Source organism: Protomyctophum parallelum (genome assembly GCF_964188405.1).
Source record: "Protomyctophum parallelum genome assembly, chromosome: 2".
NCBI classification, from domain to species: Eukaryota; Metazoa; Chordata; class Actinopteri; order Myctophiformes; family Myctophidae; genus Protomyctophum; species Protomyctophum parallelum.
This window is the reverse complement of record NC_139699.1, coordinates 34,900,051-35,476,766: the sequence shown is the minus strand read 5'-3', so window position 1 is coordinate 35,476,766 and position 576,716 is coordinate 34,900,051. Positions and strand designations below refer to the sequence as shown.

At 42.8% G+C, this 576,716-nt stretch overlaps 16 protein-coding genes across 22 annotated transcripts; 8 read left to right on the top strand and 8 right to left on the bottom strand.

Moving 5' to 3' along the window:
• The first annotated feature begins 526 nt into the window (after nt 1-526).
• On the top strand, nt 527-2,553 carry terb2 (telomere repeat binding bouquet formation protein 2). Its single transcript, XM_083790196.1, has 7 exons — nt 527-666; nt 901-982; nt 1,269-1,408; nt 1,494-1,555; nt 1,673-1,734; nt 2,077-2,186; nt 2,418-2,553. The coding sequence occupies exons 1-7, from the start codon at nt 603-605 to the stop codon at nt 2,474-2,476; spliced, it is 579 nt and encodes a 192-aa protein (XP_083646322.1). The 5' UTR covers nt 527-602; the 3' UTR covers nt 2,477-2,553.
• Nucleotides 2,554-5,768: 3,215 nt separating this feature from the next.
• On the top strand, nt 5,769-10,696 carry sord (sorbitol dehydrogenase). 2 transcript variants are annotated; one of them, XM_083757693.1, is made up of 10 exons: nt 5,769-5,869; nt 5,910-5,985; nt 6,095-6,128; nt 6,330-6,494; nt 6,832-6,991; nt 7,154-7,272; nt 8,136-8,201; nt 8,832-9,010; nt 9,821-9,942; nt 10,160-10,696. In XM_083757693.1, exons 2-10 carry the CDS (start codon nt 5,932-5,934, stop codon nt 10,320-10,322), a joined length of 1,062 nt encoding a protein of 353 aa, XP_083613819.1. In that variant the 5' UTR covers nt 5,769-5,869; nt 5,910-5,931; the 3' UTR covers nt 10,323-10,696. The 2 variants fall into 2 exon arrangements, with proteins under 2 accessions (XP_083613819.1, XP_083613820.1); XM_083757694.1 differs by having other exon boundaries at nt 5,800-5,985.
• Nucleotides 10,697-12,251: 1,555 nt separating this feature from the next.
• Nucleotides 12,252-40,475, bottom strand: apba2b (amyloid beta (A4) precursor protein-binding, family A, member 2b; the record flags this gene model as incomplete). Its single annotated transcript, XM_083759282.1, has 16 exons — nt 12,252-12,622; nt 12,874-13,014; nt 15,034-15,153; nt 15,842-16,054; nt 17,357-17,536; nt 22,039-22,224; nt 22,471-22,557; nt 26,258-26,293; nt 30,428-30,573; nt 31,500-31,539; nt 32,676-32,756; nt 36,033-36,833; nt 37,041-37,097; nt 37,449-37,706; nt 37,746-38,038; nt 39,983-40,475. 16 exons carry the CDS (start codon nt 40,473-40,475, stop codon nt 12,551-12,553), a joined length of 3,204 nt encoding a protein of 1,067 aa, XP_083615408.1. The 3' UTR covers nt 12,252-12,550.
• A 26,234-nt stretch (nt 40,476-66,709) lies between these two features.
• LOC310854606 (transcription initiation factor TFIID subunit 9-like) lies at nt 66,710-67,177 on the top strand (the record flags this gene model as incomplete). Its single annotated transcript, XM_083759281.1, has 1 exon — nt 66,710-67,177. The coding sequence occupies one exon, from the start codon at nt 66,710-66,712 to the stop codon at nt 67,175-67,177; it is 468 nt and encodes a 155-aa protein (XP_083615407.1).
• A 22,116-nt stretch (nt 67,178-89,293) lies between these two features.
• Nucleotides 89,294-91,223, bottom strand: mcee (methylmalonyl CoA epimerase). Its single transcript, XM_083757969.1, has 3 exons — nt 91,184-91,223; nt 89,905-90,245; nt 89,294-89,688 (listed from the first exon to the last, which is right to left on the bottom strand). Exons 1-3 carry the CDS (start codon nt 91,209-91,211, stop codon nt 89,536-89,538), a joined length of 522 nt encoding a protein of 173 aa, XP_083614095.1. The 5' UTR covers nt 91,212-91,223; the 3' UTR covers nt 89,294-89,535.
• An 18,450-nt stretch (nt 91,224-109,673) lies between these two features.
• On the top strand, nt 109,674-115,306 carry mphosph10 (M-phase phosphoprotein 10 (U3 small nucleolar ribonucleoprotein)). The gene is made up of 11 exons (XM_083760189.1): nt 109,674-109,802; nt 110,101-110,749; nt 110,988-111,142; nt 111,219-111,399; nt 111,613-111,754; nt 111,876-111,943; nt 112,493-112,630; nt 112,778-112,888; nt 113,377-113,484; nt 113,566-113,814; nt 113,994-115,306. Exons 1-11 carry the CDS (start codon nt 109,717-109,719, stop codon nt 114,144-114,146), a joined length of 2,040 nt encoding a protein of 679 aa, XP_083616315.1. The 5' UTR covers nt 109,674-109,716; the 3' UTR covers nt 114,147-115,306.
• A 504-nt stretch (nt 115,307-115,810) lies between these two features.
• On the top strand, nt 115,811-125,292 carry ist1 (IST1 factor associated with ESCRT-III). Its single transcript, XM_083760133.1, has 10 exons — nt 115,811-115,913; nt 118,521-118,665; nt 120,371-120,551; nt 120,690-120,777; nt 121,062-121,145; nt 121,244-121,354; nt 121,492-121,668; nt 121,754-121,864; nt 123,105-123,150; nt 123,937-125,292. The coding sequence occupies exons 2-10, from the start codon at nt 118,578-118,580 to the stop codon at nt 124,101-124,103; spliced, it is 1,053 nt and encodes a 350-aa protein (XP_083616259.1). The 5' UTR covers nt 115,811-115,913; nt 118,521-118,577; the 3' UTR covers nt 124,104-125,292.
• Nucleotides 125,293-128,413: 3,121 nt separating this feature from the next.
• Nucleotides 128,414-146,259, bottom strand: pkd1l3 (polycystic kidney disease 1-like 3). Its single transcript, XM_083791835.1, has 18 exons — nt 146,212-146,259; nt 145,500-145,658; nt 145,290-145,402; nt 144,966-145,089; nt 144,642-144,764; nt 142,988-143,210; nt 142,682-142,863; nt 141,562-141,792; nt 141,034-141,135; nt 140,356-140,534; nt 137,841-137,987; nt 137,443-137,645; nt 135,795-135,982; nt 134,647-134,782; nt 131,804-131,999; nt 131,062-131,278; nt 130,100-130,184; nt 128,414-128,938 (listed from the first exon to the last, which is right to left on the bottom strand). The coding sequence occupies exons 1-18, from the start codon at nt 146,248-146,250 to the stop codon at nt 128,877-128,879; spliced, it is 2,709 nt and encodes a 902-aa protein (XP_083647961.1). The 5' UTR covers nt 146,251-146,259; the 3' UTR covers nt 128,414-128,876.
• Nucleotides 146,260-155,501: 9,242 nt separating this feature from the next.
• Nucleotides 155,502-166,839, top strand: dhodh (dihydroorotate dehydrogenase). The gene is made up of 9 exons (XM_083757378.1): nt 155,502-155,608; nt 156,157-156,369; nt 156,883-157,082; nt 158,722-158,804; nt 159,540-159,727; nt 160,254-160,367; nt 163,689-163,842; nt 164,160-164,319; nt 165,285-166,839. Exons 1-9 carry the CDS (start codon nt 155,591-155,593, stop codon nt 165,430-165,432), a joined length of 1,278 nt encoding a protein of 425 aa, XP_083613504.1. The 5' UTR covers nt 155,502-155,590; the 3' UTR covers nt 165,433-166,839.
• Nucleotides 166,840-191,841: 25,002 nt separating this feature from the next.
• On the bottom strand, nt 191,842-194,394 carry LOC310854605 (trace amine-associated receptor 8b; the record flags this gene model as incomplete). The annotated part of the gene is made up of 3 exons (XM_083759280.1): nt 194,294-194,394; nt 193,373-193,568; nt 191,842-192,791 (listed from the first exon to the last, which is right to left on the bottom strand). Exons 1-3 carry the CDS (start codon nt 194,384-194,386, stop codon nt 191,842-191,844), a joined length of 1,239 nt encoding a protein of 412 aa, XP_083615406.1. The 5' UTR covers nt 194,387-194,394.
• Nucleotides 194,395-204,427: 10,033 nt separating this feature from the next.
• dpep1 (dipeptidase 1) lies at nt 204,428-234,093 on the top strand. Its single transcript, XM_083759182.1, has 10 exons — nt 204,428-204,800; nt 205,536-205,662; nt 207,544-207,676; nt 208,190-208,340; nt 209,457-209,526; nt 210,235-210,411; nt 212,195-212,279; nt 231,809-231,884; nt 232,424-232,559; nt 233,864-234,093. The coding sequence occupies exons 1-10, from the start codon at nt 204,670-204,672 to the stop codon at nt 234,035-234,037; spliced, it is 1,260 nt and encodes a 419-aa protein (XP_083615308.1). The 5' UTR covers nt 204,428-204,669; the 3' UTR covers nt 234,038-234,093.
• Nucleotides 234,094-237,092: 2,999 nt separating this feature from the next.
• Nucleotides 237,093-254,843, bottom strand: slc22a31 (solute carrier family 22 member 31). The gene is made up of 9 exons (XM_083759643.1): nt 254,374-254,843; nt 250,932-251,035; nt 250,428-250,582; nt 245,455-245,623; nt 244,760-244,905; nt 243,345-243,453; nt 240,699-240,913; nt 240,111-240,222; nt 237,093-237,958 (listed from the first exon to the last, which is right to left on the bottom strand). The coding sequence occupies exons 1-9, from the start codon at nt 254,761-254,763 to the stop codon at nt 237,499-237,501; spliced, it is 1,860 nt and encodes a 619-aa protein (XP_083615769.1). The 5' UTR covers nt 254,764-254,843; the 3' UTR covers nt 237,093-237,498.
• Nucleotides 254,844-259,879: 5,036 nt separating this feature from the next.
• On the bottom strand, nt 259,880-454,769 carry ankrd11 (ankyrin repeat domain 11). Of its 4 annotated transcripts, none has more exons than XM_083792479.1 (14): nt 454,362-454,769; nt 394,563-394,659; nt 304,570-304,715; nt 291,646-291,784; nt 280,125-280,301; nt 276,201-276,401; nt 275,246-275,388; nt 273,749-273,896; nt 269,129-273,650; nt 266,173-268,984; nt 265,888-265,986; nt 265,428-265,583; nt 265,217-265,309; nt 259,880-264,447 (listed from the first exon to the last, which is right to left on the bottom strand). In XM_083792479.1, the coding sequence occupies exons 3-14, from the start codon at nt 304,654-304,656 to the stop codon at nt 264,262-264,264; spliced, it is 8,763 nt and encodes a 2,920-aa protein (XP_083648605.1). In that variant the 5' UTR covers nt 304,657-304,715; nt 394,563-394,659; nt 454,362-454,769; the 3' UTR covers nt 259,880-264,261. The 4 variants fall into 4 exon arrangements, with proteins under 4 accessions (XP_083648605.1, XP_083648607.1, XP_083648606.1 ...); XM_083792481.1 differs by having other exon boundaries at nt 265,440-265,583; XM_083792480.1 differs by having other exon boundaries at nt 266,173-268,981.
• A 1,976-nt stretch (nt 454,770-456,745) lies between these two features.
• spg7 (SPG7 matrix AAA peptidase subunit, paraplegin) lies at nt 456,746-466,764 on the top strand. Its single transcript, XM_083759978.1, has 17 exons — nt 456,746-457,155; nt 457,558-457,660; nt 457,822-457,911; nt 458,050-458,285; nt 458,587-458,726; nt 458,920-459,013; nt 459,095-459,220; nt 460,255-460,417; nt 460,754-460,927; nt 461,007-461,131; nt 461,461-461,563; nt 461,674-461,784; nt 462,018-462,133; nt 463,582-463,738; nt 464,357-464,520; nt 464,895-464,972; nt 465,278-466,764. The coding sequence occupies exons 1-17, from the start codon at nt 456,916-456,918 to the stop codon at nt 465,482-465,484; spliced, it is 2,427 nt and encodes an 808-aa protein (XP_083616104.1). The 5' UTR covers nt 456,746-456,915; the 3' UTR covers nt 465,485-466,764.
• A 256-nt stretch (nt 466,765-467,020) lies between these two features.
• Nucleotides 467,021-491,980, bottom strand: cdh15 (cadherin 15, type 1, M-cadherin (myotubule)). The gene is made up of 14 exons (XM_083759979.1): nt 491,727-491,980; nt 479,936-480,103; nt 478,906-479,061; nt 476,955-477,099; nt 475,687-475,868; nt 475,039-475,167; nt 474,389-474,574; nt 469,721-469,962; nt 469,484-469,620; nt 469,147-469,377; nt 468,808-469,047; nt 468,460-468,608; nt 468,015-468,209; nt 467,021-467,915 (listed from the first exon to the last, which is right to left on the bottom strand). The coding sequence occupies exons 1-14, from the start codon at nt 491,778-491,780 to the stop codon at nt 467,721-467,723; spliced, it is 2,409 nt and encodes an 802-aa protein (XP_083616105.1). The 5' UTR covers nt 491,781-491,980; the 3' UTR covers nt 467,021-467,720.
• A 21,461-nt stretch (nt 491,981-513,441) lies between these two features.
• On the bottom strand, nt 513,442-575,657 carry acsf3 (acyl-CoA synthetase family member 3). 3 transcript variants are annotated; one of them, XR_014568915.1, is made up of 12 exons: nt 575,629-575,657; nt 573,746-574,542; nt 571,040-571,195; nt 568,247-568,401; nt 561,554-561,699; nt 555,593-555,690; nt 555,252-555,378; nt 535,514-535,648; nt 535,257-535,368; nt 531,992-532,275; nt 528,252-528,406; nt 513,442-513,517 (listed from the first exon to the last, which is right to left on the bottom strand). XR_014568915.1 is itself a non-coding variant. In XM_083759113.1 (10 exons), the coding sequence occupies exons 2-10, from the start codon at nt 574,433-574,435 to the stop codon at nt 532,161-532,163; spliced, it is 1,734 nt and encodes a 577-aa protein (XP_083615239.1). In that variant the 5' UTR covers nt 574,436-574,542; nt 575,629-575,657; the 3' UTR covers nt 531,144-532,160. The 3 variants fall into 3 exon arrangements, 2 of the variants coding, with proteins under 2 accessions (XP_083615239.1, XP_083615240.1); XM_083759113.1 differs by lacking the exons at nt 513,442-513,517; nt 528,252-528,406 and having other exon boundaries at nt 531,144-532,275; XM_083759114.1 differs by lacking the exons at nt 513,442-513,517; nt 528,252-528,406; nt 555,252-555,378; nt 555,593-555,690 and having other exon boundaries at nt 531,144-532,275.
• Between the last annotated feature and the right edge of the window lie 1,059 nt (nt 575,658-576,716).

Sequence of the window (576,716 nt, the reverse complement as noted above, 5' to 3'; positions counted from 1 at the left end):
TGGCGATTCAGATAGATTCAGACATTCAGTCCAAACCAGCAATAATAACAATTTTATTTGTTATTATCTGTGTATTTCTCTCCACCCGTATGAAATGTGCTAAATGTTTATAGTTTGTTTGATTGATTGATTAATTCTTTGTTTGATTCATTGATTCAAAATGCATTCATTAGGAAAGCCGCGATCTACGTTTACGTTAGAATAAGAAGCTCTGCTTCCATCTAGAGGTGGTAATCATGAACTTCTGGTTTTTAATGTAGCTGTAGCCCAGGCATGATTGAGTGAATGATGAGCCGGCCAGAATAGCCTGCGTGTTACCGTGTAGCCTGAACTGCTGTCTTTTTACCCATTTGAAATAATTATTTTCTATTGATGTTTTTTTATGAAAACAAAATAGTAATAAAGGAATATCTTCAAAACATTTTTCAAGGTTTGTTTTTATATGCTAATAGGCCTACAACTACACTACCCATAAGCCTCGCCGATCTTCGACCAATCAAATGTGGCATCTGCCAGTGCCAGAAGCGCCAAATAAAATCGCAGGTTTATGAGGCTATCATTTCAACGTTTCAATCTTAAACGAATGAGTTGAAACAGACCATATGTTTCATAACAGAACGGCCTGGTTTTCAGACAGTGTACGACAAGGATGTTGTAACTTTTGGAGTAAGTGAAACTGAAATTAAAATGTGAATATGACATTGACATTCATCATCGTTCAGTCATTTGACATAAAAGCAGATGAGCTAATATTAACGTTAATAACTGTCACTGTGAACTTACTAGGCTAGTGGCAACACCCAACAGGGAATATAATATAATATTGATTTCTGGTGGGAGCAGGCCTATGAGGCTATGACTATGAATAAAAATGTGTTAACTGCATTAATTAACTTTCAGTATCTGAGGGTGGGACCATAGCAAACTGGAGGACAGCAGACTATCTTTTCAGTGAAGATGCCACCAGCCCTGACACTAAGAGGTGAGCAGGAAGTAGGCCTACAACAGTATGTTAATGTTTCTTTCAATCAATGTCTCCACAGGTACTATACAATTATGACCTTTAGACAGTCACACTACATATTTTCATATCAGGGACAGGGTTAGCTAGGACAGAATATTTAAGACATGGGGGTTCATCGGCCTAATGAAAATCAGATCTGACAATTCTCTGACATGAAAAGGTTTGAGAACCCCTGCTCTACTATGTGTTATAAACATCAGAGATAAATAAAATGTAACATTACATATAACATTCTTTATTTCAGGATATTCGAGAGTGAAGATTACCTTTTGAAAGAAGTGACAGTTTTTCACAGCTTGTATCTGGATGCATGTGAAAGACGCCAGAGTGTGATGTCTGTGATCATCGGTCACTATGTGCTACCTCCAGCCTGTGTTCAGAAAGGTGAGGAATTAATTAATTTATTTGTAATTATATGACATTAGGATTGTATATAATGTAGCGATCGGTGTGTTTGTTATCTTTTAAGAGGTGAGGGAAGTGGTTGGAAGATTTATTTGGGAGCAAGAGAATTGGCAACTTACAGCAGAGGTGCGTATAGGCAAGATGCTAATATAATTATATTCTCACTCTGTCTAATAACAGGGACAATTTCCCATTGATTGAATAAAAGGTTTTATTTTATTGTACTTTTTCTTTAATTTACAGGGATCCCCTAAGAGATTCGGCAATTGGACAGAAGATGATGACGGCCTACAAAGCAACCAAAGGTATTGCACCCGGTACCCCCATATCTTCACAGCCTGATCGAAATCTACAACCCCTCCCCCGGTGGTTTATCTATGATCTATAGACCTAGATTACTATGTCTATGCATTTGATGTATTACCTTGTGTTTTCTTTGCTTACTGTAAATCGCTCTGGATTAAGAGTGGCTGCTAAATGCCTAAATTGTAAATTGTAATTGTAAATCAATGAAACATTGGATAGAAGCAGCAAGTAGGCTATGTCCAGAGTAACATACTTTTTACCCCTAGTATACAGTGTATAAGTAGTGAACTGCATGGTAAACCTGCTTAAGCAACTGAACTACAGTATTCTCTGTTTGACAGCTCTGAACAATCTGACACTTCACAAAACGAAACAGAGGTGTTTTATGAGATGGAGGTTGATCGGGACACTTCTAAAAATGAAACAAACGTGTCTTGTGAATTGGTTACAGGTAAGCATTTATATCTTGCTGTGTTAGTCTCATTCATTCTTGTTTACATTAGTAAAGAACTGGGGTGGATCTTAATCCTTAGAAAATGGAAATCATTCAATGGAAAAACTCAGATTGATGAAATATATAGACTGAAATTCACATTCATGTAAACACAATGATACATGGTAACACAAAACATGTTTCTATTGCATGAACCTTTAACATTTCACATTTACTTTTTTACTCCAGAAAATGTCAGGGTGGATGACCTGAAGAAACCTGGGGATTCTGGATGTTCTGTCTGTTAATGTCTAATCTAATATATGGATTATGATGGAAGTCTAAATATTGACTGCAGCCAACATAAACTGCTATTTAATAAATTGAGGATTTAATTAATCAAAGAATTAATCCTCTTATGAGATTTTGTCATTGAATGACAATATGTTTTGTGGACTTATTTAAACAAAAATTAAGCACCATTGTGTAACTATGATCATGTCTCCATTGTGTTGTTATTATTGTGTATTATGAAGCACACCATTTGTCTTGATGCAAAAACTGGCCAGATAGAGTACTAGTAGTGACGTAGGTTACCAATACATATACAATATTAATTTGATAAGAAAGCATTGGTTGTCAGTTCATTGTTTGGCATATTCAGTTTCAATCACTGTGTGAGGCAGTGTACACAGCTTCTGTAACACATTAATGATAATTCTCCTCTGGTCTATATGTGCATACAATGAGTCTGACTGTACAAGCCCCCAAGTGCCAACTGGGATCTGCAAGTCTTACCCACCCTACCCCACCCTGCCATCTATGTGGGGGACTTTAACAGCCACCAGCCTGATGGGGATACCCAGTAGTAGATGGTGATGGTGAGGCACTTTCAGACTGGGCAGAAATGACCTTGCTCTGATACACGACTCCAAACAATTTACAATTACAATTAGGCATTTAACAGACACTCTTAATCCATAGCGATTTACATTAAGCAAGAACAAAAAAAACATGGCAATACATTATACATAAAAAGTAGTTATCATGAATCATACGTAAGCTAAGAACGTAACAGTGGAATATCTATATAATGAAAATGCATATATACTAAAGTAATACGGTATATAGTATATGTCTACATAAAATACTATCAAAGTCTACATAAAATGCAGACTCCACTCCACTCCGCCAGGTGGAAAAAGTACTATCCTGAAATGTGCTGGGTCAGCTCTTTGAAAGTAACGCCCTACCCTGCACAGATCCTCATTCTTGACGATTTCCCACATAGTCAACACCAGCCCATGCTTTTACACATTGGCCTACACCTCCCAGTCATAAACAGCCCAAGGAAGATGCGCTGGAACTTCCACAAAGTCAACTGGAAGAAATACAGTGAAACCCTGGAACGGAGTATCGTCACCATCCCACTCCACACCATCACTGTAGAAGATGAAGCATACCACCGCTTCTGTAGTGCCATCTACAAAGCTGCCCACACAGCAATCCCTCGAGGCTACCGACCCCTCTACGTCCCATGTCTGGACGGAGAAAGCGCTGCCCTCCTACAAGCCTACAAAACATCAGGGGACCCTGAGATAGCAGACCATCTCATTGAATCACTAACTACAGCCCGGCAAAAGAAATGGGAGGAGACAGTAGCTGACCTGAACTTCACCCACTTTTTTTTGTGGCTTTCGCCTTTATTTTATATTTTTTATGGAGGGAGAGATGGGGGGGTGACATGCAGTAAAGGCCGCCGGGATCGGGAGTCGAGCCAGACTGGATTACCAGCCAAGGTGCCTGGACCGCTGTCCGCTGAGCCACAGCCCAGGCCAACTTCTCTAGCCTCACCCACTCTAGCAGGAAATGTTGGAGCCTCATCCGCCACCTAGGAGCCGCACAGAAGCCCCCTAGCCAAAGCCGAGCATCTGTCACACCCAATCAAGTTGCATCCCACCTACTGTCTATCGAAAAAGCAACCCAAGACAAACACACCAGAAGAGCAGTTACAACTGAGCTAAAACATTAGAGAACAGAGGAAAGAAACCCTGAGCGTTTTGAGGTTGCTGAACTGGAGAAAGTCCTGCAGGGCCTGAAATGTGGAAAGGCAGCAGGATATGACAACATCTCTCTTGAGTTCATGATACATGTTGGCCCCCGCGCCCTAACCTGGCTGACACAACTCTACACCAGGATTGTACAGACAAACTTGATCCCAAAGAAATGGCGGACAGCAAAAGTAATGTCAGGGGAAAGGCACGCTCAACTCAGACAGTCTTTAAGGGTTCAGATTCAAAGAAAATGTATATGAAGTGAATAAAATCTGCACTCTCAGATTCTGACAGTAAGAGTCTTGTTTAATAATGTTGAGGATCCGCAGCAGCAGTCAAACCACCAGACAAACGCGTTTCGGCGCGCAGGCCTTCGTCAGCATCAGCAAAAGTAATTGCCCTACCAAAACCTGGCAAGGACCACAAACTACCAGCAAGCTACCGCCCAATCTCCCTACTCAGCGTACTACAACGTATCTCTCCAGGAATAGAGCATATATTCTTTGTGTTGATCAGGCAGGTTTCCGCAAGGACCACAGCACAGGAGAACAAGTACTGGCCCTAACCACCTTAATTGAAAATGGTTTTGAGAACAGATTAAAGACAGGGGCTGTGTTTCTTGACCTCACAGCTGCCTACTATGACACTGTCTGGCACAAAGGCCTCATACTGAAGCTCAGAAAGGTGCTCCCTGCTTGGGCAAGATAAATTGTTCAAACTCTGCTGACCAAGGAGGGCCGGCCCGGTTCCAGCGAGCCACCCTGCGTCCAAAACTGTTGAGAAATGACAGAGTTGCGCATGTGGGGGTCCATGTGGGGGTCCATGTGGGGGTCCCCAGAACATCCAGAGCCCCAGGAACGGCCCAGGGCTCGTACTGTAGTGTACTCTGTGCCAATGTCTGACTGTCTGCTGTTCTCCAAAATTGGTGTCATTTTATTATGAAAATGTTGAGGTTAAGGAGTATAGTATTTCTTTGTGGAAAGGGGACTTTCAATATACACATGCATAATAAGCATTTGGTCAGTTGAGTTACTTCATGCTATGGAATTGTTCTGTTCTGAGTCAGACTGCATCTCATTCAGGGGAAATAGTAGAGTTGTCATGTCTTCAATATATTACACACACATTATTATAATATGTTCTTATTAAATAATTAAAGCCGAATAGTAACTGTCGATGAATAAAAATGCATACAGTATTCAATGATTCATTCTGCATAATATACTACTAGAATAATACCAACCAGGGATGTCTTCATTGACAGAGATCTCCATAGAAACACTTCCTGGTTCTGTAGGTCTCCTTTGATTGGCCAAAGAAGGACGCAAGAATAAAGCGCTCCTGGCACAGAAATAAATACACACATATTTCTATATGATAGATTATATAGATTGTATAAATATATATGATTATATATAATCGTACAATTGAAATAATATTACTTTCAGACTAGATAAGGATTTCCACAACCTACAGTGCCACCTCTTCAAGTGTTAAACCAATCAGGTGCTTTGTTTTGGTTGCTGCCCACACGAGCCAGGAAGAGTGTACTTTGAGCTGAGCTCAGTCCTCACCATAGGGTCCTACGGAGCTCAGTTCAGTCAACAACAAAAAAATCCTAAAACCAGACGTCGGTGACTGCACTGTGCCACCGTCCTTCCTCAAATACAGCTTATTGCTAAATAGTTATTCGAATTCCTGCATCTGTCATGGAGAAAGACAATCTGTCCGTAGTAGTTCATGCTAAAGGCGACCTCAGACTGGTACGACAAAACGACAATTCAGCCACAATCTAATCTTTAATATCTGCTATAGTTTACACTACAACTTTGTATCTTTTTGACAGCATTTTTTTATTCCTACTTTAAACAGGAGCAACGCCCTATCCCTGAACCAGGGCCGAATGGTACAGAACAATCCAATTAAGTTATCTGCTTTATTTTTGTATTTTATTTTATTTATTTATGTAATATTTGGGAAAAATATCGTGTTGCATTATGATATCCAAACGAAATGAATGTTTGATTGATTGAAATGAATACTTTAAGTTTAGTTTGCAAGGACATTCCATTTCTAAACTCTCTCGTTAACTCTTTGACTGTACCAGAGGTCCTGATCCAGATGCACTCTGTTGGGATTTGTGGATCAGATGTCCATTACTGGCAGAATGGCCGCATCGGGGACTTTGTGCTGAAAAAGCCCATGGTCCTTGGGCATGAGGCAGCCGGGCGGATTGTGAAGGTTGGGTCGTCAGTCAAGAACCTCAAACCAGGTAAGACTATAGGTGCAGTCTGTCAGAAATGCTGCAGAAATGCTATTCTGGTTTGGTTATTATTCATGTCAAGTACCGGTAAGTAATCATTTTGTAGCTTCTCCTTTTTAGTCTTTTAAATAGGGCATAACAGTGGTATACATAATAGAGTTGGTGTTGTGAATGTGACCGTAACATTGAGCATATTGTTTAAGTTGTGATGTGTAAATTACATTAGTTTGTACAGCGTACATTCACTGTTGTTGCAATATCTCACAGTAGGCATATAACAAGTTAATTCACACTGTTATGACATCTAGAACGTTTTAATGTCCTATAAACTGCTTGCATTCAATAGGGGACAGAGTGGCAATTGAACCTGGTGTGCCCCGTGAGATGGATGAGTTCTTCAAATCCGGACATTATAACTTGTCTCCCACCATCTTCTTCTGTGCCACACCTCCTGATGATGGAAACCTGTGCAGATACTACAAACACAGTGCTAACTTCTGCTATAAGTATATTATCACGCAGTTCCACTGTTTCACAACTTCTTTCGGTTATTGCTCATAAGCAGTTACAAAATAACTGACAGTCTCTCTTACTGTCTTTCTTGCTTAACACTGACTTTTGTTTTTAGTCTTTACTGTACCTTTTCTTTATTTTCACTAACTATCTAGGTTGCCAGACAATGTTACATTTGAGGAGGGGGCCTTAATTGAACCTCTGTCGGTAGGAATCCATGCCTGTCGCAGGGCTGGAGTTTCCCTCGGCAGTAGTGTGCTCATCTGTGGTTCAGGTGAGTTTCCCTCAGCAGCAGTGTGCTCATCTGTGGTTCAGGTGAGTTTCCCTCAGCAGCAGTGTGCTCATCTGTGGTTCAGGTGAGTTTCCCTCAGCAGCAGTGTGCTCATCTGTGGTTCAGGTGAGTTTCCCTCAGCAGCAGTGTGCTCATCTGTGGTTCAGGTGAGTTTCCCTCTGCAGTAGTGTGCTCATCTGTGGTTCAGGTGAGTTTCCCTCGGCAGCAGTGTGCTCATCTGTGGTTCAGGTGAGAATTTGCTGTGTCATTTGTCTGTTGTCAACTAAAGGCAATGAATCCAACACCATGAATCCTTTTTCATTTGAATTTGAGTTCATTAGATTAGCAGTCTACAAACGTCAACCAGAGATGGTCACAGTAAAGATTTAAGAACAATCACAGTTTATTAACATGCCCATGTACTGTAAGCTTGCTATGTGTACGGGCAATACAAAAGTGGGCGTGATCATGAAAGTGAGACTCATACTGACTTAACAAATCCAATGAACCTGAACACCACTTGTAACAGGCTTAATATTTAACATAACCTCTACATTAGCAAAAACAGACTAACTTTGTAAGTTACAGTATTTAGCCATTCTCACTGTAAAACAAAAGGGCTGGTTGAACTGTGCAGGTCTAATGATAAATATTGATTATGTTGTAAACAGGTCCTCATGACCCAAATCCCTGATGTAATTGTCACAATAACCACTGGCACTCACTAGCTAAAATTCAAATGTATTAATTCATGCATATATTTTTGTTCCTTCTCTGAACCTTTTAGTTATACGTATAAAGTATTTCTTGTACCTTGTTTACATTTCTTGTAATTTATTCTTCTGTTCTTTACTCTCTTTTTATAGGACCTATTGGACTGGTCTGTCTGCTAGTAGCAAAGGCAATGGGAGCCTCGCAAGTGGTAATTACTGGTAAGAAACACAATAAACAACACTACTGCCTTTGCAGACAGAAGTCTTTGTGTAATAAGTTGGCCAAGATTGGTAACAATGTAGCAAGCCTTATGGTATTAAGCTATGCTGAATGTCTGTGAGTTGTTCTGACATGTTCAAGTGCTTGCACAAGTAATGAGGACATGCACATCCAAAGCCCAAAATTGGGCAGGTGCTGAGCGAAACAGTACAGTACTAAAGAAAACAAAACGCTTGCATACTGCTCCATTTTAAAATAATCTGTATTGCACCCACTAAGTGCTGTGATGTTTCAAACTTGCCCTCTTCATCAGAATGATGAAGAGTGCAAGCTCGAAATGTCACACATTTTCTCTCAAATGGACTAATAGAGCCCAATAGTGTACAGTATGAGTTTTCTATTCCATGCTTCAAATGTTTGCAATATTTAAACCACACCAAAAGTGATTTGTGGATTTTTCTTTATTGGTTAATCTCACCAATGATCATTAGAAATATTGGAAGCATTTCTACAACATCATACAGTCTGTAGCATCTTCTCACAGTCTCAACCTCTGATGTAATGGACAGAACTAGAGTGAACTCCCCTTTCTGATATTCATTGATTGTTGCTGTTGTTACCTTCTATAGATCTGTCCTCTGAGCGTCTGGCAATGGCCAAGGAGTTGGGTGCAGACTTTCCACTGACGGTCAAGAAAGACGATGGACCTCAGGCTCTGGCTAAGACTGTAGAGGACACACTAGGATATCAGCCTCACATTACTATTGAATGCACTGGTGTTGAGAGCAGCATTCAAACGGCCATATATGTACGTGACTTCTAACACTACTAGACCATTCAGTTGCATTAAAGATACCAGTACGTTCAGACAAACTATCAACCCAGCACTCGAATAAAACTTGGGTTCCAGCAAAGCAGGCTGGAACCCAGGCTATTATTAGCATACAGTATTATGTTAATTATGTAACAAAAAATCACACGTGTGAAGTGAGGGGCGCTCTTATCATCCATCATCATACATCACATTCCGTGCTCACTGCTCAGCCAATCAAATCATCACATTCCGTGCTCATACACACAAACACACAAAGCTGTGCATAGGAGGGGCTAGCGCCGCTTAAACAGCAAGAATACCAGAAAAGAAATGTGGATCTCAAACTTAATGTGAGCCTGTGGCATATCTATGATGTAGGACTCCACATTTGTGCAAGGTTTCATCCCGATCAGAGAATCCTTGAATTGGATGCCAACGATGAGCCTCTGCCCCAAATTTCCCAGAACGGCCTGTTATAGCGCCACCAGGAGACCGACTTTTGAAAAACACAGATTCTGTCCAGAAATCCCGCAAATCGTTACACACTATCTCTATAGTCATGTGTTCAAGACGGATGTGTCCGATATTTCATATTCCATCCTAATTGGTTAACATTGGCTTCCAAAGTTTGCAGGGTTGGCCCGTTTTGAACAAAGAGCCTCAAATCATGAACGCAGCGTGCAATTTACATGAAATCTTTCACAGACTTTCCTTCTAGGCAAGTCTCCCCCCGGCACTTTATCTAGTTGGTTCTCTATCCGTTGAATAGTCAAAGCAATATATGTGTGGTTTGTTCCTTCCCAGGCAACACGTTCAGGCGGTGTGTTGGTGCTGGTGGGTCTAGGCTCAGAGATGGCCACTGTTCCTTTGATCAATGCCGCTGTCAGAGAGGTAGACATCAGAGGAGTGTTCCGCTACTGCAATACGTAAGTACTGTACATCCATTTTCGCTGGTACGCTTAGATCTTTCAGAATTCAGTTGGACCAACTTGCCTAGAAATGCATCCATTGACATGGTTGACAACCTCACAGCGGCTCAGGATTTGCGACGTGTTCAAGCGTACTTCCTTGATCTGTGTGTGATCAGTGTAATCATGGTGACATGATCCAGCCCTTAAGGTATTGTTTCTGACTGTGTTCCAGCTGGCCGATGGCCATAGCCATGTTGGCGTCGGGAAAGGTCAACGTGAAGCCCCTCGTGACCCATCGCTTTCCTCTGGAGCAGGCGGTCCAGGCCTTTGAGACCACTCGTCAGGGTCAGGGGGTAAAGGTCATGTTGAAGTGTGACCAGAGTGACTTAATATAATGATTAAGGCTTAATCTGACCATCGTTAGTGAGACAGTGTTCATAGACTGAGAATGGAACAGCATACTGATGAGGCATAAGGCAAAAGACAAACAAAATCTATTAAAAACAAACATGAAGACAAATGACTGCCTTCAAAGCAGGCTACAGAGGCAGAGAATCACAACATTTCTGTTTTGTATCATTTATTTTATGTGATAGTGCCAATGTTTAAATTTCAAGCTGGCTATTCCTGTTAGACAATTTTGTATAATTTTGTAACTATGTAACTATTTTTTAAAACAAATGTAATTGTCCCTAAATATGAAATGCTATGTTTAATAGTAAAAATAAATGACACAAAAAAATATATTATGAAATAAAATGGTACGAAAAATGGGAAAAATTGTGTGCCTTTTTGTCCTTCACACATAACTTGCACTTCTCAGTTACACACACCAGGGGGAACCAGAGGATCAAAGTCAAAGCAGATAGTTCCAAACATAATACTTCATTATATTACAATCTTACATTGTGGTACTTACTGTACATCACATTCAATTTGTTGGTTGATTCAGTCAACAAAAAATAGCCGGGTTTAGCTTAGAGTTTATTATCTTGCCACAATGACTTGATACTATCTTAGGAGGCATGCACACAGATAATGTTCATATGGTTAGATCTTTAGTACAATGCATTTTTAAAACCATTACCCGCCGGTAAGGCTATTTCTGTCACAGTGTGTGTGATTCACAGTTCTCTTTCTCTCACATGGCTGAAAGCCAACATACAGGAGGCAAGATGTTTGCAGTGATTAAACCGTGTGACTTGTTTTTACATGAGCACACAACTAGACAAGTTTCTTTTTTCTTTTTTGTATGTACAGACATTCTAATACTGCGTATGGCAATGTAAAACAGCTCACACAACACAGTACATTCACAATCCACTCATAGTACATTATGAGCTTCAGTCTGGAACACTAAAGATGAACATACAGTAGAATAGCACAAAAATGCAACTTCAAGTTTCTTACACATGATTTGGATTTCAAAAGCATAAAGTAAGAAAGTATATTAATAGTTTTGTTGAGTTGCATGTTATTCAAATGTGTGTTTTTTTGTGTTTACATGGGCTTTTAGAAAGAAACAAAACTTGCACACCCCATAAAATGACTTGTTATTCAGAGGTTGAATTCCTGTATTGCCGTTTGATGACGTAAATCAGAAAGATATGGCATTTTCTTCCATAAAACTACTACAAGCATTGGTTTGGTTCCCAGACACACAAGACCATCAACTTAACATACTTAAACCAGACATATCAAACAGCAAAGTAATTCCCAAAGACTCCCTTTTCATGGTCAACTAACTATACTGTACTAACAGGCATTAAACTGTGTCTTGGTCACTGCTGCTGTCTGCTTTCAAACCAACAGGAAGTTTTATGAAATATGTACAAAGCAACCGCATGGCCCTTTTCCGGGTTCCTTCAATCCCTATATTAGCAAAATACGTATGTATTTATACAAGAAATAAATAACAAAAGAAAATGAAAACACGTATGAAGTACCGTATTACATGATATGAATATAAAAAATAAATTGTGATGCATTCACTCAGTTCTGGCCATCTCACTGAATACACAAGACCACAAACACAAAAGACAAATAAATAGCATAAACAATATCACACTCTTTAGCTGGTGAGATGAACAAAGCGTCCCAGGGGCCAATGGAATTGGCATTGCATTTTAAGCACAAGGAAGATGACAAACATTAAGTCAGTGGTTCTCAAATTAATGCATTTTTAGCCCCCGTTTGAAAAGAGTTTGTGCCAGGGATCTCAATAAGATGAAAACAATGTTCAAAGTTACTAAGTTATTCCTTACCAATCAAAATGTTTCGAAAATAGCAATATACAAGCTCACGTGTCGAGATTGTGACACATTATGAGCGTGTAGATCGTCCGTTTTCGAATAGCCAGAGAATGAACTTGAGTTTAAGTGGTTATGCTGATTTTAATGCTATATTAACACATTTTGCTGGGGACCCCCTGGAACTCCCCCGGACCCCACTTTGAGAACCGCTGTATTAAGTCATCAGTAGAGGAGTGGGGGGGAAAGAGAAAAGTCTTTCTGGGCAAAGAGAGAAGCCATCCCTTTCAGTCATTGGTCAGCTTTTCTTTTGCCTTTTATGACTACGGTAACCAATCACAGCGACAGCATGTAGAATGGTCCCTGTCTGTCGTTTATATGTACATAGGCGTCTCCTGTCCTGTTAGGAGTCTGAACATGGCTGCTGGCATAGTCTTCATGTGAATCTGGAGATGAAAGATATTACATTGGAATCTCAGAAAAATAACCATTTCCCATCTGTGTGTGTGTGTGTGTGTGTGTGTGTGTGTGTGTGTGTGTGTGTGTGTGTGTGTGTGTGTGTGTGTGTGTGTGTGTGTGTGTGTGTGTACATGTGCGTGTGCGTGCGTACATGTGTGTGTATTTATGCGTGTGTGCATGGGTGTGTGCGTGCATGTGTGATGTGCGAATGTATGTTCACATGCATGTGTTGACTAACCTCGCCAACAGAGTTAGAGAGAGCCTGGACTATCTTCTCGTGTGCTGTGGCCACCACACTCTGGCCATTTATCTCTATGATTCGATGGCCCACACGGACCCCTCCTCGCTCTGCGATGCCCCCACGCATCAGGCTACAAATCTGTGGGGTGAAGACAACAGACCTCAGATCACAGCTTTTCTCAAGGAGACCAGAGTAATATGCACAGTAAATGCCATTAATAGAATCACAGGTATTCAAGGAAAAACAAATCTCACGACTGAAAGTCTTTGTTCATCTAATCTATGATTTGTGAAACAGCATGAAAGTAGCCCCCACTAGTGATGTATTTCCTAATAAAATGGCACATTGTGTAGAATTATTCTTGCTGTTCTACATACAGCCAACCAGAAATGGCAGATTGAAGGCTCTAACCATTGCTTTTATGAAATATCCGAGATCATTATGGTTTAATGGAAGATGCTTCTGAACATCAATTTTCAATTTAAGCAATAGAACATTTATTCTATTGCTAGTTTGACCCATTCCATCTTAACCCTCTTACAGGGGTACGCAAAGGCTAAACTTCTGTAATTTAGATAGCATAATGTAGACATACAGTTTAGCACTATTAAAAAAAGATTATCCCACGATTTTGCAACCCATTTTTTCACCAGTAATCCTGAGCGCTACACTTCCTCTACCAACCTGGGGCGCAGCTGACTGACCTCATGCTTCCTTCTATGCATGAGGAGTCCAAGCTGCTTCTTTTCACCTGCCAGGGGAGAGTTTCCCCGGCCAGACATAGCGTGTGGAAGGAACACGTTATTCCGACCAGTTCCTATCCCCTCCATCAGGTGCCCCGGCTGGCCAGGGGGAGGTAGTTTAGGGACCAGGATTACTGCATGTTTTTGTGAAGGTACCTACTCTAGGGCCTAGGGGACACGGGGAGAACATGCAAACTCCACACAGACATAACACTCTTATTTAATTTAGATAGCATACTATGTAGACATAGAACTCTATAGTGTATACTCATAGTATATGACTGGCTTAACGAGATGTTAGGTTCTTAGCTTGCTTATGATCCTTGATGACTATTTCAATTTGATGTATTGCCAAGTGTTGTTCTTGCGTACTGTAAATTGCACTAATTAAGTGTCTGCTAAATGCCTGAATTGTAATGTTTGTTAAAAATGACTGAAATCTTTGAGTCATCTCTATGTCATGACTAGGTGATGACAATGGAAACTGTGGAGTCAACCTGAGTCCATGAAACTGTATAATTGTGTTGAAAAGAACAAATTGATAAACTATAACCCAGGTTAAAGATAAAGGTTTTTACCAGGGCCTGTTGGTTGAATAAATATTCCCTGAGCCAAAGGGTAATTGATCACCTTACTGCTGCTAACATGATTTTGATGAAGTAATTATATTAAAGTCTAACTCATGTTGATTAGGTGATGTAATGGTGATGTAAAACAAACGGTGCCAACACAAACATTAAACGCCATTAAAAATAAAGAGACATGACGTAATGAGGCACATTATGACGTAATCTTCCCTTCATTGTCAATGATATTTACAAAAGACATTAAACCGGTGTATAGGAGGGGCTAGTGCCCCTCAAAAATCACACCTGTGTGAAATGACGGGTGCTCTTATCATTTTTAAATACAATGTTTAAAAAAAAAACATTCAATATATTTATATTTATTTATCATAATTATTAAATGTAATGTTTCCCTTCAATATCAATGGCGTTTAATGTTTTGATTTAATTTACGTCATATTTAGCGGAATCTCTCATCATCATACATCATCATGCATCATCTCATACTGGCCATTGGCCAATCAGAAGGCCTGTTGCCTGTGATTGGTTAGCAGATTTGCTCGTTTACACATGATACATTTTCCCTTCAATGTCATATTTAGCATGATTCTGCCGTCATTTCTCCGTTCATCATCAATGGCAAAACTTGAGATGGGCGGGGACAACATTTAGCGGTGACACTTGGTAGTCAACAGACGCTATTTCCGTACTCGGACAGACAGACAGACAGACAGACAGACACAAAGACAGACACAGCCAGCCAGGGACACACATAGCTGTCTATAGGAGTGGCTAGCACCACTCAAAAAGAAATACACTCTTGATTAATCAAATATCTCTGTACTTACAATGCCATTCTGGACACTAAAGCCCAGCTGATACTTTAGATCTGGCCTCTTGATAAGGACAGTTGTGACAGGTGGGCAGCTGACGATGTTCAGTTTGACATGAACCTGGTTCTTCAAGCCCTTTAGCACGCACGCACACACACACACACACACACACACACATTTATATTACTAATATTATACTGGTTTATGAATTCCATTTAAAAATATATAAATATCATTTTTTAAACCTAACCCTGCAGCAAAAAAAACAAGAAATTATGACATAGTCATATTTGTCAAGTGAAATAAGCACTGTCTCTGTTCTTATAATTTCTTCTGTTCGTGGTTCAATCACTGTGTTTTGTATGTTGTGGCTTTCCTGCTGTCCATGCAGTTACTGTAGCTCATAACATTAGCAGCTGTTGTCACTTCGAGCTGCGGTCTAGAGTGGCTGCGGTGCGGTGTTGCCAGACTTCCAATCATGACTAGGTCGCTACTACGTGATTGGCTACACGAGTGGTGCAGACTCCCATTGGCTTAGGCGGCGTTTCAGATTATACCATTGGTTTAGGGGGCAGTCGATCATGACCAGGTCACTAATAAAAACGGGCCTGTTGTAAGTCCGGTTTCACCTGACAAAAAGTGATGTTTTATGCTGCAAGGCGTTGTGAGCTTGTAGATCAGTTATTTTCGTTGTGTGACACTGTCCCGAACTCCAACCCTAAACCTCTAAATGTCTAAATATTGTCTTAATTATTAATCTAACTCTTTAAAATTCTTTAATAAGACATTATTGTTAATATTCTGTCATATATGTTTTCCCTACCTTGATGATTCCCTGACAGGTGGCGAGTGGCAGCCCCACTAGGCTTGTGTTGTTGATTGACATGATTTGGTCTCCGATGCTCAGTTTCCCAGAGCGTGCCGCAGGCCCACCGTTCATCATGTTGGCTAAGATGACTGTGGGCAGAATGGAGCCCCAGCCAGACTCTACAATCACCACGCCTAGAATCTCCCCTTTACCCTTCTCCAGCTGCAGCTGTAGAGGACACAGGAGGGGGGGCAGATTATCATATAAAGACTGATTTTTACTTAGATTGCACTCAGTAAATAGCAGATTTACAAGTTTGCAATGTGTCACGAAAGTGATGCATTGCAACTTGCAAGCTTGTATATCTGCTATTTATGGCAGACAACACCAGTGTGCAACTAAGTATAAATTAGTGGTCAGTTTTACAACACATTGCTGTCGGGTGGAAACCAAAACTGTTCCTTTTTATGAAATGGGGGGGAACAAAATAAACTGTATTCCAATGGATCCAATGTAGCTATTATTTAGTCACAAGCTCTTGCTAATTGTTTTAATTTGTTACATATTTATGAAACCCACAGACAGGCCCTTTCCACCTGGCATGTCATTATAGGAAACTTCTGTATTTTAGTAGAATTGGGTATTTTCTCTACTTTTGTACTATTACCTGTATATGATGACAGTTCAACATGGGGCATTTATCAAGTTAGTTATAAATACATTAAACACGGTCATTGAGATATAAGAGAGAGGAATGAGAGAAAGACAGGATTTTCTAATCAAAGAAACAGCGAGCTGGAAGGAAGCAACCGCATGAAAGTAGGAACCTCAAAAAGGAAAGATGGGGGAATAGGAGGGCAGCTGGGTTGGCACCGTTCCTTTTCAGACTCCATCATGGCCCATAGCACTTACCCTAACCCCTTAGATAGCATTTATGTTGGCTTAGATAGCATTTGACACAGACTTATAGCATGTTATGTAGACAGCACTATAATTGTATTGTATATAGTCATAGCACGCCATAGTACATATGTATAGCATAGTAGTGAATATGTATAGTTTATTATGTATAGTGTATGTATAGTTTCATCATATAGATATTCCGCTGTTACCTTCTTAGCTTACGCATGTTTCATGATAAATGCTTTTATGTGATGTATTCCCATGATTTTGTTCTTGCTTAAATGTAAGTCGCTCTGGATTAAGAGCGTCTGCTAAATGCCTAAATTGTAAATTGTAAATTGTTCCTGGGGAAACCGTCTCAGAAGAGCAAAGAGACTGTATGCTCATCTCTACTTTGAACACGCACCCTCAGACATTCCCAGTGCAGGTTAGCTAAGAAATAGCCACAGTTAATGCTCTGAGCACAGTGTACCATCTGCCATTTCATCTGTTTATTCAGTTCACAGCTATTGTATGGGTATGGTAGTGGTACTGTAGCAAACTAAACTGGTACTACAATGACATGAATAAATACAGAAACCTGAACATGCTGATCGACACATGGCAAAGCATCAGATTCCAACAAACCTCTTTGCAATTTTCAGAGTTGGAGAAGTGAATGAGGTCATCATTGTACATCTCTTGGGTGTTGATTATGTCACTGTATTCTTTCTGGCTCAGGTCCTCAGGGTTAATGCCATTGGCTCTCAGGAACTCCTGGTAAGCAACGCTGAATGCCTGACCAATGGACTGAGCAATGAGCTGGGCCTGGGAGCAATACAAGAAAAAGCACAGTAAAATCGTTAGTGTAAAGCTCATTCTTAACCCATTTAGACCGGCGTAGGACGTGTGGAGCCGTCCTAGCTAATCCAACCAATGGATTGCGAGGACGTGTACACACGTCCTAGCGCATTTTCATTAATATAAAACGAAAGAAAAAGATTCTGATTTTTTTTCTTTTTTGTTTTGTCTGCCGTTCACTTCCCTGTTTACCGCTCAGAAAGAAAGGCTTGTATCTCCTAATCTAAGAGCTCTGGTTTTGACCAGATGGATATACTAAGCTCTTAATTTCTGACTTCAACATGCCTCTCATTTAAAATATGAACGTGAGGGATTATCGAGCGACTTTATAGTAATCATAGCGAGGTAAGCAAGCAACATTATTTCTTCCGGTTTTTCTACGGAACGGAAGGGGGGACTTTCAGAGTAAAAGCTGTCATATCTGCGCGGCACCCCAAGCTGCTATTTTAAAAGAAATCCCAGCACTGATTGTGTTAAAGTGTACATGTTGTTTACTCTTTCAGAGTTCTATGAACACTGAGGTACAAGATGTTGAAATAAAAAATGCAAGAACGTTTGTAATAATGTGTGTTCACACAGCACAGCAACAGCGGTCAAGTCACCCAGGTTCCTCAATCCTCACCCAGGTGTCAGCCCAGTTCCTTATCCAGACGTCATAATAAAACTTGACTATTGTAACTCTCTCCTCACTGGCCTCCCAGCATGTGCACTTAAAGGACAACTTTAGTTTTTTTTAACCAAGGTTCATGTTTTAGGTTGTTATTTAAGAAACTAAAATGTGAGTGTTAATTTTCTTTCATTTGCTGCTTTCTTTCGTTTTGGGGCATGGGGCTAAATATGTATTTTTTTACAAAATATTATGGCGATTTATTATTTTATTATTTACTATAAATAACCCCAAGAAATTACATCTGGCCACAAAAGATCACAGGATCTATTGAATGTGACAAACTGACATATTGAGCCTATACACACAGTAGTATAAGCCTCCCCCCAGTAGGCTATACCTTCACATTCAGTACGATCATGTGATCTTCTGTGGCCAGATGTAATTTCCTGGGGTTTATTAGGACTATAGTAAATAATAAATAAATAAATCACCATCAAATTTGGTAAAAAAATACATATTTAGCCCCATGCTTGAATGCCCCCGCCCCCCTGTCAAAAAGAGCTAAAATCCCTAAAACGAAAGAAAGCAGCAAATGAAAGAAAATGAACACTCACCTTTTAGTTTCTAATAACAACCTAAAACATGAACCTTGGTTGAAAAAAACTAAAGTTGTCCTTTAAGCCTCTCCAATTGATCCAGAATGCAGCATGCTCAACGCAAATCTTCACATATCTGAGAGGAGAAAATGTGGTTTCCACTCCCTTCATTAGCTCCTGGTTACTACTCGCACAGAGTACAAAACACTGATGTTGGCCTACAAAGCAACCAAATGTATGGCACCCTCATATCTTCAAAGACTGATCCAACCCTACAACACCCCGCTCGCTCAGATCAGCTAACACAGGGAAGCTGGCAGAACCTTCACTAAAACATCCGGGACAACACTCCACACATCTCAGACTCTTTAGCCTGTAGCACTTGCCTTAGCCTTGACGACCTTGCAAGCGTATGCAAAGGCTAAAATAATGTCATTTAGATGTAGACAGATGCCAGGTCATTATTGATCTGTGTTTATAGTTTCAATGTACGGATATAATACTGAAGATGAATGATTATGTTCTTGGTTTGCTTATGATCCTGGATGACTATTTCTATGCATTTGATTGTGTATTACCTTCTGTTGTTCATGCTTACTGTAAGTAGCTCTGGATTAAAAGAGTCTGCTAAAGGCCTAAATTGTAATTGTAATTCAGTGTCAGATCTACTTTGGCCTCTCTTCATTGAGAATGATGCACACCTATAATGATATTATGTGAAATAATTATATGGTAGCAAAAACAAAATTGTGGCATTGATTCACTTGTCAAAAACGTCAGGATCAATACAAACAACAAAATATAAACAGATTTTCGTGCTCAAATGCTATTTGCTTTCATCTCCATTACAGGTTGCTGCCATGAATTCTGCTCATAGCCTACTGAAAAGATGATCCGTAAAACACACGTCTATCTATAAATGCGCCATGTCTCAGCACTGTATGTCTGTCATCCACGTAACTCGAGAACCGTTCGCTCCACCGACTTCAAATTCGACACACACGTTCCAGCCCACCACATGGCGTGCAGTGTGTGCTTGAGTCGGTCGGACCCGCACAAATCATTCCAAGTAGTCCAGTGCCAGTTTGTTTTAAATTTACAATGATCACCAGCTGTCATACTGTAGTTGTATCTCAAAGTGATGAGTATAATGAGACTTCACATGCGGAAAGTGCTAAGGGTTACTTTCCTATTATTAGAACATATGGAGTAGATAGTCACAGGATTCACAGAACACCATACAAGACAATACAATACCTTGACCAAGTTATGAAATAATATATTCAGCCTGTACAGAAAAAAAGCATACGACAGTAAACAGCAGATGAAATGCCATAGCAATAAAAAATTATGATTATCCTGACATGAAAAAAAAAATGGTTGCAACAGTGACTATTATACTCACTGGCATTTAAAACCTGATACACTGTAGCTAATTAGCAAGGGCATCATTAACACCTTTTGTGCTAAAAATATGTATAGATCCACTCAATAAAAACTGCGGGATGCTAAGGATGTGTATAGGCGTCTTTAGGTCCTTTTTAATTATATAAAACAGGATCGCTGTAATGAACGGCAATGTTCTTATCCAAGCTTCTCGTTTGGAATATTAAGGCTTCTAAAGAGAGATCAGACGAGGTAGCGCAAGGTAGTAATGGAACATTATACCTCCAGGTTTTGGGGGGAAATGGAAGGCGGGGCTTTTCAGAGTAAAATCTGCCCATCTGCTTGGCACTCACTGTTGTTTTCGTCGACTAAAACTAAAACTAAAAATGTTCGTCGACTACCTTTTTCCACTGACGAATACTAAATGGAAACTAAATAAAAACTAAGCTATGATGACTAAAACTAAGACTAAATATAAAAAGTAGACTAAAATGTTAGGAAGGGACTAGTGGACAAGAGATCCAGTATTAGTCATTTTACACTTTACTGTGATTAAAACGAATCCTGCTGCACATTGTCAGAAAGTGTGCTTCGTTTGGCAGGTGTGAAGCATCATTCGAATCCTAATGCACAGAAATGCAAAGAACCGCATTCTACTCCGACCAAAAACGGGGGTTTCACTTCGCTTCCATTCGCACTTGATTACGATTCGGTGCAGGTGTGAATGCAATCCGCAGCAAATAAAGGAAATGAAGCAAACAATGTGGCGGGTGAGGAGCTAAACACAGTTGGAGATGGAGAAGGGAGAAGGCATATATTTTACGGAGCGCAAAGATGTCCCATTACTGTGGATAGACGTGGTCGAATGAGGCTACAGAATATTCTGTCTGTGCGTAAACATGGAGTGCTGTCACTGTGTGGGGACTGGGGAGTAGGGACTTTCATCTCGATAAACTTGTAAACATTTTTGCGCTGCTGTCTGTTCTCAGTGCGCTCAGCGCTGTGCCTCCATGCCCAAAGGAACAGTGTGTGGCTGCGTGCGTATAGAGAGAGAAAGGGAGAGGGAGGGAGAGAGAGAGAGAGACCTAACAGTCTAAAACATTCCAGGTGACTCAAAAGACTATGACTAAAACTAAAATCATAATGTTCTGCCAAAAACAACACTGTTGGCACTCTAGCGCCTTAAACTCTGGCAGAATCATAAGTATTAAGCAAGATCAACAAGCTCGGAGCTAGCAGATCGTACTGCCTGGCTGGCACAGTTTCCAAAATGCTGACCACACCACATTAGTCTTTGTAGTAAAGTCCTCCTATGTTAATGTAACACATACTGTAGCGTGTACAAATGGATAAATTAACAATTGTCAGTTCTAACTATTATCCAGTGTGAAAGTGACAGTGTTGATTGATGAGCTAGGAGTTACTTGCTGACCAAATTAACTATTTTATTGGCTAAAATAGTCAATAGCTCACAATGCATTGCATCTTGTAGATTTTCTTTTGTACTTATAATTTGTACATATAATTATGATAGCAATACCTTTCTACTTTTACTGAGTATTTCTTCCACTGCTGCATCCAAACTAAAGTCCAGGTGTTGGGCCGACAGATATGAGCCTGCTGCACACTGCAAACCTCTTACAGATTTATTTACACATGGTGGTGAGGTTTGTAGTCTCCAGGCTCTTCTTCAGATAAAACTATCACACGTAAAATATATAACCTCTCACCCACTACAAATCCTCTAACACAGGGTAGACTCAGAGTAATAGTAAAATGTATAATAATACTAGAATTCAACTTCTTGTACTGTGCCTCTAAACTAAGGCAACCAGTACATTTCAAAACCATATATTTTTTGAATGAATCACACTTACATCCTCTGACTCAAAGACGTGGCAGATCATCTTGTATTGCTTCTTGGCCTCGGGTGCTCCGGGTGTGGTTTCAATACAGTCCTGGGAGGCTGTGCGTGGCATTCGGCGTCTCGCCATCAGAACCACAATGTTACCAATATCAGCAATGTAGGAGATAGTACGGAGTGCATTGTCCATCATTGTCTCCTGTGGTCACATCAAACAAAATCACATACTATAATTATTACTTAGTATTAAAGTAATGTAGGGATTTTAAAAACGGTAACATCTCTGTTGTGCATTGATACATTACCATACACTACACTACTGTACATCAAATGGGCAGTACTAATAACAGTGAGTCGGTGGTATACACCGTTGTCCAGAAACACGACAAAAGGCTCTGGTCAGGCTCTGCCTGTGGACCTAATTTGATCCTTTACTGGCTCTCACCTGTGAGTCTGCATTGAGAACTTTGATCCTCTGGGTGGAGATGAACAGGTCCACCTCAGTCAGGGTCTGAGCGTCTCCTTCCGAGTTCTGCAAGAACACAAACACAAACGGCAAAAGCGCATGGCGGGTTAGTGAGCTGCGGCTGCACCAGGCAACTCTCTTCTGCATGCAATTAATGATGGTAAGTAAAAACCACGTCTGTACTGTAGATGGTTAAATTATACCATACATCAGTGGTTCTCAAAGTGGGGTCTGAGTTGTGAGAGTGTAGATCTGCCATTAAAAAAAAAGAAATCTTTTTTTTTTTTTTTTTAAGATATTTTTTTGCGGCTTACGCCTTTATTGATTTTTTAAGGGATAGAAAGTAGGCTGACAGGAAACGGGAGAGAGATGGGGGGATGACATGCGGTAAAGGCCGTGTCGGGTCCGGGAGTCGAACCCGCGGCACACCGCGACTGGATCACCAGTCCGGTGCCCAGACCGTTACGCTACGGCCTGGGCCAAACAAAGAAATCTTGAACAAAATGTGGAAAATCTTTCGATTTGTTTAAACTGGCACTGGGTCCTCCTTGGCACAATATATTTTCAGATAGGGGTCTGCGGCCAAATTCATATTAATTTGGGGGTCCTTGACATGAAAAGGTTTAAGAACCACTGATCTTTTAGTATAAAATGTGGAGGATACCAAAGCATGCAGGCTTTGGTATCTTCCACATCTTCCACTTCCGCATGGTGTTGGCCTCCGCATTGACAATAGCCAATCTACAAGCTCGAGTTTGTAGATCTGGTTTTTTCCCATAAAATGAAAGGCTCCTTTTTTCAATATCATCTCCATATGGGACGATGGTAACATTTCTGTCTACTTGCTCTTTGTCTCACAGGTGGACTGTGGATTGCTCGAAAATGTGTCTACCGATGACATCATAAGTCATACAGTAAGTCTATTTCAGCATGCCAACTGTATGGGAAGAGAAAGGCTGTAGTTTCCATTAGCTTTGAATATCTACCAATGATGTCATTGGTAGGCAGCTTTCTGAACTGTACACAGGTTTCTGAACTTGTACTCACAGTCACTGAGTAGTTGGAAATGGTGCCCTCTTGTAATAAGCATTAGTGAGGAGCTGAGGACCAATTATATAAAGGGTGAAAATGGGTGGAATGTTTCTTTAAGCATGTTCAGTACTGTATAATTAGGCTTCCTAATATGTTGTGATGCGACACATTGTGAACATACTGTACTGTAATGTAGATCTGATATTTTTCTATTATATAGCTTGCTTGAGGAACCGAATAGAGCAAGGCGCCAATTCTCCATTGAACTTCAATGTGTGTGGCTATTGAGTGTGTGGCTATTGAGTCGCCCTATAGGTGTTAGTTCTTGATTGATATATTTTTTTACATTTCTGGAAAATCTTATAATTTTATAGGAAAATGTCTAAATGATCAGCAATGATTTGATATAAAAAAATGAAATGTTCTTTGTAATTTGTATTTTGAATACTTTATTAGTACTCAAGTACGTTGACTCAAGTACAAATAACAATAGCAATGCTCACTTGTCATAGAGTAATATTTGACCAGGAGTATCAAAAACGGATAGTACTGAAAATCACAGTGGTTGTGTACTTTGCCCACCAATGGTAGGGTCAGCGCGGGGGTGAGGCGAAATATGCAGGAAAGAAAAGCCGACAGTTGTTGTGCGGGCGGGAGTGCTGCCTGGTACACATCACTTGGCATGGTGTGGCATGTGGGTGGTGTACTGGCACTGCTACAGGAAACAGCTTAGCACTAAGCCCTTATACCAGCTGCCTTGTTAACGCATTCAGCATATCAACACAACTCAGCACAGCTCTGCACATTCCCTTCTAATTGCTGTGCTTTGCAGTGCAGCCTAATGAAATGATGTTAGATTTTTGCTTAATTAACAAATGCATTTAAAATTGGCTTGCATGACTATGAATATATTATATAAACATACTGTAAGGAAGCATTCATTATTAGTATTTGGACATTTGTCTGAAGATGTGGCATTTATTTATCCCCCAGTCTATGGCTATGAGCTATCATGTGACTAATAGCATATTAGAGTGCTACTCAACTAAGATTTTACTGCTCTCCATGAATACAGCATATGGGCCTTGGACATCAATTAGCTCTCATGGATGAATAGGTTAGGAAAACAGAATTCTACACCAAGGATTTTGTGTAGAATGAAGTATTGTATAGAGGCCTGGGGGAATCCAGTCAATTAAGTACATAGGGTTCAAGTTCTTAAGCTGTCCTTGATGACTTCAAGGTCAAAGTGACTTCAAGAACAAGCTAGTGTTTTCTGTAGACAGAAATTAGGCTAAATTATATCTAATTCCATCACGACAGTGGAGGTGACACATTGTGAGCTTGTAGATCAGCATTTTTTAACAAGCGACCCCTTTGTACAACTTAGTTTAAATTAAATTCTGGTAGGATTCAAAGTGGCAAAGGGTTTCCGATGACTATGATAACAATAGAGCGCTGCGAGGTCCCGCCCCCTGCGAGGGCACCGGAAGACAATTTCCCATTCATTTTTCCATAGGCGTTTCAAAACGTATTTATTTAAAGACCTTTAACAAAGTCAACAGTCAAGTTGACAAATTATGACAATAAACATTTTTTGGGGGGCCGAACAATTTTTCTTTTTTTAGTTTTTCTTCTTTCTAATTCTTATCATTCTTATTCTTTTTTTTTTTTTTTTTAATCTAAATTTTTATCCCACGATTTTGTAACCCAGTTTTCTTTTCACCCAGTGCCAATTATCTAATGTAATCCTGGGCGCTACACTTCCTCTGCCAACCTGGGGGGGCAGCGGACTATGCATGAGGAGTCCAAGCTGCTTCTTTTCACCTGACAGAGGGGAATTTCCCCAGACGGACGTTGCGCGTGGAAGGGACACGTTATTCCGACGAGTTCCTTTCCCCTCCATCATGCGCCCCGGCTGGCCAGGGGGAGGTAGTTTTAGAGACCAGGATTACGGCATGTTTTTGTGAGGGTATCTACCCTAGGGGACACGGGGAGAACATGCAAACTCCACACAGAAAGGCCCTATCGCCAACCCCCGCCTCGGGTATGGGCACTGATGACGTGGAGGAGGATAATTCTTATTCTTATTTGTTCTGCTCAATTGTTTTTAATTATTGTCATGATTTGTCAATTCGGCTTACAGGTCTTTAAATAAATACTTTTTGAAACGTCTATGGGAAAAATGAATGTGAATTTCTCTTCTGGTGCCCTGTTGTTCTGAAGGGGGCTGCGACGCTCTATTACAACGGTTGCAATTAAAGATGATAAAACCCCATCTGATTTGAATGTACATACTTCATTGTACAACTAAATGTTTTTCACTTGAATATCTGTCATTTATGTGACCAATGTGAGTGAGAGGACAGGGCAGGGAACACATACACATACACACGCACAAGCGCAAGCGCAAGCGCAAGCGCAAGCGCACGCTCGCGCACACACACACACACACACACACACACACACACACACACACACACACACACACACACACACACACACACACACTCCATTAGGACACACCACAAATGAAAGGAAAACAGAAAGATGAGCTAGCATTAATGCCTGATTTATACTTGGTTGCGCAACACAAATAGCAGGTCTACAAGCTCCCAATGCATTGCAGCGAAAAAAAGAGAGCTATTTTCTGTGCAAGACACCAACGTGCAGCAAAGTATAAATCACCTTAAAGGTGGTCATTAGTTTTCTTTTGTCTTTTTCTTTTACACACCGCCTTTTTCTTGATTTTGGCAGCCTTCTGTACCCTCTGGCAGGCAGGCAGGTAGGCAGGCAGGAAGATGTTTGGACAGGACATGGTCATCAGTCACACACAGGTGCACCAAAACAACCCCAGAAGGAATAGGAGGAAGAAATAAGGAAGGTAAAGAAAATAAAGGAAAATACCCCCAAACTAAACCGAACAGCAGGTGTGCTATCGCTTTACTTCAAAAAGTGTGTTTAATCAACGACAAGGTGTGTGTGTGCAAATGTCCACACAGTACAGTATAATGCGAGAACTAGACATTGAGGAGCATTTTTCTGGTCCTCCCAAGTAAAGGAGTTTGATCCAAGTTTGATCCTGCTGCAATGCACCCAAAATAGCTGATCTATAAGCTCACATAAAATTGCATGTGTGTATGTATGCATGCATATTTGCAAGGGTTTGCGGTAGCACAGCTGTGTTGGCAGTGGGAGACAAATCAAAACAGCAATTACAGATAATTGCTCTTTTTCCTTCCAACATATTAAAAAGCATGCAGAGATGAGCTGACATTGTCCCAACATGTGAATTGTGAAGGCGGGGAAACAAGGAGTGGAGGGTGTTTCTTTTTTTTTGATATTACAGATCAAGGACAGATTTGAAACAACAACAATGGTTTTCATCAACAGTACCAACAAAAGAGCACACGTAAAAATGCTCCCTATTCCAGTTTTCGCACTCCATGTTGCATGTGCTTTTTTGCAGATGGGTTTATACTATCACATTACCACCATTTAGGTTTAGGGCAGAGGGAACGAGCTCTTTGTTGCCCAGCATCGACAGTCAGCGTTTTCCCACCCATGCAGACCCAATGACCCAGACCAGACCTTCATCTCTAAGGTGTCAGGGTGAACATTTCCTTGACTGAGTGAATTGACCTGCAGCTATGGAGATGAGAGGGTGTCTCCCGAGGATGTTAATCTCCTATAGGGGTTTTCCTTTTGTAACATTTCCTCCTGCATGCTCATCTACTTGCTTTCAAGTAAGACAATTCCTACAGTGCTCCTGTGGAGAAGCCATGGAGATAGGAGGAAAAAAGAGAGTGGGCGATGAAGCTGCATAAATATTACATAAAAATTATCAAATGCAGCGAGCATCTGCAAACAGATCTGCATAAATAAACTATACAGGGCTGTTACAATATACCTGGAGCACCATGTTCCTGTTTCAAGCAATTCAACTCTGAAGGCAGTACCATTTATTTTTGGCATTTATGTTTCATTTCAGTTTCAAGAGTGTTTACAGAGTAAGGAAACCGAGAGCTGAGAGAGAGGAGAGACATTCGAGACAAGACAGGAATCCGATTAAAACTCGGGTTCTCATGCTCACAAGGAGCATATGGTCTGTGCACTAATTGGCTGTGCCACCAGGCACCCCAGTGCCAGTGCTAAGGATATTCTAATGTAGTTTCATCTGTGGCACATGGAGTGCGACTAAGCACATCAAGGCATGGTACGCCAAGAGTACATGAATTTGAGCGTGTCAATACAGATGGAAAGCGTACAATGTCTCCATCTCAGAACATTTGCATTTATCTCCATGGTCGGCAGAAGCACAGAACAGAGACAGAATGAGCTAAATATTCCTCTTCAGAGGAACCAAACAAATTTGAGCTATTGCCAGGGAACTATTGCCAGGGAACCTTCCAAGGCCTTGCGAGGAGAGAGAGCATCAGATTGGAGAGTTGGTGTATGGTGCCAGCAGTGGTGTAATTTAACCTTAAAGTAGAATGTTGAAGTAGCCTACTATCACTTTATTTAATTGACTTCTACTCCACTACATCTCAGAGGCAAATATTGTACTTTTTTCTCCACTAAAAGTATTTGAAAACTTGTAAGGAGGCCCAATGCCAGAAGGGTAATACAGAGTTAAAATTCTTGCAATGTAATTTGCTGATGAGAGTGTATATCACACCAGAAACAAAACATTTGATACATTTGCGTGACATTAAAAAAATAAACGGTCTGTCTGTCTGTCTGTCTGTCCGTCTGTCCGTCCGTCTGTCTGTCCGTCCGGCTATTTTTTTTTAATATAATAATTTTTGCCTGCCGCGAGCGGGAATCGAACTAACTTCCACATGCAAAAATAGATCGAGAGGCGACAGCATAGACCGCTACACTACGGAAGCCATACATTTAAACAAGTGTTCCACTGGACTTATCTTTTGCAACGAGAGCAGAAAAAAATAAATATGAAGTAAGACCAAATCACGTGACTTGACACATTTACCTCCGCACGCACGCACGCACCTCCCCTAACGTCCTGCGCTATCAAACTGACTGTCTGTCTGTCTGTCTGTCTGTCTGTCTGTCTGTCTGTCTGTCTGTCTGTCTGTCTGTCTGTCTGTCTGTCTGTCTGTCGGTCTAAAGACCTAATCACGGACCGGCCGACGCACATACTGACCGACCGACTTAAATACTGACCGGCCGACGCACATACGGACCGACCGACTTAAATACTGACCGGCCGACGCACATACGGACCGACCGACTTAAATACTGACCGGCCGACGCACATACGGACCGACCGACTTAGGACCGACCGGCCGACCTATAAAAAGACCGGCCGACGGTGCTTAGCGACGGACGTGACGGTCGCAAGAAATGGATTCAGCAGTCTTGAGGTTGCCGAGGCAGATAGCTGGACAGAGGTCTGTGCCACAGAGCACCCTGTTCTAATTCACCACACACTCTCTGCCTGGCTCTCTATGACTTCACCTGTCTCCCTCTCTCTGCTTCTCTAGCTCAGTAATTGCTGACCGAGCCCACAGAGTTACAACACTGAAACACACACGCACGCACACAACACACAACACACAACACACACACACACACACACACACACACACACACACACACACACACAATAAGTCCCCCTCACCAGTGACAAGCCTCATTACCTTGTGGGATTTCTAAAAGTAGAATCTTGTCAGGTGTCGCATAGCCTGAGCTAACGCTAAACATTTCTGGCCTAGATGGGAGGGTCGCGGCTCAGAAAAACGTGCACCCTGATTGGATCTCATCGATCTGTCCGTCACCCCCGGCCCCTCCTCTCCCCCCTAGTGCAGCGCTACGTCACATCATTTGGAGCGACGCCCACCCGGAAGGGTTGACTCCCACTTTTAGACCAGAGCGGCCAATGCGTTCCTCCAGGCTTTCAATTTTTGCACCAACAAAGTGAAAGCCTGGTACCGAGGCTAGGTGTCGCAGTACCACGTCAGGTCATACTAACTTGTGTTTACATAATGCGATCGGGAAAGGGTTTACATCTGGGGCCTGTTTCACGAAAGCAGAATTAAATAATCCAGTTATAAGGCAAATCCAGGTTTGATAAAGCCTGCTCCGTACAGCCTGGTGTATTCCTTTCCTCTAAAGCCAAGCCAGAAGGAGAGGACAAGGAGCGAATTTGTCCAGCCAGGATCATAAAGCCTGGCTGAATGCGCATTCACGTATTCCGTTAAAAGACCCTCCTTGACCGTAACCAATCATGGAACCAAAGACCAGAGGGCGTTCTTGCGTCCCCCACACTAAACATGTACACAATACTATATTGTTACAGAATCCTTGAGGATTGTTCAAAATATGCGAGTGTTATTTTTATACTTGACATCTCGCTGGAAAGCATGTATTCTATGCACTTTTCTTTGATGTCCAAATAAACAAAACCAATCAACCTTCTCTCTCTCTCTCTCTCTCTCTCTCTCTCTCTGATTGGATGGCGTCTCCTGGGTGTAAACAAAGTAACACACCATGATGTAGTGGCTCGGAATCCTCTAAAATGCAACCCTTTACTCAGTCTGAGGGGGAGACAACTCCAAACCTTCTCCACAACTAGATCTACTTCTAATCACCCTAATCCCTCAAAAAGAAAAAAAAAGGAAAGGCAATAGCTAACCGCAGAATAGCATGATGGCAGATATGTTGATTGGATAGCTAGAGATCAGAGGAACATTGACTATACTATCTCCAGGCAGAATAAATACTGCACACATGTTTTACACATATGCGTGTGTGTGTGTGTGTGTGTGTGTGTGTGTGTGTGTGTGTGTGTGTGTGTGTGTGTGTGTGTGTGTGTGTGTGTGTGTGCGTGCGTGCGTGCCTGCGTGTGTGCCTGCGTGCCTGCGTGCGTGCGTGCATGTACCTTGACCCTGCTGACAGCCTCCTGTGCTTGCATCATTCGTATGTTCTTGGAGGGATTCCTCTCAGACAGCAGCTGAGTGGAGCCCAGATAGTTAGCAGCGAAGATGATCCCATCAATCAGGTCCTCTGGCTCACATGGTCCTGGGACTGCACCGGACACAAAGAGAGAGAGAGAGGGAGGGAGGATGGCAGTCAATGGGGCAGAAGGACAGATGGAAGTTCAGTGGAATTGGTACGAGGGCTGAAGGCGTATTGCAATCACAAGTTTCTGTGAGGAGGTCGGAATGGGGTGAGCCATATGCCTCTACAGTTGTACATTAGCCATGGCGTCACACTGAGCTGTGCAATGGCCAGCAGTCAGCAGTGTGTAGGAACCATGAACTGATAGAGCTGCAGGGCTGGCAGTAGTGTGTGGACTGCAAGGTTATCGGTAGTTTAGCTTCTTTTTTTAGTTTTAGATTTAGCTTAGATTTTTTATGGTAATATGGCTAAGTCAGGGGCAAGATTCAACATGGTCAGAAAACGTTTGTAGATCTGATATTTAGTTTTGTGAATACACAATACAGTTTCAGTTTGTTATCTTTTGTGAAGCCCAATTTCTATTTCTATTTCAGTTATTTTGTTAGTTTTATACTGACCTACTGTATAATAACCCTGGCTGACAGCAGGGAATGACTTATCTATTGTAAATGATTGGAATTATTGATCTGCTTCTGCGATATGTGGACTTTAAGAGACCCACTCTTGATGTGAGAAACAGAAAGGCTCCTTTCATATCATGTCATCATGTTTACTGCCCAGAGGCTAGCTCCGAGCCGAGAAGATGATACCAAGCCTCTAATGAGTCTGATACTGAAAGCAGCAGAATTCCTCCGAATCAATGAGGCTAATTGCATTTACAAACTCATTGTGACTGAATCACCAAAAAGACTTCTGGCAAAAAGACAGAAGAACAACAACAATAATAAAGAATAAATGAACAATAATACTACTACAAATACTAATAATAGTACTACTACTACTACTACTACTACTACTATTATTAGTATAGGCTAATGGGATGGATAACTTACCATCAACAAAGCTGGGGAACGATGCAGCTTTCTTTGTTGGCTGGAAAACAAAAGCAGCATGTTGACTAAATTAGCCTCTCAGTAGAATGAGCATCTACGTTTCTTGAGCTATTGTTTCTAACAGAGAAGATCAACAGGATATACGTAAATAAGGGGCGTGGCATTGGGCCATGAGATGTAATCTTGCATGGTGCATGGGAAACGGAGTTGGAGATAGGTTGGATGTTCAAAATAGAAAACACCTGACATCTTGAAATGAAAATCACCAAAATGCCATCCCTGCAGAATGCTCTACCATGAATAAATGGAGAAATGGGAAAAAGGAGGCTGTCAGGTGAGGCTGTAGAGAATGCAGTGAAGCCCAGAGGAAGATGAGGCTGGGTATAGGAGCTGCTGAGATATAACACTCCACAGTCTGCAGCCTTCTATATTACTGGATCTTCCAACCTGCACATCGTTGCTGTCGGGCAGAAACCTGTATTCCATATTTCAACTTTGTCATATTGTTTAGGAAATTAATGCCCTACACCAAAAGCAGCAAAAGATTTGCAGCGATGTGACATAGGTTTGCTATTTTTGAATTTTCTTAAGTGAAAGTGGTTAAGTCTATCTGTGGGATTAATTGAACCAATTAATAATGACTTCATTGTATCTAATACCACTTCCTGAAAAATAACCGTTTTGGACATATGCGGCTTCCATCCAATAGTGAAGATATCCAACACCGACCCCAGTTTATTGCAGCCGCGAGTGTGTGTGTGTGTGTGTGTGGACACATCTAAGGCAGACATCTGTGAAAAATGACTCTCATAAAACTACACGCTTCAAACACTTTTCAATTACAAGCACACTATCAAGCCATACACCTAGGTTATGGGATGGGGGATGTAATTACGCAATTATTCCTTTACTCGGATGGCATGTTCACATAACTGCACGCACGCACTCACACAAACAAACACACACAGACTGACACAGACACAAACACAGACACACACACACACGCACACACATACACACGCACACACACACGCACGCACACACACACACACACGCACACGCACACGCATAAACACGCATTATCTATCTTGACATGAAAGGTAACGAACGGTGTTAATTTACACATTGTAAGGTTAATGAAGAAACATGGCATGATAACAGCCAGCATCATCTTACCTCTGGAACATTGTTGTTCTCCAGGGGGACATTGAGGTCGGAGCGCTGCTGTTTCCTAGGCTGCTCAGCACCGTTGTTTACCTGGGTCACAGAGGAAGGGCAGGTGTGAGGTGCAGGGAGGGAGTCACATACCATTAAGGCATTTGTCAACTATAATAGTGGTATCCTATCCTAGTGCCCATATGCAAAACATATCAGCTTCCATTAAGGCATTTGTCAACTATAATAGTGGTATCCTATCCTAGTGCCCAGCGCTAAACATATCATCTGATAGGAGAGGATTGGATGATCATCTGTGTGCTTGCGTGAGACTCATCAGAAACCACAGTGGACTGAGTGTACATATTTAATCTAGTTATGTCGTCTGACCCACTTGACGGCTAACAGTGTGTGGCACACAGAGATCTGAATGCACGCACACACACACACACACACACACACACACACACACACACACACACACACACACACACACACACACACACACACACACACACACACACACACACACACACACACACACACACACACACACACACACACACGCACACGCACACGCACACAGCAGAGCCCTTCTGCCAACAAAGTGAGATGGTGTGAGGAGTAGAGTATGTGCATCCTGTGGGCAACATGCTGTTATGCACCTGCCATACAGTACTGTGTGTGTGTGTGTGTGTGTGTGTACACATTATGTACATATTACTATTAATCTGGTGTCAGTGAGGTTAGATGTAGAGTTGCTGGCTGGCTCCATATATGCAGATCTAGTACGTCAAACCATGGCTATCCAGGGTTTGATGAGGTCAGTGTCGTGATCTTCATATACTGTATGGAGATTTGATCTCCTTACACCCCCTCTTTCTTCTTTCTTTTCTTTGTTTTTCTTGGAAAAAATGATAGGAACTAAGCCCAAAAACTAATTTCACCCACTTTTTTTAAACTGTAAAACTGTGACAGTAATATAAAGCTGATTCTGATTCTATTTTGCCAATTTTTGAAATGCAATAATTCAAATCAAAATCGACGATTCTACCAGTATGTTTGTGCAGTCACTGCAGTGTGTGAGACACGACGAGGCCATTGCAAGAGATGTGAAAGGGGAGGGAAAACTCTTCATAGGATGGAAATAATCAAAATGTCATGTGAGCACATGAACCCCCACACCACAAATCTCCTTTTAATCATCTGTAGCACGAGGGTCTGCTGTAGAGCTTTTGAAACAGCCTGCAGGCCGCCCACACTCTATTCATGCTCTGACACTGTTATCTACGCCAGAGGCTCCCACACTTTCCATTTCAAGGACGCCCAAATGGCCCTAGCTTTCTTTCAGAACAGCTTCCACCCGGTCTGTTGAGCAGGGCCTGAACACCGCCTGTCACCAGGCTGGCCTGCCACACTAGAACACCGCCTGTCACCAGGCTGGCCTGCCACACTAGAACACTGCCTGTCACCAGGCTGGCCTGCCACACTAGAACACCGCCTGCCACCAGGCTGGCCTGCCACACTAGAACACTTCTTGACGGACTCTCTGAACACCGCCTGTCACCAGGCTGGCCTGCCACACTAGAACACTTCTTGACGGACACTCTGAACACCGCCTGTCACCAGGCTGGCCTGCCACACTAGAACACTTCTTGACGGACACTCTGAACACCGCCTGTCACCAGGCTGGCCTGCCACACTAGAACACTTCTTGACGGACACTCTGAACACCGCCTGTCACCAGGCTGGCCTGCCACACTAGAACACTTCTAGCCTGTCACCAGGCTGGCCTGCCAGTCTGCCACACTAGAACACTTCTAGCCTGTCACCAGGCTGGCCTGCCAGTCTGCCACACTAGAACACTTCTTGACGGACACTCATTTGACGGACTGCTTTCCTTTGTGGATCTACCATGTGGATTGTTACCTCACCTCTATTTATTCTTTTACCTACCTTCTTATGTGAACGTCTAACATGTCTAACAGGTGATCACCTCCCCTTCCTTTGTCTTTCTTTCACTTACATATAGGGCTCCAATTTCGTCTAATCTTTCTAAATACACTGTTGATGAACACAAATTTCACGCATTGATTTATACATGTGATGTGACAAATATATCTGATTCTCATTCAGCTTCTGGCTGGTGGCCCTGGAAAATGCCAATGGTGTAAAAATAAAAACACCGTCAAAAAGAATAAATTTTTTCGCATGATCTACACAGCGTGTGCTTTCTCAGTACTCTCTCTTTCCCTCTTCAAGAGGTTTCTTGGTTTCCTTGTGAGTGATAAGCTAATGAACTCCCCGGAGCATTGCATTATTGATGGTGAATAATATATGTTTGTCTCAAAGCAGAGGATCCACCCCAAACTTGAAGAAAATAACAGAGAGAAGAGAAGAGAAAGAGAGAGAGAGAGAGAGAGAGAGAGAGAGAGAGAGAGAGAGAGGTAGAAGCTGACTTCACTTTGATCCCAGTTTTACTCTTGATCTGTCAGTATAGTAGTGGATAATCAGTTTCAAAGGGGAATGAATGCAGCAATTAACGATCAAATCGACTGGAATTCAGCTGTCTTTCAGAGACAGCATATTATAACCTGTCATTACTACATAGCTGCGTTGTCAAACTCCTGTTGTGGTGTGGAAACGGCTTCCTTTACCTGCCATTTTACCAACTACAGTAAATGCTCTGGCAGATACAGTGTCACTGACATCAAGTGCATCAAGTTAAGCAATCCCTTAATAATTGAAGTCGGCACTTGGCTGTTGCTGTCTGATGCAGTTGAAATGATCAATTAATAATTGTGGTGCAGTCAAATAGACTATTTGACAATTCCAATGTGATCAAGTGACATAACGTGATGCTAGGGGTGCACGATTATAAAATTATGACCGATATCCAATCTCCGATTATTTGCAGGGTCATATCTGCCGATACCGATTCTGACCGATTCCGATATTCTACAGAGGACCACAATGGAAACAAGCCTAGGCCCAAAGTATTCAATCATCAATGAATATGCTCTTTTTTCCAAGTGTCTGTTTTCACTACTGAATGAGATGAGATGAGATGAGATGAGTACACAAATTAAATTTGGAGCTGCTTAGAACTCTAAGCAGCTCCAGGGGGAGCAGTTGGGGGTTCAGTGCCTTGCTCAAGGGCACTTCAGCGGTGTTGGGTGAGTGATGACAATCCCCAGATTCTTCCTGCCCGGCCAGGGAATCGAACCGGCAACCTTTCGGCAACAACTCCTCTAACCCTTAGGCCACCGCTGCCCCTTGAAAGAAGGTTGAAAGAAGCTAAAACAGAAACCTATATTTTAATCTAAAATAGAACAAAGTATCACAAACATCAGTACCATCATTTTGGTAACATCTCACCTGCTCCTGCGACCACCTCTGCCGGTCCTCAGGGGTGCGCAGGTGCACCTTGAAGCCCCTCTGGAGGTCAGGGTTGTTGTGGCGCACAGAGGTCAGGTTGAGCGACTTGGGCCTGCTGTCATGGCGATGGTGAGGTGGCAGGTACGGGGCGGCGTCGGCCTTGAGGTGTGCGTAGTCGACCCCCGGCGGGGGGTCCTGGGCCAGCTCCTCGGGGCTCATGTCAGTGCCACTGCTCAGGCTGCCCATGCTCATGCTCATCTTGATCTCGGCCACGATCAGATCGATGTCCTCCTCTGCCTCCTCGCCGGTCTCGCCCTCCACCACGAGCACCCTGCGGCCGCGGTACGGCGAGACGCGCGTCACAGAGTTCCCGTTGTCCTCCGGGGCGTAGTAGTCTCCTGTGTAGGACCTCTCGTGTCTCCCCACCTCCTCTTCCTCCTCATCGTCATTGGGACAGTAGCCCTCGCTCTGGGCCTCGTCCTCTCCTTGGCCTCCCCGTCGTTGACGCAGGGCATCCTGTACGGAGGGCTGGTGGCGGCGGTGGTGTTGGTGTTGATGGTGGTCCAGGATGGGTTCTGGCCGTCCATCATATATCTGCTCGTCGGGATCTTGTTCCACCACCTCACAGCGCACCTCTCCCACCTCCTCCCCACCAGCCCACTGCTCCTCTGCTCTCTGCCTCTTCTGGCCTGTCCACTCCACCTCCACCTCCTCCTCCCCTGCTCTGACCTGGCCTTCTTCTCTGCTCAACATCTCCACATTCTCTTCCCTCATGTCCTCCTCTTCTACTCCCTCTCTCCACTCCTCTTTTATCCCCTCCTCTCCTCCCTCTCTCCACTCCTCTTTTATCCCCTCCTCTCCTCCCTCTCTCCACTCCTCTTTTATCGCCTCCTCTCCTCCCTCTCTCCACTCCTCTCTTACCCCCTCCTCCTCTCCTCCCTCTCTCCACTCCTCTCTTATCACCTCCTCCTCTCCTCCCTCTCTCCACTCCTCTTTTATCTCCTCTTCTCCTCCCTCTCTCCACTCCTCTCTTACCCCCTCCTCCTCTCCTCCCTCTCTCCACTCCTCTCTTATCACCTCCTCCTCTCCTCCCTGTCTCCACTCCTCTTTTATATCCTCCTCTTCTCCCTCTCTCCACTCCTCCCTAACCCCCTCCTCCTCTCCTCCCTCTCTCCACTCCGTCCTCACCCCCTCCTCCTCCTCTCCTCCCTCTCTCCACTCCGTCCTAACCCCCTCCTCCTCTTCCCCCTCTCTCCACTCCTCCCTAACCCCCTCCTCCTCTTCCCCCTCTCTCCACTCCTCCCTAACCCCCTCCTCTTCTCCCCCCTCTCTCCACTCCTCCCTAACCCCCTCCTCCTCTTCTCCTCCCTCTCTCCATTCCTCCCTCACCCTCTCCTCCTCTTCTTCCACCTCTCTCCACTCCTCCCTCACCCCCTCCTCTTCTTCCCCCTCTCTCCACTCCGTCCTCACCCCCTCCTCTTCTCCTCCCTCTCTCCACTCCGTCCTCACCCCCTCTTCTTCTCCTCCCTCTCTCCACTCCGTCCTCACCCCCTCCTCTTCTCCTCCCTCTCTCCACTCCGTCCTCACCCCCTCCTCTTCTCCCCCCTCTCTCCACTCCTCCCTAACCCCCTCCTCTTCTTCCCCCTCTCTCCACTCCGTCCTCACCTCCTCCTCCTCCTCCTCTGCTCCCCCCTCTCTCCACTCCTCCCTAACCCCCCGCTGCCCTTCATCTCCATCATCTTCCACCCATTCTGGGTCTCTGGGATCGCCGTTGCCCTCCTTCCCCCCTTCGACCCACTCTTGGCATTCCTCCGTATTGGCTTCGCCCGACTGGGCGGTGATGGCGCAGTCCCTCTGGCCATGGGCATGGTCTCCCTGGGAACTACAGTCCCCCTGGCCATGGGCATGGTCTCCCTGGGAACTAGAGTCCATGCCCTCCAGGTAGCTGTCATCCTCTGGACAGTAGCGGATGTAGTAGGTCACACCCTCGTCCTCCTCGGCCAGACCTGGAGGCATTCAGAACAGAAAATAAGGGACACATTGCGCAGGAGATTACGAGTTTACAAATTACCAATTTTTCATATACATTTTTGAGGGGGGTTAGCCCCTCCTATATACAGGTTCAATGTTTGTTTTAAATGTTTTTTGTTCAATGTTTGTTATAGTTGCAAGTTGTCGCATGGCATGCAAAAATAGAACATGCATGCATTGTAGCATGTATCTGTTCTTTTTAGAATGTGCCATAGCCTCCGCACAGTTATGACGTAGCATGCGACCGGTGCGATGAGCAGTTCCACAACAGAAAGATCAGAGAGAGTGCAGGTGGAACTTAGAATTCATGTATCGGCATTATTTTGAATTCTTGTCTGTCAAAGATGCCAAGAATATTAATATCCTGCATGAGAAAAAAACACTTTCCTCAGCGAAAAATACAACGTTGAAGCATGTGTTTAGAGACGCACGAGAATGTTAAGCTGACTGAAAACACGGATCGCCCCCTACGCAAGCAAAACAACAGAGACTGCATTTCAGTAGAGATACGTTAAATGGAGACTGTCTGTGAAGAAGCTCGTCGCTGGTTCTAGTGTAGAATAGACTCACTGTAGAGGAGATGTTACGCATATCCACAGTTGATTCGCCAATCGCCCTGATCCATCATACTGATAATAGTCCATCAAAAGTAACAAGTACCGTCATTTCCGGACTATAAAGCGCACCTGAATATAAGCCGCACCAGCTACATTTAGGGGAAAAACCAAATGTGTACACATACAAGCCACACTGGACTATAAGGTAATATAATATATATTATTACTTTTTCTAAGGAGCAATAAGTAATAAGTTACATATTACTCTCCTAAGTAATATTGCCCAACACTGCCTGCCAGTGAGGAGCCCCCACCAGGAGGATGTAGAGCCTTCGTGCTACATGTCGTTTGTGCAATGACCAATATCAACCGGCTTCCCTCCCCCGAACACGGGCTAGTTGTGTTCGTATAGAAGACGCCCAACATGGTGGATTAGAACCCACAACCCCTGTGGTGGTGGACAGGAACTTTACCACTGCACCACCTGGGCGCCTTTGACTCATACATCTTGATCACATGACCCCTGCAGGGATAATGTATACTCATTTGTGTGAGTTTTGGAGAAAAATAAGATGAATAATACGACCGTGGTTAAATTATCTGAGTTCCCAGAAGTTTTCGCCCAGCTCCCGCGTTCAAGAGTTATATAGGCCAAAACGTCAAGTGGGCTGTTGCAGCGCCACCATGAGGTTTGAAAACGTTGGGATGGAGGTTATTCCTTAGTTTAGTGGGAGTGTGCGTGCAAAGCTTCCCAGCAATCGGACGCTGCATTCATGATTTGTGGCCAAAGACCCTCCAGAAAAATGTGATTATGCAATTGCAAACGGTGCATATTATTATGCATGCACGGGTTAATTCTTTTTCAAAAAGGGCGCATAATCCCGCAAACTTCCTGCATATTTCACAACTTTCCGCATATTTCACAACTTATACTTATAATGCATATTTTAAACTTTTCTCATATTTCGCTTTTGTAATTGTAAAACATTTTCATTTTTTATAATGTGTTTTTCTGGAGGGTCTAAATATAGCCAATCGGAATAGAATATGAGAAATATGACAAATACATCTTGATCACATGACTACATACAGTAGATAATTGTGTGAGGTTTTGACAAAATCTGTAGGAGTAGTAACAAAACCTGTGTTTAGCAAAAAATGGCGCTATAACTGGCCGATAAAAAAAAAAACGTGTGAGCTTGTAGATCGGCTAATTTCGGTTTATTTTGTGATGCACCTCCACCTTGAGGGATGGTTGTGGGGGAAAAAATCACAGGACTTCACAGCTTCTGAACGGTTTCAGGTTCTGGGTTACTCCTTTTCAGCTGAAAGGATCCAAAAGTGTCAACATGCTGCACTGACCTTCATCGTAGTCGTCATCGTCGTCCGAGGTGTTGTTGATGTAGTCGGAGCAGGAGTCTTCATCCAGGCTGTCCGTCGCAGCATGGTGGAAGCCCACTCGCTGGAGGTCGTTGTTGTTACGGTTGCGTTCTGGTGTGGAGGGTGCGGCTGCAGGCCTCTGCTCCTCTGGCTGTGGCTCAGATTGGCTGCAGTGGCGGGGCTGCTCCACACCTACCTCCACATCTACCTTCACGTCTTGCTCTGGCCTGTGGTAATCCAAGTCATGTGGCCTTGGAGCGGGATATTGTGCCTTGCAGGGTCTGGGAAGGGCCTTCTGATCACGTGACTCTTTGGGGTAACGGACGGGGCGTTGTCGAAAGGGGAGTGGCTTCTGGTCACGTGATTCCGTTGGATGAGGAGCGGAGCAGGGGGCGGGGACTGAAGCGGCCATGTTGTTTCCTCCACCTGTCCCTGGCCTCTTCCTGTGAGCCATGATTGGCTGCTTACAGGCCATTCATTGCAATTGATTTGCTCCTGAAAGATAAACATATAAGACACAGCTTAGGACACTGACACTGAAAGATAAACATATAAGACACAGCTTAGGACACTGACACTGAAAGATAAACATATAAGACACAGCTTAGGACACTGACACTGAAAGATAAACATATAAGACACAGCTTAGGACACTGACACTGAAAGATAAACATATAAGACACAGCACAGCTTTAGGACACTGACACTGAATCGTCTACAGCCTAGAATACAACATTCAGTCTTCCAGTCCTTTACTCTACTAATGTAGACACAAATGCATTGTGTGTAAGTGAGTGCAGGCCAAGAGAGACTGGTCTGCTGGTTAACATTGATATAGTCTTAATTCATATCGATATTCAAACAGATCCCATAGATCGAAACACCACCATCACCATTAACACCATCGATCAAACACTGACACAGCTCTCTCTCTCTCTCTCTCTCTCTCTCTCTCTCTCTCTCTCGTTGGACAATCTCTCATTTACATCAGCCAGTCATCACCTCAGTGCTTACTTGCACAAACGAAGCTCCTACAATACAAAACTGTGCTCAATATATTGCTCTGGCTCCTGGGTACTGGGCCCATAACAAAGGCCTCTGACACAAACAACACAAAGAATGATACAATCCTTTGACTTTAAAGCTAGCAGGACACTGACAAACAAGTAATCAATAGGTAGTACATCAAGGTCATTCACATAGAGGTGCCGCATGCATTGCGCTGATAACACAATAGTATTGATCTGGATTGAGTGCATTGGGAACTCTACAATGCCATACCAAACTATACATTATAGGTAACAGGATGAAAAGACAACTCAATGTTCAGACTCTTTTCAGGACAAAATAAGAACGAAAGGCTCAGGCTCCCAAGGAGCCTGTTGGCCTTGAATCTTGAATCACAGCAGTTCAATGTAAACATTAAGTGTTCCCTTCAACTCTTAAGTGTCCAAAAGCTTGACTGAAGCTTGAGGCAATTTCTGACCTCTCTATGATAAGAGAGGTCAGAGCTTCAAAGCTCTAGTGGCACAGCCAGGCAGGTTCAGTCGAGCTGAATGACCTCTGATATAATGTACTGCAGCGCTCGTGTGGCACAATGCCTGCCCAGTGCCCACCACACAATTGGTCCATGTTCGGGGGAGGGAACACGGGCAACCGGGCAGGGAGGGTGATATGATATTTGTCACTGCACATATTCCTATGATGAAGGCTCCACATCCTACAGGTGGGGGCCATAACAATAGCTGGTCTACTAGTCCACAACGTGTTGTGATGCTCACTTGTAGATCAAAATAGCCAACATATAATTTGTCGTCACACTAATTTGACCCCAGGGGTGCCACACCTGGACTCAGAGTCCATCTAATTGGACTCAGAGTCCATCTAATTGGACTCAGAGGTAGGTGTGACTATGCACCTGTTATGATCACATATTCGGTTGAACTCCATGCAATGGCATGTGATGTGCCTATACCAACATGCTGCATTTGCAAAGCTCCACCCCGTTGCTTGCATGGGATGGAAGTGAATGGGACACGAGTCACACGACTGTTTCTGTCACACATGTGTGGCCTTAAATTAGCCACCTTCAGTCCACACACAAAAACTTGGAGAGAGCCTCCGTCCTATACCAAAACCAGTAATATTGGTACATTGGCTGGGGAAACAGTAGCTGAGCTGCCCTGAGAGGCATCAGTAGACGACCCAGTAGATTCCATCACCATTACACTAACGTCCACCCTCGCGTCTGCCACTTGTTGTGTCCTCCACAGGTGTGGTGTGGCAGCTAGTGGAATCAAGCAGGTGGGGCTGACATTTCTGCCTTCCTCACCTCACTCTCCATCCTCCAGGTGCCATGATGTTGTATATTGGACGCAGTATTTCCCTCTATGCTTAGGAATGTAGCTGTTTCATGTTCTGCCACACTGTTTGATCACTGTCACAGACAATTGACACACACGCACGCACGCACGCACGCACACACGCACGCACATTTCATCAGCTCTAAATTTGAAGTCAACAACACAGCACAGCTTTTAGACCCCATCTCCCAGACAGCATGGTTAATGGTTTACTTTCCATCCCATTGCCCCGACGAGACAGTCCGCTGCAGTATCCGACAACAAAACAGATTCAACCCTTCCGCAAAACTCACTGAAGTAGCTGCGCTTGATGTGCACTCACTGATCCTCACTCCAAGTGGCTTCATTGGACTGCATGGCTCCTCCCAAAGGCAAAGGAATATTTGGGATGCAAATGATTTCTGAGTGGACGAGTGGGCAGAAATTAAGGTATTGTAATTTGGGTAGTGGTTCAGCAGCTAGTGGTCCTTGTGAGGACCAGCAGCTTGTGGTCCTTGTGAGGACCAGCAGCTAGTGGACCAGCCACCAAACTGGGCTACGTATTAGCAGCAGATCCTGCTGGGCCAGCCGTCACTCACCCTGCCGGCAGATATACTGTAGAGGAAAGTATGTGGTTTGCTTGCCTGTATCTACAAGTGGCAAGGTCTGTACTACTGTAAACATGTCTCTGTACTACTGTAAACAGGTCTCTGTACTACTGTAAACAGGTCTGTACTACTGTAAACAGAACAATATAGCAAACACCTGGGCACACTATCAACCATGAAAGAATCAACAGACCGTAGAAGTTAACACATACCGTACGTGTATATGCGTGCACACACACACACACACACACACACACACACACACACACACACACACACACACACACACACACACACACACACACACACACACACACACACACACACACAAAAGCAATATGAGCCTTTGGCAAAGAACCACCTTTTAATAAAGATATACTGCAAGTATATAAGCAATAAGTATAAGCAAGGCAGAGTAGGTGTACTGTATTTTCTTCTCTCTGGTACATCTCTCTGTTTCCCTCTCATGCATTTCGCCTCCATCTCATTTCTGTGGTGCCGTCTCCACCAGTTGCCAGGAACAACTGCCCTCAGAGGGGCATTATTGCTGCTTTCCCTCAGTTCCCCCCATACATTAATTACATTTTCCATCACCAGTGATTACCATGGTTAATTACACCTCTACAAGACAGAAAATCACACGCACGCACGCACACACACACACACACACACACACACACACACACACACACACACACACACACACACACACACACACACACACACACACACACACACACACACACACACACACACACACACACACACACACAGAAAATATCCACTGACAGACAAACACGGCAGGCAGAGAGAGACCGTCCATGTGGACTATTATATGACTTGAGAGATGTACACAAATAGACAAACTAAACTATCAAACTAATCACTGCGGACTAAGAACCTCTGTGTTGCAGCATGGCACAGAAATCATAATGCTTATATGTAGAATACAAATCATGTGATATTTGCTATACAGCTTACTGTATACATCTAGCTAAAACACCAGTCAAGTAGTTCACTGCTTAAAAGGATCAAGAGATCCCACACCAGTGGCCTTTTGTCATCAGTTCTGTTCATTCAAACCCAGCGATGTGGTTTATCACACTATCAAAGACACTTGGGAAACCATAGTATCTAATAGCCACTGAACTCCAGCATCCCTAATCCTATTATCATTTTATGTAACCCTTTTTGACCTGAGATCAGATTCTATAAATGTCTTCTGGTACATCCTGACAGTTTTCTGAAAAAGCTGTTTCTATGTCAGTCGTTCTTCGATTTTTCAAAAATAGCAGACCTACAAGACGTATGAGCTTGTAGATCAGCTATTTTTCAATAGCTAAAGCATAACATAATGCTAACACCAAAAGAGGTTAAATAGCCGATCTACAAGATCACAACAGTCCCAAAAGCTCATCACAGCGCGACGCAACTGCTTGTAGATCGACTATTTTTTGGGCAAAGAGATTAGGCCCCGGTGTAAAGGGAAAAAAAGAGCGAACCAAGTACAGAGGCAACTCACGTCCAGTTTACAAAGTTTCTAGGATTGAAGTGGTTAGCCTACCTGTGGTTCAGGCCTGCTGCAGGGATGCAGAGCAGTGGTATATAGCATCTATATTAGAACAACGCTCCCATCCTCTCTGCTCTCCTCCGGCTGTTTCCCTTCCCCCACCATCTGCACACACACACCATGCTATAAGCCTCCGCCCCGTCTCCCTCCGCTGTACCTCCCCCATCATGTCCCAGCATCCTCCAGCAGCTGCCGAGCCCCACCTTATCCAGTCCCCGGGGAGGTAAGTCAGGGGCATAATGATTGGTAACTATGGGTAACCCGCTTCCCCTGGCGATCAATACACTTTTGACCTCATCTTTGTGGGCTACCTGAATTCATCATCAACCATCCCTTTATTTAAAGTTGTTGAGTGGAGGCTGTGGGGTTTTGATTTGAGTTCATTTCATTTTCTGTGATGTTTTTTTCCCCCCGCACATCTTTTGTGGGCAGGTGGCTATATATATTGTCTGGGATGTGGCCTGCTCAATTCAGAGTTGACAGTATTGATTACGTATGCATTAGCATATGATAGTCAATAGTATTACAAGAAAAAGCAGAGGTGTTCTGTCCCACCTGTTTAGCATTATGAGGGACATCTCTCTGTGAACCATTGACTAACTGATTATGAATGACAACAGGCAACTAGCCTTCACACAAAGGACTGCATAATTGTCTCAACATCACCACATGTATCTACTGTAGTTGTTCATGTCTTATGTGAATTTGCAACATTGTTAAGGAGGCAAAATAACAATTTTGCATTTCTATTTTGTACCATCCTGGAGTGTGCATTTGACATGTTTTTGGTTACTGTTTTATTGTCGTTAAATTAAATTGTTGGCTTTCCAGTTGAGAGGGAATGTATGAGTTGTATTGTGTTTTACTTTAGGTGATGTATATCTTGCGCCACCCCTTACCCCTTATCCCTAAACGTATTTGCCATTTTTTACTATTTCAAACTGTTTTAAAATGCTTTCAAGAAGCCAAATGTGTAAAGCTGAAAGCATGAGGAATGAGGTTAATACCCCGAACGCGTGGGGGTATTTAGGACCACTAAATCAGGGGCGCCCAGCGATTTGCAGCAACGGAGCACATTTCAAGGCGCACCAGGCGCCATCTTGTAGCTGAAGTAGCTAGATGTAGCCAAAACACTCCCGAGGTGATCGACACCAACGGGAGGTATGATTACTTCTAATGCGACTAACGACGGGACCGCGATGGGCCGTCAAAAACATAATCTTTGGTTAGAATTGGACGGATTGATTTAGATCAATCCGTCACGTTTTAAGATTTTCGATCTCATCCACTAAAATGGGGGGGATCACTTTGGATGACGTCCCAACTGGAAATTACATCAAATGTTGCCCAACATTCGCTCCAGAGTAATCTAGTAAGAGAGTGGTGACAAGCTTTGATCTCGCCGCAAAGCGGGTGCCTATGGGCTATATTTCCAAACATTGGAACTATTTCATTGAGATAGAATGAGCACTTCCGCATTCCATTGTTACAATGCGAGTCAACGGGAGTGTCATTATTACCGTAAAGGTATAGGGAGATAGTAGCTGACAAAGTAAAAGACTGAAACACAGTTAATTATGTTAATTCAATTGAGAATTATTTAATGATTCATTATTCACCGCATCCATCAACACCACTTCAAGGGCCTCTTGGGATTGGTTAACCTTCAAAGTGAGGCGAGGTTGATTTCTGGCCACCATTAAGGCCAATTTATGCTCCTCACAACACGCTGTGAACTTGTAGGTCGGCTCTTGTGAATTGGCAAGGAACCAGATTCCAACCAGGGTCGAGACTCAAACAAAACGCCTGCGGTTACAGATGCTAGTGTAGTGAGTGTACTACCATGCCTCCCTCCCAACACACACACACACACACACACACACACACACACAACGCATACACACACACGCACATACACACGCGCACACAGCAGAAGCAAGGCTACCTACAGGCAGCATTTCAATGGGCTGCTTGCAGCAGTAGCTGCATGGGGACCACGTCCTGTCTCCATGGACAGGCTTACTTATGTCTGCTAAAGTAGCTATACAGCTTTAAATTAGTCTCAGACAATTCCCTTGTTTGGTTGACAAATATGTCCGCTGCGTGCGTGCACGTGCCTGGAGGCAGGGCTCAGACTGAGGCTGCAGGAAAGGACAGGCAGAGACAAGTGGATGGCGTGGCCAGAGCGCAGGCCTCAGGAATACTAATGGCCCTGGTTTGAATCCTGAGTGCAGGCCATTGTTTACGCCAGTGAAGCAAACAGTCGGCCTTCCACGACAGAGCCAAGAACAAGGCAGAACAGAACACAGTGGAAGCATAAAGACTCATTTATAAAAAAAATCCAAGTAAAAAAAAAAATATATATATATATATATTTGCTAGGCTTGCAAAGCAATCAGCCTTTCACATGAATAGGTAACGATATCACTGTAGCATCTCTACACAGCGTCAATGGTGAGTGTACTCTGCGTTCATGCTGTGCATGTGTACAGCCATATACACTCATACTCCTTAAATGGCAGCAAGCCAACATATTACGCCAACACTTTTTAATGCCCTACTTTATGAACCACGGCTGAGCCGTTAAAGACTGAATTAAACTTGTAAAACGTAGCCTTTTGTTCCAAGAGACAATGCATGTGGGTGCCCACACTGCCCACAGGAGATCATTACCCATACGTTAGTATTTCTGATCACAGCATGTGATGTTGGATCTGACACGCTGCCAACCTCTGCCTGAAATTAACTACTTGAGCCTGATTCATACTTCATACACGCACATACAAATGTGTGTGTGTGCGTGTATGCGTGTGTACATGCGTGTATGAGGCTATGAGCGCACACATAGTTTATCCTCCCTCTCCTTATCTAGTGTGATGGAAGGGGAACATGTTTTCAGGTCCACTGAATTCAGATCCCTTCAAAAGAAGCAAACAAACACAGGGATACAGGGGCTCACATATAGAGAACAACATGCAACACAGACAAATCATCTTTTCCTCTATCTTTTTTCTTGTTCTACAGATCTCGACTTGGCTACCTGCTGTTGCTCAGCAAATGACAGGGGAAATTGTGTTGGAATTGAAGTATGCTCTCTGTGTTGACTGAGGCAAAGCCTTGGTGAGCACACACAAACACACACATTCAGCACGCTCACACACACAAGCACGCACACACGCACGCACGCACGCACGCACGCACGCATAGTCTTTCACAGAATACCATCTGGACTTTAGCTAGATTCACTGTTCTCAAGCACCCTTTTCTTCTTCACACCATCCATTGTTATACAGTATGCTCAAACACACAAGCGCACCTCTTCAACTTGACAATACATCTGGACCGGTGTCAGGGTGGAGCCCACAGTGGACCGGTGTCAGGGTGTAGTCCACATTGGACCGGTGTCAGGGTGGAGCCCACAGTGGACCGGTTTAGTTTAGTTTATTTAGGATCCCCATTAGCTGTTACACCTGGCAACAGCTATTCTTCCTGGGGTCCTCACAGAATAATATACATACAAAAATTGAAATAAGAACAACATTACAGATATCACAAAATAAATACATTAAAGCATAACAACCATGCAACAACCGTGAATTCACTCTAGATTACATTAAAATAAACAGAATTACAATTTACCATATATATAAAAAGTCCTTCAGTCTTTTCTTAAAATGCCTTTTACCCTTAATTTCTGTAATGCATACTGGTAGAGAGTTCCAGAAAGTCATTGCCCTGTACATGACTGTATTCTTCATTGCTTCAGTTCTTGGCTTAGGCACTGTAAATCGACCCATTGCAACATGTCTGGTATTATGTATATGTCTATCGCTGGTATAATGAATAAGCATTTTGGTTTTTTATTTGAACAAATGTTCCTAAAAAATCCAGCCAGACTGGCAGCTAATCTCTGCTCCACCAACAGCCATGACAGCTTCTGATGATTTAACAGTGTACTAGATCTAGTATTGCAGTTCAGGGCAAGGCGAGCTGCCTTATTCTGGGCTATTTGTAATTTACGCAGGTCCTTTTTAGCTGCATTGGACCACACAACTGGACAATAGTCAAGGTGGGATATCACTAGTGCCTGGATGACCTGGACAGCAGATGTTGGAGTTAAAAACTCAGCACCTCTCCTAATCATGGACAAACCCCCTCCCATTTTCTTAGTTATGTTTTGAATATGAGTAGACCATGTTAGATGACTATCTAATGTAACCCCAAGTAGTTTTGTTTCATCTACCTGCTCAACTGCTAGATCGCTCAGATTCAGATTCAATTTGGGTTTTGACTTGAGCATATGCTGTGATCCAAATACAATGGATTTGGTCTTTGAGATGTTCAGGACCATCCTATTGTTCACCACCCACTCTGATATGTTCTGTAGTTCCTTGTTAAGAGCTACAGACAGATCTTCCACATTAGTGGCAGACATATACAAAGTAGTGTCGTCAGAATACAAACAAAGGACCTAAGCAACTTCCTTGTGGAATTCCACAGTGAATATGTTTAGTGTCTGAGAGACTCCCATTATAGTATACTCTCTGTGATCTGCTGGATAAATAGCTTTTTATCCACCTTAGTGCAGATAAGGTAAAACCATAACATGAAAGTTTGTCAAGCAATAGATTGTGATCAATAATGTCGAATGCGGCACTAAAATCTAACAGTACAGACCCCACTAGTCTCTTAGAATCCACATTCATTAGACAGTCATCTATTAACTGTGTCAGTGCTGTACATGTAGAAAGCCCATCTCTATAGGCGTGTTGAAAGTCAGTATTTAACACATTCTCAGAGAAATATGATTGAATTTGGTTAAATACATATTTTTCCATTAATTTAGCAAGAACTGGCAGAATGCTAATAGGGCGGCTGTTAACTCCTGTGATGTTTGTTTTAGAATCTTTTGGTATTGGAATAACTTTAGCTTCCTTCCATATTTGTGGACACACCCCCCACATCAAGCTTTGGTTAAAAATGTGAGTAATTGGATTAGTTACCAGGTGTACAGCGAGCTTCAGTAACTTGCCACCGGTGTCAGGGTGTAGCCCACAGTGGACCGGTGTCAGGGTGTAGCACACAGTGGACCGGTGTCAGGGTGTAGCCCACAGTGGACCGGTGTCAGGGTGTAGCCCACAGTGGACCGGTGTCAGGGTGTAGTCCACATTGGACTGGTGTCAGGGTGGAGCCCACAGTGGACTGGTGTCAGGGTGTAGCCCACAGTGGACCGGTGTCAGGGTGGAGCCCACAGTGGACCGGTGTCAGGGTGTAGCCCACAGTGGACTGGTGTCAGGGTGGAGCCCACAGTGGACCGGTGTCAGGGTGTAGCCCACAGTGGACTGGTGTCAGGGTGGAGCCCACAGTGGACCGGTGTCAGGGTGTAGCCCACAGTGGACCGGTGTCAGGGTGTAGCACACAGTGGACTGGTGTCAGGGTGTAGCCCACAGTGGACCGGTGTCAGGGTGTAGCCCACAGTGGACCGGTGTCAGGGTGTAGCCCACAGTGGACCGGTGTCAGGGTGGAGCCCACAGTGGACCGGTGTCAGGGTGGAGCCCACAGTGGACCGGTGTCAGGGTGGAGCCCACAGTGGACCGGTGACAGGGTGTAGCCCACAGTGGACCGGTGTCAGGGTGGAGCCCACAGTGGACTGGTGTCAGGGTGGAGCCCACAGTGGACTGGTGTCAGGGTGGAGCACACAGTGGACCGGTGTCAGGGTGTAGCACACAGTGGACTGGTGTCAGGGTGCAGCACACAGTGGACTGGTGTCAGGGTGTAGCCCACAGTGGACTGGTGTCAGGGTGTAGCCCACAGTGGACTGGTGACAGGGTGTAGCCCACAGTGGACCGGTGTCAGGGTGTAGCCCACAGTGGACCGGTGTCAGGGTGTAGCCCACAGTGGACCGGTGTCAGGGTGTAGCACACAGTGGACTGGTGTCAGGGTGTAGCCCACAGTGGACTGGTGTCAGGGTGTAGCCCACAGTGGACTGGTGTCAGGGTGTAGCCCACAGTGGACCGGTGTCAGGGTGTAGCACACAGTGGACTGGTGTCAGGGTGTAGCCCACAGTGGACTGGTGTCAGGGTGTAGCCCACAGTGGACTGGTGTCAGGGTGTAGCCCACAGTGGACTGGTGTCAGGGTGTAGCACAACAGTGACCCATCTAGACCGGTGTCAGGGTGGAGCCCACAGTGGCATTTTGTAATTTTTGGCCAGAAAAGGCATGAATTTGTGATTGCTGACTTGTCACACAAGCCTTATATACTTCACTGTACAACCTCCCTCTTAATCTACTTTTGAGAAGCTTTATATTGAATAAATCACCAGCCACTGCTACCCTTTAAACTGGTCACAGTGCCTGCCAGCCATCATTATATGGACAGGTCCCTGGGTAACTTTAAGTACTGTAGGTCAGATTGTAAAATAAATAAATAAAAATTATACTACCACTAACCACCAAGCTATTATGTTCAATGCAAATGTGAAATGATATGTTATGATTCAACATTCATGAGTCATGCTGGTGGGAAAAAATATGAATAAAATGAGTTTGTGAGTGAAACGAGAGAGCTTATGTTTAAAAAGACAGCTGCCATTAAAAACACTGAATTATTTTGCTGATTACAATATAAAACTGTATGGGATTGGTGCTGTCTTGTATTATATGCACTACGCAGAGAGAGAGAGAGAGAGAGAGAGAGAGAGAGAGAGAGAGAGAGAGAGAGAGGAAAGGCTTTCTCCAAGCTGAGCTCTCATTAAAATCCAGCATTTGTTCTCACAGGCTCCTATTCAGTGACTGCAGGGCTAGAAAGAGGAAGGCTTGACTTATACTTCATGCTTTCGTATAGTGATCCAGGGCCACGCCACGGAAACAGCAACGTGAGATGCTGTGAGCTTGCAGATCGGCTATTTCCGGAAAACGTAATTGACTAATTTGATTAGTCTGATCAACCACGTATAAGAAGTAAGTGTGTTTTGAGAAAAGTGCTACATAAGCAAAAATAGCAAAAAAAAAACAATCTACAAGCTTACAATGCATATACATCACAATGCGTTGTGGGCTTGTAGGTCTACAATTTTCACCATTAATATGTTTTAGTAATTGTTTTATCGCTCAGCCCAAATGAAACCATATGGAGACCACGTACGTAATGTATGAGACCACATACAAGCAGAACATCGTTAAGCCCGCCAGGGTCCATCTCGCCTCTCCAACCACACACAGCAGAACATCGTTAAGCCCGCCAGGGTCCATCTCGCCTCTCCAACCACACACAGCAGAACATCGTTAAGCCCGCCAGGGTCCATCTCGCCTCTCCAACCACACACAGCAGAACATCGTTAAGCCCGCCAGGTTCCATCTCGCCTCTCCAACCACACACAACAGAACATCGTTAAGCTCGCCAGGGTCCATCTCGCCTCTCCAACCACACACGGCAACGCCCACTTTCTTCCTCGTGCAGCTGTTACTATGGAAACTCTTTGTTTTCAAGGACAGTAAGGCAAGGCTTGACGGAGGTCCGAGATCTTCTTGTACTGTATATCGTTGTTGTTGTTGTTGGGCAGAAACCTTGTATCTCACCATATGTACAGTGCCAGCAGAATATGCCTCATCTCACCAGAATGAACATGCCTTAAATCAATAAATAAACTCGTTTTTTTTTTATGTGATTTTCTTTTTTTTTTCATATTAATACAGTTTGAATGTTGAAGAAGGTTTTCATTCAAACAGATTGTTCATTTGGGCAAATGAAATGTATACATTTATACGTCAAAGTGGGCTTGTTTTTTTTTTTTTTTTTTAAGATATTTTTTTGCGGCTTACGCCTTTTATTGATTTTTGAAGGGACAGACAGTAGGCTGACAGGAAACGGGAGAGAGATGGGGGGATGACATGCAGTAAAGGCCGTGTCGGGTCCGGGAGTCGAACCCGCGGCACACTGCGACTGGATTACCAGTCCGGTGCCCAGACCGTTACGCTACGGCCTGGGCCAGTGGGCTTGTTTTTTAACAAGTTTTTGGGGGCAGAAGAGCGCAGTTCAGAGATTTGCATGTTGTTTTCGATTGGTCCTGGAATCTCTTTGTCCTCAGGTTTCACGCTCTGATCACCGCCCATTAGCGTGCTTGTGTTTGTAAACACAGAAGTATTCTACATGGCTATAGTAGTATGGAGGAGCATTTGGGTTATACTTTACAGAAAATAAACAAAACCACGTATAGCTACTCGCTGAAATACACTTCCCAGCTTGGAGTCTTTCACCAACAAACAACAGGCTAGAAGCTAGCTAGCCTAGTTAGCTAGCCGTCTGTGTCGTGTGTTAAAGAGCAAAGAGCCAAGATCACACGTCTTTTCTTTTAATCATAACTCGCTCATTTCTTGCTCATTTAAAAAAAGGTTATATACTATGTAAACTATGAAATGCAGGCTTTCATTTGGTATATAGAACGTTTGTGTAGGCCGCCTCTACGAAACGGTATCAATTGAAAAGGAAATGTCGGGAAATCGCTTTATTTCTTTCCTCGCGCACCCAGCAAAGAGCCAAGATCACGCGTCGTGTAGGCTGTCTCTACGAAACGGTATCAATTGACTAATGATTATTATGACTTGCTGTTTGCTGTATCTGTTTTTTTTAAATAGCAAATCTACAAGCGCACAACGCATCATAGCCTGATGCGTCGGTTTTATTTATTTAAAATACTGGGTCAATTGTCTGACTTTGATTGCTTAAAGTAGACCTGCATAAAATTCTGTACTGCAGCTATTTACAACCAGGTAGTGTATAAGTTAAATTGAATTGTTGTACTTTCAAAAGGGTTTATTGGGGCACCTAAGGTGTAAGATCTCATTCTTCTGCCCTTTGTTTCAGTGCACACATGTTAAAGCATCTAACTTTTTGTGTTTTTTTCGTAAATGAATGAATGCCGGTGAACTACTTGACCATACGTCACACAAAAGCATCAAAAGTACCAGAACCACAAGCTGAAAAAGCGGCGTGGTGTTGCTATTTTTGAATATGAATCCTGAAAAGTAACAGTTTGAGGTTTCCAACCAACAGAGACGATATATGGAGCGGTCAGACGAATACCCATCCATAGCCCAATCTATCAAGTCCTATCCTTTTGACTGACAACTCCACAGACGAATGAGAGTATACGCTATACTGTTGGTCAGATGGGTATTATTAGCTCCCTCCCCTTTTGACACAGGAATCAAAGATCTTGCTCCAGGACATTTTGATGATTATTCTGTCAAATCTTTGCTTCTGGGGGTCCCTGGAACAAAATATTTTGAGATGGGTGGTCCACGGCCAAATAGGCCTACATATAATTTCAAATGGTACTTGACATGAAAACATTTGAGCACCACTGACATAAGACATAAGTTTTCCCAGAAACTGTTAGGATTTAAAAGACATTTTGTAGAATGGGCCTCATAGGTCTTAATGAATTAACCATGCAGGACAACCTGAGCTGCTGTCATCGTGGGTGGCTGGATAAGAGTGGTGGAAAAAGTACTCACATGTTTACTTAAGTAAAATATCAATACTGAAATGTAGAACTACTCCATTTAAATCAAGTTTGGAATTCAAAATATACTTGAGTAAAAGTTCAGTATTGGCATCAAAATGTACAGTAAAGTAGAAAGTACTCATTGTGCAGATTGCAGAATGTGACATTTCAGTTTTCAAATGCATAGAAATATTTTGAAAATAGTATGAAATTGAATCATACATTATTATATACGAAATGTATATAGGGCTGAAGTGTTTAATGTATGTTTTGTAATAATAATCAAAGTAACTAGTAACTAGAAAATTCGCAATTTAAAAAAATTGCAGAGTGTGGTTGCCGCAGTGGCTTACATATGCCCCTCCCACTAATATTGCCAGCCAATTACAATTTCAAGTCACACCTTAGATCATGCGTAAGTAATTCGGAGGGGATTTAACCGCCAAAATTCATGTTTTTGCGACAAACGGTTACATTTCTCGCATTTGTACTGTGTACAGCATGTCCCAGTCTCTTGTTGTCCAGTCATTCCTTGTTTGCGAGTTTACCCTGATGTTAGCTACGATCCGTATGCTAATTTCCAACTATGCTACATACAGTAAAGTCTACTTTTGCGTTTCGCTCTATGAGTCTCCTGAGCCTTAAGTGTTCTGTGTTTGGTTTCTTTGCCTGACAGTTTCAGTGCATATATATATAATTAGCTTCAGTTAGAAATGTCATGTTGTACATGCTGTGAATTTCACAGTAACATATTTAGGCTAAACAGTGGTAATACAGTGTGACATGACATCCTGTATGCAGTTTAAGTATTGAGTTGCACACCCTGCATTTCAAAAACTTCTCCACTTCTACACTAGCTTACCTGGCAAACTACATGAAACTCATTGGAAATTATATGATCATTGCCATCGATAATTTCTTGGATATAATTGTTTTTATGTCTTGCAGATGAACAATTACAGGTACCTAATTTGCCTATTGGATTGAAACTCCAATATTAAAGGACATTTACAAATCAGACTTGAAATGTAATTTCCATTTTAGACAATTTGGCAGATGCATGGCAACTTGCAAAGTGCAAGGTTGATGGTTGTGCAAAAAGAAGTGCAAAAAAGAAAGAAACACACACAACTCTAGTGGGTTGTTGCTGGCTGCAATGCTAGAGGCTAAAAGTGTCTGGTTGCCTAGAGACGAGGCAGCCAATCAGGACGATAGGTAGTCAATACAGCAGCCAATGAGAAAGATAGGTCGAGTGGGCGGCCTGAGCAGAGAGAACATAGACCAGCTGTGCTTACACAGCAGCTGGTAAAAAAATATTCATCTTGGAAACCATTTTTTAACAGCATTGACACACAAATGACACTTTGAGTAACAATACTTGTCCTTGTCCTTAATTAATATAATAGTTCTATTCACAACTTTGCTAGTAGAAACTGCCAGAGAGATATTGTATAACCTGTTTCACAGCTGCGCCATGATTGCATATTTGCATTTGCTGGATAAGGCTGGATAGACAGTATCAAGGTCTATTTTCCAATGTTCTGTTCACATATAAATTAAATATTAAAGCGCAAATAACATGCATTTTAAAACGGCTTTTAATATTTAAAATCATATTGTCTATGTCCCTCAAAGTTATTTCTAATGGTTTGAGCCTCAATCACCACTCTGATATAAACAGGTCCTTGTCATTTCTTTCTGGACTTTGAAAGCAGTTTTAGCTGCAGTGCCACAATGTCCTGAGGTGGTGGGGGTGCTGATATGCAGATTATTTACTATTTGAGTCATCATAATACTGACGCTAGATCAAACCAGGCTTGTTTCCATTCCATGCCAGCTTGGAAAATCGACAATGGTGGACATTGTAAACAAAGTGGAAATGCAAATTTGGAACTGAAGGCTGAAGAAGAGGAGGAATTATACAAAGTAGGGTGACATTGATGACATCACGATGAGGACAAAATCAATTGAGCTGTTCCTGAGAGCAATTTCCATTAAAGCACCTATATGATATGAAAGCCTGATTGTTCAAAATTGGTTATTTGTGGGGATTGAAAACACATATGGGAGCCCCAAAAACACACAAGAAATTGAAAAAGTTGAATGTTATGGGTCCTTTAATAAAAAAATCACACCTGTGTGATTTTCATCATACATCATCATTCTCCATTCATTGTCAATGGCAATTTAATCTTTGTGTAGGACAAAATAGCTGATTTGCTCGTCTACATATGACGTAAATTCTCCATTCATTGTCAATGTCATTTAATGTTTGTGTTAACACTGAATATAGCCCCTCAAAAAACTAAAATCCAATTTCTGCTCACAAATAGGAGCTGCCCAGATTAACAGAATTCCAAGAGTAATGCAAATAATATTCATTGAATGTGCTGATGTGCATTGTATTCAGTGACAGCACAATATAAAACAAGCACTATTGGGACAACACATTTTCCCTTATCTTGTTCGAAAGATGGCCTTGCCCACTAATGCAGTTTGGTAGCAGACAGCTGCACATGAAATCCTGGCTCGGGTCAATCACACTGGCCCTCAGGGAAAATAGGAGGCAAATATTCAACTATTTTCACATCACACGATGAAGCACTCACACATGATGCACATTGCACACGCCCGCACGCACGCACAAACACATCTTGTACACGTACACAACACCCCCTCACAACCCACAACCCTGTTTCTGCACATACAGTAGTACACATAACGTTCCTGAGCAGAAACCTTGTATCTGTTTTTTTAGTTTTTTTGGGGTAGATTTTGAAGGTGCGTTTTACCAATGGAAATACATAAATTGGCCTCGCTCTGCGCACATTCGTATTATGAAAGGCATATCGGCCCGTGTTGAACGCACTGGCCCGTGTTGAACGCACACACATTATGGCTTACCGCGTTCCTGAATATTTTAGCATTGTGGGAGTGTCCATATGTTAATGATTTTCGCTTTGCGCAATTTGCTATTAAGCCCCTTGACCTAAAGACACTCAGCGCATAACGATTAGACGTGGGTCTGACCACCTCATAAACGCAAAAAGCACTGTTTGATTTGACACTTGAGCGGCTCTGGGAGGCTGGTAGAGTGTTGCCATGTCTGTTTATTATAAGCAGCTTATTTTTCTGTAAAGTTGCTTTCTGTGTGGTTGCTTTTCTTGTTTCTAAAGTGGTTATTTGGGCTTTTCTCCTAATGTTGTTTAAACCAGTGATCCTCACACAGCACATTCCCATGTCAAGGATCCCCAGGTGAATGCATTTGCCCAACTAAGGATGGCTAATCCAAAAATTAAATAAAAAGATTACAGATCTATACCAGCTCACAATGCATCACATTCATTCATTAAAACTATGAACTCTGACTGCAGGGGGATATATAATGATCATTATAACAATGTGCAAGAACATATTTAAAAAGAAGGAAGAACTTTATATTTGTGGACAATCAAAATATGTTTTTTTATTTTAATGTGGTGTCATTCAAATTAATCTGGATATGGCAGACTCACTATTTAGAAAATAAAAACATGGCACTTCATTTAAAATAGGTTACAGACCCCTGTTATATGCGCTTCTTTTGGGATTATTTTTATAGACCTATTTAGTTGTTTCTATGGGACATGGCAACACTGCAACAGCTGCTCTCTGCTGCGGCAAAGAGAGAGGCTTTCTTTGGTAAAAATGTTGAGATTAGAAACGGCCATAATTCTTACATTTCTCAACCTTTAAAATAAATAAAAACATCTCCATAATCCTTGGGAACTTTGCTTTCATACGCTGTATCACACCCGATTCAAGTCTTCTTAAATAAAATGCTACGAGCGAACTCAGCGAAGACCATACCATCGGGGCCACAGCATTACGCAGCACGCATTCAACTCATTCCTTCCTCGTGATTTGAATGAAATAAAATATAATAAACGTTATTTTACTGTTTTTTTTCCAATAGAAACAAATAAAGAGCGTGTGTAGGCTACTGTGTGCAAGTGCAACAGTGCATATACATGCATGCACTAGGCTATATTTCTTCCGTGTCGGGATGGTGATTGAGCTCTTCAAGTTCACAGCCCGTTTGTCTTTCATAAAAAACGTTGATATTAGCCTATAAACACTCATGGTTCTCTCATTTCTCAACCGTTTTATTAAATGTAAAAATCTCCATATTCCTTAGGAATCTTGCTTTCATTCGCTGTATGGTACATGGTTCTATCGTTATCGAATTAAACAATATCAAACGAACTTGCATGTTCGGGGGTTAGACGATTCTGGGAACATTACGCATGGATTGCCAATTTGCCAATATGCTGCTATCTACTCGCAGTTCCATTCCGATCTGAAAGGTATAGGTGGGTCTGTTCTTTTGAGGCATAAAGGTGACAGCATGCAGTGCAATAGGAATAATTAACCCAAATGTGACAAAGGCATGTCATGTCTTCTATGGTGCCAGCCTGAAGAAATGTAATACCACGATCCCCAAAGTGCGCATTCCGTATGTGACATCAGCTGACTGGTAAATAGAATAGTACGGACATGTTGATTGGGTACGTCTCAAACACGCCTTAAACACACCCATGACTAATTCAAGGCCGTTTTGCGCACTCCGCGGGGTGTCAAAAGCGCTTCTTAACATGCCCAAAATTGCAATATGACATACCACACGCCCCCAGATCATAATACTGTAATTCGATTAGTAATATAGAAGTAAGTAAAATATAAGTCCTAAATGGACCTGCCAATGTTTCCACCCAACAGCGACGATGACATAAACATACTGTACACACTTACATCCTGAAATGGAACATGAAAAGGTGAGATCTACAGAGCAGTGTGTGAGTGTGTATTAAGAGCAATGGACCATCCAGTGCCACTATCTCTCCTGTCCAGTAGACATACTGAGGATTAATGTCCACAGAGGAGAGGCAGTGATGCCGACAGAAACAAAAGACAGACGGACAGAAAGAGGCACATATTCGATTATGTCCATGTTGGACTGCCATTTTGAATATCTGTGTGAGAGTGTGCATTCATTGTTTTATTTGTGCGTGCTTGCATGTGTATAACTGTGCCTTGGTCTCAGGTGACTTGTGTGGTAAGATTATCACATATATTATTTGGAATCTCACTCTGTGTGTGTGTGTGTGTGTGTGCCAAACGGCGTGTGTGTGTGTGTGCCAAACGGCTTGCGAAATTCTGTGCAATCTCTTCCACTATCGGTAGCCGCCAAATATGGCGAAGACGCTGTTACTTGTACCCCTGAAGGGAGTGTGGGTATTTGTCCGGGATTTGCGGATTGCACTCTGTACAGCACCTTGTAAATATTTGTGTCCTTGTATTGTATCACTTATGTGGACATAAATAAATGATAGAAATGTGTGTGTGTGTGTGTGTGTGTGTGTGTGTGTGTACTCTAATAACATACTCTAATATGAAGATGCAATCGTAGGTTCATGATTGCTTCCAACATTTCTGACCCACTTTAGCTTTAGTCTATCACCAGATTCACTGCACGCACACACACACACACACACACACACACACACACACACACACACACACACACACACACACACACACACACACACACACACACACACACACACACACACACACACACACACACACTTAACGTCCTGGTGCAGCTTGGCTGAAGTCATAAAACAGGCATATAAATCCACATAACAACATATCCAAGAATGGAGCCTTTATCCTGTGGTTTCTATGAACTGAGTTGACCCGGCAACATCATGGCGGGTGATTGATAAGTAACAGGTGATGTCACTTAGGTCAGAAGAATGAGAGTTGAGAGAGGAAACTGAGGTCAGACACACACATTCACAATGCACACATTCACAATTTTGATTAACATTAATAATGTCACAGGATTCCTATATCCACTTTCAACTTGGCATTCCTATTTTGGGCATGTCATTACATTTGATAATCGTTTAAATGTTAACATTTTCAGAAACAGTGAAAATAGCAGCTGTATTCACTATTTGTAGTATAGGGCTTATGGGGCTGTGTTTAAGTATATTTACTTTGAGAGACAGAGCAGATATTTGTCCCTTCATAGAGCCATATCGTTGCTGGCAGGCGGAACCTGATATCTCCATATTTCTACTACAGTATGTCTTTGGGTTTTATAAATATTTCACCAATTTACTTAGCTTATGACTAAATAATAACTACATTGGATTCTTCTATTTTTCCCATTTCTTGAAAAGTAACGGTTTTGGACATACAAGGTCCAAATTTGACCGACAGCGTCAATATATTTCAGGCTTCAAATCTATTCAGATGTTGATGCCTGGAGAAAGCAACGAGTATACAATAAGCATCGCAACAAATGCAGCCTGAGAGAGGCAGCACCCTGCTATGTAATAATGTATGATTCAAAGCTATTTTAAGATAGACGATTGCTAAACTCAATGTTCTTTGGGGAAATCTCGCTCACATCACTCAGTGGAAACTGTGCCACGCAGGAACACACTGAGTGCCTAGGCTCAGTAATTAGGTTGGCTTTAACTTACTGCTACCAAGACATGGTGGGACGAAAAGTAGCAAATAACATTGGGGTCCATCTTGTCCGCTTTGCTTTGCTCTGGTTTATGGGAAGTTGTATTTATACAACACAGTTTCGGGAGAAGAGACCTCCTTCCACTTGCCCTTAACCACTCTTCCCTCATTATCAACAACTCCTCCCTCCTTATCAAACTCACCTGCCTTTACAATTTACAATTTAGGCATTTAGCAGACGCTCTTAATCCAGAGCGACTTATTTAAGCAATAAGCATAATTTAAGCAAGAACAAAAGCATGGGAATACATCACATAAAAGCATTTATCATGAAACATGCGTAAGCTAAGAAAGTAACAGTGGAATATCTATATAATGAAACTATACATACACTATACATATAAACTATACATATTTACTACTATGCTATACATATGTACTATGGCGTGCTATGACTATATACAATACAATTATAGTGCTGTCTACATAACATGCTATAAGTCTGTGTCAAATGCTATCTAAGCCAACAGAAATGCTATCTAAGGGGTTAGGGTAAGTGCTATGGGCCATGATGGAGTCTGAAAAGGTGGGTTTTCAGGCTACGGCGGAAGATTGGGAGTGATGCTGCAGTTCTGACTGCAATGGGAAGTGCATTCCACAGTTTTGGAGCCAGAAGGGAGAAGTTTGGGACGTGTGGAGCGTTGTCCCGGCGTTTTTAGTGAGGGTACTTCCAGTTTCCCTGCATTTCCCTGCGTTGGCTGATCTGAGTGCGCGGGAGGGTTTGTTTCATTATCACCCGGCCAATCCCAGGTGCAATCGCCACAGTATAAATACACCTGCGATCTCTCAACCAAGTTGTTCTGCTCCACGATAGACCAAACATGGGTTGTGAGTACTGCACTTGTAGATCGGCTATTTTCACTATTCTTCAAAATCGCCATCCTCCTCCACCCCAACCTCCTCCTTCCGCCTCGATTCTCTAGGAATCCAGGGTGGGCAGTGACGGAGCAGAGACGACCAACCACTCATTCCGAGTAGAGCAAAGATGACCGTCAGCTCCAGAGACTACGCCCCCACCCTGAGTCTCGCCCTACCTTGGGTTCCTCACTCCACTCCGCATTCATCTCATTCTGTTTCAATAAACTGTTAATCTTGAGCGAAGGTGTGGTCTCTTACTAGTGAAATGACAGCTGTACTGTAGATGTCACGGCTACACATTAAGGTCACAAAGCTCACAACATGTCATCACTCCTCATTGAAGCTTGTTAATCTGCCATTTGTGCTGAATGTTCACCTATTTTTAACCGGATGTTCGGCAGTTATGAAATGCCCAGAATAGTATATAGTAAATGTACTTAGTTACTTGTCCACCCATGACTTGTAAACATATATATTCTGAATTTTAATCTATTGTCCCCATCTCGTATAGGAAATGTGAATAATAAGATTTTAAATGATGTTGCACAACATAATAGAATGGTAAATATGCTTCTAAATGTACAAAGACACTGGGAGGCCATTGACTTTGATGAATAATACGTTTCACTGATGATGGTCATTGATGATGGTCATGTATTGATTTGATCTGCACTAATAGTGCTCATTAAATGGAATAATACCATGCTTTATCAGAGATTATAGCGTATAACGACAGCACAGGGGATTAAATGAAAAGGACAGCTGCTAGATTAATGGACACTTCCATTTCACCCATTAAGCCTGCATGGGTTCACAATAGAAAACTAGAAAAAGTGCCCTTCTGGGCACAGGTCTACACCAGGATAGGAATGTAGGACATTGCAGCTTGCCTTCATCTGGTGGTTGGATAAAAGGGCAACAAAAGTAAACTAGGGAGTTGGCATACAAAGTTATCCACAGATCCGTGCAGTTAGAGGTAAAAACACTTTTTGGCCAGTTATAGCGCCACCTTGAGTTGAAAATGTTCATGTGGCATTTCTTCCTCGGCCTAGTGGGAATGTGCGTGCACAATTTGACGGAAATCACGCGATGTGTTCATGATTTGCAGCATTTTGTTTGAAACTGAGCACTCCTGTGAACTTTGGAAGCCAATCTTAACCAATCAGGATGGAGTCTGAGAAATCTGAAAGACCCGTTTCGTTGAATGGCTCTAGAGAGACTGTGTACCAATTTGCGCGATGTTTGGACAAAATCTGTAGGTGTACTGTGCAAAAACTTGTTTTGCACAAAGCGGCCTCCTGGTGGCGCTATAACAGGCCGTTGTGGAAAGTTTGGGGCAGAGGTTCATCGTTGGCATCCAGGGAGTGTGTGTGCAAAATTTGGCATCGACCGGGTTAACGGTGGCCGAGATTAGCTGCTCACGGACACACACACGGACGGACACATGGACGGACACACACACGGACGGACGGACGGAGTGCAAAACATACTCTCCCCACATGCCTTCGGCCTGGTGGAGACAATAACAGGATGATATACTGTATCCGATGTACCTTTTGACTCTCCTGATCGGCATTGGACTCAACATTCTGGCATTGGTCAGGCTCTATACCCAGCAGGATGGGATGACCAATTGACTCAACATTCTGGCATTGGTCAGGCTCTACCCAGCAGGGTGGGATGACCAATTGAGGAATCATACGGATCAGTGCGGCTCTGACACGAATACCCTTGCGGCCTTCCATCCATGCCAATCTGGACGTGTTCCCTCTGCTGTCCTCTAACCTTAGTGGTGCCTAAAGGTGGCTAAATAAGTACTATATGTCACTATGTATTTCCATTTCAGTTTCAATCAATATGTTGAAATACTGTGCTGTGTTCGATAAATGCTACAAGGATATGGCAAATTGTTCTTTTTTTATTTATAAGAATTACTTTAGCCCTTAATTATCACAAACAATGGCTGCATGAAATTCTAAGCAATTTGGTTACCCAGAGCTTAAAGAGATTAAATAACCAATACCTGCGCACACAAGACAAGACAGAGAGCTCTGCCTGCCTGGAGGCATGTTTAAAAATATTAAATTATCCCTCCGTTTGTTCACATTTCTATCTGTGGACTTCAACAAACAACACATGGTGTCCTTGGGTAGGCAAAATCATCCAAATAAAATTAAGCCGAAGCTTTGTCCCACCATACAGTCCCCACACACATTCATGCACAAGCATGCAAATAAAGAAATAATAATGTACGCACGCATTTGCACATGCACATGCACATGCACATGCACATGCATGCGCACGTGCACACACACACACACACACACACACACACACACACACACACACACACACACACACACACACACACACACACACACACACACACACACACACACACACACACACACACACACACACACACACACACACACACACACAGAAAACTGACTGTGATAAATTGTTCTGAAGCCAATTTCAAGTTCAGGGCTCCATGTACAGTTCACAGACGAGGAGAGGCAAGAAGAAATATGGAGAAGATTTGTTGCACTTTTAATAACATATTTGATTAACTTCACAGCCTAGAAGACGGGCAGGAATCACATTCCACCATGAAATGAAGGTTGGTTATCACTACTTATATATATATTCATGGTTTAATAGTATGGATGGAATCTGTTTACACGGTGAAGGAGCTCCTTTGGCGTTTGATGATTTATAAAAAGCAGGCCATTGTCTTTGTCTCACCTGTCATCGTGGAAGCTTTTATTGAAAGCAGTGAAGTATCACGGACGGCAGACTGTGCACTCGCTGACTTGAGCTCTAAACGCGGAGCAATTAAGCCCTATTGATACTACGACCGGGTCTCACAGTGACAAGTATAACAGACATACAAGCTCACAGTGTGTCGCGGATGCGACACGTTGTGAACTTGTAGGTCTGCTATTCTCGGCCGTTCTCGGCGAGCGGCGACAGCATCATGAGATAACATAAATTAGTCTGACAACCAACGCTATCAGAGGCATGCAGATGGACGCGGAGCTGTTTGGAGGCTGATGGTGATCCCATGGTGTGGGGTCAAGAGACACATTATTAGTAATCTGTTTGTGGGCTCACAGCTGTTAGAGCTGGCTGATATCCTAAGAAAAGAAAAAACAGCCCTGTGATCAAAGACAATGGCCAGCATGAATTAATAATCTATACAAAGGTTTGCCAGGTGTGAGAGCAGAGCATTATACATGAGTATAGTCCAGTATAAACAGATAAAGCCCACACACTGCACACTGTTCTGTTACATAACAGAACACAACGCCAACGCTCTCTTTTGCTAAAAAATTATCTTTGCTAAAAAATTATCTGCATCTTGAAATTATCTATCTATAAATGCACCACATCTCTGTGTGTGTGTGTGTGTGTGTGTGTGTGTGTGTGTGTGTGTGTGTGTGTGTGTGTGTGTGTGTGTGTGTGTGTGTGTGTGTGTGTGTGTGTGTGTGTGTGTGTGTGTACGTCTGTAATCCAAGTAACTCCAGAACCGTTCGCCCCACCGACATACGCGTTCCACACCACCACAGGGAGTGCAGTGCCCGGCATCGAGTCGTCGGACCCACGGTTGTCCAGGACCAGCACAAAAGCCTCTTCACGGGCTCTGGACCTGCAGATCACCCCTATACTCTCCCCTCTCCACTGCCCAAACATGTCTTCATTTGACACAATATACTTATTATAATATAAACTTCACCTCCTCCACAAACATGCCTGCCTCATCTGTCTTGTCTCCTCGCTCACATTGCACTTCCTCACCTCTTCCTCACCTCAAATATTGAAAATGAAATATCACTGCAGTTTCAAAGAAAGATTATTATAAAAAATAAATTGTTTTTCTATTTTTCATTTGCATTTCTATTTTCAATTTGAATTATTTATTTGAAATGCAAAGCAACCAATTTCAATAATTAAGGATAAAAGACAGAGCTTGAAATAACCTATTAAAGGAACTGATGTGTGAGGACTGAGGAGTGCATGGGATCTCATTTTTAAGGAGCATAGCCTTCTCTTGGGGCTGTGCAACATCATTAAAGGCAGACTTAACCCTCTTATTGCTAGATTTAATAACATCTTATTGTGCATTGGGCCAGATTTGGCGACTTTTTGAATGGCAATCGAAAAATGTCACGAAATGTCTCATTTTATAGCCCCAAGTCTATAGTTTACACTGAAAAAAGAATTATGATTCTAGCTTGTTCCATCGTTTACTTATAAGCATTTTAGTACACCTTGGTTTGACTTATCACTGAAACCAAGGTGTAGGCCTACTAAAAAGCTTATAAGTAAACGATGGAACGTGCTAGAATCATAATTCATTACATTTTTCGATTGCCATTCAAAAAGTCGCCAAAGCTGGCCAATGCCCCATTTCTTAATTCATCATTTTAATGCAAAAAGAAAGATCAGCAATCTAAATAAAATACATCACTTTTCACTTTCACTTTCACTGTAATACCCAGAATTGCCACCAGATGGCGGGAACGCACCATTATGCTGATTTTGGCCAAAGAGTCAAATCTGGCTAAATCACTTCCTGTTAAACGGAGGTAAACATCCGGGGGTAGTTTGACCCTGATCAGATAGCTTGGCTGTCCGGATTGCTAAGCTAACACTAGCTTTTTCATAACTCACGGCCAGGAACATCCCAAAATGTCAAATGTTTTGCCGCGAATCACATAGACGGCGCGCGTGCACGATAGTGCACAATCGCGCGGATTTCGGCCGGTTTTTGGTAGATTACTTTTTTTTTTTTTTTCTTACAGGTGTAAGAAGTGTCCTTTGAGAAACCGGGCCAATTGTCTCCACCAGATTCCTCAGAGACACAGCTGTAGAGGACAGAGTCAAGCAATTGAAAATGGGACTGACATTCAAAATTGTAATGCAGCTCTGCCCTCCATGCCCTCAGTACCCACTTATTTCACTGATTACCTAAAAAAGGTTTGGCTAGCTAAATCTGACACATGAGCTCCATATTTGGACATGGCTGACACAGAACTCCATATGGGCATGTCTGACTCATTGTGACCTCACCATGATGACAAGAGCAAACACCACCAAACATTATAAAAGCTATGCATACATGCATACACCCTACACATGTTGACATTGCAGACCTCTCCCTTTGAAGAACTGCTTAGGTTCCCATTAAACATCACTGAGGGGAGATAGTTTTGCAACTCAAATTTGATGTACTGAACATGGCTACTCAGAGCAGAATTCCAAAGGATGCAAAGGCCATCATGCAAATCCTCAAGGACATGGGTGTCCAAGAGCACGAGCCTAGAGTAATCAATCAGATATTGGAATTCACATACAGTCACGTGACGAACATTATTGACGATGCCAAAATGTATGCAGCCCATGCTGAGAAGTCCAGTATTGACACTGATGACATCAAGTTGGCCATTGAGTGTCGAACTGACCAATCCTTCACCTCCCCGCCACCTCGAGATTTCCTCATGGATGTGGCCCGACAGAAGAACCAGACTCCTCTTCCAATGATTAAACCTTACAGTGGCCCTCGACTGCCTCCGGAGCGCTACTGTCTGACTGCTCCTAACTACAGGCTCAAGTCCTTTCAGAAAGAGGTGTCTTCCTTGGAAGAGCAGGATGATGATGATGATGATGATGATGATGATGACTTGACTTATTCTGTAGGCTCCTAGGTGGAGCATAGGGCCGCAATCACACCCCGCCATCGGACTCTGTTTTGAGCAGTTTTCAGCTGGGCCCACGATAATCCGGTCGACTTTGCCTCACTCTCCACTGATCTTCTCCAGGTCTGTTTTTTCCCCCCCCCTTTATTTTGCCCTGTGGGTTCCAGTCCAGTGCTTGCCTAGTGATGTTGTCAGTAGGTTTTCGGAGGGTATGTCCAATCCACCCCCACTTTCTCTTCTTCACATCCTGGCTGATGGCGTTTTGGTTGGTTTTCTCCAACAGGCTGGCATTTGATATTTTATCAGGCCACCTGATGTTCAGAATGCGCCTTAGGCACCTGTTGACAAATGTCTGGAGTTTGTTGGTGGTAGTGTTTGTCACTCTCCATGTCTCTGATCCATAGAGGAGAACTGACTTGACGTTGGTGTTAAATATTCTGATTTTATTATGGAGGGACAGTCACACGCTTTTCAAAGAAGTCCGATACAAAACATACCACCAGAATGGCCATGAGAGCGCCTTGGAGTTCCAGATGGGTCGTAGTGTGGTGAAAACGTGTCTGTTTGTTGTTTACCTTCATGAGTTCTGTCTTTTTCACATTTATCTTGAGGCCAGTCTTTGCTGCCTCTTCGGATAGTAGTGTTAGCTTTGACTGTGCGTGTTGGTGCTTGTGAGAAAGAAGACATATATCGTCTGCAAAGTCAAGGTCTTCAAGTTGTTGAGTGAGGGTCCACTGGATGCCAGTCTTACTGGCCATGGTTGTGTTTTTCATGATCCAGTCGATGGCCATCAAGAAAATTGTTGGTGAGAGCATGCAGCCTTGTCTCACCCCGGTCTTAACTTCAAGAGGGGGCAAGTTAGCTTTCCATTGTGGATGATTTGGCAGTCGGAGTCCTCATACAGCTGTTGGATGATGTTGATGAATTTCTGAGGGATTCCGTAGTATTGCATCAGCTTCCAGATGCAGTGGCGGCTCTAGCTGATGTTGGTTGGAGGGGCTGAAGAAATCTTATGCTACGGGCCAATATACGATAGTATATGCTGATTGATTTATTAACAGTTTGCAGAATTACAGTACATTTCAAGTACAACTCAATACAAAAACATGCTATCCATTGTTCACCCTATACTACAGCATGTTCACAGAATACTGGTCTACAGCAACAACAGCATCAACATCACATTCCACAACAACCCAGCCAGTACCCATGCAGTGCTACTCAGAAAATCTATTACACTATGCTACCCAACTAGTTCAACCTGCAGCAATAGCATCATATTCCAGATATCAAAGTACAGCAATGACACTACTACAGGCATATACTTTGTTACAGCAAATGCTCCACAACAACAGAAGTGCATGCCCACAAAAAAACACTCCACTGAACATTGTTTGTATTTGTATGTACAGATAGCTGCTCTTATACTGTCATTAATAATAACAGTACGCATGCACGCACGCATGCACGCACACACACGCGCAACTGGCGCAAACGGGCCGTTTGCGCCAGTTGCGTTGCGCGCGCGCGTCGGTGCCGTTTCGAAACAAGCAACTTGCAAGGCACACACACATGCACGCACGTGCGCACGCACACGGCACCGAAACAACACTAACACACGCACACAAACACAGCCTCTCTCTCTCTCTCTCTTCCCAACTCAATGAGAGCTCGAGCCACTTTCAATGTGATTAAACCAGCGATTATGTTTCTTAACTTTGTGAGATGAATGAAGCAGACCACTCTACCTTTCTGTGGGTCCGGTGTGGGTCAGCTCACTCAGCTGTCTGCCCCAAGCAAGCATTTCAAACTCACAAAACGTATTTTGTCTCCTTTCCTTTTGTTATATCCAAAATGGACGATATGCTCCCAGTCTCTTAACTTCATTTTCCCCTCCACGGACACGGGACAAAACGGATTATAAAGTAAATAATAAACGTATTTCATTTAAAATAGGCTACTTCTTTCACATCATAAACAACCACACACGAGCACGTGGCCACGTGCTGTGATTGGTCAATAGCCAATGACCTCACGGTCTGAGGCGAGCCTTAGGGCTGAGCACAGCCCTCTATTGGCTCTGGGGCTGAGAGATTGTAGCCCCAATGGCAAGTAAACCAAGCAGGCGTGTCTTGGCAGCTGTCAATCATTCAACGCAATGAAAGCCAATGGAAGCATTTTGGGCTGTAAGAAATCAGCCCATTTTGGGCTATTTTGTGTTTTTCTTGTAACTATTTGATGCTGTTGCTGCTTTAGATTATACCAGAATATAAAAGTATCTATTCTAAAACATTTTAATAATAATTTCTCATCTTTACTCCATAAGATAGGGGGGGCTCAGCCCCCCTTGCCCATAGATACGAGCCACCCCTGTCCAGATGGTATCTCGGTCCACGCTGTCAAAGGCCTTCTCAAAATCCACAAATGTTAGGTAGAGAGGAGTCTGCCATTCAATGGACTGTTCGATTATCATACGCAGAGTAGCGATGTGGTCTGTACAGGACCTGTCCTGGCGAAACCCTGCTTGCTCTGGTCTTAATCTCTTTTCCAGGGCTTCCCTCAATCTATCCAGGATGACTCTGGGCAGGACCTTGCTGGGGACAGATAGGAGCATGATCCCTCGCCAATTACCACATTGCGACAAGTCGCCTTTTTTGGGTAATTTGACCAGGTGGCCTCGCCTCCAGTCTGCTGGGACTTGTTCCTGCTCCCAGATCTTTTGTAGGAGGGGCTGTAGCATCTCTGCTGCCGTTGTTGGGTCTGCCGTGAGTGCCTCAGGCGGGATGCCATCTGGACCCCCAGCCTTGCCGTTCTTCATCTTTTTGATGGCCTTGATGATTTCGGCTTTGGTTGGGGGGTTGGTACTGTCTGACTGCTCCTAACTACAGGCTCAAGTCTTTTCAGAAAGAGGTGTCTTCCTTGGAAGAGCAGGATGATGATGATGATGATGATGATGATGATGACAGTACCACGCCTCACTGTGGTACAGTGTGTCCTGAATAGAACTCAGGACATCGCAATTAAAGTGCTGGACCAATCATAGCGCCAAATCAAACTTTGCATGGCACTAACTGGTCAAAATGTTTGCCTCCCGTTTCTTCTAAACCTAATCTCTGAGGCAGTAAAAGAGAACTATTGTTGTGGGTGTTCCTCTTTGTACAGTGTTAAATAACTACCAGTAAATAGGTTTCATCATACCTATCATCACTATCCTGAATACCCTCTCATTTCTTCCCTCTTTACAGATTATCGTCAATATGCTCTCTTCCCTACCGTCCTCCTTTTTCCCCTGTCCTGTTTTTCCTGTGTTAAGGCTCAGAGCCGTGAGCTCCCCAAAGCCCAGAGGTTGCTATCTCGGCGTACTCAGCACAACAACAGAGCAGTGCACACAGTGAAAAAGGCCAAAAAGAGAGGCTAATCATACTTTATTGTACAGCCATGTACGTAGGCTGATGTTTTAAAGAGCGTGTGATATGTTTACGGAGGTAAAAAAAACATATCTTTAGCAAACAAGAAAATGCATTTTCAGGTCAGGACACCATTTTTGAGCGGTGCTAGCCATTCCTATAGACAGCAATGTGTGTCCATATGTCCGAGTACTGTCTGTATGTCTGAGTACGGAAATAGCGTTTGTTGTCACTGCAAAAACACACACACACACACACACACACACACACACACACACACACACACACACACACACACACACACACACACACACACACACACACACACACACACACACACACACACACTAAGGCTGTACCCTAGCCCTTATTTTAGGACTCGAACTTCGGCAGGAATTTCCGAGTGAACATTCGGACCATTTGTTTTTAATTAATTAAAAAATAACCGTCTCGATCAGAGCGCACAGCGCGTCTCCCCCGCTCTTCTCTCGTCCCTTCCAACACACACACACACACACACACTTTTCTAATTAATTAAAAAAATAACCATTGAGATATCGCGTCTCCCCCGCTCTTTATAAATCTCTCTCGTCTCTCACAACACACACACACACACCACGAAAACAGCTGATCTGCGCGTTGCTCGTTAGCTGTTCCTCGTTAATTTGTTCCACCTGTGTATGAATACGGCTTCAGAAGAAGTGGGCACAGGGAAAAAGCAGATCCTCCGTGACAGTTTTGCTTAACAATGATCAGAGTTCACTCCTTTTGTGATGCTATCATGCTAGAGAGCATATGCTAATATATTATGGCTGCTACTGGTAAGAACAGTTCCCCCTATCAGCGATCATGCTGGCGTGTGTTTGTGTGTGTGAGAGAGAGAGAGAGAGAGAGAGAGAGAGAGAGAGAGAGAGAGAGAGAGAGAGAGAGAGATGCGTCAGTCTCCAATCACCAAATGAATGTGCACAGCAGAACAAGGAGATTTCTTTAAAAAATCATAACTTCTGACAGGAATGCACTAGAAACTTACTTTTTGTTACACGTTCACATCGCATTCTCGCCGAGATATATTTTCAAGTTAATAAAAAAGGAAAAAAATAATAATAATAATAATAAATATATATATTTTTAAATTAAAATTAAATTAAAAAAACGAATGGTTCAAGCCCATTAATTAAGATTCGAGTGCCAACCCTAACGAGCGAACATTCGAACCTTGAATGTTTGGGGACAGCCTTAACACACACACACACACACACTTTATCAGCTTCAATGTCAGTGTTCCAGTTAGATTTGTCTGCTCATTTCTTTTGTTCCATCACTGCCAATTTAACTGGACACAATTTATATCCCAAATTGAAAATGTAGATGAATTCTTTTCGTGGAGGGGTCAGAATAAATTTTGGACTTAAACTGTTATTTGTTGCGAACGCAGTGAGCCACTTACTATGACAGCAAGGGCTGAATGTCTGTGTGTCTGTCCCGCTGTTACACCACCCGCCCGCCACCAGAGGGCGCAGCTGTAGCACACACACACACACACACACACACACAGGGCGCAGCTGTAGCACACACACACACACACACACACACACAACCACACACACACGAGCTGCGTTCGCTTCCCGCGTTTGCACGTCTTACTTGTCTATAGTACTCAATTAGAGAATGCTTGAATACAGAAAGCTTGAATAGGCACCCATGAAAACAAAGGTGCCCGTCAAAGAAAATAAATGAACACAACTGCCTTCCCACAGCAGTGGTCCTATAGTGTCTGCGTCAACACCAGTTTATTCATGGGTGTGTCAGTAAAAACCATTCCTCCGTCCCACATTATCCCACACTATTCATGAATTAGCCTACATAGCGTACCACAACAACATACCGTACCACAACAATGTGCTGAGTGCAGTAAGGCTGACTTACTGAGAGTTGTAGGTGGGTTGAAGAGTCGATGCTCCCGGCAGAAACCTAGAACACACACACAGAGAGATGGTATCATCACACGTACACATCAGATGAAAAGACGAACTGGTCACGCCTGGATCACCTCCTACTCTCTCCCTTTTACTGTACTTCAGCTTGATAAGTTGCTTCTAGATGTGCGGCCTGCCTCTGTAAAGATAACATCATTAAGCCCTTTTGACCTGCGAGATCAGATTAAAAAAATGTCTGTTTGAAAATGACAGTTTTCTGAAAAAGCTATGTTTCTGTCAGTCGTTCTTCGATTTTTCAAAAATAGCAGACCTACAAGCTCGTAGCTAAAGCATAGCATAATGCTAACACCAAAAGGGGTTTCCGCCCAAAATGGGTTAAGCCCTTTCAATCTGGTGTCCCTAAAAATAAATATTTCAAAAATAGAAAACAGCAGATCTATTATTTCAACACGTTGCAAGGCATTGTAAAATTGTAAGATCTCCTCATTTTAGATATTCATTGTACGATGAATATGGTTTAAGTGTCACGATTTGCAATGAAGGACTGAACCCAAGTGCAGAGCCAAACGCAGAATAGTCTTAAATTAACGTATTTATTAAGGCAGAGAAGCATATAGCCAAAGTAAAGTCAATGCAAAATGTAAATCCAAAAAAGGCAAAACTTCAGGAGCAAAATGGCAAAATCAAAGTCCAAAAATGCAAAACATTCAAAGCATAACTGCATATAAGCCAGAAGTCCAAAAGTTACACAAAGCTCATGAAATCCAAAATACCTTCTAGGAGACCAAAATAGCAAACCAGGAGTCCAAGGCAGATCACTGGAACAACAATGTATGTCCTGACAGTGTGTTTGTGGAATGAGTCCAGTTTTATAGGGAGCATGGTGATTGCAGAAGTGTTCTCAGGTGTGGAATGGGCATGGCACTGTTGGGCTGAAGAGGGGGTGGAAACAGGTGTGTGACTGAGAGAGGGAATGGAGAGTGGGAGTGGCTGATGTGGAGACATGGTATGTAGAGCGACAGACCATGACATTAAGAGATTAAACCCCCACTCATGGCCTCATTTCTGTATTCATTGGGAACTTACTGCAGTATCACTAGATCTGAGTGTATACTGTAAGATATCTACAACATCTCACAGAGTGCATCCTGAGTGCATACATGCACGCACGCACGCATACTCTATCTTTCTCACAGTCAAAAGTCACAAAATCACACCTCAATATGACTCATGAATTATTGCTTTCATTAAAAAGAACGCAGCCAGCCTCTCTGTAATCAATTAGTCCAGTAGGCTGGCATGTCTCACCCTAGCAGCTAGGGCCTAGCTGAAACACTGGAGAGGTGTGTGTAGTACTGTGTATACAAGAGCAGAAAATAGTCAAACAAATTGGCTTGAACAGCTGCTTGTTTACTGCAAAATGTAATGAGAAAAGAGCAAGGACATGGTTTAGAGGTGGTTATGAAGTGGACAGGGAGTGAGAATAGAGGACAAGCAGAGAAACATTTCACAAGCTGCACACAGTAAAATCCTCTGTGCGGATAGTGTATAGTGTCTTTATTTGGTTCCATATGTACGCTCTCTGAGTTACAAGAGGTTAGTTACATTGACACTATGATAATTCCAAAATACCACTGAACATCATTGGTTACGATGGTTACTACTGCACCTAGTGTAATGGTAGGGCACATTTCTATACCCAGGATTTTGCAGTGCTGGACGCATCTATGCCACGGCCACTACAAGTGACATCCCATCCTCATACTGTAGCCCCATGCATGACGGTCTCAAGGTTGCTGTCTCTGCTCAGTGGAGAGATCAGATAAGACAAAGTCACACCAGCAGCGTGAACACATAGCCATGTATTCCTATAATGGCTCCATTACAAGTGATTGTGACTGTGGATTGATGGAGGCGAGGGGGTCAAAGCAACCAACAGACAAGGGATATAACAGCGAGAGTGATGCATTGAGTTCCATTCTGTCAGTGTAGCAATCTGGAAGTGCTGCTGAGGTGGCGTTATCTATATATAATCTGTATCTGCTAAATCAGACACCATTACGCAGATATTAAAGCTCTTCTATCAAGCCAAGGTAGAATAATGCAGCTGCTTCAACAAGGTGAAACAGGATACTAGTTATAACCATTATAAAAATTGGCTATTTTTGAAAAAATAGTGTTGCTATATATCAGCGTTGGTTATTGAATACAACCCGCTTTAACACATACACATAGATCCAAGAAAAAGCTTCAACGAATGCAGCAATAGTGCAGATTGTATCCCCCGGGTTCCGCCCACACGTTAGAGGAGCGAAGTAAAGAGGGGAGTAAAACGGCCTTTTTGAACAGCTAGTCAGCAGCAGTGGCTGACTCAGTGTCCCTGGGGAACTGAGAGCTCAGCAGAGATGGGAAGGAGAGAAGTGCCTGTGCTCACTACTACAGAGAAGATTAAGAAGCACGCTCCCTATTGGGAGCGGCGTCTTTTCAGCACACACAGTCACACACAGTGCATCCTCGATATGGAAAATGAGTGAACTCCGTGGCTTGCTTTAGTTTTGTCAGCTTTCTGTACCCAATGATTTACTTTTTTTACTTTCTCCCCCCGAGCTGCAGTGTTCGCTTCAAGAACTTGAAGTCGACTCGTGAACGCAGACGCACGCACACACGCACGCACGCACGCACGCACGCACGCACACACACACACAAACACACACACAAACAAACACTTTCAAGGAAAGTGTGTCTTTCGTTCAAATGCTGCGATGTTTCACCTCACCCTCCTCCTTGCCTATGGACCGGAGGCTCACTTCCTGATTCCCATCTGTAACACTGCAGTACACTGCAGCGCTACAGTCTCATACACACACAACACAACTTAATCCGTTTCAAACTGCTTTACGTACACAGTAAGATCCTGTTCATTTAACTGTAAAAAGGGAATCCTCGGTTTTGCATAACAGTACAGTGAGAGGAGCTCGTAGACAAGATACCCATCTTCAACTTTACTTCCTTATAATCTCTCAACAGTGATAGGCTATAAGCTTCTTCTTTTCTTTCATTTTTCTTTTACCCCCACAGATAAAACATCCACATTTCTGTTTTTGATGGCAGGACATATTTCGAGATTCTGAATAAAAGCAGAGTGACAGGCCTCAGTTGTCCTGCTAGAGGACCTGGTAGACAGCTCTGTGATGATAAGAGTGACCCGCTGACATTCACACACATTCTGTCTCTCTCTCTTTCTCTCTCACTCACACCTGCAGTGCAACCTTCTCATAGCATCCCAGCTCAGCAGAGTCCAGATCCACACAAGACTAGGCTGTACCACTGCAGTTAAGCTCCTCTTTTCAAGTGAGTGAATGAGGGTCATCCCTAAACCCTCACTCTGCATTTTATTTCCCAGTGTAAAACATACTTCAACATGTACACATTATACTGGCAGAATGGCTGTATGAGTAGTAGCGTTAGTCTGACGACTGACGTCCCAATAATCCGACACCCATAAATCCAACTACCCAATATTCCAACCATAGACGAGCCCTATATACTAACCCTATCCCCAAACCCTAACTAACCCTAACCGCACGCGGAAGCCACGGGTGAGTCTTAACCGGCTACGTAGTCAGACAAACGGGATGTCGGACTAACTCGTGCACCCCAGAGTGGCTCAGAGCCTGACGACTAAAAAGTCTAATATCTCCCCTGGTCATGGCAGGGTCAGGGTGGAGCTAGACTGCTAGACGATATGGCTTTAATGTCGTTTCTCATACAGGAGTTACATTGGTGCCGTAACCCAGATCTTACCATATTGTCCCCTGAGATGTAGTGGAGTAGAAGTATAAAATATTGAAAAATTGTAAAGTAAGTAAGTACAGTACTTGAGTAAATGTAGTGCATGTTTACTCATGTCGTGCATGTTTACTCTCCATCACTGCATTCACAGCAAAGAGCCCAGACAACAGCCTGAATAATTACCAGCATATCCAAAGTATTCCATGAGGAAGCTTATATTAGAGTAATTAGAGTAAAATATATATTAGTTTTGGTAAAAGAATATGATGTTAACATGGCGGCTCAAGAAAAACGACTTGATTCACCTGAATAATAATGGGATATTGTGCATGTAAATGATTCATTAAAAAAAACATGTCAACATCAATACTAATTAATTGTACCTCCAGAACATTGTAAAGGGTGTCTGTCACCTTTGCAATTTGTTAGACCCCTGGGAGATGGATTGCTGAGGTGGAGCATCACACCCACCGGCAGGTACAAGTATTTACCACATGCCGTGCTATACATCTGCTGAGTTGCTGGTGCCAGGAATCAAACCCAAAACCTTGCAATTCAAAGGTGAGAGCTCTATTGACTGAGCTACCCGGCCACATTTAAATTAATGGCAAAAAGCAGCACAATCTGTACAATTTGTTGTTAAAATATGAAATAATCCATCCGTTGCTTAAAATGTAATTGTCAATAAAAGTCAAAATATTGTACCGTAGTTTTCCACTTACAAACACTTACTGTAGTAGTCAATATGCTCCACTGGGCTTTAGCTTTTCAAACATGCAAGTTATTATATAACAGTAACAGCAGTTTAAATATGAAATAATCCATGCCTTGCTTAAAATGTAATTGTCAATAAAAGTCAAAATATTGTACCGTAGTGTCCACTTACAAACACTTACTGTAGTAGTCAATATGCTCCACTGGGCTTTAGCTTTTCAAACATGCAAGTTATTATATAACAGTAACAGCAGTTTGGCCCATACCGTATAACAGCCCATAACACGGTGAGTCACAGAGATGTACAGTAAGGACAGACCCCTGCTGAGTGTGGCCTTAATGTGCCACTGAGGCAGTTCTGAATAAAACAGTGTAACACAAGGATTATAAATGTCAGTCAGTTCTGACTTGAGGCTATTCAATTATTGTAGATATTTGAGGTGGACTTAAGAATGGCAGAATTGCACAAAATGTTTAAAATCTCTGTGTCTAACTATCTCTGTAACTAATTAGACATTTGGCCCCTCCTGCTGTACCTGAAAGCCCAATGGTCCAAAACCAGTAGTAACAAAATCATATTTCATTTCTTAAGATTTTAACAACACATATGGATGTCCATCCATTCATTCTAGCTATATTTTTCTTACAATAATTTATAATAAATTGTAGGCACATATAATATCTATGGAAATGAACAGAAATATTGAATAATAATGTTGGTATCCCCAGCTGTTTTGATGAAAACTTTTCTCTATTGTACTTGCACCCTATTCTGTATTCTATGTTGCATCCCTTATCCTTATCTCTCACTTGCTTGACTCTTTCCCTGCTTAAAGCTACCATCTGATTTCTGCATCCACCCCATCACTCAACTGATTGACAATTATGTGTTCTGTCAGACAAGACACATGAGTGGCTGTATAATGGCACTCAGCTCGAGCTTGGCCTGGCATGTCTGAATGCCACCAGAAGCTCTGCATTTTACCTGGTACCATATTGACCCATGTGGACATTTACCATACTGTACGTCCAGGCAGAGGATTTGAGGAACACCACTGACTGCAACGACAGCAGCAGGTAAGGCTCTCAATTAACACTTTTAAATGCTAATGTTATGCCGTTCTTCACAGGAATTCGATGGCTAATAAGCTAGCTTGCTGAATTTTCAGAGCATAAGTACTAGTGACATAAGTGAGGAGGGTTGTACCAAGGCAGCCGAGTCATCCTGTGACCCGCAACCCAGCAGGAGGGCTGGAAATTAATGGGAAGATCAGGTTTATGCATCAACACACCTGCATTCATTGCTCGCACATAGACCTGACAATTAATAACAAATAAAAACAGCAAAACAAGCCAATTATTGATGAAGCATTACTAAAAAACTGGTGATTTTAGACTATCACACACATTTTGCTCCTGTTCTGCAGCACCATGAACCATGAACAAAGCAACATACAAACAGCAGACAAAGACAACAGACAAAGACATCAGGCTCTATCTTGCGCCACCCTTAAGTGCACCCTTACAGTCTGTTTCTAGCGAAAATGTAACTAATTCAGCAGCAGTAACATTAGCGTTTTCTTTCAGTCAGTTGATTCTTTATATATCCATAATCATGAGTGATGATTTGTTTATTTTTCAAACAGTTCTCATAGAGAGCGTCGCAGTCCTGCCTCCTTTCAGAACAACGAATGGCCCACGATCCGAGTTGGCTTTGTCCACGACGTAACACTCTTTAAATAAATACTTTTTGAAAAGCCTATGGGGAAAATGAATGGGGAATAATTTCCTGGGCCAGTCCTCATTCTGAAATGTCACAAATGTTCACAAATGTCACACCAAAAAGCCAACAGTAAGAATTCAGAAAATGTGATGGATTTCACAAATTGATGAGTTATTGACCCACTGCATCCAAATGTTTTTCACACACGAGAGATGCAGACTGAGCCTGTCAAGCCTCTGCATCTCTCGCAGATCTGTTCACACCCCATCCAGTCACCTACTCTAGTCTATATCGATTCCCTGTAGGTGCACAACATCACTGATGCCTTATAGAATGGCAGGGGACTCTGGAGACTCATTCCTACCACTCAACATGCTTTTGAGGGCTGTAAGAGTTGATGTAGACATGAGGAGAGTGACACTAGAGGAGAGCTCCCCTTTTCTCATGCACGCACGTGGACACGCACACGCGCACACATGCACGCGCGCACACATGCACGTGCACGCACACACACACACACACACACACACGCACACGCACACGCACACACACACACACGCACGCACACACACACACACACACACACACACACACACACACACACACACACACATCTCTCACCTCCAGAGCCATATTCTTTATTCTTAAGAGTTCTCAACTGAATGATTATTGACATGTATCCTTTTTGAAGGTAAATATATCACCAGAAACTATACTGCACCATATCATAACTATCAACAAATATGGATCTCATTTGGGCTTCCCAGCCTGCATTCCAGCTTGCTCACCACCCTGCTCACCAGTCAATCAGGCTTGGGTTTGTAGTCCAGCACCCGCCCCTGTTGACCTCGCTTTCCCTGAGCCAGCCTACGCTGACATGGCTTCGGCCCTAGATCCGTATGGTGGGTCTCGCTTAGCTATCTTCAGGGGGAACCGGCCAAGGGGGCGTCATCGCCATGGCTTCTAACACTGCCAATGCTCCCAGCTGCCCAGGATACAGGGCCCAGCTCTCTGCCGCCCAGCTCTCCACTGTCCAGCTCTCCGCCACCCAGCCTGCCCAGCTCTCCACCACCCAGCCTGCCCAGCTCTCCACCACCCAGCCTGCCCAGCTCTCCACCACCCAGCCTGCCTAGCTCTCCACCGCCCAGCCTGCCCAGCTCTCCACCGCCCAGCCTGCCCAGCTCTCCACCGCCCAGCCTGCCCAGCTCTCCGCTACCCAGCCTGCCCAGCACTGTGCTGCCCAGCATCCACAAACCCTTGCCAGCTGTCTCCATGGTTGACCTGCCTGTGCCCTCTGCACCCTCACCGGCTGTATCTGCTGCTGACCTGTCAGAGCCCTTGCCAGCCATCTCCCTAGATGTCCTGCCTGCGTCCTCCGGACCCTCAACAGCCCTATTGGCCAATGACCTGCCAGAGCCCTTGTCAGTCATCTCTCGTGGTGATCTGTGTCAGCCAAAGGTCATGGAAGCTCTGGTCAGAGTCTGCAGCATCCTCCTCATCTCCTGGGTGTGCAGTGTCTTCTGGGGTCCCGTCTGCAGCATCCTCCTCGTCTCCTGGGTGTGCAGTGTCTTCTGGGGTCCCGTCTCCAGAGTCTGCATCCTCCTCCTCGTCCCCTGGGTGTGCAGTGTCTTCTGGGGACCCGTCTGCAGCATCCTCCTCGTCTCCTGGGTGTGCAGTGTCTTCTGGGGTCCCGTCTCCAGAGTCTGCATCCTCCTCCTCGTCCCCTGGGTGTGCAGTGTCTTCTGGGGACCCGTCTGCAGCATCCTCCTCGTCTCCTGGGTGTGCAGTGTCTTCTGGGGTCCCGTCTCCAGAGTCTGCAGCATCTTCCTCGTCCTCTGGGTGTGTAGTGTCTTCTGGGGTCCCGTCTGCATCCTCCTCCTCGTCCCCTGGGTGTGTAGTGTCTTCTGGGATCCCGTCTCCAGAGTCTGCATCCTCCTCCTCGTCCCCTGAGTGTGTAGTGTCTTCTGGGGTCCCGTCTCCAGAGTCTGCAGCATCTTCCTCGTCCTCTGGGTGTGTAGTGTCTTCTGGGATCCCGTCTCCAGAGTCTGCATCCTCCTCCTCGTCCCCTGAGTGTGTAGTGTCTTCTGGGGTCCCGTCTCCAGAGTCTGCAGCATCTTCCTCGTCCTCTGGGTGTGTAGTGTCTTCTGGGATCCCGTCTCCAAAGTCTGCAGCATCCTCCTCATCTCCTGAGTCTGCAGTTCCGCCTGTAGCCCCACCTCCTGAGTCTGCATTGCAGCCCCACCTCCTGAGTCTGCAGCCCTGGCTCTTGCAGCTCCAGCTCCTGCAGCTCCAGCAGCTCCACCTGCAGCCCAGCTTCCTGAGACTGCAGCTTCCCCTGTGGCGTAGCCTCCGTCTGCAGCATCCCTGGCGTCGCCTCCGTCTGCAGCATCTATGGCATCATCAGAGTCTACGGCATCCCTGGCATCGCTTCCAAAGTCCTCCGCCTCATCTCGGCCTCCCGGCCGTCCGTCCTGAAGACTGGACAGGAGCAGTGCTGCAGTGCTGCCCTTGTGGGTTCCAAGTTCCAAGACCCCTTTTTCTTGGCCTCTTCCAGATCCCCTCCACCCACCATGCACAATGTTCTGGACAATGGTTTTGGGATGTCTTGAAGCCATCCCTTAAGGGGAGGGCATTGTCACGATCCGTGACGTGTTTTGTGTTTTTCATGTGTTCCTTGTTTTCTAGTCATAGTTAGTGTTTTACCTTTCCAGTTGTGTTCCTTTGATTCTGTGGTATTATTTCCTTCCTTGTTTCTTAGTTTGCAGTGAGTTTTACTTTACAGTGGTGTACTTCTATTTTGTAGCATGTTTAGACTCTGGTTTCCTCTGTTGCTTTTGTTACCTGCATGTTGTCTCACCCATAGATTTAAAGAAAATAGATGCCTCAGTGGTCGCTGCAGTTCATTGGAGCGACCTTTCTGCAACGAGAACAAGGATTATATAAAGAGGATGGGAAGCAAAGACAGTAGGCCTACGGTGGACAGTACGGTGGAGTACGGAGAAACATGCACAGTTGAGACCAGGAAGTTGTACATGACAAATCATAGATATGGCACTGAAAGGAGAGATGCTTGTACATATGTCACGTCCGACCAACATCACTGTCCGTGTGATGATCCATGCTGGAACTTACTTATCCACTTGCTGTTAAAACGTTAATATAAAAGGTAAAATGCAATGACATGACATGATATACAAGCATCTCTCCTTTCAGTGGCATCACGCCATCTGCTGGGCCATTTGTGCCATATCTATGATTTGTCATGTACAACTTCCTAGTCTCAACTGTGCATGTTTCTTTCCTTCCAGGGAGCAACATGGAGTCCAACGTACGCTCTCCGTCCTCTTTAAATAGTCCTTGAACGAGAGGAGGAAGTAAAGCTGCGTCGCTGCCGGTCGCTGCCACTCAAGTGACTACTGGCTAGGGTTGGGTGACGATACGAATACATCGTCAATCGCGAATATACGAATCCAATCGCCGAATATTTTTATTAGGCGATTTCTCGGGACGATTTAGTAACAGCGGCCGGGTGGAAATCCGTCCCGTTATAATGGTATGCTCCCACAGTCCCCGCCCGCACTCAGCACTGTCAGCAGCCAGCATCGGGCACCGGGGCACGGCACTTACGGCAGCCTGGCTGGGAGCTGAGGGAGGCTGTAGCCTTAGCCTACATGTTGTTTAAGCTCCGGAGTCCAGACCCATGCAGTTTAATAATATACAGTCACAACAGAATGCACACTGCTGTCTCGTGTCTCATCACAATCCCAATGCGCCACCCGTGAGTGGCGGGGGGGAAAATAAAAAAACTGTCTACTAGTGTTAGTGTATAGGCACGGGGATCATTCATTAGCTTTAGCGCTTAGCTTAGCGTGTAGCCAATACTGGTGCAACCCACTGATTGAACTTCATCTCCGCCTGTAATCCAAGTTATTTTTATGGACAACGTGAACAAACCCCGACACCAGCGCTGCAAAAATAGACAGATCTACAAGCTCTCAACGCGTAGCGAACGGCACTGCAAAAGCAGGACGCTATGCCTTGAGAGCCTGTGTGGATCAGCCCGGCCACAGCAGCTTGTGGGCTCCGTGCTCCGCTCCGAGCCTCCGACGACCGGTGCGGGGACTCCGGGGAGGGAAGGGAGCAAGTTACCCTGGCTGCGCAGCAGAAACAGACTGATGTACAAGCTCTCAATGCCTAGCGAACGGAGCTGCGAAAACAGGCAGGACGCGGCGCCTTGAGAGCTTGTAGATCTGGCTTTTTTGCGACCTGCAGTGAGCTGTTCTCACTTTACTTTTATGACACGAATACATCGTCAATCGGCGAATATTGGTCAGACGATTGGCGGTTGAAAAAAATTGGCATATCGCCCAACCTTACTACTGGCCAATCAAATCACGTCTTTTTCCGGGATCTTCCGTTTGCAAGAAGAGGGAGTCACGCCTATGATTGGCCTACCGAACGACCCCCTTCCGTTATTCTGTTTTGCTTCCACTATGCTTTGCAAGGAATCTCGGGAAAGATTGCCAATATTGCCTCCATGTTCCTTCCATTGAGATACAGACGCCCCAGAGCCGGAAGAGGCGTCTACGTTTATATGCCTATGGTCTCACCAGTACTGTGATCAGCCTAGTTTCCACCTTGTCTATTGTCTATCTTGTGTATTTAATATACTCCTGTTTTTTTCAGTTCCTTGTGAGATCTTTGTTGGATTGTCATAGTAAGTGTTCTGTTCCATTTTGAGTCTTTGATAAAAAACATTTGAGCTCCTCTGCCTCTCTGTCCTGCATTTGGGTCCTACCCTCTTGACTCACCGTGAGTCACGTGCATCTAGAGAACTAGAAAAGTGGGGGTGGGGTTCTTCCTTGGCCTACTGAGAGTGTGAATGCAAGGTTTCAGGCTGATCAGTCCAGGGGCTCACAGACAGACTCACAGACAGGGGAGAAAACATAATCCCTGCCCCTGGCCATTCTGGGCTGGCGGAGATAATGAGAGCTGCTGAATCTGTAGTTAGTCAGTGAAACAATTATCCTCACAACGCTGCCTCACTTTGGATGTTATCAAGTTCATGTGGGTTGGAATTAGAAACTATTTTCCCTTAGGATGAATAGCCATTGGCCTTCCATTTGTTAACTAGTTAAACGGGTGAAACCAAGCATGGGCAAGCTCATTCCCCACTGCGTCCCTTTGCCTCTTCCAGTAGAGTCCAATTTAAAATCCTCCTGCTGCTGCTGCATGAATAAGACCTCAGCAGGCTGCAGGGATACTGTCTGTCCTTCAGCACAGGTGGCATGCTTAAAACCCCAGCATCCTTTATGTGGCTGAGGTGAAGGAAAGAAAAGATGGGAAAGACAAGGGGACACAGTGAATGGGGAGTAGAGAAGGACCAAAAACGAAAGAGGATCTAAAATGAGAGGGAGAGAAAATGTCACATGGGCACCTCGGCTTGAGGTGTGTCTCCACTCTCCATAGAGCAGAACAGTCCATGGGACGGGATGGTCCATCCTCCATGGCCTTATACCTTCCCATCATAGGCCCCTGGGGGCTCCTCAGTTTCCCTATAACCATGCATCACTCTCCTCTGTCTGTCTGCCTGGCCTCATCCTCTATTACAACCTTGGTCATCACTCTCAGCCACATATTGTTCTCTCTCCCCTATTCCTATTTCTTTCTACACTATCTGTGCTGTCTGATCATAAATAGATCATCAGGAGGCCTATACATTGACAGCAGCAGGCCACCAATTCGATTCACTGTTAAAACGGTTTAGTTGTGTCTTGAATCATTGGTGTGGTTTGGGCTTTAGAGATATCAACAAGCATGCCGTGTAAACATAATGTCAACATACCGTGATCTTACTGATAAGTGGAACATTGTAGGCTATTTAAAACCTTGTATGATTTAATGTAGAGAGAGTCTATATAGGGATTTAAGATGAAAATCAGTGAGTCAGGACTGATGACACACGTATCTGCCTGTTCCCTGCTCCCACTCAACAATACACTGACAGACCGACAGACCAACAGACAGACAGACCCACAGACTGACAGACCGACAGACAGACATGAGGCCTGCCACTACTGTCCTTTTCTATGGCTACTATTGGAACAGAGTGGTACTCAGCAGACAATGAGCAACACAACACAGTCACAAATTACGGATCCATCGGATATAGACATTTGTGCCATCAGTTCACAAATACTAAGAGAACACTTACAGAATTAATATATAATGTAAACAGGTGTGATGGTGTTGAACATTAGTTACAGTCTTGCATAAGTTGACCAGGAGGAGGCAGTTTAGAAACCAGGATTACTGCATGTTTGTTGTGAGGGTATACCTACCCTATAGGGCTAGGAGACATGGGGAGAACATGCAAACTCACACAGAAAGGCCCTTTCGCCAACCCCACCTCAGGTATGGACACTGAGGAGAGAACACTGCCCCAGAGCGAATCGAACCCAGGACCTTCTATCTTACTTTCTTCTGCTGTGTCTTTAAAGTCATAGTGAACCAACAGTGCAACGCCCCGAGCTGGAATCAAACCCGGCAAGATTTTGATATAATCTTACGTTACACCGTATGACTTTAATTATTTTTTGCTATTGTTGCTACAATGTTGGCGAGCCAAAACCAAAAATTTTTTTACTCTTGTTTATCAGTATAGGAGATGTAATGAAAATCTCACACACTCTCAAACCCTATATATATATATATTATACAGTATATCTATAGCCTACCCTATATAATATGAGGGATTTAAATTATTATAATTTCACTATAACAAATCGACATTGGGGATCAATGGCGTTGAATCCATGGACACATATATTTTGTGAACTCATCATTACTCATACCAGGGTTAGTCAAGATGACATCACATCAATATAATTTTCACAGCTCAATGAGACTGGTGTTCAATAAAAAGAATGATGCATGTAATGAAAGTATTATCATTAAAAGGGTGTCTATATATGAATGTCTGTGTATGCCCTATATATCCATGAAAGACACCATGGGCCCGTTTTAGCATAGTTATCTACTAGCCTACATGCGTATAATTTATGCCATTGCCATGGACAAGAAACCTCCTCAAATTGTTACACATACAATACCTAATTTCGTGGTCTCCAAGCGAGTTCGAACCAGAGCAGCTGTAGGCAAACCTCGCCAACATTTACAGTAGGGACTCATTTCAGCTCCATATATGACCGCATCAGTGATGCTGTGGTGGTTGGATCAGCATCAGTCAGTTGCCTTGAAAAGCATCATCTGAGCAGAACAGGCTTCATCTGGTGGTGGTGGTAACTGTTATATAAAAATGTTAAAGCGATATCTTACCTAGAGAATCACATATGCTGATCAAGTCACGTCCTTCCAATTTTTCAGATGACGCTGTCGCTGTTTATCATGCTGCTGATGATGATACGGTTTCGCGCATCACTCCCTCTGCATCTCGTCGAGGGAGAGCTGGCCGCATGAATACCCAGGAATCTGAACACGCACAGTAGAGAGCAGAGAGAAGGGCCGCCCCGGAACGTGTATAATAAAGCCCCTACTGCAGTTGTCTGATAAAGGCCAACTGTGGACTGGATGGAAACAGAAGTGTAAACCCCACCCGCGTGACCCGATCAATGTAGTTTATAGGGCTGACCCGACCCTCTGCCATGAAAGACGGAATATCGTGGTTGGGTCTGGGCTGAGCTACATTAGATTTATCTCTGTAACAACCATGGGGGTATTAAATCTGTAGTCAGTGTAGTCTATGTGCGCCTGTATTTCCTTGAGATTCAATCTGGCACAGTCACTCACATTATCCATATCTGGAAACCTACAAATCACACCCGTGTGAAGTGAGGGGTGCTCTTATCATGATGATGTAAAACAAACATTGAGACAAAACAAACACTAAATTCTCTTTATTGTCAATGACGTTTTTAAAACAAACATTGAACTAAAAATAAACATTAAACCTGTGTATATAGCCCCTCAAAAATATGATATAATATATATAATATAATATAAAATATTACATAATCCACAGGAAAACCTAACATTATATGTTAAATATAGATGTTAATTAATATCCCTTGATTAAACAGCTGTCTGGATAGCCTAACCTGTGATATCATATTGACATATAGTCCTATAGCCTATGACTTTGACACAACATTTATATAATTAATTTGTTTCAAATGTAATCCTTCATTGTAGACCAAACAGGTGTTGCAAACTAAATTAATTAGTTCTACGCCAATCAGACTGTTCAGACAATACACCTGCATGTGTTGTTTACCAACATGGTAGGTGCTAGTTTGAAACTCATGAATATACATTTATAGGGGCGCGTTCGGCTATGCGCACCGGGAATGTGGTCAGTTTGTTGAGTGTGGTGGGCGGTGACGTCACAGAGTGCTCTTCAGTGTGCCTTATTTACGAACGACCAGTTACAACACACCATTCACACTGAGCAACCCTACCCTGAGGGTAGGGTTGCTCAGTGCGTGCACTCGGCACACCCGGTGCGCAGCGCACTGGATTTTCGAACGGCAACGCACTGAGTGCACTGAATAAACGAACGACAAGAGAGCACACCAGTGCGTTCAGGGCGCATTTCCGAACGCGCCCATCATTGCTGAGTTTATATGATGCTGATTACATTATTTGCTAGATAACAGACAGTGACACATTTTAAATCCATAGTCTAGATCTTTAGTGTTAACTGATAAATGCCTAACTTCGCGTCACCAGACTTTCCAGGAAATGCCTAATAAGGATATACTGCAGCCTCAACTCACCTCTGTGGCTATGCTACATTAAAAGGCAGTAAAATATTCAGTTCACTTGAATTGTGACTGACACACTGAGAATGTCAGTGCTGTGTGTCACAATACTCATGAGGCCTAGTGAAATTGTAATAATAATAATATTATTATTATATATTATTATTATTATTATTATTATTATTAGTGAAATTGTATACACACACTACAAATTACAGTATGTAAAAACAAAAACAAAACATTCTGGTATATTTTTCATATATTTTGATATGGAATGTGGAATGTGCTTTGCTGTGCTTGGCTATTAATACTCATCTATTTATCTTACAGAACTGTAGAAAGAGACTGCAGTGAACACATAATGGCCAAGTTGATGTTGCAGTCAGCTTGTCTGTCAAATGTAATTTTGAATATTGCTGAAGGCTGTGGATTGATTATGGTAATTAAGTGTTCCACATTGCTATTTTTGTTCAGTCAAATTCATAGCAGCCTGGAGAACAAGGCACAGGTGACTGATAACCTGCATTAATGAAAATAAAACAAACTTCCTTGCATTACACTACCTTTTAATTAGAGTAAAACAATTTAACATAAATACATTTGTGTTCTGTCCAGCCCAAAATGGCATTTCAAATGGATGCGATGGATCCGTAATTTGTGACTGTGTTGTGTTGCTCATTGTCTGCTGAGTACCACTCTGTTCCAATAATAGCCATAGAAAAGGACAGTAGTGGCAGGCCTCATGTCTGTCTGTCGGTCTGTCAGTCTGTGGGTCTGTCTGGTCAGCTCTTATGGTTGGAAAGGTTTTTTGCTAGTACAGCACAATATCAAAGGTCATGTTTTCTTTAACTATTTAGGGCTGCATTTGTACACTTAAAAATCACACCCATTAGTGCCCCTCACCCAAGTGAGGGGCACTAATATATTAAAGTAACTCATGTTTCTATGATTAGGTGATGTAATGATGTAAAACAAACTGTGTCAAAACTAACTAACTCTTTGTAAATGGGATTTAATGTTTGCGTTAGGGACAAGATGACGTAAATTTTCCCTTCATTGTCATGGCGTTTTTAAAACAAACATCGAACTAAAAACAAACATTAAACCTGTATATAGGAGGGGCTAGCGCCCCTCAAAAATCCCATAAACAATACATTATATTTCTCATTCAGTGACCTTTTATCATTGGGACCAAAATATAATCTAGGACAGCACTCTACAGATGACTACCGCAGAACAGTAGGGTTCGACAAACAAATGTTTGGGAAGATGTAATTACAATGAGTCAACATTCAGTCGCAGTCACATGTGCAGTATATGTTCCCAACCCGTTTTATTTTCCTTTTCTGCCTTTACAAGTGAAGACCGACAGGAAAGAGGGAGAGCGGAGAAGGGGAGAGACCCGCAGCAAAGGTCACCACGAACGGGACCTGAACATGCGACATGCTGCCAGGCCAAAGCCAACTATGTGGCATGCGCCCGGACCTGCATGGCCAGCAGGCACCCCTTCCCAATTCAAGCAGGGAATATAAAAGTAGGAAAATATAAAAGCATGACTGAATTTTTTTTTTTTTTTTCCATGTTCACCTATGTGACTATGTCCATGTTCACCTATGTGACTGAGCACCAGTATGACTATGATTACCAGTAGGGGCGCTGTTGTGCCAGAAACAGAGAAAGAGAGATAGTGCTGCACTGTTGCCTGCTAATATAAGAGCGAGAGAGAGGAGAGGGGAGTTGCACCACTCAGTTCACACAGGTGTGATTTTAAAAGGAAAGGTGACTTTGGGACAATGAAATTCATAGACATTTTTTTTTATTCACAACAAACAAGCAAAGGCAAAAAAAGAAAACGTGTGGCCGTAGTATGAACAGACTTTGTCCATGCCCCATCTCTGAAGTGCAAAGATAAGCCAATTACAAACTCAATTTAAATTAGTTACTGTACTGGAGGAGGAGGAATGGTGAATTAATGACTCAGTAACACCACAGAGTTGATCAGACAAAGCAGAGCTTAGGCCTCTTCAAGCTCAACAAGAACACCGTCACAGTCTTTTGGGTGGAGAAACATGACTGGTTTCCCATGAGCACCTATTCGGGGTTCTGGTGACAGCGTTCTGATGTTCCTGGCCTTCAGGTCAACTATTGCAGCCTTGATGTCATCAACCTATAACCACAGGACATATTATTGACAATTGCTATAATGAAATCACCTTAATCATAAAGAATCCAATTATCAACTTAACACACTTAACACAACCAAAACGTTTGGCTAATGGGACTTTGAAATGTATGTGATTTTGGACATTTCTAGTCATGTCTAGAAATATGTAAACACAGTCCACCCAAGTCACACATCCAAGTGCATCTCACTTGAGCTCACCTCAATACAAATGTGGTGCATCCCTCCCGCCTTATTCTTCTGTAAGAAACCAGCAATTGGACTCTTCTCTCCCAGGGGGTGAAGAAGTTCTAGTTTGGTATTACCCAGCTCCACAAACACTGTGTAGACTCCATGCTCTGGCAGGGGCACCTTGTCACTAACTGTTGCCCCCAGGACATCCCGGTAGAGAGCGGTGGCCTTTTCTATGTCTGGGACAGCAATGGCAACGTGGTTCAGTCTCCCAACCTTCCATAGCGGACCAGGAATGCCCTGCTGGAGGGATGCTGTGGTTGAATGTCCTCTTAGGAGTGTGTGGCGAGTGCACCTAGAAAGCCCTGAAACTACAGTGCAGTTTCGTGAGACAGATTGATAAAAAAAGATATTCAGATTAGGTAAACTGTGTTCAATACTTCTATCTGTGAGAGAGAGGCTGTGTCATGTCTATGCTCTGAGTCTGAACTATAAGAACAAGAATGCCTATCATCCCACTGACCATTTGATGACGTGCACCACACACACTGACCATTGCCTAGCATTTGTCTCATCAGTTATGATTAAACATTTGAGATGTGTATTAGCCAATCAGCTTAAAAGCCAAAGTGATAGAGAGAACTACATGTATTATTAGGGTCATGAATATTTATGTAAACATCTGGCAGCTGTATAAAGACTACTTTAACTCTCGAGAAAGAAGGAGGACTGGAGGGAGAGCGGAGTGAACATCACAGAGAGATAGACAGAGTGGTTGTCTGGGACACATTCCGGGGTCTTGGAATCTGTGCTAGCTGTCACACAGGTCTGTAATCCCTTGCTTTGGCAATGTAATCAAACGTACACACACACACACACACACACACACACACACACACACACACACACACACACACACACGGAATTGGAACCCTGAATATATATATTTTTTAAACTGGGATACAAAAAAGGTATTCAGAATTTCAGAATCAGTTTTCTGAAAGAGGCTATGAATCAACGTCTGATGCGACATGGTTCGGGGGAAATAATAGAATCGCAAGGCATGGAAGATTTACCATATGCAATAAGTTTATATCAACAAGTACGTTACACGCGCGCATGATGTAACTGACATAGCAAACAATATAAACATAGTAGAAAGTAGCAGCCTTTCAGCCTTTATTCAATTATGTTATCTGATAATAAAACAAAATAACTGAGCTGTGAGCTCAACTGACGCTTAATTGAACCGAACGGGGCATAAACTCTAGTCTAAACACATCTGTTAAACCATGACACAAAGCTATACCTGCAACCTTCAGCACGGTGGACGCCATATTTCCAGGCAGCGTCTATCTAGTGAGCTAATCTAGTGAGCTAATTTAAGACTTCCGGTGGACGATCTCTTCAAAATAAGAGTACCCTCTAGAGTATTGAAAAAAAGTTTAATTTGCACATTAAAACTACAAATTAAGCATTTAAATGATGCTATATGATGCTATAAGACACACATTATGTTTCTGTGTAAGAATAAGTAATTAAATCCTTATAATAATAATAATAAAGTTATCTAAATGGATAAATGCTATTCACTGGAGTGCATGGACTTTATAAAGTGGACACTGGACAAAAGACGGCTCCGCAAGGCAACTATCTGGACATACCCACGCGTTCGGGGAGATGTCCTATACCACACCCCACTCTCCGCTAAGCGGGAGAAGTGTAAAATTCACAGCAGCAGACCTTCTACTGGGGTCAAGGCTGACAAAAAGTACCGTTTCCGGACCCAGAATGGACACTGGACAAAAGACGGCTCCGCGAGGCAACTATCTGGACATACCCACGCGTTCGGGGAGATGTCCTGTACCACACCACACTCTCCGCTAAGCGGGAGAGGTGTAAAATTCACAGCAGCAGACCTTCTACTGTGGTCAACGCTGAAAAAAGTACCGTTTCCGGACCCAGAATGGACACTGGACAAAGAGGCCTCCGCGAGGCAACTATCTGGACATACCCACACGTTCGGGGAGATGTCCTCTACCACACCACACTCTCCGCTAAGCGGGAGAGGTGTAAAATTCACAGCAGCAGACCTTCTACTGGGGTCAATGCTGACAAAAAGTACCGTTTCCGGACCCAGAATGGACACTGGACAAAGAGGCCTCCGCGAGGCAACTCTCTGGACATACCCACACGTTCGGGGAGATGTCCTCTACCACACCACACTCTCCGCTAAGCGGGAGAGGTGTAAAATTCACAGCAGCAGACCTTCTACTGGGGTCAAGGCTGACAAAAAGTACCGTTTCCGGACCCAGAATGGACACTGGACAAAAGACGGCTCCGCGAGGCAACTATCTGGACATACCCACGCGTTCGGGGAGATGTCCTGTACCACACCCCACTCTCCGCTAAGCGGGAGAGGTGTAAAATTCACAGCAGCAGACCTTCTACTGGGGTCAATGCTGACAAAAAGTACCGTTTCCGGACCCAGAATGGACACTGGACAAAGAGGCCTCCGCGAGGCAACTATCTGGACATACCCACACGTTCGGGGAGATGTCCTCTACCACACCACACTCTCCGCTAAGCGGGAGAGGTGTAAAATTCACAGCAGCAGACCTTCTACTGGGGTCAAGGCTGACAAAAAGTACCGTTTCCGGACCCAGAATGGACACTGGACAAAAGACGGCTCCGCGAGGCAACTATCTGGACATACCCACGCGTTCGGGGAGATGTCCTGTACCACACCCCACTCTCCGCTAAGCGGGAGAGGTGTGAAATTCACAGCAGCAGACCTTCTACTGTGGTCAACGCTGAAAAAAGTACCGTTTCCGGACCCAGAATGGACACTGGACAAAGAGGCCTCCGCGAGGCAACTATCTGGACATACCCACACGTTCGGGGAGATGTCCTCTACCACACCACACTCTCCGCTAAGCGGGAGAGGTGTAAAATTCTCAGCAGCAGACCTTCTACTGGGGTCAATGCTGACAAAAAGTACCGTTTCCGGACCCAGAATGGACACTGGACAAAGAGGCCTCCGCGAGGCAACTATCTGGACATACCCACACGTTCGGGGAGATGTCCTCTACCACACCACACTCTCCGCTAAGCGGGAGAGGTGTAAAATTCACAGCAGCAGACCTTCTACTGGGGTCAAGGCTGACAAAAAGTACCGTTTCCGGACCCAGAATGGACACTGGACAAAAGACGGCTCCGCGAGGCAACTATCTGGACATACCCACGCGTTCGGGGAGATGTCCTGTACCACACCCCACTCTCCGCTAAGCGGGAGAGGTGTAAAATTCACAGCAGCAGACCTTCTACTGTGGTCAACGCTGAAAAAAGTACCGTTTCCAGACCCAGAATGGACACTGGACAAAGAGGCCTCCGCGAGGCAACTATCTGGACATACCCACGCGTTCGGGGAGATGTCCTCTACCACACCACACTCTCCGCTAAGCGGGAGAGGTGTAAAATTCACAGCAGCAGACCTTCTACTGGGGTCAACGCTCAAAAAAGTGCTGTGCCTTGGGGCATTGACATGAAATCACTTTCTCTACGCAAGCTAAGTCAGGTCAAGGAGTTACCTCTAGCTTTGGAATGGGTGTCACTTGTGTGCGTTGATTGCATCTGTCTGTGCATTTATGCATTTGTTTGTCCTGACGAAACTTGATTATTTCTCGACTGTTTATTTTCTCGTATGACACGACATAGAAACTACTTGTGACTACTGTCTTTGTGTGCTGTCGAGCGGATGTTCTTTGCATCAAAGGTATAGCCTGCTGTGTCATTCGATTCATTTGTCCAGATATGCCATTTATGATCTTTAAGGATGTACAATGACGCATATGGTGGCCTGTCGAAAAATACACACATACTGGTCAAAGCATACTCATTTTGGTGGTACAGACAGGATAAATTGAACGTTTTTGGAATTTTTGTGCCAGCTCTTAACAGGAGAAGTAAGGTCTGTGGGCTGTTAATTACTTCATATGTTGATAAGCTCTTTTCCTGCTGACATGTTTCACATTGTTCAGATTGAGCAGGTAATATTTGTGCAATAGTGTCTAAGATGCCTTTTTGTGACACGTCAAGTGGCTGCACTATGAATTGTGACATGTTCTTTGTAGATGGTAAGGCCTTGTCACCACATTGAGTACAACTATACAGACTAAGACTTTTCAGGCAAAGCAGGTCATCTCCAAGGAAAGGAGACCGAAGTGTGTATTCTACAAAGCTGTTTAATATGGTGCATTCTTCTGTCCTAGAACATTTCTGAGACACTAATGACACTGATGTGTTGGCTAGATTGAATTTCTCAAGTTTCCGTCTAAATGTTGAGTCCTGCGCTGCTGCTTCTTCAAGCCGTGTGTGACATTTTTTGATAGCAGATGTCTGTTGTAGAAATGTTAGAATTGGTAATGGTATAGCTTCACACATATTGTCATTTAGACTTTCATTGCATAAAACCACATCATCATCATCTTCTTCCAAATTGTCCTCCGTTATTGTTCTGTTAATTGCTTTCAACTGTCCAGGCACAGAATGTACAGATGTCTGTATGTTTTGCTTGAACAACTGTGTGGACACCACACATACTCAACCAAACTACTAGTTTGTGTATAAAATCTAATGGGTCATTGTGCATTCCTAAGGCCAAGTAAGATGCTATTCACTAGTTGTTGAGTGACACCACAGATTGTTTTGCAATCAAATGTGTGACCTGGATTTTGAAAAAACGCTTGAATGAGAGCTGCTAAATTCCCCGGCATAGATGACAACTGAACCATCGAAGTAGGTGTCAATGGTTTCAATTTATCTTGTACTACTTGTAGATGCAGTATACCCACGCGTTCGGGGAGATGTCCTGTACCACACCCCACTCTCTGCTAAGTGGGAGAGGTGTAAAATTCACGGCAGCAGACCTTCTACTGAGGTCAACGCTCAAAAAAGTGCTGTGCCTTGGGGCATTGACAATTATTTAATTAACGAATTAAATAACCTTATTTTATTCTGAAGGCAACCGGATGTCTTAAATTAGCTAGCTCTCAGACAGGAAATTCTAAATTAGCTCATAAGACGGAGCCAAATATCTGTCTGAGAGTGGAGCCTGCCTGGCAAATTACATGGGGGGTCCTTTTTGTGGGCTTGGCCGAAAGTGGGCGTTACCAAAAGGTGGGCGTGGCCATGGCCGCCAGAAGTCTGTCAGATTTTGACAGCTTCAAATTAGTGTTAAACATAATATAACCCAATTGACTCCAGTCCTCTCTGTTTAATATATCTATAATGAAACTATATAAACTATGCATATACCATGAAGTGCTATGACTACTAGCTCTGGTCCATAGCTCTAATGCGTTTCATTTAGAGCTATGTTACTCTAAACTTCCCCGCTCGCATGAATGCAGACCAGCCTCTACTCTTTGGCGTAAATAAAAAGAACGTTTTTGCTACACATAAAAACAAAGGCGAGTTGTGTCATTAGAAAGCCTACTTTGGTAATTGGTTCTAGTTCTAGTGAACAGAAATAATAAATAAATAGACTTGGTAACCTAACTGTAGGGAGTGCAAACACATTAAAGAACCTGGGGGTTATCATCTATGAAAAGGCAACACAATGAGCAGAAAATAAAAATGAACCATGTAAATACAACAAATTGAGCAGAGCACTGCAGGGAGTTGAACCCCATTCCGGTAAACCAGAAGTACCACAACCAGTGCCTTGGTTTTTGTTTTGTTTTACGAGGTCCATTCGTTGAAATGTAAATGTTGCATTGCAACGGTAAAGTAATTTCACAATTGACATTGTAGGCAATAATTAATAACGGTATGGCACCAGGCCAAAGCCATGGGGATAGAGTATGTTTTGCACTCTGAGTGAGTGTGTGTGTGTGTGTGTGTCCGTCAGTTTGTTAACAGCTAATCTCCAGCACCATTAACCCGGTCGATGCCAAATTTTGCACACACACTCCCTGGATGCCAACGATGAACCTCTGTCCCAAATTTTCCAGAACGGCCTGTATAGCACCACACATTTTTGTATGCCCTCCGAGACTATGGACTATAGCCTTTCGCTTTTTTCAAATCGTGAACAATGATGAAGAATCGCGCACTATAGCATGCCACTTAATGACCTTGGGGTCATCAAGGTCATTGATATTGATCAATAACCTTGAGCAGTATAAATGACCTTCAATAAGACTAGTAAATGACCTTGACCAGTATAAATGACCTTGACAAGTACAAATGACCTTGACCAGTATAAATGACCGTGACCAGTATATGACTGACCAGTATAAATTACCTTCATGAGACTAGTAAATGACCTTGACCAGTATAAATGACCTTCATAAGACTAGTAAATGATCTTCACCAGTATGAATTACCTTGACCAGTATGCGGTCCGTGACCATGGACTATAGCCTTTCGCTTTTCCTTGATTTTCACCTTTTTTTTAAATCCTCAACAATGATGAAGAATCGCACACAATAGCGCGCCGCTCAATGACCTGAGACCATGGACCAATGAACCATGTAAATATAACACATTGAGCAGGGCACTGCAGGGAGTTGAACCCCGTTCCGGTAAACCAGAAGTCCGACACCAGTGCCTTAGTTTTTGTGTTGTTGTTCATTTACAGGTCCAGGTGTGCATACGCATGTGCGCCTGTGCGTGTGTAGGTGCATTTGTGCATGTCTGTGCACGCTTCAATGACCACTGTTGGACCCCATGGGGATCAAGGACCTCAGGGAGCCACCCATAATTCACAACGGTCACAGCGAACTCTGTTGCATCACAACTGGTGGCCAACAGTCGTAACCAACACCGCCACCGACCCACAGGAGAATACCATCGCACAGTGGTATCAGACCAACCACAATCAGCCAGCCCTCAAACCAAACCCTTCGACCTAGAAGAACTCGAAACTGCAATGGGAAAGTTGAAACCCGGAAAAGCAGCAGGGATTGATGACATACTGGCAGAAATTATACAGCACCTGGAACCTAACGCAAAGACCTGGCTCGTAGGGATGCTGAATACATGCATGGCACAGAAAACCATCCCTTCTGTCTGGAGAACGGCCAAAGTGGTTGCAATCCCTAAACCTGGCAAAGACCCATCATCCCCAAAGAGCTACCGACCCATTTCCCTCCTCTGCATCACCTACAAGAGAGGCTGCTACTCCAACGCCTCATGCCACTCATAGACACCAAACTGACTAAAGACCAAGCTGGTTTCCGTCCCGGCCGCTCCTGTGCTGGACAGAGCTCAACCTCACCCAACACATTGAGGATGGGTTTGAGGGAAAACAAATAACTGGAGCAGCAACTGGAGGGCGAAGCAAGCACGCAGGCAGCTTGTGCCTGCCTGCCTGCGTGCGTGCCTGCCTGCCTCATGTGGAAGCTGCGTAGTTGAGTTTGTGTGTGTCTTTCCTTTTCTGTCTTTCTTTCTTAGGACGAAGATCAAGGTAGACGCCGTTGGAAGGCTCAACACAAGCCGATGCCCCTAGAGATCCATCCCAAAGCTTCCCTCAGGGAGTCCAGCAAGCCAGCTAGCCAGCAAGCCCGCCCAGTCAGCCAACGCAGCCAGCCAGCTCCGCCAGTCAGCCAGTGTAGAAAGTCAGGCTGCCAAGCCAGCGCACATCAGCCCTTGCAGTCAACCATTGTAGCCATACCAGCCTTGCTCAGTCAGCTCAGCCAGGCCTCTCTCGAGGCCTGGCTCTCTGTCTGCCTGGCCCGGTCTGCCCCGCCCTGCCTTGCAGCAACAGAACCAGCCTTGCTGGCAAGCCAGCCAGCTCAGAATACGAGCTCAGCAAGCCAGCGCAGCTGGCAAGCACGCAGTTAGTCTAAACCAGTTTCAGACTGGCAGGCCAAGGCAGACAGACAGGAAGACCGAGGCGCCTAGGCAGGCAGACAGGCCAGGAAGGCAACAAAGTGCAGGCAGGGGGACTGTCCGGCCTAAGGCTGCGCTGCAAGGGTTGGAGCCTGGCCAGCTCCTGCTGGTCTAGACTGAGTGGCTGTGGCTGCACAGTAAGGCTGCGGTAACCTAGTCTGGGCTTGCTGCTGCACTGGCTTGCTCAGCTCGCATTCTGAGCTGGCTGGCTTTCCAGAAAGGCTGGTTCTGTTGCTGCAAGGCAGGGCAGGGCAGACCGGGCCAGGCAGACAAGAGAGCCAGGCCTCAAGAGAGGCCTGGCTGAGCTGACTGAGCAAGGCTGGTATGGCTGCAATGGCTTACTGCAAGGGCTGATATGCTCTGGCTTGGCAGCCTGACTTTCTACACTGGCTGACTGGCGGAGCTGACTGGCTGCGTTGGCTGACTGGGCAGGCTTGCTGGCTAGCTGGCTTGCTGTGCTCCCTGAGGGAAGCTTTGGGATGGATCTCTAGGGGCATCGGCTAGTGTTGAGCCTTCCTATGGCGTCTACCTTGATCTCCGTCCTAAGAAAGAAAGACAGAAAAAGAAAGACACACACAAACCCAACTATGCAGCTTCCACCTGAGGAACCGAGACGCAAGAAAAGAACTGAGCGTCACTTGGGATGGTCACAAACTCTCCAACCATACCCACCCCATGTATCTTGGAGTTACACTGGACAGGACACTCTTCTTCAAAAAAACACCTGGAGAACACAAAAGCCACGGTCAACACCCACAATAACATCCTGTGAAAACTAGTGAACTCCCAAGTGGGGCGCAGACCCACAAACAATCCGTGCAACTGCCATGGCCCTGTCTTTCTCTACAGCAGAGTATTCCTGCTCAAGCTGGAGCCGATCACGTCACACCAAATTGGTCGACACAGCCCTAAATGACACCTGTCGCATCATCACGGGATGGGTCAAGAAAACACCTGTCCCGTCCGTGCCTTTATGCGCTAGCCGGCACCTCCCCCCGCACATCAGACGACTGTGTAACGCTCAAGATGAATGGAAAACACAGGAGATAGACAGTGAAGTCTGGAATGAAATGATAGAGAACACCTCACACACACAGTTTCCTTTCGTGGCTGTTTACATTTGAGGGTCGCCGGTCCTCTCAAACGGAACAGTTTAACGTCATGCCCAGGACGAAAAGATATAGAGAACACCATAATGACAAATGACAAATAACAGCAGGAAGGCATGGGCCACAATCCACCGTCTTGGCAAAGACCACACCACCCATAATTCACAACGGTCACAGCAAATTCTGTTGCATCACAACTAGTGTAGGTATTGGATGGAGCCCGCACACCACAGGTATAAGAAAGACGTGATGCAGAGGAGGGAAATGGGTCGGTAGCTCTTCGGGGATAATGGGTCTTTGCCAGGTTTAGGGATTGCAACCACTTTGGCCTTTTTCCAGACAGAAGGGGTGGTTTTCTGTGCTGTGCATGTGTTCAGCATCCCCACAAGCCAGGGCCTTGAGTTAGGTCCCAGGTGCTGTATCATTTCTGCCAGTAGGTCATCAATCCCTGCTGCTTTTCCGGGTTTCAACTTTCCCATTGCAGTTTCAAGTTCTTCTAGGTCGAAGGGTTTGGTTTGAGTGATGGCTGATTATGGTTGGTCTGATACCACTGTGCGATGGTATTCTATGTGGGTCGGTGGCGGTGTTGGTTACAACTGTTGGCCACCAGTTGTGACCAAGACCGCCACCAACCCACAGGAGAATACCATCGCACAGTGGTATCAGACCAACCACAATCAGCCAGCCTTCAAACCAAACCCTTCGACCTAGAAGAACGTGAAACTGCAATGGGAAAGTTGAAACCCGGAAAAGCAGCAGGGATTGATGACCTACTAGCAGAAATGATACAGCACCTGGGACCTAACGGAAAGACCTGGCTTGTGGGGATGCTGAACACATGCATAGCACAGAAAACCATCCCTTCTGTCTGGAAAAAGGCCAAAGTGGTTGCAATCCCTAAACCTGGCAAAGACCCATTATCCCCAAAGAGCTACCGACCCATTTCCCTCCTCTGCATCACCTACAAGCCTATCCCGTCACACCAAATTGGTCGACACAGCCCTAAATGACACCTGTGGCATCATCATAGGATGCATCAAGACAACACCTGACCCTGTCCCAACACCTGTTTACATTCGAGGGTCGCCGGTCCTCTCGAACGGAACAGTTTAACGTCATGCCCAGGACGAAAAGATATAGAGAACACCAACATGACAAATAACAGCAGGAAGGCATGGGCCACAATCCACCGTCTTGGCAAAGACCACACCACCCATAATTCACAACGGTCACAGCAAACTCTATTGCATCACAACTGGTGTAGTTATTGGATGGAGCCCGCACACCACCAAAAAAAAGAAAAACAACATACTATAGTATGCCCTCCGTGACCATGGACTTTAGCCTTTCGCTTTTCTGCAATTTAACCTTTTTTCAAATCCTCAACAATGATGAAGAATCGCGCACTATAGCGTGCCACTTAATGACCTTGACCAATATCAATGACCTTGAGCAGTATAAATTACCTTCAATAAGACTAGTAAATGACCTTGACCAGTATAAATGACCTTGACAAGTACAAATGACCTTGACCAGTATAAATGACCTTCACCAGTAGAAATGACCGTGACCAGTATATGACTGTGACCAGTATAAATTACCTTCATGAGACTAGTAATTGACCTTGACCAGTATAAATGACCTTTAGAAGACTAGTAAATGATCTTCACCAGTATAAATGACCTTTAGAAGACTAGTAAATGATCTTCACCAGTATAAATGACCTTGACCAGTATGCGGTCCGTGACCATGGACTATAGCCTTTTGCTTTTCCTTGATTTTCACCTTTAAAAAATCCTCAACAATGATGAAGAATCGCACACTATAGCGCGCCGCTCAATGACCTGAGACCATGGACCAATGAATGAAATACAACACATTGAGCAGGGCACTGCAGGGAGTTGAACCCCGTTCCGGTAAACCAGAAGTCCGACACCAGTGCCTTAGTTTTTGTGTTGTTGTTCATTTAAAGGTCCAGGTGTGCATACGCATGTGCCCCTGTGTGTGTAGGTGCATGTGTGCATGTGTGTGCACGCTTCAATGACCACTGTTGGACCCAATGGCGATCAAGGACCTCAGGGAGCCACCCATAATTCACAACAGTCACAGCGAACTCTGTTGCATCACAACTGGTGGCCAACAGTCGTAACCAACACCGCCACGACCCACAGGAGAATACCATCGCACAGTGGTATCAGACCAACCACAATCAGCCAGCCCTCAAACCAAACCCTTCGACCTAGAAGAACTCAAAACTGCAATGGGAAAGTTGAAACCCGGAAAAGCAGCAGGGATTGATGACATACTGGCAGAAATTATACAGCACCTGGAACCTAACGCAAAGACCTGGCTCGTGGGGATGCTGAACACATGCATGGCACAGAAAACCATCCCTTCTGTCTGGAGAAAAGCCAAAGTGGTTGCAATCCCCAAACCTGGCAAAGACCCATCATCCTCAAAGAGCTACCGACCCATTTCCCTCCTCTGCATCACCTACAAGAGAGGCTGCTACTCCAACGCCTCATACCACTCATAGACACCAAGCTGACTAAAGACCAAGCTGGTTTCCGTCCCGTCCTGTGCTGGACAGAGCTCAACCTCACCCAACACATTGAGGATGGGTTTGAGGGAAAACAAATAACTGGAGCAGCAACTGGAGGGCGAAGCAAGCACGCAGGCAGCTTGTGCCTGCCTGCGTGCCTGCCTGCCTTCCTCATGTGGAAGCTGCATAGTTGAGTTTGTGTGTGTGTTTCTTTTTCTGTCTTTCTTTCTTAGGACGAAGATCAAGGTAGACGCCGTTGGAAGGCTCAACACAAGCCGATGCCCCTAGAGATCCATCCCAAAGCTTCCCTCAGGGAGTCCAGCAAGCCAGCTAGCCAGCAAGCCCGCCCAGTCAGCCAACGCAGCCAGCCAGCTCCGCCAGTCAGCCAGTGTAGAAAGTCAGGCTGCCAAGCCAGCGCACATCAGCCCTTGCAGTCAACCATTGTAGCCATACCAGCCTTGCTCAGTCAGCTCAGCCAGGCCTCTCTCGAGGCCTGGCTCTCTGTCTGCCTGGCCCGGTCTGCCCCGCCCTGCCTTGCAGCAACAGAACCAGCCTTGCTGGCAAGCCAGCCAGCTCAGAATACGAGCTCAGCAAGCCAGCGCAGCTGGCAAGCACGCAGTTAGTCTAAACCAGTTTCAGACTGGCAGGCCAAGGCAGACAGACAGGAAGACCGAGGCGCCTAGGCAGGCAGACAGGCCAGGAAGGCAACAAAGTGCAGGCAGGGGGACTGTCCGGCCTAAGGCTGCGCTGCAAGGGTTGGAGCCTGGCCAGCTCCTGCTGGTCTAGACTGAGTGGCTGTGGCTGCACAGTAAGGCTGCGGTAACCTAGTCTGGGCTTGCTGCTGCACTGGCTTGCTCAGCTCGCATTCTGAGCTGGCTGGCTTTCCAGAAAGGCTGGTTCTGTTGCTGCAAGGCAGGGCAGGGCAGACCGGGCCAGGCAGACAGAGAGCCAGGCCTCAAGAGAGGCCTGGCTGAGCTGACTGAGCAAGGCTGGTATGGCTGCAATGGCTTACTGCAAGGGCTGATATGCTCTGGCTTGGCAGCCTGACTTTCTACACTGGCTGACTGGCGGAGCTGACTGGCTGCGTTGGCTGACTGGGCAGGCTTGCTGGCTAGCTGGCTTGCTGTGCTCCCTGAGGGAAGCTTTGGGATGGATCTCTAGGGGCATCGGCTAGTGTTGAGCCTTCCTATGGCGTCTACCTTGATCTCCGTCCTAAGAAAGAAAGACAGAAAAAGAAAGACACACAAACCCAACTATGCAGCTTCCACCTGAGGAACCGAGACGCGAGAAAAGAACTGAGCGTCACTTGGGATGGTCACAAACTCTCCAACCATACCCACCCCATGTATCTTGGAGTTACACTGGACAGGACACTCTTCTTCAAAAAAACACCTGGAGAACACAAAAGCCACGGTCAACACCCACAATAACATCCTGTGAAAACTAGTGAACTCCCAAGTGGGGCGCAGACCCACAAACAATCCGTGCAACTGCCATGGCCCTGTCTTTCTCTACAGCAGAGTATGCCTGCTCAAGCTGGAGCCGATCACGTCACACCAAATTGGTCGACACAGCCCTAAATGACACCTGTCGCATCATCACGGGATGGGTCAAGACAACACCTGTCCCGTCCGTGCCTTTATGCGCTAGCCGGCACCTCCCCCCGCACATCAGACGACTGTGTAACGCTCAAGATGAATGGAAAACACAGGAGATAGACAGTGAAGTCTGGAATGAAATGATAGAGAACACCTCACACACACAGTTTCCTTTCGTGGCCGTTTACATTCGAGGGTCGCCGGTCCTCTCGAACGGAACAGTTTAACGTCATGCCCAGGACGAAAAGATATAGAGAACACCATAATGACAAATAACAGCAGGAAGGCATGGGCCACAATCCACCGTCTTGGCAAAGACCACACCACCCATAATTCACAACGGTCACAGCAAACTCTGTTGCATCACAACTGGTGTAGGTATTGGATGGAGCCCGCACACCACAGGTATAAGAAAGACGTGATGCAGAGGAAGGAAATGGGTCGGTAGCTCTTCGGGGATAATGGGTCTTTGCCAGGTTTAGGGATTGCAACTACTCCAGCCTTTTTCCAAACAGAAGGGATGGTTTTCTGTGCTATGCATGTGTTCAGCATCCCCACAAGCCAGGTCCTTGCGATAGGTCCCAGGTGCTGTATCATTTCTGCCAGTATGCCATCAATCCCTGCTGCTTTTCCGGGTTTCAACTTTCCCATTGCAGTTTCACGTTCTTCTAAGTCGAAGGGTTTGGTTTGAGGGCTGGCTGATTGTGGTTGGTCTGATACCACTGTGCGATGGTATTCTATGTGGGTCGGTGGCGGTGTTGGTTACAACTGTTGGCCACCAGTTGTGACCAAGACCGCCACCGACCCACAGGAGAATACCATCGCACAGTGGTATCAGACCAACCACAATCAGCCAGCCCTCAAACCAAACCCTTCGACCTAGAAGAACTTGAAACTGCAATGGGAAAGTTGAAACCCGGAAAAGCAGCAGGGATTGATGACCTACTGGCAGAAATGTTACAGCACCTGGGACCCAACGCAAAGACCTGGCTTGTGGGGATGCTGAACACATGCATAGCACAGAAAACCATCCCTTCTGTCTGGAAAAAGGCCAAAGTGGTTGCAATCCCTAAACCTGGCAAAGACCCATTATCCACAAAGAGCTACCGACCCATTTCCCTCTGCATCACCTACAAGGCTATATGAGAAGCTGCTACTCCAACGCCTTGTTGCCACTCATAGATACCAAGCTGACTAAAGACCAAGCTGGTTTCCGTCCCAGCCGCTCCTGTGCTGGACAGAGCTCAACCTCACCCAACACATTGAGGATGGGTTTGAGGGGAAACAAATAACTGGAGCAGCATTCAGAGATCTCTCTGCTGCCTACGACACTGTCCAACACCGCACAATGGTCAGGAAAAGCCTCCTCAACAACAGGCGCTTCTATGTCCAGTTAAATGACCAGAGGAGTAAATGGAAAGCCCAAAAGAACGGCCTCCAACAAGGTAGCGTGCTCGCCCCCCTCCTTTTCAATATCTACACAAACGACCAGCCACTACCCAATGCCTAATGCCAGCGTTTCATCTACGCCGACAACCTCTGCATTACGACCCAACAAGCAGACTTCCAGAAGATTGAGTCTGTCCTTGAAAGTGCCCTCCAAGAAATGTCAAGCTACTACAATACAACCACCTGAAACCCAACCTATAGAGAACACCTCACACACACATAATTTCCTTTCGTGGCCGTTTACATTCGAGGGTCGCTGGTCCTCTCGAACGGAACAGTTTAACGTCATGCCCAGGACGAAAAGATATAGAGAACACCAACATGTCAAATAACAGCAGGAAGGCATGGGCCACAATCCACCGTCTTGGCAAAAACCACACCACCCATAATTCACAACGGTCACAGCAAACTCTGTTGCATCACAACTGGTGTAGGTATTGGATGGAGCCCGCACACCACAGGTATAAGAAAGACGTTCTTTGTTGAAATACTGACAGCGTTTCGATCCATTTGATCTTCATCAGGTCATGTGTACACAAAACATACACTTTTATACTAAGGGAGTGCCCCCATTAAACAATCAAAATACCACATTTTGGTGCCCCTCCCATCACTGCAGGTGTGACACGTCAACCCTGAGTGAGTAGGTGGGGACCCAGACATATTGATGTAAATATAGTCTGTTCAGAAATTGTAGTGCCTCTCATAGAGCTTGTAGGTGATGCAGAGGAGGGAAATGGGTCGGTAGCTCTTCGGGGATAATGGGTCTTTGCCAGGTTTAGGGATTGCAACTACTCCAGCCTTTTTCCAAACAGAAGGGATGGTTTTCTGTGCTATGCATGCGTTCAGCATCCCCACAAGCCAGGTCCTTGCGATAGGTCCCAGGTGCTGTATCATTTCTGCCAGTATGCCATCAATCCCTGCTGCTTTTCCGGGTTTCAACTTTCCCATTGCAGTTTCACGTTCTTCTAAGTCGAAGGGTTTGGTTTGAGGGCTGGCTGATTGTGGTTGGTCTGATACCACTGTGCGATGGTATTCTATGTGGGTCGGTGGCGGTGTTGGTTACAACTGTTGGCCACCAGTTGTGACCAAGACCGCCACCGACCCACAGGAGAATACCATCGCACAGTGGTATCAGACCAACCACAATCAGCCAGCCCTCAAACCAAAACCTTCGACCTAGAAGAACTTGAAACTGCAATGGGAAAGTTGAAACCCGGAAAAGCAGCAGGGATTGATGACCTACTGGCAGAAATGTTACAGCACCTGGGACCCAACGCAAAGACCTGGCTTGTGGGGATGCTGAACACATGCATAGCACAGAAAACCATCCCTTCTGTCTGGGAAAAGGCCAACGTGGTTGCAATCCCTAAACCTGGCATAGACCCATTATCCACAAAGAGCTACCGACCCATTTCCCTCTGCATCACCTACAAGGCTATATGAGAAGCTGCTACTCCAACGCCTTGTTGCCACTCATAGATACCAAGCTGACTAAAGACCAAGCTGGTTTCCGTCCCAGCCGCTCCTGTGCTGGACAGAGCTCAACCTCACCCAACACATTGAGGATGGGTTTGAGGGGAAACAAATAACTGGAGCAGCATTCAGAGATCTCTCTGCTGCCTACGACACTGTCCAACACCGCACAATGGTCAGGAAAAGCCTCCTCAACAACAGGCGCTTCTATGTTCAGTTAAATGACCAGAGGAGTAAATGGAAAGCCGAAAAGAACGGCCTCCCACAAGGTAGCGCGCTCGCCCCCCTCCTTTTCAATATCTAAACAAACGACCAGCCACTTGAAACCCAACCCATCAAAAACCCAACTATGCAGCTTCCACCTGAGGAACCGAGACGCAAAAAAAGAACTGAGCATCACAAACTCTCAAACCATACCCACCCCATGTAACTTGGAGTTACACTGGACAGTTTAACGTCATGCCCAGGACGAAAAGTTATAGAGAACACCAACATGACAAACCCTACACTTAAACCCTCTATATTTAATAAAAAACAATTCTGGACAGGAATCCTGTATTGCAGGGGTGCCCAAAAGGTACATCATGATCTACCAGTAATCACAAAGGCTGTGCAGGTAGACCATATGGCATGCCCCTGTATATAATCTATCACTTGAATTAAGGTGACTTGACACCAGCTCAAATGTTGCACACAAACATCAGTAGCAAAAGTACAAAGTTATTGTGACAGTAATAATTGCTATAGTGTGTGTTCAGTAACAGGAATATTCCTGTCTCTCCAGCTCTTTAATAAATAGAAAAGGGTTTAATCAGGAGTTGTAGTAGCCACAGGATAATCTAAGCGGTGGATATTGCTCTTGTCTTCATGTCTTTATGTATGTAAATTGTCTTGTTGTTTGTGTCAAATGCGTGTATATGTGTTCTGCATATACTTGGCTGCTGTGTTGCAAGATAATGGGAGTTACTGATACTATGGGAGTGAATGGGAGTGAAAGGGAGGTACTGTTACTATGGGACTGATACTATGGGAGTGCATGGGAGTGGATGGGAGTGAATGGGAGGTATTGTTACTATGGGACTGATACTATTTGAGTGAATGGGAGTGAATGGGAGGTACTGTTACTATGGGACTGATACGATGAGAGTGAATGGGACTGAATGGGGTGTACTGTTACTATGTGACTGAATGGGAGTGAATAAAAGTGAATGGGAGTGAATGGGACTGAATGAGAGGTACCGTTACTATGGGACTGTCACTCCCATTCAGAGTGAAAGGGAGTGAATGGGAGGTACTGTTACTATGGGACTGTGTTTAACAAAAAACTGGAGAGACCGGGAGACCTCTGTTACTGAACAAACACTATAGCAATGATTTTGTCACAATATAGAGCTATTTAACACTGTTACTGAACACACACTATAGCAATGATTACTGTCACACTATAGAGCTATTTAACACTGTTACTGAACACACACTATAGCAATGATTACTGTCACACTATAGAGCTATTTAACACTGTTACTGAACACACACTATAGCAATGATTACTGTCACACTATAGAGCTATTTAACACTGTTACTGAACACACACTATAGCAATGATTACTGTCACACTATAGAGCTATTTAACACTGTTACTGAACACACACTATAGCAATGATTACTGTCACACTATAGAGCTATTTAACACTGTTACTGAACACACACTCTATAGCAATGATTACTGTCACAATACAGAGCAATTTAATTTAGGTAACCAAATTGACCCCAATAGTAGATCTTTACACTCTCAATAGTTCAATTGTTGTTAAGCATCTGCTTAATTTCCAAAAAACTACACAATTAGAGAATGTAGAAGATTGCTACTTTTGATCCTTGGATTTTATAATGCTGATTGTAGCATAGCGATAGTGGTTAGTGACTGAGCTTTGTTAACATGAGTGCCCGGGATCGTTTCCCACCAATTTCAAAGAATGTTTGTTGCTTCGTGCCAATTTTCACAGAATGTTTGTCCTTTTACCTACCAGACAATACTCTTCTCACCTCTAGTCGATTATTTATTCAGCGTTTGAGCCACGGACCAACATTTGAGGCCATCTAGTCTCTCAGACCCATTTGAGCCACTGACCACCATTGTGAGAGTCTATTAATGTGAAATGGTGGTCCGTGGCTCAAACATGTTATCACTTTTGAAGTTACTTGTTGTGTTTAGATATGTAAATACTACTCTTTAAAGCCGTGTTTCGGTAGTCGAGTGGGTACTGTCGACGGTTAGTAAACATTGAGGCCGGGCATAGTTGTTTATAAACCTTCGACACTAACCATTCGGCTACTGAAACACTGTTTTACAGTTTCGTACAAACATCATATATAAACATCATAACAAGTAACTTCAAGTGATAGACGTTTGAACACACAAACAACAACAGCGTTAAGTATTAAATAACATTTATCACTTACTTGCTCCGAAGACCGATGGTGACGTGGCACTTCCAAACAAACACTGACCAAACCTACCTCCACGCGTCTCTTCCGTATTTGAGGGCGGCGGCACTTCCTTCCGGTGTGAGGCCACGCCCGCGAGATTTAACCGGGAATCTATTGTAGTCATATTGTAGTCATATTGCCCCTACATTACATCCGGGTCCCTTGGTCCCATCCGCTTCTAATGCAAAATAGCTACATATGAACGCGTGAATCTTTTTTTTTTTTTACAATAACGTTATTTGTCAGAAAGGAAGCCATTGAGGGTTAAAATGGGTCTTAATGCTTCCAACTCATATAACTGTCACCAACAACACTTTTAATGATATTACATGAAGCAGACAGCCCTAGCTGTGATGAAACCTTTAGCATTACACTGTGGTTAATACGTTTTTATTCACAATGGAATGTTATTGTACTCTTAATATATCATGGTGTAGCACAGCACAGTAGATTCATATTTCAATCGATCTGGGATGTTAAAATTGTGCAAAACTCTGTTCAATGAATGGCCTCTTCTGCTACATTAAAATTACTAAACATTAAACGTTACTTATACCTGTTATTGAGACTCCTATAGAGCATGTTGACATGGATAGCTTGGTTAGTAGTATCTCTGTTAGTTAATGCAGTTTGATTGATTCAATTAATAGCCTATTTTATTAGACAAAAATGTAGAACAGTAGTGTCATAGAGTGGAAAATGCCATTTGGTTTAATGTCACAGAATGCAGTGCCACGTAGAGCAGCATGATAAATGGTTAACTTTATAGTGTGTTCAAAAATGGCAGATCTGCAAGTTCAGTGTCTTGAATGAGATGTGCTGTGAGTTTGCATATCTGCTATTGTCCAGCATAGGACCGTTGCACAGTGAAGTATAGACAAGGCTTTAGGATTTATAAGTCGTTTTTAGAATATAATAGAATATTCACTCCAGTGAATAGCATTTATCCATTTAGATAACTTTTTGATGTTATTTAATTACTTATTTTTACACAGAAACATAATGTGTGTCTTTACAATAACTGTAATGTAATAATAATACTAATAATGTAATGTAATAATTATTAATTAAATAACCTTATTTTATTCTGAAGGCAACCGGATGTCTTAAATTAGCTAGCTCTCAGACAGGAAGTTCTAAATTAGCTCAAAAGACGGAGCCATATTTCCAGCCATCTATGTTTCCAGCCGTACCCCGGAACCTTTTCACATTAAGTAACTTCTGGGGGGACCTATTTACCCGAAACACACGTGTGCCCATGTGAGGGGGAGCTGATTCAACGATGGCTACCGAAGATGTACGGTCTATGCTGGAGGACTGTGCAAATAAATTAAATATAAACACTTCTCACACAGAAAACTTCCTAGAGTAAGTTCAGTCGTGGTTACACTTTCTTAAAAATGTCTCAACATTGATGTCTTGTTTCGAGAATGCTAGCATGCGTGGCCACTGTGATAGCTGGGTAGCTAGCAGGCTACCCATAGCCACCATAGCAAATCAACACATACACTGTGCGTGTCAACTCTTTACAGTAGAAATAGAACCAATGGACCTGTTGTGTAAAAAATCCTTAGGGTCAATTTTGTTCCAGACCCTGTTGATATCACTCAAATGATCCGATTGTTACACTGACTGACTGTTAAAATGTTGTTTTCTTTTTCCCCAGTCTTCAAGATGATGTGGCAGCAGACTTTACGTCGCTCACAAAGGTTCTATATGACTTCCACAAGGGGCAGGAGCCCAGGGATTGTAAAAGCAGCCCCTTGGAGCAGTTGGTTGTGGAGGACTTTGATGAGGAGCAGATCTGGCAGGAGCTGGAATTGCAGAACACTGCTGTGCTGAGACGTTTTGAGACTGTGGTCAATGACATTATCTCAGATGATGCATTGACCATCCTGGAGGAGGAAGAAGATGAGGACAACAACATTGATGAGGAAATGGGGGAGGATATTGGTGAAGAGGAGGAGGCGGAGGAGCCACACAAGAAGCCTAAGAAACAGTGTGAGGATAGAGAAGGGGATTTCACAGATGAGGATTCTGATATAGATTTTGATGTGGACGCTTTGGAAAAACGAGAGAAGCTAAGGAAACGGGCTGTAGGCAAGGCCTCTAAGGCAGCGGGTGTGCCCTCTGAGGTTGATGACAAGTTCTTCAAGCTGTCAGAGATGGAATCCTTTCTGGATGATATGGACAAGCAGGAAGGGAAGGAGGGGGTGGAAGACATAGACTATTTTCAGGACTTACCCTCGGATGATGATGATGATCTTGACCTAGATGAAGACATTTCTTTTAAAAAACAGAAGAAACACGGAGCTGTAAGTCAAGTCATTCCTTGCCATTATGTAATACATAAAAGTATTTCACACATTTGAAGATCTACCAGCTCACAAGAGATTGTTTTAATGAGACTTTAGTAGTTAATTTAATTATTACTAGACAAAAATACTTAAACAAGTATTGGTAATAAATCAGTATAGTATATATTTGTATTGTAAAGTAGCAGCAATAGTGACAGTGTGTAGCAGGATACATGTTAATTCCAATTTATTGCAGCTGAAGAGTTCCAGGAATCTCAAGTACAAAGACTTCTTTGATGCTGTGGAAAGTGAATCTGGTAAAGCAGACCACCAGTCAGAAGACGAGGATGACAGCATGGAAGGCATGCAGGAAGACCCTGAAGAGGAAGTTGATGAGGATGATGAAGACGAGTAAGTGAAATATAATTAAATTAATTAATGTGAATTGATATTTGATGCCAGCTAATGTGCATTTATTCTGTACCAGGGGCACAATTAAGGAGAAAGAGATGAGACAGAAAAGAGTGACCTTTAACCTTTCTGGAGAAGAGGCGAGCGAGGGAGAAGAAGAGAGTGAGGGAGAAGACATCGAAGACATTTTAGGAAGGAAGGACCAAAACTCAGAAAAGTCTGCATACAAGTCATCATTTGAGAAACGACAAGAAAAGGTATCCTAACTTGTCCTTTTCGTTATTTTATTGTAATTTTACTTCGTCTATGTTGAATTCGCTTTTTTCCATTTGCACTGTTTGCAGTGTTATTAGTTTACACTAAGTTTGATGTTAAATGTTGTCACTTACTGACTAGGCCTTGATAAAAATGTGTATTGAAATGTTGTCATATCAACTAGCTATCATACATTCTCTGATTCCTGCGTTCAGATGACAGAGAAGATCCAACAGTTGGAGAAATCAGCGCTTTCAGATAAACCATGGCAGTTGTCTGGAGAGGCGACAGCTCAGACTCGTCCAGAGAACAGCATGCTTGAGGAAGATGTGCAGTTTGATCAGGCATCCAGACTGGGTAGGTGTGGCAATGCTATGTGTTCCTCATGTTTGTGTGTACAAAAGAATGCAGCATTGATTCCAAACCATATGTGTGCTTTGTGTAGTAATTTAGTAGTTATTTCGTTACTCTCTCCTAGCCCCTGCTGTCACAGAGGAAACTACACTACAGCTAGAGGATATTATCAAACAGAGAATAAAAGATCAGGTCAGTATATGGATCCTACATTACAATACTATATATTGTGTAAACATTGGACATTTAGTTCATCAATATTAAAGGACAAATGACAGTTTCCATTCAAAGTTGTTTTCTGTGCATCAAGATAACCCGTCTGCTTGCCATGCATATTGGTATAAAACCAGTCACTATCACCACACATGATGGAACAGATGAATCACACTGTCATGTCAGGCTCTCAGAGTGTGTGTGTGGGTATGGCTGATTTAGGGGACAGTCAGTCACACATGGGTGATGGCAGGGAAGTTGCTAACAAATGCTGAGGCGTCAAACCGTCGTGTGCAGAGATTCTAACTCCATGCGACGGCATGTGAAGCACCACAACCGGAAGCTAACCGTGGCTCGCATAGAATGAATGTGACGTGAGTGTCGTGTATGATTTGTGTGACCACAACCAGCCCGGAGTTGAGATAATTTAACTTAGGCTAGTTTTGTCTGCATAAATCGGCCTTCACCCACCCCAGCTTCCCATATTGATCCTGTATCACAGCTCTTTGACATGTTTTGTTTCATCAGGTGTTTGATGATGTGGTGCGTAAGAATAAACCCAAAGAGGACACGTTTGAATACAAGAAGAGGTTAACGTTGGACCATGAGAAGAGCAAGCTGAGCCTGGCACAGGTTTATGAGCAGGAGTACCTCAAGATGACACAGGTTTGTCTCCCTTTGTCCTCTCTACCAGCGATTCACTCAGAGACAGGCTGATCTACAGTACTGCTCTGTGCCAAATATTTACACACACCAGATTTCATAAACTACAACACAAATGTGTGTAAATGGTCCTTTTTTCTTGCATTTCAGGAAAAGACAGATGAAGTTGAAAAACCAGCCCATGTGGAAATTCAGAAGCTTACGGACACACTTTTCCTGAAGCTTGATGCTCTTTCCAACTTCCATTTCACTCCCAAACCAGTAAGTGTCTGTGTGAAATAATGACAAAACACAATTTCCTACAGTGCATATGGTCTCAAAATTATCGATGCTTCCCATGCATCCTTGGGAGAAAAAGGTAAACAATTACCACTGTTGGGGAATTTAATGGTAAATTAGAGTTGGCAACATGACTTGCCTTTTTTGAAAGATTTCCCATGATTGGGCATCTTGGAAAGTATTTAATAAGCCAGCTAAATGTACAAGCATTTTTTTCCTAATTCTCACTCTATGCCTGTTGTGAAGGACTTGAATTTACATATTGAAATGTATTTAGATGCATTACTATTGTATCCCTATTGCTTCTCCGTAGCTTTTTATTTGTTAATGCATGCAGATTGATTAAAGTAATTCCTTGTCATTTTATTTTATGTCATTTTATTTAAAATAGTTTCCTGAAGTTTTACAATCCAAAAAGTTGCAATGTAGTAGTGAAAGGCTACACTCATACTTCCTATCCTGTTCCACAGCCTGTCCCTGAGGTTAAAGTGGTGTCTAACTTGCCTTCCATCGCCATGGAGGAGGTGGCTCCAGTCAGTGCTAGTGATGCTACTCTCTTGGCACCAGAGGAAGTCAAGGTTTGTTAGACAATATACCAGCTGATATTATTTTGTGTGTGTATATTATTGAAAAATTGACTAATTAATCTCTAACCAAAGGAGAAGAGCAACGCGGGTGATGTGCTTGGTGACTCTGAGAAGACATCAACAGACAAGAAGCGTGAGAGACGCAAGAAGAAGACGGTGAAGCGTCTCAAAATTAAGGAGAAGGAGAGGCGACAAAAGGAGAAGGAGGCTAGAGTTGGTGAAAAGGAGACTAGAGTTGGTGAAAACAAAAAACCAACCAAGGCAGAGGTGGCACAAAACCTCCAGAAAATCACAAAGGGGGGCAAAGCCAAAATTCTTAAGGTTAGTGTCAAAGTGGTATTGACAACAAATTAGACGTCCCATATATATATATATATATATATATATACAGTATAAGAGTCTGAGAATATGTGTCCTGTATGATAAACACGGTAAATTATAGATGGGAAACTGAGTAAGGCTGGTGCTGAACTTAACACTGATAAACTTTCTTGTTACAGGATGAAGGGAAAGACAAGGCTGTACGTTCCTCTCAAGCCTTCTTCTCTCAACTGCAGGATCAGGTTAAAAGCCAAATCAAAAGTGTCAAGGACCAGGCCTTGAAGAAGAAGAAGAAACATAAGGAAGTGTCTGTCGGCAAACTCAAATTATAGTTATGTTGGGACGTTAGAGTAGATTGAAGGAGTTGATATGTGCACACTAGATAACAACTCCTAATACTTAGAAACATTTCCACCTAACAGGGTCAGGTGGCATTTGCCTGAGTTGAAAATAATTACAAAACATTTAACCCTACTCATTTAGTGCCTATGTTGGACTTTTCTACCAGTGGGGATGGATTATGATGTGGAGGTGTCTCCTGGAGGATGGGCTAAAGTGCACCATTTACCATGATGCTGATTGGTAGCGTGTAGCGTGAATGAAACCAGCTGGGAGTACCTCTCTTTCTGTACAAATGTTTGACCTTGATGAGAATGGAACTCGGTCCACTCTACGCAGAGAATACTCATGTCCTCACGATGGGCTAAAGTGCACCATTTACCATGATGCTGATTGGTAGCGTGTAGTTGGCGCACCCTTAGTTCTGGTAGGGTGGAGAATAATAGGAGTTCAAGGATAATACACGCACATACTGTATAAGTGAATTGCGATGGGTGCTGGTCTGGATAAAAGAGTCAAGTAAAACATCCGCAAACCATTGTGACTGCTCCCACAGTCTATTAAACGAGTAACGTCAAAACGTTTGTTTAATAAATACACATGTATTTTTTGAGGGCAGAGACTAATGCCCTCTAGATCTGAGGCAGGAATGTGAATGAAACCAGCTGGGAGTACCTCTCTTTCTGTACAAATGTTTGACCTTGATGAGAATGGAACTCGGTCCACTCTACGCAGAGAATACTCACGTCCTCCCTACGGAAAGGGAAAGTGGGTATTTTGGTCACTATTTTCACATAATGTATGAAATTTGTCCTCTGCATTTAGGTTCTATAAATATAAGTGTCCAGGGACCAGTTAGGGGTTGACGGCACAAAAAATCTGGCATTAAGTCAGTGTATACAATTCTAAAATGTTTAGTCAATCAAGTATTGGGAGCTGTAATTCAGTATGCGGATATTCTTTTATACTTTACTGTGCTTCAGAGTGATAATTTCTTTGTACAGATAGCTTTCTTTTTGTAAAGAAACTTGCAATATCTTAACCAGTCAGTAAAAAGAAAATAATGTGCCCTGAGTTGTTTTAAATATTCATGTGGAATGACTGAGGGTTTAAATCTGTTCTGTTTTAAATAAAGTTTATATCGTGAAAAAAATACAGTATCTTTCTCACATGGGTTCCTTTGATAGACGGCTCTGAAGGTCGACCCTGCTAAAGTACTTTGGTAGGTTTAGATTTGCCCACTAAAGCAAGAATGCATCAATTTTAGTTGGAAATGGATATAAAAATGGAGAGGAGGAAAAAAGGCAATACTGTTTTCCTACTATATTGAACCAAGCACAATTTCCTCTGATCATTCAAGCTTTCTTTTTATTTTAATTATTATGGTGATTTAAACTAATGTCAAATCATATGGGTGTAAGGGACTGAAATCCCAAATCCTTTGAATACATAAGTCTTGTGGGCGGTGTTGATGTAAACAAGTCACAGATGGGTTTTTAAAATAGAATAGAATGTATCTAATGTGAAGGAAGGCATAATAGAACAAATCATTTTGTGCATTTGTCAGTGTATGTCTCAGCAGCGCGCTCTAGTGGTGAATATAATTCAAGCCGCCCACAAAATCAAAAATACCCATGACGTAACGAATGGATCATATTTTCACGGAAGTGAAACGGCAGACCAGAAACCAGACACTCAGGCAACGACCCAAATAAGTTGCCGTTTGCTATACTTTACTGAGGATACACGCACTCACGCAGGTACTGTTGCTGTCGGGTGTTTATTTGACATTACTATATGAACTGCTAAGAGCTTCGCTCTTTATTTTTGTCGTCCAGATACTGTTGCACCTTTGATTAAGACTCAAACCTCTGTTACTTTAGTTAGCCTGATGTTTAGCTAAGGTAGCTAGCAGGTCAGAAAGGCTAGCCAGCTAAAGTTAGCGCTGCACATTTCTCTCCAGTACGTAACGTTGTTACGTAACCTTACCGTCATTATCAGATATAATAAATACACTGTGGGGAAATAAGGGTCAAGCTATTAACCATGTTAACCAAACATATATAGCCTACTTAGCCCGGTAGGTTTTAGTGTTCTCTATCTAATGTTGCCAAACGAGTTGGTGTTTTTGTCCTGTGTGGTCATGTCACATGATGTCATGAGTCAACGGACCAGAGGTGTAGAACCAAAACAATAGCTATATGACGTCATGGGTTTCGATCATGTATCTTTTTTTTGCCATTGACAATAAAAGGGGAATTCAGGTCAAATGTTTGCTAAATATTGTCTCCACACGTCTCAATATTTGCCATTGACAGAAATGAAATGTCATATGTAAATGAGAAAATCAGAACCAATCACAGGCAATAGGCATTCTGATTGGCCAATATGAGATGATGATGATGATGTATGATAAGAGCACAACAAAACATTAAACGCCATTGACATTGAAGGGAAAACAATCATATGTAAACAAGCAAATCAGCTAAATAATCACATGTTGGTGGGAGCGTGTGACCAATAAGGGACCACCTTATGTAGCAATGTTAAATGTCCGCTAACATAAATTGATGTACGATGACAAGAGCTCCCCTCATTTCACATGGGTGTGATTTTTTTATCATGAACAAGACAGTATGTATGCGTTTGACATCATCAACATACCAGAAGTTATGCGCCTTGCGGGAACACCAGTGAGTGGCAAAGAACTACTTTCTGGCCTTGACAGCCCATACATCCAAACAGAAAAGTCCTATCTGAAATTAAACGGCGTTAAAGTCACTTTCTGCATGTGCACCTCAGGCCTCTATTGTTTTTTTTTAAAACATCTGTTTATTATGATTTTTGGCATAAAAGCATTTCAGTAATGATTTACCAGAAAATTACAGATCGGACAAAAAATAGCAAAAAACATACAAACAAGAGACTTACAATAAAAAGAGACAAAACATAACTCAAAGAAAAAGACAAAAACAATAAAATAATAACTGACAAGGCTGATGACTACACGGCACTCCGAGGACAGAAACAACATCACAATCAAGTCTAAAAAACATTTCTGATATGGAAAATAAGACATATGCATACATGTGTACCCTCATAGACAATATAAACATACATACAGTATACACATATCAAACATTCATAGGTACATTAATTAGATGACATTACGGGGCAGATCAACATTGAATTCCACCACCTCAGTCCAACGTAACAAGCATCTCAATAATGGGCGACCAGATTTTTAGATAAAGGTGTTCCCTTTTCGACAAGGTAAATCTAATTTTCTCCAAATGCAACACTCCTCCCAGCTCCCTTAGCCACATGTCAACTGTCCAGATTTCCAGGCTTGTAGTATTAACTTCCTAGCTAGCAGTGTAGCGAGCGAGATGGCCTGTACCTCGTATTTGTTTTGGACTTGATCTGGTTCCACCACACCGAAGAGTGCAACTAGAGGTGCCGGGGGGAAGTCTCTTTTATAAGCTTTAGCCAAGAAATCAAAATTTTCATTCCAGAAACATTGCAATTTATGACATTGAAGAAACTGATGAGACAAAGTCCCTTGTTCCGTTAAACACTTTCCACACATGGGAGAAGAATCTTTAAAGATTTTGTTTAATTTAGTAGGCCTCTATTGTTGATGAAGTTGTAGTTGTTGCCACGGAAACGAGGCTCTGTATGATGAAGGCGCCCAATTTGGTAGGATGACAGCGTCATAGCATGACGTCACATTGCCTAATATAAACCGGCGTATACCGTGTAATGAAGAGAAGTGCTTAGTGCATTATTGCAAGTAAGTGGGAATCCAATAAAAAAGATAAAATATGATTCAACTGTTATTGACAGCTCCATTCGTCCCTACTCCCTTCGTGCCTGGTGCCCAGGCTTTTGCTGCCCGGGCACCCAGACTCTGGAATGACCTACCTCTGGCTTTAAGGCTAGCTAACTCAGTGTCAACTTTCAAATCACTTCCTTAGATTTATCATGTTGCTCATTTTCATATACTGTATGCATATGCTTTGATTCTATTGTCTTATACTGTCTATTTTATGCATTTCATTTGATTGCTGTCGGTTATCCCTTGACACTGTAAAGCACTTTGTAAACGCATTGTTTTCGAAAAGCACTTTATAAATAAAGTTTGTTATATTATTATTATCCGTAAACCATCTACCTAAAAAAGTTCTCTCTAAGGTAATGGAGAACCTCTCTAACAGTAGTTGTTGATTTTGAGGTGTATGCACAGCTTCGTGTCTTTTTGTGTACGAGCACAGTGATCACAATTTGATTGGCTGAGCACGGAATGTCATGTATGATGATAAAGAGTGCCCTGCGCCTCATGAGTGTGATTTGTTTTTCCATGGTAGTGACTGACGGAGTGACGGGCTCTTTCCCATCATCCTGTCCACAGAGAACTGAACATCATGCTGGGAGGAGGTTTCAAAGCAGAGAGGCTCCGAGTCAACCTGCGGCTGGTCATCAACCGCCTTAAACTATTGGAGAAAAAGAAGAGTAAGTTAAACTTGATCCACTCAAACTTTTGACTGTCGTACAGTATTTGATTTGATTCTGACATCTGTCTTGGACACTTTCCCCAAAGGGTGTTTAGAGACAGTTCTGTGTACATCTCCATGTAATCTTTTTTAAATATAAAGTACTTACCGGACCATATGTCCAGTAAGGGCCACAGAACTCTAAACTCTATTTGAGGAAAGTCACCAGACTGCCACAGGTACACAAATGTCAGTTTGTGTCTATGACAGTCTTGATCCAGGGCTACACTCTTTTATTTTTTTAATAACTTTATTTATAACATTTTCAATTTTTGTAGACAAACAACCCCACATATACCCCACCCTCCCCGGTTCCATCACAAAACAAGACAAAAAAATAAAAATAAACAGGTAGTAAAGGATATAAATAATAAATACAATAAAATAAAATGAGCCTTTTACTAGATTAAGGGGCTACACAGTGAACCAAATTACATGTAGGAAAACACTTAGGACACATCATCAAAGTGACAATGTATCAGAAGACAGTGAAAGGGTGAATTCAAGGAAAGGGGACCAAGCCTTTACAAATTTCTGGCAAGATTTGTACCTGTTGTATCTGAGCTTCTCCAATGGTAAAGGATAGAACATCCTTGACCCAACTTGTAAATGTTGGAGGTTTATCAGATTTCCAATTGTGGAGAATAAGTCTCCTCGCTATGAGTGAAGCAAAAGCTATGAAATTGGCTTGGGGAGAGGTAATTGTTGCATCGTCGTTGGGAACTCCAAATATAGCAGTTATCGGGTTGGGCGCAATTGGCATATGACAGATGGTTGAGAAAGCATCAAAAATACTATTCCAAAATGGGAAGTGCATCCCCAGAACATATGTCCAACAGAGGCTGGCTCCAGATGACATCTTATACAAGTAGAGTCAATGTCAGGATACATTTTAGATAGTTTTTCTCTCGAGAAATGCAAACAATGTACTATTTTGAATTGAATTAGGCAATGTCTAAGACATAAAGAGGTAGTATGAATACGCCTCAAAGAGAGTTCCCACGTCTCTTCCTCCAGCTCTAAATTCAGGTCCTGTTCCCAGGCTGATTTTGTTTTATCCAAGAGAGGAGGGCCAATCTCCTGTAAAGCCTTATATATATTAGATATGCTACCTTTGGTGTATGGGTCCCAGTCTAGTATGGTGTCTACTATACTCTTATCTGGCATAGCTGGAAATGGAAAGTGTTCCTTAGCAAAACTTCGAACTTGGAGGTATCTGAAAAAGTGAGAATTTGGTAGCTCATGGTCATCATGGAGGTTTTTAAAGGATGCAAATGTGCCATCTATGAATAAGTCGCTAAAGAAAATCAAGCCATTGACGTGCCATGTTTTAAAAGCTGAGTCCTCTCGCGAGGGAGGAAAAAGATGATTGTTGGTCAAGGGCATATGGCCACACGTATTATTAAAATCAAAGTGTTTTCTGAATGGCGCCAAATTCTGAGAGAGCTATTTATTACTGGATTGCTAGAGCGTATGGAATTACCATTTGGCAGTGAGGAGCACAACATGGCCACTAGAGAGATCCCCAGGGCTACACTCTTACCGAACAATTGGCTACAGTACATTAAATCCTTTCATTTTAAGTTCAAAATGTATGTTACAGTAATCTTTCATGGTAGGTCTAACTGTGCCCTCTTTCTCTGTGTGATTAATTTGAACTCTAGCGGAGCTAGCTCAGAAGGCAAGAAAGGAGATAGCAGATTACCTGTCATCAGGGAAGGATGAGCGGGCACGCATTCGTGTTGAGCACATCATCAGAGAGGACTACCTGGTGGAAGCCATGGAGATCCTGGAGCTATACTGTGACTTACTGTTGGCACGCTTTGGTCTTATTCAGTCTATGAAGTGAGTGGCTTGGCTAACGCTCATAATGTATTCAATTAAGAGACACCATAGGGCAGTGCTTTTATGACCAGTAGGCACTAACTGTTTTACTTCCTTGTCACCACTGTGCTCTCTTCCTTCAACCCATTTTCCTGTCAGGGAGCTTGACCCTGGCCTACAGGAAGCTGTATCCACCCTTATCTGGGCCGCTCCCCGTCTGCAGTCAGAGGTGGCAGAACTCAAAATAGTAAGTATGTATTTATTGTAAGTTAGATGTTGACTAGTCTTATTTTAAGACGACCTATCTTTGTATTCCACAATCTTTGAATGCACCAAAGACTAACTAAGGAAGCTGTCATCTTCCTCTGGGAAAATATTAAAAATATATATTTTTAGTTTGACCACTTAAACCCTATATACTTTGTTGAGAGACCCCGGTCATCCCTATACAGGGTCCTCTACCTATACTTAGTGCAATTTACTCAAATGTAAAGGCTTGGTGGATTGATAATTTGATCTCCCTACTTGCAGGTGTCTGACCAGCTGTGTGCAAAATACAGTAAGGAGTATGGCAAGCTATGCAGGACAAACCAGATTGGCACAGTCAATGACAGGGTAGGTGTTTTATTCCCATGAGTCTTTTCTTTGTTTCCAAGGGTGTAGAGTTACTTGTTGTAGATCATTGAATTGCATGTCAAATTTTATTATTTTAGCTGATGCACAAATTGAGTGTGGAGGCCCCTCCTAAGATCCTGGTGGAGCGCTACTTGATTGAGATCGCCAAGAACTACAATGTGCCCTATGAGCCAGACGCCATGGTCAGGGTGAGATATCTTTGCTTTCTAACTTTAGGTATAAAGTCACAAACCATCTATTTGATACTACAGTTTGACATAAGACAACTAACTGTAGAACAAACATAAATAACCAATGGCCTCTGACCATGTGGTTTTCTCTGCAGCCTGAGCTCTGTCCTGGTGAGGAGGCAGACTTGATTGACGTGGACACTATGGACAATAAGAAGGGTGGTGGAGGAGGAGGAGGAGGAGGAGGAGGTGGTGGAGGTTTCACTGCTGGTGCTATGCCAATGCCCATGCCAATGCCAACAGCGTTCAACTATCCTCCTCCCAAAGGAGCAGTAAGTCATCCTTACTCATTATGTTGATGCCATTTACGGTCAAAGAAATTCTGATTTGTACGTACCTTGTTCATTTGTTCTCCAGGAGCCCTTTGGTGCCCCTTTTGGGACCTACAACAGTTTTAACAACTTCCAGCCCGGTGGGGGAGGAGGGCTGCCCCCTCAGTTGCCCAGCTGTCCCCCCACATATGAGTCTGTAAGTGACTGAGCCCTTCAAACCCTTGCCCCCCACTCCTTCCTGTTCCAGCCACTGCACTCAGATGGACAGATGGACAGGGCAGGGCACCACTCAGGGAAGAGCAGTTCATTTTAGCTTGTCTGTCACCTGACTTTTCTTCTGCAGTCTTATGTTAACATTGTGGCCTCTAGTTTGACGGTGGTAGTGTTAATGTTTGGTCTTGCAAATTTGACACATACTGTAGCAGCAGTATCGATAACGCTGGCACTAACAATCGGACCACAAGAACTTTTATTCCAATTTATATGAGCATTTTATGTTCAATGTGTGGGCCCTATCGTATCCAGATTCCAGTCAACATTGTTCTCCAAATAAAGAGGTAGAATTATGTAATATTTGTTTGCTGAGTAGATATGGCTTTCATTAGTAACATTGTACATTATTAGTCAGTAGAAAATTGCACACGCCCACATCAGGAATGCCATACACCATGGCGCCGATACCGATTTTGTTAGTGTCTGCATGGATCTCGGATAAAACACTGCGTCTGCCAGGTTATTGCCCTCAAACTAGAGGCCACAGAGTCTTTGGGTTATGGAGCTAAGATCAGTTGCGTACTATATGAACTGCTTATTACTAACCATGTAGTCAATAAATGCTTGAATGTGTCTTGCTCACGCCAAAAAAAAGAAGAAAGAGAAAAAAAGAGAGAAAAAAAACAAATTTGAATTAAATAAAATCACAGGAAGTGATGTATTTTGCATCACAGTACTTCAGGTTGAAATGTTGCACAATAACATGGTGTCATGGGGTTTTATATTAACTGTAGATGGTGTAAGTGCATTAACGGTGAGGAAAGCAGCTATCATCCTTCGCATAATACTTTTGCGTGTGCTGTGAGAATGAGAACAAAGCTCTCGAACTGCATGGCCATTGTCTTGGATTAGTGTAGCTGGATAGGTTGCAGGCCAGAGTGTACATACTTTTTTGTCAGAGGATAAAATGTTCCACATACGATTTGGTTAAGAAATGTTTAGGTTTATTAGAAGGTGATGGGCTTTCCCAGGAATGCAATGGCTGGATTTCCTACCTACACTTTCTTTCTCTCCATTATAATGATAATCACCTACTGGCTCACCTGCTGCTGAGTCATATAATTGAATGGTTATGTCATTTTCATTTGATTACTAACCTTTAAAACACAATTTCATGTGAGGGGATGATTGTTTGCCTGTAATGAATTATGCATATGTTTCAGATCGATGATCTATCTCTCAAACCCTCTGATCCTTCCCAGGCAATGGGTGAGTTCTGTTGGATGTATCCCATGTAAATTGAGCAAAGTCTAATGATTGTCAAGTTGTCCTTTTAATTATTGTACCTTCTAATATGTGTGGGTATGTGTGACATTTTAATTGGCACGCGTATCATTGATTTCTCCACTGAACTCAGTCTGACCATTGTTGTGTACATTTATTTATAATTTTACACTGCATATTGAGTTAGGTGTGTAATTGTAACACCTCATCTATTCTACACTGCCAGCGATGTGAGAGAACAAACAATGAAATCTCATTAGACTGCATGTTTTTCATTGTGACTGTTCTGACGTACCGCGAGCGACAACGCGCCATGCATCGACTTCGTCCACCCCTCCTATATTCGCTCGCAGAGTCTATTTGAGCGAGGTTTCGCGACCCTAAACACTTGTATTGTTTGAGATCTACACGCTACTATTTATTAGTTATATTTGATTGGTTCAGGCTACGTCGCAATGCAATGGCCGACGCTTCATATACAGTCTACCATTCATTGTCAATGGAAGCCAGCGACATCCGACGTTTGTAGCTGCTGCAAAAGCTACAAATGAGCTGAGTTCAACTTCCAGATGCAAAGCTACAAAGCTACAACTGTAGCTGCAATGACACGTCACTACGTCACGCTTGATGACGTCAACGACCGTGTGAGCAACAGATATACAAAGTGACAAATAGCCTGTGATCTTTGCATCTTTGCATCTACCTCGTGTGAACGCAGCATAAGGTTGTGTGTGCATCCCTTTGATTGTGGTGTTGTATCCTATTCTTCAGCGTCTGGCCCCTCAGCTCAGATCTATGACAACAATGCTTTGCCGGAGCTCCCCTCCGTTCCTGACACACTGCCTACGTCGTCCTTCGGGAGGAACACCACCTCCTCCGACGACATTGACTTTGACGACTTGTCACGACGGTTCGAAGAGCTGAAGAAGAAGACCTAAGTCACCTGCAGTCACAGCTGCTGCTGTGCTACTCTTGTGTCGTCATCTCCACAGAACCAGGCCAGGAAAACTGTTAACCACTCTTAAATCACATACGGATTGTCCCTCCCTCCATTCTCTCCCTTCACATTCACATCACAGTGAAGATGGCTTCACTGAAATCTCACACAGATCTTCTCAAAGCTTAACTTTACCTCATTCAAACGCCAACCAGCTCACTCAGCTGTGTAGTCTGTACAAATCTCAATGAAAGCATGAGTGAGCAGTGCATTTTTACACAATCAAATGAGTGAAAGATGCATTTTGGATATTTAGTTTATCTTAGCTAGGGCTTTCACTTCTAGTGATTTTTACTAGTTGACTAGTTGCCTAGTTTACTAGCCGACTAGTCGACCTGCTATGGTTTTAACGTTTTCCCATTTGTCTTGGTCGCTTCTTGTTTGGACTACTGTTTGTATTCTTTCGTTACTCTTTCTTTTTTTCCCTTGTCTTTTTCCAGGGAGTGGTTCACAGTTGTTGCGATTTACATACGGTAGTCTGATATTATCCAGCATTTCTTTGTATAACTCTCATCTACTGCTGTGACACATAACCAGTCAATTGAGTCAAACCAGCCTGTCCAGTCTTACCAGGTTTGTCATGTTGTCAGGGAAGTAGGTATTGGGTAATCCAGTCTGTACATCCCCTACCTGGTCATGTTAAATGGCCACAGTTTGTTGATTTAAGGGACTATCCCAGCTACGGAATGTGCAAGGAAGCCATAGGTTCACATTCGTTCACATTAATACATCTCTGTGACTTTAGAAACACTGAGGTTCTCACACTCCAAGGTACATTCAGTGAAATGACAACAATGTCTTTTCTACCAACCTGTGGTTACTTCCATCTTTGGCCTAATTATTATTATGTTTGCATTAACATTCACAGAGCCTTTTTGCAAAAGCTCATGGTGACACGTCAAATCTGTTTTCAGACATATCTGTTCATTTTTCGTCATTTGTTGAGATGTGGGCTGTTTTTTTTGTACCCTCCCCCCCCCCCCCAATGTAATTTCTTAAGGTGGTATATTATATAATGCTACAGATACACTTATTTTAATGATTGATCTAACTGTAAAGCTAATTAATCATTTAATTTTGTTTTATATATACAGTTCTAACACAATAAAGCTTTTCAGTTTTACCACAAACTTGCACTTTATGTACTACTTTTGATCCAAACCATAACATGAATGGCCAAAGACAACCAACACAAGATATGGGGGGGGGGGGGGGTATTGACCTTACTGTTTACTAGTAGAGGGAAAGTGTAATTTGTTGTGCATGTGATACAGTGTATATCCTGAATTCGCCTTAGTTATTAACATTTCTCATCAGAGGCCTTGCCAATCTACATAGACATCCTTTGACACACCACTTGCTCATAATATTTGATTAGTGTAGAGGTTTTAAGGCCAAACCACACCAATGCAATTAGTAGTCGCAACTCCTTTGGCCTTTCCAAATGCTTTTCTCTGTAAACAATATTACTTTGCTTTTGAATTAAAAAAAAAGACAACAGCAAAAAACTACCGCTGGACTTGATTCTTGATCTTGATTGTCTCGTAAGATTGACATTCAGGCCTAATTATGTTGCAGACACTCTTATGATAAATGCAAGATGGCCTTGTTTATAAAATACATTTATGTATCAGTCTTTTGAAGGAAAAGTATGCTATGGGAAGCTCTTTAAACCATTCTGTATGTACTACTGAACTATTCTGTGCACATTTATTTGTTTTTAGGCTTTTAAGTAATATGTTCTTATCTAATCTAAATTCATACAAAGTTGTTTTTGCTACCTAGTACTAAGAAGATGATTTAATAAAAGGCAATTTGGAATGGAAATACTGGTCCACTTTAATTATTTGATTAGAATGCAAAAATAAATGTGCATACCTGCAGTGTATAGCTATAGACAGAAGGGGGCCTCAGCAGCTTACTGAAACTGAATTACTTTACAATATCCTTCAAGACCACAAGTTTGTATTTATAATGAGAAAAGTGGACACATTGTGTATGTGTGTCACAGTATATACTTTATGTTCAGAATGGAGCTGTTCATATCACTGTTCCAGACATTGGTCTTTTTACTAAAATTGGCATCATTGGCATCACTCCAGCTGCTGCCAGCTGTTGTCCACCAGTCTCCTCCTTACTATGTACTGAATTATACTAGAGATGATTTAATTTCCTGTCATTTTCTTTAAATGCACCTTATTGCACCATACCTGAGCACAACCCTTTCTAACTCGTTGCCCAAGATTAAGCTACATAATTATGGACATCTCTAGATTTGAGTAATCATGATTCTATGTCTACAGTCTACTTGTGATTTTTACACTCTAGTACTGGGGTTTTCAACTGATTGTGAATGAGGAACCACCACCCTGACAGAATCAACCTGGGGACCATTGTTAGGAGGGGAATGGGGATATTGGCTAAGATTTTTGTATCACTTGCTATGCATCCCGTTTGTTTCTCAACCAATGGTCCATTTACTATATACATTTACAATCCGGTGCACTTCCCTATAATTACTGTATACATGTATGGTCATCATAGGTCACCACTCACCAGGTCATTCAGTTCACGGTTTCTCAACTACTGGAAAGACATTTTTAAAAATCAACAAATCCTATTAGTAAATGTATGGTCAGGGAACACATGCAATACCTCCACGGACCACCAGTGGTCCACGGACCACCTGTTGAAAACCCCTGCTCAAGCATTATCCATCCATCCATCTTCAACCGCTTATCCGTAGTCGGGTTGCGGGGGAAACAGCTCCACCAGAGTGCTCCAGACTTCCCTCTCCAGAGCAATATTAGTGACTTCCTCCTGGGGGATTCCGAGACGTTCCAAGGCCAGTGAGTCGATGTGTTTCCTCCAACTGAGCCTTGGTCTGCCCCGGGGTCTCCTCCCAGTGGGACGTGCATCGAGGACCTCCCTAGGGAGACGCCCTTGAGGCATCCTAACCAGATGCCCAAACCACCTAAGCTGGCTCCTTTCCAGGCGAAGGAGCAGCGCCTCTACTCTGATTCTCTCTCGTGTGACTGAACTTCTCACCCTATCTCTAAGGGAGATGCCAGCCAACCGTCGAGGAAAACTCATTTCGACCGCTTGTATTCGCAACCTTATTCTTTCGGTCATGACCCACATTTCATGACCATATTGTTGTTCCACCCACTAATTCATAACATGACCTGTGGTGTCTTATTTATGTTGGTGGGGTACACACATTTCGAGTTTGACCTGGTGAAGCTTTGGCTTGAAATGTTTAATACATTTCACTGGAGGATATGAGTGTGCACGGTTTTATTATTTTTCTTCATGATCATTCCTAAACCAGCATCAATGCAATTGATGGACTGAAATGCAGAAATCTTCCCTCAAAAAATCCACAAAATTGATTAAAAATAGCAGATCTAGCGATGTAACGTATTGTGAGCTTGTAGATAAGGTACTTTTTGTCCTTCCCAGTTGTATGGAGTCAAAAGTACAATATTTCTCTTTGATATATTGTGGAGTGAAAGTCACAAGTAGTCCTATTGAAAAATGCTAATACTCAAGTAGAACTCAAAATAACTATACTTTACTCTGATTAGTAAAACCAGCCTGAAAGGCTTGTCAGTTATGCCTAAACATGCAGCAACGATAAACTAATTGAGTTTTATTGTTTGTATAGTAACTTATTATTAAAAGAATAGCTTGATAACTGGTAATTTTAGGTTAAATAAGTTAATGTCCACGGAATATTAACTAAGCCGGAATCAAGGATTGTTCTCAGCTGAATCAATACTTTTTCTCTACGGATTCCTGTGGCTTAATGATTAACTGTAGTTCAGTATACATGATGTTGGAGACTACACAATCTTTCACGCAGAAAATACAGTACCAACACATAAAATGAGCCAACCTGGTCTCAATCAATCAGTTTATTAATAAATGTAATCAAATAAAAACAATAAGTCTTGGATGTTTCATAATCGAAAGACAGTACAAATCACATGCAAAAGATGCAATTAAGGTTGACTCACTGATATTGTCTAATGTATGAGGGAGGGGACCGTGTGTTCTCAATTACTTTTTTCTTTAAAAGGGAAAAAAAATACAGTTAGCGTGAAATAAATAAATAAAAAGTAATTGGAAAAACCATGGGCCCTTCGTACACAGAAGAACAATATTAGTCACCAAGCAGGAGCCAGGACATCCGTTTCCAATGAGTAACGGATTTTGAAGTTTAATGGGTTAATATAGGAGGGTAGCGTGTCTGATGAAGTAAATATGAAATATCTAAATATTGAATCAAGACTTAAAACAGTTTGGATTTCACACAAAAACTCAAATAGATGTTTAAATAACCCCAAAGTGTTTTAAAGTGAAATGCCAATTTAAATCATTATCTTGCTACATCAGAATTCATACAAACACAACACATTACAATATTTAATAAGTCTATACATATAATATAGAAATGTGTGACTCAAGGATTACCAATGGACCAGGTGCAAGAGGCCAGCAAAATAGTCCAATATATTCAGAAAAAGCCATGCTGACAAAAATAATTGAGGCTCTTTGATGCAAAAATAGTGTGGGAAATCTCTTTTTTCCCACTATATAAATGTGTAAGTCTGCTTGCTATTTCTGATAATTAAGTCTTCCATGTCATGTAACAGTGCAGAGAAGTGTATTAGGGGGGCAGGATTGGCAGCTCTGTGGACAGGTTTTGCAGCTATGTGGAGAATCCTCCGCTTCCATCCCTGCCAGAGTATTGTCTACACCTGCCTCGTTGCTCTATTAAAAAGAGAAGACCATGCCATTAGAATGACAGTGGCGGACTCTCCATCTCCACTCTTGGGGGAAGGATGAATTGATATGCCACTCGGGGATATTAGAGGGAATTAAGCATTAAAAGCAGTGGTGGAAAGTTACAAAGTTTAACTAGAGGCAAAATAAAGTGTGAAGGCTTGTGTCAGCCTTCAGACAGTTTGTTACCTCTAGTTAATCAATAATTACAAATAGGAACATCTCTTAAAGTATGTCATAATATTGATATTTTATAGCAGAATATTCATAGCCAATTGACTGTCTAGTTAGCTATAGTTTCATATGCGAACCTTGTCATTTAACTGCTGATATCATTTCAAAATAAGTTTAATTCAAGCTATCAAACCAATTTAACGACAGTCTATAATGATGAATCATAATTACAATGCACAATTTAAGCATTTAGCAGACACTCTTATCCCTCCTTATCCTGTTACAACCTCGGATAATAACGTTAAACATGATCTTATTGCGCCACAAAAGTAAACGGCACATAGTAGACTAGACAGCACAAACATTCATGATCTTATTGCCCCACTAAAGTAAATGACACATAGCAGACTAGACAGCAGAAATTACGAATGGCAGTGCAATATGCTTAAGAAACTCCCAGCAGAGAGCAATAGGGCTGTCACCATCAAGACATTTTACTTGACGATCATACAAATAATTGTGATTAACGATTTAATTGTGTTCTGGGCATTGGACATTGCAACATATAAAAAAAGATATAGCTGCAAGCAGCAATAAGATGGGGCCAAGCCACAAAGTTGGAGACGTCACTTTTTTTGTAATCCAATTGTCTATCAATACTGTACTCCCGCAGCCAACCATGCATTAGCAGAGTCCAGACTCCACACAAATGTGTTTAACCAGGCTACGAAAATAAGCAAATAACTTCAATATACAAACCTTCAAAATAAAGAAAATGGCTAATATACAAGCTCATAACGTGATACGTTGTGGGCTTTGGATTTGCTATTTCCCCTATTTTTGAAATGTTTGAAAATAATTGTGATTATCTCAAATAATTGAGATTAGGTGATTGTGTAATAATTGTGACAGGCCTAGAGAATAACATTTAACGTTGTTTGATGTTTTGTCTTTGAATGTATACAGTGTTTTTACCTAACAGCACTTGCTCTGCCTCTTCAGTCTCCTCTACTGCTACAGGCTTCAGTAGCAGGGCAAAGAAAATGGCCACACCTATCACCTATGAGACAGACACAGGTGGAATTCCTTAACACAACATCGTATTCCAGCATTTTAATAAAAAGGCTATATCATAGATAGGCTATCATATGTACTGTAGAATAGATTTTCGAAAAAGTGAAACCATGGCTAAAGAACGTAAAATGCGTTTTTTGAGGGGCTATGTCCAGCTTTTTGTGTGTGCACACACAAACTTTGTCCTAACACAAACATTAAATGCAATTGACAATGAATGGACAATTTTGAGTGTTTGTGTAAACACAAACATTGCGTAACACAAACATTGAAGACGAAGGTGAGGACGCACATTCTGATTGGCCGGAATGAGATGATGTACGATGATAAGAGCGCCCCTAACTTCACACAGGTGTGATTTGTCCTTTTTCTTTTTTTTCTCCACAATTTTGTTAACGCCAATGAATCACTCCCACTGCTTGCCATTACTGGCTCCACTGCCAGTGAGGATCGAGCCCCCACCGGGAGATGTAGACTGTAGAGCCTTTGTCCTACACCTCCCACTCAACAGTCCCTGCTGACTGACAGCCTGGTATCAACCTCCCAGGTGGAGGTGAACATGAGCCTATTGAACATGGGCCTATTGTGTTCGTGTAGTACATGGGCCTATTGTGTTGGTGTAGAAGACACTCAGAACATGGGCCTATTGTGTTGGTGTAGAAGACACTCAGATAAGCCAGACTCCCTGCAGTAAAGCCCTAGATTACTCTGCGGTGGAGGATAGCCACCCCTGATAGATTACTCTGCGGTGGAGGATAGCCACCCCTGATAGATTACTCTGCGGTGGAGGATAGCCACCCCTGCACCACCCGAATGCACGTAAAATGCTTCTAATTTACTGTATGTGTCTAGCATGCCTATACCTTGAGTGGCTGCAGTATGAAGATGCTCTGGAAGAGGGAGAGGCCCAGAGAGATGACCCACTGGATGGACTTCTCCTTGCCATACTGGAAGCCATAGAGCAGGGTGAAATAGGTGGACAATCCGCTGATTGACAGCAGCAGGAACCAACCCAGGAACACACACCACCAGGGCAGGGAGCAACCTGAAGGCCTTTTCTTCTTACTCACAGGAGAGGGGCTGGAACACAGAAGTGATGGAGATAGGAGAAGGACAGCAAGAAGAGTAAGGACCAATGCAAGTGTCAGATGATATGGCATTGTATGCTTAAGTCAGCGATTCCCAACCTGTAGTCCACTGGTGGGCCGTGAGGATATAGCAAGGGCCCCCCTAAATAATTTGTAAAATACTAAGCTTTGAATGATAATATAATATTAATATAAAGAAAATCCAATCTAAAAATAATGTATTTCTTTTCTTGAAACCTTAAAAAAACATTGATAACTAGGAACTTTGTTTACTGTGTTAGTTGCACTGCCAGAACACAATTGATTGACCATTCAAATAAAATCTTGACCACTCAACACGGTCAGATCGATGGGTGGGGCGTGAAGCCGGCTAGCTGTGTTAAGTGATCAGCAGGGCCGCAAACCCTTTCAAGATTTACCAAGTGGGCCTTGATCCAGAAAAGGTTGGGAACCACTGACTTAAATGACTGTGTAGAATGAGCTGTGAAGCATGCGTAATGGCACGTCAGGCACAGACCAGTAGGCCGTGTGACTGCTGAAGACCATCTCAGCCTTGCGAAGCATCAGGTTGGTGAGGTTGAGCGCCTGCTGATGCTCCTCTGGACTGGGGAAGGCCCTCACATCCAGTTTCTCCAGACACAGCAACAGGTGTGAAAGACAGGAAAGGACGAACTGGCTACAGTACACCCAATGGGGGTTACTCTCAGCCTCCCCTGAAACAGCAATATACAGTAGAGTACAGACAACAGGGACAGAAACAACAAGTTCAAGTCAGTTGGTCAATGTTTACTCTAGTTATTGAAAAACAGAACTTGAAACTTCAGTTAGGGTTCAATACAACAACAACAATGACAATAGTAACCATATAAAAGAAAACAAATATGAAAATTAAAAAATCACACTGAGTCTTTTAAACAAACATCATACCCTAAACAAACATTAACAATAGACTTGGCTGCTACGTGATGTGACGTTTAGTACTCTAAATCAAACATTTAAAAAGTCCATACTGCCATATGACGTATTACGTACGTAATTTCCGAAAGCCAGACATTGGAGGGGCTAGCGCCCCTCAAAAATAAATATGAAGAAGCCTTTAGAACAGGGGTCCCCAAACCACGGCCCGCGGGCCGTACCGCCATGTCATTTTATGTGGCCCGCCTGCCTCAAGCTTAATAGCCAAAATATAGGATTTTATTTTTATTTTTCATTAGCACTGGATGAGAGCAAATAATTAGATTAATACATTAAGATTAATTTGTATTATTGTTCTTGTATTGCTATTGGAGACACTGGGGAGGCACTGGGGGGACACTGGGGGACACTGGGCAGGCACTGGGGAGACACTGGGGAGGCACTCAGGGGGACACTGGGGAGGCACTGAGGGGACACTGGGGAGACACTGGGGAGGCACTCAGGGGGACACTGGGAGGCACTGGGGAGGCACTCAGGGGGACACTGGAAGGCACTGGGGAGGCACTCAGGGGGACACTGGGAGGCACTCAGGGGAACACTGGGGAGGCACTGGGGAGACACTGGGAGGCACTCAGGGGGACACTGGGAGGCACTCAGGGGAACACTGGGAGGCACTGGGGAGGCACTGGGGAGGCACTCAGGGGGACACTGGGAGGCACTCAGGGGGACACTGGGAGGCACTGGGGAGGCACTCAGGGGGACACTGGGAGGCACTGGGGAGGCACTGGGGAGACACTGGGGAGGCACTCAGGGGGACACTGGGGAGGCACTGGGGAGACACTGGGGAGGCACTCAGGGGGACACTGGGGAGGCACTGGGGAGGCACTCAGGGGGACACTGGGGAGGCACTGGGGAGACACTCAGGGGGACCCTGGGGAGGCACTGGGGAGACACTGGGGAGGCACTCAGGGGGACACTGGGAGGCACTCAGGGGGACACTGGGAGGCACTCAGGGGAACACTGGGAGGCACTGGGGAGGCACTCAGGGGGACACTGGGAGGCACTGGGGAGACACTGGGGAGGCACTGGGGAGACACTGGGGAGGCACTCAGGGGGACACTGGGGAGGCACTGGGGAGACACTCAGGGGGACCCTGGGGAGGCACTGGGGAGGCACTCTGGGGACGACGACACTTTCTTTTTTTTAATAGCGAAAATATAGGATTTTATTCTTATTTTTCATTAGCACTGGATGAGAGCAAATAATTAGATTAATACATTAAGATTCATTTGTATTATTGCTCTTGTATTGCTATTGGAGACACTGGGGAGGCACTGGGGGGACACTGGGGGACACTGGGCAGGCACTGAGGGGACACTGGGGAGGCACTGAGGAGACACTGGGGAGGCACTCAGGGAGGCACTCAGGGGGACACTGGGAGGCACTGGGGAGGCACTGGGGAGACACTGGGGAGGCACTCAGGGGGACACTGGGAGGCACTCAGGGGGACACTGGGAGGTACTCAGGGGGACACTGGGAGGCACTGGGGAGGCACTCAGGGGGACACTGGGAGGCACTGGGGAGACACTGGGGAGAAACTGGGGAGACACTGGGGAAGCACTCAGGGGGACCCTGGGGAGGCACTCGGGGGGGACACCTTTTTTTTTATAGTGAAAATATAGGATTTTATTTTTATTTTTCATTAGCACTGGATGAGAGCAAATAATTAGATTAATACATTAAGATTCATTTGTATTATTGCTCTTGTATTGCTATTGGAGACACTGGGGAGGCACTGGGGGGACACTGGGGGACACTGGGCAGGCACTGGGGAGGCACTGGGGAGACACTGGGGAGGCACTCAGGGAGGCACTGGGGAGGCACTCAGGGAGGCACTGGGGAGGCACTCAGGGGGACACTGGGAGGCACTGGGGAGACACTGGGGAGGCACTGGGGAGACACAGGGGAGGCACTCAGGGGGACACTGGGAGGCACTGGGGAGGCACTCAGGGGGACACTGGGAGGCACTCAGGGGGACACTGGGAGGCACTGGGGAGGCACTCAGGGGGACACTGGGAGGCACTGGGGAGACACTGGGGAGGCACTGGGGAGGCACTCAGGGGGACACTGGGGAGGCACTGGGGAGGCACTGGGGAGACACTGGGGAGACACTCAGGGGGACCCTGTGGAGGCACTGGGGAGGCACTCGGGGGGGACACTGGGGAGACACTGGGGAGGCACTCAGGGGGACATTGGGAGGCACTGGGGAGACACTGGGAGGCACTGGGGAGACACTCAGGGGGACACTGGGGAGGCACTCAGTGGGACACTGGGGAGGCACTCAGTAGGACACATCACGTATAAATATCTAAAACTACCAAGGATAGAAATACATTCGAGAGCATATAGGCAATACAGTCAATGAAAATGAATAAAGATTCGTACCTTGCATTAAATGGATGAGCTCGTGGACCTTGTCCAGTGCAGGGAAGAGATCAGAGGCTGAATCCAGTCTGGCCTTTAGCTCAAACACCTTGTTCCTCTTACTTACACTGAGCAAGCCAACAAGCTCCTCAATTTCCTACACAATAAAATACAACACAATGCAAATTGCAAAGGGGCTGTGGGAGGACATAAGGTGACGAAACGATTATGTAAAAGTCACACTCGGCTGTAACTACTTGTCTTCAGCTTGTATGTAGACTAGAGTACACATACAAGCTCAAGTGCAATTTGTCATACATAATATTAAACTTATTTTTTGGCACTTCATTGTAGTTTCATTGTAGGTATTTTAAAAATATATCTGATCTCACAGTTTTTACCACATGAACAAACTGATAAGAACAGGGCAAAGGAGAACGCTATCCCCCCCTTCCCTCACACCTCCGTCCTCCACTATTATGCTCGAATTGCACCTTCCTAAATTTGTTGTATATATGGAACACACAAAGTTCACCTAACTTTGCTACTACAGGGAAAACATATGCACATGCATATGATGATACTTTGATGATTTTTATCAGCTTGCAGAGCTGAATCAATGATCAGACTTTCTAGTCTAGTCACGTGGTCTAGTAGCGATGTAGTGGAGAGATTTTCATGATTGGATTTCACCCTTTTGCTGGGAGAGTAATCCCAACGGCCAATGGGACACTAAGCCCGCTCTCCTCTCCCCCAACGCACCATGACTAGAGATAGCTCTGGTCCATAGCCTTCTACTGCCTTCTAATGCAACACATTAGAGCTATGGACCAGAGCTAGACTAGAGACTGCAAACGCGACTACAGAAAGCCCCACTAGGGTACGATATGCAAGAGAATGGAATGCAAGCTGATATATAATGACTTGAGTCATTTCTTGTTATCCTTTGTTTGCAATTTTTTTTGCACACTCTTTATCCTATCTTTTTTTGCTGTTGTTGCTGTATGTGTATCATGTTGTTATATGCTGCTGCATTGTCTGAAAAAAATGGTTTTACTCTTATGTACCTGTACACAATAAGTAACAATAAAGTACAACCTTGAACCTTGAGGTGCCTCCAAACACACATACAATACAGTATGTCGTACTGTACGTACATACATACAGACCTTCAGAATGGTTGTTATGGTAACCATGGAAGTTTTCAAGTTCTGTTCTTCGCTGATCTTTTTAACCGGTGAGGAGAGGCGAGGTCTGATGCTGCGAAAGATGGTAACGATGAGGATGTTGATGGGGAACATGAGTAGTCCACTCTCCACCCCCACCATGATCTCCTGCCAGCTGACGTGCAGTGAGCCTGTGGAGACACACAAACTCAGTCAGTGTGATTAAATGAATGGTCTATCTACCAGGCCTCATTGACACGGCCCTGCTGTCACTGACACACACCATGACGCACGCACGCACACACATATTTGTATTACTATACTATACTAATTACCTAAAGCTGAAAATACTGTACAGGCTCACAATGTGTCTGCGACATCGGCTATTTTATTTTGTGCAACATTGGAATGCAACTAAGCATAAATCACTCATAACTCTAACCCTATAACCTCTAAACCTAACGCTAACCCCAACCCGACACCTTTCTTGTAAGCCTAACTCCCCCGATATTGTTAAACCATAAAGCAACGATTTATTTTGTGAGCACCAGCACAATAATTATTGTCCTCACAATGTCTACTCTATTTATCAAATTATATAATGTTGTGGGAACATTTGGACCTCTCTATTGTGTAATTAATGTCATATATTATGTATAATTTTGTATAGCCATAAATTCATGTCCCAATGACATATGATTGTAACTGAGTGAGCAAATTCGCATTTGTACAAGCTGCTAACATAATCGACTCAGAGATCAAATGTGGCAGAAGTTACTGATTGCCTACGCAGCTGGAGAATGGAGATGCCCTTGGAAACGTAGTGTTCACAAATGTGTTTTGTATTATCTACAGCTGACTCAGGCAGTAGGCTCCTGGTCCTCAGAGACTACATAAGAAACTCTCAATGAACAATTTGAAGTCAAGTCACAGTCGTACAAAGCACAACCTTTCCTTGAACAATTTTCAATCAAACAATCAAACAAACACACTTCCGTCGGTTAGACCAATGACGTGTAGATTTTACCAATGACATATGTAATGTGGGAAGTACCTCCAGAGATAAAGCCGCCTGAATCTCAGTCAGTGCCTGACTTGTATTACTATACTGTTTCAAGTATAGTAATACACGCACGCATGCATTACTGTACTACAACAGCATTACTCATCATTACAGAGTTACCAGTGTGCAGCACAACACTACTCTTCATTTAATTTGTAATTCCATTAAAGGCCTATTCATCCTCCAGTTTTAGGTGATAAGCTGACCAGCGAAAACTACAACATGACGTCATGTCGTGGTGGTAAGCTCTTCACCACTCACCCAAACACTTCTCTCTGTTTTCTCTAACCACCGTTTTGGTGGTCACCTTATCACCTAAAAGTGGAGTATGAATAGGTCTTAAGGCTCATACATAGTCTGGATTTTCGGTGGTTAGGTGACCACCGAACTACAACATGACGTCACGAGCCGCGGTGAAGAGCAAATCACCGCCCCAGCCCTTCTCTCTGCTTTAACTCACCACCGCTCAACGTTATTTCAGCTCCGGTGGTCACCTCACCACCGGAGCGGTGGTCACCTCACCACCGAAAGACTATGAATGAGCCTTTAGTCGTTCATTTGTAATTTGTAATTCAGTTGTTCATTCACCAATGGAGAAGATGACTGGGGAGGTGTCGTCTACAGGAATATTCCAGAAAGCGATATTGATAGCCATGGTGCAGAGCAGCAGACTCATGCAGCAGGACACCCTCTGGGCACGTGTGAACGGACTACGCCAGGGAGGGTCCACAATGGACAGCCAGATGTGTTCGTCCCTGAAGCCAGTCGATGTTCTACTATGGAAGATATTCCTGATCGAAAAGAAGGGGAAGCTCATTACAGAAACTGACTCTGACTGTGAAATACCAGATATACAAGTTCACAACGCATAAGGCGTAGGACATTAACTTGTATAGAGATACAAGGTATCTGCCCTACAGCAATGATATGGTGGTAACTTTATTTTGATACAAGAGTTGCTTCCGATTATTAAACTGGTGCACAACCTGAAGCTCCGAATCTCGTTCTGCTTTGCAGCGTTGAAGTTTTTCTTGGTCACGCCATCGCCCCGGTCAGTGCTCAGCCAGCAGTCACACAGGAAGTGCCATACCTGTCGCGTCTGGAGGTTCTGCACTGTCACTTTGTTGATGTACCTAATAGAGGAAGACAAAATATCACACATCAAATGACTGTATATTCATAATACAAGAGCAGTTCCCAAACAAGATATTGAGGCCAGCCTGACATTTTGACTTCTGTTGCAGTGATAGTCAAGAGGATTTCCTGTTGAGAGACAATGTCATCACATTTAGGCTCTAAATTCTAAAAGCACTCAGACACCCTCCACATGGCTCAAATATCAAATCCAGCTCAACTTGCCACAGTTTATTTCTAAACTAAACATATTTTAACAACCGGGATAGTAGAAATATTTCCTTCATGGCTACTAGCTACCGTTGTGAAATTATGTTTAGTTTAGTTTTTTCCATTTCCCACCTGCATATGATGCTAATGTTTCGAACTGTACACATACAAAACATTCTAAATACCATGTATATCTGTATAACCTGTTTTCTATCTCTTTTCATTTGCCCTCACTAGGCCCTCATTTATCAATCGAGTGTAAAATCTGCCACAGATTCGAGTGCAGGTTTCGTAGTACACCCACGTCACCACAGCATTTATAAAGTGATCGCAAACAGCTGATCCTTCCTTAATTTCGTTCCGACGTTAATAAATGTGACGGCTGAAATCTATCTGGCACGCCCTATGAAATCAAGCCTCGCCCTCGTTTTTGCGACAGGAACAACGGCATTACGATATTGAAACCATGGTTACAGGAAGAAAAAAACCGCAACTTGTTGTATCTTAAATAAATAAACCTGCATGAATTAAATAAAGCTGTCTGTTTCTCCTCTCGCTTCGCTTCCCTTGCTGCCTCCCTTGCTCCTCACCCCCCCCCCCCCCCCCGCACGCACGCACGCACATATCGCAATTTGCAAGCAACTTTCACTGTGTGTTGTTAGTTGTATATAAAATTATTAAAATGTTTATTCATTTAATATACAACAAGATTAGTGAACGAAAACCTGAACCTGTGATTATGTGAAGCATTCATTAAATAACATTGCTCACGTCATTGGAATGAGTTTCAGCCCGTGACAAATGCTGTTTTGCAACTCTGCATCTCCTCCTCCGCTCCTGTTCTGTCACTGTCGTGACCTGCATGCACGTTTATGACATTACTGTATATTAGGCTGCATGCCTCGCAGCCTAAACCTTATGTGGTACTGGTGGTAGGCTGTAGTGGTGGAGGTCCGTGAGTTAAGTTGGTACCCCGTGATTTCCATATGACGGGGAAAAAAAAGAAGAGATGCGGTCCCCACTTTGCTGCCTCGGCACTGTCGGCATGTCACATTTAGTGGCATTCGAGTGCGTCAGGTTTATCCTTAATTAAAAGGACGAGACATAACGCGAGAAAGACATGGCTGTAGATTGCAGTTGGTTGGTAGACTTGACTATATAGCTGCATAGCCTCGGTCCCAGGCTTATACTTATCTGCGAAAAGAAAATCTAAAGCTGCAGCACTGCAAATGCCTCTCGATCCAGTCATGGAATGAAGTAGGAGGGGGGGCTACCGGTATGCTCATGCAAAACACTATTTAAATGGCTTAAAGCATTGTTTTTAATTGCGCAATTTTAATAAGCTTGCACACTTGGTAATATCCTTCCAATTTCATATGACATGCCTTTACAAAATATATTTTCTTCACATGTAGGCTATTATTAGTTTTATACATTTTAGGAGTGAAAACATATGTTTAGATGCATGTGACAGCCTCTCAGCTGGTCAAACAATGCTGCTCCACTGTTCTACGACAGAAGAACAGGTGAGGATAAAGCGTACGACAGCTCCCGACCAGACGTGAGTTTTGAACTTTGTCAAGTTCAATTTCAAGCTTTGTCGGAAATGGTAAATGCCGAAAATGTCTGTAATTTCGGCGTGCACCCATATTTTGGCGTACGCACGGTTGATAAATGAGGGCCATACCTCTATAGAGAGCATTCTCTTCTCACAGAATACTACACAATGATAGAGCGCACACAAGAAAAAATTCACCCACTGTTTTATACCTTTTAAACTGTGATGTCAAATGAAACAAATTCTGATTCTGGAAAAAAATTAATTAATCAAAAAATGATATTGCTATAAAGTGGGGATTCTCTCTTTTCCGGATCTTTCTACCAGATCAGATGGGCGTGGATTTGAGATTATTATTCTGTGAGATATGGTTAGGGTTAAGGTTAGGGTTAGGCATGGTTTTTGCGAGGTTAATGTTATGGTAAGAGTTAGGTTTAGGCATATAACTATGCCCATCGGGTAGAAAAGTCTGGAAAAGAGGTAGTCCCGTATAAAGTGCATGAGAAGACAGTTAGCAAAGTAATCTAGTGAACAGCTGAGGACTGAAATGACTGAGCTACTGTTTCCCTTGCTATTCAGTTATGCTTTGACTACAATACCATGAGGGGTGGCCTCCAGAGCTGTCATGTTGTAGCCTAATGTTGTGCAGATCCCCCAGTGGGAAAGGTGTGGCCAGCAGGAACATGTCAACTGCTCCCCTGGCAAACACAGGCCTGTCGGGATCTTCCAGGTTATGCGTGCTACTCTCTCCCTCCGAGCCTATCAGCTTTACCGTGACCTAAAGGAGGCAAGGACGGCACTCTGATGGAAATGGTGGCTAAATTGTAAATTCCCACATTCACTGAGCGTCGTGACTCGGCGGCAACATAATAGGCTACACAGTAAAATCATCAGTGTGTAAAGGGCCATTCACACCAAGCACTAACTATAATGATAGATGTAACTGCTGTATATCATTCACCATTGTATTATTTTATAGTTGTGGAGTGAACTTCGCCCTCCACTTGCATTGGAACGGTCTTTCAAATTATATCTTTATCGTTATCATTATAGTCTTACTGCTTGGTGTGTGCAATCAGGGCAGATTGTACTCGAGATTGTACAGTTTCAATCGGACTTAGTGAACAAATGTGACGAAATGGACACTTACTTTTACAGGTTTGGTTACATTTATGTCTCTCAGAGTTAGTTACAAATTGACAAATGAACACTGAGGATTTTATAGGCTTAAGAAATCATGGTACTGTACACAATGGTCAATATTAATGATGAATTACATTGGCAGAGGTACCAGCGTTCTTCCGCTGGCCGGTCTGAACCCCCAGCAGGTAGTTATACTGAGCACACAGATGGTTGTCCTTCAGCAGGATAATCTTCCTCTGAGAGTGCAACAGGAAAGCATTTTCAATGCATAGAATTGATAGAAATGTTAGAGTGTTGGGTGTCCTTTAAGACAGTCATAAGATCGTCAGAGCATCATACCTTCTTTAAACACAATATATATAGCATAATAGTGTGCAGCAACATTGTGTCTCCATATAACTAATGGCCTAATTCACCATACTATAATGTCACTCACAAGTAGCCAAAATAATAGATCGCTATTTCTTGCTTGCAAGGTTGTGGCCTTTTTTATCTACTTTTCTGCAATTGTTTGGAGGGAAAAAAGCGAAGTGTGTCTGTGGGTTTTATAAATGAAAAGTAAGCTTGTGACTAAATAATAACTACATTTCCACACCGACAGTGATGCTATTATACAATACACATTGAAACACAAACAAAAATAGTAAAATAAAAAACCTCACCCTGGAGAGAGCCCTGCGGTCAGCATAACAGGCCCACAGTAGAGTGATCAGGTACAAACCAAAGAAAGCACACAGCAGGGCCAGCACCACATAGTTCTCAGACACGGTGGAGAACAGCTCCGCCGTACGGGATACGTCCACATAGTTGGGCATCACAAAGAAAGAACTTCCGAAAAGTGTGAGATGGTTACAGAGGCACTGAGTCTGATGTGGAGTGGTTCTGATCCCCACCTGAAACAATCAGTGGTGGAAAGTCAAGTCAAGTCAAGTACTGTAATTAAGTAGTCTACAGAGGTACTTTTACCTGAAAACCACTACAGTTATTTGAAAACCTTTGATAGATCTTACTTACATACAGTAACTAATTAAACTATTTTAATTGTCTCCACCAGGCCGAAGGCATGGGGAGAGAGTATGTTTTGCACTCCTTCCGTCCGTGTGTGTGTGTGTCCGCCCGTCCATTACCAGCTCATCTCCGGCACCGTTAACCCGGTCAATGCCAAACTTTGCACACACACTCCCTAGATGTCAACGATGAACCTCTGCCCCAAATTTTCCAGAATTGCCTGTTATAGTGCCACAGGAGGCCGACTTTTGTAAAACATTTTTTTTTTATATATTACTCTTCCAGATTTTGTCCAAAAATCCTGCAAATCTTTACACAGCATCTCTATAGTCATGTGCTAATCTGTCCGATATTTCATATTCCATCCTAATTGGCTAACATTGGCTTTCAAAGTTTGCAGGATTGGCCCGTTTTGAGAAAAAAAAGCCTCAAATCATGAACGCAGGGTGCAATTTACGTGACATCTTTTTTTTAATGTTCTGTTTATTATTATTTTTTGTTTTTTTACAAATGCAGAAATAAATTGAGAAATGCAAAATTTACGTCCACACACTTCCACGCATTAGGCTGAGGAATATATCCCACCCTTTTCACATTGTTATAGTGCCACCAACAGGGGGATTTTTGAAAAACTAATTTTGGAACAAAATGCCTCAAATCATCCAATTTCCATCAAAGGCGTAAGAACAAATAGTACCTGTTACATTGGCCTATTATAGCGCCACCAGGAGGCCTGAGGGGCACTTTTTCTAGTTTTAATTTGATCCCCCTCACCCTGCAGCCTGCGTTGCTCCAGACCCTCCGCTCTGTGTTCCAGTACAAGCACTTGCTGGTGTACGAGCTGAAGTTCAAGGTCACATCTTGTTCCCCACTGTAATTGAGGACGGTGGTCTTAATATACCATGTTCCTGTGGTCTGTTGGAACATTTCAGGGGTCAACATCCATCGATGACCTCCTGTTACAGGGAGCAAAATGCAGAACAAATTTCAAGCTATGGCACACTGCAGTGACAGTGATTGAATGCAATAGCAAGAATAGCTCAAAAGGTTTTTCAGAAAGTGCACCTCTGTTACACTTACCTGTGTTATTGACCACGATTCTGCTGGTGTAGTTGGTCTCCTTAGCAGGCGCCCCTGGGAACAGTAGCATCAGCAGTGACACATTGAAACTGGGTTCCACACTGAAGAAGAGCGTCACATTAGCATCTGTGATGTTAAATGCTGTCAGTACTGGTGGAGCGCCGCTCTTCAACACAGCAGTACTGGTGCTAATTGATGGAGGACCTGGACGAGGAAGGAAAATCTGTGGAAGAGGAGAAACACAGAAGTACTGTTGGTACCGTTTTTGTTTTTTATGGGTTTTTTTTACATCACAAAGCATCACAGAAACACAAACATAAAAGCAACAACGTACACCCCCCCCCCCCCCCCCCCCCAAAGAAACAAGGACAAGGACAAACAGGACAAAAAAACCCAAACACAGGTCACATCATGGGTCACAGTCAAAGTATTGTACACTTGTGAGAGAGGCACTGTCTGTTAATTCTGAAATCCACTGTCCGCTATATTTGGGTCACACCGAGCAGTCTAATCCAGGGAGGTATACGAATATTGAAGTATTCTATAAAGGATCTATAAAGGGTCTAAAAGGCTTTAGTGAAGCCGAGATTTTTCTTCTTCTCCTAAGCTTAAGAAGTAGGCTGCATCACATCGTTGAGCCAAATTGAGTGAGAGGGTGTATTTGGCGACTTACAAGATAGTAATATTCTTCTTCTAGCTAACAGTGTTGCAAAAGCAATAATCTCTAACTTCTGATTCGTGTACTGTAATAGCCTCGGTCCCAGGCTTACTTATCTGCGAAAAGAAAAGCCTGGTCACAACCTAAGGCAGAGAAGCTATCGGCGGTTGTATCCTCCGGAACAGCCGTCAAATGTATTTCCCCCGGATATGTTATATTTTCCCGACCAATCACAATTTTCATTCGCGGAGAATGTAAACTGATTTGTAAAGCATCAACGATTTCACTTCCGCTAAAATCCCGCAACTTCCGCTGATAGTCTTTTCAGCTTAGGTCTTGCCCAGGGTGGTACTGTAAGGGGTTTGACGGTGTGCCGAATATAGCCATCAATGGACAGGGTTGTAGCGCAATTTCTAGCACGTCTGACAGTGTGACAAACACAAGTGACCAAAATCGCTGTAGCTGGGACAAGACCAATACATATGTGATGTGCTTGTGTCTGGGAACAGCGATCACACTTCGAGTCTGCCTCAGGATACATTTCAGCCACCCTGCTTTTACTAAGATGAGCTCTATGTACCTACTTTCAGTTGAATTAGGCTGAGGTGTGCACATGAGGTGGTTGAGTTGACTCTGTATAGTGCGTCTGCCCACCCCTCTACAGTACTCAATTCTCTTTCCCATTAGTTTTTTAACCCTTGTGTAACAGTAAGAGATGAGATAAATGTGTAAGAGTCTGAAACAAAATAATAAATCCATGCAGGAAGGAAAATCTGTGGATGTGAAATGCATGCAGGCTTTAGCATCAGGAATGATCCATTAGCAGTCTGATTTGGAAAAGATGGTATTATTATAGAATCACAATATTATTGTAGCCATCAAACATTGTAAATGATTGAAACAAATATTTTTGGACAGTGCCAGAGATTAGTGCCAGAGATTGCTAACACATATTCGTACACCGTGGGACATAATTTATTCTAGTCATTCCTGTACCTCTATCATCTCTGGCAAGTTGCTCAGACGGATGTTTGAGGATCCGTCGTTAAGTATGAGACTGATGAGGATTCCTGAGATGTTCTCATCTGTTGGATGGGGATTGTTAGTAAAGGTAGTCACCTAAGAGAAGCAAACAACAACAGAAAGTCAAGTGAGCCAACATTCCCCTCATATATATATATATATATATATATATATATATATATATATATATATATATATATATATATACACACACACACACATTCCAGATGGGGGTCCGCGGCCAAATATATTTGGAGGCCCCATGAAATCTTTCGAGAAACACTGCTCTATACAGACCTGGGCATTGACAGTCTCGTACCCTCCCAGCTGTGACTGGAGTGCAGAGAAGGAGGGGAGCTTGATGACAATGCCATCCTCCTCTGAGCCCAGCACTAGATGGTCCATAGCAGCTGGTGTGTGGCTGGCAGGATGAAACATATTACAACACAGTGTTACAGTAATGTAACTCCAGATAGTGTACAAATGGAACCAAATGGACTTGAAAGATTATGCAAAGGAACAGAATTCTTTCACCCAAGTCATGCAAATTATTATGTAAAATTGCATGTTTCCATTTTAACAATAGAAAGCGATTGATATTCTCAATAAAAAAAGACTAACCTGCTTTGATAAAAGGTTCCCATTGCATGTTTTATAACAATTGTCTTTTTAGTTCCTGAAGCCACCAGTATGCTGATTGCCTTGTAAATCTCAAATACTTGTTCAAACAAATACTGGAAAGGAACAATTGAACAAAACATCAAACCTTCGAGTGTGATTTGTCTTTGTGTTTCTTAATATTCTCTTGCACACATCTTTGCCTGAACTTACATTGGAGTTTGGGTTTGTTGCTCCGCCACATTTCTTTATTGAGAGAGTAAAGATGCCACCTGTACAGTTGATAATATGGCCTATTGTTTCATCGTTTTGTAGAATAGATTGTGGAGGAACTTTTCGTGTGCCTTCAAGCAAGTATTTAATGAAGTTATCCTGTTGGCATGGGAATACATCACATATATAAAATGCATTTATCATGCAACATGCGTAAGCTAAGAACGTAACTAGAACATATCTATATAATGACACTATACATATAAACTATACTATACTATACTATACTATACTATACTATACTATACTATACTATACTATACTATACTATACTATACTATACTATACTATACTATACTATACTATACTATATAAAGTGGGTAGGGTAAGTGCTATGGGCCATGATGGAGTCTGAAAAGGTGGGTTTTCAGACTACTGGCGGAAGATTGGGAGAAAGGTTCGCAGTGAAAAGGCATGACTCATGAGTACAGCTCATAATTTATGAGCTCTATAGAGGACCTAGTGAATCATGCTTATACAAAGTTTTGTATAAGCATGATTATAGATGGTTCTTTGTTCTAGTCAGATGAATGCGAACAAAAGTAAAAGCCTGGGTACCGAGGCTAATCAGATGAGACATGGATCAGATGCCGTGGTGGACACTGGCCCTTTCACTGTTACTCGGCCAGGAATAAAGTCTGCTGTTACTCACCCTGCTTGCGTCTGTGGGTTCGCCTGCATTCAGTTCCATGCGCAACAATTCTTTGTCTGCTGCCTGTCTCAAAAAAATATAATCAGTATACCAGTAAGACGCCTGAGAGCGAGAAGCAACCTCGCCCTAAAGAGGCGCGTCCTCCTGGGTGACAGGCAGCAGACTGCTGGGCGAGTGCTGGTGCTGGGGTAAGATCTTACTTTTTGGGCCTGTTGAGAACTCTAGTTTTCATTATGTGTAGAACCACTTTATTTGTAAGCTGTGACCGGGTTTCCCCACCAGGGTAATATATATACTGTATATACTTGGTCGATCCCTCCTTTTGAATCCCCTCTACACAAAATCTCTTCGCCAACAATAGCCTACTGTACAAGCTCACGACACGTTGCATTGTGACATGTTATGAGCTTTTGGATCTGCTATTTTTGCAGAATGTTTGCCCTTTTTGACCAAATGTTCACAGTTCACCTATTTATTATGATGAATAGGGATGCTAGGGTTCATGTGATCTATTCAGTACTTCTCAAAGTGGGGTCCAGGGACCCCCACAGGTCCTTGAGGGGGTTCCAGGCTGCTAAATGACTGATACTGTAGTTATATGTAATAATCTGAGGGTGTACGAATGGAACCAAATCGACCCTAACACATCAAACTGTGGGTTCTTGAAATGAAAAAGAGAGAACCACTGATCTATATGATGTGAAAGCATGTAGTTGAAATGATAGACACATCACTAACCTGAAGAAGTTTGTTAATATCATCTACTAGCATACTCATGTTCTGACTGCCACTGACTGTCCTTGCAAAGCCTGAGGAACACAATGAGACAGACAGACAGACAGACAGACAGACAGACAGACAGACAGACAGACAGACAGACAGACAGACAGACAGACAGACAGACAGACAGACAGACAGACAGACAGACAGACAGACAGACAGACAGACAGACAGACAGACAGACAGACAGATTAGTAACAAAAAGACATGTCTATGGTGGAACATAAAATGAAATATACATTCATATCGACAAACTCTAACTTACGAGATTTCAATGCGTGTTTGGGCTGGTTTATACCCTGTAACTGTGAATTCCACAACTACACGCATGCACGCACACACACACACACACACACACACACACACACACGCACGCACACACGCACACACATGCACACACGCACACAAACACAAACCTATTTAGAGTACCAACAGGTGACAAAGTGGCGCTGTAGAGCTTCACACTGTGTACAGGTGCATGATGGGAAGCTGAGTTTTTAGTGTAAGACCAGTAGTTTTGACAAGCACAGAGCACAGTGCAGTACTAGCCTGTTCACCATTTCATTTTGGGTATATCATGCGGTCGGGAGCGGATTATATCGTTACATCAGGTTGTAGTATTGTTTTGTAGTTGACAGGCAGGGACAATCAAACGGAACATCCTTTTCCCTCAAACTGATTTATCTCAATAAAAGCTGCAGGCTACGAGAGCTTTTATTGTTATTCTTCCGGTTATGAGGGAAAAGGAAATTCCGTTTGATTGATCCTGCCTGTCGACTATAAAACAATACTACAACCTGACGTAACGATATCATCCGCTCCAGACCGGTTCACACAGAGACCAGGCTTTCCCCCGAGGTGGAAAGCCTGGTGAGGCGAGGTTAGTGCAGTACAGACTTCGGCCGTATACAGTACAGTACAGTACAGTACAGTACAGTACAGTACAGTACAGTACAGTACAGTACAGTACAGTACAGTACAGTACAGTACAGTACAGTACAGTACAGTACAGTACAGTACAGAGTAGACTACATAGTACGACAACCAGTAGTCCGACAACCAATAGTCTGATACCCTGCACCACTCATTCAGACGGGTCTGATTTTTTACACAAAAAAAAACTATACATTTTTATCCCACGATTTTGTAACCATTTTTCACCCAGTGCCAATTCCCTAATAAACTGTAATACTGGGTGCTACTCTTCCTCCTAACTGAGCTCATGCTTCCTTCAATGAATTCAGATGTAATTATTCTGTTGATGTTCTAGTACAAGGAGTCAAGGACTATTTTGTAATATTACTCACCTCTTTGTCTGAGGAGGAACGTAAGTCTGTAAAAATAAAAATATATCGATTAGCAAAAATAAATATGTGATGATGGCCAGTAGCCATTTAAAATATATAATATATGACATCGGTTTTCCCATTGAAAGTAAAGAAACAAAAGCCACAGAATAACACGAGGTTTTCCTGAAACGGAATGGTGGACAACGATATTGGAAAGGTGATTATTAGGAAAGCCAGACAATGATGTCAGACAATATTGTTGGCTGCTAGGAGCGTCACAGAAAAAGTGAGACCAAGAGTCACTTGTGATCACTTGTCCAACGGACAAGTAAAATTTGAATGCACTTGAATGCCTTAATGTCAAGCCCTGCAATAACATATACCTTATTGATGACTGTCAGGGTCTGTCTCTCCACAGACTATGTCAGCCCTGGCCACTCCCACTTTCCTTTTCACACTGCAGTCCCATTTACTCACCTGTCTCCAACTCCCTCGTCATCCCACCTGTGAACACTTCTACAATCAGCCTGCCCCCTATATAACTGGACTCATTGCAAAACACATTTGTCAGTTCATAGTTTGATAGTTTGATGTCGTCGGTGCATGTTCCTGTTTGACTACTTGTCTTTTTGTCGTTTTGATTCCTGCGTGCTCCTCAAGTGTGAGTTTTTGTCCTGTGTTCCTGCATTCTACTCATGTGTGAGTTTATTGCCTGGATTCCTGATTTTCAACTTCAGTGTAAGACTTTTGCCTATTTTTCATATTAGATACTTTGAAATCCTGTGACTTCCTGCATTTTGGGTTAATCATTCTGCCACCGCATGACAGATTAGTACTCAAAATAAAGCTACTTTTTGGGACATGGTTATTTGATTACTATTCTAAGGAAGTGGTCAATCATGAAATACATTACAACAATGATTCTCAACCCAAACTGTAAAATATTGTGTTAATTTAACTGTACAAATGGACCCATGGGTTTCAATTTGTACATTCTCAGATACAGGGGTAAGTGTACATTTATTTTCCTAACTATCAATAATTTAGCTGGGGATCCCCTGGAACCCCCTCGAGGACCACTGGGGTTCCCTGTCCCGTAGCAGGGACCCCCTCGAGGACCACTGGGGTTCCCTGTCCCATAGCAGGGACCCCCTCAAGGACCACTGGGGTTCCCTGCCCCGTAGCAGGGACCCCCTCGAGGACCACTGGGGTTCCCTGTCCCATAGCAGGGACCCCCTCAAGGACCACTGGGGTTCCCTGCCCCGTAGCAGGGACCCCCTCAAGGACCACTGGGGTTCCCTGTCCCGTAGCAGGGACCCCCTCGAGGACCACTGGGGTTCCCTGCCCCGTAGCAGGGACCCCCTCGAGGACCACTGGGGTTCCCTGTCCCATAGCAGGGACCCCCTCGAGGACCACTGGGGTTCCCTGTCCCATAGCAGGGACCCCCTCGAGGACCACTGGGGTTCCCTGTCCCATAGCAGGGACCCCCTCAAGGACCACTGGGGCAGTAAAACATCTTACTGGTCCACAATGGAAACAAGCCCCTAGGGCTTTTTGTTATCCTTTTAACAATCCTAGCAAGATTTTACTATTTGTAAACTGTTAAAGTATGAAATCAATCAATCAATGTACTGTATGCAAAAGAGTGAAAGGAGTCAAGGGACAAAGGTATAGCATACCCAGGGTGCAGATATAGCCATGTAGCTGGCTACAATTAGATGTGGTGACAAGCTGAAGGGGATCCAGCTTCATATATGTGCAGAGGACTGGAACATTTTCATAGTTTTCTGTTGTGTTTTCAATCACTTAAAAATACATGCATATCCACACACACACACACACACACACACACACACACACACACACACACACACACACATGAATGACGAACCCTAATGATTTTGGGGAATTTCCTCTACCTTCATCTTCTTTAGGCCAAAATATCCACTTTCTTTCACACAACATCTCACAATCTAATTGTTCCATGCCATGAAATATGCTGAGTGCTTTCATAATAATAATAATAATAATAAAGCTTTATTTAGCACCTTTTAAGAACAAAGTGCTATTAACAGAAAGGAACACAAAACATCAAATAACACAGACATCAAATAGGCACAGAATACAAATTACAATATATCAATAACACAACAGAAGATACAAAATAAAGAAATCACAAGGGTAAGGGGTTAAAAGCAGCTTTGTAAAAGTGAGTCTTTAGGAGCGATTTAAAACGAGACAGACTCTGCAAGTCTGATCTCCAGGGGCAGGGCATTCCAAAGTGACAGTGCTCAGATTGCAATGGCCCGGTCACCTATAGTTTTTTTTGCAACCTGTTTTAGGTAAGAAGTGCCATGCCAGATGATCTCAGCTCGCGAGCTTGCTTGTAAAGGTCAAGTAGGTCTGAAATACCAGACGGAGCAAGGCTGGACCTAGCCTTGCCGGGGAGGCTTCATTGAGGAGCTTAAAATCATTTTTAGCCACGTCTCTGTGAGCATTAAAATATCGATATTGCTGGAAATAAGATTGTTGCAGATTAATTGTTTCACATTGAGTAACCTGAGGCTCCAAAGAGCTAAATTGGCATGGCTGGGGGATGAATGTGTTGCTTTATTACAGGGGAGACGAAATGGAAAGGTGAGATTTTCATGTTGATCCCAGAGAAGTTTGAGATCCTGTGGGGGACAGGTATTTGCTGCTGTCTGCAGGGCTCTGTTGTGATGGGCAGCAGACAGCAGTAGGTGTCGCTAGAGAGGGGGCTAGGGGCAGAGGGGAAGAGGACAGTTCAAAGCAGGGGGCTAGCAGGCAGTAAGTGAAGCGTCCGCCCGGCCGGAGGATGAACCCTGCTTGTGTTAGTGACCCTATATGACCTTTCCTCTACCACCCTTCAGCCAAAATGTCCACAAGTACATTCATGTTGCCTGCTTCCTAAGCATTTGAGTTCACCCAGTAGACCTGACCTTGCATCTACAGTAGAAGCACGCTCAGACCAAAATTTGGCACACTCAAAATCTGTTATTTCCAAATAATTGACATTTTTGAGTGGTGCAACCATGCACTATGAGAGTAGCAGTAGGGGCAAAAGTGGCGCTGTTGTGCCAGAAACAGAGAGAGAGAGATAGTGCTGCACTGTTGCCTGCTAATGAGAGAGAGAGAGAGGGGGGGGGGGGGGAGAGGGGAGTTGCAACACTCAGTTCACACGGGTGTGATGTTTTCATACAGCAACACATTGGTAAGAAAATGTACTTTGTAATTTGTAGTTTTGAATATTCAAGTATTTTAACACCGTAAAACGCAAGTAGCCTACTTACAAAAGTAAGTATACAAATTCGACTGAGCCACATTTGTAATATTTTACCAGGATCAGTTTCTTTCTTTCTTTTGTTCTTTCTCTTAGTTATTCAGGGTAGCCCATTGAGAGCCAGCTCTCTTATTCAAGGACGCTCTACTGGGGTACTTTGTCCACCACTGATTGGATCAACGAATAGGATAAACAGATTGTAATCAATAGAATTGTAATTTGCTGTACACTCACCAGTCCTTGATTGCTGGTACTCCCCCAGAACCCCTTCCCCCAGCCACCAGGTCAAGTCGGTAGTCTTCCTTTCTTGTGTGAACTCCTGGAGGAAACGTTTCACTGGACAGTCCATCAGTTTCAGGAGCTCTCCCCCTCGTTGTCTGCAGGCACTCCGGGCTTGAGGCCAATTCTTGAGTCCATGGGTAAATTCATAGCACAGATCTCTGAAAACATGTCTGAACTGTGGAGCAGAAATATTGTAAATTGCCTCATTCCCGTAATCTGTACAGGGTGCAGAACTTTCTGCCATTGATAGATATCCAAGAGCCATTCCCACAATGAAACATGTTTGATTGAACAAGTTCATGATTATTATAGTGTCTAAAGCAAAAACACATACTGCTGCAGCACTGAGGCTGAGACGGCAACTGCATATTAACCAAGGTAACTTCTGTCTGTCTCAGGCAAATTAGAGTGCTTTCTCAAGAAAAACTGTGCATATGTTTGTACTACATTAGGAAAATCACAGCTGACACTCAAACAAGATGCAAATGAAAAACTTACTTTTCCTAGTTCAGAAGCTAGACATCTTGTCCATGCAGCTCTGCTCTATGCAACCTGTTTTGCTATTTTGCACAAAAGCATAAAATGTGTTGTTTGATATTTATGAACAATTTACCATTTAAGCAATTAGCATATGCTCTTAATCCAGAGCAGAAAATTGACAAAATATTCCAAGAGAATATGAGACATTTTGTCTCATATTCTGTCATGTTTTTTTCCAGCATGTGCCTTTACCACTTCATATACAGTAGCTGTCAGTCATTCATTGTATAGCTGTCAGTTTTTGACAGCTATGATAATCTTCTGCTTTACAACCTTTCTTTCTGTCACAGCCTGGCTTTCCTATGAAAGCCAACCAAGGAACTACAATGTTCCTAGGCATTAAAGTTAAAAGTTGGGCACCATTACTGTAATAACAGTAATTACTGTAATAATAGCAATAAAACCTTGGAAGGAGTTGTGTGTGTGTGTGTGTGTGTGTGTGTGTGTGTGTGTGTGTGTGTGTGTGTGTGTGTGTGTGTGTGTGTGTGTGTGTGTGTGTGTGTGTGTGTGTGTGTGCGTGTGTGTTTACGGATTCAACAGGTGTGATTTGGAAGATGTGAGACGTGAGAGGAGTGAGGCGAGGGAAAGGAACCACCAGGGTGTTTATGGATTCAACAGCTGTGATTTGGAAGATGTGAGACGTGAGAGGAGTGAGGCGAGGGAAAGGAACCGCCAGGGGAGAAAGATGGATACTGCAGTCAAGACCACAACTAACACTAACTTCATATACACAGATTTAACGACAACAACAGCAGAGAAGGCTCCCTTGACTCAAATACACAAGAATATAAGGTCTGGTGAGACGTAGGAGGACCCTAGGCAGTAGGCAGGAAGCAAACCATATAGTCCTATACCTCTCAGTGCCTGCAATCCCCCAAGAACACACAAGGCAGTTGGCTCTGGCGCATAAGAGAAAGGACAATGGGCAGGTCTGTGGGGGTGTGTGTGTGTGTGTGTGTGTGTGTACACGCACACGTGCACGCGTGTGCGTGTATGCTGTACACATCATCATCATCATAATTTTTCGACTGCGGTCGAGATCATGGATTTCACAATGCCACGCCAGACTTCCCGGTCCTTCATTGCCACCCCCAGTTCCTGCTTACTGATGCATGTGTCCCTAGCGATGAAATCAGGGAACGACAGTTTTCTACCTCTGGTCTGCTTTGAGGCAGGACTCCAGAGAAGAAGGAAAGATATAACCTCATTGTCAGCTCTGTAGCAGTGTCCGGCGAACTGTGTTCTTCTGGATATTTGTACTTTTAACATCTTACTAAGCTGGGATGACCAGATCTTATATGCATGTCATTGCAGGCTGACCAGGCCATACCCTTCCTAGTTTGAAAGTCCTTTTGGGAAGAAGATAATAAATAATGAACCCAAATACTTTATAGTCATCAACCTGTTTCAGAGGAGTGTTGTTAAGTGTTTTTATAATGTGGTTATTGTTGGATTTGCATATATTTACGTATTCAGTTTTCGTCTCGTTGAGATAAAGACCAACACATTTGGAGGCCTGCTCAAGAGACTGAAGGTACTGAGCGTATTCCAATGATTGACTGATAAGCGCGATGTCATCAGCGAAGTCAGTGTGGGTTAGGTATTTAGCAGGATGACGAGAGCTTCTCCTAGGGTGTAGTTGGTAGCCTTTATCATTGATAGTATCAATTAACATACGAAGAACATAATCAACAACAATAATAAATAGAAACTGTTCGATCTACCACGTCTAAATCTGTTTTGATTGTTTCGGAGTAGAGGCTCAACAAGGGGGATAAGACGATTAAGGATGAGTTTGTTGTAAAGTTTTGCAGCAATTGGCATTAAGGAAATTCCTCTATAATTATTGGCTAATGAGAGGTCTCCTTTCTTGGGTGTTGGGATGATCTGGTTTTTATGCCATATAGTCGGTAGTACACCTATGACATATCATGCCTGTGTAGTGCATGGACATGTGTGCCATGGTGTATTTGTGCCTGTGATTGCCTCTTCTCCCCTCCATCTGTGTTCATCAAGGGTTTCCATGGAATCCATGTAGCTCAGCTGTGGACTGTAATGACAGTATAGCTTATAGTTTAGTCAAGTGGCTGTAGATGAAGGGTTCCCATATACATGTCAGACTGGCCCTGGCCTCTTTCTCTCTTACCATCGACAGTCAAGCAAATCAGGAAATCAATAGAGAAAGTAAAAAAGGGAACAACATGTACAGTATATATGGGGGAAAAGGGGGATTGGGGGTTCTCAGATTTTTATTCCGGGGGCCAGTTTCAAATTGCAGCCGTCCATAGGTGCTCTTTGAGAGCGGTTTTAAAGGAGTCAAGGGATCCACATATCTTAATGGCTGTTGGTAGGGCGTTTTTTGATTTTCTTTTTACCTCTGACCGCACTGGATGACCCGCGCCTTTTTATTTTACACCTCTGCTGCTTAGCGGAGAGTCTGGTGTTGTAGAGGAGGACAGGAGGTCTCTCCGAACACGTGCATATGTCAGACCAGTTGAAACATAGTACAGTTTTTTGTCCAGTGCCCACTATAGTCTGGAAATGGCAAATGGCACACATTTGACCTCTGACCGCACTGGATGGTCCGCCACTTTTTATTTTATTTGACACCTCTCACGCTTAATGGAGAGTTTGGTGTTGTAGACTGTAGAGGAGGTCTCCTTGAACGTGTGCGTATGTCAGACCAGTTGAAACAGAAGTTCTAGAACCAATTTTTGTCCAGCGTCCAATTTGTAAATGCCATGCACTCCAGTGGACAGCATAATTTAGGTTTTAGTTTTTATTAGTTTCAATTAGTTTTACTGTTTATTTATGTTTTTAATACAAAGAAACATAAGCATCGTTTAAATCATGCTTCATTTATAGTTTTAATTTGAAAATGAACAGTTTTTCAATGGATTCATGTTTACTCTTAGCCTGGCAACAGCCCCTGAATCGCTAGCCACATTAAAAATGTATGGAGTGAAACGAAATGAAAATGCAGGCTGAGTGTCAGGCTAGTTTACTCTAGTCTAGAGACTAGAGTAAAGTCTAGAGGAAAAACTGTTCACGTGTACTCTTATTTTGAAGAGTTCGCCCACCGGAAGTTTTGCTGGCTAGACACCGCTCGCCTTGCGGTTGTGTAAACGTTTCCAATGCATAGCGTTGTGTTCCAATGTCCTTTCTAGTAAGGTGACAAACCTTCCCCATGGCGGGACGACTTAAGGTAATTTTACTGTACTGTACAGTATCATATACGAGATGATCAGCTCTGTTAAATCGTGAATGACACTTATGACAGTATGCTCACCTTATTCAGTAGTTGAAGTTTGCTAGCAACACCACCAGGCTATCCGTATCCTATCTTAACCACCTTTTACGACTTAACCAGCATCCATAATATTCATTTCTGTCTGGGGAACATTTGCCAAAAGTAGCAGATCTACAAGCTCACAAGGTAGCTAAGTTTCGTGAAGATATTTGAACCGGTCCATATACATAGCCAACTTTGATCCAGTTTTTAAGTCAAGACAGTAATAATATACACATGTTCAATGAAAGAGACCATGTGGAGTGGGGACTGGGGAGACAGCCATGGTAGAATTGAATTTATGAAAGAACTCTTTTCAGTCTTGATCCAAGGCTGTCTGGTTTAAAGAGAGATGATGTATACACAATTTTGCACATTCTGGATTTGTTTAACTTTTCCCTTTGGCACTGTAAACTTTGTTATCATTGCTTTTTTTGAGGACATCTTCATCTTCTTCATTGTAGAAGCAACTAAAGGATGCGGTGAAGATCATTGGCTCCGGTGGCCTCATGTTGGCTTCCTACCTCACTGTGGTTGGAGATGAGCGTTTCTATGCCAACCAACTCATTCCCTGTCTGCAGAGGATTGTGGGTGCAGAGACGGCCCACGTGGTGGCGGTGAAGATGATTGGTTTCGGCATGGTACCTCTAAACCGTTACCAGGACCCTGCTTCTCTGGTGAGTGTGAAGGGCATCTCTATTGTATCATAGACGGTTTACTGTACCAATTATTACCATCAGTGGTTCTCAAACCAACTTACAGTATATGTTTTTGGCTGCGGACCCCCATCAGACAATATGTTGTGCCAGCAGGGACCCCCATACAAGATTTGTGTTCTAAATGTGTTTCATACCACATTTTTCTAATTTTTTCAAGATCTTTTTGAAAATATATCTACAGATCTATAAGCTTACAATGCTTTGTGAGCTTGTAGTTTGTTAGCTGGAAAGTGGGGATCCCCGGACGCAACTTTAAGAACGCTCTATTTTTTTTTTTTTTACAAATGTATACGCCAAAAATGGCATATCCACAAGTTGTGCTACAAGCTTACAACTTGTAGCTCTGCTGTTTCCGGCGATTGACACAATCGTACAATGTCTAAAATAGGGGTTTGCCTCGCTCATATGTTGCTTACTTAACACATTAGTGAATATTGGACATTGTATGACTTATTGTTGTTGTGTCAACAGGAAATGAATGTCCTGGGACGGAGGTTCAAGAACCCTATTGGCATTGCAGCAGGCTTTGACAAGCATGGAGAGGCTATAGATGGACTGTACAAAGTGGGTTTTGGCTTTGTTGAGGTAGGGACCATCACCCCCAAACCTCAGCAAGGGAACCCCAAACCACGCGTGTTCCGTTTGACAGCCGACCAAGCAGTCATTAATAGGTGAGCCTTGAGGAAGCTGTGTAGGGATAATCTGTCTCTGTCTGTCTATCTATCTATCCTATAGCCCCCCTGCTTCTCACTTGATTCATCTAAGTCATTGCATGCTGGCCTCAGTACTGTATTTTATGCTAAAGACTAGTTTTTAACATTAAATTTTTTTTAAACTTTATTTTACCATGTTCAAAGAGAATATGCATTGCTGACTACATGCTGCATCTCTGATGCCCTTCGGAATTTAAATATCTGGTAAAAGGCCTGAGGATATGGCTTCCTATTACCACTTTTTACTTACTTTATACAAGTTAAAATGCAAATGAATTGCCGCCAGGCGTTTACAAGCCTTTCATGTTTTGCTTAATTTCTGTACTGTGGAAGTCTACAGACATGCTCATACATATGAATCGGTTGCTATACCAAAATAGTGAAAAATAAATGATAACGTACATTTAATGCTATACCAAGAAGTGTAATTTGGAATCGTTTTTGCAATAATCTGTCGTCTGGTGGTTGGTTGTATAACAAGGCAATAAAAATAAAAATATACTGTAACACGTAACAGTGTATTCATAGTGTTTAGTAGTGCGCGTACAAAGATCGGTGCAGTTATAGGTGAAAACATGAATTGGCCTGTTATAGCGCCACCATGAGGCTGATTTGAAAGTTGTAAAGGGCAGTCCATACTGTCTCCGACCACTGAACTTTTCGTCGGAAAGCAATCTTAGTCAATCGAGATGGAATATGGGAAAGCAGACAGATTTGTGTTGATCGTATGACTCTGGAGATGGTGTATACCGAATTGTGTGATGTATGGATAAAATGCGTATGAGTAATCTACAGAACTGTGTTTTTGCAAAATCGGCCTCATGGTGGCACTAACCGGCAGATGTGGTTTTTCCTTTGCCTGTAGGGAGTGCGCCTACAAAGTTGTACACAGATCGGTGCAGTTTTAGGTAAGAACATGAATTGGCTTGTTATAGCCCCACCATGAGGCTGATTAGATTTTTTTAAGTGCCAATTCTTCCTCTGCCTAGTGGGAATGTGTGTGCATAATCTTAGCCAATGGGGATGGAATATGGGGAAGCAGACAGGTCTGTGTTGATCACATGACTATAGTATAGAGAGAGTGTATACCGATTTGCGTGATGTATGCATAAAATGTGTATGAGAAATATAAAAATCACACCCGTGTGAAGTGAGGGGCGCTTTACCAACCATTATCGTCTTACATCATTGCGATATCGTAACAAAACATCATGCCGATCCATTGTCCATTGTCAATGGACAGAGTGGCGTTTTTAATGTTTGTCTAGGAAAGACAAACATTAAACCTGTTTATAGGATGTTATCATTATGTTACCTTATTATCCTGCATGTTTTTTTCCTGGAATTATTCTGTTAGTTAAAAGTATGAATTTTAGCAACAAATTAACATGTAATGCCATCAGTCCATAAATGCATTTCTGTGTATAGGGAGAATAAGTGTGTGTGTGTGTGTGTGTGTGTGTGTGTGTGTGTGTGTGTGTGTGTGTGTGTGTGTGTGTGTGTGTGTGTGTGTGTGTGTGTGTGTGTGTGTGTGTGTGTGTGTGTGTGTGTGTGTGTGTGTGTGTGTGTGCGTGTGCGTGTGCGTGCGCGCGTGCAGGTATGGCTTCAACAGCTGTGGCTTGGAAGATGTGCAGGTGAGGCTGAAGGCTAGGGAAGCAGCCCAGCAGGAGCTGAGCAAAGGTAGAAACATACAGTATCTTGGCTTTCTGTAGAGAGTAAAGGCCTATTCATACTCCAGTTTTAGGTGATAAGGTGACCACCCAAACAGTGGTTAGTAAAAACGGAGAGATGCGGTTAGTTGCTTACCACCGTGGTGTGACATCATGTTGTAGTTTTCGGTGGTCACCTATAACCTAAAACTGCAGTATGAATAGGCCTTTAGAGTCTGAAGGCTTTATACTATAGTACTAGTTGTGACAGTGTCAGAAGTAAACATAATTCGCAAGACATGGCCAAAGTACTTTTGGAGGTCCCCAGCCCTAAAGGTGAGAACCCCTGTGTTATAGCACCACCAGGAAGCTGATTTTGCAACAACAAAAATTACACAGGCAAGATATATTTAACCATGTCTAAACAAGTACCCAAATTGTGAAACTGCATCTTTAAAGAATTACTATTCTACTAGTGTGCTTTGTTTTCCCAAAGAAAATGTGGATACATGGGCAATACTTATTTTATTCTGTTCTTCTCTAGTCTGATGATCTTGACCTGCCCTTGTTTCATTTTTATTTGCTATTTACAGTATACTGCCCAATTAGCACATGTACTTACTCTGCCCCAATGAGTCATTGTGTGTGTGTGTGTGTGTGTGTGTGTGTGTGTGTGTGTGTGTGTGTGTGTGTGTGTGTGTGTGTGTGTGTGTGTCTGTGTGTCTGTCTGTGTGTCTGTCTGTGTCTGTGTGTGTCTCTCTTCTAGCTGGACTTCCCCTGGGCATCAACCTGGGGAAAAACAAGTTGTCTCAGGATGCGGGGGCAGATTACCTGGAAGGAGTGAAAGTGCTAGGCCCTCTAGCCGACTACTTGGTTGTAAACGTGAGCAGTCCTAATACCCCAGGTCTCAGGAATCTACAGGGAAAGGCTGAGCTCCATCAGCTCCTGCATAAGGTAGGTCTCTTCCTCCATGTCCGTGTCCATAGTAGGCGACCATAATAATGTGAATCATGAGGAGACGGACAGACTGGGGGAGTTGAGTTGTTCTCAATGCGTGAATAACTTGAGTCGAGTCCTCACAATTACCTTGTTTAGAAGCCTAGGCTGTTTGGCTACCCGAAGCAATTGGCTAATTGAGCCACCGATCGGCTTCAGAGCGGCACGTAATTAACAAATTAGCAAATAAATCAATATACTTTTAGTGAGGCATGGTGTCGACGACCCCCAGTCGGGATCCCCGACATAAAGCACAGAAGAAATTGCTCACTATGGGCTATTGGATTAGGTATTCATGGCAGTTGTTTGGACATTGGTCATTGGACAATGTGAAAATATTGTGGAATATTCAATTCTTAAATAGACATTTCTTTTGCCATTTTAGCTGACTCAGTTGTACTCCGTGTTCAGTACAGATCATCTCCATCTATGTTTATTGTTGCTACCGCTCCATTTAACACAAACTCCAATACATTTTCCTCAGGTGCTGAAAGAGCGTGATGCATTGCCAGGAAATAATAAACCCCCTGTCTTGGTGAAGATTGCCCCTGACCTCACTTCCCAGGACAAACAAGACATTGCTGATGTTATCACTGAGGTCAGCATGCATTAATGGTTGTTGATTTCTAGATCTAATACCACATTTGCAATGCATGACTGAATTACAAGATTTTGTCTTCAAATGTATTTTTTAAATGTATATTTCTTCAAATGTCTTTCTTATATCTTGGCATAAAACAACTATAATTCGCCAACCTGCTTTCATATACAACATTATTTTCAATCCTCATCACAGCAGTGTTTTACCCCAGCCTCTCGGCCTCAAGCATTACTCAGTGTGCGGACCCTATTTTTTGTTCTATTGTTTCTACATCGACCCGGTAAGTAAGTAAGTAGCCTTGCCGAGCGAGCCATGAGGCCCATAGGGCAGGAGCCTATCTCCTGTTTCTGTAGCGTGAGGCAGCTTGATGTACAAGTACACTCCCTGGACATGACGCTAGTATATCGCAGGGACTTACCCCCAATCCAACCCTTGATGCTGAGTGTCAAGCAGGGAGGCACTGGGTCCCATTTTTACAGTCTTTGGTATGACCCGGCCGGGGATTGAACCCTGACATCCCAGTCTCAGGGCGGACACTCTAACCACAAGGGCACTGTACCTGACTTTAAATGAGTGTGTGTGTGTGTGCTTTATTGTACCTTTCTCTACTTTTCTTTACCTTCAGTATTCTTCTCTGCTGCTTCATTTAATTGACTCTGCAGTTAGAAATCCTGAAGCGGGACTTGTGTGTTCATTGAGGCTAGACAGAGATGAGAGTTAACAGTTTAATGGTCCATGACGTAAATCACCGTCAAGTTCAAGTGCACACACAAACACACGCACATATTAACTGTATATATGATGATTTTGTGTGTGCCAGGAGGCTACAGTACAGTACAGTAGAGGGACCGGCACACAGAACTCTGTCATTTCTCAGCCGTTTCGGACACGGGGCGGCATTTCGGAACCGGCCCGGCACCCTGGGCGCGTTCCTGCCCCCCCCCCGGGAACCCCCACACAGAGTTGCACCACTCACTTCACAAATGTGTGTTTTTTTTATTTTACTGTACCGAAACCGAACCGAAACCGTGGCCCCCATACCGAGGTTCGAACCGAACCGTGGTCTAACTGAACCGTTGCACCCCTAACAGACACCAGGCGGACGGACGGACGGCCTGCCTGCCTGCCTATCAAATAATTAATAATGTATTATTTCAATACGGCCATTTTTTTAAATAGCCGTTTTTTTTAATCTCCTCTCCTCACCTGGGCCGCTCAGGTATAGGAGGTTAGACATACGGGAGGGGAGGTGCGTGCGTGCGGGGGTAAATGTCAAGTCACGTGACCACTGGCTGTGCTACGAATATGAATTATTATTATTATAGCTAACTTAATAGTTCCTGCTGTAAATCACGTTTTGATATCGGTTATCTTCCATGTTTTTTTTCTGCTCTCGTTGCAAAAGATAAGTCCAGTGGAACACTTCTTTTAACTAACGTATGGCTTCCTTGGTGTAGCGGTCTATGCTCTCGCCTCTCAATGTATTTTTGCATGTGGAAGCTAGTTCGAACCACGCTCGCGCGAGGCAACATTTTATTATATTTTAAAAAAGCAGACAGGCAGGCAGACAGACAGACAGACAGACCCGTCTGTCTGTCTGTCTGTCTGCCTGTCTGTCTGCCTGCCTGCCTGTCTGCTTTTTAAAAATATAATAAAATGTTGCCTGCCGCGAGCGAACTAGCTTCCACATGCAAAAATACATTGAGAGGAGAGAGCATAGACCGCTACACCAAGGAAGACATACGTTACTTAAAAGAAGTGTTCCACTGGACTTATCTTTTGCAACGAGAGCAGAAAAAAATATATATATGAAGAAAGACCTAATCACGGACCGGCCGACGCACATGACGGACCGGCCGACGTGAACACAGACCGGCCGACGTAAAGACGGACCGGCCGACGCACATACGGACCGGCCGACGTGAACACAGACAGGCCGACGTAAATACGGAGCGGCCGACGTAAATACTGACCAGCCGATGTAAAAACTGACCGGCCGACGTAAACACTGACCGGCCGACGCACATACGGACCGGCCAACCCATCGCACCGGCCGGCCGACGTGAAATACGTCGGCCGCTAAAATTGCATTCGGACCGACCGGCCGACCTATAAAAAGACCGGCCGACGGTGCGTAACGACCGACAGTCGGTCGCAAGAAATGGATTCTGCCCTCACTCCATATATGGCCGAACTCATACATCAATACAACCCCACCAGAGCTCTGAGGTCTGTGGACCAGTCAATGCTGACCGTGCCAACATCACGAACCCTCAGAACAAGAAGTGACCGCGCTTTTGGGGTGGCAGGCCCTAAGCTCTGGAACAACCTCCCCCCCCCCCCATATTAGAGCTGCTCAATCAATTAACACCTTCTCAAAATGCACCTTTTTACCCTGGCTTTTAATGTGAACTGATTTTAACCTTTTTAGGTTATTGTTTATTGTTGTCTTTTGTTGTGAAGCACTTTGGTCAACTTCGGTTGTTTTATACGTGCTATATAAATAAAGATTGATTGATTCATGATGATTTTAGCCGACGAGATCGGAAATCTTAAAACGTTAATAACTCTTGATCTAAATCATTCCGTCCAATTCTAAGAAAAGATTGTGTTAGACGGCCCACCGCGGTCCCGTCGCTAGTCACGGTAGAATTAATCATACCTCCTGTTGTCGATCGCCTCTTTGGCTACATCAAGGTACTTCAGCCACATCCGGGATATCATCCGGTCCGTCGCTAAATGTGCTCTGCTGCTATAAATCGCTGGGCGCTCTGATTTAATGGATTAAATTATAACCCGGGCCCTCAAGGTGTTAATGGAATCGATGAAATAGACTCCTCAACTCAGTGCAAATGAAAAAAAGCAAACATTTGAAGAGCACTCTTTCTGTTTACCACCACTGCATGACGTCTCATATCCTCCCACGCTCGCCACTTCTCACACCTGCAGTTAATTAGCCGGTCAAGTGTCAACTAATTTGTGTTTTGGCCATGTACTGGAGAACTACTGTAGCTGGTTCATATTCAGTGCAGTAGTGGTTCTCAAAGTGGTGTCCGGGGACAGTTTAACCATTTGAACCCTGCTGTACATATCGGCTATTTGAAAATAGCTGATCTACAAGCTCACAATGCATTGTAATGCATGTGAGCTTGTAGATCTGCTATCTATTTTCCAAAAATAACCCACACAAATCTTGTATGGGGTCTCTGGCACAAAATATTTTCAGATTGATGTCAATACAAAAGTTTGAGAAATACAGTATCTATTCCTACTTATTTTTTCTCTCCGTTATCTCTGATATCTGTTTGTGTTTCGAAGCTGGGAGTGGACGGTCTTATGGTCTCTAATACCACAGTGTCCAGACCAGAGACACTGCAGGACCCTCATGGGTCTGAGGCGGGTGGGCTGAGCGGTCAACCGCTGAAGGAGATCTCCACACATGCCATCAGTGAAATGTACAGCCTCACTAAAGGTACACACCTAATTTACTTGCTCAAATGTGTTTGACTTCATTTACTGTATTGATTATGTGAATAAAAGCACAAGATAACATTGCTACCAGTAATAATGGTGTTTGTCAATGGACCCTATACTCAAGGCTACTTTATTGTTACATCTTGTGTACAAGTACATAAAAATAGTGCCAAGAAAAAGAATCGATTATCAGTGTATGTACACGTTCATATGAGCTTGGTTATATGCACCAACTTATCCCTTGTGTGGTTCTAGGTAGTGTACCAATTGTCTGTGTGGTTCTAGGTAGTGTACCAATCGTCTGTGTGGTTCTAGGTAGTGTACCAATCGTCGGAATTGGCGGTGTGGCCAGTGGGCAGGATGCCATGGACAAGATCCGCGCTGGCGCATCATTGGTTCAGCTTTATACAGCATTCACCTATCAGGGACCACCCATCGTGCGGCGGATAAAGCGGGAGTTGGGACAGCTTCTCAAGTGAGTGTTTACGTTACTGGTACCGTCTTTCCTACCGCTTTCTGTGCCCCTGACGTGTTTTCCACTGGAGGGTGCTGTTCGCTAACCTATGGCTCAGCCATGGTTTCATCCTTGGGAACACTTCTGAACACTGTAGATCGCGTGACCGAAAACAAATATGCTCACGCACGCACATAGAAGCCAATCGAAAACGCCACTATATGCAATCCAATCCATGCAATGTGCATCACAGCTTGTATCGTTCGGATTCACACGTATGGAGTATGGACCATGATTATTTTCCGATTCCAGGACATCCGTGCGAGTCATTTGAGAGCACCCATGCACGGAATGGAGCGATGCAAAATATTCTGTGATTTTTCAAAGGAAGGTAAAAAACGCTATAAATCAGTTCGATCCCAGGCTCCCCCAGAGTTTATCTCGAAGTGTCCTTGAGCAAGACTCTGAACCCCTAATTCTTCCTGATTGTGCTGGTTGGTGCCTGCCTTGTGTGGTTTCCTCTGCCATCGGTGTATAGGTAATGCACAGTGTATAGGTATCTATGTAAAGCGTGTTGGATAAAAGCGCTATAAATGCACCATTTACCTGTCAGAGAGGGGAGTGTGTGTAGTGTGTACACATGCAGAAGGTTCAGGCCTGTTACACATCACTAAGTGAGTGATGTGTAACATAGGTGACACTAACACAGCTTCCTTTTGACATCTTAAATCCTCTAGACTTGGTAAACTGAACCTGAGTTGGCTCTGTATTAGGACCGCTTTTTCCTATGTACACCAACTCCTTTTCTTTGCCAAAATAGTGTGTACAAGTGCAGACCTGCTAATTTTGGCTAATGTTCCCCCCACAAATTATGGATTATCGGGTCACTTAGTTCAACAACCAAAATGTTTTTTACATCATTGCAGCGTATTTATATTCTTCTTTAATATGATGGTTATTCCCTAATATCAACCATCTTTTCACAGGGATCAGGGTTTCAGCAGTGTATCACAGGCAGTAGGCGCTGACCACAGGACTACACATGAACACAGTCCACGTAGAGACAAGGAAAATGTGAACACAGACATTGGGATCACTACAGAACCAGTCGGTCTGCCTGCCAGCACTAATTAGACTGGATGACCCTTAAATTACGCTGCCAATTACTGTGTGCTGCCAAGAGACCCCTTCACTTTTGTGGGTTGGTTGTGTGTGTGTTTCGTTTCTACTCCCTCCTGTTGTGACAGACTGACTGTGTGACTGAGTTGTCCTAGTGTAGTCTTCTTTGTCCTGTCTGTTTCAAAGATGTGTTCTCAGCTCACTTTAGTTGAAAGCATTCTTTTAGAATCCAAAAGGGAAGAGTTCAGAGGTCAAGGAAGGAACCTGTGAATGGGATACAGTTGAATACAAAAATAACAAAACGTCCTGCCTTAACTAAACAGTAGGATACTTTGGTAAAAGTTTGAGTTCATCATCATGATAAGGTAGCTACACGACCCAAAGCGATATTATTGCTTTGTTGCACAGTTGATTAGAAATAGATTATTTCTAATCAACTGTATATAATAGAATGATGATGATGATAATAATACTCTACTAAAGTAACCTATTGCTTTAAAGCCTTTTCTGGTCATGTTTTATGACACTTGTGCACTTGTTGTGTAATGTTGATTACTTGCTGTATTTGACTTGGAATGTATGGATCGTTATTGTGAAGCTGCCCTGTGGTTGCAGCTTTTATTTCAGATGTTTACTTATTAATTAATATTAATAATTAATATTCAGTATGATACTGTAGCAAATGTTATACAATTGCTCAACTCCATCCAAAGCATCACAAACAAATGTATAAAGGCGATTTATGTGTAAAGGAAATACTTATTTCATGATTGCTGGAAAGATGTACCAGATTTAATACTGTAAAACTTTCAAACCATTTGTAATAATTGGAACAGTTTTTGTGTTCATTCGTTGGTGACATTTAGTATTAATAATAGAGGTTGCCCATTGTGATAAAATAATAATAAATTCTAATGATGTGAATCTCGGGATCCAAAAGCCTGGTCCAAGTCCCATTAATTCCATTATAAAATGAACGTTACATATTTAAAAAAAAAAAAGAAAGTAAAATGGAGGTACTTCTTGGCTCTGTACAAAGAGCATTTTAGGGGTGCTGATTTGTTCAGCGGTTTGCAAGATTAGATCTTTACGAACACACACAAGGACATGATCCTGCTGTAGACGGGCACAGCTAGCCTCCTGTAGTGAAACTCAGAAGAAAAAAAGGTTTCGCCCTATTGACTACCATTACAATATCTAATTATATTAAATACATTAAACTTCTTAGAGTTTGTTAGCCTTCAGAACTCTGTCGAGTGCCTACTTGCGCGTTGCGCGCAATTACTGTCGACCACTACGAACTTTCAAATCTCAGCCTCTCTGTAAAACATTGAATGTAGTGGGATGGCCTCGGGGTACCGGGTGGCATAATCGACAATCACCAGTATATACTTGTGCCCTCGCGCATTGATGGCCATTGACGGCCAGTTATAACCCACTTTCGATGGTGACGTAATAAAGGTAGGTTTCACATTACATACATGTATACATACAGTACAGACATTACCTTTAATCCACCCGACACTAAAACCTATCTTTATTACGTCACCATCGAAAGCCAGTTATACCCCGGCATTGATACATATCTTCATTACGTCACACTCAAAATAAGTATTATATACCATGAGCAAATTGAGCATACACATAAAAAAGCCGGCAAAATGCCTTGAGTTGAAACACTGGGTACAGACTGGAATCTGGATCCATGTAGAGAGAATGGCAAAATATTTGAATAGTCAAATGTTGTACAAAAAACACATTTTTGCGTGAGATTTGGTGAATGTCGTGCTCTCAAAGTCAACGATGGCTGCAAAATAGGCCATGAGAGTCTGCCTAATTGGACCCGGTGACTCCGTATCGTATCCCATTCATGGCATTCTTCCTATTGTGCAAATGATAATATAGTTAGATAGACAGACAGACAGACAGATGGAGAGAGACACAGACAGATCTTCAACAGCATGCAGGTGGGAACAAGCCAGATCAGATTGTGATCTGATGAGCCAAGTGGCGTAAAGGCATTTGAGCTGTATTCACAATACAGTAGTGTTTCAAACATTTTCATATCAAGGACCCTGAAATGACACTTATTAGCCTCCGGCTCCCAATCTGAATACATATGCCAGGGACCCCTATGACTCTATGAGAGAAGATCTTTACGGCTCTAGCTGTTATTCTCAACCATTTTAATGAATGGGCTAGTTGGTGTGGCTCGTATTGGAAACACTATTGTTCTCCGTCCGAGAATTATTTTGCCAGCAAAGTGAACCTGCTTTTTGTTAACTTTTGCACAATGATCTTATCACAATATATAATATAGCCTACATAGTACATGGTAAGACGGAATTCAGTTCCCAGTGGATTCCTCACCATAAATATTAAAAAAATATAGACGCCTCATTGGCCGTTGCAGGTTGGTGGGAGCAATCTGTCTCCAACGGGAGGAGGAAGTCAAGCGGAATCTTGAAGGCACGCACCTCTGATTGGCCTACCGAATGACCCTTCCGTTCTTCCATTTTGCTTGCACTATTCTTCACAAGGAATCTCGGGAAAGCTTGCCAATGCAATCACGTGTCGCCATTGCCACCCGTTGCCTCCATGTTGCTTTCCGTTGAGAGCCGGAAGAGGCGTGTCTACCTTTATATGTCTATGTTCCTCACGACTCTCGTCAGTGGCAGTGCAACCACACTTGGCAATCTCACATAATTGCACCTTTTTAGTTTGACATGCATTAGGTTACAGATCCTCATTTCATGGAAATTTCTATCACTGGGACCCCAATTTATATTATAAAATCATGTTAATTGTCTCCACCTTGCCGAAGGCATGGGGGGAGAGTATGTTTTGCACTCCGTCCGTGTGTGTGTACATCCGTCCGTCCTTCTGTCCGTCCGTTATCAGCTAATCACAGATTTCATCCAAATCTCACGCAAATCGGTCCACATGATCTCTGTAGTCATGTGATCAAGACGAGTCTGTTGGATTTCTCCGATTCTACACTGATTGGCTTACACACTATCTCTATAGTCATGTGTTCAAGACGGATCTGTCCGATATATCATTTTCCATCCTAAGTGGCTAACATTGGCTTTCAACGTTTGCAGGATTGGCCCGTTTTGAACAAAAAGCCTCAAATCATCCAATTGCCATCCAAGGCAAGAGGAAATGGCACCCTTTTCACATTGGCCTATTATAGCGCCACCAGGAGGCCACAACCTGACCTGCCCTGGTGGAGACCTGTGCCGATGGCCACTTTATCTAGTTTAACTCTGTGTCCTTTTGGTTCCATTTGACACTATGAGTTAGTAGTTACAGACCCATAAGGGTCCATTTGTTTCCTAACTTTCTATCTATCATAGCCACCACTACAGTATACAATGGTGTGTTGATGAGATTACAGTACATGTTGCATCAACAACAACAAAATGTGGAAGGGTTGCTGCGTGGTATTTGCAATCTGGATAGCAGTTTCACAATCGGGAGGAAGAATGACCCGCCAGCCTAATGGCTGGCGGGTCTGTTAGCCTTGGATCAAGGCTGACATAGGTTTTTTATCAATTTTGACATTATGCAAATTGATAAAAGAAATGTCATATACACTAATATACATGTCATATACACAGATGTCAGAATTGCCTCTGACAATCTTGATCCAAGGCTACAGCATGCCAAGACGCTACCGTACCTGGTTTTCGCTTGTACTATTTGTTGTATATGTTTCTTTTCATTTTCATTGTATGCAAGATATTAGTTTTTGTCTCCACCAGGCCGAAGGCCTAGGGGGAGAGTATGTTTTGCACTCCGTCCGTCCGTGTGTCCGTGTGTCCGTCCGTCCGTTAGCAGCTAATCTCGGCCACCGTTAACCCGGTCGATGCCACATTTTGCACACACACTCCCTGGATGCCAACGATGAACCTCTGCCCCAAACTTTCCAGAACGGCCTGTTATAGCGCCACCAGGAGGCCGCTTTGTGCAAAACAAGTTTTTGCACAGTACACCTACAGATTTTGTCCAAACATCACGCAAATTGGTACACAGTCTCTCTAGAGCCATTCAACCAAACCGGTCTTTCACATTTCTCACACTCCATCCTGATTGGTTAAGATTGCCTTCCAAAGTTCACAGGAGTGCTCAGTTTCAAACAAAATGCTGCAAATCATGAACACATCGCGTGATTTCCGTGAAATTGTGCACCCACATTCCCACTAGGCCGAGGACCAAATGCCACATGAACAATTTCAACTCAGCCTCAAGGTGGCGCTATAACTGGCCGAAAAGTGTTTTTACCTCTAACTGCACGGATCTGTGGATAACTTTGTATGCCAACTCCCTAGAGGCCAAGGAAAAACCTTTGCCTGGAATTTTTCACATCTGCTCTTTATAGCGCCACCAGGAGGCCGACATATGTAAAACACATTTTCTATTATTACTCCTTCAGATTTTATCCAGATTTCACGCAAATCGCTACACATGATCTCCATAGTCATGTGATCAAGACAGCTTTGTTTGATTTATCATATTCCATCCTGATTGGCCATGATTGGCTCCTACAGTTTTCAGGAGTAGCAAATGGCCACAACTCCTCAACGCAGCGTCCGATTGCGATGAAACTGTGCACGCATATTCCCACTAGGCTGAGGAAGAATCCTGGTGGAGACCTGTGCCGATTGGCACTTTATCTAGTTTACCTTTATTTTGCTGTACATTATAAACTAGAAAATTCGCAATTTTAAAAAATTGCAGAGTGTGGTTGCCGCAGTGGCTTACATATGCCCCTCCCACTAGTATTGCCAGCCAATTACAATTTCAAGTCACGCCTTAGATCATGCGTAAGTAATTCGGAGGGGATTTAACCCCCGAAATTCATGTTTTTGCGACAAACGGTTACATTTCTCGCATTTGCGGCGCCCCCTATGGATGAAAATGGAATTGCTTTTAGAACTTGGTTGATTGAACCACCCCGGACATGTGATTCAAATTTGGGATGGATTGGACATTCCGTTCGTGATTTATGGCATTTTTGTGATATAGGCCCCTCCTACTAACTTCGGAAGACGATTACGGCCGAACGATACGCACTACCAAAATTCTGCATCTGGTGTTTTAATCGGATATGTCCAGAGATCATGTGTGCCGATTTCTGTGAGATTTGGACAAAATATGTAGGAGGAAAAGCAAAAAGTTTGTTTTGGACAAAATTCAAAATGGCGGAAAATCCATCATGGCGGAAATGGGCGTGGCCTATATGGGGAGATGCGTCATGACCCAAGGAATCCAGGGAAAAAATAATTTTGATTTTACGACCTACGGTTCAAGAGTTATAAGCCAAAAGGTAAAGTGGGCTGTTATAGCGCCACCATGAGGCCGACCTATAAAATTATAATTTTAATTAATTTTAGTGATAATTAAGAAATATCCCTAAAAGTTTTGTAACTATAGTGATTACAGTCTCCGAGGAAAAAATACTTGAATGTGATTTTTTGCCTTTTCCCATTCATGTCAATGGGGAAATTTAATTCACTAATAAATTCATATCAATTAAACTATACAACATTTCTCTTAACAAAATACAAGCACACGATTCCCGATTTTTCCGGTCAATTTGACATATGGCTCAAGTGCGTACAGCGTACAGTGTGGGAGGTATAAAGCGACAAAAAAAAGACTACTCCAGTGGAATAATAATACTACGAATAATAATAATAACTAGAAAATTCGCAATTTAAAAAAATTGCAGAGTGTGGTTGCCGCAGTGGCTTACATATGCCCCTCCCACTAGTATTGCCAGCCAATTACAATTTCAAGTCACGCCTTAGATCATGCGTAAGTAATTCGGAGGGGATTTAACCCCCGAAATTCATGTTTTTGCGACAAACGGTTACATTTCTCGCATTTGCGGCGCCCCCTATGGATGAAAATGGAATTGCTTTTAGAACTTGGTTGATTGAACCACCCCGGACATGTGATTCAAATTTGGGATGGATTGGACATTCCGTTCGTGATTTATGGCATTTTTGTGATATAGGCCCCTCCTACTAACTTCGGAAGACGATTACGGCCGAACGATACGCACTACCAAAATTCTGCATCTGGTGTTTTAATCGGATATGTCCAGAGATCATGTGTGCCGATTTCTGTGAGATTTGGACGAAATATGTAGGAGGAAAAGCAAAAAGTTTGTTTTGGACAAAATTCAAAATGGCGGAAAATCCATCATGGCGGAAATGGGCGTGGCCTATATGGGGAGATGCGTCATGACCCAAGGAATCCAGGGAAAAAATAATTTTGATTTTACGAACTACGGTTCAAGAGTTATAAGCCAAAAGGTAAAGTGGACTGTTATAGCGCCACCATGAGGCCGACCTATAAAATTATAATTTTAATTAATTTTAGTCATAATTAAGAAATATCCCTAAAAGTTTTGTAACTATAGTGATTACAGTCTCCGAGGAAAAAATACTTGAATGTGATTTTTTGCCTTTTCCCATTCATGTCAATGGGGAAATTTAATTCACTAATAAATTCATATCAATTAAACTATACAACATTTCTCTTAACAAAATACAAGCACACGATTCCCGATTTTTCCGGTCAATTTGACATATGGCTCAAGTGCGTACAGCGTACAGTGTGGGAGGTATAAAGCGACAAAAAAAAGACTACTGTGAAATAATAATAAAAATAATAAAAATAATAATAAAGTGTTACAATTACTAGAGTCTGGTTGCCCCTTTTGGGGCAACCACACTAACTAGAAAGCAGTTCCTGTAGAAACTGCGTGGGCTCGCGTAAAATGCTTTGTATAAAGTTATTGCCGTGTCAAGTTTGAAACTCGGGGACCGGAGTAATGGTGTTACCATTGGTGGTCTAAGTCCATAATCAAAATTTCTGGACTGTAACATATTGTAAAGAAAAGTAGAAAATGTATTAAAGCTGAAGTAAAAGTTAAAAAAGTATGAACATTTGTAAAAACTATAGTTTAAGCATAAATAACTGCATAAAGCGGAAATAAAGTATGTGGAAGTAGTATGATGCCCAAAAAGGGGCAGAATAAAGTAAGTAAAGTATTACTGTCTACTAATGATTTGTAATGTATGAATAATGCTTTACAATGTATTCTTGATGAATCAAGAAAAGGTAAAAAAGAAAAAAAATAGTCAATCCAATGGAGTATACATATAAAAGCATTCATGAGCTTAACAGAAATAGCATACTTTTACATGTAAAAAGAAGGTTCAAATAGCATATAGGCCTATCTTTAAAAGCATAAACACAATGATTATTGATAATGGTCTAAGATATTTCTTAAAAAATATATTAAGATAAAAAATATTAAGTTCTTTATTATTATTTTTTTCCTTTTAAGTTTAAAAAAAAGTTAAAGTTTTAATTTTTTAATGTTTTTCATTTTTTTAAATTTTTTCATTTTTTAATCATGCTAATGCTAACATGCTAATGCTAACATGCTAACATGCTAATGCTAACATGCTAACATGCTAATGCTAACATGCTAATGCTAACATGCTAATGCTATCATGCTAATGCTAACATGCTAATGCTAACATGCTAATGCTAACATGCTAATGCTAACATGCTAACATGCTAATGCTAACATGCTAATGCTATCATGCTAACATGCTAATGCTAACATGTTAACATGCTAATGCTAACATGCTAACATGCTAATGCTAAAATGCTAACATGCTAACATACTAATGCTATCATGCTAACATGCTAATGCTAACATGCTAATGCTAACATGCTAACATGCTAATGCTATCATGCTAACATGCTAATGCTAACATGCTAACATGCTAATGCTAACATGCTAATGCTAACATGCTAACATGCTAATGATAACATGCTAATGCTATCATGCTAACATGCTAATGCTAACATGCTAACATGCTAATGCTAACATGCTAACATGCTAATGCTAACATGCTAACATGCTAATGCTATCATGCTAACATGCTAACATGCTAACATGCTAATGCTATCATGCTAACATGCTAATGCTAACATGCTAACATGCTAATGCTAACATGCTAATGCTAACATGCTAACATGCTAATGCTAACATGCTAATGCTAACATGCTAACATGCTAATGCTATCATGCTAACATGCTAACATGCTAATGTCAACATGCTAATGCTAACATGCTAACATGCTATCATGCTAACATGCTAATGCTATCATTCTAATGCTAACATGCTAACATGCTAACATGCTAATGCTAACATGCTAATTTTTAAGTTTTCATTTTTTTCATTTTTTTCATTTTTTTCAATTTTTCCATTTTTTTTAATTTTTTTAATTTTTTTTTCATTTTTTTTTAATTTTTTTTCATTTTTTTATTTTTTTTTAAGTTTTTTTAATTTTTTTATTTTTTTTTAATTTTTTTGAAAATATTTTTTTATAAACGTGTGTGTGTGTGTGCGTGCGTGCGTGCGTGCGTGCGTGCGTGCACTTGCGAGAGCTGTGTAAAGGCCAGCCAATAGGAAGACAGGGTGTGTGTGTGCGTGCGTGCATGCGTGCGTGCGTGCTCTTGCGAGAGCTGTGTAAAGGCCATCCAATTGCACAAATAGCAGACCTACAAGCCCACAAGGTATCGCAGAGCAACTCATTGAGATCTTGTAACTTTAATTTCAGCCCTGTAATTAAGCTCTTATATGTCTCAGCTGTGGAAGTGTAAAAGACAAACAAGTGGCGCGCAACTTGATCTCTTATTTTACAATGGTTCTGAATGGGGGGAAACTATGCCCGAACAAATTGCTCTATCGCAAAAAGTAAAAGTCGAATGCAAATAATTCTTTCGCTGTGAGTGGCCTGAGATATTGAGGTACACCATGTGCGATTGTGGTGTTGGTACGATCGAAAATGTGGTTATAAGAGCGAGTTAAGAATTGTCATCGCAATAATTTCCTCGTAAGATTTCTACAATGGATGTCAATGAGCAGATTGACTGTATTTGTGTCACTTAAAAGGCTGTAGTTCACATTCTGTATGTCTCTGTGTTGTGGTGGTCACATTGTGTGAAAGAGGACATGTGTGGCTACAAAATGACCGAAGGACATGCGTGTAAAGTGAATATCTTGGCCGGGACGGCAATTTGTTTGGTAAATTTTCAAGGAAAGATTTTCTGTTCTACGCACTCTAGTGAAAAAAGCCCGCACTCTAAGTTGGTACTAATTAGGCGAAACGGCCTGCGATTGAACTGCGATTTCGGAAAAAACGTTTAACGTATTCGAATACGGTTTGAACCACGAAAAAGTCCAGAGTCGTGTGAGCTTTCTAAAGTTTAAATCACGTTTCTACGACAAAGTATGCCAGAGTAATGAGGCTGCAAAAGTGAGGTTGATTTAGAGATCAATCCCATACATTGTCAATGGGAGGAAAAAACTATAAATAAAGTTAAATATTTTAAAAAGTATAAACTTTTTCAAAACAACTTTTTCACCAATTAAAGTTCAAAGATAGATGAACATTATAAAGTTTGAATGAAGTTTCAAAGTGAAAGTATGACGGAGTAATAAGAGCTCAAAAAAGTTAACTGTGAAAAATGGGACATTTCTTCCATCGACTCTCACTATAAAGAATGTAAAAAAAAGTTAAAAAGTTAAAAAGTATAAAAAGTATAAAACTTTGTAAAAATAAAAATACAAGCATAAATAACTGCAAAGAGCTGAAAAGTTTGAAGTTTGAACTACATTTCTAGCATAAAGTATGTGGAAGTTATAACGTGACAAAAAAAAGGGCGAATTTGAAATCCAAGGGTAACAATAGTGTGCTCGCTGAGGCGAGCCCACAACTAGAAAATTCGCAATTTTAAAAAATTGCAGAGTGTGGTTGCCGCAGTGGCTTACATATGCCCCTCCCACTAGTATTGCCAGCCAATTACAATTTCAAGTCACGCCTTAGATCATGCGTAAGTAATTCGGAGGGGATTTAACCCCCGAAATTCATGTTTTTGCGACAAACGGTTACATTTCTCGCGTTTGCGGCGCCCCCTATGGATGAAAATGGAATTGCTTTTAGAACTTGGTTGATTGAACCACCCCGGACATGTGATTCAAATTTGGGATGGATTGGACATTCCGTTCGTGATTTATGGCATTTTTGTGATATAGGCCCCTCCTACTAACTTCGGAAGACGATTACGGCCGAACGATACGTACTACCAAAATTCTGCATCTGGTGTTTTAATCGGATATGTCCAGAGATCATGTGTGCCGATTTCTGTGAGATTTGGACAAAATATGTAGGAGGAAAAGCAAAAAGTTTGTTTTGGACAAAATTCAAAATGGCGGAAAATCCATCATGGCGGAAATGGGCGTGGCCTATATGGGGAGATGCGTCATGACCCAAGGAATCCAGGGAAAAAATAATTTTGATTTTACGACCTACGGTTCAAGAGTTATAAGCCAAAAGGTAAAGTGGGCTGTTATAGCGCCACCATGAGGCCGACCTATAAAATTATAATTTTAATTAATTTTAGTCATAATTAAGAAATATCCCTAAAAGTTTTGTAACTATAGTGATTACAGTCTCCGAGGAAAAAATACTTGAATGTGATTTTTTGCCTTTTCCCATTCATGTCAATGGGGAAATTTAATTCACTAATAAATTCATATCAATTAAACTATACAACATTTCTCTTAACAAAATACAAGCACACGATTCCCGATTTTTCCGGTCAATTTGACATATGGCTCAAGTGCGTACAGCATACAGTGTGGGAGGTATAAAGCGACAAAAAAAAGACTACTGTGGAATAATAAAATTAATAATAATAATAAAGTGTTACAATTACTAGAGTCTGGTTGCCCCTTTTGGGGCAACCACACTAATAAAGTGTTACAATTACTAGAGTCTGGTTGCCCCTTTTGGGGCAACCACACTAATTAGTCAGCATGTTCATTGTTTTGTTTTATTTCTATTACTTATTTCTTTGCTCATCGCTTACATCCAAACAGCATACTGTACATCTTCTCAGTAGGACAGAGTTGCACTCTGTGACTACATACACACCTTGCCATCAATAGAGCACTAATAGGTTTTGGCATCAGGGTGTCTGCCATCAGTGCCATGGCTCACAGGCTCGGCCTGTTTCTGTCACACCTGCAGTGACTGCCAAAAGCCAGCTTTATCCCCTCTGGCTTTCATAAAAGCCATCTGGGAAAGGATAGGGCTTTACATTTCACTCACAAGCATTGAATAAAAAGGCTGTAAGGCACCATTCAATCTCAAATCCGGTTTTGTACAGAAGACATACAATTCTATTCATTTTCTTCCAAGTCTTTCTTCTGTAGTTATGCGTGTACACAAAATAATTGGCAAGCACAGAACATTTCCTCAAGTATCTGGTAATCAACAATTCCTTTAGATCTATTTACTGCCTTCTGTTTACCAAGCATATGCCATCTGCCCATCTATCTACAATTTTGTCCACAACTATATGTACCTATCCTTTTATCATATGCTCATGTCATTTTCAGTGATCTTACTGGAACCCTATGCGTATTATGGATAAAAAGAACATGATAGAGCTTGTTTACAATCCTGTTTGTCACATGACCGTGTCGTTGCTGTGGAGGCTGCTTTGCCTCAGCTGTTATTTGCATGTGTAAAGGCTAGTGTAAAGGTAAACCAGATGTACTCTGTGCACATAGTAGTACAATGGACAGTGTAAAGGTAAACCAGATGTACTCTGTGCACATAGTACAATGGACAGTGTAAAGGTAAACCAGATGTACTCTGTGCACAGTAGTACAATGGACAGAACAGTGATTGTGTGAAGTCTGTCGAACGACGGTAATTGATCATTCATTTTCAAATTTGCATTGATTGTATAATCATTTCCCCAAACAATTCAAATATTATCTAGAAGAAAAACAAATAGTGAGCTTGTAGATCTGCTACTTTCACTGTATTTGAAATGGGGCTTTAATATAACACTTGACTGATACCCTATAGAATATTGGCAGGGGTCATAGACATATCTTCTGTTGTTACATTTGGTAAGATATAAACAAATACCCATTCCCTGAAGCATTTTAAGTTTCAAATATATTTACTATTCAAAGCAGTATCTCATGGAGTTACATTTATACTATAGTATTTTCACATGGCCAAGTTCTCCCGAGGAGAATCTGTTTTTATCTCAGACTGACTAGAGAACATCTTAAAATATCTTATTTAGAGTGCCCTCTAGTCTACAGATCTGGCCAATGGGTAATTTATATTGAACAGGTCTGTAGAGGGTGCTCTAAATAAAATGTCTTGTGGACATATTTATCTGCCCAAAAAGCGGCAGGGTCCTGAGAGGCCTCCCACTATGGAGAATAGACTTTCAACAACAGGGTCCTGAGAGGCCTCCCACTATGGAGAATAGACTTTCAACAACACAAAACAGTCTTTGTTTCGGTGAGTAATGAAGTAGTTTTGTTCATTTTTACTAAAGTCAGAGCCCTCGCATTGCAGTGGAATTTTCAGATGCTAAGATGCTCTGGACCAGGGCTAGGGCAAGGGCTGCCCTGTGACGACAATATCCTCCATATTCTTATTACAGGAAGTAAGTGGATGTTCTGGAAAGCTATTTTTGATTGAATGTCAAGTCTTTCTCTCCCTGTTTCCTGTCTCTCTAGTGGCTTACTATCAAAATGTATGGTAAAACATACTGTATGCCAAAGTGTTGTAGCTCACTCCACAACACTTAATTAAGACTTAATTCCATTCAATCCTGTACACAGCCACACTTGAAAGAAGAGACATAAAACGTGGTTCATTGGCTTAGCTGTCTCATTGCATGTTCTATCTACTACACATCAAGGCTGATGACTTCTTGATTAGAGTGGGTGACACTATTATCACATTCACATGAAAAGATGAAACTACCTACCTAGGTTCCATCCTGGAGGCAAATCTTTCCGGTGATAAAATGGCCACCAACGTAATCAAAAAAGTCAACCAAAGAACAAGATTCCTATACAGGATCTCCTCACGGGTCAACAAAAACACCTTGAAGACCCTAACGGGAGCCCTGGTACAAGGTTTCTACGACTATGCATGCACCTCTTGGTACCACAGCACCTCAAAGGCTCCAGACTTCCCAAAACAAAACCCCTGCGCATTTTGACAGACTGGAATGGCTTAGGGTTGACGACAAAGTACAGCATCTTGCAATTGGTCTGGTCCACAAGATTCAATACAGCACCAGATACCCTGTACCTGTCTAAATAACAATTTACAATTTACAATTTAGGCATTTAGCAGACGCTCTTAATCCAGAGCGACTTACATTAAGCAAGAACAAAAAGCATGGGAATACATCACAAAAAAGCATTTATCATGAAACATGCGTTTCAAGAAAGTAACAGTGGAATATCTATATTATGAGACTATACATAATCTATATATATATACTACTATGTTATACATATGTACTATGGCGTGCTATGACTATATACAATGCAATTATAGTGCTATCTACATAACATGCTATAAGTCTGTATCAAATGCTATCTAAGTCTACAGAAATGCTATCTAAGGGTGCTATGGGCCATGATGGAGTCTGAAAAGGTGGGTTTTCAGACTACGGCGGAAGAACAGTTTGGAGCCAGAAGGGAGAAGAGTTTGGGACGTGTGGAGCGTTGTCCCAGCGTTTTTAGTGAGGGTACTTCCAGCTTCCCTGCGTTGGCTTATCTGAGTGCGCGGGAGGGTTTGTAGGGTTCAATCATACTTGCAAGATATGGGGGAGCCATACCTTTGGTTGGTTTGAATGCCAGCATCAGAGTTTTGTATTCTGTGCGGGCAGCGACCGGGAGCCAGTGGAGGGAGCGGAGCAGGGGGAGACATGTTAGAATTTTGGCTGGTTGAAGACCAAGCGAGCTGCTTCCTTAATGTCAACAAAGTCCACACACATAACAACAGAGGGAGTTCAACAAACAATGTGCAACCCAGATTCGGCACAAACAAGGGACTAAATTATTTTCGCTCCTATGCCACCAAAATGTGTAACGCCTACCAACAGTCATTAAGACATGCAAATCCCTTGAATCCTTCAAAACCGCTCTAAAAGGGCACCTACGGACGGCTGCAATTCTAAACTGGCGCCCGTAATATCTGAATCCCCCACCCACCCTTTTTCCCCTCACTGCATATGTGGGTTTTTTACCTTTTTACCTCCTATATGATGATTGTACACTTTGTAAACAAGTGTAATACTTGTGTCATCCACAGTTAACAGTTTTGTATTGAGTTGTGCTTGAAATGTACTGTAATTCTTCAATCTGTTAATACATTTGTCAATCAATCAATCAATCAAAACCAGGCACCAGCAACACGTACACATCACATTTTCTTAAATTTCATATAGGAAAATCTGGTCTCAATCAATACATGTCAGACATCAGCTGCATCAGTGATGTGTCATGCGTATATTATTGTATGTCATGAGGGAGATGTATAGTGAATACCGGTATTGACAACACCGATGTTCTGAATAGAGAGGATAACAATTCTGAACTGCAGTTTAATTCACTGACTGAACATTTAGTAATCATCTGTAGGCTACAACCAAAGAAGGAACCATTTCTATTTCTTGTGAAAGAATGAGTTATTTGCAAGTAAACAAAAAGCAAGGCTCTTGGTCATTTGCTTCTCTATACAACATATTCAGTTGAATCTCTTTTGCATGTTTGGAACAAGTGTCTCTCAGTCATTCTGCATTCCTTTGGCCTTGGGGTGGTTAGTGTGTAGTCCAGTTGCTCTGAAAACCATGCATCCAGAATTATAAATACAAAGAAAAATTAAACGTGATATATGGCCCCTCCCTTTTTCCCTATAAAACAAATCTCTTCATCAAAAATAGTTGAGTTTGTAGATCAGCTATTTTCACAGACTGTTTACCAATGTGGCCTGGATTAACGCACAGGCTCAGCACCAATTAATTAACTAAGCTCATTTATACTTTAAACCCTGGCAGCACCAATTAACTAAGCTCATTTATACTTTAAACCCTGGCAGCACCAATTATCTAAGCTCATTTATACTTCCTAGCCTTATTTTCGATGAGCAACACCATCATGCGATGAAATATATATTGGGTTCAGGGACTTTGTCCATTCTCCATTGTCCTTTACATACAACATTGTTTTGTGTGTAACAGTATTACTTCAGTATGTGTGTGAGTGTAAATGGACCAGGACAATTTTCCTTGTCTTCACAAGAGAAATGGTTGTTTTATGGTTAAAAATATATATTTTTAGAGTGAGGTTTAAAATGTATTTGGAAAAGATTCACATTAGGATGTGACATAATTAGAGGTTAGGTTGGGGTTTGGGTTATGCCTGATTTACGTGTATACCGCTACACAGATGTGCACACTGGTGCAACGTGCCAAAATATCAGATGTACAAGCTGTGTGTTACGCTGCCCTCTGCTTTTTTTATAGCATCACCAGGAGGCATATTTTAGCAAAACATTTTTATATTACTCCTACAGATTTTGACCAAACATAGTCATGTGATCAACACAGATTTGTCAGACTTTTCCTATTCCATCCTGTTAAGATTTGCATCTAATGGTTCACATATATATATATATATATATATATCAGATAGCTTCTCATGCACAATGCACATCCAGGTGGAGGAGCTGCAGCTTAGGCAAGGTATAAATGCTGGCCAAAGAGAACTTCCCCAGGGAAAGGAAGGGGCCGCACACTCCAGAAGACTCAGGACAAGATTAGTGATGCTTCATTTCTTTATTGCACGACGCGTTTCACCATTTGGCTTCGTCAGGTGCTTGCATACATGCACAGGTGTGAATTTCACACCTGGAGTGTGCGGTCCCTTCCTCTCCCTGGGGAAGTTCTCTTTGGCCATCATATATAACAAGCCACTTCTATTAATAACAATACAATTAACTGTAACTCAAACAGAAAACTATATTCTACACTCCCACAAATCAGCATATTGTGTGTGCACAATAACTTCATCAACATCAGAGCCTTTATAGACAGAGTTACGCAAACTGCGTTCACTTCATGGGGCCAGTCCAACGGTGGCTCTCCTACGTAGACTTCTATTGAGAATGGGGACTCGCGACTGGTACAAGTCCTGGACCGGAAGTAGGCAGAAATGCATTGGACTCAGGCAACAGCCCAGCTTTAATGATCTTAAAATCTTAGATTGTTTTGTAGTAATAGTACAACATAAACATTAAAGAGACTAGTTGTTACTGTGCAATACTTTAAAACAGTTGTCATGTTGCAGTTAGTTGCACACATGCTTAAAATAGCTCTTGTTTGCGCTGCCCTCGTTGAAAACAATGTATTTCCAGCTTGGCTCAGTTCAGGCTGCATGAACAGTGCTCAGTGCTTTTTTAACTGAATCCCACAGTGGTAGTTGCACTCAATGCTGCTAAGATATGATCTGTTGCTGCAATACATGTATTATTTCTGGGTTTGTGCAATAACAGCTGCAATTACATATTTATTGTGCAATATACATGCTTATAGGGATATAGGGGTTGTGCAATAACAGGAAGTATGGTTATGTGTGTGTTGTATTAGTTTCATATATTTCTAGCTTCATATGTTTTTAGTGATCTGATGCACTGATTGGTTGGCACTTTTAATTTTGTACATCATAGGAGTTATTTCACTTTGAGACAGAAGGAGTTCAGTGCTCAGAATACTTTGACTACTAGAATACTTTAACTCCTCTAAGATAACGTATCAGACTAAGCATCATGTGGTCGTCTAGCATGCTCAGAATACTTTGACTACTAGAATACTTTAACTCCTCTAAGATAACGTATCAGACTAAGCATCATGTGGTCGTCTACTACATTCATTGAATGAATTTGAATTAAAATGTGAAATTATACATAAAAAGTCTCACTGACACATTGAGGTTTTTTTAGCTTATCATGCTGGGTCCATGGTCTTCATAGCAACATGGTCTGCACATAAAACACTCCAAAGCCAATACAATGCTGGACAAGTTTTCATTACGAAATGAGTGTGCAAAACCATATCTATATTACATTCTTTATAGGGTCAATATCTGCGTGTGACAATATAGGGGTCCACATATTCAATGCATGATAATTGATGAACTACCACTAAGCTGCTACTCTACAATGGTTATCATACAAAAATGTGACGTAGAGATGTACAGATAGTCAAAAATTCAAACAAGAATTTGCCCACCCATTTCGTAATTCACACTCAAATTGGGGTCGGGCTCATACATGCTAAAATGACTGAGAGACACTTGTTCCAAACATGCAAAAATATTCAAATGTCTGAAAAGCAAATGACTAAGAGCCTTTTGCTTACTTGCAAATCATTCTTTCACAAGACAGAAGTCATTCATTTTCCAGAATTGCTGTACTGAATGGATCAGCAACTTGTAAAAGGCTGATGTGAAAAATGCGGGGCAGAGGTTTTTCCTTGGCCTATAGGGAGTGTGTATGCAAAGTTTTACACAGATTGATCCAGCTGTCGGGTAAATCGTTATAGTGCCACCATGAGGGCGTTTTGAAAAATGTTGGGTGGCATTTCTTCCTTGGCTTATAGTTGGAATGTGCGTGCACTGCAAATCTTCACACTATCACACTCTGCCTTCATAATTTTAGTTTGTTCAAATTAAACGGACCATTCCTCCCATTCCTGCAAACTTTGGAAGGCAATCTTAGCCAAAATGACAGATCCGTCTTGATCACACAATAGATATACTGTGTGCCGAATATTCATATAATGTTTGGACAAAATCTGGAAGAGTTATAGCCAAAAATGTGTTTTGCTAAAATCGGCCTGCTGGTGGCGCTATAACAGGCCGACAGGACAGGGGGCAAAACATAGTCTGGCCGTTTGGACGTAAATTCTCCTTTCATTGTCAATGGCAAATTTGACACGTGTTTATTGTGTTTGTGAATTAGCAGACCATGAGTCACACAGCTTAAACACAACTCTTCTTTACTTCCAAATTCAGAGTAAATATAACAACCAACGGCAAAGCCTCATTCTCACACTGTTGTAGCTCCCCTCAAACTCAATGAAGTATAGTCGAGCCCAGACAATCCCCCCCAATCATCACAAAGGCAACACAGACAATATGCAACGAGCGCAGCACAATCAAACAGCTGTCAGTGAGACATAACAGTGTTGTGACGAAAAAAAGCTGTATAGCCTATAAGCCGGTGACTGAGGTCAGGCTGTCCCAATGGATTGTGGAAGCCATTCAGAAGGCTTACTCCAGCAGAGGTACTCTACCACCTGTGGGGTTGAGGGCTACCCGCAGTGTGGCAGCATCCTGGGCTCTATACAAGGGCATATCGGTACAGGATGTTTGCTTGGCGGCGAACTGGGCCAAAAGATACACTACCAAGGCTGTTGCCTCAGAAAGTGACTCATCCACCCACAAGCTCAAATCAGATACAGACGCAGAGTTATATTAAAGCATATACCATGGTCGTGAAATGTCAGACACATGAGAAGTGCATTTTCTGAGTAGTAACAGTTATAGACATACTGTACAATGTACAACATATACATACACCCGACAACATATACATACACCCGACAGCGACAGTAACCGAGATGTTTCTTTAGATCAATTCCCAGCGGAATAATTAGTGACCAATTTGTGAGTGAGTCTCAGATTCATTTCAGGCCTTGAGCCTCCCAGGCCAGTACTGTCACTCTCTCTCTTTCTCTCTCTCTCTCTCTCTCTCTCTCTCTCTCTCTCTCTCTCTCTCTCACACACACACACACACACACACACACACACACACACACACACACACACACACACACAGAAGTACCATTGGGGTGAGTTTGTTTATTTCATTGAGGGGCTGGGGGGAGGAATATGCTTTTATCACATCGCTGCTGACGTTAGCGGTCAACCTCTCTCCCCCTCTCTTTTGGACTAATGTTTTCTAATATCTTCACACTCTCTGTTGAGGTGGTTAGTGCCCTGTGAAGAGGGCACCATGGACAAGCCTGATTTATACATCCTCATATAACGTGATATTATATATTTATACTCCCTGCCTAATGCTTAATTATACTCAAATTGAGTATAATTAAGCATTAGGCAGGGATATATAATATCATGTTTAGCTCTGCATTGTGACAAATCACCTTCCCATGTGAGAATATCTACCCTTATTATGGTTGGTAGCTGTTGGTAAGGACAACGCAAACCACACAGTGAAGGTTTTTTGATTGATTGATTGAAATATTTATTAACAGTTTGTAGAATTTACAGTACATTTTAAGCACAAACTCAATACAAAGACTGTTAACTGTGAGTGGACGACCCAATTAAGCATTACACTTGTTTACAACAGGGTCCACATTGTTCAATTCATCAAAACATTTAGAGACATACAAACATTTAGAGACATACAAATAGACATTTCTATGTAGCTAAAGAACAGAACAGGAATTCATCATATAGGAAGCAAAAAAGGGAAAAGATACATTATACAGTGAGGGGAAATGGGGGTGGGGGGGGGTGGGGGATTCAGATTTTTCAGAGGCCAGTTTCGAATTGCAGCCATCCGTAGGTGCCCTTTGAGAGCGGTTTTGAAGGAGTCAAGGGATTCACATGTCTTAATGACTGTTGGTAGGGCGTTCCACATTTTGGTGGCATAGGAGCGAAAATAATTTAGTCCCTTGTTTGTGCCGAATCTGGGTTGTACATGGTTTGTTGCACTCCCTCTGGTGTTGTGGGTGTGGACTTCGTTTATATTAAGGAAGTATTTAGACAGGTACATGGGTATCTTGGTGGTGTATCGAATCTTGTGGACCAGACCCATTGCAAGATGCTGTACTCTGTCGTCGACCCTAAGCCATCCCAGCCTGTCAAAGTGGGCAGGGGTGAGGTGGGTTCGGGGGGTGAGGCCAAGTAGGAGCCTGACCAGTTTGTTTTGGGAGGTCTGGAGCCTTGTTTTAAGGGCCTTTGAGGTGCTGTGGTACCAAGAGGTGGATGCATAGTCAAAGAAACCTTGTACGAGGGCTCCTGTTAAGGTCTTCAAGGTGTTTTTGCTGACCAGTGAGGAGATCCTGTAAAGGAATCTTGTTCTTTGATTGACTGTTTTGATTACGTTGGTGGCCATTTTATCACCGGAAAGATTGGCCTCCAGGATGGAACCTAGGTAGGTAATTTGATCTTTTCGTGTGATAATATTGTCACCCACTCTAACCAAGAAGCCATCTGCCTTGCTGAGATTACTATTTGATCCGAAGAGGATGGATTCAGTTTTTCCCAGGTGTAAGGATAGTTTGTTATCAGCGAGCCAGGTGCAGATTCTACCGAGTTCAGAGCTGAGGGTCTTTTCAACCTGCAGTTTGTTCCTGTCCGAGACCAGCAGTGCTGAGTCATCTGCGAACAGGAACAAGTTGCAGTCACAAGCTGAAGTCATGTCGTTAACATATATTAGGAACAGTAAAGGCCCTAGTATGCTTCCTTGTGGGACGCCACAGCTCACTGGGAGGGGAGGGGACAGTGTTCCGTTCACCTCCACCATCTGTTCTCTCCCCTCCAGGTAGGATTGCATCCAGCTCACTGATGTGCTATCAAAACCAATAGCTTTAAGCTTGTTAACCAGTATGGAGTGGTTCACGGTGTCAAAAGCCTTTTGGAGGTCCAGCATGACCATGCCGCAGTATTTTCCAGCGTCCACCTCGTGTTTGATGTGGTCGCTCAAATAGAGGAGGCATGTGTCAGTGGAGTGGGATGTTCTGAACCCAGATTGGAACTCGTACAGCAATTTATTAGTGGCAAGATACTTTTCAACCTGTTCATAGACTATTTTTTCCATCACTTTCGAGATGGAGCTTAGAATAGAAATAGGGCGGTAGTTGCCGGGTTCTAATTTACTCCCTTTTTTGTACAGGGGGGTTACTTTGGCCAGTTTAAAATCTTGGGGGACCTGTCCCTGTTTGATGGAGAGGTTTACTATGTGGGTGATGACGGGAGCAATGGAAATGGCTCTCTGAGAAATTTGGAGGGAATATTGTCATGGCCAGTGGCCTTGTGGGGTTGGAGGGCACTCAGTTTTTTAAGTACCTCCTCAGTTGTTACCATTGCCATTTTAAAATCATCTTTACAAACACCTAGGTTTTTGTAGAAGGCTTTGATGTGCTCTACACCAAAACGCCCAGAGTGGGAGGGCAGTTTGTTAACCAGCATTGTTGCAATGTTTGTAAAGAAGATGTTCAAGTGGTTGGCTACATCAAGCTTGTCAGTGATGAGGGTGTTATTCGATTTGATGTTTATGTTAGTAAATCTGGTTTTTAGTTTCTGACCACAGCCTAGTTGGTTGTTTAGTAGCTTCCAAAGCTCCCGAGGATTGTTTTTAATTTCCTCGGCTTTATCATTGATAAAGTTACTTTTTGCTGATTTGGTCATGGCAATAACACAGTTTCTTAGCTTGTTACATTGGGTTTTTAGGATGTACAGTTTAGTTTGGAGATCACTGTCGAAGCGCTTGGCTAGCATGGACTTGCATTTAAGAAGTTCAGAGCATTTGTTGTCTCTGGTTTTCATTGCAGTCAGTATGTCCGAATTCATCCATGGCTCCGAGCGGGTTTTGACCCTAACGGTTCTCAAAGGAGCCATGATGTTTAGTACTGATGTAAATTTGGTTTTAAAGCCAAGCCATGCTTCTTCGACTAGTGAGCTCCTGAGCACATCGGACCAATCCAGACTCTCCAGTTCAAGGTTAAAGGCCTCCTATTAATATCGCTCAACGCGGAAAAAGCATTTGATAGGGTCGAGTGGGACTATCTCTTTTACACTTTACAAAAATTTGGCTTCGGTCCGAGGTTTGTTTCATGGATTAAGGTGCTTTATTCCTCTCCAGTGGCGGCTGTTCGAACGAATAACAACCTATCCCCCTATTTCCCTCTTAATCGAGGAAATCGTCAAGGTTGCCCACTGTCTCCCCTTTTATTCGCCGTCGCTGTCGAGCCGCTAGCAATTGTGCTACGTGGAGAAATTGGTATCAAAGGAATTATAAGACACGGTTCGGTACATAAAGTATCCCTCTATGCTGACGACATGCTCCTTTATATGTCTGATCCTTTAGTTAGCCTACCCAAAGCACTGGATTTGTTAAAGGACTTCGGTAAAATATCAGGATACAAAGTCAATATACAGAAAAGTGAGATAATGCCTGTGAATGATGCTGCCAAATTAGTTGTGCTCGACTCATTCTCCTTTAAAATAAGCCCACATAAATTTAAACACTTAGGAATTTGGATTGCGCATGATTTTAAGGACCTTTTCAAAGAAAATTTCCCCCCACTGGTACTCCGTTTGAAACAAGATATGGAACGTTGGAACATACTACCTCTCTCATTAGGAGGTAGAATAAATACGATCAAAATGAATGTTATGCCCAAATTTCTATACCTGTTCCAATGCATCCCTGTCTTCTTATCCAAATCCTTTTTCTCTTCCATTGATAAGTTGATATCGGAGTTTATATGGAATAAGAAAAACCCTAGAATACGTAAAAGCATGCTACAGCGGCACCGACAGGACGGCGGGTTATCTCTCCCTAATTTTCTATATTATTATTGGGCTGCCAACATAAAGGTGATGTTGTGTTGGAGGGAGCTGCCGTCCCAAGACCCTGTCCCCAAATGGCTGCAATTGGAAAACCTGTCATGTGACCCCACGTCCCTAAATGCTTTCCTCTGTTCCAAACTCCCGTTAGCCGAACCTGTGTCCAAATACACCTCAAATTTAATTATTAAACACTCTGTTAAGATCTGGGCACAGTTCAGACGTGCCTTCTCACTTACTGACTTCTCAATTTGTGCTCCTATAGTAAGAAATCATAGTTTCAAACCCTCAATTATGGATGGAGCATTCAACATTTGGACTGAAAAAGGCATCACTTCAATCAGAGATCTTTTTGACGGAGGCGTTTTTATGTCTTTTGACCAGATACGATTGAAATTTGATATCCCCCGCTCTCACTTTTTCCGATTTTTGCAGCTTCGTAATTTTGTAACATCATCTATTACGGATTTCCCATCACAACCACCAGACTCCCTTTTAGACTCAATTCTAAAGCTCAATCCACACTCTAAAGGGGTAATTGGGCTAGTTTACTCCTTATTAAACTCATTTGACCTGGAACCACTTACCTCATTAAAGAATCAATGGGAGGGAGATTTGGGGACACAAATTTCTGATGATGTTTGGAAGGAAGCGCTGGATAGGATACACTCCTCTTCAATCTGTCTAAGGCATACTATTATTCAGTTTAAGGTTACACATCGCCTCCACTGGTCCAAAGTAAAACTATCTAAATTCGTTCCTACCATGGATCCTATATGTGATCGTTGCAATCAAGATCGGGCTACCCTTGCGCATGCTTTTTGGTTTTGTCCAAAGTTACATACATTTTGGCAATCAATATTTAAAACATTTTCAGATGTATTAGAAGTGCCCATAGAACCCTCTGCCACTGTTGCAGTGTTTGGAGTTATTTCCCAAGATCTACATCTTAGCCGGCAAAACAAGAATATGATAGCCTTTGCATCTCTTTTGGCTAGGCGGCAAATACTATTTAAATGGAAGGAGAAAATACCACCAACCTTTAAATCTTGGGTTAATGATGTTTTACATCATCTGACATTGGAGAAGATTCGCTACTCCACAAGAGGGTACGCCGGTGCTTTAAAATTTTACACCATTTGGCAACCTTTTTTGACACACATTGAGAGGATGAACGCGGCTGACATCAACAATCCTTAACTTATTATACTGACCCTACTGTAATTCATTTTTATTTTTATTATTATTGTCTTTATTTATTTTTATTTTTATACATAATTTGTTTGCATACTTCTATTAGTCTTCTATTATGTCTATGTATATTTGTATGTGCCTTTTATTTCATATGGTGCAAGCACTCTGGGGGAGGGGAGGGAAAAAAGGGGGAAAAAATGTTCGAGAAATGTTGTATAATATTTTCGTGTGAACATTAATAAAAAAACTTTGATCAAAAAAAAAAGGTTAAAGGCCTCCCTAGAGTAGGTTTTGAGGTCCCTAGATATGACTGTTTTGTGACAGTCAAACTTTTGTTTTTGTTTTTTGCGGGTACAGAAAATCATAAAATGATCGCTAAGCCCACATGCAATAACCCCTTTCTTGGAGATTCTGGATTTGTCCGTAGTCAGAATGAGATCAATGACAGTTTGAGTAGAATCACACACTCTTGTGGGTTGGGTAATTAGCTGACTGATACTATGCAGATCACAAAACCGACAAAATGACTTAAACACAGGAGCTTCCTTACGATGCATATCCGTATTGTAGTCGCCAATCAGGATTTTCTCTACACATTCCTCCCCAGCTAAGCACCCCTAAAGTATATCATAGAACTCATTCTGATCAGGCGGTCTATAGACAGTGCCCACTAATACTGATTTAGCATTTTTGAAAATGAATTCAACCCACACAGTTTCAATTTCATCATGCTGCAAGTCAGTACGAGTAATGTATTCAGTATCTTGGTGAATATACATGCACACGCCACCACCATGCCTGTTTCTGTCATTTCTAATGACTGAGTAATTTTCTATTTCAATCTCTGGGTCTTTAGTAGACTCATCAAGTTTAGTTTCAGAGAAACACAGTATGTTTGCCTTACCGTTTTGAAACAGATGTCTGATCTCAGGTAGAGCACAGGACTAAGGACAAAGCCACACCAGGTGCACTGACTAACTGTTAAAAAACCATTAACATGGTGAAACACATCTTGACATGACATTGACATTTCACCATGTTAATGGTTTTTTCAGACCTCCAGTTCTAGGAAACACAGAATGGGTTATTATTTCTACTCAACAGCTCTAAGGTATATTAATGACATAGTAAAATGTTGAATTCCCCTTTAATGATTATATCTGGTTTCAGTATTTATTTATGATGTATTTTCGCTGTTGTAGCGGCCAATTTGTATCGGGGTGGGGAGAGGGGCGGGGCAGGGGTCGTGAGACATGGCCAAAGCATTTCCAGGGGTCCCCAGCTAAAAACGTTGAGAAACCCTGCAGTACAGTACAGTACAGTACAGTACAGTACAGTACAGTACAGTACAGTACAGTACAGTACAGTACAGTACAGTACAGTACCAACAGCACCACTCACTTCAGACAGGTCTGATTTTTAAGTTCCTTGGAGGCACTTCAGTATGTCTACCCCACTTTCCCTCTCAAAACATTGCATGGATGCACCTGGGACGTATCCTCAGTGATGTATCCCAAGCCAAGGTCATCGGGGTTTCAGGTCTCGCAACATCATACCCCTCACTCATCTGTCCCATTAGGGACCTTTTCACAGAATCAAAGGAGGTGGTCATGATTCACCAGGATCCTGGATGGCTGGATTCTAGGCTTTCTTTTAAATCGGTCGGTATGCATTGAAAGTATATGAAAGTATTCAAAATGATTAAATGAAATCAAATGTTCTATCTTCCCAAATACATTTATTTATCTTCATTATGAATTATGCAACAGTGAATATTTATTATTTACAGCATTTCAATATCAGCAACAATGTGAATCGAAATGTTAGTCAAACTATGTAGTGAAATGTTCTGAAATCATTATTTTATCAAATGGTACACTCTAAATACAGAGCTCCACAGAACTGTGACTGTGAGATGATAAAAATGACCTTATATCAATTCATAATGCAATGTTCTTACCTAGTAAATACTATACTGCATATGGTCGAATTCTGTGTCAACCTTTTAACTTCTTCCTTTAAATATTACCCCCCACAAAACGAACCATTCTTTCATTTGCAATTACAACATTTAAGCCATGATAATATTATAATAAAACCATGAAAACTATGGCAATACCCCCCCTCCCCCACTATGAATTAGTGCAAAATCAACGTTGTGTCTGACACATGTGGCTCAGTGGTTCTCAACCTTTTCAGGCTGGGACCCCCAAAATAATTGCATTTGAACTGGGGACCCCCACCCTAGAAGCACTTGGAATTGTAGGAGTTCAGTTAAGGTATTACATTTTGGTTTTTTTCCAAATATTGTGAAAACAGCCGACCTACAAGCTCACAACGCCTCGCAATGCGAGGTATTAAAAAGGTCTTGAAAGTCCTTAATAAATGGTCACTTCACTGTCATCTGACCCACAGGTTGAGAACCACTGCATTAACTGACGGATATTTTATACAGTTACATATTATGTCTTTATCCTTGATGAAATATCATTAAGAACATAGGATAGAAGTTGAGGTAACAGATCACTGACAGAGATAAGACTTAAATAAATACTTTTTCATCCACATTTCTTTATGTTGTGGTCTTTTGACCGAGCCAACACCCCTTATAAACTAACATGGAGACTCATAAGAAGTCAAGTCATGGCGCAAGAAGTCATTTTACCAGATACAAAATGTGTGTGACTGTGTGACTTGAACTTTTCTCCATGCTGGGGGGACTGTTCCCTCTGGAAGAGCAGGGTCACGCCCTTCCTAAAACGCTGGTCCCTGACACTGTAAATTATGACATTACAGCAGCTGTTTCCCGTCAGGATCCAGAAGGCAAAGAAGGAAAAGTTACACCAGGTGTATCCTACCACGTTCCCCACCACAAACACTGCAATAGGGGAGAAGGACGCTGTGAAGGCAAACGTTAGAATGCCAATTGTTTTGGCAGCTTTGATGTCTGAAAAGGAAGGCCTATGAGGAGTCTGAGGACCACCTCCTTCTCCCCCTCCATCAAGGGAGCTTCTTTCTGAGAGAAGCTTACGTTTGCGGGAGTAGCGTTGGATGCTGGTGAAAGACAAGATGTTGACAGCCAATGTCCCACCCAGCAGCGTGAAGTCAAAGGCGGGAAACAGTAGCATGATGTTGGCGTCGGGTGGCAGTTTCCCTCCGAACCACAGTGGGGCGTAGTTGCACATACGGCTGCACTCGTTGTATTCCAGAGTAAAGCTGCTGCTGAAAATGAGTGGCGCCAGAGCCAACAGGAAGCTCGCAGCCCAGGACAGAAGTATGAGGTGTAAAGTTCGTCTCCGTGTCACCAGGGTGTCCTTGTGGAGCGGCCACATGATGGCGACACACCGCTCTACTGTCATTAGGAAGATGGTGATGATGGAAACGAAGGTGCAGCCTGCAAATACTAGGCCGATAAGCATGCAGGGCTGCCAAGGGCCCACTAATCCTCCAAATGAGGAGGGGGAGCCAGTATATCTGCTCTGGTACCAAACTGGAGGTGCGCTGGTGACCATCAGGGTGACCTCAGTGTAGACAGAGAATGGTACCACAACAACCCCCACCATCATGTCCGCTATGGCCAGGGATACTGTGAAGAGTGGGAGAGTGGCGAGAGAGAGATGTATCAGCCTCCAAAACAATGTATGTTCATTCACACTTTAAAATTCACAGTGGAATAAACCACTTGATCCCTTCCCACAACTTTAATACCTTAAATCCAACTGAAATGATCCTATAACCTCATTAAATGTCATGAGCATTACTTATATATTTAAATAACGTTTTCACTGCCCATGTCATGTCATAATTGATTACAGAGAATGCGGTGGAGTGACATTGAAAAGATACAACCTTATGGTCCTTAATAATGCTTCATTTCTACCAGCTCATTCTGACTGAGGTGGGCTCTGGATATCTCAGAAATGTACCTGCTGACAACATCATCAGCAGATATTTATGGCTATACGCAGTATTACGCATGCACGCTCGCGCACACACACGCACACACACACACACACACACACACACACACACACACACACACACACACACACACACACACAGTGTAGATTGGAGTCCCGGAGATTAAAAAAGGTAACAAATGGGGTATGTGGCCTAATCTAATGCATATTAAATTATGGACCCTTTAAATTAAGTTAAATTGTTTACCTTTCAGGTATCCCTGCGGTGTGCGGGATTGCCTTGTTTGCATGAAGACCGTTAGGGTGACCACATTTCCCACCACAATGGCGAAGGCCAGGCTGGCCATGAACACCACTGCCAGGGTACGACTGACGACGCCACAGCAACACACGTTGCAGAGAGGAGCCAGTGACTGGGCAGATGGAAGCAGGTCTGTGGTATCCTGCAGCAGGCTTATTATTATAGTTAACTATAACTAAAACTTCGGAAATAACAAAAACTAGAATTAACAAAACATTTTAGGGACGGTAACTGGAACCAAAAACGAGGGTTCACACAAAACATAAAAGTTACTAAAAACAAAAAAGTTAATATCGTTTTAGTCTTGAAAAGTAGCAAAATTAGCTGATCTACAAACTCAAAATGCCTCGTTGATTGGCTATTTTTTCTGACCTTGAATCTCTACCCTGATTAATAAAACTAATAGAAACTCAGTGTCAGTGGAGTGGGATGTTCTGAAGCCAGATTGGAACTCGTACATTAATTTATTAGTGGCAAGATACTTTTCAAATAGTCTATGAACAGGTTGATAAAATCCCTGTGAAATCTGAATCCCCCACCCCTTTTTCCCCTCACTGTATATACTGTAGGCATGCCTTTTTACCTCCTCTATGATGAATTCCTGTTCTGTTCTTTGGCTATATAGAAGTGTCTATTTGTACGTCTACTGTAAATGTTTTGATGAATTGAACAAGGTGTATTGAGTTTTGCTTGAAATGTACTGTAATTCTGCAAACTGTTAATAAATATTTCAATCAATCAATCAATCAAACTGAAACTATGCATTAAAAAAAAGATGAAACCAAAAGTCAAAACGTATGAATTTTTATATATATTATATATATATATATATATATATATATATATATATAAAAATACTATAATAACCTTGTCCTGCAGAAGTGTGGTACTTCCTGAAATGCTGATGTTGGCAAACAAGGAAGTCATCATGGCCCATGGAATGTTGTCTCTCCCTGGCATGGGTGGGTGGGTGGCAAGGTATCTTAGGAGAAGCTCCTGGAAACTGCCACCTGGATTGTTAAATAGTCCTATTACGACATAAAAGTATACAGAGGCAGTGAATTCGGTTGCAACACAGTACTATAATCAAGGCATTTTTACACCTACAATGGGTTTTTGTTTGCATACTGCGTAAATCATTAATTAAAACTACTGACAATATTTATGCAAATGTCGTATGTTTATGCATCTCTCTATTGTACCATTGTCCCCATTAACCATTACCATAGAGTACACAGAGGATCTGTTGGATGATTTATTCACAGCAACAACACTGTGCATTTAGGTAGTTATTAAGTTGGTCAACTCTTGCTCTGTAAACAAAAGCCGTTCTGTTGTACCCCCCCCTACCACTTATATTTGTACAGCGTCACAAATGGAGAATGTTGTTCCATCCGTGAGCTGATTGGTTGGGCCATCAACCCATACAGACATTTGTGGATATTATTTTTTGTTTTCATACCATTTTCTCCCCTATTTAGTCATTATGCCAATTATTTCCTCCCCATTGTGTGTTGTGACTATTGTTACTGACTCGCCTGCAAATGAGGAGCCCCCACCAGGAGGACGTAGAGACTCTGTCCTAATCTTCCTGCCCAACACTCCCTGCTGACAGGTGCCACCCTAGCCCGTAGGATTGCATACAGTAACAATTATCAATCGCCGACCTGCTGTTGCAGTTAAGCCCATATATGGAGATCCCTGATGTCATCAATATTGGCCAGCAACTGAGTCTACATCTGACCTCAAACCCTTATATCTCAGTCATTAGAAATGACAGAAACAAACACGGTGGTGTGTGTGCATGTATATTCACCAAGATACTGAATACATTACTCGTACTGACTTGCAACATGATGAAATTGAAACTGTGTTGGTTGAATTAATTAAAAAAATGCTAAATCAGTATTAGTGGGCACCGTATTTAGACCGCCTGACCAGCATGGGTTATAATAAAAGACATGCATCGTAAGGAAGCACCTGTGTTTAAGTCATTCAGTCGGTTCTGTGATCTGCATAGTGTCAGTCAGCTAATTACCCAACCCACAAGAGTGTGTGATTCTACTCAAACTGTCATTGATCTCATTCTGACCTTGGACAAATCCAGAATCTCCAAGGGGTTATTGTACAGTATGTGGGCTTAGGCCCTCATTTATCAACCGTGCGTACGCCAAAATATGGGCGCAATATGCCGACATATTCGGCATTTAACATTTCCGGCAAAGCTTGAAATTGAACGTGACAACCCTAACCCTAAACCACGTCTGCTCGGGACCTGTCGTACGTTTTGTCCTCACCTGTTTTTCTGTCGTAGAACGGCGGAGCAGCATTGTCTGACCAGCTGAGAGGCTGCCAAAGGCATCGAAACATATGTAGCCTATTCACTCCTAAAATGTTAATATAAAACTGTATGTATATGGACTACATGTAAAAAGAAAAAAATAAGAAAAAAGGAATAGACCTACAAGATGTGTCTTTGTGTCATATGAAATTTGTAGGAGCTTTCCAACTTTACAATTAAAATGGCGCTTGATTTAAGCCATTTAAACAGTGTTTTGCATGAGCGCATACAAGGATTTGGGCTGTCTGTGCTGTATAGTGTATAGTGCAATGCAGCTGCGGAGATTCCCAACATGCATGGGTAGCCTATATACATTGACATAACAACGCGTCATCAGAGCGGAGGGAGGGGCGTCAGCTGCGACTCCGCGGCTCCGCCCACCCCCCAGGGTAAGATTTGTGATTTGTGATTTGCTCTCGTTCACTGCAATGCAATTTGCGGCATTTTCAAAACAATATTGCGCAGAGTAGCGATTATCAAACGTATTTGCAATGCCATACGTTGAAAGATCTGTTGCCCGCGGACAAGGCACGTTACCTCCGCAAGTTAGATATTATCGGCATGGATGTTTGTCCGTATGTGATTAAGGATTGGAAAAAGTTGCATTGGCAGCCATAGAAAATTCTGCCCAGGGTAAAAAACCGGATGTGATGTTTTTGGGCGTTCCTGTCTTGTTAAAAAACCGGCTGTGACGTTTTTGGGCGTTCCTGTCTTGTTTCGTGTCAATGTATACTGTAGCCAAATCTACAGCAGGCCAATGTCTTTCTGGAGTTACGGTATATGCAATCTCCTCCTCGTTTAATAAAACCGACGCGTCACTCGAATGCCAAATGTACCGTGCCAGGCTGCCAGCGCAAGTGGGAACTGCATCGGAGATATAGGTATATTACCCAGCCAGCCCACCACCAGCCACACATGAGGCTATATACGGTTTTGGCTGCACATTCATATAATGACAGTTGACAGACTGGCCACTGCAGTGACTAACGACTGCGAGGCAATCTAAATAGACTGTCGAACGTGCATGGTCAGTTGGTCACGGACGGACCACTGTGATAGAGATCGAGAGACAGACAGACAGACAGGACAGGAGGAGCACCTGCAAAACAGCAGCGTGTGTGTGCCTATTTGTTATTTAATTATGGTTCACAGGTTCAGGTTTTCGTTCACTAATATATCTTGTTGTATATTAAATTAAAAATACTTTAATAATGTAATATACAACTAACAACACACAGTGAAAGTTGCTTGAAAAATAGCGATATGTGCGTGCGTGCGTGCGGGGGGTGAGGCGGGCAGCAAGGGAAGCGAAGCGAGGAGAAACAGACAGCTTTATTTAATGTGTCATGTAGGTGCGTGCGTGCATGACAGCAAGGCAAGCGAGGTGAGAGGGAAACAGACAGGGTAGGCCTACAACTTTATTTAATTCATGCAGGTGTTCGTTCTTTATTTGTTTAACAACACACCAGTTAGTTGGGCTTGCAAGTTGCGTGTGCGTGCTGTGCGTGTGTATGAGAGAGGGGGGTGAGGCGGGCAGCAAGGCACGGGAGAAACCTATTTTTTCATGTAACCATGGTTTCACGAAACGTATTGCTGTTGTTCATGTCGCAAAAACGAGGGCGAGACTAGATTTAATAGGGCGTGCCAGATCAAATTCAGCCGTGACATTTATTAACGTCAGAATGAAATTAAGGAAGGATCAGCTGTTTGCGATCACTTTATAAATGCCGTGGCGACGTGGGTGTACTACGAAACCTGCACTCGAATCTGTGGCAGATTTTACACTCGATTGATAAATGATCATTTTATGATCACTAAATACTTCCTTAATGTTAACGAAGTCCACACCCATAACACCAGAGGGAATGCAACAAATCATGTACAACCCAGATTTGGCACAAACAAGGGACTAAATTATTTTCGCTCCTATCATCCTATGCCACCAAAATGTGGAATGCCCTACCAACAGTCAAATCCCTTGACTCCTTCAAAACTGCTCTCAAAGGGCACCTAAGGATGGCTGCAATTCGAAACTGGCCCCCGTAAAATCTGAATCCCCCTCACCCCTTTTTCCCCACTGCACCCCTGTTAACTGTGAGTGGACGACCCAATAAAGCATTACACTTGTTTACAAGAGGGTCCACCTTGTTCAATTCATCAAAACATTTAGAGACGTACAAATAGACACTTCTATATAGCCAAAGAACAGAACAGGAATTCATCATAAAGGAGGTAAAAAGGGAAAAGAAACATATACAGTGGGGTGCAGTACGTTGTTCAGACTAGTCATTGGTCCGACAAATGACAACCCACCTCATCTCCTAACCTAACCATAACCGCAAGCACGGGAGCAGACGCTAATGCCCTGTCTGAATTACATGCACTCCCCAGTTAACAGTCTTTGTATTGAGTTGTGCTTGAAATGTACTGTAATTCTGCAAACTGTTAATAAATATCTCAATCAATCAATCAATCAATGGAGATCTATAGGGGCGATCTGGATTTGGGCCCTGTCCGGAGCCTGCATGGGCAGAGGCTTTTACCGGGCACTGCACTCCCTGTGGTGGTGTGGAACACGTGTGTCAGATTTGAAGTCTGTGGGGCGAACAGTTCTCGAGTTACGTGGATTACAGACGTACAGAGACGTGGCACATTTATAGATACTGTAGATAGGCTATTTCTAAACTTTCACGTCATATCTGATCCCAATATGAATGTGTGATACAGTAGATGACTATAGGGCTGAATTTAATGAGCTCACTAGAGACTGGGGAAGGGTAGGCTTGCATTACAGTACATTGAGCAAGTCAGCACGGCTAAATGGTTAAATTTAGACCAGGAAGGTCTATAATTTATTTAGGTACATTGTACAACCCTTCGGTTGAGAACAGGTTTATTCATCATGACACGCAGATCATCAGGTGCAGCACTGCAGTCAAGTGTGGAGAAATAATGATTGCTTTCCATTTCAATTACATTAATATCCCTGACCTTGAATAACTCTTTAACACACATCAAAGTTAAATAACATCTGCAGTCTAACAGGCAACAGGTTACCGCTTATGCATATTTTAAAACAAGATGGGAGTTCCACAAAGACAGTCTCTACATTAGCACGCCCAAAAAGAGATCCAAGGTTTCCATAATAAAGGTGGTAGTGTAGGCACACAAACATGTTATATATAGGCTATCGTTATTTACTGATAATAGAAAATTGTCCCTGTCTCACTGTCTGTCTGTCCCTGATGTTTAAAGTTACCGTTAAGTGTACTCTAAATTATTATCTATCATGCTGATGCATGTTCAATAAAAAGGCTGGCTCATTGAGTGATGGAGGAACGAGGTCTTAGAAAATTGATATATATTTCTTCACACAGACCCCTATCTGAAAATCTTCAGCTGTTCAGGGACCCCCAGGGGGCACACAGCTAAATTTGTTAGTAATGTCACAATTTTAACAACTTTATCCATTTATAAGTTGGCTATTAAAAAATAGCAGATGCTATTTTAGAATATGTTTTAGAAATATCGCAAATGTTTGGAAAATGTTGAATGATTTTGATATTCTTCTCTTCTAGGGCAAAAAAACAGACTATAGCAAAAAAAACCTTTTCAGATGGGGGTGCTGTGTGTGAATAGAAGCATTTTTCTTCTTTCACCCCCCCTGAATGTTACTATGTTCAGACTCAGAGTCATCATCATCAGCTTTACTACCAACCTATTTACAAAGGTTGCTGCATGATAAAATAAATATAATGTAAACAAACAACCAGTTCCATTTAGAAAGTGCTTACCAGCATGGTCACAGTTCAAGATGAGCCACTGTGGAGAATGAAAAAGCAATCCAGTATGACACTATAGAACTGTCCTTGTCTGCAAATTCTATTATGAATAGAGCGTAGAGGAGATACTGTAAGTGCACACACACACACACACACACACACACACACACAGCTAAAGACAACACAACCCCATGTTAAAGCCTAGTCGTCACACCTTAGTTCTTCATCACTCTGATTCCGTTTTCCACCTCACTGTCCTTCGCTTTCCACTTTCCCCACTCTCATTCTCTCTCTCTCTCCCTCTCTCTCTCTCTCTCTCTCGCTCTCATTCTCTCTCTCTCTCATTCTCTCTATCTCTCGCTCTCATTCTCTCTCTCTCCCTCCCTCTATCTCACTCTATCTCACTCCAGATGATTCAGGCTCCACTTCCCCGCTACACCCCCATCCCAAATAGCTTGGAGTGTGTGAACGTGTGCATGTACACGTGTTCACTGCTCACATGCATGCACGCACGCACGCACACACACACAAATACTGTACGCACATACACACATGCACATGCTACACAATTTACAAATGACAATTTAGGCATTTATCAGACTCTTAATCCAAAGCGATTCACAGTAAACAAGACACACACACATGCGCATGCACACACATTGTTCTTCCTAGAGTCAAGTGGATGTTTGAGTCAGATGTAATGAAATTCTCTGCAGGCACTCCTGAGATATCGTGCTCACAAGAAAGGGATGGAACGTAAATTCACTGTCAACTTTGACCAACAAAATATAAATGTTGTCATTTTATTCTATTAAACCATTTGTGTGAATGTTCTGTAATGCTTAACATATACCCAAAAAGGCCTTTGACCACTGTGATCAACGCATCCTTGAGTCCAAGTGGATGTTTGTACAAAATGAGATATCGTATTCACAAGAATGGGACGTGTGTGTGCATGCGTGCACACGTGCCCGAGAACAGCCACTTGCGGCCATGAGTTCAGTGTTTTCCTCGAGGTCTGCATTGTGCGTGGCTTTGATCCTTTCTGGCACACGGGTCACATCCTCTCTCCTGCCCCCAGGAAACACCCCTGCAGTGAATGTCCTGCTAACAGCAACACATATTTGATTATAATTTCAGATATAATCTGCATTTTATTGGAGAATGAAACAGATGTTCACGTTGCTGTGTGTGTATAAGCATAATGATGCTTATAGTAGCAGCATTATGACATGAACAGTATTACATGAACTTGAAAGGGACGAGGTCAGCTGTCATGCACTGCATTGCTCTAGTAACTAGAGCAATGCAGTGCATGACAGCCGACTTCGTCCCTTTCAATAAAGCATAACCTGGCTTCAGGTGGATGACATACAGTACACTGTCCAAGGCGAGAGTCCATCTACTATAGCTATATGCCATGGTTCGCTAGAATAATTTCTATAGCGTGCTGCTGAATGCTTCAGGAAACTGCAGGATAGGACGTTTGTGGCTAAAGCTTAAATTATGAATAAATAAAACACTGACAGACTAGCTCACCTGTAAGGATTATGTACATGGCATTGACAGGAACTGTCTTCACCAAACTCCTTGAATGTCTCTTTTCCTCTGTTAACTTCAGGGATAAAGTTATTATTGCAATGTGAACCGTGAATGAGAAGAGGACAAAAAAGTGTGTGTGTGTGTGTGTGTGTGCATTTATTTCAATACAATGAATTGTATTTATTCAATGCTAATGATTTGAGATGTAACTAAAGTGGAATTCTCACTGGGATACATTGAAATATAAGTAGGGCTATGATTCAGACATTGTGTGAATATAATTTTACAGCAGTAATGTCATGATGCAGAGAGAGTTGAACCCATATGCAGAGTCACAGCAAACAAGGGCAGATTTCAAAAGTATTGAAGTAATGAAGAAAAATCTTACACTGAAGTTGAACTCCGGAAAATCAAGGCTAAAGTCATACACTGGAGCAGAACGCAGGAATCAGGAATACATCTCATACTTCAGTAGAATCAGGAAACGTCGGAATGACAAGAAGTCAACACAGGAAAGATCATGCATCGGCAACAACAAACTATGAACTGACAAAGGTGGTTTGCAATGAGTCCAGTATATATATATATATATATATATATATGCGGCAGGCTGATTGTAGAAGTGTTCACAGGTGGGATGACGAGGGAGTTGGAGACAGGTGAGTAAATGGGATTGCAGTGTGGAAAGGAAAGTGGGAGTGGCCAGGGCTGACATGGTCTGTGGAGAGACAGACCCTGACATTACACACATCACAATCTGAGAATCCCATCGGCAAATAACAGAAAAACTACTTGTATAATATGGATGTTTAAGTTTAAGTGATGCCCTGAGTAACATATTGATTGCCCCTCCTATGTCCAGCTTTGAGGGTCTGTGAAAACACAAACATTGAAGACAAAAGTGTGTAAACACAAACATTGAAGACAAAAGTGTATAAACACAAACATTGAAGACGCAAATTGTGATTGGACGGAATGAGATGATGTAGAAGAGCGTCTGCAATCTATATTTTGGTGATCTAACTTGTCTGTGCAACAGATGATCAAATGATCACAATGTGAACACCTGAAGTGACCTACTTTATACTTACAGTATAATTTCCTACTTTTTAATACTATACTACAGTATACTGATTCTATTAGTTACTCAGGAAGCCATTTCAAATTGGACTGTGTGAAATGTAGGCTACGTGTCTTTATCACCAAACGTAAAAGTAGCCTTAAGCTGCAGATAAGACAGGCAGTGAACTTGGTTGTGATTTCGTGTTGTAATAAACAAGAAATCGTATCGTGACGTAGAATTAATCTCCTCTGTTCCGCACATTGATGGCCATTGGAGCCGGGAAAGCACCTAGGCTGGCGTTGCTATGGCAGCCTGTTGATAACATTCTTTCTCTGCACTTCCACTAGGCCAAGGCCACACTGATATCGAAGCAGCTGCATGTAAACTAAAATCTAAATAGACCTCTGATTGCGAGTTTGGGGCTGGAGGCAGACAGCATGGAGACCGAACAAGGAGTCAACAAGAATCTGAATGTGGCGTCAGGAAATCCATAATATAAATATGATAAAATAATATAAAGGCTAATATACTTTTACTTTTACTACTTGGTAAGTAATAAGATGCAGTGGCTGTAATTGGGTCAAGGATCTTGCTTTCGTGAGCAATGGTGTACGAGATTGGTAATAAATTGGTCAAATCATGACATTGATAGACCATCTGGGGGAAATAAATAAATAAATCATCGGCGTCGTCGTCCCACGCAATTCTAGCCTACCTAAAAGATAAAATCCACCCGCTGCTTATGGCTGAAACAATTTTATTGTTGAAACAAGATACTGAAACAATTTAATGTGTTCGTTGTGAACTGAAAGCACACCACTGTGTTTATTAGCAAACTGTAAATAAAGTACCAAACAAATGTGGGTGGGCACCCACTGTCGTTATAGGAATTAACCTTCCGCCACTGGCATGAATTCTTTCAGAAGTTAAAGTTCCATGGTTGGTCTTGCATGAATCCTTTCAGAAGTTATGCACCTTTTTGTGATGGGCCACTACCAGTGCCACACCCACACCCTTTTGGACAATCAGCATGAACATGTTTCATCTTCCTATAACCATGACAAACCTTTTCGCAAAGTTCTGTGATGTAACGTTTCAATTTAGTTTAGCCCCAATAAGCAGTTCTGGCACTAGATTTTGTGCCAATCTGTCCATAACTTTTAGAGATATCGCTAAAGCCCAACCCGCACCAAAGGGTCAAGGCGGTTTTAGCGTTGTCCCTGCGGTGTGATATGTCTTGTTGCACGTTGACCCACGTTGACCCATGTTGACCCTACTGATTCAACGCATGGAATTCAATGGCCCAAACCACAGGGTCGAGACTGTTTTAGCGTTAACTCCTTGCAACCGTTTGGACCCAATGAGTTGCATGGTGACCCTTTGGCTTTAGATAACTCTTTTGGAAGAGGTAATGATAATTATAAACATGACAAAGATCACAGAACAGATTAAAAGACACAATACAACTACAAAGAAGATATGTCATTTCACTAGTTGGAATAAACACACCATTTTAAGTGATTTATTGACAGTGAAGAAATGGAGGGATGAAGGAAGGATACCAGGAAGGATGCAGATGTGTAGGTTCCAGGGGGGGGTCGCCGACCCTGGAGTCTTTGGGGAGGAGGTCGCATGGCACTCGTCGTATGGCGTTCGTCGTAAGGCGTTCGTCTTACGGTGCGCATGGACGATAACCCCCAGCATCAACCTGAGAAGAGAGAAGAGAGTTTAAATGGGGACAGGTATAGATTGACGTGGAGGGCGTTTCTCCTCTTCCTGAACATCTGTTGTTCCAACTCCATAAAATAGATTAAGATCTGGCCAGGAGGAAACAAAAGAAAGGACATATTGTAAATAATAAAACAATAAAACAAGGAGAGGAAACAAAGGGATTATAAGTCTTTATAAAAGTGAAGAGATTTAAAAGATAGTACGTACTGTACTGCGTTTACTATAGTTTGAGAAGCTCAGGCAATAAAAGCTGAGGAGCCTTGACAGCAAAAGCGAACCGGAATTTGGGAAGACATGAGGAGACCCTGCCTCAAGCTTGTAGGCAGTGTGATGAGACCACAGGAATGACACATCAAATCTTTAGTAAGGAAGTAAGGACTATGGGTCTGCTTAGCAAGCCGGTCATCAGGAACTTTACACATTAACCCACGTGTTAGTTACAGCATAAACTACCAGATTTATGACTGGAAAATATATAAAGAGTGATAAGGGAGGAGGAGCAATAGACACCAGCTAAAACCCACAAGAATTCTGGAAGAGGAGACAGAGAGGAGTTCAGGGAGAATACAAACATTTGTAAAAGGTTGGAACAGACAGTCAACGGTGGAGAGGGAGCAGCCACAACTTTGAGGCAGTTGCAGAAAAGTTTCTCCAGATACCTTAGAGGTTAGAGGTCAAGTCAAGGTCACATAGCGTTGCCTGTGCTTTTGTCGGAATTGTACCAGTGGTTAAGGAGTGGAGAGGAAAGTATCTTCATTAAAGGTGCACTAGTAAGGAGCGAGAAATGTTGCCAGGAGTTGTACATGTGTATAGGGTGTTGTGTGTCATATCATGCATCCTCCCACAGCTCTCAGCCGAGGACACATACATGACCAGGGCTCTACAGCTCATGTCTGAGACGCCGCTCATCGATGGGTAAGTGACTCCTAACAACTTAAACCCTTTTATGCTGAGTTTGCCCGGAGACCCCATGAAGGGGTCTATACTAGGCCCCCTCCTTCCTTATACAACAAATATTTATATACTTTGTGATCTTGTAGATATGCTATGTTTGCCAAATGTTCATGTTGTATAGGGACACTTGTATATGGTTCAAGTGGCTAAGACTGATGCTAGAGGAAATAAATGCAATGTTAACAGTAATGTACCACCCTTTTGGGTAAACAATTTACCGGTAATCAAGACATTTTCAGTCTACTGTCATTTTGCACAATGTTAAGTTACAGTTTATGTCGTTGCTGTCGGGTGGAAACCTCATGTGTCCAAAACTGATCATTTTCAGGATTCAAATGAAAAAGTAGCCAAAATATAGCAGATCTACAAGCTCGAAACCACATCGTGACACATTCTGATCTTTGCTACTTTTGTGTGACACTGTAATATGACAAAGTAAGACATTCATTTACGAAACAACATAAAAAGTTAAGAGGTTTCAGCAATGATACCAACAACGTGCTGTGTGCACTAAGCAGCAGCCAGTAAACGGTCACATTCCGCAATAAAAGCAACAGCTGTAAGTCATTTGCCGCGCTGACCAGGCAGAATGTGAGAAGTCTGTGTTTGTGTTTATGTTATGATGAGCCTGTAAAGGAGATGAGCTCTACAATGCATAATATAAGTGTGTGTGCCCTTTGCCTTCTGATTGTTCAGCCATAATGACCTGCCGTGGCAGTTAAGGAAGCAGTTCAATAACCAGCTGAACAAAGTGGATCTGAACACACTCAACAATACACACACTAACATTCCCAAGATCAAGGAGGGGCGGCTGGGGGCACAGGTACGCGCACACACACACACACACACACACACACACACACACACACACACACACATGCGCAGTAGACGCAGTATGCCGAGGTAGAATGTTATATTGTGATATACTGTCTGTATGATTTGTCCTTTTTTCATCTAAAGGCACCCCAATATGTTTATCTAGTCTGAGTTGAGTTATTTTCAAAGCTGAAAGAGCTTAGAATGAGCAGTAGACTGCTCGGGGGAAATAAGTTATTCTCTAGTCTGGCGGTGTGGTCAGTACATCCTCCTATAACACTTGCCAGAATGCAAGAGATCACAATGTCCATGGACTGGGGTGTGGTGTGTACTGTCCCGGATAATCTCATGAGCCCTTTAATAACATATTCTCTCGCCAATTATAACAATTTACAATTCAGGCATTCAGCAGGCCGGATGACGGTGAAGACAGGTGTTTGTGAAAGGCCTAGCCCGTCTAATATACTCTTGTGTAGTCAGACGATCAGAGAAATCCACTTACCGATAGGCTATGTCTAGGGACATTAAAATCCAATTTATGGGCTTGAAGGGCAGAGACAACCAGTGCTATTATAAATCCAATCCTGGATACCATCCCACTATGAAGCACCACTCTAAAGTCTTTGCATTGGTCCTGCAATGCAATTATTTAAAACAAAATCTAATTGTTCCACTCAGGTTAAGCCCCTACATTGAAATTAGATGTCACGGTCACCAGATAGGTAGAGATCTCTCAAGTGGCTATTTATTTGTTTACTTATTTATTTGACAGGGACAAAGCTCATTAAACAACATGTCAGTTTTCACCTCAATGTAAATGGGACAGAGTTAGCCAAAGCTAAATTTCATCTGTAGTCCCTGGGCAGGCTCTTAAAAAATGAATGATAAAAGAAAGACAGAGTGTAGTATGCCTGCACACAACACCATGCGTTGATGCCATGTGTGCATATGTGCAAGCACCCAACACTAAACGTCCATACAAAAACACAGTACAATACAGATAAAAGAAAGACAGTGTGTAGTGTGCCAGCACACAACACCATGCGTTGATGCCATGTGTGCATATGTGCAAGAATGTGAGATCTAATAAAGTATGTAACTTTCCAATGTGAGACAATCAGAGGCGTCAAGGCATGCTCTCCAATTCTTGCAAACATGAAACCAGATTTGTATATTAATCTGTGATTGTGATTACTCTCACTCATGACAAATATTAGAAGCATGCAGTGGAATTACCATGACAGTACACTCCCTTGTCATCTGATCTGAATGAGTGTATCTTTCTTGGCCCCATTCATCCAGGCGTTCTGTGATCTGACAGCATTTTGGTTATTGGGAAAGCTGTGCCCTATACTATATACTATATACTATATAAAGCATGACATAACATTTACAAAACTAGCAAATAAAGCTTATCACTGTAAAATCCTTAGTGTTCATTTATACATTTGTAACTGGGAGTGTTCAAATGTAACCAAACTTGTGGTTCGGGCCGCGCATGTCATCTTCTTAGATGGACCCTCACAGGTCCACTTGGTTACATTTGTACACTCTTAAATAAATGCAGGGTTTTACTGTGTATTGTATCACAAATGTACATGCTTAACCTCTGCTCATTCTGAAGATACTACTGTAGGCCTACTCTCTCAAGACAGAGTGTTAGCTCACTGGATTTTCAAATGGTTGTGCCAAAAAGTCTATACATCAGTGTGCTGAAAATTATTTAAAAAATAAAGTGGATGTATATTTTTAAATATATTTCCATGAACAGAAATGACAAACTAGTTTACTGCTTCCTGTCGCAACTTTTGCAAGGTGAAGACAGTGGAAGAGTGTGTCTGGCTTGAGAGACATACTAAACATTGTATTGCCTTGTGTCCTCTTTTAGTTCTGGTCTGCCTATGTCCCATGTGACAGTCAGTATAAAGACGCTGTCAGGCAGACTCTGGAACAGATCGATGTTGTCCACAGGATGTGTCATAAATACCCGGAGACATTCATGTTTGCTACCAGCAGCCAAGGTGAGACTGCCAGTGATGGACAAAGTACTCAACCCCAGTGGTATATGGTGAAAGTGAAAGCGGCTCTGTCAAATTTGTACTCGAGTTAAAATACAGGAGTACTCCAGTACTTATCCCAGAAATCTTCAACGAATACCAATAATAGTGAAAATAGCAGATCTACAAGTTCACAAATGTGTCCCATCACAATGCGTTCTGAGCTTGTAGATTTCTATTGCTTGTAGTTTGTAGATTTCTACTGCTATTTCACTATATTTTAAATACAGATTAACTGGTTCATTCATAATGTACCTTTTCCCTTCTTGGAAATGTCAAATTACATTTTGTCTTTGAAATGTAGCAGCGTGAAAGTCACAGAAAGTATCCAAAAATGCAAACACTCAAGCAAAGTACAGATACTCTACTTATGTACAGTACTTTTGCTATCCACCACAGTGCTAATGCTACTTTGATCTCAGTTCCCCAGCCAGCTGCTTCATGTATGGTTGCTTTAGTGTCTGTACTCCTCCACAGACATCAGGGAGGCCTTCCGTCAAAACAAGACAGCCAGTCTGATTGGAGTGGAAGGAGGTCACTCTCTGGACAGCAGCCTGGCCACCCTGCGTGTCATGTACCACCTGGGAGTCCGCTACCTCACCCTCACACACTCCTGTAACACACCATGGTAGGACAAAGCAATATCTCTCTCTCTCTCTCTCACATGCACACACACACACACACACACACACACACACACACACACACACACACACACACACACACACACACACACACACACACACACACACACACACACTCATTCAGCCTCGGGCCATGTCTGTGTGCACTTTTATTGAGTGGCTGGTCAAACTGCCTCTTTTGTTGCGGATTCCTGCTGAGATTATTATGATGTGTAGTCAAATCGTGTGGAAGTACCTAACACCTGGAGTAGCCAACATGCCAAAACAACAACGTGCAACATCACTACCAACATTTGAGTCAGAAGTTAGATTCATCTGCATGGCTGAATTTTCTTTTTTTTGGCTTATCTGCAATTTTGCTATAGCAGGCAATCCATGTGTTTCCAGGACTGAGGGACAACAACATTGATTTCTTTTCCCAGGAAGATATATGCAACTGCTTGTTGTTCTGTGGAACCTTGGTCAATCACTTACCTCTATCTATCTATCTATCTATCTATCTATCTATCTATCTATCTATCTATCTATCTATCTATCTATCTATCTATCTATCTATCTATCTATCTATCTATCTATCTATCTATCTATCTATCTATCTATCTATCTATCTATCTATCTATCTATCTATCTATCTATCTATCTATCTATCTATCTATCTATCTATCTATCTATCTATCTATCTATCTATCTATCTATCTTTCTTTCTATCTATCTATCTATCTATCTATCTATCTATCTATCTATCTATCTATCTATCTATCTATCTATCTATCTATCTATCTATCTATCTATCTATCTATCTATCTATCTATCTATCTATCTATCTATCTATCTATCTATCTATCTATCTATCTATCTATCTATCTATCTATCTATCTACTCTCTCTCTCTCTCTCTCTCTCTCTCTCTCTGTCTGTCTGTCTGTCTGTCTGTCTGTCTGTCTGTCTGTCTGTCTGTCTGTCTGTCTGTCTGTCTGTCTGTCTGTCTGTCTGTCTGTCTGTCTGTCTGTCTGTCTGTCTGTCTGTCTGTCTGTCTGTCTGTCTGTCTGTCTGTCTATCTATCTATCTATCTATCTATCTATCTATCTATCTATCCCTCAGGGCCGATAACTGGCTTGTTGATACTGGTTCAGAGGTATCTGAACACAATGGACTGTCTCCATTTGGGAAGGTTAGTTAAAACAAGTTTGGGAAAATAACTTTAATTTCATATCCTTATATAGAATATCCAGTGGTGGATAAAGTAGTCAACCCCAGTACTTGAGTCAAAGTATAGATACTCTAATATTACTCAACTACAAGATGCCTTTGCTCATTCAAATTTGTACCAGAGAATTTGCTTTACAAAAATTCTCAAAATCTCAAAACTACAAGCTCACAAGGTGTCGCATTGTGACGAAAACATACAGTATAGATTACCGGCTTAAAAGTGTATCACCCCACCTTACTTTATTCCACCAATTTCCAGCTAGAATCACCGCACCGTAGTTTCAGTCTCCAACTGTCTGAATGTCCTTCAACATGGCTAAACTGATGATCATGACCATGAAATACATGAACTATCACACAGTTTCACTTTCTTTTTCTATACGGTGAGCGAGTCTTTTCCAGTCAAAGTTTTCCTTATGTTTTTGAGACCACCGCTACCGTAGTTAAGTTTGAAGAGAGAAAAAAAAGGACGAAGAAAGGCGCAACAGTTTCCTCAGTGCTATCACACAGTCAGACATATAATGAGGATGGTCTATGAATTATTGAATTATGAATGATCCACTACACCTATATACTGTGTTGACTGGTATCCCCTGACTAGGGATGTTGGGTTCATGTGGTTAATAACAATATATACTGTCTGTGTCACCCTGCTTGCCTACAACAATAGCAACTGGTCAAGGAAATGAACCGCCTTGGGATGCTGATTGACCTGGCCCATGTGACAGTGAAGGTGATGAACCAGGTGCTGAACATGTCCACGGCTCCAGTCATCTTCAGCCATTCGTCTGCCTATGCTGTCTGTCCGCACAAGAGGAACGTACCTGATGAAATCCTGAGGAAAGTGGTAAGTGAGGGGAAAGGGAGAGGAGAGGAGACTAATGTGAGCATGTGTAAATCAGTGGTTCTCATAATCAGGGACCCCCAGTTTGGTATATAATAATATAAACCTGACTGCCAGATTGCGGCAGTATTGAGTTCAGCAAATGTTGTTCCACCAGGCTAAGTTTGGTATGCATCAGGCCCATATAGGCCACAGTCCCTCATTACTCTGCAACTGGACAAATGGAACCAAATGGACCTGTGAGGTTCATTTGTACATGTTGTTACAGACCTATAGGGGTCCATTTGGGTCCTAATGATCAATGATTTAGCTGGGGACCACCTAGAACCTCAAAGACCCCTGGAGGGGTCTCTAGACTGAACTTTGCCGCACTGAAATAAACATACAGTCCAATTGAATGCACATGTGCAGTGCAGGATGAAAAAAGAAATACTTAATGGTAAAACCAAATTGGATATATGGACGTCGGACTGAGTTTATTATGCTTCAAGATGAATAATATTGGTGCCACTGAATTCACCTTGGGAAAACATCCAGCCTTTTCAGAATATTATTTTACATAACACAGTCCAACATAATCTGGGAGGGAGAGTCAAGTCTGAAAATGTCCACCACAATACAATATTGATACTCTCAGAGCCCTCTCCTTGTGCACATCCATTCAACCTGGATGTGGAACGTCCTTCAACTGTTGCTTGTTATCTCTGACAGCTGATAGGTGTGTGTGTGTGTGTGTGTGTGTGTGTGTGTGTGTGTGTGTGTGTGTGTGTGTGTGTGTGTGTGTGTGTGTGTGTGTGTGTGTGCAAGTGTGTGCAAGTGTGTTTTTTTCTGTTGTCCTATCAGTGGCAAAATGTTTGTGCACACCGCCAGTAGGCCAATCCGTCAACAACTGTTATTTAAAGGAACTATACAACATGCATTTTAAATCTGTTTTTAACATTTAATATCATATTGTTTATGTGCCTCAAACATATTTCTAATGGTTTGAGCCTAAATCACCACTCTGATATAACCACTCCATGTCATTTCTGTCTGGGTTCTAAAGCAGTTTTTAACTGCAGTACCACAATGTCCTGATGTGGTGGGGACGTTGTGTATGCAAATTATTTTCGCCGCAACATTAATTAACATTAATTCAATCCTACATTATACATCGGCTATTCAAAGATAGCTGATCTACAAGCTCACAATGTGTCGCAGACTCGCGTGTCATGTTTATGAGATTGTTTTTTTTTTTTAAGTTTGACAAATTCTGACAGATTTGAGCATTTTGATGAGTATTTCTATATTGTGGTAATGCTACATTTGCTTGAAAAGAAAAACTTGAAGGATCTTGAACACTCAGGGTCTCATTTTCTCCCTAAATGAGTCTGGTTTAATAGTATCGTGTCATGGGAACTTGATCGAGCCTTCGGGGCATCTAAAAGTGGTTGCATGGATATTGGCTTCACCAATTTTGACCTGAGATCAGATTCTAAAAGTGTCTTCTACATCCTGACAGTTTTCTGAAAAAGCTATGTTTCTATGTCAGTCGTTCTTCGATTTTTCAAAAATAGCAGACCTACAAGCCCATAGCGTGCCACTCTGTGGCGCGCTATGAGCTTGTAGATCTGCTATTTCTCAATAGCTAAAGCATAATGCTAACACCAAAAGGGGTTCCTGCCCGAAATGGGTTAATAGTATCATGTCATGGGAACTGCAGGCTTTGGAGCATCTGAAAGTGGTTGCATGAACATTGGCTTAAATTAAATTAATTTAAAGGATTCTCACAAACATGTCTCTGCAGAGTGAAAAGAACGGCATCGTCATGGTGAACTTCTACAACGACTATGTCACCTGCGACAAGACCGCTACCCTCTCTGATGTCGCTGGTAAATTATTACACCGCTGAAGGTCTCATTAGCTATCCTTACCTTTAACCACTCCACCACTAATACAGATAAAAAGGTTCATTAAGTACAAAGGAGGAATGGACTATTTCTTTGAAAAGGCCTAATCTGAAATCAGCGTGCGTGTGCGCACACACGTGCGTGCGTGTGTGTGTGTATACACCATAGACTGTAGGTATACACACACACAATTATGTATATAATATTATATATATATTCTAGATTCACTGTGCATAAAGCTAAATATTTCAAACCTTTTTTTGTTTTAATCTTGTTAATTTCTGCTACTCAATATTTGGTGTTTGGTCTGGGCTCCTTTGAACTAATTACTTGGCGTAAGTGGTGTGGGCCACACCACTTACGCTGAGTAATTAGTGGCCAAGTAATTAGTGGCCTCCATGGAGGCCATCCATCAGACTGTGGCACTGTTGAGGTGGCCTGTAGCTCATCTGCCTCTTGGGTCTGGTGTTTTATGGCGTTCAGGTCAGGCTAGTTGGCAAACGCAGTATAATACCATGGTCAGTACACCAGTTAGCCTGCTAGTAATTTTGGCACTGTGGGCAGGTGCCAATTCTTGCTGGAAAAGGAAATCAGCATCTCCATAAAGCTTGTCAACATACGGAAACACAAAGTGCTCTAAAATCTACTGGTAGATGGCTGTGTTGGCTCATGTATTTTATGATTCATTTATATATTATATTACAATGTATATTTTTGAGGGGCGCTAACCCCTCTAACCCTGTATACAGGTTTAATGTTTGTCTTTAGTTCAATGTTTGTTTAATAAACACCATTGACAATGAAGGGAAAACGTACATAATTTTGTAACTCATTACGTCATATTGTCTCTTTATGTAAATGACATTTAATGTTTGTGTTGGCACCGTTTGTTCACCATTACATCACCTAACCTAATCAACATGAGTTAGATTTTAATATATTAGCGCCCCTCACTTCACACGGGTGTGATTTTTTTTAGATGGACATGACGTTAGTTCGTGTGAGAGAAGGACACAGAGGACAGGGTGAAATGGAAGCAGATGATTCGCTGTGGCGACCCCTGAAGGGAAAAGCAGAAAGGAAAAGATATGCCATGATTCACTAGAATAATTTCTATAGTGTGCTGCTGAATGCTTCATGAAACTGCAGTATAGGACGTTTGTGGCTAAAGCTTTAGTTATGAATAAATAAAACACTGACAGTTAGACTAGCTCACCTGTAAGGATTCTGTACATATTTGACAGGATATTGTCGACACCCAGTTTCCTCCTCTGATGACTCTTTTCCTCTGTTGAGGGATAAAGTTATTAATGCAATGTGTACCCTGAATGAGAAGAGGGCAAGACACATGCTTGAAGGGCCATCCATCCATGGTCAAGCAGTCGCTGTGCGCATCCCACTGAGCAGTGTTTTTACCATTGAAATTAGTTTCCATCACCTCCCAGTACTCGCTTAACTCCATGTGTTGTAGTTTCTGAGTTATAACTTAAATGCCCAATGCATTCTCTATGGCAATAGCACAAACTTTGGCATGCTACTAGTCCTACATACTTACACCTAGCAACCCCATTCTAGCCTACTTAGGTTCCTCTTACGTAGGACTCTTACGGTGGACATGTTTGCCTGAAAAGGAATCTTTGAAATGTTTCATAGTTTTAGAAATATAGTGCTTTCAAAGACATTTCAAGACATTTGGCAATGGCTCAATGGCAGACATTGGCACGTCAAAAAAGCACTTTCACCTAGAAACTCCATTCACACTTTTTATTAATCAGCTTACTGTGGAGACACATGCTGGAACTTTTTACTTTGAAATGTTTTGTAGTTCCTGAGTTATTTAACTTAAACGCCCAATGCATTCTCTATGGCAATAGCACAAACTTTGGCATGCTACTATAGTCCTACATATTTAAACCTAGCAACCCCATTCTAGCCTACTTAGGTTCATCTTACGGTGGACATGTTTGCCTGAAAAGGAATATTTTAAATGTTTCATAGTTTAAGAAATATAGTGCTTTCAAATTTGAGACATTTACTATGGGGCTCAATGGCAGACATTGGCACGTCAAAAAAGCACTTTCACCTAGAAACTCCATTCACACTTTTTATTATTCCGCTTACTGTGGAGACACATGCTGGAACTTTTTACTTTGAAATGTTTTGTAGTTTCTGAGTAATTTAACTTAAACGCCCAATGCATTCTCTATGGCAATAGCACAAACTTTGGCATGCTACTAGTCCTACATACTTACACCTAGCAACCCCATTCCAAAATGATGACGTTCTCTCTACCGCAACATACTTAAAACTAGCGGTGTATGAGAATGGGTGTTGCGGAGGATGAGAAACATTAGCATGTTTTGCTAACAACAGAGAAGCCTACATACTTACACCTAGCAACCCCATTCTAGCCTACTTAGGTTCATCTTACGGTGGACATGTTTGCCTGAAAAGGAATATTTGAAATGTTTCATAGTTTTAGAAATATAGTGCTTTCAAATTTACAATCGGGCTCAATGGCAGACATTGGCACGTCAAAAATCACTTTCACCTAGAAACTCCATTCACACTTTTTTTTTTTTTTTTAAGATATTTTTTTTGCGGCTTACGCCTTTTATTGATTTTTTAAGGGACAGACAGTAGGCTGACAGGAAACGGGAGAGAGATGGGGGGATGACATGCAGTAAAGGCCGTGTCGGGTCCGGGAGTCGAACCCGCGGCACACTGCGACTGGATTACCAGTCCGGTGCCCAGACCGTTACGCTACGGCCTGGGCATTCACACTTTTTACTATTCAGCTTACTGTGGAGACACATGCTGGAACTTTTTTATTTTGAAATGTTTTGTAGTTTCTGAGTTATTTAACTTAAACGCCAAATGCATTCTCTATGGCAATAGCACAAACTTTGGCATGCTATTTTATTTTCTCCAAAAATTCAATCATTTTTTTTTAAATCCTCAAAAATGATGAAAAACGGCGTGCTGTATAGTATGCCGTACGATATGGGCTATAGCCCATATCCTCGTGGTGTATAGCGGTGTATGAGAATGGGTGTTGCGGAACACAATGCATTCTCTATGGCAATAGCACAAACTTTGGCATGCTACTAGTCCTACATACTTACACCTAGCAACCCCATTCTAGCCTACTTAGGTTCATCTTACGGTGGACATGTTTGCCTGAAAAGGAATCTTTGAAATGTTTCATAGTTTTAGAAATATAGTGCTTTCAAATTTACAATGGGGCTCAATGGCAAAAATGATGAAAAACGGTGTGCTATAGTATACCGTACGATATGGTCCAAAATGATGAAAAACGAGGATTAATTTGTTTTTTTTTAAACGATGGGCTATAACCCATCATTTAAAAAAAAATCAAATCCTCAAAAATGATGAAAAACGGCGTGCTATAGTATGCCGTACGATATGGTCCAAAATGATGAAAAACGAGGATTTTTAAAAAAAAATCAAAAAACGATGGGCTATAACCCATCGTTTTTTTTTTTTTTTTTTTAATCCTCAAAAATGATGAAAAACGGCGTGCTATAGTATGCCGTACGATATGGGCTATAGCCCATGGTCCAAAATGATGAAAAACGAGGATTAATTTTTTTTTTTAAATTAAAAAAAACCGATGGGCTATAACCCATTGTTTTTTGTTTTTAAACGGCGTGCTACAGTATAGTATGGCGTACGATAAGGGCTATAGCTCATATCCTCGCGGTGTATAGCGATGTATGAGAATGGGTGTTTCAAATTTACAATGGGGCTCAATGGCAGACATTGGCACGTCAAAAATCACTTTCACCTAGAAACTTTTTATTATTCAGCTTACTGTGGAGACACATGCTGGAATTTTTTTATTTTGAAATGTTTTGTAGTTTATGAGTTATTGTGGGCTCGCCACAGCGAGCACACACTAGTTACTCTCAGTTTATATTTGTGGGCTCGCCACAGCGAGCACACAATAGTTCTTGTCAGTTTATATTTATTCTGCTTCTTTATTCCACCCTTTTTTTCGGTTTCTTACTACTTCCACATACTTTATGCTAGAAATTTAGTTCAAACTTCAAACTGTTCAGCTCTTTGCAGTTATTTATGCTCCAATTAGAATTTTTACAAAGCTTTATACTTTTTATACTTTTTAACTTTTTAACTTTTTTTTACATTCTTTATAGTGAGAGTCGATGGAAGAAAGGTCCCATTTTTCACAGTTAACTTTTTTGAGCTCTTATAACTCCGTCATACTTTCACTTTGAAACTTCATTCAAACTTTATAATGTTCATCTATCTTTGAACTTTCATTGGTGAAAAAGTTTATACTTTTAAAAATATTTAACTTTATTTATAGTTTTTTCCTCCCATCGACAATGTATGGGATTTATCTCTAAATCAACCTCACTTTTGCAGCCTCATTACTCTGGCATACTTTGTCGTAGAAACGTGATTTAAACTTTAGAAAGCTCACACGACTCTGGACTTTTTCGTGGTTCAAACCGTATTCGAATACGTTAAACGGTTTTTCCGAAATCGCAGTTCAATCGCAGGCCGTTTCGCCTAATTACTGCCAACTTAGAGTGCGGGGCTTCTTTCACTAGAGTGCGGAGAACAGAAAATCTTTCCTTGAAATTTTACCAAACAAATTGTCGTCCCGACCAAAATATACATTTTACACGCATGTTCTTTGGTCATTTTGTAGCCACACATGTCCTCTTTCACACAATGTGACCACCAAAGCACAGAGACATACAGAATGTGAACTACGGCCTTTTAAGTGACACAAATACAGTCAAGCTGCTCATTGACCTCCATTGTATCATTATTACGAGGAAATTATCGCGATGACAATTCTTAACTCGCTCTTATAACCACATTTTCGATCGTACCAACACCACAATCGCACATGGTGTACCTCAATATCTCAGGCCACTCACAGCGAAAAAAATATTTGCATTCGACTTTTACTTTTTGCGATAGAGCAATTTGTTCGGGCATAGTTTCCCCCCATTCAGGACCATTGTAAAATAGCAGACCTTCAAGTTGCGCGCCACTCATAGTGCTGGCAGTCTTTTACACTTCCACAGCTGAGACATATAAGGGCTTAATTACAGGGCTGAAATTAAAGTTACAAGATCTCAATGAGTTGCTCTGCGATACCTTGTGGGCTTGTAGGTCTGCTATTTGTGCAATTGGATGGCCTTTACACAGCTCTCGCAAGAGCACGCACGCACGCACACACACACCCTGTCTTCCTATTGGCTGGCCTTTACACAGCTCTCGCAAGCGCACGCACGCACGCACACACACACGCACACACGTTTATAAAAAAAATACTTTCAGAAAGAAAAAAAATGAAAAAAAAATTAAATAAATTAAATAAAAAAAGTTAAAAAAAAGTTAAAAAAAATTAAAATAAATTAAAAAAATTAAAAAGTTAAAAAAAAAAATGAAAAAAATTGAAAAAATTAAAAACATTTAAAAATTAAAAACTTTAACTTTTTTTTTTAAACTTAAAAAGAAAAGACTTTCAATAAAGAACTTAATATAATTTTTTTTTTACATTTAAAGAAAAATCTTAGACCATTATCAATAATCATTGTGTTTATGCTTTTAAAGATAGGCCTATATGCTATTTGAACCTTCTTTTTACATGTAAAAGTATGCTATTTCTGTTAAGCTCATGAATGCTTTTATATGTATACTCCCTCCATTGGATTGACTCTTTTTTTTCTTTTTCTTTTTTTACCTTTTCTTAATTCATCAAGAATACATTCTAAAGCATTATTCATACATTACAAATCATTAGTAGACAGTAATACTTTACTTACTTTATTCTGCCACTTTTTGGGCATCGTACTACTTCCACATACTTTATTCCGCTTTATGCAGTTATTTATGCTTATTCTTTTTACAGATTTTTATACATTCTTTTTTTAACTTTTGCTTCAGCTTTAATACACTTTCTACTGTACATTATATACATTGCGTCTTTTGGCGAGCCCACGCAGTTTCTGCAGGGAACTGCTTTCTAGTTCAACTTAAACGCCCAATGCATTCTCTATGGCAATAGCACAAACTTTGGCATGCTACTAGTCATACATACTTACACCTAGCAACCCCATTCTAGCCTACTTAGGTTCATCTTACGGTGGACATGTTTGCCTGTAAAGGAATCTTTGAAATGTTTCATAGTTTTAGAAATATAGTGCTTTCAAATTTGAGACATTTAACATGGGGCTCAATGGAAGCTCTATAGGCACGTCAAAAGTCACTTTCACCTAGAAACTCCATTCACACTTTTTATTATTCAGCTTACTGTGGAGACACATGCTGGAACTTTTTTTTAATTTTTATGTTTTGTAGTTTATGAGTTATTTAACTTAAACGCCCAATGCATTCTCTATGGCAATAGAACAAACTTTGGCATGCTACTAGTCCTACATACTTACACCTAGCAACCCCATTCTAGCCTACTTAGGTTCATCTTACGGTGGACATGTTTGCCTGAAAAGGAATCTTTGAAATGTTTCATAGTTTTAGAAATATAGTGCTTTCAAATTTGAGACATTTAACATGGGGCTCAATGGCAGCTCTATAGGCACGTCAAAAGTCACTTTCACCTAGAAACTCCATTCACACTTTTTATTATTCAGCTTACTGTGGAGACACATGCTGGAACTTTTTTTTATTTTTATGTCTTGTAGTTTATGAGTTATTTAACTTAAACGCCCAATGCATTCTCTATGGCAATAGCACAAAATGTGGCATGCTACTAGTCCTACATACTTACACCTAGCAACCCCATTCTAGCCTACTTAGGTTCATCTTACGGTGGACATGTTTGCCTGAAAAGGAATCTTTGAAATGTTTCATAGTTTTAGAAATATAGTGCTTTCAAATTTGAGACATTTAACATGGGGCTCAATGGCAGCTCTATAGGCACGTCAAAAGTCACTTTCACCTAGAAACTCCATTCACACTTTTTATTATTCAGCTTAATGTGGAGACACATGCTGGAACTTTTTTTTATTTTTATGTTTTGTAGTTTATGAGTTATTTAACTTAAACGCCCAATGCATTCTCTATGGCAATAGCACAAAATTTGGCATGCTACTAGTCCTACATACTTACACCTAGCAACCCCATTCTAGCCTACTTAGGTTCATCTTACGGTGGACATGTTTGCCTGAAAAGGAATCTTTGAAATGTTTCATAGTTTTAGAAATATAGTGCTTTCAAATTTGAGACATTTAACATGGGGCTCAATGGCAGCTCTATAGGCAAGTCAAAAGTCACTTTCACCTAGAAACTCCATTCACACTTTTTATTATTCAGCTTACTGTGGAGACACATGCTGGAACTTTTTTTATTTTTATGTTTTGTAGTTTATGAGTTATTTAACTTAAACGCCCAATGCATTCTCTATGGCAATAGCACAAAATTTGGCATGCTACTAGTCCTACATACTTACACCTAGCAACCCCATTCTAGCCTACTTAGGTTCATCTTACGGTGGACATGTTTGCCTGAAAAGGAATCTTTGAAATGTTTCACAGTTTTAGAAATATAGTGCTTTCAAATTTGAGACATTTAACATGGGGCTCAATGGCAGCTCTATAGGCACGTCAAAAGTCACTTTCACCTAGAAACTCCATTCACACTTTTTATTATTCAGCTTACTGTGGAGACACATGCTGGAACTATTTTTTATTTTTATGTTTTGTAGTTTATGAGTTATTTAACTTAAACGCCCAATGCATTCTCTATGGCAATAGCACAAAATTTGGCATGCTACTAGTCCTACATACTTACACCTAGCAACCCCATTCTAGCCTACTTAGGTTCATCTTACGGTGGACATGTTTGCCTGAAAAGGAATCTTTGAAATGTTTCATAGTTTTAGAAATATAGTGCTTTCAAATTTGAGACATTTAACATGGGGCTCAATGGCAGCTCTATAGGCAAGTCAAAAGTCACTTTCACCTAGAAACTCCATTCACACTTTTTATTATTCAGCTCACTGTGGAGACACATGCTGGAACTTTTTTTTATTTTTATGTTTTGTAGTTTATGAGTTATTTAACTTAAACGCCCAATGCATTCTCTATGGCAATAGCACAAAATTTGGCATGCTACTAGTCCTACATACTTACACCTAGCAACCCCATTCTAGCCTACTTAGGTTCATCTTACGGTGGACATGTTTGCCTGAAAAGGAATCTTTGAAATGTTTCATAGTTTTAGAAATATAGTGCTTTCAAATTTGAGACATTTAACATGGGGCTCAATGGCAGCTCTATAGGCAAGTCAAAAGTCACTTTCACCTAGAAACTCCATTCACACTTTTTATTATTCAGCTCACTGTGGAGACACATGCTGGAACTTTTTTTATTTTTATGTTTTGTAGTTTATGAGTTATTTAACTTAAACGCCCAATGCATTCTCTATGGCAATAGCACAAAATTTGGCATGCTACTAGTCCTACATACTTACACCTAGCAACCCCATTCTAGCCTACTTAGGTTCATCTTACGGTGGACATGTTTGCCTGAAAAGGAATATTTGAAATGTTTCACAGTTTTAGAAATATAGTGCTTTCAAATTTGAGACATTTAACATGGGGCTCAATGGCAGCTCTATAGGCACGTCAAAAGTCACTTTCACCTAGAAACTCCATTCACACTTTTTATTATTCAGCTTACTGTGGAGACACATGCTGGAACTTTTTTTTATTTTTATGTTTTGTAGTTTATGAGTTATTTAACTTAAACGCCCAATGCATTCTCTATGGCAATAGCACACAATTTGGCATGCTACTAGTCCTACATACTTACACCTAGCAACCCCATTCTAGCCTACTTAGGTTCATCTTACGGTGGACATGTTTGCCTGAAAAGGAATCTTTGAAATGTTTCATAGTTTTAGAAATATAGTGCTTTCAAATTTGAGACATTTAACATGGGGCTCAATGGCAGCTCTATAGGCAAGTCAAAAGTCACTTTCACCTAGAAACTCCATTCACACTTTTTATTATTCAGCTCACTGTGGAGACACATGCTGGAACTTTATTTTTATTTTTATGTTTTGTAGTTTATGAGTTATTTAACTTAAACTCCCAATGCGTTCTCTATGGCAATAGCACAAAATTTGGCATGCTACTAGTCCTACATACTTACACCTAGCAACCCCATTTTAGCCTACTTAGGTTCATCTTACGGTGGACATGTTTGCCTGAAAAGGAATCTTTGAAATGTTTCATAGTTTTAGAAATATAGTGCTTTCAAATTTGAGACATTTAACATGGGGCTCAATGGCAGCTCTATAGGCAAGTCAAAAGTCACTTTCACCTAGAAACTCCATCCACACTTTTTATTGTTCAGCTTACTGTGGAGACACATGCTGGAACTTTTTTTATTTTTATGTTTTGTAGTTTATGAGTTATTTAACTTAAACGCCCAATGCATTCTCTATGGCAATAGCACAAAATTTGGCATGCTACTAGTCCTACATACTTACACCTAGCAACCCCATTCTAGCCTACTTAGGTTCATCTTACGGTGGACATGTTTGCCTGAAAAGGAATCTTTGAAATGTTTCACAGTTTTAGAAATATAGTGCTTTCAAATTTGAGACATTTTACATGGGGCTCAATGGCAGCTCTATAGGCACGTCAAAAGTCACTTTCACCTAGAAACTCCATTCACACTTTTTATTATTCAGCTTACTGTGGAGACACATGCTGGAACTTATTTTTATTTTTATGTTTTGTTTTTTATGAGTTATTTAACTTAAACGCCCAATGCATTCTCTATGGCAATAGCACAAAATTTGGCATGCTACTAGTCCTACATACTTACACCTAGCAACCCCATTCTAGCCTACTTAGGTTCATCTTACGGTGGACATGTTTGCCTGAAAAGGAATCTTTGAAATGTTTCATAGTTTTAGAAATATAGTGCTTTCAAATTTGAGACATTTAACATGGGGCTCAATGGCAGCTCTATAGGCAAGTCAAAAGTCACTTTCACCTAGAAACTCCATTCACACTTTTTATTATTCAGCTTACTGTGGAGACACATGCTGGAACTTTTTTTATTTTTATGTTTTGTAGTTTATGAGTTATTTAACTTAAACGCCTAATGCATTCTCTATGGAAATAGCACAAAATTTGGCATGCTACTAGTCCTACATACTTACACCTAGCAACCCCATTCTAGCCTACTTAGGTTCATCTTACGGTGGACATGTTTGCCTGAAAAGGAATCTTTGAAATGTTTCACAGTTTTAGAAATATAGTGCTTTCAAATTTGAGACATTTAACATGGGGCTCAATGGCAGCTCTATAGGCACGTCAAAAGTCACTTTCACCTAGAAACTCCATTCACACTTTTTATTATTCAGCTTACTGTGGAGACACATGCTGGAACTTTTTTTTATTTTTATGTTTTGTAGTTTATGAGTTATTTAACTTAAACGCCCAATGCATTCTCTATGGCAATAGCACACAATTTGGCATGCTACTAGTCCTACATACTTACACCTAGCAACCCCATTCTAGCCTACTTAGGTTCATCTTACGGTGGACATGTTTGCCTGAAAAGGAATCTTTGAAATGTTTCATAGTTTTAGAAATATAGTGCTTTCAAATTTGAGACATTTAACATGGGGCTCAATGGCAGCTCTATAGGCAAGTCAAAAGTCACTTTCACCTAGAAACTCCATTCACACTTTTTATTATTCAGCTCACTGTGGAGACACATGCTGGAACTTTTTTTTATTTTTATGTTTTGTAGTTTATGAGTTATTTAACTTAAACTCCCAATGCATTCTCTATGGCAATAGCACAAAATTTGGCATGCTACTAGTCCTACATACTTACACCTAGCAACCCCATTCTAGCCTACTTAGGTTCATCTTACGGTGGACATGTTTGCCTGAAAAGGAATCTTTGAAATGTTTCATAGTTTTAGAAATATAGTGCTTTCAAATTTGAGACATTTAACATGGGGCTCAATGGCAGCTCTATAGGCAAGTCAAAAGTCACTTTCACCTAGAAACTCCATCCACACTTTTTATTGTTCAGCTTACTGTGGAGACACATGCTGGAACTTTTTTTATTTTTATGTTTTGTAGTTTATGAGTTATTTAACTTAAACGCCCAATGCATTCTCTATGGCAATAGCACAAAATTTGGCATGCTACTAGTCCTACATACTTACACCTAGCAACCCCATTCTAGCCTACTTAGGTTCATCTTACGGTGGACATGTTTGCCTGAAAAGGAATCTTTGAAATGTTTCACAGTTTTAGAAATATAGTGCTTTCAAATTTGAGACATTTAACATGGGGCTCAATGGCAGCTCTATAGGCACGTCAAAAGTCACTTTCACCTAGAAACTCCATTCACACTTTTTATTATTCAGCTTACTGTGGAGACACATGCTGGAACTTTTTTTTATTTTTATGTTTTGTAGTTTATGAGTTATTTAACTTAAACGCCCAATGCATTCTCTATGGCAATAGCACAAAATTTGGCATGCTACTAGTCCTACATACTTACACCTAGCAACCCCATTCTAGCCTACTTAGGTTCATCTTACGGTGGACATGTTTGCCTGAAAAGGAATCTTTGAAATGTTTCATAGTTTTAGAAATATAGTGCTTTCAAATTTGAGACATTTAACATGGGGCTCAATGGCAGCTCTATAGGCAAGTCAAAAGTCACTTTCACCTAGAAACTCCATTCACACTTTTTATTATTCAGCTTACTGTGGAGACACATGCTGGAACTTTTTTTATTTTTATGTTTTGTAGTTTATGAGTTATTTAACTTAAACGCCTAATGCATTCTCTATGGCAATAGCACAAAATTTGGCATGCTACTAGTCCTACATACTTACACCTAGCAACCCCATTCTAGCCTACTTAGGTTCATCTTACGGTGGACATGTTTGCCTGAAAAGGAATCTTTGAAATGTTTCACAGTTTTAGAAATATAGTGCTTTCAAATTTGAGACATTTAACATGGGGCTCAATGGCAGCTCTATAGGCACGTCAAAAGTCACTTTCACCTAGAAACTCCATTCACACTTTTTATTATTCAGCTTACTGTGGAGACACATGCTGGAACTTTTTTTTATTTTTATGTTTTGTAGTTTATGAGTTATTTAACTTAAACGCCCAATGCATTCTCTATGGCAATAGCACAACATTTGGCATGCTACTAGTCCTACATACTTACACCTAGCAACCCCATTCTAGCCTACTTAGGTTCATCTTACGGTGGACATGTTTGCCTGAAAAGGAATCTTTGAAATGTTTCATAGTTTTAGAAATATAGTGCTTTCAAATTTGAGACATTTAACATGGGGCTCAATGGCAGCTCTATAGGCAAGTCAAAAGTCACTTTCACCTAGAAACTCCATTCACACTTTTTATTATTCAGCTTACTGTGGAGACACATGCTGGAACTTTTTTTATTTTTATGTTTTGTAGTTTATGAGTTATTTAACTTAAACGCCCAATGCATTCTCTATGGCAATAGCACAAAATTTGGCATGCTACTAGTCCTACATACTTACACCTAGCAACCCCATTCTAGCCTACTTAGGTTCATCTTACGGTGGACATGTTTGCCTGAAAAGGAATCTTTGAAATGTTTCACAGTTTTAGAAATATAGTGCTTTCAAATTTGAGACATTTAACATGGGGCTCAATGGCAGCTCTATAGGCACGTCAAAAGTCACTTTCACCTAGAAACTCCATTCACACTTTTTATTATTCAGCTTACTGTGGAGACACATGCTGGAACTTTATTTTATTTTTATGTTTTGTAGTTTATGAGTTATTTAACTTAAACGCCCAATGCATTCTCTATGGCAATAGCACAAAATTTGGCATGCTACTAGTCCTACATACTTACACCTAGCAACCCCATTCTAGCCTACTTAGGTTCATCTTACGGTGGACATGTTTGCCTGAAAAGGAATCTTTGAAATGTTTCATAGTTTTAGAAATATAGTGCTTTCAAATTTGAGACATTTAACATGGGGCTCAATGGCAGCTCTATAGGCAAGTCAAAAGTCACTTTCACCTAGAAACTCCATTCACACTTTTTATTATTCAGCTCACTGTGGAGACACATGCTGGAACTTTTTTTTATTTTTATGTTTTGTAGTTTATGAGTTATTTAACTTAAACTCCCAATGCATTCTCTATGGCAATAGCACAACATTTGGCATGCTACTAGTCCTACATACTTACACCTAGCAACCCCATTCTAGCCTACTTAGGTTCATCTTACGGTGGACATGTTTGCCTGAAAAGGAATCTTTGAAATGTTTCATAGTTTTAGAAATATAGTGCTTTCAAATTTGAGACATTTAACATGGGGCTCAATGGCAGCTCTATAGGCAAGTCAAAAGTCACTTTCACCTAGAAACTCCATTCACACTTTTTATTATTCAGCTTACTGTGGAGACACATGCTGGAACTTTTTTTATTTTTATGTTTTGTAGTTTATGAGTTATTTAACTTAAACGCCCAATGCATTCTCTATGGCAATAGCACAAAATTTGGCATGCTACTAGTCCTACATACTTACACCTAGCAACCCCATTCTAGCCTACTTAGGTTCATCTTACGGTGGACATGTTTGCCTGAAAAGGAATCTTTGAAATGTTTCACAGTTTTAGAAATATAGTGCTTTCAAATTTGAGACATTTAACATGGGGCTCAATGGCAGTTCTATAGGCAAGTCAAAAGTCACTTTCACCTAGAAACTCCATTCACACTTTTTATTATTCAGCTCACTGTGGAGACACATGCTGGAACTTTTTTTTATTTTTATGTTTTGTAGTTTATGAGTTATTTAACTTAAACTCCCAATGCATTCTCTATGGCAATAGCACAAAATTTGGCATGCTACTAGTCCTACATACTTACACCTAGCAACCCCATTCTAGCCTACTTAGGTTCATCTTACGGTGGACATGTTTGCCTGAAAAGGAATCTTTGAAATGTTTCATAGTTTTAGAAATATAGTGCTTTCAAATTTGAGACATTTAACATGGGGCTCAATGGCAGCTCTATAGGCAAGTCAAAAGTCACTTTCACCTAGAAACTCCATTCACACTTTTTATTATTCAGCTCACTGTGGAGACACATGCTGGAACTTTTTTTTATTTTTATGTTTTGTAGTTTATGAGTTATTTAACTTAAACGCCCAATGCATTCTCTATGGCAATAGCACAAAATTTGGCATGCTACTAGTCCTACATACTTACACCTACCAACCCCATTCTAGCCTACTTAGGTTCATCTTAGGGTGGACATGTTTGCCTGAAAAGGAATCTTTGAAATGTTTCATAGTTTTAGAAATATAGTGCTTTCAAATTTGAGACATTTAACATGGGGCTCAATGGCAGCTCTATAGGCACGTCAAAAGTCACTTTCACCTAGAAACTCCATTCACACTTTTTATTATTCAGCTTACTGTGGAGACACATGCTGGAACTTTTTTTTATTTTTATGTTTTGTAGTTTATGAGTTATTTAACTTAAACGCCCAATGCATTCTCTATGGCAATAGCACAAACTTTGGCATGCTACTAGTCCTACATACTTACACCTAGCAACCCCATTCTAGCCTACTTAGGTTCATCTTACGGTGGACATGTTTGCCTGAAAAGGAATCTTTGAAATGTTTCATAGTTTTAGAAATATAGTGCTTTCAAATTTGAGACATTTAACATGGGGCTCAATGGCAGCTCTATAGGCAAGTCAAAAGTCACTTTCACCTAGAAACTCCATTCACACTTTTTATTATTCAGCTTACTGTGGAGACACATGCTGGAACTTTTTTTATTTTTATGTTTTGTAGTTTATGAGTTATTTAACTTAAACGCCTAATGCATTCTCTATGGCAATAGCACAAGATTTGGCATGCTACTAGTCCTACATACTTACACCTAGCAACCCCATTCTAGCCTACTTAGGTTCATCTTACGGTGGACATGTTTGCCTGAAAAGGAATCTTTGAAATGTTTCACAGTTTTAGAAATATAGTGCTTTCAAATTTGAGACATTTAACATGGGGCTCAATGGCAGCTCTATAGGCACGTCAAAAGTCACTTTCACCTAGAAACTCCATTCACACTTTTTATTATTCAGCTTACTGTGGAGACACATGCTGGAACTTTTTTTTATTTTTATGTTTTGTAGTTTATGAGTTATTTAACTTAAACGCCCAATGCATTCTCTATGGCAATAGCACACAATTTGGCATGCTACTAGTCCTACATACTTACACCTAGCAACCCCATTCTAGCCTACTTAGGTTCATCTTACGGTGGACATGTTTGCCTGAAAAGGAATCTTTGAAATGTTTCATAGTTTTAGAAATATAGTGCTTTCAAATTTGAGACATTTAACATGGGGCTCAATGGCAGCTCTATAGGCAAGTCAAAAGTCACTTTCACCTAGAAACTCCATTCACACTTTTTATTATTCAGCTCACTGTGGAGACACATGCTGGAACTTTTTTTTATTTTTATGTTTTGTAGTTTATGAGTTATTTAACTTAAACTCCCAATGCATTCTCTATGGCAATAGCACAAAATTTGGCATGCTACTAGTCCTACATACTTACACCTAGCAACCCCATTCTAGCCTACTTAGGTTCATCTTACGGTGGACATGTTTGCCTGAAAAGGAATCTTTGAAATGTTTCATAGTTTTAGAAATATAGTGCTTTCAAATTTGAGACATTTAACATGGGGCTCAATGGCAGCTCTATAGGCACGTCAAAAGTCACATTCACCTAGAAACTCCATTCACACTTTTTATTATTCAGCTTACTGTGGAGACACATGCTGGAACTTTTTTTTATTTTTATGTTTTGTAGTTTATGAGTTATTGTGGGCTTGCCTCAGCGAGCACACTATTGTTGTGGGCTCGCCTCAGCGAGCACACTATTGTTACCCTTGGATTTCAAACTTCGGTTTCCTACTAGTTCCACATACTTTATGCTAGAAATTTAGTTCAAACTTCAAACTGTTCAGCTCTTTGAAGTTATTATTGCTTCAATTAGAATTTTTACAAAGATTTATACCTTTTATACTTTTATACTTTTTAACTTTTTTAACTTCCTCCCATAGACAATGTATGGCATTTTATCTCTAAATCAACCTCACTTTTGCAGCCTCATTACTCTGGCATACTTTGTTGTAGAAACCTGATTTAAACTTTAGAAAGCTCACACGACTCTGGACTTTTTCGTAGTTCAAACCGTATTCGAATACGTTAAACGTTTTTTCCGAAATCGCAGTTCAATCGCAGGCCGTTTCGCCTAATTAGTGCCAACTTAGAGTGCGGGGCTTCTTTGATTAGAGTGTGGGAACAGAAAATCTTTCCTTGAAGTTTTACCAAACAAATTGTCGTCCCGGCCAAAATATTCATTTTACACGCATGTTCTTTGGTCATTTTGAAGCCTCACATGTCCTCTTTCACACAATGTGACCACCAAAGCACAGAGACATACAGAATGTGAACTACGGCCTTTTAAGTGACACAAATACAGTCAAGCTGCTCATTGACCTCCATTGTATAATTCTTACGAGGAAATTATCGCGATGACAATTCTTAATTCGCTCTTATAACCACATTTTCGATCGTACCAACACCACAATCGCACATGGTGTACCTCAATATCTCAGGCCACTCACAGCGAAAAAAATATTTGCATTCGACTTTTACTTTTTGCGATAGAGCAATTTGTTCGGGCATAGTTTCCCCCCATTCAGGACCATTGTAAAATAGCAGACCTTCAAGTTCATAGCGCGCCACTCCCAGTCATAGTGCTGGCAGTCTTTTACACTTCCACAGCTGAGACATATAAGGGCTTAATTACAGGGCTGAAATTAAAGTTACAAGATCTCAATGAGTTGCTCTGCGATACCTTGTGGGCTTGTAGGTCTGCTATTTGTGCAATTGGATGGCCTTTACACAGCTCTCGCAAGAGCACGCACGCATGCACACACACCCTGTCTTCCTATTGGCTGGCCTTTACACAGCGCACGCACGCACGCACGCACGCACACACGCACACACGTTTATAAAAAAAATGAAAAAATGTAAAAAAAAATGAGAAAATTGAAAAAAATGAAAGAAATTGAAAACAATGAAAAAAATTAAAAAAATTAAAAAAAATGGAAAAATTGGAAAAGAAGATTAAAAAAATTGAAAAAATTGAAAAACATAAAAACTTTAACTTTTTTTTTAACTTAAAAAGAAAAAACTTTTAATAAAGAACTTAATATTATTATTTTTTAATTATTTAATTATTATTTAAAGAAAAATCTTAGACCATTATCAATAATCATTGTGTTTATGCTTTTAAAGATAGGCCTATATGCTATTTGAACCTTCTTTTTACTTGTAAAAGTATGCTATTTCTGTTAAGCTCATGAATGCTTTTATATGTATACTCCATTGGATTTACTCTTTTTTTTCTTTTTCTTTTTTACCTTTTCTTAATTCATCAAGAATACATTGTAAAGCATTATTCATACATTACAAATCATTAGTAGACAGTAATACTTTACTTACTTTATTCTGCCACTTTTTGGGCATCGTACTACTTCCACATACTTTATTCCGCTTTATGCAGTTATTTATGCTTATTCTTTTTACCAATTTTTATACATTCTTTTTTAAACTTTTCCTTCAGCTTTAATACATTTTCTACTGTACATTATATACATTGCGTCTTTTGGCGAGCCCACGCAGTTTCTGCAGGGAACTGCTTTCTAGTTTAACTTAAACGCCCAATGCATTCTCTATGGCAATAGCACAAATTTTGGCATGCTACTAGTCCTACATACTTACACCTAGCAACTCCATTCTAGCCTACTAACCATCTTACGGTGGACATGTTTGCCTGAAAAGGAATCTTTGAAATGTTTCATAGTTTTAGAAATATAGTGCTTTCAAATTTACAATGGGGCTCAATGGCAAAAATGATGAAAAACGGTGTGCTATACTATAGTATACCGTACGATATGGTCCAAAATGATGAAAAACGAGGATTAATTAAATTAATTAAACTTTGGCATGCTACTAGTCCTACATACTTACACCTAGCAACCCCATTCTAGCCTACTTAGGTTCATCTTACGGTGGACATGTTTGCCTGAAAAGGAATCTTTGAAATGTTTCATAGTTTTAGAAATAGAGTGCTTTCAAATTTGAGAATTTTAATATGGGGCTCAATGGCAGACATTGGCACGTCAAAAAAGCACTTTCACCTAGAAACTCCATTCACACTTTTTATTATTCAGCTTACTGTGGAGACACATGCTGGAACTTTTTACTTTGAAATGTTTTGTAGTTTCTGAGTTATTTGTGACGAAAAAGTGTGACGAGAAAGTGTGACGAGAAAGTGTGGCGAGAAAGTGTGATGAGATGAGATTTTCAAAATGATGAAAAACGAGGATTTGAAAAAAAGATTGTAAATAGACTTGAGTACAAACTGGGGGTTATCTATGAAAAGGCATTAATGCGCAGAAAATTAAAATAAACCATGTAAATACAACAAATTGAGCAGAGCATTCCAGGGACTTGAACCCCGTTCTGGTAAACCAGAAGTACCACACCAGTGCCTTAGTTTGTTTTGTTGTAGTTTACAGGTAGGCTAATTATTTTTTTATTTTTTCTCAAATCCTGCAAAATCATGAAAAACGGCATGCGGTCCGAAACCATGGACTATAGTAGGCCTATGCCCTTTTTGTGATTTTCATCATTTTTTCAAATCCTCCAAATCCCCCGGTTCTGGCGAGCTGCCCCGCGTCCTACACGGTCGAGAAATGACAGTTACCGCGTGGGGGTCCCTATACTGTACTCTCACACCTGAAATCATATAGCCTATACAGTTAATATGTATGTGAGTGTTAGGCTGTACAACACATCTAGGTTGTATTGTCAAGAGGAAGGTGTGAGACATATAAGCCTGAACAATACAAATACATTTAAGGCTGTTATCAAAGCAAACCTCGGCTTCCATAACACCATAACGGTGCCACAGGCTGGATAACGCGATGCCTCGCCCCATTGATGAAAAATTTGTATTGACAAGTATTGACTGTATACATTCATATATTTTTCAGATGGTTGACATTTATTGATATATATTTTTTAATTTCATGTGGTTTCATAAGATATTCTTATATTTTGAGATAGGATTGTTTGATTTTCATGAGCTGCATGCCATAATCATCAAGGTTTAAAAAAAAGGTTTTATATATTTCACTATGCGCAATTTATTGAGAATATATGAAATTTCACTTTTTGAATTATATTACGGAAGAAAATGAACTTTTGCACAATTTTCAATTTTTTTGAAGGAGCTGTAGCCTACATTTTCAGACAATTTCAGATATCAGTCCTAGTAACGCTTCCATAGTCTTCTCTAACTAGATAATTTTCAAACTCATCCACTGCTTTTTGTCTCTATAGATCATTTTGACCACATAAAGAAGGTGGCGGGGGCTCACATCATTGGATTTGGAGGGGATTATGATGGGGTGACAAGGTAAATTAACTGTTGGCAACAGTGTGGTTCCAGTTTGGTACACTGGATGGCACCTTAACACGCGTGTTAACGCGTTACGACTACAGAGGTTTTTGTATAAACGGCCTTCCATACACACGCACGCACGCACGCACGCACGCACGCACGCACGCACGCACGCACGCACGCACGCACGCACGCACGCACACACACACACACACACACACACACACACACACACACACACACACACACACACACACACACACACACACACACACACACACACACACACACACACACACACACACACACACACACACACACACAGAGAGAGGGAGCTCCTATACAAGATTTGATGATAAAATGTTTAAGGAACCTTCCAAAATTAAAATGTATATTTGAAAAAAAGGAGGATGAAGGGTTAAACCGATTTCAATGCTATATTAATTCATTTTGCTGGACCCCACTTTGAGAAGCACTGTACCAGTGCTGTGGTAAATGCTGTGTGTTCACTGTACCAGTGCAGTGGTAAATGCTGTGTGTTCTCCTGCTGTCAGAGTACCAGAGGGTCTGGAGGATGTGTCCAAGGTGCCTGCCCTGGTAGCTCAGCTGCTGAAGAGAAACTGGACTGATGAGGATGTGAAAGCAGCTTTGGGGAACAATCTTCTCAGGGTGCTGGAACAAGTGGAGACGGTGAGTGTTGACAGAACATCATATCCTATACAGTAGGCTATGTCACTGTCTGGGCAATTAACCGAAAATATATCTAAACCGATATTTAGAACAAATAACAGTCATAATCTTCCAATTGTCATGACAATCAGCACAATAATGATTTATAATCGGCTAAACCACTTAATTCTGTATTATTGCAACCGGTAGGTCGCATTTACTATGAAAACGTACAATTCCCGGTATAACTCAAAATCCCCATACATGGGAAAGCCCACATAATTAATAATTATATGGTGCCCATGTCTCTTGACATCACTATGACATCTGATGTTATAGTGAATGCGATCTCCTGTCGCACTTAAGCCCATATGCCTATCTACCTGTGAAGTCTGCCCACTTCACAGGTAGAGTACATGTATGTTGTAACTGACGCTGGGACACCTGGAAGACAGCTAGCAGCCTCTCACTTGTAATTGTAGTAAGCCTCTCAAGTAATGTTGTAAGCTTATCTGCTATTTTCACTTTTTATCCTAATAGAGGTTTCTAACCAGACAGTGGCCTTGTGGTTAGACTGTCTGCCCTGAAACTGGGTTGTAGGGTTCGATCCCCGGCCGGGTCATACCAAAGACTGTAAAAATGGGACCCAATGCCTCCCTGCTTGGCATTCTGCATCAAAGGGTTGGATTGGGGGGTCAAATCTACTAATCAAATGATTCCCGAGCGCGGTGGCTCACTGCTCCAAGAGATGGGTCAAATGCGGTGAACAAATTTCACTGCGGTAACGTGTGTGACAAATCGTATGACTTTGACTTTGATGTAAAAAGATGTCACTATTTCTTGTCTAAGATCAAGTGATGTTTCCAGCAAATAAAACAAATAAATGTACTGACCAAGGGAGCAACTAGTGTGCTGCTCAACTTCCTTGATCTCAGTTCTCTTCGGGGCTAGCATCTATCTTCAAAGAACTCGGGTGTGCGCTACTCTTCAATCTTGATTACGATCTCTCGTCTACAAATGTCACCATTCCTTTGGGAACCTGAAGGTTTCTGTTTGATCCCTGGCTTTGTGTGCCAGTGTCCCTGCACGAACCCCGGCCTAACTGCTCCTGATAAGGGTAACGTGTACTGTACGGTACACACGTTTTCCTCCACCATCGGTGTGACTGTGTGAATGTAAAACGCTGTGAATAAAGGTGTTATAGAAATGTAGACAATTTTGTTTCTGCATCTCCTACGACATGCACCCATGCAGTCACCCAGTGAAAGCTGATTACATCTTGCAACTCACTGATGCCTAACTGGTTGTACAACCTTGTATTTTAGGTGCGGGACAGTCTGAACACCACCCTTCCAGACGATGTTCCTATACCATATGATGAAGTGAAGAACCCGTGTAGGACCAGTTATGGTTACCCTGACCCTGCAGACAATGCTGGCGCTGGGCACTCACTCAGCCTGCTAGTGGTCGTGTTCACACTCCTTGTCATGATTATATGATTAGCACTGACATTTATCTGCTTCATCCAGTAAATAAATGTCTGGATTCACTCTCATCTGCGTCAGCCGTCAGCGCATCTGATTTCTGCATCTGACTTGATGTGTGACCATCTCTGAACTTATCAGATATTATTTCCCAAACAATTTTAGGTTCATGGACCCATCTGTATGGGTTGCAGGGACATTTTTCCCTTTTTGTCTTTTTTGAAATGATTTTCAAAAACTTCCTTTTTTTTCTCCATAATGTAGCCTATTTTATTTTAAGTTTGTGTCTTGGGGAAACACCAAATGTATCTTTTGGGTCTCAAACTAAAAGGTTTGGGAACCACAGGATGGATGGATGGATGGATGGATGATTTTATGCATCTGATGAAGAGCTGTTGAGGCTCACGTTTTGTCCACTATGGTGCAAGGAACCTTAATACATATTTTTAAGCTTTGGAGCTTATACCTTTTTTCTATTATTAACCTTGGCCCGACACCTGGCATTTAGTGAGTGGATGTGCGTGCTCTATTGTACTATTATGTATGCTCTATTATTTATTTTCTGCAATTTCATGTTGTGTACATGGCAACAAAGTGTTATGCACATGTTCTGAGACTGGTGTGTAGGCAGGGCTCAATGTATTAAAAAAGATGCACATAAAGTACACAAAGATCCGCACACCGTCTGCACTTGCAGACTTTGCAATATGAACACTTTATTACTAGGCAACATTACTTTATTACTAGGCAACATTTCGGTCAAAGACCTTCTTCAGGCATTCTTCATGTTGCGTACATGAAATCTGAGAATCAATTTTTTGAGGAAAACCACTAACTGAAAAACAAAATGTAGGCCTACTTAATTTGATTTTTTTAATATTATTTATATGTTCTAGACTAGCATGCATATTTAAAGCATTTTGAAAAGCAAGTACTTAAATAATTTAACTTACAAATTGGACCCTTCTTGCATAGAAAAAGCACAGAAAAAAGACCGGTTGATAGGAATGGTCTTCCGGTGACGGGCATCCTTTTAAGGTCCGGAACCTGCAGCCATGACAGACAGATGCACGACCCAATTGGTATTATTTTGTGAGATTGATTTATTCTGTGTTTATGCCATGGAAACGGCGCCACCCTTAGGCGATTCTAGAGTGAGATGTTTCTCTCCTTCAGACTGAGTTGGCTTGTTAAAACAAAGCCCAGAATTCTACAGTTTATCTGACAATGAGAACATAAAAGGCATGGCAAAACCATTGTTGCCAGGAATTATGCGATGATTGCGCCAGTGTCATTTGAACAAAATTCACAACGTTCCATTGTAATCTTTAGTCACATGTACAATACATACACATTTACTCTCAAGAATTAACAGAAATATATACACAATACAATTAAAATTCTGAATTGAGGAAAGAGCACCATCTAGTGGTGCCAAAGGATAACATGGGCAGACATGGAAATTAAACTCAAACAATGTGGGCATTTTGACATTCCCAAATGAACAGCAATTTCTTATTTTACAGCTGATAGCTGATCAATGTATCAAACCTGATCAGTCCTCAGTGACCTTGTGTGTAGGCAACACACAACAGTGTTGTATAAAATACTCACCAATTCTTAAAGAGTATTTCATTATGTATATGGAGTTTCCAGTAATAGTAATACTAAACATGTTGAGGTGATCCATATATTGTGCTATATCAAACAATAAAAAGCACAAAGTTATATTCTCAAGTAATCACATCTGTGTGGGTATTAAAAAATAAATAAAATCAACAAGCCAAAAAAAACAACAGGATAACAAACAGCACTCCATGGGTACTTTATATGTGCGCTTCCTATTGGTATTAACTTTACTCTCCGAGATTCCCTTCAATTATACAATTATTACAGTAAAATGTTAATTTAACTCATGGAATGTCCATTTGAGTACATATTTGATTCTCCCTAAATTAGTATTTTACTGTGTAATTAAATTAAAGCTACTTCACAAAATTCGTACTATCCCAGAAACGTGTTCCAAGGATTATAACTTAAAGCACGGTGGCAGTTAAGGGTATCGTTCATAGTGGACCGTGTATATTAGGCATGCAATGATTTATTGTAAATCAATTCAAATCCATTCAAACTGGTGACAATTTAAATCGATTACATAAAACATTTATCACGATGCAAAAAGAAAAAAAAAATCGTGTCGTGAACCTAGTATCGTGAGTTGAGTGAATCGTTACATGCCTAACTGTATATCCCCCAAATTCACCAGCCACTTTCACTATTTTAGTATAGGACAGAACCTCCAAGTGATCATTACTTGCCAAAACTTACTTACTACTACCCTGATCACCACACAATACAATTCTGACCAAAACTGGTCAGACAAATATTGTAAATAAATATTGTTAAATCATGCAAACAACTACACTTTCTCTAGCAAACAGATCAAAACGGAAAAGGAATGCCCTTTGACTCCTGTGTCAATATATTAAGTATCTATTGCTTCAGTCAACTCATTAAGCTCCAATTATTCTTCATTGTGCGATGGCGTCACTTGCTGAAAATAGCCAATTTAAAATAAATGTTTGGTGAGCAACACCATCATACGACAAAGCATAAATTAAGCATTAGGTGGCGGTGCCCCCTTGTCTGCTTCTGTATATACACAACACAAAATACCAGGCAATTTGAACCAAACTGCTGTCTCTGGTGAATTAGATGAGCGGACAGTAGCGCCAAGAGCAAGAACAGCAAGAGGACGAAGTTGCAAAAGAAAAAAACCTTGTCCAGTCAGACATTATAAACCTGTGGTGCTGAAGAAGTCCGATCTGCCTGTGACTGTGCCCGAGTCCCCTCATTTTACTGTCCATTCTACAGACAACCATTCTTAATAAGTGGATAGGGGTTGCTGTGCGAATGACCAATGCTCCTCTCTACTCACATTCACTCGTGTCTACTATGTCTCTCTACATAGACAGTATATGACCTCTAAATTGTAGTGGTTAGTAATGTGTTCATTCACTAGTGAATATACCAGCAACAAGAACACACAGACACATTAAAAATGCACAAAAGAATAACGCTCCAGATTTCACTGTGCATTATCCAAAGATGACACAAACCTAGAAAACGACACAGCTGTCAACAAATTGTTTTTCAGTGCAAAATTAGATTAGATAATACATACATATATATATATATATATATATATATATATATATGTCTTCAGTAAAAAACAAACATAAAAATGCAACAACAAAAAGGGGAAAGGTTAAAATTATTGAATATAACTCTGACTGACATATTTCTTGACCATGTCATTCTGAAATAAACCACATCACGTCAGATAATCTGGTGAGTGACTAGGTGAAAAGGTATTGGATGACGACAACGTGTAGAGGTATATGCCCGGTACATAAATTGGGTCTCTACAGGATGGGTCCGAAGTCCCCGAACGAGAGTGGCTGAGACACACACTGTTACGCCACGTCTTCTCTCAGCAGGCCATTCTCTGGTCCCACTTCTCTGCTCGGTGCGCCGTTGGCCGCCAGCAGAGGGGCGTGCACGGGCACAGCGCCAATTTTGAAGGGCATTGTATCTTTGGCCAACATCTTCCTGGTGGCGGAGACTAGCCGGTGGTAGTTGTCGGGGTTGTACTCCGATACATGGGGCCGCGGGCACAGAAGCGGCAGGTTGTCCCTATCACCCTGGGACAGGAAGAGAGCTGGGCGGCGTTGCCTCTCGCCATCCTTCAGGGAGTCTGGGAGGGGCTTCCGTTTGCTCTCGGGGAGGAGCATGATGCAGAGCACGGAGAGAACAGCAAACGAGGCGAAGATGACGTGGTGGAGGAAGTAGCCGCCGTTGTTCTGGAGCTCCATCAGGGAGGAGGCGGCCATGCCCACGCAGCCTGCTGCCAGCACCAGGCCTAGACAGCCACCTCTGTGTGGAGAGGGTTAGGGTTAGGGTTAGCTCCATCAGGGAGGAGGCGGCCATGCCCACGCAGCCTGCTGCAAGCACCAGGCCTAGACAGCCACCTCTGTGTGGAGAGGGTTAGGGTTAGGGTTAGCTCCATCAGGGAGGAGGTGGCCATGCCCACGCAGCCTGCTGCCAGCACCAGGCCTAGACAGCCACCTCTGTGTGGAGAGGGTTAGGGTTAGCTCCATCAGGGAGGAGGCGGCCATGCCCACACAGCCTGCTGCCAGCACCAGGCCTAGACAGCCACCTCTGTGTGGAGAGGAAGCCGAGTGAACACGTGTCAAGAAGACACAGAAGGCAGGGTGGCAGAAACCCATGTAGATGGTGGCATAACACCATCAAGGATCTTTATCAATTAACTTCAGACTTCAGAATCCAGATTCCACACAAACATTTATTTTTACAATTGACTAAATCAATTAGCTCAATCTCATTGTAGCTAAGATGTCAGCTGAAACCTTTTTCCAATGAGATTTACAGTAATAGATATGTCTACGTACTGCAACTGTGTGGCTTACTAGCTTGCCATGTTTAATCTGCAGTAGTTTTTAAACAGAACTTTAAAAGGCCCTATAAATTACAGATATACATGCTTGGTGATGTGTTGTGAGCTTGTAGATCTGCCATTTTCTAAAATTCTGGAGACTTTCCGCTTATGACATGCCTAAAATATGGATGCCAGGTTGAATTTTAAGCAGAAATTTTCCTCTCAAAAACTCCTGATTTGTAATTTTTCTCAAGAGTTAAATCACACTCATGATTTTACATTGATGCACAAACGATCAGGTGCAGGACATAATAAGTAACACTAAAGAGGAGAAACATCCTCATCCACTTCAATGAGAGTCAGGTACATAGGTTGTTTGGCAGAAATGTTGTGTACCTGACTGTACAAGTACAGTACAAGCTACAACTTACAGTAAGTGGATGTTTCTTCGGTGTCTGAGATTTCCTGTATCTGTGTCGCGTGGGTTTAGGGGTTTGCATTTGCAAATACGCTGTGCGAATCTGCGACAATCTGGGATTCTTTTGAGTGGTGCAACCACTCCTATAGACAGCTACGTATGTGTGTCCCTGGCTGGCTCTGTCAGAGCACGAAAATAGCGTTTGGTTGGTTTTCTCAACCATTTCGGACGCGGGGCGGCTCACCCTGGCCGCATTCCTTTTTTTTTTTTTAAGATATTTTTTTTGCGGCTTACGCCTTTTATTGATTTTTGAAGGGACAGACAGTAGGCTGACAGGAAACGGGAGAGAGATGGGGGGATGACATGCAGTAAAGGCCGTGTCGGGTCCGGGAGTCGAACCCGCGGCACACTGCGACTGGATTACCAGTCCGGTGCCCAGACCGTTACGCTACGGCCTGGGCCGCTGGCCGCATTCCTATGAGTCTGGAGTGTTGGAGTTTGGAAGCACTCGTTTTTATTAACAGATGGTGCTGCTGCCTCCTGCATTATGTGCAAATGTGAAACGGGTAGTACGCAGGGCCACTCATTCAGTGATGCTCATTCTGTGCAGGTGAAGAATCACCTGCACAGAATTTCTTGACAGAAAGTAGCTCATAACATGTCTAGGCCTACGGTGAATTTTTATGAAAGAAACGCAGACACATATGACGTAAATTCTCCATTCATTGTCAATGGGAATTTTAAGTTTGTGCAAGACAGACCTGGGCATTACATGAAAGGTTACTTGGCAATTAGAAAATTAAACGTACTTTCAAATTTTACCTTATGCGTGGACTAAAACGGCCTGTTTATTCACATACACGCAATATTTGACAACCTGTTAACTTCCTTGTCACCCCTCAAAAATGTCCACTCATGCCAAAAAAAATAAAGGTTGACAAAAGACCTCTGTGTCCACATTGTTGTACTAGTGGCAAGGTGTGGGATTGGCCATTTTGTTATCTCTGCAGATTTTTTCCTTATAGACTAAAGAATGATTCTCAAAGTGGGATCCAGAGACCCTCAGGTGTGTAACTCTGACATTGTACATTTATTCACTCAGAGTTATGGGGTCCTTGAAATTAAAACGTTTGAGAACCACTGTCTTAGTCCATCCTAAAGCTACAACAGATGCACAGGTCCAGGATAGAGATAAACAGAGGAGCACTTACCGAACCACAGTGGGCATGACCTCACTGGCAAAGAAAGCACTGAGCATCGCAAGGGCCTGCGAGGACAGCAGGCCAACGACAGACAGCACCAATACCAGGCCTCCACGTAGGTCTGACACACACACACACACACACACACACACACACACACACACACACACACACACACACACACACACACACACACACACACACACACACACACACACACACACACACACACACACACACACACACACACACACACACACACACACACACACACACACACACACACACACAGTTAGTTGCCACTCATCCTGACACATGACATGTAGCCAAATGTTCCACAAGCACTGCATAAACACAGGAACTTTGAGAATATATGCTTAATTATGGTCACAACATGAGCATAAATCCGACAAGCGACGTCACACCATAGTACAACAAAGTATAAATAAGGCTTTAGGATGACAGGGAAGGGTACGGTAAGAGTAGGATACAGTAAGGGCAAGGTAGAATAGAGTAGGATACAGTAAGGGCAAGGTAGAATAGAGTAGGATACAGTAAGGGCAAGGTAGAATAGAGTAGCAAGATGATGTAACCTACACTGAGTCAGGGCCAACAGTACCAGCGATGCGAGACCAGTGATGATGGCGGAGAGCAGCAGGATGCCGCGGCGGCCTAAACGGTTGACAGACAAGCAGAGGAAGATGCAGGCCAGAGCTCCGGTCAGCACCCGGAGGAAGTAGGTGAAATAGAAGTTGCTGGAGTAGCTGTGTAGGTTTCTGGTGAAGCAGTACTGGATGCCCGTTCCTATGAACCTGGGCGGCAGACATACAAGGTATCAGTTAGCACAGGGTGACAACCTTTCTTTCAACAAATAGATGTGGGAGTCACAGTCACCTGACTCCCACGCCGAGCCACGCACGTGTGAAAATGGGGCCCCATCATGTCAGCACCCACCTGGCAATGCTCCCATTAGGTAATAATGTAACTCTATGCGTCTAATTTAGTGCAGTAAAGATACAATGTGATGGTCTACCAAAAGGTGTTTTGACACCATCAATAATTCAAGTCTACTGAATAAGCTGAAGGCGGTCGGTTTTGATAGCACATCTGTAAACTGGATGAAATCCTACCTTGAGAGAACAAGTGGTTGATGCAAGGATTAAAGCAACAAAAAAAAGACCATGTCCCAATATGTGATTTGTAAACCTAGCATCGGTCTACCCCTGTCCTAGACAGGGATAAAAGTCAGTGTAAGAGAAAAAGTGGTAAATGGTGTTTTCCCGAAGTTGCCTTTACTGAATGTGTGTGCCAATCCATGCTTCAATTTACAGTATAGAAGCAGCTTTTGAAGATCTGTTGAATTATAATCAATTCAAATACTCATATCTTGAAATTATTACTGTAGGCCAGGGCTTGATTTTACAGCCACATGGTGCATAGCAGTGTGTTAAAGTAAAAAAACAAACAGAGGAAGACACTTATAGGCATGTAGCCTTCAGTAGTCTATTATGCACCTTGCATAAGGTTGAGACAACCCATTGTTTTTTGGCAACTAAACAGGATAGGTGGGCAGTGGGCACTATAGGACATCTGGGCACCTCAACATTTGGCTATTTAAAATGTTAAAAGAAAGAAAATGTTTGAAAAATGGTAATATAAATGATGTGAACGTGCATGGTACATCATTATCAGACTTAATTAGATCCTTCAACTTATTGTTCATGACCCAAATGACTGGATATAAAGTTTATATATATATATTACACACACACACACACACACACACACACACACACACACACACACTGTAGAGGAGCTGTAGAGGAGCTCTTCTCTCCGCTCAATTAAACATGCATTTACTGTAGCCCCGCCTCCAGATAAACAGATAAACCTCTTTCAATTAACTAAACATATACTAAAAACCACACCCATCATGTGAAGTGAGGGGCGCTCTTATCATCGTACATCATCATCTCATTCCGGCCAATCAGAATTTGCTTCCTCACCTTCGTCTTTAATGTTTAAAGTCTCAAAATTGTCCATTCATTGTCAATGGCCTTTAATGTTTGTGTAGGGCGAAGTTTGTGTTAGCGCCCCTCAAAAATAAATAAACTAAGAATTCGATCCAATAACCAACTTAATCGAGCTCATGTATGTTAATCGATTACTCAAGAAGATTTTTGAGTGACGCTAGCACAGAATGCGTTTGTAGCACGGAATGTGATGATTTGATTGGCTGATCAAGGAATGCGTATGTATGTATGTGATGTAAGAGCGCCACTCACTTCACACAAGTGTGATTTATTTTACATATACAGCTTTTGTCCACACACGTCACAATTTGTGGCAACGCAAACATTAAATGCCGTTGACAATGAAGGGAAAATTTACGTCATATTTACGTCATAGAGTAGACAAGCGAATTGGCGAACCAATCACATCAATTCAGTTGTTCATGAGATGATGTATGATGATGTATAGTGATTAGAGCGCCCCTCACTTCACACGGGTGTGATTTTTGAGAGGCGCTAGCCCCTCCTATTTACAGCTTTTGACCCCACACGTCTCAATATTTGCCATTGACAATGAAAGGAGAAATTAGGTCAAATGTCCGCCATATGATGTATTATATTATATACAGTATATAGTATATAGTATATTTGTGGCAACAGGCATTCTGATTGGCCAGTATGAGATGATGATGTACAATGATAAGAGCGCCCCTCACTTCACACGGCTGTGATAGATAGATTGATATATATATATATATATATATATATATATATATATATATATATAAACCAATCGACACAAAACAATCTAATAGTTTAGTCGATTATTATCTAATTAATTCACAATTTAGGCATTTCAGCAGGCGCGCTTAATCCAGAGCGATTTACAGTAAGCAAGGTTAATATGAATCTAATGCATAGAAATAGTCATCTAGGGTCATGGGTAAACCAAGAAATCAGTCAAAACAGTAAATCAAAAATAAACTTTAACAAATTAAGCTGGCATCTGTCTTTAGTGTTTAGAATCTAGATTATCTAGTTCAGAATCTAACAATCTTTGTTGCACAAAGATTGTGCAAATAGCGATGTGACGCTTGTAGATATGGCTACGTTCATTAATTGTAATCGAGGCAAAAGTTTGAAATGATTGTGATTTGATTCACATAGCCCAGCCCTGAATGCAAGTCAGCTGGGAACAGTGCTAAAACAAGCCGTCTATAGAGCAACTCACATTGTGAAGCTGAGGATGAGGCAGTTCTTCCAGATGACACGTGTCTGACGCAGTTCCAGGACTGAGTGGTACTCTGGCTGGCAGTCTTCTCCATACGCTGCGTCCATCTCTGTAGGAGCAAACAGGTCCACAGACGGCTTTAATGACGACAACACAACATGTTCACACTAATATACACCCATCCCAATCAGCTTGATCTAGCTACCCATTCTTCCACATTATGACATTATTGTTATCATCATTCTTAACCAGTTTTTTGCTATTAAAGGACTATTTAGTTTTTTTCAACCAAGGTTCATGTTTTAGGTTGTTATTAGAGAAAGTAAAAGATGAGTGTTAATATTTTTTCATTCGCTGCTTCCTTTCGTTTTAGGGATTTTAGCGGTTTTTGACAGGGGGCGGGGGCATTCGAGCATGGGGCTAAATATGTATTTTTTTACACAATATGATGGCGATTTCTTTTTTTATTATTTACTATAGTCCTACTAGACCCCAAGAAATTACATCTGCCACAAAAGATCACAGGATCTACTGAATGTGAAGGTAGCCTACTGGGGGGGAAGCCACACTGTGTGTCATAGGCTCAATATGTCTGTTTGACACATTCAGTAGATCTCGTGATCTTTTGTGGCCAGATGTAATTTCTTGGGGTTTAGTAGGACTATATTAAATAATTTAAAAGAAAATCGCTAGAAAATGTTGTAAAATAATACATACTTAGCCCCATGCTCGAATGCCCCCGCCCCCCCCCCCCCCCTATCAAAAACAGCTAAAATCCCTAAAACGAAAGAAAGCAGCAAATTAAACAAAATTAACACTCATCTTTTACTTTCTCTAATAACAACCTAAAACATGAACCTTGGTTGAAAAAAAACTAAAGTTGTCCAACAAAAAAATAACACTGGCATAAAATAAACAAAAACATAATTGTTCAACAAAGACAAACATTCTTTGTTCTGTACTGTTCTGTACATACAATTGTATAATACAAAACCCTGAAGTCCTTAAACCAGAAACCTATAACGCTAATCCTAAACCCTACCGTAAGTGGGGAACATAGAACCTAGGGAACATAGAACCTGGGGAACATAGAACCTGGGGAACATAGAACCTGGGGAACATAGAACCTAGGGAACATAGAACCTGGGGAACATAGGGATGACCCTCTAGTAAATCATGATGTGTCATTATACGTTTATAATTGATGCAGCAATCAAGCTATAATACATGACAGTGGACACTATACCATGTGATATTGGCAGTAGTGTGCCGCAGTCTTATTCCTGTACATAGCACCACATTGAGTGGATCATGTCCGAGATGACATTAAGCCCCAACTATGGCCATTGATTTTACACTGTCTACTTTACCCAGTAATGGCGCGAGGGTGAGTGTGCGTGTGTATAAATGCGTACCTGAGAGCAGAGTTTCACCAGGGCAGATCTCATCCCTCAGGCATACTCCATTCCTGGTTGAGAAATCCTGAAGGCTCCTCTTAGCTTCCTGGATCTGGGATGTTGCCAACAGCCAGCGAGGGGACTCTGGGTACACTGATGCACACCTGAGGAGCACATCATAATGTCAGTAAAGCCTACAGTACATTGTATAAACAATAACTCAGGAAGAGATTAGCAGAACATTGCAACACAATTTGGTGTAACATTTACCCTGTTGCAGTCTATTTTGTAGAAGCCCTATATAAGTAGATCCTGGGGCTTCAGGATATAACAGAATATTGGCGTTGATGACGTGACAGGAAGAAAACAGTCACATGCACAGGGTCCTGTCTTCTCTCTCTCCTCACTCTAATTCACTCCAATGGAAAACTTCTCTCGACAACAACTTGTAACTTACAAACGGATAGTTGCGTACAGACCATGATCCCCCCCCCCCTATTCTGTGACATCCGTGCGCTTCATTTGAGAGCACTCGTGCACGTAATTGAGTGACGGAAAATATTCTGTGATTTTTCAAAGGTAGGTGAAAAATCACTATAAACCCGGGCACATAATGAGGTAAGCAGCCCTCTTGCGATACGAATACAGTAATAGTGTGATATGTGTGAAGCCCTACCCTGCACATTCCAAACATGGCACCGCGATGGACTCACCACCAATAGGGAAGCAGGAAGAGCAGAGGCAGCGTAGCCACAGCCTGGAGAATGGGCCAATCACGACACATCACGGCAAAGCCCGGCAACAGCAGCTCTGCACTCACAGCAAAGAAGCCGCTGATCATGGCAACCATCAGACGATGAGGAGGGTCACAAAGCTCCAACCCTGACAGGAGGAGGACGACGAGAGAGAATGAATGCGAGGGATAGAGACACAGCCTTTTTTAAATCAACCCAAAACCAATCAGACAATTGTAAAATCAGCATATGCCTTATTATGCAAAACTACTGTAATGAGGCTGTATGCATTTTGTCGTGCTGTCTGTAATTAAGACCACTAGAGGGGGATGAAAATGCCAAAACAAACTTTCCAGATGCCCCAAATTAAATATTAAGATCTTGGTTGGGGAACCGGAAAAAAGCTACCAGGGAGTATTTCAGGGCAGATTCACACTATAGTCCCGGGTGCACACTCAGGGAACACTTTGCAGATGTTGTGGTAGTGTGACTGTGAATGATGCGTACCGTTCCCAGGATCGGATTGCCCAACCGTACCCGGGATCGCAATCAATCAAGTCTCGGATACGGATGACTGCAATGTGAAAGCCATCCATACTAAGGAGGAAGTGGACTATAATCATAATTTATATGACACATTATTTTACCTGGGTTGTACTTCTGGGGCCTGTTTCACGAAACTTGGATTAAAGGTTAAACCGGGATTTAGCAGATATCCTGGTTTAGTATATCCTGGATCAGCGATTAACCGGTTTCATGAAAGATGGTTAATTTTGCCAGATTAATTTAGCCAGTTAACCTGAATATGTTGAGGCTTGATTCGGTTTCATGAAAGCTATGCCACACTAGTTACCATGGAAACTAATGCTGTGGATTTAGCCTGCTCCGGACCAGGCTAACAGCCAGGTTTAACCTAATCCTGATGTCTTTACTGTTCATTAACAGTTTCCGTGCCGGGAATGGATTACTCCAGGTTAATGTCGCTGCCATAAAAGACTTACGCGACTTTTGTTTTATGTGTTTAATCCGCCGTAATGTAAACAAAAAAAAGAAAATTCTTTTTCGCCGCTTAGGAAGAGAGGAGGTGCATTTCGTGTTGACAATGAACCGGAAATCGTCACATGCTGTGAGCTGCTAGGGCTTCTGGGAAATTGAGGCCAATGCAAACGCATTGGGTTCAACGCCTCATGGAGGCGGGTCCTGTGCTGCCTCTTCTCGGTGTAGCAAGATGGCGGGTGGTTCGATCGTTCATAACAAACGGGGGGAGCTATTTTCGCTCGATTTTCGCGGATTAAAAGCCCAAATAATTCAGCGTGTGCTCTAAAGGTAATACAACAATCTCGGCAGTGAAGGGGGGTTGATTAAAATGCGGGTTAATCGTAAAAAACAGTCAAACTGTTAAGCAGTCAATCTGATCACAAACCAATTATTTGTTCCACACTTATTCAATTATCATGGGTTTGTTGCCTTATTTTTATCGGTCTGCATTAAAACATCATATTGGTGCATATTGCCATTAAAGGACTAATTTAAGCCCTATACAAAATCAAATAACCAAAATATATAGGCTGCAGAAGGGGGAGTTATGGCCAAATATCACAATGGTACAATATCATTATGGTTAAGTGTAGACTATATCTTTTGGGTAGTTAATCATTCAGTCTCATGAAATAGGCCCCTGGTAGTTCTACTTGAATGTTGACAAAGAATGATTGATAAACCGCTAGTGTTTGAGTAGCACAGCACGAAAGAAAAGGCTACACAATACCAAGTTAGGCTAGGCTGCACAAGACTAAGTTAGTTCACTGTAACCCTTGCTCAATGTGGTCAAGTAGGTGATTGTGTTTGACAGTTAGGCTAAGTATGGATTACATTTTTATAGCACTTTTCTAAGCATTCAAGGTGCTTTACATTGGTCCATTCGTCCATAAATTGGGAGGTGAGGCAGTACACACCAATGGTGGCAAGCTAGCACCGACCGAGTCATTGGAGGCAATGTGGTGTTCAGTGTCTTGCAAAAGGTGACTTCGACATGTGGACAAGAGAAGCCGGGGTTCGAACCGCCGACCCACGGATCACTGGACGACCTACTCTACCTCCTGAGACATGCTGCATGTTTGAGACTGTGTGAAATGCCTAGGAACTTCCACCTCATGTCCCCAAAGTGTTAGCCCTTTTTTGTTTGCCCTTGATGTGGTTATATATATATTAATTATTATTATTATTATCATCACTGCTGCGAGGAAATCAGATCAAAAGAACTTTACTCTTCTGTACTCGTACACCAGATATAGCACATAAAGAAACCTTGAACCTTGAAAAGAGGTACGGAGAAAAGCAGATAGGTCACTTCCTGCTAACTTCCCTGCCCTCTGTCCTGCTATTGTTCCTGTCCCCCTACGGAGAGGCTGTGGGGAATTGAGAATTGTTCCTCCCAGACCCAAGTCCTTACACCCAGGCAGCACCGCATCTTTCTCTTGACTCTTACCCCACAGAACAAAATCTGGTCTCAATAATTCATGACCTCACAGGAATGTGGAGAATGTACATGCATATTAGAAACAGATAGGGAACTCCCTAACAGAACAGTACCTAGTACTAGCTTGTTCCGCACGTCATGTACAATTTCAGAAGATTCATTTTAATCTACAAGTAACTGAATGGATTGTCCCAAATTCTTCCGCTTCACACCGATCAGCAGTGAAGATGTATGCCATTCCCCCAACCCTGGCCTTCACCACCATCACTCCTTTAAAGTCAAATCATATATGCAATTTTATTATTATATAAAATAGAATTACTTATTTTTCAGAAAGTTGTGTTTTTTTTTGCATGCAACTACATATTCTCAAATAGAAACTGTAATACAAATCTACGTTTACGTCTACGTCAAAACATCAGACCCATTTATCTGGCTGATTCTATCATATCAGTCATATCTCAAGTCGGGGACGAAGTGATGTAGAACAAGAGCCGTCTGTGTAATGTAGCTGTTTTATGTCTGTTTTGGATATTACAGTACAGTATGTTCACTGTTGTGTTAACATACGAGATGAAAGCACACCTCCTCATGAAGATAACCCCTCAACATGAGCTGAAATAAATTAGCTGTGGCTTGAAGTATTGTGCATTTATGCAAGTTTCTGCCCTCTTTAATCATGTTTTTAGCTCAAAGCAGTGAGCTTCCACAAACACCTCTCAGTGATTATTGGTGACCTTCTGTACTGAATGACACTTTAAGCATGCCTCATCATGACTTATTAAAGACATTACTGGTAGAATGGTTCAAGTTACAACTGTTATGATGTCCTTAAATAAACACAAGATAGGACAGGGCGGATTTGTTTTTCTTAGGGCAAAATGGGCCATTTCCTAAGATGGATAGGATGGCGAGGTAGAATGAGATGTGACAAAGGGGGGGACTTCATCAAAAGGCACCACAAATTTGTATTCTCATTGCCAGAGATTTTCTTTTTTAGCGAGAGCAAATACACCTCGTTTCATCCAAAATAGAAATCCTGTTAACAATGTTAAGTTAACATTTTCAGCAACACACACACACCTGAGTAGTCTTCTGGTTACTCAATTCTGTGACAGACATGAGCCTCTGAAAGTGTGCCAAAGGCTCAGTAGAAAATATATGCACAACCCAAACCTCAGTTGATTGACAGAACATGTTACGTATAAAACAATGTCAAAGAATAATAAAGAATAATAGCTTGGGAGCACTCTGAGGTGTAAGGGCCGATTCATACTCCTATTTTACCGCTGTAGTGCCGAAATGATTTCGGCTCATCAGAAATTTTCAACAGCACCGAAGAGCCGACTTTAGGACAGCACCCGCCCACCCGAACCTCAAATGACGTCACATTGTAGGCTCTACAGAGCCGAACCGACTTTTATTCGGCTCTAAAATAGGAGTATGAATTGGCCCTAAGCCCCCGTGATCAAACAGGATTTTTCTCCATATCTCATAAGACACAAGAGGCTTTGTTGCTTCTTGTTCCTATTCACTGCAATTCACCAAAACGCTCGCTATTCCAACCCAGCTGCTCCGAAGCCTCCGATTGAGCAGGACACCTGATTTACACTTGGTTGTCCATCATGTCACACACTGGAAATAGCCTAGCTACAAGCTCTGCCATTTCCGATTCTAAACTAAATGTAACATTAGGGTTAAAGTACCGGTGCACCACCGCAGAGTCCAGGGGTAAGGGGTTGAAATCCACCATGGTGCATGCAACACAATTGGCTTGTGTTTGGCAAGAGAAGCCAGGTGAGAAGGTGATATTTCTCACTGAATGTACTTTTACGGGTAGGGGGGGCACCTTTCAGCAGGGAGTGTTGAATAAGAGAAGTAGGATGGAGGAGTTACATTCTCCCGCTGGGGGCTCATCACTGACCAGCTCTTCACTGACCAGCTCTTCACTGACCAGCTCTTCACTGACCAGCTCTTCACTGACCAGCTCTTCACTGACCAGCTCTACACTGACCTGCTCATCACTGACCAGCTCATCACTGACCAGCTCTTCATTGACAAGCTCATCACTGACCAGCTCTTCACTGACCAGCTCATCACTGACCAGCTCTTCACTGGCTAGTTACATTCTCCCGGTGGGGTCCCATCACTGACCAGCTCTTCACTGGCTATTTCACCAGTAGCAATAGAGGGTATGCGCATGCTTAAAGTGAATTGCACATCGAGTGGAAAATCGAGTGGCAAAGTAACAAGCAAAGTGAGTTTAACATTGTTTAACGTTGTTTAATGCAATCATATAGGACTTTTCTGTTTGGATGTATGGGCTGTCAAGGCCAGAAAGTAGTTTTTTGCCACTCCTGCATAACTTCCGGGTTTGATGATGATGTCACGCGCATACCCTCTATACAGAGGAGAGGGTTCATTGGCATAACAACTACATTAAAAATAATTGGCTACTAAAAAAGATTCTTACTGGAAATGTATGCAGAGATAAAAATCCCGGCCAACATGGCACCCTGAGCAAGACGCAGCAGGAGGAACACCACAGCACTGTTGGACAGGCACACCGCCGCTCCTAGCAGACTGGACAGACTGACAGACAGGAGGAAACCTCGGCGACGACCCACCCTTAAGACACAAGTACAAGTTAGGGATGATTCGTAAGTCACATAATGTGTGCAACAACTGGTCATCTAGATCTACAAGCTCACAACGCTGCACAAAGCAACACATTGTGAGCTTGTAGATGACCAGTTGTTGCACACATTATGTGATCTGCTATTTCACTACTTTAAAAAAAAAAATACTTAAAGAAACTTACTAGAATGGTTTTTAATTGATGAAAAGTTGTGGGGTTTTTGTTGATTTATAATCATTTGAAATACTATATATATTTTCTTTTAATGTATGAAATGAAAAACAAAAGGTGGATTTACATATCATCATCTGACCTAACTCAAACACAGTCATTATTTACCAGTCACACAGTGAGCCTAGCAGGATGTATCCCAGAATCCACCCGGTCATAAAGCAGATATGCTGCAAAGGGATCTTCCAGTAGTCGGTGCAGACTAGGTTCCACTGAAAGAAAGACACAGAGAGGCAGTCCAATGAATTTCAGAGCTAAAGTAAAAATGTGTGATCATGGCAACGCTGAGGAACTTCAGGTTGAAACACTGCGTCGATGTAATTTTAGACTTTACAACGTTAAAAGAAATGAATTAAATTAATCTTAAACTGCACTGTGTTGCATAAGCATTCATCATAATCAGACTACATAACTTTCCGAGAATTACACACACACACACACACTTTTGTGACTCGAGGAATGTAGATCATGTCCCCCCTGATTGAATTACAGTGTCTGCTGACAGTATTATTACATTAGAACAAACCGACACAAACGGCAGCACTATAACTGCTTCATACCAAAACCTGTTCTACTTCTTCTCTTGTCTTCTCTTCTAGGTTTTTTCTTGTCCACCATATCCTCATACTGTACCATGTTCAAAGAGCTATGGCATCATCATCTCGTGTGAACTCATGAAAACATACCATCTATTAGCTTGCCTAATTTGCCTTGCTTGCGTTGCCTGCCTTGCCTGGTTCATGCTTTTGAGCATCAAAATTAGGGCCTGATAGGCATCATTATTATACTTTTTTTAGCCTAGCATCGCTATTATGCATCTGATGTGTTCCAATTAGCCTGGCATCCCTAATCTGGGCATGTCGTCATTATACAAAAATGTTTTCAAACATTTTGTAAATATTGCCCATCTACAAGCTCACAAAACATTTACGTTTTTATTTTGGATCTATCAAAAAGTTGTGTTCATTTGTATTCCTTTTTGCTTAATAGGTTAAATGTTAAAATAGAGACTGTTTCGTGTTTTTCAGATTGGTTAGAAAATGTTACACTTTTTCGGTCAAAACACCAGTAATCTGTGGTCTAGACTCTAGCCGGTCTCTAGACCCAAAAAGCTAGCATCAGTTGTGCTCTAAAATGGCAAGAGTCTGTACTTTTGTCCTTGTACAGTACTGTGTACATGCACACATACGTCATGGAGAAGGGTGGAAGGACATGATCAAGTTCACAGGAAGGGGGTGGGCATGGGACTTCCTAGCATCACAACACATGGACACAAACACTCCTCAATCCAGGCCCTAACAAACAAGTTGAGGCATGGGCCCTCAATGTCATGAAACATGCTGAAGTGCAATAATAATTTATCTGGAGTTATACAATCTCCCTCTGTATTATATCTCAAGCATGCCCAATGTGATGCAGATGCCGGTGTAAGACTTCAAAATACAATAAAATAACGATTTAAAGTTTTAACAGCTGTAAAGTTAACCCCATAAATTACATGAGAATATTAGTAGTTGTTTGCTCTGAGATGTGTTTTTTTGCTACCAAAATCCTTTGTCAGTGTTTGCAGAGTGGGATGGATCCTGACTGACATAAGTCTGTTGAAACATACAGCAAGTAAAATAAACAAGATTAGCTTTACATAGGCTATACAATATGGAGTGGCACCCTTAGAGTATACATATTAATATATACTCTAAGGTCGCACCAGACTAAACGCATCTTCTGGGCCTTGTTTGGTCAAGGTATCCTATTATTTAGCCCTGAAACTAGCCCCTCTCGGAACCCCCTGGGTCAGCCCAATCCGAACCGAACCGGGCTGACCCGTAGGGTCCCTGTGCGGTGATGTGTTTTTGTATGGAAATGATGGAACGCGGACATAAATACCTTCGGTAACGTGATTTCTGCGCTGTTTGAGGGCTTCTGTTCGTTTGAGGGCTTCTGAATGTGTGAACACCGCTGCAAATTATCCTGTGCCGCAGAAGCCGTTAAGTATTTTTAATCTATGTTTGACCGATTTGGAAGTTTTGATTCCTCTCTTCCTTCCTTGTTTATTTACCGTTTATTGTACCGCCTCCCGCTGTGCGGTTGGCTTGTGCGTGGCTACGTTCCTGCTTCTGATCTGCTCTGTCATAGCTATAGCCACTAGCTAGCCAGATAGGCGGTACAATGAGGTGTCAATAAACAAGGTAGGAAGAGAAGAATCAAAGCGACCAAATCGGTCAAACAAAGATTAAAAATACTTAATGGCGAATAGGAGAATTCGCAGCGGTATTTATAGGTACTTATAGTTCACACATTCAGAATAACTCACACGAACAGAAGCCCTCAAACGGCGCAGAAACAACGTATCCACGGTATTTATGTTTATTTATGTCCGCGTACCAGGTGGCAGGGTAAAGGTGGAATAGGACCCCATGGCTACTGGGTCTCAAAAATGTCAGAAACTTCAGTACCATTGGGTTCTGACTTGTGGGGCTACCCTGAAACATGACTGTCATGGTGATGTGAACCATGGCTACCTATTTATGCCTACGATTAGCCCTCCAAGCAGAACCCAATGCTACTGAAGTTTCTGACATTTGTTCGACCCAGTGCAACTCATCAAAATTTCAGAAAAGCTTTATGTAGGGTTCCGAGAGGGGCTAGCCTACGATAGTCAATCAATCCAATGTTTATCAATGTAGCCTACAATCTTACAATTTATTGGACTCAGTCTCAAGACTGAAATGAGATCACAAAGATCTCAGATCCAGAAAAGTAGGCAACAAAACAAAAGCTTTACAAAGCGTCATGGCAAGTATTCATTAAAGGTATATTCAGTGATTTCACTCAAAAAACCTTAGGTTTCGTTTTTGGCTGTGGGACCCAGCCTTTCGTCCAATCAGGATAGAGAGTCAAAAACGAAATCTAAGGTTTTTTGACCCCCAGGGGTTAACTGGGGACAGGGAGGAACTCCTTATATGGCCAGCACACTCTATAGTAGGGAGGATTATCACAACAAAACAAAAAAATAAGTGATATTTGAATTAAGTGAAATCACTGAATATACCTTTAAAGCTTTCCTGTCTACTTGTTGGGAAATGGAACTGCAGATTAGAGTGTGGGGGGAAAGCTATAAGCATCAACAAGGCTGGGAGGTTTTGGCTGTTTAACCTGAGTAAATATTGGATGAACGTTACAGACTGCCAATTTCATTATCACGTAGGCTCCAACAGTTTACAATTTAGGCATTTTAAAGCAGACGCTCTTAATCAGAGTGCGAGATCAGAATAACAACAGCGGGTGAACTAATTAAATTATACAGAACCAGAACTGAACTGGTATGACTTTTTGGCAGACCAGTAAACCCGTTTTACATAATGTGTTGACAAAACCAGACTAGAGAAAGGGTTAACAACATGAAGGTTGTTTTGTTTTGTTTTGTTGAGCACAGCCAATGTGTTTGCTATCATAAGCGTGTGACTGATGACAATACGTTAACCCTTGTGTGTTGAAACTTCAGCCACGTCCACACAACAATCAATTCCATTTCCAGACATTTTGTTACCTCTGTCACATAGTTGCTTTGAAGTCCAGCCGCGTGGGAGTACTCCCATCCCTTTGTGCAGGACACCCTCTCTTTAGGGACGTTTTCCGAAAGAATTGACGCATTTGTTGAGTACTTGAAAAGTTCACAGTGGCTTAAACCAGTACCGTTTACCCACGGTATAGTAAAATTAAGATATCCCTGTCTGGTTAGGTTGCTGAGGAGGAAAGTAGACGGGAGGAGCTGCGGGTCGGGTTTGCAGTGGTAAGAGTCTGGCATCAAAGTGTAAAATACATCGCAGAAAAGATTCAGCATTACCGCAAAGTTCGGAAACCAGCTGAATATTACTACGATTCTGTTATATCGTCCATATCCACCCACGTGAGGGTAAATCTTCGTCTCATAGTCCATTGTGAGTGAGTTGCGTCGTGCAACTGCAACAACTGGTTCGTCTCTCTCTCTCTGGAGTCTAAGCGCAGCAGGTAAGGCAAAAGTGGGTGGAGACACATTGAATACATGATCTGGGTTCGACCCTTTCATCCCTCCCAGTCAGACTCTGGGGTCCCACGTCCCAACTTGAACTTCCCACTGTCATCTGTTGCTTACTAACACTAACACACTTACTTGGACTTGAGTGAGGGGTGAGAGTATGGGGTCATATCCATGCCAGTGGGAGACCCCGCTGTGCGTCATGGTACAAATTTTAATGTGCGTCATGCCGTCATCCAACAAATAGGGTCATAGCCAATAGATATCAATTCAATTCAATTCAAAGGGCTTTATTGGCATGAGAAAACATACGTTTACATTGCCAAAGCAGAAAGAACAGTACAGCAATACAATCAAAACAAAAACAAAAATTATGTACTTTGTCAGATTCTTCAATAGATCAACTTCTATGTACCAAGATCACTCGATGCAGGTATAGTGCAGGCATATACACAATGATTAGTCTTTACGGTGGTTGTGTTCCGTTTGATATCCTTCTCCTATCACAGCAACTCACAAATCTTGCTGCTGTGTTTGCACATTGTTGTACTTCGCCCAGCAGATATGGGAGTTTTTTGTCATTGGTCATGTTTTCAAAATCTCCGTGTGTGGTTGTAATCTGTGGGAAGTATGTGTCTCTGATGTCTTGGTACAATGGACAGATGGTTAGGAAGTGTAGCTCGGTTTCCACTTCATTTAGTGTGCAGTGGGTATCATTACCCCAAGGTTTCAAGGACTGAGGAGCCAAGCAAGCCTAGCTGAATCTCTCTCTCTCTCTCTCTCTCTCACACACACACACACACACACACACACACACACACACACACACACACACACACACACACACACACACACACACACACACACACACACACACACACACACACACACACACACACACACACACACACACACACAACCTGAAATTGCAGAGAGATACCTTGAGAGATGTGTGGTGGTGGACCTACTGCACAACTATTTAGTGCTGTCCAACGATTAAATATTTTAATTGTGATTAATTGCATGATTTATTTAGTTAATCGCAAATAAGTCATCCAAGGTTCAAGGTTGTCTTTATTTGTCTCCCTTAGGAGATTTTTTTCTTGGAGACAGAGTCACAGAAGACACACATAACAGAAGAGAAAAAGGAAAACACCATGATGAAACACACCAACATAAAAAACAGAGATATTGCACACTTGATAAAGTGCAACTAGTCAATAAAGTGCATCTAGTCAGTTGTGGTTGCTGCCATTTAGCAAACTCTGATTAAGCAAGCACTGTGGAGTCCTATTTCCTGCCAGAAGGTAGTACCTCTTACTTACGGTTCAATACATGCAAATGGTCAAATTTCAGGGGGGGGGGGGGGGGAAGGGCACCCCCATGACGATCTTCCCAGCCATATTTGCTAGCCTAGTAATTTGAGATCTGTACAGTTAGGTTGCCAAACCAGCTGAACATACCATATCTCAAGATAGATTATATACTAGCCCTGTAAAACGTCAACATAATATTTACACTGACTCCGAAAAGACTAAGGGCTATCTCTTGCGATACCCCTTTAACCCACACGTACAGTACAGCACCACTCACTTCAGACTGTTCTGATTTTTAGCTTGAATATTGGCTTTGTTCATATTCTTTACGAGGTTGTATGAATTTCGAAATGAAACTAATGGAAGGAATTAACAACCCCTCTACCTGCTCTCTGTAAGAGGTGTTGTATTGTATTGTAAATGGTGCATTTATATAGCTCTTTTATCCAAGACGCTTTACATAGATTGTGCATTACAGTCATCCATTCACACACAGATGGCAGAGGAAACTATTCAAGGCACTAGGGGTTTAGCGTCTTGCTCAAGGACACTTCGACACTAACTCCGGTGGAACCCGGGATCGAACTGCCATCCAGTCGTTCTACCGGCCACTCTACCCCTGAACCACTGTCTATGTAAGCTATGGTGTATTTGTTTGTGATTTTTATGCCCTGATGGCTACTAATCAATCAATAGTTTGACGCCTCATACTTAATGCAGAATTAAACATTTTTTTTACCCAAACTTTCAGCAGCTGTCACAGCTCCTCCTACCCCTAGGGTGGTTGAGTTTCAACCTTTTTTAAATGGGTAACTTTACAAGCACATTTGTTAAGACATTTCTTGGTATGGAATTTATTCCAAGATTGGCAAGGTTTTTCTGATAATAATCGCTGCCTCTTGATCTGGTTGACACATGCAATTATGTTTTTCTCTTCTCAATCATATTACTGTGATGCACTGCAAGCATGCATCATATTTTCTATAAAATGAAAAAGATATACATCATCATACATCATTTCATAAACAAACTGAATTTAAGTGATTGGTTAGCCGATTTGCTCTTCTACATGTGACGTACATTTTCCCTTCATTGTCAATGGCATTTAAATGCCACTGAAATGCCACAAATATTCATATTTGTGGCATATTTGAGGCACATATGACCTAATTTCTCCTTTCATTGTCAATGGCAAATATGAGACGTGTGGGGACAAAAGCTGTATATAGGGCCCAGAAATAAATTAGCGCCCCTCAAAAATAAAAGGTTCATGATCGTCATCCAAGGTATACACAGCCTGCCAGCCTCATTCTCCCCCTGTCTGTAGAGGACCTTAGACCTCTTCCCTATATAACTCTATTGACCTCCGTGACCCGTTCCCAAACCTGACACCTCTTGACCTGATCTCTGTGTGCTCTCAGCTGTCATGCCCCCATGTAGGTTGATGAGGTCAGCTTTTGAGCAGTTTAAAAAAATAACCTTTGGCACAATTTCTGTGAGTCATGCTTTTTTTCCACGCTCTTCCGTTCCGTGGTGCACATCTCCAGTATGACATTCCTGTCACGGAAATGCTGGAGTCAGTTGCCTTGCTGAAGGCCAAGCATAAAAAACTAAATGCTGGAGTCAGTTGCCTTGCTGAAGGCCAAGCATAAAAAACTAAATGCTTACGCATGTTTCATGATAAATGCTTTTATGTGATGTATTCCCATGCTTTTGTTCTTGCTTAAATGTAAGTCGCTCTGGATTAAGAGCGTCTGCTAAATGCCTAAATTGTAAATTGTAAAATTGGAGTCAGTTGCCTTGCTGAAGGCCAAGCATAAAAACTAAATGCTGGAGTCAGTTGCCTTGCTGAAGGCCAAGCATAAAAAACTAAATGCTGGAGTCAGTTGCCTTGCTGAAGGCCAAGAATAAAAAACTAAATGCTGGAGTCAGTTGCCTTGCTGAAGGCCAAGCATAAAAAACTAAATGCTGGAGTCAGTTGCCTTGCTGAAGGCCAAGCATAAAAAACTAAATGCTGGAGTCAGTTGCCTTGCTGAAGGCCAAGCATAAAAAACTAAATGCTGGAGTCAGTTGCCTTGCTGAAGGCCAAGCATAAAAAACTAAAACTAAATGCTGGAGTCAGTTGCCTTGCTGAAGGCCAAGCATAAAAAACAAAAACAAAAATAGCATGATGTTCATCACAATATGTCAGCCACTTCCTGCTTGTGCCATCTCTACGGTGAACACCTTCGCCACAGGGTTTTTAGCATCCTGTTTGGGGTGTGGACACAGGTCTGCATCATAGTAGGCTCAGGACAGGCAAAGTATAGAGAGGGCGAGCTCCAAAAGTGGCATTTGGCATACCACTCTACAACAAAATGGAAAAGGGTAATCTAAAACAACCTCCCTTGACTAGATTAGACATAAGGAATGAGAGGATCGTTATTAATTGGTTGAAGTATTAAAAGTACACATACCGTAGTACTGATTTTGGTTATATAGGCCTACTATACTTTCATGCGGTATCGGATATACGATCTACACACGTTTCCCACCAGAAGTGCCATAAGGCAGGGCTTAAAGCCCCAAAAAATCCCAAGACTGAAAAAGATTTTTTGCAAATCTGCAGTGATCTCATTAAATGACCCCTATGAAATCCTCAGGACTGAAATCAGTCCCCAGGACTGAGAACTTTAAGCCCTGGCCATAAGAAGACATTATTTTGTTGGACAATAATGTAGGAGATAAGAATTCAGGATGGCACAAATTGTCTGAGTTTTAATGTAATCACAATTCAGCCGATCGATAAGAGACAACCGACGTGAGACAACAGGAGTTAGCGGCTTTGTAAAAACTGAGTATGTGCTGGTATTATTAGCACATTTTCTGTCTGGTACAGTGGAAATTGGTCAATAGAAGGTTGTGATAATTATTTTATGTATGCTCTCTTCTTCTCCAAGACCTCCTCGTGTAGCTATTAGTAACAGCCATGTAGGTACTGAATAAGAGAAGCTATATGGCAGATAGCTAATCAACCATTTCATCTTTCTTGCAATTTTCAAACCATAAAGCATGAACGTGAACGAGTCAGCTGGCTCACTAAGTACTTATGTCCCGTGATCACTTGAAAGAAGCGAATAGTCCTATATTCTTGGAGAATGACATCTAAATGAAGTATAGCCTACATTATGTTTTTTGTTTATAAGATACCATAACATAAGATAATCCGTAGCCTCACTTTAGTGAGTGCAAGAGAGGGGACCTTTGTATAAGTCACCATTTGTAATGTGACTGTGAGTCAACCAAAGCAAACACTGCTGGTGGTCAGGCTGGATCCAAGACTTCAGGAGGTCCCATTGATTGATATCATGTTGTTTAGATATTGAGTCCATGAAACTGTTGTGCTGCGCTCACACAGGCAGATACAAAGATAGTCTACCATTCCTTGTCAATGGAAGCCAACGACATGAAGATACAAAGCTACAACTAAATTGAACTGGCTTCAACTTCAGATACAAAGCGACAAATATGCAGTGAATCTTTGTATCTTTGCATCTGCCTGTGTGGACTGTGAACACAACATTAGTAGAAAAAGCCAGATTCAGGATTGTAGGTAGACCTCGACTCAGCTTGAGAAATGTAAACCACATTCCTAAAACCACACACAGAAACAAGGCAAAGAAATAATACTAAAACCAGGGGTAATATTTCAAAGTTTTATTAACGAACATAATCTCTGAGGAACAACAGCAGTTCTCGCGCTCTCTGTACATGCAACTGTAGAAAATAACAATTTTGAATTTTAACTTTTCAGTTTAGTCTTTTTTTTTCTCCATCCTCATTTTTCAGTTTCTCGCATTTATTTTTGCAGGAAATCAACAACAGCTAGAGGTGAAAGTACTGGATCCTTTTACAGCACTGACGATAGCATCAACAACCCCCCCCCATAACCCCCAACCCCCCCAATAGCTGCTCCAACAATATGTACATAATTAAACTACATTGTACAAATAAAAAAGTTACATTGTTACATCATAATCACCTGCAGCGAGCGCACTTGTCTCGTTGCTGTTAGAACCCCACATTCTACGCAAGTTTTTAGACTAGTACAAAGAGAAGGGTGCAAAACGTCCTGGGAGGTTTATTTACAAAGCTATGTACAGAATGTCTCTTTCACGCATTACAGGAGGAAAATTTACACAGCGGAGACCAACTTCAACTCAAAACATACCACAGGTGTCAGAAAAAAAAGATAATAAATAGGTTATTTCTCACCATTTAAAGAGTAGTTCTCCATGCTTTTATTAGTCATTTTCCATTCTAAAAAAGGAACAAAGAAACAGCTACAGACCGGGTTTAATAAAACAAAAGAAAACTAAGGGGGGAAAAGGCTTGAAATCGTGATTTGGGGAGGGGGGCGGGGGTCAAATTATGTTTGTGTCCAGTAAGAAAATCAAGCAAAAAAACAAGTAAAAAATAAACTGAGTGAATGTGAGTAGAGTAGAGGTAACATGTTGCTGACTGAGGGTAATATCATCTGGATGAGCATGGCCAAGTGCTTTACTGTGCATCTGAGGACTGCGGTGGGTGGGCAGGAAACTAATATGATTTTAATTTAACCAGTGATCACTTTTTATGTTAAGTGAATATTTACAAACTGCATACTGGAGAGCCAACATGGATGGATGTGTGATGGCGTCTGTCAGCCAACACAATTTCAAGCCTTTCTGGTTCAAAGAAGAAGAAAAAAAATAGATAAAAAACAGAAGTTAAAAACAAGGCAGGGCTCAAACTGTTAAAATGTGACACATGAAACTGAAACACACTTGATGTCTTGTAAACAATAGTGAGGGTGCGGTCGGTCGGGGCATAGTAACGCTATACATTCTGCTGATCCATAAGCAAAGTGATTGACATGCCACTGGTGTTTATGCTTCATACACGAAGATAAACAAAAAGACAATTTAAAAGACAAAACAAACAATTCCCAAGACAAACAAGATGACTTTAAACACTACATACATTGAGCTAAAATACCAAAGGATTTTGTGGACAAAAACACCCTTCTCCCAAAAGAATAAAAAATAAAAATAAACAGGGCTTTGAAATCAAACTTCTGGCTATGTGCTATCTCTGTATAATAAACTGTGTATTTGTCTTTCAAAAAAATATCCAGGACTCTATTACTAGCCAACTTGCCTGCACAGTGGAATAGCAACGACCATTGCACTTAACTAGACATACCATACACAGCAATGCTGACGGTGTGTAAATAACAGCGAATATTGCCATCAGGATACATGAGCAGCTCTCACACACAGACAGGGAGCCTATGTGATAGGTCAGGAAAGCTATTTAAAACCAGGGCGCACTAAAAAATACAGAAAGAATACAAGTCATCATCACAAATCAACCTTTCAATGGGATAAAAAAAGAAGAAGAGGAAAACATCTACCCAACACTTTAGCACAGGCTAATCCTTTCCCCTCTACTGTTTAATGTGTCCACTTTTTTTGGTTCATACTGAGATTAAAGTTTCTTAACTGCCGCGTGACAAGGTCATGATTATGGCAACTGCCACCACACAACAGAGCTTCATGAGGAAACAACTTCAACTTAGACGTCTCGATATCCCTGACAACACTAGCCATAGCCAAACCCCTTCCAGATTCTAAGTCCTGATAGAACTTGGAAGGCTGAAGTGACAAGAATCTGCCTGGTGATGCAGCGAAATGGATATGAGCCTATCTTTTTTAATTAAACAGATCTATCCTGGGAGGGTTCAACATAATTCTAAAATGATAATTTTTAAAATGTGCTATTCAGATTTTTAACATGTGAAAACAAATTTAACTCAAAGGGGCAATCAGGTTCTGGCATTTTCTGACACAGAGGACATTACTTTGGTGCCATCCAGTGAGTAAAGGCAGAACAGCACCTAGACAATCAGCTGTTCTCCAATATTGGATATACGGCCTGACAAACTGGTACAAAACACAAACACACTATAAAAACTCTGGAATGAAGCCTTTCCATTGCAGTCACTATCCTTCAGATATCAGTCCAATTCATGTCATAAGCCAGCTAATAGCCAGCATGTTGAATACATGAATCTGGACTGTTGCCTAAAGCAATAGGACTAGCAGAAAGCTGACAGAATGACCTGTGACCGGTTTCAGACAAAGACATTTGTAAAGACCAAAAGTAAATTCAGTCCAATGTACAAAATAAAAGACTGGGAAAATGAATTTGAAAAAGCAAATTTGATGTTTTTTTTTCTTGTGAATGACATCTCTCTCACTCATCCCACCCAGATATATTTAAATATGACTTTGCCTGACATTGAGTAACTTATAATTTTTTTCCACTGTAAAAAGGCATTTTCTTGGTTTGAATTTTTTCAGATATAATTGTGTAGTAAAGCAATGAATAATAAAGCTCTGTCTATTCTTTAAATAAATCCATAATAACCATTCTGCTACATCTGAAGGACTATACGGCGATTGGCCCCCTGGGAGGCCCTGTTTAATCCAGAAGAGTTCTCGATCAACTTAGCTAGGGTGTGGTGTGGTGATCCAAGCCCAGGTGAAGTGCATTGACCAACCCTGGACAGAATCTAGAGATGGGATCATACAACTGTGCACTGGAGTCTTTCAAATACTGACAGAATCGTGTACACATTTTGGCCCATGGGTATGAGGGGGGAAAGTGCTGCCCAAAAGTGAACTATACATACAAAGATAATTTTTCTTTCATTTATTTTTTCTTTACACTTAACTGAGTGATGTTACAGTACATAAGTTATTTACAACTGTGCAGTAATGTGTGGCAAAATAAATTATCTAGAAGGCAGCAAGTATACATTGGTTAACGAATATAAAAACTGTACATAATTTACGGAATACAACTTTTTTTTTTCTTTTTCTTTTTCTATTTTCTTTTGTTTTTTTTGTTTTTCCATTAAACTAATATTGGCTCTGTAGTGTTTCAAGTCACTTCCTCAGAAACAATGAAATGCCCAAGTAAAGTAAAATAGACAAAAAAGAAGAATATTTCTCTCCTCTCTCTGAACCACCATAATTGTAAATGTCTCTTTGAAGCGCAACATTTGTTGAGTTTTGTTTCCCGTGATGTTTTTGCAGTCCGTGGCCATTTCGTGAGTGTGTTGGAGCACTGAAGGTGGCTGAGGAACACTCCGGTCTGTCCTCAGAAATCCACTCCTTAACCTCCTCCATCTAGCCAGGCTGAGAGGCTGCACAAACAGTCTTTCCTCTCACGATGCTGGGCACTGATGTACACACACACACACACCCACACACATTGTAAACCCTATGCTGTAGTCCAGTGTGCTGCCGGGGCACTGCAGCACTTTTGTATGGAGCAGTGTGAACGGAATGGGGGCTTTCTCTGGTTTTAAGGTCAGAAAGCCCCCCAACCATCAGAGGCTGGATCTAACAGCTTGGTCGATCTGTCCAAGCCATCCTGTTATAGGGATACATCGAGGATATCCCACGTGATACACCTAGGTTCTGTCCCTGTACTCTGGGTCAGGAGTCAGGACCGAGCTCTGTCTAGTTCTCCAGGCCCACCAGGAGCTCTGGGTCTATAGGGGGGAGGCTTCTCCTCAGTCCTCCCTCAGGACAGGCACCACACCAGCGGGAGAGCTCCTCTCTGGTGCTCCCACCTTGCGGTATTGTGGTGGGTCTGTTAAAGCGGGGACCAAAAAACAAATGCAGAAAATAGAACTCTATCCCCCTCTCTCATTAACTGAGCACTGGGGAGCTGTGTCCCGCCATCAGAGCTCCAAAGCAAAAAGCTGTTTTTTTGCTCTCCTACTCTGATCAAACAAAAGCATAAAAACTTCCGAGGACGAAAGTGCAAGTTGTGTGTATTTTCTTTTCCCCCCCCGATAAAAAGATTTCTGCTTCCTCTTCTCACGGAAGGGAACTGTAAGCAAGTTTTTTTTTCTTTACTTTTGTTTTTCTATATAATATATAGTTTTGTCTCGCTAAAGTATTCTTTCAAACTCGCTAGCCCTTTCCATTCGTTCTATTCAACGAAGTCTTTTTGAGAAGAAGTGATGCACGAGTAGTTTGCTCTCTATCTCTCTATAAGAACGGGTGTGTCATGCCGGCAACAGGACAAAGTCATCATTGACGTCGACCATTGGCACATAGAAGGAGGGCACCTCATTGACACAGAGGGACTTGTGCCCTGCAGGGTCCAGCTCCTGCACCTTGAGCTGCCACTCCATTCTCTGCACCGCATTGAGGGCAGCCGCCTCATGCTGTTGCCTCATTAACAGACATGTCTGGGGGAAGAGAAGAAAACCAACAGGGTTCAAGATTAAAATATTGAAAAATGATATGAGTTGATTCTTAAAATTTGGAAGTGAGAATTGGGGTTGGCAGTCAGAGCATGTGAGCGTCGTGGAGCGGCCGGGAAATACGCTCTTCGCTCTCGACCGCTTTTGTCCCGCTCGTTCATTCGCTCGCGTTTGATCCCCACGCCGCTCTCCGCTCGCTCAGCGCTAGCCTTCATTTGTACAACGGGTGCTCCGTGATCCGCTCGGATACGGCCACTCAACAGCAAAAATAATGACGGGGGTAAAAAAATAAAATACTGTTTTCCTGAAATTGTATAATTAAACACATCGGCATTATTGCCTGAAGACCTTCGGAGCATAAACATTTATGTGTTTGAAAAAGTGTTACCGGAAAGCTGTTCTGATCCATTATAAAACCTGCCCATCGCTCAATTCAAAATCCACCCGCTCCACTCCTCGCACCGCGGCGCTCACGCTCCGCGGCGCTCACATGTTCTTTTGGTAGTGTATAAGCATTATAGAGGGTATGCACGTGACATCATCATCATACCCGGAGCTAATGCGGGAACACCTACTGAGTGGGGGAAAAACTTCCTGGCCTTGACAACCAACCAGAAAAGTCCTATCTGATTGCATTAAACAACGTTAAACTCACTTAGCCACTCAATTTGCCACTCGATTTCCCATTCACTTTATGCATGCACATACCCTCTATTGTACCACGCAAAGTGAATGTCAATATTCTAACATTTACCTTCATGCGGTCGTATTTGTCATCCACATCCTGGATCCAGGAAATGAACTGGCGAGCGTTGAAGCGATCTCTCACAGACTTGTTCTCGTCCCCCTGGGAGCACAGAATATGAAAGAATAGCTAATAAATTATATAGTTTCAGACTGAACACTTATAATGTGCTGCTGACTGCTTTCGAATGATGCACTGAGAAGCAAGAGGTATAATTTACTTTCTGTCGCACCTGGCTCTCTACTGGCATATTGTACACTTCGGAGTCTAGCAACATGGTGCAGGCACTGAATGGTACTGCCTGATTGGCTATTGTCCTTGCCGCTCTGCAGTGGACCCTCAAGACTTCCTGCTCACAGGACACAATCAGCTTTTCCTGTTAACCGAGACGGAGAGAGAAAGAGAGAGAGAGAGAGAGAGAGAGAGAGGACATTCGGTTAATGGAAATGGTTTTCGATCAACAAAGAAATCACCATGCACAGAAATCATCAGAGTTGATTCATTAGAGTAAGACGAGATGGATTTCTGATTGTACGCCACTCACAGACTTTTCTATTACATTGATTCTTTGATCTTTGATCAAAGGACTGTTCATAACACTCCCAGTGTGTGCCAATGTGGAGGAAAGAGCAATGGAATGAGGAAACAATTGGAAACTATAAAGCATGTGTGTGACATACCCTCTCAATGCTGTGCTGTAGTCTCAGCTTTCCCCGCACAGCCTCCTGCTGCCTGAAGAGCTCCTTCAGAGGTTCTGACAACGATGGTGGTGGAGCAATCTGTGAACAGAACACAAACATCACCTCACTGTTCAGTTACAGAAGGTTTGCAGTGTTGTGATTCCAAGTTTAACTAAATGAACCATGCATGTCTAGAAAAGACTCCTGGTGTGTTCTATTAGTCAGTCAGGCTAACGATTTAAACCTTTTGTGTATTCTCTTTGTAGAAAAGGGACTGCTACTCACCACAGGGATGTGCAGCTTGCTGAGTGGCTTCCCGTCCAACAGGTACGAGCCTGTGTAGGTGACGTATTCAGCGTAGCACTGCGGGGCCTGGGGAGTGATGTAACACAGGATCTTCCGCTTCTCCTCAATTTTCTTCCTGATCTGCAGGTATTCAAAGTACGGGTTGGAGCGGTCGCTGTGGTAGGGTTCAATGTCATCCAGCTTGATGGCGTTGACGATCACGGCCAACGTCTGCTGGATCATCTCCCTGGTCTGCTGCATGGCCGTGTTGACCAGCGCCACCTGGACCTGCGCTCCGGCCGAACGAGGAAACTTCCTCTTCCGCGGGTGTTGGGTCTGAGACTCCTCCTCTTCCACAGGCGGGGGGCGACCTTTTGAGGTCTTGCTGATAACCACGGGGGCAGGATTAGGGCTCAAAGTGGGTGGGGCCACTACCACGGTGGAGCTGGGGGTGGTCAAGGAGAGACTGAGCGTCGGCTCCTTATCCTTCTCTATGGACAGGCAGCAAGGGGCTGAGGTGGGGGACGGGACGTGAACGGGAGCCGGAGTAATGCTTACAGTCGGGCTTGTTGTTACGGGGGTCGTAATAGCGGGTGAGACCATCACGCTGGCAGGAGGAGGAACAGTGACTGCGGCAGGAGCTGGGGGATTGTGCTTGCTCTGATTGGCCAGCATTTGGGCACGATTGCGGGTCATCCTCTGAGGGATCTCCTCCATCTTCTTGGGGACTTCAGTGGTTGTGGACACGGCAGTCAGGGTGACTGTTAGCTTGGATGTGGTCTCCTGAGTGTCTAACAGGTCTACTGTACTGGAAATGGTGACCGCCAGTGGGAGCTGAGGGAGTGGACTGCAGGACACTGGTCCCACTGCAGGCTCAGGCATCTGCTCTTGTCTCAGGTCTGGCTTGACAACAGCCACTGGATCCAGAGGGACCTGTAAATCAGTAAGGGCCTGAATGTGCCTGTGATGCTGCTGGCTGGCATCAGAGTTCACTGGTGAATACAGCATGTTGCCATCGGTCTCATCAGGTACGTCGTATAACCCTTTGCCCTCCAACACGTCCATCTGTTGCGGTTTAAGGGACAGTGAGCAATTGACTGGCACACTCTGAGGCTCAGGCTCCAACTCTGGCTGGAAGTTGGTAGTTGGAGAGGGAACAACCAAATCTTGCCCAGCTGATTCCCCTAGCCCTGAACCTAGAGAGGGGCATGGAGCCTTAGCCAGGCTCGGTAAGTCCAGCTCCAATAAGTCTGGATCTTCATGGTCTGTGATGGTGTGTCGAATGTGGGCTGGCATGCTTTTGGTGTGGTCTGCTAGTTCTGGTTCTCGAGCCTCAGCTTCCTCTGCCTTGTCTGGGAGGGGGAGTTCCGGCAGAGAAAAAGGCCCCAAGTCATCCAATTCATCCACAGCTGCAGAGAAGGGGTCTACGACGGGGTCTGCCCAAGGGACCACGGGCTCATGGTTCACAGCGGGAGCCATGTGGTTCTCATCAGTGGCGGTGAAGCCATGGGAAGTGGGTCTGCTGTCTGGACCCACACATGGTGGCTCTGTGTCCATCGGGTGGCTCTCCTCTGTGCTAGACTTGTTGCAGTCTGCGAAGAAGGACTCCAGCCTCGTGGAGGAGGACGACGTATTCATGTAGTTGGGTTCACTGTCTATCGCCGTGTCAGGCCTCTCTGGAGAAGGGATGTCAGCCACCGCCTCCTTCTGCTCATCAAAGTCAGTGTCGGGTACGTAAGACCTGGAGTAGGAGGCATATGGGGGAGTCACAGAGGGGTGACCGGGCATATGCTGCATTTCACCGTCCGAATGGGAGAATGGACTGGTGATCTTGGAGACAGCAGCCTCTATCTCCCCATATGTCCTGTGGGGAGATTTGAGAAGGATCTCAGAGTTCCAGCCCATGCTGTGCTCACAGGAGTTTTCACCCAGGTTGGATGGAGGATGTGGCGGGGTGAGCTGGTGGACCTCTGGTGCCTGTCGCTCTGGGGATTCAGCAGGCCAGCTCTTCCTAAGAGGGTCTTCAACCTGAGGCGAGAAGGAACACAATTCTCTCGCCTGTTCTGGCTCCTCCTCCATTGCTGGACAATGATCTCCATCTACTCTCTCATCCAAATCGCCTTCACCTTCATCTTCCTCTTCCTCCTCCTCGTCCTCCTCGTCCTCCTCCTCTTCATCCTCCTCCTCCTCCTCCTCTTCCTCCTCCTCCTCTTCGTCCTGCTCTTCGTCCTGCTCTTCGGGAAGGGAGGGCAGGTAGTCAGTGCCACTAACGGGATCTGAAGCGATGAGGCTGGGCTCGCTGTGGTGAGGCTCAGAGATGTCATCGATGTCCAGGGGTGGAAGAGCAGCTGGAGCTGGAGTCGGCGGGGCAGCAATGTCCAAGCAGGGCTCTTGCGGGTCCGGCCTGTGAATGGGTGTGGAGGGCTTGAGTAAGAAATTGTTGTATACGCTCTCGGGGAGGTGTTCACTACTCTCTGACCCAACATGGGTGGATGCTGCTGTGTCTGGGGCTGGGTGAGCCGACTCCATCCGGGGCGAGAGCATCATGGGGGAGAAGTAGGACGGGGACATACAGTCCAGTCTGTCCATAGGCCCCGGTTTCTCCTCTGGAGGGTGAGAGGCCGATGCCTCAAATTCAGAACCCCCTTGAGCACTCTGCTGCCTCAGGAAGGGTTGAACCGCCTTGAACTCATCCTCCAAGGGTCGACGGACGTCTGATGATGCAGAGCGGCTGACAAGGGGAAGCTGGAGGTTCTTAGCTGGGGTCAGACAGGTGCCCTCCTGGAAACTATGGGATGAGTTCGAGTACCTGCTAGAAAACAAACAGATGGAAAGAAGGGGAGGCTGTTAGGGTTTATAATGACAAAAGAAAAATGTAATGGTAGCAGTTAGGAAAATGAGCTGTCATTCTATATGAATGCTGGTAACACTAATATGACTGTGTGTCTTTTAATACCTTTCAAAGAAGGATGGTGAGCAGGCGTTCATCGACATGGTCATAGCTGAGGAGTTTTGGCAGTCCAGACCATCAAACATGATGTCAGGGTAATCTTCAGCACTGCATGAGGGGGTTCGAGGAGTCTGCATGACCTCCTCATAGCTGGGACAGGAGATGACAGAAGTTGGTGTGGGGACACCTGTTGGTCTGTTTTGGTCTGGTCTGGGGGAGGCAGGGAGGTTCTCTTTCATTTGGTGACCAGCCAGCCAGTCCTTGGTGTTCTGGCTGTCGATGGGCTGGGACTTCCTGTCAGGAGACATCATTTGGGATGGGAGACAGACATCCTTCAGCTTCTTCTCCTTGAGTGCAGACTCCAGGCTGTTAGATTTCTTCGTCGATAGCTCATTGCGGTTTTTCCTCACCTCCTCTGTGGACTTGGTTTTGTCCTTCAGCTTTAGGTCCCCAGATCTGTGCCTCAGCTTTTCCATCTGTTTCATCCTTTCTTTATGTTTCTTGTGGCGCTCCTCGATCTCCTGGTCTTTCTTGCTTAACATCTGACCGAAGCTGGTAAGTCTAAGATCACCGTCCACCAGAAGCTTTTCACGTGGGCGAATATCTTTCCGCACAGGGTCTTTAGATTGAGTGAGTTTTTCATTTTCCTCCTTAACCTTGGACTTTGTATGGTCCACCCTGGTGTCTTTTTCGATTGCATCCCTATTTCTGTCTTTTTTAAGGTCAAACTTTGGGCTTTCTTCTTTTGACCTGTCTTTCAGAACAGTGACCTGTGAACTCTCTTTCACCCCCGATTTGACATCATCCTTGGAGTGTTTGAATGACCCAAAGCCATCAATGTACTTTTGATGCTTTTCTTCTTTTATTTTCTCCTTGTGTTTCTCCTTTTTCTTTTTGTCCTTCATCTTGTCACTGATGACACTACTCACTTTATCCTTGTCCTTTTTGGACATCTCTTTCTCAAACTCCAAAGTCTTGTCAAAGTCGTCTTCTTCGGCCTTAGACCCATACGGGAACGTATAAGGGTCTGCCTCTAGAGGCATGGTCTCCTTCTCAAAGGGCTGGCTCTCCCTACGCCCATAGGACTCTCTAATCTCCTCCGCCTTATCACGCTTGTCCACTTTCTCCTTCTTGATCTTTTCCTTCTCTTTGTCATGGCTTTTCTTGGAGGAGGAGGAAGAGGAATGGCGGTGTCTCTCTTTCTCTCTGAATTTGTCCTGTGGCGTAGATATGGATAAAGAGTCTCTCCTCTCCTCAGGGACATCTGGGAGGCTGATGGAGGAGTCATAGTAACTACTGAGGATTGGTTCATGACCCCGGTCGGTGAAGCTGTCTGAGGACATTTCACTGTTCTTATCGTTCGAGTCATCTTTATAATCATTCATGGCTTCCTCCTCCAGTTTTTCCAGGAGGGACTTTTCATTCTCTCCACTGCCTTTTGAGGGTTTCTTTTCCTTTGAGTGATCCTGCTTGTCCTTATATTTGCTCTTTGCCTTCTCCTCACTCACGTCCCTCTTGTCCAGCAGTTTCTGTTTATTTTTCTTGTCTTGGTTTGAGTCCACTGACATTCGGTCTTTCCTGTCCTTGTGTTTCGCATCAACAGAGTCTTTCTTGTCTTTGTTATGTTTCTCAAGGGAGCCTTTCCTCTCCTTGCCTGTGTCAAATCCAGCCTTTTCCTTCTTCTTATCTTTGTGTTCTTTCTCTTTTGCCTTTTCTGTTGCATGTTTGGTCTCGACTGAGTATTTTCTCACTTTTTCTGATGGAAAGTGATCCAGCTCATCTTGATCAGGTGTGGAGTCCTTCCTGTGGGAGTCGGAAAGACCAAGCGAGTCGCTTAACTTGGCCACACCCCCATTGTAGCTATCTTCCTCATCATCACTTTCATCCGTGAAAATATCAGCTATCTTGTACCAAGTTTTCTCCCGGACCTTCTCAGGTTTTCTCTCCTCTTTCTTTATCTCCAAGAAGTCTTTCTCCCTGTCAGCATGCTTATCCTGAGAGGTCTTCTCTTTTTTGTCCTTGGTCTGCTCTACAGACATTTTCCGGTCTTTGCCGTCTTTGCTGTGAGAATCTTTATGTTTGTCTTTGGCTCCCTCCTTCTTGTCTTTGGAGCCCCTGTCAGCGTCTTTCTCTTTAACAGCCTTCTCTGCAGAGCTTTTCTCACTCTTCTCCTTCTCCTTCTCCTGATCAGTTCCTCTGTCTTTAGGCTTCTCCTTGTGCTTGTCAGGTTTTGTCTTCTCTCTCTTCTCGGCTCCATCTCCCTTCTTTTCTTTCTCTTTTCCAGAGTGATTTCTCTCTCTGATATCAGATGTTTTGCCAGCAGACTCCATATCTTTGAAGAAAGCATCGTTGCCATAGTCATCTCTCACAGACTCTTGTTTGATCTTTGCGTCCTTCCTCTCTTTCGTAAACTCGTAAGAGTCTTTACGTTCTCGGTTGTTGTCTACAGAGTCCTTCTCTTTCTTCTCCTTGACAGCCTCTGTTGACTCCTTTCGCTTCTTTTCCTTTTCAACGGAGTGGCCGGAGTTCAGTTTCTGTTTCTCCACCCAGTCCTTTTTCTTTTCATTTACCTTTTCTGATGATTCCTTCTCTTTTTTCTTGATTGTGACTTCTTTCTCTGCTCGTTTCTCAGCATGATCTGACTTCTTATCTTTAACTTTGTTTTCTTTCCGTCTAGTTTCCTCTTTCACTGTCTCAACAATAAGTTTAACAGCGTTGTTTGTTTTGTATTCCTTGTATTCCTTTACAGGAGCGTCCCAGCTGTCCTCCTCGTAGAGGGAGGAATCAGAGGTCATGTCTGAGGCCCATCTGTCGTGGTGGTCGTCTGAGGCACTGAGCTTGGTGTCTTCCATATTTAGGAAGCGGTTGTTGACATCATAGCCTTCATACTCAGACTCCTCCTTCAGAATCTTCTCCTTTTTAGATTTTTCCTTCTCTTCCTTTGAATTTTTCTCCTTGTCCACCTTTAGATGTTTCTCCTCTTTCAGGTCGCCCTTCCTATCTGCCTTTGAGGAGGACTTCTCCTTGGACTTCTTCTTTTTGTCCTCTTTGTGAGCCTTCGGTTTATCCTCCTTAGGTTTATCCTTCTCCTTGACATTTCTCTCTTTTTCAGCTTTCGCAGGCTTCTCGCGCTCCTCTTTGCTGACCTTCTCCTTGTTGGATTCTTTTGCCTTCTTATTTTTCTCCTCCTTGACAGCTCTCTGCAACTCTTTTCCGGATGACCAGTCCTTGTCCTCAGACTTGCCTTTGGAGATCCGTTCCTCCTTTTTCAGATGGTCTTTTTCATGTTTGGACAACTTGACCTTGCTTTCAGCAGGAGATTCACTCTCGACAATTAATGGCTTTTGCCTTGAATCATCAAAATCAAAAGAGTAGCTTTTGACAAACTTCTCATTCATGTCTTGATTGAGCACTAGACTGGGGGCTTTCTCCTTTTCCTTCTCTTTGTTTTTGTGCTTGTGCTTCACTTTATGTTTTTTCAATACTTTACCATCTACATCGGTTTTTGAGACTGTACTGTCTGCATTGGAGTTCTTGTAGAAGTCCTTCTTGTCTAACGTGTTGCTGTGCACATTGTTGTTTTTCTTCTTGTTCTCCTGTGCTTTTTTCTTCACCTGTTTAACCGACTCTACACTGGAGTCTGCCGAGGAATAGTCGGACTCACTGGAGAGCCGTGTCCTGACCGAGTCGGACATGGAGCTGACGTCTGACCACGCAGGTGACGACACTGTCTTCCAACCGTCTGTCCTCCACTGCTTAGGGTGCTGCTCCGCTAGTGATGGTGCTTGTTTCTGAGAGTTCGGGTTACCATGAGAGGAAGAGGATGCGTTAAAGCCAGAGGATTCTTTTAGGCTCGTAGTGGAGGAGTCCTTTATACTATTCAAGCCCTTATTCGAGTCCTCACTCTCCATGTCGCCACATTCAGAGTCTGACGTGCAGAACTTATCATTGACTTTAGGAAAACGGACCTCTTTACTGACATTATTTTTTGTCTCCTTCTTCCGCTTCTTTTTTACTTTATTTTTATCTTTCTGCTGTTTGGAGCTGAGTGTGGTAGAGTCTCTGGTCTTAGTATTAGTTGGCTGGGCCTGTTGCCGAGGCGTGGGGGTTGGCGTAAAACATAACGTCCTATCGTCCTCGTCAGAACTGTTACTGTCAGAGATAATCCGCCGAACAGTTTTCTTTGGTGTGAGCGAGTTGCTTTTGGAATAGGTTTTGACCTCCATTTTGGGTATGGAGCCGAGGCTGTTGGCCGTCTTAGGGACGGGCACGGGCACGGGCATGGGTTCCTTACGGATGAAGTCCTTCTTTAAGAGGTGCTTGTCATCCACAGGCGGGACACGTTCATCCTCATCATCCTCATCAAACTCATATTCGTCTTTGACAGGTGTGGTGGTGGCAGATTTTGGAGGGTCCATGCCGGTTTTCCCTTTCAGCTTAAGGCCCTTCTCAAACTCTGAGTCTGTGTTATTGCCATCGACAGAGCTGGATGGGGCAAACGATGGGGCATCTTCCTCCTCTGACGATTCTGAAGAGAAGACAAAGTGAAATCAATACACAATTCAAATCAACACGTTGATTTCTTCTTTCCGTAATGGCTTGTGCAAATTATCTATGCCTACATACCTGATGAACTCTCTTCACTGGAGGTGTAAGTGCCTTTCCCCAACAACAGATTTAGCATAGTAGGTGAGTTGGCAACCTTCAATGCTGTTTCACCTCTCCGGTTGCTTTGACGTGGGTCCCCTCCATACCGTAGAAGCAACTTAACCACCTAAAATACAACAACAGACAATGATTACAGAATGTAAGAGACAGTACACGCACCAATAAATTATAGATAGAGGGATGAATACACACACCACACACACACACACACACACACACACACACACACACACACACACACACACACACACACACACATACTGTATCTATATATACAATTGAGTAGAGCACACTTAGTTCGGTTGGCCAAGTCATAGACCGTGACGTATGCAGAGTATGCGAAAGTAGCCGTTTACGCCTGTGCTTTGTGGCCGTGTTACGTCACTGACTTTACCTCTGCGTTTTCAACCCAGCTTTGTGGGTGTTCGCAGTTTCCCTTTCCGTGATGCGATGGACCGATTAGAGCGCCCACACAACCTGCCCAGCACGGAAAAAACACGGTCAGTGGCCAAAGAATAATGGCTGTCTGCCTTCGTTAAAAATGTACGGTTTGTGTGTGTGTGTCTCACTTAGATCGCACGGCCACAGACGTGTGGCGTTAGATGTGAGCGTGCTGCAGGCTCCTCACTCCTTGGGCTGTTTTTTGTCGCTGTATATATTTGCACATAAGTGAAATTTGTCCTCTGCAATTTACCCATCCTATTACTAGGAGCAGTGAGCAGCCATTGATGGTAGTGCTCGGGGAGCGGAGCAATTAGGGTTTAAGGGCTATATCTTGCGCGTTATGCCTAAACCCATTTGCCATTTTTTACCATTTAGAAAAACAATTTTGAATAGTTCAAATAGCCGATCTCACAATGTGTCAATGTAGATCGGCTAGTTGAACTATTTTAAAATGTATTTCAAAATAGTAAAAATCACACCAGTGTGAAGTGAGGGGCGCTCTTATCATCATACATCATCATACATCAAATTCAATATTCAACCAATCAAATCATCACAAATGTCATTCCAGCCAATGACTTTTGGCGTCATCACTCTTCTGCCCTCACTTTTGTCTTCAATATGTACTTTGCTCAGCCAATTCAATTAAAATATTGTGTGAATCACAAGCCAATGTTTGTGTTCACACAAACCCGGAAAGCTGGTATTGGAGGTGCCAACGCCCCTCAAAAAATGGCAAACAACGTTAATATTTCAATCGTGATGCGATGATGGAACCACGGATGGATGATCAAAACCACGGACAGCGCTTGTAGTTTCAGGGAAAACAGCGAGGGAATATCCTATTTTAAGCATTATCCTCTGGTTTCTTTAGTGCCTCATGTTGTCCTAGGATGATGTCTGAATCCTAATAAAATCAATCAAAATGCTGTAATAGTCTCTTAATCAGGGTTCGCCATACCAGGGCTGTGTGCTCACAATACAATATTTAGGGAAAATGTTCATTCTAACCTTGAAATGACCGTTGTTTGATGCATCATGTAGAGGGGTGTCATCATCCAGACCCTTGGTGTTGACCTCGGCCCCGGCTGCCAGCAGCTGCTTGGCCACATCGTAGTACCCTCTGTTGCACGCCTCATGCAATGCAGTCCAGCCTGGATATGATATGACAAGTGCCATAGAAATATATTCATTAAGGTCAATGTCGGGCAGAAAGCTTGGATCACCATAAAGTTCAAAGTTGTTTTTTCCTTCCGTAAATTAATGCCCTCCTTCGTCAAACTACACTACACTGTCACAATATGAAAGGAGCCAAAATAGCCCAGATACGAGCTCAACGTTGTGAGCTTGCATATCAGTTATTTTAAGCATTTCTGAAAGATTTTGAGTCTGTGTGCAGGTTTTTATGAATATCGATCCAATGAAAAGTATTAACAAAATATACTTTATTTGTGCTTTCGCAAATATGTTTTTTTTGCCATCAGTCAATACAAACAGATCACACAATACATTGACAATAAAATAAACACATCCTAACAAAAGGCTACCAGTCAATTACATTTTATGCACAGAACTGAGATGGGGCCTGCTTGTTCATAAGTCCTATATGGAACAAACAATCTTGAAGCCCTAGCCTGCAGAGAAGGTACTGTGTACTGTCGCCCTGATGGTATACAGGCTGTGTAACGGGTGTGTATTATCCCTAGTAATAGCTTTCCCCTTCCGTGTCTCATACATTGATGTCATAAATCCGTACCCCAGCTATGGTCCATGTGTGCATTAACCTCTTGAAGAATAAATAATAAATGCTGATCTACAAGCTCAAAATGACCTTTTGTAGATCTGCAACGTTTGCAGACGAGATTCGGTGTACGGACAAAATTGTTCCAATTAGAATTGTACCTCAAGTCCGTTTCTCCAACGCTTTTTATCTTGCTCTTTTTATCAAGCATGCAAGGCGTCTCACCTGCAAAGTCTTTTACATTCACATCAGCGCCTTCACTGATGAGCTCCTTGATGCGGCGTGCCTCTCCGCGGATCGCTGCCCTGTGCAGCCGAGTCTCACCCCTCTCATTCCGCTTGTTTACTTTGTCTTTGGTTTTAGATGCAGAGTTTGGCGTTCCCTTCTGACCCATGTTGGACTGTGACTGGTGCTTTGGTGTTGTGTCTGCACAGATGAAAAATACAATTGTGTTAAACAGAAGCACGTAGAGAGAACATACTCCATGTTTTACATTAAAACCAACAAAATGAAAAAATAAATACAAAATAGAAAGGCTCACACAATCAGTGGTATGCAGGCTGGGTCGAGGTTTGTGAGATTAAGCCCAGACAGAAAGACAAACATACAAGTGTGAAAACATGATCTCCCGCTACTTCAGCTACATCCAAGATGGTGCCTTGTGCACCTTGAAATGGGCCCTGAAGAAACACATCGCTGGGCGTCCTGATTTAATGGTTTCAAATACCCCCGGGCGTTCTAGGTGTTAACCTAGCAAATTATCATTAAGAACAAATTATTATTTACAATAGCAGCCTATGGAGCAGGGGGTAAGGGAAGAAAATGATGTAATTCAAGTTAGGTAAAAAGATCACACTTGTGTGAAGTGAGGGGCGCAGCGAGGGAAGTATTTAAATCACCCCAATGACGTCTTGTGTTGTCATTTACTACTCTAAACAAACATTAAAATCAATAGACTTGGCTGGCGACGGGGAATTTATAATTAGGCTCTAATTAGGCTGCCCCATGACGTAAGTTCGGAAAGTGATGCATAATTTGGAGGGGCTACAGCTCCCTTCAAAAAAGACTTGAATAAAATAAAATCACACTCATGTGAAGTGACTGAGGGGTGCTCTTATCATCGTACATCATCATCACCGACTTCTTACTGACAGTTGAGAGTTGAACTTCCCTTTTCTTTTTAAGATATTTTTTTTGCGGCTTACGCCTTTATTGATTTTTTAAGGGATAGAAAGTAGGCTGACAGGAAACGGGAGAGAGATGGGGGGATGACATGCGGTAAAGGCCGTGTCGGGTCCGGGAGTCGAACCCGCGGCACACCGCGACTGGATCACCAGTCCGGTGCCCAGACCGTTACGCTACGGCCTGGGCCTAACTTCCCTTTTCTATATTTGTATGTTTATTGTATTGTTTTTATACTGTGCCAAATTAAAAGAATCACACCCGTGTGAAATGAGGGGCGCTCGTCATAGTACATCAATTTATGTTAGCGGAGATTTGACATATTGCTACATAAGGTACATAAGGTGGTCCCATATTGGCCAAGTGCTCCCATGTGATTTGTTAGCCTATTTGCTCGTTTACATATGACATAAGTTTTCCCTTCAATGTCAATGGCGTTTAATGTTTAATTTACATCATTCCGTTCATTATCAATGGCAAATATTGAGACGTGTGGGGACAAAAGCTGTTCATAGAAGGGGTTAGCGGCCTCCTATACAACATATCAATGTTTGTGTGTTACGTAATTATTGTGTTTACACTATGACGTAAAATTGCCAATTCATTGTCAATGGGAATTTAATATTTGTGTAGGACAAGGTTTGTGCACACACACACACACACACACACACACACACTAAAAGCTGGACATAGGAGGGGCTAGCACCCCTCCAAAAGGATTTACACAGCAGATTGCAAACAAGCACTGCAATAATCAAGACAAGAGCACCATGCACACATGGCAGTAATCTCCATAGGTGCGTAAAGTTTCAGCCCAATCTCACGCCCATTGACTTCATTGACATGTGCCAGCCACAGTGGGCGCCCCTCACTTCATACGAGCGTGATTCTTTTTAAAATAATAACAACTAGAAGAAGTGCCCTTCTGGGCACAGGTCTCCACCAGGATTTCTTCCTCAGCCTAAGTGGGAATATGCGTGCACAGTTTCATCGCAATCGGACGCTGCGTTGAGGAGTTGTGGCGATTTGTACAAAGCGGGCTACTCCTGAAAACTGTAGGAGCCAATCGTGGCCAATCAGGATGGAATATGAGAAATCAAACAAACGTGTCTTGATCACATCACTATGGAGATCAAGTGTATTGTGTACCGATTTGCGTGAAATTTGGATAAAATCTGAAGGAGTAATAATAGAAAATGTGTTTTACATATGTCGGCCTCCTGGTGGCGCTATAAAGAGCAGATGTGAAAAATTCCAGGCAAAGGTTTTTCCTTGGCCTCTAGGGAGTTGGCATACAAAGTTATCCACAGATCCGTGCAGTTAGAGGTAAAAACACTTTTCGGCCAGTTATAGCGCCACCTTGAGGCTGAGTTGAAATTGTTCATGTGGCATTTCGTCCTCGGCCTAGTGGGAATGTGGGTGCACAATTTCACGGAAATCACGCGATGTGTTCATGATTTGCAGCATTTTGTTTGAAACTGAGCACTCCTGTGAACTTTGGAAGCCAATCTCAACCAATCAGGATGGAGTCTGAGAAATCTGAAAGACCGGTTTCATTGAATGGCTCTAGAGAGACTGTGTACCAATTTGCGTGATGTTTGGACAAAATCTGTAGGTGTACTGTGCAAAAACTTGTTTTGCACAAAGCGGCCTCCTGGTGGCGCTATAACAGGCCGTTCTGGAAAGTTTGGGGCAGAGGTTCATCGTTGGCATCCAGGGAGTGTGTGTGCAAAAGTTGGCATCGACCGGGTTAACGGTGGCCGAGATTAGCTGCTCACGGACACATACACACACACGGACGGACACACACACGGACGGACACACACACGGACGGACGGAGTGCAAAACATACTCTCCCCCCATGCCTTCGGCCTGGTGGAGACAATAACATCAATGCAATACTATCCATGACTGTAGATGACAACAGACAAAAACAACTAGTGTGAACCCCTCCTAGGCAGTAGGGGGCAGTCTAGGTCTAGAAATAAGCAGCCAAGTGGTAGGGCCAACTTCAGTAAAGCTCATTTCATCACATTTACAAGATTAAATGCAAGCCTTAATCACATTTACATTATTGAGTTTCCACAGCTATTGTCCCAAATGCTATTTGAAACTCACGTAATCTATGGGCATTCCTTCAGGCATACACTAATGGAATGAATATACATAGTGTAGCACACATACATCATGGTTCTAAAATGTGTACACAGAATTGTATTTAGTGTTCTGTTCCACTAATATAAAGAACAATTCCTTGACGATGGAAACCCAAAATGTATAACTGAAACACTGAATTAATCCAATATCAGGAACCAGATCAGATATGAAACAAACAAAGCAATAATTGAAAGGACCCTGAATGTAATTGCAAAAAGATTGTCAGTCTCACACGAACACAATATCACTGAGGACGTTACTGTCATTTCCCCCATAATTTGTTTCAGTTGTTTGTGCTGTTTTCCGAAAAACAAATATAATATATAAACAAGTGTATGAATGTTTGTTGACGCAAAACAACAAGGCCCAACGCACGTAGACGAAGACAGCAGATGTACACAGCGCTGTAATAATGTGAATTGATGAGGGTTATCTTGTATAATTGAAATCTAATTAAGTGGCAGGGTCTGTTCTTCACTGGAGCATGGCACAATGGTGTGGCAAGCGGGTGAGGAGTGACAGAGGCACGTTGCAGTCACGCCAGCAGCATACAATTTGACCCCTATGCACGTACCCTTATGATTAACACCAACCACAAATGCCACCCACCCACCTCGCACGGACACACACGTTACTCACACATAGCTACACTCCTTCAGCATAAAGTCCTCCGTATTACATTGGTGTCTCTGAGAGTCTACAAATGTATTGTAACTCTCAGAGTTGAATTAACACTGAGGATGTTACTGTGTTCCTCGTCAGCCACCACTGACCCCCAGGGAAGACGTGGCCTCCATTACAAGCACGCACCTGGACTGTTGACGGACTCTTCAGCTGTCATTTGCATGAGCAAGGCCACCTGCTGCCGCTCGGAGAGGGGGTAATGCCCGGCCCGGATCCCTGGCATCCCCATACCAAACGGCAAGCCTGCCTTCCGGGTGTTGGTAGGCTCCTTTTTAATGCGCTTCCGCTCCGGACCTTGCTTCTCTGTAAAGAGAGAGAGGGGCAAAGCAAACCATGTTAAGCTTACTGAGCAGCATGCAAAAACATACAACACACACAAATGTCAACAGATTTTAGACCACAAAGTTATGAGAATACAAGTGCAATATGCATACCGGTATTCTTTTTGGTATTATTGACACTTCTATCCAGTAACTTTCTTACATTGACGTAGTGTAAATATTGTGATATAATACTTTTTTTCTAAGTTAGCATCTGTGAACATATGATTGTGTATAGCATCGAGGTAAGGTCCATATATTTTAGGCGCCTGCTGGTGTCAAGGTGACAGAGGTGACTTTACTGGGTGATTACCCAGGTGCCCATGGGGTATGGAGGTTACAGTAGGCACAGTCTGTTTATGCTTGTCTGTCTGTATCTAAGTCAGTCAGTCAGAGAGGAGTGGAGGGTACAGGGCCACTGCAACTTGGCAGAGCTACAGTTATTATGAAATAGTTGGTGTACATTTCAACTCAATGTGGCCTGGCCAAGGTCATGCCGCTTAGCTTGCCTGACTGAGACATATAGTGCTACTGGATAAAAGCAGCTACTCCACACAGTGGACCACAATTATTTTCAGTGGCAGCGTGTCCAGGACGGGACAGACTATCTGCCCCTTGTGGATTGTCTTAGGTGTGAAAGTACCCGTGTACATGATAACAAAGCCAGATTGATACTTATGCTTGTGTGCCAGTGTCGCATGCAAAAATAGCAGATCTACATGCTCACAAAAAGGAAGGGGGGACTGATCATGATTTCTCCAATAAAATGTACCACTGTTTACAGCATCAGCAATAAAAAAACATCTAATAAATGAAATTATGAAATGACTGCGCTGTAATAATTACTAAATTATGACAGCAGGCAAACTCATGGAGTCTGCTTTACACTCCGTTGCACAACTGTGTCACTTGACTAAAATGACTCTTTCAAAGTTTTAAATTGGTTACCGGTATGTTCATCACACGACAGGGCTGTGCGATGATGTGTAAATGAGCCCTATAAGGGGTAAGAAAAAAACGAAATAGAATACAACTGCGTTGAGAGGCTTGTACATAGACTCCAGCAGAGTGGCAGATGTGTCGGAGTCTGACTAGGACTTCTGTAGTGCTATGACTGGCAGTGTTGCTCAAGGCCACAAAAACAAAATTAATGGGGGAAGAGGGAAACATGGCGGATCTGGCTTCCGGTGGCTAAAGGTTTTCCAGGGAAAGATTTTCCACAGTGAAGGATACAGAGCTGATGAACTTTCACTAACATCTGTGAACACTTACAGTTAATGTACCCCCACCCACCGTCTCTGATACACTCTCACGTTCTCCGAGGCATTTGCCATTTAGACACATTCCTCCTGCTACGACTTAAACAGCAGGAACCACAGAAGCAGTCCAAACATGCTTTTTTTTGTTGAGCAGCAGAGCAGAGAAAAATGCTATGCTAGCTTTTCCAGGCTGTGTTTACAAGGCTGGGCACTAGAAACACAGTAATGAGACTGCTTCACCATTACAGAGGATTGCTATGAAACAACACTTAAGGACCCAGTCAACTGTGCTGATCCACCAGAGCAGTGTTTTCCAATGACGGGGTCGTGGCCCAAAATGGGTTGTAACCCCATTTGTGTGAGTAAATATCCAGGTTTTTCTTATTAACCGTACCTACATGTTTTAATTAAAACATTTGATTCAAAAGATTTTCAGAAGAAAATGACTAATACCATTTTCTGAACATTTTGAAATAGGGCTTATGTGATTGACTCAATGATTCATGCTGTATTTTTGCAAGTTTGGGTTCCTGGGAGACACCACGCCACATTTAGTCTCAGTCTCACACACACTGCAGACGCTAACACAAAGACAAATCTACACTAGCTCAGAGCTAAACTAGCTCTGAGGAAGCAATCTAGCATGTAGGCTAGCTGTCCTGCTACTAAGCCTAAGCCCCCAAAACCTAAGTCCCCAAACTAGACAAAAACGTAGTCAATCGCATTCTACAAAACTTGAGTTTCACCCTCTACTTCACTACACTTACTGTGCTATATAATTTGTGTGTGTGTTTGGGTCCATTTGGTTCTGTACATCTGTACACTGCCAGAGTAAACACACAAACACGGTGTAGTCTTTCACCCATTCTACACCAGCAGTTACACACGAGAGACATCTCACTGACTGAGAGGATCCAAATACATACATTTAACAATAACGGGTGGCTGTAATTTATGCCAACTCGCAACGATCGATGTGTCCGCCGTCTGTCAATGTGTTTGTTATTGTTGGTTATATGTTCTTGGTGCTTCGTGGAATCTCAACAGCAGTGCTAGCTAGTCTTATCGACCCGAATTCCTAACATCAGCAATAAACACATCCTCAAAAATACAAATATAAAAAAAAAAAATGGCATAGCAGCCGTGACTCGCAAACTAAAATCTGTCCCCCACACAAGTGGTTGTATGTGTTGACAGTCTGATTCTCCAACCAATCAGTGGTCACCAGCTTTACACGTCACTGGTTTGGAACCAAAAGAACATCAATGGAGTGACACCAAATGTGGCATCCTTTTGGGCCCCTTTCGACCCCACTTTGGACAGTAGGTGGTGCGGTGTGGTCGTGTAGTCTGGGGACTTGCATAATATCAATATGGCTGACTAATTTGTAAAACTGATTTGGACTACAGTAGTACAAATCTAACTGCGCACACACACACACACAAACACACACACGCACACGCGCGCACACACGCACACACACAGAGAGTTCAGGCACAGGGCATGTTTTCAAATTCGGCAACTGTCTACATCAGCATATGCAAAATAATACTTTAGCAAACATCCACTGCTGTGATCCTGAATTATGTTACTTCGAGAACCCTGTGTAAATTCACAACATCAAAGCGGGGCCTGAAAATACTTTCCAGATTAATCAAAAGTAAGGGATTGCCCTTGGTTTTCCTTAGGTTTGCATTTGCAAAAATGTGATAATAAGAATCTAATGAAGTAATCAAGTGAAGTGTAGGACATGGTAAACTAGTTCCACATGAATGCAAAGAATGTTCAGCTGCAACGACTTCACTTTCACACAAATCAGGAAATGTCACATACATTTCCCATTCCCCTTCATGGAATTACATGAAGATAGATAGACACAAAGAATCATTAGAATGCCAGGTTCCATGGAATGTCTGCAGAAAGTCTTTCAGATGGAAAGGTATGCCCTTTCTCTCCTTATAAAGCTTAGCACACTGGCACAGTGAAAAGTAAACTATCCTTGCTGATGACCACAACTTGACTGACAAAAACAAGAACAAAAAAAAGAGCATATTCGCTTTGTGGTCCCTAACCTGAGCCATGGGTGTGGATCACGAGAGCTGTCTGGCCATAAATGCCAGTGGCTTTGATACGGCAGGCAGACAAAGCAATTGTGTTGGCTAGACTCTAAAGAAAGAAAGGCGATTAGTCGAGCTGGCCAAACAAAGAGACGGTTAGGTTAGCAAGCCAACAGCTACTATTGCCAGAAGAACCACACTAACCAGTTCAACCAGGTATATCACGCTTGTTTGTACTGTCCATAGGTTTAGAGTTGACAGAGAAAGAGAGAGAGAGAGAGACACTGACAAAAGAGAGGGGGATGGGGATGGGGAGAGAGTTGAGACAGAGGGAAATCAGATAGATCCAAAGTTAATGTTCTGCTCTACAGAAACTCACAGAATACAAACAGGAAATTAAGGCAGAAGAGACAGGAAATGGCCAACAGGATGTCAATGCTTTGTGTTGTGTAACAGGGAAATGGAGAGAGAATGAAATACTTTGTGTGTGGCACACAACATGTTTAGATGGATTAATCAGCAACTGTATAGCCATGTGAATCTTTTTTTATTCAGAGGGTGTGTGAGTGTCTCTGAAAGACAGAGGGAGATACAATACTGTGTGTTACAGCCTGTCAGGGTTAAAATGGTGTGTACAATCACTGTCTCCTTCTGCCACCCACTCTATAGCCATAAAGCTTTAGCTCACAGTCTACTCTAGCCCATCTGCTGTGATTGTGAAGTTTGTGCTAAGCTGTGGTCAAAGGTGCTACAACAATCATTAACCTAAACCACTGACAGAGGAAGAACAGTTGAACATGTATGTGTAATTATATTATATAAATGACATAGATGAGCTGATGATGAAATGGCCAAATTGGCCATAGGATAGAATTTAAAAAAAATCTATGAAGACTTATGGTTTCCTGAATGTTGTTGTGGCTGCTGGTGGTAAAGAGGAAAAAGGGAGAGAGAAGCGGAAGGGGGTGACCTCAGGGAGAAGGAATGCTGCTGTCCAGCACTACTCCAGAGGAGGTCAAGGGAGGCTTGGAGATTTGGGTGGGCGGCGCACTGAAACTGGAGCTTGCATAACTACACAGTGATTCCCTGAAAAGCACGGTGTCCTCATCTCGCATACATCACTTCTGCTCTTGCCTTGGTTAGGTGATTTTGTCGTTTGTAAACAGCGAGGCTGTAATCTACATTGCACACACATACACACCAACAGAACAGCCCTAGCATTGCATACCAAGTCCAATACTATCTTGTTTTCTTCAAAAGTTCTTACTGCTGTTGAATAAATTGTAACTTTGTGAGATATTTTGCTATTTTGCTTAGGCTTAATATTCATCACAACCGTGGTAACCAAATTGGATTGATTCACTTTACATATGGCAGAACCCTCGGGGGGTCGCCAAATTATTTTTGGGGGGGGTCCCCAAATATTTAAAAAGTAATAATAAAAACTATTCTTTTTGAATGACTGGACAATGGAAATGAAGAGTTTACATATAGTACATGCATACACCTTCCCTAATGATTATATCTGGTTTCAGTATTTATTCATGGTGTATTGTCTCTATTATTAAGGTTATTGTAGCAGTCAATTTATATTGGGGGCCGGGAGGGGGGCGGGACGGGGGTCCCTAGACATTGCCAAAACATTTCCGGGGGTCCCCGGCCAAAAACGCTGAGAACCCCTGATCTACCTCAATACAAGTTAGCCTTCCATCCCATGTTAGTTGTACAATTTCCATTGATGTAAAAAAGAAAAGAAAAAAGTGAGGGGCATGCTTCATCATCATACATCACATTCTGTGCTCAGCCAATCAAAACACCACAAAAGTCATTCCGGCCAATTATTTTTGGCATCTTCACTTTTCTGCCCTCACTTTTATCTTCAATATGTACTTTGCTCAGCCAATCAAATCATTGCTACGGGCTAGTACGGGGTGATCAGCTAAACACAAGCCAATGTTTGTGTTCACACGAACCCTCAAAGCTGGAGAGAGCGAGTGCATTCTCCGGCAGCGGCAGCAGCCACGGCACTGCCACCAAATCCAAAATGGTTGAGAAATGACAGTTACCATTTGGGGGTCCCTGGGGGGGTCCCCAGGTGCCGGGCTGCCGGCATGTGCCGGAAGGTGCCGGAAGGTGCCGGCAAGTGCCGGAAGGTGCCGGAAGGTCCCGGCATGTGCCGGAAGGTGCCGGAAGGTCCCGGCATGTGCCGGCATGTGCCGGAAGGTGCCGGCATGTGCCGGCATGTGCCGTGGCTGCTGCCGCTGCCGGTGAATGCACTCACTCCTTCTGCAAAGCTGGGCAAGTACGGGCCCCTCAAAAATGTTGCCCATGGCAGGGGTTTGGTTTGGCTGTGTCACTTAGCGAAAATAATACTTTCAGCTGCTAGCATTAGCAACATATTCATATGACAATGTATAAATGAGGCTTTATGTACAGAAGCAATTTTCCCCGCAATACTGGCATAAAGAAGAGCCAAAGAACCACACAACAACTAAAGCATTTGGGAACCAGAGGCATCAGGTATAACACCACAGAGATCTATTGTTAGCTACACTATGCTGCTTGACTGTTGTCTGTAGATTCTATACAGTTACAACAATAGTCTAAACATTTATTTAAAAAATGACTGACCTACATCTATTTCTCACCCTCTGAACCCCTAACTGCTCCCGTTGTGCTGGTTGGTGCCTTGCATGCTGTCCTCCGGCATTCGTGTGTGAATGTGATGCACAATCTCTGTAAAGCGCCTTGGATAAATGCGCTATATAAATGCACCATTTACCACACACACACACAAGTGATGAGGAGCTGTCGTCGACTTATACTATACATTTACAAAGCTATATCCACACAAAAAAAAGTTAACAAAAACAAACAGACTGACACAATCAATGTTTTGTTTATACAGATTAGGCCCATTATTTTAAGCAAAATGATTTAAAACTATTTTTGCCACTGTAAGGTCGGGACAGACTAGTGTCATGACCATTTATGAAATAAAAGCTTTTTCCATTGAAAATATTGCCTGTCTTTAATGACAGCGGTCAGGCTAGGAAGCGTAAATCGCAAGTGATGACAAGCGGAAAGTGGTATGATGTGTCAAGTGTTGCCTGTAGGCTTTGATTCATTGATTGACATTTTTATCGGCAAAGATACATTTACATGAACATATATTTGTACATAATTATGTCAAAAGGATAAAACACACAAAAAAAAGCTTGGGCACTTATTTCCATTGTGGTCCTTTAAGTGAAAATGGCAGTCCAGAGTCCAGACTAGTGGAGAGACAATTGCCCAGCAAGGCCAAAACAACTTAAGATCGGACTAAACACGCACAAGCCAGCATGCACACATTTTCTCAGGCTTTGCAAAGAATGTCGCTACTCCATGAGTATGATTAGTTGTGGATGACAATCAACTGCATGAGTGGAGTATTAATGCATAATTATATTAATATATTATATTAACTGCAATATGTGTTGCGCGCGCGTGCACACACACACGGTCAGTGTTGATGAGAGTAAAAAAAAACAGCCTCTTGTCTGCCTCTCTCTCATATTTGACACACACACACACACACACACACACACACACACACACACACACACACACACACACACACACACACACACACACACACACACACACACACACACACACACACACACACACACACACACACACACACACACACACACAGCTGAATGTTTTCATCTAAGCCTTGTGGATACTGGATAAGCAGGGTCATTAAATATTGACAGGTTTACAGGTGTAAAGTGTTTGAACACTGATATTAAGAAATGAGAAGCCAGAATGGGAAATTACTTTTAGAAAACATTGCTCGTAACCACTGAGGCTAAACTTAAGTATCACCCAAGATTTCTTTATTTAACAGAGGCCAACACAGCGAACTGTTGGGTCAGCGTTAGCTATGTCACCAATTTTGCATTTGCGGTCCCTGGGCAAAAAACGAAATAAATAAAAGCAATACAGAAAGAGGCAAGCTGACTTATTAGCATGATGTCATCTATAAGGACTAGTGATGGGAGATTAATCGGCAAACACATCGGTATCGGCCGATTTGAACAGTTTTTAGATTAATCTGCATCGGTTCAATTAATCAATCAGACCGGTTAATTAATTGGTTCGATTAATCGGTCTGTCTTTACTGATAAACAAGCCCAAATAACAGCTTAAACAGATCTACAAGCTCACAATATAACAGTATTAAAATTAAATCTGACTTGCCTATAGCCTGCAGTGCAGACACCCTGTTACATGTATTTTTCAGAATGGAATGGTATCTGCTTGTCGGATGGTTTTGGGAAGGGTGTTCCAAATGTTAGGGGCACGGACAGAGAAGGCTCATTCTCCCTTGTTTAAGCGATGGAATTTCTCGGGAACCTTTAGGAGAGCCCCGTCTGAGGACCTAAGGCCACACTGATGATGTGTCTCTAAGTTGCACCAAAAGTGTTTATTAGAATAAGAGTTAAAATAACACTAAGGATTTACTCTGGATTATGTGTAGTTTGTACTGGGTCTAAACATTTAAGCACTTTCAACCCAGCACCCATATTTGGGGGTTGTCATTACAGGCAAAAAAACAAATTAAAAAATAGTGAAAATGTCTTGTAGATCTGCAATTTCCCACGACCCAAGTGTACAATATGGCTGTGGTTAAGGAAACTGTGAAAGGGGAATGGATGGGAGCGGGACGGGAAGAGCAGATATCCCAACCAAACAATAGACAGGTTAATGTTATTAGCATACAAACAGACAACTGTTCCTGAGGCAAGAGCATGCTTCCCTTCCCCTGGACGACCTCTTTTTTTGCCAAAGGCCTAGGAAATGTGCAAAGCCACCCAAAGAAGCAAACTGCTTCTGTGAAGCAAGCTATCACCGAGTCAAAGACAACAAATGTGACCAGTGGACCTAAACCCAGACAACAGTTGTAATAACTTCAACACAAAGACACATTTAAAAACAATGGCAAATAAGAAAGATAGTAGTACCCCCCCCCCCCCCCCCCCCCCAACACACACAAACAAACAAAGAAACTGACCATGCTGACATCATAGTAGCAATGAGGGACATTCCACTCATTCCTGATTTCTATGAGCGACAGTAACACTAATGCACATTGCACACAGCTCCAAGTCCACACTCAGATGACAGATACACACTTTGTATTAAAGCTATACACAGTCATGAAGCACAACAGGACTCCTACCACTACTGCATAATATCTACAGGTGGACACAAGCCATTTTGCCATCATGAGAAATTACTGGTCATGAACTAATGAAGTAACTCAGTTGTGTTAGTTAATTCTGACCATTAACAACAAACCCAATTCAGACCCACAAAGCCCCAAAACAAAAAGCAGCAGCCCTATTCCTCCCCTCTAATAAAAACAACATTACAAATACAACAGCCAAAACCTCAGCCAGACCTGCATGTCAGACAAATCTCCACTAAATTGGCTCTTGATTATGTGTGGATTAAGTAGCTCCTTTTGACTACTAAATAAAAACAAAACAAAATAACGTACTTCTGCAACCCTCTGCCAAACACAGAAGAACTAAAGCATCAATCCCAAAATTACGTTTTCATCTATCAATTACTTACCATGTGAAGAATTTAAGTGAATTTCTCGCATTCCTTTGCGGTGAATTGAATAATCAAAAAATGAAGAGAATACTTCATATATTGCATCCATGTTCAGCAACAGCAAAATATCAAAAGTCCATTTATAAACTCCAATACAACTCTCACAGCATAATCCAATGGTCCTTTTCCATACATAGTCCTGGCTCACCGGCATGCCTCTTCTCTACTCTACTCAGTTTATTTTGCTTTTCCATTGTACTGTAACTGGACCCCCTCTTAGTATCCCCCCTCCCCCTCGAGGTGATTGTCATCAAGTAACTAAAAGTAACACCCCCATGAAAACTGCCTTCCATGCTTTGTTGAAACAGTGCTAAGCTAACACAATGCTATCTAGAAACAATCTCCATTTTAGAATATACAGCCTGTCAAAAAAAGTTTCTGGAAACATTGAGGCAAAAAATAAGACATGCAGTTGCTGAATACTGATTAAGTTCTCGTTTACAACATTAAGGTTAAATGTTTCTTAATAACCAAGCACCCTATTCTATGGTTCTAAAAGACACTTCTAACGAAGCTAATGTAAGAAAATGTTCAGTTTATTTTTATTTACAAGAATAACAATTGCCACCTACTGTGGTGCTATATTTACAAGTGCAAATTGTGTGCATTTGATTGCACTCTGAACTCATCCTACCAACAACATAATACAATGTTGTGTAATCTCACCCACATGGTGTTTTGAAAGTACTGAGCATATGACTGGATACAGAACATTTGGCTAAAATGAGCTTATAATGTGAGAGTTGTATGGGAGTTTATAAATGGTATAGTTAATTGTGTACCGCTATTTTACTTCAATTCATCAAGTATTTATTTATACTTGATTCACTATAAAAGGACTGAGAACACCAAAAGTTCTCACTGTGGAATGCACTTCCCGTTGCAATCAGAACTGCAGCATCACTCCCAATATTCCGCCGTAGTCTGAAAACCCACTTGACTCCATCATGGCCCATAGCACTTGCCCTACCCCCTTAGATAGCACTTTCTAGACTTAGATAGCATTTGAAACAGACTTATAGCATGTCATGTAGACAGCACAATAATTGCATTGTATGTAGTCATAGCACTTCATAGTACATATGTATAGCATATATAGTATAGAGCTGCCAACGAATATTCGTTTTCCGAATCCATTTCCGAATCCAAAAAATAAATGAATAACCAAATATATCAAATTAAGGTCTGAATTAAAAAAAATAATAAAAATTATATTTTATTTATTATTATTATTAGTTTTCGCGAGGCGGTGCCATGGGTAAGCGCCGCGTTGTGAGCTTGTAGATTAGTTATATTTGCCACGCGACACGCCGACACCGGCATACATTAAAGAATAAATCATCTCTGCCTCGTACTCTTCCTAGCAGCGCAGCCTGCGCAGTGAGTGTAGGCTGCACAGAATGGTGAAATCTTCCGTCAACAGCGTATCTAGTGATCAGAATCTGGGTCGGTGTTGTTTCGGACAGACGGGAGAATCATGAAGCGACTTTATCCTTCAGGAAATTATAAGAAGATAAATAAAATGTGTAAGGATGAAATGTGGTGCCGGGTCCGGCAGCAGCAGCAGCAATGCAGTGTTCTGTTCTGTGAATTCAATTCATACTGCCTCCGTGCCTCGTTTTGATAAGGCTGTGTGGTAGGATTGCTCATTTAAGAAAAAAAAAGTTTTACTGGAGAAGGGAGAATGCATGCGTTGTGTTCCAACTTGCTTTTCAGCAGCACCAATGCGCGGAGAGAGAGAGTTGCGCCAGCAATGCGATCTTAAATGTTATGTCTCAGGTTGTATTGGTGTAAATATAATTATTAATAAGTCCGAATGGCTCAAATTGAAATCCGAAATCCGAATGGGTCGAATTGCTCGAATCCACGTGGGTTTTTAAAACGAATATCCGAATCCAATTTTTGGACAATTACGGCAGCACTAGTAGTATAGTTTATATGTATAGTGTCATTATATAGATATGTTCTAGTTACGTTCTTAGCTTACGCATGTTTCATGATAAATGCATTCTATATATGTGATGTATTCCCATGCTTTTTTGTTCTTGTCTAATGTAATCGCTATGGATTAAGAGTGTCTGCTAAATGCCTAAAATTGTAAATTGTAATTGTCCCTGAATTCAAGGCTTCATGGAGTGAGCAATTGAGCCATTTGGCTGTGAAGTATTCCTTTAAAGAACCATAGCCTTTCCACTTCACACTGCCATGTCCTCCCTACTTCCTGCAGGGGAGGAGGTTAGCATGTGTAATAACATGCGTTCCCCATTGTATTTGCCACTTAAAGGCCAAGTGGGATACAGAAAACACAGAACGTGTCAGAAAGCCAACAACAAGCCCTTACCTGAGTCAGAATCTTTCTGGTCTCCATTGGCTCCAACAGTAAAGGGAAGCTTCCTTTTAGGTGCCTTCTCTTTCATCTCTTTGACCCCATCGTTGCGCTCCAATTTGGGCGTCTTGTTTGACAAAACTTTATCTTTATCCTGCGATGGAAGCAAAACAGAAAACAGTGCAGAGTTTAAAAATACAAACATTGACAATATACTTTATTTGGAGCTACACATGCTTTATCCATAACATAATTTCCATACCAAATTGAATTACATTTCTAATGCAAAAATACAGTCATCAGAAATTGGCATGTAAATTATATGGCCAAGCATGAGTCAGCTATTTTACTTACATTACATATCCATCATCTATCTATAAATGCACGTCTCTGTATCTTCATCCGGTCAGTGCTGTTCTGACATCACAACACTTCATATTTGGGCATGCCTGACACAGAACTCCATATATAGGAATAAAGGGACACAGACACAGAAATCTCCATATATGGACATAAAAGGGACACTGGGGCTCTGGACAGGGCCCAAATTAGCCAATTGATCACACCTGATCACCCCTAGATCTCTATATATGGAGCTGGCCTGTTCTGACATCACAATGAGGTTCTGACATCTGTATAGACTCCATGTTTAGGCATGCCTGACAAATAACTCCATATATGGGCATAAAAGGGACAAAGACATAATTACTGGGTGGGGCATTCATTTACAACTTGCATCGTTCCAAGTAGGCCAGTGCCCAACAGGCTCATTACAAGAATGAGGAGCAGACAAAGACGCGAGCAGGGAGAAGCTGTACATAGTAACTAACGTACTCCCTCCTCCTATAGTCTGGGTGTTTCTCTGCCCTCAGTATCATATAGTAACTAACATACTCCCCATCTCCTATAGTCTGGGTCTTTCTCTGCCCTCAGCATCATATAGTAAATAACATACTCCCCATCTCCTATAGTCTGGGTCTTTCTCTGCCCTCAGTATCATATAGTAACTAACATACTCCCCATCTCCTATAGTCTGGGTCTTTCTCTGCCCTCAGCATCATATAGTAACTAACATACTCCCCATCTCCTATAGTCTGGGTGTTTCTCTGCCCTCAGTATCATATAGTAACTAACATACTCCCCATCTCCTATAGTCTGGGTCTTTCTCTGCCCTCAGCATCATATAGTAACTAACATACTCACCATCTCCTATAGTCTGGGTCTTTCTCTGCCCTCAGTATCATATAGTAACTAACATACTCCCCATCTCCTATAGTCTGGGTCTTTCTCTGCCCTCAGCATCATATAGTAACTAACATACTCCCCATCTCCTATAGTCTGGGTCTTTCTCTGCCCTCAGCATCATATAGTAACTAACATACTCCCCATCTCTTATAGTGTGGGTCTTTCTCTGCCCTCAGCATCATATAGTAACTAACATATCCCCTCCTCCTATAGTCTGGGTCTTTCTCTGCCCTCAGCATCATATAGTAACTAACATATCCCCTCCTCCTATAGTCTGGGTCTTCAGTGTTTCCTGCAGGAAAAAGTCTTGGCATGGTGCTGGGCGCGCGTCGAAAAGTTTGATTAATTAATTAATTAGATTAATTAATTAAGATTAATTTGGATTATTGCTCTTGTATTGCTATTGGAGACACTAGGAGGACACTGGGGAGGCACTGGGGAGACACTGGGGGGGACACTGGGGAGGCACTGGGGGGACACTGGGCAGGCACTGGGGAGGCACTGGGGAGGCACTGGGGGGACACTGGGGAGACACTGGGCAGGCACTGGGAAGACACTGGGGAGGCACTGGGGGGACACTAGGGGGGCACTAGGGGGACACTGGGGAGGCACTGGGGAGACCTGGGGAGACACTGGGGGGACACTGGGGGGACACTGGGCAGGCACTGGACAGGCACTGGACAGGCACTGGGGAGGCACTGGGGAGACACTGGGGAGGCACTGGGGAGAAACTGCAGCCACTGGGGAGACATTGGGGAGGCACTGGGGAGGCACTCAGGGGGACACTGGTGAGCCACTGGGCAGACACTGGGGAGGCACTTGGCGGAAACTGGGCAAACACTGGGCAGACACTGGGCAGGAAGGCACTGGGGGAGGCACTGGGGAGGTACTGGACATTTCATATCACACACACTATGATTCACTATCCCCCTCAATCCCCCTTTTTTTGGAAGCTTGGCATGGCGCAATTTATTTCAAGCATGGCGCAGCGCCATGCCAACAACATTGTGCAGGAAACCCTGGTCTTTCTCTGCCCTCAGCATCATATAGTAACTAACGTACTCCCCTCCTCCTATAGTCTGGGTCTTTCTCTGCCCTCAGCATCATATAGTAACTAACGTATCCCCATCTCCTATAGTCAGGGTCTTTCTCTGCCCTCAGCATCATATAGTAACTAACATACTCCCCATCTCCTATAGTCAGGGTCTTTCTCTGCCCTCAGCATCATATAGTAACTAACATACTCCCCATCTCCTATAGTCAGGGTCTTTCTCTGCCCTCAGCATCATATAGTAACTAATAGGGGATTCACACTGAGACGGACTGAATCCGTTTCATTGGAACCGTTTCCGAATACGGTTGCCTGGTCCCCGATGGCCATGATTCACATTGCCCGAGATTCAACAGCGCACCCGGGTACACTTGCATAACACACTTTAATCCTCCAGACGGCGGTTTGTTTGATGGCTGGCGCGCACGGACACTGACCATCAACTGTGCGACATTGTCTCAAATAAATCCAGACACACTGCATTGCATTGCCTCTTTGGCTTTTTGCCGTTATACTACTTCACTGTCAGCCTGCCTGCTATTCACTGTGTCAGTCAGTTCTGTGCTCCAGTGTATTAGTTTGCTATGGATTCTACTTCAGCATTATTATTATTTTGTTTTACTTTGGAAACTGTGCCAAGCAAAGCCCAAGAGCCACGTGTAGTCCGCAGAATAAGATCAGCGTGCACTGCAGTGCTGCGCGTATACGCAGATTCAACAGGAGACGGGCGGCGTTGAGAAATGCGCTGGTGTTACGCGTCGTGCAGCGGCTGTGTTTATTTTTGTTGAGGCTTGGCTCGTCGACTAGAGATTGTGTCACGTTCTTTAAAAAAAACAGTCCACTTCCTTCTTTAGGTACGCATTCATTCACATTGGAACGATCCGTATCTGAATACACTTCAACGGTCCAGAGACCCGCCCCCCATGCGGTCCCGGGGACGGTTGGGCGATCCGCTCCCGGGAACGGTACGCATCATTCACACTACCACAACATCTGCCAAGTGGTCCCGAGTGCGCACCCGGGACCATAGTGTGAATCCCCTATGACATACTCCCCATCTCCTAAAGTCAGGGTCTTTCTCTGCCCTCAGCATCATATAGTAACTAACATACTCCCCATCTCCTATAGTCTGGGTCTTTCTCTGCCCTCAGCATTATATAGTAACTAACATGCTCCCCTCCTCCTATAGTCTGGGTCTTTCTCTGCCCTCAGCATCATATAGTAACTAACGTATCCCCTCCTCCTATAGTCTGGGTCTTTCTCTGCCCTCAGCATTATATAGTAACTAACATGCTCCCCTCCTCCTATAGTCAGGGTCTTTCTCTGCCCTCAGCATCAGTCTTGCAGCCATTAGGGCCTTGCGGAGCGTAACTTTTCCATGGAATTTCCTCCTTGATTCCTGGCTTTCTGGCAGCAGCAGAAAGAACCAGGCTCAGCGACAGGAGACTAGGCTGACGCCGGCTAGGCTCTGTGGTCTACAGCTGCTGGAAGCAATCACAGGCTGCTCCAGCAGATGTCTATGTTACAGTGAGCATTCATTTTTTTTTAAACAAAAACTAATTTACTAGTCATTTATTAAAGTCTTACTGAGAGCTGATATAGTATCTAGCTCAGTGGTTCCCAAACTATTTCATGTCAAAGACCCCCAAATTGACACTAATCAGCCCGCAGACCCCCTATTGAAAAGATATGCCAGGGACCCACATAAGAGAAGATTCTCAACCCGTTTAATTTCAAGGACCCCCCAGTTTGACATGCATTAGGCTACGGACCCCCATTTAATGGCATTTCTGTCTCTGGGACCCCCAATTTATATTGTAAAATCAATGTTATTTTAACTCTCAGAGTTACAGATCCATACGGCTCCAAACTATCATTTAGCTGGTGATAGCTGATGATACACGAAAGAAGATTTAGCTGGGGACCCCCTGGAACTCCCTTAGGTACCCCTGGGGGTCCCCGGACCCCACTTTGGGAACCACTGATCTAGCTTATTCTAAAATTCACTAAAATATATGAAACACTGCCTTGCATTGTATGTTATGGTCTCCAGAGTGGAGTAACATTTCAGTTGCTTTTTTGAATTGGAAACTAAAAGTAATCAATCACTGGTTAAATATTAGAATGCAAGAAGTGGATGGACTTTAATCAAGGCTAAAGAGTGAAGACACATGTGGTCCAGGCATACAAAGTGATTGATTCACTGCACCGAGAGGTATAATATCTTTGTGTCGACAGCCCAAAGAGATGGAGTGCTGTCATGGCTAAGTAAAATGTTACGACCAAATCAATGAGAGGTATGTTTTGAAAATTCTGAATATAGCCAAAGACAGTCATAATGTTATAAGCTATATAGTTGAGAAAGATAACAAAATACATGTTTGCTTACACCAACAAACAAAGCCAACATCTTCACTCTTTAGTGTATCCCAAATAAATGTATTTCTCCTTTTAGCAATACTTTCTCTCTTCCAACCTCTTTTTACGACTCAATGAACAGATATATTGTTTAATGGAGATGCAAAGCCAAGACCAAATGCTTGCCGTTCTGCACCATTCTGTGCAGGTGATGTGAAGAAGCACCTTAAGACTCAGCCTTACATGCATGATGGGCAAAGATTACCTTTCAAACCAATAGATGGGATATCTATACACAAATACACCGAATCTCTCTACTGCCTCCACAGATAAAGGCATATCTATCCATCTGTGTCTGTCCGTGTCTGTATATCTCGAGAACATCAATCGGAGCACAACGGAGTGTAGAAATATCTATGAATCCACACATTTCTGTATCGATCTGTCTGTGTGCCTCTTATGCCCATATACCATTATGGAGATCCCTGATATCATCAATATGACATCATAGTTCTGACAGGTACAAGTACTTTTATATGCAATTGTTCATTCACTGGGTTACATGCTTTAGTTTAAACATTCTATTGGTCCGATTGTCATTAGACCGACAACCTACCTCAAACCTTTAGAAACTTTTAGTGTTTCTAGTAAGACTAAGTGTGCATCCCCATTCGCGGTTATAGACCGCTCTTACATACATTTGTCAGTCATTGTGAAAAATAGGCAGGCAATCTTGGGGTTAATTAGACACTAAACGAACAGTTTTTAGCCTGACTGTACCATTTGCCGTTTACATTTCTGACTAATGAAGTAATCAATCAATCAATTAAATAGTTTTGTTTCTCATACTAAGAATACTGCTGCAAAATAATACTGCTGAAAAATAAAGCATAACTCAACTATTAAAATAAACATAAGCTTACACACTGCCAATCTGGGAAATAAACAACATCCACCCCTCCAACATATTGGATGCTAATTCTGTCTACAAGCAATTTTGGCAGTCATCTATTCATTTATAAGCCTCTACTGCTTTACAAATCTAGTTGGCAGCTTAAAACGCAATTGGTGAAATTTGGGGATTCACAACACTGGCAAGTGGACAATAATATTGTGTTTCATATGCGAAACATGAAAGCAAATGATTACCAAATGTCCGAGCACAGAGGCTGAGAAGCTTAGCAAAATGTTAAAGGGATATTTTACTTTCAAACATGTTTTGGGTCATCTACTCAAGCTTTGGAGTGCACCCCAGACCGTTTTTAAAGTTGCTTGATCCAGTAATTAGACATTTGATATAAATTTTGATCAAACATGCCCCCTTTGTATATAAACCCATTGTAACTTCAAACTCCATTTGATCCATGTTAGATTCATTGAAACCCCCTCCTTGGTTCTGGTGACTATTGTCCTTAAAATATGCAAGGGGGTGGTGTTTTCACTATTTTGGAGAATGATAAATAAATAAAATGAATTATAAAATGTATAGAAAAAACACAATATTGAATCAAGCAACTCAAAAACTGTCTGGGGTGCAGACAAAAGCCTGGGTAGATATTAAAATGACCTTAGGCATGTTGAAAGTGAAATATCCATCCAAGTATTGATTTAATGATGGATGTTAATAAGACACAAAAAGCTCTTTCTTTGGGTTCATGGTTTTAGAGGCAGGAACAGGTCAGATAATAAATGTAAATAATGAGTAGCTGTATACTGTACTGTCCCTTCCAAATTCCACGTGTTATTCCTCCATGCTTTACGCTGCATGCATCCCCTCCATGCCTCCTTTTTCTTGGGCCTGGCTCTCCATTATGTGTGGGGCCTGCCCTGCCCCAGTCATAAGACTATGATGTCATGTTACAGTATAGACAAACAGTGTGAGCTACAGTTGCCTCTCTCTCATATTTGAGGCACACACACACACACACACACACACACACACACACACACACACACACACACACACACACACACACACACACACACACACACACACACACACACACACACACACACACACACACACACACACACACACACACACACACACACACACACACACACACACACACCATGAGCCTCCCTGTTTGGTGGTCTCCTAGCAATTCTTGTTCTCTTCGTCTCACTCTGCTTTCCTTGCACTGCCTCCCTCTTTTTTTATTCCCACCCCCTGCGTGCTCCCCTCCCCTCCCCTCACACACTCCCTCCATGCCAGAGTCTGATGCAATCCTGTGCAGAGGGCTGTACATCCACGCCTGTGTAAGCTGCACCTCTCCACTCTATCCAGTGCTGCTGCTAGCAGCTTGGAAGTTAGCGGCGCACACAGCATGACATCATCAGACTGTGTCCCAGACCTTGTGGCATAACAAGTAACAGCACGTCAACACACAGACAGAAACAACTGTTCCAATTCAGGCAGATCATTTGAATCTTGGAATTTAAATTCCGTTGTGGACTCTTCTGAAATAGTCCAGAATGCACAGAAACCTGTGTCTTAACAGTCTGCAGTGGGTAAAACAAAAAGGGAGGGACGAAGTTCACATGTCATACCCCTAACATTGTGGCCTTATCTGTATAATATTGCACCCATAACAACTCTGCAACTGTAAGTCATGAAAGAGAATCAAAACACTAAAAAACAAACAGCATAGGGCTGCACGATTAATCAAAATTGGATTTGGACGATATAAAAAAAAAGAAAATCGAGAATTGTTTTTCACTTTAACTAGGTTATTTACGGGAAATCTCTCTCGCACTCGTCTGCGGGCTACCGTAGTTACTCTGCCGCGCAGAGAGAAAACCTGAAAGGTTAACATGTCTGCCACGGGGAGCGATAGGAACGAGGATTTAGTTGCGAGGATACAATGTCTGTCGTCTGGAAATGGTTCGGCTTCTCCGTTTCAGATGTGGAGAAAACTAGTCCCCCAGTGTAAAAGTTGTAAAAGGGGATTCACACACGCTTTGCACTCTTCCCATTCGAACCGACTTTTTTACGGGTACAGGTTTTAGTTCCGACATAGTGGACGGTCGGTCACTCGGTCCCTATGGGAGACGGCAGCACGAGTGGCTTGTTCCAGCGCCTGGAGAATGGACACAGGCATAGCGGCGACTCGGCGAGTGGGAAGAGTGCAAAGCATTGCGGACTGCTGCTTATCAATACTGTGTCCCGACCTACTATCCCTTATTACCGAATACCGTAAAGGAAGTATTAAGTTGTTTTTATTAAAATATGCATTCCATAGGGCTGGACCACACATGGTCATGGACCAACCTGCGATGGGAGCAGTCCCTATTGAGTGAAAGATTCTCTATTTATGGTTTTTATTTTTATTCATAGAGGGAAAGTATAATGTTTTAAGGCATATTTGTCTAATAGCCAGGGATCCTTTAAAGGTTTGGACTTTATTCCAAAAGGAAAATTCAAATTTGTTTGCATTTAAAAAATAAAATAAAACATTTTGAGACAACGTATTTCATTTACTGAAAATAAAATCGAAATCGAGGTTTCAGAGAAAAGAAAATATTGTTTTTAGGCAAAATCGTGCAGCCCTAAAACAGCGCTAGCACACTGGTCAAAACTGGTTTACCAGACTGTGCTGACCAGCTGGTCACAGTCAAGGCTTTATATCAAATGTCCAGTGAGCCGTTATGTTACAACCGCCACGGCTATTTGGCATAGTTCTGCTTCTGAAAACACCCAAAAGCCAATACATAGATGGCACGCCTCTACAAGATGCAAACAAGGAGCTGTTTTGGCTGGAACACTGATTGATCATACGAACATAAGATAATATATTGTTTTAAATTGTCTCGTGTCTGACTCACAATGGGACAGTATGTAGGATGCAGGTTAATGTTAGACTGGAATCATCAGGCCTAACAAAATAATAGTTTGGTTTCCGATTGGCTGTCATTTTGGGCTGAGTAGCTAGGGAATCTATTTTATTATATTACATTTTTTGGGTATAGGAAGGGTAGCAAGGAATTTTTGTATTTATTTATTTGTTCCCCCTACGGCAATGATGATTAATAACTTCAATATTTGCCTGAGTTACCATCTTTTAAAGAATTCCAATGGTTCAAGTTCACACACACACACACACACACACACACACACACACACACACACACACACACACACACACACACACACACACACACACACACACACACACACACACACAGTACGCTCTAATACTATATATATATATATATATATATATATATATATATATATATAGTATTAGCACACCTCAATGTTGAGGATGTAAAATATAATAGTTGTCCCTGCTCCCTGTAGTCCCTCTCTACACACAGTGACAGTCACAGGCTCACAGCTGTCATTAATTAAGGGTCTTGATTGCCTATGCGGTCAAGTTATATCGAATGCACAGGCTCACCATCTTAATAGCTGCTGCTGCCACGTGCCTCGCAATATGCACATGACTTCCAAGCAATTTGGAACAAGGAAAGGACACACTTGCGCTGTGCACCCGACAGAGTGATATACTTCCAGTAAGCGGTGCAGAACCGAAAAAGTTATATACTTCTCCAGTACAGTGTGCATGACCGAGAGAGTGATATGTGCAGCATGGACTGTAGTAAACGTTAAATACTTTCCCCCCTCCTGTATAAACATCGGGACATCGAATTAAATAAACACAGATGTCCGTCGGCAACCGGAAACCAAAGTATTTTTTTGTTAGGCCTCATAGATAGGCCTATGCATTTGATAAAACTTATCATTATATCTTAACTCTTGTTTTCAACTCAATATCGCCCCCATCTGGGGAGTCAGATTACCTCAAACCCTCACCTTTCAGCACCCCCTAAATGCCACTGACCACAGAATTGAATCTTTGAAGGCTTTTTTTCTCAGCTTGCTGTAACTTCTGCAAGACATTACTCTATAAGCCATACCTCAAAAACTATAGGGTCAAACTACACAACCAATGTCAATTTGAAGCTATGATTTCCTGCTTTCATATGACATTAGCGTTCACACATGACTTTGTTAAGCGAACCAAATATGTAAACAATTTGACACGTGGCCATTGATCTATTGATAGAATACGCTATTCATATGGAAAATTGTTTACTACCAAACTACAACAGAAGTGTGCTATGATTGTTATTCTTTGCATTTAATCAAATAACAGTGAAAACAGTATGTGCATATTTCACAGACGCTAAAAAAATAAGCGAAGCACACGCATTTCAGGCAGCACTTACAGCAACGGACGGACGAACCACATACACACAGTCACACACACACACACCCCCACGACAGATTCTGACAAAAAAGGAGGGTGTGCGAAACCTCTCTCTCTTGGCACAGTCACAGATCATGCACTGCCCACTCAGCTTGGTTAAAAACACAGACAACTAGAGAGACAAGTTTATCTAATGCATCTGTGCAACATTCTAGACTAATGTATCTGCGCTAGGCTTATTTACCGACATCAAATTTGGAGAGGAGAAAACATGCGTTATCTGAATAACGGTACGTCAATTCACTCCTATATCAGCAACATTCTGCATGTAGGCACTTATATGTCATAACTTTGTGCGGTGGCGCATGCTTAATTAAAAAGAACAGATCTACAAGCTAACACAGTGTACCATACCGTTTTGTGTCATGCCGTGTCTAGAGCTTATGAATCTATTCTGTTTATGCATGTTAAAAATGCCCTGCTCTTGCTTTCTACTGGAAACAGCCAGACCACAGCGCCGGCTCATAGTCATACAGGGAGAAGAGTCTATTATAGGATAAACGTTTATATTGCAGCTCATGAAGAAAGATCAGCTGTCATATCAATAGTGATTCGCGCAAGAAAGACATGCTTTTAGAACTAATTATTATATAGTCAATTATTATAGTCAAAATAGTCGTTGGACTCGGGTCCAACGACTATTTTGACTACCTTCCTATATTTAGTCCTCTATAAAGTCCGACTGTGTTCACACCCGTAACAAAGAGGACCGTGGTTCGTCTGGAAAACGGACGAGTTTAGCATTTTCAAACGGACCGCGTCACAATTAATGCATGCATGCTATAAAATGGCAATGTAATCGTATTTAAATTAATATTAAAGATATTCTAGAATGTTTCTAGATTAATTATTTAATTTATTTCACCTGACCTATCAGGACAGGCTTTTTGTGTTGGCTGGACCATTTGATGGCCAGCTACGTCACTGGACCTGGACCTTGGAGCCCTCCTCCCGATAGGCTGTGGTAGGAAATCAGGATCAACTGTGCTCTATTCGCCCTTTGCATTCTCTTCCCAGAAGGAGACACTGAGCCCTGTTCAAAGTGCTGTTGCTTGCAGCACCTAATAGTTTATTAACAGGGACAAAGAGACTAGGGACTGGGAGGCTGACATTATTCACACTTTAAAGTAGAGGTAAGATTTTTATTTTATTTAATTATGGGTCAAATACAACTACAAAGGTTAACAGGTACAGTATGGACCAGCTGAGTTTTAATGTTACTGCAGATAGCTCTCATTAAAATTGATCCGTTAGCTAAACGTATGGTTGGTAAGCAAGCACTTTTCCAACCTAACCTTCAACTTTAGCACATTCAAAGCATCACACCAATAATAACCCAGTGAAACTCCTCAGTTGACACAGATAAAGTGTCAAGTGCAGCATGGCAAGTGGAAAAGTACAGTTATATGATCTGCCAGCATAATTTCTGTCTGATGTATGATTTAATGTTACCTATGACAATAACAAACAAAACAAACGGTGGATAAAATGAAGACTATGTGCAACATCGATGGCTCATGCTGGCAGCAATACTTCCAGTATGATAAATATAGGTATTCAGTAAGTCATCACCCCACTGCCTCTGTTGACAGCCCAAGGAGTTGGTAGGAAAGAGCAACTACTTTTCTCCGCAACATTTAATGCAGATTCAGACAGGCCAAACTCCATAACTAAGCATTCGGGGGGTTTATAGCAAGGTTATACAGCCCTGTGCATTCGTTTCAGCATATGATTAAAGTACTTGGAACAGCGTAATAATATCCCCTCATGAACACTTCAGCAACACAGAAATTATTCAAATTAATTCACAAGTAAGTCATTCAACAAACGAATTATAACGTTATAACATAATGACAATAATTGTCATTACCCACCACAGCCTACATAGCTCTTACTACACTACTCATCATCATTTTTCGACCGCAGTCGAGATCGTGGATTTCACAATAACACGCCAGACTTCCCGGTCCTTCATTGCCATCCCCAGTTCCTGCTTACTGATGCATGTGTCCCTAGCGATGACATCAGGGAACGACAGTTTTCTACCTCTGGTCTGCTTTGAGGCAGGACTCCAGAGAAGAAGGGAAGATATAACCTCATTGTCAGCTCTGTAGCAGTGGCCGGCAAACTGTGTTCTTCTGGATCGGATTAGTGAAGAAACACGGGGAAGGTTGCACTGCTCCATACAACATACCTAATGCAATTTTTTAGGTCTACATCAGAATTAAAAACCAAAACCCATATAACAATTAATCAGTAAATGCCTCTGACACATCGGCTAGCAAAAACATACGTATTTGAATCCTGCAATCACTTAGTCAAATTATACATTATACTATGGTATAATGGCTGCCACTGTGGTACCAGTCTGGAATGGTGATTCTTGCCTCTATGGGAACAACAATGTTCAGAGCCACACTGATTCTATTTGAATAATTGGCAATGTACACTTCCCACGGAACATCAGCAGTCATTTCCTATAGTAATGCTGCCATGGTTTGAGTACATTTCCTCCAAAGACTTTAGCACATTACATTACATTGACAGATTTCAGTCGTGGTTATTATATTATAGTTACAAAAAATATATATTTTACTGTAACAACCCTTGATTAGAAAATTGTAGATCATTTGTATAATGCCAATGTTGCAGCCCTCAACTGTGCACCTGTTTTGGACGTTTTCTTTTTGTCTCAATAAAAGATTGGACAAATGCTGAGATTTTCCCTCCGCTGACCTGATTCGAACACTATCTACTTATTTGTTAGAGCACTTAACACATTTATACCTTGTTGACAACTACCACAGGTGTCATGCTCATCACTTTGTCTCAAAGGAATTTTCTGTCTTGATTCGGGAAATAAATAATTAAAATCATTAGACTTCTTATCCTGTCATGGCACAGAATTGCTATTCATCGTAGTACTGTAAATGTCCAGACTCTTGTATGAGGCGATTACCACAGCAATGAGTGAGAGTGTCCATGCACGTCATGTCACTGTCAGGTTCTTACCTTTTTCCCACCCTGCTTCTCCACCATGTCGGTGCTGAGTGGGAAGTGGTCCAGCTGGGGGGTTTTAGAACCCCCACCTTTGGGCATCGTTCAGCTCTCCCCACGCCAAACCTCATTCACGCTGCCATTGCATCGTCATCGACCGTCTGAGAACGGAAGAGAGAGAGAGAGAGATGGTGTTAGACGGGGGTGGGTTAGCACCATGCTTCTTTGAAAACACATTTACCATGCCACCACAAAATGCTGCTTTTAGCGGTAGATCAGACTGCTCTCCACTTTCAACAACTAGAGAGAGAACTGAGAGGACAAGAGGCCTGAGATGCAGCACTGAGAATTAAGCCACAGTTTGTGCGTAGGCACCCCTTATCACTAGAGGGTTCGCTGAAAAACAACAGCGGACGTCCAACCAAACGAACGACATACATCAAACTACAGACGAATGATGGCATAATGAACTGGTGCTGAACCTGAACAGTTGCTCTTGTATGCTAGCGTTCTTGTATGCAGACTGAGCTGCTGGACTTCCATCCACTCCACTAGATTGGCTCTTCTGATCCACAGGACTATGAATAAATCATACATCCATTACCTCAATATTCTCTCCTCCATAATGCGTTCCCCCCTCCCCTCCCCCGCGCTGGGGGCATGTGTGCATGCGTGTGTATGCGTGCAGTGCACACGTAGTGGGGGCATGTGTGCGTGCGTGTGTAGGCGTGCACACGTACACGCGCGCTGGGGGCATGTGTGCGTGCGTGTGTAGGCGTGCACACGTAGAAAACAGGCCTGCCTTCTTTTCCACAACTATGGGACGCTGGCACTCATCTCCTCCCTGGCGCCACTGCCCCTCCCCCCTTCCCTTTGCAGTTCTCCTATTCAAAGACTTCTATTTATAACACTCCAGTCAAATCAACCAGTCAGTCAGTAAGTCAGTCAGAGAGGCACACAGCTACAGAAGATATAGGCTCTGCTTTTACTATAGAGAAGGAGCAAACCAGAGCCCACCTCCCCCTTGCTCCCTCTCTCCTCGATGACCCCCTACACTCCTACCTCACACCACACCAAACAAAGTGCCAGGAAGCTTGACGACTTGCAGGGATAAACAAACCACGTAGGGACACACTATGCGAGACTCAAACTGGGTCAGCTAGAATTCTAGAACAATAATCGCAACACTAATTTAGGACTGTTAAGCACAAGTGCGTATTGCTACATTCGAGAGAGGAGGAGCAAATTCTCTAGTATACAAAATGCATGCAGGGAAGTCGCGTGCGCACACACACACACACACACACACACACACACACACACACACACACACACACACACACACACACACACACACACACACACACACACACACACACACACACACACACACACACACACACCTGAGAGGAAGCCCCACTCAGAAAACACAAGCCTCACTTCCTCTGTTTCACTGTCCAAATCGGAAGATACATCTGCTAACGTTTGTGTGTGTGTGATCATTCTGACTGAAGTGTTGCACGTAATGTTGTGTTGATTTGTTCCAGATGAGTGTGAGTTTGTGTGGGACAGAGAGAGAGTACTTACAAATGTCCTGCTGAAAAACGTAACCTACGTTAATCATTAGTCTCGGCAAGCTCCAATAAACGTAAGTTATATTTATTCAGTTGTATAAATGTTTTGATCCAATCTAGCTACTCACATTAGCTTCGGATGGCTATCTATTGTTAGCCATAACACTGGACTGCCCCATCTTGATTTGCGCACTCGCTTCAGTCGATTTTATCTCCAAAACAACGCTTATTGCACGGAGCATAGCGGTCGCTGTAATGGCGCCGGCCTGTACTTCTCATCAGCTAGTGACGACAAGCTAATCCGACGACAACACACACCATTCAGTCAACATCCGGTTCCAGACGCTGTGTTTTGGATTTACAAAATTATGGTTGACCGGGGGGGATATCCTGGCATATAGTAATCATTCTTGAATTAATCCTGGCGGCCAAATGGTTAATAGACATATTGACAGCGACTCTGGGGGAGCCTGGGATGGAACCATCCGGCTGCTCTACTGGCTACTCTGCCTCCGAGTTATCACTTTATTAAATATCTATATAATATCTCAATTCCAAAAACAAACAGAATAACCTCTAATGAAACACTGAAGAAGGGCATTCGGCCTCATGACATGGCTACATGACGGAGCATGTTGTCTGGGCCGGCGGGGACAATCCTGAAGCAGTGGCATCAAGTCTACACAGTACCTACACTACCAGCTCCCACATGTCAGACAAGAGCAACACGGGAAGAGATTTACTACGCTCTAATGTTTGGTGGATGATGTCAGTGTGCTCCACTCAGAGGAAGATTGCGGAAAAGAGGAGGGGGGACGAAGAGAAGAAATGACTCTCTCTACCATAAGACTGGAGTGTGCCAGCTATCTTCTCCATCCACTCCTCCGCTATTTTACCCCCCCCCCCCCCCCCCCCACACACACACACACACACACACACACACCCCCCCTGTCTCTCTTCCTTCATCCTGCTCTATTGCTCCCTCTATGCGTTCAGCCACTCCCTCTGCGGTCAGACAGAGGCCAAGACTCACTGCAGGATGCAGCGTACACACATGCCCTCTCACTCACAACAAAACTACATTCTCAACGTGCACTGTGGACGGTGATATGGTACATGCTTATTCAATGAACAGCAAAACCTCATTTTTCATAGAGCCATAAAGTATTTGTATAGCCCTCAGGCTTTTATGGTGTTTTTATCCTTGGTGATGCTATGACCGTTTTGGGAAAAGTGCTATTGTGCTCTTTTTCATGTGATATCACCAAATAAAATCAATCAATCTTCTACACGTATGTAGGTTGCACAAATGAACCATGAGGCCGAGCCATGAGGCTCATAGTTCAGGAGCCTATCTCTTGTTTCTGTAGCATGAGGCAGATTGATGTGAGTCTTTGGTATGACCCGGCCGGAGATCAAACTCGGACCTTCCAGTCTCAGGGCGGACACTCAAACCACAAGGCCACTGAGCTGGTGTTCCGTAAAACCACAGCCTAATAGTTCAACCACTTCCTCCGGCTTTGTCGGAGTGTTTCTGAAGTGCACAGTTGCCCGTTATTGGCTACAAAAGCTATGCTAAATATAGTCACCTTGTCAGCTAGCAACTAAGCTAAGGAGTAGCCTCCTATGGTAGCTTAGTAATTCAATATGTATTAGCAAATAAGCAGAGCAACAACATTAGCTGAAGTCTGTGTTCACAAACAAGCACATGATGTTGCTAACACCAGTGTGAAGTCATAAAATGTATATGTTAATGCAACCTTTATCATCGGTGGGAACCTCCAAAATGTTAATGCAATCTGTCGGTGCGCACTTATAACACAGTTAAACACAATAATTGAGACAGACACAATTCAGAGTTTCAGGGTATTGGAATAGAATGTATTCGAATACGGGGACAGCAGTGAAGCGTTACAATGGAACACCGTACTGACCCAACCCCATCTCAGTCAGACTTCAGCTTATATACATTTCCTACCCCCCCCCTCAGGGAGAAGGTGGGTCCTAACACATGTCACACAAGTCACAGGTCAAATGTCAGTGGGAACAGAAAACAGCTTCTCATGGCTTGGTTTATGACGTCCTTAAATATACAACTCAGGTATCCCACATTTCCTTGACATATATTTTTATTTTATTTATTTTTTAGGTTTTTAACATGTTTTTTGTGTTACCATGTATGTATGTACATGAACAACAACAATTTGTAAATTATTAATGAGGATTTCCTCTCAATTATTCTAGTTTTATGAAGGATAGAAAGTGCAAAACAATTGGCGGGCCAATGATTATGTTTGTTTCACAATTATACTTTAGTTCAATGTTTTCCACTCTAAAATGAAAGAAACACAAACCATTGACCATATATATCCACATGGCAGAAACAAACATCACATCCAGGCAGAGCTCGCTAATGAGAGATATTCTAAGGGTTCCTGCTGCTGCCATGCAGATGAAAAAGCAGCCATTTGCCCCACCCTCCCTTGGCTGCTCCTAACTTACGCCTGTCATTGTACACAATTACACACCTCAAAATTTCCACTCCAACAGCTGAAAAACACAACAGCTGCAAGTGGGGTAGGACAGGTTTCAGTCTGTGAGTGCACATGTGTGCGTGCATATTCTCAATGCCTATTGCTTAACCAGAAACACAAACAGCAGTGCAGAGCTTGGCAGTAAGTCAGTTGTTGGTTAAATGGATACTATAGCCTGAACAACTGCAACATGAACGATGAAACTAATGTGATACAGAATCCATCCAACCTCTCTAGGGGTCACGTTTGGGACCCTAATTACATTCAAGGCGTTCCAAAGAGGGTGCTCCAATGACTGTGTGTGTGTGTGTGTGTGTGTGTGTGTGTGTGTGTGTGTGTGTGTGTGTGTGTGTGTGTGTGTGTGTGCGCGCGTGCGAGTGCGCGAGTGCGAGTGCGCGTGTGCACAGCATCCGCGCAACGCACCGCGTTGGCTCTTCGGCAGCACTCGTGACAGACGATTGACATACCATGCAAGAAGGTGGTGTATGGAGGGGATAGCAGCGGCCAGCCAGCCCATTTGGTGTGCAAATAAAGCCAGCCGGGCCCTGCTGCTGTATCCAGGCAACCACAGCCCAGCTCGGTCGATCAGTCCCCGACCCAAACCGGTTCGCTTCATTATAAACATATGTGGATAGAGGGGATAAACACATACACACACACGAGCAAGGTTGCACAGCGAGCGACCTTGTTGCGTACGATGTGTATTGTGTGCTCAAGCCCAGTGTGAAGATGCATTAGGCCGACGATGAATGGTGGCTGGCACCTAAAGGGCGAACGCACAATGGAATTGCTGGGTGCAAAGTGCTGTTTTTTGTTCAATACAGCTTCTAAATGAGCCTTCACCGAATGTGTTTGGTTGAAGTATGTCATGTGTTACTGTTTAGGCCAGGGTACTATCCCTCCAACCAATCACAGGGAGAGGAAGAAAATCACACTTGTGTGAAGTGAGGGGCGCTCTTGTCATCATACATAATCACATTCCGTGCTCAGCCAATCACATTCCGTGGTACAAGCACAGAAAGCTGTGCATAGGAGGGGCTAGCACCCCTAAAAAAAACAAAAACAAAAGGCACCTTTCTCAACGACTACTAGCTTGCATTCACTGCGGCGCAATCGATGTGTATTCCTATTAAAATCTCTGGTTTGGAATAACGAGGATTGGATTGTTTCACGTCCTTTCCTAATTCCACAAGGTCCTCCTTGCAGAGAGAAACACCACACGCAGTGGGGGTGATGCAGCAGGAGAATGACTTGCACAGAGCAGAATGTATTTCAGACTGGAAACGAGTGCTGGGTGGGAGTGGCCCTATTACTCATGAGGCTCTCGAGAGTACAAGGAGAGAGGGGAGAAAGACAGGGAGAGAGAGAGAGAGAGAGAGAGAGAGAGAGAGAGAGAGAGAGAGAGAACAGGGAGGTGTGGGGAGGAATCCAATCACTTTGTCTGATTTTCTATTCTGAGCATGCCCGCTCTCCTCCAATAACAGCTCAGTGGCTGCTGCCTGCCTGCCAGTCTGGTAAATCATGCTGTCTTTGCCAGTGACCTCGCTACCATAGTGGCAGGCCTGTATATATTCAGCTAGGCGACTGGGAGCCTGGAGACAATCTCCTGCATTTTTGGCTTTCTCCTCCCCAATCCTTCAGCTTCATCGCTGCCCTGACTCATTCTCTCTCTCTCTCTCTCTAGACGTCCATCTGACGTGGTTTTCTCTATTCCCTTCTCTACATCTTTCTCTCAAAGGCAAAACCTGACATTGCCACAACACACACACACACACACACACACACACACACACACACACACACACACACACACACACACACACACACACACACACACACACACACACACACACACACACACACACACACACACACACACACACACACACACACACACACACAGCCTGTTGCTTAGCAACTCATGGATGAGACAGATGCAGGCCTAGGAGCTGGCAATATATGTGTATTTATGTCAGGGAGAAAGGAGAGAGAGAGAGAGAGAGAGAGAGAGAGAGAGAGAGAGAGAGAGAGAGAGAGAGAGAGAGAGAGAGAGAGAGAGAGAGAGAGAGAGAGAGAGAGAGAGAGAGAGAGAGAGAGAGAGAGGGGGGGAGAACAGACCTGGTGACTGAAGTGTGCCTCTGCATATCAACCTATTGCAATCATTCTCTTCCCTTCTGTTCCCCTTCTGACAGAATGCACTGATCTCTCCTTACTCATCCATCGCCTCTTATAGCTCCTATATCATCGCTGTCGGACTTGGTATCCAAAAACATTACTTTGCAGGAAATGAAAAAAGAGCCTGGGGAGAGGGGATTGAATGGATATAATGTTTGGTTATGAAAATAACATCAAAAGATAACATATTGAGATACAAGGTTTATGTTCGACCGACAACATGCTGGCAGCCTATTACAGTGGAGTTTTTCAAGCACACCTACTGCACACAACAACGTCACCACACGACACCACGACAGACGAGCTGAGGCTCCATGATAGATGTGGACCTTGAACCTTTTCACGCAGCCTGAGCAACTCTGCAGACTGATCAGCAAGGATGACTGAATAGAATTAACTAGAAGTGTGCACGAGCTCTTGTCTAACGCCACGTGTCTATGTCGCATTGCGATCTGAGTGAGACACACACACACAAACCGTATACATTTTGAACGAAAGCAAGACAGCCATTTATCTTTGGCCATTGACCGTGGTTGTTCCGTGCTGGGCAGGTTGTGTGGGCGCTCTAATCGGTCCATCACATCACAGAAAGGCAAACTGCGAACACCCACACAGCTGCGTTGAAAACGCAGAGGTAAAGTCAGTGACGTATCACAGCCACAAAGCACAGGCGTAAACGACACTTCCGCATACGTCTGACATGACTTGGTCAACCCAAACCGCTCACAAAGCACGCACACACAGTCACACACACACACACACACACACACACACACACACACACACACACACACACACACACACACAAAATTGTAGTACACTCTCTTCTAATTGTACAAAGTAGATGTACAAATCTACTTTACAGAAGAATAATCCCAAAAACAGATTTGGCAACACAGTGCTTCATTTCTGGCTTATTTCTATAGAACTGGATGCTTGTTTCAACAGAATCTGGCAACACTTCTGTCTTCTATCTCGTGGCTCAATGTTATGCAATTCTTTGCTGCGTTTCTTCTGACTGTATCCATAGCATGCTCCCTGACGCGGAGACTCTGGATATACATTTCTGTTAGTATGTCAAGACGTATCATTTTCAGTCGCTTTCTGGACATTGCATGTGCCACGCTGTCGCGCTATTGGTCTAGCCCTTTTTAGCACAATCCCTAACCTAGAAAATGCACTGTAGTAGCCTACCTATCTATGAAAACCTTTACTGTATAGGCAGTCTGTCTGTAGCAGCATTCCAGCATGAAATTAGACCCGGGTGCATATGTTGTAGTAGCCAGCTAGCTAACCTGTAGCTTCTGTGTTAAGTCTAACTTATACTTTGCTGAAAAGACAAAGTATAAAGCCTTTAGTCTTCTAGTTGAGACTAAACCACACAGGGCACACATTTGTGGATCGATGCGTCATTGATCAGTGGGTCCACGACACTCCAAACTAGGCTATATAGTATACAGTTGTCTCTGCTTGTGGCTTAGCAACAACTGGGCCCCATTTGTCCCTATGGTGCATCACTGCAAAGCATCCTACTTCCAGACACTGACTGTGAGGCCTGTGAATTGGAGCTTTTAGTGTGGTCAGTCAGAACTCAGCAGTAATCAGCCTGGGTAGGAGGGCAGCTGGTTGGACACGGACGGACATCCCTGGAGGATAAAAGCCTCCAGCTCCTTCCCTCTAGCAGCTCTTTCACACATCAACCCACACCCGGACCGACACATACTTTAGCCCAACAAAAGCACAACAAAAGCCCTGAAGTTGTCAACATTAGGTGGCGCAACAAAGACAAATGCCCCCCCCCCCCCCCCCCCCCCCCCCCCCCCCCCCCCCCCCCCCCCCCCCGTTTCTTTATATTACATTTTACATGGATGGTTTACCATCTGTTCAAGCTTTTTGCAACAAAGGTTTCTTGTTTTATGTTACATTATGTACATATTAAGTTCAGTGTTATATCATTGTCAATCGCTTTATGCCATGCATGGAAGAACATGACGTGCCCTCCAAATCAGCAGCCATTTATGTTACTAGGTCAAGAGAAAGATCCACGTTTCCTAGAATCATACTTTTAATAAACTGCAGTGCATGTCACCAGAAATTTATGGTAATCAATCTAAGTGACGTCATGATCACCACTAATTTCTGGTATCTTCCTACTAGTCAGTGAACCCAGGCTTGATTCAGAGTAGGGATGTCAGTAACGGATAGTTTCCCAGCCGGTTAGCCGATAGGATTAACCGGTTCATTAACGGATAGTGGTTGATTTTTTTCTTTTTTTGATAGGCTACCCCAAATGTAATATGCATGTATAGGCTACATCATTAAAGTTGGTAGACGAATGGCATACATTTATTTATGCTCCTTTTATAAAAGACAAACAAAAAAGCAACATTTAACAATATAAATGAATTGTTGTAGGCTTCTGGCTTAATAATCAATAAACAACGCATCGCATCTGCATGATGCATGCATCTGCGCGTCTACAGTACAGAGGTCCGCCGGTTCTAGTCCAACAAAACATAAATAAATCCAGTCCAGATCTGAGCAACCTATACCTATAAAGCCACTGGACGCATGGGCTAAGCCTTTTTTTATTATTAAGGAAGATCAGCATGCATGTCACCGTGTGCTGTTTGTTGACTTTTCGCTGACGAGAAAACCCTCAAACATCGATAGCACATGGCTAACTTACTAGCCGTAAATGCCGTGCCAGTGTGGGGACTTGGAGAGGAAGAGGAGGAGGAAGTGGCAGCGGCTGTAAACGTTTCTCCCTCCAGGCCAAATGGGCAATAATGGATTTAATAATGTAGGTCTCTGCATTGATGCGGTCAACATGTGTTCATCTCGTCTCGCTGTCACTCGCTTACATTTCGACTACCGCAAAGCTACCGTTGTAGCCAACTAGCCATTGAAGTACAACAGAGAACGGGGACATTGAGGGGGCAGAAAACAGAGCCCGACTAGCACTGTTCATGCAGCCTGGAGTGTGACAAGCTGGGCGGCGCAAATAGCAATTTTAGGCATGTGTGCAACATGACAACTGTTGTAAAGTATTGTACAGTGACAACTACAGTCTCTGTAATGTTTCACGTCCCATTGATGAATTTCTTTTTTCAAAAGTAGCCCAGACCAAGTATTGACTGCATACATTAATATACTTTTCAGATGGTCGCCATTTCTCGATTATATATATATAATATATATATTATAAAATATTCAAACATTATGAGCTGTATGCCATAATCATCAAGATTAAAACAAAATAAAGGTTTAAAATATTTTACTTTATGCACTTTATGAATTGAGAATATATTAAAGTTCCACTTTTTGAATTATGTTACAGAAGAAAATGAACTTTTACACAATATTAAAATTATTTGAGAAGGAGCTGTATATAGCTGTAATCTAAGGCCAGACCGCTAAAAACCTTTCATTTTTAGACCAGTTATAACACATTTTTAGATGGCCATCTAGACATATTTTAGACGTCTAATAGCCTGAAAAATGCTCAGTGGGATGATAATTGGATTTTCGTAGATAGAAGCCTATATCATCCTGCTACAGCAGTTACATTCTCTAAATGAATCAGTGACAATGAAAGCAAAATAGCTAAATGTTGACTAAATGTGCAAATTTGACAGCTAATGTCCACTAGGTCAGTGGTTCCCAAACCTTTTCATGTCAAGGACCCCCAAATTCAAACTAATTAGCCTGTGGACCCCCGTTTTAAGACATATGCCATTATGCCAGGGACCCCCATAAGAGAAGATTTTTACAGCTCTAGCAGTGATTCTTAAGGTCATTACACACTGGCGAATTAGCGACGCGATGCAAATAAGCGATCTGAAAATGCGAAATATTGCATGTTGCAGTTCGCCTGCGAATCTCTGCAAAATACGACACCAGAGCGTCGCTAATTCGCCAGTGTGTAATGACCTTAAACCCGTTTAATTTCAAGGACCCCAGTTTGACAGGCATTAGTCTACAGACTCCCATTTAATGGTATTTCTACCTCCGGGACCCCCAATTTATATTGCAAAATCAATGTTAATTTAACAGATTGAACCAAATTTGGTTCCATTTGTACACTCTCAGAGTTACAGACCCATAAGGATCCACTTGGTTCCAAGTAGGGTTGGGATTCGGAACCGGGTCCATTTCAGACCCGGTTCCGACATTGCGGATCCGGAGCCGGTTCCATCGTTTTTTTATTAACGGTTCCCCAAACGGTTCTCATCAGTCGTCATTTAGCTCCGCTGTGTCTGTGCAATGTGCATGCATGCAAGCAGAGCCTGAGGTGACGTCACCCCACCTAAAGGAGTGTGTGGGGTCGGGGAGGATACGCCCACTGTTCTGTGCATTCAGCGACCGCTCACCGCCACGGAGCGAGTGATGTCGAAGAGATCTCCAAAGTGTGGTTAACAGAGAGGGAAATGACTCTGAGGCTGAGCACGCAAAGTGGAATAAATGTTATGCTATAGTTCCCTGCAAAGGTTGTTGCAACTTGTACCAGTTGCACGTCCACATTGATGAAACAACTCAAAATCAATACGCCTACACGAGTCCACAACTCGAGAATAATCTAGGCAAATCGCGTTTGAGAGCCATGCGGAAAGCTCACACTCCCCGCAGCTCCACCACAGCCGGCGGGGGATGAGGATGATGCAAGGCTGGTTCACTTTCCCCAGGCTAGTAACGTAATAGAAAATAAAAACTACTAATGTCTACAGAGCTTTTCATTAGGTGTATTGTACAACTGTTAATGGTGTTAATTTAGAACGCCAATGTCTCGACGTCTTTCTGTCTGATATTTTATGAATCATGCCAAATCAATTTTCTGCACTTATTTTTTACAACTTATAAGCAACTCAACTGCTTTTGATTTGGCTTTAAATTAATCGCGTGACTGTTGAGAGCCCAGCGTTTAGGTGCATATACCTCCATAGATTGATTAGCCTACTTTATAAACAGTTTGCAGAAAAAAGCACAGGAACGTAGCCTACAGTTCAATACAAGGTCTGCTAAAAGGATTTTTTTATTCCAAGAAAGCACTATTTGTTTCCATTAGGGTAAGGGGTCCTTCATATTAAATTAATCTGAACATTAAAGACAACATTTGTCACCACAACAATATCATTATTGCAATGTGTACTGTATTTAATATACAGCAAATTGCAATATATAGAGTAAAAATGATATTGTTGTGGTGGCTAGCTGGTGGTGGTGGTGGTGAAGTTTAAATAATAGTGCCACCTCATACTTGTAAAGTGCATTTTCAATAATTTCATTAATTAATTTGTTTTTATTATGTACTTGGTTAGGTTAGGTATAATATAAGCATCATTTATGTCAGAAAAAAGGGGAAAAAAGAATATTAGGATCCGTTAAGGGAACCGTTAGGAACCGGAACCGTTAAGAGGGATCCGGGAAGGATCCGGAACCGTTAAAATCCTAACGAATCCCAACCCTAGTTCCAAGGGGACCCCCTGGAGCTCCCTCAAGGAACCCTGGGGGTCACCGGACCACTACACTAGGTATGTTATGGCTTTACAATCTGGCTATAGTGAGGTAGATAGCCCACATGTTCCTGTCACAATAATTTTGAGGGATTCCACATTGCATTCTCTAGAGACTAAACATAAGCAGAAGACTAACGGGTAGTATTGGGTTAGCCTCCTATTTATGGGAGATTCACGAGAAAATAAAATAATGTAACATCCTTTCACAAGGATGTATCAATGTTTACCAGTGAGCAAGGACATGGCAAATGGCCAAATTTAAGGCATGCTGCAGTGCTTAATGGGACAATCTCTCTTGTGTAAACATCGAAAGAGACGACCAATGACATTCATATATCATATCACACACAAACACACACACACACACACACACACACACACACACACACACACACACACACACACACACACACACACACACACACACACACACACACACACACACACACACACACACACACACACACACACACACACACACACACACACACACACACACAGCACTGAGCGTTCCAATACGTTCTAAAACAACTGACAACAACTGACAAAGACGCTTTCATGACCATGATCATTCTGGCCTTGTTGACGTTCAACATGCAACTGCTTTTAATATTTAATATCATATTGTCCATGTCCCTCAAACTTATTTCTAATGGTTTGAGCCTCAATCACCACTCTGATATAACCAGGCCTTGTCATTTCTTTCTGGACTTTGAAAGCAGTTTTAGCTGCAGTACCACAATGTCCTGAGGTGGTGGGGTGCTGATATGCAGATTATTTAATATTTGAGACATTATAATACTGATGCTAGATAAACCCAGGCTTGTTTCCATTCCATGCCAGCTTGGAATATCAACAATGGTGGACATTGTAAACAAAGTGGACATGCAAATTTGGAACTGAAGACTGAAAAAGAGAGGAATTATATAAGTAGGGTGACATTGATGACATCACGATGAGGCCAAAATCATTTGAGCTGTTCCTGAGAGCAATTTCCATTAAAACACCCATATGATATGAAAGCCTGATTGTTCAAAATTGGTTATTTGTGGGGATAGAAAACACATATGGGAGCCCCAAAAACACAAAAGAAATTGAAAAAGTATAATTTTATGTTATAGGTCCTTTAAGATGTATACTTGTATAGACAAACTGAAATACACACATGCTCACAATGTCAAGCCATTTCCTATTTGTATTATTATTAGCTGACTGCAATGAAATTGTTTTTTATTTGGATTCCCCATTAGTTGCCATCCAAGAAGCAGCTACTCTTCCTGGGTTCCACAAAAAACATAATACATATGGCTATCACAATACACACAATAACAACAGTGATGAGCAATCTAGCTGACCTAAAAACACTGTCTGTATGAGGCCTCGCTGACAATGTAAACTTGATCAATAAAATACGGTTTTAGTTGCAGCCTCGGTTACCAATAAACCTAGATAAGTCCAAGCAATTTGCTAGTATAGATATTGAAAAGACATTCACGCATTCTTCCCCATTTCCCATTTAAATGCTCAATCACAAGCAGGAATACACAATGGCAGGGCTAGCATTAAGAAAGATACGCCTTTTGTGTGTGTGTGTGTGTGTGTGTGTGTGTGTGTGTGTGTGTGTGTGTGTGTGTGTGTGTGTATTTGATCTAGATAATTAGGCTTGTGGAAGGGACTGACAGGGAAGATGAATGGCAGAGAGAGTATATATACATATGTGTGTGTGTGTGTGTGTGTGTGTGTGTGTGCGCGCGCGTGCGTTAAGAGGGTGTCTGTGTTTTGTGCGCATGCTTCAGAGAAGATGTATGAGTGAGTGTGTACGTGTGCATAATATACATGCATACCATGTAAGGCGGAGAGAGCGAGTGGGTGAGAGAGATGTGCGGCGCAGTGACTGAAGCTGCATTAATTAAGGATTATGAGAGGAGGTAAAAATAAACGCAGAGCAGAGCAGAGAGAGAGAGAGAGAGAGAGAGAGAAGAGAGAGAGCTGGGTAATGAACAGAATGAGAGAAAAGCAAGGGAGGAGAGGAGAGGGTGGATGTGACCTTTGCAGAGATTAACACCAAAACAACATCTCGCACACTCCCTCGCACGCACGTGGAGACGTGTGAGCCAGGACCAGTAGTATGCCTTTCTGTTTCTGCGGTTCTGTGTGACAAAATAGAGTGTCTGTTTTATGAGCGCCATTGCTCCATGAACACCAGGTATCAGACAGAAAAGGGTCGGCCCTGGAGGACCAGTACCTGCAAAAAGAAGAATTTTGCCTTTCCTTTACTACTTGATATTGTTATAAGATTGTGGTATTGGTGGTATTGTGAGAGGAACATCAAGGCTGCTGTGGTGCTTTCAAAGAAAGCAGCATTCCAGAGTTAGAAAATCCTGTCCTGAGGACATGCCTGCCAAAGTGCAAACACAAAGATCAGTGCATGACTGCCGATCAATTCAGAATCATTGCAGTAGGCATGACAGGTGAAAAGACTTTAAGACAGCCTAAGATTTATTGAAACAATACATTTTAGGCTATTATGTCTATAATTTTAGCGAGCATAGACCCAAACTTGGATCAACATTTCAACTAACAGAAATCAACTTGACGGGTATGTATGTGTAACTTTTTTTTCTTCTTCTTTTTTACAGACATCTGGTCTTTCTTCCCACTCATATTTTGTTTTGGTTTTAGTCATGTGATACCAGGATAGTCCTTTTTCTTTTTTTTAATAATATTTGTTTTATTTGGAAAGAGCAGTACATTATAGATAGCATTTTCACATATGACACACGAGCAATTCCCAAGATTTCTTCTTTTTTTCATATGCAACACTGCGCAGGGGCAGGCCTACCGGGGGGGATGGGGGTGGCCAGTGGCTCCAGGGGACCGGCCTGTCAGATGATCGATCACACAGCATTACACAGTCACGACAGAGACCTTTACTTGGTCGCACTTCGCAAGCCAGGCAACGGGCCCATTCAAAGCATTATCTCTCAGGGTGCTACAAATGTCTATCTACACATCCTGTAAGTTCACTTAAGAAATAAAACTAGTGTTGACTAATCATTACCAGTAAGACGCCTGGGGGCGAGAAGCAACCTCACGTATCTTGAGTGTACAGGGTGTGATGAGGTCACGATATAGGAATATCAGAACAGGTCAGCTCCATATGGAGATCTAAGGGTAGCAGTGTATTGAATGTACAGGGTCCAGGTAGGGCAGGGCCTTCATTTTTGGGCCTGTTGAGAACCCTACTTTTCGCCAGCTGCCAGGCTCGGCTGCACAAATAACTTTGGGGCCGTCTAGAGTTTAAATGGACAGGTATCAATCAAAAGGGAGACATCGAAGAGGAAGGATGGATGGGGGACGATCAACATAATGGAATGTCGTATTGTCGCAGAGCTCGTCGACATTCGAATGTAAAACTGCATATACAAGGCGTGTCCCAATGCAGACTGTAACAAAAAAGTACAATACAAACTTCTACTGGAGATCAAAATAGAAGACTATACGGACAAACTATGGGTGACATTCTTCCAGGAAACCGCTGAGGTCCTGCTGGGTCACAATGTACAGTCACTGGCGGAACTCAGACACTCTAATGGGACCTGCATTTTAAAAAGCAACCTCTACCACTACCAGGCATGTCTTCATAAACAAAGTCAAGCTGGAGACATACAACAATAACGATCAACTGGAGACCATAGTAATGGAAATCCAACCAGAGACCTGGGCACCTGGGGTGACCAGGGGGATGATGTCATGTGATGTCACGATGACCCGGGGGCTTGCCTGGGGTGAGTGACGGGAATTGCGTCACCTTTGGTCACAACAAGTACCGTAACTCTTATTTTGAAGAGGAAGTCTGTTTCGGTTGTAGCCAACTTCCATGACAGTTGTGTTTCAGATCAGGAGGGGGGGACTTTCTGACAGGCTGTAAACAAGTGATGGTGGATTAAACACATGCTTTTAGCCGAAGTTCATATATTTACCATATGAAACCTAACCCATGCATCTTTGATTTAAACAATGTACACACTTTGGAATTACGTGAAACATGGTGGAACCTCTACGGCGGCGGCATTAGGTGAGTAGTTAATTAATTGTACAAGTATCAAGCTGGTAAAATCATCATCAACAGCTGCCCAATAAAACCTTAACAGGTAGGCTACAGTACAGTACTGTCACTACCTGCAAATATGTACAGTACATTGTTTGGCTGCCATGCCATTTCTTAAAATGTTTTGTTCAGAAGTGGGTCCTCCGTGCACTGTAAGCTACCAGTGGCGCCGTCAGGTGCTCAATAGTGCGGGGACATTTTGAAAGGTCGGGGACATTTTATTTATTTTACTGAGTTGTACCGCCATTGACAATGCGGTTACGGATGACATCATGGTCTTTTCAAGCTGCTTTAGATCACGACTGTGTTTACACTACAGCAAGCGATTGTGTGCGATTAGTGAAGCAAATCTCAATTGTTGGTATGGATTTTGTTTATTTACACAGCCCTTTACAAGTCAATGACATCACCCCTTACCACAGAACCCAGAAATGTGAAAAAAGGTCCTGTAGTTCATGGGCATGATCTGCCATGATCCAGTTAACTGGTCTGTGAGGGCAATATTGAACAAAGTCTGCGGATGCGAGAGTGATTCTCTCTTTGTGTTTAGGTTGTTTGTTCATCTTTGCAAGCACAGAGATTCAATGTATCTTGAGCACTTGTCCTGCAACATGTACACTCATCCGCTTGTAGCCGCAATTCAGACCAAGGTTGCACGGACATTCAATATATCTCTCTTTGTTCTTACTCAATGCTTTACCAGCTTGTATTGCCAAACTACAGACAGACCCAACGACATTGGTATATATGTTGTATTAGAAAGTTAGCTTTTAGTTTGTAATTCTGTTATTGACCAGTTTGCTGATGTGTCTGTGTGTATGTTATGATGACACTGATACTGTATTGCTTTTCAGATCTCTGGGCTTAACCTCACGCAATCCCACACAGCGTCTCTGGACACACTGCTTTCTGTCATTACACAGGAACCAAGGGGGCAGATAGACAGATGACTTGGCACGCACCGAAAGGGGAGAGAGGCAGAACTAACGACAGAGGCAAGCTGCAGCGGCGAGTGCCAGGCAGGCAACCTGATCCACACACTGACAGAGCAACGCAGGCACAGCCAGAACAACACAACACACAACACAGCTACAATAACAGCCATTCCAAATGGAGCCGTGTTGGCTGGGATGGCAGACTCAGGAATCCTGCCTCAGATATGCACACAACCATGTGCATGCGCATGCACACACACACACACACACACACACACACACACACACACACACACGGGTGCATAGCATAGCGGGGGACCAAACAGAATGTTAATGCTGTCCTGGTGCAGCAGAGCAGAGGGAGGCAGGATCCCAGATGAATTATAAATCACTGGGCAGGGCCGGATGGAGGGATGGAGGGATGAAAGGCCTACTACTGCAGAGCATAGCCAGCTGAGGGTCGGGGCGGTGCCTGCTTAAAGAGGGGGCAGGGAGGGAGCTGATGCCCGAATGAGGGAGTGGCGAGAAAAGTGCATGTCTTTTTCCCCCAATATGCCAACCGTGTTCTTTCATCGTGGTGTGTGTGTGCCCTACTGAACATAGAAATAGAATAATACATGCAGGTAGCCGAGGTAGCACATCACATCTCACCATTCAAAACATGACAAGAGCTCACTGAGCTCTTGATGGTCAGGGGAAAACAAAACAAAGGAAAACTAAAGCCAAATCGGCTCATTGTGCTATATTGTATCTTCCTGGGAATACGCACGGTGATCATATGCACGTAGACTTATGTAATAACAGATGCCATGAAACGCTTTAAGACGTGGTCATGTGAATGGGACACTAAACAGACAGACACACTGGCCACACTGCGTCGACAGCCAGCCACACACATTCACTATATGGAACAATCAATATGCTCATCAGACTGGGCAGAAATGCTCCAATTAGTGGCTTGAGGAAGTGCTGTCCAGAGTAGGGCTCAAATAATACCTTGGGGGGGTGAGCTCATCACCACAATTGCATTTCTTTTGCAAGTGAAAGTTACAGAGTGCTTATGTGTGATATGAAATGTACGCTTACCATAAACAGTAACCATTGCTAGTTATCAAAATGTACTGTTTTCCATCCTATATTCATGGGCTCAACTCAGCTTGTGTCACTTCACCTTGGTGCATGATAATCACGTCACTAAGCTGACATTCATCGACTAGCATCACTTTACACAAACATCTCTAGCTTATTTGTTTTTATCTCTGCATTTCAATGGTACAAGTCTCTGCTGTCATTGATTATTTTCCGTTAGAAGTAAAAGATGCTAAAGTAAAAATGACAACAGTGTGGAAGGGCCAACAACTTGGATACCGGTTAGTGAGACTTCAAAATGTAATGCGGTAATGATACTATCATTTATTATTACAGGTTTATCCAGCGGTGCTGCTCGGAAAATGCATGGGTTATACAGCTTACAGCGATAACTGCTTCATTTACAAACCGTGGACCAAATCATACAAAATGGTGCCGAGCGGTGATTGTGAACCGCTGGACACTTTGCTTTCTTAGCACGTTAAGAAACATTCCATACTGTCACAGCCCTAATGCAGATTGCAGAGCACCTGTAAATGGCGCATGATCTTTTTTAACCAACTGGTGCTTTGGGCAAATCCCGCCCCGGAGAGCCGCTAGGAATCCAAACCGTGCCCCCGATCATCTGATGCTGTCAACTGTTGCTGTTAATATACGCTAGTCTGTTATATACTTGCTTCTCTAGTGGCTATATCCAAACTGTCGTGTGCACCAGTTTGTAAACTTGCAAACGTGCAAGTTGATATTTCAAGACATATTTGGAGTGGAATGAAGAGATTTCAGGCTGCAGGAAAAGCTCTGTTAACCCCTGCATCCATGTGATAATGATATTGAATATATTGAGAGAATGTGAATATATTTCGCGTTCATTGCTCGACTATTCCGCCAATGTATACAGCAGACTGTACAGGAAGATAGGGCGCGCCTCTCCTACTGCACACAGGAACTGTCCGTTTAAAAGAAGGATTAGATTATAAGATAATGCATAATTCTATACCACCTGAATGGCAGAGATGAGTCATCAAAGTGATTAGTCTCCATCCATTCACATGCACCTTTTCTTACAATAATTCTATACTGTCTGAATGACAGTGATTAGCAGAGATGATGGGGTGTTATATTGTGAGTTAATGCATAGCATACAGCAAGGCCCACCTACACTATGCTCTAATAAATAATATATTCTCATTCTCATCCTTTTATACCAAGTGTTTGACTGTACTCACAGGGATGTGTGTTAACAGAGCTGTTCCAGCAGCCTAAACTCTTTATTCCCCTCCAAACATATCTTGAAATCTCAACTCAACTCCGCTCGTATTTTAATAATGAAGCCAGCAGAGAAGCAATTATTAACAACAGACTAGCATATTTTAACAACAACAGTTGACAAGACGGCCGTCTCCATCGATGTATAAACTATTTGGATATAGCCAGCAGAGAAGCGAGTATGATTAACGTATTTTAACAGCAACAGTTGACAGCATCGAATATACATCCTGGAAACAGGCAGCGAATGGAGGTGGTCGTGGCACGGTTTCGATATACCATCAGCACAGGCAGCGAATGGAGGTGGTCGTGGCACGGTTTCGATATACCATCAGCTCAAGCACAAGTAAAAAGAATATTAGCGTCGGCACTAAGAGTACCACACAGAATATGGGACAGCTAACACTGGCTTAGATCGCAAGCTGTGCGACGCAAAGTATGGGACACCCAATATGGTCTTGGCAAGCTGGCAACACTAGGTATAGTGTTAGTCACCTAATACAAGCTTAAATAGTTAACTACACTAAGCAATATATGGGATAGCTAAAACATGCTAGATTGCAGCAGAAGACAATGTGGGCAGGTCGACTGAGCCCTGTCTCTAACATAGATGTTGATTGAAACCTAAAAACACTCAAACCTTCTTGCTGAGAGGCAGCACTGCTTACCACTGTCCCACCAGATAGTTATAGAACAGCTATGAACAGCTATGTCAGTCTCAAGATATTCCTGTTCTGAGACTACGGTCTACAAATAAACATACATATGCACATGTATACAGTTCGCCCAAGGATGAAACGAAAACACACATAACCAGCGCTATCTTCTAGAACCACTGACGGATCTGATACAATCCCAGTTCATCCTGTGATAAGGGTTTCGATTTAGATTCGCCCTGACAGCACTTCCTCTGCATACAGGAAATGTAGCCTAAATCTCTTTTAAAATGCATGAGTCAAATGTCACATTTCCCACAAGTGTTTTCCCCCCCATCAGGGTGACCGTGACAGTGCAGTAGATTATTAAACCATCCAAGACTTGAAGCAGAGAACTGTAGATGTGTTTGCTGGTTTACTGAATTGATAGTTCATGTCACAGCACGGTTAAAGCAGACATGTTTTCCAAGGCATACAGAACAGTGTTCATTGAGGGCTATACTGAACAACACTGAAGTTCAAGTTCAGGTAGCTGAGGGAGGAGTAATATGACAGCATTACAAATAACAGCAAACATCACTGCAGTTGACGAGCAGAGAAAAGGTGCTATGTGGGCGAACTGAGAGCTATCCTTTCTCAAAGATAAATCAACAACAGCCTTCTTCAAAACCTTCAATTTTCATTTTGAAGCACAAGGACCATCATTCTCTCCATAGCTGGCCTGGCAATTAGCTTATCTTACCATTTCAACCAAAAGCAACGAAGCAATACATTTCCCGGCTAGCCTGACCTAGAATAAAAAATGTCTGGCTGGTCATCCCACTATACCCCACACATCATCAATCTATAGTTAACCAGGCTCTATCAGACAGTGACATTTTGTCAGTTCTTTAGTTAAGCCTATTTAGCTATCCCGTAATGTGGCAACGTGTGTCTTGTGCCTGTGCAAGTGTTGTGTGTGAGCGAGCGCATGTACACACATTAGCATCGCATCTTGGCCCAGGATGGAAGCAGGAGTAATTGAAAGAAGGAGGCCCTAGCCTGAGGGGATTGCTCTTCCGTTGTTCACAAGGTATCGCTACTCTGCATCTAAGCCATCATGCACACACAAACAAACACGCAAAACACCTCCGGACAACAGCTATCATCGTATGTATGCAATTTAGACAATTAAAGGTTTTATCCGTAAACCCAGAGCAGCCCTACCGCAGCGCAACACAAGAAACCTGCATTACTATCAGTTAAGAAAGGAGGGCTAAATCACTTAAAATATGGACAAGTGTTTTTTTCACTGCTTAGCTTGGGTCATTTCCCTCATGGACTCCCTGTTTTACAGGGCTGCTTTCCGCTGTGTGGTTTTGATGTCATTGAGGTCTAGAGTTCCATCAGTCGCTTACTGGTGATGTCAGAAGCCGGTGTTGACTGTGAAGCTTGGCGCCAGGCTCCGTTATGTCAGAGCTTCTTGTGTCAAGAATGTATGTTTAAATATAATATTACAACAATCAATAAAACATGAGGACTATGCCGCCCTTGCTGCCCGCAGTGACTAACTCAGCGTGTCCGAGAACTAGCTGGCTTGAACACTTGTTATTTGAAAAGAACAAACACTTGATCCCTCCAGAATGTGAATGCTGTGAAAAACAACAAAAAAACAAAAGGACTGTTTCCACTGGATGAGGAGCTTCTGCCAGGATCCTATGACCAGCATTATGCATTGAGACTTGGGATCACATATAATTTCTATTGAGCGGAAACCTTGTATGTCCAAGACTTTTCAGGAAATGAAAAATAACAAAAAGATTGATACTATTTTTCATTGGTTCAGTATTCCACTTTCACTTTCAAAACATTTCGGAAATAGCAAACACAGCTTATCTACAAGCTCACAATGCATCGCATCACAAAGTGTTGATAGCCTGTAGATTAGAATGTAGATCGTCTAGTAGTGGAGCGTTGTGAGCTTCTAGATCGGCAATTTTCGCAACTTTTGTGCGAGTCAGTGCGACACTGTTGTATGACTAATTAGGGCATAAATATACGGAAAAACATAAAAAGTTTACATATGGAGATTAGATACAAGTAACGTTATACTGTTATACACTCCAAGCAGGGTTCAAATACTGGACAAATAAGCACTAAAGCCCTGCGTGTATAAAACTAAGAGATGCTCATCTAACACGGTGGAAGTAAAGAGATCAAGCTGGACGGTAGACTTTAGGAGAGAGCAGACAGATGGAATGGAAGGGTGTGAAAGCAGCGGGCCGGGCAGATCCTGTTGCCAGACTCCTCTGGCCATGTTGCAGTCCACATGACTGTCCCGGCAGGAAGTCTCCTGCAGCCCAAACCAAGGAGACAGAGGCACGGACCTCTGGGTATTCTGCTCAAGACGCCAAACTAACTCATGATCTCCCTCCCTCCCTCCCTCCCCCTCTCCCCTCTCTCTCTCTCTCCCTCTCTCTCTCTCTCTCTCTCTCCCTCCCTCCCTCCCTCCCTCCCTCTCCCTATCTCTGCTCTCAGCCGTCCGTCCCCCACCCCCACACTCTAAAGCCTGGAATTTCCTGTTGATGGCCCAGTGCAAACGCGAGCTCTCGTATGGAAAACTCTCCTTCGGGGGAGGAGAAAGGGGAGAGGAGGGACAAAAACTAAAGTCAGTGGTAGTGTCGTTCTGACGATGTGTATAGGTCCACCTCTCTGGCATATATTTCTAAATTATGTGCCGGGGAAACGGACGACTGCTGGAATTACATACGCTTCTCACGCACGCACACACAAAGGTGGAAAGTACATGTGCAGCAGGGGTAATAGACACAGCTGATAGGGCTGTATCAGATAATGGCCACTGCGTGATACGCAGTGGGTTTGGTATCAACAGAGAACTGGGGTGATGGTGATGATGCCAGTGACAGGAGGGAGATACAAAATATCAGGGGTATGGGATGAAACCCTGGACTGGCCTGCCCCATCGGTGTCTAACAGAACTGAGTTTTCGGAGTGATTGAGGGAGAGAGCTGGTCATTTGGTCAGGGGGCCTGGTCTTAGTGGACGTGTGGGGCCAGGGGGTCCGTCATGGTGGGGCTGTTCAGAGGACAAGGGGCGCATTGAGACTGGGGAGAGGCTGAAAGATGATACATGCATGAGAATGCACAGCCCCAAAGCCCCGGCCTACTCAGGTTTCTACTCCACAAAGCTCCCATTTTACCGCAGCAGACCCAGTCCCCGCCCGCTGTCTGTCTTACACGCTCCCTCGCTTCCCTGATGGCCACTCTCTAAAATATATACATGCTTTTTGTGTGTGCGTGAATAATAATAATGCATAAATAAATACAAAACATTTAGGTACAGTTCCCTTTGACTTACTTGACATAAGAATTACTGTAGGCTCCTAGGTGGAGCATAGGGCCACATTGCAGTTTCTGTAGTTAGCTCCAGTTTTTATGGTTTGGGGTTGCCTCAACTTCCACCAATTTTCAGGCTTTTGCTGTCTGAGTCAGTCCCCTCTCCTATCCTTACAGATACAGTCTCATACCACATGAGGCTGGACAGGTTTTGGTTCATATATATATACTGCAAGGAGTGCAAGCTGTCTCTGCACTACAAGCCCAACCAACTCCTGCTACACTGAAAGCTGCAAGACAGTACGGGTCTCGCAGTTAAATTACCACTCCGGATTGTGTGTGTGTGTGTGTGCGCGCGCGTGTGTGCGCATGTGACGTAATGGTCGATTGTTTTCATCAGAGGACAATTGAAGAGGGTGGGCGTTGCTAGGCATTGTATTCTCTCCTGCAACCCCCTCCTCCTGTTTTTTGTGCGGTTGAGTGACTCATCAAAATAGCCCCTTTGCACGTTCCTTCCTCCCCATCCAGAAGAGGAGAGCCCTAGCTGCTCCGAAAGCAGCCCTGGAGAGAGGAGGACAAAAGGACTCACATGTGGCACGCTAAGGCCCGTTTGGATCTAGGTCAGGACAGCTAGCAGTTCCTCAAAGCTTTGCAATGCTATTAAACATCTCAGACAGGCTGCAGCCTCTGGCACGTTCACTCCAACACCATCCCGCTTCTCACACACACACACACACACACACACACACACACACACACACACACACACACACACACACACACACACACACACACACACACACACACACACACACACACACACACACACACACACACACACACACACACACACACACACACACACACACACACACACACACACACACACACACACACACACACAGGTTTTACAAGCATTGTGGGGACATCAAACTAGTTTTCATTCATTAAAATACCATAACCTAACCTTTTCATAATGATAGAACAAAAACATCCAAACGTCCATGTGTATTGTCTTTGTCTATGACATGCAATGACATTCACAATTTCACATATGCACAGATTATGATGAGGCCCACTGTTAAATTAACAGCGTTTTCTCCTCCCAATGTCTGAGACCAGAGTAGCAGAAGGCAGCATTCATATGTAGATCCTCTGCTATGTGGACTAGGGACTAGTAGGGAGCACAGAAGAATGGACCTCTCCACACCGGAACTACAACTACAAGGCTAACACACACACAGAGGACCCAACCAACAGGTAGCAAGACGTTAGAAAGCTGGTGGATGAAATAAGTAAAACATTCCCAGCTGTTCAGTGTGCAGTGACCTGGATTTGAGCCTAGTCAGCCTAGAGGGCTATTAACATAGTCACGCAAAGATAAAATAAACCACCTAACCAGCTAAAGCATTTTTTCAACCTATCAACCTTTATAACAAAGCTACATCTTAAGACACATTTGGAACCTTGCCTTAGCATTTCATTTCTGATGCAATACTACTAAATCGGCTTGTTGCTGCTGATGGAATCAGCATTTAGGTCAGAGTGAATGCTGAGATGACGAGAGCACGAGCAGGAGGGATTTGTGATAATGTGTGTTTCTCTGTGACAATGAATAAGGAAGTACAACACATGAAACCACTTGTCTCTTAAAAGACAAGCGGGTTTAACTTGTTTATTTGTCTAGCTCATCAGTGAAATGGTTAGCAAAATGACCAATGGATACAAACAAAGGTAGCACCACCCATGACAACTGAAGAGAAAACCCTCAACTTAGAGCAAAACCCCTCCGATCAGTAAATACCACTCACGCAAACATCTCACACAGTTTACAAATATTAGCATATTGGCATCTAAACCGTCCCGAGTGCCTCCTCAGATGACCGCTGGACACAAACAAAAGGTTCAAGCACCAATTAAGAAGAATCCCACATCAAAAAACAAACAAGCAGAGAAACACCAAACCAAACACAAAATGGTTGTCAACATGCACTCACTGCCAAGCACCCACCTCCCCTTAGAAAATGCTAAACGTGAGCGGGTGAGAGATAGCAAGAGAGCAGGGATCCGTGGGCTTTTGAAGCGTAAAGGAGTGAGTCATGGTGACCTACATAGGCGGTGTGTGGAAGACAGAGACAGCGCGAGGCCAGGGCGAAAGAACGAGTGAGCGAGAGAGCTTTCGCAAATCAAAGTGTTTACTTGCCTCTGCTATGCGTGCACCTTCCCTATGGGGGACAGTTAGCGCACAAGGGAGAAAATAACATCAGGACGGCCTGACTCATTGGACATTTAAAAAAGGGAGTAGAGACGTGAGAGACGAGATGTGGCAGGAAAGTGTGTGTGTGTGGGGGGGGGGGGTGTTGAAGAAATAGTTGCTGCAGTTGGGCCTGCCTTGATCTCTCCTTTTTCACGATACACACAGGTCATGTTGGGAGACGGGGCTGCTTCACGGTCTGACGGAGCACCTGGTGAGCAGGAGCCTCATCTACTCCCGTAAAACCTTGGATAAAAGTTTGACCAGGGCACAGAGCAGCTACCAACATTAAAGCAGCACGGATCCCCTACGCCTACACCCACGCTAAGCTGCATTTAGCTATAGAAAGTGCAGTGCCTTCCAGGAATCTCTAATAGGGCCTACTAATGTAGACATTTATCCACAGGCAGGGAAGCAACTTCCCTGATATAACGTCTAGAATTGGATCTAATACTGAGGAGGTTAGCAACATTGGAGGTTAATCAATAGGCACTGCAGAGGGATCCGGTTGCCTTTGAAGCCCAGTCGTGGATCTGGTTTCCTAATCACCCAACCTCCCTCCCCCTTCTCCGTCCCTCCCACAGATTTTCCAATACAATGGAGCCGTTTTCACACCACATGAGGCCTGAGCTGGGTCAGCCTGTTTGGAAAAAGAATGGGGGAGGAACACAAGACGAAAGGGAGGGGGGGGGGGGGGGGGGGGTGGTCATGGAAGGGAAACAACAGAGAGAGCAAGGAGGAAGCGATTGCGAGGGTATGGAGTCATTCTGAATGAAATAGTCAGACAAAGTATTCAACCCTCGGCAGAATTTCACTAGCAGATGAAATGGGTTTTCAAACTTTCAAACTTACAACTATTTGGTTGTAAACGACACTGAGTCTACAAATTCTATCTAGACAAAGTCTATCTAGCTTGACACATAAGGTACTTAAAGTGACTTAAACTCAGAAACTAATCAGCACAGACAAGGATGATCTTGTGAATAGGCAGCTTAACAAGCTAATAGCATTAGCCTTTACAATCAAATGTAAAGGTGCATTTATCACGCAAGTTTCAAAAGTGTACAAATGTGAGCTTTGCCGTTAAGTTGTAATTGCCAGGTGTTGGTATTCTCAATTACAAGAGGAGAAAGCTGATTCACTACAAACTAAATGCAGATGAATATTGGTGCAGGGGATGTAAATGTGAAGCGCTGTAACCCTGATATTACATAAACAATAAACAATCATATACTAGCATAGTCTGATGTACTAATGTTCAATGTATGGAATTTTGGAAACAAAATGTTTTACTGGCTCCTCTGTTCATAGATGATTTTAAATTACGTTTATATAAAAAGGTAATTGAAGGAGGGCATGGATATAATAGAAGAGGGGATATATTTAACAAAACTAAAGCAGAAAATGACAAAACAAAAATATTTTCTAACCCTCCATTAAAAATGGTCACAGCAGGGGTCCAAATAATTGAACCACCAATCCCTGCTTTCCTCTCTGAGGTTTAGTGCTGCGTCACCATTAACTGTGGCTATGGGAGCGGTGCCAAAGCGCTGCAGGATCACCAGCCCCAGCGGATGACCGAGACCAAAACACTGCACCGTCATTATCCCTGTCCCTTTGCGTGCACACACGGAAGGTAGTATTCTGAGACCTATTACCACTAATCAGAATCAGACTACAGTGATTAGACACCGGCCTGGAGGGCCTGGTGTTCATATAGGATCTGTCCCTGAATGGGGAGAAGAATGGACTCTGGGTTCAGCACTGGCCCGGCTTCGAGGGGAGACGCTGCATTTGTACGCTTTTCTGGACAATGTGCTGGGGGTGGGGGAGGTACAGGGACAGTACAGGGAGGAATTGGATGAGGGGGGATTAGGGAGGGTGTGTGTGTGTGTGTGTGTGTGTGTGTGTCGGGGGGGGCATTAGAGGAGAAAGGGAGGACAGAGAAAACAGGTGGGGGAGGGGACATAAGGAAGAAGAGGAGGCGGGGAGACACTAAAAGGACTGGTGAATTATTGATGAGCGTGCTGGCAGGCTGGGCCACAGGACTAATGCACACACACAGTTCAAAAAGCAGCTTGGATATTGTTACACATTACATCAGCCTTATCGCCCCTACTCCCACCCCAGTCTGCTCCTGTCCAGTTCATATTCTGGACAGTCACTAGCATGCCGTCGCTGATCACACACACACACACACACACACACACACACACACACACACACACACACACACACACACACACACACACACACACACACACACACACACACACACACACACACACACACACACACACACACACACACACACACACACACACACACACACACACACACACACGTTCAGGCAACACTATAGATTATGACCCAGGCCATGAGTCATTGCCCGAGGTTGGATACACACTAGGATATTGCCGAAAACTGGACAATAATGTATTCATCGCAATCCCATACCATATTATCTTTTTACTAAATCAATGAGAAAATAGAGAGTTTGATCAATGATTCAATTCTGTCAACCGTCGAAAGGTCGTTTTAGCTCTGTTTTAGTTCACACACAGAACAAACCATTGTCACCTCAACTGCAACAGTCAATCTGCAACAACTGTGGTACAGACAGTAGGTACGAGTTTCATGCATGTTTGATGTTTTGAGTTCCTTCAGCCAGATGATGTCAGCCAAGTCCCTCCCCACACTGGCAAGACATTTCCATTTAGTTCACTGGGGCACGGTACGGCAGTTCCTCGTTGATAATGTTTATTTATCCAATTAAAGTCCTGCTCAAATGAGATTTTCTCGTTGACTTTGTTAATAAACTGGAGGGTCGGGCGCACATCTGAGACACACACACACAAGGGGTGGGCGTGCATGTGTAGTATTTGCGAGAGTCTGCTGGTCTGTTGCGAGCTGATCCATTGTGTGTGTTAGTAAACAACACAGTAATGCTGTTAGCTGCAAGAGCAAAGGCGCACGCGCACACACACACACACACACACACACACACACACACACACACACACACACACACACACTCTCTCTCTCTCTCTCTCTCTCTCTCTCTGTGGGAACGACAGCTTGCATGTCTTTATGCCGATACTGAAGTTTATACAGACACACACACCCAACACAGCTACCCAAACACAGCTCTTTGAACGGAAAACAAACACAGACCGACATATTATAACTCTATGATGAACACGGCCTGAACAGCAGCTCCCTCTCCCCTTCTCGGTTGAAAGCCCATGGTGAAGTAATTGACGTATCACTATAGGCTAGCTATAGACTACACAGGCGTAAAAGGCCCTTCCGCTGTACAGACTATTCCTTGTGACAGATGAAGAAGGCACCGTCTATGATGTTCCTGAATCCTTCAGTGAGTATAAGACATGACACGGAATGTACAGAAATATTAACGTGACTACTGGCTAAGTAATGAATACGAGATAGTAAGTGCAAAAGTATTTGTTTACAATTAGGCATTTAATACAAGAGAATGACAGCTTGGCACGCGCAACAGTAACTTTTAATTTTGTAGAAGAGTCAAACTAATATTGTGTATGCCGTTTGCTTTAATGGAATACTTGATTGAACACGCGTACGCCATCATATATTTGATTTGGGTGTGTTCTAAATTACGTGTTTGTGTTGACGGAGTAACCTCGACAGTCTGGTGAGACCATGCGGTCCAGAGGGTATGCACGTAACATCATCATCATACCCGGAAGTTATGTGGGAACGCCTACTGAGTGGCAAAAAAATACTTTCTGGCCTTTACAGCCCCTACATCCAAACAGAAAATCTGATTGTATTAAACAATGTTAAACGACATTAAACTCACTTTGCCACTCGATTTGCCATTCACTTTTTGCATGCGCATACCCTCTATATAGAATCACGCCAGTGCCTGGCCAGGCCTGCTGCGCTGGAGAATGGGGTTTGATTCAAAGGGTGCGAGTCGCGACCCATAGTTTGACAACTGCTGGTCTAGCCCTTTAAAACGGGGGTAGACTCCCATTCTCTCAGCTGATACCGATAATAAGCCCCTCCTGGCTTACTTATATTATTTATACATACACAGGCAGTGTTCACAGGCATATTCTAGTAATTCATGAGAATGGCAACGGTACGAGGCAGAGCTGGTCTGAGAGCTGGTATGAGAGCTGTTATGAGAGCGGGTACGAGAGAGCTCAAACACACAGAAAACAACGCTAACACAAAATCCTTATCATCCGAGGAACGAGATGCAGTATAACATAAGCTCAGGGAATGGTGCCATGCAATTGTCTGTTATTATGATACATCTTACGATTGACCTTTATCTATTTGACCAGTCCATAGACTGTTTTACTCTCATCGGTGTAAACGTACTGATATACTTGTAACGCCATGGTCACTGCTTTATCACAATACTGTACATAACCAGTGATTCTTAACCTGGGGATCGTGAGTACCCGAGCGGTCGCCAAATAATTTGCAGGGATCACAGGATGTTTTTCTGAATGGGCAAAAAAATAAAAAATAAATAAATATTGAATTTGCCTACATTGATTTAGGGTCATTTCTTTGTAGGAAGAGAGAGATTAAGCCAGTGTGTGCATGTGTGTGTGCGCGCACACTCGTGCACTCCGCGCATACATGCATGCATGTGTGTGTGTGTGTGTGTGTGTGTGTCTGAGCACACTGCGACATTCCAATCATAATGGCCTGTGCAGCAGGCAAGATTCTGTCTTCCCTTTCGCCCCATGTAAACGTAACAACTTATTCTCCATCAAAGTTTAAGAAACTTTTATATAACAGCAAAAAGTTGTGTCGTTACAACATGGAATGTTGGCTCTAAATAGCCCTGGGGAGTGGGGACTGTGGATGGAACGGTGCATGGATCTTGCAGTTACAGTAAAAAAATATGCTGTATTTACAACATGGATTCACCTGCAATGTTATGAAATAGTTCAGCACCAAAGTGCTGAGGTTCTGATACATGACCAAACATCCAGATCAAATTGATAAATCAGTGGAGTGGATGCATCTTGCCAAACCTGACCACAGCCAGACATCTTGTGAATGCGTTTCAATGAGAATTTGCATGGGGAAGAACATTTTCACATGTGCGAGTGGAGCATTCAATAAATGCTGCATTCATTAACATAGGAGCGGAAGAGAATCTGCGTCCGTGCACGTATGTTTGTGCGCCTGGTGGCTTTCAAGCGTAAGTGTTTTTGAACGAAGCAGCATTGATGTGCTAATGTACGTGAGCTTAGCAGCATGAGGTGAGCCATGATTGGTGTAGCAGCCTCAGCTGGGTACGTGTAGTGAATGGTGATCATCATCTTGAACAATGCCTACACATCAAGAATAAGTGCTAATGAGAGTTGTAGACCTACAAATTGGACATTGAATACAATTCTTCAGCATACAAAAGTGGAAGCTTCCCTTTGGAACAAGAACAAACAGTGCAGCAGGACTGCAGGTAGGAGAAATGACCCCCTCTTTGTTCAACAACATAAACTATGTGTGGTCCACGCAGTATCAATTTGACCAGCATGAAACCTGAATTTATAACAGTGACCAGCTGGTTACCCCGCTCTGAAACTCATCAGCTATCGTCTCCCTTTATTGTCTCCACCAGGCCGAAGGCATGGGGGGAGAGTATGTTTTGTGTCCGTCCGTGTGTCCGTCCGTGTGTGTGTCCGTGAGCAGCTAATCTCGGCCACCGTTAACCCGGTCGATGCCAAATTTTGCACACACACTCCCTGGATGCCAACGATGAACCTCTGCCCCAAACTTTCCAGAACGGCCTGTTATAGCGCCACCAGGAGGCCGCTTTGTGCAAAACAGGTTTTTTGCACAGTACACCTACAGATTTTGTCCAAACATCGCGCAAATTGGTACACAGTCTCTCTAGAGCCATTCAACGAAACCGGTCTTTCAGATTTCTCAGACTCCATCCTGATTGGTTAAGATTGGCTTCCAAAGTTCACAGGAGTGCTCAGTTTCAAACAAAATGCTGCAAATCATGAACACATCGCGTGATTTCCGTGAAATTGTGCACGCACATTCCCACTAGGCCGAGGACGAAATGCCACATGAACAATTTCAACTCAGCCTCAAGGTGGCGCTATAACTGGCCGAAAAGTGTTTTTACCTCTAACTGCACGGATCTGTGGATAATTTACTTTTGTTGCCCTTTTATCCAACCACCAGATGAAGGCAAGCTGCAATGTCCTACATTCCTATCCTGGTGGAGACCTGTGCCCAGAAGGGCACTTTTTCTAGTGTTTGTCATGTAATAGCAGCATAGATTAGCAGCGTGCCTGGGCGTCGTGAGTTAATGCTTGTTTTGTGGCACGCCGAAATAAACGATAGAGCTTCACATTAAACGATAGACACCCATGTATCGTCATATCGCACAGCCCTACATAGGACATGTCACAGATGTCTCTTCTAATGTGTTGTCTTGTGTGGTTATGCATTCTTGTCATATCTGAGCACACAGAACCAAATTAAAAGTAATGTTTCTGGCAAAAATTTAATATTGAATCATTTCACACGTTAATTTGCATCAGTCAACCTGCTTGGCTATCAAACATACCTACCTCCACTGTAATGGAGGGATGCAAGTCTTGGACCACAAACTTGGTGATAGTCCTGTACCATTCTGCCAGCCTTTCCTGTGTTATTTTCGTTTGGCTTGTGATCAAGAAGTGGTTAGGTTGGTTTGACTGGTGACTGTTACCTATCTTGACTGTACATGAATGAAAAATGTACATGACATCAGAATGATGCTGTATTACTAGCCTGGACTAAAAGACATGTTTAATTTGATAAGGAGTGTTTCCTTGACTAGTCAAGGAAAAAGGTCAAAATGGGTATGGGACGGGTATAGCAACACATCTTGGACACTAGTGCATAGTTTTATAGGGGACGGGTATAGCAACACATCTTGGACACTAGTGCATAGTTTTATAGGGGACGGGTATAGTAACACATCTTGGACACTAGTGCATAGTTTTATAGGGGACGGGTATAGTAACACATCTTGGACAATAGTGCATAGTTTTATAGGGGACGGGTATAGTAACATCTTGGACACTAGTGCATAGTTTTATAGGGGACGGGTATAGTAACACATCTTGGACAATAGTGCATAGTTTTATAGGGGACGGGTATAGTAACACATCTTGGACACTAGTGCATAGTTTTATAGGGGACGGAGGGGCTAGCCCACACGTGGCCGCCGCAGTCAGCACACACAGAAGTCAAGGATGTGAAACATGAAGCACGACGGACCTGCGCTTATGACTAAACAGAAGCCCAACAGGATAAAGGAAACATTCAGTCTAAATGTCCAGTTTGCTAAATCACAACTACTACTTTGGTCAGGTGAAGGTGAAACTTCAAATTTCTCTACCCATTATAAACTTTCACAGTTTCACGACAGTAGCCTACAAATAAAATGTATGTAACGGCTATACTAAATTAAACTAAATTGGTCAATATAAGTAAAATAATATACCCTTTCCATAGGAGTAGGCTATCTTTTTATATTTTTCCAAGAAGAATACAACAAGTAGCATATTAACTTAAGTAATAATAAATAAAACAGTGGGAAATGTACACCAACTCATTTCCCTCAGAGAATGTTTTCATTCTGGATAAAATCATAAAATAGTCTATGGTCAAATCTAACAAAATAAATGGATGATCAAATGCAGGCGTTTTGACGATTCAACTAACTAACTAGGGCCGTCGCTTTGCCCCCCCCGCCCCTTCCTCCCCTGCTAAATCGGGTAGGAAAAACAGGGAAGCGTACGGCAAAGTGAGGCTGTCTTTCTGTCATGGGCCTGCAGAAAACACTGGGTCTGGGGCTGAGAGGAGGAAAGTGGAAGGCTGGAGGAGGAATGTAATGGGGAGGAGTGAGAGAAAGAATGATGAAAAAAGGTGAGAGACTGACACTCTGTTTTGGGCTGCTTCGTTGCAACGTCTCCAACTTGGACTGAAGCATCTCATTTTCCCCGCAGCGGTAAGGCTCTCTCTGTTTCCACGTGCCTGCCCCCACAGATCAGCTGATTCAGCTCACTGTGTACAGGTTCAACGGGACCGGCACATGAAGGCATACGACTCTTTCCTCTTGGCTAGACACACGTTTCCACGACCACGTACATGCATTGCACTCCTTTTCACATTACCTCCACCCCTCTCCTACCCATGACCCCTCCCTCCACCTCGCGAGCCTTCTCCCTTTACGTGGACAGCTGTCGCCACTTTCCACATGCACCATTTTCCATGCCGGACACAGCGAGGGAGCTGGACTATAACGATACGTTCTCACTGCGAGCGAGTAAGCACACGTACACATGGGAGAGAGGCAGCCTGTGATATCTGGTGTGCAAGGCCACATTCTCATCTTTTTCGGCATGGGAATACAAAACAAACAAGAAATACACACAAGCACATTTGAAAGGCTTTGTGTGGGAGGCTGCTTTTTCCCCTCCTTTGACTGAGTGTACAATGGGCCAATCCCATCGGCGTACGTGCATATGCGTGTGCATTCTGTAGGCAATTAAAGGGAACAGCTATCTAAGCGCCTATGATAGCACTTTATGGATATGTATAGCCTTAAGTCTTGTACATGATACTTTGATTCGTCAAGAAAGAATGGCTATTACCTGCCTGGTCAATACATCATGACTTATAACTGGTGACGATGTGTTGGTAGCAAACAGTAAAGTCACTCACCCCACTACGTGTCAAAATAAAAATCTCTACTCCTACCCAAATAATTCAAAATCACACCCGTGTGAAGTAAGTGGTGCAACTCCGTGTGGGGGTCCCCTGGGGTTGGAGGGGGGTGAGTTCCAGACGCACAGGAACGCACCCAGGGTGCCGGCCTGATTCCGGCGAGCCGCCCCGCGTCCGAAACGGTTGAGAAATGAATTACCGTGTGGGGGTCCCTCTACTGTACCCTCCACTGTACTGTAGTGTACCGTCACTGTACTGGCACACCCGAAATAACCAGTTAATATGTGCGTGTGTTAGGTTGCGCACAGGTGGTGAAAAACAACCATGCTGTTTTCGTGCTCAGACGCAGCCAGCCAGCCAGCCAGCCACCCACCCACACAAACACAAAGTCACTTAAGGAAGTGGTTGCACCACTTTAAAAGAAAATAATAATATAATAATATATATATATATATATATATATATATATATATATATATTTAAAAAAATAGGTTAAAGATACACAGTAAAATCCTGAATTAACTTTTCCATTTGTAACTCAGAGAAGACTTAGAGTTAAATGAACACTCACTACTTTACTGTACGATTAAATTAATCTGCAAATGTCAAATTTCTAATGTCCTAAATTGTGCTGGAAGCGACCATCAGTTGAGCAGCCTGTATCCAGGATTCCAGACACGTACAGATCTAACATCTGTGTGTTCTATCTTGTGTGCCAATACATTTGCTAAGGCTTGCGTGAGGGCAGAGCAGAGCTCCTGCCTGCCTCTACGTCGCCGTCGTTGCCTGTGGACTCAGTGGAGACTCTCTGCTCCTCTGTAGCCGTGGCCCTGCCCCTCCCCCACCCCTCTACGTTTCTCCCCTCCCCCTGACTGCGGCAGGCAGGCAGGCATGCAGGCAGGCAGGGCAGATGGTATCCTAGCAAGCAGAATGACCCTGGCGTTCCTGCCTCCTTGTTTTGATCCTGCAGTGCTGATTGTTCAGTCTAATCCCACACTAGCCAGAGCCGCTGGCTCTGTGCCAGCACTCTTATTAAGCACACAAAGGCTTTTCATTTCAGCGAGAGAGCTAGCTAGGCTACACACTGCCCTACTGCCGTCATAGCTGGCTCGCTCTCTCGCCTTCCTCGCGCTTATTTCTCTCTGGCTGGCTCTTCTTTCTGCTTCTCACCGATTTGCTTTTAACCAACACAACCAACCCCCCCCCCCCCCCACGCTCTCTCGCTCCCTTCTGTTTCAAAACAACAGCTAGCCTCCTCTTCTTTCTGCTCACCCTGACTCAAAGCAACAACAGTAATGTTCTCACTCTCTCATTTACACCGTTTCTTTTTTTCTAAATAAAATCTGATTGTGGAGTACCACTGTCACATTTCTCCTGTTGCAAATAACAAATACATATGATCTGTTGTTGTAATTACAATTCAATTCAATTCAATTGAGCTTTATTGGCATGAGAAAACATACGTTTACATTGCCAAAGAAAGTAAGCAAAAATATAATAAACCAGTTGAAAATGGGGTTAGTATATACAGTTGGAGGGGGTACAGCATTGAGTAAACAGAGCTATGTCACTTTGCATAGTTATATACATGTTATATGTACAGGGTAAAAAGCTTTTTGAAACAAATAGCACCAATCTTTTGCAGGCCAAATAGCAGCATTTTTCCTCAAAACTATGTATTTAGAGAGAGAGAGAGAGAGAGAGAGAGAGAGAGAGAGAGAGAGAGAGAGAGAGAGAGAGAGAGAGAGAGAGAGAGAGCTAGAGAGCGATAGACAGAGAGATATAGAGAGAGAAAGAGATGGAGATAGAGATAGATTGATAGACACAGTGATAGATAGATAGGTACAGTGAATCTAAAGGTATACTCAATACAGGTGAGGGTGGTTGTATTCCATTGGCTAACCTTCTTTTATCGCAGAAGTTCACAACTCTTGCTGCTGTATTCGCAGTCGCACATTGTTGTATTTCTCCCAATAGCTATGGGCGTTTTTGTCATAATTACAACACAAGGGGAATTTGTACCCCTGGAACCCCTTTTAGGACCACTGGCCTATCAGTGTATGAACAGTTTCATAATATATAGCCCTTATGGAAGAGGACACAATGAATAGAACCACAAAAATCTGCTGAGTCATGGTCAGATTTGGCCGCCGCCACAAAAAAAATGGTAATTGAATTGTAGTTCTTTATTAGTGCCACAAAGATCACCAAACACATTACTGGTGTGTTTAGATGTGCACAGTGAATTGCTCTCTCATTCTGCTTCTCCCTTCTCTTCCCATGAGAGATTGTGGCTGAGAATTCTACAGCATGTTGCCTAGCAACCTACGTAAGCAAGCCACACTACAGAAGTCCACTTGATGGACTGAGAACATATGAATTCTGCACATAAGACACTCAGGCAAAAATAAAAACACTTAGAATATTCAAAGTTATAAAATGCCCCTCCACCCAAAAGCTACATTTGGGATCTTACAAACAGGACCAGGTCTTTTCAAAATGCTGCAGTTGGGTGTTTGACCCAAATAATTACTTAAACTGGCTGCAGAGTGAGTGGCAATAAGAACATTGCAATAATAAGGCAATGTGCCAAAGAAGGGCGGCGGAAGAGAGAGTCAAATAGAGACGTAAGAGTGGAGTAGGCATTGCAGACACTCCTCTGCTCCGCTCCACTCCCCAGTCAGGTGGTGATAAAGGAGCAGCTTTACAGTTTTACGACAGCAGCATATTCAGCAACACAAAAGCCACAGTGCATAGTCCGTTTCAGGTTCACTCGGTTCACACAGCGGACATTGATTTAAGCTTGCATGCTGCACTTTAGAAAATCCCTACACTGCCTAAAAGGAAAACTTTTAAGTCTCCAGGACTTCTGTCACGTTTCAGGTATTTTATCCCATCTCTCTATCTCAGATAAGTCATTCAGCGAAGCCTTTAGCGACAATAGTGGTGGGCTTACTGGAGTGACTCTACAGGCAGCTTGCAACAGACCAGCAGGTCTACTCAATGCAGATGATGTAAGAGTGTTCCAACCAGCCAGCTGTATTTAAGAATCCATCAGGCTTAGTGATCAATAGGAAAAAGGCATGGGCTTTGCGCTGTGGCTGCCGCATTGCAATAAAAGCCTAGCCGGGCCTGGCCCAGTGAAATCTAGTACTGATAAAAGACTGTCTTGGATTACCAGCAGACCCTGGCCTCCACCCTTTCATATGTCAGCCCCACTATCCCTATATCACAAATGCACCTGACAATCCTTCCAGCTCCCATCATCACATTTCTTCCGTTACTTGCAATTGAGACATTTTCTTAGAACGCATATCCCACAATATGAACAACAACCCAGTCATCCAGTCTTGGACAGTTTCTTCAACACTGAGCCCTTTGAAAAAGGTGCAGTATCTCAATTTTATGACACCTTACTGGCCGTGGTTAGCCCATCCTCATGCTTGTTTAAGGACAATTGGCAAAGAGAATTGGGCATAGAGATTTCAGATGGAGTATGGGAGGATTGTATCACCAACATTCACCATAGCTCTATCAATGTTAGGCACTCTCTGATTCAATTTAAGATTGTTCATAGGCTGCACTATTCCCCAACTAAATTAAACAAAATATTTAAAGATTCTTCTCCCATGTGTGGAAAGTGTTTAACGGAACAAGGGACTTTGTCTCATCAGTTTCTTCAATGTCATAAATTGCAACGTTTCTGGAATGACATTTTTGATTTCTTGGCTAAAGCTTATAAAAGAGACTTCCCCCCGGCACCTCTAGTTGCACTCTTCGGTGTGGTGGAACCAGATCAGGTCCAAAACAAATACGAGGTACAGGCCATCTCGCTCGCTAGCTAGAAAGTTAATACTACAAGCCTGGAAATCGGATAAACCTCCGACAGTTGACATGTGGCTAAGGGAGTTGGGGGGAGTGCTGCATTTGGAGAAAATTAGATTTACCTTGTCGAAAAGGGAACCCCTTTATCTAAAAATCTGGTTGCCCATTATTGAGATGCTTGTTATGTTGGACTGAAGTGGTGGAATTCAATGTTGTTCTGCCCCGTAATGTCTAATTAATGTACCTATGAATGTTTGATATGTGTATACTGTATGTATATTGTCTATGGGGGTATGTATGCATATGTCTTATTTTCCATATCAGAAATGTTTTTTAGAATTGATTGTGATGTTGTTTCTGTCCTCGGAGTGCCGTGTAGTCATCAGCCAGATTAGATATCGCTGCCGTGGTCCATGGAAAAAATGTAGCCAAGCCGTCTCCCAGTTGTCGGAGTGGCTGTTACTGGTCAATGCCTGGGATTTCCTCTCCTTATCAACTAAGAATACAAAATATAATTTAAACAAGCATGAACCCCAACAATCCTACACAGTGAGTGAAAAGTCCAATGTGAGAAATTGAATCTTAAATGGAACATTGCAAAACATTATTAAACCCTAAGCTCTATACTTAAACAACAATAACCTAGGTGGAATTGCTCCCTGTCAGTTTTCCTGTCTGCCTCAAGATCAAAGATCACAAATCCTTCCTGTGTGGCTGCAGGGGGGCTAGCCATTAACTAGCCACGGGCCTAATAAAATGACTGCAGCCTTCAGAAGAATCCTGCAGTTCTCTCTCACCCATGCCTCTCCCTCTCTCTCTCCTCTTCCCCGGCCCGTGACATCATCAACCACTCCAAAGCCACTCTATATTTAGCTGCTCGGCCTCCTGCTGTGTCTTCACTACTCTGTCAATGCCTGGTGCCCGGCTCAATCTCCCTCCGATGCTTCTCTCCAAGAGAGCTCCAGGGGAGGATGGGCGCTCGTTAAAAAAAAGAGAGCGAGACAGAGAAACAGAGAGAATGACGGGGAAAGGGATAGAGCTGGGGAGATAAAGGAAGAGAGGGGGCTGAAAGGAGAGATAAAGAGGGAGAGGGTCATTGAGGAAGCCAGAGGGGAGGGAGGGTGCGGAGAGGGAGAAAATAGGATGGCGTGAATAGCCTCACTGTAAATCAGCCTCTCCATAAAGTCTGCCTGTGAGAACGGCTCACGTGTTGCCTCATTACGCCACGCCATTTCCACACACACACACACACACACACACACACACACACACACACACACACACACACACACACACACACACACACACACACACACACACACACACACACACACACACACACACACACACACACACACACACACACACACACACACACACACACACACACACACACACACACACACACACATCTTCCAACATACTAATAAAAAGGGCAACTAAGCCCTGTGCAGCTCTGGAATACTACACTGCGCTCTTCTAACGCTACTCAAAGGTTGCCAATAAAAGACTGTAAGAGAGTCAGAGAGAAAAGAGGGAGAGAGGGGGCTAGGGGGTGCGCCATGCGTCTGTGACTGGCATTTCAAACATCCTCCCTGCACAAAATAACATCCTGAGAAGCTAATCTGCAAGCGTGTGACAATTTATTCAAGCTCACGTTTCTGCCGAGTGCGAAAGCCATTGAACAGCGGAGGGGAAGTGCAGGAGACCGGCCGGCCTGCTGGTTGGCTTCTGCCTGGACACAGACACCCACCACACAGCATCATCTTCAACCATATAGAGACAATATCTTCTGCCTGGACACAGACACCCACCACACAGCATCATCTTCAACCATATAGAGACAATATCTTCTGCCTGGACACAGACACCCACCACACAGCATCATCTTCAACCATATAGAGACAATATCTTCTGCCTGGACACAGACACCCACCACACAGCATCATCTTCAACCATATAGAGACAATATCTTCTGCCTGGACCATAGACTGTAAAAAATATGGACAAAGCGTTCCCCGGGTCTAACATGGACGTAAAATGAAGCCTGTTATTCCTGCACTGTAAGTCGCCATCTTTCTAGATCCGTTTTGGCCCAGCTGGCCATTGGCTGGCTCCGTTTTGGCCCAGCTGGCCATTGGCTGGCCCAGACAACGAGGCGGGACTTCCCCCCTTCTTCTCCGTTGGTTTTTTTTTTTTTTTTTTTTTTTAAGATATTTTTTGCGGCTTACGCCTTTTATTGATTTTTGAAGGGACAGACAGTAGGCTGACAGGAAACGGGAGAGAGATGGGGGGATGACATGCAGTAAAGGCCGTGTCGGGTCCGGGAGTCGAACCCGCGGCACACTGCGACTGGATTACCAGTCGGGTGCCCAGACCGTTACGCTACGGCCTGGGCCGGTTTTTATTTTGACTCGAGTGGGAGGGGAATCCCGATCATAGACTGTAACGGTAGCCACGCCCCTCAGAACATACGCGACTTTATGGTCATTTTTTTAATTAATGGGACCATAATTTTCCAAAAAGAATATTATGACATTAGAAATGAGACTTTAAACTAGTGACTCGACTGGAAGCAGAAAGTATTCATGACCATGTTTATTAAGGTAATACAATCTAGGTGAAGTTGGGCCCAAATACATGGACTTCTATGGGGCTATGGGTTTTTCTGGGTCCAATGACAGCGCCACAACAGGCCATTATATGAACTACGATTTCCTTAGTGGCTTCACAAAATATCTGTCTGACTGCCCCCCTGGCCTGGACACAGACACCCACCACACAGAATCATCTTCAACCTTCTGCCTGGACACAGACACCCACCACAAAGCATCATCTTCAACCATATAGAGACCTTCTGCCTGGACACAGACACCCACCACAAAGCATCATCTTCAACCATATAGACACCTTCTGCCTGGACACAGACACCCACCACACAGCATCATCTTCAACCATATAGAGACCTTCTGCCTGGACACAGACACCCACCACAAAGCATCATCTTCAACCATATAGAGACCTTCTGCCTGGACACAGACACCCACCACACAGCATCATCTTCAACCGTATAGACACCTTCTGCCTGGACACAGACACCCACCACACAGCATCATCTTCAACCATATAGAGACCTTCTGCCTGGACACAGACACCCACCACAAAGCATCATCTTCAACCGTATAGAGACCTTCTGCCTGGACACAGACACCCACCACACAGCATCATCTTCAACCGTATAGAGACCTTCTGCCTGGACACAGACACCCACCACAAAGCATCATCTTCAACCATATAGAGACCTTCTGCCTGGACACAGACACCCACCACACAGCATCATCTTCAACCATATAGAGACCTTCTGCCTGGACACAGACACCCACCACACAGCATCATCTTCAACCGTATAGAGACCTTCTGCCTGGACACAGACACCCACCACACAGCATCATCTTCAACCATATAGAGACCTTCTGCCTGGACACAGACACCCACCACACAGCATCATCTTCAACCATATAGAGACCTTCTGCCTGGACACAGACACCCACCACACAGCATCATCTTCAACCGTATAGAGACATCACAGCCTCACTCGTACAGTATTGTTTTTTGTATTTGGTCCAATGGCCATCTCTTTCTTCCTCGCTGCATTACAAGCCCTTACTCATCCAACCATCCATCCCTTCTGTCGCTGCTGATACCAGGCCTACTTGGTTGTTGTGAGGCAGTGTGAAATGCTCTGGTCTGATGCAGAGCTGACTTATAGTGACCACTAGGGATGAGCAATAATCTATTATATTAAATAGATATGAGACTAGATCATTTTGAGTGTCGCTAGCCCCTCTTATGTCCAGCTTTGAGGGTCTGTGTAAAGAGAACGCAATTTGTGATTGGCCAGAATGAGATGATGTATGACGACGACGTATGATGATAAGAGCACCCCTCACTTCACAAGGGTGTGATTGTATATTTTAGATATAGCGTTGTCATTTTCCTGGTTTTAAAGGCCGCATTATAGCAAAGTTATGTAACTTTCCGAACTGACACGTCTTCTCTAGGCTAGCTGTCCTATTACTGTATTTTCCTTTACCAACGTAGCTCTTATATAGGAAATACTGACGACTATAATTATAAACTCTCATTCGGTAATACACATCCCCACAATATTGATGGAGGTAAAAAATATTGTGATAATGGATTTGTCAATATCCGTCAAATATACTGTTATCTGGTAAGCAGTGTGGGTCACTCAGTGTGACAGGGTAAAGCCATCTACTGTACAGGGTAAAGCCATCTACTGTACAGGGTAAAGCCATCTACTGTACAAGCTGAAACCAACCATAGGCTATGGCAGAGTTCAGGCACTGTAGGGTCACACTGTGCAGTGTGGCTGGTGGTGCGACGAGAAGTCAACAACACCAGAACGTTATATACAACAGATACCAACCCGTACAAATATATATCTGCTATACATTTACTGAATACATTTGTCAATCAATCACTATTTTCTAGTCTACCTGCACAGTTTTCTGAAAAGAATCTGGACATAATGCCCATGGCTCCAAGCATGCACTAGTGTAGTCAGTGCTACTGCTAATGTAGGTCACGGTCTGCTTGCAAGATGTGACAGGTAGACTTACTTGTCAGACTCGTACAGTCTGACAAGGTGATACTCCCAATTCTACCTTTTCCCATCTCACCTAATGCAACGAAAGATGTCAAACATTTTGCAATCTGCTGGATCCTTTAAAACATACCGATATCATCGATATGGTGGGAAAATAAATCCAACCCTCACTCACAGTTGCTGGGGTTGGAGAACCCAACTCCTACAGTATGTTTTAACAGCGGGCAAATTTTCCGGAAGTGCATTATTTGTCAATGGGACCCGGCAACTAATGGCGATAGCCGGCGAACAGGTGATGGTCGAAAAGCAGGCGGAGGAACAGCGGCCGAGAAGATGAAAATAATTCATCTTCTGGGCGGCATCGTCTGGTGATAGTGGGCGATTAGGCGATGGAATTAATGTGTCACTCACCGTTGTTAAAACGCACTGCTACAGTTAGTAGCTACCTCCATGATGGAGGAAACATCATACACAACTGGTGTCTTTAAAGAGACCAGGGCTGCACCAACAGGAGCGTCACATGCCAACTGGTGTGGCTGGAGGATATATTTTCCACTGCTAAAATGGCTACTGTTGTGGGTGAGCTGACATAGCACTGTGGAACTGCTCTTTATGCTTTTATGTGTGTGTGTATGGGAGGGAGTGGAGGGGGGGGGGGGGGGGAAGTCTTTCTGTCTGCAAATTAGGGATGTTGAAAAAAGTTGAAAATCGACTCGATTATCGACTCATGCCTCCCGCGACTCAAAACGTATGAGTCGAAAAATCGTTTTTAATTTGTATTATTATTTTTTCAGTCAGTCAGTGCCGCTCGTTGCATGCAAGTTTACTTTGAGCAGAGCGCTGTGGACCCCATCGTCCAAGGGTGTGTGCGTGTGTGTGTGGTGGGGGGTGGTATCTTAGCAACACTGAATGATCTGTCCCATTGGTCGTGTGCTCGTATCATGAGCCAATGGCTGCAGCTCTGAGCTTCCCAGACCCAGCTCATCTACACATGCCGTAAAGTGAGCCGACAGCCACAGGTCTGCTCTGTTCTGAGCGGTGAGCGCTCTTCTCTTCTCGTGAAGAAAGCAGGATAGAGTTGTCAAATAAATCCCGCCGTCATTTATACTGTATTTATTATCCGACCCGACATTAAAATACGGAACAACGTGCGTCTCGTATCAGTTCATTACTCGTGACAGGCTGCAGACACTTGAGAGTTGGGACTATAGCGGCTAGCCGATAGCGCCGCTGCTCCTTCAGTTTCGTTGTTTACAAAATAAAGTTTATTTTTTATTATTGGGATTTGATCATTGTGCAAATTCTAAACATATGGATGCAGCTGCAGAAGTTGTGTTGCTTAAAGGAATGCATAGTTGCGTTCTCCTCAACTGCTGCGCAGCAACAAAAAAATATAAAAATAATGAAGAAAAAAAAGGAAAAAAGTCGTTCGACACGTCGATTTTTGGCCTCGATTCGTCGATTGGCCAAATATGAGTCGTTTGGCATCCCTACTGCAAATACACAGCTCATATTTACCCCAGCTATAAACATTCCAGAGAGTAATGGTACCAATACCACCGGTAGCCCTTTTCCCTAAATTTGGAAGCAATTCTTTGTGAAGGCCGCCGATTAGGAGCTGAGTGCGGTGCCTAGGTTCAGGTTGTCATTAGCGATCATCATCTACACCGCAGAATGCAGAGCCTCTAACCCCAAAAGCCATTTACACTGATAGATATGATCTGTAATCCACACACACACATCACTACAAAGCCACACCGCTCCCACCGCCCACCTATACCTCTGTTCAAGCTTCCAACATCCCCACAGTCACCGGGTACATGCAGGCACAGAGCCATGGTTAGGCCTAAAAAAAAAAAACTTTGGTTTCCGATTGGCTGTCATTTTTGGGCTGAGTAGGTAGGGAATTTATTTTATTTTATTTTATTTTTTTATTTTTCGTGGGAAGGATGGGTAGCAAGGAATTTATTTTATTTTATTGTCTCCACCAGGCCGAAGGCATGTGGGGAGAGTATGTTTTGCACTCCGTCCGTCCGTGTGTGTGTCCGTCCGTCCGTGTGTCCGTGAGCAGCTAATCTCGGCCACCGTTAACCCGGTCGATGCCAAATTTTGCACACACACTCCCTGGATGCCAACGATGAACCTCTGCCCCAAACTTTCCAGAACGGCCTGTTATAGCGCCACCAGGAGGCCGCTTTGTGCAAAACAAGTTTTTGCACAGTACACCTACAGATTTTGTCCAAACATCACGCAAATTGGTACACAGTCTCTCTAGAGCCATTCAACGAAACCAGTCTTTCAGATTTCTCAGACTCCATCCTGATTGGTTAAGATTGGCTTCCAAAGTTCACAGGAGTGCTCAGTTTCAAACAAAATGCTGCAAATCATGAACACATCGCGTCATTTCCGTGAAATTGTGCACCCACATTCCCACTAGGCCGAGGACGAAATGCCACATGAACAATTTCAACTCAGACTCAAGGTGGCGCTATAACTGGCCAAAAAGTGTTTTTACCTCTAACTGCACGGATCTGTGGATAACTTTGTATGCCAACTGCCTAGAGGCCAAGGAAAAACCTTTGCCTGGATTTTTTCACATCTGCTCTTTATAGCGCCACCAGGAGGCCGACATATGTAAAACACATTTTCTATTATTACTCCTTCAGATTTTATCCAAATTTCACGCAAATCGGTATACACTATCTCCATAGTCATGTGATCAACACGGAGCGCCACCATTTCCCATCTTCCATCCTGATTGGCTAAGATTGGCTTCCAAAGCTCACACGATTCGTCCATTTCGAAAAAAGGCCACAAATCACAAACACAGTGTGCAATTTCCGTTAAATTATACACGCACATTTTCACTAGGCCGAGGACGACATGCCACAATTTTTTCCTCAAAATCAGCCTCATGGTGGCGCTATAACAGGCCAATTCCTGTTTTTAGCTATAACTGCATCGATCTGTATACAACTTATGTATGCACACATGGAAAAACATTGTACCTGCATCCCTCCAACACGAACCTCCGGCCCAAATCTTCCTCAACAGCCTGTTATAGCGCCACCATGAGGCCACAACCTGACCTGCCCTGGTGGAGACCTGTGCCGATTGGCACTTTGTCTAGTTTTTATTTTTTTCGTGGGAAGGATGGGTAGCAAGGATTTTTTTTCTTTTTTTTTTCCTACGGCAATGATGGATAGGCTTCTTTTTTAATAACTTCAATATTTGCCTGAAATACCATCTTTTAAATAATGAATGGTTCAAGTACACATAACACTGTATGCCTACAGCTAAACATTTGAAAACTTTGAATAGAATGTCCACACACTGGTTGAATACTTTAGAGTTTTAATTCAACTCCAAACCAAAGTAAAGTGCTGCATCACTCACATACCAAAAATAAATATAAATGTAAAAAAAAATCTTCAAGTAATAAAGCTGAAACATGAACTTGTGTTTTGAAGCAGAGAGCTACTGGCTATCCCTGGATCAAACAAATCAACTTAAACCAACCAATGGCATGAGGAGTTGGAAAACCAAGAATACTGACTGGTGAATGAATTATACCAGGATTTGAAAATAATAAAACATTTTACCTCAGGGTATGAGATGAGCTCAATTCAGAATGAGGAGCTTTAACAATTAAGTCCATTCTAAATACTGATATACAGTATGCAGCTTAAAAGTGAATAGTGTTAGAACGGTGGTTGGTCAAACAGATTAGAACGGTGGTTGTTGAACTTGCTACCGCTGTCTGGCCTCTGGTTTGCGAACCAAATTAATTGCTTAGTGTTCAGCATCAAAGTATATAACTTAAGTTAACTTGCCATATGCTTAAATGTTCTTTCTATACGCCCATCGATTAATCCGCAATAGCTCGTTTTGGAAGCGTCGGGGCTTAACAAGACACTGCTGTCTCGTTGAACCCAGCTGGGTGAATAACCTAAATCAACGTCACCACGGTAAATGCTCCATATAACTATGAAAGCGCTAATGTTAATGTTCACTGCATACAGGTAATATAGTTGACCAAGCAATGTTACAGTCCACTGTAGGCTACAGCTATTTGGTTTCCAAATCGTAGCGCTGTAGACTACAGCAATTTAATTTCCGCATCGCAGCAGCGTGCCTCATGTGTGCCCAAAAGAACAGATCTGCAAGCTGTCGACACGCAATCGAGCGGCATGTTGATAGTTTGTATGTCTGTTATTTTGGTTAGGCAACGCACATTATGCGTGGTATGTGGGTTTGAGAGGCAATGATTAATGTAGGCCTACAGTAGCCTAGTAGATTATAGCCAAGTTGACAGTTGTCATAATATTGTATAGCTCTGTTCTGGACTGTTGCACAACGTTAGCCAACGGTGAATGATGAAAAAGTTGCACTTTGTTAACGAGGACAGTATTGGACATGCTGCGTCACTTCAGAGGATCGCTGCTACTTTGATTCAAAGATATTTACTCACCCCTGGAAATCGCTGGAAACCATTAGAATGTTGGAAATGGAACGTGAGTTACAACCTCAAGTAGCCTACCATGCACCTCGCGATGACGCATTCCAAAACATTTGCGCACGTGATATTTTAGACGAAAGAAAACTTTATTTTGACTTTGCGCTTCCCGATGGTCTCATCAAAGAGAATTTTAATGATCAAAGACCTTTTTGGTCTTGACTCGGTCGTATTCTGAGCTTTTTTTTTTTTTTCACCAAATGCCAATAAAATAATATGAGTCGCGCATATTTAATAGAGTCGGTCGGCAACCAAAGTTTTTTTTTGTTAGGCCTTACACACAATATTGCAGTGATTGAGATTGTGCCTGTGAGTCTGTAACAGGTGGGCTTTATACTACTGGGGAAATTCCCTAGCAAACACTAGGGAGAGACATGCCCTACTACTGTGTGTGTGTGTGTGTCTGCAGGACAGGTGAGGGACAGATCAGCCTCATCTCATTCTCCGTCTCCAGCTCCCATTACCCCACTTTCGTCCCCTCCCATTTTCCGTCAAACCGGGCTGGCTACCACCACGCAGTTGCTATAGCGACGGCAAGCCCTTTGAGGAGAAAATGGAGAGCGAAGGAGGCGAGGAAAGGAGGCACAGGGGGCAAGAGGAGGAGGAGGTGCAGCTCACTTGGAACCAATTACTTACTGCAGAGACACACACGACACTTGTGCACATGCTCGCACACACACATGCACGCACACACGCACAGTGTGTTCTCCTGACACACACACAGCTTTGCATTTCCACAGAGACGCGTCTAGGCCCAACCCACAGGCTAAGTAATGAGGTTAGAAATAGAGGCCACAAACGCAAACAGAGACAGTATGGCTACTACATATTCTCTGCAACCTAGGACAGGTGTTGCCGTGCTCGTTACACAGGGCGGCACAGGACCTATCTTCTCCTGCACACACGAAAAAAACCCAGCAGCATGGAAGATGACAGAGAGGATGATGCCAACTGGGGCACAGATTGACTGACTATGAGGTCATCGTAACATTTCTGCAGAAACGCAAGACGGGCGCACTGTTGAAACTGGAGCCAATCTGGTGTGACTGCACCCTGCTCTCAACAATGAGCAGGTTTTACTGTAACTGCCATCTTACACCGCAGGTGAACTCAATGACCCGATGAGAGGTGGAGGAAATCCTTTTAAGTCACACCTACGTGGCACACGCATAACCCGTCGGATATTAACAACATCTGACCAAGCAGATTTATCACTTCAATTCATCACGGGGGAGAGGGCCGATGAGAAGGACCATGTTCTTCACGCCTCCTGCTGCCAAGACCTGCTGGTAAAGATGTGCTTTCAATCTTACAGTCCACTTAGCTCTGCACTGCACATGTGTCACATAGGCCTGGGATTAGTCAGCCCACTGTTGACTTCAAACCACAGAGAGATAAAGATATACCGGCATGAGAACTGTAGTGAGACACGAGAGGCAATATATATATTTTTTAATATATTTTTTTATCCCACGATTTTGTAACCCATTTTCACACCTGTGTCAATCATCTAATGTGATGATGGCTGGCCAGGGGGAGGCAATTTAGTGACCAGGATTACTGCATGTTTTTTGTGAGGGTACCTACCCTAGGGGACACGGGGAGAACATGCAAACTCCACACAGAAAGGCCCTTTCGCCAACCCCGCCTTCGGGTATGGGCGCCGATGACGCGGATGAGGAAACACGCCGCCAGCACCCACAGCGCCCCGAGCGGGAATCGAACCCAGGACCTTCTAGCTGTGAGGCGACAGCACTACCAGCTGTGCCACCATGCCCCCACGAGAGGCAATATTACCACCACTGAGTTTCATGGACAATGGGCCCACATGGAGCTACCACCGCCAACTACTTGCATATATACAGTATTTATCTTCATGTTTTCAAAATCAATGGCTAATTTGACCCAGTTCCATATGCAAGATGACATATCATGATGAGTGCCTAGCAAGCGGACGTTGTCATCTCTGTAGGCCGTGCAGCACAGATGCTAAGGACAGCAAGGTGACATGTTGCCGTCTTTGTCTAGACAGACTAACAACCACACACGCTGCATAGTCAGCACATTTGTCTTGCCAGTTGGCAAACCCTAGGGACAGGAAAGATAGCAGGCATACGACCAGCCATGCAACTAGACAACTGGAGTGCTTCACTACATGTGACAGGAGGCGGCACATCCTGATTCTAGATAGATGTGTATCAAACCCCAAAATGAATGGCCATTTCCTCCCATGTATTTTTGTTCACCGGTAGTTAGTTTTTCTTTCCCTCTCCTTGTTTTTTGTTTTGTCTAAGTTCTTTTTTTGTGTAAGTAAGTGTAAGCTTGCTCATGTGCTGTGCCTTTGCAGGGGTGGGGGGTTCTAGATTGAGTAGAGCACTGTCGATTGCTGCCCACATGATAATATCTGGAAAAACTATAAATAGAATTGTAAAAAAATAAATAAAGATTGACGCCGTATCCACTCATTATATAGAGTATAATACTATATTACATATAGTATGTGCATGCATAAAGTGAGTGGCAAATCGAGTGGCAAAGTGAGTTTAATGTTGTTTAATGCTATCAGATAGGACTTTTCTGTTTGGATGTATGGGCGGTCATTGGTCAAGCCCAGAAAGTAGTTTTTTGCCACTCAGTAGGCATTCCCGCATAACGTTCGGTAAGATGATGCATACCCTCTCTATTTTTATTCCACGATTTTGCAACCCATTTTTATCACCCAGTGTCAATGCCAGTGTCTGTGCCACCGTGACCCCCTGCGCATACCCTCTATTCTAACCAACATCCATGGCATTGAAAGGTACATTCACTAAGCGCTAAAATAATCCTCGCCCAAAAGTACATCTATGAACGTGCAGTTTATTTAAGGGCCATGATTAGATGGTTTAAAAATAGTCACCTACTGGGAGGTTTAAGTACGTTTTCACTGCTACTGCTTTCCACTTTGTTATCACGCAATATACATGAGGTTGGTATCTTGAAGTTGACAAATATTAATGATTACATTTAATTGCCTCGTCTGTCTGTCTGTCTGTCTGGGGTACAAACAGCTGCAATACCGCTGGGTGTTGAGCAGCCTAAAAGGGCTTATTGCTTGGTCCCGTCTTATCGCTGCTTGCAGCTATATTTTACAAATATAAATCAGGCAATAGGGAAAAGGACCACTCAAATAAGCATTTACTGATGAATTAAAGAAATAAAGAGGCCTGCATGCATGCTACATCAGCCTTGTGATCTGTACAAGGAGTGCCAGCATTGTGGGGCCTTTTCGTTTTTTCAAGGTGTTTGTGATTAAATTGACACACAGCATCATGGTAATACTAATAATCCTGACATTGATCATGCTGGATCAGTCTGAGGCCAGTTAGACTCTGCATTGTACCATTACCACTATTTACAAATGGGTCTCCATTATCTAAACCAGGTATTCTACAGGCCCGTTTCAAACAAATGATGCGGCCAGGAGTGGACGAGCTGATTTAGATGTGGCAGGGAACACAGGCAGTCACCGCATCGTTGATGTCTTATCTGCACACATCACTGTCACACACACAAACCCCTTGCCCCCTCGGTGTTCATACGCACACATGCACCCAGTCCCACTCCATGTGTGGGCGGATGGCAGTGAGTCACTCTGCCTTCTGGCCCTGAACAAACGGCAATCTAAGAAGAGATTGGGCATCGGCCACTGTGGCCATTAAGCTATAGGTACATTTAGACTTTGTAAACATTACACCATCAGTACAACCACTTTGGTTAGGCACAGGGAAACAATGAAATATCACATGTTACAGCAATCTCACTGCAATCTTACTAGACATATTCAGGCAAGTGCCTCATCACCACTAGGCTCTATGACTGGTCAGAAACCCACAGATTAGTCTTGCCGAGTGCTTGGGCATAATTTAATGAAAAACGACAACCTTATATTGGTCCATCTGTCTTTTGATTGACACTGTTCCACTCAGCATTCCGACACCACCATCACAAAACCGTCCATTCTTCGGACATTAAAATACAGGAAGAAAATGTGGAGCAGAGAGAGACGGAGAGTTATAAATCTAGCTGATGCAATCTAATGGAACATTGTATTATGAAGGGGCTAAGGCTCAGGTCTGCTGGCTTAGGTAATGGAGCTCTAGCAGCCAGGAGAGATAATGCGCTCACCCTGAGGAGAGAGAGGGATGGTGGAAGCAGAGAGATGGAAAGATGGCAAGATGGAAAGTCGAGTGTGGCCTGGAGGTGTGGGGTACCTGCTCAGTGTCATGTCCACGGTCGGCACTGACGTGCAGAACCGTCATGCGGGCGATATGACTTCAGGACACATGACACATGGCTGGCCAGGGGGAGGTATTTTAAAGACCAGGATTACTGCATGTTTTTTGTGAGGGTACCTATACCCTAGGGGACACGGGGAGGACATGCAAACTCCACACAGAAAGACCCTTTCGCCAACCCCGCCTCGGGTATGGGAACTGATGGAATACAAGAAGACTCACCCCGTTTCTGTTTTCCTCCCAGAATTTTCCCCAGTGAGGGGTGGGAGAGGCTGGACAGCAGACGGCTGGATTTTGAATTTCTCTAACTATAAACTTTCATGACTGCAGACAGCCTAAGTACAAATATAATTTATGAAAAGCTACTACAGTGAAGTCTGTTCACAGAAGTTGTTGTAGGATATGTGGGGATTATCTGACGAGGTACCATTTGAGGGGGCAAAACCTTACATAATACTAAATAATACTAAATTGTTTATAGGGTCAATATAAGTAATATAATATAGCCTTTCCACAGAAGTATCTTTTTTAGAGCTGGGACTCGATTAAAAAAATTAATCTAATTAATCAGAGGCTTTGCGATTAATTAATCTAGATTAATCGCATTTTAATCGCATATCAATATTCAACCCGAGAACAGCGAGAAACCTTTTCTTTTTAATGTTTTTTGGTATCCCAGTGAATCAACGAATAGTGACTACAGGATACCACTCATTTTCATTAATACAGTATACCTGTTGTGGAAATAATAAGGAGGTCTGAAAAATATTAGTAACAGTAACAAGTACATCTCAGTGACATCACAAAGCTGTACTTACTTCATATTGTTACAGTTTTTTGTCAGACCTCCAGTTCTAGGCAACTCTAGGTGACTTTTTATTATTTCCAGTTTTCAGTACTATAGAAAAGCGCCCAGTGAGAAACGTTCCGCGGTGAACAAAAAAAAGGTGCGATTAATTTATCTGTAGTTAATCGCGATTAATTTTTCTGTAGTTAATTAATCTAAATTAATCGCAATTAGTCTCGGCCCTAATCTTTTTATATTTTTCCAAAAAGAATACAAACAGCCAATAGCATATTACAAAGTTATCCCCCTCACTGGGGAAGATTCCGGGAGGAAAAACGGGCACGCACCGGGGTGAGTCTTCTTGTTACCAACTGATGACGCGGAGGAGAGAACACACCCCAAGCGCCCACAGCATCCCCAGGGGGAATCGAATCCAGGACCTTCTAGCTGTGGCGACAGCACTACCAACTGTGCCCCTATACACTTTATTCCTGGCCGATTACAAAAGCCGTCGAGAGCTAAGAGCGGATTTCTCGGCCGCTCCGCTCACATGCTCCATTACTTGCTATGTTGCTAGCAGAGCAGTAGCAACACAACAGAATGAATGACCTCGTCTGTACTCGACACTAGACTTACTGCTATATTTCTTTAGTTTTTGTATCTGCATTAGTAGATTACTATCTGCACGTGTTGGCTTATTTATATCGAGTGTTTGGCAACACAGAGTGGAGCTGTGGGACCGGGCATTCGGACGATGCTGTTAAAATAGCTTCGACATGCAACGCTGCTATCTTCCATATTAATATATAGGCCAACTATCTAAACCAGTTACTATCCTTTTTTAACTGGTGGTGCATGGTATCAAACATTGCATGTAGGCCTATGTATGTATATTGTGTTATTGAGGCAATGATTAAGGCAATGTTTCCAATAATAATGCTTTGAATGAATAACGTACGTAATGCTTTGAAACAGCAGTCCATGAAGCTCATTTTTATGTTCCTTTGGAATACGCAGTATTCACATTAACATGAGTTTTGATTATAAGCAAATAATGCATTAACTGTTTTGATGTTATAAAATAAACAGGTTAGTAATGAACAATTTAATGAACAATTAAATGAGCATTACGTATGGTAGATGGATTGATATGGTGCAATATAACTAGGGATGCACCGATCCGATACTCGTATCGGAGATCGGCGCCGATCCAGGCTAAAATTCTAGATCGGGTATCGGATCGGTGACCGATCCATTATCCGATCCGATCCGATCCGATAATTATGTGTAATTACAGTATGAAAAAAACTCTACCTCCTCTGTGACACAGCAGTGTAGTATTGACAGTATAACATGTGGAATGCAGCCAGGCTAGCCTGCGCACACATTAACCTGGTCTAATTGTTGCACAGTTATTTAATAAATAATTCAGTGCATTTATATCTGTGTTTGTTACATTTTGTTTTACAAAGTTGGGTAAGTAATGTTTAAGTCAAGCCTTGATGTTACCTTACACAAAATAATGATTCCAGACTCCACACAGTGAGGCATACAGCTTAATAGGTTATTACGTTTCTTTGTGGGGGGTATCGGATCGGTACTCTGTATCGGCAGATACTGGACCCCCATGTATCGAAATCGGTATCGAATGCCAAAAAGCCGGATCGGTGCATCCCTAAATATAATATGCTTTTTATTGCCTTGATTAGGATGGAGCATATACATGATATAGTGAATTAATATTATATAAACAGATAATATAGAGGGGTGCAGTACTTAGTTCAGACTAGTCATTGGTTCGACAAACAACCTACGGAAATACGTGCGGATCCCAATATAGAGTGCATATAGGTCATGTTTAATATGGATTCAGTTCATGACAGTCTTTAAATCCACCAAGGTGTGTACTGTAGACTGGTGAGGGATGGTCACAACATGTTCCCTTGTCATATGAATGTTGCCATTTCAGTTGCATTGATAATCAGGCCAGGAATATACAGTCTATACTTGGCCCTGTCTTTTGCAACTATAGAATAATAAAATCACACTTGTGTGAACTTGAAGTGAGGGGCGCTCTTACATCATCATCAGCCAATCAAATCATCATATTTCGTGCTACAAACACGAGCTTAAAAACACAAGATAAATCTAAACAAATGCCAAGTTGAAAAAATACGTTTTCAACTCGCTCTTAAAAACATCAAGGGAGGTCGCCCTTTTAAGGTGCAGTGGTAGTGTGTTCCACAACTTGGGGCCATAGACCCAGAAAACGGCCTCGCCGGTGTTCTTATGTTGAGCTTTTGGTCATTTTAATAGAAGAGTGGATGAAGACCCGAGTGGGAACATAAATATGTATGGAATCCTTAATATACGAAGGTGTCAGGTTATTAAATGCTTTATAAACAAATAAGTGCTTTAAAATATATTCTAAACGATACTGGTAATGTAGTGTTGACAGGACTGGACTAATGTGATCTCTTCTTCTGGTATTTGTTAATATTCTAGCCGCCGCATTCTGGATTATCTGTAATTACTTGCGCAAGCAGAGCGCGCAAGTAATAATTTCGCCCGGTCTCTTCCGCCCTGACAGCTGTCCCGCCAGTCGATGTTTATGCAGAAAAACATCAAATCTGTGCCTGTTTTGCTGGGACCAAACGACCACAAATGACCATATCTCTTACGTCATCATTTAGAGCTAGTCATACGTATACTATATACATAATCAGTAAAAATAAAATAGCTAATTGTGCCTGATCTGCTGGGACCAGAGTACGTGGTGTGTATATGTATGACTAGCTCTTAATGATGACGTAAGAAATATGGTCATTTGTGGTCGTTTGGTCCCAGCAAACCAGGCACAGATTTGCTGTTTTCTTGCATAAACATCAAATGGCGGGACAGCTGTCACGGTTTTTGGCGCAAAGTAACCACAGTATACCGCTAATCAACTTACAACTACACACTCTATATAGTATATGTATTAGAGATGCTCCGATCAGGTTTTTTGGGGCCGATCACCGATCACCGATCACTGGAAACAGTATAGGCCGATACCGATATTGCCGATACCGATCACAGCGTCGTGAAATCCATATTTTTTTTCCATTGTGTAGCATATATACTTACTGTATTTTCTACTGTACTCTTCTTACACATCATTGACATTGTAAGTATAAAAATTAGGAGATGAGAAAGTTTTTTTGCAAGCTGAGGCAACGTGCAATATTTCACTCTAGACTCTCTTAGAGACAACTTGGAGGTTACAGAGTAAACTGTAGAGACTCAAAATGCAGTGGTTCCCAAAGTGGGGTCCGTGGACCCCCAGGGGTCCTTGAGGGAGTTCCAGGGGGTCCCCAGCTAAAAGGATAGTTTGGAACCAAATGGACCCGTTTGGGTTAACACTTAACATTGATTTTACAATATAAATTGGGGTCTCAGAGATAGAAGTGGCATTAAATGGGGGTTCGTAGTCAAACTGGGGGTCCTTGAAATTAAACTGGTGGAGAAATTTGAGAATCACTGCTACAATCTTCTTATGGGGGTCCCTGGCATATCTTTTCAAATGGGGGTCCGTGGGCTGATCAGTGTCAATTTGGGGGTCCTTGACGTGAAAAGGTTTGGGAACCACTGTCTTAGAGACAACTTGGAGAGTAAACTGTAGCTTTCTTCTTTCATCAAATACAAAAATATAATAATAACATACCGTACATGTTCAGTGCACGGACACAGACAACTGAACATTTCACTGTACAGACTAAAATAAAAAGCAGGCTGCTAGTGTTAGCACTTGTATACTGTATAGGCTCGCTGATCGTTAGCTTAGTGCTTAGATTAGCGTGTAATCTAAGCAGTGATTGAACTTCATCTCCGCCTTTAATCTAATTAATTTTTTTATTGACAACGTGAACGAACCCCGACACCAGCGCTGCAAAAATAGACAGATCTACAAGCTCTCAACGCGTAGCGAACTGCGCTGCAGAAACAGGCAGGACGCGATGCCTTTAGAGCCTGTGTGGATCAGCAGCAGCATGGACTGGAGCCGGCACTCCCAGCCTCCAACGGCGCGGGGAGGCAAGACTTCTCCGGGGAGGAGGAGACTTGGCCACTGGGCTAACTACATGTTGCTGTGGTAGCCACAGCAACATGTAGGCTGCCCAGTGGTTGTGATGTTAGTTTCAAGCTAACAAGCCAAGCTAAAAGCTAATAGCTTGCATCTGCTTGTCCGTTCCAACTTCACTTCATCTCCACCTGTAACTTATGAGTGCAGTACTTTCATCCGACGGAGCATTGGTCCGAACGACAACCTACCTCCTCCCTCACCCTAACCCTAACCTCCCCCGGGGCAGACACCTAAACCTAACCGCAACCCTCTCCCGACCCGCAGCGCACCTCGGAGCATTGCTCCGTCGGATGATAGTATGCCTCCCGTAACTTATTTCTTATTTTTTCCCTGGCTGCGCAGCTGCGCTACAAACAGACGGATCTACAAGCTCTCAACAGCGACCGGAGCTGCAAAAACAGGCGCCCCCTTAAAGGAGACTTGCCACTGTCCCACTGTCTGTTTTGATCGGGCATTTTGATCGGCAATTTTGATTTATTTTGAGAATCCGATCCGATCCGATACAGGCATGATCGGCCGATCATGATCGGTGGCCGATCGATCGGCGCATCTCTAATATGTATAGTATATAGTATATGCCTATATACTATATATATACTATATAGTATATGCCTATATAGTATATGCCTGTTTTGCTGGGACCAAGCGACCACAAATGACCATATCTCTTACGTCATAATTTAGAGCTAGTCATACGTATACTATATACATAATCAGTAAAAATAAAATAGCAAATTGTGCCTGATCTGCTGGGACCAGAGTACGTGAGTACATATTACTCTGATCATGATTTAGTATTAATATCACTATAGTCCAACATGAAATACATTTAAAACAATTGACAATTTACAATAAGTAATACAAAAATTATACTGTATAATATATTTTAATTCAGTTTATATACCGTTTTTTTCATCACATATCAATGATTTATTTTTCTTTGAAAATAAAGATAGAAACTTGAACCATACTTCATAATTCTAGGTGTTCACATGCATAAAGTAGATAGGTAGCAAATAGTTACACCTAATAGACATTTCAAACGTTCCTTCACAGAGGTATTGAGATTCCACCGTTTACAGAATAATTATACTGTATAACATATTTTAAATCAATTGATATACCCTTTTTTTCATCACATATCAATGATTTATTTTTCTTTAAAAAACTAAAAAGGGATCCAGAATATATCTACATCGATAAAACTGTATTTCTTATATAGATAGAAACTTGAACCATACTTAATAATACTAGGTGTTTATATGCATAAAGTAGGTAGGTAACAAATAGTTACACCTACAGCGGTCGAAAGTACTTGCCCGCTCTGCTTGCGCACTAGTTGGCCATTTATGGCCTACTAGTGTGCAACAAGCAAGTATGCACTCGACAGAGTGCAGTTCTAATTTCTTTATAGATTTTTTGGGTAATCCTGTAAAAAGGGAGTTGCAATAGTCTAGTCGGCTTGTGATAAAAGCATGTATAAGTACTTCTGCATCTCTCTGATTTAAAAAAGGTCTTACTTTAGCCATGTTTCTTAAATGAAAAAAGCTGTTCTTGTGACCTTACTAAAGTGAGAATTAAAATGTAGGATTGTAGGTCTGAGTCTAAAGTCACACCCAGGTCTGTGACCTTTGTTTTGACATGTCTAGCCAGGGATCCAAGCAATAGCTTTACATTTTCTCTCTCAGACTGGGGACCAGTGAGAAGGATCTCAGTTTTTCCTTCATTAAGTTTAAAAAAGGTACTACACATCCAAAGATGGATGTCATTGAGACAGGAAGTTGATTGATTAAACACTGTCTTTTCAAGGAGTTTACTGAGGAAGGGGAGGTTGGATATAGGTCTGTAATTGTGTGAGTTTTGAGTTTATGTATCTGCTATTTCAGAATAGGGATGCTGGGTTAATGACAACAAAGGACATGTGAATTAGGGGACATTTAATGACAATATTAATTCAGGGGCACTTGACAACCAAACTAATTCATGGACACATCACAATTCACGACAATATGATTTTGCGATATTTAACGTCAATATGAATTCAGAGACACTAGAAAAATACGGTAAGCAAAAGGAAATTATAGTTGATAAGGAGACAACAAAGGAATCATAAGGCAATGGAAACCTTTTCCAGAAAAAATACTGTTTAACCTTACTTAGATGCTGTTCACCTTGTAGACTTTTTATAAATATATCCATTAAATTTGGCTTTTAAGAGGACTGGCGGATGGACCATGGCTCCGTCACAACTTATACATAACCATTAAGGTTGGGCGATATGCCAATTTTTTTCAACCGCCGATCGTCTGACAAATATTCGCCGATTAACGATGTATTCGTGTCATAAAAGTAAAGTGAGAAGAGCTCACTGCAGGTCGCAAAAAAGCCAGATCTACAAGCTCTCAAGGCGCCGCGTCCTGCCTGTTTTTGCAGCTCCGTTCGCTAGGCGTTGAGAGCTTGTAGATCAGTCTGTTTCTGCAGCGCAGCTGCGCAGCCAGGGTAACTTGCTCCCTTGCCTCCCCGCACCGGTCAGTCGGAGGCTCGGAGCGGAGCAGCGGAGCCCACAAGCTGCTGCGGCAGGGCTGCTGCTGATCTACAAGCTCTCAAGGCATCACGTCCTGCCTGTTTTTGCAGTGCCGTTCGCTACGCGTTGAGAGCTTGTAGATCTGTCTATTTTTGCAGCGCTGGTGTCGGGGTTCGTTGTCAATAAAAATAACTTAGATTACAGGCGGATATGAAGTTCAATCAGTGGGTTGCAGCACCAGTAGGGGCTACACGCTAAGCTAACGCTAAGCTAAGCGCTATTATGATCCCCGAGCCTATACACTAACACTAGTAGACAGTTTTTTTATTTTCCCCCCCGACTTCACGGGTGAGGCATTGGGATTGTGATGAGACACGAGACAGCAGTGTGCATTCTGTTGTGACTGTATATTATTAAACTGCATGGGTCTGGACTCCGGAGCTTAAACAACATGTAGGCTACAGCCTCCCTCAGCTCCCAGCCTTTACTTTGGCTGGCGGCTGCCGTAAGTGCCGTGCCCCGGTGCCCGATGTTGCTGAGTGCGGGGACTGTGGGAGCATACATTATAACGGAGGAGGTGATTTCCACCCGGCCGCTGAACTACTTTGCTGGGCCAAATTGATTCACATGTTGCTCACACTTTACAGGTTAATTGGGCTAAATCGTCCCGAGAAATCGCCTAATAAAAATATTCGGCGATTGGATTCGTATATTCGCGATTGACGATGTATTCGTATCGTCACCCAACCCTAATAACCATAAACAAAGCCCATATGCCCATATATAGGCATATCACTATGACTCAGACGTAACCATAAAATAAATAAATAATCACACTTGTGTGAAGTGAGGGGCACTCCTATCATAATACATCATCATACATCACGTTCCGTGCTCATCACATCAAATCATGAAGTCACTCGGCCAATCACTTTTTGCGTCTTCACTTTTCTGCCCTCACTTTTATCTTCAATATGTACTTTGCACAGCCAATCAAATCATTGCTATGGGGTGATCAGCCAATCACAAGCCAATGTTTGTGTTCACACAGACAAAGCTGGGAATAGGAAAGGCTAGCCCCTCAAAAAAGAAGAAAAGAAAAATCACACTTGTGTGAAGTTAGAGGCGCCTCTTAACAAGTCTGTCATCCACTTACGTGGGTGATGTGACGTCATTTGTCCATTGACTTGGCCATTAACTTATGTACGGAAGAATTTGTCATCCATAGACTTGGCAACACACATGGCGTCATGGGTGAAACACACAAAGTCAGGCATTGTAGGAGCTAGCAGCCCTCAAAAACCAGAGGAGTGCAGTTTTTCCTGTCAGAGCAGTGGGAGCTGGTTACTAGCACTTAGGGCCCAGGGTTCACTCTGCTCCACATTTACTCTGTTTGTCTTGTAAACCCAGAGGGAGCGGTACTTTCTGGCATATTGTGGATTATTATTACTTTACCTGTGAAGGCTGATGAAAAACATGGATTTGTATTGTCATGACACATGAGAAAGCAGCAATATTATTATATATATGTGATGTATTATATTTGTAATAATGGTGCTGGAAATACATGCCATGGTGTGTGTGTGTGTGTGTGTGTGTGTGTGTGTGTACGTGTGTGTGCGTGCGTGTGCGTGTTTGTTTGTGTGACACAGGCGATGCAAACGGCAATGAGCAACACATTTTAATAAGCTAGAAACTGATGCTGAAAGAAGCTGGGCATCATGGTTATGGCTATGTATGTACTGCAATTTGAACAGATCACGGATAAAATGCATGTCGTCGGAAGAGAAGAAACGAGAAACACGAGGAAGAAAATATATGTATCGTAATTGGTCGGCTATTTTTGGTTGGCAAATAAATCAGTTCCTCAAGCGAGCATAGCGTGTGTGGGGATAGGTGGGTGTGTGCGAAAGAGAGAGAGAGAGAGAGAGAAATAGAACTAGGGTGAAATAGGAGCGATGAAGGAGGGAGGGAGGCAAAACGAGGGGGAACGGGAGAGAGAGATTTTTTTCTCTCAAGACAAACGGAGTAAATGTGGAGCAGAGTGAACCCTGGGCCCTAAGTGCCAGTAACCAGCTCCCACTGCTCTGGCAGGAAAAACACTCAAAACACATCACTGAGGGACAGCAGGAGGACAGGACAGAAAGACAGCGAGGGATAAAGATAGCATGAGATGAGACAGTAAGGAGGTATATGTCTGTCCACAATGTGCTGTGTTGCCCTGAACCGCATAGATTTGGATCAGCCACATGTGCCTCTTGACTACCAACTGGTACATGCGGTATGTTGGTTTCCCCAACAACGCTTCTAAATATAACACCCCACAACTGGAGCAAGCGTTGAATAATGAAGCGGAGGAGGCTCGGGGAAAGGAACGGGACGTGAAGTCGGGAGGTGAATTCATTGGCTGCTTTGGACTACACAAACATTGCCGTCTAAGGCTCAATGCTGGTGTTCCGTTGTAATCACAAACAGTACATCAAAATAATAGCAACCTCCAATCGATTCAATTTGAAGAAAAAGGGTTAGATTTTTCAATAAAATATTTTTTCAGAAAAAAGAGCAAATGTCACACCAATAAGCTCACAATTAGGGATGCACCGATCCGGCTTTTTGGCATTCGATACCGATTTCGATACATGGGGGTCCAGTATCTGCCAATACAGAGTACCGATCCGATACCCTATGTCTAATGTATAATGTAATGTATTTAATACATTATTATATATATTATATTATATATAATAATATAATATATTATTAACACGTGGATTAATAATATTGGTCAACCAGGGCGATTTCTGAGGGTTTAACATTCTAAGTACAAATAAAAGCTGTGCAGTATTATGCACTTTCATAGTTTTTATTGATTTAATACGCAGATTACGTCTTTGGCCACTAGGGGGTTTTATTATTATGCCTATAATTATAATTTTTGGTTTATAATCCATAGTTACTATGCATAATAATATTATGCCTATAATTATTATTATTATTATTATTTTAGGTTTATAATCCATAGTTACTATGTATAATATTATTATTATTATTATACATAGTAACTATGGATTATAAACCAGCTAGGCCTACACATAAGGAAAGTTGTAAAGCACAACCACAATTTAATTTATTTCTGACGATAGTCAACCACATCATTTTGGTTTCTATTCCTTTTATAACTCTAGTTAATGTTCTATTCAGATATTATTCAATGCATCATTGCCAGCATTAGCCCCATATGTTCCCTCTCCCTACGCACATTCTGTAGCTACTGTGGGCCAGCATACTCAAACTACTATTATTATTTTAATATTCGGAATCCCTGCACGCACGCACGCACACACACACACACACACACACACACACACACACACACACACACACACACCAACGATCCCTTTGCTGCAACGTTAGCTTGCTAGCCTAGCAATGTTGTGTAGGTAGGCTACTGTTGATAGCTTTAGCAGCTATCGCTAACATGAGGAACAGCAACAACAAGTAGGATGTAATTGAATGGGGGCTTTGGCAACTGTCTTTGGCTCTCCGTGTTCATCGGATTCTTTATCTTACATAAAGAAATACGAGCGACCTGCTAAAAAAGTTAAGAACACAGCGGGGGGACACCCGGGACAGAAGTGACAGAACGAGACAGACTAGTGTAGTGCACAGTGACTGAGCGCAGCCCGAGCCCCTCCTCTCCCTCGAGGATCAGGAGGGAGAGGGCTGAGGGAGCGAGGGGGCTGTTTGACTGTGTGTGCGCACTGGGAAGGAGCATGTCTCAAGTTCCAACGGGAGAACGGAGCGGCATCTGACTGGATCGGATAATGGATCGGCCCATTGCCACCGATTCCCGATCTAGAATTTTAGCCTGGATCGGCGCCGATCTCCGATACGAGTATCGGATCGGCGCATCCCTACTCACAATGGTTGTTATTTTTGCGTGACAGTGATGTACAATAATCATCATTTAGTCAATTATAAAAAATATCAATTTGAATTATTTCGTGTTTTTATATAGTCCAATATCAATGTCAAATATGGCAGCATTCAAATGGCAGCTTGCCAGCTTATCGCCGATATAACTTTTAAAAAGAGGAACAGAGTTAATTTAAGCAGCAGTACTGGTATGAATAAAATCTTCCTAAATGTTGTACTTTAGGTGCACACTTAGGTCACTTCAAGGATGAGAATGGAAGTAGCTGCATAAGAGGATAAATGCACGCACACACACGTTGTTCGTTAACTTAAAATTAGTTAACATTCCTACTAGTAGTGACAGAACTGGCAGAGCCTGTCCTGTGGTGGAACGACACAACACAGGTCTCAAGCTGGACTTGAACCAGGGATGTTGTGAACTTGCTATTATGTGCTCTGGTCATCTACCAGTGAGTTTCAAACATTTTAATGTTTCAGAACACACACACACACACACACACACACACACACACACACACACACACACACACACACACACACACCAAGAACAGCACATCATTCAACGCAATGCTGTGTGTCCTGAACGCGACCTTTGCACTCTGCTCCTTGCACAATAAGCAAAGGATGGTAGGGTGGGAGAGGAGGCCTGTACGGCTGTCAATGCATTGTCATTATGTCTTGGCCATAGGTCGATGGAGAGGTCAGTACTGGTCTGTAAGATGGAAAGAATAATGAAAACCAGCTCGCAGAACAATGAAGGAGTGAGGAGGAGAGTGTAGTGGAGCAGATCTCTTTGCCCAGCCTCAGCCTAATGTCCAGCGGAGAAGACGACATGAGAGAGGAGCCAGGACACAGTGAACTGACTGATTAACACACTGGATCTCCTTTCAAAGCAGGGCTCAGCTCTGACGAAATCCAGCAAACAACAATTTCTATAATTGTGCAGACTTCGACCAAACCGTAAAATCCTTAGTGTTACTGGTCCATTTAGGTCCCCTGTTGTATCCCGATCGTACTTAATCATACGATGTATAGCTAAAGTGATGTGCTATTTTTGAACATTTTCCAAATATTTTTTGGACATTTTAGATTTTCTTTGAACACAATCAGCGCCAGGATTTCTTTCAAAATAGAAGCTTGGGGTGCAATATAATTCTATTTATTTCAACCTAAATACAACGTTTCGCCTCTGTGGGCCCCCTCAAGACTTTCTAACCCTAACCCTGAACTTGAGAAAGCCCGGAGGTTGAAATAAAAAGGACGGGGAGCAGAATTATATCGCGTGCGGACATTCCACTTTTTTCTCTGGTGACTTTTTGGGTCCAGCACCGTATTCGGAAACTGGGATGTGCATATCGGTTTCCTTCTTTACATGTCAACATCCCCCACCTCCACCCCTGTTGGCAGAGGCTCTCCATTCCTCCTTTCAGCTACGGTCGTCCATGTGTCTCCAAAACAATAAAGGCCAGGCCACATTTGACTGCCTATCCCCTCCCCCGCATTGAGCTCCCTAGCCAGTTGAGGGGCCCCACTGGAGGTATGGATAGGGGGTTTGGTGACCAAAGGTATTGTTACAACAGATGACATCACTCCAGTGGTCCACGGCTGCTTACTTTCCAAAAGGGCAGGAGGGGAGTCGTGACTCGTGACCTATACTATCTTGACCAACTTAAAGGAGAGCTATGTAGAGTGATAACTAGAACAACATGCCCAAACTGTCCACGGTAGAAAAAGACTAGATTAAAATGACACATGATGGTGACAGATTTGCATTTTTGGTTTTTTTGGCTAGACAAGCCACACGTCTTTAATTCTAAGAGGTAGACAGGTCTCACTTGTCCGACATGGAGATCCTTTCATCTAGCCAGGACTCTAATAAGTATCATAACTGAACTTTTACCACCCTCCTGGAAGAGTCCCGATATAATCTATAAACTGCCCTGAAATGAATGTGCCCTTAAAAATAGATAATATATAAATTATTCAATAACTAGATTGCCAGATTTTTGTTTCAGGTGCCGATTGCAATTTTCGGAGAGTCCTAGAGCACATTTTGTTTATATTATATTGTATATTAGAAAATATTGCAAAAGTATAAAATACAATAAGCAAACAATAAATAAATAATATAACTTTTTGATACATACTTTATTTAAGTATAGTAATAATTATAGTATATAGTATTTTCATTTTTTTTTCATTTTTTTATTTTTTTATCAAAAGTCCATAAAAATTGAATTTGAATTACTTCCTGTGTGATGACGTGTCGAGGCCCACATCGAAAAAAGCCAATACATTTTAAGCTCACGTGTTTGATGCCCCATATCTGCGCGTCCGTCCAACACTGTCCAACACAGCTGCTACTGATTACAGAAATCCTCCGTTTTTATTCCCATTCAAGATAACATCCAGAGTCCAGACAGTGTATTACTCGGTTTCATCATCATATGCATCTGAAAACATTATAGGGTAGAAATAAGCCACATAACAGTAAACTGGTACAGCTGTCCGACTATCTGACAAACAGACTCCATGCGTCCTGCGTATAGCATAGATACCGTCCCATCGCCTGAAGGGATGCAACGCTCTGATTGGTTCAGAAACTTTAGAGCCAGTGTTTCAAGTTGAAACCGTCTGAAACTTCAAAATAAAATGCCCAGCATTTCCGTTTCCCTACACGTTTAAGCCCTGCTCAAAGATCTACATTAGCTCAATATATAGTTTTGTCTCTAATTATAACCATATACCATGGTTATGAAGTCTGCCTTTGTACAGTTCTAATTCACTAAGGGGTAAATTCGTTCAAAATCACAAGCTGAAATCAACACCTAAATGACAACATCTTTGGTGCTAGTGAAATTCTATCTTCTATTCTGTAGGATAGACCATTATTGATCCTATGGGAGGATTGTGGAACCACTAAAATGGTAAATGGTAAATGGTGCATTTATATAGCGCCTTTATCCAAGGCGCTTTACAGAGATTGTGCATTACATTCACCCATTCATACACCGATGGCAGCGGAAACCATGCAAGGCACCAACTAGCACATCGGGAGCAATTAGGGGTTCAGTGTCTAGCTCAAGGACACTTCGACAGTAACTCTGGGGGAGCCCGGGTTCGAACTGGCAACCTTACGGTTACCATCCAGGCACTCTACCCCTGAGCCACAGCCGCCCCTAACCAGAGGCAGCACAGCAGTTCAGTTACAGGAGTATAAGAGCGGTGCTGTAGTAAACATAGTTGATGTTGTACTTGTACTAATGACGTATACGAAGAGTATAGGACAGCTATACATACACCCTATACAAATAGCCTGCACTATGCAGGACAAAGACATGCACACACTCAGTATCAAAACAGTGTCCCACCCAGAGCAACAACACTATGCAAGCCAAAGGTATATGAACAACAAACCCCATGCCCTTTTAAATGCCTCTGTGTGGAGCCAGAATATCTAAGATTCTATGATATCAAATAAATCTAAAATAAATAAAAAAGATTTCTATGCCATCAGCTGTCTCCTTGTTATACAACATGCATCGCTGACAGAAAAAAAACTGACTTGACATGATTGCTTCAAGAGGATGACTTCAAGGAAATTCAGAAAGAACACCGTGTATGGCCTGGTGAATAAGGTGTGGTTTAACGGTCAACTGCTGACAGCCTGACACAAAATAAAACTGGCACATCCGCTGGACAGCAGGTGCAGGACCAACAGTGGATTTAAGGAAGATAAATTCCACTGTTGATACAGGGGCGGCAGTGGCTCAGGGGTAGTGGCCGGTAGAGTGGCCGATGGGAACCACAAGTTTCCCAGTTCGATCCCGGGCTTCCCCAGAGTTAGCGTCAAAGTGTCCTTGAGCAAGACTCTGAAACCCCTAATTGCTCCTGATGTGCATGTTGGTGCCTTGCATGGTTTCCTCCGCCATGGTGTATGAATGTGTGTGTGAATGGGTGAATGTAATGCACAATCTGGGTGAATGTAATGCACAATCTATGTAAAGCGCCTTAGATCATTTTTTTAATTGAAGTCTGCACAGTGTGACTCTGCAAAAGCTCCCAGTCAAGGCTTTATGAGTGCCGGTAGTAACTATGGGTTCCCAAACTGTGATGCGTGCACCCCTTGCGGTAAACACTGCTGTAAGGAGGTGTATAGAGCAGCTGCGGGACTATACAGCAGCTGCGTGTCTCTCGGTGCAGTGACATAACGTGATTATTTGCCATAATCATATTTTTTTAGTATAATAAGTATAATTTTCGGCGAAAACTACTGAGCATTGGGTGGTGCATCAGCTAGGTCAGGAGGTAACAGGGGGTGTATGGGCAAAAAAGTTTGGGGACCGCTATAATATAGACTAACGTTTTGGCTTTCGACACAGTCTTGACAACAGCAACTTGGGCATCCCAAAAACCCACCGCAATCACCACCAGAAGAGACCCAAACAGAGTTAAAAATGCAACTTTGATGTTCAACGAGCATAAAACCTACAAAACAATCACAAAAAGCCACAAGAGAAGAATAAAGAGAGCAGCATGTATGAGTATGCTGATGATCTTATTCTTCTCTGCCCCGTTACTTTACAGAAGTATCTCTCCCATTGGCTGACCCATGTGCCGGCCCACCCATGTGCCAGCCTTCCATCTTCACAATACAAAGATGCTTACTCAACGTGCTTTACAATGGTCCATTCATACATACATTGGGAGGTGAAGCGACAAAAAGTCAACACCGTTGACCATGACACATCGTCCTCACTTCCCATATTCACACACCAATGGTGGCAACCACTGGAGGCAAGGTGGGGTTCAGTATCTTGTCCAAGGACACTTCGACATGTAGACAGGAGGAGCTGGGATTCGAACCGCCGACCCACGGATCATTGGACGACCTGCTCTACCTCCTGAGCCACAGCCGCCCCGATTCTACTAACAAATGTCTTCTGAACAAATGTCTTTCTGAAAAACCTGTTTCTATATCAGTGGTTCTCAAACTATGTCATGTCAAGGACTCCAGAAATTATATGTACAGTAATTGGCCGCCGACAATATAATTATATTCAAAGAATTGCTCACATTTTCAGGACTTTTCAAAAATAGCAGATCTACAAGCTCATAGAATGGCACTCGTGACACGCTATGAACTTGTAGATTAGGGATGTGTAAATGTGTCAAATGAAAATCGATTTGTATAATTCAATATTAACGATTAATCGATTTTTTTAAATAATTTAAATAATTTCTTTTTTTTTAATGAACCCTACAAATAAAGTAAAATCTTCCCCCCAAGGGGTACCTAGGTCAAAAAAGTTTGGGAACCCCTGATGTAGTTGATTAATAATAATTGTAACTCTTGAGAGTTAATAAGGGTCCATTTGGTTACTAACTCCATCTTTTAAATGAGGACCACTGGTGGTCCCTGGACCACTGTTGATCCAATTGATCACCATAGCAACCCCAGCCTAGGCCTGATTAGGTAAATTCCCAACACCTGCTAAATCCTCCAAACCTGTATCTTGATTGGAATCAATCTCCACTCACACTCCTCTCAGTCATGCAGCTACACAGACACATCCCAGGCACACTTTGGTAGGCCTATAGCCCTGTCCTGTTTGGATGACAATATTGCCTTTCCAACAGATTTTCATTTAAAAAAAAAAAAGAAAAAAAAAGGATTATCGATTATTAATTTTCATAATCGATTTCGGGTCCTATCAACGATAATCGATTAATCGATTAATCAGACCCATCCCTATTGTAGATGTGCTATTTTTCAATAGCTAATGTTTAAAATAATGGTTAAAGGACCACTTCACCACTTTTCTTCATATAATAGGTCCTCACTAATAATGGCGCAATTTCTTTCTACTCAGTCTGTGTCTCATAGGAGGGCTGTGGGCAGTTCAGAAACCGTCCTCCAGTGACATCATCGATGGGGAATACAAGCTAATAGAAACTGCAGGCTTTCTAGTCCTGAGAAGTTGCAATGCGAAAATGGAAGCCATCGTTCTCATGATAATGAAAATCTAAACATCTTTGCAAGAAAATCTTGTTTAAAAGAAACCCCTGCCTAATGATGATGTCACTCACTGGAGGACAGTTTCTAAACTGCCCACAGCCTTCCACAGACTGAGTAGAAAGAAATCGTGCCATTTTATCATGATTATTAGTGAGGACCTATTATATGAAGATAGGTTGAAAAGTGGTGAAATGGTCCTTTAAAGTGGTTTAAAGCTACGGTGACACAGATGCGTTCCAGTCCTCCTTACTTGGTTAAGGTGAGATTACTGACTGACTGTTACTAAATCATGTCTACTGCAGCATAATGTAAGTGTTTGAATGTTGTCATGAAGAACTGTGCTACACAAACACACATAGTCAATTTCATTTTCAGCGCAGTTCATTCAAATATTAGCATTCCGCAAACAAAATCTTGTCACAAAATGAATTTACATCCTCACCTATCGTATTTTTATTGGCCCTGGGATGACAGGTCCTTAAGCTCGAGCGCCGCTTTCGCCTCATCAATCGTCCGAACTGGTATTGATCCCCCACAGGGGTTTCTATTTACAGTCTGTTAGTCAGCAGGGAGAACACGTGTGTGTGTGTGTGTGTGTGTGTGCGCGTGCGTGCGTGCGTGCGTGTGTGTGTGTGTGTGTGTGCGCGTGCGTGCGTGCGTGCGTGTGCAGCGTCTTTCAGAAACTTTACTCAGCAACCATTGATTAGCAATTTCCCCAGCCAGGATCCTGCGTTTGTGGACCTAATCTGCATTTCTCAGATACCCCGTGTTCTTCAAACATGCTACCTGCCCGCTGGTGAACTCAGACGTTTGGAAAAGTCATTAAGTCACTGTACCGATAGTGATAGCGTACTGATAGTGATAGGATGTGTGCTGTGCAACTAGCATATGGCCTGTTTACCAGCGAGACACAGACTTCGCTCTCCAGGACAGGAAGAGAGAGACAGAGAGAGAGCGTGTGCGTGTGTGTGGCTGGAGACAATTGGCAGACAGCCAGGGGATCTCACAGGGTGTGGTGTCTCTACATCCCAGGAAAAAAAGCACAATATCACAGGGACTTTGCACTGCAGTGAAGAGCACAGCTCTGGTTCAGTTTAAAGAAAGCACAGTGGGAAGAGACAAAGTAGATGAGATAGAAAAGGAGGAAAGGAGGCATGGAGGTAACAGCCACATGTCTGCCTGACCACAGGTCAGCACACACTCATACTGGGTGTCAAAGGGAGAGAGGAAAGCACTAGAGGTCTTCCTATGTCTCCCCCACCACCCCTCTGCCCAGACGTGCCTGCTGGCTGGGTGGGGGGTTGGGCTGGAGGATGGAGTGGCGTGGGAAGGGTTAAGTCCGAGCAGGCCCATCTGCTTCCTTGTCTGTCCTGTTGGCTGGCTCCTTGCCCAGTTCTTATACCCAGTCTGCAGCCCGACACAAAGCATGGACAACACACACACACACACACACACACACACACACACACACACACACACACACACACACACACACACACACACACACACACACACACACACACACACACACACACACACACACACACACACACACACACACACACACACACACACACACACACACACACACACACACACACACACACACACACACACAGAGCAAGGGGCTATGTATAAGTGAAAAGGTTCCCATATGGACAACAAAAGGTATTCAGGTATTGTACAGAATCCCTGTCCAACAAATACAGATCACAGATGCCCATCTTTGGTCCAGATGTGAGCCTTTTGTTCAAATAGGGACAATTACGTGAGCATGACTATGCTTCTCCAAAATATCTTCATCAGATATGTACTAGGGGTGCAGCGCTTTATGGTTTAAAACCCAACCGTTCGGTACGCCTTGCACTGTTCAATACGCATTTACGGACCGCAATTTTTTCGGTTTAGAGAAAAAAAGGAAAGAAAAAAAGCATCACTGCAGAGTTTCCTTCGACCCTCGAGTGAATCCAGGAAGCAGTTGATCCACAAGCTAATACATGATCATATTGATTAGCCTACCTGACGTTGTTGTGCTCATTAAAAGTATTTTCCGTCAGAAAAAACAACAAAATAATCCATGGCTGATTGGCTGTATATAGGAACTCTTCTTGTAAGCATTATAAGCATATCCTTAAATACTTATGCAGAGATTAAATGTGGATCTATAATTGTAAACTAAACTTGTGTTTACATTTTTCTCTGCGCAGCAGTGCGCACACGGCCCTCCACCTCCCTCTCCCCTCCCGCTGGACATGTGTGATAGGGTGATGTTCTTCCCTTAATAATAATATATACGATTTATAGAGTGCTTTTCAAGGTACCCAAAGTCGCTTTACAGAACAGAAGTAAAAACAATTTTATTAGAAAACTAGTTAAAAGGTTAAAAACCCTTGATTATAATATTGAAAGGCACAGTATATGGCGCTAAGATTTTTTTCTCCTTGAAAATAATGAAAAGGCAGAAAATACTGTGTGTCTGGATAAGGGAAAAATACAATTATAATAATAAAAATAAATTATTGCTATTTAATTTAATTTTTGTATGTACCGAAACCGTGGCCCCCATACCGAGGTACGAACAGAACCGTGGGCTAAGTGAACCGCTGCACCCCTAATTATGTATCAGGAAATGATTGTAACGCTGACTAAAAGAGAGCGACTACAAACTAAAAAGCAAGGCAGGCCCTGCTCTAATACCGGTCTAATCCTATATTCAATCCATACGTGGAAATAGAAACTCTACAAAAGGCAATCTGAGAAGGCTAGGCTATAACCAACGGAGCTGAGCTTATGCATAGACAATAAATGTGAAGAAAGAATAAAGGAGAGAGAGGAAGAAAAACATACAACAGCTACCTAAAGTTAAGCAGCCATACAAGCCTGGACTCATCCACAGTGTGCAGCCGGACAGCTGCAGACAATCAAAGTCAGGAACAGGGGGGAACGACACATGCATCTGCACACGCCCTCATAAAGAGCATGTTGTTGTGGTCTCATGAAGGCACACCTGGTTACAGTGGTTAGAGGAGAAACAAACGTGCTGAACCCTCACTGCTGTTCAATTCAGTTAAATATTATAGTTTCAAATAAATCACAAGTTGTCTCAAGACACTTTACATATAGAGCAGAGTCCTGACATTGCAAGCATTCTTTGTGCCAGTGGCAACGAAAAACTCCCCCTTAACCGGAAGAAACGTCAGACATATACCCAGGCTCTAGGCTGGGCGGCCAATCCGGCCATCTGCCTCGACCTGTTCTGCCTTTGTATATGAATTACACAATGTATCCCCATCAACCTGCTCCAACATACAAACCCTGGACTGCACACGACACTGCCCAAGTAAATAATATAACCCCCATAACCCAGAACCAACAATGGCGTGTAATGAAAGGGAATTAGACAGCATCGGATGCTGGCTAGAGGCTTATATTGCTGCACAGTAAAGCGGTACTGAACTGGTCTACCAACAACAATGTGGCCTAGGAACCACACCATAAAAAGTACCTTCTAGCAGCGTTTTGAAAATGGTATATGAGCCTTTCAAGAAATGTTTTTAAACAACACAGGTCTATTAACAGCCTGGCTTCCCTGTGAATCTCCAACATCATATTGATGACATCTTGCGTAATCAAATATGGAGGGATCGCTGTCATACACTGACAGAGTTATGAGGTCCATTGTCTAATCTGAATTCCAAACTGGGGGTCATTGAAGTTAAAGGGTTTGAGAACCACTGTTGTAGACGGCTCGCCGTCTTTGACGCCAAGCTGAAAAAACCCAATGAACTGTGTTATCTGGTTAATAGGTATCATGTCAACGTCGTCACCGCATCACAGCAGTGATGTTGTGCTTATGACGTACCAGGAAACAAGCATGACCGAGTTACATGTGACACGGCATTGGTACAGAGCGGGGCTTTGTCCAGAGAATTGTGTTTTGAGATATGTGAGATGGCAGCGGTGCCCACAAGACCACAACTTGTTGAATAGAGAGGGGGCACAAAGTGAAATATGGCAATGCTTTGGATTAAAAGTGAATGAAAAAGGTGAGCCAGTAAATGCAGCAATATCGCTGTGCATGCATGCAATGTTTATAAGCCCCTTTCCCACTTGCACCAGAAAGCCATAAATCAACTGGTAATATTCCATATTGGCATAATGTGGTAGTAGGAAGCGGTGTTGATTTTCGTAAAATGCAATTCCATAAATTGCCCCACACTCCCTCTACAATAGCCTAAGTAAGTTTTACTTTCTCTTAGGGCATTAACCAAACGTGATTTTTGATAGTCGACTCGACTACCATCAAAATCGATTTATAGTCGATTAGTCGGCGGTAAAATATGATATTTATTCCATCCAATCAAGCATTAAAACATCGTGTTATGAAACAGCCAGCGAGCGAAGCAAAACAGAGCGGTGAATGCACTATCAATGCAGGCCGAGTGGAATAGTACTAAGAGAGTGGCGACACACTTCCTATGGGCTATAGTTCCAAACATTGGAACTATCCCATTGAGATAGAATGAGCACTTCCGCATTCCATTGTTACAGTGGGAGTCAACGCGAGTGTTGCCACTCTTACTAGATTACGCTGAATGCCGCTCTGATTGGCCGAAATTAGCTCAGCTGTTTCAAGTCAAAGTTGCAAGTCCACAATGACTCACGGATGGACGCGTTGTGAGCTTGTAGATCTGCTATTTTTTATGCACAACACCGTTCTATGGAGCAGCATAGCATGTTACGTTGTTCACAATGTTTGGAGAGTGGAGACTGGAGCAATGAACCATGCGATGTTTTTCATACAACCCTAAATGTTCAACAACAAGTTACAATCACAGTTCCTTTGGTTTTTAGAAGGAGCTACAAGCAAGGAGGAGGTTTGCTAGCTAGCAGGCTGCCAGGCTATGAATCAGATGATCAACTACTTAACTCCATCGCGAGTCTTTTGCGGCTACGTATTAGAACTATGATCGTTTGGCATCGCTGTTTGTTTTTAATAATGCCACACGCGGCACGCAGACTTTTGTTGGATAAGCATGAAGAAACATGAAATCACGGCAAGAGCTACTGTAGTTTGACTGTCACCAAACTGGATACTATTGGGCAGAGCGAGGAGGAACTCCTGCTATACTTTACTGTACCGGACGACGACACGTCTCCAATCTAACTTGTTGAACAAACTACAGTAATAAACTCACCAATAGTAAACGTATTTACACACTGTAGTTGTCCCCATTGATCTTATGAGCCTATGAGGCATATCACATATGCTTTTCCCAAAGAAAAACTGTCTTGACTGCTGCTAGTGCCACCGCCGATACGCCGCCCACCACACCTACACGAGTCAGACGACGCTCCACACGTCCCAAACTCTTCTCCCTTCTGGCTCCAAAACTGTGGAATGCACTTCCCATTGCAGTCAGAACTGCAGCATCACTCCCAATCTTCCGCCGTAGCCTGAAAACCCACCTTTTCAGACTCCATCATGGCCCATAGCACTTACCCTAACCCCTTAGATAGAATTTCTGTTGGCTTAGATAGCATTTGACTTAGACTTATAGCATGTTATGTAGACAGCACTATAATTGTATTGTATATAGTCATAGCACGCCATAGTACATATGTATAGCATAGTAGTGAATATGTATAGTTTATTATGTATAGTGTATGTATAGTTTCATCATATAGATATTCCACTGTTACCTTCTTAGCTTACGCATGTTTCATGATAAATGCTTTTATGTGATGTATTCCCATGCTTTTGTTCTTGCCTAAATGTAAGTCGCTCTGGATTAAGAGCGTCTGCTAAATGCCTAAATTGTAAATTGTAAATTGAGTGAGGGTGACGGCAAAACCCACGTACAGTAGGCTTGTATGATATGAAAACAATCAGCCAGGAATGGATTAGTACTGAAGTTGGCGAACTACCAACAAAACAACCGAGCTCACAGCTGCATGCCTGCATGTCTGCTGTAGAAAAGAAAAAGGAAAAAAAAAAAAAAAATCATAAAAAATATTAAAAATAATTAAAAATAATATTAGCGAATAATCGGATGTCAATTAACAGTGTCGACTAGTGTTTTGCTAGTCGACTAGTCGACTATTCGATTATCATGTTAATGCCCTACTTTCTCTTAACCAATCACCCTGGTGTCCCTATGTCATTATAGGTGAACTTTTCAACAGATCATCATCATTTTTTGACCGCGGTCGAGACCATGGCATGGACCTCACAATGCCACGCCAGACCTCCCGGTCCTTCATTGCCATCCCCAGTCTGCTTACTGATGCATGTGTCCCTAGCGATGACATCAGGGAAGGACAATCTTCTACCTCTGGTCTGCTTTGAGGCAGGACTCCAGAGAAGGGAAGATATAATCTCATTGTCAGCCCTGTAGCAGTGGCCAGCAAACTGTGTTCTTCTGGATCGGACTAGTGAAGAAACACGGGGAAGGTTGCCATATATTAGATTAGTCGATGAGTAAGTTCACAACACATGCCACTTGCCATGTGCAACATGTTGTTACTGTGAGCTTGTGGATTTGCTATTTTTGCCATTTGCCACTGTCAAATAAGGTAGGTATAATGACTTTCACTTTCGTTATAAAATTTGCACTGACTGTAACTGCAATGTAGTTGATAGCATAGACGTGTGACCTTTTATTTTTTCAGTCTATCACACCAGCTTCTTTTGAAGCTATTGGTGAGCTATAACTACATTATTTAAGCAACGCAAGGCCGTGGCCAGTTTACTGTCAGGGTTGTCTTGTACATAGTGAACTATATAATCTTCACACATAATAATTACTTACACTAACAATGTTGGTGTAGCTAAAAGATTTGCTGGAAAAAACCACATGTCACTGGTTCTGAAAGCGAGCAATCAGAACCAGTGACATGTGCACTGCCAGTGCCACTGACATTTCTTGCCAATAATGGCATTCAAGTCAGTTATGCTGCTAGTTACCCCATACAATGTTGTAAAAGGTTGTGATTTGACTGAAAGCATTTGAAACTAGAACTGCACTCTGTCGAGTGCATACTTGCTTGTTGCACACTAGTAGGCCATAAATGGCCTACTAGTGCGCAAGCAGAGCGCGCAAGTACTTTCGACCGATACAAACTGTCAAATCTCAGTTTCTCTGTGAAGGAACGTTTGAAATGTTGATTAGGTTTAACTATTTGCTACCTACCTACTTTATGCATGTTACGTAATGACTACTTGGCGCCAGATTACATACATGTATACATAGGAGCATTACCTTTAATTCTCCCAACACTAAAACATATCGTCATTACGTCACCATCGAAAACCAATTACACTCTGGCATTGGGTCCTTTAATCCACATCTTTATTACATCATCATTGAGAGCTAGTTATACATATACTATGTATATGTATGTATATGTAATTTGTAAGTTGATTAGCGGTATATTTTATGTTTACGTCATCATTGAGAGCTAGTTATACATATATATGTAATTTGTAAGTTGATTAGCGGTATACTGTGGTTACTTTGTGCCAAAAACTGTCCCAGCCAACCCGCCACTTTTGATGCGTATGCAAATAAAACAGCAAGTTGTGCCTGATTTGATGGGACCAGATTACATACATGACCATATTTCTTACGTCATCATTGAGAGCTAGTCATACATATACTATATGTAATTTGTAAGTTGATTAGCGGTATACTGTGGTTACTTTGCGCCAAAAACCGTCCCAGCCAACCCGCCACTTTTGATGCGTATGCAAATAAAACAGCAAATTGTGCCTGATTTGCTGGGACCAGATTACATACATGACCATATTTATTACGTCATCATTGAGAGCTAGTCATACATATACTATATATATATGTAATTTGTAAGTTGATTAGCGGTATACTGTGGTTACTTTGCGCCAAAATCCGTCCCAGCCAACCCGCCACTTTTGATGCGTATGCAAATAAAACAGCAAATTGTGCCTGATTTGCTGGGACCAGGTTACATACATGTATACACAGGAACATTACGTTTAATACTCCCAACACTAAAACATATCGTCACTCATTACGTCACAATCGAAGACCAATTACACTCTGGCATTGGGCCCTTTAATCCACATATTTCTTACGTCATCATTGAGAGCTAGTTATACATATACACACCATGTACTCTGGTCCCAGCAAATCAGGCACAATTTGCTATTTTTATTTACAAATTACATATATATAGTATATGTACAAGTAAGACGTGCAAACGCGGGAAGCGAACGCAGCTCGTAAATTGCAATAACAACAATTAGAATAAATTACGTACTTCTTTAATTTTTTTAAGTTTTCTACTGTGTGTGTGTGTGTGGTTGTTTGTGTGTGTGTGTGTGTGTGTGTGTGTGTGTGTGTGTGTGTGTGTGTGTGTGTGTGTGTGTGTGTGTGTGTGTGTGTGTGTGTGTGTGTGTGTGTGTGTGTGTGTGTGTGTGTATGTGTGTGTGCTACAGCTGCGCCCTCTGGTGGCGGGCGGGTGGTGTCACAGCGGGACAGACAGACACACAGACAGACAGACAGACATGATCTGCAGGGTCTCACAGTTAGTGCTCACTGCATTCGCAATGACTAGCTCTCAATGATGACGTAAGACATATGGTCATGTATGTAATCTGGTCCCAGCTAATTAGGCACAATTTGCTGCTTTATTTGCATACGCATCAAAAGTGTCGGGTTGGCTGGGACGGTGCATACGGACCGGGCAAAACTATTACTTGCACGCTCTGCTTGCGCAAGTAACTAGAACTGCACTCTGTCGAGTGCATACTTGCTTGTTGCACAATAGTAGGCCATAAATGGCCAACTAGTGCGCAAGCAGAGCGCGCAAGTACTTTCGACCGCTACAAACTGTCAAATCTCAGTATCTCTGTGAAGGAACGTTTGAAATGTTGAATTATTAGGTTGAACTATTTGCTACCTACCTACTTAATGCATGTAAAAAAGTAGTATTATTAAGTATGGTACTGGCTTAGATAGCATTTGACACAGACTTATAGCATGTTATATAGACAGCACTATAATTGTATTGTATATAGTCATAGCACGCCATAGTACATATGTATAGCATAGTAGTAAATATGTATAGTTTATATAGTTTCATTATATAGATATTCCACTGTTACTTTCTTAGCTTACGCATGTTTCATGATAAATGCTTTTATGTGATGTATTCCCATGCTTTTGTTCTTGCTTAAATGTAAGTCGCTCTGGATTAAGAGCGTCTGCTAAATGCCTAAATTGTAAATTGAAAATTGTACAAGTTTCTATCTATAAAATAAATAGTTTTATCGATTTAGAAATATTCTGGATCCCTTTTTAGTTTCTCAAAGAAAAATAAATCATTGATATGTGATGAAAAAAAAGGTATATAATTAAATTAAAATACTAAAACATATCGTCATTACGTCACCATGGAAAACCAATTACACTCTGGCATTGGGTCCTTTAATCCACATCTTTTTTACGTCATCATTGAGAGCTAGTTATACATATACACACCATCTAATCTGGCACCACTGCCGTATCAGGCACAATTTGCTGGGACGGTGCACACGCATCAATAGTGGCGGGACGGCTGGGACGGTGCATACGAGTCCCGGGCGAAACTAGTACTTGCACACTCTGCTTGCGCAAGTAACAAAGCACCATAATGGCATTTGGCAGTATTTCTCCTGTTTGTAGGAAAGATTGAGAACCAACATTCATGACTTGGTGTTGGTATCGACACAAAAATGTGTTATTGTGTCGTGACAACACTAGCTGCTAGCAAACACACATTTGACCAAACAACAGCAATGTAGCAGCATGGCCCCACCCGCTCTAACCTCAAATTCTGATACTCGTATTGAAGTATGACGGTGGACACCACCACTGTAGAGGTGTGTGTGTGTGTGTGTGTGTGTGTGTGTGTGTGTGTGTGTGTGTGTGTGTGTGTGTGTGTGTGTGTGTGTTCACGTGCATGAGTATGTGCGTGTGATGGGCAGACTTACAGTGTGTCAGAGAACAAGGTCAGCCCATCCCAGGAGAGGTGTTGGCTTACTAACAGAGCACAGCTACTTGAAACCAAGGTCACTGCTCTGTGGCTACAAGAGGGACAGGAGACTGGGGCCAGACAGGGAGGGCTGTGCCACCGGGCTCTATGCTTGTGTGTGCATGTTCCCATGCACGTATGTGTGTGCATACATGTAACATCCAAGTGGGTGCGCGTGTGGGTGGATGCATGCGTCCGCGCATTGAGATGGATGGAATTCAGATTACTGGAAGAGAGGGGGGAAAAAAAGGAAACAACACATCTACTCCCCATTCAGTGCTGAGTTTCCTGAAATCAGATGCCAGTCTGACATAAACAAATCAGAAAAAGGAGCCATTATCGCTGCCATTATGGCTGGAAACTGGAGAGTAGGGATCTTAGCTGCTCTCTACTTCTATGCTCATTCAACCTTTAATAGCCCGCTGCATGGCTTTGACTGGCTTCGTAAAAAAAAGGAAAGAAAATCTACCAGTGGAGCCCTCTGATAGAGCTGGAGATTACAGCAGAGAGGCCTATAGAAACTCAACACCACCAATTCAACCAGAAGCCCTGGGCAGATGGTAAGGTTTAGCAATTCTAACTAGCTCTACTGCCCTTCCAGACAGGCCTTGAACCCCCAGTCTGATTGTGTGTGTTCCATCCAATCATGATCCAATGGATTTTCCGATTTCTCTACCTATATAATAGGTAGGGAGAGTGTCTCTCTCAGCACAATCATGGTTCATGAAGGATGCAGCGTTTTTTTTGCAAATTACGTCTTCAACCTCAAAAACATCCAGCAAAAGGCTTATGTGGTTCTGGCTAGGCATACTGTGTACTTACATCCTGATGCAATACAGAGAATGTAAAGCTGCATTGTACAGGGGAAGTTACTACAACAAGCCGTTTCATAACAACCCCTGCGAGACAAAGTCAGCAACTACTGTCAGGCTTGTTACATTTTATTATGATGTCAAATGAAGACTGAACAGGTAGGTAGTTTAAATGTTTCCTAGCAATTAAATTGGTTATTACGTTGCACGGGCCGGATACAGATCTTTCTAATTAGTAATTGTCATTGAATTGAAATGCAGTTCGAAGCGATCGTGCGCTGAGCAATCCACCAGTGGAAAACAACGGTGTGAGCACATTTTAAAGCGATGGGGACTACACACCAAACTGGCTACAGGCTAGGCAAGGAGATCAGATTGGGAGACGTTGGGTCTTAAAAGGTGTAAAAAGTTTCTCCTGCACACAACACACAGACTACAGGCCTGGACATAGTCAGTTTGAGATAACGCAAGGCAACATACTCCGTCCGTTACGTTGCCATTCATAGTGTATCCAGTGCTTATGTATTCTTATGTGAACGTGAATTCCACCACTAGATGTATCCATAGTTGCCCGTTGCTTTAGTTTGGGATTATTTCTGAAGTGTAGTTGCTTATTTGGACTTGCTTTCATGATTCTTTTTGTTTTTAGATTAATCGGCATCGGTTCGATCAATCAATCAGACCGATTAATTGTTTCTATTAATCGGTCTGTCTTTACTGATAAACAAGCCCAAAGTAACAGCTTTAACAGATCTACAAGCTCACAATATTAAATATAAAGGTTACGGTTGTGCGGTTTTTCGGTATTTACGGTTGATACGGTTTCATATAATCTTTACGGTTTCGTCGGATAAACCAGCCAAACCGTTTCACCTGACATGAATGTTGGGTGGCTGCGATTATTGTTTCCGGAAGCAGTAAACAGTATATTAATATCGCTAGTTTCCATGATCCATCCGTCCGATTTATCCGTTCGTTTGTGTGTTGCCGTGCTCTCCCCCACCCGCCTCCCCGTTCTCTGGTCGAGCGGAGTGAGAAGAAAATTAACGTGCACCATGACAGGCAACACTGAAGCCAAGCGGCACACAACAAGAGCTAAATAATAAGCTAGCCGGGTCTGTGACTCTGTGTGTGTGTGTGTGTGCGCGCGCACTGTGAACTGTGTCTGTGTGGTTTACATCAAGTCACAAAATCACTTGTTGCCACGGAAACCCAGCCAGTGGTTTACACTACGTTGCGAAAATCATTGCTGTGGATCGCTATGGAACAGAGCTATGCTGTGGACAGTAACAGAACAAATATGTTGTAGCTCAGCATTGCCAAAATATTCCTATCAGCAACTGGTCCACTCTGTCAGGCATGAACTAAACTCAGTGGATCATGCTGAAATAATGCGAGTTGTACGTCGCTGTACGGCCGCGCCTCCACTTCCAATATATAATTAATGATACGTCACCGTACTGCGGAGCGCGTGCAGAAAATAGCCGATCTACAAGCTTACAGCACGTCGTCGAGTCGCCCCGCATTGTTTATGGATGCGTTCATGACTCGTTTCTGTCACATCATAAGCTACTAATATAATGGTTAAAATAAAATCACTGAGATCTACGAGTAGATGATAGATCAGAGTCAGACTGTCAGAGCAGACGATGCTGTTTGCCTGTGCCTGGAGGCTCAATACACTACGCAGAGCTGCCATGTCTCACCCTTTGAGTGTGACAGTCACGCAATTTAACCCTTTACCACGCACCACGCCACACATGCCATTTCACACGCATTATAATGATAAATAACAATTTTCTCTGCGGCTCCGCCGCGTAATAACGCACGAACGGTAAAATAGCCGATCTGCATGCAGCGCTGCATATATGCAGGAGGGACCAAATCGTCAGCAGGGTCCCTGACTGTGTGACGCATGGAAATGAGCCATGCGGAGTTTAACATCGCTTCGAAATATTTTTCATGGAAGACAATATAGCCCCCACAAGTTACAACAAGTGAGTAAGTGACCTGTGACTATCTCTCTTCTATACTGGTGTGTGGCGTCTCTTGCGTGATATGAGGAAGTGGAACGGTGCCATAGCCCATGCACATTATAGGGACAAAGTCGTGTGTGAAGTGAAGTGAAGGGGGAGGGGCCGCATCGCGACTTGTTTCTGTTAATAGAGAGAGAGCCCACAGATGTGTTTGAACTAAGAAAATGTAAAAATAAGGAATTTTCCCACATTCATATATATATTCCCCAATTTCCACTGAGATTATGGGGTGAATGAATGTGGCAAGACCCATCTTCTCTTTCTGTCATAGTGACATTGTCCTGACTCCTGCATCAGATCATGTCCAAATCAGGTTCTCCAATCTCCAGTAGCCTCTTCAGTTTTTTGAAGATTTTTTGAGGGAGCTATATGTGTGTGGCTGGCTGGGTCTGAGCACTGTGTGTGGCTTGCTGGCTGGCTGGGTCTGAGCACTATGTGTGTGGCTTGCTGGCTGGCTGGATCTGAGCACTATGTGTGTGGCGTGCTGGCTGGCTGGGTCTGAGCACTATGTGTGTGGCTGGCTGGCTGGCTGGCTGGGTCTGAGTACTATGTGTGTGGCTTGCTGGCTGGCTGGCTGGGTCTGAGGAGCATAGATAGATAGATAGATAGATATATTTTTCATTTCTACTTTAAGCATGAGGAGGCTGTCAGTGCAGGGAGAGCAGCTGGCATGGAGGTGAAGACATCAGTGTTAAGGTTAAATATCAACGTTAAAACGGGCCAAATCGACATTAAAAAAAGCATTTTTTTTTCGCCGCCGCCCTTCGGACGGCGTCGAACACATTAAGACACTAGAGTCTCACTCTTGACATTTTCTGAAATATGGCAGCCCTGACACTACGGTAGGCAGAGAGGGACAATGCTGTTTAGACTGTAATAGCAGTCTCTGATTAACAAAATGAAATAAATTCAAATAATGCGAACGCATGGCCACGTTAAAATTAATTAGACGGTAAAACCGGAAACTGTGGCGTTTTGGTCATAGTAAACCGGGGTTTCTCTGGTAAGTAGAAGTAACGTGTTGCTGTGTTTGTCACAGAGTGCCGTAGCCGTGCAGTGCTCCGCCTCCTTTCACAGTCACACTGACACACAGGTGCGCGCACACACACACACACGTCCACCTCCTGGCTGCTATGCAGAGTGCAGACCCAGCTCCCGCCTCCAGACCCAACTTTGAGAATAAATTAACGGCGCAAAAACAGGTGTGCCTGACAGAGTACCTACTTTGCTTGTGTGACAATCGGTGGGATCTGAGTGCCAGCAAGTCGAACATGAATGAAACTTGTTATTTTGTTCTCGCATTCAAAATTCATAGGGGCTGCAGTGAGCAGGTTGGCGGTGTTGGGTGGACAAACAAACCAGGCGGTGGTGGAGGGAGGTCTAGTTCAATGTTATCTTATCCTCCGCCATGCTGGACCAGAGCCTAGCAACTCTAAAATTAGCCTCTTCATCTAAACACAGACTTTGGTGTAGCAGCCACTCTCTCTGATGGGAACTTGGCGTGTGGCTTGAACACAACACACAGAACCAGAACCAGAACCAGAACCACACACACACACACACACACACACACACACACACACACACACACACACACACACACACACACACACACACACACACACACACACACACACACACACACACACACACACACACACACACACACACACACACACACACACACACACACACACACACACACACACACACACACACACACACACACACACACACACACACCTGACTGTCTCCCATCAGTTAAAATATGTGTGTGCATGTTAGCATTAGCATGACTGTCTCCCATCAGTTAAAATATGTGTGTGCATGTTAGCATTAGCATGATGCTAGGAAGAGAATACGATGGAGAACAGAGCCTGGGAAACAAAATTCCCACAGAAAGAATAACATGGGAGGGAAAGTCACAGTGTGCTCGTCTTCCTCCAAACATGGAGATATTATTCTGAATTTCACCATTCAGTGAAACCACTGCCATCCCTCAACAGTCAGTAACCCTAAAACTCAGAAAGAACTGTCCTTTGAGTCTCTCTATCACACACAAATGTGATACTGAGAGAGAGACAGAGGGAAAGAGCAACAGACAGAGAGACTCAACAACAGTATAAAACTGTTAAGCATAGAAGCTCCTACCATCCATGCTCGACAATTTATCCTTTTCAATCTCACGCCCACATGCTGCTGCGTCTCCAGCTCAGGAGGCTAACTGGTCTGAACCACTGTCACATGGGATGCTGGCCTCCCACTCCTTGCCTGCTAACTGTGGCCCGCTGCCAGGTGGGAAACTGCTTGTGGCCAAAATCATACTGCAGTGCACACCAGCTGAAGAACGTGGAAGAATTAGGGAACAAGCCACCTATCAAACCCTGATGAAAGTCAATGCCATGCACAGTAATCCGCTAAATGAACGCCAACCTCCCTCTCTGATCTTGCAGTGTGCAGGACAGAGAGCCTAGGTCGGGCTAACCCGGCAGGACAACAAAGCGCCGGCCCTATCTCTCTTCCCCTCTCTCTGGGTCCATGCAGCCCCGCTTGCAGACTTCACATTCCTCTGCTGAAGATGTGAGCGGCCTGCCATCCTGCTTGCTAATGGTGACTTACTCGGCTTCACAGAGCCGTGCCTGTTCTCCGCAAACAGACTCCTTCTATCTGCCATTAGTATGTGGCCTGCCTGAGGGAGGAGGGGGGCAGCGGGTGAGGAGAGGGGAGGAAGAAGTGAAGGTTGGGAGAACAAAGCTCCTATAGTTGTCTCCAGCCGGGCCGGGCCGGGCCAGCAGGGGAGAGTTATGTAATATGACTGGCAGGGCCCACTAGCCTGTTCACAGAGCTACCACACACTGAGAAACAGGGCCCTGCTTCAGAGTGGGTCCGGGGAGGGACGGACACTCAGACCTAAAGATATATAATATACACATGGCGAAAGAGAGAAATGTGAATACAGTATGAGAGAGGGCACATAAACAACATACTGTATGCTGGGAATAAGCAGGTAGGAAAGAGCAATAGCAATCACAGGTCTTACATCTGTACGTCATCGCACACACGCACACGCACACACACACACACACACACACACACACACTAAGGCTGTACCCTAACCCTTATTTTAGGACTCGAACTTCGGCAGGAATTTTCGAGTGAACATTCGGACCATTTGTTTCTAATTAATTAAAAAAATAACCGTCTCGATCAGAGCGCACAGCGCGTCTCCCCCGCTCTTTATCAATATCTCTCGTCGTCTCTCTCAACACACACACACACACACACAGGGACGAATTATTTTCTGTGCGTGTGTGTGTGATCAAAAAAGCTAAAAGCTGCAGTTTACATCCACTCTCTCGGTTCTGCACTGCTGTACTGTAAGTATAGCACTTTCGGTTCTGTCGAGGGCAGTGCAACACAGCGCAGCGAGGGAGAGCGAGAGAGATAACTAACCTTTTTCTCAAATTGTGAGAGCACATGCTGCTCACATCAATGTAGGCTCGCTCCCGTTGTCTTTCTGTATCGTGGTTCCCTCACTCGAGCAATGGGTAGATTGCTCACCGTTTGGGGGCTTTGCACCAAGGCCCCCAAACGGGGAGCGATCTACCCTTTTCACCACAACGCATTGGAACGGGGATCATCGTAAAGTCGTCTCTCTCTGTGTGTGTGTGTGTGTGTGTGTGTGTGTGCGTGCGTGCGTGCGTGCCGCGATGAGAGCACGTGCTGCTCATATCAAAGGCTTGCGCCCGTTGTCTTTCTGTATCGTGTGTGTGTGTGTGTGTGTGTGTGTGTGTGTGTGTAAACCTGACTGAGGTAGAGTCAGAGAAGGGAACGCAAGCAGCGCGAATAAGAGAAGGAAAATCATTTTGTCTGTTGTGTGATTGGCTTGTTGGTCAAGGAGAGGGACAGCACAACAAGGGAGATGGACATAACTTCTGACAGGAATGCACTAGAAACTTACTTTTTTTGACATGCTCGTATCACATTCTCGCCGAGATATATTTTCGAGTTAATAAAATAAAAAAATAATAATATTTATTTTTATAAAAAAATTAAAATAAAACAAACGAATGGTTCAAACCCATTAATTAAGATTCGAGTGCCAACCCTAACGAGCGAACATTCGAACCTTGAATGTTTGGGGACAGCCTTAACACACACACACACACACACACACACAAATGTGGTTTATAAATGGCTTCGAGTCTGTGTTACTTCCTGTGTGACAGTGACATTACTGACCAATCCTTGGTATCTTTACCGTTCACGTGTGTTCAGCGAGCAGCAGCAGCGCAACAACAACAAGCCTGCAGCCTATTGTGTCACGCTGGCACTAATGAAACAAAACACTACACGGTGACAGTACAGGATTATTATTTCATTTCAAAACATTCAAGTATCAGAAGATGATGTAACCCAGGTAAAGTACTCTGCATGTTTAACTAATGTTTTCCACATGTCCAGTGATTTCTGAAAAAGACATAGGCCTAACCTTTTTTTTAATTATACCATCGTTGTTGATATAACATTATATTATGATATACAGTAATATTATAGCAGTGTGTAGGCTACTTAAGGGCCAGTCAACTGTCTTCCGTTGGTTGGTTAGGTGTGTGTGTGTGTGTTAAGGCTGTACCCTAGCCCTTATTTTAGGACTCGAACTTCGGCATGAATTTTCGAGTGAACATTCGGACCATTTGTTTCTAATTAATTAAAAAAATAACCGTCTCGATCAGAGCGTCTGAGTAGCAGTTTTCGGAAGGGCGGGGGAGCAGTCGGTTTGGGGGGGTTCCCGACGGCTGCGCGTCGCTTCCTCCTCTGACAGAGGGGAAGCGAGTAAGCGACGCCGTCAGAAGCCCCCTTGCTCTGGAAGGCCCCCTCACTCAGACACACAACGTGTGTTGTTGCGACAATAACATACAGCCTACCGGTATGTAAGAGGAATATAAACACAAGACCGTGGCGCAAAACTTCATATTTACCCTGCTCTAATGCAACAAAAGTGTGTTCTTCCACACTCACGAGAAGTGGGCACAGGGAAAAAGCAGATCTTCCGTGACCGTTTTGCTTAACAATGATCAGAGTTCACTCCTTTTTGCTATCATGCTAGAGAGCATATGCTAATATATTATGGCTGCTAGTAAGAAAAGCGATCATGCTGGCGTGTGTGTTTGTGAGTGTGTGTGTGTGTGTGTGTGTGTGTGTGTGTGTGTGTGAGAGAGAGAGAGAGAGAGAGAGACGCGTCAGTCTCCAATCACCAAGTGAATGTGCATAGCAGAACAATAAGGGGAGATTTCTTTTAAAAAGAAATATATGTTCATATCGCATTCTCGCCGAGATATATTTTCAAGTTAATAAAAAATAAAAAATAATAAAAAAAATATATTTTTTAAATAAAAGTTATATTAAAAAAACGAATGGTTCAAGCCCATTAATTAAGATTTGAGTGCCAACCCTAACGAGCGAACATTCGAACCTTGAATGTTTGGGGACAGCCTTAGTGTGTGTGTGGTGCGTATATATAATATACAGTACTATTTACTGTAGATATTTCTACTGTATAATCTCTTGTGTCGTGGTTTGGTAATCTGGCCTTTAAAAACAGAACAGCTAAAGCAACGTGACAGGTAAATCTATCTCAACTCAACCCATCATCTCTATTACACCAAGCTGTTGGCCAGATATATTCTATATGACAACTGTTTTAGACAGATAGACAGAGAGATAGAGGTACATGTAGAAACAGAGAGACAGACAGACAGAGAGATAGAGGTACAGGTAGAGAAAGAGAGACAGACAGAGAGATAGAGGTACAGGTAGAGAAAGAGAGACAGACAGAGAGATAGAGGTACAGGTAGAGAAAGAGAGACAAACAGAGAGATAGAGGTACAGGTAGAGAAAGAGAGACAAACAGAGAGATAGAGGTACAGGTAGAGAGACAGATAGACAGAGAGATAGAGGTACAGGTAGAAACAGAGAGACAGACACACAGACAGAGAGATAGAGGTACAGGTAGAGAAAGAGAGACAAACATACAGAGAGATAGAGGTACAGGTAGAGAAAGAGAGACAGACAGACAGAGAGATAGAGGTACAGGTAGAAACAGAGAGACAGACAGACAGAGGTACAGGTAGAGAAAGAGAGAGACAGACAGACAGAGAGGTAGAGGTACAGGTAGAGAAAGAGAGAGACAGACAGACAGAGATATAGAGGTACAGGTAGAGACAGAGAGACAGACAGACAGAGAGATAGAGGTACAGGTAGAAACAGAGAGACAGACAGACAGAGCGGTAGAGGTACAGGTAGAGACAGACAGACAGACAGAGACGTAGAGGTACAGGTAGAGACAGATAGACACACAGAGAGATAGAGGTACAGGTAGAGACAGACAGACAGAGAGACATAGAGGTAGAGGTACAGGTAGAGAAAGAGAGAGACAGACAGACAGAGAGGTAGAGGTACAGGTAGAGACAGACAGACAGACAGAGAGACATAGAGGTAGAGGTACAGGTAGAGAAAGAGAGAGACAGACAGACAGACAGAGAGGTAGAGGTACAGGTAGAGACAGACAGACAGACAGAGAGACATAGAGGTAGAGGTACAGGTAGAGAAAGAGAGAGACAGACAGACAGAGAGGTAGAGGTACAGGTAGAGACAGACAGACACACAGAGAGGTAGAGGTACAGGTAGAGACAGACAGATAGACACACAGAGAGATAGAGGTACAGGTAGAGAAAGAGAGACAGACAGACAGAGAGGTAGAGACAGAGAGAGACAGACAGACACACAGAGACGTAGAGGTACAGGTAGAGACAGATAGACACACAGAGAGATAGAGGTACAGGTAGAGAAAGAGAGACAGACAGACAGAGAGGTAGAGACAGAGAGAGACAGACAGACACACAGAGAGATAGAGGTACAGGTAGAGACAGAGAGAGACAGACAGAGCGATAGAGGTACAGGTAGAGAAATAGACAGACAGACACACAGAGAGATAGAGGTACAGGTAGAGAAAGAGAGAGACGGACAGACAGAGAGATAGAGGTAGAGAAAAAGAGAGACAGACAGAGACACACAGAGAGACGGAGGGAATGAGATAGTCAGGAACTTTCAGTCTGTCTCTGCTCACCACAGGCAAGGTGGAGGATTTGGAGCGGTTAAAAATAAAGTCTGATTCTGATTTACTGAGATGCCTGCCTGGAAACCATGTGACTTACATCACATGAGTAGAGGAGAGAGAGAGAGAGAGAGAGAGAGAGAGAGAGAGAGAGAGAGAGAGAGAGAGAGAGAAAGGGGGGTGGCATAAACACTACACACATTACACCCCCGGTGGCATACTAAGCTTTGTGATCAGTTTCCTTGGTTTCCACTGACAGTAAGCAGATATAGGCGGCTCAGAGTGGTAAACAGCAGCAGCAGCTCCCATTGGTTCACTGCCTCTGGCTCACTACGTGTATGGGGGAGGGAGAGAGACACAGGGAGAGAAAGAGGGGAAAGAGAGGGGGAAAGATAGGAGAGAGAGAGAAACTCAGGGAGCAAAGCTAGCTTCCTGTGCATGGTGGAGTGTGTCTGAGCCAGTGATGCAGATGTTTGGGAACACGGTTACATGATGGAAAGATTGCCTGCGTCACGGTGCAGTTCTCTGTCCCCGTGTCTCTGATCCAGCCTTAGAGAGATGACGATTCGAAGTGTGCTTCAGTTCAGCCCGACAACAGACAAAAAGTGAAATACAAAGACAAAGTCGAGGCCTAACTATGTACAGTATGTGTTTGTGTGAGAGAAGGATGTGCGTGGGGTGGTCGCTGCTGCTGGCCACCCGCTGGTTCTGCACAACAGAGACGGTGACCCACTTTCTTCAGTCTCGCTAATACACAAGCCATGAAGCCATACCATACACACATTACAGAAAGCCTTTGACAAAAGGACAGGAAGGCAGAGCCTAGGTATGCACTAAGCTCTGCTCTTAATACATGCATTCCAGTGGAGAGAGCTCAATGCTGTTGCTCTTTAAGCTTGCCTGTTGGTACAAGCAGTGCCCACACACACACACACACACACACACACCCTTGTATGTCTGGAAGTAGTGCGTGGCTGGCCTGTCCTACTATGTATCCACAAACAGTTTCCATCTAGTCAAAAACACTAGCTTTGAAAAACTATCCACAATTTCCACAATGTGTTTGTTTTGTTTTTAATCAAAATGGGCTCCATAACAGTAGCTATGGCAAAGGCATTGAGAGCATTGTTTGACAGTCATTTTCAGGAAGACAAGGAGAACGAACATACCGATTCCATGGCTGTGGGAGGATGTCAGGGGACTGGATTCCCGGTGAAAAAAAAAAAAAAAAAAGACTGCTTCCACTGCTGAAGAGTCCACAGAATCCTGAAAAACAAGAAGAAACCAGAACCAGGTATTAATTACGTGCACGGTGCTAGGAGTTTCACATTCCTTATGACGGATGGGAGGCAGAGGAGGTCATGTTTCGCTCCCAGGATCACTTCTCTCTGGCAGGGCTCGAGGGCCCCCGACCCAGGCCAGTCAAGGGAGCCATGTGGAGGGCTGGCACATTGCGCCTGAACCCAAACACACCACAAGCCTTTCAGTCCCCAGAAGGATGCCCTCACCCTAATAAAGGGACTACTATACGCTGAGCATTCAGCGCCGTCCCCCATGTGTCACACACTTCCGCCTAATATATACAGATTTTCAACTGAAAAGCATGATGAATTGAAAATGTGGCGTTCTCTTCTCGAGACAGTGATACGACGACGGACGTATACATTAGCCCTTGGCCTGCAGGCGGCCTCCTCCTCAGTCATGTACCACAGGGAGGTCCACTGTCCTGTCCACAACCTTTTGTTCTGGCTCCATGTGTCCTGCCTCTGTGTTAGTGTCTCACCCAGTCTCAGTGGGCGGAAGCAGTGCCCCAGCTCCATACGCCCCTGCATCTAACCCAAACTAACCCAAACCCAGCTGTCCCCTTAAACTCTCTCCCATCTCCGGCCGCCTGGTCCAGAAACACAGCCAAAGCCTAACCCCAGTGTCCCTGAGCCATGCCCAGTCCTGCTCAAGTTCCTATCCCCAGTTCCAGTTGCCCTGCCCCCCAGACCCATCCCTTCTCTCAGTCAGGACAGGGGTTTATCTGGATTTGGGAGGCAGTCAGGGGGCTTTGCAGGGGCCCAGTGTGGGGCTCTGAGGGGTGACATTCCTACATGGCTGTGCGACTGTCACCCAGGCCTGAACTCGCATTTCTTCCATGACACTGGTATAAAGTTAACAGTGAGAGACGCAGGGACCAGGGGCGACTAAAGGGCAATACCGCCATGCCCAAACCAGTGTCTACATTGGTTTACTTGCTCAGAAATATCTATAAATAAAAAATGTCAACGAACACTCCAAAAAGGTAGTATAGGATTACTAGAGTAGTAGAAAGACTGAAAGACCAGGTAGGATGTCAGATGGGCAGACAGGCCCAGCTCTAGTGAATCACAACTCACTACTAGAGCCTTGTTTCCACTGGAATACCATTATATTATATACAGGTAAGTCATTTCCACATTACTGTGACTGTTTCCACGAGAGATATTACTGGTACAGTATGAGTGACTAACAGAAATAATATTAATAATACATCCAGAAGTGCCAAGTGGCCGACAGTCACTTTGATAAACCAGAATGAGTGCAACTGCTAGTTGAAAAAGGTAGCAATGTTCTTCATAAATAGTCTAGAATAGTTAAAGAAGATGAATGAATGCACTTGCTCGTCGGGTAACCTGAAAGTAAACCCCACTTGCCCAAAAGTGGGCAACCATTAGTGTCAATCTATGCATGCAAGATATATCTTTTCTTAGCTAACCTCTTACAGTTACGTCAACATTGCAGTTACGACAACCTTTTTTGCACAATGTACACTAAAAAGATGGCTGTGTTGAAACCATTGTTAAGTTTTCACTGTCAGTGGATCAACACCAGCAGATAATATGGCCAAAATCATCACCGTCCAGAGTCTCAACACAACCATCTATTATGATATTTTACAGCACTGTGTGCCGCCATACATTGACAAGCTTGACGTGAACCCCACAGAGAATCTAGGTTGTATTGTCAAGTAGGGTTGGGTGACGATACGAATCTATCGTCAATCGTGATTTTACGAGTCCAATCGCCGATTATTTTTATTAGGCGATTTTTCGCGATTTTTTCTTTTGCTAAATAATATTAACCTTCAGCGAAATAATGCAAAATGCGAATCAATTTGGGACAGCAAAGTCGTAAAAGCGGCCGGGTGGAAAGTGGAAACCCCCTCCTCTCGTTCGTTATAATGGTATGCTCCTAGAGTCCCGTCAGCATCGGGGGGGGGAAGTTCCAAGTCATGCAGCGCAATGAATGACCCGTGAAGTCGGGGGAAAAAATAAAAAAGGGTGGATGGAGTGACAAATCATTAGCAACAACAAGCTAGGCTAACAGGCTGGTGGTGGTGTTAGCTATTATCTTGTTGCTGCTTCTGATTCAACGCACTGATTGAACTTCACTTCATCTCCGCCTGTAATCTAGGTTATTTTATTAGCCTGGAACTCACCTATGCTTTCTATGGCATAGGCAGCTCCCGGCAGGATCCGGGAGAAACTGTGCGCAGCTGCTGGACATGAGACTAATTAATTAGAGTGACAGAGAGAGAGAGGTGTGTGTGTGTGTGTGTGTGTGTACGGGTGTGCGTGTGTGCGTCAATTTCACAAAGGTGCAGACGATCAGAAATCAGCAGAGAGTGATCGACGTTTGCGCTACTCTATGCCGAATTGAAGTGGACTCGGACCCAGACTTTCTTTTTCTCCCTGGAAATAAAAACGTCTGGGTTTCCGAGGCTATTTTGTTATTGACAACATGAATGAACCCTGACACCAGCGCTGCAAAAACAGACAGATCTACAAGCTCTCAACGCAATGTAAACGGCGCTGCAGAGACGATCGCGTCTGCGGTTCTCAACTTATAGTTGTTGATTACTTTTGATGCAGTAATACAGTGGTTTTCAACCCATTTCATATCAAGGACCGTTATAAATTTGGCATTTGAGCCACAGACCACCATTTGATGAGATGTATCCTGTCAGACCCAAAACTTTGAACATTTTGTTGTCGTTGGATAAGATTGTGTCTACAATTCCATGCCATGTTGATGTGGTGATCAAAATAATTCTTCTACATTCTCTAATTGTGTAGACTTCTTGTAAATTAAGTAATGCAGATGTTGTAACAATGATTTAGCCCTTCAGAGCATAAAATGAAACCAAATGGACCCGGTCATGGATTTGCATCCTCGCTTGTTGTTGATACACCCGGTAGCAATGTAGTGTGTTACAGAGCACCTGACGTCCGAGCCCGCTCTTTCACTACCAATGGCTCCATGATTGATGAGGTTTTCCACCGTGGCGGGAATTGTATTAACCCAATCTGTGCCAGAACGAGATAATAATATTTTTGAATATATATCCCTCTAGGAAAACTTCAAGCTATTTCCACACACGACTGCCCCGAGTCACCGTCAGTATATATGAATAGAGAAGACATCCGAGTTCTCCTCCCATCCACTTGCATTAAGTTGCTCAAAAGCGCATGAGGCGATTTCACTCCTCCTTCCGGGTAGGAACAGAGTGCATTCTGGGATGGATTGGCCCCAAACACATGAACGCGCTGCCGTTGAACGTGCACGAACACGCACGAACGCGAACGAGCGTGCTGCCGTCGTGAACATGCACAATGATAGTCAACGGACCAGCGCGTTCATGTGTTTGGGGCCAGGCTGCAATACCTTCATTCAGCCACTATGTCCATTTCGCCTCAGGGTTTCCTCTGGGTGCCTTCTCTATTCATATATACTCTATAGGCGGAACACGCATTGACCACTGCCTCTGACGACACTCCTTACACCTCCGCCGGACCCCATTCAAAATCGCTCAGTCCACAATCGACAGGCCAAGTCACCGTCACTCACATGTGCTCGCCAAGCGGAGCACACATCCACAACTGCGACACTGCCTCTGACGTCAGTCCATACACCTCTGCGTTTCTCTGCCGGCCCCCATACAACTCTATGGTCCACAAACGGCACCACGTGACAGACACGCGCTTTGTCTCACCACACTCAACATACGTTTGCACCGCGGGACACACACACACACACACACAGAGCTACGTCACCCACACAGAGCTACGTCACACACACAGAGCTACGTCACACACATACAGCTACGTCACACACACAGCTATGTCACACACACACACACAGCTACTTCTCACACACACACACACAGCTACGTCACACACACACACACACACACAGCTACGTCACACACACACACACAAACACACACACAGCTACGTCACACACACACAGCTACATCACACACACACACACACACACACACACAACGCGGGGGTGACGCTCCTATTACGAGCCTCAGTACACATACAATTTACCCTGGGTGTGCGTGTGTCTACGATGTGTGGCCATCCACTACTACATGTGAAGGGCAGAATAATGGGTTTAAAAACACAGCTGAAACATGAAGTGGAGGCCGTCAAATGAGAATTAGTTTTTTCCCATTGCTGCCGCAACGCAACCTAGAGTTGAGCCGCCCCGAAGGTAAAAAAAGCCTACTATTCTGAATCCATTCTAAGCATTAGTTTTGCACAAGAAACTAAAAGCGGCTATAGCCGTCATCACAAATGTGATGAAATGTGATGGGTCAGCACATTTTGGGCACATTTGGGCAAGTGGCCGTTTTTAGCCCAAGGAGTATTTTTTGTGCAAAACTACTGCTTGGAATGGATTCAGAATCATGAAAACCTTGCAAAAACTTGCCTTATATGGATGTTACTGGTAGGATCACATATAAACCCCTTTAAAAATAATTGCTCAATACCGACAGCCGATCAGCAAGTGGATTCATGAATGTATGTATATAGACAATATTTTAGGCCAATAAAAAATACTATATACCAAATTTCACACTTTTAAGTCAGAATGGCAGGGGGAAATTGAATCGAGCACAACAGACTTAGTTGCGCACTGGTGTTGAGTGCAGTAAATTATAGCAGATATACAAGCTTACAGCACGTAGCATTCGTGACAATCTGTGAGCTTGCAGATCTGCTATTCACTGCGCACAACATTGGCACGCAACATAGTAGACCTATAGCCGCGTGCATTCTGAGCAGCTGATCGATGTAACAATGAGTTGAGTGGGAATGATGCTTGGTAGTTTGCTGCATTTTGATGACTTCATGTCATTCACACCGTGGCCATGCCATGGCTACATACACCCCCCAGCCCTCTTATTTACTTTTTTGCAGATCCGAACTGATCTCATAAATGTGGCCCATATGAAGTCCTCAAGACGGAAATCTATCCTGGAGACGGAAATCCTTAAGCCCTGGGAGTAGGTATAAAATTTAGTATTTAGCTTATAAGTTATAGCCTATATCTCGGCTTGAATTAGTTATTGATTGTAGATTGACTAGAGTGATACTCTCCCACCGCAAATAAAGTCCCAAATAGGGCTGCAGCTATCGATTATATTTGTAGTGATTATTCTAACAATGAATTATTTGATTAGATCGAATAATGAAGCTTGAAGAATTTTTTCAACAAATCCATTAACATGGGGACACTGTGGGCACTGGGGGGCGTGTTCCCTCCTCCGCGTCATCAGTGCCCATACCTGAGGCAGGGTTGGCGAAAGGGCCTTTCTGTGTAAAGTGTGCATGTTCTCCCCGTGTCCCCTAGGGTACCCTCACAAAAACATGCCGTAATCCTGGTCTCTAAACTACCGTACCTCCCCCTGGCTAGCCAGGGCGCCGGATGTAGGGGAAAGGAACTGGTCAGAATAACGTGTTCCTTCCACCCACTATGTCCGGCTGGGGAAACTCTCCCCTCTCAGGTGAAAAGAAGCAGCTTGGACTCCTCATGCATAGAAGGAAGCATGAGGTCAGTCCGCTGCCCCCCAGGTTGGCAGAGTAAGCGTGGCGCACAGGATTACATTAGATAATTGACACTGGGTGAGAAAATGGGTTACAAAATTGTGGGATAAAACATTTAAATAAAAAAATAAAAAATAAAATCCATTAACCACTTATATATCCTTATATACTTCATTGTATAACAGTCTAGTGCAATAGTTTTGAAATTAGTCGATCTAGAACGCTGATTTATATATATTTTTCAATGACATACTGTACCTAAAAAGGGATTGATTATTCAATATTCAATAATTTAATCAAATTGATTTTATAATCAATTAAATCAATCAATCAATTGATTATGTTGCACGCCTAGTCTTAACCAGTGAGTAACACAGTAGTTGTGTGTTAGCGTGTCTCTCCATCAACACCAGGCAGGGTTTTCCCAGCGGGAAGCACAGGGTTGGTATAATCCTGTCAGGAGACAGAACACAGAACGGCACTGCCCTCCTAATGCAGCGATAGCATACAGCCAAAACAATCCCCTACTGATGATGACCACACAGATAAGGTTGTCATAGGGCTGGGCAATTAACTGCAAATATATCTAAACCGACAATTAGAACCAATTGCAGTAACCCTGATAATCTTAGGTTAACGGAATAATCCAGAAGCAAAATATTTTTTTCTTATACTGTGTATCAATATTGAATAGTTTGTTCGTAAATTATTGTAATTTCTTTTGTAAAAACAACTTTTTTTGTTTCATAAATATGTACTTTTCTTGTCTAATTTTCACACAAAAGGTTCAGTACTGTCCACAATCAAACATAAACGGTGTTGGATGCAGTACAGTGCTTGTGCAAAAAAAATCATCATCTTCAGTGCCATTTCTGTATATTATGCTTTATGCACTCGGAATTTCATATTCCTTTCATTATGTGAAGCACTTTATGCTGGATTTTCTGTATGAAAGTGAAATATATAATTGTAATATTATGATTATTATTATTATAGGGCAAGCGAATAATGAAGGCTGAGCAACCCACACACACATTTGAGCAAGCCCCACCTCAGCGTACATCTAGATAGGACACTGTCCTTCAATCAACACTTAGAAGATGTTAAGACCAAGGTGTCATCAAGGGTCTCTCACTGCATGACCTGCACGGCGAGTCGCCGCCAAGACACTGGATTTACAAATATCCACGCAAGTGCGGGCACTTTTGTGCCCGGACAAGTCAATGGGAAATTTTCTTGTCTGAAGCACAAGTGCCTCAAAAAGTTCATGACAAGCCCTGCTACAGGCAATGTATGATTCTAAAGACACCGTCACCGGGCATGCATAGCAAACGGTAAAAACGACATAATCACTATGCGATATATCTCATATTAAAACAAAACTGATGCATTCTTGCTGCACATAGGGATTTTCTTGTTTTGGAAATTGTGTTGATCATACGTCCCCTACTAAGCCTTCGTATATTTCAACTGAGGTTGGGCGATATGCCAGTTTTTTCCAATCGCCCATCGTCTGTCCCAAAATCGCAGATGGACGATATATTCGTGTTATAAAAGTAAAGTGAAAACAGCTCACTACAGGTCTCAAAAAACCCAGATCTACAAGCTGGCGCCTTTCGCTACGTGTTGAGAGCTTATAGATCTCTCCGTTTTTGCAAGGTAACAAAATAAGTTACAGGCGGAGATGAAGTGAAGTGAAGTTGAACAGACAAGCAGCAGCAAGCTAAGCTAACATCATCACCACCAGGGCTGGTGTTGTTAGCTTAGCTTGTTGCAATGCTAACGTGTTGGCACTCGCTCCTCGTCTCCACTTCACGGCCGTGCATTGAAGCACGTCGGGTGATGAGACATGAGACAGCAGTGTGCATTCGGTTCGACTGTATATGCTACTGCGGGCTGCTGCTTGGGCAGGAGCATACCATTACAAGGGGAGGAGGGGTTTCTACTGGCGGCTGCAGGCTACTTTTGAAGAGTTGAATTTTCAATAAGGTTGAGTATTATTTTGCTAAATAAAGAATTATATAAAATCACCCTGATAAATCGCATAATAAAAATATTCGCCGATATAATCCAATCCACGATTATATTCGTATCGTCACCCAAACCTAGTTTCAACTAAATAAAAAAAAGTCTATCCTTCCAAACAACTGCAATTATTTGCCAATTATGGTGAAATCAAACCCACGGACTGAATGAGAACGGCAACGTCCTTGCAGAGGACCAAAACATAATTCACTCTCAAATAGCCTCAGAGCACTATTGTCTTATTACGGTAGTAAGTGAGTTGAATGTTAAAGTAGTAATTAAACCACTATGTTTCTAATTCAGTTACCTTTCCCAGGGTTAACAGTGGGCCCAGTCACATAGGACTCTGGTGACGATGTTGGTTTCCCAAATTCAATATGTTTACATGACTGGAGACAGACACTCTGGGGGGCATTGACAGGCTCCTTAGTAACGGCTGCTTCCTAACTAATTAGCTTTGACTCAGCAGCACCAAGAGTGTGTGGGGGCTCGCACGCACGCACGCGCACACGCACACACGCACACACACACACACACACACACACACACACACACACACACACACACACACACACACACACACACACACACACACACACACACACACACACACACACACACACACACACACACACACACACACACACACACACACACACACACACACACACACACACACACACACACACACACACACAAGCTGCTGACAAGTCAATGTTGCCACAAAAGAGAACTCAAATCCTCAGATACCAATCAGCAGCATGGCATGGATTTTTAAGGTGAGCTACATAAAGTGACAAGGATTACACACAGACAAATGCATATATTTTCAATGGGAGCTGGGTGATCTGGGTGATTACCTACACACAGTGCAAACACAATAGCGGTGGTTGAAGGTCAGAGTTGAAAGGCCAACCAACCCCCTACTTAAAGCAGGTTTCCATTTAGACAAGCGTTGCCTCACTACACAAACTCAAGATTAACACCTAGAACGCCCAGGACGAAGTATCTTCGTCTTATCTATAAGTAACGCCCGACGCCCAGGACAAAGTATTGTCCAAAAGACAAAGTTTTCCCTGATAATAAATTAAAGGAAAGGGGTCGCTCACCCTGTCTGGAACTTGCAAAAAATGTTGCTCTTTATTAAGTGGACGTGTTGGTCGTTAGACCTGTCCTTTCCTCTTTTTTTATTATTTATCCCACGATTTTGTAACCCATTTTTCCCCCCTGTGTCAATTATCTAATGTGATCTTGGGCTCCACACACCCTCCGCCAACCTAGTCCCCATATATGGGGGTTAGACCTGTCCTGATGATGGTCCAAAGCAACAAAAGTTTATTTTGCAAGTTACATATCCAGAGCCATTGAGTAGATCATAGTACTGACGTCATCAACTGGCCTAGACTTATATAGGGCATTACCATATAAAAAGGGACACAGACCTACAGACACCCGCATGCACCGTGCAACAGGTACTCCGACACGGGTACAACGGATATTGCATAACCAAGTGGGGCATGCATTTTCCAACTTGCATCGTTCAGAACTTGCATTGTCCCCGAGTAGGCACATCAAACTGCCTCATTCACACATGAGCAGAAGATTTGATCCTCACATCTGTCACGCTGTTAAATGGAAGTTGCCGGTCCAGGCGGTGGCGTAACCGTCTGGGCACCCGACTGGTAATCCAGTCGCAGTGTGCCGCGGGTTTGACTCCCGAGCCCGACACGGCCTTTACTGCATGTCTTCCCCCATCTCTCTCCCGTTTCCTGTCAGCCTACTGTCTGTCCCGTCAAAAAACCAATAAAAAGGCGTAAGCCGCAAAAAAGAAGTTGCCAACATGTGCATTTACTATCCACTCCAGACACCACGTCTTGCCTAATCATTTAAGTTTATGTCAGAACAAGTCTGAAAAAGACATTCTTCAATTGTGCTTCATGTGTGGAAGGGCAGCACCAGACAATGTCCACTTGATTCCCCCAAACATTTTCCAGAGTTCATATGCGAAAGAGGCTTAAGTTCAGGGCTCGACGCTTAGCATTTTTCCAAGTAGCACGTGTGCGCCTAAGTTGAAAAATCTAGTAGCACACAAATTATTTTAGGAGCACGATGAAAAGTTATCAAATAATGTTTTTTTGAGGGGCGCTAGCCCCTCCTATATACAGCTTTAGTCCCCACACGTCTCAATATTTTCCATTGACAATGAACGGAGAAATTAGGTCAAAATTCCAATAATTATGACGTAAATTAAACCATGATGTATGATGATAAGAGTGCCCCTCACTTCACACAGGTGTGATTTTTCTTTAATAAAGTGATATGAGGTAGGGGCAGGCAACATGACAAAATATTATATCACAATATATTTTCAGAAATGATCACAATATTGATATTCCTCTGGATATCATATTTTTTTATATAATCTATATAATCAATTTGTTTTTATACTGATAGACTATTAGTTTGGTATGCAGAATTGCAGATAGATAGATAGATAGATAGATAGATAGATAGATAGATAGATAGATAGATAGATAGATAGATAGATAGATAGATAGATAGATAGATAGATAGATAGATAGATAGATAGATAGATAGATAGATAGTCAATTCATTTTATGAATGGATGGACAGACAGACTATCCGTTTTTATCTTGCTGTTCCATCATGTGAGTGTGACATTTAGACAGTGCAGAGGCTACTCAATGGTGAATTAGTATTGTAACATTCTCCTTGGCTCTGACTGCTTCAGTTCAGACAGAACATCGGACATATAGGCTACACCTCGGCGTGGTGGAAGGAGGTGGTGGGGGGATCTTTGCCTTTTTTACGTTGCTCGTTATGCAGGCCAGTGAGGCCACTGACTAGCTCTGGTCCATAGCTCTAGTCTAATGCGTTGCATTTAGAGTTATGGACCTGAGCTAGCCACTGACTAATAATATATCCAGCCAGGTCGGTCATTCGTATTGCGCTGCGCACACGCTTTTAGCGAGGTGCTAAGCAAGGGTTGTTTTGGTATACCAATCAATCAGTCTACTCCATGTGTGTGTGCACGTGCACTCTTTACGTGCGCGGCTGCACGCTGTTTCACCCACGTTTGGTTAAAAGTTATATCAAGTGATGTTTTAACATTACAAACTTTCTAAATAAGTATTTAGAAAGTATTCAACGTGTCGGGGTCCTAGCAACTCCTTCTGTGCTACCCTGCTGCGTTCGCTCCGCTGCTCAGTGCTGACGGGGAAGAGAACTGAGCAGCAACACAGGGAGGGGCGGGGCGGTGGGAGCAAAGGGGACAGATCTCCAAATGAACGCCGCATTGAGCCTCGACACGTTGTTAGCTTGTAGCTCTGCTCTTTTTGGCGAACGACACCGCCGTTCAGAAATATAGATTTAGGTATAGAACCGCGACTATAGAATGTGCACTTGCTGTAGACAGAGACTTCTCTTTATCACGATTGAATGGTCAAATCATGTAGTCGCACCTGTGCGACAAATTTAATTTTACAACTCGCACGGTGATATTTTTAGTCGCAAATGCGAGTACCTAGTCACACTGTCGAGCCCTGCTTAAGTTATCTTGACTATACGTTGAATTGTCTAGTGAGTCTATATATCGGGAGCAGATCGGGAGGCCCGTTCATAGCGTCATAATTCTAATAATTAATTATTATTATTTAAAAAATATTTATTATAATTTTTTCAGTGTGTATTATCGGACTTCAAAGCATGAACAGCATACAGCACAGCCAATCAGAAAAATACACACAGCTTGATTAAAGAATTATTTTACTTTGTCTTGAAATTACTGTAAGCCGGTATAACTGGTAGGCAGCATAGGCTATACAATGATGCAATCGCAACTCTCAGCGCTGCTAGTGCAGTGCGCACACCAGGAAGTGGGAACAATTACAAACAAACACAGGTCAACATGACATGACAGGTCAAGTACCTGCAGTGACTATTAGCTGCTGCCAACTAGTGGTAAGTGGCCGTACAGGATGAGGCTGAATAATTGACTGAAAAGGCTGATTGGAAGGCTGCGATGCAATGCAATATTACTACTACTACTACTTAGGGATGCCACAAAGTGACCATTTGCCCAATCGAATAATCTACAGCTCTGGCGATTAATAATCGATTAATCGACCCCCCCCCCCCCCCCCCCCCAAAAAAAAAAGAAATAAATCAATATCAGATAAAACTTTTAAGATTTTATATTATGCACATGCAATGGTCACATAACCATTATATGTTGAGTGCATGCTTTGATGGTTACAGTTTTATAATCAGTTTTGATGAGTAAACCTTTGTGGAGATCTTCTCAGTGCCATTCAGGATGGAAAATGAAATCCATTTGGATTTGGGGAGAAGTAGTTTCATAAGGGGCTGGTATGAAGTACTTGATATAAAGAGAACATGTTCAGTTCACTAGTCTACACTCTACTCTACACCTGCCTTCATTTCATCTGATTGTCTGTCTGGCAGGCACTTAACAAGCGATCGTTAACTGTGTCTGTTAGAGAGAGGGGCAGAGAAGAGTGGCTTTGCTCAACTTGATTTATACTTATATTCTCCACTCTGATGAAGGTACATGTTCGATATATCATGCAGCCTTACTTATTAGCCAATATTTTGGCTATTTTTGATTTTCGATTATGAAATATTAAAATCGATTTTGGAGACTGCAACTATTAATCGGAAAATCGATTATTCGGTGGCATCCCTACTACTACTACTAGAAATAATTATAATTACATCAAAAAATTCTAATTTTTTTAGGCCCTGGAAGCTCGAGGCCCGTTTCAATTGAAACGATTGTAACATAATATATAAGGCCGACACTGATCGGGAGATAATTCATGTGAAAGGTGTGAAAAAGGTTGCTGGGTGCAAACTCTAGTGCACACCAGACACCACACAGACAATTCGGCTCATGGTGCCGTTTTGTACCTGCGTTAGAGGAAATAATAGGAAACTAGAACTGCACTCTGTCGAGTGCATACTTGCTTGTTGCACACTAGTAGGCCATAAATGGCCAACTAGTGCGCAAGCAGAGTTGGCCATACGTCATCATTGAGAGCAGTTATACATATACTATATAGAGTATGTAGTTGTAAGTTGATTAGCGGTATACTGTGGTTACTTTGCGCCAAAAACCTTGACAGCCAACCCGCCACTTGATGCGTATGCAAATAAAACAGCAGATTTGTGCCTGGTTTGCTGGGACCAGATTACATAAATGACCATATTTCTTACGTCATCATTGAGAGCTAGTCATACATATACACACACCATGTTCTCTGGTCCCAGCAAATCAGGCACAATTTGCTATTTTATTTTACTGATTATGTATATAGTATACGTATGACTAGCTCTAAATGATGACGTAAGACATATGGTCATTTATGTAATCTGGTCCCAGCAAACAAGGCACAAATTTGCTGTTTTATTTGCATACGCATCAAGTGGCGGGTTGGCTGGCACGGTGCACACAGACCGGGCGAAATTATTACTTGCGCGCTCTGCTTGCGCAAGTAATAACTCTCCATGCAAGGAGGAGGCAGCAGCCTACGTGACTCATGCTCAAACAGAATTGGGAACAAAAACAAAGCAGTGTCGGGTTACTATAGTAACATGACAGCACACTGTAAATGAGGAACAGGGATGAGACAACACAAATGCACACTATTAATGTTAAATGAATAGCGTGTTTTGCTTTACATCGTGTACGTCTAAGTGCGATTGACATTGCAAATGGGATTGTTCAAACACAAATAAAGTCAACACGTGAATGCAGATTCAGATTGAATTGTCTGTCTTTCCGCACCTCTCCCACCCCCCTTGTCGACAAAAACTCGTCAATACAAAAACTAATTGTAAAACGTATGTCATTTTCCTGCTGAAGAGGAAGCGATAAATCAAGCTTACATGCGTAATGAGGTTTCGCATGCTATATAAAACAGCTAGATATGTTGAACTGTTTTTCTTAATGGCTCGTCTTTTAAAAATAAATAAGGTTTTGCTCACAAACCTAAAGAGACAACTAGGAAAGCAAAGTGGGTACTGTGCAGAGCAGCCATATGCAAGTTGTCTAGACATAGTCAATCTGACACTCATAACTACTTTGCTTTTAAATGGTACACGGTTTCCATGTAGCTCTCAAATAATGATTTATGGATCATTGCTTTTCAACAGCACATATCGGTCGGACAGCAACCACTAAAGAAGGCTTAATTGTCATTTAGTCAAATGCCCTGTTTTGTGAAAGACCTAACATTTTCACTGTGCAGTTCCGCATGTTGACAGAACTAGTTGCTCGGGCTGAACAAGGGTAACAGCCAACCAGACAGCCCCAGCCACCTCACAGCGTGCCACATCATAACACACGTTGCGGCCTTGTACATCTGCTTTTTTCAATTGTGAGCATGTACACCAACATTACATTAACAGGATTTGACTGAAGTAAAATGAGATGTGTCCATATGCCCGCTTTCAAAATACTGGGTGCATTTCTGTATGACTTGTTGCTAATCTCAGCCTATTCCTCAGTGGTATCTGCCCTCCATAGAGTTGGCCTTTTGCACATGACCATTCATTCTATATTCCGTTTTGATATTAAAGTTTGGAAGAGAAATGCATCCGCAAGTGGTCAAAGTCAGTAACGGTTTCAAATTAAATATCAAATCAGTTTGACATTTTTACACTGGCCCAACACTAGAATATAGCTTCACTCCAGGATTGAAATGTCAAACCGTTTCAAACACCATTTGTGTCTCAGGGCTAACCTTTGCTTTAACACTTTCAGGGCCACTCTACCCCTGAGTCACCGCCGACCCTACAGGATCTACAGGATCTAGTGACCGTTGTAATGTGTGGTTTTAATGAGAGCTGATTGTCCAAAACAACACCAAGGTTCTTGGTTGTTGGAACCAAAGTTACCAAGGCGTTATCTATGGAAATATGAATATATGGAATATGGAAATATGAATATATGGAATATGGAAATATGAATATATGGAATACGGAAATATGTAAATATTAATGTCATGCAAATAGCCTCCATCCTACATCCTTAGACTCACTAAATAGAGAAAGGACGCAATCAAGTCACCATCCGGAGGTTCTGGGATGCAATACTGTATTCTGTACTGTATGTACGTCGTTGAAGTAGGACTGATAAAATATCCCTGGGACCCATCTAAAAGACCACCCCTGGGTCCTGGGACCTATTACATTGAAAACCTATTTACATAACTGGAATATATATATATATGGAAATATGTATGAACGTATCTGCATGATTACTGGACGTGTCCCTGTTACCCAACAGCTGAAATCTCACCACTGTTTTAGACCCAAAATAGTCCCCAATAGTGTAGGAGACATTGCTACACTTCAGCACCTGTAAGAAGAGGGGGGAGTAGCACATGTGTGTGCATTCAAGGCAGCTCCCCTACAAGTTCTTCAAAGCATTGCTGAGTAAGAGAGCTGGCGAGACCAGCCCTAGTTTTAACACGAATCTTCAAGCACATTCACAGGCTACCTTTGACGCAGACAGTCCATCACCATTGCAAAATAGGGGCCATGTCCTGGTCTCTAAAACTACCTCCCCCTGGCCAGCCGGGGCACCTGATGGCAGCAAGGGCAGAATCCATTTCTTGCGACCGACGCCGTCGCGACGGACCAGGTCCGTCGGGAGGTCCGTCGGTCCGTCGGGAGGTCCGTCGGTCCGTCGGGGGGTCCGTCGGTCCGTCGGGAGGTCCGTCGGTCCGTCGGGAGGTCCGTCGGTCCGTCGGGAGGTCCGTCGGTCCGTCGGGAGGTCCGTCGGTCCGTCGGGAGGTCCGCCGGTCCGTCGGTCGTAACTCTGTCATTTCTCTACCGTTTTGGACGGGGGTGGTCTCATTTGAATCGTGTGGCCCCCCCGGGGGCGTCTATGGGGGTCTCGAGGTTCGGGGACCCCTGGGGGCCCCCAGGGACCCCCACATTGTAACTCTGTCATTTCTCTACCGTTTTGGACGGGGGTGGTCTCATTTGAATCGTGTCGCCCCCCTGGAGGTTTCTTTGGGGGTCTCAAGGTTCGGGGACCCCTGGGGACCCCCAGGGACCCCCAAATGGTAACTCTGTCATTTCTCTAGCGTTTTGGACGGGGGTGGTCTCATTTGAATCGTGTCGCCCCCCTGGAGGTTTCTTTGGGGGTCTCGAGGTTCGGGGACCCCTGGGGACCCCCAGGGACCCCCAAATGGTAACTCTGTCATTTCTCTAGCGTTTTGGACGGGGGTGGTCTCATTTGAATCGTGTCGCCCCCCCTGGAGGTTTCTTTGGGGGTCTCAAGGTTCGGGGACCCCTGGGGACCCCTGGGGACCCCCAAATTGTAACTCTGTCATTTCTCTACCGTTTTGGACGGGGGTGGTCTCATTTGAATCGTGTGGCCCCCCCGGGGGCGTCTATGGGGGTCTCGAGGTTCGGGGACCCCTGGGGGCCCCCAGGGACCCCCACATTGTAACTCTGTCATTTCTCTACCGTTTTGGACGGGGGTGGTCTCATTTGAATCGTGTCGCCCCCCTGGAGGTATCTTTGGGGGTCTCGAGGTTCGGGGACCCCTAGGGACCCCCAGGGACCCCCAAATGGTAACTCTGTCATTTCTCTAGCGTTTTGGACGGGGGTGGTCTCATTTGAATCGTGTCGCCCCCCTGGAGGTTTCTTTGGGGGTCTCAAGGTTCGGGGACCCCTGGGGACCCCTGGGGACCCCCAAATTGTAACTCTGTCATTTCTCTAGCGTTTTGGACGGGGGTGGTCTCATTTGAATCGTGTCGCCCCCCTGGAGGTTTCTTTGGGGGTCTCAAGGTTCGGGGACCCCTGGGGACCCCCAGGGACCCCCAAATGGTAACTCTGTCATTTCTCTAGCGTTTTGGACGGGGGTGGTCTCATTTGAATCGTGTCGCCCCCCCTGGTGGTTTCTTTGGGGGTCTCAAGGTTCGGGGACCCCTGGGGACCCCTGGGGACCCCCAAATTGTAACTGTCATTTCTCTACCGTTTTGGACGGGGGTGGTCTCATTTGAATCGTGTCGCCCCCCTGGAGGTTTCTATGGGGGTCTCGAGGTTCGGGGACCCCTGGGGGTGCGTGCGTGCGTGTGCGCGTGCGTGCATGCGTATACGGGTGCTTGTGTGCGCGCGCTTGCGTGCGTGCGTGCGTGTGCGTCATCGTATTTATTATTATTATTATTATTATTATTACTACTACTTTGTATTATTATCATTATTAGTATTATTATTATTACTACTACCTTGTATTATTATCATTATTAGTATTATTATTATTATTATTATTATTATTATTATTATTATTATTATTATTACTACTACTACTACTTTGTATTATTATTATTATTATTATTACTACTACTTTGTATTATTATTATTATTATTATTATTATTACTACTACTTTGTATTATTATTATTAGTATTATTATTATTATTACTACTACTTTGTATTATTATTATTATTATTATTATTATTATTACTACTACTTTGTATTATTATTATTATTATTATTATTATTATTACTACTACTTTGTATTATTATTATTATTATTATTAGTATTATTAATATTTTTATTATTATTATTATTAGTATTATTAGTATTATTAGTATTATTATTATTATTATTATTACTACTACTTTGTATTATTATTATTATTATTATTATTATTATTAGTATTAATATTATTATTATTACTACTACTACTTTGTATTATTATTATTATTATTATTATTACTACTACTTTGTATTATTATTATTATTAGTATTAATATTATTATTATTAGTATTATCAATATTTTTATTATTATTATTATTATTATTAGTATTATTATTATTATTATTATTATTATTAGTATTATTATTATTATTATTATTATTATTATTATTATTATTACTACTACTTTGTATTATTATTATTATTATTATTATTACTACTACTACTTTGTATTATTATTATTATTATTATTATTACTACTACTTTGTATTATTATTATTATTAGTATTAATATTATTATTATTAGTATTATTAATATTTTTATTATTATTATTATTATTAGTATTATTATTATTATTATTAGTAGTATTATTATTATTACTACTACTTTGTATTATTATTATTATTATTATTATTATTATTATTAATAATATTTTTATTATTATTATTATTAATATTTTTATTTTTTATTATTATTAGTATTATTAGTATTATTATTATTATTATTACTACTACTTTGTATTATTATTATTATTATTATTATTATTATTATTACTACTACTTTGTATTATTATTATTAGTATTATTATTATTATTACTACTACTTTGTATTATTATTATTATTATTACTACTACTTTGTATTATTATTATTATTATTATTATTATTATTATTAGTATTATTATTATTACTACTACTTTGTATTATTATTATTATTATTATTATTATTATTATTATTATTAATATTTTTATTATTATTATTATTAATATTTTTATTTTTATTATTATTATTATTACTACTACTACTTTGTATTATTATTATTATTATTACTACTACTACTTTGTATTATTATTATTATTATTATTATTATTATTATTATTACTACTACTTTGTATTATTATTATTATTATTAGTATTATTATTATTATTACTAATACTACTTTGTATTATTATTATTATTATTAGTATTATTATTATTATCATTACTAATACTACTTTGTATTATTATTATTATTATTATTAGTATTAATATTATTATTATTATTATTATTATTAATATTTTTATTATTATTAATCCCCAGGGGTCCCCGAACCTTGAGACCCCCAAAGAAACCTCCAGGGGGGCGACACGATTCAAATGAGACCACCCCCGTCCAAAACGGTAGAGAAATGACAGAGTTACCATTTGGGGGTCCCTGGGGGTCCCCAGGGGTCCCCGAACCTTGAGACCCCCAAAGAAACCTCCAGGGGGGCGACACGATTCAAATGAGACCACCCCCGTCCAAAACGGTAGAGAAATGACAGAGTTACAATTTGGGGGTCCCCAGGGGTCCCCAGGGGTCCCCGAACCTTGAGACCCCCAAAGAAACCTCCAGGGGGGGCGACACGATTCAAATGAGACCACCCCCGTCCAAAACGCTAGAGAAATGACAGAGTTACAATTTGGGGGTCCCCATGGGTCCCCAGGGGTCCCCGAACCTTGAGACCCCCAAAGAAACCTCCAGGGGGGGCGACACGATTCAAATGAGACCACCCCCGTCCAAAACGCTAGAGAAATGACAGAGTTACCATTTGGGGGTCCCTGGGGGTCCCTAGGGGTCCCCGAACCTCGAGACCCCCAAAGAAACCTCCAGGGGGGCGACACGATTCAAATGAGACCACCCCCGTCCAAAACGCTAGAGAAATGACAGAGTTACCATTTGGGGGTCCCTGGGGGTCCCCAGGGGTCCCCGAACCTTGAGACCCCAAAGAAACCTCCAGGGGGGCGACACGATTCAAATGAGACCACCCACGTTCAAAATGGTACATCAATTACAGAGTTACCATTTGGGGGTCCCCAGGGGTCCCCAGGGGTCCCCGAACCTTGAGACCCCCAAAGAAACCTCCAGGGGGGCGACACGATTCAAATGAGACCACCCCCGTCCAAAACGGTAGAGAAATGACAGAGTTACAATTTGGGGGTCCCCAGGGGTCCCCAGGGGTCCCCGAACCTTGAGACCCCCAAAGAAACCTCCAGGGGGGCGACACGATTCAAATGAGACCACCCCCGTCCAAAACGGTAGAGAAATGACAGAGTTAGAATTTGGGGGTCCCCAGGGGTCCCCAGGGGTCCCCGAACCTTGAGACCCCCAAAGAAACCTCCAGGGGGGCGACACGATTCAAATGAGACCACCCCCGTCCAAAACGCTAGAGAAATGACAGAGTTACCATTTGGGGGTCCCTGGGGGTCCCTAGGGGTCCCCGAACCTCGAGACCCCCAAAGATACCTCCAGGGGGGCGACACGATTCAAATGAGACCACCCCCGTCCAAAACGGTAGAGAAATGACAGAGTTACAATGTGGGGGTCCCTGGGGGCCCCCAGGGGTCCCCGAACCTCGAGACCCCCATAGACGCCCCCGGGGGGGCCACACGATTCAAATGAGACCACCCCCGTCCAAAACGGTAGAGAAATGACAGAGTTACGACCGACGGACCGACGGACCGGCGGACCGGCGGACCTCCCGACGGACCGGCGGACCTCCCGACGGACCGACGGACCTCCCGACGGACCGACGGACCTCCCGACGGACCGACGGACCTCCCGACGGACCTCCCGACGGACCGACGGACCCCCCGACGGACCGACGGACCTCCCGACGGACCGACGGCCGTCGCGACGGACCTGGTCCGTCGCGACGGCGTCGGTCGCAAGAAATGGATTCTGCCCTCCCTCCCTGATGGAGGGGAAAGGAACTGGTCGGAATAACGTGTCCCTTCCACGCGCTACGTCCGGCCGGGGAAAAGAAGCAGCTTGGACTCCTCATGCATAGAAGGAGGCATGAGGTCAGTCCGCTGCCCCCCCAGATTGGCAGAGGAAGTGTAGCGCCCAGGATTACATTAGATAATTGGCACTGGGTGAAAAAAGAAAACTGGGTTACAAAATCGTGGGATAAAAGTTTAAACTAAAAAAAGAATAGGGGCCATGTCTATGTCTTCAATGTCTCTCAGAGAAAGTATGACACTATCAGAACAGCACAGCATGCAAATCCATAGCAAGCTCAGACAATCCCACACTGGCATTTAAGAACTATGGACAATGTCCAGGGAATCAGATATTGTCCGGTTTCTATTTTATTTTAATGTTTATTTCCTTTCACAGAACATGACAAGATTTGAAATTTGAAATGTACATAGACATTTAACTGTAGACTATCATTGCACAACTGACAACTGTAATGGAAACTGCAACTATAAGAACTATGGTAAAGAAATAAAGAAAATAAATCATAATCAATAGCGAAACATTGTAAAAACCCAAACAACTCGCCTTTCCTATACCGTTTTGTTGTTACAACATGAGCCATCCTACAAATAACATTAGTCTCCATGTAGTGTGAAGTTGTGTGTAAGAAATAAAAACTAGAAAAAGTGCCCTTCTGGGCACAGGTCTCCACCAGGAGGATAGGAATGTAGGACATTGCAGCTTGCCTTCATCTGGTGGTTGGGTAGCAGGGCAACACAAATAAACAAGTGCATGACGCGACTTGGCTTGTTGTAGCGCCACCATCAGGCTGTTGAAAACTGTCAAGTGGCATTTCTTCCTCAGCCTAGTGGGAATATGCGTGCACAGTTTCATCGCAATCGGACGCTGCGTTGAGGAGTTGTGGCGATTTGTACAAAGCGGGCTACTCCTGAAAACTGTAGGAGCCAATCATGGCCAATCAGGATGGAATATGAGAAATCAAACAAACCTGTCTTGATCACATGACTATGGAGATCATGTGTACCGATTTGCGTGAAATTTGGATAAATTCTGAAGGAGTAATAATAGAAAATGTGTTTTACATATGTCGGCCTCCTGGTGGCGCTATAAAGAGCAGATGTGAAAGATTCCAGGCAAAGGTTTTTCCTTGGCCTCTAGTAGGGCTGTCAGAACGAATTTCATAATATGAAAGAAATTCGAATATTAAAAAATATATATATATTCCAAAGCTAAAATTGCCATTCGAATGGAGCTTTTATCATTTATTATCCCTGTTCATTCTGTTGGCAAGATTTAAAAATAATAAAGCCCCGACTTGCCTGCGGAGTTTATTTATCCTGCCTTCTGTGTGATTTATCCACTATACATCCTGCGTCTACTACATCCTGTAGTTCACTTAAGAAATAAAAGTATTGTTACAAGTAGCTTTTATTTTGAAGAGGAATAGGAAGTTGTTTCAGGTTGTAGCCAGCTACCATGACAGTCTACCGGTGCGGGTGGTAGTGGAATAATAATAACAACATGCTTTTAGCCAAAGTTCATAAAAACCGCATGCGTCTATGACTTAAACAATGTAGGCTAAACACTTTGGAATTACGTTAAACATGGTATATCCTCCGTGGCGGCGTCATTAGGTGAGTACTAGTTAATTAATTGTTAAGTTTCATAGTATCATTCATCATCAACAGGCTGTTGTTTGATGCCCCCCAAAATGAACAGGTTACAGCCTACAGGATTCTTATTCTGTCACTGCCTGCAAGGATGGCCGGCGTGCCATTTCTTATAAATTATCTAATTCACATGGGTCGTTGTGGGTCCACTCCACGTGGAGTTGTTATTGTTCATGCGCCATGGTGCGCGCCGTGGAGAAGGCATCAGAGCGCAGCGCAACAGCCTAGTAATAGTATGGCATATTATTGTCTGTACTCTCTGCACTCTCTTTCTGTCCAGTCCTACGTGTATAGGATGGCGATTGTGGCGACTTTAATTTGGTTAATAGGCTAAAGAGAGAGCTGTAAAGGGGATATTGTCTATGGTCAGTTCATGGTGTGTATCGTTCTCATTTTTAACCGGGCCGTTGCCCGTGATAATGCGTCGCAATGACGGTAGGCAGTAGCCTAATAATACAATGTAACCAACTTGCGCAAGCATTAAAAAATGGGTTGTTATTCTGTGTATTATTATAGGCTAAATATGAGCTAAAATAAACAATGTAAATATTTGAATATTTTCGAAAATTACAAATAATGAAGCAATGAAATTCGAATTGGATTATAGAGGTGAACTGACAGCCCTAGCCTCTAGGGAGTTGGAATACAAAGTTATCCACAGATCCGTGCAGTTAGAGGTAAAAACACTTTTCGGCCAGTTATAGCGCCACCTTGAGGCTGAGTTGAAATTGTTCATGTGGCATTTCGTCCTCGGCCTAGTGGGAATGTGGGTGCACAATTTGACGGAAATCAAATGTGTTCATGATTTGCAGCATTTTGTTTGAAACTGAGCACTCCTGTGAACTTTGGAAGCCAATCTTAACCAATAAGGATGGAGTCTGAGAAATCTGAAAGACCGGTTTCGTTGAATGGCTCTAGAGAGACTGTGTACCAATTCGCGTGATGTTTGGACAAAATCTGTAGGTGTACTGTGCAAAAACTTGTTTTGCACAAAGCGGCCTCCTGGTGGCGCTATAACAGGCCGTTCTGGAAAGTTTGGGGCAGAGGTTCATCGTTGGCATCCAGGGAGTGTGTGTGCAAAGTTTGGCATCGACCGGGTTAACGGTGGCCGAGATTAGCTGCTCACGGACACACACACACACACACGGACGGACACACGGACGGACGGACGGAGTGCAAAACATACTCTCCCCCCCATGCCTTCGGCCTGGTGGAGACAATAAGGTTACTTGGTACTAGTCTACATTATTACGAAAGGGAAGATGGATTGTTTGTGTTTTAATAATGTTTCGCTTATGAGCCATTTATCAGTTCAAATCTGTGAATAAAAACGGTACTACTAATACAAACTGCAGAATTAATTAACTGTTTTACACTAGTGATCAAATCTCATTCTTCAAACACCCCAGGAGGCTTATTACAGAGACTTAGCTCATGTGAGATGGAAGCGTCAAGTCGATTGCATGTCCTACTGTGTTGGATATTTACGATCACACAACACCACCGGTTAATGTCTGTATAATTTCAAGGTTACAGTGCCTGTGTGAATGCATGTATGCACTATGTCAAAGATGTATGGCAGGTGGCTTGGGATTGAAGTGTTTTCCAATAGTTTCATTACATTTCAGTGAAGGTGGAAAACATAAACCTGGGCCCAGCCAATGATGGTAGAACAAAAATACAAACTGCACAGTACAGGTTGAGCTCCGGATTGTTTGTCGTCACAGAAAAAGCATTGGTTGTATGCATGCTCAGAGGTGTTATGTCATGTGTGTTTGTGTGTACGGTGTGTGCAAGGAAAATAAAGAACGCAGTCCTAAATGCACCACTGGGTATTGTGGGATTAGGTAGTCGATGGGGGCTCTAATACTGGCCCTGGGGCACCACCATGTTTTTTGCAGCTTCTCGCCTGTCACCCCCCCGCCCCATCCCCAAGGCTTTAGATTACAGGAATAGCCGCCATTTCCACAATCTGGCATCATAGCTGAATCTATCTGGGAAATCTAGACCATGAGGCAGACTCACCTAAACAGACACACACACACACACACAACCACACATAACCCTTTGTGGCCCCCAGAGCTATAGAACACATCCCTAGTCAGCCTTGTGTCTCGTTGTCCTATCAGAGAACAGATCAGAGCCAGCTGAAAGGCAACCTGGGAGGCCAGCTATGACCTCTGTTTGAATACATAATGTGCATCACAGTCCACACATGTACACCATGCTAGTAATTGAATGGCCGGTTACTAGTGGTGGCGCAATTACAGGTGTGTGTGTGACAGTTTGATATCTGAGGCTAATCTCGTAAACCGGTGGATCAATCAGCTACATTCCCTGTACATGTCAGTAGGCCACTAGGCCAAGGACCACACCACAGATGGTCCACATTGTAGATAGTCCCAGACCTCAACTACAGTCATTCTACAATTTACCACCCGGGGCAATCGTCTCGAGATAGCCATGCATTTGCACAGTGAATTATAGGCATGTACGCTCTTTTTTTAAATGAACTTCCTTTGGGGCAATCCGATAGCCGAGTGGTTAGGGACTAGGGAGCATACTTTAAGTTCATATAACTGACAGCGAGTCCCCAGTTCGATTCCCGGCCAGCTGGACCATTAGCTGCATGTCACTCCGCTACTCTCAGTTTCGTGTTGCTATCAAGTTAAGGCTCAGAGGAATCTATACTTCCTCTACAATTAAGTAGAGTCGTTGCTTGTAGGACTGTCCCCAACTCAGGATTTATCTAGTCGAATCAGAGGAGGGAGTTTAATGTGACTGACTCGTCAACAAGTGGTTTTTATATAGACTAAGGGCCAATTCATACTCCTATTTTACCGCTGTTTCGGTGCTGTAGTGCCGAAATGATTTCGGCTCGTCAGAAATTTTCAGTAGCACCGAAGAGCCGACTTTAGGACGGTACCCCCCCCCCCCCCCCCCCCCCGAACCTCAAATGACGTCACATTGTAGGCTCTACAGAGCCGAATCGACTTTTATTCCTATGAATAGTATGAATCGGCTCTTAGTCTTTGTGACCTTATTGGAGGCTACAATTGCAAGTGTTTCAGAATATTTCAGTGCTGATTTAGAGCACATTACATAGTGAAGTGCAACAGAGCCACATGAATATGTTTTGAACATTTAAAAGTAATTGACAACAATCCTATGTAGGACTACATACAGTACTGTATGTATCAAAGACCAAAATTACCGAAATGTGTACATGATAATTGCAGTCAACGTTTTATCAGAGATATCAGCTGTGTGACGACATCTGCAGTGCTACTTTAGCCAGCATGAGATTATTAAGCAAAAAAATAAAATAAGAAAATAGGCCAGTCAATCTAAGCTAAAAAGTGGCATGACCCAAAACCTAGTAAAGTCAAGGTTTCTGATCCTTAGGGTCATCCAACCAAATAACATATTAAGAATTGTTTTATTGAAAGGTTGTGGATCTCAATGTGTTTTTACTGGTTAAATAAAAAATAATAATCTGTGTCAACTGACGGAGTTTCGACTGACTCATCAACTTTCAGGGGACAGCCCTAGTTGTTTGAGAGTTATATCAATGTCTCTGCAGTCTGCACTCAGCAAAAACATCATAAAACGATGTAACCAACAGGCAAGTTGCAACGTGCTGTGTGCCCCTTCCACCCCCAAATAAAAACAACACTACTCCAGTGAGACACGCTGAGCAGTGTGCTGCTCTAATGTCATAGTAGAGAGACCAGAACCATAAGATCAGCAGGCCTGACGTTCCCTGTGAATTTTTTGAGCGATAGCAAGAGAGTGGTGGATTTAAAAATAAAGTATGTTGAATCGAGCTGCTACATGAGAGAAGGTGAGGTTCTGTAGTGCAAAACTCAGGGCCCAATGTAATTGGTGACCATGTAAGACAGGAACGATGCAAGTTGTCCCGAACTATGTCCCGAACTACTCTGTACCCATTACAGTGCTAACAACGTTATCATTAAACACAGGAACATTTTTGACGTGGAAATATTCAAATTTGCCCCTTACGCACGAGATCGGTATTGGCCGATCATGAGAAAAACAATCAGTGATCGGTCCCCAAAAACTTCAGCATCCATAATGGCTACACGTGAAACATATTAGTACTTAGTGTCTTGCATTACTCTATCATGAATATAGTACTAACCTATGAGAAATGCTGCACAGCGTAACAGCACTGTAGATGCCATATGTAACAATAAGAAAAACATGTCTTTACCAAAAGGATACATATGGATCAGGGCACAATGTAACTGCAACATGCCAGTAGTAGTACTAATGAATTCATCATGCATCATGAAATGCACTGTTCGCTGCAAAGAGAAACAGCAGTAAAAAGAAAAAGAAAAAAAGTAGGCCGCATGAAATTAAATAGTGATGCAGATGAAGATTCCTGTTGTTAAGCTCTAGTATCCATCCCATGTGACTTTTAGAATGAGCACATACAGTATGCAGAAGTGAAACCTACATTAGATTAATGTCTCCGTCATTGGGTTTGTCAAATGGGCCTCTCGCAGGTTCGCATCATTGATTTGGTTGAGTAATGTTAGCAATATCATGACCTAGCATCACATAGGCAGAATATTGTAGCCAATATGGCCAGCTGACTGACAACACACAAATTTCCCTGAGACGTCATTGGCGAAAATGAAACATGAGAAAATGCCAAATCAGCCTGTTTGTCAGGAAATTCAACACTGTAGCTAGCAACATTGAAAGATAATTACCAAACTCTCTATATTCAAGTCCCTGCATCCAATCTTGCCATCCTATCTCTGCCTAATGCATTAGCATGTCATGGGTGAAGTGTCAATAACAGCAGGCCAGTGTATAGAGGACCATCTGAGCAGAGCTTCGGCACAGCGAATGCTTCTACGTTCAGTCAGAACCGCAAGCCACGACTGACACAGGAAGCAGCAGCAGTTCAATACGACAGCCCGGGTCCAGCCGTATGCTGTATGTCAAAGCATCAGGTATCAATGCTTATTGAAATATATCACTAATTAGATCCAGTCATCCTATCTGCCCTGCCCAAACACTGGACAGAAACCTGACACCGAATAGAGGGGGCAATGTGGAAAGAGCTAGGAGGAGGCAGGAGGGAGAAAGACGGGGGAGGGGGGAGAGAGAGAGAGAGAGACACCACACCTCTCCTCCTACTCTTCAAAAACATCTACATTATTGATCAGACTGCCTGCCTTCTGCAGGGGAGGGTCCCCCCCACATTGGGCAGCAAAATGCTCATCGTCTCCATCATAGTCTAGTTACTGTTACTTACACCGCGCACGCACGCGCACACACACACACACACACACACACACACACACACACACACACACACACACACACACACACACACACACACACACACACACACACACACACACACACACACACACACACACACACACACACACACACACACACAGAGTACTAGGACATCAGGCTAAAGGAAGGAATTAGGAGGAGGAGAGGAAAGAGGAGAGTAGGGGGGGAAAACAAGTCGAAATAAGATGCCAGATGGCCAGGAGGGGTGGATACCAGTCAAACACAACCCTGCTAAATAAAAGGCTGATATTAGGTGAAGGGAGAGTGAGAGAGAGGCGATAGAAGAGGAGGTGCAGCCAGAGAGGGAGGGAGGGAGGAATAGAGGGCCGCATTGAGAAGGCAACAGCAGCGGCAGCACTCGTGACACAGTTAGCAGCAGTGCTTGTTTGTACAGCACAGCCATGCCGCGCTGAGCTCAACGCTCGCTCACAAGCCTGCTCACTCACTTCCAATCTTCTGCTGTTGTCAAGGTAACCGGTTCTCTGTACAGGAACATAAATAAATAAATAAACCCCTCACATTAAAAAAATACAAAAAATAAATGACTTTTCAAACACTGAAACATACCTAAAAAGGCACATTGGGGCTTCTAGTGTACAAGATTTATGGTGGGAATTATATTCAGTTTAGTGCAGAAAACGTGCTCTTTCCTAGTGAACGGTGTTCTATGCAGCCACATCTCTCCTATAGAAAACGGTTGTGAACACAACAGTATGCAGACTAGTAATGGAAATGCAGTTATGGGCTGCTTCCCTGGACATGACACTGACTGTAACCGCGTCATGTCGTAATGGTTGCCATTATAGCTTATAGATGGACTGAGTAGTCAAGCAGAGCAGTGCACCAACACACACACACACACACACACACACACCCCTTCAGCATACATAATATCTATTCTACACAGTGCAATCCGCAAAAGCAGATAATCACACACAGAGCGTGTGTGTGTGTAGGTACTAGGTAGGTGTGTGTGTGTGCGTAGTGCGTACGTGTCCTTCAAGCTCGTTGTCAATTTGTAGATCGAGTTTTTATATTAAAGTATAAAATAAGGCTGATTAAAACAGGAAAACAACACAAATGCCATATCACAATATCAAATACCCAAATCTCTGATATCTACACGATCGTATCAATTTCGATATATTTCCCCACCCCACCTCATAGACATGACCTTTTCTAGTTTTTTGACCACTCAAATATGCTTTACAATATATTTCACATTCACATATTTACAATACAGTATAACTAAAAAAAACATTGCATGGATGCACCTGGGACGTATCCTCAGTGATGAATCCTGAGGTCAACGGGGTTTCGGGTCTCTCAACATCATACCCCTCACTCAGGCGACCCAGCCTGGAGTGATCAAGTCCCGACTTACGTCCCAGTAGCTACCCTCAATCAGTCCCACTAGGGAAAAACCATGGGCACACAATCCGTTGGAACTACTCATCTGCAAACAGACAGCGGGGGCAACCTTGCACAGCACCTACATGCTAATCGGGAGCAGTTCATTGTCTTGATCAAGTACACTTCAACATGCAGCCAGGAGGAGCCAGGGATCGAACCAGGAACCTTACAGCTCCCAGACGGCTGCTCTGTCTCCTACTCCACTACTCTATCTCTACCGCTAGCTGTTAGCATAAAACCCAGTTCCCAGTGCCAGCATACACGTTCACTTTAAAGTTTGCCCGCCCCCCCACACTATCGCTACACACACTCTAGTATCATTGGACACTCTTTGCTTTTCGTCAGAAGCTTTTACATGGCGGCAGCGTTGCGGTACAAGGGCACAAATTAAATCCGAAATGTGGATGGCAGAAAATCCACCAAGGACAGCGATCCTAGAATCCGATTTATGGAGGCTTGAAAATCCTTTCAACTGCTTTGCACTGTGAATATATTTTCAATCCCATAGTTGGAACGGCGGGGCGTTGCTATAGGAACCGGACCAATGTTAAAAGCTTCCGTAGGGCTAAACCATCATATAGACTAGGGATGTTGAGAAATGTTGAAAATCGACTCGATTATCGACTCATGCCTCCCGCGACTCAAAATGTATGAGTCGAAAAATCGCTTTAATTTGTATTATTATTTTTTTGTAATGTAAAACGTTATAAACGTTGCTGTTTCAAATGTTTTCCAAATGGGAGAGGTACGTGTTTGTCTGTGTGACACTGCTGTGCTGCTGCGCCTGTCAGAGCAGAGCGCTGTGGATCCCATCGTCCAAGGGTGTGTGTGTGTGTGTGTGTGGTGGGGGGTGGTATCTTAGCAACACTGAATGATCTGTCCCATTGGTCGTGTGATCGTATCATGAGCCAATGGCTGCAGCTCTGAGCTTCCCAGACCCAGGTTCACATCTCATCTACACATGCCGTAAAGTGAACTGACAGCCACAGGTCCGCTCTGTTCTGAGCGGTGATCGCTCTTCTCTTCTCGTGAAGAAGAAAGTAGGACAGAGTTGTCATTCATACTGTATTTATTCTCCGACCCGACATTAAAATACGGAACAACGCGCGTCCCGTTTCAGTTCATATGGGGCTCGTGACAGGCTGCAGACACTTCAACAACGTTTCGTTGTTTACAAAATAAAGTTTATTTTTTATTATTGGGATTTGATCATTGATGCAAATTCTAAACATATGGATGCAGCTGCAGAAGTTGTGTTGCTTAAAGGAATGCATAGTTGCGTTCTCCTCAACTGCTGCGCAGCAACAACAAAAATATAAAAATAATGAAAAAAAAAAAGGAAAAAAGTCGTTCGACACGTCGATTTTCGGCCTCGATTCGTCGATTGGCCAAATATGAGTCGTTTGGCATCCCTAATATAGACGGAGTATACGTTGGGTTACGTTTATATACGGACCTGGGATATGACACCACCTAGCGTTGACGTGTGTATATATACGGACCTGGGATATGACACCACCTAGCGTTGACGTGCGTTTATATACAGACCTGGGATATGACACCACCTAGCGTTGACGTGCGTTTATATACAGACCTGGGATATGACACCACCTAGCGTTGACGTGCGTTTATATACGGACCTGGGATATGACACCACCTAGCGTTGACGTGCGTTTATATACGGACCTGGGATATGACACCACCTAGCGTTGACGTGTGTATATATACGGAATTAAGAAAAAAAGAGTTAATGCTGCCATGTTGTTGTCACGATTTGCAATTACCCAACTTCCCTCATGCATGCAAAACCTGTTCCAGTAAGAACCGCAAAGAAGTGAACATATTACCCAATAACCACATGAACTCTTATTCTGGGATGAACTTTTTTTCTGCTTAGTATAGATCTCTCAATGAATTGTGAGTTGTGAGTTTAAGTGGTTATGGGGGAATAACAAGGATCAGATCACAGTCTTGACAGAAGAAGACAACACCCACTGTTATCTGTTTGTATTGCATAAGGTAGTGAAATTGCATGAGGTGGTGAAATCGATACCATTGTGATACCTTAAACTACCGACCGTTATACCTCCCAATGCTAACAGAAAAAAGACAAATGCGTTGAGGGATATTCGAGCATAATAGTAAGCAAGACAACTATGGGATTACAATCTCAAGAAGACTAGTTTCATCATAATTAGTAAACAAACGTACCACCAATGATGCCATGGACATAAAAACCTCTGCTGAAATTGTACAACGTAAATAAATAGTAGACCTACATGTCAAGGTTTCTACTACCGTCTACAACTGTTAATGCACCTCGTCATGTATTACCTTTTAGCCAACTATCTGTGTTTACACTTCAACAATGTTACATTGCTTGGAAACAAATTAACCTAAATTGCTGGCATAGGCAATGGTTCGTTCTCACATGCCCTCCTTAATGGTTGTAAGTGCCATCATGTGATAGAGTAATAAGAGTAATATACCGGTAATTAAGGGTGGGCGACATGACTTCAAACTAATAATGATTATTTAAAAACTTCTGCCTTGATTAATTTACAATTAATAAATGAAAAAAGAAAATATATATATATATTCTAAGTATAATGCAGGGTTAAGTGGTTAATCAGACTAATCGTTTAGTTAGTACATGGGTCTCCAACAGGGGTTCCACTCAGACTTACTACAGGGGGGCTGCCAAATGCTTATGTAAAATAGGAACTTTTTTTATTTTACATTAACCATCCTGATTCTGGGGCGAACAGTCACCAAAATAGCAGATCTACAAGCTCACATGTGTTGTGCTGAGATGAGTTGTGAACTTGTAGATCAGCTTTTTTCAGACATTTAGTGTAGAGGTCTAAAAGAGCAGACCAAGTAAAGAGCCAAAGATCAAGTTTACATATTGAGGCTTTCAGTAGTTAAATGTCTGAAAATACACATCAACATGAATTTCCAAAACAAGTCTATGAAGCTGAAGATTCTATGAAAAAGTTTAATCTGCAACACAATTTTATACAATAAGTATACTGTAATGGGGGTCCCTGCTTCATCTCTGTCTCAGCTAAGAGGTTCTTGGCCTGACAAACATTGAAGAGCCCAGGTTTAGTAACAAAAACCTTGCTTCTCGATTATTCAGTTAGAAGTTAGTTATTGGTTCTAAACATCGGTTTTCAATATTCAAGATTACTTAAAGATTGTGCGAGAGGTGTTTATAAGCATGTGAGACTGGGCATTTGAGGATGCTAAAATACATTTTGCTTTTGGACAAACAGCCTGTGTGTGGTATCTTCACTGTGCTGTGGGCAGTCACACAGCTCTCTCTCTCTCTCTCTCTCTCTCTCTCTCTCTCTGTCTCGCTCTTACACATAATATAAGCAAGGCTTTACCATTCACTTCACTAGCAGCACGCAGCTTATAGGCTCCGCCTATAGTCCAACATAGACCTTGACATTTCTATAGTTCCTAACTGTGTCGTCTCTGACCTAACCGTAATAATATTCTTGATGTTACAGTGCAGACGATCATTGCATTCAAGCAACCAAGCTTCAGTGTTTAGTGAGAAAATACTTTGTAAAACAGAAGTACATTGTGACTACTGTCAGTCGAGGCCAACCCAACCCATCCGTCTCTCTCCCCTGCCCACTGCCCAGCACTCTGCTTGTCACCATGGTAATCTGTGCAGCAAATCTCACAGATTCCTCCTCAGCAAGGGTGACCACAGCCACAACAGCAGGATGCTAAAGTCTCTTGATCCAGCATGTTTAGCCAAAACTTCTGTCCCTCTCTCCCTCTCTGGCGTTCCGTATGAACAGGGTTACACGTGGCATTTCAGTGGCATTTCTGAGAGCTCATGATGATGATCTGATGTAACCGGCCCTGTGCCGAGCATCTGTACTTTGCCTGAAAATGTCTACCTGGCTGCGTTTGTTTACAGCCATCTTTGCGTTAGTGCTTTCGTGTGCTTCCTCCACACCTTACAGTGCATTACTACTCATGGACACATCGAGCATGTGCAGCAAGTTACTATGATGGCAGGCAGCATCGCCCCCATGGTGGCGAGTGCCTGAATTGGTGCATCAACACGGAAAAAGTTGACCACACTAAAGGCCAAGTGGCCTTGCCCCTAAAAGGATGAAATTCCAGGCCTGCACGTCTATAGGGCTTTTTTAATCTCTCCTTCTGCACCGTACTCCTTGCTGTTTCGCACATGCCTTCTGCGATGCCTTCCTTGTTTACAGCTCAGAAAGAATGGCTCGTATCAACTAATCTAGGGAACTCTCCATGGTTTTGACCAGATGGGCAATGTTCTGTCTTCATTTCTGACTTCAGCATGCCTCTCGTTTGGAATATTAACACTTAAAATCTGCCATATCTGCTGGCACTCCAGCGCTTATATTTTGAAAGATACTGCCGGCCGGGATTCCTTCAAAATAGGAGCTCTGGGGTGCCGGAAAGACATGGTCGCTTTTACTCTGAAACCCACGACCCGGAAACAATCCGGGAAAAAGGTTAGCTTTCCATTGCTAGCTTACATTGCTATCGTTTTCATTTATACGATATATGATCCAAAAAGCATTCATATTTTGAGGGAGAGACGGATGTGGAGCAGAAATGAAGTGCTAGTATATCCGTCAGATCAAAACCACATAGAGCACCCTGGATTAGGAGAGACGAGGCATTCTTTCTGCCGCGCTAACAGTTAAGTCAACGGTAAACTAACATGAGCCCAGAGTGTAGCATACGGTATAGCCGAGGCAAACTGAAAAATAAAAAAAGGAAAAAATGCAGAATATTCTTCTCTCGCCCGGTATCATTGAGGATGCGCTAGGACGTGTGGAGACTGTGGACACGTCCTACGGACGGAAACAGTTAATGATTACGACCTTTGTTAAATAATACGTTCAGAACAACAATGAAGGCGTATCAGATATCCTGGTCTCATGTTTTTCAGTGTGCACACAATGTAATTGTATTGAGGCATCTAAACTGTATACAATGTGCACATGAAAAAACAAGAGGGCAGAAAACTAAGTGTGATATGTCTTATTTTATCTTCCTGAATCGCTCATGTGGCAAAGGTTGCAATCATTAAAACATATTGTTTGTTTATAAGCTGGTCTAGCTGGCTGTCATTGACTGCAATGAATTCCATTGTACTTCCAGCTCCAGTTTGTCTCCCTGCTGGGGTGGATACTACTTGTGAGCTTAATCCCCAACGGTTTTTTTATTCAATAAAGTCTGCAGTTCTATATGGTTATGGGCTGTGGCAATAATAAAAATAAAAAGAACGAACGAAAAATAACAGAAATTGTTCCTTTTTTGGGACCATGAACTTTAGTTCAAAATGTTGAATTAGGAACTATGAACTGAACTAGTTCCTTTTAAAATTTCTGAACGGTGAACTGAACTGGTAGTTCCCAACACTGCTAACGGGAGGGAATGTGTTAACTAAAGGTCTTAGATTGTCCGTCTCAGATTTAATTTTGTCCCTCTGCTACAATTTAAAGGATGTGCTTGCGTGTTAAAGTTCAGTAGGATTCATTCATCATTCTAATGTAGAGTAGAGTTTATGTATGAGTAGGTGGTACAGTAGGCAAGAGATCGTTTATGCATTATTGCAATGCCTACAGTACATGTCTCCTACTGCACTAATACATGAATCTTTGAAAGTCTGAATACACAAGGGACAATGATGCAAAGTTCATAATGATAATATAAAGATAATCTACAAAAAGATGGATAGGAAATAAAGAACCAGCATGACAGATGCAGTGTGGAAGATAAATAGAGCCGAAACAGAGAGGAAAGACAAGTAGGAACTTTTGCACCAGTAGGCCTACTTATTGGTTTGGTGTTTTCTTTTTACTGAGTGGCATATTCCCTTCAGCTTTAAAGCCTGATTTATACTTTGTTATACATACGACAGTGTTGCACACAAAAAATAGTAGATCTACAAGCTCACCGCTACGCGTTGTGAGCTTCTAGATCGGCTATTTTCCATGGCAATGTGATCATCGTCACTGAAAATAGCAATGTGGTGAGAGTGAGACTCAAGTGTACTTCAATAGCAGAACCTTACGCCCAACCCCACTATGAAGTATACATTTGCCTTTAGCAGTACGTTGTGAAAGCAGGAGTGCACTGTGTGTACAGTTATTTTTCAGATTTAGTCAAATGTTCTACTGTTAGAGATGTTTCTGATCTGGTGGAGTAGCGTGCCGCGTGTAGACTCGTAGCCTCATAGTCAGTTCAAACCACTTGGGACGGGTGCTTCCGGCAAAGCGATAACTGGGAATTGCAGTTTTAACAGACCGCTGTAATGACCACTGGTGTCCACTGGTGTCTAGGGTTGGGTGTCAAAATTCCAAGTTCCAAGTAGTTACCAAATCCAAATAGCTAGGTACCAGCAGGTAACTATAAAAAGTAGTCAGAATCAATAAAATCCTAATAATTTAAAGGTCCAGTAGGTTTCCTATAAATAAAGCTTTAACTGCTACTGCTTTCCATTGTGTGTTGGAATAAACATACAGTATGAGGTTACTCTTCATTACATTTCTTCGAGTTGCCAATTATTGAAGTAGCATTAATTTAAACGCCTTTATTTTCAGGACAAACATCTCAGGTACTCCTGATATCCGCAGTTTGTAGTGTACTAATTTGTGAATATATTTTATGTACTTCAGTTAAGTGAATGAAGATAATCAAGTCATTTGACCTCATATTTTCCACTATGGTACCAAAACGGATAATCGATAAGAACCAGATGACAGAATTTACACCGTATGAGCTGACCTTGTGACCTAAACTGAAACATAAAGCCTGATTTGACAATGTCATCTCCAACGGCATACCACTAACCGGTACAGCTTAGGACAGCTCAACATGTCATGAATGACGCATCTGACTCCTAGACCCGGACACTCTGAAACAAGCCAAAATCTAAAAAACTAATGTTGCTACCCATTTTTCAGTATTGTTTTTTTTTTAAATGTAATGGATTCTAGATTGTTCCGTGCAAACTACACAGCTTAGCTGACGCTGCTACGCCAATTACAGTCCCTATTAAAAGCAGTCCAATCACAGAGAATCACAAAGCTTTGCTTACTCTACTTCGCCAATCACAATTAAGCGACGTTAGCACTCAGATGTATTTTTAGTGCAAGCTTTGATTTGCCCGCTCAATTCTCGTCTTTGCATTGACTTTGTATGTAATCGCGTATGTAACCATTCAAATCTGCACCTTTAGATTGCAATTCACACTGACACACACACATTCATACACCGATGGCAGAGGAAACCATGCAAAGCACCAACCTGCACATCAGGAGCCTGATGCACACTGAAGCACACTTCGACATCAACTCTGGGGCATCGAACTGGGAACCTCGTGGTTGCCATCTGGCCGCTCTACCGGATATTCTGGATATGCATATCACTGTAGCCCAATGTAAAACGATGAAAGAAGGCAATTTTCACACTACAGTCATTTCCAAATTAAATTTGATCATGTAGACATTTATATGTATGGAGATTTAAGCCAGTTAAATAAATATAATCGTGATAGTGATTATCTCACAGCCCTACCCGACAGTTTTCTTTGAATAATGGTGTTAGAGAGGTTAATATTATTTGTGCAGAACTATAAAGTAGATTTATTTTTGTGTGTATGTGTAACCGTTACATGTTGACTGTTCGGTCAAAATGGTTTCTTCCCCGATGGATTTTCTGCTCAAATTTACGGCCAGAATGAGACTATAGTTCTCACGCTGGTCTTGCAGCACTTTAGATGATGCCATTATGAATGTGGGGAAATAGCAAGCCTTTTCATTGAAACAGCAATTTGATTTTCCTATCAAGGAACCCGGCTTTGCCATTCAGCCGTTGCAGAAACCTGAGCGTTTTCTACATCAATTCAGTTTGTCACTTTCTGTTGCCATGGTAGCATAGGAGAGGACAAGGTTCCAGCAATATTGGAAATGGAGGACATGGTGCATCATCTATTCTACACAAACACCCGCACATGCTCTCAACACTGCAAACCAAGTCAACTGTGTTACATTATAATGCCTGCAGTGCAGCCCTCCGTCCACCCACACAATTCTCAGTCAGGTCCAGCTGATGTAACAGCCTCATTACTGAATCCAGCTCCCTCATCCCAGAAGTCTAACTGATTCCTATCATTACGGATAGCCTTGTTTACCACATGCACCTCTCCAGCTTGTGACGGTAAACGTATGCTATCGATTCCCAGGGATGGAGGTGATGGCTGGCGATGTTGATAGCATGGTAAAGTAGAGTTTGCTCTCCTGTTTAGCTGACAGGCAGACATGGCACTGAGTCCTCTGACAGTATCATAGTAACTGACCAAAATGTCTAACTCTGCCATGTGTGTGTGTGTGTGGGGGGGGGGGGGGGGGGGGGGGCACACATTGCATGCATATACACAACAGCCCTTGTCACCTTGCCAAGGAGCCATTTCAGAGTTCCCTTGCATTCTGCTGGGCTTGTTTGTCACTGCCGATCCCCTGTCTGCTGATAGGCCGCAGCCAAACACACCTGCCGAGACGCTCGCTCTGTGATTTCTCATTCCATCCTCATTGGAAAGCTGTCTGCCCAGGAGAGCAGGATGTGCATGAATTAATGCCTGGTGAAATTACTGCACAGCTCACGAAAGGCTCTGTGTACACACATGTGTGTGTGTGTGTGTGTGTGTGTGTGTGTGTGTGTGTGTGTGTGTGTGTGTGTGTGTGTGTGTGTGTGTGTGTGTGTGTGTGTGTGTGTGTGTGTGTGAGAGACAATATTGCCTACACAAAGTGAAATGGAATCCATAACATGGCAAATTGCAATGTAATTTTTTAGAAATTGGGGAGAAAAGAAAACCCAAATAAACCGCATTTCAATACGTCAAGAAGTAACGCATCATCCTCTGATTAGGGTCAAGACTGTTAATGTGGACAGAGAGATGCATCACTCTCCCCTTCGCTCTGGAAGACGGACCACAAATCGAGTAACCGTTTGAGCGTTAAACTTTGCAAAAATAATGAAGATAGCTAGCTAGTCTACAAGCTCAATGTGTTGCGGTGCATAGCACATTTAATGATTTCTTTTTTTTTCGATTAACTGTTGCAAACTTACAACCAACATTAATTACCAATGATCCAGATCACAACTTATAGAAACCCACGCCGTTTTGTGTGCGTCTGTGTTATGTGCATGTTGTTTTCTTTTCTCTGTAGTAGCTTGAAGAGGTAAATCACACAGGGTGGAGATCTTTGATGTGGCAGATGAAAACAGGCTGACAGCTCTCTCCACCTCCTGTGGAAGTAGGACTGAAGATGAGGCCCAAACACAAGCTCCCACCGCACAGAGGGAAGAGAAACTACTTTCACCACAGCTCTCTCCATCACACTACACTTAGATTAAAGCACATGTGTTGTTCCAGAGAAGTTCTATTCTGCTGACTGAGAGCAAGTTGAGCCTTTTTGTTTTGGGACAACGTGGAGTCTTAGAACTCCCAACAGCAGTTGAAATGAAACTGATAAAAGCAACAGACTAAAGCTAAGAGAATACTAGACACATGTGTGCATGTGTTATGGTGATTTGTTCAGAGGAGGAAACGGGGCAAACAGTCAGGTCCAACGCCCTTGGCTTCCTGCAAGCAGCACTTCCTGTGGAACCAGTGCTGCTGTGCAGAGGCAAACATGTGTGTGCGTGTGTTGGGGTAGAAAGAGGGAACAGGAGGTGGCAGAGGGGGATATCTGGGAGAGAGAAACCAGCATAACAGCACATGGCTTGTCTCGGTTCAACTGATGGCCAGGACAGTCTTATCATACATTCAACATGCAATTACAAATCAGAAACTTTGCTTACCAGGAGAATGTGTGTGTGTGTGTGTGTGTGTGTACTAGACACAAACACGTACTAGACACACATACTAGACACAAACACGCAGGCACGCACGCACGTGCGTGCCTGCGTGTTTGTGTCTAGTAGTACGTGGCAGAGTGTGCACTACAGTGGCCATACGTGGTGGCCACACCTGCCTACAAACACAATGCAGGACAAGCTCGTGAGGCTGGCCCAAAACACAATGCTGTTGTAGGGACAGTGCAGTGGACCTTTACGTCATCGATTCGGTACGCCTCTCCCACTTTAACTCACTCCAAATATAGTCTCCTTCCTCACAACTAAATAATTAATTAGGCAAAACATTCATAATAGAACAGCTGTAGCTTTAAATAGAACTCAATTTCAGCCTCTTGGGCAACTCAAAGCCTCCTTTCGCAAAAATAAATCCACCTGATATATGCAACACGGAACACAAAACCACTAATGACTGGGACTATTGTTGTTGGAAATAAGTGTTCACTGTTCCTTAATCATTTATATCTTTTGTTTCTGTGTTTGATTGCGACCAGAGGTCACTGTTAACTATGAAAACTTGCGTTTTTGACACCTAACCCACAATCCCTGTGACTGTCATGTCACCCAACTCAAGCCCCCTGGTCACACCAGGAAAGCCCCCAGGTGCCTTGGTCGTGACATCACGTGACATCAGCCACCAGATATATGGTGCCAGGGTCATTGTCAAATTTCATCCCATGCCAAAGCGACTGCACTCGCCCAACAGTTTGACGTCACCCAGGCGGATGCATGCACACGCCCATCTGGCGGTACGACCTCCACACTCTCACAGAGGAGACTGCTGCCGACGAGCGTGTCGCTGATGCAACGCGGTATAGGCTTGTAGATCAACTGTGTTCCCTGCGCGTCTAAGATAAAAGGTGAAGAAAAATAAAAAAATAAATTTGTTTGTAACCGATAAGAAGAACCGAAAATTAATAATTTGGGTAGCTACCCGCCGGTACTCAGCATGTTCGGTTTGGTTCCTGCTTGGTTGACCGTAAATTATGGTATATATTTCCTGATCTGTTCTCAGATCTGGTCTAGAGCGTGCCTACTAGCCACCTACTGTATCTGATAATTTGCAAAAACACGTACATGCACACACACAAACTACTCACAATAGGACTTCTAGCACAGTGCACTTCAGTCAGTAGCCTCAGTAGCTTTCACTGTGCTTTCATTGAACAGGGCTTGACATTAACTTTTTGAGGCACTTTCCCATTCACTTGTCCGGCCACAAAAGTCACTTGTCCGGAGCACGAGCACACACAAATACATTTTAAAATTAACTAACTGCAAGTTGGTTTTGGTGAATACATGTTTGAATATTAGTTGAATATTCTCAGTTTACAAGTTAATAGCCCTAGAATGTATGTGATCTAACATAGATTTAATGTATTCCAAATACACGCCATAGTCGTTTCTTTCTGCGCACGGTGACCTTGTCGGCACTTAAACTTGTAGCACTGCGTGTGCACTCACCCAATAATTAATTCCTAAGGCTTGGAGTCGTTTGGGGGCTAGTTTCATATTTCTTTGAAAGTTCTGGCATAAAACTTATATTTAGTAAAATGTTTCTTTTCCACGAGCTGCACACTCCACAGCTGGAGATATTCTCTCCAGCGAGGGGCCCGGAATGAGCGCAGGACTGAAAATATCAAAACTTCCTTTAGGAAGCACAAATGTATGGGCCACATGAAAAGTTGGTGTGATCAATTACCACCCGTCAATGGTGGACGTTTTAGGGCCGGGCCGGGCCTAAAGTGTATGCTAATCAGTAGGGCCAGGCCGGGGCTCGGGCTCCATGAAAGAAAATATATATTGAATTTGTTTATAATAATAAAAATAATAGTTCTGTTATGTCTGTTTGTTTGTTATTATCTATTATGAAGATGGTGCTGACTGGCGTTTCACTTTTACTCTGTGTAGAGTTCTCAAATTCTGCACAAACCCGACCAGGCCCGACCCGACCAACGTTTTATGGCCGAGTCGGGCCTAAAATCTATGCTAATTAGTAAGGCCGGGCCTCAACCTGATCAGTTAGGGCCCAGTTAAGGCCGGGCCTTAATTTTCGGCCCTGATGAGAACTCTATTACTCTAATCTATTGCTGTGTATTTGGAATAAATGAAATCTATGTAAGATCACAGACATTCTAGGGCTATTATTACCAATATTGGAAAGGTGATTATTAGGAAAGCCAGACAATAATGCCAGACAATATTGTTGTTGGCTGCTAGGAGCATCACAGAAAAAGTGAAACCAAGAGTCACTTTTTGGTGCACTTGTTGAAGTGATATATACTAGACATCCATACCCATTTGGGGTGTGTGCACGCGCGTGTGTGTAGGGCTGTGCGATATGACGATATATATCCTATTGGCGATAGAAAATGTCTATCGTGAAAAATGAGCTCTATCGTTTATATCGTCGTGTCGCAAAACAAGTGTTACGGCAGTATTTTACGTCACAGCGCCCAGACACGCTGCTAATCTATGCTGCTATTCAAACATGAAAGGGAGACGATAGCTGAAGAGATTCAGAGCAGGGTAACACTAAAGTAACCGGCCCTTCACCGTTATAAATGCAGATTTCATGTTGGGCCACGCAGTTTTCCATGGTGATGTTGTTGAACAAACCCCTTTGTTCAACCCCTTTCCTCCTACCTGCAGTCCTGCAGTTCTTGTTTTAATGTTCCAAATAAATTATTCCATCTGAAAAGTCTTTAATTCAGCAACAGCTTCTGAAGTTGTGATCACGTTAAAAAAAAGAAAAAACATCCACTCGACCCATGCACAGCTGGGCATGCAGAGTTGACGAGTGACAATGTATTGTCTCTCACTCTATCCAACGCCTGCCCTGTATTCAATTGAACATCGTTAAGCTTCCCGTCCAGAAGTTTAACAAATTACACTGAGCAACAGAAAGTGTATCATTTTGAATCCCTAAAATGAACTGAAACAACTGTGGACTGAAGCAGTGAGTGACACAGGTATTTGTTTTTTCCTTAGACAATTTAATGTAATTGCTTTAGGCCCGTCTGTGCATGGGCAGGGCATCAGTATTATATCCATATCAGACTGTATATCGTCTGTGATTTTGGATATTGTAATTGTAAGTTTCTGATATTGCCAAAAGTGTTTTCCTGTTTTTTTCTCTGTATTGGCAAGTAAGTAACAAAATTAAGTACTCAGCCTGAAAATATGCTATATCGTGATATAAATGTTCTATATTGTGATATGAGATTTTGTCTAATGCACATTCAACAGACAACTACATAAACAACATAGCCACGCTATATGACACAGCTTTACTTCTAAGCTACATGTATACGGACCAAAAAAAAGAGAACATTACTAAGACTCAAGTAGTCAATCCAAGAAAACCCCCACAAACAAAACAAAACAAGCCGACAGTGCTTTGCCATTGAGCAGGTTTGGTGCACGACACCCCAGTACGATGATTTATAAACAAACATAGCCAGCGGAAAGGGAAGTGGGAGCGGGCTTGTGTGGCCTGTAGAGAGAGGCAGACACTCTGGAGAGAAGCATGCATGAGGTCCATCTATACAGCACCAGCCAGTACCGAGTAGTCTCACATTTACATTGGCTCGGATTATATTATTAACATTGCTGGAAATGTGTGCGGGAATGTCCTGCATTATAAGCTCCAATATATTTGCAGGAATCAATTAAAAGTATTCTCAATTCTTGCAATCCCGTGCTAAAATTCAGGCCCCGAACAATTAACAACTTTAATCAAATAAAAAAAATTGGGATTAGCAGGATTACATGCAAACAAAAGAACAGCAGTGCTGACAGACCTGCTGCCTCATTGGCAAGCGTTTGGAACCTCACCCTCCACTATAGCACCAGCGAACATTGGCCAATGTTGTTGTTTTTTACACATTGTATACAAAAAGTAAAAGGTAGTCCCCGTAAAGGTAGTCCCCCCTGCTCTCAGATTTTTGAAATTTTAACGGTCAAGAACATTTAAGCGCCTGGTTGAAACAAGCATTTTCCAATAGCTTTTTTCAGTCAACCCCCTGTCCGCAGGTGTCAGCACTGCTCCAATTTCGGCTGCAAGGGTAAAATATGGATGGCACAGACTGACACAAAAAGCTAATTAAACTTGTTTCAACCTGTCCTGTCGCTTAACTTTTCTTGACCGCTAAAACTTTAAACATTACCTTTACTTTTTGGATTTGATGAAAGGTAAAGATCAACAATATTGACCACCGTTCACCACTGCCAGTGTCACACTCTGCCTGGCATAGTTACATTTGTACAAATACTGCATGTTTATCAACTGCTGTACAGCATTGTCTTGGTGCCAATGTCTTTCTGCATGCACACTCACAGCACTATTGGAATCCAGCCTGATATGAAGCCATACTTTTGCGTTCTTAGTTAGTACACATACAGCACACAGTAGTCCAGCCTATCTAACTTTGCGTGTCTGTGTGAGAACCGTTTGCCCCACCGACTTCAAATTTGACACACGCGTTCCACACCAGCACAGGGAGTGCAGTGCCCGGCCTTGAGTCGGTGGCATACACCATTGACCAGAAACACCACAAAAGGCTCTGGTCAGGCTCTGCCAGTGGACCTAATGAGCCCAAGTTCCCTCACTTGTGCAATTTCCAGCCTCTGACTCAGCCAATTGATTGCCATGGCAACCCCACACCTGCCAATTGATTACTTAACCAGTCCACTTTTCACAGTCAGTTTGCATTCCTCAGGCACAGGCAGTTTATAGAATGTTGTGCTGCCTTAAAGAAACGTTCTCTTTATTGCCCTTAGCCCCTCCAGTTGAAAACCACTTGCTCTGTGTGTGTGTGTGTGTGTGTGTGTGTGTGTGTGTGTGTGTGTGTGTGTGTGTGTGTGTGTGTGTGTGTGTGTGTGTGTGTGAGAGGGAGAAAGATAAATTAATACAGGGTGTGTCGTATGTACACCAGAGACGATATAATTGATAAGATAATGAAATAACTTTGTTTTTTATAATTATTGATACACAAAAGTATAATAATAATAAATAATACATTTGGATGCATCCTGCTCTGTATACAATATATTATATAATTCTAATGTCTAAATCTGACTGTATCGACTTGCCATGTGTGCAGTAATATAGAAAAGAGTGATGCATCGCGATGCATCTCATTCTCAATGCATCGTAGAATAGAATCCTTGGTGAATCGTAATGGAATTGAATCGTGAGGGCAGTGCCAATTAACACCTACAGTCTCTGTAGATCAGTTATTATCGGCATGTGACGAGGAGTTGAATAGGCTGTAGGTAGTGGTACCAATATTTGGTACAGAATGACACGGTATTTTGGTACTCAATGCCATCGACGCAGTTCAGTCACTGCTATAAAGGCATCGAATTTCAGTCAATCATTCAATCAACATATGGAAATGTAAGGTGCAAGTAGTAATGTGGCCATCAGTGACACTGACACATTCAAAGAAGCAATGCAGAAATTGTTGTGAAATGGCTTTGCATAATTAGGAAGAGTAAAATACTGTCCTACATCCACACCAGAGATTAGACTGCTGGTGTTTCTATAAAAAGACACACTGCAGGGAATTTTGACAGAGAGAGAGAGCAGGAGAGAGAGTGAGAGAGAGAGAGAGAGAGAGAGAGAGAGAGAGAGAGAGAGAGAGAGAGAGAGAGAGAGAGAGAGAGAGAGAGAGAGAGAGAGAGAGAGAGAGAGAGAGAGAGAGAAAGAGAAAGAGAAAGAGAAAGAGAAAGAGAAAGAGAAAGAGAAAGAGAAAGAGAAAGAGAAAGAGAAAGAGAAAGAGAAAGAGAAAGAGAAAGAGATTGAGAGAAAGAGAGAGAGAAACAGAGAGACACAGACAGACAGACAGACAGACAGACAGACAGACAGACAGACAGACAGACAGACAGACAGACAGACAGACAGACAGACAGACAGACAGACAGACAGACAGACAGACAGACAGACAGACAGACAGACAGACAGACAGACAGACAGACAGACAGACAGACAGACAGACAGACAGACAGACAGACAGACAGACAGACAGACAGACAGACAGACAGACAGACAGACAGACAGACAGACAGACAGACAGACAGACAGACAGACAGACAGACAGACAGACAGACAGACAGACAGACAGACAGACAGACAGACAGACAGACAGACAGACAGACAGACAGACAGACAGACAGACAGACAGACAGACAGACAGACAGACAGACAGACAGACAGACAGACAGACAGACAGACAGACAGACAGACAGACAGACAGACAGACAGACAGACAGACAGACAGACAGACAGACAGACAGACAGACAGACAGACAGACAGACAGACAGACAGACAGACAGACAGACAGACAGACAGACAGACAGACAGACAGACAGACAGACAGACAGACAGACAGACAGACAGACAGACAGACAGACAGACAGACAGACAGACAGACAGACAGACAGACAGACAGACAGACAGACAGACAGACAGACAGACAGACAGACAGACAGACAGACAGACAGACAGACAGACAGACAGACAGACAGACAGACAGACAGACAGACAGACACTTTAGAATTAATACGGTTCCAGAGTCAAAACAACTTTGTTAGATTAACGTCTGGTTCACTACTGTCGGCACATTTTCACGATATTAAAAAAATAGCAGACCTACAAGCTCGAGCTTGTAGATCTGCTATTTTTCCATAGCTAAAGTATAACATAATGCTTAGTTAAAACACCAAAAGGGGTTCCCGCCCAGAATGGGTTAAGAGCTGCTCTCTCTGCTGCCACATATCCAGGAGGGAAAGTCCCCGTGCAGGCCAAATGTTTCCACTCCCTGCAGACTAGTCTGGTTAAACACACAGCTAGGCCTAGTCATGCACCTTCACCAGGACTTTTCTTGTAAATAACAATAATAAGCCTTAGGTTTGTCGTACGGGCAGCTTTACATAAGGTGCACAAGTCTACACTGGTGTAAATTTCCCCACACCTTCCCTAGCATAGTTTTGCCAATTAATGCATTAGGCCTAACTACTTAAAGGCCTAAATAATACTTTGGTTGGCCGACTGACTATTAAATATGCACTGATTTTCTTGGCATTTGGTGAAATAAAAAGGAATTATCCGACGAGTCAGACCAAAAAGGTCTTTGATCACTAAAATTATCTTTGGTGAGACCACCTGGTGGCGCAAAGTCAAAATAAAGTTCTCTTTCATCTAAAATATCACGTGCGCAAATGTTTTGAATTGCGGCATCGCGAGGAGAAGCACAACACAGCATGGACCTGTGTACCGTGTCTGTCGTCTGCCCGCAGAAGGGAGACACGACCGAGCAGATAAATGGACGGTGATCTCAGCCGACATACGGCCCCCCAACCCAGGCTGGGTGCGTGTTGGCCATGTTCGACTTTAAGTATGTAGCCCTGAGATGCGAGGAGGCAGCCTCGGAGCGTCCTTCAGAATAAAATAAAATAAATTCCTTGCTACCCATCCTTCCCACGAAAAAATAAAATTAAAAAATATAATTCCCTACCTACTCAGCCCAGAAATGACAGCCAATCGGAAACCAAAGTATGTTTTTGTTAGGCCTTATCGTTTTCTGTAAACAGTCATGCATTCACAAAGTCTCACCACTGGTGATCAAATGAAAAAATAAATCAGACCTGTGTGAACTGAGTGGTACTGTACTGTACTGTACTGTACACGCGGGCGTGCATGCGGCTGCACAACAGTGACACTTGGTGGTGAAAAAAAACACGATTTCCATTCTCTGACCTAGCTAGCCAGCCAGCCAGCCAGCCAGCCAGGGACACACATTGCTGGATAATGTTGTGGCTGCACCACTCAAAAACTAACATATGCAACACCAGGCGTGATCAACGACACAGAGAAACAGTTAATATAACCCAAAATATGACTATTGAAGCTGATTTGCCATTTTGGTTGTATGCTGCTAAGGCCGAGCAAAATAATAGTCTCCGGTTGCCAACCGACTATTAAATATGCGCAACCCAGATGATTTTATATTGGCATTTGGTGGAGGAAAAAAAAAGTCTGAATTCGACCGACCAAAAAGGTCTTTGATCACTAAAATTCTCTTTGGTGAGACCACCTGTCGCGCGAAGTCAAAATAAAGCTTTCATTCATCTAAAATATCACGTGCACAAATAAATTCCCTACCTACTCAGCCCAAAAATGACAGCCAATCGGAGACCAAAGTATTATTTTGCATGGCCTAAAATAAAAAAGAAACAGTGTTTTACACAAGTATGACACGTGAATGCGGGAAGCGAACGAAGCTGTTGTGGCAGTCTGACACACACACACACACACACACACACACACACACACACACACACACACCTCTGCATGTGTTCCAATTTCAGTTTGTAAGCCCTCTGATGGCGGGCGGGTGGTGTTACAGCGTGACACACACACACACAGATAGACAAGCTAGGCCGGCTTCTTCGTTCGCAACCACATGTCTGTCAGCGCGGTGCGTGCATACCATGCTCCGCATCCAGTTTGCATATACAAACACCCAAGGCTGTGTTCCAAATCAATCACTCAGAATATTGTGAACTACGTTCAGGGTGTCAGCCATTTTGTTGGGTGTTCAGAATCTCAAATAAATCATAGTTCACTGCATGACTGCCATGCACCTCTAAACATAGTTAAACATATGTATGTACACTACTAGAAGCACTGCAGTACTGTACTGGTACTGCACTGCACTGTACTGTGCTGTGCTGCACTGTGTACTGCAGTCTGTACAATGATTAATTTAATTTAAAAAAGGACAATAAATTATATGCCACGACCCACATTGTAATATTATAGTATACAGTACATTGGTCTTCATTGCTTCTCTTCTGGCGTGTTTGGATCCTATCATCCTCCTATTAATTATCAAACATGTGTGTGTATAATTTGCACTGGAATAAGGACTATGAAATTGGATATTTTGTCCATAAGGTAATACATGTACAGCACTATGTCTCTATCTATGTCTATCTCTCCATCCATCTCTCTATCTCTATGACCCATGTGTGAGTTTTTGGCGACTGTAAAGGGCTATATGCGTGAGAACGTGTTACATAAAGTCCGGTATATATATACTCTCTCCTCTCTCTCTCTCTCTCTCTCCTCTCTCTCTCTCATTGCGGTTGATGTGCTTTGCATTTTGTTTTGATTGTGGGGGTTTTCTTCGATTTCGGATCGATTACTTGAGACTTAGTAATGTTCTCTTTTTTTGGTCCGTATACATGTAGCTTGGAAGTAAAGCTGTGTCCTATAGCGTGGTTATGTTGTTTATGTAGTTGTATGTGGAATGTGCATTAGACAAAAATAAGGGAAATAAGAACGTGGCAAAGAAAATAAATATGGTAGAAATGTTAGGGAGCAATGTCAATATGACGGTGCAACGCAAAAGAGCGCGGCTACTGTGGTGGCTATTGAGGACTGCTAGGAGCATCACAGATGTGAGAAAACATAGCAATGTAAAGTTGGGGCCAGGATCCACTTCCAGTGACTTTCAAATTGTAATTTAGGATTATATAAAGTGCAAATGTCCCATAATGCAAAGTGACAGTGTTTGGTGGCTTAAAATAATGATTGCCAACTTGTGTGTTAAAAATGTATATTCATGTTACAGTAGTTCTCTACCGCAGATGTCAGCAGGGCTAATCGTTGGAAAGGGTCTGTGGCCAAAAATCTGTTGGTGTGCATGCTGCCGTGTCGGGTCGTAAGTAGTAGGGAGCCGTCGAAAGCAGACCAAACTTGCTCGGTCAGCTACCTACAGCTACTGCCCATTGGTAGCAGCAGGTGGTGGAGAGGAGGTAAAGGCGCCGTAGAGATAGAGAAGTAGGCCCCTCATCTGAACATTGCTCATTTGAACTAGATAGATACCATATTTTCAACTCTCAATTCTTATGCCGATCAACTCCAAAGCAAAGCAGTACTACGACAAGTGCTCTGTGTTTTCATTTTGGTCCAAGCTCTCTGAGAACTGCAGGCTCCTGCACACTACTGCTACATCCTGGTGTTTCATCCGATTTCCTCCGACGCATGCGCACAACAAGGTGCCATCGGCCGACTGTTTGCAATAATTTGTGCGGTGTGGCGTCCAGAGCTTTTGGACACTTGTATATCCGACCTCATCCAGCAGCGAACCCGACTGTCTGTTTGGTGGAGAGCCACCTCTATTCGATAATGAAATGTTTCAGATGCATTTAAAAAAAAGCTTTTCTTGAAAATAATTAAACAAACGCTGTGAGAAGCCTAATTAGGCCTAATACATTTAAATATCCATTAGGCTAAACATCAGAAAATTGCATTGTGATATTTTCACATAGCCAGTGTTATTCAACATCAATAAAATGTTTTCTTGCTACCTGAAGGTTAAACAAATATCCAATATTTGAAGACAATTGTTTTCAACCAATTCTCAGGTATGTTTGAGATTATTGTTATACATGGCACAGTGCCACCTGAGTGCACTGGGGTGTTTGGTGATTTTTTTTATCAGCAATTTCAATGTACTTAGATTAGAATAATGTCGATGCCGATAACAAATTAACAGTTGTGTTACAAAACAACAAAACTCAACAGAGATGGTAGACCATTTTATAAGACTCAATGACCAATATATGCTGTTAGCTTGGAACAACCCACAGCTGCTTAGTAAACACTGTGATAATTAAACATAAACACTGACCAGTATCCTTGATTGAGGACATAGACTAACTTTAAAGGCCAGTGTTCCTATATTATATTATGGGCTACAGTCAGCATCCAACCATAACAGTGGACTGCAACTTAATAAAATGTCACAATTGCAGCGTGTGCAACTGTGCATCTTACACATAAAAAAGAACACTACTTTCACAGAGCAGGTGCGATGATAGGCTGTATCTAGACTGCACTGGAATAATTAATTGCTGAACTTTTAATTTCCAAGACAGAAGTTTGTTGTCATCATTTTGCTGTTGTGCATGCACAGCAGTAGACGTCATCTTCATGATTGCTGAGGGATAAGCAAGTGGAATTACATGCTTGACATTCCAAACCATGATTCCAATTCACATCCATTCCAGATTCTGTAACAAGTTTCAAAGTGCCAGGAACCTCTGTCCATATCAATGGACAAATATGCAAAGCCTCTGGGCTGTTGTCAGCGTCTACTACAGCCTTGGTAACCTCAGTGCGGTTCAAAGTGCAGTTACAACAGAGGTGGATTTAGGTACAAAACAAACAAAGGCGTGCAACTCTGCTGCTGTTGCTTGAACAGTTATAGTGATCACAGCCAGAGAGAGAGAGAGAGAGAGAGAGAGAGAGAGAGAGAGACCCACAGGGCAAGTCTCTGCAGCCAACCTGAAAGTTTAAACCTGTCCAAACTGCTTACCAGCAGCTCAGAACATGTGAGAAAAATTAAACACCCTTCCCACCCAAGCCTAACACAAAACTAGTGATTAGCCCATCCCCCTACTCAAGTCTATGCCCTCAATCACTGTCGTGCACACACATACACCTCTGAGGAGCTCCAAGTTATCCTGGAAAGCTAGATGAACATAGGAATATGACACACTGGCCTCATTTGTCTGAACCACAGCCTGTCTATGGAGCCCCTAATGAGTTACAGAACAGGCTTCCTTTTACCAGCCAACAACACAGTATGATCTCCATTACACTGAGCCAGCAAGCAGGACTCAAAACATCATCTCCACGCTAAGCCATGTGACTGATCCAGCCCCGATACAAAACATCATCTCCACGCTAGGCCATGTGACTGATCCAGCCCCGATACAAAACATCATCTCCACGCTAGGCCATGTGACTGATCCAGCCCCGATACAAAACATCATCTCCACGCTAGGCTATGTGACTGATCCAGCCCCGATACAAAACATCATCTCCACGCTAGGCTATGTGACTGATCCAGCCCCGATACAAAACATCATCTCCACGCTAGGCTATGTGACTGATCCAGCCCCGATACAAAACATCATCTCCACGCTAGGCTATGTGACTGATCCAGCCCCGATACAAAGCTCACAATAACCACTTCGTCTAGAGATGCCCCGATACCATTTTTTTCAGACCGAGTACGAGTGCTTTCTTTTAAGTACTCGCTATCGCAAGTACCGATATGAGTACTTTCAATTTTTTTGGAGTAACCACTTATTTTACCCCCTTTTTTCACCCATTTAATTTCATTGTCATGCCTTGTACTTCTAATGATACTGTAATGTTGAATTGCCACAATAATAGCCTGACATGATTTACAAGAAATATCAAATTCCAAAATGTTATTTATTCTTATTATTAGCAATAAAACATTTTGTTCTATTCAAACACACTCTAGTATTATCGTTTTGAAAGAAAAATGTAGACCTTGTATAGGTGCCTTTCTTTCATTATGCTAGAGGCAAAAAACCCCACCTATGTCACGGTCCCTCCACATGTGCGGGGGGAGGGGTGGGGGTATTGTCGCAAAGAAAAACACATGCCGGCAAAATAAACTTCGGCTTTCATATCTTTATAAGGATTTTAAGGACGTTGCACCTGGTGGTCTGATATAAATGAAATAAATACTTTTAATGTGCTCCTGCTACAACTAGAAAGGACAACTATAACTATCAACATGATCATTTATTAATCTGATAGTGTCGCCTGCCGAATATAAACATAGATGCCGATGGATCTCCGTTCTACACTTGTCAGTTGTCATTTATGCTTGTAGATCAGCCGTTTTGGGCGCTTTGCTCATTTTGCTGCCGTGTTGGGTCAGACTTGCTCCCGTTGCATTGAGCGTTCAGCCTAGTGTCAATTGAATGTTGTAGTACTCGTCTCAAAGTATCGGGCCCGGTTCCGATACCAAGTACGAGTACTTTAGGGGAAGTATCGGGCCGAGTATCTGATACCAGTATCGGTATCGGCACATCTCTAACTTCGTCTGAAGCTAAACTAGACAAACACTCTGCGAAAGGGATAAAAGTCTGAAAGCAGCACCGACAATGAGTCTAACAGGAACGTGTTGTTAAAAAAGGTTGATGGGGGACAAACCACAACCTCCACAAATCAGTGCCGCCAGCCTAGCTGTAAAGACAGAAAAGAGCTGAGTGGTGGAAACGTAGGCACCGGTCAAAAGAGGGTGCTTAGAGCCTTTGTGTGCACTATATGGCCCCGCAGCAGGCTGGTGAAAACAAAGTGTCGCTGGGACGGGACGATGGGGGCACACCCCCTCCCCGCTGATGGACCTCCTCTCCTGGGTGTTTTGTGGTTAGGTATGTCTCTCTCCCTCTCTCTCTCACACACACACACACACACACACACGCAGAGGTCTGTCTCCTCTCTCTCGTTCTCTCCTCCCTTCCCCCTTCCTGTCGGTGCATTTCAATGTAAATGGGCAGATTGAAAGGCTGCAGCTGGCCCTTCAAAAGGGCAGCAGCACTAAAGGGCCCTGGTGATTGAGATTCAGCCAGGCCACACCAGCCCAACCCTCACCCCCCAACACTTGGTCATACCACCCCACCTCTCAGCTTGCGGCTGATCCCCAGTGCCACAGAAGAGTGCTGGGCACAACTCACGGCAGCCCACAGACACAGTGGCTAGTTTCTCTGCTTGCACTCATCATGTGATTCAGACCAATGCAGTGGGTGAGCAATATTTTTTCCCTCCAGAAAAATGCCAGTCATCCGCCTTACATAACATGATTTATACATCTGAGAGGGGCATGAGATATCGTTCAAAAGCAGGCCAGGAAAGCTCTGATCAGAGGTGAGGCATACAGAGATGGAGATGGGAAGAGATATGAAAAGATCGAGGAGGTGGTACAGAGAAGACAAGTGATTTCATGAAAGAAGGACTTGCTGATTAGACCAGAGCAGCTGAGCCCAGAGGGACACATCAAGTCTCTACTGTCGGCCCAGGCCGTAGCGTAACGGTCTGGGCACCGGACTGGTGGTCCAGTCGCAGTGTGCCGCGGGTTCGACTCCCGGACCCGACACGGCCTTTACTGCATGTCATCCCCCCATCTCTCTCCCGTTTCCTGTCAGCCTACTGTCTGTCCCTTCAAAAATCAATAAAAGGCGTAAGCCGCAAAAAAAAAAAAAAAGTCTCTACTGTCTCAGCTCCCAGACCTGGCTGACTAACCTCAGGACATTTCCAAAGCCACAAATGGATAATAGATCATCCCTGTGCAGCCCCCTGCTCCACAGCACACCCAATCAAATCACCAAATGTTCTCTCCACCCCCTCCCCCAAACTCATGTCTGCCCACGTTCACAGAGCACATTCCCCATACTCACACACACTCACACAAACTACTCATTCAGTGTGAACGGATAGTGTGTCCTCTATGCATTAGTAAAATGTAATGTTAGTGGTGAACTATTATTGATGATACAACTTTCGGGAGACCTGACCTACAATACATTTATAGGCCAACCTGGCCTTCTGCTGTTTTCGTTCAGTCTCAGAATGAAGAATATGACATGACTGAACATTGGGTTTAACGTATGAAATGGGAAAATAAAACAGCATAGTACTAAAGGTTGGCTCTAGACCAGTTAGCAATTAGCATTTAGACATTAACATTTGGTTTTTAAAATATGTTGTGCAAAGTAAACATTCAAACTACTATGATATCAAAATGGCAATCTTACATTACATATTAGAAACACATTTTTATTATCAATTCCAAGAACAAGTGAACAAAACACAGAATGCAACCCTTGTATAGTGGCAACTATACCATGTTGCTGCAATGATACACAATACATTTATTTGTACTAACTGAAATAAAGGCCACACCTACGTCTACAAAATAAATCCAAATTAATTGTATTAAATAACGTCAAACTCACCAAAATTGCAGCTGTACGAAAAGCTTGTCTTACTATCTGCAAAGTGTTTGTTTCATAGAAATCCACCGTAGACATTTTATGAGCTACTTCCTGTCAAGAAATTCCTTGCAGATAATTATTTTTCAAGTGTCAGAGTTTGGAAGCACTCGCTATCAGTAAAGCAACCTCCAGCTGCCTCCTGCATTATGTGCAAATTCTAAACAGGTGGTACACATGGGCTGTTGAGTGATAGTCAACAAGCACTTCCAAACTCCAGCAAGGAATTTATTGACAGGGAGTAGCTCATACCATGTCTACGGTGGATTTTTATTTAACAAACACATTGCAGATAGAAAGAGGATAATTCAAGCTTTCCGTACAGCTGCAATGTTGTGAGTTTGACGTTATTTAAGAGATAGGCCTGTTCGGTTTGGATGAATGGGCTGTCTATGGGAAGTTGCACCTACAGTAGGTGGCTTGCTGGCAAGATGGCAGCTGTGTGCATATAATCAATTGACTCCGGTGCTGTGGCTCCCTGCCAATAGGATGCACAGGGAAATGTATTTTGAAAACCCCTAAATTCACAGTAAAAACAAAAACCACAAAAACTAATCTGTCTAACAAAACTTCTGTGAGCCTCAATTCCAAGAAAACCGCTGCGAAAGATCACGGCTATTACAGCAGTCTATGCAGCGGCTATATTCACGAGACCATTCTGAACTAATAAAATCACACTTTTCTTGAAGTGAGGGGCGCTCATCATCCTACATCATCACATTCCGGCCAATTACAATTGGTGTCCTCACTTTTCTGTCATTGCAGCCAATCACAATTGGTGTCTTCACAACCAACAAAATCATCACTAAAATGCACACACACACACAAAGCTGGGCATAGGAGGGGCTAGCGCCGCTCAAAAACAAACAAACACGTAAAACACGTTCCTGGCGCCCTGGGCCTTCAATAAAATCACATGTATGATAAAATGAAATGGTTAAGTATAAATATGTCACATACAGGCAGTGTAGTAGCTTACAGTACCTGTATAATTCTAATCCTACAACCCAACAGTCAATTTAGCCTACAATATGACAAAGTCTAGCATAAACCTTTAGTTTAGTCATCATGTAAAATATTTCATGAAAATGTCTTACATCCATGAAGACAAATAGCTAAATGTATTCAATGATTCATTCCCTTTCTTAAGTGTCACTGCTGTCAGAATGATCAAAAGCTAAATATTTTAAAAGTATATTTTGTAGAACTTTAAAGTACATAGATGCAGAGAGAAAATATCAGCAAAAGTGTTCCAGCAGAAGGGTAGCAGGCAAGTACAACCTAAGCAGGGGAGACAGTGCATCAGCCATCAAGACCTCCAAAACCCCCAAATGAGGCTCCACTGTCCCTCTGGGAGACAGCAGGAATGGGGGCCGCCATTTTGTTCCATTTCGCTTGAAGGGGAGAGGGGGAAAAGAGTAGGCTGGATTTCAAAGGGCTTCAGATGTCATTTGACTGTCCGCTGAGATTGTACTGCTAGGTCAGGAGCTATAAAAGATTTACACAGCTGAAAAGGGGTGAAACGAGAAAGAGCTGTGTGAGGGAGACAGAGACAGACGGAGAGAGAAACAAGAGCAGCCATGCTTGTTTACCTAAAATACCACTCTCTCAGCAGCAAAGGGGGAGGGTGGGGGGCTTGGACAGACAGGAGGCATGCACAGTGTGTAAGGCTTCCTTGGTGCTTATAGCCGGGGAGCCACAGGCCCAAAAGCTCAACGTTTAAGGATTAACCTGTGATGTCATGACATACTTTTTATTTGTGTTTTTTCTATTCACTTGGTCATTAAAGTCCACAGAATCAGAGGTCTGCTCTGCCAGAAACATTGCAAAAAAAGGTTATGGCCATATTTACCCCACCATAGACAAGCAATAAGGCAAAATTTCATCATACTGTAAGTAGCATGTGACATGTCAACTAGGGGGTTTTCGTGATTCTGAATCCATTCCGAGCATTAGTTTTGCACGAAAAACACGGCGATAGCCGTCATCCAAATGTGATGAGGTCAGCACATTTGGGCGAATATGGGCCGAATTTGGGCCAAGGAGTGTTTTTCGTGCAAAACTAATGCTTGGAATGGATTCAGAATCATGAAAACCCCCTAGTTTGACATGTCACATGCTACTTAACTTTATCTGTACCGCTATCTGTTAGCATAAACCCCAGTTCCCAGTGCCAGCATACGCGTTCACTTTAAAAGACGCAGTTTGCAATATTTCCGGCAGAGCAGACCTCTCATTCTGTGGACCTTAATGTCACAGGTCCTCTCAAATTTTGGATGGTTGGCTCACCGGCTATTAGGGCCGATTTCCCCTCCCCCCCGAGCATCAGACATTCTGCTCTTCCATTAGCACCTCCAGAAGTAGGTTACCTCGACAACCACTGCACAATCTGGGTGCTGTCAGACACTCGCTCACCATATTAAACGAGGAACAGCAGCAAAACACCTTCTACTCAAGTCCACTGATTAACTATAAAATGTTGCAATGTTTACAATAACAGGTTGTGTTAATTTTGTGTAATCCATCTTTTCTTACACACCATGTCTCAAAGACAATCCTACTCTAAATTTAAATATTTACATCATAATTTAACAATTCAGCCACCATTGTTACATTTCATACTATTCATCTTCTCTGCATTGTGGCCATAAGAATATGGAGGAAGTGGTAGGACAAAGCCACACATACACACTGACACAGTCAGGAATAGTAGCCACTGCCAGCCATGTTTTAAGCTTATGCTGCTACGCAACGCAGCAGATTTCACAGCACTGCAAGGAGCTCATCTAAAAGCAACCCTGACGTTGCCTGACCTGCAGTACATGAAGCTTGTTAAATTTTCTATTTCACATGTTGGTGGCAGTTTACAGTTATTGAAAGTTGGCATAACTGATACTCAGGTCAGTGTTGGGCAATATTACTTAATGTTTACTTTACTTATTACTCCTTGGAAAAAGTAATAATATTACATTACTTATTACTTGGAATCAAGAGTAATATAGTTACATATATTACTTTTTAACCGGGGCCCCTTCCACCCGCAAAAGAACACAATCTGTTTAGCCACCTCCTTTTACTACTGAATCAAATTCATTGGAATAAGAAGTCTCCAATCAGCCAAACTGAATAATTGCAGGATATAAAACAAAAATAGTCTCTCATCAGTTTTTTTCTGCAGCATATTCCACATTTGGAATTCAACATCAACAATCTGAACTGCACACACATGGCTGCAAAACGGACAGTATATATTGTATACATAAATAACAAACAATAAAATAAAGAAACAGTCTGACCTTTTTGAGGCAGCCTAGTCTCTCAAGACAGACTGTTGACTCTGTGGTGGATTATTCAGAACTCTTCAAAATCCTATTACAACTCACGTCCAATTTCAAGGAAAAAGAGGGTGCTGCTATTCCTTTATTTGCCGATGGGTTCTCAGATTGGAGGCGGCTGACATCGGACCTCAAAGGTATTTTGATGGACCATGATGGATCTCAATGAGGCCGAGTCAACTGTGCAGAAGTGTCCATCAAAATACCTTTGACATTAATATACTTGGCATCTTTGACAGACAAGAATGCAAAATAATACCGATACATTTCTCTGTCATGGTTCCCCACTCTGGTCTGTCTCGACTGTTTGTCGTTGTTTGTAAATGAAGCGAGTGTGTGTGAGACGGTTGCATAGACGCATACACTATGTCATAACTGTGCGCAGGCTGTGCAGGCTAACACGAACAAATCTACAAGCTACAACGCATCTCTGTTTTTACCCGTTGATATTGGGTAAACTTTTGCATGCCATGCAACTACTATGCATCTACTATGAGTGCATAACTGGACGAATGAACAAAAACAAATGACACTCATTTGTAACGACTCTAACAAGTAATGCAGCGTGTTTTGGTGGAGTAAATAGTTATTATATTACTATTTCTGCAGAATAATTCGTATCGAATAATACTACTCTTTACTGGAAAAAGTAATAATATTACAGTGATATGTAACTAGTAAATCGTTACTGCCCAACACACTGGTTCTAAGTAGGTCTAGGTCAGGGTGGACAACCTGGACTGAGTGTCTTGAGACACAAGAGCTATTGTCTGGATTATGAAATGCACTGAGGTTAGTTGTGGGAGAATTGTAGACAGCAATCAACAAAGCAGATACACAGAATGGCAGGCTCCTAAAACAGGAAATGTGAGAAATCTCAGCTACCGACATAGATCCTGACCTCCGACCCAGTCAGGCCTCCATTTCCTACTGCAGGCACAAGGCATGGCTTGATTCTAGTGTTCACAGTCCTATGAATGACTAACATTGGTCAACACAGCACTGATGCTAGCTGAAAGAGAGCCCTAGAAGCATCAAATAGCATTTCAAACCATAATAATTTAGCACCAAAAAAAAGTTGTGTTGTTTCGTTTCATCGAGTAGATAAATTGGCCATGTACAATGCAGCTGTTATACCAATGAATATAAGCAGAAAACTAAACCACCATCACGTTGAGTTCTTACATAAGGGAAAGTAGTATCTGCTAAAAACATCATTTATTCATTCATTCAATAAATATCAATAATATACACACTGTGACTACAACCTAGGCTGGCATGGTCAGACAAATATCACTGCATACTACGTAGATCAGGGATTTATTTTATTTCTTTTTTTGCAGATTTGTCTGGTTTCCAGGCTAACTACAACCATAACATCTGAGGATATGTCCTTGTTTCTGTAATTGCAAAAGGTCAAAGACTGGACATGCTTACTTTGAATTGACACCTGTAAATGACTAAATTGGTCTATGGTCTGAAACTGAGACTAGATATAATGGGTAAACTAAATGTTTATTGTAGTATTCTGATGCTGTAAAAAGTTGGTTTACATTTGCTTCTTTTTTCAGTGTGAAATATGCTTGACCTGTAAATCAGGTGAGTTACAAGTGTGTGTAGATAATCTCTGAAGTCCATAATTCAACAACCATAAATGTATATTAGCAAGCATATTTGGGTAAGTATTGAACTCAGGCCATAAATTACATAATATAAAAATAGGTCCTGTGCCGGCTCAAGAGGGATGGTGCGATATGCATCACTACCTCTGCAGTGTAGAAGACGTGAACGCCCCAGCAAGCTTAAGAGCTCACACTATCTTGGAGGAAAACACCACTAGCGGTACTGCAGTGTTTTCCTCAGCACTGATACTGCACCAAAGTAGAGGGCTTCTTCTCATCCATATTCTGTTTCCACTAGATTGCCATTTGTCCCATTATATTGTGCCCTTCTGTTTCTTGTTATTCAACACTGCAAAGTTGTGCAAACCAATGCACTAAAAAGTCATACATAGTGCTAGGATTTGTCCTGAACTCAGCAGAATGCAAAGCTTCAGATGTTTGTCAATCTGAATTTCCCAGTGAGAACATGTTTGGCTATTACATGATAATACCACTTCCTTACTAGAACACAACTAACCTGTTCCTTCATTGTGTTATGTAATACTACCAGTTCTGTGTACAAATATTGCTGTTGTGTTCATTCACTTAGCTGCAGCCAGTGCAGCATACATTGTCATTAGCCCCGCTTTAATACTGGTCCAGCAAATGCATGGAGTGAATACTAATAAGAATTAGTTAAATCTATTAGCCAATGTTTAAGGACATAAATAGAGGCACTCTCCTAGTCTAGACCATGTGACCATTAAGCAAACAGACCCACTACTATTCTGTTGTCATATACCCAATACTATTTTTATCTTAGTTTCCTATAAATTGACTTGAGCATCACAGTTTGGGCTAAAGCATATTGAAGCAGCTCTTCTATACTTCTGTATTAAACACAATCCGTACAGCATGTTGCATTTGACAGTGACTACAACATTGTGTGTGTGTGTGTGTGTGTGTGTGTGTGTGTGTGTGTGTGTGTGTGTGTGTGTGTGTGTGTGTGTGTGTGTGTGTGTGTGTGTGTGTGTGTGTGTGTGTGTGTGAGAGAGAGAAGCAAATACGTGCTAACCTTTGAATAAGGCACGAATAATAACATTAGTTAACTCTGAATCCTTCTGTGTTCTATTCAATTTGTTGTCTCGTGCAACTGTGCAATGCAAAGAAAGAAACGAGTCAACAGCCGATTACCATCACAATCAATTCCAACCCAGGAACTCGGTTAAGTGTTTAGAGATACCCGCTAATCAAAATCAACATGACAATACGTCAACGTTGTGTTGAAAACATTGCGATCTGTGTATCGGTAGTCGTAGCACGCCCACGCGCACGCCACATAGACATGCAATGTTCCGTTTGTTTACATGTTAAAAACAACAATGATGCATATTCTTACCTCTTTCAGAATGTCACCCAACTCAGACTGGGTAAATTTGAAGCTACAAGTCTATCCCCCGATGTTCTCCCCCGATGCTAGATGTTCCCATTTGTTGCCCCGGGTTCAGTAAGACATCGTCCGGAGACATCCGCATAAACTTGCAGCAACCATCGCAGCTTTAAATCGGCTCACTAGCAGCCAGGCTAGTGCTAATTCTTAGAGACCAACAAACAAGACGATCGAAGAGACTTCAAATATCCCCGAAAAACGTGAACACAATAGAGTTATGTTGTCTTCATCACCAAGCGGGAACATTTAATGGTCCATCGTTAAAACGGAAGGCTTCATTGGTAAACGTAAAACCTCGAAATATCATGTTTTGTTTCGATTTAATCCTCTCTAGCAAACCCATTCGAACGTTTTCGAGCGGCCTTTGACGTTAGTATGAAGTATGGGGCTGGGAAAGGAAACGCTTCGGAATGAAACGCAGGACGCGATTCGCACTCGCATTGTGGGCGGATACTATTTTTATACCAACGAAACAGACGCCATTTTGGATCTGACAAGGGGACTGTTCTCGGTTTGAGGTGACGGTGATTTGGCTCCAACATGGCTACCCAAGGCTCGCAGTTTACAGTGCAGGAGACCAAGCTCCATTATACAGTTGGGAGACCAGGCAAAGGAAATGGAGTACGGACATTAGGTGCACTTGATTTGGCTTTCAATATATTAAATAGGTGGTTTATTTATGTATATTAAAACATTTCAGAGATAGAAAATAGTCCTAGATATTATTGTGATAAGAAAAATATGTATGGCATAGTGTAATACATTTTTAATCGTGCCCTGAGAAAATACCTCATATTAAAACGAACCTCTACAGCATGAAATAATTTGCAAACAATTTAGAGACTATTTAGCACCAGATGTATATTATGTATATTATACAGATGGTGCTTTCTAACATTCAGAACTTTATTGATCTATTTATAATGGGTTAAGCATATTGCGGTGCATAACTGTATGTAAACCCAACACACCACAACATGGGCTCAGTCTGGTCAAAATGAAACGGACCCTTCCATTGGCTAAAATCTGTGTTTTCTAAACTCATTGGATTATTTCAATGTCAATCAGCGTGACGTAAACGCTTAATCTACATCCTGTTTTTGTTTTGTTTTTTTGCGCCAGTATAATAAACATTGCTTATGTTTATTTTTCAACACGATGGGACCCGACGGGGACGTATTTGACCAACAACGACGTTGATAGCCAAGCCCCTTCAAGTTCACATCATTACACATGTGTGAGATCTATGTGGGTCATGTGGGTGGCTGGCACAAAATATTTTCAAATACCCATATGAATTTGGGGGTCTTTTAAAATGTCGAGGACCACTGTTTTACCTAAATCACCAACAGTAGTGTGGTTTACAGCATAAATTACCTAGTTTACAGGAATTACAGTACATCTATGGTAGTGTTACTGTTATGGCAGGAAGGCACCGCACTGCTCATGCGCAAGAACGTTTGTTGAACACCACTGCTAGAATTGACCAATACTACCCTCTGCTGGAGGATTATGGTCAATCCAATCCAATACAATAGTATACAAACAACAAAGTTGTTAAAGTAATACACTAATACAACAACATTAGAGCCATATTTACTAACATAAATCCATCTGCACATCAACGACTTCCTTCAAGCTTCCTATACTTTATAATTGCCAATTTGCCATATGCCTATAAATCTAACATATTGTTGCTTAAAATTGTCAAGTATTTGGAATATAGTGTGTGTGTGTGTGTGTGTGTGTGTGTGTGTGTGTGTGTGTGTGTGTGTGTGTGTGTGTGTGTGTGTGTGTGTGTGTGTGTGTGTGTGTGTGTGGTGTGTGTGTGTGTGTGTGTGTGTGTGTGTGTGTGTGTGTGTGTGATTTGCAGCTGAAAATGCCCTCCGCAAAGATACATTATTTCTACCTCCAGTCTCCATGGGTTATGTTTATGATGATTCTAGAGTCTAGACACTAGCGCTTTAACAATCTGTGCTGCGCAAATGTCCTCGCAGCAGTGAGTTGCATAATGAAAGGGGTTCGTAGTTCAGAGTTCAGAGTTTGTGTAGTAAAGATATTATAGATGCAGTTAAGCTGCGTAGTATACTAGTATCGTTTCCATATCGCACGCAAAAATAAATTAATTCACAAAAATAATGATACATGTATTATTAAACGAATAAATTTATTTTTAATACGTACAATTCGTAAAATAGAAGATAGTAGAAGGCCTTCTACTGAACAAGTGGAAAGCCTGGTGACGCGAGGTTATTGAACTGTTTACTTTGGGATCGGGATAGATAGTAACGTTTCTCGTGTTGAATTTTCCATCTTTGCGCGACTGTGGGTTGAGTAAGCTAGCTGCTGCTCTTGCTGCTACAGTGATGGGGGGCATTGAGTAAACAAATGTTGTAATTAGAATGTCATGACAATGCTCCCTTTCATAATATTCTAGTTTTGTTGCTATGTATGCTATATATTCATGTGATTGTGGGTGCTGATCTAATCTAACCGACTCGTCATGGCAGCCATGCTTTTACAACGTCCTGTTGGCTCCTGCAGAAAATACAGGACTTTACAATGGACACTATTGCGAAACGACTCACCATTAACAACAAACATCGCAGCAGCACACAGTTATGGCAGTAAACATCTGCTATCGAAATGCGTCAGTGATACAAGGCTGATGCATTCAGGATCACAGCAGTCGCTAATTCGACAATCACACAGTGGTGTGAAGTTGAACTCTAAAATCCTTCAGGTAAGCTTTACCGAAGACGTAACGCATACAGAAAGGGTAACCGAGGGTTCCGAAAGGCTATGTAACGCAGTGGTTCATTGTCATGCCAAGGACCCCAACTAGATGTGTTTGGAGGGAGGTCAAATTACCAAATAACCTATTCAATGACAACCCCTGGTCCATGGGGGTCCCCCGGACACACTTTGTGAACCACTGATTCTATTCAGGTCAAATTATGATTTGTAGTATGTTCTGGACATTTTGAAATGTATTTATTTCAGTGTTGTGGGGCACCCAGCTATAGCTACAAATTACAATAGTACAAGGTTAACTTAAACTCCCCCCCACACACACACACACACACATCTATGCCCCCAATAATTGCGTTTGCATAATGTATTAAACCCAATCTTCCTGTTTTAGAATCTCCTCTACAGACCATTGAGTCCTGGAATGATGGGAATGAACAAACTGTTAATCAAGAACCATTTGATGGAAAACCCTGTTGGTTTGGTAAATCTATTAGGTAAAGGTGTGTGTGTGTGTGTGTGTGTGTGTGTGTGTGTGTGTGTGTGTGTGTGTGTGTGTGTGTGTGTGTGTGTGTGTGTGTGTGTGTGCGTGCGTGCGTGCGTGTGTGTCCTATACATATTAATGTTAATCTACAGGTACTGTTTTGTTTTGTTACAGGGGCTACACATTTTTTTAGTAAATCTCAGTCCAAAAAAGAGAAGAATAACAGTCATGGATCAAAGGGGAAAACTCCAGAGGATGATGAAGGTAAGAGGTGTCATGGATAGTAAATAATCATGTTCATTGTTTGATGGCATACATTCACTGTAGATTCATAATCATTGCCTTCACTTGCTCCTCCTTGTGTTCCTTCTCTTTGCTCTCCTCATCTACCCTTCCTTTCAGAGGAGAAGAAGCGTCGTGAGCAGGAGGACCAGATGCACCGCATGCGGACTCTCACCATCATAGCAATCATCATGATCCTGTTGAATTCTATTAACACCAGTGGTGGAAACATATCTTGGAATGACTTTGTGCATGAGATGCTGGCCAAGGGAGAGGTGTCCCGAGTGCAAGTTGTTCCAGAGAGTGACATAGTGGACATCTACCTTCACCCTGGTGCAGTGATCTTTGGAAGGCCTGTATGTTTAATAGTTATTTTAATAACTACATCTTATGGAAGATGCCATAATAGTAATCTAGTTTGGAGTACAGTGTGCTCAAGAAATTCTCCCATGTTGCAATTATCTGCTCCCACTCTGTTTTGTGTTTAAATTCACAGATTTTAATTTTGCATAATGATACAAAGCAGGATACGGTTGCCGTGGTAAATACCACATGCTGCTGCCCACTGTCCACTCACAATATTTAAATAGTGTTTTCTGTGTGCAGACAGATTGTACTTGCTTTTCACTGTGTGTGCAATGTTGCCTTTTTTGGCAGAGACTGGCCCTGACATACCGTATGCAGGTTGCCAACATTGACAAATTTGAGGAGAAACTGAGAGCTGCAGAAGAGGAATTAAACATTGACACAAAGGACAGGATACCAGTGTCGTACAAGCGGACTGGATTCTTTTGGAAGTAAGAGCTAATTAAAGGGGAATACCACTCATTTTCAACATTTTACTATGTCATTAATATACATTAGAGTTGTTTTATAATGTATGTACAGTATGTATTGTATTTTAGTGCTGATCCAGAAATGTGATTGGGCTAATTGCCATCTTATACATAATGACTACAGTCAATGTTTCTTTATCCTTGCACTTTGCAGTGCGGTTTATGCTTTGGGAGTGCCTGCTATTGTTGTGGCTATTCTCTGGTATATCTTCCGTCGAGGCATGAGAGAGGGTGGCTTCAGTGCTTTTGTGAGTAGACGATGCAACAATAATTCTTATATTGTATTGTTTTTATAGAGCACTAATTGTATTCCTGGATGTACTTAACAGAATCAGCTGAAGATGGCAAAGTTCACCATTGTTGATGGCAAATCAGGGAAAGGTGTGCGCTTCAAAGATGTGGCAGGCATGCATGAGGCTAAGATGGAAGTGAAGGAATTTGTTGACTACTTGAAGGTAAGAAACAAACAAAACTACGGTATATTGGTGCAAATCTTATATATATAACATTAGCCGGGTAGCTCAGTCGGTAGAGCACTCTCTTGAACCACAAGGTCCTGGGTTAGATCCTGGGCACAGCCAACTCATGTGTAATAGCATGGCTTGAGCTGTGATCGTAGGTGTTGAGCCCCATCTCAGCATTCCATCTCCCAGGTGTATTTGAAATAGGGATAGACATTAGACACCAACGTTCTTGACTCTTGTTAACAAAAAGGCTCTCAGGACTTTAGCTGGAGCCCTCATACTGCCCATTTTTGACTATGCTTGTACGTCCTGGTTCTCTAACATCTCAATGGCACAGAAACTTGATCCAAATCTCCCAAAACAAACTAATTGGACGACTTCTAGGTCTGGGACCAATGACCCACTGTATATGCAGAGCATCTGGATAGCATTGGTTGGCTCCGGGTAGCATTGGCTGGCTCTGGGTAGAAGACAGTCAAACAATTGAAAATGGGTCTGACATTCAAAATTGTACATGCAACTCTACCCTCCATGCCCTCAGTGCCCACTTACTTGACTAATTACAAAAAAAAAGTAAGCAACACCAACAGCCACAATACTAGAGGGAGCGTGAACAATGATCTGGTGCCACTTATAAAACAACTATGAGTAAATTCACCTTCAGCAGCACTGCTATTCAGGTGTGGAATGCCCTGCCGCTTTTTTTTTTTTTTGGAAATCCTTTTGGACCAAAATGCCTGACCTTGTGCGGTTTGCATTTTTATATTGTCTAATAAAATACACAATCAATCAATCAATGGCAATAAGCCTCTCTGACCTACTTACTTACATATGTACTGTATATGATAATCTGTTTCCTCATAATTCTTAATTTGTCACATTAATGTACCCTACCTGTGTTTTTGCATGTTTTAGCCCTTTAAAGCTGTAATCCATCAGTCTGTTGTCTCCCTCTCAGCATCATTGTAAATCTCAAATGCAGGCGAATAAAACTTTTGAATATCTCTAATGATATATTTTGTCAGAATCCGGACCGATACCTTCAACTGGGGGCCAAGGTTCCCAAGGGCTCGTTGCTACTGGGCCCCCCAGGCTGTGGGAAGACCCTATTGGCCAAAGCTGTGGCCACAGAGGCACAGGTACCATTCCTGGCCATGGCTGGTTCTGAGTTTGTGGAGGTGATCGGGGGTAAGGATAATCCCCCATTTAACGAGTTAGTTAGTCTTATCGATGTCGATTTTATAAACTTTCAAAAAGGTTGGAGTGTGGGGAGGTGCTAACCACGGGAGATAAACTTGAACATAAAGGACAACTGTTGCACAACTCGTAGTCACAATGCAAATATTTTAAAATGACCAACGTTTCGGCAGAAGATGCCTTCATCAGGAGGTATCTTGAAGAAGGCATCTTCTGCTGAATTTTCTGAATTACACAGAAAAGTCTTCTATGTGAATTTAACTCGGAGTGTATGCAAATTGTTTCTTACACTCGGATATATTTAAATATATTTGTGTCTGTGCTTAGGCCTGGGGGCTGCAAGGGTGAGGAGCCTGTTCAAGGAGGCTCGCGCCCGAGCTCCCTGCATCGTCTACATAGATGAGATTGATGCCGTGGGGAAGAAACGCTCGAACAACATGTCAGGCTTCTCCAACACTGAGGAAGAACAGACCCTGAACCAGCTACTGGTAGAAATGGACGGTGAGTTGAGTTTAGGACTGTTGACCCTGTCACACTGGAAAATATTCCAAGAAGCGTGAATGACATTTCTTTCTTCCAGGAATGGGCACGACAGACCACGTGATTGTTCTGGCCTCCACCAACAGAGCAGACATCCTGGACGGTGCACTGATGAGACCAGGCAGACTGGACAGACACATCTTCATAGACCTGCCCACTGTGCAGGTGGCTTTAAAACACTCAAAACCAACCATAGGATCTTTGATTAAGATGTTAATGCATATTTGTCTAATAATTTAATATTCATATATATATATATATATATATATATTTTTTTTTTATAGTTAAACTCCAGAAGAAAAATAAAGATTATTAATTAATAAAGAGTGTTCATGAGCATCATGTTTTCTTTTGCTCTTATGTCATTAGATCATAGTTGAACATATTACTCTTTGAGTCAGTGGTTATCGTAACATTTACCAAGCAGTGAAAGCATGCATCATCATAGTTCCATCATAGATGTCTTCTTATCTTGGTGTTTTCCTGTTTTGTAGGAGAGGAAGGAGATCTTTGAGCAACATTTGAAGATCCTGAAGCTAACTCAACCCGCTAATTTCTACTCCCTCCGTCTGGCCGAACTCACCCCAGGCTTCAGTGGTACTTAGTGTTTGTCTCGTGTACATCTCTGGCTTTTGACATTGCAACTGTATCTGTGAATATTGTATGTTGATTGCTCAATGTCTTTTGCAAACCCATCTTGTTGCCAGGTGCAGACATCGCTAACATCTGCAACGAGGCTGCCCTGCATGCTGCCAGAGAAGGCTACAAGTCTATTCATACTTTCAACTTTGAATATGCAGTGGAGAGAGTGATAGCAGGTATCTATTACAACAGGCAGAAAGAGGGAAGGGTTGATTCCCCATGAGTTTTCATTAAGACAGATGTACTGTAAAGTGTGTGTGTGTGTGTGTGTGTGTGTGTGTGTGTGTGTGTGTGTGTGTGTGTGTGTGTGTGTGTGTGTGTGTGTGTGTGTGTGTGTGTGTGTGTGTGTGTGTGTGTGTGTGTGTGTGTGTGTGTGTGTGTGTGTGTGTGACTGTGTGTGCGTGTTCAGGTAGCATAAAGAAGAGTAAGATCCTGTCTAAAGAAGAGCAGAGGGTGGTCGCTTTCCACGAGTCCGGCCACGCTTTAGTGGGATGGCTACTTGAACACACAGAGTGTGTCATGAAGGTAATGGGCAAATGGGTAATTGGTCCTCTGCTGTTCTCCTTGTACATACTGCCATTGGGCGAACTCATTACCAATCACGGAGTCAATTTTCTATGCTGATGATACCCAACTATATCTTTCTGTGGCCCCAGATGATCCCTGTGCTTTAGACCCGCTGTTGACCTGTCTGTCTAGCATCAAATGTTGGATGAGTGAGAACTTTCTCAAGCTAAATGAGGATAAGACAGAAGTTCTCATAATCGGTTCTAGCGAGCAGAAATAATCAATAATAAGCAGACTTGGCAACCTGACTGTAGAAAGTAACAGTACAGTAAAGAACCTGGGGGTTATTATTGATTCTGAATTGAATTTTAATTCACACATTAATCATTTTACCAAGATTGCCTTTTTTCACCTTCATATTGCACGAATCAGAGCCTATTTGTCCTTGGACGATGCAAAAACGCTAATCCACGCCTTTGTTTTTTCTCGGCTTGACTACTGCAATGCACTCTTTTCAGGACTGCCTAAGAAAACGACTGACAGATTACAACTTGTCCAAAATGCAGCAGCTAGAGTTTTAACTAGAACTAAGATGAGAGAACATATTACTCCAGTTCTGGCATCACTGCACTGCCTTCCGGTTGTTTTTAGGATTGATTTTTAAATTCTTTTACTTGTCTATAATGGTCTCGCACCTTCCTACCTACATGACTGCCTGCCTAAATATGTCCCAAACCGGCCCCTAAGGTCTTCCACTGCTGGCCTGCTCGCTTTGCCTAAAGAAATGGCAACTAAAAAATATGGTGAGGCAGCTTTTTGCTTCTACGGCCCAACAGCCTGGAATAAACTTCCATTCGAGCTCAGACACGCACCCTCTGTAGACATTATTAAATCTCAACTCAAGACTCACCTCTTCACTCTTGCTTTTAGTTGAGTTTTAATATGCACGTTCCTACCCTGTCCTGACTGATTTGCTGCATGTGGTGTTTTTATTTGTTTATTTATTTTATGTTCTTATATTCAATTTTGTTCTTTGCCATTGTTCATCAATCATTTTAACTACTTGTGTTTTATTGTATTCTATTTTTGTGTCCTGCCCTGTGAAGCACTTTGAGCTGCATTTATGTATGAAAGGTGCTATACAAATAAAGTTTATTATTATTATTATTTATACAAAGCATGGACTGTTTTGTGTGTTTGTAGTACAGTGAGTATAGTTCATAGGCAAAGAAAACATACACAAAGCATGTCACAATCTAGCTATAGAGTCTAGTGAACTTTATCATCCGACTAAGGAATTTTGGAGTGCATGCAGACAGAGAAAGCCTGATTTTGTTTTTTACAAGGCCTCGCAGGCATCCTCACCCACCTGCTGATTTGTTTTATTCTTATTTAACCGTTTTATGGAGGCTTGAAGTTAATTAGTTGAGTTCAAGGATCAATTAATTTTCTGTCGTGCATCGCAGGTCTCCATTGCCCCGCGGACAAATGCTGCCCTGGGATTTGCCCAGATGCTGCCTCGTGACCAGTACCTGTTCACCAAGGAACAGTTGTTTGAGAGGATGTGCATGGCCCTGGGGGGGCGGGCTGCCGAGGCTATTGTCTTCAATAAGGTTACCACAGGTACACATCACCTACTTTTGAGCCTAAAGGCTCCATATTTTAGCATTGCCATTTTTGGTTCATTGACTGAGTGTATACTGTATATACCAGTAAGACGCACTGAGGGCGAGAAGCAATAGGTCTGGGAATGCCCATATATGGATTTTATATGGTAATATGTGTGCTAATTAGTAAGTCCAGGCGGAGCCTCGGGCCAGCTCAGTTATGGCCCAGTAGGGCCAGGCCTTCATTTTTGGGCCTGTTGAGAACTCTAAAGAGCGCTAAATAACTTTGAAGGAGGCCCGTCTAGAGTTTGAATGGACAGGTATCAGTCAAAAGGGAGACATCGAAGAGGAAGGATGGTCTAAAGGTGCATGGATGGTTAGAGCGGCGCGATTACATACGGTACAAAGTCAATGCAAAGACGAGAATTGCGCGAACGGGCGCGGCGCGACCTGCCGCGGTACAAACGGTATATATATATATATATAAAGGCAATGAAAGACAGTCGCTGACATGCATTCACAGCCACGTTGATTGACTTTTACATGTAGCATACACTAATGGAATATATTACTGTCAAAATGTGTCATTTCAATCTTGAAGGTAAAAAACAAATGTTTCCCTGTGTTGTGCTAGGGGCTCAGGATGACCTGCGTAAGGTCACCCGTGTGGCATACTCCATGGTGAAACAGTATGGCATGTGCAACAGTGTGGGCCAGGTTTCATTCCCAGACACCCAGGAGCAAGGTGCCATCGGACGGCGACCTTTCAGCCAAGGCCTGCAGCAGCAGATGGATCATGTGGGTTCCAAAATAGCACCACTGTGGCACTACTAGATGGGCCACCTTGGCAATTGGCACACAGTGTAGGGTTGTCATGATCATGAAATTCTACTTGACGATTAATTGTCATACCAAAAAGATTGCGATTGAATTTGTTTTGGCATTGAACATTGGACAATTACTATTTTTGAAAATGTATTAACATTTTTCAACGATTATGATGATTATGCAAAAATAATTATCTCATATAACACTTTTTGATTGATTGAATTTATTAGTCAGAAATGTAAACAGCACATGGTACATTCAGACATTAAGGCGAAACACAAAAAGTCCTGTTTTTGTTTAGCAGCTGAGTAAACGCATTGATTTGTATTTTGTTGTCGTTCTAGGAGGCTAAGATGTTGATAGCACGTGCATACAGGCGCACAGAAAAACTGCTTCTGGAAAACAGAGACAAGCTGACATTGGTAAGACTCGGTTGCCAGTTGCAGCCGTGTGTGTCCAATAATTTATCTCAGAAGATAAATGGATGTTTAATGGTCAAAACTGATATTTAGGATTAGGGGATGGGGATTACAGATATGTCCGTGATTCATATTTTGTAGCACGCCAGCACCACGCACCAAAGAATACCCAATCTGCAAGTGAGCTTGTAGATCTGCTATTTTCAGTTTTACAGCTATGGTTAACAATGGCTAAATGTTTGGAAAATGGCATTCATTGCCGTTGTGAAATCTAATTTGTGTAATACAAAACGTATGTGTGTTTCCAGTTGGCCACTGCACTGTTGGAGCGTGAGGTGGTGAACTATGAAGACATAGAGGCTCTGCTGGGTCCTCCGCCATATGGGCCCAAGAGGATGATCGCCCCACAGAGCTGGGTGGAGGCTGAGAGGGACAAACAGGACACAGGACACGAAGAACCGCAGCCACCACCCCGTAAAGACACGGAGGACAACATGAATCCACAGCTGCTCTGATTTGAAAGATCTGAATTCTCAGAATGATTCTCAAGACCAATACATGCTCTGACCGACGTCCAAAAAAAACCTGCCGTTTCGTATAGGTTTTCTGAACTAGTTTGGAGAGACAGAACCTCTGGGGGTGCAGCAGTTCTAAGATGGCCTTAAATGTTGTTTTTCTCCTGTGTTTTGAGGAGGCCTCTTTCAAGAAAATGTGGCCCAGGTTCCACATAAACAACCCTCTGGAATGCCTAAAAGAAACAACTCAAAAACTGTATATTTTGTGTGACTTGGTCACAATCTCTGTGAAATTGTGCATTAATAAGGAAAATAATGCTTAGGTTTAATAAATTGACAAGGAGAAAGGGAAGTAAAAAGTAAAGCTAGTGAAACATCACCAACAAATGTATAGTTTATGTGGAGATAAAAGCAAGCAATATATAGTTTGTGGAGATAAAAGCAAGCTCTAAACAAATCCTACACAAATCCCAAATGTTGCATGTGCACAAGGATGTGTACATACTGTACCTGCATACAGGTACATCAGTTTTTTACTTAAAATATCTTTTGAGATGTGACCCCAGGAATTTGTACTCGCATACATTATCCCAGTGAGACAAAAGGTTCTTTGCATTAATGCATGGGCGCCGTCTGGACGTAAAAAGTGTGGGACAATTTTTTTTTTTTACGACGACAATTGCGCAACAAAATGGGAACGGTGCTAGAGAGACCACCAGCGCTGGTCAAGTAAAATAAATAAATAGACCAGTCATTCCCCAACAGTGCAGGGATATTCAGAACCGTCTCACCCCCCCATCCAGCGCATATGCATTAATGTAGATTTTGAAGGTGAATTTAGGGACGAATCATATGTTTTCTGAGAGATTACATTTACACCGTGTGAGGGTGTGTGAGAGATTGTTTTTTCTTAGATCAATATACATTATACAATCACACTGACTAGACTAGATGCAGATACCCGTAGAGAGTACTGGAATAAAAAAATAAGTATTTTGGTTGAAGTAGAATGGAATTTAGGTCTAATAGTGTGCAGTGGGTTTCTTTCAAGCACTGGGTTTGAGGAAAACAAATTAGCAGACAGACCTACAGGATACTCACCATGGTATCACTCAGTGTTTCTCAACCTGTGGGCTGGAGGATATTGCTTACACTGGTTTAGCTTGACTCTTGGAGTCAACAGATGTATCCAGTTATTGATCAGCATTGAACACTAAATTAGACAAAGTGCCATGGACACTCTCTATATGTATTGATAATTAAAAAGCTGCAATTACAAATTTGTTTGCCGTTTTAGTTTAATCAATTTCACTTGTTGGTCCTGTATCTGTACGAGTTCTCTCTCCTGATTGGATGAAATTGGTATTGCTTTATCATGCTGAACAAATGTAAAGGTTTATTTAAAACGAGTACGTCCGTGGGATAGTCCAAGTCCATCTTTGCATGGATGGCTAATCTGTCTTTAAATGGATGAATTATTTGTGAAAATGTGCATCCTGGAAGGAACATCTATTCATAATGAATACACACAATACATGGAATTATTACATTTATTCTGTATTCAACAATAAAATCAAAAACTAAGTGAAAATGTTTAAAAACACCAATCAAACCATTACATCTAAACAATTTGATCAAATCGGACATTGTGTGAAGTGGTTGAATGTTAAACTTAAGAGATGCCCCCACAAAGCTTAGGTAATGGATGCTGGAATGGAGGATTCATGATACAAATGGATAAATAATGTTTACAAATAAAATCAATATCAAAGGAAATTTATTTTTACAAAATTGTCACTTTTATATATAAAAAAGAATATCTCAGTCCTGTTGATTATACACACTGCATAATCATATAATCTGAGAATGAAGTTAAAGTACATTTTCTAAACATTCTGTTTCTCTTGTTACATTCTCCACTCTTTGCTAATCATGTCAACAACCACTTTTCCTTTCATGTGTACTGTTCCTTAGACCCAGAGTACATTACAGAGAAACAAAATTGAAGAATTGTCTCCCTAGTCTGTTCAAATGACTCCAAATGTAACCCAACAAATTAAGAGCATTGGACTTGCCATGGCAGAGATTAATTATGTGAATATATTTCTCAATATATTCTAAACCTAGTCCTGGACTGAATTGTGTTCAAGTGAGTCCAGTTCACATTGTGTCCAAGACTAAGTAGGCATAATCTCTAACTTGGATTATCTGCACAGGTCATCGTGCCATAGTTTATTTAGCTATACAAGTTGGCCAGTTTCTTGAAGCGTGGTCCCCAGTCATTCAGGTAGTCATAGTCCTGGTCTCCATCAGAGCTGCCTGAGGCAATGGAGCTGAGGCTGCCCGCCAGGGAGCCCTCGCCCTCATAGTCATAGATCAACGCTGTGTCGTACGGAGGCACATTAGGATCGTTATCCGCAACCTCTAGGCCCTGAGGACAAAATGACAACACACGTCAGATGAGACAACCTGGAGAAGTGTGCTGTTATTATAGGCTGTTTCAAAGTACGGGCTACTGAAAGCTTCTTACATCATTGATATAGTCCTCGATGTCAGTAGGATCAGCAGGAGGCCTCCGTGGGTAGGTAGGAGAAGGCAGGTTGTGTGGGGCATCCATCCGTAGGTGAGGCTGCCTTCCTCGGGGGACACCGGGCATCGGGCAGAAGGACCCAGGGGTCGAAGGGGCATCGTTGGGGTGACACAGCAGGTCAACGTTAAAGGCATTCTGGACAAGAATTAAACAAAGGCAGTTTTGATTAAATCAGTTAAAGGGTCATTTTGCCGATATTTAACATCCATTGTTCTATTGAGAGCCCATAGGAAAACCTCTTCCAAGTGGGTTCTCTGTGCGGACTCAACATTCTCTAGCACACTCGCACATGCTGGGATAGGGATTTAGATAAAATATCTTCTATGCTCTCGTGTGTGTGTGTGTGTGTGTCCACATGTACATGCGCGTGAGCACGTAATCTAACCTCATCTTCCTCTCCTCCTCCCTGCTCATCATAGTTGAGGACGTTGTCTCGTATGTCGTCATCTGATTCACCAACAAGCAGACCTGTTCCTTTTTTGATGTGATGGCTTCTGGTGCAGGTGCTTACCGCCACCGCCAGAAGGAGCAGCACTGCAATAAAATCACACAGAGTTAACCATCAAACAACAAGTTAAAACTTGCATGTGCATCATCATCATCATCACATTGTAAAGGGCTGAAACCCGATTGTGTGATTTGGGTTTAACTATGCCAGGCATTTACCTATGCCATAATAATGTTACAGCCACAAAACAACTCTATGGGGTGTCTATTAGTTGTTATCACTTACGCAGTAAGAGAGCAATGCTGGCCATGACGATTATCAGGGCGATGAAGCTGATTCCCACACTAGAGCCCAAGATGGCTGCCACCTCCGACTTACAGTCTCCAAAGGAGTCACAGGGACACACAGTAACATTGACCTGAGCGTATGCACTCAGGCTGGGGCTGCCAGAGTCTGACACCAGCACGGTCACCACATATTCTCCTGTCTCCATTTCCACTAGTGACTGAAGCACAGCATGTGTCTCTGGAAAGGCAGAGGACGACAGTGGCATTAGACAAGACTTCATCCAGTGCAACTGTAGCATGATGCTAGTATTTCTTTGCATTTCCACTCACTCCATACCATTTATTTGGATAATGGTCCAATTGATTGACAGGTCTTCTGACAGTTCAAAGGTGAAGGGCTCAGCATGTGGAGGCAAGTCCTCATCCCTAGCTGTCAGAACCAGACCGGCCTTCATCCCGTATGCCTGGCTACACACAGTCCCACTCAACGGGGATAGCTTAGGAGGGAAGTCATTGGTCTCCCTGAGGGTGATGGCCAGTGTGGCAGTGCTCGACACACCACCAGCATCTATACATGTCAGAGAAACACATAACATAAATTACCAAAATGCAACAATCTGTATAAAAGCCTGGCTAGTAACACAGACAATTTCAAAGCATTGTTCAACACTGACCTACTACTTTGATAACAGCACTGTAGACGTTGTTTTTAACATGCGGGGATCGAATGTTGAAGGTTCTCTTGGCGATGATGTCTCCTGTCTCTTTGTCAATGTCCAACCACCTATCAGGATCTCTGCTGATCTCATACCTGGCACAGACACAGAAGAGGACATACTTGCAACATTGATGATCGGTTCACTTTTTTATTCATTCTTTTAAATAAACACAGGGGTACAGCTGAATTGTACCTTAGTTTCGAATTGTCTGGGTCATAGGCAATGTTGCTTTTCAGTATTGTGCCAGGGACCACTGACTCAGGCACCACAATGTTTATGGGGTCCTCCCGGAAGCGAGGGGCTTCGTTCTCATTTAGTACAGTGACCACCACTGTAGCACTGCTCACCGGGGCGCTGAGAGCCTTGTTCAAAGGTCTGACATTTCCCACTGTCAGGATCAGACTGTACTCGGGTTCCGTCTCATAATCCAATGGCTGTAAGAAAAAAAAGGTACAACACAGAAGCTGAAACCTGAAATGTTTTGGTTTATATCTTATTATAAGTATGTAGGTCTTACTGGCTTATTGTTTGTGTTGGCTGAGAATATCCTCTTTTCAATGCAATAGACCCCTGGAACATGGATTGTAACCTCAGAATGGTCGCCACCAGGTATTCCTAAACGTAACCTCAATAAAACTATAGCTAAACCGAACCTTATTCCTAAACATAACCTCAGCAATACTATAGCTAAACCTAACGTTATTCCTAAAAGTAACCTCAGCTAATCTATGCCTACACATGTATTCCTAAACTTAACTTGAGTAAAACTACCTTAACCTCTGTAAAACGAATTAAAAAAAACTGGTCCACAAAATAAATGGGGGTGAGTGCCGCGTCCATTCCGGTACCCAACTCATTGGTAGTTGCATGGCCAGGCCCAGAATCAAAACCAGGACCACATGGTCCAAAAGGCAAATTTCCGACATTTACGCATGCTTTTTGAGGGGTGTCACCCCACAGGCCACAGCTGATAGTTGCTCCCTACCATGGAGACAACAAGCAATTAACAATCAAGAGTCATCCAATATACATACACAGCCCGAAATAATATAATTCTCTGCAACATACACAATAAATAATAATTAATACTTTAACCATTCAAATGCCACAAATTAATGTTGTACGCGGAAGACATACTTCTATTTGTCTCGGATCCTGAGCATTCCCTTCCATCTCTATTTAAAACTATTGATAGGTTCTCATCCATATCAGGCTATAAGATAAATTGGTCAAAATCTGAGGCCCTACCACTCACTTCATACTGTCCTAAATCATTGTTTCAGGCGGGCTCATTTGACTGGCCTAAAAAGGGCATAAAGTATTCAGGCATAGTCTTCCCTTCTAAATTGGACGAGTTAGTAAAAACTAACTTTGAACCGCTCCTGGATAAAATACGGACTGATGTAGAACGATGGTCTCCTTTGTTTCTTTCTATGTGGGGTAAGGCAAACATTATTAAGATGAACTGTGCTCCGAGACTCAACTATCTGCTACAGGCCCTCCCAGTTAAGATTCCATTACATTATTTCAAACAATTTTACCAAATTTGTAATAAGTTCTTATGGAACAACAAACGTCCAAGAATGAGCTTAAAAAAACTGCAGAAGCCGGTGGATAAAGGGGGTCTGGGTATACCCAATCTCTTGCTCTACCACTATGCGTTCACCATGAGGCATATGGTACAATGGTCCCTTCCACCGGAAAGGGCCCCGCCGTGGTTTAGTCTTGAGAGCGCACTTTGTGCTCCTCTGACGCCTATTGAATGTCTCACAACTAAACTGGACTCAATTAGCAAATCACACCCGATTATGTCTCACATTCACTGGGTTTGGAGGAAAATAGCTCGTATGTTTAAGTTCAATCCCCATCTCCATTGGTCAGCTGGCATCTGGCAAAATCCCAAACTTTGTATAGGTAAAAAGCCCTTCCTCTGGGACCCATGGTATCGACGGGTGTAAAGATTTTGGGAGACCTATACCAAGAAAACAATTTGAAATCATTGGAAGAATTAAAAACAGAATTTGGCCTACCACATAATCACTTCTGGCAGTACTTACAACTGAGTCACCTATTGGAGAAAACCTTTGGTTCTCTCACATCACCCCCCCCCCCCCTAAAATTGACACAGTGGAGAGTATTTTTAAAATATTCGGATTGGGACATGAGGCTTCTACATACTATGCCATGTTACTAGATGCATCTGACCAGTGTAAATCCACACCCAAGTTGCCATGGGAAAGGGATTTAGGGATTACAATATCAGATGGTGACTGGGCTAGAATTCTTAGGAATGGAAGGAAAATGTCAAGAGAACTACGTACAAGGTTGATTCAATTCAAAATTATAAATAGAATATATTGGACACCATCGAGACTGTTTAGGGTCGGCTTGACTGATGGTCCTGAATGCTGGATGTCAGGATAGAGACGGTACACTTGTACACATGCTTTGGGGCTGTTCCAAAATTCAGGAATATTGGACCGCTATACATGAAAGACTGGAGAGAATAGCGGGCCTACACATTCCTTTTTCACCCAGTCTGTTCATTCTGGGGGATCCTGCCACATTGAGGCACGTTGCTCCTCCTTTAGCTGAATGGATACAAACGGCCATCATGTCAGGTAGGAGGCTGGTGGTCAAGGACTGGAAGGCCCCATCTGCACCTGCACCGTCCCTTTGGGACGCCTCAATGGGACTATTGGCCGCATACGAGCGACTGTCATACAGGCTGCTCAATAGACTGGACGACTATGACTCAAAATGGGGCTTTTACCATATGCATGTATCAGGACTCTGAATAGTTTCTAGCTCTGAGTGAGCTCTGAACGGGCTGCAACATTGGAAAAATATATTGAAGAAATGTCTGGAATTGGGGCTGGGGTGGACTGCGGGATATTTCTGTGCATCTGTAGTATTGTATTGTTTTGTTTTGTTTTATTTTGTTATGTGTTTATGTTTTTTTTTTCTTTTTTCTTTTCTTTTTTTTTCTTTTTTTGTGCATCTGTAGTATTGTATTGTTGTATTGTATTGTTTTGTGTATTTCTTTGGTTGTCTCTTGTCAATGTTTTATACATATGGAAGAAAATAAATAAAGTACAAATCATGAAAAAATACTTTAACCATTCAGTCTCAGTGGCAGGCTGAACTGCCACAGCCACCCTTAGCCAATAAGGGAGGACCACCATTCTTGATGATGATGATGTAGATTATTTCAGCGCCCCTCACTTCACACGGCCAGGGTGTGATTTATTTTGACACACAATTAACATTCCGTATTTGACTGTGTATGCCTGGTATTGAACTTGATTTCCTACTGAGGCATGAGTGCCACAGTCCTGTAGTTAAAAAAGTATCCACTAGATGGTGCTATTGAATTGTGGTGTGAGTGACTGGTGAGTGAGTGAGTGAGTGAGTGAGTGAGTGAGCAAGCGAGAATGTGTGCACGTGTGTGGGTGGGTGTGTACCGTGGATCTACTTCATACTTGTAAATATTGTAATTTGTACAGTATCCACTACAAGTATTGGTAACACTTTACAATAACGACCTGTTATAAAGCATTTATAGACATTTATAAGCAGTTGTAGATGAGTAATAATCATGAACAATCATTGTTGACATCCGTAAATGTTTACCTAAACATTTATAACTAAGTTTAAACATCATTTATACGTTATTAGTAAGGTATTAGTAAGTAGTAAACTATTCACATTGTTATAAATGTTTAGGTAAACATTTACGGATGTCAACAAACAGTCTGTTCATGATTACTCATCTACAAACAGCTTATAAATGTTTATAAATGCTTTATAACAGGTTGTTATTGTAAAGTGTTACCCAAGTGTTTTATTATTTTAGTTACTACCATAGTTACTTACTTATAGATTTAGATTATTAGTACAAAACTGAATTTAACCACTTAAGCCCATTTGGTATTTGGCTATTCGAAAATAGACAATTTACAAGCTCACAACACGTAATTTAAATTAGACTGGAGCTTTGGTTGTATCTTAACTACCCTCCATTTAAAAGCATTCACTCCAGCTCACTATCAAAAATCTAAATTGAGAACCATGGTAAAGAACCATGCTGCCACCAGTTATTTGTTTTGCATCAAATGTTGAGCTGTGTAAAAGTGCACAGCGCAATGGCTGAAAATCTGGCCAAAGTATTTGACAACCAAAATAACTGGATGAAGGGAATGCCATTGTTGTCATTCTAACATGACTAGACGTGTGCCCGTTGGGCACCGGCCTACTTATGATGCAAGTTGGGAACAATGAAAATTATGCAATACCTGTTATATCTGTTGTCATAGCACCCGTTTTAACTGTCTGTCTCTGTGTAAGTTGTGCAGTGGTCTGTGGAGAATGTGTGGAGAATATCTGAAGAGTGAAAACTGCCTGTAAAGACTAAGTAATGAAATGGCAGGTGTGGGGAATAAAGCTGTGCAGAGCCTGGGAATGTCACAGGCTCATTAGGTCCACTGGCAGAGCCTGACCAGAGCCTTTTGTGGCGGCTCTGGACAACCGTGTTTCCGACCGACTCAAGGCCGGGCACTGCACTCCCTGTGGTGGAGTGGAACGCGTGTGTCGAATTTGAAGTCGGCGGGGCGAACGGTTCTTGAGTTATGTGAATTACAGACACGTACGTACACATAAACAGAGATTCTGTGCAATTATTGTAAGATGAGCCAGCATGTGAGATGCATTATGAACAATAAACCCTGCAGCTCCCACCTATTTTAATAAAACCCTAACCCTAAACGTCAAAACACTTTCATGGTGAATGTTGCAAATGCAAACGTTTCAGTGTTTTAGAGATATTTGTCCCCTCGAGTAAAGTCAGCCCCAGTACTGTACCTGTATTACAGTCAAAATGCCCTCGTTGGTGGCAGGGTCTGTGCTGATGGCGAAGTTGCCATTGGGGTCGCCCTCTGCAATGGAGTACTTGGCCTCCCAGTTTCCTGTTCCACGATCGTCTCTGTCTGTCACGTTGACCCTGCCAATGTCGTAGTCCTTCCTGTTCTCCACCGCTGACATGGCGTACTGCATGAACCACACATTACAAGCACAGAGCAGGGATTACAACACGAAATATATAGCATCCTATGAATAGAACCTATATACAGTATATTGTTTTGATTTGATTTATTGGATGTCATAAAAGAAAAACACATGTTTATCAAGTATTTCGACACAATACTTATTTCCATTGTGGTCCTTGATCTGAGAGAAGCAATACTTTACAACAAATGGGCAGTAAAACGATAAATAAAACAGTGTAAATACTGTACACACACACACACACACACACACACACACACACACACACACACACACACACACACACACACACACACACACACACACACACACACACACACACACACACACACACACACACACACACACACAGTTGTTTCCCACCACAAATTATCCGGCAGTTATTGATTGTTTGATGTTCGTCACTCATAAGCCAAAGACAGCACAACTGGTGGTATGAAACTCACCAGGACAGGGTTGAATTGTGGGGCATGGTTATTGATGTCAATTATATGTATGATGGCCACACCCTCACTCGTCAGGCCCATGCCTGACATGTCAGCCACCTGCAGGGTCAGTTTGAAACTTTTCACCACCTAGGAGGGAATATAATATAAGCTTAGAGCATGTTACTGAAATCAACTAACATTTTCAGCGTGTCCTTGAGTTTTACTTTGTATCTGCTTGGCTCCTTGCAAATATATCATTGCTGTCAGGCAGAAACCTCATATCCCCATATTTCTACTTTGTTTTGTTCCACTCCAATTCATGTCCCACTTTCTCAAACTACAGTGTTACATAAAACAAATAGCAGAAATAGACAAGCTCACAACTCACCACATTTTTAAGAGAAAGTGAAAGTGATTAAGTGTGTCAGTGGGTTTTATATTGAACAAATATAGTAGTATAAACAAGAACTTGCGACTAAATCATAACTCCATTGTATCCATTGGAACACAGGTTCTATATTTTCATTACCTATAAAGTAACGATTTTGGACATATGGGGTTTCCACCCGACCCAGACCATATATTAATCTCCAGAATCTTTAGAAAAAGAAGCTGAGGCGTGTATAAGGTTGACATCTTCAGAGATGTCTCATCAGTGCTCCCTACCTCTCGGTCTAGGCCAACGTCTCTGGTGTAAATGGCCCCAGTCTGGTTGTTGATGCCAAACATGGTCTTGGTCACGGCGTTGGGAGGTTCGCTCTCCTGGCGAATGATGGCGTAGCTCAGATAAGCGTTATCTGTGAGCGGGTCATCAGCATCAGTGGCAGAGACTGACATAACTGAAGTGCCTGTCAAAACAATCAAAATGAAATTCTAGGTCAACTGCAAAGTAAAGATACTGTATTTAAAAACCTATTTTACACAAAAATGTCATATGACAGACTGTTTTGCTCACCAAAAGTAACATATAGCATCACAGTTGCACAGATTTGTGAACCAGCACGAAAGGTTCAAAGGAATCCTTCACACTAGCGCTGCATTTCCTAAACATTTAGCAGCAAGATATGTACCAAGAATGAATGAATGATGATGGTATTATCATTTTAAACCTGTATGCTGTTTTAATCTACATAGATACAGTTTTTATGATATATCCAAGTCCATTAGGGGTTTATGGAAATTGATACATTTACAATAATCAATAGAACATGACATTCTATTGCTAGTTTGACTAATACTCGACTGACAACGTTGTGATATATACAGTATGCTACATATGGATGAAATGCAGCTGCATGGGAAATGCAGCTGCATGGGAATGGGACATTTGGGACATACTTAAGATGTGTCGGAAGTTTAGAACAGCGGAGGGGTTTGTGTCAAATATAATTCAGACAGGAAACACTCACGTCAGAATAGATTAACCATTTATTGCAACAAATGGAATACAGTTAGATTTGGCGTTAAAGGCTCTGCTTATGGGAGATGTTCTCTGAATTTTGTCTAAGCAGCATGCTACGCAAAATCAGGGAATGCTAAGCACCCCCCCCCCCCCCCCCATGGCTATACAAGAACAGGCACATATCAACACAGTTAATGAGATTAACTTGAGTCATGCAAACTCGAAACATACAACTTGAATGCATTTTAACATTAAAGCCATATGAATCAGATTAGAGCTATGCAACATTGAACTCTAGTTTACTTGATTTGCACACAAGAATTGCAGTTCAACATTCAGTTTACATGTTTGAGCAATAAGTAAACAATACATTGATATTAATATTTAGAATTTGAATCAGCAGACAAAATTACTTGAGCAGACTATTGAGCCTTATATGCCAGACCTATGATCAAAAGGTGGAGGCTATCGATGTGTAACGGTCAGCTGAGATGTGAATGAGGAATAGGATGATAGTCTGAGTCGGATTTACCTGGAATTGAGAACTCTGGGACATCACCATTAAACTGGCCCTGGGTGAAGGTGGGTCTGTTATCATTCTGGTCCAGCACCACTATCTCTATTGTCGTGGGGTTCTCCAGTCTCTCTCCGCTTGGGGACAGAGCGAAGGCTTTGAGCTACACACACACACACACACACACACACACACACACACACACACACACACACACACACACACACACACACACACACACACACACACACACACACACACACACACACACACACACACACACACACACACACACACACATTACATTACATGACTATGCACTCCTGTTGACACCCATCCATGTTACTGTATCATCCCTACAGTGCCCAACCACCACCACTTGACCACTTATGCCCACTGAGCCGTGCCATATCACCATCATCATCTACAAAATTAAACCTGGCATTATATAACATACGTTCATTAACAAACAAGCCAGCCTCTATAAATGAAATCTTCAAGGAGAAGCTTGATGTGTTGTTTTTAACAGAGACATGGCTTGGCTCCGAAGGAGATATTCTGCTAGCAGCATGCCCTCTGAACTATACATTCACACATTCAATACACGGGAGCAAATGAGCTGGACTGGCAAATATCTTTTCAGACAACCTAAAATGTCATCCTCTGACTCTTTTTTACACGACTCAATTTGACATCATTTGAATACCAGGCCACCATACTGGAGAGTCAGTCCCCTGTGCTAATGATTAGTATTTACCGCCCTCCTAAGTGTAGCAAAGCCCTGTTTTTAACAGAAATATCAGAACTTCTGTTTATCTGCTCCACCAACCACAGATCTCTGATTACCGGAGACTGTAATTTGCACATGGACATTGCATCAGACTCTATGGCTATGGACCTTTTAGAGCTTTTAAACTTGTTTGATTTTATTTAACATGTTGACAGGCCAACCCATAAACATGGACACCATGGACTTGGTGATCACTAGGTCTGAGCATCACTGTTAACAGAATGATTGAGAGGCCTGAGCTATCAGACCACCTTTTGTTGTGCTTCACTATAGCTGTCTCCGATTTAGAGACAAACAATACAGAATAGACATGTAGACATTTTTAAAACACCGCTCAAGACCCACTTTACCATTATATTACACAGTACATTACACCTGTTCTGTGAACAGGTAAATGCTTTCATGTGAATGTTGTTTTTCCTGCTATGTGAACACATGTGGTTTTACAACATATAGGCCTATAAATCAAATGCCTGGTAAGCCTCCCACAGTGTCTGTGGGACTGGGTCTGGGACACCATCTTAAACATATCCTCGCTGTCAGGCGCAAACCTAGTATCTCCAAAAAACGGTACTTGGGCATCTTTATAGGCGAAAATGTATAAAAGGAATAGATGAAATATGAGATACAAGACAATATCTTTTGTTCTTTTTGGAATGTTACATGTGTAGGATATTTTCTTGCGCCATGGGCTACATGTCAAGTCCTCTGTTCCAGTACATTCTGAAGTGTGTCCCTGGTTGCCCATTAAGAGCCATACAAACTGACCTCTGACTCTTTGTAACTTATGTCTGTGACACGAGTGTGATATATGACGTGAAAAAACATTACAGAGCCTTGGATTGAAGGATGTTGTGCAATGTTTTGTAGCGTGCATTGTGGGGGCTGAGCAATATGACTTAAATCAATATCACATTTATTTCAAATGTTTGGCTCGATTACGATGAATGAATCTTTCTTATCGATCATTTGGTTACAAGTCAGTTATTGGTTCTAATGATAGTATTTAATTCTATTTTCAGTTAATTATCCAGCCCTAGTACGTTGTAACTGTTTTATATGTACGTATGATTGTGCAACCTTCACGTGTATGCGTCCTGTTAGAGCCATCACAGGGCAGGCTATAGTGGCATTAGAACATTCAAATGGCCTCATGTTCTGTACTGTATGTGGTCTCACCGTGAAGGTCTGGTATTTCTCTCTGTCAAGAGGCTGCTTGCTTCGTATAACACCCGTTTTATCATCAATCTCGAACAAGTTCTTGGGCTCCTGGTCCACTCCTACTCCCTCTAACTTATAGATCACCTCTCCGGTGAAGACTTTGTCCGATTTGATCTGAACAGACAGACAGGAGACAAGGCTGGTGATGAGAACCTTATGGGAAGATGGCTGAGGGACAGGAAAGTGCAAAACACATGGTTACACCACATGTGAGTGTGTTGACGCTTATGGGAGGTTAAGTTGGGAGGGTATGAGCTCACAGTGGTCTTTGACCTATAACAGGAGGTAAATATTCAAGACTATAAATAGAGCAATTCTAGGCTACTACATAAAACTTGTATGCACCCAATGTTGATATTTTCTCTAAATGCATGCTCCATCTCCTTATTAGGTAAGATTTTATGCACCGTTACTTAGAACAGTCTTAAACTAATATTGACATTTAACCTATGTCTTTTTAAACACACATAATACTAACACCTATTATCTATGACGAGGAATTTCAACACATACATAGGGAAGATTTCAACCTCATCACCGGCCTGCCAAAGAAATACAAAATAAATTATTATTAATAACAATAATAATAATAATACATCACACCCATGTGAACTGAGCAGTGCAGTGTGTGTGTGTGTGTGTGTGTGTGTGTGTGTGTGTGTGTGTGTGTGTGTGTGTGTGTGTGTGTGTGTGTGTGTGTGTGTGGGACCCGAATGCCACCCCAATTAGCTGACTGCTCAGGGTGAATGGCCCGGCTGCTCAACAGTGACCTATTGACCCGAATCATCTACAGGGGTCAATAGGTCATGCTACGAACATTCCGTAATACAAATAGACATACACACACAGTGGTTCATTGGAGCAGTGTGCACCGCTCAGTAACACTGGCATTCAGTTTCATTTGAAACTTGCAAGCATTGACTGACACTTTTGACACAGTAATCACTCTACTTTAGAAATGGATTTAATAATGAAAAGATAATCTAACCTGGACCAAGTTTTCAGGAACTTGCTTGCTGTTCTCCAACACTCTGATTGGAGGGATGATCCAGTCCCTCTTCACCCTGACCAATCCCCTGCTATCATGTCTCCATGGATTAAAGATCTCAGGCCGGAGCTCGTCCTTCTGGTATTGTGTTTCTGAGGAGCTTTGCACCTGAAATAATCAACAATTTCAGTCAAGTCAAGAGACACAAATTAGAAATAAATGTATGAACACCGGTGTACTAGCTGTACGTATGTACGTATGTATGTACGTACGTACGCACGTACACACACTCACACACACACACACACACACACACACACACACACACACACACACACACACACACACACACACACACACACACACACACACACACACACACACACACACACACACACACACACTTAACAACTGAAAAGTCTTAATAAGAGCTTTAGACTAAATTGATAGACACTGGTTATTCTTTCCATTTCCTGAAAACTATTGTAACAATTTACTACAAAGTTTCGGTTCGACAGCAAAGATATGCTGAAGAATAATGTCCTGCACACTAGTCCATTATTATTCAATAGATATTATCACAGATTATATTCAGGGATATCAGATTATGAAGCCAGCAACTACATTTCCGCCCACCACTACCAGAAATATTGTGTACCCATAGTGTGATGTAGGCCTATACTCTTTCTATAGTCAAATACAAACTGTGTTCCAAACTTTGCAGCTGTTTAAGACCATGTCAACATTTCCCCTGTGTCCGCTACATCATTTCTTTGGGTCTGATTGAATGGCTCTATCCTAACTCCAGCCTTAACCCCTCCGTCTCTAATGTGGAATCCACAGCACTGGTCAGGGCAGAGGGGATACGGAGGAATGGCTTCAGGTTTCACTTTAATGCATGTCTTTGTCGGCCTCCTTTGATCTGGGTGCAAATTAATTTTAAGACCAGGAAACACAACGCCTCATGTTCACTTTCACATAGTCATACACACATTCATTTGCCTCATCGCTGCCTTGCCACAGTATTCGAACACACCCACGCCCACACATGCAAGACTCACACTCACATGACAGCTGTCGACTATGGATTTAGAGTCTGTGCTTTCCCACCCTCATACACAGTCACCACACAAATTCCCCTTTATGCTCAGCTCTGCACCTGACTAGAGATTGGGGGTCACCTTACGGATCTGTCCCGCTGTCAAAATTCCTCATCCAAACACATGCATAAACACACTCTTACACACATACACACACGCACACACACACACACACACACACACACACACACAGGCACGCACGTGCACACAGAGTGTGGACTGTGGAGTGCTGCAAATTCAGCCAGCCAACATTTCCACCAGGCCGAAGTCATGGGGAGAGAGTATGTTTTGCACTCCGTCCGTCCGTTTGTGTGTGTCTGTCCGTCCGTCCGTCCGTCCATCCGTGTGTCCGTCCATCCGTTTGTGTGTGTGTGTCCGTCCGTCCGTCCGTCTGTAATCTCCGGCACCGTTGGCTTGATCGCAGCCATACTCTGCACACACACTCAGTTGAACCTCTGCCCTAAGGTTTTCACATTGGCCTCTTATAGCGCCACCAGGAGGCCGCTTTGTGCAAAACATTTTTTTGGACACTACACCTACATATTTGGTCCAAGCATCACACAAATTGGTACACAGTCTCTCTAGAGCCATTCAACGAAACGGGTCTGTCAGATTTTTCAAACTCCATCCTGATTGGCTAAGATTGGCTAACAAAGTTTGCAGGAGTGCACGGTTCCAAACAAAATGCCGCAACACATGTGTTGCGGCATGTGTGATTTCCGTGAAATTGTGCACGCACATTACCACTAAGCCGAGGAAGAAATGCCATTGGAATATTTTCAACTCAGCCTCATGGTGGCGCTATAACTGGCCAATTAGTGTTTTTACCTCTACCTGCACGGATCTGTGTAAAACTTTGTAGAGACCAAGGAAAAACCTTTGCCTGGAATTTTTCACATCTCTCTCTATATAGTGCCACCAGGAGGCACATTTTCTAATATTACTCCTTCAGATTTTATCCAAATTTCACGCAAATCAGTACACATGCTCACATGTGATCAAGACGGGTTTGTTTGATTTCTCATAATCAATTCTGATTGGCTACGATTGGCTTCTAAAGTTTTCAGGAGTAGCCCGCTTTGTACCCGTTTTGTAGAAATCGCCACAACAGACGCAGCGTCCAATTGTGGTGAAACTGTGCATGCATATTCCAACTAGGCTGAGGAAGAAATGCCACTTGACAGTTTTCAAATCGGCGTCATGGTGGCACTACAACAGGCCAAGTCGCGTCTCACACACACACACACACACACACACACACACACACACGTTTATATTACTCCTAAACATTCTGCCAAACATCACACACACTTGGAGACCTGTGCCCAGAAGGGCACTTTTTCTAGTTCCATTCTGTGTCACCAACAGCTAAAATGTACCACTCATGTCAGCTTACTCTAGGTTGGGCACTTGATGTTTTTCCATTAAAATAAAATGATTTACTTCAATGTCACTCTATATGTGAATTTGAATGATCCTATCAAAGAGAATAGTATGGATCACCACTTCATTTTCAATAAATGGAGCCATAAATAATTGTCTATGTCTTTTGGTGGATTTTAGTCAATTACATTGTTATTTCATGAATTGCTTGGCAGCCCTGCCCAGTCTCTTGGCTTAGGTAAAATGATACACTGATACGTTGTCATGCAGCTGAATAGTGAGGAAGGGAATGCCAGTCATGGCTGGCATGTGTAGGCTGAGTTAGAGGGCATGCTAATCTTAGACTGATCTATATTCTCCTACCTACAGGCTGTAGCCGGCGTCATTTACAGTACACACTCACTGAGATGTTTACAATCACATTCCACGAGTACTTGTCATCCAGTATCATCAATGTGGAAGCCGGCTATTTTCATGGCTATTAACTTCACACTATATTGCAAATGTAAAACCTTCCATGACGTAGCACACGTGGTTCTGTTTGCATTCAAAATCAAAGTCATGATTATAATATAACTATAGACACAGCACTGCACGAGCTGCCCTGCTGCTTAGCGGCCACAGGATATGGCCCCTAATCTTATATACCACTTCCTGTTCCAGTTATGTTGTCTCATTTTGAACTTTGTATCTATGTGGATGACTGTCCATTTACAAACATTGAAGACAATACTGTTTTAGAAGACAGAGCTGGCGAGAAAGGCTCCTAACAACCTTCTAACAAGCTCTATAACTGATTTTTCACAGTCCATTTGAGACCCTTAGTCACTGTCTTGTCATGCTCTAGCAGGCTGAACTCTAGATGACACTTGTCTCTGGGTGGCAGCCCCACTGAATCTCTGCCACTGTCTTAATGTCTTTACCAGGCTAGCATGGGGCAACAACAAGGTATCATCTTACCAATTACACCGATGTCTGCGCTGTCTGACAGGCAGTGCAATAACACTACAATACGGGTTATCTGTTTTTAGGGGCTTTTACTGATACTTTTACGCCTTTCACCTTAGCCCCTTAGAGTAGCATGGAAGGCTTGAGCACATTGTTACCAAGGAATGAACGCATGCACGCATGCACGCACACACGCGCGCACACACACACACACACACACACACACACACACACACACACACACACACACACACACACACACACACACACACACACACACACACACACACACACACACCTGTACTGTTAATAATTGTGTTAATAAAGTGTTACTAACACGTGAGAGGTCAAAGCCCTGGAACATATTCCAATGTAAAAGTAAATGTTGTTTGTACAGGATGACCATTTTGAATGTATTTCATAACCTTTAAAGGACCACTTCACCACTTTTCAACGTATCCTCATATAATAGGTCCTCACTAATAATCATGAAAAAATGGCACGATTTTTTTCTACTCAGTCTGTGTCTCATAGGACGGCTGTGGGCAGTTTAAAAACCGTCTTCCAGTGACATCATCATTAGGCATATTTTTTTTTAAACACTATTTTCTTACAAAAATATTTCGATTTTCATTATCGTGAGAACGATGGCTTCCATTTTCGCATTGCAACTTTTCAGGACTAGAAAGCCTGCAGTTTCTATTAGCTTGTATTCCCCATCGATGATGTCACTGGAAGACGGTTTCTGAACTGCCCACAGCCCTCCTATGAGACACACACAAAAAAATGGCACCCTTTTTTTCATGATTATTATAGTGAGGACCTATTATTATGAAGATAGGTTGAAAAGTGGTGAAGTAGTCCTTTAACCCAAACTTGTTGCTGCTGTCCATAGTGGTGTTCTAAAGGTACTTCAGTTCACACTGCTTCATAACGCATTTACACATTTTTATGTTTGAGAGGATACCTTCTGTGCCAGACATTTATAGTGCACACACAGGCTCTGATTTTGAATTTGAGAAAATAGGAAGTAGGACCACTTCACCCATCTTCATATAATTGGTCCTCCTCACTAATGCACCACTTCTGTCTACTGTCTGAGAGGAGGCCAGGAGGGCTGTGGACAGTTCAGAGAGAGAGAGAGAGAGAGAGAGAGAGAGAGAGAGAGAGAGAGAGAGCACAAGCTCATGGCTATTACGATCACACACAGACAGAAGTGATTGCAACACCAATGCCATGGCACTACAAATGCATGGCTGAAATGAATGCAATTTGGGCCTTGGAGAGTAGGAGCTTACATCAACTAATTTAACTAATTTAACACCCATTAAAAAGTGTGGCACTGGTGGTGGCCAACTTTCTTAATCAGACAGGGTCAGAAACACACACACACACACACACACACACACACACACACACACACACACACACACACACACACACACACACACACACACACACACACACACACACACACACACACACACACACACACACACACACACACACACACACACACACACACACACACACACACACACAGTTTTGGAGCAAATAAGTTCAGCTATAATCTTACCATGAAATCAGTATATAGTATGATTTATGTATTCACATTTTTTATCCTACACATAATGGAGTCTGTATGAGGCCTGGAATTCCCCAGGGACAACAAATAATGAACTACTGTTGCTGTCTATTTTCCCTTCCTCAACAGATTAGGCCACACTGGCTGGTCAGCTGGTTCAAACCATTCATGAGAAAAACAAGTCCCATAATTTGACTGTATGACATTTGGCTGTGGTTATGATGAGCTCACACCAATATTAACACTGTAAAGTACACAACGTAGAGAGCCACAATTACTAAGACAAATTATAGTATTTGTATGAATGTATGAATGTAATGAATGTAATGGCAGTATGAATGGCAGTATGAATGTAATGGCACTAACCAATCGAGTAGTTCACCCAAAAATGACTTATTTTCTATCAATTACACCCCACGAAGCCTTTCATTTATGGCGATTGTTTTAGTTTTTGTCCCATTCCTGAGTCTCCATGCAGGCTCTTACTGAGTCTCCTATTGACAGATGATCTGGTCAGCAAATTATAGGTTTAGGAATGCTAATCCTTTGCAAGTTTGCAAGGTTGCAAGTGTTCAGTTTGACCTTTCATGTTTATTTTGTTATACATCTTTAGATATGGTGGCAATTGCTTCATTTATCCTCAAGATGACAACGAGCTGCGACAGGTTATGAACTATTTATGAACTATTTACAATGTGCAACATGCGACATGGTATAAATCAGTCTATGAGCTGGCATTGAGCGTCTGTTGCGAATGTGATTCAAATCTGATTATCAAAACATCGATTCCTTCGATCGATTCAGTCAGAAAGCTCTAGGAGAGGTCACACAGGAAAGTCCATAGCATGCCTGACGATCCTTTCTGCCGAAAGGTTGGGAGGTCACACAGGTGTCCCTTGGTTATGCTGACTCTGGCCATTTCTATTAGGCCCAGTCATCCATTCATTCAATATCTGTGTGTGTGTGTGTGTGTGTGTGTGTGTGTGTGTGTGTGTGTGTGTGTGTGTGTGTGTGTGTGTGTGTGTGTGTGTGTGTGTGTGTGTGTGTGTGTGCCTGTCTGTCCGTCTCACTTCCACTGCGTGCCAAGTTGTCTACTTGGCCCAGGCCTGAACACTTTATTTTGGGGCCACTTCAAGTGTGTCTTCCCTTGATGAAGATGTCTGAATTTTATGATTGCTGAGTGAGCTTGTTAACTAAAATTAGCACTACACAGATAACAACACTAAATAATTGACGTGGATATAACTTAGCATCCTAAATTACTGGGGGGGGGGAATATATATATATATATTAGGGCAGAATTGAGATTTTTCCAAGTCGACTTGTCAGACAGTAGGCCTAAAGTCGAAGTTGAGTCGATGCATCATTTTATGACGGGGGACGGGTGGGGTGGACTTTAACAGGAGGTGGGTGTAGGTGCGCGGAGCATGTCAAACAAAGCACTGTGCACACAGTGGCCTCTCCAATATGGCACAGTGTATGTATCATCTGGCAAAGCGCTGATTATCAAAACATAAAAATGTAATAGTAAATATTAAACAGTGCAGGCACACACGCAAGTGTGCGTCACACACTGGTACACAGACCAGAAAAGAACACAACAGGAGAGGGGGCTTAATTGGCACACAGCGCAACACAGTGCAGGCGGCCCGAGAACACAATACAAAATATAACATTAACACTAGTGGCAGTACAGCAGCCCGACCTTCAGAACGCATAGAAGACATAGGTCTATATTAACATTACAGCAGCAATAAGCAGTTTGGCACATCATCAGAATACAATCTGCTAACAAACACGTTCACGATGTGAACCTCCTCCTCCTCCTCCTCCTCCTCCAACTCTATAACGTTCTATCATGTTAGTTTGTTACCGTACTTATTTTCTGAGCCATGCAAATAAACAACAACCTGCACTGACCGGAGACGGAGAGATTCATGCGTCCCGCGCCTAAAGCTAAACCAGGAACAGGACAGTCATTGCGTCAGCACGGATGTAGCCTCGGAAACCCAGACGTTTTATTTTCAGCACGGAGGTGGGGGAGATAAAGTTTGGGGATAAAGTTTGTGTGCTTCTATCTGTTAATTCTCTGACACAGCGCATGCAGTTCAACTTCGGTGGGACACCGCTGAGAGCCACACACAGCTGCAGTTAATTAAGGGCGCGTTGTGAATGCAATGTAAACTAATAGGCGAGTGCGCTCCAGTGCGGTAGGCTATATGCAAAGGGAAGAATGACTTCTGTCCGTGACAATAATCAATCCTACAGTTTGAATTATGGATACACTCACACACATACAGTAGAGCAAAACATATGATATACAGTATATATATATACAGTGACGCCGGCCTCCTTGAGGTCCCTAAAAGGATCAAACGGAAAACCTGGGGCGACAGGCCCCTTCTCCATGGCCGCCCCTACCCTCTGGAACACTCTCCCCAAACACATCCGAGATGCCCCATCACTTCCTACCTTCAAATCTTCACTGAAAACCCACCTGTTCACAACCGCATTCCCAAGCTGATGTGTTTTTAAAACTTGTCATATGCACTGTTTTATTGGTTTTATTCTTTTAATTGTTTTATTTTATTGATAAAGTTGTCCTTTTCTTCTTGTTCCCCCCCTGGCCCCAACACATGTAAAGCGTCTTTGAGTGCCAAGAAAAGCGCTATATAAATCCCAGATATTATTAAAACAAATTAGCAAAGAATATAGTCAAGACTCATCCCTGATGTCATCAATATTAAGCCCATATATGGGAATGTCAATATACCAGTAAGACGCCTGAGGGCGAGAAGTGCACTGGCCATATATCTTGAGTGTACAGGGTGTGATGAGGTCAGATCAAGTTATGGAATGTCAGAACAGGTCAGCTCCATATATGGAGATCTAAGTGTGGCAGCGGGGGCAATGTATTGAATGTACAGGGTTTGATGAGGGCCCAGGTAGTGCCGGGCCTTAATTTTCGGGCCTGTTGAGGACTCTAGTTTAAACTCTAGTTCTGGCCAGACGACGGCGCCGCTCGTCGGCAGTCTCCTCAGTGAGAGTGTGGAGGTGGTACTGCTGGGGAAGATCGGTGTGTGCACGCATCCACCTGACGTCAGACTGCTGGGCGAGTGCAGTCGCTTTGGCACAGGATGAACTTTGACCAATAAATCACAATGACCTGGGCACCATATATGGGGGCTGATGTCACGTGATGTCACGACGACATCTCCATGGGACCAGCCCAATGACTGTTGGCGAATAGTGAACCGGATATTTACAGAATGCATTGGTGTCTATAGGCTTTACAGTGACAAAACGAGTTACATGAACCACGTGACTGGGCTGTTTTCTGCCCCCTCAATGTCATCACCTAGATCTCCATATATGAAGATCACGACACTGACCTCATCAAACCCCGGATAGCCACACATAGTTTGATTGACATACTAGATCTGCATGTATGGAGCCGGCCATGCAACTCTACATCTGACCTCACTGACACCAGATTAATAGTTTAACCCCTGCTTCTCAACTCAGGGCGTCTTACTGGTTATATTTAATTTTAAGATAAGTTATCATTTGAGTAAAATATTTGGAACTGAAAATGGCCCAAGTGAGACCAAATCATCCTTCTATAATACTGTTACTGATACTGTTACTATGCGTAAAAAACCCCCCGGATAGATTAGATTTTTTGCTGATTTAGTCTGTTTAGAACAAATCTCTCTCTCTCTCTCTCTCTGAAACCAAGAAGAGAGTGTAAAACCGGCAGCAGGTATAGCCTGTGATTTAGCCGCTCATATAGTGCAGTGACTGATTGTTTCCAATGAGTAAGAATAACTCAGCACCACCAGCCGGCTGGTGCTATACGGACTCTCGATTTGTCCCTGATTTCATGGTTGAGGTGCGGCCCGCTCTCCTCTTTCCGCCTGGGGGATTGCAGAGCGGGACAAATGGCATCGTGTATGCATCTGGAAACAGCTGTGGCTTCTGCCCACTCCGTACTGTATATCCCACCCTCAGTATAGACGTTAAAATCCTCAGTGTTCATTTAACCCATTTGGGGTGTGTGTTTTAAACATTATGTTAAAAATAGCAGATCTACAAGCTCATAGCGCGCCACCGAGTGGTGCGCTACGAGCTTGTAGGTCTGCTATTTTTGAAAAGTCGTGAAAATGTGGCACAAATTATTGAAAATATATTTCAGAGCGAACATTTTTAACAAAAAAAAGGTTGAGTACCACTGACATAGAAACATGGTTTTCAGAAAACTGTCAGGATTATTTTTTTTATCGACCTAACTCAGAGAGTGTACCAATACACCAGCGTGTAGCCTACCAGTGTACCATTTCATTGGTACACTCTCTGAGCTGAAAGAAGACTAAGGATTTTACTGTGTAAACTGTGTTAAAATAGGTCATTTCACAACAATACAAATGTGTTGTTGGGGGCTATACACCTACAAACTGAAAAAAGGAAGCGACATTATGAGGATAAAAGTAATCAGGCAAAACTGATGAAAAGCCATGGCGCTGGGAAAACCAGCTATTGTAGGTGAGATAAATGTTGTGATTTTGCTCACTAATTAATTGCAGGTTGCATCGAGTGAGTCCACCTGGAACCCCCGTGAAAACAAACAAAGTGAGTTTCTGTCCCCCACAGTCTGTAATGTAACCTTAACTCAGTTGTTGTCAACAGCCCACTCTGACCCGACACCCCTGGCATTTGCAATGTGGAATTCATACCAATGTGTATTCCGCTAGCTGTGATGCTTCTCCAATATACTGCATGTAGAATACTGTAAAAACTGGGACCTACTGTATATTAAAAGACAACTTTGTTTTATTCCAAACATCTTCATGTTTTAGGTTGTTATTGGAGACAGTAAAAGATTAGTGTCATTTTTTTTCACTTTCTCTAATAACAACCTAAAACATGAACCTTGGTTGAAAAAGGTTGTCCTTTAAAAGAGGTATTATCAGACACGCCCCCTTCCTATATAAACCCATTTTAACTTCAAACTGTATTTTAACCATGTTAGACTCATTGAAAAAACACACATCCCTGATTCTGGTGACACATTGTTCTTCTAATGTGTGATGAATAAATACAAATTACAAAAAGAAAAAAATACCCAAAGAAAATAGTTTTTGAAAAAGCACTGCCCCCTTACTCATTAGAAGGGTAATATCAGTCTCACCAGATGCAGGGACTTGTGTTTACAATTAATCTAACATGGCAAAAATTAAGTTTGATGTTGCGATCGGTTTATAATATAATTATGGGTTATATATAATAAAATTAATATAAAATATCTAAATATTGAATCAAGCAACTTAAAAACTGTGTAGGGTGCACACAGAGGCCAGAGAAAATGCTAAATTGACCACAGATAGAAGTGTGTTAAAGTAAAATAGTATACGCCTTTAATGGATCCTGCAGCTTAGATCATACAGGGTAGTAGCCAATAGATTACAAGTATGGACTTTGAAATCGTTCCAGGGCTTATATAATCTAATAATGATTATGATCTGTGCATAACTGGACATATTAGTTATACGGTTGATACGTCTTCAACAGAAATGCATTTTCAGTTTAATATCATCATGGTTTGATGACAGTGATCAGTGAGGCTGTCAAAGGAAAGAAACAGAAAAACCTTTGATCTGTCTGCTTTTTCTACACATTCTGCAGCCGTTGGTTTGTTGAACTGCCATCTTGATGTGTGTAGATCGTGTGTGTGTAGATCATGTGTGTGTGCCTGTTGCTTTGCATTTTGACCTGCTGGAATTGACAAATTGTTAATTCTGTTAATTCTGATACATTTACTGGATGTGCAAAACATTACCTTTTTAACTAGATATCAGTGATATCTATAGCCATAAGTCACTACTTCTCTCTTTAATGTTTGTCTGTGGCTATGTAATGATGAACTGGTTACGATTTGTCACTCCCATGTTCAAAAATCAACTAATGTACTGTAACTGATTCACACAACATAGTCTGCATAAAAAAGCTCATCAGGCCATCCATTCTAGATCTCATAATGGTGTCTGATGACAGAGGGTACTAATGATGCCCCGATACCTCTAAACACATCTGTAGTCTCCTGTGCTTTCAAACACTATCCATCATATTATCTCCATCTAGGCTGAAATGTTTATTTCACTCACATCCCTTGAATCCAGACAAGGTTTATTGCCTCTATTGATGAAAGTGGGTTCATGTTTAGTTCAACAGATCGCACATATAAACATGAATGAATTGTAGACTTGAAGCGTGGCACAGCTTAAGTTCATTCCTCAACCGAGATCCTACTCTAAGAAAATAGAAAGCAAACATTTTAATTTTCTCTCAAATCCCTCAATTAGAGCCCAGAAGTGAAAGCATTCAACTGATCCATAAACGTAACACCAAACACTTCTATTAGCCTTCTAGTAAATATCCTTTTGAAAAGTCGAGAACAGTATAGCAGTATAGCATTATAGTGCTGTATCACCGTATATTATTTCCTCACACCCTTGGACTGTAAGTGGCGAATAGAAGTGATTTGATTGTGTTGTAACTTCCCCAGCAGGGGGAATCTAGTAGAAGTCTCAACCACCTGCCACAATATAGGCTTTATGTAAAGGCACATTGCAGAACTCAATATTTAAATAATACGAGTACAACTTTGGTCGCCAGACCCTGTTCGTAATGGACCACATAATGTAGGGTTAAAATGTAATTAAAAAAACATTCTCTGTTGAGTCACCGAAGGCAATGAAGAAGAAAATATTTGTCTTACCTGCCAATGCAGAGATCCTAGAACACACAACACTGCTAACACCCGGGCTGCCATCCTCTGTGCCTGACTCAAAACCTCTGGTGTTAAGGCCTCTGACACCCACAGACTGAGGTGCAACACACAAAGTCCTCCGCGCTCTGGGCAGTATTGGGCAATGGAGCCAAAATTCTCAAATCAGGAATCCCCTCCTTTCGCCTTTCCAAGCCTCCACTTTCAGTGTGTCTCTGTCCCCCCAGCGTATGTCTCTCACAGCCCCTCCCTGGCCATAGCTGGGGTATGTCTCAGAGACTTGGGGGAAGGGGTTAGAATTTCAACAGTGGCCCTCCCATGTACCCCAGCACATGTGCTGTCACTCACAGTCCAATGAGAGGCAGAGTGAGGGAGAGAGAGAGAGACAGCAGAGGCAGAGCGAGAGATGGAAAGAGAGAGGGAATAATGGAGTTGAGGAGAGAAGCAGGGCAGCTGGTGCCAATGTAGAAAGAGTTACAGTGCATGAAAGAAGGTAAATTCTTTTGACTGTTTGAGGCAACTATAAAAAAAAGTGTTTTGCACCTCATGAGGTAATCACTCTTACATCTTGGAGCAAGTAAAGTCGCACTATACACGTTCAAGCTCTGCAGTAGCACTGAATCATTGCACACCAGGATATAATAATTTAAATACTTTAAGCATTATACAGACACTACATTCACCCAGCCCTCTCTTCACAGGAGCTTCTAAGGCATATGGACGTTCACTGTATAGGCAGAGCTGTCCGTGTTATTGCCCTTGAAAATGCACAACATTCTGACAGCACCCTTTGATCCCTAGCTATTTTGGACTCCCTGTCAAAAGAGAAGATGAAGATCTACGGCCATCTCTGAGGGATGTCAAGGCAGAGAATCCTGTGGCAGTGATAGCTAGCTAGCTATAGGTGTGTGTAGGGCAGGGAGAACACACATGAAAGAAGCTTTGAAGGGTTTGAGGGAGTGAGGGTATGACGACAACCCACCTCATCTCCTAACCTAACCATAACCGCAAGCACGGGAGCAGACGCTAGTCCGCATGTCGGAATTACATGCGGTCCCCGGTTTGGAGTCCAGAGGCTCCAAACTGAGTACTCCCCACACACCAGTCCCAACAGCCATCACCACCCTCTCAGCAGGTCTGTTTACAGGTCAAAGGTGGATATGGATGTTTGACTTCTAAACATCTTCAGCCTGTGTTGTCTTTATACTTTTCTTTGACAGAGGGAACTCCGAAGAGACTACTTAGTTACTTACAACTGAACCCCTAGGGACTCTGTCTCAAAAAGTAAACTAAGAGTCAGTAATGTGTGGCTATACACTGGATCCGACAAGTGAAAGTTTTAGAATAGAGCAAAATATAGTGATCACACAGGAGACTGTGGTCTGATAGCTCAAGCTATAGAGCAGTGGTCAAAAGTTTTAATTCTAAGGACCTCCAACTGTGTACATATGAAACCAAATGGACCATTTGGTTTCATTTACACTCTCAGAGTTATAGACCTATTTGGAACCCCCTCAAGGAACCCGCTTTGGGAACCACTGTGCTGGAGAGTAGATTAGGGAAACAAATACTTTTGCCAGCTAACATTGCGTGATGAGTGGGCGTTTGCGTGGTTTCCTGAATTTGTGTGTGTTCATCCCTAAGGGATGCATGTACAGCACCTGTCTCTGTCATGTCAGGCCGGGGCAGCTGGCAGCAGTCGTCCCATTCTCCTAACTCTTCGGCCCATACACACCCTCCTCCCTCCTTCACAACAGTCATTCATACCACGCTAGCCTACATGTACATGCGTAACATGGTTGTGGGGGGTAAAGCTAGAATATCACATACCCATAACGTATTTTCTTAACTCTGGAGGGCATTGGGAGCTCAAATGAGCCTGGGGAGTGTTTCTGATGGATCATCATGACAGCAGCATAATTATTTTTACGGATGCTATAAAGTTATTCTTGAAGTTCTGGACCTTTATAGACTACCCAGTCTATGGCACTCTACTGCCCACTGCTGGTAGTGATCAGTCATGGAAAGTAAATAACTAGTATATTTACTGTAATAAGTACAATTTTGAGGTGTTTTTTATTTTACCTGGATTTTTTTAAATATACTTTATACTTCTTTATACAGCTTTAGTTACTTTGCAGATAGACTAACCAAACAAGCCCTATATTTTACAGTGCTTTGGCTATCCAAAAACAGCCCTAGCCACCTGTGTTCTATTGCCTGTTGGGTGCCGTGTCATTAGTTATTTTCTTGTGTTTTCCTAGTTATTCGAAGTCCTTATTTCCTGGTTGTTCCAAGTGTTTTCACTGTGTGAGTTTTGGGAATTAAAACCACTGGAATATTCACTCTTCTGCCTGTGCCTGGTTCGTTCTGCACCTGAGTCCTACATCTCCAGAACCACATCGTGACAGTACAAACTGGACCACATCATTCACGACGACGAACACTGGGGCATATATATAGACAAGACTAACTACACACAGGTGAACTGAAACACACAATCAACACTGGGATAGGCTAACAGGCAACAGAACACAGGTGGCTAGTTACACTAATACAGGCAGGAGACAGAAAACAAGGCAGACAGGAAATCACAGAACACCATTACAAAATCCCAAAACACAGACAAAGTCCAAGGGCAGATCGAGGAACGTACCGTGACACTGCGCTCTTCATGAGCAGACGTGTTGCTGATCCAGGCGACAACGTCTGCGTCACTCGCTCCCCGTCTGAAAAAGCCTTTGGAAAGCAGAATGCAGCCTTTAAAGTTAAACATCTTCAACATGAATCTAGTATAGCACATAGCAGATCTACAAGCCCACAATGTGATGTGACGTCACGTGAGAATGTGAAATGTTTAATAAAATGTTTAAAAATAGAGAAATGGAAGCACTGCAGGGATCAGTTAGTGGCTCTGTTAGCTCAGTTAGTGCTCTATGGTAATACAGGTAGAACCATATACAAAAAGCTGTAGGCCTACTGCTTGATTCCCAAAGGTGTAAATTGCAGACTTGAAAAGAAAAAAGGAATCCAACTTAAGGCACTCCAATGCACTCCAAGGTCTTTGGTGAAAAAAGATTAAAATAATTTATTGATGAGCAAGGCAAATAATAAATCTGTCTGCTTTCCCATATTCCATCCCCATTGCCTAAGATTGACTTCCAAATTTGCAGGATTGGTCCATTTTGAACAAAAAACCTCATCTTGAACACAGCGTGTGATTTCCGTGAAATTATGCATATATTATGTGACGTGTGACGCATGTTTATCCTACAGTTACTGTATATTACATTTCTAAAGTTGCGGCGCACAGTGCACACAAAGCCCTCTGATTAGTAACTAACTACTTCACACAGACGTCACTGCTCAACTTACAAAGCCCTCTGATTGGCTACTACTTCACACAGACTCTGCTCAACTCTTTTTGACATGTCATTATTAAAGGACAACGTTAGTTTTTTTCAACCAAGGTTCATGTTTTAGGTTGTTATTAGAGAAAGTAAAAGGTGAGTATTAATTTTTTTCATTTGCTGCTTTCTTTCATTTTAGTGATGTTAGCAGAGGGGGTGGGGAAATTCGAACAAGTGGCTATTAATGTCTTTTTTTTACCAGATGCTGTGAGAAGCACAGCGAAGCTGGTTCATGATCGATCGCTTTGCCTTTCTGGACTAGCAAGCTATCTCTCTCATTTGCTGCCGTAGTGGCCGTACTAGAAGCCATCTTTCTCATTGGCTGCCGTATTGGCTGCCTCGTCTCTAGACAACCAGCCAATTTTTGCCTCTAGCCGACCTCTCAGCCATGGGATGCTAGCTGAACGGCATGAAGTAAAACCATCGGACACTACTTTTATTAAACTAAAGTCAAAGACAGCGAGCACTGCTGGTGATGAACGGGTAATGACGCGGCCAACTACTTTTTAACATTGTCGTGCACGAACATTGCGTTTGGTTGGTTTTCACAACAAAGTGTCACTGTTGCACAGTCTAACACACACAAATATTAACTGTGATGATTTCGGGTGTGACAGTACAGTACAGTACAGTCCAGTGACAGTACAGTACAGTACAGTACAGTAGAGGGACCCCCACACGGTAACTCTGTAATTTCTCAACAATTTCGGACACAGGGCGGTTCGTCTGAACCGGCCCACCCCCCTGGGCGTTCCTGTGGGTCTGGAACTTCCGGGGACCCTCCCCCAGGGACCCCCACATGGAGTTGCACCACTCACTTGAGTCACTTCACACGGGTGTGGGACTGAGGGAACGTATTGGGGCTAGTTGCAGGCCTGAGTCGTGGCTTGGGTGCGTTGTGGCCTATACAAACTGTAGTGGCCGCTTCACTTGTTTCACAAGCAGAAAATAAAAATGCACGTGCTCATGTATTCACAAGTCCAGGAATATATTAGAAGGGGAATGGTGAGGGTTAGGTGCATGATGGGGGGAATGCAGCACAGGGAACAGCAGCAGCGATGAAACACATAAGGCGCCTAACTCCAGAAGAAACACTTGTAGATCAATACATTTCACACAAACAAGATAAGGGATAAGTTGATAACTCAACCAAGGTTACAAACGTATTTCTCTTCACACAGGACTCACTGAACAAACTGTGAATTCTCTGTTATAATTACTGATTAGCTGCTTTTGGATGATTTAGAACACCTGTTCCCTAGCGGCTAGCTGGCTTTGAGAATCCACCCCCACCTGGGACTGGACTCTTGATTGGCTGCTAATTAAGCATGAACAAATCAAAAACAAAAGAAACACAAGATTGACACTTCTGCTAACAAGATAGGTTGTGTGCCTGCACACCATTACGTGTGCTGGGCAATGTACATGTGTACAACTGTCCCTCCCCCTCCCAGTGAGCTGTGGCGTTCCACAAGGAAGCATACTAGGGGCTTTACTGTTCCTAATATATGTAAACGACATGACATCAGCTTGTGACTGCAACTTGTTCCTGTTCGCAGATGACTCGGCACTGCTAGTCTCGGACAGGAACAAGGCCCTCAGCTCTGAACTCGGTAGAATCTGCACGTGGCTCGCTGATAAACTATCTTTACACCCGGGAAAAACTGAATCCATTCTCTTTGGATCTAATAGTAATCTCAGAGTCTTTGACTATTCATGCACCTCCTGGTACCACCAACAAGTGTTTCTCTTTCTTTGCAATCCAGACAAAAAATGGACCTTGAAAGCTCCTTTGAGAAGTTTCAAAAGGATCATCTTAAATGTACAGTCCAACACCTGCACGTTCGGATGAGTACTAGCCTTCGCATATGCCCTGCATATATTTTTTTTGTTGTTGTTCCTGTTCATAATGTACTTTGTGTATTTGTGTGCAAAATTTCTTGTACCTGTTTATTGTTAGTGTACCATTTTGGAGTATTGTTGTATATATTGTATAGGTTTCTGGAGGTATTGTCATAAGATTTATTATTGGCTGTTGTATAATTCGACATGTACGATGTAGCTTTGAAGTGTAATTATGTTTGTGCCTCTTGGCCAGTTCCTGCAGTCTCAATGAGTTTGTACTGGTTAAATAAAATAAAAGATAACTGGTCAGAAACATCTCTACTCGTTCATTGATTGAGTTAATAACATTTTGAGGAGCTATGTTGTTGATGTAATAATCAGTGATACATTATTTGTTGTTAAAGTAATGTCTTCTCCAGGGAGGTCTTTCTCATTAATAGCTCATATGCATTAATTATTGATGAGTTAATAGTGATATATCCCTATAGCATCAGTTCTGCTATTACCAACTAGGTATGCAAGCATTACTCCTACAAGTAGCGCATTGTGATGCAGGAACAGACATAAGTGTTAAATTGGGTCAACCTGAAGTTGTTCATTGCTTGATAAAATTAAATAATTCAGAATTATGATTGATCATCATCATGCAAACAGGATGCGCTAAGCGCTTAGACAAATAATAGGAACAAAAAAGGGTTACATATTTAATTTTGCTTTTTGTAGAGAAAGAATAAATGAAACACTGATTAATCTATTTGGAAGAATAATCTCTGGATATATTTTAATGGATAATCAGGTTTTCACAGAGCCTTGGAGGAATTATGCACACCCTTTTGTTTGATTTGATTCAGCTAAGGCATCAAATATCAGATTGATATGGGAGATGGTGAGAAATGGAATGGGACATAGATTGGGGGCGCCATTATGACACTCACACCTGCTGTCTATTGTTTTGTCATTGTGTCATTGTCTGTCTTCATGTCTCTTCTTACCGTCTGCTTGTTTATTTCTATTGCTGTATCTTTTTTGGCTCCTTCTTTCTTCACCTCCAACAACAGGGCACCATGTGACTGGATATGTGTGCAATACATGCATTGTACTGTATAGTTATTAATTTTGGGTGCATCAAAACGTTATTATCTGCCAGTTCTTGAGGCTGCAACAAATGCTTGAACAATTGTTAGGTTCCTGCAGAGGGCAGTGAATGACCATCTAACAAGAGGAGAGGAGAGGAGAGGAGACTGTTAAGACAGGAAGGCTCTCTAATTAGAGAGACCTTGTAGAAGGGAGGAACAAATCAACAAATCAACAACAACAACTCAACCATGAAGACAGAAGGTATAAAGTAAAGAATAGATGAAAAACAGGCAGCAGACAGATTTACTCTTTTTGCCAGTCAGACAATCAGGGTGGAAAAGCCGCAAAGAAAACAGAAAGAAAACACCAAATAAGGTGTCCGAAAATAACACTCACACCGAGCAAGTATAATCCAAACAATATTTGGATTAAAGCAGTAGTTGCTATAGTTATCTTGCTCACCACCATTTTCAGGAGTTGAGATTTGAGACTTGCCTCCATTTGGACGACATCCAAATTATATACTTATTTGTTGTGCTCCTACAACAACAACAACATAAACAAAAGTAAGAGGCAGAGCAGAATGTAACAGTATAGACTAATAGATGTGGGAAGAATTGTCAAGCAATAGTGGTGTGATGCTTAGTTTATATACCAAAACAAAAGAGCCAATCTACAAGCTTGCAAAGCGCTGGCACGCCACGTGTTGTGAGCTTGTAGATCGTCTATCTATTTCCTGTGCGTGACACCTTCATACTAGGTGCTATACATCAGGGTGAGAGGAGTAGGTGGGGGTTATTCCAGCTTTAGCTTCAGTCAGCTTCCACCAGGGTAGGCTGCCAATTAGAGCTAACACATATGACACACTTGACTCCCCCGCTTGAACCATGGCTAGAGATAATAGGCCTCTTCCTGCAGCTCAATCGATGACATATACTGTCCCTCCCTAGGTGGAGGTCTGCCTCAGCACATGCATGTACACATGCACACGCACACACGCACATGCACAGAACACACATAGACACTGTGCATGCACACACAAGCACATGGACTGTACCGAGTCAGACTGCACATCCTCTCCATCTGTCAGTGAGGAAAATGTCAGCTTTCTAATTTCTTACAGAAAATATATACCCCCTATTGGTCTGAATATAAGACTACATTTTTTCCAGTGGAAATATCCTAAAAACAGGGTCGTATTATAATCGGGGACTAGACTATTTGACATTCAATGTTCTTTTTCCACAAATGAGTCTCGAAAAATGGGGCTCGTCTTATATTCGGCACAATATGGTACAAACACATTTACAAGCAACTCCCTCTCTCTCTGTGTCACGCACGCACGCACGCACGCACGCATGAACGCACGCACACGAACAATGGGTTCTAAACTGAAAATATATCTTATGTGTGAGTGTACAGCCGACCTACTTTAAGTGCATTCCTACATGTGATTACAGTAGGCTACAGTAATCTCTCAGGCCTACTGAGTGTATATCCTGGTCCCTGCCCGTCTCTGCTTGCATGGCTGTGGGGCAGGAGGCCGGAGGTGAAGGGTGGGTGGAGGTGAGTAAAGGGCAGCACGTGGCTTTTGGGGGGTGGTGGGGGTCTGGGGGTCTGACAGTTGCCAGCAAGCGTGAGTCTAATCTCCCCCATCAGCTGTCAGAGCCAGGGATGTCAAGGCCACAGAAGCTCCCGGTCCTCGCCTCTCTCTCTCTCTCTCTCTCTCTCTCTCTCTCTCTCTCTCTCTCTCTCTCTCTCTCTCTCTCTCTCTCTCTCTCTCTCTCTCTCTCTCTCTCTCTCTCTCTCTCCCTCCCTCCCTCCCTCCACTGGCAATGTCATGTTGTCAGCCCACATATGCTTGTCTGCAGTACGGAGTGCATGGGGTTGGAGGGCACATGGGGGACATGGGCAGCCTTCGTCTTTTTCCTGTCGTTGCCGCCACTTGTCTTCTTTCTGCTTGAATGTGCCGCTGATGCCGTCCTCCTCTTAACTCCTTTGCACCCCCCCATTCTCCCCCAATTCCTCTGGTCCGTTAGCAGCATCTAACGTGGCGCTCCAACAGTAGCTGGTCCAGTTGTGGAAAAAGTACTCACATTTCTTTTTTTTACTTAAGTAAAAGTATCAATAGCCTATACCCTGTTACAAGTAAAAGTCCGGAATAAAACTTTTTCTTGAATAGTACAAAATAAGTATTGCCATTAAAATGCACTCATTATGCAGAATGTCCCATTTGAAAATAGCAGACCTACAAGCTCACAATGCGTCACATTGTCCTATGACTATGTCATAGAATCGATACATCATAGATGACCAACGTCACAGTCTTGGAATCGTTCATCATATCGGTGCCGATATGTACTTAAAAATGTTGGTAAAATCAGTATCAGCAAATTAACCCCAATATTTATTTCCACTTTGTTACATTTTAGAATATTCATGTTTTATGAATTTGAAAGATTGAAGGCTGCAGATGCAATCAGTGTTTTCTGATGAAGCTTTCAAGATGGTCTGCACACGCAGAGCATATAACACCAAACCTAAAGATGGTCTGCACACGCAGAGCATATAACACCAAACCTAAAGATGGTCTGCACACGCAGAGCATATAACACCAAACCTAAAGATGGTCTGCACACGCAGAGCATATAACACCAAACCTAAAGATGGTCTGCACACGCAGAGCATATAACACCAAACCTAAAGATGGTCTGCACACGCAGAGCATATAACACCAAACCTAAAGATGGTCTGCACACGCAGAGCATATAACACCAAACCTAAAGATGGTCTGCACACGCAGAGCATATAACACCAAACCTAAAGATGGTCTGCACACGCAGAGCATATAACACCAAACCTAAAGATGGTCTGCACACGCAGAGCATATAACACCAAACCTAAAGATGGTCTGCACACGCAGAGCATATAACACCAAACCTAAAGTTGGAAAACTTTCACACCGGTGTGAACCTTAGAGTATATATATTTATAGAGAAGCACCCAGAGGAAATCTTGAGGCGAAATGGACATAGTGGCCGAATGAAGGTATTGCAGCCTGGCCCCAAACACATGAACGCGCTGTCCGTTGACTATCATTGTACACGTTCACGACGGACGACGCTCGTGCGCGTTCAACGGCAGCGCGTTCATGTGTTTGGGGCCACTCACCATTGCAATCCGTCCCAGAATGCACTCTGTTCCTACCCGGAAGGAGGAGTGAATCCGCCTCATGCGCTTTTGAGCAACTCAATGCAAGTGGATGGGAGGAGAACTCGGGTGTCTTCTCTATAGATATATATACTCTATGGTGTGAACACACCCGTGTGAACCTCCGTGTGAACGTCCAGACCCACAGGAACGCGGCTAGGGTGCCGGCCCGTTTCCGGCGAGCCGCCCCGCGCCCGAAACGGTCGAGAAATGACAGAGTTACCGTGTGGGGGTTCCCCGGAACATCCAGACGCCCAGGTAAGGGGGCCAGTTCCGGCGAGCCGCCCGCGCCCAAAACGGTTGAGAAAGGACAGAGTTACTGTGTGGGGGTCCCCATGGGGTCCTTCTACTGTGCTGTACTGTACTGTCACTGTACTATACTGTCACACCCGAAATCATCCAGTTAATGTGTGTGTGTGTGTGTGTGTGTGTGTGTGTGTGTGTGTGTGTGTGTGTGTGTGTGTGTGTGTGTGTGCATGCGTGCGTGCGTGCGTGTTCCCAATGCAGCTATGCCCAAATATGGAGTGTGTTTCTAACCTCAAACAGTCGTCATGGCATCAGGCGCAACCAGGACCTGGACTGCTTCAACGGAACAGGACCTGAAGATCCGGAAGTGAACAGGACCTGAAGATCCGGAAGGGAACAGGACCTGAAGATCCGGAAGGGAACAGGACCTGAAGATCCGGAAGGGAACAGGACCTGAAGATCCGGAAGGGAACAGGACCTGAAGATCCGGAAGGGAACAGGACCTGAAGATCCGTAAGGGTCTGGCCTGGAATGTCCTGCATGGGACGAGGAGAGTGTGGAGATCAGACATTGGACTGGAGTCAGTACTGCTGCATGGGGCTGAGACATGGACCCTCACAGCACAACAGGAAAGAGTCCTGGATGGAGACTGATAGGTATTTTGTTTAATTATGTTTTATTGTTTCATATTTCTATGTTCACATCTTATAACAATGTTAAAAATACCTTGTATTGTCTCTTGTAATGTCTGTATGAACAGGTCTGCCCTGTCATACCATGATGTCATATAAATATTTACGTGTGTACTGAGTTTGCTATCAGTTGTCATCCACTGCAGATTGTCACTTATACCAAGGAAAAATGATAAATGACCTTTGAGAAGGAAAACAACAACCTAATGGCCTTAAAGATGAGAACAACAGCACCATACTCTCTCACCCCAGTGATAAAGAGACAAAAACAGGATAATCAAGGAACGTGACTGAAGTAAGAAACAGACCAACTGTCGCCCGATGACAGCACAATGACATCACAATGATATGACATTTCAACCTATTGAAATGTGACAACTGGGGACTGAGACTATGACATGACTCTGATTTGTTGGTATAAATATTTGTGCATATGAGATGACATTTGTTCAACATTAAAAAGACAGTGAGAAGGGTTAGCTAGGGAAGGCAATATTGAAGAGGTGGGTCTTGAGGGCGGTTTTGAAAGTTTGGAGGGTGGGGGCATCTCTGAGTGCCTTAGGGAGGGCATTCCACAGGGTTGGGGCAGCAAAGGCAAAAGCTCTGTCACCCCACGTACAGAGTTTGGTTTTGGGGACGTCGAGGAGGTTTGCGCATCACCAGACCTGAGGGAGCGAGAGGGGACATGCCGTTTGAGGAGGTCATAGAGGTATGGGGGAGCCAGGTTGTTTAGTGCTTGGACTTGGAAATACTTTACGTCCTTAATCGTGTCCAAATTCTTTCAGGTCTTTCAACACTATATTTCATAGAGTGAGTCTTTTATACCTGGATTAAAGGTTTTACATGGTTCTCATCTTTCCTGTGAAGTTAATAAGGTTGGGGTAGCCACATACGAGACTACACAAGAATTCTACGAATGGTGTCACATGGACTGATCACATCAGAAATGTGGTCCTGAGTCTACCGGGACCTACCTACCACCGTACCACGGGTCACAGACAAAGCATGCAGAGAGGGAAGGATGAGGCTGGCAGGGTACTGCGTCAGGCACCCAGAACTTGAGGCAAGCAAACTGACACTGGGGAGCCAAAGCAATAAGCGCCTACGTAGATGTAGCTACTGTGGCGCGACATGATACAAGTGTGGAGGGCAGTGATTCATGGAGCCCTGAGTTGGTGTTGGCTAGACCGCACTCTGGCATCGGATCTCAACCAAATCAGTCAGCTACTGTAGGCCTATGTGAAAATAATAATAAATATAAATATTTTTGAGGGGCTAGTCTAGCCCCTCCTATACAGCTTTTATCCACACACGTCTCATATTTGCGATTGACAATGAAAGGAGAAATTAGGTCAAATGTCCGCCAAATATGACGCAAATTTGTGTCAACAAAAGCCATTGACAATGAAGGGAAGATTTACGTCTTATGTAGAAGAGCAAATCGGCTAACCAATCACATAAATTCAGTTGTTCGTGAGATGATGTATGATGATGTATAATGATAAGAGCACTTCACACTGGTGTGATATTTATTTATCAGAGATCCATACAATATGGACATAAAAGGGGCAAGGCCAGACAGATACGGAGATATCCATATGGGCATATTGGTAGGATATGCGGTGCAATGTAGCCGTGAGCCTCTAGTTTTTATTTCGATTTACTGTTGCACCCTATTGTACACAAAACGAAACTGGGAAGAAATGGCAGGCCTGACGCCTGCTTTCTAACCGTCCGTACCGCAAAAGAACATGGAGGCGTGGCCCTTGCGTCTAAACACCATAGGTTCCATCCTGGAGGCCAATCTTTCCAGTGATAAAATGGCCACCAACGTAATCAAAAAAGTCAATCAAAGAACAAGATTCCTTTACAGGATCTCCTCACTGGTCAACAAAATCACATTGAAGACCTTAACAGGAGCCCTCGTACAAGGTTTCTTTGACTATGCATGCACCTCTTGGTACCACAGCACCTCAAAGGCCCTTAAAACAAGGCTCCAGACCTCCCAAAACAAACTGGTCAGGCTCCTACTTGGCCTCACCCCCCGAACCCACCTCACCCCTGCCCACTTTGACAGGCTTCGATGGCTTAGGGTCGACGACAGAGTACAGCATCTTGCAATGGGTCTGGTCCACAAGATTCGATACACCACCAAGATACCCATGTACCTGTCTTAATACTTCCTTAATGTAAACAAAGTCCACACCTACAACACCAGAGGGAGTGCAACAAACCATGTACAACCCAGATTCGGCACAAACAAGGGACTAAATTATTTTCGCTCCTATGCCACCAAAATGTGGAACGCCCTACCAACAGTCATTAAGACATGTGAATCCCTTGACTCCTTCAAAACCGCTCTCAAAGGGCAACTACGGACGGCTGCAATTCGAAACTGGCCCCCGTAAAGTCTGAATCCCCCCCCTCCCTTTTCCCCCTCACTGTATATGTTTCTTTTCCCTTTTTGCTTCCTATATGATGAATTCCTGTTCTGTTCTTTAACTATATAGAAGTGTCTATTTGTACGTCTCTAAATTTTGTGATGAATTGAACATGGTGGACCCTGTTGTAAACAAGTGTAATGCTTAATTGGGTCGTCCACTCACAGTTAACAGACTATGTATTGAGTTTGTGCTTGAAATGTACTGTAATTCTGCAAACTGTTAATAAATATTTCAATCAATACATTTCAAACACAGGCCCACGGCCGTCTTGAGAGACAGGCTGACAGGCAGCACATTACGCATGTATTATTTTAACATGTAGGCTATTATAGTTATTTTATTTTGTATTTTAACGTGATTTCCTCGATGAATGGAAACGCCAAAGTGATTTCTGACAGCAGTGGCCTGGCCCTGGCACCTTCCACAGGGGGGTGAAGGACTAACTGTCAGTCAAACTGAGAAGACCCTGTGTGACTCATTACATGTGAAACCTCTCCCTCTCTCTGCCAGCCACATCTCACTACTGTCCTCTCTCTCTGCCACCCACATCTCACTACTGTCCTATCCCTCTCTGCCACCCACATCTCACTACTGTCCTATCCCTCTCTCTGCCACCCACATCTCACTACTGTCCTATCCCTCTCTCTGCCAGCCACATCTCACTACTGTCCTATCCCTCTCTCTGCCACCCACATCTCACTACTGTCCTATCCCTCTCTCATCTCACTACTGTCCTATCCCTCTCTCTGCCACCCACATCTCACTACTGTCCTATCCCTCTCTCTGCCAGCCACATCTCACTACTGTCCTATCCCTCTCTCTGCCACCCACATCTCACTACTGTCCTATCCCTCTCTCATCTCACTACTGTCCTATCCCTCTCTCTGCCACCCACATCTCACTACTGTCCTATCCCTCTCTCTGCCACCCACATCTCACTACTGTCCTATCCCTCTCTCATCTCACTACTGTCCTATCCCTCTCTCTGCCACCCACATCTCACTACTGTCCTATCCCTCTCTCTGCCACCCACATCTCACTACTGTCCTATCCCTCTCTCATCTCACTACTGTCCTATCCCTCTCTCTGCCACCCACATCTCACTACTGTCCTATCCCTCTCTCATCTCACTACTGTCCTATCCCTCTCTCTGCCACCCACATCTCACTACTGTCCTATCCCTCTCTCTGCCACCCACATCTCACTACTGTCCTATCGCTCTCTCTGCACTCTGACTCATACATGACATTACTGACCACCATTTCCTAGTAAATTTTCACTTGTTCTGCGTTGTTTAGGTTAATTGACAGATTGATTGGTTTTGTAAAAGACAATTTTCAGCCTATTTTCTTTCTTTCTTTTTTTTCTTTCTAGGTGGAAGTTATTGCATTTAATTCTTTTCCACTTTTATCCAGGTAAATACACATTTTTGAATGGTCAAGAAAACATCATTCTCTCAAACGCAGTTAGACTGGTAATCATGTCAACACTGCCCTCTACAGGCAATGGACACCAAAGACACCACAGCCATGGTGGTTTGGTTACCATGACTACAGCGTGGCACTTCCCGGCTTAATGGCAGCTGTCATCGCAGTAGTTTCACTCAAAGGCTGGAGTTTGAATACATTTCCACAAAGGCGGCACAAAATCAACAATTTTAGGCATGTGTGGAGTCACCTTAAGAGATTGTTTTACTTAAAACATGACGCCTCGTAACACTGAAATCCCCCACCACAGCAAGTACTTAACCATGAAACGGATCAAAAGCAAAAGCAGAATGTTTAATATGTGAAGTATATATACTATCTCAGTTTCACATGGGACACAGACCATTATTAGACTTTTCAGTCTTTTATTTAGTGGGTTTGCAGTCATTTCTGTTCTGGCTGCCATTTCCCACCTGATGTTATGTGGCAATTCTGACTGCTCCAATCCAAACTGAATAACTGCTGCTTTGCATAATGTCTTCAGACTAGGACTTAAATGTAAGAAGTACAGCTCATGGGAGTATTTGTATCCTCCAAAGACGACGATGCGATCTCCCACCATGCAGCAGCGAATTGATGAAGGTGTGCCTTTCCCCAACCTCCTTCCAGGAGAAGGTCTCTGGATTTAATTTCCACAGATCATTGAAACGGTTGCCACCAACGCTGAATGATTGCAGCGTTCTTCTGGAATCTGTAGGCCTACAGGGGGCATGCTCAGCCACAAATTGGTCACAGTATCAAACACTGTGATGGTGTTGTTATTGTAAAAGTGTTCTTCTTTACCCCCAAATACAAACATCTTTGTGCCGATGATGGTGACAGAGTGACATTCTGAAGCAGGTGGTGGCGAGCCTCTGGTGTTAATGAAAGACCAGACCATTGTGGTGGTGTCCAACTTGTAGATGTCATTAGAACATTTATTTACCACCCAGTTCCTCCTCTTTAATCCTCCATAGATGTACATGACCTTCCCCAGGACACAGGCTGAGTGGTTGTACCTTCCCTCTGGGACAGTTCCTGAAACCTTGGGCTGGAACCATCGATGGGCGGTGACATCAAATGCATACAGGACGTTACAGTAACAGCCCGATTTATAAGTGCCACCACCCCAGATGTAGGTTATGTCTGGTACGGCCCTGTCCTGGTTCTCCTCCTGTATACCTTTCAAACAGAAGTTACTTTGTCAATCTAGCCGAGTTTGACTCAGACAAACACGACATCAGTTCTGGTGTTCCACAGGGCTCGATTATTGGTCCTCTGCTGTTCTCCTTGTACATTCTGCCATTGGGTGAACTCATTACCAATCACGGGGTCAATTTTCATTTCTATGCTGATGATACCCAACTATATCTTTCTGTGGCCCCAGATGATCCCTGTGCTTTAGACCCGCTGTTGACCTGTCTGTCTAGCATCAAATGTTGGATGAGTGAGAACTTTCTCAAGCTAAATGAGGATAAGACAGAAGTTCTCATAATCGGTTCTAGCGAGCAAAAATAATCAATAATTAGCAGACTTGGCAACCTGACTGTAGAAAGTAACAGTACAGTAAAGAACCTGGGGGTTATTATTGATTCTGAATTGAATTTTAATTCACACATTAATCATGTTACCAAGATTGCCTTTTTTCACCTTAGAAATATTGCACGAATCAGACCCTATTTGTCCTTGGACGATGCAAAAACGCTAATCCACGCCTTTGTTTTTTCTCGGCTTGACTACTGCAATGCACTCTTTTCAGGACTGCCTAAGAAAACGACTGACAGATTACAACTTGTCCAAAATGCAGCAGCTAGAGTTTTAACTAGAACTAAGATGAGAGAACATATTACTCCAGTTTTGGCATCACTGCACTGGCGTCCGGTTGTTTTTAGGATTGATTTTAAAATTATGTCTATAAAGCTCTCAATGGTCTCGCACCTCCGTACCTCCGTGACTGCCTACCTAGATATGTCCCTAACCGCCCCCTCAGGTCCTCCAATGCTGGCCTACTTGAAGTGCCTAAAAGAATGTGCACAAAAAAATATGGTGAGGCAGCTTTTTGCTTCTACGGCCCAACAGCCTGGAATAAACTTTCATTCGAGCTCAGACACGCACACTCTGTAGACATTTTTAAATCTCAACTCAAGAATCACCTCTTCACCCTTGCTTTTAGTTGAGTTTTACTATGCACGTTCCTACCCTGCCCTGACTGATTTGCTGCATGTGGTGTTTTTATTTGTTTTTATTTATTTTATGTTCTTATATTCAATTTTGTTCTCTGCCTATTTTGTTCTATCATTTTAACTACTTGTGTTTTATTGTATTTTATTTTTGTGTCCTGCCCTGTGAAGCACTTTGAGCTGCATTTATGTATGAAAGGTGCTATACAAATAAAGTTTATTATTATTATTATTATATATTTTATTGTGACAGCTGTGTGGCCGCGGCGCATCGCGGGAACTTCTCCTCTTCCAGATGCCACTGGAGACACTTCCATCCAGCGCAGAGACGCTGTGTTGAAGACGGACACACCAATCTGATATAGCTGTCATTCACGTCACACCCTCCAAACGAGTACATTTTGACCCCCACCGCCACAGATGAATAATCATGTTCTCGGTCTAGTGTGTCTTTCTGTTGTATTGCATACAAAAACAGAACAATATTTAATACTATATAACACTTGGATAATGATAATGTGGTAACATTATCACCACATATTATATCCAGTAATATATACAAAAATACCACAAACGCCAATAATTGTAACCCATACTGTACTAATATTCTTGCGTTGTTTCTGTTACGGTTAGAAGAGCAGTGTGGCCCTTGCCACAGCAGCATCTCACTGCTTCTATCTGTGCGAGTGGTGACAAATAAGTCCTCTTATGGATCCTCTCTTTCTTCTGTTTCTCTCCCTCTGCGCTTGTCTCGGCGTCTCACTCTTGTGTTCCGTCTTCGCATCTGTCCTCGTTGACGATCATATGCATGACTCCACATTTTAAGTGTTAAGTGTTGAAAGCTGCAGAATATATTTATATAGGTTGCTGTGACATCATATCAGCATGTCTGTCAGTCTGTTAGGCTGCTGTGACATCACACACACAACACAAAACCCTTCTAATGTTAAAATCACACCTGTGTGAACTGAGTGGTGCAATTCCCCCCCCCCCCCCCCCCCCCACACACACCTCTATCTCTCTCTCTCTCTCTCTCTCTCTCTCATTAGCAGGCAGCAGGCACAGCAATACCCCTCTCTCTATTTCTGGCGCCCCCTACTGCTATTAATAAGTCACATACTCGTGCTCATGATACATGATACATGATACAGGTACACAGACATTGCTGGTTGTAGGAGTGGTTGCACCACTCAAAAATCAGTCTACACAGCTTGACATGCATTACCCCATTGACCCTGCTTTGATACCAATTATAATCTCTGGGACCCCAATCTACACCGTAATTCCTCAGTGTATATTTAACTCAGTTATTTGGACTCCAGGTGAACCAGTGATTGATATGCCCATATATAGGCACTAGCAGGCATATAGGCTATGGAGTTCCAGTCCAGAACCACTAGCCACCCATATGGACATACCCATAATAATAAAAAAAATTGTGCCCGATAGCAATGAAATGAGGCATCAAAGGCTCATTTGACAATCCCTGAATATCTTCTCAATGGTTTGTAAATGGGGAGAAAACTGTATGTGTGATCTCATGGGGAATGAAAATATTCTTGCCTCTTAACATTTATTTTTAGTGTTAAATGTCAAAACAGGGTTGAGTTATTGGTCAAACTGAGCTGTGTGCCCTTAAAGATGGAGTGCCATGATTTTTTCCCACCTTAAATCATGATCAGGTATTATTATATAAGGAGGATTTTTTTTCCCCAAAAAGTGTATAGTATTTGTTAAAATGTTTTTAATGTGGACACACCCACCAGTTCATTAAGTATGCCTGGTTTGCCTGGTGGGTGGTGATGGGTGGTGATCCACCTGCACCACCCACCCATAGCTGTGTTGTTTGTTAAAGGGGGAGGGGAGGATAATGTGATGTCACTTTATCACTGTCATTTCGATTGAGCCTTTTGACCTGGGCCTGGATTGGGCTTTTTGAGAAACCAAAAATACACCCGGAAAACATATTTCAAAATTCTATCCTCACCTGGGGTTCTACTAGACTAGAGTAATGCTAACTCGTACAAAAATCACGTCACTCCATCTGTAATATTACCACCCACTGTAGACGGCGGTCTCCAAGCTGATCCATCTGAGGTTTCTCAAAGCCCGGCACTTAAGGCTCAGGAAGTATTATTTTACACCAAAATTTTACACCAAAAAGTTACGCTGACGCGTTTCGGCTATGCAGCCTTCATCAGAGCATGTTCTGATGAAGGCTGCATAGCCGAAACGCGTCAGCGTAACTTTTTTTGTTTGCCAATAAAGAAATGGAAATGTGAGTACCTTGTCCCCCGCTTGTTTAATTTTTGGATGTGCTACCTTTTTGGAATTTCTATTCCTATTTTTTGACCTTATACAGGTAGTTATATACTCCCTTTATATTTGATAATTCATTATTATTTATTTTTTACTTTTCCCCCAGGTGTAGCACTGCATGGCGGCTCACTCCCACAAGGCCGGCCTGTTTTAAAACATGTAGCATGCTTCCAGTCTGAGGCAGCAGTGCATTGGAAGGAGCTACTACAGTCTGACCACAGGGATCAGGTGGGCCTCAGGGGGGAGTAGGTGTTTGTACTGGGAGGAGTGAGGTAAGTGCTCTGGATGCTGAGGAATGGCTTTGTGAATAAACACAAGCCAGTGTGTGTTTGGTATCTGTGTGTAAGTGATGGCAAGTGATGTGTATTGAATGAGGCAACATACTATACATACAGAATATACTGTATGTAGCAACGTGCTACAGTATATTGTACTATGTGCAGGCCTAATATGGTATTGTTCCCCCCAAAAGGAAAATGTAGATTGTAAATATGTTTATTTGCGACATAGGTCACAGATTACTTAGTCTAGGAAAATTGGCCTCATATCCTGTGCAGCAGGGGCGTGGAACTCAGATTACAGATTACTATGAAAACCTGCAAAACCTGTCAGTCCGTCCGTCACGCCTCGTGACACGCTCCATACGTAATATATATAATGTATATAATGTATATTATTTATGTAATAAATACGAGCTTGTAGGTCTGCTATTTTTTTTAAATCGAAGAACGACTGACATAGAAACATAGCTTTTTCAGAAAACTGTCAGGATGTAGAAGACATTTTTAGAATCTGATCTCAGGTCAAAATGGGTTAATTAATACAGAGAATAAAAAACAAAACGAGGTAATTAAAGCATTTAGAACAGAAAGGGCCCTGTACTATTTTTGCCATGCTACACAACTAAACTCTTTGCCCTTTTTCTTTTTTTACTATTTTGAAAACATTTAATAATTGTTCAACTAGCTGATCTACATCGACACATTGTAGAGCATTGTAGAGCTTGTAGATCGGCTATTTTAACACTCATTTTCAAAATAGTTAAAAAAGGCAAAGATAAGTCCCTTATCCCTTGTCCCTTGTCCCACCGACATACAGTACATTGCTCAGACACATACAGTATGACGTAAATTCTCGTTCATTGTCAATGGCATTTTTAGTTTTTGTTTCCGACAACACAAACATTAGGTCTCCATTCATTGTCAATGGCATTTTTAATGTTTGCTCAGGCAAAGCTAGCGCCCCCAAATGGTAGATGGAGGACTCCAGGAGGTTGTTGTAGCGGCCCCACGCGGCCGGGTTGGGGACCTGGTGAAGAGGCAACGTCACTGGTACCATTTTTTCCCCCCTTCATTTTGATACCAAGATTTTTGTAAACCTTTTTTGTCAATGTCAATAGAGCATAGCAGTAGCCATTGTTTTTCTGGACCCACTGAAAAATCGGCCATTCATTTTTCCTATAGATATTCATATATATATCAATTATTTTAAGCCTAGAATCAAGCCATCGTGGTGAATCATGACCATAAAACCTTTGATTCTGTGGGGGATAAAAAAACGTAAGTTGAATAATTAATTATACTACATCATGATTGACATGCAATTTGTTGCCTAAAATAACATCTCAGAGCTGAGGATGTTCTTCCTCTTCCTTGATTCTAGGCTTAACATAATTGATATAAATACTTATACATTGAGTCGGACAAAAATAAGAAATTCTAACCTGCCCCGGGGGAGGCGTCTCCAAGGGCTGCGGCTCATCCTGGCTCCCGCGCTGGGGGTGGGGGGCTTTGGGGAGGGTCTGGGTGAAGCCGTCGCCTCTGGCGGGCTCCGAGTGCGGGTCTTAGTCGCCCCCGTTGCGGGGGCAGGTGGCCGACTTGCAGCCGCCGGGGCGGAACGTTAACCTGGTCCAGAGGACCCCCACAGAAGAGCTCCGGAGCCTGGATGAGGATCAGCTTTTCCTGGAAGTAGGCCCATCACCATTATTACCCCCAGAACATACATGGGCAACTGGTGGCCCCCACCTTCACTTTAATGTGGCCCGCAGGTAAATATCGGAATACTGATATATTATTTATTTCAGCTGTTTCACTTCCAAACATGCAAACATGACCCGCTTTAATTACTTCAGTCTAAATTAGTAGCTTAATGAGTAGGCCTAGTATTGAAATGTTATTGTCTTTTTGTATGTCCAATGTATTTGTATTTAGTTCATAAAGTTAACGTAACTATAATGACTATAATTTGAAGTTAAATAAAAACTTTTCAGGATTCCAATTTCTCCAAAATAGCAGAAATTATTTTAGGATTTCAATTCAAATAAAGCAAAAATAGACAATCTACAAGCTCAAAACGTGTTGCATGTTTTGAGCTTGTAGATTGGCTATTTTTGCTACGACAGTAATATGCAATGTGGCTCACCAGAGGGCCACATTGCTATTTTTCAATAGCTAAAACATAACATAATGCTAACACCAAGGGGTTCCCGCCCAAAATGGGTAAATGCCTTATAGATGGAAACGTGGCTTTTTACTGTGCGTTTCCTTAATTTTTAGACTAGTCATGTAGTCTGTTACAAAATACATTCGTAAATAAATTCGTAAAAATAACACTAACATTTCTTTAGCTCGCGGCTCTTGGACTTTTCGGAATTTGGCCCTACCTGGAAGAACTGGCCCAGGTTGGATCCGCGGCGGCTCTGCTCGGAGCGCTCGCGGAGGCACGCCGCCTCGTCATTGTTGACGTAGTGCGACGGCGGGGCGCTGGACTGATGATGGGCCCCCGGGGCATTTGGCCCCCCCGGGGGGCCCAGGTTTTCGTAGAAGAGTACGCCCCCTGGTGGAGGCTCCCGCCGGGGTCCTCCGCGTAGATGTTGTAGTTGGCCTTGTTGTGCCTGTTGGGGCGCACGGTTATAATAGTTTAGGGATTTGCTGGGTATACTTTAGCTTTATTAGTTTTGACTTATATCCAGCTTTTGGTGTCAGTCCACAGACTTTGTCCTACACAAACATTAAATTCCCATTGACAATGAATGAAGTATCTATTTGCTAGTTTTTTATTTGTTTTCTATTTTTATGACAACGCATACTTTTAGTTTAGTTTTTTTCTTTTTTTTAAACATGTTTTCAAAGGTATTATTCACATATATTTCCCCCCCCACATCCCCATGGCAGCACAAATACAAAACAAAATCTTCAAAGAAGAAAGAATGACCATAATACGGAACAAATTAAAAATATATAATAATAATAACAAAAAAAACAAATTACACCCCACAGCTGACTACTCCAATTAACCACTACACATCCAAAGCCTCTTCAACATCACCTCGCTTAATGAAGTCCAAAAACTTCTCCCATATCTTATAGAATAATAGAATACAGCAGGTTTCTTCCTAATTACATACGTTAGTTTCTTATGTGCCAAACAATCAGTTGTTCATGAGATGATGTATGATGATGTATACATCATCATACATCATCTCATGAACAACTGAACTTATGTTTGGTTATAGCCGATTTGCTCGTCTACATATGACGTAATCATCATTGTCAACGGCATTTAATGTTTGTATCATATTTGGCAGACATTTGACCTAATTTCTCCTTTCATTGTCAATGGCAAATATGAGACGTGTGTGGACAAAAGCTGCGCCCCTCAAAAAGACACTTTCACTTTCATATAAAAACCATCATAGATAGAATAAATAGCTGGTAGATCAGCTACTGCATGTGAGACTGTATACTATAGTATAGTATATAGTATAGTATGACAAAAAACAAACAAAAAAAACATAAAAAGTAGAAACATGGAGATAAGAGGATTCTGCCCGGCAACAGCGATGTGCACCAGGTGCACTGCCTTCCCGTCTCGGCACAGTACATTTAACCACTGTCAGCCTAGCACCCCTAGTCAATTTATTTTTTGAAAATAACAAATTTACAAGCTCATTGTGAGTGCTGAAGTGCTTAACTATGAAAAGAAATGACAATTGTATTAACAGTGAGTATTTCACTAAGTGTATTTTGTTCTGCATGCTGACTAGGCTATATAAAGAATCCCATGAGTTTGTCTCTATGGCCAGAGGACAGCAGGACACCTTTAACAAGAGCCAGGTTACACGTCACACGTGAAGGGCTTCGTTCTGCTGGGTGAACTGAACATGAGATACCATGCTGGTGGCTCCTTTGTGTTACAGAGCTACTAATATAAGTGTTGTGGTGTGTGCTTCTCTCTGCAGTACCCATTGGCACACAGCGCTGCCTGGGAATGCATTGCTTCTACTTTTCCTCTCGCCCATGGTGAACAACTGAGTGGGTTTTCTAAATGACATTGCCATTAGCTATAATAGCCAGATTCATAAATTGCTAATCAGTGGCATGCAGGTTTCAGCAAGAAACTACTCTGCACACAATACAAATTTGCACAGACAAAGCACTCATGAGCAAAGCATTTACACATGCACAGAAAATATACTGTACAATCTCTCTCTCTCTCTCTCTCTCACTCTCTCTGCATGCACGCACAGTCACACGCACACACACACACACACACACACACACACACACACACACACACACACACACACACACACACACACACACACACACACACACACACACACACACACACACACACCCACACACACACACACACACTCCTGGCTACATGTGTGCCCTTGCCCAGGGTGCTCACTGCTCAGCTCCCATGCTGCCTAGCAGTCTCCATAGCAGGGAGGGATTGTGTCTGAGTGCTTTATGTATGCTATAACACACAGTCATCATTGTCAGAGGGCTAGAGATTTGTCAACAGCACGGTGAGACCCGGGGCCTCTGCCTCAGTGGATGTCAACAGCACAGTGGGACCTTCTGCCACAGTGGATGTCAACAGCACGGTGAGACCTTCTGCCACAGTGGATGTCAACAGCACGGTGAGACCTTCTGCCACAGTGGATGTCAACAGCACGGTGAGACCTTCTGCCACAGTGGATGTCAACAGCACGGTGAGACCTTCTGCCACACCGAACTTCTACCTCCTGACTGTTCTGTTATAAACTCTCCTAGGATGACAGGTCGTGCAGGAGGAGGAATTGCTACTATTTTTAAAAACAGTCTTTATTGTAAACCCTTGACACCGCTGTCATTCTCCTCATTTGAACTGAGCTTGTTTGAACTACGTCGCTCTGACCCGGTGCTTTGTGCGGTTATTTACCGACCGCCTGGATACAGGCCTTTATACAAGACTTTATAAAGGACTTTTCTGATTTCTTGGCTAGCATTCTGATTAAGTACGATAAATGCTTATTTGTTGGTGATACCAACGTGCACGTTTGCTGCATTTCTAAGCCACTAGCTAAAGATTTCTTGGATGTACTTGATGCTTTTAACCTTGTCCAGCATGTTAATGCACCTACACATGAACTTGGTCACACGCTAGATCTCGTCATTTCGCATGGTTTGCAAATCTCTAATGTGCAGGTCTGTGCTCCAGTTTGTTCGGATCATTTCCCTGTACTTTTTGATTTTATACTGCCCTGTGACACGTTTAAATCATGCACTTCTACACGCCAGTGCCGTGTGCTGAAACCTGCCACCGCCGCTCTTTTTTCTTCAGCTTTTAATAGCGTAGCGCATGCTGACATTAGCCTCGCCGAGGGTCTTGACACTGAGCAACTTACATCCTCGTTTCTTTCCACCTGCACTGGCATTTTGGACAATGTTGCGCCTTTAAAAGCCATGCGTCCCAAACCCAAGTCTGAGCCTTGGCTAAATGACACCACCCGCGCTGTCAGGAGAGAGTGTAGGAGGGCTGAGCGCAGGTGGAGAAAAGACAGGCTCCATGTGTCACACGACATTCTTAATGAGTGTTGGAAAAAATATCAGAGGACTGTCAAAGAGGAAAAATCAAGGCATTTCTCTGACATTATTTCAAAAAATATGGATAAACCACGCGTTCTTTTTAAGACCATTGAGCAGCTGGTAAATCCCCCCCAACCCACTTGTCTGGAAGCTTCTCTTGATGTCTGTGAGAAATTTCTCAGCTTTTTTATAGACAAGGTCAATATGATCAGAGCACAAATTTCCCCCCCTGCTTTTGACCCCTCCATGGCCGTCACCTGCACAACTACACTTAATCATTTCCAGCCTATATCTTTCTCTAAACTTAGTGAAATTGTCTCACAACTCAAAACATCATCCTGCCCTACAGACGCTATCCCCACACACCTCTTTAAGGAGGTCTGGGAGACCATTGGGCCTAGAGTCCATGCTATCATAAATAGCAGCCTTGTCTCAGGGATTGTACCAGCGTACTTTAAAACAGCAGTGGTGACACCCCTGATAAAGAAACCTAGTCTGGATACCTCTGTTTTATCTAACTACAGACCCATCTCAAAGCTTCCGTTCATTTCTAAGATCCTTGAGAAAACGGTGCTGTCTCAACTCCAGTCTTTTTTGCAGCTTAATAGCATTTTTGATGTTTTTCAATCTGGGTTCAAAGCGTTTCACAGCACAGAGTCAGCGCTGTTGAAGGTTTTCAATGACATCCTGTTGACCACCGACTCTGGGGACTCTGTGATCCTACTACTCCTAGATCTAAGCTCTGCTTTCGACACTCTCGATCACAATACTCTCATATCTCGTTTGGAGCTTTGTGTTGGTGTCAGAGATACCGCTTTAGCCTGGTTCTCTTCCTATTTATCGGAGAGATGCTTCTCTGTTAAATTTGGCGACTTCGTATCGTCCTCCACCCCCCTGTCCTCTGGAGTCCCCCAGGGCTCGATCCTTGGGCCTATTCTATTTTCTTTATATTTACTTCCTATTGGCCTTATCTTTAAGAAACATGGCATTTCGTATCACCTTTATGCGGATGATTCGCAAATATACATGCCCCTTAAAAAGGACAATAACGGCTCCCTGAAACCTCTGCTTGACTGTCTAAGTGACATCAAGGCATGGATGGCTCTTAATTTTCTAAGTGTCAACGAAAGTAAAACGGAGGTTATAGTGTTTGGACCTAGCGGTCCTGGTATCGTTCCCACTGACCTAGGTTCCCTGCAGCCATATGTGAAACCTGTGGTCTCAAACCTTGGCGTCAAACTAGACAATGCCCTTAAACTTGACAAACAGGTCAATGCGGTAGTTAGCTCTAGTTTCTATCATCTGAGGCTGCTGGCCAAAATCAAGTCGGTGCTATCTTTTAGTGATTTTGAGCGAGTTATACATGCCTTCATATCTACGCGGTTGGACTACTGTAATGCCTTGTACGCTGGTTTAAACCAAGCCTCCCTTGCTCGACTCCAGCTAGTCCAAAACTCAGCCGCTCGTCTACTCACAGGTACTCGCAGACGTGAGCATATCACACCTGTCTTGGCCTCCCTTCATTGGCTCCCTGTCCGCTTCAGAGTGGATTTTAAAATTCTTTTATTTGTCTTTAAATCTATAAATGGTCTGGCTCCTCTTTATTTGTCGGACCTTATTGAGGTTTATACTCCTGCTAGATCACTGCGGTCTGAGGGCCAGCTAAACCTCAGGGTCACAAAGAAGACCCGCTTAAAGTCCAGAGGCGACCGAGCCTTTTCTGTTGTAGCCCCTAAACTATGGAACGCACTCCCCTCCCACGTCAAATTGGCCCCCTCCATCGAGACCTTTAAATCCCGCCTGAAGACCCACCTCTTTACCTTGGCTTTTAACCCCGCTTGAGTTCCTTTGGTCCTTGTATATGTTTCGTCTCACTGTGATGCTGTTGTTTTTCTGTTGTTTTCTGTAATGTGTCTCAGTTGTTGTCACTGTGTGTACTTTGTTTTCTCGCTGTTGTTTTTCTGTGTGGTAGCTTTAGTGCACTTGTTTTTATTTTATTTTATTCTCCTGTACAGCACTTTGTAAACTCAGAGTTTTAAAACGTGCTATATAAATAAAGTGGATTGGATTGGATTGGACAGTGGATGTCAACAGCACGGTGAGACCTTCTGCCACAGTGGATGTCAACAGCACGGTGAAACCCAGGGCCTTCTGCCACAGTGGATGTCAACAGCACGGTGAGACCCAGGGCCCTCTGCCACAGTGGATGTCAACAGCACGGTGAGAACCAGGGCCCTCTGCCACAGTGGATGTCAACAGCACGGTGAGACCCAGGGCCTTCTGCCACAGTGGATGTCAACAGCACGGTGAGACCCAGGGCCTTCTGCCACAGTGGATGTCAACAGCACGGTGAGACCCAGGGCCTTCTGCCACAGTGGATATCAACAGCACGGTGAGACCCAGGGCCTTCTGCCACAGTGGATGTCAACAGCACGGTGAGACCCGGGGCCTTCTGCCACAGTGGATGTCAACAGCATGGTGAGACCCAAGGCCCTCTGCCACAGTGGATGTCAACAGCACGGTGAGACCCAAGGCCCTCTGCCACAGTGGATGTCAACAGCACGGTGAGACCCGGGGCCCTCTGCCACAGTGGATGTCAACAGCACGGTGAGACCCGGGGCCTTCTGCCACAGTGGATGTCAACAGCACGGTGAGACCCAGGGCCTTCTGCCACAGTGGATGTCAACAGCACGGTGAGACCCAGGGCCTTCTGCCACAGTGGATGTCAACAGCACGGTGAGACCCGGGGCCTTCTGCCACAGTGGATGTCAACAGCACGGTGAGACCCAAGGCCCTCTGCCACAGTGGATGTCAACAGCACGGTGAGACCCGGGGCCTTCTGCCACAGTGGATGTCAACAGCATGGTGAGACCCGGGGCCCTCTGCCACAGTGGATGTCAACAGCACGGTGAGACCCAGGGCCTTCTGCCACAGTGGATGTCAACAGCACGGTGAGACCCGGGGCCCTGTGCTCACGCTTCTGGACAAGGAGGAGGGCATCTGTCACCTTCTTCTTTGTTGTTGTTGTTTCACACACACACACACACGCACACGCACACGCACACACACACACACACACACACACACACACACACACACACACACACACACACACACACACAGGAGGCAGTTTGAAAACAATAAAAGAAAAGCAATGTGTCTTGTTCAGCCACTAAATAGCTGTCTGGTTTGTGTCTCCTGAGGTGGCTGCACATCAGTGGCTGGCCCATCTATCAGGCCCAACGCATGGCCCTCAAACCTCCAGGTATAAAGATGATAAATACCTCAGCCACTGCTGCTGAAAAGGGCATACAGAGGAAGGGGGAATGAAGGGGTTATATAGATAGAGAGAGACGGCGGGAGATATAGAAATGATTGAGAGAGAATGAAAATGGAAAAATGAAAAGACATTCAGAGTAAGAGAGTATATGACAGAGAGCGAGTAAAAGAGAGACACCGAAAAGTGGAAGCAAAATGTCCTTTAAACACACCTGGCTCCCTGCACTCACCTCCCCTGTGCTTCACTGTTTGATTAAACAGTATTCCCTCCTCAACCTCCTTATCTGGGCTTTCCCTGCATGAACAAGCTATCTGCTGGCTGACTGCAGAGTACCGCCTGCTGCCTCTGATAGCATTCCACATTGGTTAAGGTAAATAGGAGCTTAACTCAACTGAAACAATTTAAACAGTCTAAATGTGAGGAGATTAAAAAAAGTGGCCAAACAACGGGGTTTGAGCATATATAGGGATGCATCACTGTTGATTATGCAGACGGCGCTGCAAGAATGAAAGAGAAATATCTGCATGGTCGTGCACCAGCGTGGAAATATGGATCACAAATTATAACAGAACAACACGAGCAAAGCGGCAAATCAAATCCACAGAGCTTATCAGAACGACAAGGCGAGAGAGAGAGAAACAGGGAAAGTTGAACAACTTGCCAGACAGTCTCTCAAGTCAGACAACTCTTCCACAATCTCTGAATGCTCTGAAGTCCGTACTTCCGCACGTTAAACTTTCCACGTCAGGATCAATTAATTAATTATTTATTTCCCATGTCCGTATATATATATATAAGTAAGCGGCCGCTAGGGGACGTTATTTGCTAGTTCTGTAATATATACGGACCCCAATGTATACTATAATGGTTGAGCCCCACAGCAGCATTTAACATTGGTACGGTTGCTATGCAGCTCTTCCGTCACCACCAGCTATGGGACGTTAAAACCTTTCTCCGTTTACCTCAATTCAAAGAAGCATTTTCAAAAAATCTGAATTTTGGAGAGCTGTCCTTGGTGGATCTTCTGCCATCCAAAGTTCGGATGTCATTTGTGACTTTGTACCGCATCACTCCCGACATGTAAACGTTTCTGACGACAGGTAAACAGTGTGCGCTTGTGCTAATGATAGCAAAGTGTGTGTTGAGTGTGTGTGTGGGGCGGGCAAACTCCTTCTCTTAAAGGGAACGCTGAAGGTGGCACTGGGAACTGGGATTTATGCAGCTAGCCACAATAAAAGAGTTAATGTTTATTTCCCCCGTATAACCCTTATTTTGAAGAGCCAAAACCCGTGACCGGATGTTACAAATGTTACTTACACTGTGTGTGTTGCTGGACCACATCTAGATCTACCGATCAGCGACGAGAAATGCCACCTGGGACAAGGAATAGGAGATAAAGGCGATTGAAAGAAACAGATAGAGTGGGCGCGGCACGGGGGTTTGCACAGTTCAAGATGGCACGCACCATTACTGTTGACAACATCACCTATAGCAACTCAATGCTAATGTAAGCCAAAGGCGGGAAATGGGTTAACTTAAAATCTCTCGAATCCTCCCCACACACATTTCAGTGTCACTGCTATTGTCCTATACTGACTCAGTGAGTCAGTGACTCACCTGCCAATGAGGAGCCCCACCAAAAGGATTTTCAGCCTTCGTCCTAATCCTCCTGCTGACATGTGCTGCCCCAGCCCGTAGGATTTCCATGCAGTGACAATTCTCACCCTCGCCGCCCAGCTTCCCTCCCCCAATTATGTTCGTATATGAGACGCTCGACAAAGCCGGAGGCACCACGGTGGATTTGAACCCACAACCTCCATGGTGGTGGGCAGGCACTTTACCACTGCGCCACCCAAGCGCCTACAATTTATTTTTGGACTTCCATTTCCAATAAGCAGCAAGCTAAATAGGCTTCAACTAATTTAACAAATCTTGTATGGGGTTCCCTGGCACAACATATTTTCAGATGAGGTTCTGTGGCTAAATACATTAATTTGGCAGAGCTGTCACGCTCTGCCACCAATCACGGAGCATGGGCAATTATGATTGACCATACTGTAGTAATCATTAGAAATAACCAAGATGTGTAAAATAACCAAATATCAAACGACTGAATGCCATCATCATTGGTTTTGAATATTGATTGTAGATTACCGGAATTATTAAATACTTTTATTGTTTTAGACCCAGACCCAGACCCAGTCTTTATCAGAAAGTGCATGGTGGGGCAGGCAAGTAGGATGGACCTGGGGACAAGTTTACGCTTAGACGCCCATCCCCCAGTCAGCTGTGGTTTGCTCTGCCCAGAGGCAATTCCAGACTGGTCACTCGACTGAGCGACCTACATTGACTATAACACTGTGTGGCAGGGGGACCCAAAGACAGATGTTCTCTGCCACTGGCATGGTGCTGAAGAGGAGACATTGTGTGTGTGTGTGTGTGTGTGTGTGTGTGTGTGTGTGTGTGCTTGCGCACCAGAGACTGAATGCTTGAATGGCAGTGTCGGAGGGAAGGGAGGGAGGAGGAACGGTGGTGGTAAAAGAAGGAGAAATAAATCAAGTCAAAGCAATTTGTGGCAATGGCTGCTGCAGTGTCATTAGGAATCCTGTCACGCAGCTCCTCTGAGCAGCCAGCATACGCAGGTTGACAGCAGGCCAAAGAGGAATTTTAATTTTTCCCCCCCTCTAACAAATCCACCTCACCTCCTTCTCCCAACTCCAAGCACGCACTGCTAATAGTATAGCCTCCCTCTGCCCTCTAGCCTCATCCACCTTGTCTACCGAGTCCCCGCATTCCGTTTTATTCCACAGTCAGATTGACAATTATTTTATTTGAGACAGAACATTAAAGAATGGAAGGAATGTTTCTTTGGTTATCTATATAGACATCTGACATCTGTGTTGTCCTGGAGGTAAATGACATGACGACGCACAAAATGATGGACAGCGTGAAATATTTGACTGTACATCCCTTGTCAAATCCTTATATCCAAACAGTGGGATGGATCTGTAGAGCAAAGATAAGAAACCACTAAAATGGAGATCTAGAGCAGGGGTTCTCAACGTTTTTGGCTGGGGACCACCAGAAATGCTTTGGCCATGTCTCGCGACCCACCGCCCCAACAGCAATTTACAATTTACAATTTAGGCATTTAGCAGACGCTCTTAATCCAGAGCGATTTACAATAATCAAGACAGCACAGCACAATACAGCACAGCAGTAACATCCAAGGTACATGGAAGATTTTGAATAGTATAATTTAAAAGGGTCAGGTAAGTAACAGCTACCCAAATCATTGTATTAAAGATAACACTAGTATAAATAATACCAAGGAAATAGAAAATTAATTTAATAACTTCTTTGTAAATGTCGGGCCTACTCTTGCAAAAAACATCCCAGAACAGAGAGATACTGAAGGTCTACTCTAAATGAAAGAATAATCAAACAGAATCCAAATTCAATCTTCATCAAGATTGTACACGAAAGAAAAATCCTGGAAATTGTTCAGCAGTTCAAAAACAAGAAGTCAGACTGTACAGACATAGATATGGCACTAATTAAAGACATCATAAATTGTATAGTTGCACGATTCACATACATCTGCAATCAATCCTTTTTAACTGGGGTCTTCCCAAGCAGTATGAAGACTTCTAAAGTTGTATCTTCAAAAATGCAATGTATCTACAAATATAATTTTGCAAACTACTAACTCTCTGCTGTCACAATTCTCAAAAATTCTAGAAAAACTGTTTGTGCTAAGGCTTGATAACTTCATAGAAAAACACAATTTACTAAGCAGTCACCAGTATGGTTTTAGATCAAACAGGTCCACCTCTATGGCAGTCACGGAATTGGTAGAACATATATCTACAGCAATTGACAATAACGAATATACTGTAGGGTTTTTTATTGATCTGAGCAAGGCATTTGACACCATACATCAAGGCCTGCTCATCATTGTTTTTGAAAGGTACGGTATTCGAGGAACTGCAATGCAATGCAATGCATGGCTAAAGAGTTTGCGGAAGTCTGTATTGCACAGGGGGGAGCCAAAGAGCTTATAACTCTAAAAAATTGTTTCGATATTAATAAATTATCACTAAACTTAAGCAAAACTATAATTTCATCATCTTTGGTAACAGGAAAATAGACAAACAGTTTGCTGACGTTAAAACGAACAAGTACAAGATAGTACATGTTTAGGAGTTAATAATTGACAATAAACTTAACTGGAAAACACACATAAGCAATTTAAGAACCAAAGTCTTTAAAACTATTGCAATACTGTATAAGATTAAACCAATTTTGGACCAGAAATCACTGTACTTACTGTATTGCTCCCTCGTACTTCCGCACATCAGTTATTGTGTGGAAGTATGGGGGAGCAACTATGAATCAAACATTTAACCCCATATTTCTTCTCCAAAAGAAAGCAATCCGAATTATTAATCACGGCGATTATTACGCACCAACAAATCCACTTTTTATTCAGTCACACACCTTAAAATGGCATGATCTGGTAGTCCTCTCAACAGCAGTTGTAATGTATAAAACACATAACAGACTGCTTCCGTGCTGTGTCCAGGAGTTGTTCGAGGCTCGAGAGAGCAGGTACAATCTTAGGGGATTCGGCATATTTAAGGGGACTAAGGCAAGAACCAACAAAAAAGGGAGATGTATAAGCGTTAGAGGTGTGAAACTTTGGAACGGCTTGGACAACAAACTGAAAAAGTGTAGCTCAATTAATACATTTGATTTTTTTTTATAGAAGTATAGAACATTATTATAACCTAGTATATCTATTAATCATATCTTAATCACTTATTATGATAAAGTAATGTTATTATATAATAACCGTATAAATAACATTCTTCTTACAGTATGTACGACTCTGGATTCTGTGTGATCAAATCTGTCTTCTCCTGTTGTGTATTTCTGTTTTCGCTCAATTTATTTCCTCCCTTGGGATAGGCACAATAAGCCATTGGCTTCAGCCTAAACCCTTTTGGTCTCTACATTTTTTTATATGACGAAATGAATACATAATGTACATAACGTAATGTTTATTCTATGACCAAAATAAAACTGAACAGAACTGAACCTTTTATACAAGCTAAATTATATCACCAGAATGCATGTACTGATGTTTCCTTGTAAGATTCCAATCACAATTACACTTAATTATGGTACAGGTTATGGTAGCATATATCAGAATTATATTCAGCAATTATCATTAAAATTATGCTAGAGATTAAGGTAGTGAAATAAATGGAAAATAGCCTGAACTTCACACTGCACAAGCCATTTACAGTCTCCAGTGCATTTAATTAACTTTATACTATTCTTTAGAATTGTTTTCTCGATTGCAGTCTCGATACATGGACACTAAGAGACAGTGACACATAGATATTGATCTGTATTGTAAGACAAAGACAACAATGGCAAATCAGCTCTACAACAAGAACACAAATGCTGTGAAAATTGTGTCCAGCGCTGTGTAAGCAGTGTTAGAGAGGGGAGAGGACAAGCTGGTAATAACCCTGAAAGCAGCAGAGCAGAACAATGCTGCATATTTCTCCTCTGAGCTGCCACTTTAATGAGCAGATAAAATGGCCACCGCTGAATAATTAATATGCGGGTCCATTAACAAGGCATTAGAATGCATTTTACCTCTTATTGATTTTTCTCCTACTCTCTCTCTCTCTCTCTCTCTCTCTTTTCCCCCTGAAAACTTTACTCCATCTGTAGACCACTCTGGGTCCAGTGCTGGCAGGGAGTGAAATATGGCTGCTGCTGTTTAAATGTCAGCTTTGTAATTACACGTGGAGGCACGAGGCAGGCGATCCCCAGGCCCGGGGTGTCTGATTTATGGTCAGCCACTGATGACAACAGCGCAGACAGACACGCACGCACGCACGATGCACGTGTGCGCATGCACACAAACACACGCGCATACTAATTGAGACAGTGATAGAGAAACGCTGGAGTATAGTGACCCCCACCCATGACCGCATCACTTGCATAACCAATAACCGTGCCTGAACATATTGTATGTGTTACCTGGCTGCTGATGCCTGCACCCTGTACTACTTCACCATATGACAGTAACTTAAAATAGCTAATGCACGTATGCACGATGCGTTGTGCGCTTGTGCCCCTGCTATTTTGGCATTGTACGACGGAGCATAAAACAGGCCTTACACAGTGCTGTCTGCTGTGGCATGCAGGGCACCCCCCCCCTGGTTCAATAGCCTACCACCACACATACATACCACCCATCAGTCAGATGCTGGGCTCAGATATCTGCTGGGAAAACCAATCTATATCTGGACGGATGGCGGAGGAGAGGCAAGGCGAGATCAATGCACAGATATTGATACACGCAGCCATGCAAGGCGACTACACTCTCTCTCATTCTCCTTCTCTCCCTCTCTCTCTTTCTTAGAGAAGATTAGGAATCTAGATTAACTGCTGAGTAAGGCGTGTGTGTGTGTGGGTTCGCGCTCGAGTGTTTGGAGTGTGTAGATGAGAGAGATATTGCACTTTGCACATACTGTAGGGCTAGAACAACAGTGTACATGTGTGGACGAGAGAGACAGACAAAGAAAGAAAGAATGAAAGAAAAAAGAAAGAAAGAAAACAAAAACATATATACTGTATTTCAGAGGAGTGGAGATTCAGAGGAGTGGGGATTCAGAGGAGTGGGGATATCTCCACTGATCTCAGTAAGGCTGTGAAGTGAGCAGGTCAATAATAAATACCTCCCATTACACCCCAGTGTAGCGCTGCTACTGCAGCCTGTACACTGGGACACCTGCTGACTGCCTCATCTTCCTTAAATTACACTGATGCTCTCACACTGGGCTCCTACACTGTACACACACATACGCGTGCATGCACGCACGTGCGCAGGCACACACACACACACACACACACACACACACACACACACACACACACACACAAACACAGAATACATTTTCGGTGACAGTGCACTGAGTGCAGTGTATCTCTCTCTCTCCGACTGATCTCTATTGGGGTCTTGATTTGAAGTCGGACTGTCCCGCCCCTTCCTCCTCACGCTCCTCTCCTCTCCAGAGGAACGGGGTCTGACATCCAGGTGTTTTATAGTATTTGTGGCTCTGATCATCCATCAAGCCAATCGATCACTCTCCCTGCAGCTTTTATTAATGATCTTGTCAGCCGGCCCGCTCCTGGGTGCAGCCGCTTGTCCAGAATGATAGATCATTAGCTAGTCTGCCTGCTATTTATTCTCCCATGACCTTGTCTCTCCTCATCGTCGCGCGGGCCAAGTTATGAGAGCTAGATCATGATAATTCAGTATTGATCCCATTATTTATTTGAACTCGTGCTTGTGTTCCAAAAAGTTTCAAGTGGAGCCCAAATGCGCACGCATGCATGCGCACACGCATGTGCGCGCACGCACACACACAGACACAGACACAGACACACACACACACACACACACACACACACACACACACACACACACACACACACACACACACACACACACACAGGTGTACAGAGTAGATTATCACACCACCATGCGTGTGCAGAAACCAGGCTAGCCAGGCTCCTGCAATCGCATCAAAAAGAGACACCTACTCTAAGCAGAGAGTAAAAGATAGTTGACAGTGATGGAGAGACCAAATGTAGTACTGTAAAGGCTACTGTAAATAATACTCTGTCACACAACAGTGTCACTTGCTTAAATTAACAGATCTACAAGCTCCATGCAATGAGATGTGCATGAAGAGAAACAGATCTACAAGCTCCATGCAATGAGATGTGCATGAAGAGAAACAGATCTACAAGCTCCATGCAATGAGATGTGCATGAAGAGAAACAGATCTACAAGCTCCATGCAATGAGATGTGCATGAAGAGAAACAGATCTACAAGCTCCATGCAATGAGATGTGCATGAAGAGAAACAGATCTACAAGCTCCATGCAATGAGATGTGCATGAAGAGAAACAGATCTACAAGCTCCATGCAATGAGATGTGCATGAAGAGAAACAGATCTACAAGCTCCATGCAATGAGATGTGCATGAAGAGAAACAGATCTACAAGCTCCATGCAATGAGATGTGCATGAAGAGAAACAGATCTACAAGCTCCATGTAATGAGATGTGCATTAAGAGAAACAGATCTACAAGCTCCATGCAATGAGATGTGCATGAAGAGAAACAGATCTACAAGCTCCATGCAATGAGATGTGCATGAAGAGAAACAGAGAGCTCCAGTAACAGTCAGCAGGGGTTTAATGGGAATCAAGCCTAAGGCTGAGCCAGCACAGTACAGCTAGCTGCAGAATAAACATGAGCTCCATGTAAACATCTTGGATCTACTGGCACCAGTAATACACATGCAGGCGGCACACACACACACACACACACACACACACACACACACAAACACACACACACACACACACACACACACACACACACACACACACTGACCTAGTGGGGGTATGGGCTCACTGATGTGTACTGTATGTATGCCTGTACTCAGGGTGTCCCTGGGGCTGGAGAGCCTGGCCTGTCATCCACCCATCATCCCACTCTCCTCTCAGCTCCACCAGCTAGCCACAGGCTAATTGCAATCGGTCCATGCACTGCAATGAAAATACATGTTTTGTATTATTATAATTAACATTAATGTGTTTGTGATTGTGTAGAATGAAGAATAGACGTGCGACTCATGACTGCCATGGAAACAACTCCATCAAGTGAATGGACCGGTAATTGATCTCAGTCTCGCTGTCGGATGACTTGGACCTGCTCATATATGGAAGGTGGTTCTCTCTCTGCTAGAATCATTCATGGTGGAGAACTTTCATGTGCACAACCAAGTGAGAAGAGTGAGGAAAAAGACGAGAAGCAGAGAATTTAACCTGGTCCATTAATGTGGTCCATTTAACCTGGTCCACAGTTAACCACTTAGGTGGTTATGTAGTCTCGGTATATGGCATAAGACTACAGTTATGCCATATACGAACAGTGCAAATAGCCAATCCACAAGCTCACAAAATGTCTCATTGAAGATTAGCCATCTTCACGATTTTTGCATTTGCAGCATTTCCGCCTATATGACGACATGCCCAAAATAGGGATCCCATGTTGAAAGTGGTTTAAAGAAGGTCTTTGATTTGTCTAAACACAAGTTTATGCTTGTAATGTGTCCACTGTCCAAACAGGAAGAACAACTGACTTTTCTTACATTACTTTTACAGCCTGAAAAGTGGAAATCATCCATGACTTTGCTGCCGGAATGTAAAGTCACGGCGGGCTGAAACGGACGACGTCACCTTTGCCTTCAAAGCGGAACAGGAACGTTACTGTAGGTGAAATATCCCTTTGTTATCACGGTGAAACATTACCAGTTTGTTCAAACCCTCGCAACTTCTCCCCGAGCGCCATCTCTCGCACGTATACGCAGTCTCCCCTGGTGTCCCCCATAACCCACCCTCCAGGACCCTGGGGCCCAATAAGCAGCCATCTGCAGACAACCCCTCTTCCACCACGCTCCAACAAACACCAGGCAGAGCGGGAGTGCACGCGTCTGTGCAGGAAAGAGAGAGTGAGAGAGATAGAGGGAGAGGTGGAAGTAGTTCAAGGGCACGAGTACTCCATCAAGCTAGAGTCCTGGGAATACCCATCCTCCCTCCCTACGTACCCCCGCCGCTCCCCCAATGTGCACGAGCACTCAAACCCCTTTACGCTCCACCTCAGCCCCCCCAACGCCACCCCCATCTGAGTGCAGCCCTGACCCTGTTATCATGTCATCCTGCCAAGCCTCCTAACTAGCTGCAGCCTCTCTCGATGACCACCTATCCTCGGCCGTGCCCCCTGCTCCACTGACTCATGACCACCTATCCTCGGCCGTGCCCCCTGCTCCACTGACTCATGACCACCTATCCTCGGCCGTGCCCCCTGCTCCACTGGCTTCAGCTTCCATTTTCAGATCTCTTCCCTGCCACGGCTACGGCTTCCATTTGTGGCGCCCCAACTTGCCCCCCCCACCCAGCTTCCCTGGCCTTGCCGTGCCCTTGCACTTCAAAATGGGATCCATTTGTTGTTAAGAGTTCAATGAACTTGGGAGTTTGCAGTGTGCCCTGTTCGGTGGACAGTAATGAAACACATTTACGTGAGTACTGTACTTATAAGTAAACGTTTTTGAGTACTTTAACAAGGCAAATATTGTGCTTTTGACTTTTGAAAGTACATTATGAATTAAGTTGCATTTTGAAAAGCAAGCACTCCAGTACTTGCACTAGTACTGAAACGTAATAAGTAATATTTGACTGGGGAGCACCGTTATGTATATTTTGACTCAAGTACCTGGGTTGAGTACTTTGTTCACCACTGGCCTCATTCCCAGCTCTGGTGTGGGTGGTGGGGGATGAAGCCTGTCCTCTGGTGCTCCTGCAACCCAGGCTGCTCATCCATCCTGGCCTGCCAGCCCACAGATCGATAGCTCTGCTCTCTTAATCAGGTCTCTTGTGACTGTGGGTGGAGGAGTGTGTGTGTCTGTGTGTGTGTGTGTGTGTGTGTGTGTGTGTGTGTGTGTGTGTGTGTGGACAGTAGGAGGTATTGACTGGGGGATTGCGCTTGTGCTTGTGTCTCTCTCTCTCTCTCTCTCCATCGTTCCGTTCTCTCTAGCTGCTCATCATGACTGTTTATCTCGACAGTGTTTCGGCCGTAACGGATTCCCCTGCTTTTGTCTCCAAAAATTGTGTTTACGCCTGACTGACGCCGCTTGAGATCCGATCACAGATAAAACAATATACAGTATAATAATCCAGCTACAGTGTGCATTTTAACCACTTAGAAAAACGTTTGATTTTCTTTTTACACCTTTGAACATTTTCATCTATAATGACATGCACAGAATAGGGACGCCAGGTTGACAGTGGTTAAGGCATTGTACAAATGAAGTCTAAATCGGTTAGTGGCGGCGTGCCAAGTCTCGTTCTCCTGCCAGGCCTCGTTCACTCGGTCTGGCAGGTCCCGGCAGTCCCACTTCCATCTGCCCAGACCTTGTGGGGAAAAACCGACACGGGTTATTGGAACGGGGATGGACGAGAAATGAGCCCGAACAAGGATGGGAGGCGAGTAGCACCGTCAGATGGAAAGTGAACCATCCAGCTGTGGCGTTGCTTCCATCTAGCAGAGTCTGCCTTCAGGCCCTCAGCACACCTGCATACCCACAGCTGCGTGCACATGCATGTGCATTCACTCGCATTGATACAGCCACACAAGAAAGGTTTTGACTGGATATAAAAGTATCATGAATCAAACAAAGATATATAAAATATATATATATTTTTTATTCTGCTCCATGGACAATTTTGAGCGTGTTGGTAGGAATACAGTAGGTAGTAAGTGTTCATAACCACCACATTTTCTGGGAGACCTGTTGACACTTAATGCTATGCAGGATACCATAACCAAGACATCTTCATATTGAACTAACATGTCAATTAGGCTTCCAAGGACTGATTACTTGATGACCTTTGGCATGATTGACACAGAAGCACAATGCTGCTTGCTATGCATGTCTGTTCTGCACTTTTCTTTCCAAAGCTTATGCTGCACAGCCAACTGGAGGCTGGCCGTCCAATCCAGGGCTATATGTGCCTTACAATGAGTTTCAGCCGGTGGGATGCGAGATAGCTTTGGGGGGAAATGGAGTTTCTACAACATGGGGTTGAATTCTTCGCATTTGTGGCACCCCCTTTTGGATCTCTATAGAGGCCCCTAAACATGTGATACAAATTTGGAGTTGATTGGATGTTGTAATCATCATGATACAGTATATGACATTTGACGTAATAAATAGGCCCCACTCACACATTTTGGAAGGCAATTACAGGCAAACAGTATGGGATATCAAAACCCTGTTTTGATGGTCATTATCAAATGACTCAACTCCCATTATTGTTCGCCTCCCGGCCTGTCGGCCTTGTGATGACAGTGAAAAAGCTAGTGTAGTGCTCTGTAGTGCACAATAAACACCCCTCATATTCAGCTTCTATTCAATAAATTCCCCTGCATGTCAGGTTAAAGCAAATATTTTCCATTTGCCAAATTAGATTAATCCAATTAATTCCTACATCCATTAGTCAGGATCTGTACAGGTAAATTGGAATAGATCCATCTGGGAATAGTGGTCAAGAATTATGGTGAATTTGACTCACAGAAAAATAATGCCTGTGCAACAGCTTGCAGTTGTATTGGCTGTCTGGTCAAGGATACACTGCCCTCAACCACACAGAACCACCAATCCTCTGCTTTCTACAGAGAGTTCATCCAAGGAGACGGCACACTGTGAGCGTCAACACACAGGTGATCCAGGCTGGGGTCCAATCAGGGGAAGAAGTGTAGCAGCAGGTCCTTCTTGTTGACCTTGCCCATTTGGTTCCTGGGCATCTCCTCCACTAGCGCCAGGCTGGTAGGGATGGTGTAGGACACCATGTGATCCCTGCAGACACACACACACACACACACACACACACACACACACACACACAGATTGGAGATGTGTACTGCTACAAGGAGATATGCTTATGTTCTTGCTCATCTTCGCACTCACATGACGCACGCACGCACGCATGCATCCGCATATGCACGCACGCACACACACACACACACACACACACACACACACACACACACACACACACACACACACACACACACACACACACACACACACACACACACACACACACACACACACACACACACACACACACACACACACACACACACACACACACACCACACACACACACACATGCGCGTATGGAAAGACAAAAAAACACTTGCAGAACAAAGGCAAGCCCTGTGGCAGAGCACCACAGATAAGGAATGAAATGTCCTTCACTCTGCATCTCCTCCTCCCTGTCGCCATTTGCCTCCCAGACACTCACTATTCCTTCATACAAAACAATCTAATCACTGTGAAATAAAAACAAATAATGAAAGCAAAAACAGAAGGCTGGGATAATTAAATGCCTTTTAATTTTATTTTTATTTATTTTATTCCTTCCATTTTGAGTGCATGGTTGTTATGTTGCGTCTTGAAGCCTGGAGCTCTTTTATTATCTTGTAACCCAGTTTTTGTTTGCGCGCGTGTGCATGTTTGTGTGTCTGTAAGAGTGTGTGTATGCACTATGCATGCTTGTGGTGTGAGAGTGAACATAATGATTCATACAGCTGTCATCAAATGCCCCTTTCAGCAGATGTTTCTTTGAGCATCTCTCTCTCTCTCTCGCTCTCTCTCTCTCTCTCTGACTTATAAGTGTGTGCATACACACGTCTTTCTCTTTTTAATGGAGCTTGCTCATGTCACCCAGTTCTCTGAGGCCGTATGTGTGTGTGTGTGTGTGTGTGTGTGTGTGTGTGTGTGTGTGTGTGTTCCATGTGGGGAGGAAAGGAAAAGGCATGACAGAGATTCAGACTGACAGCTGAAGCCAGGGCACTGAGGAGTGAGCATCCATGCACTTGTTTATGTCTCATTTTATTGCTCTCTCTCCTTCACCCTGCTCCCAGCAGTTGGTTGTGTGCTGGCATGACCAGTCCTCAGGCGCCACCGATAGCTAAGAAGCGCGTCTGAGTGTGAGTGAGTGTGTGTCTGTGTGTGTGTGTCTGAGTGTGTGTGTGTGTGTGTGTGTGTGTGTGCACGTGCGTGAGTGTTAGCCTGGGTCACTGGTAGCAGTGATGATCCACCATGCAGACCAGCAGGTCATAGCAGTAGGACGTAACACCCCCACACCATATGGAGCTACACACACACACACACACACACACACACACACACACACACGCACACGCACACGCACACGCACACGCACACGCACACGCACACGCACACGCACACTATGAATATGAAGTGAAAAAAAGCAAAGCACAAAAGGAACATGCAGAGCATGGAGAGACGTGGTGCAGAGATAGTGGTGGGTGGGAACGAGGGATGGCATAGAGGACAGAAACAGATGGAGGGAGAGTGAAGCGAGAAGGCAGAAAGGGTTGTCCACGCTGAAGAAACCAATGGAAGAATGTGGTGTGTGTGTGTGTGTACTTGTATTACTATACTATTGAGGTCAGGACCAAACAAAAAACGCCCCGACAAGAAACGGACATAATAGAAAGAAAAAAGAATTGGGTTCGACTTACAATTATGAAAATATGTTTTCCCTATCTCATATACTGTAGGCCTACTTCAACATGTGGCGATGTCACACCGGAAAATAGCCGATCTATAAGCTATTTTCAATGCCATCCTAAATTGTTGATGTCTTCACAAGTATAGTAATGCAAACGTGTGTGTGTGTGTGTGTGTGTGTGTGTGTGTGTGTGTGCGCGTGTGTGTCTGTGTGCTTGCGTGCATGCGTGCGTGCACGCGCGCGCGAGCGCCATCGGTGTCTCCAAATAAAAGAGGAGTCTCCTGCAAATGTCCGTGACGGACGCTACGGAACCGCAGCGACATTTAGAAGCAGGGAGAGACATTAGACAAAAACCTTTCAGCACAGTCATCCGCTCATTTCCTCTTTCTAGTTGGGGTTTCTTTCATTTCCTGCCTCTCCTTTCAGCCAGTCTCATTAGTGCACCTCTGGCCTCTCTTTCTCTCACTTGCCTTGCTATTGATCCAAAGGCAGCGCTTTGGAGAGAAAGGGGGGGGGGGGGGGGGGGGGCAGGCAGTGGGGAGTAAATGTGTTGGACTGATTGGACAGAGCAGTCAGATAAAGCCTTCCCTTCATTTACCGCTGGATGGCAAGCAGCCAACAAACCTCAATCAAAAGCAGCGTCTCACTCTTGCACCGCCATGATGGGATTTTGTGCCATGTTTGGTAACACTTGTGCTACGCATACCATGTCCATACCATTTTATGACTTTAAAGTTTATAATATGTTATAAGGTATGACTATTGTTATAAAGCATTATGAGTGTTATGAGTAGATGCCAATGCATTATATTTTGTAAAGCATATGAACCACTTAAGCGCTATAAACTATGTTGTACAACAAATAGCAAAAATAGCTTATCTACAAATTGTCCAAATTGTCAAAGAAAGAGGCACAAATTGTGAAAATAGACGATCTACAAGCTGACGACGAGAGCCTTTCACAATATTTGTCTGTGGAACTGAGTCCAACTACTATAAATGTCTCAACTCCTACAATTCTAAGTGCTTGTCAGGGTGTAGGTTCCCCAGTTCAAATAGGATCATTTTGGGGTTGCGACCTGAAAAGGTTGAGAACCACTGCTGTAGAGGATTACAGTACCTTGCCCAGGTCCTCAGCTCAGCCAGGGTCAAACTCTGTCCCTTCTTTAGCTTACAGTTAGATTACAGTACCTTTAGATTACAGTACCTTGCCCAGGTCCTCAGCTCAGCCAGGGTCAAACTCTGTCCCTTCTTTAGCTTACAGTTAGATTACAGTACCTTTAGATTACAGTACCTTGCCCAGGTCCTCAGCTCAGCCAGGGTCAAACTCTGTCCCTTCTTTAGCTGCACCACAGCGGTGACCTTCTGACCCCAGGTGGCATCCCGGGTGCCAATCACAGCCACATCTGAAAAGGTGAAAGGACAACGCCGACCACCAGGAAGACACTTAGATCAAACACTTGTATCCTGTGTGTATAACCACGTGTGTATAACCTTCTCCTGACTGGCTGCTTATAGCCTTGCAATGTGATATATGTGACCCCTCCTGACCTGCAATGTCTGGGTGGGCCAGGAGGTGGCGCTCCACTTCAAGGGCGCTGATCTTGAATCCGCCACTTTTGATGATGTCGACGCTGGTGCGGCCCCTGATGGAGTACACGCCATTCCTATAAACCGCTGTGTCACCTACGGGGGGGAAAGGAGGGAAGTGTCGGGGCCGAAAAACAAAAGAGAGACAGACAGAAATAAAACGAATCAGAAAGAATCTGAATACATTCCATTATTACATCACATGGTTTTCACAGGTGGAAAGAAGTGGGTAAATTTGTTTTTTGTGCAAGCTCCATCATTTGTTGTTTTCAGGAGGGGGGGGGGGGGGCGGAGTGAGAGCAAGGAGAAAAACAGAAAAGTACATTTCAAAGAAAGAAATCAAAGATATCTACATAATATACACACATAGCAGCAGTTATGTACAGTAAAGAAAGAGTCAAAGCTAACCATCTATCTATAAATGCACCAAGTCTCTGTCTGTGTGTACGTGTATACGTCTATAATCCACGTAACTGGAGAACTGTTCGCCCGCCAACTTCAAATTCGACATGCACGTTCCACACCCCCACAGGGAGTGCAGTGCCCATGTCGAGTCGGTCGGACCCACGGTTGTCCAGAACCGCCACAAAAGGCCTCTGTCTGGGTTCTGGACCTGATCTCCATGCATATACAGTATGGAGCTGGAGTTCTGAGTTCTGACATCATTCTGACATCTGCATAGACTCCATATTTGGGCATGCCTGACACAGAACTCCATATATGGGCATAAAAGGGACACAGAGAGATGGGTGGAACGGGTACTCTGACACGGGTACAACGGGTTTTGCATAGCCGGGTGAGGCATGGATCTCCAACTATCAGTGCTCTACAGCCGGGGACCGGTCTAGTAACAAATAATAGTTAGTAATGAGGGTCTGACTGCTTGTGGAACTTACACCAACAGTAGAATGCACAGTCCCACAGGTGTGGACTAGTACAGTACGTGGTGTGAGGGGCTCATCTGGGCCGGAGGATGGTGTGCAGAGGAAATGGATCCGTATGGATGAGTGGCGAGAGACAGAAGGGGAGAAGAACGGGAGCGTTGGGCTCCAAGAGGAGACAAAAGAAGGTAGGAAGGTATCCTAACGGCTTATTACAGCGTGAGAGTCCACAGCTGGGGCCCAAGGAGGAGTAGAAGAGATGTGAGTGAATGACTGCACGTGGGTGTGCGTGCATGCGTGCAAGGTGCCTGATGGGGTCAAGATGAAGCAGGTGCTTATTTAGATACAGTAGATGCAAGGGTTGATGTCTACACTCTAACCTAATAATTCATTTATTCTTCATCACGTTGACAGTCATGCTTGCAAAAAATAAATGCTTTAAAGCAGAAATGATCATTTAGGTTTAAGCTTTAGGCTTAAGGTTCATGCCACCTTGTGCACCTTCTTTCTGAGTCATTCTGGAGCATCATCAGCCTTATTGGAAACTGGATGAGGACAAGCGCCAAGCGGCCAGCGTCAACCACAAGGTACTACGCTGTGTGAGATATCTCAGGCAGGAGAAGGACATAATATGACACATTGTGATCTACCTTGTTTCTGAGGCTACCTTAAATGTCTGGTTCTGAAAAAGAAAGGAATCACACTGCACAAAAGTAGATATTGGGCCTGGGCCGTGGCTCAGTGGACCAGGCACCTTGGCTGGTAATCCAGTCTGGCAGTGTGCCGCGGGTTCGTCTCCCGATCCCGACGGCCTTTACTGCATGTCACTTCCCCATTTCCTGTCAGCCTACTGTCTGTCCCTCTATAAAAAAGGGGAAAAAAAGAAGAAGTAGATATTGCACCCCTGCCTGCATGCTGTTCACACTACGGCACATTGCACATTATCACTCTCCGTATTCACTACGGAGAGTGATACTAGTCTGACAACATGGAAGCATGATGACTTTAATATATATATATATTTTAAACAATGTATTTATTTTCCTTTTTCTACACACAAATGACAATACAAACATACAGAAAACAACAATGAACATTACGAGACAATACAATTACTACTATAAAGAAAGCAAAACAACAATAACCAAAAAAACAAAAAACAAAAAAACAAACAACAACAACAACAACAACAGCACTACTCCTCTTCAGCTCCATCCATTAAGTGTGACAAATTATTGTTCTTTATGTATCTAATAAAACGGCCCCACACCTCCTGAAACACTTCTTGTTTGTCCTTGAGAATATATGCAATCTTTTCCAAAGGTAAACATATCGACAGTTCCCTGAACCACTGTGTAATACTCGGTTTGTCTGGTCTCTTCCAGGTCAATGCTATCATTCTCTTAGCTTGTAAAAGACATATGTCTACAAATATTTGTTCATTACGCTGTATCTTCTGTCCCTCTGGGTATTGACTTTAATATTTGATGTCTTTAGCTGTAAGTATAGTTATTTCTGCCAAGGAGGTTATGTTTTTGCCTATTTGTCTGCCTGTTTGTGAATTAAATACATCACAATTTTTACAGTAGCCAATTCTTTTTACCCCTTTTCCACTCAACATTCCCGCTTACATTCTAGCCTGTAGTAGTCTACTGGAAGCCCCCATAAGTCCCATGTTAGACCCAGAAATGTTGGTTAGTATAAACATCATCTAGGCTGAGAAGATGAGATTAAGCTTGGTTGCTAAAAGTTGCACGTTGAGCAATTTGAGTTGTTAGCATAATATGTGACCATACCCATTAACATCCTGTATAAGGCAAAAACATCAAAATTTCATCATGCTTTAAGTAGCATGTGACATGTCAAACTAGGGGCTAAAAACGGCCATAGCCGCTTGCCCAAATAAGCTGACCTCATCACATTTGTCAAGACGGCGATGGCCAGTGCTCGATACATAAACCTGCTTGTCGTCGCAGCCCTTTCTACTACGGCAGAACCCACACTTACACGGACTGTCTACAACGCCATGTCATAACCATGTTTATTGCAATTATAGCTGTCATACATTTACACCAATTGCTCCATCACCTCTCTTATGCTGTGTAATGTGTTGGAATGCTCTGAATGAAGAAATAACAGTAATACCAAATATGTCGTATTAACCATGTTTATTAAAACGGGTTTAGAATAACACAGATTGCTCCAGCACCTTCCTCTTTCCACTGCTGATCATGTCCAGCGCATGTAAGAATTAAGCAATATCGGCAAGTTAGCTGACGCGTGACGGCGTGTTAAAAAAAAAAAAGAACGTGTTTATGTTCGACGCACATGCTGCATAGACGCGTCACCATGGGAACCAATGTTGCCGTCGCCGACAGCTGTTTGTTTAATGATTTTGACAGCTACAGTGATTGCGTCATAGCCGCTGTACTTCCGCCTAGCGGAGCCGTCCTGAAAACAGTCGTTGCTTAAACTCCCTATTGTCTCCACCAGGCCGAAGGCATCCGGAGAGAGTATGTTTTGCACTCCGTCCGTCCGTGTGTCCGTCCATCCATCCGTCCGTTACCATCTAATCTCCGGCACCGTTGGCCCGATCCATGCCAAATTTTGCACACACACTCCCTAGATGCCAACGATGAACCTCTGCCCCAAAATATCCTGAACGGCCTGTTATAGCGCCACCAGGAGGCCGACTTTTGTATTTTTGCTATTACTCCTCCAGATTTTGTCCAAAAATCGTTACACAGTATTTCTATAGTCATGTGCTCAAGACGGATCTGTCCAATATTTCATATCCATCCTAATTGGCTAACATTGGCTTTCAAAGTTTGCAGGACTGGCCCGTTTTGAACAAAAAGTCTCAAATCATGAACGCAGCGTGCAATTTACGTGAAATCTTTCACGCACTTTCCTACTAGGTTGATATATATCCCACCGTTTTCACATTGGCCTGTTATAGCGCCACCAACAGGTGGACTTTTGCTAAACACAGTTTTGGAACAAAATGCCTCAAATCATCCAATTTCCATCAAAGGCATAAGAACAAATGGCACCCTTTTTACATTGGCCTATTATAGCGCCACAACCTGACCTGCCTTGGTCAGGGGCACTTTTTCTAGTTTAACTTCCTGGTCTGCTTGTTCATATACAGTACCTAAGAACTAACTATTGAACTAAAGTGCGGAAAATCTCACCTGCAATGTGAAGTGAGGGGTGCATGTAGTCAAGCATAGTTGTTGACTTAAGCACACCTACCTGGTGTGTGTGTGCGTGTGTGTCATTGACCCTCCAATGCGACCCCAATTAGCCAAATGCTCAAAACAGCTGCAGGGGTCAATAGGTCATACTCGGTTCATAGGGACAGATAGACATACACACACACACACACACACACACACACACACACACACACACACACACACACACACACACACACACACACACACACACACACACACACACACACACACACTTAGGAGCACTTGGCAGCGCTCAAAAACTGTGGTATAGAGCAGCTACAGTAGGCTAGCACATTTCCTCCATACAGTAGATATTCCAACTTATTCATAAACACAAGTCATGCAAAAGCACAGCTTCAAATTTGGCAGACACCACTTCATAAACAAATCAACAACTTAAATAAGAGAAAATTATCAACTGATTTTGGAAAACAATCTGCACCTTACTGGGAGTTTTTCTATTATTTTTTCTTTTACTTAAGTATATACTATGACAACGAGGCCCTACGTCAATGGGACCAAATGCTCAAAACCACTGGCGCTATCCTTTCTACAGAACCATCACAGAAAACTACCATCATCCTGTCCCTTCCCCTTATTCACTCCTCTATTGCACCTTGTATCCCTCTTTGGCTACTCTTCCAGCTGTTAACACGGTCAAATCCTCAGTGTTCATTTATCCATTCCTAGCTGAGTGTGTACGAATGTAACTAAATGGACCCGTAAGGGTACTCTGAGTTAAATGAACACTGAGGATTTTACAGTGTGGTTGTTTTCTTCCTTCCTGCCCTCCATATTTACACACCACCTCATTCCATCTCCTCGTTGCTCCCCTCTCAGCACCTCCTCCTCCTCCTCCTCCTCTCCGGTCGCATCTCTCATGCCGTCTCCTCCTCTTCGCAGCCTCCTCCTCTCTCCTCCACCTATCTCCTCTGCATCTCTTTGCCTCTGTGCCTCCTCGGCATCAATAGAGGTCCCATCTGTTCCCATACATCACGCACTTCATTTCAGTTTATTAGCCGGGATAAATCATAAATATTTCATTATACATCACGGGCGGCTGTCGCCTGCATGCCGACAATTTATCACCGCTGGCCTCTCTGCCGGCTCGCCGCGGCGGCTATAAGCTTTCCAGTCTATTAAACAAGATTGATACAGTGTGTAAATTTAGATATTGGGAATTTCTTCACAGACCACTGCGCTGCACTGATAGGCTAGGGTGACTTGGGGGGGGGGTTACAGAGGGGGAGTAAAGGAACTAGCTGGGTGTTAACAACCAGTAACAATGTATTTACAGTCCTCCCCCCCTTTTCCTTTTTTAGGCACAGATGAGATGGGGGGGGGGGGGGGGGGGGGGGGGTGAGAAAAGGAAGGAATGATTTCCCAGTCGCGGACATGTACAGTAGGACTGTTATGTAAATTGTTTGGGCTAATAATGTGTGTTTCACAAATAGATACATTGATAAGGTGCTTGCGTTGTCCATGTTCATGTACTGTATACATGTATACCGTTAGTAGATACTGTGTGTGTGTGTGTGTGTGTGTGTGTGTGTGTGTGTGTGTGTGTGTGTGTGTGTGTGTGTGTGGAGGGGGGGGGGGGGGGGTCACATTGAAACTTTGACACCTTCATGCGGAAATATAAAATAGTCAAAACAGCATTAAATCTGCAATCCATAACTTGTTTTAGTGAACATTATTTTGACCAATATGTACAGTATGCTATACTGTATTATTGACACAACTGTGGTGGTGTGAGGTGGTCTCCCTGCTCTTCTACTGAGACATTTAGACTCAGACTGGTTGACAAGTGCTATTGCATGAAGCTCAAAGTGCAATATATCCTCTTGGGAAGAGGTCCTCTTCCCTAACAGGCTTTCTGTCTTAGCCCGGACGCAGATATTTCACCTATAGGTTTGAATAAAAGTTGCAGATTGTTATCTGCAGCTTCTATGTGCAGTGTGTTTGATCAGAACGGTTTAAAAGAGACATTCAGACAGCACACATCAAATAAGTTTGAAGTTCTGTCTTCTGCCAAACTGTTTGACCTTGTATCTTTGAAGAGAGGGAAAATAAGCAGGGATGGAAGAGCTTGTTCCCATGAGTGGGAATTGTGATTGGAGAACACAGACTGATAAAAGAGAGGAAAGAAGGGAGGGAGATTGTTGGGAATTGTGTTACCAGGATGCGCGCGCGCGCACACACACACACACACACACACACACACACACACACACACACACACACACACACACACACACACACACACACACACACACACACACACACACACACACACACACACACACACACACACACACACACACACACACACACACACACACACACCACTTCAGGCATCAGAGCCTCTCTGCCATTATATGTTATGGCGTTGGAGGCAGATATGGACGAATGGCTTTCTTAATTAAAACGATAAGAAGCCTAATTGCGCTGGGCTTTCATCTCATTCTGAGGCATTAAAGAAAGTGAAGGCACACTAGTGTGGAGAAAAAAAGAAATAAAAACAGACCAGTAAAGACTTGAACTGTGGATAGAGGGCAGAGCAATCGTCTTTGAGAAAGGGGGAAAAAAGACAATGCTGGCTTTCCAGAAAGACAAAAAATATATATTTTTACTGTTCATGAACTGGGATTTTTTTTCTTCCATATTACATATCTCTGCTGTTGCGAGGAAACCACCGAACTCCAAAATGTAAATTTTTCAGGAAATTTAGAAAACCTTATATTTTGAAAACAAAGCAATACTGCCTCATCAAAGTTGGTGTTGTGACTTTATATATTGTCAATTACTTGCATGAGAGGGAGAGAGGTGGTGGAGTTAGCTGTTTTAGCAGACCGTTTTAGGGTGCGATGGAGTTAAGAGGTTTTGTCCAAAGCGTTTTTTACTACTTTCCATTGGTTCAATATTTTCGAAACAACACACAGACGTAAAGGGTGTTCAATAGCACCGATTTATGCAAACAAAAAATCTAAAACCTAAAAAATGGAGTTAAGAGGTTTCCTCCCGACAGCAACAATATATTATTTGTCATTGTCATTTTGTTATTTGAGAGATGAAAAAAGCTAATCTGTGACATGAATAAAACCCAAATCAAATAAATAAAACAAATCAAAGATGTCAACTGTGTTTTGATCTCACAAACACTAGGATGACTGGTGGAATGTGCTTTCTATAGTACACTGATGGATGATGTGTTATGGGGACAAATCTGTATGAAGACTTGTAGTTGTCACTCGGACTCCAGAATAATTTATGTAAGTAAGTAGAAGATAAGAAAAAATAGTAAGTGCCCACAAGAACAGTGTGCTCACACACACACACACACACACACACACACACACACACACACACACACACACACACACACACACACACACACACACACACACACACACACACGGTAAGGGAAGCTGAAGTCTATGAAAGCAAAGGAAGGACAGGAAAGGGCATAGTGTGACACCATCCCAATCACGTTTCAGTCATGACAGCTACTGGCGTCGCTACTCGCTGACAAAGGTGTTGAACCTAAAAGAGAGACAACCAGAAAAGTCTCAAATCAGTTATAGAAGACATAGAAGTCTCATATTTCATGGGCGCTCCATTAGAGCTTCAGACCAGACCAGACCACTGCTACTATTGCGTCATGTTCTACTGTGTGTACTAGTGTTTACTAATGAAAATCCTAAGACCAGATCAGATCACATCCATTTATTGCACTTGATGATCAAATGTACTCTAATTTCAATGAAGATGTTCTTCCTGTACTATCCGGAACAACTATGGTCACATTACACATTCCACGCTGGATCCTAAAGGGATGGGGAGACCTTTTGTTAATCCTGCGACGGAAAATCAGTTTCAGCTTCACCAAGTTGATGCAGGCTGCTCAGATGGTCATGAGGAGTACTCTGGAGGAGCGGTAAAGCTACATTTAAACCTGGATAGTTAGAGCGACGTGATTACATACAAGTCAATGCAAAGACGAGACGTCGCACGAACAAAACGAACGGTCGCCTGGTATCTTCGCCCCCAGCTGGGAAAATCCAACTGAAGCGACCTTCGCTTTCACCCGACTTTTCGCAGTCTGACAGCCAATCAGCGTTGATGTTGTTCGGAGCCACGGTGGTTTTATTCATCCAATATACAACAATATACAAGCCCTTTGCAAAGACATAGGAACTAATTTTGCTGCTCATAAGCGACAGTAGAAGGAATTATGTTAAATATATTGAACCGAGCTGTCTTTGGTGTTTTCTAGCTCGGCTGTATGTGTTTCGAGGTACAATATCGAACAAGCGGGTCCATTTGGTTACACTCCCAAAGTTAAATTACGGTGGAAGTTTTACACATCTGTTATATCAATAATATGTCTACCCACTAAGCTATGGCTGCCCCGAAAGCAGAGATTCTGAGAGTTCATCACCACATTCAACACAACTCCTAATCACATTACGAACACCCAACATCTGACTTGGAGTGGATGGTTTTATCTATCCAATGATGAACAAGACCTGACAGTGAGTCATGCCTCCTTTCAGAGTGACTGTAAACACTTAGCATACATGAATATTAATGTTACACATTAAAGCCTCGACGTCTAAGATGGAAGTGTTAATGAGGATAAATAACAGACAGCCAGCCACCAAAATCTCAGCTCTGATATTATTTATCATCCTTAACTTTTGTCATAGCTCCTTTTTTTTGTAATTAATACCATACAAGAAAGCACGTCGCACTTGGATGAGTGATCTAATTTGTTTAATATAATGCAATTAAAGGAGCTTGAATTGCTTTATGTTAATGTTACTGATTATATTCCTTGCTGGCTTGCGTCTCCTCTGCAGATAACAAGCTGAAGTTGAGGATTGATGTTCGTCTCAGATCCTGCATGTTTTGTCAAGCGGGCTACTTGACTGCAGTTTAAATTCCACTGCTCTCCACCACGTCACACAAATCTGAAAGACACATGGCCGGGCCAACGCACGCCAAGGGCACAGTGTCTCAGGAAGCCCAAAACAGAGAAAACATCATTTCACAACTAAGGAAAAGCCACAGCTGAGGTGCTTTCCAATAACGACAAATAGAGGCAACTCATCAGCAGTATATGAGAGACTGACTCTGTGGCGACTGACATGATGTGATGACCCACAGTGATCTTCCAGGGATATGGGTATGTATTTTCACCTGGTATTGCTGCAACAGAATATTGCTCATTTGGGCATACAAATTGAAAATGTCATTGTCCATTGCCACAAGAGAAGCCCCAGTGGCTGGATACAATCAGGGTTTAATACGTTGTCTCTCTGGACTTTGGCTTTGGGAGGTAGTAGTTCAGCTTCACACAATTTAATTTAATAATTTAAATTAATGGTAATGGATTGTGTATTTTTTATCTCACGTTAGGCTTTCTTTACAGTTGTTAGCCATGTGGTTGAACTGTTGACTTAAGCCGTACCAATTGTTTGTGAAGAAAAAACAGTAATCTCACAATTTAAGTCACGGTAACACTTCCTATCTATCTCATGTCTATAATGCATTATGTTATGTTTTAGCTATTGAAAAATCGAAGGACGACTGACATAGAAACATAGCTTTTTCAGGAACCAACGTTTCGACCCCTCTGGGTCTTCATCAGGAACGAATGAAGACGCAGAGGGGTCGAAACGTTGATTCCTGATTCCTAATCAAATTGATAGGAGCTTAACCCATTTTGAGATCAGATTAAAAAAAATGTCTTCTACATCCTGACAGTTTTCTGAAAAAGCTATGTTTCTATGTCAGTCGTCAGTCATTAAAAAAAAATAGCAGACCTACAAGCTCGTAGCGCACCACTCGGTGGCGCGCTATGAGCTTGTAGATCTGCTATTTTTCAATAGCTAAAGCATAACATAATGCTAACACCAAAAGGGGTTCCCGCCCAAAATGGGTTAAAGAACGGTGTGCGGACTTCCTACCTTCTTCCTGTATGTATATTTTTGTCCTGCACCCGTCAACATTTTTGAGATGTGCGTGATTCCCGTTTGGATGTTCTCCTATAATGCATTATAAACATACTATTATTATATTATTATACTATTATAATATGCTTATAACACATAAGTACTCATAATGCAATTATAACACATAGATAAGACTTTATAATGATGTATAATGTCAAGTACCCTAATGGTTAATTATTGGTCGATTACAAACATTTGTCCGTATTCAAAGTGTATTCAATTATTTTAGTTGTAAAATACATTATAATAATTTTATAATGCATTAGAACTACTGTAGAGTGATTGTAAGTTAATATAAGTGGTAATGAGTGTTTTAAATAAAGCCCATTAACCACTTACACTATGACTTATAATCACACTAGAATGCATAATAGTGATAATACATTATACAATTATAAAAATATTGTATCCAGCAATTATGAATTTTAATATTTGACCTCAAGTCATTATACAATACTTTTGTTATAAAGCACCATAGTTCTTATAACTATATTTATTTTATAAGCTGATTATATAAGTATCTACATTAATAATGCATAATACACATGCAACTATATTTATTTTATAAGCAGATTATATAAGTATCTACATTAATAATGCATAATACACATGCATGGAATGCATAGGAAATGTTAGCCCACAATTTTCAAACTAGACTGTCAATATACATACAGTACGACAGGTGTAGCCTACTCCAACCCAGTCACTCACAATTGTTAGCTTGAATGTAGAAACACATTTTTGCTTTCACATTGCATTGCACATGGCTTTGCACATGCATGCTAAATAAATGTATTATGCTAAAGCGCCTCATGGACATTCACACTGCATCAAATGCAGTGTGAATGCTTTTAAGTGCAATAAGAAAGAAATCTTATTAAACCATGCTCTCAACAGCGTCAGCACAAAGCCATGTGATTTGACCCTTGTTAACATCCCTGCTCTGAAGTCTGATACTCTCCAAGTATATCATTCTTTCCCCCAGTTATCTACAGTACAGTAAGTCGCTCCAGTGGCCTGGCCCGGCCCGGCCCACCTTAGCTTTCTTACTGCAGATCAGGCGAGGCTAATGGCCGGTCCCCAAACACAGCTTACTCTCTGCTACAACTGTGCCTTCATTATTCAGCACGCTACACAGAACCATTTGAAAAAACTTGCTAATGCCTGGCCTATACACATCTTCCTCCAATCCCCCGAATGACTTTATTTATTTATATATTCAGGCATTCTCTTTATAGTTTATTTGAGTGCCTAATAATCCAGGAGGAGCGGCGTACTGTCTTGGACAGTGGTGCTCCGTCCAAGCTCCTATCCAGTTCACTCCTAACCTTGCCTCACCAGGCTTTCCACCACCTCGGAGGAAAGCCTGGTCTCTGTTTCAAAAGTCTGTATGATCCTGTCGGGAGCGCATGATATCGTTACGTCATGTTGTAGTATTGTTTTGTAGTTGACAGGCAGGAACAACAGGCGGCAACTTCATTGAGGGAAAAGGAAGGTTCCTTCTTTTTCCCTGTAGCTTTTACCTTTGGCTGGGAGAAAGACTGTAGTGCACATTGTAAAATACAGTGTGTAAATAAAACCACGTTCAAGCCTGATAATTCCCAGTTTTGGGCATGTCATTATAGGCAATTGTTCTGAAAAGGTTGTCAATATGTTTGGAAAGTGTCACATCACGACATGTTGTGATCTTGTAGATCAACAATTAATTGTTTAACACATTTTGAACAGTGGTTCAATCAGAAAGAAAGAACAAAACTGTTGTTGTCGGGTAGAAACCTAGTATCTTCATATTTGAACATTGAATGTTTTTTTCATAAATGAACGTGAACACCCTACTTCATCATACAAGGGGATTGTTGCACAAAAGTGGTGAAAATAGCTGATCTACAAGCTCGGCTATTTCCATTATTTTGAATCGTTTTTAAAATAATAATAATAATAATAATTAAAAAAGGAACATACAAGGTTTCCACTCGACAGCAACGATATATACCGTATATTTTCACCCATTTTGGGCGGGAACCCCTTTTTGTGTTTTAAACATTATGCTATAATTTAGCTATTGAAAAATAGCAGATCTACAAAGCTCATAGCGCACCACCGAGTGGCGCGCTACGAGCTTGTAGGTCTGCTATTTTTGAAAAATCGTAAAAATGTGGAGCAAATCTTATATATATTCTTTCAAAGTGAATGTTTTTAACTCAGGTCTAAATGGGTTAAAAAGAAAAAGGAAGAAATAAGGGATGAATGAATGTGCTGAGAGGTATCTGTGAAGATAAGTGGAGAGGAGAGCACACTGGAGAGGGTGACAGCCTCCCTATAGAGCTGCCAGTCATGCTACACAGCGCTCACTGGCGCTGCTGAACAGACACCTCCGGCCAACAGACGGCGTATTGATCTGAACTCTCTCTCTCCTTCACCACCACGCTGCTCTCTCGCTCAGCACTCCGTCTGCCTTTTGTGCTCCGACTACACTTCTCTCCCTATCTGTCAGTTATCCTCTGTTCTCTTTCTGCTCAGACTTCGTCCTCTGCGGCATCTCCGCAGGTACATTGCCGGAAAGCTTTGTAAAAAAGAATCTATACGGTCTTCAACTTCAACTGTAAAATGTTATGAAAACATCACCCAACCATCACAAAACATTTTCTTTTGCTGCAACTCTCTTCTGACGCGGCAAAAAAAAAGCTCAACAATGAACCTGCAAACAGGTCTACAGTAGCAGACCATCGGCATAAAATAGTTTTAGTGACATACAGTACTTAAACAAAAAGCAAGTCAGTCTACTACACTTCATTCTTTTTCAGCCACTCTGAAGTGACAATTGGCCACGCCAAATATGAAAATATTTACATTGCTGTAATATTTATTTCTCAGTTGAAATGTTTGAGTTGCAGTGACACATCAGCTGTTTTGATAAAACTATAATGTGCAGACTATCTGATAGACAGTGACACAAGTACAACCACAACTTTCCCTTCATGTATTTCCACCGACAATGCTTCTTCTTTGACGTTTTGTGCACACTTGTCTCTGCACTCGTCCTACACACCTACTTTCCTTCTCCCTGACTGACCTGAACATGCTGACCTGAAAATCCCAGGAGAATTTGACAGGAGTTAGAAAGTCAGAGATCCCTGTGCCGGAAAGAAAGAGCAACGGCAGAGTGAAAGAGGGAGCAGGTGCGCAGGTGAAAAGGTTGTGAGAGAGTGAGAGAGGAAGTATAAGTAGTCTGCTTGCCTCTTACAATTCATTTCCACCTTTATCCCTACAGGACATATGCCGGGGGACCACATGCGAGCATGTGTTGTTTGTTTCATTTATTGGCAGAGTAAATTTGCACAGACCTTGAATTTTGCCCTCTGCATTTAACAGATCCTAACTATTAGGAGTGCCTGGGGGACCATGCTCTAAAGCCAGTGCCAGTATCAAAGCCACTGACAGTGGTATGTCCATAACAAGCATGTGCTTTGTTGTGGCAGGAATATGTTCCTAACAATGTGTTTTGGTGTGACAGGAGTATGTTCCTAACAAGCATGTGTTTTGGTGTGGAAGGAATATGTTCCTAACAAGCATGTGCTTTGTTGTGGCAGGAATATGTTCCTAAGAATGTGTTTTGGTGTGAGAGGAGTATGTTCCTAACAATGTGTTTTGGTGTGAGAGGAGTATGTTCCTAACAAGCATGTGTTTTGGTGTGGAAAGAGTATGTTCCTAACAAGCATGTGTTTTGGTGTGGAAGGAGTATGTTCCTAACAAGCATGTGTTTTGGTGTGGAAGGAGTATGTTCCTAACAAGCATGTGTTTTGGTGTGGAAAGAGTATGTTCCTAACAAGCATGTGTTTTGTTGTGGCAGGAATATGTTCCTAACAATGTGTTTTGGTGTGAGAGGAGTATGTTCCTAACAATGTGTTTTGGTGTGGAAGGAGTATGTTCCTAACAATGTGTTTTGGTGTGGAAGGAGTATGTTCCTAACAATGTGTTTTGGTGTGGAAGGAGTATGTTCCTAACAATGTGTTTTGGTGTGGAAGGAGTATGTTCCTAACAATGTGTTTTGGTGTGAGAGGACTCGAGAGTATGTTCCTAACAATGTGTTTTGGTGTGAGAGGAGTATGTTCCTAACAATGTGTTTTGGTGTGAGAGGAGTATGTTCCTAACAATGTGTTTTGGTGTGGAAGGAGTATGTTCCTAACAATGTGTTTTGGTGTGGAAGGAGTATGTTCCTAACAAGCATGTGTTTTGGTGTGGAAGGAGTATGTTCCTAACAATGTGTTTTGGTGTGAGAGGAGTATGTTCCTAACAATGTGTTTTGGTGTGGTAGGAGTATGTTCCTAACAAGCATGTGTTTTGGTGTGGAAGGAGTATGTTCCTAACAAGCATGTGTTTTGGTGTGGAAGGAGTATGTTCCTAACAAGCATGTGTTTTGGTGTGGAAGGAGTATGTTCCTAACAAGCATGTGTTTTGGTGTGGAAAGAGTATGTTCCTAACAAGCATGTGTTTTGTTGTGGCAGGAATATGTTCCTAACAATGTGTTTTGGTGTGAGAGGAGTATGTTCCTAACAATGTGTTTTGGTGTGGAAGGAGTATGTTCCTAACAATGTGTTTTGGTGTGGAAGGAGTATGTTCCTAACAATGTGTTTTGGTGTGGAAGGAGTATGTTCCTAACAATGTGTTTTGGTGTGGAGGAGTATGTTCCTAACAATGTGTTTTGGTGTGAGAGGACTCGAGAGTATGTTCCTAACAATGTGTTTTGGTGTGAGAGGAGTATGTTCCTAACAATGTGTTTTGGTGTGAGAGGAGTATGTTCCTAACAATGTGTTTTGGTGTGGAAGGAGTATGTTCCTAACAATGTGTTTTGGTGTGGAAGGAGTATGTTCCTAACAATGTGTTTTGGTGTGAGAGGAGTATGTTCCTAACAATGTGTTTTGGTGTGAGAGGAGTATGTTCCTAACAATGTGTTTTGGTGTGGAAGGAGTATGTTCCTAACAATGTGTTTTGGTGTGGAAGGAGTATGTTCCTAACAATGTGTTTTGGTGTGGAAGGAGTATGTTCCTAACAATGTGTTTTGGTGTGAGAGGAGTATGTTCCTAACAATGTGTTTTGGTGTGGTAGGAGTATGTTCCTAACAAGCATGTGTTTTGGTGTGGAAGGAGTATGTTCCTAACAAGCATGTGTTTTGGTGTGGAAGGAGTATGTTCCTAACAAGCATGTGTTTTGGTGTGGAAGGAGTATGTTCCTAACAAGCATGTGTTTTGGTGTGGAAAGAGTATGTTCCTAACAAGCATGTGTTTTGTTGTGGCAGGAATATGTTCCTAACAATGTGTTTTGGTGTGAGAGGAGTATGTTCCTAACAATGTGTTTTGGTGTGGAAGGAGTATGTTCCTAACAATGTGTTTTGGTGTGGAAGGAGTAGGTTCCTAACAATGTGTTTTGGTGTGGAAGGAGTATGTTCCTAACAATGTGTTTTGGTGTGGAAGGAGTATGTTCCTAACAATGTGTTTTGGTGTGAGAGGAGTATGTTCCTAACAATGTGTTTTGGTGTGAGAGGAGTATGTTCCTAACAATGTGTTTTGGTGTGGAAGGAGTATGTTCCTAACAATGTGTTTTGGTGTGGTAGGAGTATGTTCCTAACAAGCATGTGTTTTGGTGTGGAAGGAGTATGTTCCTAACAAGCATGTGTTTTGGTGTGGAAGGAGTATGTTCCTAACAAGCATGTGTTTTGGTGTGGCAGGAATATGTTCCTAACAATGTGTTTTGGTGTGAGAGGAGTATGTTCCTAACAAGCATGTGTTTTGGTGTGGCAGGAATATGTTCCTAACAATGTGTTTTGGTGTGGAAGGAGTATGTTCCTAACAAGCATGTGTTTTGGTGTGGCAGGAATATGTTCCTAATAATGTGTTTTGGTGTGAGAGGAGTATGTTCCTAACAAGCATGTGTTTTGGTGTGGAAGGAGTATGTTCCTAACAAGCATGTGTTTTGGTGTGGAAAGAGTATGTTCCTAACAAGCATGTGTTTTGTTGTGGCAGGAATATGTTCCTAACAATGTGTTTTGGTGTGAGAGGAGTATGTTCCTAACAATGTGTTTTGGTGTGGAAGGAGTATGTTCCTAACAATGTGTTTTGGTGTGGAAGGAGTATGTTCCTAACAATGTGTTTTGGTGTGGAAGGAGTATGTTCCTAACAATGTGTTTTGGTGTGAGAGGACTCGAGAGTATGTTCCTAACAATGTGTTTTGGTGTGAGAGGAGTATGTTCCTAACAATGTGTTTTGGTGTGGAAGGAGTATGTTCCTAACAATGTGTTTTGGTGTGGAAGGAGTATGTTCCTAACAAGCATGTGTTTTGGTGTGGAAGGAGTATGTTCCTAACAATGTGTTTTGGTGTGAGAGGAGTATGTTCCTAACAATGTGTTTTGGTGTGGTGGGAGTATGTTCCTAACAAGCATGTGTTTTGGTGTGGAAGGAGTATGTTCCTAACAAGCATGTGTTTTGGTGTGGAAGGAGTATGTTCCTAACAAGCATGTGTTTTGGTGTGGCAGGAATATGTTCCTAACAATGTGTTTTGGTGTGAGAGGAGTATGTTCCTAACAAGCATGTGTTTTGGTGTGGCAGGAATATGTTCCTAACAATGTGTTTTGGTGTGGAAGGAGTATGTTCCTAACAAGCATGTGTTTTGGTGTGGCAGGAATATGTTCCTAATAATGTGTTTTGGTGTGAGAGGAGTATGTTCCTAACAAGCATGTGTTTTGGTGTGGAAGGAGTATGTTCTTAACAATGTGTTTTGGTGTGAGAGGAGTATGTTCCTAACAAGCATGTGTTTTGGTTTGGAAGGAGTATGTTCTTAACAATGTGTTTTGGTGTGGAAGGAGTATGTTCCTAACAAGCATGTGTTTTGGTTTGGAAGGAGTATGTTCTTAACAATGTGTTTTGGTGTGAGAGGAGTATGTTCCTAACAAGCATGTGTTTTGGTGTGAGAGGAGTATGTTCCTAACAAGTATGTGTTTTGGTGTGACAGGAGTATGTTCCGAACAAGCATGTGTTTTGGTGTGACAGGAGTATGTTCCTAACAAGCATGAATATGTCCCTAACAAGCATGTGCTTTGGTGTGGGTGGAGTATGTTCCGAACAAGCATGTGTTTTGGTGTGACAGGAGTATGTTCCTAACAAGCAGGAATATGTCCCTAACAAGCATGTGCTTTGGTGTGGGTGGAAACAAGTGGTACGCCTCGCTGGAGGGCAGGCCCGGTTCTTAGTACAGGCCGACGAAGCGGCCGCTTCGAGCGCCACCTCTTAGGCGCCACTTACAGTAAGTCCTCCAAAAATATTTATTTTCTGCTTTAAGTGGGGGGATATCGGTCAGGCAACTGGCAACCCAGTACCCACACATTCACATTGGGTGATGTGACAAATGTTAGACGCTAGGGGGGGTAGTCGCCACCGTGTAAAAAATAATCCTCTACGTGCTGCGTTGCCTAGGAGACAGGCTTAACAGTCGACCCTTCCGGCCCAGGTTCAACCGGAAAGGATTGGATTGGATTTCCCAAGTAAACTTAAGGCTCCTTTTTTACCTTTGTCCGTCAAAAAAAGGTTTTTTTTCAACGGACCACAAGTTATCATGATCGCGTTTTACAAAAAGTATTTTCAAGATGCCGGGTGGAATTAATTAAATTAGTCCGGATAGATGGGTGTAGAACCGTACCAAAACCATGCGTGCGTGTGTGTGTGATGCGTGATGCAGATATACGTGGATGCCATGTACATATATCTGCATGTGTGCCTTGCTGTGGCATGGGGATTGGTCTGTGGAGAGCCGACTGCAGACTCTCATTATGTGGCAGTGTGACAGCAACGTGCAGCGCTGTGGAACTCTTCCTTCTATAGCCTGCAGAGCCAATGCAAACACACACAGTCCAGATCCACTGTCTGCTTCCCTCTGTAGTCCAACACACACAGTTTAGATCCACTGTCTGCTTCCCTCTGCAGTCCAACACACACAGTTTAGATCCACTGTCTGCTTCCCTCTGTAGCCCAACACACACAGTCCAGATCCACTGTCTGCTTCCCTCTGCAGTCCAACACACACAGTCCAGATCCACTGTCTGCTTCCCTCTGCTGCCCAACACACACAGTCCAGATCCACTGTCTGCTTCCCTCTGCTGCCCAACTCGACTGCCAGGTATTAATTAATTCATGAATTCAATGAAAAGACAATGCGGTTCTGAGGCATCAATAGCGGTTAACGGTTGGTTTTGGGTTTCATGTCCAGCGGCGTCAATGGCAGTGAATGTGTTTAATTATATTTCGTCACATGGCGTTGTCATGCAAAATTACAGTAAAAAAAAGCATTGACGTGTTGTTGTGAACTGTTACAGCCCTACTGCAGTGCTCTTTCCAACTGCCCAACCCTGCATACCACCTCTCTGTTACAGCCCTACTGCAGTGCTCTTTCCAACTGCCCAACCCTGCATACCACCTCTCTGTTACAGCCCTACTGCAGTGCTCTTTCCAACCGCCCAACCCTGCATACCACCTCTCTGTTACAGCCCTACTGCAGTGCTCTTTACAACTGCCCAACCCTGCATACCACCTCTCTGTTACAGCCCTACTGCAGTGCTCTTTACAACTGCCCAACCCTGCATACCACCTCTCTGTTACAGCCCTACTGCAGTGCTCTTTACAACCGCCCAACCCTGCATACCACCTCTCTGTTACAGCCCTACTGCAGTGCTCTTTCCAACTGCCCAACCCTGCATACCACCTCTCTGTTACAGCCCTACTGAAGTGCTCTTTCCAACTGCCCAACCCTGCATACCACCTCTCTAGCTGACTCTACCTGACGCCTCATAGGGCCCTTTTCACACTCTCAAGAGTTAAACAGACACTGAGGATTTTCCTGTGGAGGCTGTAGGTCTTCTCTTGCTGATGTCTTTCCTTGTCTTCTAACGTGACAATTCAAGACCCCCCCCCCCCCCCCCCCCCATTTCACCTCTCATATCTCCCAGTGGTTTTGCAGTAAAGTGGGGCTCCTGGGGGGGCAACCACACACACACACACACACACACACACACACACACACACACACACACACAGACACAGACACAGACACACACACACACACACACAGACACACACACACACACACACACACACACACACACACACACACACACACACACACACACACACACACACACACACACACACACACACACAAACACAGCGCTGCGCTGCGCTCAGCTCCTCCAGACCCAGAGCAGTCACAACCACTTAGGGAGGAAAAATGCCCTGCAGCACCAAAAACACACATAGTCCATTTATCACTCGCTCATAGTTCCCCAAAAAGCTGCACACACGCTCACTCCCACGGGCACGCACATGTGCGCACACACGAACATGAACATGAACATATACACACACGCACAAACAAACATTCTGCCCTCCCAGTGTAAATTCAAGCCCTAAAGTACAGATGGAAAGAAAGAATGGTCTCTGACAACGCCTCGCATAGATGCAATTAGTGAGAGAAAGTGTGTTTTACTCAGTAGGAATGTGTGAGAGGAGGTGGAAGGTACCCGTTTTGAACCAGCCGTCAGCAGTGAAAGAATCTGTGGTCTCCTGAGGCTTGTTCCAGTACTCTTTGAAGACAGACGGACCTCGAACCAGCAGCTCCCCTTCCTTACCCTCCAGGCCTGGGTGCACCTGGACGGACGGACAGACAGACAGGTATGGACATAATGTAGTCTGTCTGCATGTGCCTGTGTGTGTGTGTGCCTGTGTGTGTGTGTGTGAGAGACACACATACTGTACACACAGTCACACAGGGAGAGAGAGTGACAAAGGGTGACAGGAGCACGCACGCACACACTTAACTTTTCTTTAGCGTTGAAATTAGACAGACATTTGCAGTGGTTACCTGTGTGCCTCTGTGGTTGCCCTCTACAATGGTGGTACTGGTGCCATTGGACATGACAATGCGAACGTCCACGTCAGGAAGAGGCAAACCTACTGCACCTGCCAATACAAACAATCAACACGCACACATAATCAAAAGAATTGTACGTGCTCACATTCCAGAACATATGTTACAATAAATGAGACCTGTGAATGCCTGATTTATATTTAATTGTATGACAAAGCTGAACACTGGAAATTAAAAGTGTGGCACATCGCCACCCATTGGGAGCGTGTAAACCGTCTATATATTATCCATCGTATGACTATATGTATAAATTAAACATAAGTCAGCAAGGGACAGAGTTCCTGTCGATCATATCCACGACCATTTGGTTCCTTAGTGGACAAACTATGAAGGTACACAGTAAACCTTTATATGATTTTACTAGTGTGTACACTTTTTCGGGAAGCATTTCTATGGGAGTGTTGTGTTACACCCATCCACAGGGCATGAGTGCTCACTAAATGCTTTGATGAGCATCACAACACCATAAACCATAAAGGCATCCATCTCAGTCCTCGGGTCACAGCCCTGTTAGAGACATTCTGCAGCTCTGCCCCAAACAGCAGCTTTTCATTTTCACGCAACTGTCATCAAACGTCTGTAACATTTTGCGGCCGTTTTGGTGTCACATCCTCCAACAGAGTTCCACACTATCAGTATTCAGTACACAGGATTTATTGAAGTTACTTTTATTATTTCTTTGCTTAATTTGGAAAGTAACCTACAGGATCATAAAATAATAAATAATAAATGACTAAAGCATCCATTCTACCAATAAAACAAAGGTTCTCTAACTGAACAAAACTGCAATACAATCATAATACAGATGAAACATATATTCACATTGCCTTCGCTGTGAAGTAATTATTTAGCTTGAGGATTAATTAATGGAAGTCCGAGGATGATTGACTGCAATAAAACAATAAGTAATGACAAAAGTTATATTTAAGAGTTTATATGAAGGCTGAAGGGTCATTTTGGTCAAATACAAGATGTAAATTAGAACATTCTTCTAAGCGATACCTACAGTCCTCCACTGTGTGTTCATGTGTGTTTGTGCATGTGTGACTTGCTGAGATAAGCAGTGTTGGGGGTAACATTACAAATAACGCTGTTACTGTAACAGAATATTTTTTTGGTTAACGGAGTAACCTAACGGATTAGTTTGCAATTAGATCGCTGGTGTTACACAAACATCAGTGACCCATGCTTTGCAATCTGCGGTGATTGAGTAATCATTCTAATCTACTGTATTCAATAGGTCACCACTTTTGGTGTGACACACGGCTGGTCTTGTTTACATTCCGAAATGACAGAGATTGAGAGAAGATGGAGAGTTTATCCTTTAGTAATTGGATTTATTGGTGAAAGGAGATCAACATCAATGCAAATTAGTCATGGTGAAGCCCAGTACAGCTCCACAACACTTTTTTTTTTTTACCAAACTTCATCGCAGGTGGGTTTAAATTGTGGGTAATACAAAAATAATCTAACAAATTACTTTTCTCAGAAGGTAATCTTGTAATGTAATTTAATACTTTTTAATTGTGGTTATCCTGTAAAGTAAAGGAAAACTGTTAACGCTCCCCAACACTGGAGATAAGAAATAAGAAAAAAGACAGGCGCGCATGAGCATGTGTGTGTGTGTGTGTGTGTGTGTGTGTGTGTGTGTGTGTGTGTCACAGTGTGTGTGTGTGTGTGTGTGTGTGTGTGTGTGCATGTTACTTAAGGCCATTATGCCATTTCACAGGCCAGTGCTCACCCAATAAAGAGCAGGGCAGGTCCTGATTAAAGACTGACTCTTGCTTCATATTGATCTAATCCACTCTTGGTCTGTTTGGCAACATCAAGCATCATACACACTCACAGACACACACGCTCACACGCACGCACGCACAAAAGGCACTGACCACAAACATATCTCTACTGCCTATTAAAGGGCACGGAAATAATAAACAAGCTAGTATCTGGATGAGAAACTAGCTACAGTATAACGACTGCCTATATTGCTATAGAATAACTCAGCATACTGTAGATGCACACAGCACACTTCAGCAACCTAAATTGGACATTTATGGAAAATGTGAACAGGTCAGACCGGGATGTGCTATGCATGGAGTGCGTGCGTGCGTGCATACTGGATCTAAAATACTGTCTGTGATCACTGACAAGGAATGCTGCCAGGTTTTCAAAGCCTACTTCTCTCGGTAAAGCCTACTTCGGACCAGTCTGGTAAATAAAAGGTTACAAAAGCAGAATATAAAATTGGTCCATCTGTCAGATGTTTTTCTCTGACAGGGGTGAAGAGGTGTCTTCTGGGTAATCGTCTATGGGTCCTCACCCTGCCCAGCAAAAAGCTTCGAGCCTCTGTGTGTTAAAAACAGGCTCCTCTCCCTCAATCTCAAAGTCTCCAAAATCCATTTATGGCTCGGCGTCGGGCAATCTCTCTCCCTTGTTCCACCCCTCTCTATCACTTTTCTCTCATACCAAGAGCCTGGGAAATGTTGGAGGCATGTAGTAGCGTTCAGGTCCCGATGCTTTAGTGAGATTGATTGCCATTTCAAAGGGTATAGGCAGGTTGTAAAGACTCACGCTGAATGACAAAGAACCTGGGGTGTGTGTGTGTGTGTGTGTGTGTGTGTCATAGTACTATGATTTATGCATACTGTACATACTGTGTAAAGGACCCCCTAAGTTCCCAGAAGAGCGTAATAGTTAATATTCAAGCTTTGGACATACCTTTACGTACTACACAGTGTCTTTGATAGTTTTATTAATAATTCATCGGATACAATGAACATAACATAGCATTTTAGTGACACATCCCTAAAATCCCTAACATCTGCACAGTTTTGACCTTAAATTTCCCTGCTTTCAGATAGTCACGATAACAGATTAATTGTGCTATTAAGACATTGAAAGTGTCCTAATGACCAATTATATATAGCAGTGATTGATGTTAGTATTCAGGTATAGTCAGGCTAGATTTTATACCTGCAATAGAATGAAAACAGAGAGAATATATACATTGTTACTTTCCCATATAATACATTCCATTAACATCAGACAGAGCATAATCAATAATTCCCCATCTGGATCCTCGTCGTCCACGCTGGTTCCAGCACGGGGACATTAGTTCTTGGTTTAGAATCGGAGGATTAGGCTATGCGCACTGACTTATAAAACCTCTGCCTCCTGAGACCACAGAAGAATGGTGCTTCTTTAAAGGAGTGGTTAGAGTGGCAACTGTGATTACCACTCATTGGTTGCAATACATATCTATATAGCATACTTTATAGATAGGCTACGAGAGACATCTCAGCACCAGCAAGGTCAGCCTTGCTGCAGTAGGCACGGTACTTTGTCTCATATCTTATTGTCACGTCATTATGATCCAGCACTATATATGTTCCTATTTGTGTAATAAACTTTGTGAAACAATAACGTGACACGGAGAGTATCACGCTAAAGGTTCACAAAGTTTATTACACAAATAGGAATAGGTCACAAAACACAATAAGTATACAAACACAGATAGGAATAGGTCAATATAGTATGACCTATCCTATAAAGTAGTAGGTAGGTAAATTCTCACACGATTAAAAAAAAAGAATCATGAAAATGGAAAGTCTCTCTCTTGTGGCAAAAACATAAGCGCAACTAAAATGAATTGAACATCCCAACTAGTGCTGCACGATTGTCCACGATACTTCACAAAATGACATTTCATAGGTGTCTGAATCTATATCACAATTAATGAATTGTGCAGCACTAGATAGATAGATGGATGGATGGATGGATGGATGGATGGATTTATGGATGGATGGATGGATGGATGGATGGATGGATAGATGGATAGATGGATAGATGGATCGATCGATAGATGGATCGATAGATGGATGTATTGATCCCTCGGGGGACATTCTAGCACCAGAGAAAGTAGTTACAACTCCTAACTACATCAATAAGATCACTATAAGTGGGTGTTAAGAGCAGTGTGTTGCAGACTGATCAGCGGGAGGATGAGCGACTCCGACTGTACTCATGTTGTGCCAATGCTTCCTGCGGTTGCTATTGATCCACTTTAACCTACTTAAAGAAAGACAGGAACACGCCGACTCAAACAGCCGTGAGCAATGATTACGCACGCACACACACACACACACACACACACACACACACGGCTTGTGCACTTGCACAGTGGAGACGTCAATAGAGGTGCACACCTCTTGAAGCTGTTCTTAATAATCACCTGAGAGGAATCAAACGCAGCCTGCTTCTTTATGCTGCCAAACATTCTCTGACAAATAAACAACGGCAACCACAGATCCCCAGCAAAGCAGCAGACAGAGGATTACCCAGTCCACTGGCAGTCTAATTAGCCTTACCTGTCAGACACAACACAAGCTGGTTGGGGAATGGGAATGCGATGGGGGGAGAAGAGAAGAGGAGGGGAGGGGAGGGGAGGGGAGGGGAGGGGAGGGGAGGGGAGGGGAGGGGAGGGGAGGGGAGGGGAGGGGAGAGGAGAGGAGAAGAGAAGAGAAGAGAAGAGAAGAGAGAGAAGAAGAGAAGAGAAGAGAAGAGAAGAGAAGAGAAGAGAAGAGAAGAGAAGAGAAGAGAAGAGAAGAGAAGAGAAGAGAAGAGAAGAGAAGAGAAGAGAAGAGAAGAGAAGAGAAGAGAAGAGAAGAGAAGAGAAGAGAAGAGAAGAGAAGAGAAGAGAAGAGAAGAGAAGAGAAGAGAAGAGAAGAGAAGAGAAGAGAAGAGAAGAGAAGAGAAGAGAAGAGAAGAGATGCTACTGTAACAGACATCACACTTGGGGAAACTGACTGAGATAAAACGTGCACATAAGGTACAGTAGAACTATTGCTTGATAACACTGGGATGAATGAAAGGGGTAAACTGACATGTGTTATTATTGTTGCTTTGTTTCTCTTTCCTGTAATTTATGCATATAGGTGCACAGATAAATGTCACAACTCAGTGTACAATGTCAGTGTCAATGCATGTTGTTTAAAGAGCATTAACTTGGCATCACTGCTTACATTTTACAACATCTGTAGTTTGTTTGCCATCCCATCCCACTACCAGAATCAGAATAGGGTCAACGTGGTGTCTGGTTGCTATAGGGCTGAGCTTACCAGCACCCCACTTGCCTCCACACTTCCACAGACTATTCATTAGTACTCTGTCAAGGTTCTAGGCTTATTATCCCAGCCTCAATATCTTCACATATTGTACAGTTAATTATTCAGGCCCATTTCAGCCACCTCTTTGCCCATTAGAACCACTGTACGCAATGTCATCAAACAGCGATGTGCACCTATGGTAACATAATTCTACATGCCACAGGTTTCTGTGTTACACTTTGTTTGTTTTTCGCGGCACTAGAGCTGCCGCCGGTCGAGCTTCTAGTTGGATTGTGTCCTTATGTGCCCTGTCTATGTAGTGTTGATGTTGTTGTTTTTTTTGTATTTCTTTGTGTACAGCACTTTGTTTCAACCTTGTTGTATAAAAATGTGCTTTATAAATAAAGTGGATTGGATTGGATTAATTCTAGTATGGATTGAAAATGAGACTTGCATGAGATAGGTAATCCAACACACTAAATTGTGTGGAGAAAATAACGATTTACAGTACACATATGAAATGGCCATGAATATCAAAGTGGGTGTAAGTAATATGTTTTGTTAAAATAAGTGTTAAACAGTTCTATATTCTCATACCAATCATTGCTATAGGAGTGTTTGTTCAGTAGCAGGGGTCTTCCCATCTCTCCAGCTCTAGCCTGCTTCAGCCAGTGTGATTTCTGCTCTAGAGGGGCGGAAACAGCCGGTGGATCCTACTGTTACAGTAATCTGCATGCACGCCCACGCAAGTACAGGACTATGTAGTTATGTACAAAGCAGACTACTGTACCTGGGATGCGTGGCCCCTTCAGGGGGTTGGACAGTGCCATGCCGATCTCAGTCATGCCGTAGCGTTCCAACAGTGTGTGTCCAGTAATGTCCTTCCAGCGTTGCAGGGTGGGCTGGGGGAGAGCAGCTGATCCTGACACCATCAACCTGAGGACAAAGAACTACAGTCCTATTGTTGCTCATGTACATGTGAACCCCTTGTTGATTCGACACACTATTAGCAATAGCAATATAAAATAATAATAACTTCCGACCAGGGCAGGTAGCTTATTGTTGGCCATCAATGTTTCACAGCAATCGGACAGTTTGTTCATGATTTGAGGCAAAACTATCAAAAAAGGAGGGTTTAAAAACAATAAAAAATCACACCTCTGTGAAGTGAGTGGTGCAACTATACATCGATTGTTATAGTTACTGCAACATCCAGACCCACAGGACCCCAGGGGGGCAGCCCGGTTCCTGCGAGCCACCCGCATCCGAAACGGTCGAAAAATTACAGACCTTGTGGAGGAGGATCCAGGTATATCATACATCACATTGCTGACATGCTGACCAATCATATCTGACAGAACAAATGATCCATCTCTTTGCTATTATACTTGCTTATTGTAATATAGTGGAAGATTTAAGGGACATTTGACTTCAAGTCATGATACAGAGAAACCCTTTGGCATGGAAGTACCTTAGGGTCATATGAAAAGATTTATCCAAAGAGACGAGCTGCATCACCCTTCATTACTGAAATATGCACGTTTTTCAAAATGGCCGCCGACAATGAACCACTATTACACCAGAGCCCATATCTTTGCTTTGGTTAGAGCTATAATAATAATATTGGTGTCAAAGTATACATGTTTAGGGTCAAGGAATCCAATTAAATAGATTTCAAGAATAAAAAACCCAATAGTTTTCTCGTTACCATGACAACAGGGGTAAAATCTGCAAATTTAATTCAAAAGAATACGTTTTAACAGGGTAACTTTACCCCCCCTCACCCTCTAAAGCTTTCATTTAGTTTCCTCTTTGGCATGGAAGTACCTTAGGGTCATACAAAAGATGTATCCAAAGACACAAGCTGCATCACCTTTCATTTCTGAAATATACACGTTTTTCAAAATGGCCACCACCATTTACAGCAATACAGCATAGCCCATGTCTTTGTTTCTGTTAGAGCTATAATAATAATATTGGTGTCAAAGTGTACATTTATGGGGTCAAGGAATCCAATTAAATAGGTTTCAAGAAAAAAAATCCAATTAGTTTTCTCATTATCATGACAACAGGTGTAAAATATGATCATTTCATTAAAATAAACATGTTTTAACAGGGTAACTTTCCACCCCCTCCCCACCCCCCTAAAACTTAGTTTTCCATTTGGCATGGAAGTAACATTGCAAAAAAATTATTCAAAGAGACAAAATGAGATCACTCTTCATTTCTGAAATATATTCCTTTTTTTAAATGTCCGCCGCCATTTACAGCAATACAACATAGCTCATATCATTCTGTTAGAGCTATAATATTGGTTTCAAAGGAATTCAATTGAGTAGTTTTCAATGCAAAAAATAAATACAAATAAAAATCACTAATTACCATGACAGTGGGTGGACAAATGTGCAAATTTCATTAAAAAACAGGGTAACTTACACCCTCCCACACTTTTATTTACTTTACCTTTGGTATGGAAGTACCTTATAGGGCAATAAGAAAGACATTATTCAAAGAAACAAATAAGAACACTTGATTTCTGAAATATATGTGTTTAAAAATGGCCACCACCATTTGAAGTAATACAGCAGAAGCAAAGGTATGGGAACTTTGCTTCTGTTAAAGCTATAATGGTAAACTTCAAAGTGTACATAGGGTCAATACCATGACAATGGGGTTGCAAATCCTATTCACATAATGTATCTGCAGACAAGTATCTGCAGAGATCCATGTATGCTCTGTCATGCAGCATTCACAAGGTGCCTTACATGGGGCCCTGTATGGGGCACCTGTTGTGGGGGATTCCGTAGTCTTACTGGGGGTCTTCAATGCACGTGGGCAATGACAGACACTTGGGAGTGGCGTGTTTGGGAGGAACGATCTCCCTGATCTGAACCCGAGTGGTGGCTTGTTATTGGACTTCTGTGCCAATCATGGGCTGACCATAACAGTTATGGTCAGTATATGTTATCCCGGGAGACTCGGGACAGCCAGTTAAGCAACTCCACAGTGGAAAAGCCCCAAAGGTTGGTGAGATCCGTTGAGAAATGCTGAAGGCTCTGGGTGTTGAGGGGATTGGTTGACACTTGACACATATTTTCAACATAGGGACAGATAGGGTGAGAAGTTCAGTCATGTGAGAGAGACTCAGAGTAGAGTCGCTGCTTATTCGCTTGGAAAGGAGTCATCTTAGGTGGTTCGGGCATCTGGTTAGGATGCTTATCGGGCATCTCCCTATAGGGAGGTCCTCGATGCATGTCCCACTGGGAGGATAATCCTGGGAAGACCAAGGATGAGATGGAGGGATTACAACCATTCATTGGCCTTGGAACGCCTCTGGATCCCCCAGGGGGAAGTTACTAATGTTGCTCTGGAGAGGGAAGTCTGTAGCTCTGGTGGAGCTGTTGCCCCTGTGACCTGACTAAGGATAAGCGGTTGAAGATGGATCTTTTCAATATTGCGTGGAAGTCTGGTACAGTGCCTAAAGAGTGGCAGACTGGGGTAGTTGTGCCATTCTTTAAGAAAGGGGACCAGGCCCAGGCCGTAGCGTAACGGTCTGGGCACCGGACTGGTAATCCAGTCGCAGTGTGCCGCGGGTTCGACTCCCGGACCCGACACGGCCTTTACTGCATGTCATCCCCCCATCTCTCTCCCGTTTCCTGTCAGCCTACTGTCTGTCCCTTCAAAAATCAATAAAAGGCGTAAGCCGCAAAAAAATATCTTAAAAAAAAGAAAAGAAAGGGGACCAGAGGGTGTGTGCCAATTTTAGAGGTATCTCATTGCTCAGTCTCCCTGGTTTACACCAAGGTACTGGAAAGGAGGGTCCGGCCGATAGTCAAACCTCAGATTCAAGAGGAGCTAAGTGGATTCCGTCCTTGTCGTGGAATAACTGACCAGCTCTTCACTCTTGCACAGATCCTGGAAAAGGCCTGGGAGTATGTATATCCAGTCTACTTGTGTTTTGTGGATGCAGCGTGCAGGAATATGGGGTGAGGGGGTCCTTGTTGAGGGCCATTCAATCTCTGTACACCCAAAGCGAGAGCTATGTCCATGTGTTGGGCAGTAAGTCAGATTTGTTTGTGGTTGGGGTTGGCCTCCACCAGGGCTGCACATTGTCACCTATCCTGTTTGTGATATTCATGGAAGGATCTCGAGACGCAGTCGTGGAGGAGAGGGTATACGCTTCGGGGAGCTAAGGGTTGCTTCACTGCTTTTTGCAGATTATGTTGTCGAGTGTGTGGTGGCCATAGGAAGAGGATCAGCATCTCCAAATCTGAGGCCATGGTACTCAGCAGGAAACCGCTGTATTGTGCAATGCTGGGGGAAATTTAATGTCACCTTGTTGAGACTTATTTGATTAATTACATATGCATATTTTACCACAATTGTGATTGTAATGAGAAAAACATTGTTTCTTTTAGCGGTGCTCCTATATGCACAGCTTTGTGTGTACGTGTGTGCATGAGCACGGAATGTGCTCAGCTGATTGGCTGATGATGTACGTATAATGATATGAGTGGAAATTAGCAAAATTTTATAACAGAAGCAAAAATATTAGATCTGCTGTATTATTGTAAATGGTTGTGGCCATTTTGAAAATGTGTATATTTCGTAAATGAAGGATGATGCAACTTGTCTCTTTGGATAAATCTTTTCCAATTGCCCTAAGGCCCTTCCATGCCAAAGGGAAAACTAAATAAAAGTTTTAGGGTGAGGGGTGGAAAGTTACCCTGTTAAAACGTATTTTACGATTTAAATTAGCATATTTGACCCCTATTGTCATGGTAACGAGAAAACTATTGGGTTTTTTATTCTTGAAATCCATTTCATTGGATTCCTTGACCCTAAAAATTTATACTTTGGCACCAATATTATTATTATAGCTCCAACAGAAGCAAAGATACGGGCTATGCTGTATTGCTGTAAATGGTGGTGGCCATTTTGAAAAAGGTGTATATTTCAGAAATGAAAGGTGAAGCAGCTTGTGTCTTTGGATAAATCTTTTCCTATGACCCTAAGGTACTTCCATGCCAAAGAGGAAACTAAATGAAAGTTTTAGTGGGTGAGGCGGGGTAAAGTTACCCTGTTAAAACGTATTTTTTCGAATGAAATGTGCATATTTGACCCCCGTTGTCATGGTAACGAGAAAACTATTGGATTTTTTAGTCTTGAAATCTATTTAATTGGATTCCTTGACCCTAAAAATGTATACTTTGGCACCAATATTTTTATTATAGCTCTAACAGAAGCAAAGATACGGGCTATGCTGTATTGCTGTAAATGGTGGCGGCCATTTTGAAAAAGGTGTATAATTCAGAAATGAAAGGTGATGCAGCTTGTCTCTTTGGATAAATCTTTTCCTATGACCCTAAGGTACTTCCATGCCAAAGGAGTTCTCTGTATCATGACTTGAAGTTAACGGCGAAAATTACGTCCTTAAATCTTCCACTAATACCCTGTTTTTTGTGTTTTGTATTTTGTGTTTGTTTGTTTTGTTTTGTGTTTTAGTTTTTTTTCTCTTTTCTCCCTTTTGTGTACTGTATTGTATTGATGGTAGTTAGGACCCTCTCGAAAACGAGATACTGTATCTCAATGGGGTATTCCTAAATAAAGAAATTTCAAACAAACATTCCGTGCTCAGCCAATGAAATCATCATTCCATGCTCAGCCAATCAAATCATCACAAATGTCATTCCGTCACTTTTGGCGTCTTCACCACTGGCGTACGTACGGGAGGCTCTGCAAGCGGGGCACCGCGGGGGGCCTCACTTTTATCTTCAATATGTACTTTGCTCAGCCAATCAAAACATCGCCATGGGGTGATCAGCCAATCACAAGCCAATGTTTGTGTTCACACAGACCCGGAAAGCTGGGCAGAGCGCCCCTCAAAAAGGAAAGTCTTTAGTGAGCTCTTGAAAGCATCAACAGGCTATATCCCTGCGGTGAAAAAAGAGGTTTTGCAAAGTTGATGTTGGATGTGGGCCTCAAAGTTGAGGTGGGGGTCCATTCTTACGACAGAAAGGAGAAAAGTCCTGGTCAGAGAAGGTGATGCCTGTTATGGGGGATGATTGAACCTGGTGTGAGGTGCCACTGCCGACAAGAACGTCTTCTGTTTTGGATTGGAGCAGTTGAGTTTATGTTATAGCGCCACCATGTGGTGGCATATCGTCCTTCACTAGCTTCACAGCGAAACTAGATAAATTCAATTAAATTGATGAATGCAGAGAGAAAGCACTCACTTTGTCTACTGTGTCTGTCACTATAATGGCGAAATGTCAGAGACAAATTATGCCAAAGCGAATGAACACGGGAAGGTGAAGTAAACAATCAAAACAGCAGAGATCCAGGTGTCAAAACCATCGTTCCAGCACTGAAAAACTGTGGGCAGGCTTTAACGGTCCAGGGCTCCAGACAAAGTGCACCCATTTTTTGGGCGCACCCAAACATCTGTCCAGTGTAACAAACAAATGTCAATGGTCGCACCAGTGCACCTTACATTTAGCAGGTCTGTTTGTGTGTATATGTTGATTGTGTGGGTGCACTTTACTGGTGCACGGCACCTATAAATTGTAAAAGATGGATGAGTTATCTTTAAACAATATATGAACATTTATTAAATAAAAGGTTGGTGATATAAAGTGGTTACTGGTTACGTCTCTGTCTGTCTCTGTATACATGTGAATGAATGGACATCCTGTACTCTCTGCTTTGCGCCTGTCATTTACCGTAGTACCAGCTCTGCTGCGCAGGAGCTGTGCAGGTACAGTGTACTGTGCAGGTACAATTGTGCAGGCACAATTGTTACCGTATATGACATAAAAAACACCAGTAAAACCAATTATGTTAATGTAATGTTAATGTTAGTCTAGAGCCCTGCGGTCAGCACTCATAGTTGAGCCGCAATGATTATAAAATAGATTTGTCCTCAGAACTTTGTTTGCGTTCTTTGCTTGTAGATATCTGCAAGGTCTCAGACGATGTCATCTGTAGGCAATGCAGAATCTCAGTCATAAATGGTCAGTACTGCACGGGTGTCACCAGTGGACAAGTTCTTTGCTTTTACCTGTCCATGCTTCTAATTACTTAGGCTATAGTTTGTAGCACTGCCACATAACTTTCATTAAGGAGTATTTTTAAATTGTTATTTAAAAGAGCATGACTCAAAAGTATTCCTTTAAAGGAGCATTCAGTGATTTGGGGTGATTTGGAAACCCCCCCGATCTGCCCCGGTAACAAGATGTGCACATACACACACTGCATTGGGGACAACAGCACACACACACCAAGGCCCGCCCCCGCTCGATCATGATTGGTGGAAGGCCCCTCTCTATCCTGCACCCAGCCACCCACCCACCCACCCACCAACACACATAGCGCCGTAAGAGAGTGGTTGCACCACTCAAAAACCTTAACGTCGGACCCTGAACTGCCCCCCTAAAATGGTAAATGGTGCATTTATATAGCGCCTTTATCCACCATGTCCTACCTGATTCTCTCCTTGCAGAAGGCTTTGACAAAGTCCTTGACGTGTGGCTGGGTGAAGTGCTCATCATAGTACTGGATCAGCTTAGAGTAGATAGTTGGTACTGCCATAAACACATTAACCACAGGAGACTTCTCACTCAGCAGCATCTCCCACACCTGGAGGGAAGGAGGGAGGGAGGGAGCGAGAGAACAAAAGAACAGATGTGAAGGAGGTAGTGAGGGAGAGAGAAACAGTACAGTGTATAGTGTACGGCAGGATGTAGCTACAGTAATGTATGTTATTCAAATAAAACCCATAAACGATTCATTTCATTTCATTTGTTAATGTGTGGAGTTGGTAGAGTGGGAAAGGGCAGACCGCTATTGACGGCTCAGGTAAGACTGTGGGCCGGACCCGGCACGCAGGCTCTACTGTACTGAATAGGTAACTTAGTTTTGACAAGTGTGTTTCCTGTGGGAGGACAGCGTGAACAAAGTGAAGGTGAATGACAGTGTCTCCATGTCCTGACGTCCCCCTGGGAGACAAACGCTCCTCCCCATCTGTCTCTCCGTCTATTCATCCCCGGCTCCCCTGCTCTCATCCTGCCTTTTCATTCTCTGCCTCCATCTCTGGACCCACCCCGCGCCTTCCCTTCATCCTTCTCCCTTTCTACAACTCATATTCACTTATCCTTCTCTCTCCGTTTCATAATTTCCTGCTTCGCTGCCTCTGCTCTTATCAAATTCTCTCTCTCGCACGCACACACACACACACACACACACACACACACACACACACACACACACACACACACACACACACACACACACACACACACACACACACACACACACACACACACACACACACACACACACACTAACTTGTCTGTACCGACCTGCCAAGTGCCGACAACACCTCGACTATGACTCCCCCCTCCATTAAGTCACCTTCTTCAAGATCTGCATCTTCCCCTGCGTCTCAGTCTGGTCCAGATAAATGTGATGCTGATCTAATCAAATAACTCTCACTCCAGCCTCGCTCATCCCTCACAGTAATTACACTTAATAACAAACTGGCTTGCGCATTAGCAGGCGCAAGTGCGTATAGGCATGTGCGAGTGCAAGCGTACACGAGTAAATACTAGTGCATGCAAGAGGAAGGCGAGCTCAGGAGGAAATATTATTTCCTGAGGGTGTTCTGAGCATTATGGGTGGTGTCTATCAAGTGCAGCGGAGTGCTTCCACAGAGCCCGCTGTAGAAGGGGGAGGAAGGCAATTTATGTCTGTCAAAAGGGCTGGTCTCCACCTGGGGGATGAGAAGTGGTGAGACCCCCAGAGCTATACCGCCTTGCATCCTTAAACAGCCCCCATACCTGTCTAGCCCTGTGGTAACACACAGACCCTAGCTTACCACTTACAGTAGCCAGTCCTGATCCCCAGTGAGTCTACAGATTGAGCTATCTGCAGCTACACACCATGTGAGATAAATCTAATTTTTAGTCTGGTCACAAGGCCCTACTTTCTCTCCGTTCTAAATGGACCGCTTTCGTTCTGGCCAGTGAAGTCATGCTGGAGTCACTGTAGTATGGTCCTGAAAAATTATCGCAGCGATCTGCCGTTGATATAAAAAAAATCAATCTCTACCACACGGGCTACCCTTCAGAGATCTTAGAGGATACAAGACAGACTATTGATTAGTTTATCAATATACTGTAACTTCAGGAGAGACGGGAATAAAGGCATACTCTGAGGCGAGAGAAAAGGCTTTGTGCCATTTTAGTCAAGGTCAGAAATAACAGTTGAACACTGATACCTATTGATGGTAAGAGCAAAAAGCTCATGTTGACAGATATACATGTCCTTTAAAGACCTTTCCTTTCAGTCAAACCTGATGCCTATTAGGATTTAGATAACCTTCTAAAGGCAGCCTTGACACGCAAACACTCACACAGACTCATGCCCACACATAAACAAACATACACATGCAAGTACACACCTATACAGTTCACTCAAATGCGTGAAAAAAGAAGACCCTTTCTCTCTCTCACACACACACACACACACACACACACACACACACACACACACACACACACACACACACACACACACACACACACACACACACACACACACACACACACACACACACACACACACACACACACACACACACACACACACACACACACACACACACACGCTTCTGCCCCTCCCTTTGCTCGGCCAAACAAGCACTATCATTCTTCAATGTCAGCTCATCGATTGATCCGCTCCTTAAGCGCCTGCCGTGAGTCTGCGTTGGTCAGATACAAAGCCACACAGGGCAATCCATCACTGAGCCCCAAACACTTAGTTTGACAGTCAGAGAGGGAGGGGGGGGCTGGGGTGGGGGGGGCTAGATAGGAGGAGGGAGAGGAGGCGAAGAGGGAGATTAAGAAGGGACGGGAGAAGAAAAGTGGAGGGGGTATTGTGGATGGATAGAGTGGTGAACTGACTGACTGAGAGAAAGAACTCAAGGGCTCTTTCAAACCTCGCTGCATCTCCCCCTACTGCCCAAAGCCCAGACCCACTGTCACGGTCAGCAATATGCTCTCATGGCTGCCAACTGACCAGTGGAGCTGAACAGCTGCGTCTTTTGTTCATGTCAGTTAATAAAGTGTATACAGGTTCCAGGCAGGAAGACAGGCAGGCACACACACACAAAACAACATCAGTGGGTGTGTATCTGTGTGCATGCATGCACAGATTGGCAGACAGACAGAGAGAGAGACTACAAGAAGGAGCGAGAGAGTCAGGGAGAGATAAAGACCTTCTGAGGCTGGAAGTCAGGGAGCATGACGCAGGTCGCACCAACCCAGAGCGGGCACAGAAGCTTGTTAACAATGCCGTGCACGTGGTGGAGTGGCAAAGTGTGGAGGATCACGTCGTCCCTAGACCAAGCCCACTCAGAAACCAGACATTGAACCTGTTGGGGGCAGAAACAAAGTGCATTCAATGCTTAACATTATTATTATTTAGTTATTTATTAATTTAATTTGATTGAATATGTTTAATAAACAGTTTCGGTATCGTCATAACTAAAATATCTAAAAACACATATTACACACATAAAAAAACCCCAGGAAAGTGTTTCCTGTGTCCTAATCATCACTAAAATAAGATGTGAAGTGGGCCTGTGAAAAAGGGTGAAGTGGGCCTTTAACAACTTCAGCCCTATACATTTCGGTCATTTGAAAATAGCCGAACTACGCAATGTGACCCGTGTAACTGTAAGCTTGTAGATCTGCTATTTTCTAAAGATTTGTATACATTTGAAAACTTGTGAAATGGGACATTCTGCACAATTTTGTACTTTTGTACTTTTTGATAGTTTTAGTACATTTTGAATTCTGGACTTTTACTTGTAACAGAGTATTTCTACATTGCAGCACTTTCTAAACATTTTCAAAAAAAAAAATCCCACGATTTTGCAACCCATTTTTTCACCCAGTGTCAATTATCTAATGAATTCCTGAGTGCCACACTTCCTCTGCCAACCTGGGGGGAGAGTGTACTGGCCTCATGCTTTCTTATATGCATGAGGAGTCCAAGCTGCTTCTTTTCACCTGACAGGGGCGAGTTTCCCCGGCCGGACGTAGCGCGTTGAAGGAACACGTAATTCCGACATTTCCCACATTTGTCCCCAGCGCGAATCGAACCCAGGACCTTCTAGCTGTGAGGTGACAGCACTACCGACTGTGCCACCGTGCCCCTGTATACTTTTACTTAACAGTTTGACTCCATAAAACGCGTAACCCGCATTTTAATCAAATATTCTATGCTGCCGAGATTGTTTTATTACCTTTAGAGCATATGCTGAAGTATTTGGGCTTTTGATCCATGAAAATCTGGCTAAAAATGATCCGTCCGTTTGTTATGATAATCGGCACCAGCGGCCATGATGGTGAGGCACAAGATCCGCCTCTAAGAGGCAATCCCACAAGTCCACTTTTATTGGCCTCAATTTCCCAGAAGCCCTAGCAGCCCAGCGCATGGGTTGATTTCCGGTTTCGTCATCATAACGTGAAGGCCTTGTCACCAGGTCCGCGACAAAGCCACTGTTTCTTTTTCATTATTAAAATACGGCGAATTAAACACATAAAACAAAAGGCGGGTTTAGCGTATTAAGCAGAGGTGATCGTTTGATTAAACAATTAGCGGCCGTCAAACTGTTTTAAGTAAAATATTTGCAAGAAATCTTGCAATCATCAACTTTCTCCTCTATGCCCCCCAGATGGCATCATCCAGCCTCAACCTTGGAAATCTATCATGTCCTGGGAGGCACACTTTGGTTTTCAGAGGTCTGCCATGAGAGCCACATGAGGGCACAGGTGCACCATTGCTGCGATCAGCACCACACTGTTCAGAGCTCTGCCATGACAACAGTCACACCACACTGTTCAGAGCTCTGCCATGACAACAGTCACACCACACTGTTCAGAGCTCTGCCATGACAACAGTCACACCACACTGTTCAGAGCTCTGCCATGACAACAGTCACACCACACTGTTCAGAGCTCTGCCATGACAACAGTCACACCACACTGTTCAGAGCTCTGCCATGACAACAGTCACACCACACTGTTCAGAGCTCTGCCATGACAACAGTCACACCACACTGTTCAGAGCTCTGCCATGACAACAGTCACACCAGGGACCAAGTCAGGGCCCCCCGGGGACCACTGGCCCACTGTTTCTCAGATCTACACCAAACTTGACGCAAACACTGTTCAGGGGTCTGTCATTAGAATAGTCATATTAAGAGATACTTTAAAATGTCTAGCATGATATAAACATTTTGAGGTTATAATGGTATAAAGATATGACATTATTTTTAACAACATGTTGTCTTAGTGTATTAAAAGGTTCTAACAGAAAAATCCAGTTCAGTATGCCATGCCAGGTGTTTTTCTTATTTGCCTTATTGCCTTATTTTATTTGCCATATTTTAGCCAGCAGATGGCACTTTGCCTGTCAATCATCACCCCTGCTCCGCCCCCCAGATCAGAGTACTTGTTTGAGCCTAATTATTCAGAAAACCCCAGACCACAGAAAATTCACTGAATGTTCAAAGTTCAGGTTTTTTGGGTGCAATTGAGGTCAGAAAACCGTAGCTTGTTATTTTTGCGTCAAGGAGCACTCTGTATAGTGTATACATACAGTACATGATGGCCTCGATCGGCCAAAAAAAGACATCTCCCACAGTGAAACCTGATTTATTCTTCGCCGTACGACGTGTTGCATGCTGAAAATAGCTATTCTACATACAAGCTCACAACGCACCGCGTCTGCGACACGTTGAATCAAGCTCAACACGTCGTTGTGAGCTTGTAGATGGGCTATTTTCACTATAAAATAGGGCTTAAGTGGTTAAATTATAATATTTAGTTTGGGTCCCGGGGAGACACCAAATTTGGGGTCTCGAGCTCCGAAGTGCTATAATGGATACCAAAAGACAATGGATAGAAACACTTACCATGGCTAGGATATTACTGTGAGTATGAAGGACTCCTTTGGGTCTGCCCGTAGTGCCACTTGTATAGATGATCATGGCAGGCCGCTCTGCCCAATCGGTGACAGCAGCTCCGTGGATCTCTTCCCCGTTCAGACCGTCCAGGTTGGAGGTAGGAGGCAGAACCAGGCACGGGAGCCCCAGCCTCTGTGCCAGTGGTTCCAAGGAATCGGAGTAGGGATGGCCCGCCACCAGCAGGGAACTCTGGGAGTCGGTGATGATGTACTCCAGCTCAGATGGCGGGTGTTTGCGGTACAGCGGTACAGCCGTCCCGCCACACATCCACGTGGCCCACTGCGCCACCGTGTACGACGCGTCATTAGCACACAGGAAGGAGACGCGCTTCCCTTCCAGTCCTCCGGGGTGACAGCTGAGAGCGCTGCCCATTCGAGCTGCCAGGCCTAAGCTGCGGCAGTACAGCTGCTTGTAAGTGTGGCTTCCGCTACTGTCTATGACAGCCAGCTTGTCTCCGTACGCTGGAGCTCTGTCAAAGACTGGCTTCTGATTCTTCCTTGTAGCCCATCTACCAGTAGTGGTGCTATAATAATATGCCCATGGAACTCTCTGTGGATGGCAGTGAGTCTGACAAACAGTAACCTGCCGTAGAGCAGCAGCCCACTTCAAGGTGTGGCAGGCAGTAGTGAGCCAAAGCATTATGACAGATATGGTGCTTCAGAGTCTCACATCTAAAGAAGCAAGATTTAATCTTCATGAAGGTCCCATCCTGTGCCTTGGATCAGTTCATATCAGAGCAATGACATCTGTTAATTCACACAGGGGAGAAAAGGATATGTGAGCTGAGCTCACTTTACATAAAGGAGTGGGTGTAATTATTACATTGTGCTTCCTTCACCTGCATGTTTCCTTTTTAATAAAGCTGGAACTTCGATTAAAGTGGCCCTTCACTTTATCTGAACCAGCTGTCTGGAATGATACAGGAGTATAGGACCACAATGGGAACAAGCCTATGACTTTTTGTGTTATCCTTTCAACAATCAATGTAAAATCCCACACTGTATATTTCCAAACAGTTTAACCAAGTATTTTCAATCAATCAATATCTTGTAAGTTTGATTCTGCCACGTTTCATAAATATCCAGCGTAGACATTATGAGTTACTTTCTGTCAATACATTCCGCGGTGCAGGTGATTATTTAAGTGTTGGTTTGGAAGCGCTCGTTTTCAACAACGCAACGCTGCTGCCTCCTGCATGTGCAATTAAGAAACAGCTGTGTGAGTGTGTGTGTAGTGTACGCATCTCTGTGTACGAGATCTCTATGGTCTTCTACGGTAGGTTTATTTGTTAAACAAAAACGTGGCAGATACAAAGAGGATAACCCAAGCTTTCGGTTCTGTGTGTATAGCTGCAATGTTGGTGAGTTTAACGTCGTTGAATACAATGAGATCGGACTTTTCCATTTGTTTGAATTGGCTGTCAAGGGTTGGCAGTTGACACTCTAGATTCCAGATATAAAAAATAGGATAACGAACGGTGCTTGCGGTTAGTTAGATTAAAGCCTGGTGATTCGTGACGCGAGACAACGACAGAGTCCTTGGGGAAACTATAACAGGTAAACATCAAACTTATCTTCTGTCTAAACAATTAAAAGGAGCTTCGTTAAATTACATTACAATATTAGTAATGCGTGGTTGATGCCACATAGAATTAAAAGGGCTGTGCTTGTTTGAATGAATGTGTACATGTAGCCTAGTTAATAACGCTGTCATAAATTACAACAAAAACAAACTTCCCTGATAAACCGATACTGTCTGTGACCACATACACGTTTAGTAGAAATATTATATCGAGAATATTAGAGGTGTTGTTGACTGTTCACAATCCTTACCAAAATAACCCAGTGCTTCGTCCTGTGAATGACAGTGCGACAGAAATAATCTTCCGTGTAGAAACAAACACTTGGTTTGTGGTTCTGCTTGTTAGTGAGGAACAGGCGAATGTGTAAATTGTGTATCCTACTGTACATTAAAGTTGGAACCAGAGACAACCTGTAGGGAAGAGGCTATCGTTTTTTATTATGCTGCACTATAGCCGCCCCCCCCCCCACACACACACACACACACACACACACACACACTGTTTTATTATTTGGTTATTTCAATAAACTAAACTGTAGTATTAGGATATCCCAGAGGGACAATTAAAATGACAGACATATCCTACACAAGGGATACTAAAAAATAAAATAAAACACTGGGCAGTGAACCTGAGGGGCAGGTTTGTTTGATTGATTGAAAATTTTAAATATTTATTAACAGTTATATTATTATGTTATTTTATAACAGTTTGCAGAATTACAGTACATTTCAAGCACAAACTCAATACAAAGACTGTTAACTGTGAGTGGACGACCCAATTAAGCATTACACTTGTTTACAACAGGGTCCACCATGTTCAATTCATCAAAAAAGGAGGAGAGCTGAGGAGAGCTGAGGCTCAGAATGCAGTCTTCATCCCACATGATCCCAGGCAGCAGACACCTGCCAGGTAGGGAAAACCATATTCATCCAGGATGGATGTTTTCAATTGATTCTCAACCTGTGGGCCGGTGACCACTGGTAGGCACACTAAGATTTCAATGATAATTGAAATAAAAACATAATTATGGAAAAGAAAAAAATTAAGATGTGGTATTTGTTTAAACCTTGAAAAATGTGTAACCTTGAAAAGTGTGATTTCATAGCAATAAGGCTTACGGATAAATAATAACTTAATGTGGCCTATAGTTCCATTGATCCAAGTTGGAAACACAATTGATTGATTGATCATTAAGGCCTCACTCACACTATAAGACACACTTGTGTCTTCTGTGTGTCATAGCCGCCTCAATGCATTTCCAATGGGAGTCCCATACAGTATGGTTTGAAGACACAACCTTGCTGCATGCGGGGGAGAGGGCAGAAGACAGCCATGCAA

Excerpts from the sequence above, each read along its gene's own strand:
- terb2 (XM_083790196.1), top strand. The coding sequence starts at position 603 with ATGTTTCATAACAGAACGGCCTGGTTTTCAGACAGTGTACGACAAGGA. Across the intron at positions 667-900 it reads AGGATGTTGTAACTTTTGGA|TATCTGAGGGTGGGACCATA; the intron begins GTAAGTGAAACT and ends ATTAACTTTCAG. Across the intron at positions 1,735-2,076 it reads GGCCTACAAAGCAACCAAAG|CTCTGAACAATCTGACACTT; the intron begins GTATTGCACCCG and ends TCTGTTTGACAG.
- sord (XM_083757693.1), top strand. The coding sequence starts at position 5,932 with ATGGAGAAAGACAATCTGTCCGTAGTAGTTCATGCTAAAGGCGACCTC. Across the intron at positions 6,992-7,153 it reads AGTGCTAACTTCTGCTATAA|GTTGCCAGACAATGTTACAT; the intron begins GTATATTATCAC and ends CTAACTATCTAG. Across the intron at positions 8,202-8,831 it reads CTCGCAAGTGGTAATTACTG|ATCTGTCCTCTGAGCGTCTG; the intron begins GTAAGAAACACA and ends TACCTTCTATAG.
- mcee (XM_083757969.1), bottom strand. The coding sequence starts at position 91,211 with ATGGCGTCCACCGTGCTGAAGGTTGCAG. Across the intron at positions 90,246-91,183 it reads CACCGTGCTGAAGGTTGCAG|TTTCAGGGCTTTCTAGGTGC; the intron begins GTATAGCTTTGT and ends ACTGCACTGTAG. Across the intron at positions 89,689-89,904 it reads TGCACCACATTTGTATTGAG|GTTGATGACATCAAGGCTGC; the intron begins GTGAGCTCAAGT and ends CTGTGGTTATAG.
- mphosph10 (XM_083760189.1), top strand. The coding sequence starts at position 109,717 with ATGGCTACCGAAGATGTACGGTCTATGCTGGAGGACTGTGCAAATAAA. Across the intron at positions 112,631-112,777 it reads AGTACCTCAAGATGACACAG|GAAAAGACAGATGAAGTTGA; the intron begins GTTTGTCTCCCT and ends CTTGCATTTCAG. Across the intron at positions 112,889-113,376 it reads TCCATTTCACTCCCAAACCA|CCTGTCCCTGAGGTTAAAGT; the intron begins GTAAGTGTCTGT and ends CCTGTTCCACAG.
- ist1 (XM_083760133.1), top strand. The coding sequence starts at position 118,578 with ATGCTGGGAGGAGGTTTCAAAGCAGAGAGGCTCCGAGTCAACCTGCGG. Across the intron at positions 121,669-121,753 it reads ATCCTCCTCCCAAAGGAGCA|GAGCCCTTTGGTGCCCCTTT; the intron begins GTAAGTCATCCT and ends TTTGTTCTCCAG. Across the intron at positions 123,151-123,936 it reads TGATCCTTCCCAGGCAATGG|CGTCTGGCCCCTCAGCTCAG; the intron begins GTGAGTTCTGTT and ends CCTATTCTTCAG.
- pkd1l3 (XM_083791835.1), bottom strand. The coding sequence starts at position 146,250 with ATGGAACTGAATGCAGGCGAACCCACAGACGCAAGCAGG. Across the intron at positions 137,646-137,840 it reads AACGAGATTCGGAGCTTCAG|GAATATCTTCCATAGTAGAA; the intron begins GTTGTGCACCAG and ends CTTTTCGATCAG. Across the intron at positions 132,000-134,646 it reads GCTCATCCATTTAATGCAAG|GGGAGGCTGAGAGTAACCCC; the intron begins GTACGAATCTTT and ends TTGCTGTTTCAG.
- dhodh (XM_083757378.1), top strand. Across the intron at positions 158,805-159,539 it reads CCAGCAGGAGCTGAGCAAAG|CTGGACTTCCCCTGGGCATC; the intron begins GTAGAAACATAC and ends TCTCTCTTCTAG. Across the intron at positions 160,368-163,688 it reads TTGCTGATGTTATCACTGAG|CTGGGAGTGGACGGTCTTAT; the intron begins GTCAGCATGCAT and ends TGTGTTTCGAAG.
- dpep1 (XM_083759182.1), top strand. The coding sequence starts at position 204,670 with ATGTTGCCAGGAGTTGTACATGTGTATAGGGTGTTGTGTGTCATATCA. Across the intron at positions 204,801-205,535 it reads GAGACGCCGCTCATCGATGG|CCATAATGACCTGCCGTGGC; the intron begins GTAAGTGACTCC and ends CTGATTGTTCAG. Across the intron at positions 208,341-209,456 it reads CACTCCTGTAACACACCATG|GGCCGATAACTGGCTTGTTG; the intron begins GTAGGACAAAGC and ends TCTATCCCTCAG.
- slc22a31 (XM_083759643.1), bottom strand. The coding sequence starts at position 254,763 with ATGGACTATGAGACGAAGATTTACCCTCACGTGGGTGGATATGGACGA. Across the intron at positions 243,454-244,759 it reads TGGTGAAACTCTGCTCTCAG|AGATGGACGCAGCGTATGGA; the intron begins GTACGCATTTAT and ends TTGCTCCTACAG. Across the intron at positions 240,223-240,698 it reads ACTGTTGGCCCTGACTCAGT|ACCTACGTGGAGGCCTGGTA; the intron begins GTAGGTTACATC and ends TGTGTGTGTCAG.
- ankrd11 (XM_083792479.1), bottom strand. The coding sequence starts at position 304,656 with ATGCCCAAAGGTGGGGGTTCTAAAACCCCCCAGCTGGACCACTTCCCA. Across the intron at positions 275,389-276,200 it reads GAATGTAAAAGACTTTGCAG|GCTGGACTGCATTGCATGAG; the intron begins GTGAGACGCCTT and ends TATCATATCCAG. Across the intron at positions 265,987-266,172 it reads GCAAGCTGCACATCCCTGTG|ATTGCTCCACCACCATCGTT; the intron begins GTGAGTAGCAGT and ends TTCTGTTCACAG.
- spg7 (XM_083759978.1), top strand. The coding sequence starts at position 456,916 with ATGGCAGCCATGCTTTTACAACGTCCTGTTGGCTCCTGCAGAAAATAC. Across the intron at positions 457,661-457,821 it reads TGGTTTGGTAAATCTATTAG|GGGCTACACATTTTTTTAGT; the intron begins GTAAAGGTGTGT and ends GTTTTGTTACAG. Across the intron at positions 464,521-464,894 it reads TGCAGCAGCAGATGGATCAT|GAGGCTAAGATGTTGATAGC; the intron begins GTGGGTTCCAAA and ends TTGTCGTTCTAG.
- cdh15 (XM_083759979.1), bottom strand. The coding sequence starts at position 491,780 with ATGGCAGCCCGGGTGTTAGCAGTGTTGTGTGTTCTAGGATCTCTGCAT. Across the intron at positions 477,100-478,905 it reads AGAAATACCAGACCTTCACG|CTCAAAGCCTTCGCTCTGTC; the intron begins GTGAGACCACAT and ends GTGTGTGTGTAG. Across the intron at positions 469,621-469,720 it reads CCAGACAATTCGAAACTAAG|GTATGAGATCAGCAGAGATC; the intron begins GTACAATTCAGC and ends TGTCTGTGCCAG.
- acsf3 (XM_083759113.1), bottom strand. The coding sequence starts at position 574,435 with ATGCTTTGGCTCACTACTGCCTGCCACACCTTGAAGTGGGCTGCTGCT. Across the intron at positions 561,700-568,246 it reads TTCTGCAAGGAGAGAATCAG|GTTGATGGTGTCAGGATCAG; the intron begins GTAGGACATGGT and ends CTTTGTCCTCAG. Across the intron at positions 555,691-561,553 it reads GAAGGGGCCACGCATCCCAG|GTGCAGTAGGTTTGCCTCTT; the intron begins GTACAGTAGTCT and ends TTGTATTGGCAG.